The 576,716-nt window shown below is 38.3% G+C and overlaps 9 protein-coding genes and 2 long non-coding RNA genes across 24 annotated transcripts in view; 6 read left to right on the top strand and 5 right to left on the bottom strand.

Moving 5' to 3' along the window:
• PLD5 (phospholipase D family member 5) overlaps positions 1 to 42,353 on the top strand; it is a 211,355-nt gene extending 169,002 nt beyond the window's left edge. The window contains exons 6-10 of one of the 3 annotated variants that reach the window (XM_032466511.1): positions 14,692 to 14,889; positions 22,864 to 23,000; positions 30,236 to 30,404; positions 33,722 to 33,836; positions 41,232 to 42,353. In XM_032466511.1, coding sequence (XP_032322402.1) covers positions 14,692 to 14,889; positions 22,864 to 23,000; positions 30,236 to 30,404; positions 33,722 to 33,836; positions 41,232 to 41,488 — 876 coding nt within the window. In that variant the 3' untranslated portion in view covers positions 41,489 to 42,353. The remainder of the gene's footprint in view (positions 1 to 14,691; positions 14,890 to 22,863; positions 23,001 to 30,235; positions 30,405 to 33,721; positions 33,837 to 41,231) is intronic. The other 2 variants (XM_032466513.1, XM_032466512.1) reach the window with 2 other exon arrangements.
• LOC116659247 lies at positions 22,292 to 27,166 on the bottom strand. The gene is made up of 3 exons (XR_004314485.1): positions 27,004 to 27,166; positions 24,269 to 24,272; positions 22,292 to 22,302 (listed from the first exon to the last, which is right to left on the bottom strand). It is a non-coding gene; the product is annotated as an uncharacterized LOC116659247 (long non-coding RNA).
• A 33,721-nt stretch (positions 42,354 to 76,074) lies between the features above and the next one.
• Positions 76,075 to 77,880, bottom strand: BECN2 (beclin 2). The gene is made up of 2 exons (XM_006185567.3): positions 76,604 to 77,880; positions 76,075 to 76,363 (listed from the first exon to the last, which is right to left on the bottom strand). Exons 1-2 carry the CDS (start codon positions 77,878 to 77,880, stop codon positions 76,273 to 76,275), a joined length of 1,368 nt encoding a protein of 455 aa, XP_006185629.2. The 3' UTR covers positions 76,075 to 76,272.
• Positions 77,881 to 81,784: 3,904 nt separating this feature from the next.
• Positions 81,785 to 113,272, bottom strand: EXO1 (exonuclease 1). Of its 5 annotated transcripts, none has more exons than XM_032466506.1 (15): positions 113,138 to 113,272; positions 112,541 to 112,757; positions 111,191 to 111,364; positions 108,713 to 108,832; positions 107,624 to 107,747; positions 106,497 to 106,634; positions 105,296 to 105,508; positions 103,703 to 103,890; positions 102,911 to 103,007; positions 99,927 to 100,152; positions 96,529 to 96,769; positions 94,736 to 95,294; positions 91,992 to 92,093; positions 89,135 to 89,328; positions 81,785 to 86,225 (listed from the first exon to the last, which is right to left on the bottom strand). In XM_032466506.1, the coding sequence occupies exons 3-15, from the start codon at positions 111,349 to 111,351 to the stop codon at positions 86,084 to 86,086; spliced, it is 2,505 nt and encodes an 834-aa protein (XP_032322397.1). In that variant the 5' UTR covers positions 111,352 to 111,364; positions 112,541 to 112,757; positions 113,138 to 113,272; the 3' UTR covers positions 81,785 to 86,083. The 5 variants fall into 5 exon arrangements, with proteins under 5 accessions (XP_032322397.1, XP_032322398.1, XP_014415473.1 ...); XM_032466507.1 differs by having other exon boundaries at positions 96,529 to 96,766; XM_014559987.2 differs by lacking the exon at positions 113,138 to 113,272 and having other exon boundaries at positions 112,541 to 112,967.
• Positions 113,273 to 114,812: 1,540 nt separating this feature from the next.
• Positions 114,813 to 167,270, top strand: LOC116659246. The gene is made up of 3 exons (XR_004314484.1): positions 114,813 to 114,903; positions 116,921 to 117,049; positions 167,132 to 167,270. It is a non-coding gene; the product is annotated as an uncharacterized LOC116659246 (long non-coding RNA).
• WDR64 (WD repeat domain 64) lies at positions 114,833 to 175,178 on the bottom strand. The gene is made up of 28 exons (XM_032466505.1): positions 175,034 to 175,178; positions 172,430 to 172,560; positions 171,498 to 171,600; positions 168,883 to 168,986; positions 166,110 to 166,139; positions 164,705 to 164,815; positions 163,517 to 163,731; positions 158,580 to 158,714; positions 157,708 to 157,787; positions 155,805 to 155,944; positions 152,733 to 152,859; positions 149,880 to 150,028; positions 147,105 to 147,228; positions 143,489 to 143,664; positions 142,547 to 142,723; positions 139,442 to 139,572; positions 136,552 to 136,653; positions 135,549 to 135,618; positions 134,626 to 134,662; positions 133,924 to 134,063; positions 132,243 to 132,348; positions 129,876 to 129,934; positions 126,769 to 126,878; positions 123,260 to 123,448; positions 120,628 to 120,733; positions 117,249 to 117,329; positions 116,496 to 116,609; positions 114,833 to 115,172 (listed from the first exon to the last, which is right to left on the bottom strand). The coding sequence occupies exons 1-28, from the start codon at positions 175,176 to 175,178 to the stop codon at positions 115,089 to 115,091; spliced, it is 3,276 nt and encodes a 1,091-aa protein (XP_032322396.1). The 3' UTR covers positions 114,833 to 115,088.
• A 5,459-nt stretch (positions 175,179 to 180,637) lies between these two features.
• On the top strand, positions 180,638 to 189,483 carry CHML (CHM like Rab escort protein). Its single transcript, XM_032466510.1, is given in 3 exon segments — positions 180,638 to 181,102; positions 182,603 to 184,536; positions 184,538 to 189,483. Coding segments are annotated over 2 exon segments (1,953 nt in total). The 5' UTR covers positions 180,638 to 181,102; positions 182,603 to 182,940; the 3' UTR covers positions 184,895 to 189,483.
• A 10,260-nt stretch (positions 189,484 to 199,743) lies between these two features.
• OPN3 (opsin 3) lies at positions 199,744 to 211,530 on the top strand (the record flags this gene model as incomplete). The annotated part of the gene is given in 4 exon segments (XM_014559986.2): positions 199,744 to 199,975; positions 199,978 to 200,086; positions 208,517 to 208,769; positions 210,723 to 211,530. Coding segments are annotated over 4 exon segments (858 nt in total), but the record flags the coding sequence as incomplete, so codon positions are not given.
• Positions 211,531 to 212,168: 638 nt separating this feature from the next.
• KMO (kynurenine 3-monooxygenase) lies at positions 212,169 to 253,578 on the bottom strand. The gene is given in 16 exon segments (XM_006185552.3): positions 212,169 to 212,999; positions 213,002 to 213,139; positions 214,711 to 214,770; positions 214,861 to 214,962; positions 216,157 to 216,239; positions 218,271 to 218,328; positions 219,218 to 219,365; positions 220,918 to 221,039; positions 221,924 to 221,995; positions 224,914 to 225,079; positions 226,332 to 226,419; positions 230,144 to 230,192; positions 237,743 to 237,832; positions 239,033 to 239,130; positions 239,413 to 239,482; positions 253,422 to 253,578. Coding segments are annotated over 16 exon segments (1,482 nt in total). The 5' UTR covers positions 253,497 to 253,578; the 3' UTR covers positions 212,169 to 212,936.
• Positions 253,579 to 257,792: 4,214 nt separating this feature from the next.
• On the top strand, positions 257,793 to 282,336 carry FH (fumarate hydratase). The gene is made up of 10 exons (XM_006185551.3): positions 257,793 to 257,960; positions 265,271 to 265,405; positions 269,540 to 269,650; positions 271,398 to 271,574; positions 272,595 to 272,777; positions 275,027 to 275,192; positions 276,308 to 276,511; positions 277,086 to 277,213; positions 279,296 to 279,449; positions 281,967 to 282,336. Exons 1-10 carry the CDS (start codon positions 257,829 to 257,831, stop codon positions 282,107 to 282,109), a joined length of 1,533 nt encoding a protein of 510 aa, XP_006185613.1. The 5' UTR covers positions 257,793 to 257,828; the 3' UTR covers positions 282,110 to 282,336.
• Positions 282,337 to 333,392: 51,056 nt separating this feature from the next.
• Positions 333,393 to 576,500, top strand: RGS7 (regulator of G protein signaling 7). 8 transcript variants are annotated; one of them, XM_032466498.1, is made up of 19 exons: positions 333,393 to 333,634; positions 334,640 to 334,763; positions 426,408 to 426,497; positions 451,799 to 451,895; positions 504,578 to 504,628; positions 510,790 to 510,896; positions 514,485 to 514,536; positions 531,881 to 531,945; positions 532,804 to 532,880; positions 532,987 to 533,068; positions 541,868 to 541,942; positions 549,224 to 549,322; positions 550,503 to 550,564; positions 551,551 to 551,661; positions 552,907 to 553,032; positions 557,581 to 557,767; positions 560,578 to 560,667; positions 562,893 to 562,973; positions 575,795 to 576,492. In XM_032466498.1, the coding sequence occupies exons 2-18, from the start codon at positions 334,686 to 334,688 to the stop codon at positions 562,965 to 562,967; spliced, it is 1,524 nt and encodes a 507-aa protein (XP_032322389.1). In that variant the 5' UTR covers positions 333,393 to 333,634; positions 334,640 to 334,685; the 3' UTR covers positions 562,968 to 562,973; positions 575,795 to 576,492. The 8 variants fall into 8 exon arrangements, with proteins under 8 accessions (XP_032322389.1, XP_032322391.1, XP_032322390.1 ...); XM_032466500.1 differs by lacking the exon at positions 426,408 to 426,497 and adding an exon at positions 361,551 to 361,601 and having other exon boundaries at positions 333,394 to 333,634; XM_032466503.1 differs by lacking the exons at positions 333,393 to 333,634; positions 426,408 to 426,497 and adding exons at positions 361,551 to 361,601; positions 463,440 to 463,521 and having other exon boundaries at positions 334,746 to 334,763.
• Positions 576,501 to 576,716: the final 216 nt, after the last annotated feature.

Raw genomic sequence — 576,716 nt, 5'->3', positions numbered from 1 at the left:
CTAATTAGAGAGTTAAGAGACCCTTAAGGGGATTATGAGAATGATTCTCTGACAAATAAACAGTTTCTCTTCTATAATATCTCTACGCCCCAGGTAAGACTTGTGAAACTGTCTTCTAATTGTTCTTGTCTCATCTGAAAATAAAATAAGAACCTTGTTTGTGGCCATCTAGAAAATAGCTTCAGTTATTTTTTGCCCTCCTTCCCTCAACTCAAAATGAGGAAAAGAACAGGCAGTATTTTCAGTTCGTTTTATTAATCTTCCTCATCATAGTTCTCCTCAATAATACATGCATCTCATTATTCAGTTTAAAAAGTTTACAGTCTGATACGTTGCTGATTCCTCTTACCCAGCGTCTTTCTCCCTTACTCTCTAGTTCCTTGTTTTTCAGAGGTGCACAGCTGGCGGTGGGTTTCCATTTCATTTGGCAAATGAAGCATCACTTGTTATGGCAGCAGTGTGGGGCTGGGCTGCTTGGATTATACGAGGCTGGTTAGGCTGCAGCCTCATTCATTTCAGGAGCACGCTGTGACCAGTGCGTGTGTCCCCGGATGGATGCCACATGACATAAACATGGGCAGCCAGCTGTCTCAGTGAGTTCCATTGCCCAAGTCTTCAGTCACTGTTTCACACGCTGTGGTCAGCCAAGCTGCTTTTGCTTAAGAAGCCTGATTCAAGTTAGAGAAGAAAAGTGGGAATGAGGAGAGGGAGCCTTTGTGCTTGGTGGAGGACTTCTTGTGATCCACCCCAGGGTCTGACCTGGGATCACATCTTCTGATTGCCTTTCATCTCCAGAATCCATTTCTCCCATCCCCTGTGAAAATCAGCATGTGCTCCGATGCTTCCTGCCCTTCTGCCCACTGCCCCACTCTGTTCTGACACTCTTGCTTTTTCCTGACAGTGCAGTGGTATTTGAGTCTCAGCAGTGGAGAATGGAGTTTCCAACTCCAAGTTTTTCAATGTTTTGAATCATAACTTCTCAATCAGAAGACAGCTTGGCACTGTGGTTCCCAAACTGTGCCCTGAGTGAGGCAGCCTGGAACACTGCTGCAAATGTATGGAGTTGATGCATGATGGTTTAAATTTTTGAGGGAAACACAGCAAACTCTGTTGATGTGCTCACTGCAGAAGTTACTGTCCTGAAAGAGTTCATAATTTAAAATTCTTTGTGAAACTTGGTTTTTGGTGACTGCTGCAATGGAAAGCAAGAATTGAGCAAAAGTATTTGTGGAGCAGGAAATAAGGCAGCGTCCAGTCTGATCCTAAGTTTTGAGAAGTTGTGCCAAACAGGTGCACATACTCCATTAATAAGTAATTGTTGTTATTTGGGAATGAAAAAAAATGTGTACAGTGTTTTCAAAGGCTACTAAGTTGTCAGGACATAGAGAAAAATGAAGTCATTTGGACCTAACTACTTAATAAATCAAACTCAGGTTTGGACTAGGGGTCTGTGCAACAATTATTGAGACACTAAGGGTGCTGTGATCTGAGAAAGTTTGGGAACCTCTGCCTTAGCGTTCAACTAGTCCAACTAGTCTAGATACCTATTTAGTGACACTAAAAATGATGTTTGAATAAATAATTTAAACCATAGTAAAGCAAAACATATTATAGTTTATAACCAACTGCCCTCACTGGGGGAAATGACAAATTATGCTAAAAAGTGAATAGTTGAGTTAAGGATGGAGTTAATGAGCATTATATTAATATTCAATTTTCCTTTTGCTATTTTTCTTATCCAGTTTAAAGTAAAATAAAGTACTACCTCCACTACCCCTTCCATTTAGATGGCACTGTGGCGGGTTTCTATTAGCACTTAATTTTACTTAAGAATTTTGTTGGGGGACAGATCATCACAGAGTGAAGTGACATGATATGAAGGGGTATGAGGAAAGATAAGAACAAACCCTGGAGATGATGATATGGATGTAAATGTGTGGATATGGCAAACGTGGCATCTTAAAAGAAAGTCAGGAATTTTACAAAAACACTTAAAACTTATACCCATTTGGAGAATTCCCTTAGGGAACCTTTGTAAGCTTCTCTGGAGTCCCAGCTCCCAGTGTCAAAAGCACAACTTGCTGAGTTTAACCTGCATGCCAAAGCAGCTGTACATTACATGCCACTGGTACAGAATTCATTAATTCCCAAAACTAGAGGGCTTCCTAACCTAAGGTGAACAGTTGGGTAGGAGAAAAGACAGACCATCTACCAGCTCAAGAAGAGCATCTTACATATAAAAGTTGATCCTGTGTTTATCTTTATTTAATATCAAAGGGAAAGGAATGGAAACTCACTATATGCATGTGTGTGTGTGTGTGTGTGTGTGTGTGTGTGTGTGTGTGTATCATTAAATCCTCACATCAATCCTTGAAGGTAGAAATTATCATCATGACTTTACCACTGAGTAGAGATTAAAGAATTTACCCTAAAGGACAGATGTTAGGCAAGACCAATTTAGAAATCCACTTTTTCAATACTGACCAAAATCATCTTCAACAAATACTTTTGAGCCTTGTGCTTAGGGAAGCAATTATACATAAGTTGGAAAAGGAGACTGGATAGACTATGGAAGGCCTGGAATGCTAAAGTTAATAGTTTGAAGTTTATTTGTAAGCAGCAGTAAGTCAAGACAGTTCAGATGTTTCTTCACTGGAGAATGGATAAACAATTTGTGGTACATCCCACATAATGAAATACTCAGTGATAAAAAGAAACAAAGTACCCTTCTACACAGCAACATGAATGAATCTCAAATGCATTTTTCTATGTGAAAGAAGCCAGGTTCAAGGGCTACATACTGTATGATTTAATTTGTATGACATTCTTACAAAGCAAAATTCTAGGGACAAAAAAAAAAGATCAGTGGTTGCCCAAGACTTGGGGCTTAAAGAGGGGGTGACTACAAAGAGGCAGGGGGAACTTTTGTGGGTGATGACACTGTTCTACATACTGATCATGCTTACAGACTGTATATCAAAATGCTACGAGCTGTATGCTGAAAAGGATGGATTTTACTCTAGGTAAACTGTACATAAATAAAAAATGGAAAATGATTTTTAAAACCAATGGCTTGATAATGATATTGGCTTCAAAAACTATCAGTAAACTAAACATGAATCATATCAGCTATTTAGTAATGCAGTACTGTCTAGGAGTTCTGGATAACCTAGCACAGGATTTTAGAAAAGGCTTCACATGGTCTGTGATTCCTATCAAGAAACAAAGCCAGTAATGGGATAAAACATGGCTGATTTCCAGCATTCTGTTCTGCATGTGCGTTTGCTAAGGCTGAGTCACCCCAGTGAAGACTGATGAGCTGCTCATATTAATTATGCTTTCTGTTTCTTAAACATACCTTTTGCTGTCATTTTAACATAGGAGCCTTAATTTAATGTGCATGTAGGATCACTATTTTTCTATGTCAACAAAGACAACTACCGAAAAAAATAATATCTGAAGTGCTCCTCTTAATGTTTATAAAATTGTTGCATTCAGAAAAAAATTTTAAAGTGCATGTTGTAAAAAAGAAATCTGAAATTATCTGAGGAGAAACTGAAGGCATCTCTCCTATAAAAATCAAAGTAGAATTTTTTTAAATAAATGGAGACCTGTGATTCATTCACTTATTATCATACTGTCTGTATCTGCATTATATAAATATAATGTATTTTTAATGCAGTACATAAATATAATGCATTTTATATAGTACATAAATATAATATATTTGATACATTATATATAATGTATTTTGATGCATTAGAGAAATATAATGTATTCTGATACAAATATATAAATATAACTTATCAAAAATCTAAATATAATATATAAAATACAAATGTATAAATATAATGTATCAAAAATAGAAAAATTACTCTGCCATTTCATTTATATGTTCGGGCAGATATTAGTCATATTACCTTTTTATTCACTTCAACTCTAATTAACCAATAAAAAGGTCATTTGTAATCAAAAAGTGAAATCAACTGAACTGTTAAAGACTGAGTGAATAGAAGTGTTTAATGGCAGGAAGAAAAGAAACTGGACTGTAGGGGGAGAGATACAGTGCACAGACGAGAAGCTGTCTCTTTACTCACTCGGCCTCCCTTCCAGGCTCCCTGCTCACTCCTGGCCTTCGTAAGTGGCACTGGGAATGCTGGCGGGCCCAGGCATGGCTGAGGAATTCACCAGAGACAATCCGCTTCCTATCCACTTCCTGCTCAAGGCTCTCTCTCCTTCTCAGCTTCCTTTAAGGAGAGCCTCTCTCAGGGTGGTGGGGGGCATAGCTCAGTAGTAGAGCACATGCTCAGCATGCATGAAGTCCTGGGTTCAATCCCCAGTACCCCCATTAAAAACTAAATAAATAAACAAACCTCATCACCCCCCCCAAATAGATAAATAAAAATAAATTATACCAAAAAAAAAAAAAAAAAAAGAAGACGAGCCTTTCAGAAATACAGAGACCCAGAAAACCCTCCTAAGCACACTTAAGATAATTGGCGAAGGTCTGACGGGAGAGACGTCCTGCTTGCCAACACCAGCATCAACAGAAGGGGCTCTTCAGTTTCTCATCTTATGAACCTCTTTGCTGTATGGACGACGTTGCTACCTTCCTTCTTCAAATCCCCCTCAGTTCCTTAATTTTTCAAAAATTTTTCTTATCTTCTATAACGCTGAACTCTTTTAGTTCATCTCCTACCATTTTATTGGTCCTTCTTTGTCTCCTTTTGTGAGTTCTTCTTAAATACTGGGTTCTTCCCTCAGCGGTGTTCCCTGTGATTTTATTCATTCATTCATTCATTCATTCAAGAAGTATTTATTGAATGCCCATTATGTACTAGGCACTGGAAATACAGCAGTCAACATTGGCCTTAATAAGAGACAGTATAAAAGACAAATACACTGATATTAGAACCATTCTGAATAGCACACCCATTCTTCCTGCAGTCACCACCCACTCTTGTAGTGGCAGCCATCGTTTCTGTGATGATGGTTCTCACATACTCTATCACCAGCGTGGACTCAGAGTTACCAACCCACTGGACCACTACACAGAGCATAGTGGCTTAGAGTGCAGATCGTGGAGCTGCTCTGACTATGCTCAGATTCTAATTCTTCTCCTCACTAAGTATTTGGCCTTAACTGCTCTGTGCCTCCATTCTCCTGTGTGTTAAAGGGGGATGACGGTAACGCTCACCTGACTTGGTTGTTCTGAAGACTAAGGGAGTTAGTAGATATAAAAACTATAAAGTAGTGAGAATTCAATAAATGTAAATTATTTTCACTATAATTATTATTATCAGCAATTGAATGTCACAAATGAACTTCAGACTCACAGGGTCTGCCGTCAGATTTGCTCTGTCCATTGTTCAGACCAGTCACCTACTTTAGAAACCCTGGAGTCAGCTCTGTCTCTTTCTGTCCCCCATCCCCACACATTCAATCATTTCCCAGGTCCTGCCACAATTACCTCCTATTTCTTTGGCTCGGGACTTCGTCACATCTCCCTGGACCTGCTTCCTCTTTCCTTCTCCCTAACTCAGCATCAGAGGAATTGGGTAATGTCTCTTCACTTCATTAACATCCCGAATACTGGTGGCCAGGCTGGTGTTTTGATTTGGCCAGCGCTATTAAAAAATAAATTTTACTCTGAATGTCATCATGAGGGGCATACACTCCCTAGGTTCAGCCTCAACCTCCTCTATTCATTATGGTTTTACATGACTTTACATCACCTGTTTGTTCTGGTGCCCAAGGCAGTTGAGTTTCTGGCCTCTAACACGAAGGGCTGTGGACCCATTCCTTAACATACGAGCCTTTCAGATCCGGACCCTCCCACCCGCCAGACCTTCCCCTCCCACCATGCATGCTCTCACTGCTTATGCTCCTGACCCTCCTCCCTTCCCCGCCTTTGTTCATGCCCTCGTCTCTGCTGGGCTGGTCCTCCCAACTCTGCTTGTTGACACTGTAGAATTTCAAGATCCTTCAAGATCTTTTTCAAATTTCTCCACCCGCATGAGGCCATTCTGCACCCACCTAATTCGGCAGCCATCGACCACTCATGCGATTAGCAATTTTACTCACAGAGTATTTGGCAAAGACCTATGGACAGTGGTGGCCCAGATCCGAGGAGAACCATCTCCCTTTAGCATCCTGAGAGGCTTCTAGAGCGACATGAACAGGGAGGAGATGAGAACCAGTGGGGCTGGGAGTAGAGTTGTAACATTTCGTTTTCTTTTCTTTTTTTTTTTTTTTTGGAATACTGTTGATTGATTGATTGATTGATTGTGGAGGGGAGGAGGAATTAGGTCTATTTATTTATTTACTTTTAGAGGAGGAACCGGGGATTGAACCCAGGACCTCATGCATGCTAAGCATGCACTCTAACACTTGAGTTCTACCCTCCCCCCAACATTTCATTTTAAAAGCCGGGTGGCTCCAGCCCCGGGTGACTCCACAGCTGTGCTGTCTATAAAGGGTCCCAGTGCTGCTTGTGATGGCATCACTGAGGAGACAGCATCTCCAGAGCGCATGCTCAGAGATGCCAAGGAATGACTCAGGAAGAAGGGAACAGACAGAGGGCAAAACATTTCTCTACAACAAGAGGGGATCCTTGTTTTCTGGAAAATTTTCAGAGCTTTTCTGTACCTCAAGGTCACTCTCAAAGCAAACTGGAAACTAAAATAGTTTTTCAAACAATACAATTCAGCCCACTAATTTCCATCCACCTGCCTCTTCTTCCCACGATGGGGATAGCTGGGCTGCAAAAAAAAAAGAGTAGCATGAGATTTCTACATTTGGTGGGTTTTTTTTACAAAAGATTTTCTCTCCCTCTCCAGTTTCCCTAAGGATTTCATCTCTGCATGAGTAAGAAGAAGGCAAATGGGTGAGATTCACATTGCTGTTAATATACTCATACATCCACGGGGCCAGGTGTTTACTGTACAAACCTGAAAGGCAGGTGTACCTCAGGTCTGGCCCCAGCATTTTGTCAAAAGAGAATAGACTGTTGGAGGGTTTGAAAGGGGATGAAACGCAATGAACGGAAAATGGCAGGGTCTCTGCTTCCTCGCTGCTCATTAGGTTGAGACAACAGAAAACAGCAATGGTAGGAGGAGCTGCGGTGGCATTTTGGAATCATGTTCAACCCTTATAAAGAAGCAGAATAAAATTGAAGTAGTCCCAAAAAATAACTGAAGTGTATTTCCAATTTGTTTCATCCCATTCCACTCTCAGCTCCATTCTCTTCAGATTCCTCCCGCTAGTGATGGAATTGTTAAGTATCTTGTTTGTGATGGTGGTTCCATAGGTGTGTACATCTATCAAAATTCATCAAATTGTACACCTGAAATATGTGTAGTTTACTGTACAGAAATTATACCACAATAAGGTTGTTTTAAAAAAATTTTAATATTCATAAACAAAACAAAACAAAACCAACATTCTCTGGTCACTGTAGTTAAGACTTTATCTATTGATTTCCCTTTGAAGATAAAGCCAAGAAATTGATGTATGAATTCCTTACAGCCAAAAGTCAAAGATGCCAAATGAATAGTGGTTCTTTAGAAAGTTTTCAGACCCTTATAAAAGATGAAGCACTGATGGAAAGGAGAGGGAGGAAGGGAAAAAGCAACACCCCTTCCTTCATCCTACTGTCAACTGAAAAAAAATGCACAACCTAAAAGTTGAAAATTATGTTTTATTCAGCAGACATGCTAAGCCCAAGAGACAGGCTCTCAGATCGCTCTGAGACTGTTCTGAAGAAGTAAGGGAGGAGCCAGCATTTATAAGAGTTTTGCAGAAACAAACCAGGTAGTTGAACATCAAAAGTTTTCTGCTAATTAAAGAAAAAAACAAATATCTCAAGTTAATGAATTTAGCACTTTTCTATGTATGGGAAGATGAAAGAATCTGAAATCATTTCTTTGATATGCATCTTAACTATCCAGAGCCAGTATCCTATTTTTCTCCATCCTGAATCCCCTTGGGGTGCACAGTCGGGGCGACTGTAGACAAGAAATTGATGTTTGAATTCCTTACGGCCAAAAGTCAAAGATGCCAAATGAATAGTGGTACTTTGGCAAGTAACATCCTTTGTTTACTGATGTGGCAGGTCACATTCTCCATCCACACTATGAAGGAACCCTGTGAAGTACCTGCACAGTGTTACTGGGCAAAGGAGCCAGGGCTGAAATCACAGGGCATTATTCTATGATCTTGCAAGTCACTTCCCCCTGGGGGACCTCAGTTCCCTTAATTTTGAAATAAGGTTGAACTAGCTGTTCTTTAAGGTTCTTACATTCTTTTCTCGTCACCTTGTCGTGTTCCCTCTGGCAAGCATTTTTATTCCCACTTGGTAACGGAGAAAATAAGACATCGGGAAGTTAAGTGGTATAACCACCCACCCACCGTGAAGTGTAAGGGGCCAGAGAGCACGTTTCTGAGCAGGGGACTGTCTTTGAGCTGCTGGGATTCAGTTCTTTATTTTTCATCGCTAAGAACAAAAATTTCACCTTGAGGGCAGAACAAAATGGAATTAGAGCTCCTAATAATTAAATTCCCTGCAGTAACTCTGAATATAAATCAGCAGCTAGCTGGATGCATAAGAGTTGCTCACAGTTGCAGGTTCTTTTGTCTTTGTCAAGAAAATTAAAGAAATACTAGTTCATATTTCTATAAAATCATGAGAACAACAAACCAGACATCCATAAAGGATAGATTAAGCTGTGGTTAGGCTGAGTGGTCTTAATTATTCTGAAATATTACAGCAAAGAATGATGCTAATTCTGCTGACAAGAGCATCCATCAGGCACCTGCTTTGGCTTCTGTGTCACCAATAAAACCCACTAAACCAAGCCTGTCTGCCTCTATGTGGCCTCTCATGGCCTGAGTGGAAAGGGTTTCTTTTTTTTTGCCCTCACTGCATTGCCTTTCATAACTGCCTTCCACTAATTTTCAGAACTGCATTGCCATTTGTAACTGCCTTCCACTAATTTTCAGAAAATAAAGAAAAATGTTTTTCTGGTATAATACCATTTCCCCTAATTCTTATTTTGCTGTGAAATGAGACTACTCATGGAAAGAGAAACTCCAGGGCACAAAAAAAGAGTGCACACACAGAAACAGTAAGATTTAACCCTCACCCAAGGAAATTCTGGTTGCCCTGTGTAAGGAATTCTTCCTTGAAAATGAAATATTAAACTAATCATTGAGTTTCCCTGCTCACAAGCTGTGTGTTTGGACAAGTCCCTTAATCTCTCCATGCCTCAGTTTCCTTACCTGTGCAATGGGTTGCTGTGAGGTTTTAATGAATGCAGACTTGTAACAGCATTTAGAACAGTGCTGGTGCACAGTGAGCATGCTAATAAACTAGCACCACTTCGGTTTTTATTTCTCCCTAAGCAGTAAGTTAGAGCATCTAATGGATTGTTTCAAACCCAAACATTTAAGAAAAAAAAAATTTTTTTTTCCAAACTCACAAACGAAAAAGAATTAGAACCGGTGGGGAAAAAAAAACAGTAAATGAGGAACTGTAGAGCCAAAGTTTGTGTTGCTTACATTGTTAAAATACAAATAAAATCTACTCTCTGGATCCTAAAAAAAAGAGAAGAAAAAGAAAGAAAGAAGCACCTCAGTACGGCTCCTAATGCAAAAGACATCACAGAACCGTTGATGTAACTCAAGCTGTAAATAAAATCATTACCTGTAGGACAGCTTCCGGGCGGGGTACCCAGTGGAGGGAGTACCTCTCTTAGCTCATGGGTTGATCACTGACACAATGCCCACTTTGTGGAAAGGAGAGTCTCCCCCTAAGACTAATTATCTTCTAAAGACTCATTAGCTGATAAATCTCCGGATTTTTCAAGACGATTTTATTCAGACGTTTGGACCACTGCATCGGTCGTCAGCTGTGTGCTTGAACCGAACAGTCAGGGCAGCCCATCGCAGTGCCTCAGCTGGTCAGTCAAGCAGTCAGTCGATCAATTTAGCTTTTGGTTCCTTTGATAATCTAGACATAAAAGCTCTTCAGAGGCCCAGTCTTTATTCCCCTCATTGCCAGTATTTTAAGGTGTGTTCATAAACCTACCCTGAATTTTTGCTCCAATTGAAAAATTTGCCAAACAAAAGCCAGTTTCTTTTTGTCCATCTTCAGTTGATACCAGCTTAAACCAAATATGTATATTTAGAAATGGGTTGAGTCATTCTAAGATGGAGAGGAAGGTACAGAGAGGAAGTAAAATTCTCTTTACATCTCTAAAAGGCAAAGCTTGGCTTCTTCCATTGCCTTCAGAGTCTAAAGCTATAATGCAGTCACGGCAGAATAACGTCAGAGATTGTAGACAAAAGTACACAAAAAGCAGCTTACACAACAGAGGGAAAGGGACACTAAATCTTTGTTTAGAATAGAAACTTTGGAAATATTAGTCTCTGGAGAAAATCTAGGCAGGGCGCACAGAGAGACAGTGACCGCTTGCATGGCAATGATGATAAATGGTACATGAGGGCAGCCCCGGGGATGATAAATGCTGAGAATTTCATAAATAGGCTTCCCCTCTGTCTCATTATACCCAAAGGGACAAACATCATTAATAATTATGCTGCCATTAAATACATTTCTATCATATTGCTTCCAGTTCTTCCATTAGCTTTTAAAGAATGGGTTCCTCAGATTTCCAGATTTAAATGTGCAATGGTACACATTCCAACACGAGGTGCATAACAGATACAGAGACCAGAAGACAGAGCAACACTGAAAATGTTTCAGGAGCACCACTTGCTTTAGGTTTTAATGGTCAGAGCCTCCTCTCAAAATGCAGCCTTTCTTTATGCCCTTACTTAGAGCCATTTGCGCCTTCATTTGTTCATTTCCCCCCCCAAATTCTTCCTCTTTTTCTGCCTGGGCCACTTCCTGTTTCAGCCGAAACCGTGTTGACTAGCTAGTCCTCCCTGTGCAGTGCGACTTAGGGTGGAGGACCAGCAGCCAGCACACACGGAGTGCCGGGCACTGCGCGCGCTGCACTGACTTGTCTGTGCTCACGGCCCTGTGACGTGCCCGTTCTGGGGAGAAGGAGGCTGTTGCCCTCTGACCAAAATCCAGCCTGCACGCTGGAGATGAGTTGCTTGTTACAAGGAGGAAAAGTGACAATGTGGCAACCCGCAGGATGTAAGGAAGCCGGTTTAGGAAGGACTTACTATGGGGTTTTGGCTTGTGCAAGGTGATGTGGGGAAGGGATAAGGAGGCAGGGCTTTGCTCAGGATTGGATGCTGTTGGGAGTAAGGCAGCTTTATGATTCAGTGTTTTAACAAATCTTATCTGTATGGGGGCGGGGGGATGAAGCCAGGCTGAAGATGTGATAGATAAAGAAGCAGCCGTCACCCATATTAGCCAGAGTGGGGGCTCTTTGGTCCTTTCTGTGGCTTGGACAGTGCTCCTGTTTTGTCTGTGTTCGCACACAGTTACAGACAGGTCTTGTTTTCATCTCCATTTCTCCCTGGAGAGTCAACAGAGTGGCCTCATCTGATGCTAGTGTTCTGTGAAAGCGTTTTTGACAGGAGATCCTGGGATGCAGCTTGAGTGCCAGGTCAGTTCCTAGAAATATCAAGGCCAAGCTGACGGTCCCATGTCTCAACTACTTTTCTCTTCATCTTGGCGGCTTTAAGAAGTTGAAGAGCCAGTCCAAAGTCATACAGCTCTTGAGTTGAACAGCCATAATATTAATACAACTCGATTTTAGTCCCTAAGCCCAAATCCTTAACAATGATTTGCTCTCATTTGATGTTTATGAAACATCTGTTTTAACCTTCCTGGATTTCCCAGGGGTATCCAACCAAGCTACAGATGAAAACTGCGAAGAGGTGGAGTGCCTCGCCCTCGGTGGAGTTAGTCTGTCTTCAGGGCCTGTTCTAGGAGAGGACTCGCTGTGTTCTGTTCAGTCACATGGCGAGGCCCTTCCCTCTCTCTCTCCCTTGTTCCTCCGCAGGGAAAAGCTCTAAGAGCTGCTACCTGACACCCTTCTAGACGTCACATTTCACAAGGGCGCTTAACCAGATTCCTCATGTCATGCCATGTTGCAGAGTGGTTGCTCTCTTTGTAGGTGGCAAGGCTGGAAGACCCCTGTTGACTTTATGAGCTCAGCCCCCTGCTTGTTCAGAAAAAGAGACAAGGACTGAAATTGGGTGACTCGCCCAAGGCCCTATAATCTGGTTGGTGGAACAGCTTAGACTTCAGTCCACATCTTTGGCCTCAGGTCATTTTTGTGTGTCTGTTTTTTTTCCTGATGATGGCCCCAGGCCAGGCCAGCCCTCTGGATGTCCCCTAACCTTGCCTGTGTCTGGCAAACAAGGAAACATGTCAGAGAGGGGCAGCTGCTTACTTATGGGGGAACCTGAGTCTCAGCTCTGCTGTCCCCACCCCCACCACCAGACTAAAAATCTACTTATAAAGTGAAACAGGTACAAAAGTTGAGAACCCTGAGATGATAAAGGCTTCCTTGGAGAATAGAATGAGGCAGCACTGATTTAATCTGGGGAAAGGCCCAGAAGTGTGACAGTCAGATGCAGAGCCTAATGCTCCTGCCATCCTGTCAGCAGAGACTTCGCGAACAGCAAGCTGGACCCTGCACCAATCTGGAATGAGATCAGCAATCATTAGCAGTTACACTAGACAGTTAGGGGAAATCCCTGAGATTTGAAAACACATAGGAATGTGTGGGCCTCTCCCCTTGCCAGGGGTCCAAATGCCCCTCCCCCAGCTCCCTCATCCTGTCTCCACACCCAGGCAGAGGGACCTTTCCAGTCCACAGCCTGTCCATGCCCCACTGCATCATTACCTGCCTCCCCAGGACCTTCAGCGCAAATGTCAAGCTGCCTATCCCAGCACAAAGGCCCTTGGGAATCTGGCATACCTATCCCACCAGTTTTACTCTCTGCCATCAGACAAGAATGTTTACACGCTCACACACACATACACATTCTCCCCATCTTCCTCAACTTCAGCCATGCAGCTCTGATTCTATCCCACCAGACTCAGCACCTTTGTATACACCTGACACACCCTCCCCACTGTAGCTCTTCCCACTTTCTTAACCTCTAATTGCCCATGGTTTCTGTGTCCATTCAAGTCTCGGAATCTAAGAGCAGTCCTTGTACAGCTGCACAGTAACGTATGTACAAGGATGGTCGTTGCTTTATATTTTGTATCAGAGAAAAAATAGGGACAAGTCCATCAGCAGGTTAAATAACTTGTGTCCATCTATTCTGTGCCCCTATGGAGCTGGAAAAATGATGCCAGGCGGGTATAGATGACTATGGGAAGATCTCCATGGAGTGCTGTACTGGGGAGTCCTAATAGGCAAAGAGATACGGGTCCCTACACAGGGGGTGACCTCTCCTGTAATCCTGAGTAGAGTCTTGAGTAGGGGGCTGGAGGAAGGGAAGGGAAGGGAACTTAATATCAAGGTGTCTCTGCCAGATTCCTCCCTTGGTGTTCAGATCATGAGGCATGTATATTCATGCTGTTCTTTTAAGACCAAAATTTCACTTTTTCACTTTAATTGACTAAATTAGAAATCTGTAATTTTTTACAAAGTGACACTGGACTTGAAGCCAGTATTGCTATGTTCCTGGGTGTATTTGATCAAGGGTCAGAAAACCTTCATTCAAATTCTTAATCTACCCCGGACTAAATCTCTCACTTGAGAAAATATATGTTAACTTACCTGTGTAAGACTTACTTTCTTCATCAGTGCATCAAAGGAGGTAGACAAAATCATCTCTACAATTTGTTACAAGATTCTTTTCTTTTCTTTTCTTTTCTTTTTTTTGAAGTATAGTCAGTTACAATGGGTCAATTTCTGGTGTACAAAGAGAAAGAAAAATACCACATGATATCACTCATACGTGGAATCTTAAAAAAAAAAAAAGAAGGAAAAGAGGACACTAGTGAACTCATCTACGAAACAGAAACAGACTCAGAGACAAAGCAAGATTCCTTTGGTCTCTTTCTTTTGAGGCTTGTGCAATGTTAATAAGAATAAAAATTGCTAACATATTTTTAGTGGCTACCATGTGATAGGTACTATTGTAAGCCCGTAAAATGTATTAACCATGTCATGTATCATAGCAACTGCATGAAATAAATACTATTGTCTCCTTTTCATGGAAGAGGAAAATGATGCCTCTTGGGAAAATCTTGCCCCAAATCACACACCTAGAAAGTCGTAAAGCTGAAACCTAATTCCAGTTGTAAAGCTGGAACCTAATTCCGACTCCAGAATCCATGGTCTAAACCATTCTGTTATACTGCAGCTAAAAGTCAATCTTTATATTGCTTCATGATTTAAGGATTCATACCCAAAAATGGAATGTTAAAGGAAAGAATCTGAAAAGCTGGTATTAAAAGTGTAGGTGAGTATGGACAAATTATAAGAGCTCAAATGCAAAACTCAAGCAAAAGTTCTGCTTAAATATTTAAGCATTTTAATAACACATCATTTCTGTATACCATAATGTGACTGTATCTACGTACTTAGAGATATAAACATACAGAGACACATACATATATATAGCTGTTATCGTGTAACAACTACAAGAAAAAAAGTCACTGCTACTATGTTCTTGCACTTTTTTTCCCTCGGAGAATAACACTATCATATGTACATGGCATTGATGCTTTCAATTTTAATTTCACAGATGAAAGAACTTGGTGTCATCTTCTACAACTGCAGCTGCCTGGTCCTAGATTTGCAAAGGATATTTGCTTTATATAGTTCATTAAAATTCAAGAGCAGAGTCCCGCAGACCTGGTCCAAGAGGCTCTATGGGGTCTATGACAATGAAAAGAAATTGCAGCTTCAATTGAACGAAACCAAATCTCAAGCATTTGTGTCGGTGAGTTTTGCTCTCTTTCTCCTCCTCTTCCTTCCCCTCCTCCCTCCTTCCTCCAGAGTCCCTTTATTCAGTGGAAATGTTCGAGGGCGATCCTGTGCTGGGCAAAAATGAACCTGACAGATCGGCTGTGACACATCCCTTGAAGAGTTAAAGCAGAGCCACTCTTCCACTCAGTCATGTGCTGTCCCTGCTGGTACTAACAACACCTGTTAGTAATCAGTCCTAGTTTCGGGTACTTTGCGTTATCTGATTTGAGCCGCACAGTCACCCCTTAAGGCAGACTCAGGATGATGACTGTGTCACAAGTGAAGATACTGAAGTTCATCTGCTAGCAGAAAGAGCAAAGACCATCAGAGAGCAGGTGCCAGGAGGGACACCAGCACCGGGTCTTCTGATACCAGATCCTGTTTTTGATGCTGTTCGTCGGTGATTTTCAGATTGACTTTAGGAATAGAACCCTTTGATGAAACAAATCTGAGGGAACCCCTGTGCGTAAAATAGACCGAAGCAGAGCTGTTGTAGTTGGTTGGGGCTGGACAGCAAGAGGCCCATTCAGGAGGGTGGGGCACAGCATCCAGGCCTCGACTGCCCTGAAAATCACCACCTCGCACCCGCCCACCCCACTGCCCACACACCACAGCCATCCCCACGGTGTTGCTGAGAGTGGGCAGTGTAAACATCTGGGCCTGCACCCCTGGTCCTCAGACTTTACTTACGAACCCAATGGGGAACCTGTTTAAAACGCAAACTTAACAGTCCCCCCAACCCTCACCAGGATCTGATCCACAGGACCTGGGTGAGACCTTAGAATTTTGATTTGGATCAGGCTTCTGAGTTGGTCCTGATGCTCTGAGAAACTTCTCTAAACTCTACTCCCAAGTTAATACGGCAGCTTCCTCACTGTTGAGCCATGTGCTTCTACGCTGACAACTTATGTCACAGAAGAACTTTTCATAGGAGGGTGAATAGGAGTCTTTTTGCCTATTAAAATGAAAGCACATTCTGAAAATTTAGAACTGTGGCTGTAGAGAGGAAACTGAAGTTATTTGTCTTAAATCCATATAAATATGAATAACATAAAATAGACTACAAAAGATTTTCATCAAGTAGAACTAAAGAAAACTTTTTTTGGTATGTGTGGAGGTCAGTAATGCAGCAGCATATTGTATAGGGCATTTTACTAACAAAATTATTTCATGTAGTCAATTTTATTTTCTCTCAAGACAACCCTATAAGATAACAAAGCCAGATATTATTCTTAATTTGCAGATGAGTTGCAATAGGAAATTTGCCAAGGAACCCTTAATCCAGATGGCAACAAGGGACATTCACTCAACCAGGTCCAGTAGGACAGATGGAAGCAGCAAGAAATAGATGAATTATGAGACAGTTTCAGTAATGGTTGCTTTTGGAATTTATGGTCTGAATCTTAGAGATGAGTGAATGTGGTCGTTGCATAAATTTAAATTCTGATCCTTAAAAAAGTAGGGGGTTCCTCATTTGTTGATCCCAAATTTAACAGAGAGGGCTCAGGCCTTTAATAAAGTCTGTGAAAATGCAAGGCCCTTCTTGTATTCTAGGGCAGATTTACAAATTGCTTTTTATTAAATGGTCTGCCACAAAATAAGTTGAGTTGTTTTTTTTTTTAACAGTCCTTCAGGTATAGTCATTGAAACCATGCAGTGCCTTTATTTTTTATTTTCATTTATTATTTTAAATTATTATTTTCCATTTCCTCTTAATGGCCTTTGAATTTTTTAAATTTCAGTTCAACTTTTGAATTTCAGTTCAAGAGGTATTAATTGAACACTATTTTTACAGGGGTATAAAATCTTACATGTATAAAATAAAGTCAGAAAACCGCACCTGCTAGAAATGGTGTCGTTTGCTCAGAGCCCTTTGATCCCACCTCTGTTACAGCACTTATCACATTTTTGTAACTCTTTGTTTATTGATTATCTCTCCCACTACTTTATAACGCTCTGAAGGTCATGTGCTGTACTCTCTTCAGCACTGGTATTCCCAGCACCTCCCTCAGGGCTCCACAGAGCAGTAACAAATGTTGGGTTGGTTCTATTAGTGTAATACCAATAAAAAGTTCCAGGATACATACAGTTTTCTGAGCATATGTGCTAAACAAATGCCAAGAAAATTTTATTTAAATTCAAAATATTTGTTGTAAAATGTCTTAAATAGTATATTATATTTTTATAAGCTGACAGTCCCAAGACTAAATTAACACAAAAGAATATACTTGAAGACCTTAAGAATTATCATTCCCAAAATTAGATTTTAGGTGATTAATAACTTAGCATGTTTAAATAGAAATTTTAAGTTATGATATAGATGTGGGTTTTTTCTCATTTTCTCATGGGACACAAAGAGGCAGTTGGGTTTAACCATGCGATCTTTAGTAACTCAGGGCCAGATCATTTCACTTTTCTTACATTCCCCATTGAAATCAGAAGACAGAACAGTGGGCTGAGTTTTTGTCCTTTCTTGTAGAGTTCTTTTTAGAGCTGTTGAGATCATGCATTTGATTTCCAAGATAAAAACTGGTTAGTTAAAGATCTGCTTTTATTGATCTGGGTGCTAGACGGGTATCATTTCTTATTTATTATTTAGCTCATTCACCCATCAGTCATGTAAACTGAGATTTGTTTAGTGAGTGAGGGTCGACATTGAATAGGACTTCGGGCTGCTCTGGAAAATATAATTATATTTCTCTTTAGAATCTCTGCTTATATTTTAATTGCATTTTAATAGCTTTATTGAAATATAACTTACTACCATGAAATTCATCTTTTTAAAGCATACAATTCAGTGGGTTTTAGTATAGTCACAGAATTTTACAATCATCTCCACCTTCTAATTCCAGAATATTTTTATCACCACTAAGGAAAAAGCTATACCCATTAGTAGTCACTCTCCATTTTCCTCTTCCCTCAGTACTCATTTACTTTCTGTCTCAAAGGATTTGCCTTTTTCTAGACGCTTCATATAAATGCAGTAATACGATATGCAGTTTTTCGTAACAGACTTTTTTCACTTAGTATATTGTTTTCAAAGTGCATGAATCAGTACTTTCTCCTTTTTATGGCCAAATAATATTCTGTTGTGTGGGTATATCGTATTTTGTTTATCCATCCATCAGTTGGTGGACATTTGGGTATTTTTAGCATTTGGCTACTGTGAATAGTGCTATGAACCTTCAGGTACAAATTTTTTATTTGAATACCTGTTTTCGGTTCTTTTGGGTTTATATTTAGGAATGGAACTGCTCGGTACTGTGGTAACTCTGTGTTAAACATTTTGAGACAGTGACAAACTTTTCCAAATTGGCTGCACCACTTTTACAATTCCATCAGCAATAAATGAGGGTTTCAGTTTCTCTATGTCTTTGTCAATACTTGTAATTTTCTGTTTTATTTTAGCCCTCCTAGTGGGTGTAAAATGCATCTTGTGGTTTTGATTTGTATACTTTAATGACTTATTGGCCATTCATTTATCTTTTCAGAGAATTATCCATCAAATCCTTTGCCTATTTTTCAAATAGATTACTTGGTTTTTTTGTTATTGAGTTGTAAGAGTCCTTTATACATTCCAGAGAATGTATGTGATTTGCAAATATTTTCTCCCATTCTGTGGGTTGTCTTTTTATGTTTAACTACATTTTAGTGTATATATTCTAGGGATGGAGAATAGACTATTTTAAAAGCTAGGAAACTGAAATACATCAAAACCCTGCTAAAGCAAGTATTTAATGAATATGCAAACAAAAGTGCATGCACATATAAGGCATTTCTTTTCCTTGTTGATGCTTTGTTTGTGGTAAGAGTGAGTGACTTAAAAAGCCACAGCAGGGCAGGTCTGCAGAGCTGCCAGCAGAGCGGGCTTTCCTCCTGGGGCCTTTCTTGGATGTAAAAGGGCTGTGACTTTGTGTTGGGGTTGCGGGTGGTGTGGAAATTGTTAATTTTGTATAAAGCAACTCAATAAATTGTTTCAAGGTTTCCAAAAAAAAGATGTAAGATATAAGAAACATAGGTTACAGAGGTGCCTCAAGAGCATTTAATTGGTAAAAGATCATCGCCGAGCTGAAACAAAGAAAAGGGTCTGTATTTTCCCTCTCCTTGTGTTTTGCTGTGGAATAAAGAAGTACATGATGCAAGGATCAGAAAATTAATTCAGGAATGGTAAGAAGGAAACTTAACAGCCTTCTCTCTAAGTAAACAATGGGAACCAGTTAACTTCCTCTGTCAGAGCAGTAGATCATTCTTCACGTTGCTGTTTTTTCATTTATACCTTGAGCAAACATTCTAAAGCCAACAGTATATCCAGACACTGTTGTCAAATGTAGAGGACTCTAGATGCACAGTCAAGTACTGCCATGACCCCAGGGGCAGAGGTACTAATACAAATAGTCATGCATTTCCTTAATAAACGCTTGAAGCACCTGCCGTACTGTAGGCACTGGGTTAGGCAGTGGGAACACAGGAAACAAAAAGGCAAGGGCAAATAAAAGGTCTATTCACATGTGGATGGAAATACCCAGAATGAAGCAACTCCAGCTAGGAGTGGAGGTTGGGGGTCACACAAGCCTCCAACACTCATTGATTGAAGAAGCATTTTCCCTTTCATTCCACAGATATTTATAGAGTATATAATATGTGCTCAGCATGGCATGGGACAAAGTGCAGGAGACATAGAGCCAAGCAGCTCACAAGCTGGTGGAGAATCACACAGACAGATGAATGCGGCGCGATGTAGCATGTCCTGGAATGGAGCTCCAACAAAGCAGGAAACTTGTTTTCATCACTGATACATGCCAGGTGCCCAGACTAGAGCCGGGTGCATGGCAGATACTCAGTAATATTTGCTGAATGAACGAAAGTAAGCACAGAGGAGAGGCAGACCCAGCCAGGAGGAAGCCATTCTCTTATTTAAGCCTCAAAGCAAACCAGCGTGAAAGGCTTGTCACTGTTCTTACCGCACTGGAAGTGGAGGCTCAGGAAGTGTAAGAGACATGCCCAGCATGCCACAGGTTTTAAATGCTGGAACTGGGCACATCACCATCATATAAATTCTGTTATCAACGAAGATACAGTGTCCAAACTAATATCAGCAAATGTAATGAGACCAGCAACTCTGTGTCTAAACGTGTTCCTCCCTGAAACCAAAATCCAGTTTTTGGAATATGTAGGGAAGGTGAGGAAGTTCCTAACCAAAACAAAAACATAGGCATTTGGACACATTTCAGTGTTAGCCTAGGCACCTGTGTAGAACTAAGACCCTCAGCTTCTCCATGTTAAACTTAAACAATGTTTAAAGCAGACCCCATAGGCTAAAGGAATTAATTAACTTGAATATTTAATTTATTAATGGAGATAAAAAAATGAGGAAAACACAGCCCCTAAAATCAAGCTAGTAAGAGTCTAGGCAAGGAGATGAGGCAAGCGCAAGTAATTAAAAGCGTGAATATGCTAAATAACGTAACAAACAAATCATATAATGGGAGGACAGAAAAAGAAGAAATAGCCTCTAGGTGATGATATAAATTGGGAGTTCGAGATTTGCAAGTATTAACTACTATATATAAAATAGATAAAAAAACAAATTTCTTCTGCATAGCACAGGGAACTATATTCAATATCTTGTAGTAACCTATAATGAAAGAGAATATGAAAAAGAATATATGTGTGTATATGCATGACTGAAACATGCTGTACACCAGAAATCGACACATTGTAACTGACTATACTTAAGTTAAAAAAAAAAGAGTTTCATGGAGGAGATAGTATATGAGCTAGAACTTGGAGAATGGGTGCCACTCTGACAGGCAAAGACAGGAAACACATCAGCCAGAGGGGCCGGCAGGAGCAAATACTCAGGGCCAGACAAGATGAGAGCATGGCCTTGGGCTGGCGATTATTTCAGTTTGGGGTATAGAAGGCATGGTAACCAGAGAGGCAGAGAAGTGCGAGGCCAGGGTCTCAGAGGCTATGGATGCATCCCTCCTAGTGAGATCAGACTGGATTCCAATGTGAAAGAAAAGGTGGGCTGGTCTAACTCGTAAATCTAAGTTCATAAGTGTCTGTTTGCTGATTCCCTGCTCGTGTTTTTTTTTTTGTTTTGTTTTGTTTTTTTTTTTTTGCTAGCCAGCTGGATTTTCAGAGACACATATCTGGCCTTGAAATGTTGGTTTGCTGCCTCCCTGCCTCTACTTTTGTGATAATGATGCTGCTAAAGCTGTTCCATGCCTGTTGGCTGAATACCCCAAGCTTGTAATTAACTGTATAAAACCTCATGCACATGTCTTGGAGGTGCTCAGAGCTTCGGAGCAGAAGCCCCTCTGAGCCCACCAGCGTAATAAATCTGAGTACTCCACCCCTCTGAGTGGTGCTTGTTTCTTGGCTGGCCTGTAGTTTCCGTAACACCAAGAAACCAGGAGTCCTGAGAGTGACACACATTTGTTTGCTTTTTAAGCATCATGGAGACAAGGAAATGAGTTCAGAAGATGTGTAAAGTCCCCAGCAAACAGCACCAGTGCCTAAATGAGGGAAACCACAATCCGGAGTAAGGGGGAGGCTTGCTCTCATGAGAGACACTGCAGAAGCACAAGCCATCTATCCTGGTGACAGATGCAGTGTCTGCATGTGTGTGTGCGCTGGGGAAAGGGCGTAGGACTGCGTTGGGTTTTGTTTTTTAATTTTTTTCCTTTATTTTTTGTTGTTCTATTTGGGACTTTTTTGATGGGATTTCTTTCTCTTTTTTTTGCATTAGTTTTTTTTTTTTTAAGACTTGGAAGCTCATCCTCATTCCATAAGAGGATAATTTAAATAATTTAAATCCAAAACTTACTCTGAAACTCACCAGCCAAGATGACTTTCTGAGCAGGGGTGCCCGGTGGGCATTACCCTTCAACACGCTCCTTTCTCAGCCCCATGCTCAGCTGGGCATCCAATCCAACAGCTTCGCCTTCTCTCTCTCTAAACTGGGATAGGGATTCCTGCCAACTCTGGGTGGGGAGTCATTCCCAAACATTTGTGATGGACCCTGACCACCTTACTGGTGGAACATTTGGTGAAGGACCCAGTACTGTCAATTCCAGGCAGTTCCAGAAACCATTGATTTGACCTTAGGTACTAAGCACCATTGTTTGTATTCCTTCACTTATTGTATTGCTTGTCAGAGTGATACAGGAATTACAGAAACACTATTTTCAGTCCCCTCCAGTGGCAAAACAATGAGAAAACCAAAGTACATCTTTCCTTTTCTATAGCAACTTTATCTAAAAACATCATACTTCTATGAGATGGAAACCACTTTGAGCAGCACAAGAAAAATGCCTCGAGTATAATTTGCCTCTTTTTTCCATTGTGCTTCAGTCTTGCAGAATATCCTTTCTTCCCATCTCTCCTTACCCACTTGGCATCTTAATAAGCTACTTGGTTTTTCCTCTAGAATTACTGCTGACCCTTTCTCAACAATCAACACTCCTCTTCCTCACTCAATGAAGATTTGAAAACAAAAACAAAAAGACTTTCAGAACATGTGTTTTGAACATTTTTATGCCCACATTACCTTTCAAGTAAAATGTACTTCTAGAGCATATGGTAATGTCTGAGAAAGTCAGTTATGTATGACAGGGATGTACGCCTGAGTCAGATAAGTTTAGAGCTGGACTGATCCTGCAAAAATCAAAGGTGTGTGTATTGAAAACAAGAATTCCCTCCCAAAACGGATTTAAAGGACAAATTTGAGACCCATCCCACGACACCATGATTTTGACATGCGTCAGCTTTGATAGGACTGAAAATGTATTTGATCTCATAAAGAACTGGGAAGTAGGTTAGCAAAAAACTGGTTTAAAAGCCAAGATTCATTTTTTTTTAATTAAAAAATATCAACAACAAAGAGAACTCCCCAGATGACAAAAATTAATACTCTAAAAGTTTGGTTTTTGTGTCTTCACAGAATTCTCCCAAACTCTTTTGCCCTAAAAACAGAAGCTTTGACATAGATGCCATCTACAGCGTAATAGATGACGCGAAGCAGTACGTGTACATCGCAGTCACAGACTACCTGCCTATCTCCAGCACAAGCACCAAAAGGTCAGTGAGTGCGTAATTCCAACTTAGAACCTGGTCTCCAGGGCCAGGCACTAACCTGGGGACCACCGGAGAAACCAGCCTGGGCGCTGCGATGCTCTCGGGTCACACTGGGTTGCACACCATTCAGATCTGCTCGGTGCCATTTGCAACTCACCCATGATGCATCTCCTGCCTTGGCCCATTTTAAGGATTCAGGATCTCATCCTATAGAACTACCTCGGTAGTTTACATTATAGGCATGAGAGCAACTTTAGAATGAAGATCGGGTTGTTTCAACTTCAAAATTATTTGAAAAATCAAAAATAATTTGAGAAGAACTATTTTTTTAAAATGATCAGTTGAGCTGTACCTGAAGGACATACTGAAACCGAGTAGGTCTGGCAAGATTTTCCTGAAAGGAGGCATCACTTTGTTGTGTGCACGTCAGTCTTCATTGAATGCTAAATTTTCATAATACCTTTTCAATTTAAAGGGGAAGGAAACTTAAAATATGTATGTTCTCAGACAGTCCACCCATCTGTAAGAGGATGAGAGTTTTTTCAATATTCATCATTGTTTAAGTGTGGCAATACTTGGAATAAACTTAGGAGCAGAATGTATGCCCCTAAGTCATTGCATGCATAAATGTATGGCTAGGCCCCAAATATTTCCCACTTTTGCTTTCTTGCTGGGAATATGGAGATTTGGGTGCTTGTAAATGTTTTGAATAATCCATTTAATTCAGAAAAAGTTTTCACAGTGCACATTTCTGGGAGTACAACCTGAGACCTTTTTAATTTGGAAAAAAATTACAATTTCAAAATAACCACTTATTGAGGTTAAATAATTTGATGAGCTCTATATTGCTTGAATATTTTTCATATTGCCAACCTCACGTATGCATAACATGCAACTTCTTTATGCAAATGACCATAGGATTGCAAAAGGTGTGATTCATCCAGAAAGTGATTACTCCTAATGATGGTCGAAAAGCATTTTAAGCTCCAAGATGCACATTATTAAAACACTTACTTCACAATATTGTGCACCCTTTGAACATTCATGGATTTTTTTCCTACATACTTCCACATTTTTTCAACCTATCCTTTTTGTGTTTTTCCCATTTATTGTTTATTTGATTTTAGATTTCACTTTAGACTTCAGCTTCACTTTGGAAAGAATTTGAAACATAACAGATAGGTTTTGCCTGATTTTCCTATTATTCAGAAGGAAAATAAGGTCAAGTTTATGGACTTATTAGGACGGGATGATGATTTCATAGGATTGACAAAACTTTCATCCCATAAAATCCCTTCAAACAAACAAAAATAAGATCCTTCATAGCCAAGGGGGAAGGAATCAGTATGGAGACTCTAAAATATCTTGGAAATACAAAAATTAGAGAAAACTAAAAGAACTAGAAACCCACCTGGAATTTTGCATGTTGATTACTAAAATACCGTTAAGCTATTCGAAGAGCAGTTCTTTTATTTTACTTATGGTGTTCTAAACCTGTTGATGTCTTTAGCATTTTAAATGAAAAGTCATCAGAGACATAAGTAGTTTAAATATCAAGGTTATAATTAAATTCTTCTCAATCATATGAATAAAAAATTTTTTTAAGTGGTTACTTATTTTTTTATATCTTAGAGAAATTTTTCAGGCATGTGTTCAACTTGAATAAACAAGTAGATATTTTTAAATATCAGTGTGTTAATGTCCTACAAACTTAAGTGTTAGTCTACACACTGAACATCAAATGAAAGAGAAAAAATTCACATGCTGTCAAATTAGAAATGGTTGATGTTGGAAGGTGGAGATATTGAATATATCCTCCAAACTGGGAAGGAACTTTGCCACCAAAAAACAAAGCACTTATGAAATTTATTGTGGGTCAGTTACATACAGGTGGGATCAGGCAATGATGATCCAGAGTCATTTGCACCTGCACTTCATGCTGCCTAAAGGGGTACAGGAGGGTTTACAGGGGCCAAAGCTAAAAATAGAAACTGACTACTAGGGAAGAAGCATGTCTACACTGATTGGAACCAGAGGTTATTCCTCCCCCAAGGAGTCCCATGACCATTAAACATCTGCATCAGCAGAAGTCATTCTTCCACTTTTCCCATCAGATGAAGGCAAAGGTAAAAGTTAAACATGTTCCAAATGAAGGAACAAGATTAAACACCAGAGGAAAAACTAAGTGAAGTGGAGATAGTCAATCTACCCAAGAAAGAGTTCAAGGTAATGATCACAAAGATGATCAAAGAACTCAAGAGAAGAATGAATAAAAAAAGTGAGAAGTTAGAAATTTTTAACAAAGAGTTAGAAAATGTAAAGAACAACCAAACAGAGATGAATACAATAACCAAAATGAAAAATACACCAGAAGGAATCAATAGTAGACTAAATGATACAAAGGAATGGATCAGGCAGCTGACAGAGTAGTGAAAATCATGGACTCTAAACAGAAAAACAAAAAAGAAAAGAAATGAGGATCTCTAGGACAATATCAAGACTACTAACATTCGTATTATAAGCATCCCAGAAAGAGAAGAGAGAGAGAAAGGGGCAGAGAACACATCTGAAGACATAATAGCTGAAAACTTCCCTAACTTGGGAAAGGAAACAGACATCCAAGTCTAGGAATTACAGAGAATCCCACACAGGATCAACTCAAAGAGGACCACACCAGACACACTGTAATTAAATGGCAAAAATTAAAGATAAGAGAGAATATTAAATTCAGCAAGGGAAAAGCATCACATTACCTACAAAGGAACTCCCAAAAGGCTAACAGCTGCCTTTTCAGCAAAAACTCTGCATGTCAGGAAGGAGTGATACGATATAAAATAATGAAAGGGAAAAACCTGGCAAAGCTCTCATTCAGATTTGATGGAGAGATCAAAAGTTTTACAGACAAGCAAAAGCTAAAAGAGCAGCAGCTTTACAAAAAAAAATGTTAAAGAGACTTCTCTAAGAGAAAAAGAAAGGGCCACAATGAGAAACATGAAAATTATTATATTTGTAAATGACATGTCCTACCAGTCATATCCAAAATATATAAACAATTCATACAACTCAGCATCAAAAAATCCTGATTAAAAAATGGGCAGAAGATCTGAATAGACAGTTTTCCAATGAAGACGTACAGATGGCCAATAGGCCATGAAAAGATGCTAAACGTCACAAATTATCAGAGAAATGCAAATCAAAACCACAATGAGATATCATTTCACATCTGTCAGAATGGCTGTCATCAAAAAGACCACAAATAATAAATGTTGGTGAGGATGTGGGGAAAAGGGAACCCTTATACACTGTTGGTGGGAGTGTAAATTGGTGCAGCCACTGTGGAAAACAGGATGGAGTTTCCTCAAAAAGCTAGAAATAGAGCTACCATATGATCCAGCAATTCCACTACTAGACATATCTCTGAAGAAAATGAAAACATTAATTCAAAAAGATACATGCATTTCGATATTCAGAGCAGCACTATTTACAATAGCCAAGATGTGGAGGCAACCTAAGTGTCCATCAACAGATGACTGGATAAAGAAGATGTGGTATATAAATATACAATGGAACAGTACCTAGCCATAAAAGTGCATGGAATTTTGCCATTTGCAACAACACGGGTGGACCTAGAGGGTATTATGCTTAGTAAAATACATCAGACAAAGGAAACCAAATACTGTATGGTACCACTTATGTGTGGAATAGAAAAAAATAAAGCAAATGAGTGACTATAACAAAACAGAAACAGACTCCTAGATACAAAGAACAAACTAGTGGTTACCAGAAAGGAGTGGGAATAGAGGAGGGGCAAGATAGGGATAGGGAATGAAGAGGTGTAAACTACTGTGTATAAAATAAGCTATGAGGGTGTATTGCATGCCATATGGAGCATCTTATAGTAAGTATTAAGGGGGGTATAATCTATAAAAATATTAAATCACTATGTTGAACACCTGAAACTAATATTCTAAATCAGTTCATACAACTCAACATCAAAAAAAAAAACCCTCCATAAAAAAAGAAAAGAAAACACATGTCAAATATGTGGGATGCAATATACATGTAGGATGCAATTCTGAGAGGAAAGTCTATGCCCGATATAATATATATACTAGAAATTAGGAAGATCTCAAATAAACATCATAACTTTACACCTTAAGGAACTAGAAAAAGAGGAACAATTTAAGCCCAAAGTTATCAGAAAGAAAGAAATGATAAAGATCAGAACAGAAATGAAATAGAGACCAGAAAAATAATAGAAAAGATCAATGTAACTAAGAGCTGGTTGTTCAAAAAGATTAAAAAAAAAACTGATAGTCTTTAGCTAAACTAAGAAAACTTTTAGGTACACTAGGGGAAAAAAAAAGAGAAGACTCAAATAAAATTTGAAATGAAAGATGAGATATTACAACTGAAATTACAAAAATACATAGAATCATAAGAGGCTACTGTGAACAATTATGTGCCAATGAATCACATAACCCAGAAGAAATGGATATGGTTCTAGAAACACACAACCTACCAACTTCAAATCAGGAAGAAATAGAAAATCTGAACAGACCAATATCAAAGATAGAGATAGAATCAGTAATCAAAATATCCCAGCACAGAAAACTCCAGAGCCAGACAGCTTCACTGGAGAATTCTTTTAAACATCTTAAAAAAGAATTAACACCAATTCTCTCCAAACTCTTCCAAAATATTCAAGAAGAGAGAACACTTTCAAACTCATTCTATAAGGCCAGCATTACTTTGATGCCAAAACCAGATGATACCACAAAAAAGAAAAGTATAGATTATTATCCCCAATGAATGTAAGTGCAAAAATGTTTGAGTAAATATTAGCAAGCCAAATTCAAGAACACATTAAAAGGATTTATTCCTGGGGTTCAAGGATGGTTCAATAAACACAAATCAATAAATGTAATACATATCAATAAAATGAAAGATAAAAATCACGTGACCATCTCAATAAATGCAGAAAAGGCATTTGACAAGATACAACATACTTTCATGATAAAAACTCTTAGACTGGATATAGAAGGAACATATCTCAACAAAATAAAGGTCATATGCAAAAAACCCAAAGCTAACATTATACTCAATGGAGAGAAATTGAAAGTGTTTCCTCTGTGATCAGGACAAGGCAATGATGCCTTCTCTCATCACTTCTATTCATTGGAGTCCTAGAAGTCCTAGCTAGAGCAACTAGGCAAGACAAAGAAATAAAAAGCATCCAAATCAGAAAGGAAGAATTAAAATTGCCGTTATTTGCTGATAATATAATCTTAAATAGAGAAAATCCCAAAGACTCAGTCAAAAAATGTTTGAATTAATATTTTCACTAAAATGTCAGAATACTAAATTAACATACAGAAATCAAGTGCATTTCTTTACACTAATGATGAAGCATCTTAAAAACAAATAAAGAAATCCATTGCAGTCACAATGGCATCAAAACAACAAGCTACCTTAGGGATAAATTTAATCAAATAAGTGAAAAATCTGTACAATGAAAACTACAAAACTTTGCTGAAAGATATCGAAGAAGACACAAAAAGACATCCACATTCATAGATTGGAAGAATTAATATTGTTAAAATTGCCAAACTACCCAAAGCGATCTATAGATTTAACTCAATCCCCATCAAAATAGCAACGGCATTCCTCACTGAAACAGAAGAAATAATCCTAACATTTGTGTGGAACCATAAAAGACCCTGAACATCCAAAGCAATCCTAAGAGAAAAGAACAAAGCTGTAGGTATCACACTCCCAGATTTCAAACTATACCACAAAGCTATAGTAATAAAAACACAAAAAGAGCACTGGCACAAAAATAGACACATCAACCAATGGAACAGAATAGAGAGCCCAGAATTAAATCCCAGCATATACAGCCAACTAATATTCAGGAACCAAGAACACCCAATGGAGAAAGGAGAATGTCTTCAACAAATAGTGCTGGGAAAACTGGAGAAACACATGTCAAACAATGAAATTGGACTCTGTCTCGTATCACCCACAAAGACTTAAACATAAGACCTGATACCGTAAAACTCCTAGAAGAAAACACAGGGAAGGAGCTCATTGATAATGGTCTTGGCAATAATTTGGGGGTATGATGTACAAATAGTGAAAGGAAAAAAATTAACAAATAGGACTACATCAAACTCAAAAGCTTCTCCACGACAAAAAAAAAAAAAAAAATTAACAAAATGCAAAGAATGGGAGAAAAAATTTTAAACCATATATCAGATAAGGGATTTCATATCCAAAGTATATAAAGAACTCAATCAACTCAACAACAGTAACAAAACAAAACAAAAAACAATTTGACTTATTTTAGTGGGCAAAAAAAAAAAAAAGGAACTAAATAGACATTTCTGCAAAGAGGACATCAAAGTGGCCAAGAGATACATGAAAAGATGCTCATCATCACTAAGCATCAGGGAAATGCAAATCAAAACCACAATGAAATACCACTTACCACTGTTAGAATAGCTGTCATCAAAGGACGAGAGATAACAGATACTGGCAAGGATTTGGTGGAAATGGAACCTTTATACACTGTTGGTGGGAACCTAAATTGGTCCAACCACAATGGAAAACAATATGGAGGTTCCTCAACAAAATTAAAAATACATCTACCATGTGATCCAGCAATTCCACTTCCGGGAATTCCACCCAAAGGAAATGAAAACATGATTTCAACGAGATATATACACTCCCACGTTTATCACAGCATTATTCACAGTAGCCAAGGTATGCAACTAAGAGTGTGGGAAAGCTTGGATAACCAGAGCAGAATCTCATTTGGGGTTGGAGGGACCCTTGCCAAAAGAGAGGTTTGAGAAGCATTTGGGGAGTGAGGGGTCCAAGGATCCAAACTAGAATTCTGTTGGAAAGTTGATTCTTCCTGCACAGATGAACTGAAGCCCAGGTAGAGTTGGAAGTGTGGTGAGGGTGGGCATGTGGTGGCAGTCAGTCTGTCCACAGAGCCTGAGGCCCTGGTGGTGGGAGACCTCATTTTAGGCAGGGAGTCCCACTAAAGCATCATTTCTCAATGTCCTAACCCAGAAGGCTGGCAGTTTTTCAACGTGTCCTACAAGGTTATTTACATTACAGAATAAAGCATTGGTCAAGTTAACATCAGTGTGCTCCGTAATCTAGTAAATTTCTTTCCCCAAACTAACTTATTTTCTTTCTTTTTCTCTATATGGATATCATTTCTACAGGACTTACTGGCCAGACTTGGATGGGAAAATAAGAGAAGCACTAGTGTTGAGAAGTGTTAAAGTCCGACTCCTTATAAGCTTCTGGAAGGAAACGGACCCCCTCACTTTTAACTTTATTTCATCTCTGAAAGCTATTTGCACTGAAATAGCCAACTGCAGTTTGAAAGTTGTAAGTATTCTGTTAAGTTATTGAATTAAAGGTTTATTTCCTTCACACGTCTGTGAAAGCTGTAAGCACACACACGTGAACTTCCGATCAGAACCCGGGCAACAATCGTTGATAGTGAAAAATACCACAAAAGGTAGATTAAGTAATTTTTCAAAACAATCCTAGGCAAAGAAACAGGAGACTAGAGCCCAGATTTCCTGGTGCCCTCCCCCAGCCTAGCGCCCTTTACACACACTTTCAGTTGCATCCTCTCCATTTTGTTTAACTGCCTCCCTCACTTACTATTCTTATTTGCAAAACTGTGGCCAATGGAGCATTGGAACACGCACCAGCACAGACTCCCCGAGACCTCAGGTCCCCTCAGCCTGGGTTCCTGCACTTGCTCCAGGTCCCTTGGGCCACATGCTAATCCATCTCTGCGTACTTTGAGGGAGGCAGGATTGGGAATTTGTGCAACTCTAAATGTGCCAACTCTCCAGCTTGTCTTTGACTCTCCTCTGGTCCTTACGGGTAATGCTCTCTTCCTCCCCTCAGGGCCCTTGTACATGCTGTTCCTTCTCCTACACACTCTTCGTTTCCAAACCTTACCTGACTACTGCCCACTCATCCTTTAGATCTCAGCCTTTCCCAACCTATTCTGCAGTCACTCAGCAAAGGTGCACTTAGACCCTACTCTGCTCTGTGCCAGGCCCTCTTCCCGGGGATGGAGCTGTGGTCCACAAAGCATTCAGGGACCCAGGAAGACACGGACTCCATTGTCAACTTTGACACATGGTTTCTAAGATTGCCTCGAGCCTCAGTACCCCAAGGCCAATCAGAAGAAGAAAGAGATGGGAGGCCTGCACAGGAGGCATTTCTGAGTTAGGTCTAGAGGTGGTCAGTGTCCCGTTAGCCTTCATTTTCTTGAGGGCAGCCCCTTCATGCTCAGCAAGGCCCAAGATGCCAAAGCATCAAAATGCAGAGAGTAGAAAGACGTAACTAATGCGAGCAGAGGCAGAGAGGAGAGGGCCTGGCACCTATGGCACACGATGCACTTGCCCCAATCTCCTCTCTCAACTTCCCCTCAGAGCGACTCAGCGGTCCCCACCCACCCACTGTTTCCTGACCCCACAAAGCACCTGCCACTATTAAGGCACTGTCAGTTGAAATCTCTGTTGTGAACTATTAAGAGATTCTCATTTAAGACTTACAAGAAATTACAAGGGAAGTAGGATTGAATCCATCATTTTAACCTTTATGGTATTTACTCAGTTTCATCTTTTCAGACACGCATGGTCACATTCTTTGAATAAACCAAACCTTAATAGTTCACTGTTGAACATTTAATAAAGCAGAGATCTTCACGTAAGCCAGACCACGTATTTTTAAGCATCAAGATAAGCCTAGGTGAGAAGAAAGTTTTTGTCCCTATATCTAGACCACAAATGAGTGAGGAGCTTTTCCAAGAAGAGTCGGAGTTGGAATCTTGCATACAGCATGTATTCAGGAGCCCGGGAACACTGAAAAAGCGGATGGCCTGGTAATCTCTGTCCTTAGAAGAGTGGGTGCCCTCAGCCCTGGCTTTGTGTGTTTGTGTCCATGAGAAAGCTCATGGAAAGAGATTGCAACTCACAAAGTTGTCCTAGTTAACTGAGCTTTTAAAAATAAATTAAGATGTCACTTTTGAGATAAATGGCTTTGCTCTCACCTCCGGCACGTTAGGTATGTACTCGTATGTCAGTGAACACAGTGTCATTTCTGCCATCATCTTAGTCTCCCTGATAAAGCTGTTTTCCCTCTTTTGGGTCATCTTCGACTTTCTGGAACAAATGGGTTCTCAGAAAAGCCTCAAGCTGTGATGCCAGCCCTGACTTAAATTAGGATGTATAATTTATTCTTTTTCAAATTTGTCTTGATTCTACAATAATATCTTCCTCAAAAGGAAATAGCCAAGTGTGTGGACAGGTGTTGTGACAGAATGTCCAAGCGAGATGACTGCTGGCTGTTATCTGGACTCACGTGACCTCACAAGTATTACAGCTGTGACTTAACAGCATTTATAGGTTATTAAGTCCATTTAAATAGTCCACAAGGGCTCTCCGTGAACCCATCAAACTGACACAGATTTTGCAGAAGACAGACACTGAGGAAATCAGGTGACCCAAGCTGCATTGCCTATAATCACGGTGATATGGCCCTGGGAGAACATTCCTCTGGGATGTGCAGCAGATGGTTCTTAGGTAGTAAATTTGTCCTGTGCACCACTGATCTCAAGAGTTCTACAAAAAGAAAAAAAAATCATAATAGAATTTTCAGGACTGCAAGGGACCCTAGTGATCACCTAGTTTATCACCCCTTTCTCAGCCTGGGGGAAAGGGGAAAGCCAAGTCTCATTATTTCCCCAAACCAAATTTGAACACGTACAGTCTGAAAACTTATAAATGACATCTCCATTTCTGGGTAGCATCCCGTTTTTCTCTCTGCCCCTTCTCTCCTTCAAACACACGATTCTACAACTGAAAGACATTCTGGAAAGACTCCATGCCATTTTGAAAATGTTCAACGTTTTCCGACGTAGAGGAAACTTGAGGTCCTCACCTTTGAGGGTGTCTTCCTCTGAGCTCAGTCATGGTTTGAGCTTCATCAGAGTCCTTGCCAGTTTCAGCAGGTTCCTGAGGCACAACCTGACGTCACCCGCCCCTCTTAGCTCCCCGTCCCAGGTCTGAGGTGAACTGAAATGTTGCTTTTTTGGATCACATTAAGTTGAAATTCAGGATTCATAGTTCGAAGTTGTGATTTTTTTTTTTTTTTGAGTTGCTTGTTAAAAGAGCTTGAGACCTAGGTGTTTAGATGGAAAGTATTTGTTCTTTTGGCAAAATCTTTGTTTGACCTTTGCAAATCCCCAATTAATTCAGCTACTCATTGACCTGGCCCTGCTGCTTCTAAAACATATGCAACGTGTGAGAATCAGCTCATGGCATTCTTGACAGAAAGCACCCTGAGGCAGACTTCAGATGCCAGCGCACCCTGATGAATAAGACAATGAGAATTAAACAACTTCTGGCCCTCCCCCTGTTGAAAGAATGAATTTTGTGTTCATTTTATAGCTTAAAAGCATTAATTATGGATCTAGTTGAGCATGCTGATTTTCTCTCTTGTCACCTGTATAGCTTTGAGAACAAAAATAGCTTCATGGACTTGAAGTAACAAGATTGTGGTTGTAATAACTCAGTATGAGGTCTGTTGTGGGTATTTGGATAAGAAACCCTTTTATGCTTGAACAAAACCAAAAATGTTCTCTGTTCACCTGCTTCACTGATGTATTTATTGCCCTACAGAAATTTTTTGATCTGGAAAGAGAGAATGCCTGCGTTACAAAAGAACATAAGAATCACACCTTCCCTAAGTTAAACCGCAACAAGTACATGGTGACGGATGGCGCAGCTTATATTGGTAGGTGTCAGGACTGAGGCTCCTTGGGGGATCATGCAGGCTGGTGGTGACCCCACTGTACTCTTCTGTACCCCATGGTAAGGAAGCCCCTGCTGGTGAGGGGTGGGCCTGGGAGGTCAGGAGACAGGAGGGTGAGGGCAAAGATCTCTTCAACCCAACATCTTCTCTGTGGCTTGGTTCATATGCCGGGAGACCACGTGAGATGTCTTTCCATAAATGCTTTGCAGAAATTCCATGGTCCATTTGCCTCATTTGAAAGTGAGGAGGTAGATGGCGCATCAAAGGCCGCTCCTGGCACTGGAATGAATCCAGTGCTACTTCCTACCCACAGTACCACAGCCAGCCTGTCTTGAGTAATGGGGAAGCAGACGTCGTTGAAATTTGATGCCAAAAAAAAAAAAAAAAGAAGAAAAAGAAATTTGATGCCAAAACGAACACTGCCCAGGCAAGAATCCTACCTCTGCCATTTTAAAAATATCTAACTTTGGACAATTTACTTAAGCTTCCTAAACCTCAGTTTTCTCATCTGTAAAATGGGGCTAATAATAGTTTCTACTTCATAGAGTGAAGTTTAAATGGGTCAATAGGTACAAAGCACTTTGCACAATTAAAGCCCCTGACACAGAGATGATACCTGAGTCATGTTAGCTATTATTACTAAGGTAATAAAGCTCCAGATACAGAAATAGTATGTATTGGTAGAGTTTTTCTAATAGATCAACTCTATTCTACTTTCCCATAGCGTGCATGAGCCTAGGGTAACCCCTTTACTGGTATCATCACAGATAGAGTGGAAATTAGTATCTATAAAATGAAGGTGCCTAAATCCCAAAACAGCAGAATGGTTATTACACTGTGCAAGGGAAGTAGCAGCCTCAGAGCAGAAAAGAAAAATGTGAATGGAATGAAGGAATATGGAATATGTATTATTTTTTCCAAATTCAGTGAAGGGGTAAAAAATAAGACATAACATGAGTTAAACAGACAGATGTAAGGGGGAAGATTTTAGAGCTAGGTCTCGAATCCAGGGCATCCAGACCCCTCACCCCACTGCAGCCCTTCAGAAGACACTGCCATTGGCCACTGCAGAGTAACTACCTCCTGGCTCAGTGTGGAGAAGTTCTGTCTTTTCCCATTTTGAATAGTTGTGTGTCTTATTATCAGAACCAGGTATTGAAAAAATTTTTAAATGTATATCATCCCAGTTGTTCTAGAAGATGAGATGATTATTTTATTCACGTTGTCCCTCTCAGTGACCCAAGATGTGATCATTTAGATTTTCTCATGTTTGTCACTGCATGGAGAGCAGAATGAAATGAGCTTCTTTAAAGCAAGTGACAAAAGCAAACTCAAATTGGCTGAGGCAAAAATGGGAACTTTTGGCTCAATATTAGGAAATAGAGGAATGGACTAAGTTTGGGGGACAGTGAAATGTAGGCACTCAAATCTGAATATTTTACCCACCGAGTTTACTTAAAGGAAATTGTGGCATGTGCCTATATCCAAATGTTCTTTATAATGAATTAAGTAAGTGTACTGGAGTCAGACACACCTCTATTTGATTTCAAGCACTGACACTTACAAACTGGGGGATGGCAGAAAGTCACATAGTCTCTCTCTGAGCCTCTGCAGAGCCTCTGTTTCCTTATCTGTAAAATGGAGATAATAGCGCCCACTCTTTGGTGGTGGTATGAGGATTAAATGAGATAATATATGAAAAACTCCCAACACTGTCTCTGATCTGTCTACCAGATTTTTTTTTTTTTAGTAAATATTGATTCCTGGCTCTCTCCCTTCTTCTTTCCTTGTAATGCATTTTTAGAATAGACTATTTTAAAAACAGTTTTAGGTTCATAGTGAAATTGTGCAGAAGACACAGAGATTTCCTATATACCCCCTGTCCCCACATGTGCACAGCCTCCCCCACTACCAACTTCCCCCACCAGAGTGGTAACATTTGTCACAATTGATGAACCTACATTGACACATCATTATCACCCAATGTCCGTAGCTTCCGTTAGGCTTCACTCTTCATGTTGTACATTCTGTGGATTTGGACAAATGTATAATGACATGTATCTGCCATTGTAGTGTCATATAGAGTAGTTTCACTGTGTTAAAAATCCTCTGTGCTCCACATATTCTTCCCTCCCCCACCCCCGGCAACCACTGATTTTGTTTTTTATTACTATCTCCATAGTGTTGTGTTTTTCAAAACATATAGTTGGAATCATATAGTGTGTAGCCTATTATGATTGGCTTCTTTTACTTAGTAATAAGCATTTAATGTTCTTCCATGTCTTTTCATGGCTTGATAGCCCATTCCTTTTTAGTGCTGAATAATATTCCATTATCTGAATGTACTGTAGTTTTTTTTTATCCTTTCACCTATTGAAGGGCCTCTTGGTTGCTCCAAGTTTTGGCAATTATGAATAAAGCTGCTGTAAACATCCATGTGCATATCTTTGTGTAGACATGAGTTTCGACTCCTCTAGATAAATACCACGGAACATGATTACTGAGTCATATGATAAGAGTATATTTAGTTTTGTGAGAGACTGCCAACCTCTCTTCCAAAGTGGCCATACCACTTTGCATTCCCACCAGCAATGAATGAGCGTTCCTGCTGCTCCACATCCTCCCCAGCATTTGGTGCTGTCAGTGACCTGGATTCGGCCATTCTAATAGCTGTGTGTGACACACGTGTCTTGTTGTTCTAGTTTTCAATTCCCTTTGACATACGATGTGGGGCATCTTCTCATGTGCTTATTTGCCGTCTGTATATCTTCTTTGGTGAGGTGTCTATTAAGGTCTTTTGGCCCACTTTTTAATCAGATTTTTTATTTTCTTATTGCTCAGTTTTAAGAGTTCTTTGTGTGTTGGGGATAACAGTCTTTCATCAGATTATGTCTTTTGCAAATATTTTCTCCCAGCCTGTGGCTTATCTTTTCATTCTCTGTCAGTGTCCTTCACAGAGTAGAAATTTTTAATTTTAATTAAGTCCAGGTTATCGATTATTTCTTTCATGGATCATGCCTTTGGTGTTGTGTCTAAAAAGTGATCACCAAAAACCAACTTCATCTAGGTTTTCCCCCTTGTTATCTTCTAGGAGTTTTGTAGTTGTGCATTTTACATTTAAGTCTGTGATCCATTATGAGTTACTTTTTGTGAAGTGTGTAAGTTCTGTGTCTAGATTCTTTTCTTTTTGGTGGTGGTGGGGGCAGGGTCGGGTGGTATGTGGATGTCCAGTTCTCCCAGTATCATTTATTGAAAAGACTGTCTTTGCTCTATTGTATTGCCTTTGCTCTTTTGCCAAGATCAGTTGACTGTATTTATGTGGGTCTATTTCTGAGTTCCCTATTATAATGCATTTTTAAATGAGTTCATTTTACACACAGCATTTTTGCAAAACATTAGTTCCCTAGAGTGAAAACATAGTTCTAGTATAAACATATTTAAAGAGCATGAAGAGGGAAAATTCACTGATAATTTAAATAATTATCAGCGTGTCCTGGAAATCTCATAAGAGTCACTCAGACACTTGCCAAGAATGCTGAATTAAGAAAAATCTACACTAGTTGCATGGAATCGCAGTTCCCTTAAATGTTCACAAGACTTACCGAAGAATCCCCAGACAGTATCAACTCTCTGATTTTTAATTCTCCAGAGTATATTTGAGTCAAGCTTGACAAAGTTGTCTGAAAGGTGGTTTGGTTATTTATATATTATATACCCAATGAGTTCACCTGCACCCTCGCAAGTTGTTCCTGAGGGCAGCACTACGGCTCTCCTGGTATCTGGGGCTAAATGTGTGTTCTAGAAGCTGAAATGGCAGTCTCCAGAAGAGCTGTATAAAACTGCAATTCAACTGAAAAATTACTGAAGCATATATATGATTTTGAAGTTGAGCCCAGCCATCAGGAAGTGGAGGGTAGAAAAACATAATCGCACTGGTGTTAGGAATGCCCTGTAGTCCTGGGAGAGCCACCTAGGGCTATGATTTCTGAGAACAAACTAATTAAAACTTTTGAGAATCAGTCAAGTTTCAGGATCTAGGCTCCATCCATTGTATTGAAGGAAAAAGCTGAATTTCACAGAATGAAACTTCAAAATCTTGTCGCTTCTCTCCCCTCATCCTTCCCCCTCTCCATGCTGCCCCCAAAGCATACTTATGCATGTTTCCTTCAGAGAGTGAGGTCTGCACGTGAATGGAGCAGAGATCTCAGTGTGACCTGATGCTCCCGCCCTGGAGGCTCGTGAAGTCTCGGGTGAAGGGTGCAGTTAGTTCAAAGCAAGTGCACCTTTAGGATCAGAAGTGACTTGAAACCCAAGTTAGGTGTGGGCTGCAGAGTCAGACCTCGCTATGAGCCTCCTCTGGAATTTTTTCACTTCCACCTTGGACAAATCACGTAACTTTTCCATGCTGTAATTTCCTCATCAGTACAGTGAAGTTAATATTGTCACCTCATAGGACTGCAGTGAATATTGAATGAGATAACGTAATGAGAGAATGAATTACTGCCCTTGACTGAATGTGTGGCGCTTAGTCATAGATGAAATTTTAGTGTCTTATCAAGAAGTCCTTGAAAAACTTGCAGGAACACAGGAGTCTTTGGTTAATGGAATGAAGAGAAGGTGCCGTCTCACCAGCGGGCTCCAGGGTAACTCTCAACCTGCAGGGGCTACTAATGCCCAGTTTTGAGGTTCAAGCTTGTGTTCACCTGGCACTGGGCATTTGCACAAAGACACAGCCTCTGAGCATGGCCACATGTCTGAGAGCACACGGTCAGGAACACGGCAACAGCAAGAGGTCTCTGTGCGGAGACTCTGACCCCGTATTATAAACCATTTGGCAAGCACTTCACTAATTTCTAGCAATAAAATTCAACCAAAGTTATGTCTATCATGAAGCCGTTGACAGTGTCATTGTAGTGTTTGTGTGGGATGGGGTGGGACGGGGGAGAAATATAAAGAGAAAGAGAGAGGAGTTCTTTCTCTATGCTGATGATATTTGATTTAGGGACCTGGTATTAGGCCCTGAGAAAGAAACTTAAGGAGTAAAATGAGGAACAAGGGAACCACCTTCCGGTATTCCAGCGGGTGTCATATGGAAAAGGGAGTTGATAATGTGTAGGGGCTCCAGAGAGCAAAGGAGGGACCAAAGGATGAGAGCTTTAAAGGAACAGATATTGGCTCTCTCTACATATGTCCTTGTACCAGCAGCTTCTCCCACAGATAGCTGCCTGGCCATGGGTCAAGGATGCCCACAGACCACGGTTCCAGCATCCTTCAGCAAATATTCCTGCAGGATGCCTGAGGAGCCACAGCAGGAATGGGAAGTCAAGCTCTACGCTTACAAGCCTTGAGTTCCCTTTACCAGCTCTGAACCAAAGAGGATGGTGGTAATTTATAAAATAATTTGGTCAGTCTTGACATGGCTCAGTTTTTATTAGTGAGAATCATGCTTTGTTCACGGTATTGAAGATAATGCATGGAGTCTGGCAGACCTGGGTCGACCATTGATCAACTGTGTGAAGTTGGGCAAATTTATTCACTTCTTTGAGCCTCACAGTCTTTGTCTGTGAAGTGGGCATAAATCCTACCATGTACATGAGATAATGCATACAAGTAGAAAGCACAGTGTGCTTTGTTCATGGTAGGCACTGGACTAAATGATAGCTCCTCTCTGCTCTAAGTCCTGGATGCCCCGGCCTCATCCCTAACTCTTCCTCTTCATGCTCTGAGATCCTAATCATACCTTTTGTCCACAAATATGTTGTCTTCCCTGTGGAATGAATTTCCTAATTGATAAGCTTCTGAGCCTTTCTCATTAGTCAACAAAGTGCTTTCTTCCCGGTGCATCTAGCCAGAGTTGGTAATTCCCAGGGGCAGGGTATAGCTCAGTGGTAGAGTTCTGGCTTAGCATGCATGACGTCCTAGGTTCAATCCCCAGTACCTCCATTAGAAAAATAAAGTTAAAAGAAAAAAAACCTCATTTCTCCTGCCCTCATGACAGAGTATACCTACATCTCCTGTCCTATCTCATATGCCTTGTGTTACACTTACTGTGTCTTTCTCCTGGACTCCAGGAAGGCGGGGACTGTCATTTTCAGTTTTATATCATGACCTTAATATTGTACCTGGTAGATATTAGACACTCAATAAATATGTGTAAATGAAGGACTAAGAAAAGCAAAGAAAATAAATGATGCTGTACCCTCCTGAGAGCTCCTTTGCTGTCCTGCTGGAATCGTCTCCCCACTGGATACCAAAGGCAAAAGGTTCACGTGGGGGTTTGGGGAAGTCCACCCCCTTTTATCTGTTCCCACTTTGAAGACGGCCTACAGGTGCGTTGCATAGACACGACTAACCCCTTCTGGGGCAGATCCCAGCCTCACTACCTACCTATTATGGCTGAGTTTTGTTCCTCCTGCCTCAAGTTCATATGTTGAAGTCTTACTTTAATTTGGAGGCAGGGTCTTTACAGAGGTAATCGAGTTAAGGCGAGGTCGTTAGGGTGGGCTCTCATCCAGTTTGACTGGAGTCCTTATGAAAAGGGGAAATTTGGACACAGAGATGTGCGTAGAGGGGAGATGACAGATGTGAAGAGACACAGGGAGGAGACGGTTATCCACAAGCCAAGGGGAGAGACCTGGAGCAGATCCCACTCTCCAGCCCTCAGAAGAAATCAACCTGCCAACATCGTGATCTTAGACCTTCAGCCGCCAGAACTGTGAGACAGTCAATTTCTGTTGATTGTGCGGTGTTCTTTGTCCTGGCAGCCCTAGCCAGCTAACACACCGCCTAACACCAGCCGTCACCCCACGGAGCCTGCTGTCACAGGCTGGGCTGAGGAGCCTGGTCCTGGGGCTGGGAAGTGATTTACAGCCCAAGCAAGCAGTGTTTTGTGTATTGAGTTAGAAATTGGTTCTCTTTCTCTGGTTCAGCGTTTTCTTTAATGCGAAAGCTCCTGAGCATTATAATTAGAATCCCTCATCTGTACATATGGATTTGATGTTGTCTCTTTGAGAAGCTAGTCATTGTTCACAGGATTTTTAAGTGTGTTCCTATGTATTTTAAATGTTGCTGTATTTAGTTCGCCTTGTGAATGTCAATAAGAAATAACATTTACCAAAAAGAACATCGGAGTCCCTGTTTGGAGTTTCAAGTTGAGCAAAGCTGAAGAAAATGCCAAAATAATATGCAAATATTAATATGCCATATGTAAGCCTTCTTGGAATTCTTTTTTTCAAATGAGCTGTCAACACAATTCAGTCTCCCTGTCACTATTCCCCAGTATTTTTTTTTAATAGAATCTGCTCTATATTTCATTAAATGGAGAATATTCCCCAGTGGGTCTTAACTGTTTACCATCATTGCCTTTGTCTTTTGCAGGAAACTTTGACTGGGTAGGGAATGATTTTACGCAGAATGCCGGCACGGGCCTTGTTATCAACCAAGCAGACGTGAGGAACAGCACAAGCATCATTAAGCAACTGAAGGACGTGTTTGAGAGGGACTGGTACTCCCCCTACGCCAGAACCTTGCAGCCCACCAAGCAGCCAAACTGCTCAAGCCTCTTCAAGCTCAGACCCCCCTCAAACAAAACTGCCACCTACAATGCAAGTGGGAAAGACCCCTCGCATGTATAGCCCGAACGAACAAACTGACAGGACACCCTGTATTTCCCATTTATATAAAAAGGACTTGAGGAGAGAAAAACAATTTAATATGTCTTTTTTAGGGAAAAAGCACACATAAAAAATATTCTCTGAACGACCTGTACTAATCCAATATCTTAGCGGTGTGTACATGAAATTTAAGACTTTTGTATTTGTTACTTCTGACAGAGAATGTCATTTGGGCTTGGAAGTTAGTTTTTACGTTTGCATACAAATTTTAAGACTTTGATGCCTCTTCCTTTCTAGTTTTAGAACTTTTTTCTGCTGACCCTCCTGGTCAGTTCTTAGGAAGCTTAGCATGAGGTAAGTTCTTTAACACCATTCTGAGAACTGGAGACTCAGAGACGAGAAGTGAGGGTTTTGCCCTGGAGAAGCGACTGATCAAACCAAGTACTGGTCCTTGGAAACCGTTTCCAAGACCTACCCAGGCATGTAAGCACGAACAGCTGACATCTCTTGTCCGTCTTCAACACACCTGAAAAATAATCTTTTCGTCCCCTTGTGCATTTCTTTTGAATACCATAACTTTTATTTTCTATCATTTTCTCTTCTCACAAAAATATTATGTAGCTTCCCTATATTCACCTAAACATTAGTTCCAAGTATGATTATATGCTTTGAATTTGTATGAATGGCTCAGAATGGATGCAAAATGTAAAAAGCAGTCTTTAACTTTCACCCCTCAACTGCATTTTTCCCTACCAAATTGATATTTTAAAACCATAGCCAGCAATATGTATCCTTTCTCTCAAGCTCAGAAAAATTATGTAGCCACCTGCTAATACCCAGCAAGCTGTGAAGTCTGCATTTATGAGAATAAAGTAGTTTTTCACATTTTTGTTTAGCTTATGGTGTTTATAAGTGGATTTTACTTTCTTTAGAATCCTTATGCTATTAAGAGTATGCCAGCAAACGTTTATAGAGCTATTTAATATACCTTCTGCTATTTAATATACCAAATGCTTTTCAGAGAAATGCAATTTAAATACTGTGCTTAACATATTTTACTAAGAAACCAAAATATTGGATTATTGTTCTATGATGTCCTTGTGTGTTGTTGTTTTGTATCTATATAACGTATAACCCTATATTAATGGAGACTACGCTCAAGAGAGGCATGGCCTCTTCAGAGCCCAGAGCAGGTGCCCTTCAGGACGCCTAGTCTTAGTGGTGCTCCTGTCTCTCTCGCTGGCCTGGAACAGAGTCCTGCACTTCTTGGCCTCGGGTTTCTGTTGGTAATGTACGGGACATTAATAATCCTACCTCGCAAAGGTGTTGTCATGGTAGGAAATATTTATAACTTGTTTTGAAATCAAAAGGAACTATATAAATGCTAAGCATTACGATGTATAATCTTTTTCTCAAAATTGTTTTTATGGTATCCTGCTGTCATCAATGCCTAGGTTCTCCCAGAGAACCCATGAGGGAAAACAAACCCACAGCTTTCGGTTGCAAATGTCAGTGAACACGGCGACACAGAAGCCCTGCTGGAGATCTGGATTGTCAGCATGTTGATGGAACACTTTGTTGGGTCACTGTGGCGTCAGTAACGGCCACACAAAACTAGACCTCGTGCTTGGGATTCTTCCTTAGGACTGGCATATGCATGTGTTTTTAGAGCAAGAAAAAGCAATCTCTTTTTTTTTTTTTTTTTAATTTCTAGAGACTCGATTTCTACTATGCCAGAGAGAGTGATGGAGGAACCCACAAATCTTGTCCAGTGGGTTCACTTGGTGTAGACTGGCTATTGGTGGTCTTGCGATCACATAACTTCCTTTCTTGTTATTTCCAAGTATTGCTTTACCAGTATTTACTAACCAGGTAGTGCAAATGACTGGAAGGAAGCTGGCTTTTTAAGAGTACCATGTTTTTATGAACACCTGGGGGATTCTTCATGAAATTCTGCATCAGTAATGGCCAGCCCATAAGAGTCTAAATATTTACCCTATGTTCAATCCTTGTTTGAGTAGGGGGTTATCCTGTCAGTCATCTCAATAAAGGAAAGGTAGTTTGGGTGATGATTAAAAAGAGAAAGCCAAAGAAAGTAAGCAAAGGGTAGGCATGGCGACAGACAACCACTACTCACTTCACTTATAGGCAAGGAAAAGGAATCTGGGCTGAATTTGATAAAGGGAGGAGTGCTGATTGCTTCCTTGTTCATTCTCAAGTTGTCTCCTGGAGTATTTGTCACAGCCATGGGACAGGTGCAGTCTTGGTATAATGGGGCCCCTTCACAGTTGCTATCGTTTGCATACAACAGAAGAGAATTTCATCCTTTACAAAATGACCATGATCACCATTTCCCTCTGAGCTCCATCAAAAAGGTAGCTCCAAGAACTGTGTCCCGGGATTTTCTGCCATGCACCACCGGCAGCAGAGCCCTACCTGGCCTGGCAGGCCACCTCCTCAGGGTGGTCCAGGCAGCAGCAGCCAGGCCACTGACTCCGGGAGGCAAAGCTGGCCTTCAGCGGCAGCCAGGGAAACAGCCCTTGTGCAGAGTGTCGTAAATGGGTTCATGTCCCCTGAGAGAAAACTGAATTCTGCATAACTTTTATTTGAATGCCTAGAGGTAGTCTCCCTCTCTCTGAGACTTTGTGTATGTGCTAAACAGACCACCAACTTCCATTTTCCCCCACCAACAAGCAACCCAGGAATTATTTCCCAAGAGGAAAAGAAGGCAAAACAGAAACACTTTAATTCTAGATTTAAGCTATGTGATGGATGTCCATGCCAGAAATTATTAGAAAGAGGGTGACTACTAATCTCTATTTCTTTCTGCATAAACATTCCAGGAATCACTTCCCAAGGGGGGGTAGAAGAAAAGGAAACACAATTTGAGACTATATTTTAGGTTTCTATGCTGCTAGCATTAACCTAGTGCCTTATTGATTCTCAAGCATTGATTTTAAACAGTGATTCACTGAGAACACTTCCACTTCCTGTGGATCCAGTAGGCCTTCGGATGGACCTTCCTGTTGGAACCTTGCGTATGAGTGTCCATAGGTTTATGCAGCCTGCTCTCCTCCCAAACCACACAACTTTGATCACCCCGCAAATCAAATCACTGGCACACACTGTCAAATCACAACACTGCTGGCCTCCACTGCACTGCCACTGGCCACTAGTATATCCGATAATTGAACCACACAGCTTATCAAACCACCGGAGAGGAAGTGGAACATTCTGGGTTCTAGCCATGCTCTGTAAACGCCGCACCGAGAGTACCTGAAAATGACAGCCGCGAGGCACGCTGCACGTGTCCCCACTCTCTCTACAGGACTTTGTAAAGGGAGCTTCACCGCCTTCCAAAGTCTGCTGGGACATAGAATAAATCTAAAGTCTTAAAAACGTCAAAGCAGACTCAGTAAAAAAAAATTTTTTTAAACCGAAGGGGCTGTGAGAAAGCTTTGCCTCTGCGTAGCTCTGGGCACGGCCTTTCCCATTTGGGCTGTTTGTGCTGCTGTTTGTCTCAGTTCTGATTCGGTTCTTGGTGAGATGGGTGTGACCACATTTTTGTTTGGTCTTACCCCTTGAAAAACTGTTTTTTTACTGCAGTTACTGGTTGTTAAAAAGTGCCTCACTGAACCCGGGACTGAAAGCAGCTCACTTCTTGCCGGCCGATGGCTATTCTCAAGTGACGGGGATTCATTTTGAGTTTTGTTTGTTTTTAGAAATTTTTATTGAGCTAAATTCCAGGTGGAAAAAATTAAAAGACTATAAGATTTCCTTGATAAGATCAGACCCAGAGTCATCTGTCTCAGGAATTCTATCCCAGAATCTGCCTTTTTTTTTCTTCCATATGTATTGCCACTTGGAGTGAGTTTCTCTGTCCAAAATTCATTCCATTATTTTTAACATTTAAGAGATGTAAAAAGCTGCTTCACTCGCAATAGAACGGTTATCTTCTGTCATGAAAGATACTTTGCTATTGGTTATCAGCCCCTTATAAACAGTCCCCAATATTATGGATGAATGTTTGATTCTTTGGCCTTCTGTGCTTGTTTTCAATGAACTGGTGTACTTTATTATAAGCCTTTTGAAGGAGAAGTTATTATCATGTCCATTTAGCCTAAGATACATTGGATAAATTAATTCACATTCAGCATTTTTCCGTTCACTGTGATTTAGCATCTTGTTGCTTTACATATCAGTAACCAAATGTTTATTATTTTTACCTTATTAATTTAAATTGGTAGAGTCTTTGTAATAGCCCTGAACTCAACCCCAGTTCATAGCCTACCTTTCCCATTTGAGAGAATTCCCATCGTTGACTGAATTGTAAGGATATTGCCTTTTATGGTGACTAGATAGGTCTGCTTCAGAAGTTTCCTGAGATTGTAAAAACCAAAATTTCTTATTTTTGACCCATTAGCAGTCTTGTACTCACAGAGTTCCAAAAAAGATCACCGATCACTTACGCTTCTTTTGGCAATTTGATGAAAAGAAATGTGAGATTTAGTAGGCTGTTAATGCATTTTTCTTTTGTCATGTTCAACTACTAAACTTCTAATTCTGTTACAAAAAGCATCTTGAACTTCTAGTGTTTCTTTATATAAATATGATAAAGCTGTGCCTGGACATGTCTATATTATTAGCTTTCAGATCCCTAAATAAATTGGTGTTATAAAGGGCTGAATTTGAGGACATCATTAAGATTCTCAAACTTTTCACATAACCAAATGCTCAATTTTTTCAGAAGTAAATATTATATGGCCTTTTCATTCTGTGAGATAAGGCATTTCTTTTCCTCCTCAGCTTAATCTCAGCAACAAACGGTCTCTCATCAATACCCAAGCTGCACTTTATGTCCTGAATGATGGAAATGCAGCTGGCCCAGCAGCCACAGTCCCACTATTTTGTATGTTCACCTGAGGAAGCATCCTTTTAACAGTATTCCTGCTTTTTTTTTTTTTTAAGAGTTTGTTTCCAATAGGCACTGGTTTTGAATAAATAAATGATCCCTTTTTTTTAGTAAAGAAAACATTGTTGTGACCAGGCTCTACACTCTGGTCTAGGGACAGGAAAGGCCTCTGTGGATGGAGTTCAGCAGCCAACACCCTCTGTCCTCTCTAGGCTTAAATCCGTAATCAGATACACCTGGTGTCTGCTCAACAAACCCACGTTGAATCTCAGGTTTACAGGAGACCTTGAAAGCCATCCAGCCCAACTCCTCCACATGCAACAATTCCCTTCCCATTTGGCCACTCAGAGGTTGAGCGCCTACTCAAGACAAACACATTTGGAGTGCTTAGCATGGCACCTTTCACTAGACCCACACAGAACCCAACTGTTAATTCGCCAAAGTAATTTGGATTTGAGGCAAAGTCTTATCTCTGAAAGAGTGTGTATGGAATGTGCATAAGACAGGTACCCTTTCTATAAAGAGAAGAAATATGAAGAGTCATACTTCTCTTAAAGCTGTCATTCGAGAGTTTAGCAAAGGCTTAATAAAGCCAACTTTCAGAATCTGCAATAGCCAATAATAATTTGACTTTATCAACAGTTTCTGAAATCCTACAATTTCATGGGTTTTCTTTTTTTCAACTGGGCTAACAGTCCAATGAGAAATAATCTTGTACCAGACGCCAGTTAAATCATGGTAAAGATGAAGAATATTTATGATTTATTTCTATTTCATATGAGAGAAAACTTAAGTAAGGGGAAGTCTTCCTTGTGTAAAATGGATCTGGCTCTCAAACCCTCTCCTTTTAGCCTTAGACATGTTGAAATGTTCTTTTTTTTAAATTTTTTATTGATTTATAATCATTTTACAATGTTGTGTCAAATTCCAGTGTAGAGCACAATTTTTCAGTTATACATGAACAGATATATATTCATTGTCACATTGTTTTCTCTGTAAGCTACCATAAGATCTTGTATATATATCCCTGTGTTATACAGTAGAATCTTGTTTATCTGTTCTACAATTTTGAACTCCCAGTCTATCTCTTCCCACTCCCCGCCCCCTTGGCAACCACAAGTTTGTGAGTCTATTTCTGTTTTGTATTTATGCTTTGTTTTCTTTCTTTTTTTCTTCTTTTTTAGATTCCACATATAAGCGATCTCATATTGTATTTTTCTTTCTCTTTCTGGCTTACTTCACTTAGAATGACATTCTCCAAGAGCATCCATGTTGCTGCAAATGGCATTATGTTGTCGGTTTTTATGGCTGAATAGTATTCCATTGTATAAATATACCACATGTTCTTTATCCAGTCATCTGTTGATGTACATTTAGGCTGTTTCCATGTCTTGGCTATTGTAAATAATGCTGCTGTGAACATTGGGGTGCAGGTGTCATCCTGAAGTAGGGTTCCTTCTGGATATATGCCCAGGAGTGGGATTCCTGGGTCATATGGTAAGTCTACTCCTAATCTTTTGAGGAATCTCCATACTGTTTTCCACAGTGGCTGCATTCCCTTATGGACTCTACTGTCTTCTATGTGTGGAAAGTTCTGAGGAATGACTGAGAAATTATGAGCAACTCATAAGATAATAACACAGACAAATCTGGTTTCTGCTTTAGAATGTCTCCACGTAGGTATAACACAGATCACGAGAATATGACCTCAACTTCCAGGATTAAAAATATTGAAATTATATGTGACTTTCCAATATAAATGGGGGAAGAATTTCTTTAAAGACAACTCAGAAAATATGATCCAACCACATTCCTGTGGTTCAGAGCTTAACCTACAGTTTCACTTACTTTTACATAAAAGTGGAGATTATCTGCTTCTTTAGAAGGTGCATGTTATGGTGCATGTTATGCAAGGCAACATTCTCTCTCCCAAAAAAATGTGTAATTGGAAACAAAAGGTTTTTTTGTCCCAAACAGGACGGTTGTATGTTATATTCATATTTCATAGGCGGAGCTGTAGTTTTCCTGGAGTACTGGAGAGAGCACACGCATTGCTCCCTGCATTTTTCTGTCATGAGAACGTTCCATCTAATTATATTAAGGTACATTCTTGACTCATAGAAGCTCATTTACAGGCCAGGGGGTGACTGAGGATGGTACCCACCCAACCAACCAGAGCCCTCCTTTAGGGACCTTGAATATCAGATACAGAAAGTGAATGAGTAGCAGCAAAAGCAGCCAAAATAGACATGAGTTGTCTCTACATCAGAGAAGAGCTGTCACCCTTACTAGTAATGGCAGCTATTTCTGCAGTTACGACAGCTAGGATTCTTGTTGATTCACCATTTCTGCCCTTAGGTTACTGACGTAATGATTGACTTCTGAACAATGAGGCTGGACTTGATAGTTACTGGGTTGCCTTCTTCCTTACTTTCTTTTGTATCGACACAAATAAACTCGTATTAATTGAGATACCCTGTCTGTTCTTTGCACTCCAGGGGGGCCGACACGCTCATTAATGTTCGAGTCACCCTCATTTCTAAATAAATGAGGAGGTAAGAGAAGCCCTGTAGTCCACCCTGTTTTGATTAGATGTAGACGCACCTTGGAAGTCTTCACGGTAAATCACCTGGACCCACTCTATACCCACTAAATATCACATCAATTGTAACCAAATATCCTACACCCATAAATAAGAAACATTGAGAATGGAAATGAAAAACCCACTTAGCAGGTAACTGCTCGATAGGCACAGAGATTGTCAGAGCTGGAAGATCAATTAGAACTTACTAAGCCCAAAGCCATCATTTTTTCATACGAGAATATACACCAAGTTAAGGAGAGGCAGATGTGTTACAAATTTAGAAATTGTCTTTATATGTATATTCTGATGACTTAATAAATGCAAAAGTTGCTAATAATATGCTGAATATTTAAGGCAAGTGGGTAGTTTACAGGAATTTGTAGAAGATGGAACTGAAGCTACTCCTAAGAGGTGTGATGGAGGAAGATGGGACTTTAAGATGCCATTGTGGGGACGGGAAGAGGTGGGATAAGGTCACGGCACATTTGACTTGGCGTCTTTCCCCACTGGATTGGGGTAGGGGTTAGTCATACCAGAAGAAGGTCTGTGTTTCATGTGCTCTGTTTCACGTGTACCCACTATGGGCACTCCCTCAAAAGGGAAAAGAATGCCATAAAAACGACCACTTAATTTACGGGTTGAAAACAACATTTCTTTTTTTTTGAAGTTTGTCACTTAGCCAACAGTTTGTAGTTGTTTATAGAAAAAGGACGTATAAGATAGATCATTTAAGTCTAAGGTCCGCTGACAGTCAAGTCTTACCAAATTGTCACTATGTTCATGTAATCAGGGCCTAATTCTGTTGTGCCACAGTGTGATGCTCAGCTGCGTATGTCGGTTTGGCTAGTCAGCATCCCCAGCTACTCAATAAAACATTAACCTAGGAGTTGTTTGAAGGTATTTTGTGGAGGTGATTAAAATATGTCATGATTTTTCTTTAAGTAAGGAAAACTATTGTAGATAATTTGTGTGGGCTTCATTCATTCAGTGGACATCCTCAAGAGCAGAACTGAAGCTTTCCTGAAGGGGAAGAAATTTCACCTGTGATCTGTAGCATCCACTGTTGCCCGAGTTACAGTCTGCCCTTCCTGCCCCATGGATTTCAGACTTGCTTAACCAACCACCACGTGTCTGTGTGTGTGTATGTCTATCCTACTTGTTCTTTCTCTATGCTAGAACCCTGACTGAGTAACACAGTAATAAGCAATCACAGAATCTTAGTGACTTAAAACCTCAGTTTATTTTTTGCTCACACGACATAATCACTGTGGGTCAGCAGGGGTACTCTGCTCATTGTAGCCACTCAGGGACCCAGGTTCACAGAACAGGTATTGCTGGTCATGATGCCAGAAAGAAAAGAGATCACTGGATAGTCTTACAGCTGCAAGCAATTCAACTCTGTGGCCAGGCAGTGACACAAGCCCCTTCTGCCCACAGTACAGAGGCCAAAACTAGTCGCGTGACCTCACCCAGCCTAATACTTAGAGATTCCATTCTACCAGCATTTCTGGAATATTGGAGAATCTAAAATATTCAGTCAATATTATCGATGACTAACATAGTTAATTAGGAAAATACAAATTTATCAATGAGCTTCTGATTTAGATCAAGGACAAATTCATGAGGATACACAGTAAGGAGTGTTTAACAATGATAAAAGAATGTAGGAATTCTAGGATCGGAATGACTCTCTGAGGAAGAAGGATAAATGGAACCAAAACAGGATACCCTAAACTTTGGTGTCAATAACCAGAAAAAAAAAAAAAAAAAAAAGTCCACATTCTTATAGTTTACCCAGAGATGTCAACCAGCTGACTTAATGCTTAGGCAAGGGCCAGAATATTCATGGGTCTAAGGGGTTCAAATAGCCTTTTAAAAATGTGGTCCTGGGGTCTAGATAGTTCTTTCAGTGAACGTCATTGCCTGTCAACATGTAAAATAACAGGCACATAAGAGCATAACGGAAGAGAAGAGTGTCCTCAACCAAGCTTTGTGAGTGTATCCGAAGTCTCCCAATAAGAGGAACCTCAGTTTACCCTTGAGTTTCCTGAATTCATCTCTTGATGTGTGTGTGTGTGGTATTCCCCTCGACTGTACGGGTTTACTGCTCTCTAACCCTTTTCTCATTTTCTTCCTGAAATAAAGCCATTTATGTTTTAAATAAGTGTTTCCCTCCTCTTTAAACAGATAATGTATTTCTCTTCTATATATTATCAATTTCTCTTAAAAATATATTCCAAGAAGCAAAGGACCTTTTAGCAGAATGTCATGTATTCTCTACAAAACTTATAGTTCACTCTCATTCATTTTGGGTTTTTTAAAATTTATTTTTTATTATTTTTAAGGGGGAAGGTAATTAGGTTTATTCATTTCTTTTTTAATGGAGGTGATTGAACCCAGGACCTCGTGCATGCTAAGCACGCACTCCACCACTGAGCTATACCCTCCCCAGCCCCATTTTGGTTTTAAGAGATAAAATATTACAAACGTATGGTGCTTTATGTATAAAATAACACGTAGGGGAGAACAACTCAATGTGACATTCGTTGAGCACTGATACTTAGCAATACTGGAGTTGGCGATGTGGAACAGGCAACAGTGAGTGTCCCTGTCCTCAAGTGAGCTTATAATCTACTAGGGAAAGCAGACCCAAATAATTTTTTAACATTTGCCTGCCACAGTACCCTGACAAATCTCATCAGCGGAAGTGTACTTAAAACAACCCCATCCCTATAAATCTTTCTCCAGGATAAAGTGAGACAGTGTGTCTAAGCAAGAAAAGAGAGACAAAGGGGCACAGAACAGGCCAGACAAATAGAAAGCAACAGTAAAATGGTAGATTTGACCAAAATTATCCATAATTATTTTTTATAACAGAAGAAATACCTACCCCATTTTAAAGATAAAATTTGTCTGACTGGATTAAAATAAAACCCAAACTCTATGCAGCTGTAAGAATATTTGCCTTAAATATAAGGACATAGAGAAGTTGAAAATTAAGAGCTGGAAAAATAATGTACATGCAAATGCTATGTTAATTCAAATAAAGAGACATTAAATGTTATTAAAGATAAAGAATGGCGTTTCAGAGTTCTGAGAAGTTACATTTACAGGAAAGACACAAAAGCTCTAATCTTAGTGTCCCTACAGCACAGCCTCACAATACATGAAGCAAAAATTGACAGAAATAAAAGGAGAACTAGACAAACCCACAATCACTGAGGGATATTTTAAAATATCTGTTAGTCATTGATAGAACTAGACAAAATATCAGTAATGATGTGGAAGATTTGGTCAAGATTTGGAAGATTAACAGAACTGGTCTAATGATATATATTACACGTGGCACCCAGTAACTGGAGAACACACGTTCTTTTTTTCTTTCCCTTGGGATGAGGTAATTAGCTTTATTTATTTTAATTATTTTTTGAATGGAGGTACTGGGGATTGAACCCAGGACCTTGTACATGCTAAGCATATGCTTTACCACTTGAGCTATACTGTCCCTTCCACACACATTCTTCTTCTTATTATTATTATTGAAATGTCGTTGATGTGCAATATTATGTCAGTTCAGATGTACTATATAGCAATTTAACATTTTCATACCCTGTGAACTGATCACCATAAGTCAAGTATGAATGACACCTATCCCCACCGCTACCATAACAACTTTAAAACAAAAGCCCCAAATCTATAAGACGCTGGTTAGAAAGAAAGAGGTACCCACTCTGCTCTTGTAGCTTTTTGCTTGTTACTCTCCATCATCAGTAATCCAAACTATTATTAGCTATTCTGCTGGAGGGGTTTTTATCTCCACTGCTCAATGGTGTATAACGGTTGTTTACTTATAACAGGGAAGACAAACGAAGGAAGGACAACTGGTTGTCAGACATGACAAATTCCTACAAGAAATGCCTTTTCCTGGCCATCACCTTGGGCTCTGCTACAAAACACATGTGTAGAAAAAGGAGCATCAAGAGGAGGGGCTTCAAGATGGTGGAAGAGAAGGACACGGAGCTCACCCTCTCCCACAAATGCATCAAAAATACATCTGCATGTGGAACAGCTCCCAAGAACACTTACTGAACTACAGCAGAAAATCTCATGTAAGTGGATCTACAGGAAACATCACCACATAACCTGGTAGGAGAAAAAAAAAATTGGGACGGGCCCTGCATCCCGGGGAGGGACCTGCATCCCGGAGGGAGTGGTGGAAAAGGAAAAGTAACTCTACCTCGGGAAGCAACTTCTCCACTGGGGAGAACAGCCAGGACCGAAGAGGAACTTCAGAGGCTTGGAAGAGAGCAAGCAGCCGCTTTACAGCAGAAAGAACAGAGAGGAACCAGCACAGAGGGTCTGTGGGGTCCCCAGCCCGGACGTGAGCCCGCTGGTTTGCGCAGGACTGGATGCCAAAGCTAGGACTTTGTAGAGGTCAGACCCGAGGAGAAGGCTATACAAGACTGGCTCTGTGGAGACAGCCTGATGGGGCTGGAGCATAGTACCGGCTAAGGTTAGGAGTGTGCCCAAAGGGGCGCAGTCGGCCATAGGAGGCTCCACTGTTGGCGCACATGAAGGGAGGGAGAGGCCCCTGCCATAGCAGCTTCTTTCTCAGCCACCCAGTAGGGCATGGCCCTGCCAGAAAAGCTCCATTGTTAACCACTCTCTTCAAAGGAGGGGGACCCCACCATAGTAGTCTCCTTCATGACTTGCCCTGGAAGGGTGCAATCACTGGTGGGTTGTCCCCAAGCAGAGGCAGGGCTGAAATCTGAGCCCATTCCCAGAGGCTGAGCGACTTCTGAAGCAGGGGTTGAAGTGTGGGTGATGCCCCAGGTGGTTTTGGTGCATTTGTGCCCCCTCCTTTATGGGCTTGACCCCCGGAGGAAGTTCAGACGGAGGGCTGGTACACAGCTGGGGCAGGGCCAGCGTTAACAGTGGGCATACACACATGGAGGCAGGGCTGGGGTGAGGGCTGACCCTGTAGCTCATGGCAGAACCAGGTTCCTGACTACTCATGACTCCACTGGGTTCTGGTTCCAGACTCCAGTGGACCCGCCTTGGTGACTTTGTGACCACAGCAGCTGGAGGACGGCACGTCAGGCTGCCTCTATTCCCACGGCTGAGGCAGAGTCAAGGGCAGTGCCAACAACAGTATACTTTATGAGCCCCCACAAGGGTGACAGGCGACACCACAGAAGGTACTTCCCATTGGACATCTCCTGTGGAGGAATATTCAGTGGCTCCTCTCACTGTGGAAGTGCTCCAGTCCTGCCCACCTCACACAGCAGCTTCGAAGCAGATCCAGGCACTTCTACTCCAACAGCCAGGGAGCAGACCTGCCCCCCCGGCAAGGCTGTAACAACCACAGAGCAAAGAGGAGGTCCCACTCAACATCCAGTGTCGGCTCTGGACACCACAACACCAATCACCCTCCCCATCAGGGGGATAACAGCCAGCACACATGGAGGGAAGATGTGGCAGCCATCTGTACTAAAAACGGCCCTTGCACCCAAAAGACTAGATGCACGCAGGCTATGCAGGGATGCTCCCACACAAAAACACGGCTTTAAGACCACAGTAGATAATTTCCTCCCAAATACATAGAGTTAGAGAAATATAAATAAAAGGAAGAAGCAGAGGAACCACTCCCAACTAAAAGAACCAAAGAAATCCCCCAAAAGAACAATGAAATAGACCGTTACAGTCTACCAGAACTTGAGTTCAAAAAGGAGATGATAAAAGTACTGAAAGAATTAAGAGAGGCTATTGACTAGAAATGCTGTCACAGAAATCTTGGTATATATGTAAAGGTATGTATTGTTATTAGCATTATCCCTATTCCTACAGTTTTATAGATTCAGACCAGGGATCTCAGAGAGATTAATTAAGAAGAAGAATAGGGGTACTTTTTATATCACCATTTGCTCTTGAGTGATTAGTACGCAAAAATATTCATTTGTGAATCAACCAAAGAATAATCTTATAATTCCTCTACAAAAGAATCCATGATATGAAGTGTAAGAATAGTTGGTACCCTCTGTTAAGCACGTGTCCCTGCCAGACACTGCACATGCATTATTGCTAATCATTACCTGCAAAGCAGGCACTATTATCCCTACTTTAGAGATAAAGAAAGTAAGATACTGAGCAGTTCAACACTGTGTCATGGTTACAATTTTCTTTCTATTTTTTCAGTTGAGGTATAACTGAGATATAACATGGTTACAATTTTCAATGCTGGATTCAAATCCAGCTTTAATTTCCAAATCCATGTTTTGTCCCCTATGACACAGCTTCTCACCGTGAATCCTCTCAGTACTAGGAGAGTCTAGCGTCACAGGAGGAGATGTCTGTCCCAATGCTGTCACGTTTCCATCCAGAGACAATTCTATTTCCACCTTCCATTGTATGAGGTTTCATCCTTTTAACAGAACTGTCTTCAGATCTTTTTTTTCCTTGTCAAGTCACAAACAAGTCACAAAGCTGGTATCAAAATCATTTCTTTCCAAACCACAAAACAGGTTGCTAAAGTGAAATTCAAACTGAGTCTTGAGGTTACATTACATTGATTTCTTTTCTCCTAATAATCATCCATCACACCTCCTCACTGAACTCTTGGCTGCATCCATATTCATTACGTTATTCAGAGAAAAAAATGTTAGAGAAGAAACAATTAATGATGTCTTGCTTGATTACTAACAAAGATGAATGAACTGAAAAGGCCAATACATTAGAGCTGGCAGAAAAATGTTTAAATGCGCTTGGCTCCTATTCTAGAATTCTCTGCTCTGTGGATGGCAAATGATGCTACAGGATCTGTGTGGTGTATCCTGAGAGTGAGTCAACAAAGGAAACCTTTAGACACATAGATCAATGGAACAGGATAGAAAGCCCAGATACAAGCCCATGTACTTATGGTCAATTAATCTACAACAAAGGAGGCAAGAATATACAATGGAGAAAAGACAGTCTCTTCAATAGGTGGTGCTGGGAGAACTGGACAGCTACATGTAAAAGAATGAAATTAAAACAATCTCTCATACCGTATACAAAAATAAACTCAAAATGGATTAAAGACCTAAACATAAGCCCGGAATACTCTAAAACCCCTAGAGGAAAACATAGGCAGAACATTCTTCGGTGTAAATTGCAGCAATATTTTTTTCAATCCATATCCTAGAGTAACGGAAATAAAAGCAAAAATAAGCAAATGGGACCTAATTAAACTTAAAAGCTTTTATACAGTAAAGGAAACCAAAACAAAACGAAAACACAACCTATGGAGTGGAAGAAAATATGAGACCAACAAAGGATTAATTTCCAAAATATACAAACAGCTCATACAGCTTAATATAAACAAACAAACAATCCAATCAAAAAGCAGTCAGAAGACCTAAATAAGCATTTCTCCAAAGAAGACATACAAATGGCCAATAGGCACATGAAAATATCACTATTAGAGAAATGCAAATCAAAACTATAATGAAGTATCACCTCATACCAGTAGGAATGACCATCATTAAAAAGTCAAAAAATAATAAATGCTGGAGAGGGTGTGAAGAAAAAGGACCCCTCCTACACTGGTGGTGGGAATGTAAATTGGTGCAGCCACGATGGAGAACAGTATGGAGGTTTTTTAAAAAATGAAAAATAGAATTAGCATATGATCCAGCCATCCCACTTTTGGGCATATATCCAGATAAAATTATAACTTGGAAAGTTACATGCACCCCAATGTTCCTAGCAGCACTATTTATAATAGCCAAGGCATGGAAACAACCTAAATGTCCATCAACATATAAATGGATAAAGAAGAGGTGATATGTATATATACAATGGAATATTAATCAGCCACAAGAAAGAATGAAATAATGCCATTTGCATGCAACATGGGTGGACCTGGAGATTATAATATTAAGTGAAGTAAGTCAGATAAAGACAAATGTCATATGATATCACTTACATGTGGAATCTAAAAAAATGACACAAATGGGAGCTTATTTACAAAACAGAAATAGACTCACAGACATAGAAAACAAACTTACGGTTACCAGAGGGGGAAGAGGTGGAGGGAGGGATAAATTGGGAGTCTATGATTAACATATACACAATATTATATATAAAACAGATAAACAACATTGCATAGGGAACTATATTCAATATCTTGTAATAGCCTGTAATGGAAAAGAACCTGAAAAAGAATATATATATATATATGTATATATATCATTGAGCCATTTTGCTGTACACTGAAAACTAACACAACATTGTAAATAAACTGTACAACAATAAAAAAATTTTTTTTTAAAACCTAAAAAAAAAAAGAACCCCTGTACCTGGTGAAATACAGATTTCAAATTTTTGCCATGTATTGCTCAACGCTGTCCTTAAAAATCCATTATTTAGAAAATGGGAACTGAGGTAAAGACCCTCCTACCTCGTCTCCTCCCCACCTCATTATTAGCCTTCAAAAACTTAAAGCAGAAAGCTGCAAGATTCATGAAATTTTGGTAAACTTTAGGTAGAAATCTAGAAAACCCATGTCAAACCAAACAACTCATGAAGTCAAGTATTACTCAACTGAAGGTAGGAAGCCAGGCATCACACTGTGGTCATAAAGGGAAGGAATCCATTAAGACATCAAAATTAAGCATCAGTATTGAAAAAGACTGTAACTGTGAAACGGAAACACTGAAATCAAACAGGCATCGTGTTACAGTGGAAAGAGGAGGGGGCATGGAGCTCAAGATTCTCCTTGGAAGCGGGCCTTGAACTTGCTCCTTTATCAGCTGGGCATAGGTGGGCCAAGTCAATTCTTTATGAGCCCTAGTTACTTTACTTGTGGAGAGGTTATTAATAACACCTGCATTGCCTTGGCATCGACTTATTGTGAAAATGAAATAATCCATTTGAAAACCCTACACGCGTATAATAACACTTCATCATCAAACAGAAAGAAGGCAGTTGCTTTCACACGGAGCCCAGGAGGGGAAAACAGTCGAACTCTTCATACAGGTGGTAGGTGTGATTTGCACTTCTGACCATGCCCTTCGGGTGGACGTGAGCAGAGAATACACTGAGTCAGCTGGGGAAGGTGTTGTCTTTTCTGAATTATGCATCCAAAATAAAGTCACATTACATGAGCAGAGTTCTATTAGCAATAGAATTTCTCTTAGGGAGGGAACTATTTTTGTTTAGGAAAATGCCTTCACACGCAGCCTGGAGGTAAAAGGTGTGAAGCTCTGATGAGATGCATCACGAGGGGTCAAGGCCACCAAAGGGAGTGAAGCACACTGGGTGTGAGCGAGAGTTTGTGAGAGAAAAGGAGCTCTGAGTAGACAGGAGGGCTAAACTGTGCATAAATTGGCACGGTTCATCATTTCAGAAATGACAGAATGATTTTTGAAGAGAAATAGTTAACATTGGATTTTCAATTGTTTATGTTGCTGGGATATAGAAATCTCTCTGCTGCCTCGTTTTCAGTAAATCATCTACTCTCATAAATAAATGTGCTGAGACAATCTAATCCAGTAAAAGCAGAAGCCCAGGGCCAGAATGGGCAGGAGAACACAGCCCCTGGGAGTTCCAGGCACCTTGGAGCGCACCAGGCAGGCAGAACCAGCTGGGCGAGGTAAAGTGACCCAGCGGATCCCCGAGTTACTGTGTCCTCTTCTCTCCAGCTGCTCTCTTGAGAAGACTTTAAAATGTTCTGAACAAAATCAAAGAAACATTATTTAAACCAGAAAAAAAGTGAACACGATACAAATCCAAAGGTGCAAAGTAGCTATGGAAGGACTTGCGACATTGGGTTAGGAGCAGCCCTGCGTCTTCAGGACCCCGCTGTTCACCACAGGTGTATCCCAGTGCCCGACTCTGTCTTCTCTCCATTTATCGCTCTAACATTTCTCTTCTCTCCACAGCCAAATTCCTAACTCCTCACCTTCCATGGGCTTCGCAACCCACTGGCACGTGGCTTTCCAATCCTACTCACTCCACTGACATGGCTGGCACCAATTTCATCAAACATCTCCCCTTTTAAGACTGTATCTTACTTAAATTCTTGATGGCGTTTGACAAAATCCACCAGTCTTTCTCATTTGAAATACTCTCTTCTCAGGGAGGGTATAGCTCAAGTGGTGGAGGGTAAGCTTAGCCTGCGTGAGATCCTGGGCAATTGAATTTATAAACCGCTTTGGGTGGTATGGACATTTTAACAATATTAGTTTTCTAGTTTGTGAAAAAGAAATCATTTTCATTTATCTATGTCTTCTTTAATTTTTTTAATCAATGTTTTAAAATGTTCAGTGTACAAGTGTATGTCATGTAAAGTATACAAGATGAATGGGTAAAGAAAATGTGGTACATATAAATACAATAAAATATTATTCAAATATTTCTCATTCAAAAAAGAAGGAAACCCTGCCATATGAGACAACATGGAAAAACCTGGAGGACATTAGGCTACATGAAATACGCCGACACAGAAAGACGAATATTGCATATTACTTAGACTGTAGGATGTTAAAAAGTTGAACTTGTGAAAGCTGACAGTAAAATGCTGGTTGCCGGGGGCTAGTAGGTAGGAGAAATGGGGAGATTTTTGGTCAAAGGGTACGTTTTGTTATGCAGGATGAATAAGTTGTAGAGATGATGGTAACTATAGTTAATAGACCATATTGCATGCTTCAAAGTGGACATTTGCTCTTCAGTGCTCCCACCACACACCCAAAAATGTAATTATATGAGGTTATGGACATGATCCTAGCTCGACTGTGGTAGTCATTTCCCAATGTGAGCATATATCCAAACACTGTCTTGTATGCCTTAAATGCATACTGTTGTTATTTGTCAATGATCCCTCAATAAAACTGGGGGGAAATGCTAATCCTGGTGACATCTGACTATTAGTTTTAGGGTTATATCTAATGTTTGATATTAAATATCTATTGCTCCAGTAAAGAAAAAAGTCAGAGAAGTTACTTTTAAGTCTTTGCTACATGAAATGAGAGAGTTATTTAACATCCATCTAGTGATACGTGAAATCAGTGTACTCTTCTCACCCGAAGTAATCAGTAGCATCCTGCAACTCCTCCAACCATACAATGAAGAGCTGATGAAACATTGGTGAGTACCTTGCCTTTCACAGCAAAAGGATGAACTGCGTGGGCTTTGATCTGTTAGCTCACAGTCGAAATTGTGGTACTACCTGGGGAAAGCTGGCCCAAGAGAAAGGATCTGTGCAGAGACCCTGGGCCAAAGGCCACCTCAGTAGTCGCCCTGCTTAGCTCCCACAATGGAAGAGGGATTTCTTTAGCCTAAAGGAAAGTCACAGCGTGCATTTCCTATTAATGGGCTCTGAAAGCCTGGGCTCTGCTTAGGCCACTGAAGGGATCTGTAATACTAACCTTAGGAAATGGACACTGTCAGAACAGCTTCAGCTCCCTATTAACTGAGAGTGTGTGGGTGTTCTGGGGCGGGCTGGTGACTCACACTTATCTAAAGGCAGCAAACACCTCACTGAGGGTGCTCTGTGACATGCCAATTCATTTCTCTGGGACCCAGAGCCCTGTGCTCAGAGCTGGTCTTAAATTCCTCCTCATTTTCACCCTTAACTCTTCAGTGCCTCGATGCTTTCATTATTTTGGAGACGTCTTTAATGCAATCAACACTTTAAGAGCCTATTGACATGTTAACACTCTAGAGCCTGAGAATAAAAAGATGAGTGACAGATTGCCCAGGGGAAGGACATTACGTTTATTGACATACGCCAATGTTTGTTATGTGCCTGGAACGCTGTTACGCCATTTACATATTAATAGCTCATTTGGTCCTCATTACAATACTATCCTGAGTTCTTTTCCCCACATAATGGATGATAAAAGGAAATCTCACAAAGATCAAGTTACACAGATAAGAATGAGGAGCCAGTGTTCCCAGCCAGGCCTGTCTGACTTCAATGTGTGACACTGCAGAAGAGAGGGACTAACCGACTAACATGCCAGCGAACTGGGAAAGCAAGGTTCTTAAGAACTTATAGGGATTTCTAGAAGTTCACTCAACTTAGAAATGAGGACAGGGGGAATCAAAGGGAATAAAGTGAATTTATTTATTTTTAGAAACTGCTGTCAACCACCATGTAGCCCCCACTGTCCAACCCTGTATTTGGCATTTATTTGAGCAGAGTGCTAGAAGATGGAGAAACTACGGTGATCAAAAATGGAATCTGTAGCTAATTTGATATATAATATATAATTATTAATTAGATATATACTAGCTAATTATATATTATATAATTATATAGATATATAATAGTTATATATAGATACATATTCTATATATCTAGGTATATCTAGATATACAGAATATATAGAATGTATCTAATTAACTGTAACAATTGGTGGAAGAGATTGAAACTGCGTGTTTAACTTAGGTGGCTAAGGCAGGCAGAATAACAGTCCCCAAAGACATTCACATCTCGATCTCCTAAATCTGTGACTATGTTATGCTACGTGGCAAGGGGGGATTCAAGATTTAGAAAGAATTACGGATACTAATCAGCGGACTTTAAATTAAGGAGACGACCCTGAATTATCTGGGTGGGCCCAAAGTCATCACAAGGGCCTTAAATGGGGAAGGGTCAGGAGAGTCAGGGAAGGAAACAGGATCACAGAAACAGGGAGCCTTTAGAAGCCAGAAAAGTTAAGAAAACAGATTCTCTCCTTGAGCCTCCAAAAGGAATGCAGCCCAGCTGACACCCTGACGTTAGCCCCCTGAGACTCACTGTGGACTTCTGACCTCTAGAGCTGTAAGGGAATAAATGTGTGTTGTTTTAGGCCATTGATTTGTGGCCATTTGGCGTCATTTGTTGCACCAGGAATAGGGAACTAACACAGTGGGAAGTCATGAATATCTTCCATCAGGTGTTGGCTCTTGAACTGAGATCTGAAGAAACTTAGACACTACAGGGATAGACGGGTAAAGAGGGGAGTCCAGACAGGCCTGGAAGATGAAGTTAGAGTGGAGAGAGGAGGCGTGGTGTCAGATGAGGTGGATGAGCTCAGCGGCTGTCCAAACAGGCAGGACCAGGTAGGCAGCTTGCAGCATATTGATCCTTCTGTAAGAAACAGGAACACACTGAAGGGCGTAAGCCTGGAGGATGGCATCATCAGAATTTTGCTTAATAAAATGTTGTCCTCAGACTGTCCTCCTACCCCACTCCACCTACTTTATTGCACACAGTACTCAGAAGTGCAAACTAATATTAACCAGATACAATAAAAAAAAGTCAAAAAGCCTGGGAAGATGTTACATGATAAATTTCATAGTCAATTACAAATTATTTTTGCATTACCCCCAGACATGTTCTCCTCTCCACGTAAGTGAGTAATTAAAAAATAACACTAACATCAAGAAAAGTCTGGCCAATGCTTTGTTTTAAATGGTTGAGATTAGAGACTACAGTAACATAAGATTTGCTTCCATACTACGGTCAAATTTGAAATTTCCTACTAACCATTAAATGCAGTGGGACATCTAGTGGCCAAAGTTACCGATTTTTTTTTCTTCCTTGGCTTGATTTAAACACACTAGTGATCAAATGTACACTGAAACCAACAAACACTGAGTAACTACTGCGCTGTGAAATGCAAAACTAAGGACCAAAGGGAGGGTTCAGAGATGAAAATGTGCTGTCTCTGCTCTCCTTGGAGCTTGCAGACTCAAAAATGTGGGGGACAGACAAGTATTTAGAGATTCTAATACTGGATCGCTCGAGCTGGAAGTATCCCACCTTTAAGCAGGGGTTTGGCAACCAGGTAGAAATGAGCAAGGCCTGGGCTGGAAACATAGATTTGGGATCCACCAGTGAACAGGTGATTGTTGAGACTGGAGTGTGAGCCATGAACAGAAATACTTAGCACTGCAACTGGTACAGAGCAGTAGCTCAATTAATATTTACTTCTATTAAAGCGCATTCAGTGAAAAATGCCAAAGCCTGTGATAGTGAGAGGAGGACCCGGGAGAGTCCCAGCTACTAACTGAATGGACATTTCTGGGTTTGATACAATTATAAAGTGTTAAATCACAGATGCTAGCAAATACATATTTTATTATGGCTGAAATGTAAGTTTTTGGTGTTTCTAACGTGGCTGTAAATTTGGTGCCTTTGAGGAAATTGCTCATCTTCTGTGAGATGCTTGTTCAATTGTCAAAAATAATTAAAAGACACCTCACAGACATTCTGAACAGATCAACTGAGCAAATGTATGCAAAAGGGATTTTTAACCCATAAAGTATCACATTCATGTAGAGCACCTGTATTACGTGAGCAGCCAGGAGGCAAACTGTACAAAGGAAATACTTAAACACCTAAAATCATAACCCTAGTCCTTAAAGCTGCCAGGAAGTCATCTAGACCAATTTACCAAAAAATGTCTTTGATATTTTTCACTTTGGCTACAGGAATTGATAGGTATTTCTTCCTGAATTTGTATTACATTTTGTAAGTCCACTACTTCAGATTTTCAGGGATTTTTTTCAGTTTGTCATGTTTCTCAATTCTTTATGTTAATTTCTTTTTTTTTTAACAGTTTCAAACCTGCACATCTTTATTTTTTTCTGTTCTTTTTCTTTTTTTTTTATTGAAGTACAATCAGTTTACAATGTTGTGTCAATTTCTGGTGTATAGTATAAGGTTTCAGTCATACACATACATACATATATTCATTTTCATGTTCTTTTCCATTATTGGTTACTACAGGATATTGAATATAGTCCCTGAGTTATACAGAAGAAACTTGTTCTTTATCTATATTAGTTATAGATTTGCAGTAGTTAGTATCTGCAGATCTAGAACTTCCAGTTCATCCCTTCCAACCCTGTTTCCCCCCTGGTAAACATAAGTTTGTTTTCTATGTCTGTGAGTCTGTTTCTACTTTGCAAATAAGTTCATTTATGTCTTTTGTTTTATCTGTAGATTTCACATATGAGTGATATACGGTATTTTTCTTTCCCTTTCTGGCTTACATCTTTTAGAATGACGATCTCCAAGTCCATCCATGTTGCTGTAAATGGCATGATTTTATTCTTTTTTTATGGCTGAGTGATATTCTATTGTATAAATATACACTTCTTTATCTGGTCCTCTGTCAACGGACATTATGGTTACTTCCGTGTCTTGGTTATTGTAAATAGTGCTGCTATGAACATTGGGGTACATATGTCTTTTCGAATTAGAGTTCCCTCTGGATATATGCCTAGGAGTGGGATTCTCTGATCATTATGGTAAGTCTATTTTTAGTCTTTTGAGAAATCTCCATACTGTTTTCAATAATGGCGGCACCAAACTACATTCCCACCAACAGTACAGGAGAATTTCCTTTTCTCCACACCCTCTCCAGCATTTATTGTTTGTGGATTTTTAAACGATAGCCATTCTGACTGGTGTGAGGTGAGACCTTATTGTAGTTTTGATTTGCATTTCTCTGATAATTAGTGATATTAAGCGTTTTTCATGTGCCTATTGACCGTTTGTATGTCTTCTTTGGAAAATTGCCTGTTTAGGTTTTCTGCCCATTTTTGCATGGGGTTGTTTGGTTTTTTGTTATTAAGCTGTATGAGCTATTTGTATATTCTGGAAATTAAGCCTTTGTCATTATCATTTGCAAAAATTTTCTCCCATTCAGTAGGTTGTCTTTTTGTTTTGTTTATGGTTTCCTTTGCTGTGCAAAAGCTTGTAAGTTTAACTAGGTCCCATCTGTTTCATTTTGCTTTTATTTCTATTGCCTGGGTAGACTGCCCTGGGAGAACATTGTTAAGGTTTATGTCAGAAAATTCTTTGCCTATTTTTTTTTTTTAGAAAGTTTATACGTGTCTTATCTTATGTTTAAGTCTTTCAGCCATTTTGAGTTTCTTTTTGTATGTAGTGTGAGGGAGTGTTCTAACTTTATTGATTTCTTTGTTGATGTGGTATATGTATCACGTTGATTGATTTGTGCATGTTGAATAATTCCTGTGTCTCTGGGATGAATCTAACGATCATAGTATATGACCTTGTTTATATATTGTTGGACTCTATTTGCTAATATTTTGTTGAGGATTTTCACATCTATATTCATCAACAATATTGGCCTATAATTTTCTTTTTTGGTGGTGTCTTTGGCTTTGGTATCAGGATGATGTTGGCTTCATAGAATGAGTTTGGGAGTATTCCCTCTTCTTCAATCTTTTGGAAGAGTTTGAGAAGGCTCAGTATGAGTTATTATTGTGTGTGGTAGAATTCCCCAATGAAGCCATCTGGTCCTGGACTTTTGTTTGCAGGGAGGTTTTTTACTGCTGATTCTATTTCATTTCTATTGGTCCATCTGTTCAACTGATCTACTTCTTGATTCAGTTTTGGTGACTGTATGTCTCTAGAAATTTGTCCATTTCTTCTAGGTTGTCCAATTTGTTTCCATATAGTGGGTCATATTATTCTCTTATGATTTTTTTTTTTTTTTTTTGTATTTCTGTGGTGTTGGTTGTAATTTCTCCATTTTCATTTCTTATTTTGTTTGTTGTGTCCTCTCGCTTTTCTTCTTGGTGAGCCTGGCCAAAGGTTTGTCAATTTTGTGTACTCTTAAAAAACCAGCTCTTGGTTTGATTGATTTTTTCTTAATCTCTATTTTATTTATTTCCTCCCTAATCTTTATTATTTCTTTCCTTCTGCTGACTTTAGGTTTTGTTTGTTTTTCTTTTTCTAATCCTTTTAGGTGGTAGGTTAGGTTGTTTATTTGAGATTGTTCTTGTTTTTGAGGAAGGCATGTATCGCTATGAACGTCCCTCTTAGGACTGCTTTTGCTGCATCCCATAGATTTTGTGTGGTTGTGTTTTCCAAATAATTCTTGTTTGTGGGGGTTGCCATGCACATTTTAGGATATTTAGCAGCATCCCTGGCCTCTGCCCACTAGACGCCAGTGGCATTGCTCCCCACCCCAGATAGCGATACCAAAAATGTCTCCAGACATTACCAAATGTCCCCTGGGGGGCTGGAAACCATTGGCATAGAACATACCCTAGACATAGTGTGGTCTGTATACCAGCAGCCTCACCTGGGAGTTTCTTTAAAATGCAGACTCCCAGGTCCCTCCCCAGAACTGCTGAATCAGATCTGCAATTTATCAAGATCCACCAGGTGATTCACGAGCACAGCAGAGTTTGAGAAGCATTGGTCTAGACATTTTGGGTGGTAACACCACTGCATTTTCCTCCCACTCCCTGGTAAAGCACAGCAACTGTTCTTCATCTGTGTCCACTTTGTTTCAGCTTTTTAAGTACATACTTTGGCCCAGTACTGTTTTAAGAGACAGTGTGGGTTTTGTCCAGGTTTTTGTCATCAGACAGACCTGAGTCCAAAAGAAGGATCTTCCCCTGTGGCTGGGGACTATTAAATTTCCATGCCAGTGTCCTTATCTGAAAAATCTCTGGTTTGTGCTTCAAAACATGAAGACTTTCTGAGCAGGTTATCATCAAAAGATCAGTAGACTTTTTCAAAAATTTCAAATCACTTGTATGGTTTCTCACAGGTGATGAAATCACAAAGGCAGCAAGTTTCTAACTAACAGGGCTATACCTGGAATTGCTTCCTTCATCCTGTGGACCCCAGCTAGTTCAGTACCCTAATGGTCTCCATTGACACTGACGTCAGAGCTGACAAATACCACCAGGTGGCACCAACACCACTGTGTTAGATTGAGATGTGGCCACAAAGTTTGTTTCCAATAACTTAAATCCCCTGAAGTTTAAAGTAGGTGTATCTGAAAGTTCTGAAAAGTCTAGCTCTAGCTAAAGGGGAGCTCAGATAGAAATGTTGAGGGGAGAGTAGACAGAATAGCAAATGCATCTCCTTGAATGCTGACCAGTCCACAGAAAAGAACTACAGAGACCCTGAAAGCAGCAGAACATCAGAAAGGAAAGCACAGTGCCCCCAACTCCTCGTGCGCTGCCATGGCAACCACAGCCATCATAAAGATACAAGTGGCCCTGGTGATTCTGGGAGCAGAGTCAGGGAGTGAGGACCACAAACCACCATGTGGCAAAGGAAGTCAGAAGAGGGGGAAAAGCAGAGATTTCTAGTAGCAGAAATAAAACAATCCCAGATGTTGATGTTATTTTTACCATTATATGATGCCTTCTACAAAAAGATAAGCATTGTGTGAGTATTATTCATCCCCAAGCACCTAGCTCAGAAAGCTCACCCAGCACCATGCCTTTCTCAAACTAAGCTGGGGTGTTAGAATGGCTTTTCAGGGACCAAAATTAGATTAACACTTGATCAACAGTGTAGACTTCTGGGTCAACCAGAAACAGGAATGTGAGTGGGAGTGGGGGTCAGTGGGCAAGAATCTCTCTTGAACTGATTCAGCTTCCATGATACCTTGGAAGAAAGGGGTGGTCTAAATTGGGGGACTAAAGATTTTCGGTCACTGAAAATGACCAGCCCCAATCATAAAACAAAATGGACAGTATCTATCATGGTTCCTTCTGAGGGTCATTAACAAGTGAAATAAGGAATAAATAAACCATTATTAAGACAATGAACATACTCTCAACTTCTTTTCTTTTAGTTTTTTCAAAGTTTCTTTTTCATTTGGAGATATCGGGAGGTTGCTGAAATACAAAAATCTAAGTGCAGGCAGGGGAAAACAATGAAGACATCATAACAAACCAGAACTTTGGTGTTCAAAGTGCTTTCAGACAAATGACTAACAGATATTTAAGTCACGAAAATCAGATCAAATATAAAAGGCAAAAGTAATGAATAACTACACATTTTGGGTGATTGTATGTAGACTCAGATTTTTCCAAGAAAGTTCTGAAGCCCTCTCAGAAAAGGTGATTTTCTGGTTGAAACCTGAAGAAATTAACCAGGTGAGTATGGGGTGGGTAAGTGTGTTGCTCAGCACATGGGAGGGTGCGTGTGGGTGGGGGTGGAAAAGAGAGCAAAACTGCCCCTCCCTTTAGTCTTCAGAATTAATTACGTTAGTATTGGGTTTCAGGAAAACTCCAGAATTTGGAAACTCCAAATTCCTTCTAAGCCAAGTTTTAGACTGTGGTACTTTTTTGCTCGATTATGACGAAATTTTCTGAGTTTACCCTGAGACAAAGGCCTTTTAGTTACTTTATTCTCCTTTGGAAGAGGGAGGGGAAGGGATGAAAGTACCCTCTGGATATTTGCCGTTAGCTGCAGAGTCATTTAGACTGTGGGAAATAGAGAGTTGTCTGTTTCCGACTGCAGTGCTCAAGGGCCCTTTGAATCCTGATTCAAGGATGACCTATCATTCCTTCAGTGGTTTTGAAGTTAAAATCTATGGCTTTACCCTCAACCTCAGGAAAACTGCAGCTTCCCCGAAATCAGTTGTGGGCATTTCTTAATCTGGATGCCCCCTGCCATTCGGCTGAGTCACTGAGATCCCTGTACCAGCCCAAACTTCAGGGCCACAGAGCCCAGCTGGCCAGAGCTGGGACACTCCGCAGCCCCCAGCAGTGATGAAACTTTGAGTGGGTCACTTTGAATTGGAACAGGATCCTGTGGGGCTCTCCCTGGTGCAAATACTTTCTGGGTCCTTGTTTGTAGGAGATAATAGGCTTCATTCAGCCTCCTTGACCTTCCCTGAGTTCCAAAGGGCAGATTCAAACAGTTGCAAATCAGGGAAGGGAGGGGATGCAGAAACAAGGGAGGAACAGTCAAGAAACAATAGTGCAGCGATTAAAGCAGGGTCCTGATTCCTCCTCAAGGGATATACATAACAATATCTCTGAGCTCTTCTGCAGGGACTAAGGCCCCCACCCAGGTGGAGGATGGTGACTTCAGGCTGAGCACAAGATTCCTGGAACACGGCCCTCTGACTTCACCACCAACCAATCAGAAGAAAGTCACACACCTGCAGCCCTCACCCCAAATTTTACCTATAAAACTTCTCCCTGGAAACCATCAGAGTTTGGGGTTTTTGAGTATGAGCCACCCTGTCCTCCATGCTTGGCCCTGCAATAAACCTTTTTCTGCTCCAAATTCATCATTTCAGTTCGGCCTAACTGTGCGACAGGCACACGAACTCTTGTTTGGTAAAAATTTATTTCAACTGAAGGAACTAAATGATCTAAAATATAATTTGGGGGTGTTCCCCGTGTATCAGGACCATTTTAAATATTTTTTGTCACGGTGCCAAGAAGCCATAATGACTGCAAATAAAGCTGTTTAATGTTGGGCCCACTGACGTCCTTCAGTGTCTCATGACCCCCATTCCGGGCTCTTATCTCTCAACAGATAAAGTACATTCTTTACTGGGTGTATTTCCTCTAAGAAACCAATAGCTCCAGGTAATGCCTAATCTCACAATAACCCAGGTTGGCCTGTTTCAACCCACCTTATCAGAGTCATAAACCCCACCGCCCTTCAGGAACACTGAACTTCTTACCTCACCTACAACCAATCAGACTTGTGCACAAGCCAATCAGGCACTTTGTGACTCGATCTTATAAAAGACCCCAACAACCGACCCTCGAGGCTCACACGAGGAACCTTTTGTATGTGTGGCTCACTGTTGTCTATGGCAACACACCCCTAATAAACTCTATTTTCATTCTTTGTCTTTGGTAAATTCTTTTGCCACCCCCAACAGAGGGCCTATTATAAGTTATACTTGGATTTTCAACTGTGCAGAGGGTTGGCACCCCTACCCACCACGTTATTCATCTAATGGAAGAGAAGGGTTATTTTAGTCAAGACTGTTTATGCAAATGCCCCTCTCCATCTCTGGTGATCAGACTTGCTCTCCTGTTCCTGGGACAGGGTCAGAAGGGCACCTTCACAAAGGGAAACGTGCGCCCTGCTTTTAGGCGGATGAGGGAGGACAGAGAGCTCTTCTTGCATCTGTTGATTCTCAGTTGCCTTCAACTCAAAATCATCCTTATACCAATTCTCCTTAAGACATGTTTTCAGGTGGCATATCCTGATCCCTTCGATCTCATCACCATCACTGGTGTGGGAGCCAGTCAGCTGGGATGTGAATAGTGTTTTCCCTGCTTGTTCTGGGACTTTGGTAAAGTTATTTAAAATTCTCCAAGCCTCAGAACCCTCATCTGTAAAAATGGAAATACAAATAGCACCTACTTCATAGACTTAATGAAAATATAATGAGTTACTGTGTGTAAGGAGCTTAAAATAATGCCTGAGGACGATTTAGCACTAAGTAAGCCTAAATGGCAATCACCAGGCAGCTGGCCTGCGGAGCGTCAGTGAGTAACAGCTTCCCTTGGCTGTTATAAATGCAGGCTACCTTTATTTTCTGTTAGCTGTTAAAAACTCCTAGGAGTGTGGCAGTGAGACGCAGTGGGAAAAACTTCAAATGTTGACAGTAGCTCGAGAATCTGTAGAAGGTGTGCGTCCCATCCGGTCCCTCCTCAGGCTGGCATCCTTCATGCTTCCTGCTGCTCTGACGTTCAAACTCAAGCCCATGACTTTGGCTACAAGGTCCGGAGTGGCCTGGGAAGGGTAGCAGCGTATGTTACCTTAAAATATGCTACTTTGCCATATTGACTCTTTTGCGCTGGAGGCACCTGAAAAACAGCAGGTGCAGGGAGAAGCTTTCTCTCAACTCCCCTTACCTGTCTGAAGACATATCCTCCAAAAGGAGCTGAATCATCATAAATCTCCTCCCTGGGAGTTTCATCAGCAAAAGGGGAGGATGGACTTATCACAGGAGAGGAGACAGAAGTCATTGTCACACCCAGACAAACTCTGCCACAAACCGTCCTACCTCCCATCTATACTTCCAAGGGACCAGTCCCCTTTCTAAAATTCGTTTACTCCTCCTAAGAGGCCTACCTCCCCCACCCTTTCCCAATTAAGATGACATTTAATCCTGAATTCTAAGCCACCTCTTTGAGTTATTCATTTTTGCTGGGTATCTCGCATGTATACATGTTAATAATGTTTTTCTGTTGTTAATCTGTCTTTATTACAGACATCTCAGCTAAGAACTCAGAAAAGTAGAGGGAAATTCATCTTTCCTCCCTCTTCTTGGCTCATTACACATTCTCTTCTCTTCTTTTTCCCTGCCCTAGACTCTGAACACTCTGAGCCCCTCTTCCACAGTCCTTGTCACCATTGCAGGCCAGTTCTCTTTTGTGAATTGTTTCATTTCTGTTGCCTCCACAGACTATAAATTCAATGACTGTGTGTGCTGGAAATTCATCAACTCTGAATACCCAGCATCTGGCACAGCTCTTAGCATTCTAGAATCACTCAAAAAGTATGTGTGGAATGAATGAAAGAATATTAGTGACCGAGGAAGTTATCGGAGAACATTCATTCCCATGATGCAGGACTAGTTGGAGCTGCTTCGTCAGCACCTTGATGAGAAGGCATTGGCAAACTACACATAGTAACAGTTGCTACCATTCACTGAAGGCCCATTCACTCAACTGATCCAGCACCTGCTGTGGGCAAAGCCCCGGACTTGGCAGTGGGTCACAGCAATGAACACGACAGCCCGGAAGCCCTGCCCTCGGAAAGCACCAGCACAGCTGCTCTATTATTTTGTTGTAAGGAGAATTTAGGGGTTCAAATGAGTTTGCAATATTTAGTACCATGGTCAATGGCTATGGAATGTTTTGTTCCTTTTTCTCCTAATCACGAGTCACTGAGCTGACGATATTGCCCAGGAAGTGGGTGACCACACCCTTAGCGTGGTGCTTGAGGAATGAATTGAGAGCAAAGTGTGTTTTAACAATCTGTGATGAAAGCATGTAAAAGTGAAATCTGCTTCTTCCCTTTTCCCTCTCTTATGGCCAACAGCTGTGACCAATTTTATTTTTGTTACCAGGATTACTGTACATTTGCCTTTGCCTGGTTTCCATGTCTGAAGCCCTCAGTGACTGATGGGGAGTAGAAGGGCACTGGACAGGTGCAAGAAGTCCGGAAGTTTATCATGGAACAAGGTTCCGGGGATCACAGAGAAAGGACTACATTGAGATTCAAGATCAGAAGGAAGAATCTGAGGTAATCCCACTCCCAGGCATATGTCCAGGGTAAAATATAATTTGAAAAGACACATGTACCCCCCCCCTTGGTTTACAGTCGCCTTCTCCACCCCAATTCCCCTCACCACCAGGTTCACATGCTCTCCCCAATTCCTCCTCCAAGTTGCCTGAACTACTTCTTGCCAACAACCTGCACCTCTGTTATAAATGATCCACATTCACATCTCCTCCCTCCTTCTCACTAGCCTCCCAAAGCTGTGTTTCCTCCTGTTCTGAACAGTCCTCTCCATTTCCTTCCTGATTAGACTTATATCTCCCCTCACATGGTCAGTTTATGTAAGCCCTCACCCCACCCTCATGCACACACTTTATTTTTAATCTTTCTCTGCTACATTCTTCCTCTTAATACTGTAAAAATTCTCAGATCTGTCCCAGTTTTAAAGTCCTCTGCTTTATTGGTATTTCTCCCCCATGATCAAAGCTCTCGAAAGAATTGCCCACGTTCACTATCTCTACTTCCCTTTTACTCTTCTATCTACTGCCGGTTGGATCTCACCATCAGCGCTCTGCAAGTTCTCTTATCAAAAGCAACAAAAATCAGGGGGAGGGTGTAGCTCAGAGTTTGAGCACGTGCTTAGCATGCACAAGGTCCTGGGTTCAATCCCCAGCACTTCCATTAAGAAATAAATAAATAAACCTATTACCCCTCCCTAATTTTTTTTTAATTAAAAAAAAAAGCAACAAAAATCTACTTTTCTTTACTCTTTTCTTGACTTTCTGGAAACTTTTTCTTTCTTGCTTGTCTATTGACCTAGTTTTCTGTCACCTGTGATTTCCTCCACAAGTGTTTCTAGGGCTGATGTTTTTGAGGACATCCCACCTGCGGAGATGCTGCCTGAATAAGTGGTCAGTCCTCAACAGTCTACACTGCTTCTGCTGTCACCCTTCTAAAATGCAAGTCTGTGACTTCTGGTGGTTGGTCTACTGTGGCCAAGGGGTGTGTGTGTGTGGGGGGGGGGCAATGGTTTCAAGGCTCTGCACCGACTAGAAATCCAAACTCCTTGGCGTGTTATTGATGACCCTCCAAGACAGTGCTCTTTCCTCCGTCTCCATCTTTTCTGTGTCAGTAGCAATACTCCCAGTGAAGCACACAGTGAGTCGCAGCCCTGCTGAGCTCCTGGCTGTTTGCCTGTCCATGCTTTTTTCTTTTTGTTCCAGATGCTCCCTCTGTTAAAAGGACTGTGATTTAGGAAGTTGTTCCTAACAGGACCTGACAGTGTTCATTTCCTGTATGCTCCTAGGTGATGCTGGTGCAGCTTGTTCCAGATCTTACTTCTCGTAGCCTAGAACCTCTTTTTTCTAAAAGTAATTTATCTAAGTCAGTCACAGAAGGTCAAGTACTGCATGGTTCCACTCATATAAGAAATCTAGAAGAGTCAAACGCACAGAAGCAGAGTAGAATGGTGGTTGCCAAGGGCCAAGGGAATTGGGAAATAGAGAGTTGCTATTCAGTGGGTATAGTTTCAACTGTGCAGGGTGATTAAGTTCTAGAGATCCACAGCACAACACTGTGCTTATACAACACTGTCCTGTACACTTAAAATTCAAGGAGGTTGGATCTCATGTTAACTGTTCTTAACACAAAATAAATGAATGCAGCAGCCCTATATTCAATAGCCAAGCCATGGAAATGACTTAAATGGCCATCAACAGATGACTGGATAAAGAAGCTGTGGTATATTTACACAACTGAATACTACTCAGCCATAAAAAAGAATAAAATAATGCCATTTGCAGCAGCATGGATGGACCTGAGAGCGTCAGTCTAAGTGAAGTAAACCAGAAAGAGAAAGAAAAATACCATATATCACTCATATGTGGAATCTAAGAAAAGAAAAAAGAAGACACTAATGAACTTACCTACAAAACAGAAACAGACCCACAGACACAGTAAACAATCTTATGGTTACTGGGGGGAAAGGAGGTGGGAAGGGGTAAACTGGGAGTTTGAGATTTGCAAATATTAACTACTATATATAGAAATAGATAAAAAACAAATTTCATCTGTATAGCATGGGAAACTATACTGAACATCTTGCAGGAACCCTTAATGACAAAGAATATGAAATTGAATATACGTATGACTGAAACATTATGCTGTACACCAGAAATGCTGACACACTGTCACAGACTATACTTCAATAATTTAAAAAAAAAAAAAAAGAATGAATGAATAAATAAATAAATAAACTGATTTACCTTTTATTTCTGGTGCCTAAAATCTCTTGGCCTAGTAGTTTCTGCCACTCAAATGACTTCAATGGAAAATATGTGCCTATGTGAGAAATTTGGGGATGGGAAGTAGGGGATGGAGATAGATAGCCACAAAGTGAAACAGGATAATGTAGCAGCAGGTTGACTTGACGTCTATTCGCATCTCTTACTTTCTTTTATTATAGGACAGATACAAGTATGCCAGAGAATATTTATAAACCACAAAGAAAAAAACAGCATTTCCCATAATCTCACTACTCAGTATAATTCCATGATTTATTCATTCAGCTATTCACAGAGCATCTAGCCTGCAGCAGGCATTGTGCAGGCTGTCAGAGACATAGCTACAAACATGACTGACACAGTCCGTGACTGGATGGAGTCTACCCTCTAGAGCAGGGGTCAGAAAACTGTGGCCCACATGCCAAATGCAGCTCGCTGCCTGTTCTGATGAACGTAGTTTCACTAGAACATAGCTATGCCCATTCATTTACATCTTTTCTGTGGCCGGTTTTATGCTATAACAGCACAATCAAATAGTTGCCTCAATTTAGTAGTTCCAACAGAGACCACATGGACCCCAAATCCTAAACTATTCACCATTTGGCCTGTTGCAGGGGAAGTTTGCAAACTCCTGTTCTAAATGTGATTGAGAACACAATTTTCCACGCAAAAGGCTTTTTGTTAGGTTATCCTTAGGAATTTAACAATTTGAACTATTTAAAAATTCTTTTTCTAATTGTTGTTTGTGTATAGAAATACATGTGATTTTTGTAATTGACTTTGTAGTCAGTAAATTTTTTAATTCACATAAAAATTCTAATCATTTATGTGATGATTATTGAGATATCACTATACAGTATGTCATACACAAATAATATATTAATTTTTTCCCTTCTAATCTTTATACCTTTCATTTCTAATCTATTGCACTAGCTAGAATCCCCAACACATGTTAAATGAAATACTGGAAACCAGTATCTTGCATCTTTCCTCATCTCAAGTGGAAAGCTTTATTTTTTTAAATAAATAATTTTCATGGAATTACCTTCATATATTCAAGGTATATATATTCTTGGAGTTATTTTTTCTCTAAATACTTTTAAATATTTAGTTTTTGTTGCATTTTATAACTTAATCTTTTTACTTAACATATAATAAGCATTTAAAAATATTATGTAATTATTCTTCTGTAACGTCTTAATACCTACATGATATTCCACCATATGCTTAGAACTTAATTCATTTAATCAATCTCCTAGGATTTTTCTATTATTTCTCAGTCTGAGAAACTAATTACCGTTCTGTTCCCATTTTCCACAATGACTTCTGCTTACAGATGTACGTATGAGAGGCTGTTCTAGGCATACCTGGACTATTTCCGCTAACTTCTCAGGAAGTTTGTAGTTTAGTTAGAAGACACACAGGGGAGAGCGTGGGCAAAGGGCTGAGGGAGGCTGGACTTGGCATGTTTGGGAACAGAAAGGAGCTGGGATAAATGATGAGATGAGCCCCGAAAGGCAGGCAGGACCGATCACCCGGGCTGAAAGCCATGGTAAGAATTTGGGATTTTATTTCGAGAGCAATGGAGAAGCAGGTAAATGACATATAATTCTTAGTTTTAAGAAGCCCTCTGGCTGACTTTTACAATCATCAGCTCTCTGTAAGGGTTCACCTTGTGACCCCTACCTGACCATTAGAATAATCAGCAGAAATGTTACCAGTCCTCTCAACCACCACGCCTCATCTCCAGGTTAGTGTCAAAACATAACGGCGCAGCCCAATGACACACTTCTCACTTTAAATCATTGTACAAAGTGTAGAAATTTACTGACAATTTTTCTGGGATGAAGAGGAGGGGTTTACACTATACATCACAGCAAAGACTGAAAAATCTTTTAGTATTCACCTCCTGACTCCAAAGTCCCACTACGAACAATGGCCCAAGTACTTTTCTCATAAAAAAATGAAGACTTCCACCTCTCTCCTTTCCACCCTCTTCCTCTCACCCCACCCTCAGTTCTCTCCATATTCTTTATCTCTTTTTAATGGCGGAATCATCTTGTCATCTTGTGGTTTCATCTTTGTCATTCTTGATTTGTTTTGTCTAGGAAGAAGGGGAGAGAGAGGACAAGGATGTGCTGGGGAAGATAGCAATGACTTCTGGTTTGCCCTGGACAATAATTCATCTTAAATTAGTGCCTGTGTGGCCATTCACTTTTTAAAAGTATAAACATGTTGTATTCTTCAGTTTTAAAATTTATCTGATAACACTGTCACAAATAAAAATACTTTAAAACAAAAAAACTCTCCCTCTGAGGAAAAAAAAAGTTATTTTGCACGATACCTTAAGGAGACCCAAGTGAGACAGTGCTTAAAATTTATAAGCATGAGCTTGAGGGCTCTTGTCCACTCCTCCTCTGTGTTCAAGTGGGTTCTGATGGAATAGAACCCATCACTGTCTCCAGGATCTTCCATCAGGCCTTTCTCCACATGAATCTTGTAGGGCAAACAGAGACCCGACTCAGCTTTCTCAGCTGCTTCCTGGAACTGCTGCAAGCAGTCCAGCAAAGCCATCATCGCCTGGTCATATTTGTTATGCAAGAAAACACTCTGCTTCCCATTAGAGAACAAGGGCAGCTCAGTGTGGTCATCTGTTAAAGACTTCAGATAGGAATGGTCTCCGCAGGGGACAGGTTGATACCTCTGAAACTCCAGTCCGATTGTATTGGACAGAGCAAGGAGCAGCAAGGCTGCCTGTCCCCAGGCGGCATTAATCTCATCCCAGCACGTGGGGAAGGTGGGGAGGCAGCCCAGTCTGAAGTTATTGATGATGCCTACGGGGCCATCATGGCAGATCTCAAACGTGGCATGGAAGACGCTGGTTTTCTCCAGCTGGTCCTGCTGGATCTGGGCGTACCACAGGCGCTTCTCCACGCTGCTCAGCTCATCATGTAGTTCTAGTTGTTGCCATTTCAATTTACTGTAGTCCTTTTGGTGCTGCTTTTCCTGCTGGTCCAGCATCTCTGTCTCTGCCTGGGCTGCCTCGAGGTCTGCTGCTGCCCTTTCTCGTTTCTGCTCCACACCCTCCAGCTCCCGGACTAGCCTCGCTTCCTCCAGCTCCAGGTCCTTCAGCTTCTCCTGCAGCATCTCCCTGTCGTCCTCATTTATCCACTCCCTGGTCTCCAAACAGCGTTTGTAGTTCTGAATCTCAGATTCTGTGATGGTGAGTTGAGTGTCCATTTGCTCTAAAAGATTGTCAGTACAGTCCACACACAGAGGGTGGTTCACGTCAGTTTCCCCAGAGAGGATGTCAGAAATGTCGCCGATGGCCTTCTGGATGTTATTGAGGGTTCTCAGGGAGCCGAGATTCCCAAGAAGGGTGAAATTGTTGAACTGGTCCCAGGACATCCCACCACTAGGGAGAATCCTGCTAGAGGCACCATCCTGTAGATTTTCAAAATCTGCCTCCTCCGTGAAGGGAGGGCCTCCCTCCTGGGCTTCTCCTGGCTCCCCCTCAGCTGAGACGAGTGTCGAGTCTGCAGGTTCTCGGGAGGTCTCCGTGGACCAGCTCAGTTTCAGGGGCTGGCTGCAGCGCTGGCAGATGAAGCGGAGGGCGGACATGGTGGAGGACTTGACTCTCCCCTTGACACTAAGTTTCCTCTGGCTCCCCAGTGAATTAACCATATATATATATTTTCAACTCCTTTTAGGGGAGAGATTCTTTTAAATGCTTATCTCATCTTGTCACTCTCCGACTTAAAACCTTGCAATGGTCCCCTCCTTAAATTCCTTTAGACTTCCCATACCTCCTTACAGACAAGTGATTCTTTCCAAAAGTAGAAGCTTTCTTATTCCTCCTTTAACATTTCAAGGTGTATCTTACAAGTAATCTTTCTAAAACTAAAATCTGATCATGGGCACGTTCCTCCTTAAAATGTTTAATGTCCTTATCTTACCTCAAGATAAATTCTAATCATCTTAATTGGACACCAAAGCCATCTTTCCACCTTTTTCTCTCCCATTTCCTGCATAATAACTGAATTTCAGTTCTTCCAGCATTTCTTATTGTTCCCTCTGACTGTCTTCCTTCCTCTCTTTACCTGGATAACTTCTAAGCCATCCTTTAGGGTTAGATGTCATGTCCTCCAGGAAGCCTTCCCTGACTACCAAATTCGGGCTTTCTGTTCTGATGACACACTTCACATTCTTTAGCATAATGTAATGGGCATATGTGGAAAAGATATTGTTTAATTAACAAATCACACCAAATAAAGTAGCTTCGAAGTATGGATTTTGCCATCAGCTCAGCCAGAAAGTAAATATTTACATAACTGAAAAGAGCAAACTAACAAAAAACTTTACAAATATGTTGACTTTCCCCAGTCAACCACTGAGGGAAGCACAGTTTACAGAAGTACTTGCTCTAAGATAAAACCTTTGTGAGCTTCTAACCTGTGGTTACTGACCTGATGGGGCAGAGCATTATGTAAATGCACACAGAGGGGCCCAACCCTAACGGGAGAGCACAGAAGGCGCGGGAAGCCTTAGGGTCTGTCTCTCCCAGCGTCCAGCAGGAAGCAGCATGCCAGCCACACCCAGCACCCTGGCAGGGGAGGCTCAGGGCTGGAGGAGGCAGGAAGCCTTCCCACAGACTCAGCGAAGCGTGGCCCAGGACTTTACAAGTTTAAGCACATCAGGCAGTTATGCCACTCTGGACTTCATGCTGAGGGACCTTGCAAGGAGACACACTTCCCACTGGCTACCTTTTGCTGCAGTTTTCTAAGCCTGCTTAATCTGTGTCACCATCATGGTCGGATTGGTCATTTGCACCTGTTAAGCTATCACTTAGCCTTTCACGCAAGCTCTCACCAGTATCCTATATGAACCTCAGAATTCCTGGGAGGTGAGAAGATCAGAAGTGCATTAAGGCCAAGAGAGGTTAAACAACGAGTCAAGAGTCCGTCTGGCCCTCAGGACCTCGTGCGTGCTAAGCCCACGCTCTACCACTGAGCTATACCCTCCCCTCTTCATATCCCATTAATACCACCAGACATGTGTGTATTTAACTTTTGTTGTGTACATGACATATAAATGGTTCTGGCTTATTCTCATCAGACATTTCCTTCCCACTGTAGAAGATACAGAGGTAACCAAGACAGAACCTTCCCTCACTGGGTGGCCACCTTTGAGCATTCCTTTCTTGCCTCTGTTCTGCATTGATTGGGCCATTTGCTGCTTAGGTCCAATCTCACCGAAGACAAAAATATACCTGTGAAACGCCATACCAGGAATGGCATCCCAGAATGATTGACATCATGGAACAGAGTAAACCTAAATGCTTCCAGGAAAGGCTGTCAAGTGTTGCTCCCTCTTCTAGCTCCCTTTCTGTGAATGGACTTTACATATTTTTATGGCTAGTAAAATTACTAAAACATTCCTACTTTGATTTAATAAACTAGCTTTGAAATCTTAATTACTGTTAAGAGAGTTTCTTCACTTTTCCCCCAAATTCAGTAAATGTTTAATGCAACATTGTTTGAATGCTGGAAACATCATCTAAATGTCATTAATAAATAAGTAAATTATGACATGCATTTTATGGAGTTAAAAAGGGTCATTAAAGGTAAATTAATCTATATATATTAACAGGAGAAGATGTTCAAATCCTATGTGGGGAGAGAGGGAGGTAATTAGGATTATTTATGTATTTTTAGAGGAGGTACTGGGGATTGAACCCAGGCCCTTGTGCATGTTAAGCATGCACTCTACCACTTGAGCTGTACCTCCAACCCTTCAAATCCTATGTGGATTTTTTTAAGAATCAGTTTCAGAAATCACGTTTTAAAGAAGTCACACAAAACAAAACTTCATAAAGAAATAAAATACCCAACAACCTGACAATAGGGAAGATTAGGATTGGGGTATGAATCAAGAAACTAGAAGTTGATCTGTAATGTTGGGATTTTTCCAAGTATGAATATATTTGTGCCCTGCTTGTATAGTTAAGAGAAATAAAAGTAAAATATTGTATAAGAGGGTGGGTTTTTAAATAGACTTAAAGGCTCTTTCGACATTAAGCAATGTGGAGGAGCTGCCCTCTTGTGGAGCTTTTGGAATCATTTTTAAAAGGTTACTCATAAATGAATTTGCTGTTTGGTTCACAGAATGTTGGAGTTATAATTTCTGAATTAGAGGTCAACCCCTTGTGTTTGTCCTGTGAGAAAAAAGAAGATGACAAAGGTTCGGTGGTTTACCCAAGGTCACTTAAGAGTTTGAAGCAGGTCAGAATTATAAATGAAGTCTTCTGATTCCTATCTGGAATTCAATTCTTCTGCCTCCCTTAAACCATGAGTCAGTCAACAAGTGTCAAACACTGAAATGTGTCTGGGAAGACTTCAGGTGCTGTATAATATACAGTGCCTGGTAGCCAGACATTATTTACCAAGAATGTGGAACACTGACCATATTGCCAGGAACTTGCTGGGAGTTGAGAAACAAAAGGGGATAATGCTTTTATTGTGTAGTGGATTGTAAAGTCGAATATAATTGACATTAACCCCAGGTTGCATCTAGTCATTAAACAAGCAACAAGAATTAAGCAACAACAGCCTACTTCTGGAGAGGGGCAAGGGCTTGGAGATGGAACTCTTCTGAGTCACGAGAGCGTCAGGAAGGTTAAAAACTGAGGATAGAACAGGAACACTGGAAAACAGACAGAACTAAAAATGCTGGCACCACACTAGAGGAATTTGAAGTCACTGGGGTACTTGTCATAGCAATAACAAACCCCAACCAGTTAAACTCCTGACTAGATCTTACCAATGTCCACTTCCAGGCTTATCATTTACTTCAGTCACTACTGTTGTATATCAATGTACGGCAGTTAAATGAATAAAAAATATGAGACATGCACACAGAGAACAAGGAAAAAGAAAACACTGTCAAGACACAAGATGCAGAACCAGATTCAGAGATAACCCAGACATTGGAAATACAAGAAAAGGTATTTAAAATAAGTATGGTTAATATACCTTGTGTAAAATGTGGATAATATGTGCATGAGCAGATCTGGGAATGTCAGTGGAGAGATAGAAACAGTAAAATAGAAATGCTAGAAATAAAAACACAAAACACAGCGACAGAGATGAAGAGTGAAGGAAAGAATTAGTTAAGCAGAAAATAGGTTCACAGAAATTAACCAAACTGAAAAAGAAAAACAGTAGAAAGTAAACATAGTAGCACTAACGGCTGAGGGACAACTTTGAGCAGTCCAGCATACTTGCAATTGGAATCCCCAAAGAAGAGAGAATGGAGCTTCACAGGAAAACGGGGGTGGGGATCATACAGCTCAGCTTATTTCCACTTTATTCCTTCTTTTCAGCAACATTGTACCTCATTTTCCCCTCAGCTATGCTTCCTGTCTTTCAAGATCGCAGGCTGCCTGGAGCCAACTGTCCAGGGAGTTAACCTTGGGAAATGAAGTTAGTTGATTTTGTGCATGAGGGACAGAATATGTGACATCTAATTGCTGCAGTTTCTTTATTCTAAGGTACACATTTCAACATTTTTGAGAATAGTGTGTACCTTGATAGAGTGTCAATATAATGGATTTTTTTCTTTCAGTGGTACATAAAAGGATGATGCATCTTACAACCAATTACATCTTCAATTTGATGAAATACTAGTACTACTATTAAAATTATTGTAAAACAGAAAATATGGAACACCACATAACTAAATGGCTTAATAAATTATAAGGCCAACATCTTAATTTATGATATGGACAGCTTAATAAGTTATATTATTATAAGACAAACCTACTATAAGACACTGTCATAAAATATCCTACCTAGTGAACAAAACTTTGCCAGTCATTCCCAGAATCCCTTCCATATGCTTTGTCCTAATATCAATGTCCAACCACCCCCTGAAACCCTGCTCCATAGCCACCACCCTGAATTTTATAGTTACAGCTTCCTTGTATTTCTCTGTTCTTTAATCACCAGAGTATGCATCCCTAAATAATCTAGTTTAGTTCTGTGCTTTTTTTTAAAAACATGGAATTTTCCCCTCCATCCTTTTCCTTGCAATTTATCTGTTGAAAATCCCAGGGTGTTTAACCTGTAGTTCCTTGCAGTCTGGATTTTGCTAACTGCACACTCATGCTCTAGTTCCACAAGTTCCTCTGTCCTCTGTATTTCCTGCAATTCGGTAGCTGGATCCAGAAGAGTGGTTGGACTCATCTCCTATTCTTTGGCAAGACTACAGAGGATGTCCAGTTTTTCCATTAAGAGGCATAAAATGTCTGATTATGTTAATAGTAGCTGATGCGCAAAGCCTAAATCCATTAATCCATTAGGTTAAAATGGCGATATTATCTCTTTTTCATTATTAGAACACTAAAAGGAGACTTGCCATCTTCTGTTTGGTTAACCAGTTGTATAGTACAGAGGAAAATGCCTGATTTTTCTCCTGTATTTCCCCATATTTAACATAACGAATTGATACTCTGTTATCCTCTGAAGGTGACTAATTTTTTAAAATGTTTATGATGGGTTCCAATAAATGGTAATTCTTATCTTTTCAAGATCAAATTTTTCCCCATGTTTAGACGGTGGGAACCTTTTCAGCTGTCTCCTGTCATTCTGAAATTACCTAGTAGTAATAGCCTGTTTTAACAAGATACCCCAGGCTTGCCTTTTATACTTTCTTTCAAGCAGCTCTGATTTCTTTCAGTGAAAAATGGCATTTTGACTACAAGCTGGGATGACTACAATAGGGATGCTCATTGGTACTGGATTGGTTAAGTTTTTCTTGGTCTCTTCAGTGTGTGTGTGTGTGAAATATATACATGTCAAGTATGTGGATATATAGTATGTGTGTATATACATTCATCAGTTTCTATCAGTACTCCCAATTCAAGTTCACAACTACACTTTTTTTTTTTTAAGTAATTTGTTTTGTATTTTATCTTCATCTCCTTTTTCTGACATTAAGAATCTTGAGGCATGTGGGGGTGGGAAGAATTCTGGTTTTCAAGATAATTGGGGCTGAATTAAAATAACCTATAAATATTCATTTATTCTGTCCCACAGTATGTACACAAAAGTCCTAAAAACAGTATCAGACTAATGGCAGTTTAACCAACGGTTTTGGGTATGGTCTCTCCCCTTCAGTTGTACTACCTGTCATATGGACGTACAGCCATTGCATATCATACGCTCCCTTTTAGCTCTCACTTTTAATTGGACAAGTCACTATGTTTGATGGTCATCATCAATCTTCCTGGTGCTGTTTCTCTAGTTATTTTGGTTATTTTCTGATTCCTGAGGAAGAAATATTTCCTGAATTCTTATTCAGTAGGTAAGTTCGTGCTCTCTGTACTTGAAAGTCAACTTTGTTGAATATAAAATCCTTTGCTTACATTTTCCCATGAGTATCTTAAAAATGTGACTCCATTTTCTTCAGGCATAAAGAATACTTGCGGAAAAGTCTGATGACCACCTTTTTTTTCTTACATGTTACTTGCTGTTCTTGCTTACCCAAAAGAATTTCTCCTTTCATCGCTTATATCTTGGTGTTGGCTGTTTTAGATCAATAACCTCTTATGTATAAGAGTGCATTTAAAAAACATTGTCTCAAAATCTTTTCAAGTTATTTTCTGAAATTATAGGTTCCCCCTGCTTTGGAGATTCCTATTATTTGTATATTGGACCTTCTGCCCCATCCTCAATATTTGTCACTTCCTAATCTTTTAGTCTTTTTTCCCATTTTGTTTTGATTTTTACCTATTTAAGACATTATCTATCTGTATGTTTATTCACTTGTGTTTCTTATAGTTTAGCCTTAAAATCTGAAATGTTGATTTCTAATGCTTTCCTGAGTTTACTTTTTTCTGAGTTTTTCCAGTTCTCAATTTCCTTCATATCCTGTACCATTTTCTTAATAACTTTAAGCACATTTTAAAATAGACTGGTTTTGATCTGCTCTGTGGGCCTTTCTGGTAGATTTTCATTATTTGAAAAGATGTTATTCTACTCTTGATTCCTTTTAAAATTAATTTTTAAAGAGATTGATCTAAAAACTTTTCTGTGGTCAAGTAAAATTTTCTTAAACTTTGAGAAGGAAGCATGGTTCACAGGAACTTCAGAAACCTCAGTTATTTGTTTGTTTATTTTCAGTGTTCAAAAACAGTATTCTTCTGAGATTTCTTGGTCAACTAGTTTTCCCTCCACTTGTATGTAATCTTATCTTCCTCTGTGTCTATTGTCTCTCTACTGCTCAGTTTTGGTTTTACTCCCAGCACTTTCTCTTCTGTGGGGAACCCTGTCCCCTCTGCAAATCATTTCAAAAGTGCACATGGACTACATTGCTTCAGTCCTTCAAACATTACTGTAGACCTCTTGCACTCACTTACCATGGAATGCTCAAAGCCTCTCCCAGTTTCAAATGCTGTTTGTAACTTGGCTTGCTGTGTGTTTCAACAGTTATTCTATATAAGCTCTGTTCTCAGGTGCATTAGATGCCCTATTGTCACCCTCTGCTTCTCTCAAACAGATGGCAGTATCACCTTGTAGTCTTGTGGCTTTTGGTAGCTTGTCTTCATCCACATATATTTTGGGATTTAAGATAAAATGTCATCTCAATTTGTTGAAATGCTGTTCATTAGTATTTTGATTTTGCCATCCAGTGTTGGGAGTTTGGAGATTAAAAACCTATGGCACTGTTGTCATCTTCCCATACTCAATTTGTTCTACGACAGAAAACATTCACAGAAAATTCAAATTTTCTTTTATCCTTTGGATTTGGTCTTTTCCAGGCTTTTTAAAAAATAAATTTGTCTCCTTTTTAAATTTTTATACTGCTGTTTCTTGCAATGTTATGTTTTTTGTTCCACCCTGACAGCTTTATCCAAGAGTCCTCTACTGAGTCTCAATGAAAAATGAAAATATCCTGGGTCCCTTTCCTTTATCCACTATATCTTGGATAGTTTTATAATTCCTCTATTTCCTGTCAGATCATCACTTACTTCACTTCTTTCCTTCAGATCTTCACTTGCACAGCTGGTTCTTTTTCCAAGAAGCTGTCTGTTTCTTTGCAGAGTATGTACACATCACAGACCCTGCAGCTTTAGTGTCTTATATCACACCCAGGACACTAGTTTTGAATACATGTTAAGGAATTTTTAGCCCACACTTCAAAAAGGCATTTAGAAAAACAGGCTATTTTGAGGTTTAAGAATATTAATAAGAAGTCGTTTTCACATGACGCTGAAAGCAATTTTCCTTTACTGTCAATCTGTAACCCAACCAAACTCTTCAGGGAAAACAGAACACTGTCTCACTTACACAATGATCTTTATCCCTTCCGACTACCACTCCAATCCCAGCAACTATATTTCCAATTCAACCATAAAAGATAGGAAAGACAGGTGGAAAAAATTAAAGCTTTGAGAAATTCAGTAATTTCCTCTAGGATAAAATGATTACAGAATTGTGGTTTTTCATTTACCATCCTTGTACTTGACGACATTACAGAAATCTTTAGAGTAGATTTTTATAAGTTCCAAGGGACTCACCTAACTAACAGTAAAATTTCCAAAAACTACCAAAACAAAAATTATTTATCTAGTTAGCTTCTTTCAAAAAATATAAAAAGCTGCTGAACAAAAACAGTTACATAGTTAATAAACAAAATGTACCCTATTTTAAAAATGGCATAGCTCTAAGAGCAAATCTTTCAGACTGATAATTGCCTCATCCCAAATAGGATTTCCAATTGATAGAGATTCTCTTGCAGGCGACAGCCTCCCAGCTGCCTGTGTTTATGGAAATATTGCTCTCTGAACACGCAGACATTCGGAATTGTTAAATATATCGTCTTCTGCTTCTGGAGTTAGTTGGATGTTATCTTTTACTGGAGACAGGGGATCTGGCTTCTTACAAGAAGGAAGCTTTTCAGAATCTCTGCAAAATATAATATAATAAAATGAATTTGGTGTTTTTAGGGTAGCAATTATTAGAGAATAACCTACCTGGACAAAATAGAGGTATATGAAGAGGAGATGATTCTTTACTTTATAATTTGTCTCAATTCATTACATGACACATTCAGGTTCTCCCCTGAGTATGTCCAATAAAATGTGAGTTTTGCTTCTTAGTACACATTCCTGCTTTCTTTCTTTCTTTTTTTGGGGGCAGGGGAAGTAATTAGGTTTATTTATTTAATTTTTGCCTTTTAATGGAGGTACTGGGGATTGAACCCAGGACCTTGTGCATGCTAAGTATGTGCTCTATCCTTAAGCTACACCCTCTCCTATTCCTGCTTTCTAAATCACCTTTCAAAGTAGGTGCTAAACCACGACTAAATATATACTAGCTAAGGCAGAATGATCAGTTCTTTTTTGATTAGCGCCCTTCTCCAGTCTGGCTGAGAACCAGCATGAATGAAGCATGAACAATCTTTGTTTTATCTATCTTTTACTCCTCTCCCTTCGCCGAGATTTTGGGAGCTCTGTATCTATAAAAATTAATCCTCTTATGAAGACAACAAAAGTGATTCTATCTCCTGTCAACAAAAATTCAATATGAGTAAGTCTTACTTTCCTACAAGGCATTTAGAAAATACTGTTAATTTCCCTCTAGCAGCAGTTTTCAAAGTATGACCCACAGACCCCTAAAAATTCCCAAGACCTTTTCCAGGGGTTTTGTAAGAATGAAACTATTTTCATAATAATATTTAGACTTTATCTGCCTTCCTTGCTGTGCTAACATCTGTCCTGATAAGCCAAAAGCAGAACTGAGTAAAGCTGCTGGCAACTTAGCATGAATCCAGACAGTGGCACCAAACTGTACAAGAAATACTAATAGTACTAAAAAAAAAAAAGTGAGTCTCACCTAGGAACACTTTTTGATGAAGTAGTAAAAATTATAAATTTTTTTAATTCTCAACCCCCTGAATATTCTGTGACAAAATGGGAAACACAGAAGGCACTTTTGTTGCACAGAGAAGTATGATGGTTATCTCAAGTAAAAGCATGTGTGACACTATGGTTATTCAAATTTAGGTATTTGGCACAGGGCTTCTCTAAAATGAACAAAGAGAGACTATTACTTCAAAGACAAAAAACCTAACAGTATTCGTTGCCAATGACAAAATTCAAACTTTCAAGTGAAAATTAGAATTTTGGAAAACCTGTATCTGCCACTTAATAGTTTCTCAGTACTTAAAGACTTTGCTGATAAGATTGTGATTTTTTTCTTTTTGGAGAGGGTGGTGGGTATAGCTTAGTGGTAGATGCACATGCTTAGCTTGCACAACGGTCCTGGGTTCAATTTCCAGTGACTCCAATTACAAAAAAAAGATTGTGATTTTTTTTTAATATTGTATAATGAAATGTGTCAACCATTAGAAGATAAGCACAACTCAATAAACCCACATTTTCCAAATGATCAACGCCAATGTTATAAAATCACACGTGAGTAGAAGATGCACAAAGTGCAATGTGGACCAATAGACTATGATGCTACAGAGCACAGAGAGTCAACTGACAGGGCTTCATATTCTACATTACAACTACCTTTGAGAAACTACTTCTTGAATTCTGGTGTAATATAAAAGAAGAATTACAATTAAATAAAAATCCTATTAAAATATACTTTTTCCAAATACAACTTTGTGTGGGGCCAGATTTTCTTCATAAAATTCAACCAAAGCAACGTATCATAACAGAAGCAGACGCAAACACAGAAGCAGATATAAGAATCCAGCTTAATTCTGTTAAACCAGACAGTAAAGATTTGCAAAAATATAAAAGTGTCCTCACTTTTTTTTTGTTTTGAAAAACAACTACTTCTTTTGTGAAAATATACTATCGGTTTAAGATGTAATGAGCGTATTGTTATTTAAATATTTTTAAAATGTCCACTTTACTTTCTAAGATGGTTAAATGTTGACAGATATAACCCACGTAAACCAAAGTACTTTTGGGATCTCAATAATTTTTAGGACTATAAAGGGTTCCTAAAGGCAAAAAGTTCGAGAACTGCTGCTGTATCATTTAATCCTAGAGTTTACACAATATGAAGTAAAAAATAATTGTCCAGCACTTATTCCAAAGTGTTTCCACTCATACTATCTCATCTGATCGTGATAATATTTCTGTTAGGTGAGATTTAAACCCTATCATTCCACGTAATGCCCTTCCCTCCATTCATTTCTCTTTGCTTTTATTCTTAGCACATTTGCTCTAATAAGGACAAGAAAATGAATTAATTATAAATTGATGCTACTCTGTGGCTGATGTTGTAGTCCAACAGAAGTACTGTGGTTCAAAAAATGTAGACAGAGGGTCAATTCTTTTAAAACAGTGTTCGCTACATACATTAGAAATCTGGCAAATTGATCACATAAACTCAATCATTCTCCCCATGTTAGATGTGATAATTTAGGGAAACAAATTGCTCTAAATCCAGAAGTACCACAAAGCATTATCTTCTTACGTCCTACATCTAAAACAACTTTTAGAAGGAAAGAAAATTGAGACACTTAAGACCTGGAAAAGTAATCTGCTTAACAACAGAGAGACCCCCCCCCCATCAAAGGCAGATTGAGAACTGAGGTTTTTCATTTTGCCATCTTTTCACTAAAAGAAGGCATAGACATTGAAGCTAAATATTCTTACAAAGAGTCAGTTAAAGGGACTAGAGGAAAATAATTCTTTTAGGGTAAGATTGTGATTTTTGGGGGTGGGAGGGTGGGTAGAGCAATAAAGAAATTAATTCATATGAAAACAGAAACAGCTGGGAGAGAGAAGTTGAAATTACAGAAGAAAATCATTTATCCTATTTTAGAGTAAGTTAACAAGGCAACTCACTTTTTAAATACAAAATTTTTCCAGAGTTCATTGATTTTTATCTGCAATCCTGGCTTGTTCTCGGCATTATAATGATTCCTCTTATGGATGCTTGTTGGCTTCCTGCTCAGCCCACTGACTCTGGCAGGTACTGAGGATTTGATCTTGGTTGTAGAAAGGTTGTCCACAGAACTAGATTTATACAGCCCAGGAACCTGAAAGTTAAATGTCTGTTTTAATACTATTCTGTTAAAGCAACTACCTGTATTTAATTTCAAACTATTCTTCATACACCTGCAACAACAACAACAAAATAACCCATAAGCAATATGCAAAAATGTGCTTACAAATGTCTACTACAAAAATTATCATATAAAAGTACGATACAAAAATATATCATAAAAAAAAACAGGTTAATACACGTACCTGGCACTAAATTCAAGAGTTATAAAATAGACAGAAAAGTAAGTCTCCTGTACTCCCTCACTGCCTTTAGGCAATCACTATTACTAGTTTCCTGTGCATCCACTGAATTCATTTACAAACACACACACACACACACACTAGACAACAAGGAGCATATTACACACTGTTGTGTACTTTGCTTTTCTTGCTTACTATATCTTGATTCTTCTTAACAATGTATCTTGGAGAGTTTTCCATTTCATGCGTGGAATTGAATTTTGTTTTGAATAAGTTGCCTCTTTTTTCCATTGTATAAATGTGCCGTAATTTACTTAAATGGATCTCTACTGACATTTAAGTTGAATCCATTGATTTTTACACTGTGGGACATATGGAGCCATTAAAGTTTTGTTGCTGTTTTTTTAGGGTGGTAAGAGTGCGGTAATATAAAACAGGGCTTTAAAATTGATGAATCTAGTAGAGGATGTATAAGAATGGAAAGGTTCACACGTGAAAGATGAAATCTTGAATTAGGATGTTGGTGATGGGAAAACGGGAAAGTATGAAATAAGACAGAGAAAGAAACAAGATTTAGATAGATGGAGATGTTTGGTTGTTTTTCTTTAATCCCTGCAGAAGAAGGATCAAGCTGGCGGTTATAAAGAAAGAGGTCAACCCTAAGATTTTGAAATTAAATTTTGAAATTAAATAACTTTCTGTAGCTGATAAAAAATGTTCTGAGAAGTACTGGTTAGAGGTAAAAAAGATGAGTTTGATTTTAGATACTGAAGGTGGATATTGGGGAGGAAGAAGGAAGGTTCATCTGGGGAGTTGTCACCAAAACAGAAGTGACAGTTAAAACTCTGACAATGCATATCTCTAACACAAAGAATAATAATAAAAACATAGTTTAATGTCCAGACGTAACTCCTTTTGAGAAAGTACTTTTTACATCTCTAGTCCTACCCATGATTGCACATAATTTTGGCATCCTTTTAGACTTTATACCATGATTATACAAATATACACAGATGTGTGAGTAATTTCAAGTATTTAAGCAAACAAAAACACCACGCTACAATATTGTTTAATAGCATGGCTTCCCTTTTCATTCAGAAATATGAACATCTTTCCAAGACAGATGTCCTGAAACAGGCTGTCTCACTCAAAGATTTTTAAAACAATCTTATATTCACATTTTTTACATTTATATCTTGAATAGCTTTCAGGTTTATATTTATATAGTATGAGACGGGAACCTTCTTTCAAATAGCCAGACCACTTATTAAAATTTTTTTTAAACTTTCTATGCATTAAAAAATTAACATAAGAAAATAATATCTGTTAACTATATAAATACAGTTCACAGGTATAAATAGAAGAAAAATAACATATGTTCATTATAGAAAAACATGAGAAACAAACAAAAAAAATTCACCTATATTTCCACCAGCAAAGAAGTAAAACCAACAGCGTATTCAATGTATTTCACTCCCTTATTCTTAGATATTTAGAACTTTTTCCAATTCTTTACTACTGTAACCAATGCAGAACTAAGTGCTCTCGTGTTTAAACTCTCAGTTTCTCCTTAGCCTCAAGTTCTAGAATGAATCTATTGGGTTAAATTATTTGAACTCTTTCAAATTGCTTTCCAGGAGTGGCAGAGCAATTCTTAGTCTCCTAAATATGTGATTTTTCATCTCACAATACTCTCATAAGTAAATTAAAAACTTTTATGGAAAAATGAGAGATAAAAATTATATTTTATTACTTTAATTTACATTATTTGATTACTAATAAGGCTGAATGTGCTTTTATATGTTAATCATTCACTTGTACTTTTTCTTTTATGATCTCTGTTCATGTCCCTTGCCCATTGTTACATTAACAATTAGTATTTTGATACTGATGGGCAAGAACACTTAATATATAAAACATACTTTAAGTTAATGAGCTTTCACTATGCAGTCACACAAATCTTTATATATTTTGATAAAGAAAAAAACCTGGCTTATCAGGAACCCAGTTTCTAGAAGGCCTTTTTGCAGTATATATCAAAGCTTTACATCATCATAGATGCTGTGGGACCAGTAATACCATTCCACAGAATTCATCCTTGTAAAATAATCAAGAATGTGTACTCAAATATTTACCCACAAGATCTTGGTTGCAGTACAGTTTGCTACAGCAAAAAGTTCTAGGGTAAAGGACAAACATAAGAGGATTAACTAAACCCATACAAGGGCATATTTTAGTCATTATAAACAAGGTTATACTGCGAGAGAAAAACAGCAGGTTTCACAACTTAAACACCTACAAATTAAGCACAAACATGGTCTTAGAAGGTTTGAAGGCAGACTGCTTTTGTGTAATTAAGAATACAGGCATTTTGATATTTAATTTTGCTTATATTTCTTATCTCCTGGTATGTATCGCTTCTGAAATTTAAAAATAATTTAAATAAGTGTTTTACCTTGTTCCTTAGAGGCGTGTCTTTTTTCGAAAAATGAAATAAGTGTAGCTTGGATTTCTGATTACCTTGATTATCAAGTGATTTAAGATTGCAATCAGATTCCTAGATCCCACAAATCAAAAAATAAAGTAAAATTAGATTTTTACTATGGAATTTTTATGACAATTAACCAATATTCAACAAAACATAAAACAAGTCAGTTGAGAAAATCAGTGTAAATAAAATGTACTTTCTCAGAAGAAAAAAATATAAAAAGCTTGGAATAGAATAAAAGAAAATTAATGTGGAAAGAGTGATGTTTGTGAGTTTCACTAAAGAAATATAGTAAGATCTTTCAGCTGGAGAAGTAAACTGTACAAAATATAAATTAAAAAGCTGTAAGTGGGGTCTCCAGAACTAGAGGAGGTGCACAGCTCTTCCTAAAATTGAAGGTGTTTATGCTTGAGATGAATTGAATTCTATCTAGGCAAGAGATGTGCTTATGTGTACAAAGCAAAGAAGAACATTGTAACTCCTGGTGGCAAACCCAACAAAACCAGAGTAATCTGGGGAAAAGTAACTTGTGCTCATGGAAACAATGGCATGGTTCGTGCCAAATTCTGAAGCAACCATCCTGCTAAAGTCACTGGATACAGAATTTGTGCGATGCTGTACCCCCTCAAGGATTTAAACTTGTTGGAAAGTAGATAACTAAAAGTGTGGATTTATTCTCTTTTTCAAAAATAAAGTCTCCCCCTGTAATATCATTTGCAAGCTTGGCTAATAATTTTCATAAATTACTAGCCACAAAAACTTGAACCAGTGTAGCTCCACAGCTCTTTTAATTGTGTGACGTGTTCAACATTAAAGAGAAAAAAGGCATCTACTTTCAAGAAGTAGAGCAGTACTGTATGAAAGGCACAATTACCTTTAGCAGAGACTTTTGAGACCTATCTTCTGTACCCAAATCCCCTCATATAAAACTTTTCTATAGACAGAATAATCTTGATTCCCACAAAAGTCAAATAAAAAAGGACAATAAATGGAAATTCTGAAAGGTCTACATTTCAGCATTTCCAAGAGGGTTGGTTTTTAAAAAATATTATCTTGGGGTTCCACGTGGTACTATTTACTTAAAAAACAATCCAAAAGTAAAAAATACTCCATTAATTTGGATTGTAATTTATAGAAACTCTAAAGTTCCTTGCTCATAGCTAGCAGTAGTGGTGACTCTGGGCTATATCATTTCTTAAAATGAAGATCAAGAGTAAGATCCTAAGGTTAATTCACCTCAAATAGGGTTAACGTACTTAATACATATAGAACACATGATTGTTGCTTTTCACAGTGAACCAGTAAACATCTCCAGTGCTTTTTCTTCAGAACCATATGGTAAAAACTGATATTCAAAATGAAGCCCCAATACATTTTCTTCAGAATCATGCAGTAAAGGCTAATATTGTGGCTTTCTAAAATATTTTCTGAATCAAAGAAGGATTATATAGTTTTTATATTACCCATTAGTGTCTCAATTGTTTGAGAACAGATAACGATGTTTTTATGAAAGATGTTCAAGAAATAGCAGCTGTGGTGGTACCCAGATGGTGCCAAGTGAAAACCCAGCTAAGAGATGGAAAAGGAAAAAAATGGAGGCTCATATTAAAAGAAGCAGTCTTCTAGACCAGTATGAATGAACTGAAGGCAAAGTGGGTGAATGGGAAAAGAAAAGCAAAAGCCTCAAGGGTTCGGTTTGGCATACTCTTACTCAAAAAACACCACGAGATGGATTTTGGATTTGAATATATTAATTGATTTCAGCTTTCACCAAATGAAAACAATTTGTTTCCACATTTTACCTAGGCTTTTTCCCTTCAATTTGAGTCCAATACAACTCAAGTTTCCTTTAGGAATTTGAATAAAATATTTTGCTTTTGATAAATACAACCTATACTGATTTATTAGACAGTGCTCAATATTCAGGATTATAAGACCTCAAAATTCTGTCAAATAATCCCAAGGCTTTAACTGTTCTTACAACTTGGTAACTGTAATTGTAAATATAAAATGAAGTATGTTAAATTGGTAAAACTCAGATTTAAAGAATGCTATTATGCAATCATGTCATTTTAAAATATGATTATCACTGGGTCTTTATGAGCAGTACTTATTTGTGGTTTTGATTTTATTTAAGTAAGAATAAAGATATTTTATAAATAAGAAAAATGAGTAGGATGCTTTTATTAATTTAAACAGAATAACATAAAATCACTTGTATTACTATTTTGCTTTGTCATAAAGGGGCATTTCAACAAAAATAAAAAGCGTAAATAAATATATATTTCCAAAGTACTAAAACTTAAGATGAAAACTATCACATTAATAGGGCCATTTCATCAAAAGGTTTTAAATGTTATCTGAATTCAAGAGTATATTAAGGATTTTGATATTAAATTATAATAATTTTTCACGAAGCTTATTGTTCTGCTTAGGTCTTAAGTGTTCCACAACTTGAGACAGCTCTCAATGGAATACATAGTGATTCAAGAAATATAGTTAGATTACACGTACAAGAGTCTAAAATAGGAAAGACATAGAAAAGCCCTTCAGATGAATAAAATGTGAACTTTCTACTCAGTAAGACCTAGAATAAAAATTAAAACAACCAATTATTTCCATAATGCAGGCAAAATTTCCTGTTACCTGAGAAACACCATGTGTTCTCTTATATATGAATTTGAAAACAAAGGCTTCATAATGTGACTTACCTCTGAATCTGAATCCTTACTGGAAGGCTGAGAAAGTTTAGTTGCACTTAAATTGTGTGGCGATAATTCCATGCTTTCCTGAGACTGAGAAGACCAGCCCACTTCATGTAAGGGGTAAGATTCATCACCGGACTCATCACTCTTCAGCTGAGACACATCACACCAGTCGTTACGCTCAGGCAGAGAGGCGGGAGAATCGCTCTTTCTACGGAACTGCTGCAGTGCTGTGCTTGGAGAGGGGCTTGGTGTTCTTGAAAAATCTCTAAGACTTCCAGACCAACTAAAACAACTTCTCAGTGTCCCAAGAGTGGGTGGTGAGATGGTCCTTGTGAATCTGCTGGTTTTCAAAGACTGAGAGTCTGCGGCAATCACGGTCACATCATCTGCAGTCTGCTCACTTGAATTATGTGCTACACTGGTGTCAGCCAACACCGTGCCATCTACACAGTCTGACTCATTTCCATTGGTCTCTTTATCTGCGACAGCGGTTTCATCCAGAGGCTGGCTGCTTGCTTTCTTTGACACACAGTCAGTAGAATCCAGAGAATTGCAAAAAAACCTAGCAGAAAAAACAATGGAAGTAATGCAGAAGATTTTTGGAGTTTTCTCACAAAGAAATTAACTTGCCCAAGTCAAACAACTCATTGAGTAAATAGGACAGGATTCAAGTCCAGGCAGCCTAACCCCAGGGTCCCAGTTCCTAATCCCTAAGCCATACTGACTCCTCAAGTTCTCACCTTCACTCGCAGGGATGATGGAAACAGCCTAACCAATCTTTCTGCTCCACGTTGGCCCGCTACACTCCATTCTTCACAGTGTGTTCAGAGTGGTCTATCTGAACTAGGAATCAAATCATACCCCTCCCTGGATTAAAGCCTTCTAAATGTTTCCCATCACCTTAAAGGCTCAGAGATCCTTCAGTTGGCTTACAAGCCTTTCATGAACTGGCCTGCTTGCTTCTGCTCCCTCATCATCTTCATTTCTGCTCCCTTTTCATCCTTTCCCCAATTTACATTGTGGCAGAAGTAATAATGGCAGTGGTCTACAGCAAACAGTCACCCCACGCTCCATGCTGTTGCTCAGCTCTGTGCCTCTGTCCAAGCTGTGTGAGTCTCCTGGGAAAGCACCTGGCTCCACGCTTCGTCTGCTTCGCTCACTCATCATTTACACCTTAGGTAACGGCATCTAATACTCATCCCTTACCCCTCGTCCTTTCCAGCCACTGTCTCAGCATTAGATGCCCTCAGAACACCTCAGGCATGGTTTGTCATTGTACTTACACTACCCTACACGGAAAGATTTTGTCATGACCTAGTTTTCCAACTAGGAAAAACTACATGTTTCTCAAGAACAAAAATTGCCTCTCATTTTTGTATGAGAGCACCTAGTATCGTATAAAATTGTCAATTTATATGAGAAATCAATAGCCATCTGTATTTAAATATATTTCTAACTATCCTTTGCAAAATTATATTTAGCTTTAAAAAAACCCGAAAGAAATAGGCACAAAGAAGGGGGGACCCCCCCCCCAAAAACAGCAGAGTTTTTCTAATGCAAAATGTAATAAGGTCTACAATTCTTATTTTGGTTCTGTATGGAGAGATTACAAAAGTAACAGAAGTTCAGGGAAACAGCAGAACTAAGGCACTACATGATTTGAAAAAACTGTATTTGGATTAAGCCAGGTCCTACACCTATCCCATTAGATTCAGTGTTATTCAAGACAATTAAAATGAATGTCAACAGAGTATATGATACAATAGACAAACTATATTCCATAGGTATAACTATACCTGCTTCTGGTCCCTGGAACCATGACAGCACCACTTTCTTCATTTTTTCTCTTTAAAAATGTTGCGAATTTGTTTCTTGTTGTAGGTGGTGTACTTAAGCTTTTTTTATTAGTAGTTCCGTTTACCAGGTCAGGCATAAACAAGTCGGAAGAGTTCAATGACTTACTAACTTCACAACTATTTTTCTTGGTCTTCTTTGAAGTAGAATATTGACCCAAGAGGTCATCTTCTGACAGCTCTTCTAAATAAAAACAAAATTATCTGTAAATCTTTATTTCACATGCAGAGATTTGGTCTTAATTCCACAGTCCTTGCCCTATTGTCTAAAGATGAAGTCTTAATTTTTTTTTAATTATGCATCAGAAAAGGAAATAAAATGACTCTAAAAAAATTTCCTTTGCTGTGTTTTATAATTTCAAAAATTAGCTATGATTTAATGTCAATTATTTGTATGATTTTATGTGAAATTACCCAAACCAAAACTTCAGGATATAATCAATTCTGTAAGACTCTATACTCATATACTAAGGACCTAATTTTGAAAGTAAAAAAAAAAATCTAAGGCAATTTACATGTAAATGTATGATTTAACTTAATGTTTGATTTTTTTTAAATGTTTCCATAAAACCAGGAGCTATTTATATACACCATCCATGTGTTATGGTTTTTAAAGTGTCATGTAGTCAAAAGTAATTTGTGCTTTAGTTTTGATCCTCATTACATAGCTAAGGGGCTCTCAGAAGACTGCCATGTGACAAATGTATTCTATGGTGTTAGAATACCTCATAAGGCTAAATAAATGTAAAGTGTTAAAGCTGAAATAGACAAAGACATAGAGATAGCACTAAGGTGCTTTGAATTAGTCCACCTAATCCTCAGAGTGAACAGCTTCCACTCACATGAGTAAATGCTCATGATTCTAAGAAGTTGGTAAAAGGGCTGGGGCATGCCAAAACACTAGAGTCAAGGTGATAACTCAAATTAAAAAATGCATAGATTAAAAAAAAACCCAAAACCTATAGATTGGTAAACTTGGCAAAACCGAAATCAGTGTATTATGCAGAGAATTGTGAGCTCTTATAGAAGAGGAAAAAAAAAATATTGTAGGCTCTCCAGCAAGGCTTAAAGAAGAAGCCACACCACACTAATCTCATTTTCTTTTTATGATAAGTTTGTCAGTCTAGCTCCTTGGAGAAGTTCATAGACTTAGTATATCCTGAATTGAGCTAGACACTGCTCACAGTGCCTCTCATTATTCTAGTGGACAATGTAGAGCAAAATTTATTGTGTATTAGTTATGGGAATTTGCAGCAAGCTGAATAGCCCTGAAAGATAATTGGTGACTAATGGTATGAAAGGAGGTCTGTCTCTGGTATGGAGCCCTAGATTTCCATACTTGCTCTGATTCAGTTCAACATGACACAAGCAAACAAATTTTAACCAAAAATTTAAGACACCCTTGAGCCATACTTCTCAAATTTTCAGGTGACCTAATACTCATATATTAGAAGACAATACAAAGATTCAAAAAAAGGAAAAAAAATTAACAGGCAGCACAATGGATTATAATGAATTAAGATTACCTCAATAAAGATAATTTAACCCACATTTAAGTTTACAAATAAAACGGTACCTGGCTTAACAGCAAATGGTGGCTTTCGATTATAAATGCAGAAAATGCCAGCAAAATGACAAGAATACTAATAAAAGCTAATACTATCTTTGTTTGCAATAGTAAAAGCAGTTTCTGGATGAAGGACTGAAGTAGTGCCACAGTTCTAAATATTTACCGTGCTCTATGGTAAGCAGACCACATCTCAACAACCACTCACTGTAACAGATACAAATTATTAAAAAATTATATTGTATCCAAAGCATAACCTGGATAGATAAGAAACTTTTAGCTTGCAAAAGAAATTTAGGAGGGTGACAATGGCTGCCTTTAAATATATGAAGAGCTATCACATTAAAGAGGGAAAAAAATTCACTGGTTTTTGTTTTGTTTTTGCATTTGTGTGTGTGCCCAGAGACAAAATCCATTGATAAATGGTAGTTATAACAGAGAAGATTTAATCTGATACAGGTAATTTCCTGATGAGCTCTCTACCTAAAATGAATCATCTTGATGGCAGCAGAAGGAAAGGAAGGAACTATTAAGTTCAGTGTACTTGCTATGCATCAGGGCTTTTATATATCACGTATACAACAATTTGGAAACAGGCAATATTGTTCCCCTTTCAGAAGAGGAAACAAAGGTTCAGAGATATTATCATGAAAAAGATTTAGGTTCATAAGGAATCAGGACATTTGGCTAAATTTAAGTATAATCCATACTTAAATTCAAAACATAAAAGCATGAACTAAAAGTCTCCATGGGCTTTGTTTTGCTTTTGTTGTCAGACGTTCATTCATTCATGTAATGTCTGAGGGAAAGAAAGAGAGAAGGAATGGATTACAATTACTCTTTCTACTTCTAAATATGTCTACAGTGGAAAATAAAACCTTTTTCCCAATACCTAGCATTCCATTCTCGGCACTTCTGTTCAATATTGTACCAAAGACTTTATTTGTAAGTGATCTGATTATCTACATAGAGAATCTTAGAGAGTCTACAAAAAGATACTAGAACTAATATGTGAATTTAGTAAGGTTACCAAACATAAGATTAATATACAAAAACCAAGTGTATTTCTATATACTAGCAATGAACCAGAAATTAAAATTAAAAATACCATTTACAACAGTATCAAAAATCTGAAATATAGGTATAAATTTAACAGATGTACAAGATCTGTACACTGAAAACTACAAAGCATTGAAGATTTAAATGAATCAGAAAACTCGATCTTGTTGTCAATTCTCCCCAAACTGACCTACAGATTCAACTAAATACCAATCAAAATCTCAGCAGAATTTGTTTTTTAAAGAAACTGACAAGTTGATTCTAAGATTTGTATGGAAATGTGAAGAACACAGAATAGCCAAACAGCTCTTCAAAAGAACAAGCTTAGGGACTTATATTACTTGATTTTAAGATCTACTATAAAGCTACAGTAATTAAGACAGTGTGCCTGGCTCAAAGATAGGAAAAGAGACCACTGGTATAGAATAACCCAATCTAGAAACAGAAATGCAGGAAGGCAATTCAATGGAAAAAGGATAATCTATTTAACAAATGGTGCTAGAACAACTGGATTACCATATACCAAAAAGTGAACCTTGATCCTTACCTCACACCATATAAAAAAAAATTCAAAATGGATCAAAGTCCTGACTGTAAGAACTAAAAGTATAAAACTCCTAAAAGAAAACAGGAAAAAAATCTTAGTGATCTCGGATTTAACAAAGACTTCTTAAACAAGACTTCTTGTTTTGTTTCACAAAAACAAAATACATACCACTTCTTGGTCTTTTCACAATGGGTGACTTCCTCAGAAGATTTAACCCTTTAGTACTAATCACTTGTTCAATGCCTACAGTACTTGGATTTTCTTTCAGTCTTGTAGCATCTGCAACAATATCCAGCTCAAGTCTAGGGCAATAATTCCTGTGCCAAATGCTATTAATATTAGATGACTTTTGACATGCTTTGTCATTCCAACTACGACTTCTTGATTGGGCAGGCTAAAACAGTAAAAGGAAAACGGTTACTTGAAGAAGAAAATTAGTTAAATTATTTCCCTCTGTATCAACATAAATTATAAGTTAATAATTAAATTACCCCTTTGAACAGCTTTTGATGAAACATCTGTCCTCTAATAACATTTTCCACTTTGCTGGTCCTATACTTTTCCATTAAATGTGTTTTATATTCCTAGATCTATTTCTCTCTTAATGAGGGTCAAGCAACTTGTTAGCTCATTTCTAAGAGATAAAAAAAGAATCTTCCTAAGATGAGCAGTGCAAGAAATGAAACAGCACTTGAAGAAACATGATCAGAAAAAAACTACTTTTAAAATTTGAGTATTAGTTCAATATACAATAGTAATTACTTTAATAATCATCTTGCAACAAGCCTCTAATTAATAACTAACATACTCTTTACAAAGGACTTGAAAATTAAAACTATAAAGTTATGTATTTAATCAACTATCCCATCTCTAGAACTTGGATGACTTTAAACTAAAACAATCTAATTTACAAAACAATAGTTTCTATAATATGGACAATACTGAGAAACAGAAAGCTACTCTGGTCTACGCTGAGTCTTATACAAAATTTTCTCTGAGAAAACTCATTGACAATAAGGATTGGTAAATAATCATTTTTAATGCTAATACAAGTTATTCACAATTAATAACTAAATACATTTTAGATGACAATGATCTGCTAAAAGGATGTCAATGATATTCAAATAGAGCAGAAGAGGCAAAGGGTACAAAATATTAAAAAATTAACAACAGTACAAAAAATGCTGGTACTTAGGGTGTGAATTGTACCTGACAAAAATCCCACCTGAACTTGGAATCTAATCTTAAACAAAGGATTAAAAATAAAATTAAATAAGTAATATAATAAATAAGTAACAAGAAAGGTAACTTAGAATAATTGAGAGAATAGGCATAATAAAAACAGTTTAAGCAGTATAGCTCACGGCATTAGATCTCATTGATGGTTTTATAAAAAGAGAGAGAGATAGAGAGAGAGAAATAGGCAATTAGAAAACCTGACTGGGAAGAATAAATTTTTGAGAAATAAAAAGGATTAGTTTGATGTACAATCAGTGGTTCCAAGGGAAATTTCTCTATGAAAAAAAAGATCTGATAAGGATTTGGGATTATGAAGGATGGCTGTCTTAGTGAGTCATAACATTCCCATTCATATTTGAACATATTCAATTCAGCCAATTATTTCTCAGTTTCTGTGACAGGAAAAATGAGAATCATTCCTGATGAAATTGTAATATCAGTAATTCAAATGTATAAAGAAGATAGCAGAATAAAGTCTTTTCAGTCCTCTTCTTATACAAACTTCTACCTATAAGGTAAATAAGTCACAGAGATATAATACACAGCACAGGGAATACAGTCATCCCTTGGTGGCTGTGGGGGATTGGTTCCAGGACCCACTTTGGTACTAAAATCCACGGATGCTCAAGTCTCTTATATACAATGGAGCAGTATGGTCAGCCCACCATATCCATGGGTTCTGCATCCAAGGATTCAATTGAATTGGGTCTGCAGTTGGTCTCATCTGCAGATGCCCATGGAAATGAAGGGCTGACTACATAGTCAATCATACTGTAATAACTCTGTATGGTGACAGATGGTAACTAGAATGATTGTGATAAGTTCTTAATGTATATAAATAATTTCTTAATGTATATAAGTATAATGTATATAAATAAAAAAATTCACTATGTCATACACCTGAAACTAATATGTCAATAGTAATTCAATAAGGAAAAAAAAAGTCACCCCCAAAGCAATAAGAACAAGAAACAAACACAAACTCCACCTGCAGTAAAATTAGGAGATATATGTAACTTCCAAACCATAGTGAAGATAAGAGTATAGATAGAAGAGCTTAAAGAACTTAGCCCAAGGGGGAGGGGCAAGACAGGGGGAGGGGATTAACAGGTGTAAAATAAAGAAGGTGGAAGGATATATTGTACAGCACAGGGAATATAGCCAATATTTTATAATAACTATAAAGTATTATAACCTTTTCAAATTGTGAATCATGAAACCTCATGTACACTTGAAACTTACATTATATAAATCAACTATACTGCAATAAAAAAATAAAAATAAAGAATTTAGCCCAAGAGAGATCAAACTCAAGTGTCTACAGAAAAGAACATCAGTGAGAAAAGCCAACTCCATGTACAGAAACCCAGAGAACAACTCAGGAATTTAAGGCACCAGGTACCATGGTGGCCACATGTAGGAAGAGAGCTGAAAAAAATGATTATTTGGCCCCTGGGTCCTCATCTTCAACCTGACCATACAGTCAATTCGCACCCATCTGCCTTCAGAGCAATTGGACCTTTGAAACCCAAAACAGTAATATTCAAACCAAAGGCACTTTAGAAGGTGGGAAGATTCATTTGTCTAAAGACAGAGATCAAATGAAAGGCTAAGTAGGCTGAATGAGGTGAAATGAGAAAAAAGACATCAAACATTTGGTATGCTCAAATGAAAGTCTAAAAGTTTGATAATATATTATGTGATAACTTTTTAATTTAAGGAAATTAACCAACATACCTATGTTCTAAGAGATATATTTCCTCTAGTATCAAGTTGTTTTCAGTCTACACTTCACAGTGCCTGGATATAGAAATGCTTAAAAGATGTTTACTAAATGAAGATTTGCCTTTAGTCATACTTCCTGAGACATAACTAAAATGTGCTCTTTGAGAAGAAAGTCTTTAAAATATTACCATGGCAGTGTCTGGATTGAAGTCATCAATCTGTTCAAAAGTATTTATATCTTTATTTCCAAGTGCTATTTGAAGAGCTGTAGAATCATCAACATACCTAGGTTGGTAGGATTAAGGAAAATGCTTTTATTAATAATCAAACAATACTGTATTAAGATGGAAAAGTGTCTTCTATTGTCACAGAAAATCTTCAGGTTTATGATTTCAATGGACAGTACTTACTTTCTACATTCAGCTTTACCAAAACCACAGGCAGAGTTTATTAGTCTCTATTTGTCACAGCAGGAGTTGGTTATTTTCTGAAGCAAAGCCCCAAGTCATCACTTACTCCCTGTCAAGGGCAATAAAGAAGAAAGTCCTAGCCAATACCTAAGTGACTCACAGCTCTGCATCACCCTGAATGCATGTGGCCAGTAGCTGTGGGAAGGGCATCCTCAACTGGGATACTCATATACCCAGAATGTTCTTCCTAATTAATTGAGCTTACTTGCTGTGAGAGGGTCTCTTAAGTACCACCTTTGGAGTATGTACCTTAAGTGACTGACTGTATATGTTTCTGCCAAGTCAGTCTAAGTAATTAGCAAGTTATAATGGATGAGCCTCAGGTTTATAAGCAAAAGTTGTTCTAAATTTTCACTATCATGGTAATTAATTTAAAAAAATAAAGATTTAACTATAAAAAAACAAAGCAAAAAAAAAGTACAAGCTTTTTACTGAATGTCTCACTAAAAATATCACCACAAACATATGCAAGAAGTGCAAAGTTCTACAATTCTTGTTCAGAAAGGATACTGCCCAGCATAGCTCAGTGTTTCAGGGTCAATGTCATCTTCATAGGCATTCAAAGGAATAAGTTTCCTTTTGATGGGATCAAAAACTAGCTGATAGAGGAAGGTATTGTTGGCTCGAATAAACCCTTTGATGTAATCTTCTGGTACTGTTATATTCATCTTGAGATAATGTCCAATTTTCTTGATAACCTAATAATAGATGCAAAAATACTTACTAGTTATCTGCAAACAAAGAACAGGGAACACATTATCCCCAAGATCCATCAGCTTACATTAGAGAAGGATGAGGGATAAAAAAAAAATCAATTGCTTTTATCTACATTAAAAACCTCTACCAGTAAACACAATCATGTCATGACGTAAAATTCTAAGTCTCTATAACAGTGTTTTCTTTGTTTTTTCCTATCATTAATTCAAAGAACGAAAAATTCAGTTACACATCAAATTTATATTCCTAAGTATAACTTTAAGATACATTCTTCACCCTCAAAATCCCTTTCATCCAGAAAGCAAAAAACAAACAACAGACAAAATCTGAGGATTAAAAAAAAAAAATTCTTAGATCATATTTTAAAAATGGAGTCAACATTCTAACTCCTGTTATGGTCATGGATGATTAAAGCTTGAAAGGGTTTTGAAACTTTTATATTAAACTCAGAGATGAAGAAGTGAAGACCCAGAGGACCAGAGTGATCCTAGAGTCACAGGCTAGTCAGTGCATGCTGCTCTCTTCCCAGATCTGCCACCATCTCCCAACCCTGAGATCAGACCATCCTTAGCCCTGAGGACTCACACTTTGCACTCTTAGAAACAGAAAATGAAAATTCTGCTCTGCAAACTCTATGGGCTTAAGAGAACTACTCAAGGCAAGTGGGAGTGGGAATAAGCTTCTTTAACGAGTGCTTAATTTCTTAAATTATAGACCAATGACGTATGGTGTCTCAGTTTTCTAGAAAATTCACGACACGTGATACTGCATCGGATTCTATGAGGAAGTAGAATTAGGAATCCAGCTTTATTGAGCCATGTTAAAGAGATTTACATAAATGTGTAATTCCTCTCATAATCCTCATGTTTTAGACGATGATTATTTTCATATAAATATATTTATTTTAAAACGTAATGAATTTATTATTATTGAGTGAACTAACAAATATTTAAATTTTTTTGTTTCAATTTCTGACTTAGTAAATATTAATAGCTATAACCCATATAAACAAAAATTATTGCCACAAAGAGCTTTTAAGAGTCTAAAGGGATCCTGAGACCAAAAAGTTTGAGAACCACTAGAGTAATAAGACAGAAATCAAAAGACTGCATTTTAACATTAATTCTCCCCTAGGACATTTTATCCTTAAATCTCTTTATAGCTGTCTTTATTTTTAAAAATTACTAGTTTTTTGGTCAACTGCTGAAAACATGGTTCATCAGTTGCCAAAAGCAAAGTTCTAGTGACTTAGTAGTTTTCTCCTTTCAATGACACAATGTTGGCTGTGGATATAACAGAATATTTAAGATCCATATTCTGAGCGGTTCATCTATTATTTAAGAACTGCTTCAGAACTTAACGTGACCCTTGGTAAATCACTCTTACCTTCACAATATCTGGATTGTTGGCTAGTCTTAGTACTTTGCAGGCCTTGGCTAAGCCAATCCCACGCAGGGATGAGAGATAGTCACAGCCTGAAAGAATGCACATATAACGGAATTTCTCTTCTGTGAACACATCCCCAAGCTGTTTGCACATTCCTAGCCGAGACTGATCAATTTCTAGTCCATTTCCAAACTGGTCCATTTTTAAAATCACCTTCAAAGGGAAGGGAAATTGTTAACACCTGTATAAGCCATTTTAATTTTTCATTACCAAATCCACTGCAGTACTTCTAAGAAATCTTTCTTGTTCTTCATCGTAACCAAGAGATAGGGAGTCCAATTAATTACCGTCAATTCTGCAGGTAAGTTAAACTGAAGCACAGGCTATGGCTAGACAAGATCACACATCATAATTCAACTGCCCTGACTCTGGTATAAAGAAGGCCCTTTCTGCTCCTCTTTACTTCCTATTTCTATTACAGGGTTGATCATGTCAAATAGCAATTCCTATTTAAATAACAAAAAGCATTTTCTCCTTACCTTCTGCTTTACATATTAAAGTAACCCTTTTTCTTATTCTTAAAGTAATTCATGTCTATTGCAGAAAATTTGGAAAACACAGAAATTCAGGAAGAAGAAAACAGAAGTTGCCCCAGATCTCTTATCTATCACTGTTACCCAGCATTGATCTTTTCACAGATCCTTCTAGTCATCTACAAATATATAGATAATACAAATAACATAGATAGTAACAGAAATGAGATCACTCTATAGTTCTGTGTCTTAACATATCATAATAAAATTCTCCATTAAACAGGTTTATACATAATTCTAAATTACTGCAGAGCCTCTCACTAGTAGATACGTTAGCTTATTTACACGACCTAATTGAAAAATATAAAGCATGTAAGTGATCATTATTAAAAAATAAGACTACATTCCACTAAAGAATTTGGAGAAAACAAGACAACCCTCTCACTTTAAGGGCTTAATCTGAAAAATCATCCAGATTACACAAATGTCGAGCAGCAAAACCTTCTTTTCATTTTAAATAAAATAATTGTTAACACTGTAAGTAGATATTAGTTGCAGGTATTAAATAAGATAAAATATGTATTTTTGGAGAGGAAAATTTTAGCTCCTTGATTTACACTATTTCCAACCACATAGAAAAACAGTATGGAGTAGTTGTAGTTAGGTACCTTTTTACAGCCAAAAGCGAGGAGATCGGAGTCCTCTGTAATTATAGCTTGTACAATCCCGGCCTTGTTGAGATAGGCCAACTGCGCATCTGCTTCGTATGGGGCCACGAGGCAATCTACTCCCTGAGACCGAGCAGCCTGTGAGGAAGGGTCACGACCAATCTCAAGAACAGCACGTGGAAGGCACTGAAAGACTTCCTGTTTCAAACCCATCTTACCCAGCCTCAACATGTACAGGCTAATATTATTTTTGGAAATCATTTCCTTTAAAGTAAGTTTTTCTGTTTTTAGTCCTAGCATATATTGAACTAATTATACAGCCACTAAGAAATCTTTTTTAAAAGTCAATTTATACATTAGGAAAAAAGAACTATTGCTGTACATTCAGGGGGGCAGGGAGGGGGGAGAAAAAAAAACAAGCTGTAATGCTTAATTATTTCAAATTATAGACAGCTACCATCTTAAGAATGGTTATGCTCCCAAAAGAACATAAGACATGTGTTTCCCCAGGTTCTCTTGTCACAGAACAAAAGTCTACAGGACACTGTACTGATGACACAACAGAATCTAATCACCATTCTTCCCATTTGTTTACCAAGCAGTTTGAACAGAGACCCCAAAAGGGGGAAGTGTGGGCTGTGACTGTGGGAGTGTTGACCCTAAGATTTACGGTGATGAGGGAAGAAGCTTCTAAGCAGAAGCAGATCAAACAGACTAGAAATCTGCAGAGCTTCTGAACTGGCCAGAATAATTGAATAGATCCCTGACAGTCATTCAAGGGTGAAGGTTACAGTAAGTGTTGAAGACTATGAGCATGGGGTAGGATTGAACCTCCAAGAATTTAGCCCTTCTGTCTCTACGGAGCACTTTCATCTATGCAAGTGACTCATCTAAAAAGCGAGAGCTCATTCCTTAGGATTTCTCCCTTGGAAATGGCTGGATTCCTCTCTCCTACCTACAAACCCTGCTCCCTTCTTCCTCTGACACCCAGCTTTCCTGAAGGTCTGGCCTACAATAATTATCCTCCCTTCATGTCCTCTCTTGCCCATTAACAAACAGCTGGCTTGTAATTGGCTTAAATGAACCCAACCATTTGTTACTTTGGCTTTATTTCTTATTTAGCTCACTTTAATTACGTTGTGGGCCATAGCATGTGTGATATTGATAGAACGGCTGAAACACTCTCTGGCTTCTGAGACCTTCCCCTCACGAAGAAGCTGCTTTCCCTTAAGAAGATTGGCTTGTCTTCTTCTGCAAGAGAGAAAAAAAAAAGGTGAGAGGCGAACTCAAGAAACTACAATAAAACTATAATTCAAGAAATTTTCCTAGAATAAAAAAATGTTTGACTCATTTGAAAGTGTACACCGGGTTCTTAAGAATATTAACCCAGATCTTTTGGGTTTCTAGATGCAAAGAACAAGGATTTATAGTGCCCATACACACAAGCTTATCATCAGACTTTTCTAGAGTAATGCTTTATGTCAAAAGAAGTCAAACAAGGTCGGAGCTATATATTAGCAATTAATGATCAGTGTAAAGAGAATCAAACTCTCCATTTAAAAGATTTTTTAAAAAGACAAAGGTTGACAGAATGGATAAAAAAAAATTACAGTGATGTGTTCTTCACAAGAAACAAGCCTAAAAACAATGACATAGTAAAACTAAAAGTAAACAGAAAAAGGCATTAGGAACATACAAAAGAAAGTTGTTATGTGTATACTAACATCAGACAGAATAGACTCCAGAACAAAAAAGCATAGAGACTATAAGAGTCACTACATATTGTTTCAATTTGCTACAAAAATATAATAAATTTTAAATATGAAGGCAACCAATAAAATGGCTTCAAATAAACAAAGCAAAAAATGGACAGAACTATAAGGTAACTGAAAATCCACCATCACAGTGAAATTTTAACATTTCCTCAGTAATTGATGGATTAAGTAGACACACATAAAAAACAAAACAAAACCCCCCACAAAAGAAGCCACTTTGAACACTACAATAATAAGCTTGATTTAATGGATAGACATAAAACCTTCCACTCAATAACTGAAGAACACACATTCTTTTCCAGCACACATGAAACATTTAAGTAAATCTGTTCGTGAACTAAACTATGAAACAAGCCTCCACAAAGTAAGATAAAAAGAAATTGGTATCATACAGACCACAATGTCAGAACTTAAAATAGTTAAGTTAGAGAATCTACTTACTCTCTTCTAGACTTCTCCACTTCCTTTTTAGAAGGTAAAGTACATCCATCAAAAACCAGGACAGGCTTGATCCCATGAGACAGCAACATATTTACAAATTTCATACAAAATCCTACATACCTATGAAATTGAAGAAAAAACATTTACATACTTTGCATCTTATAAGGTAATACTTTTGCTCTTTTTAAAACCAGATGAGATAGATTATGAAGAGAGGCTTTTATTTCTTAAGCAAATGTTTTCATAGGAAATATAAGCTCTAATTTAGACTTGGGTTCAAATCTTGCCTTGGATCCTACTGGGTTATGTAATATTTGCCTTCCTCATGAGCAGATTAAAAGACTCCGACAGTCCTGACACTGTGTGATTCCAAATCTAGCCTTTTTCCCTCATTTTTTTTTTTTGATTTAAAAAATTTCAAGTCTACTGAAAAGCTGAAAGAATAGTACAATAAATACCTGATTTTTCCAACACCATTATTATACCCAAGAAATTTAACAGCAATAAAATACTGTTTAATATACAGTCTATATGAAAATTTGCCCAATTGTCCTAGTATTGTTATAACTAGTGGTGACCTGCTAAATAAATAACCAGTTCTGGGGGAAGAAGTGCCTGATTTGTAGCGCTTGTAAATTTCCCTGACACGCATATTCAACGGTGGTGGATAAACTACCAATGTGGGCTCACTAAATGCTAAATTGGGAGGAGATGGGTATAGCAAGTTCATATGAGTTGACTCCGGCACAGCACTGCTATAGTTTTTACCTCCAGTCCAGGATGCAAACAAGAATCATGTATTACATTTAGGTTTTTACTTCTGGCAAGACAATTGGTGTATTTTAACTCAAAAATATGAATAGAAAGATGTAATCTTGAAAGATAATCTTTTAAATCATCATCATATTCATTTTAATGGAAGACTCACTACATTGTCCTTTTTTTAAAATTGTAAACCAGTGACAATGGACCTGCATTGGTCTATAGCACAAGGACTGGTAACTAGTGATTAAGTATCAAGTAAAAATAGGAGAAAGCAAATGTAAAATTATAATGGATTTTAAAGGAAATTTACTTTTTTTTTTATTAACTAGACAGAATACAAACGTCAGATATCTGGTTCCTTCATTTTATATATTTCAGACATCTTTCTAGGTACATATAGAGCTACCTCATTCTTTATTATGATCATAAAGGTTTACCATAGGCTTATCCAAACTTTCTGGTTTTTTTCTTGTTAGTATCCCCACCCAAAACGAACCATTAAAGGAAAATAAACTATCAAATGTGACTTATTAGTTACAGTAGGAAAAAGATATTAAAATACTCAATACTTTGTTGAAAGTCCTGAAACTTTTTAGTTCAGTAAACATTTACTGAGCACCTACTATGTGGAAGGCCCTGTGGAATTCATCTGACAATATGGATATTCCTTGTACTTTGGACAACTCTTCTAATTAGTCAAAAATCTCAGAATCCTTAAGAATTACAAAAAAACTAGAGACAAAGTTCTCTCCCCCAGTGAAGAAAATTTAAAGAACATGGAAGGTAGCAATGAGAAAATCGTAGTCTTCAACTATAATTGCAACTGTTCAAATTTATTGGTGGAAAAGAAATCACTTTCAAAAAATGGTTGCAACAGTTGGAGTGGCAGAAGCACCCAGACTCCTTCACATCCCAGACAAACTGTGACAGGTCACTTTGGGTCAAATTAACTTGACAGGCCCAAAAGCCCAAAAACATATATTCACCTTTCAATAATGAATTCTCTGCTTCTTTCCACCCCCAACTCACTACCCCATCTCTTTCTGGAAACAAAAAAAGATTATTATTATTGTCCATTGTGCTTAAGTAAATCATGTTAAGATCTATAAGCCTTCCCTCTAGGAGGTAAATTATACAGTGTGAAAAAGAAGATACATAATAGTGCCCAAATCCTTGTGGAAAATCTCTGTCTAAAAACTATGCTGACTTGTTTTTCTAGTGTCTCTATTTAAAAAACAAAGAGGACATCAATCCTGCCCCAAATAAGGTCACGAGTTATGACTGGATGTCAGCTTGGCCACCATTTTTGGCCCCGAGTGAAGTAAAAGGGAGTCAGAACACCTTGTCCCTGAGAAGCAACTGCCTTGTTTTGCTAACAGGGTTTAGCAGTATGTTGTCTGTACCCAAGAAAGTGAGAGTCTAAAGTCACCATGGATTTTTCAGAATATTGTTAAAAAGTTTATCTTAGATAAAGAATAAAGAAGACAGCCTTTGGTCTTTGTCCACTGGTGTCCTAATACTCTGGCTTATTAGAAAGAATGAAAACTAGCGTATATCATAGAAGGAAATATTCCCTGATGTGGCAATATTCTAAAGCACATGCTCTCACTCCTTGATAAATCTGACACGAAGGAAAATGATCCTCTTCTGAAAAAAGAGCATTACAAGTCTCGTTCCTAATTGGCAAAGAATTAATGTAAGGTCCAAACTTACTTATCGGTAGGTTCACCTTTGGCTAGTTTTTCAGCACAAGCAACAGCACCTTTGTGAAGCCAGCAATATGTATCCACCGCTACTACCTGTCCCTTATACTTCCTCACGTGGATAGGTTCAGAAGCTTCTTTGATAAATTGCAGTAATCCTTGGATCCCCATAGTGCCAAGTTAACTATATGATATGAAAAAAGAAATGGAAAACAGCAATGGTTAAAGCAAAATATATTTACCCAAAAGTTTTGGAAAAATACAGAAAAAGAGCTCAAAAACTAACATAGCACCTATTATTGTTTAGACATTTGAGAGTCACTACTCTTTAATATTTTAACTGGGGTCCTCTCTGTCAAACAATTTCTATTGTCTAGAATACTTACCATAATAACATACTATCCCTATTTGATAGTTCCTTTATGTATTCTTTCTAAAGTGCTTTCCCTCTTGGAATCATAATGTATGCTCCAAGCCCTGGAAACAGTATGAAGCAGACAGAAAATACTAAAAAAAAAAGTATGAGCCTGTCTTCTCTCCAAAAAGGCATTGTTAAAATTGTGCATCCTGTGATATCACATTGCCTCTACAAAGGCTTTGTAAGAAACAACATGCAAAACACTTGGTAGAACATTTCAACTGAAAAATAAAATAAGCAAACAGTATTATAGAACTAGAGGTATACTTTTTTAGGACTGAAATTTACTACCATCAGAATGCTTTATTTCAAGAACTGAACATTCTGTTAACAGGCAATGGTGGTGCCCAGGGGCAAGTCCATCAGACTGAAAGCTACCCACAAATAATGTGAAACTGCCCGCCGTGCAGATACAGTTTCAAGATAAATGCTTAGCTTTTCCATCCAGGTTGCAGCCCCCAAGCCCTTTCTATACAGAAACCTGAAGCTGCCACAGTCCTTTTTCAAGTAACTACTGTCCCTCTCACCCAACTGCCCATGATAAAAAGTAAAAGCAGTAGACACTGAGCATTGCTTAGCATTTCAAAACATAAATCTCTCCCAACAGACATTAAATTAGGGAGGATAGGAAGAAAGTACAGGATCAGAAGTCAGACTTAACCCTGTTGATACTGTAGGAAAGCTCTGATACTCTAGTCCAGCAGTTCTCAAATTTCAGTTCGTTGCAGATTCTCAACTCCTCCACTCCTCCTGACTATGATTCACTACTTGTGGCATGAGGCGGGAATTCTGAATTTTAAACACGTTAGGTAATTTGGGTGCACGTAGTCCTCAAGCCACAGTTTGGGAAAAACAATTACTCTCCTACCTCTCAGATATTCCTAAAAAGAGTTTTCTTTCATTCCAAGGGAAACTGTCAGAGTATAATTTTGTGAAACTTACATATTTCTTCTAAGTTAGGTAAATAATCACGAATAAATGTTTCCTCTTCAGCACGATGAGAATGATGGGGGCCACAGGCACAAAGCATCCTCAGGAGACCTCCCGCGGCACCAGGTAGTAAATGACAGCACAATGTCACCGTTCCATCTGATCTCACAGGGCCTGGCAGAGCGCCCACAGGACTGTTCCAGGAGACACGTTCCTTTCGCCTGCACAACTTTAAGAAAACCATGTGCTTGTCAACATTTGGAAGCCGGGAGGTTGCATGTAAAACCGGCCTGCTCGTTTCCGCAGGAAAACGAGAGGTCCCTCCCTCGGTCCCCCAAATCACTTCCCCGGCCTATACACTCCAGCACCCCAATCTCCGCTCAGGGGTGCCCAGCCTGCCGCCCCCAGGGCCGCTGCAGGGTCCGGCACCAAGTCAGATATTCCCCTTCTGCCAGGAAGACCCGGATCCCGAAAGCAGGGACTGGGACCAGCGCGGACACGCTGCGGGCCTGCACTGCCCGCTCCACCCGCTAGCCGGGAAGGGCCCTCCACCTGCCCGAGGAAGGCCGGGTGGGGACCCAGAAGCCCGTCCCCGCGGCCCCCACTTACATGAGCCAGAGCACGCGAGGCCGCGGCGCAGAACTTGAGGAGCCGGGGCGCAGCGCAGCACAGATGGCCGGAGCTTTCAATTTGCGCGGGATGGCCCACGGCCCCGCCCAGAGGAAGTGACGTCAGCGCCCCTCCACGGCGCCGGCACCACCTCCCCGTACATGGTCTCCCACTTCCGGCCAGAGCCCAGTTCTCGCCTCCCGGCTTCCCGCCGGCGCCAGCGCGGGCGCCGCCGCAGCCGTCCCCTTGGATCTCCGGGCGACCTTCCAGAGAGCTGAGTGGAGCTGGCTCTGCGGGCCCATGGCGCGTGGCGCCCGGGAAGCGCGTCGAGCTCCTCCCCAAACTGCTGGGAGTCGTGGAGCTCTCCCGACTGCGGCCTCGGATCCCGGCGCAGAAGCTCAGAGAGCGCCGTCGCGTGTTTGTGTTGAGGTCTCTAAACCGAAAAGGGGTCCTGGCTGGAAATCACCCCTAGTCCTTGTGCTGCTAATCTCGGCTCTTCACAGGCAGCTACACATGGGCTCCAGGCACACAGAAGGTGCAGCTTGAGGTATATGCTCCTTGGACCCTTCCCCTTTGGGAAGGGGAGGGAGTGCCTGCTAAGTAATTGAACTGGTAAGAGACAGTCTTTCCTTGACCAGGCCGGCCAGGGTCCTCTGCCCTCTTCTCAACTAGGTCTCAGACGTTGGCTTATAAAGACTTAAACAAACAGCAACATGGTTTTTAACATCAAGTCTTCATCCGTAGGGTGACCCCAGCCCCACTTAAGTGCCTGCCTGAGAAAACTCAAGGCTGCCAAAAGAATTCAGCATTTGTTCCAGCCACCACCTGAAGATAGGATCTCTTCCCCCAGCGTCTCTAGGAGGGGAGGTGCCTGACTTCCACAGCTTCTGGTTAGCAGTCCCAAGTGAGTCTCCAACTCTCCCTTCCCGATTTTTAAAAAATGTTCACTCCCTGGCTGCTGAGCTGTCACTCACGCACAGCCCCATTCCCTCTTTAAACTGCCCAGTCACTTCTGTACAAATTCAGGGTGAGTTCATTTCATGCTGGGTGCTTTTCCCTATTGCAATATATTATTGATTAAAATCTGTCCTGACCACTTTACATAGTGTCCAGCTTTGTTTACCTTTGGCATAAACCTGGGGAAACTTTATAAACAAACAGCCATGGAAAGTGGCCTATGGTGCACAGACTTTAAAGACATTTTTGACTTTGGTGGCCACTTGGGGCGAAGCTTCCGGTCCTCATGATACTCTAGACCTGGTTGTTGTCTTCTTAGGAATATTGTTAAAATTAAAAAAATGGGAAGAACCTAACTTAGGTCAGACAGGGAGGGGTATTTAGAAATAAACATAAAAAGAAATGTGTGAATAAACTTCATATGAATAAAAAATTTAGTTTCCCAAAGTTACTGGGATTTTCTTCCATGTGACATTTCCCTAAATGAAAAAGACAGAGAGCTAGAGGCTTGATGGGCACATTTTTCTTTTTAATAATTCTCTTTGTAGTCCCCAAAGCATGACACATAATTAATTTGCCTCTTATTGCTTACCTTCTAATAATAATTCTGGTTATGAATTAGGGTTAACAATGGTGTGAAGTGGAAACCTAGTCATTGATTAGATATACTTATGCTATTGATTTTCTTTGTTTCTTAATGTGTCATTTTCCTGACAGTAAACAAGAAGTATCACCTATTCAGTAAGTGGATTTCTGTTTATGAAATAAGTTGGCCAATGGGCTGCTTGCTGCTTGCTTCATACTCAGAGGTGAGGCCACCTGAGCTCCCTGAGTAATCTTCTCCATCAGTAGGATGGCTTGAGGATACAGATATGGGTGACAGTGTCTGATGGACCCTTCACTTTCACCCTGAGATAAAGACTAGACTATCAGTCAGACCTTGCCATTTGATGTACAGCTCAGGCCAAAACAGCCACTTCTGATTTTTCTCTCTTCATTTGGGGATGCTTGGGAAGAAAGAAGAAGTCAGATTTATTTGTGGGACCAAATTTCTTTTCAGACTTTTCTTCCATTGTGTCTGTGAAATAAAGGACTTGTCAGTAACTGTCATCTATGACAGTTTTCTAGAGTCAAATTGTACCACTAATTTTTAGAGATCTTAATCCTTCTAGAAAGAAAGTATAATTTACTTAACTATTCTTTGTGCCTCCGGGGTAAAAATGTGTTTAAAAAACAAAACAAAACAAAACAACCAGGAGGCAGGGCTCCAGAAAGGCATAGTGGAACAAGGTAAACTTCAGAACTACTTAACTGGGCAGCAGGATTCACTGCCCAATCTGTAAAGTTTGGTTAAAAACAGGAAACAAAGGAGCTTGCTAGGTTGTGTTTCATCCATTACTTAAGACAATTAAAATAACTCTTATTTTTATAAAAAACTCTACTGTTGCCAGAAATTCTTGCTCAAATAATTGGTAGATTGATGATTAACAGGAATCATTCATATTCTCATTAAGTGCACAAGATAACAAAATTATGTGAAGTTTTCTATATTAAATAAAACAGCTTTTTGTTGTAGTTGTATTTGTTATCTGTTGTTCGATTAAGCACAAACAATAACTATCTCCTTTCTGTGTTTATTGACTACATGCGTGGAGGCTTATAAAAATTACCATATATTAGATTTTCCTCTTAATGTTTGATGTATTTTAATGACTAGATAAATGGCCGCAGGTTAAGTTAGGCTCATATAAACTTCCTAGAACTAGTAAAAGAGTAATAGGATTTGAGTTTTTTAGGCTGTTTGGTTTAATAGAATGAGCATGAAATTTGGAGTCAGAAGTTGACCTCAGATTGTCAGTTAATTCTTATGTGATCTTTGTTAAGTCACTAAACCTCCCTTTTGGCTCCACTTTTTTTCCAGTTCTATGATGGGTATAACATTTTCTTTGTGATTGTGAAAATCAAGAGGATCATTTATAAAAACACCATGTAAACTGTAAAGTTTTATTTGTTAGTTATTCCTGTTAATATATGGGAAACATTCTCTTTGACTTGGCTGGTGAGCCAGAAACTTACTGATGTCTTGTTTCCATCCTGCAGTACAATAGGATTAGGAAGAAACAGTGACTATACAATCCCCAGATGTGTCATGTCATACTGCCTGGATTTTAAGCTTAGTAAACCTAAGTCTTAAATTAGCTGTAGGAAGGTTTTATTTGTTCAGATCAGAGGTCCTGTTTGATTTTTCTCTCTATCCAAGAAATTCATGATTTCCACCTCCCTGAGCTAAAATCCTGGAGTATTTCTAAACAGAGTATGGTTTGAGATAATTTTAGGTCCAGAAATAAGTAACAATTGAAACAGAAATGGGATACGAATGGAATTCTAAGTACAAACTTACTTTTTCATGTTGAACATGACGCCCCTTCTTCTTTCCTGAAATGCCATCTGTAGACTCCATTTGTGCTTCTGAACCAATTAGTGGAAGCAGTCTTAGACTAGGGGGGCTTGGTATCTAGAAGCCATATATAAAGTTAGTAAGACATATTTAAAGCGATAATTTCTGTGAATTCAGGGGTGGGGGATAGGGAGTGATAAGGTCCAACTGCTTTCAAAAATACCCACTTTGCCAGTAGCCCACTATTAATTCTGAGGCTGTACCTTTAGTCCTGTCTGTAGTTTAAGTGTTTGATACCTGTAATCAGTATCAACATGTTCTTGGGAAAGGGAAATAACATGTTAAGAAACTATATGTTAAGATTAAGTTGTAATATTTGGTTTTTGGTTTATTATCCTTGGTTAATAATTAATTCTTTAATTTAACAGGTTTTCTGAATTGGAGACTTGAAGGATGAGTAGGGATTTGGAGGGAAACAAGAGGTGGATGAGTTACAGGCAGAGGGGAAGTCCAGGCAAAGTCCCCGAAAAGGGAAGAACAGTGATGCTTAAGGAATGGTAAGTAAGTTAGCTTAGCTGGAATATGGGGAACATGGGAGAATGTGGTGGAAATTGAGGTTATACATGTTTGTGGAAGCATCACTCTGCTTGGTTATGCAGTTTTCCGCAACCTTGCTCGGTAGCCCAGGTTCAGGAGTGAGATGTCAGGTTCCCTATTGTTCTGTAACAAATCTAGTCCTGAATACCTCCAACTCACCCTGTATATAGGCAGAGAACCAAAAACAATCCCCGCCTTTCTGTTTTCAGTCTTGAAACCTTCTAAAGCATGTCTTCGAATCTGCAAAACAGAGAAGTGACTGTTAAAATGGAAAGGGCACATTACATCAGTGGCAAAATTCTTGGGTTCAAATTCTGACTCTGTCACTTATTAGCTGCATGACCTTAAGCAAGTTCTTTCCCTGTTGACTGGTTATGAGGATCAAATGAAGTAATGTATATAGTAAGGAGCTATTCAAATGTAAGATTTGGTGATATTGTATTATTACTGAAAACAATGTCAAAAAGAGTTTAACAGAAAAGAAGTGAATAGATAAATATTACACAATTGAGAATGAAAAGGAATGGGCAAAACAAGATTGCTGTTAGAAATCAGATTCCAAAATGTATTTTAATTCAACTTGAGCATTAAATCTTTGTCGTTTTACCAACCAACTGAGAAGATATAAATGTGTTAAGAAGAGGGTAAGCCTTATAGTATTGGGGGCTTTCAGTTGTTTCAAAAGCTTTAAAACCTTTCTAAAGATTTCCCCAAATTTATTTCATGTTTCAGATTACTTTAAAAGTTATTCCTTATTTTCAAGTTGGAAGATAATATTAAAAGTGAATCCAATCTTTATTTTCAAGTTGTGCTGTTCAACAAAACTGAGCATTGTTATGTTCTCTGCATCTTTGTCCATAATGAGCTTATGATTTACTGGTGGGGTGAGAAGTAAGAGTAAGTATACCCAATGGAATACTACTCAACCATAAAAAAGAATAAAATAATGCTATTTGCAGCAACATGGATGGATCTGGAGATCGTCATTCTAAGTGAAGTAAGCCAGAAAGAAAAAGAAAAATTACATATGATACCACTCATATGTGGAATCTAAAAAAAAAAAAAAAAAAAGGAAAAAGAAGACACTAACGTACTAATGAACTTATCTACAAAACAGAAACAGACATAGTAAACAAACTTATGGTTACCAGGGGGAAGAGGGTGAGAAGGGATAAATTGGAAATTTAAGATTTGCAAATATTAACTATTATATATAAAATAGATAAAAACCAAATTGCTTCTGTATAGCACAAGGAACTATATTCAAAATATTGTAGTAACCTATAATGAAAAAGAATATGAAAAAAATATATATATATTTCAGTCATGTATGACTGAAACATTATGCTGTACACCAGAAATGGACACATTATAACTGACTATACTTCAATTAAAATAAAATTTAAAAGTAAGTATATCAATAATTCTAATACAGTGTAGAACATGGTAAGTGAACATGTTATGAGACACAAAGCAGGGAGAGACTGGGCTCTTCTCGTAAAGTAGAATGAACATTTATTGAGTATCTAGTATCTATGATGTACATTTTCTGATTTTAATCTTCATAACAGCTCTTTGAGGGATTTGCAGATGAGGAAAGAGATAAAATAACTTACATGAGATTAAACCTAAGTCTGTCACATTCCACAGCCAGTCCCTTTCCTGCCTGTCACCCTGTCCTCTGGGAGAAGCTGTCTGAGTTCCATTTGGACAGAAGGGTAGCGTTTATGAAAATTGATTCATTTGGAAAGTGTTACATATTTATTAAATATGAAGTTGATACCGTGCAAGAATAATGGCACTCTGAGCACAGCTGTGTTTTACAACTTGGAGCAATATCCTCAGCTTAGAGGTTTTCAGCGTGGTGTTAACAGGCTTCCGTCCTTTTCGTCTGCCCTCAAACATAATGACGATCCAAGTGTTGTGCTTTTAATTCTCTTGCTTTATAGTTTTACCTTATATGGTTTTTGCCAAAAGAATATTTTATTTCGTTTTGCCTCTTCTCTATTTTTATCTAAATGAAACTGCTATGTATATATCCTTATGCAAAACTTTCCTCACTCAATAGTATGTTTCAAACCTTTGTGTAGGTGAGTGTTATTCAAATTCATTTATTTTTACTGCTCCATAGTATTCCAAGTTGTAATTACATCATTGTTTATTTACTAATTACACTGTTGATGAGCATTTAGGCTGCTTTCAGGTTTTTGCTATTACCAACAGTCCTGCTCTGAGCTTTCTTGTTCCTGCCTCCTAAACACAGACTCAAGCATTTCCCCAGGGTATGTCCTTAGTAGAGTAGGCCTGTTTTCAGCTTTACTAGATAACGTCTGTCATATTATTTCCCAGAGTGATTCTAGCAGTTTACACTACTTCTACCAGCAGATGAGTGTTCTGATTGTTACAAATGCACACCCATGACATGGTCAGACTTTATGATATTTGCCAGTCTGGCGGGTGTAAAATGGTATCTTACATTATTGACATGGATTTCCATGATTGCTAATGAGGTTGAGCATCTTTTCATGTGTTTATTGGTAATTTTTTTTTCTTTTGCGAACTATCTATTCAAGTATTTGACCATTTTTAAAATTGGACTGTCTTTTCTTCTTGATTTTTCTTATTGTGGATACTAATAGTTTGTCAGTTACAAAGAAGGATGGACTTTGATAGAGAGAGATCATGGTTGTGGTAAGGGGAGCCCAGGTGGACTGTAGGGGCAGAAGACTGAGAGTAATGCTCAGGAAAACAACGATTAGTCTGATTTGTAGAGGGTCGGGCAACTGTAGGTTAGTAATGAGGGATAAGTTTTAATGGGAGGTAAGTTTGGTTTGGTTTGCAGAAAATCCTGAGGAAATCCATTTTAATTCATTTATGCCAGACCTTAGCCTAAAGACTCATGCTGTGTCCATTTTTAAAAAGTGTTAGGAATAGAAATAAACAGCAGTATACATTTCTCTCCTATTTCTGCACTGAAGAGAAGTGTGTCTGTCTGGGATGGGCAGAATAATGGCAACCAAGGATGTTCACACCTTCTTCCTCCCACCCCCAATTTGTGAATATATTGCTTCACTTGGCAAAAGGGACTTTGCAGATGTGATTAAGGTTAGGAACCTTGAGACGGATTATCTAAGTGGGCCCAATCTAATGACAGGAATCCTTAAAAGCAGAGAACCTTTCCCACTGGTCAGAGAGACGAGACCACGGAAGAATGGGCAGAGAGGTGCAACATTTCTAGCTTCGAAGATGAAGGAGGGGGGCCACAAACTAAGGAGTCTGAGATTCTCCCCTAGCGCCTCTGGAAATGAACACAGCTCTGGCAGCACCAGTGAGACCCAGGTCGGACTTCTGACCATCAGAACCGTGAAATAAGTGATTTGTACTGCTTAAGCAACCGGGTTTGCTGCGATTTGTGACAGCAGCAGTAGAAAGCTAATACATTGGACATATCTAAATTCAAAACCAAAAGTGAAAAACCAAAGCAAAGTATTTTTTGTTTTGTTTTGTCTTGTCTTTCTTTTTTGGTTTTTAAACCTACCTTGGGAGTAGAAAGACACTTGAAATACTTAAAATCATGTTCCACTTCAAAGGCCTTAGGAGGTGTACGTTTGAAAAGCAAAGACATTGAGCTCATTTTTTTCCATCTGCATATAAAGATACACAAAAAATGGTCAAGCGCATACCACAACTTTTATTTTCTGCCTACTCAACAAGTATCCATTTCATCCTTCTTTGTCTGGACTCCCACTTTCTCTGGCTCCCACGGCACCTGTCCTAATGATGCAACCTTTGTGCTTAACTCTTATGCCTCATGGCTTCCCAGATTTCCCTCCAGAGATTTCTGCTAAACCTGAACATTCCATGTAGTTAAATTCATTAATAGCCATTGGAAAAAATCTGTATAGTAAGGATGAGGAAACCTCTGGTACAAAACCAATGTTTGATTTTTTTGTGACTCAGGGCGGCTCTATTATAGTTAAAACCTACTTACGCATATATTTGAGAAGTCATAACTAAATATTAAAAGCATTTTTAAAGGTACTAAATAGTATGTCCTAGGATGGAATTCTTCTACAGAAAAAGGCCCAATATGCTACAGACAAGACATAATTATTTACTTATAATGTGGACACGTATCCTACTTTAAGCTATCCCAAGTACATCATAGTGTCTCATACTTCTGTATCTATCATTTACATCGGTTACCTCTGCTTGTAATGTTCTCCATTAGTCATTCTTTATTTGTTCCACAATATCTTTTGAGTGCCTACTGTGTGCTAAGCGCTGAGATAAGAACTAGGTATATAAAGATGGATAAAACATTGTACTAGCCCTTAAGGAACTCAGAGGATAGTGAAGCAGATGCATACTAATTTAATTAGAATATGGTGTTTTAAGTACTAAGATATATGGATGTTCAGGGTGCAGCAATTACCCAAAGGGATTGATTAACTTTGCTTGGTGAACCTTACCATAGCCTGATGAATCTTAGCTCTACCACACCGCCTCTTACATTTCAGCTGGACTTCTTCCACAGAGCTCCTTACTGCCCAGCCAAGGCAAGCCTTGAGCCCTTCAGTGGGGTTTTGGCAATCACCTGAGACCCTTGTTAATTGTTCTTAAACTGTTTCTGTTTTGACCCAAATTCTGTATGGCTTATGACTCTTTGCTTCAATTTCTATTTACAGCCATTCTACACTTTTGGACTAGAAGATGGCATTGGGTCTCCCCAGCTTTGACCCACTTAGGATTTCTCTAAAAGACTTGATCTTAGACAGTCCTCTCTGATCCTTCCTGTTTCGGACTCATCTGGTCTGCTGAATATTACCAGTCTAAGCAGTCTGGTCCCCCAAGGGCTAGACATCTAGACATCTACCACCTAGGGCTGAGCTTTGCTAATGTTGAGAGCTCAGATGAGCACTGATCTCTTCCATTATAACAAAGATTCAGACGGGACTGAGCTTAGCAAAAGCATAAAACAACTTTTCACCAATATTTTTTTCTCTACTAGGGGACTGGCTTCCTTCCTCTGAGCCTTGAAGCAAGCTCAAGTCTCTCTCCAAAACAAGCAAACTCATGAAACAAGCTCTTCTTCAACCTTAGAGCTATTTGACTTCCTTACAAAGTAATCTATACTGTCATCACCACGCATCTCCTGTTTATTTCTCAGCCACGACAATGTGATTTTTACCTATCAGTCTTTGAAATTTCACTCTCTAGAATCATTAGTGACCTTTCAGCTGATGGACATACCAAATCCAGTGTTTACTTTTCTGTTGTCCTGTGTGATTTCACTGCCATGTTCTACAAACATGTCCTCTTTACCACTTTTCTTAGACTCTCTCCTCCTTTGATTTCCATCATAGCACTTGTTTATGACTTTCCTTTCAACATCTTGGCTGTTTCTTCTTAATATTTTTTCACTGGTTTCTCTTCCTTAGCCTGCTCTTTACAGGCTATTTCTTGATTTCTTCCTTCATTTTCTGTTTTTTTTTTTCACTCTATACACAGGACCTACATGACTCATCCACATTGAAAATACTAGTATGCTGATAACATCTTTATCTATAGTTATGACCTCTTTTGGGAGCTCCAGACAGGTCTATCTCATGCTGATTCAAGATCTCTCATTGGAAGTCCCACCAGCATCTCAGACTTAAACCTGTCCAGAACCAAACTCACTGTCTTTTTCTCCAGGCCTGGTCTTCCCCTTATGTAGTCTGCCAGAGTGATTTTTATAAAGTATAAAATCCTTTTGCTGGCCCATGAAAGTCTTAATTGCATTTTGGCCCCTATAGGCTTTTCTTGCTTTATCTCCTACCATATCCTCCCTATTTGCTCCCTGGACTTCAAGCCTTGAAAGACTATACCATAGTATATATTTTTTTTTTAGTGCCTTTTCTTAGGCAATTACCTCTTTGATCTTTGAGTAAATCTTATTTTCCCCGCTGTGATTATTTTAAGAACTGATGTTCCTAGAGGTATTATTATACCAAATTGTAGCTTTTGTTTGCTTATTTCTCCCTTCCTCTGAATTTCAAAATTACCGAAAAGTTCTGGGCTTTTCACCTTTGAATTCTCCATGTCCAGCAGAGAGTCACAGTATCATATAGTTTAATTTCGTCTGCTCATCTGAAAACAAACAAACAAACAAAACCGAATGCTCTTACCTTTCCTGGTCAAATACCAGAGGATATTCATATTTTTGCTTCTTTTCTGTGAACTTACTTTCTTCTTTTATTTCTATGGGATATTCATTAACATCACAAGGCAAAATAAAATCACTTGTCTGTGATATTTCAAAGACTCTTCGCTGTCCAAAATATCCACAGTAATGACCACTGAGGGCATGCCAGAGCCTGAGGAAAGGCAAAGGGAGGGAAGAGAAAGTAACTAGAATTCAGTGGAAGTTATTGTGTTCATTAGATCATTTATATAGACTTTCACTGACCCATCAAGGAGTTTTAAACTTGAGTCCACGACTTCCTATTAAATATATGGAGCTAATCATAGCACAAACATTTTTATAAGTTAGAATTCTAATCTATAATAATTTTGGGGAATGTCAGTTTAAATCTGTACAGGGATAACTGTTTATTAAACCCAGAAAACAAGGAGCAGATTTTTCCCAAAATAACATCACTCATTGAAGCTGAGCAGAACTCATGCTGACTTAGTTGAATTAGGCCGTATCTCATCTCAGTTGTCTACTTTCTGTATCGGCATCAGTAGAACTTATGAGAGGAGATAGCTACTAATGGTTTTACTGTTATCAAAATCATCTCAACCTCCATGCACAATTCCCACTATTGTGGAAACAACATTCTGTTTTTCACAACTGAGTTCTGCAGTAAGATGGCAAATGAAGTGGCTCTTATCCGTATGCATCACTTCTCTATCAATTCACTCCAAGAGGACCTTCTAAATAGCCCACATGCTTAAGGGTCATATGGAATGTCATATAGAGTGTGTGCTCTATGTCTTATGGAAATAAGACACAAAGGAAATAATGTTTGGCAGATCTCCCATTTATGTCCTAATCTCAAAGTAGCAAATGATGGAAACAATCATCATGTTCCTGCCTCAATGACCCAGGAGGAGGATAATCTAAATGAACTAAAAATAGATTCCACAAAGTCCAGGTGGTATCCCAGATCAAAGCGGTAGGCACTGAGGAGCAGGAAGGACGGAGGTGTCCAGTCAGGAATCTTCACACCTGACAGTGTCCTGAGTGTGTAACATGAGCATCTTACATTCCTTACATATTTTAATTCCTAACACTGTGTAGATGTTTTCATGGCCTTCCCGGAGCCTTGGCCAAAGTGAAGTGGACCAGACCTTTCAACACAGAAGTTCGAGGGGTGAGGGACTAACTTCAGGACAACTCTGAATTCATTCTACTGGAGGCAAGGACTGAAGTAGCTCTTCGTTCTCTTGTTTTCTGGTGTTTCCTGCTCCCTGTGGAACTTTCCCAAATGACTGATCCTATTTCTCAGCCTGATTTTCTGGGCCTCAGATATGGATCCTTAGCCCCTTCTATCCTCTGTCCCAGAGCTAAGTCTTTATTATGCTTTTTCCTACTATGAAATCAATCTTTTTGACAAGCAAGATTGTTAAAATTGCTTCTTTCTTTAGAAACTGGCAGCTAGTATTAGCAGAAGGACCTTGTTATGAAGACGACTGGACTCTGACAAAGCTATTAATAGAGCTAGGTCTTTTGAACTGAGTATTTAGGGAGATCCTTCACTGAAAGGAATTGTAAAAGTAATTTATCCATGCCACGGGTGACTGAGCAGGAAATGCTCATAACAACAGAGGTGTGCACACATGTAACATGTGGGGAGTGTGTGTGTATGTGTGTGCATTACAGTGCCCGGTTAACAACTCTGATGACAGGTAGCTGAAAATAAGCTGGAGCAGAGACCCCAGGGACAGAGTTGCGGAAAACATCTATAATAATGAAGTGTCATTATCTTATTTTTTCCTATGAATAAAACACATTCAGCTCTATCAGAGGAAGCAGCTGTTTGCCCTCAAATAGGAGCTTACCCGAAAGATTCACCTGAAACTCAACATTTCTAAAAATTCTTCATCTTCCCACATATTTCTAAATGTTTCCTTTTTTCAGTGCTTCCTCCCTCAGTGCATGGCATCAATGTTCACCCAGTTTTATATGCCGGGAGTCACTCTTGACACCTGTCTCTTACCTTCTCTTTCAGTTAACATTCACATCTTCTGGAGTTTGCCTTCTAAATAGTTCTCCAATCCAAGATACTTATTTCCAGCACTGTTGCCTCTCCCCTAGTCCACGTCACTCCACAGACATCTCACTGGTCTCTTTGCCCTGACTTTTGCTGCTCCAAAATCCATTCCCCACACATTATTTTTTTAAATGTAAATCAAATTATATCAGTCGCCCACTTGAAATCCTTTGGTGGCTGTTTATTTCAAGGTGAAGATCCAAGCCCTTAATGATGTCTGTTAGATGCTACATGGGCTTGTCCCTGCCTAATTCACCAGCCTCAGGCTCGTTCAGCTAGCTAGGGTCTTTTGGATTTCAGTCCAGGGCCTTTCGTGCAACATAAAATATTTCTTCCTTTTCATCTTCATTATGCTTAAACTCTAAAACACTTTGAAACCTCTCTGTCTTTCTTGATCTTAACTAATTTTATTACCCATAAAAGTATAATTCATTATCATGATTTTCAGACATTTAATATATAGCAATTTGTCTCAAGAAATGTCATGACATTTCCTTTCTCTCTTTCTTGCTCTCTCTGTATATGGATGTGTTTTTAGCAGTTTGTGTATGTACACTTAGCATTACTAGGCAATTAAAAGCAAGTTGGCTTTGTACAGCATGGCCACTATAGTTATTAGTAGTAAGATAGTAGATCTTAAAAGTACTCATCACAAGAAAAAAAATGTTTGTAACTGTGTATGGTGACAAACATTAACTAGACTTATTGTGGTGATCATTTCACAATATATGCAAATATTGAATCATTATGTTGTACACCTGAAACTAACATATTACATGTAAATTATACCTCAGTTAAAAAAAAAAAATAGCTGATCCTGAAGGGAGGCTCTCTAAAGAATATAACTATGCCTCAGTCCTAGTAAATCATCTAACTGGCACAGCCCTAGTGAATCACCTCCGGTCACTCCAGTCACAGCGCTGTGCTCACCCCTCTGAAGCAGGCCAAGCAGCCAAGGAAGAAGAGAACCATAAAGACAGGGAGGCTTTGTAGCATCAGTCACATTGTCATTGAAACAATTAGCTCACCTTCACTTTTCTCAGTGTTCTTTTCTAGGGCTTTTTAATGACTTCTGATCCTGTCTATCCTGTGGTCTTTCCGGAGCCTGAGTCTGTCTCTCTGAGCTACTCATATTGCTTAATATTGTGAAATAGTCTACAAAAACACTTATATTGGAAGTATTTATTATATCTTTTAATATGGATGAGCATGGCATCTCATTTCCTTGGGTATGGAAAAAAATTACAAATCAGTGCCCACCATCTCAAAGCCCTTTTGTGCCACCTTCTATTTGTTTGTTATTTCTTTCTTTTAATCAGCTAATCAAGTTGCACTTATGGTGTATACGTAAACCTTAGCTTAACATCCTTTTACCTCTCACACTCAAAACCCTGAATTCACAAGATGAAGGTCCATACCTTACTGAGCCATCGATGGAGGCCGTAAGCACCACTTGTTTATCTTCTACATAGATTATTTGAATAGTTTCTAAAGAATGAGCACGCCAGGCAAGCAGCTGTTTGAATTTCTAGATAACAAAGAGAAAGCATATCCCTTGTAATAAGTATGTACTGATCCAAATTCAGTCTTAAGCAAAACCATTAAATCACTAAGCTTATGAGTGAATGGTGGGGACATCTGCTCAAGACAGTGAAGTCCCACCCTGATGATCTCTTCTCTTGCTTGTTGAGGTACCCAAATTCCGTTTGTTGATGTTTGGTTAATCTGTACGTCTCCCTGGGACAGGAAGTATCTCACATCTTTAGCAATTTATCATTTAATTGAGGCATAGCGATCCATTTAGCTGAGGATTAGGAGATGACCAGATGAAGGAAAAGCCTTAGGAGAAGGGTTGTGAGGGTACTGAAAGATATAATCAGGAGCAGGAGAAAGCAGAGTAGAAAGGAGACCAAAGGGGTGATTGGCAAAAAGACTTGTCCTATTTCCAAATTTTATCCCGATTCCTTTTTTTTTTTTTTTTCTGGTGGTGGTGGTGAGGTATATATGATCACTATAATCCACAAGGAATTAACCAAAGGAATGGACACAGCTCATTCTCTCTCAAAAACGTCTTGAGGCTTGATTGGTACCTTCCTTCAGAAAGTGACTTATCCTCCAGTACAGAGCCCTTAAATGGGTTTCAGAAGAAATTTCTAAACTGTGTGAACTAGAGTTGTCAACCGAGGAGCTTGCTCTATTAGCAGTATCCCCTTGGAATGTGTCCCCCTCTGTCACCGATGCACCCAGAGTAGGACCTTACTTCTTCCTGGTCATCTACTAGGGAGCTAGAATTCTGGCAGCTTAGAGTTCTGTGAGGCTCATGTCCCTTTAGCCTTTCACATAGGTTAGGCACAGTTTCTTGACCTTCTGATTCAATCCCCTGTTCCTAGAGAGCAAAGGTAAACTCTTCTGTATTCTCCTTTTTACTGTCTCAGAGCTGTTCAGGAACATTTGGTCATCCAAAGGTTTTTTTTTTTCTCTGCCTTGGGATTAGATTCTCTAAGGCAAGTATTTCTCTAATACAGACCGTATCTATAATAAGAAATACATTTTACTTCATGACCCAGTGACCACATACAACTCCAGCTCATTCATCTGAAACAAGCTGCAATGTCCTTCACAAAGGGTACTTAGCCGCATTGTGTACAATGCACACTGATACTGTGTGTTCTATTCTATTGCATTTCAGTCCACTCCATTCTCTTCTATTTTCGTAAAAATACTGCTTGCCACTTATTAAATTGATTTGACGACCCCCTAGTGGATTACAACCTGTAATTATAAAGACACTGATCTAAGACTTTTCTTTTCTGTAAGCTTGTATATATAATCATGTATTATTTCTTTTTCTGTGGACAGATTTTGGCTACCCTATCTCTTAGAATATCTGCATTCCATACAGCATCTTTTAAGCAGTACAGCTGCAAGAGAACCAGATGTAATCTCTGATTTATAGACGGACATATTAAGTTTTCACTATAGTTGTAATCTGTGACTGAATCTGGCTTAATGCATGGTATATGTTAGTCTGTGTAATAATGAGGTATCTTACAAGCAGATTCTGTGTTATATTTATAAATAGGCAGCCAGGTACAAATTAGAAAATCACATTGTCCAAATAAAGAAAAGGTTGAAATGAGGCTGAATAGGGAAGAATTTAAATAAGTCATTAAAATAGATTCTCTTCTTTTAGATTGGTGAAGATGCTTTCCAATCAACCCCGCAATTATTCTAATTCAATATTATTACACAACTTTGTTTTAAAGATTCTATCTGAATTTTGAAAGATCTTGATTGCCATCTTGTAGAAGGCCCATTTACAAAAATGTAGGCTTTGAATCATATTTTTACCTGCTAAAACTAATAACAGAATATTGATAATCGTTGTGAGTAGGAGAAAACAATTAGAAACCCTTCTCCTCTCACGTGGTTCCAGCATATGATTGTTTTTGTTCACTCACAGCATGCCTTGATTGTAGGCCATTTCTAGTTGTTGATAAATGAACCATGCTTTCTAAGTTGAAACTTACTTTTTTCCATTTGCCAGCAGTATGTGTTATACATGTAAAGAGCACTGGATTAGAGGACGAGAACCCTGGTTCTGGTCCTGATGTCATCAGTAACTATTATGTGATCCCAAGCAAGCCACTCCCTGATTTCACCTCTGCAAACTGAAGGCAGTCATACTAAATCTAAATATCTGAACTTTATAAAAACTATAATGGGTTCTTGGATGCAAAAAGAAAACTCTATAGATCCAATGAAACAATGTTTGAAGTAATAACCATTGTAAAACTCTGTAAGGCGTCTACCTAATCTATGTACCTGTATGTTAATACCTATAACTAAAAATAAAACATTACTATTCAAGCTATTATTCAGCTTTTGGATTTGAAGTATTAACTTAAAGGGAAATAAGGCTGTGATAATTAGTGCTTCCTTGCTTACTCTTTAATTAGTGTTGAGTTTTTGTAATACACGTAGACGTTTGTATATCCACATACACACAAGAAGTGCATATTTAAATGGTTACCAAATAAGGATGGTGACATTTACATTGCATTAACACTAAAAGTAAAATAACATATGTTTAACTGCAAGGAGGATTAGACTACAGGGGAGGAAAAGTTTCTTGAGAAGAATAATGGCAGGACACTAGGTTGAACTTTCAGGAAAGGTAATGGAACCTTATTCTATTAAGTGGTATAAGACACAGAAAATGACTGTGGAGGACTGGATGGTGTATGAATTCTTTTAAGCTGTGTGTTTCTACATAGATTCTAACAAGTAAGTCAAAATATGAAGTAGACGCAGAGTGACCAGTGGCTGGCTTACTCACTCATCCCCTCTTTTCTCCAGGAGACCATTGTGATTTGTCATATAGGTTAAGTTTCAATAGTATTAAATATGATTTGAGAGTAGGCAGTCTTGTCCTGTATTTCTGACTTTTGTGGTATCTAGCACAAAGAAATGCTCCATAAATAATGTGTTGGTTCATTAATTAAGCTAAAACTACAGTTCTTACCTTTTCATCATGAGGGGGATCCAGGAAGGAACTAATGCTGCAAAGGATAACATGCCCTTCTGTATAAAATTTAAACATTGAAATCTTTCATTAGATATTTTGCTGTCTAAGTAAATACTACCCAGACTGCCAAACTGTTTTGCTTCAGGCATTTACAATGGTAAATAAAACAGAATCTGAGAAACCATGTGTTTTGTTAGAAAAGACTTACCACATAGAGGGTAAAGTTAGTGCAAAAATATACAAGCTACTTTTAAAAAGAAGAAAAAATTTGCCTGATCTTAGATTTCTCTATTCTGCTGTAACCAGAAACAATATTGGTGAAACTATGGAGACTGACAGATAAATAAAAATAAGAATTCAAGAATAAGAGTATCAGAGTACAAAAGGGCTGGTGGTGAGTAATAAGGCAGATAAAATAAAGGTAACGATTGATTGATTGATTGATTGATTGAAGTATAGTTCATTTAAAATGTTGTGATAGTTTCTGGTGTACAGCAAAGTGTTTCCGTTTTATATATATATGTTATATTTTATATATATATATATATATTCTGTTTTCAGATTTTTTCCATTATAATTTATTACAAGATATTGAACATAGTTGCCTGTGCTGTACAATAGGACCTTGTTTATCTATTTTTTTTTTACTTTTTTTTTATTGAGTTGTAGTCATTTTACAATGTTATGTCGATCTCCAGTGTAGAGCACAAGTTTTCAGTTATACATGAACATACATATATTCATTGTCGCATTCTTTTTTTGCTGTCAGCTTCCACAAGATCTTGTATATATTTCCCTGTGTTATGCAGTATAATCTTGTTTATCTATTCTACATATGCCTGTCAGTATCTACAAATATAGTAGTTTGTGTCTGCTAATCCCAAACTCCTGATTTATCCCTCCTTCCCCCTTTGCCCCTTTGGTAACTAAGTTTGTTTTCTATGTCTGTGAGTTTGTTTCTGTTTTGTAAATAAGTTTATTTAAATAAAGATAACTTTAAAAATCTGTTATAAATCTACTGGTAATACTGAATACAAACATAGACAATTATTTTCTATAATCTCCAGAAGACTCAATTTTTGATACAAAATAGTTTGTTGTGACTTTTGTAAAATAACTTTTGAAATGAAAAAAAAAATTCTTAAAGAGGAGGTATAAAATTTAGATATAAATGTAATAGCAGTACCTGTAATCTCAAGATTACATTACTAAACGATAAGTGAAGGGGTGGTTTCGGAAAAAAGAGAAAGGTAGTAGGCTAAGCTTTCTGTTTAACTGGAAGGATGAGGTTTCAGCCTAATTTCTAATAAACTGGTTAACTACTTTTTGAAAAACTTAAAGGTAAACACTAGTAAAATTAAAAACTGTGTTTACATATGCATGTGCATTTACACATATACATAATCTTTCAAAGTACTGGGGAGAAGAAAAGGAAATTTAGGCTTAATTCAAAAGACAGAAGAAAGGAAATAGAAAGGAATATTAAAAAAAGAATTATGTCACATGAAAGAATTAAGACCAACTGTATGGGGGACGGGGGGTGGGAAGGGACAGACTGGGATTTCAAAATGTAGAATAGATAAACAAGATTGTACTGCGTAGCACAGGGAAATATACACAGGATCTTGTGGTGGCTCATAGCGAAAGAGAATGTGACAATGAATGTATGTATGTATATTCATGTATAACTGAAAAATTGTGCTCTATACTGGAATTTGACACAATATTGTAAAATGACTATAACTCAATAAAAAATGTTAAACTTAAAAAAAAAAGTTAAAGCTCTAATCTGTTTTTAGAAACAATGATCAGTACATACATGTAAACTAAAAAAATATGCAGTATACTGTATATATGTATTTATATATAATATAATGTGTATGTGCAGTCAAATTGTAATAATTCTACCTAATAAAACTGAAAAAAAAGAGATTGCAGGAGAGAATAAAACAGTACCATCTTTCAAAAAAAAAAAACCAATAAATACAAGTTCCCTATTGAGAAAAAATAATCTCTTTCTTCTCTAATTCATGCCACTACTCCCTTTAATAATGAAGATTAATTCAACATAACCCTTTTAAGATAAAAGTGAAAACTTTACATTCTTCCCAATATGTGAGGTAAGGGGTGGGTAGTCCTATACTCAAATTAAAGATGGCAGAAGTAGAATGTCTTACTCTAAATAAAGAGCTAGGAATGAAAGAGGTTCTCCTGATGTTCATTCATTTTTCTATTTGGGAGTTTGCACATCCCTCTTAGTCTTCCTTTTGTCTCAATAAATGTTACGTATTTTCCTATATTCATTTTTATATCATGTAGGTTACTAAGATACCTGTGGCCAACGACATAAGAGTAATGACTTACCCACATTGCCAGTCAGTAGTATTCTGGCGCATGAATCAGTATACAGCGATGTCAGAGAAACAGCAGCGTGTTTTGTGAAAGGTAGAAAATCTTTCAGTAGTCTTCCCTGTATAAAGTATAATAAATTCTATATTAAATATTTAATTGGAGTTGAGTTTCTCTGTAAATAATTTATCTAAAGAATTATGTCTATTACTTGAAACATGATTCTCTTCTTTGTAGTAAAAATGATTTGAAACTGTCTATAGGGACTTATTTCCTTGAAATTAAATATTCATAAAGGTGGAGACAACTATTGATTATAAGCATCTGGAGTCTGATGATGGCAGATCACCTCTATACCTGGGGGTTGTTTTCTGTCATTCCCATGACTCTTTTCATGCAGTTCCTCAGGTCCCTTTTCCAGTGACATATTCTCCTTTTAAATATTCTTTTCAGGTCTAAGTGTACCTCACTTACTTTGAGCAAGAATATTGTGTTTGCCTTTTCAGAAATACCTATTTTTGAATATTGGTGCAAGATAAGACAAAGCAAGAGAGTCAAATTTGGCAGATTGTTTTTCAGTGTTTAGTGTAAGTCAGCACTGGGAAGGGTTTTCATATTCATTGCTCCACTTGGAGAATAAACATCCAAGCTTGGGAAGAAGGAATTTGAACCTGCTGCTTGTTTCCTGAGATTTAGTCGGATATAATCTTTTCTTTTCCTATTGTTCTCACACTTTTATCTATCAGGAAAAAAAGACACTGCTCCAGTATCAGGACCACTTCAGGGAAAATTATTATTACAATATTTTGTAGTATTTTCAAACCAAGAGTTTCTTACTCATAAGCAAGGATCAACTGATAACCTTAGAGGTTTTATCCAGCAGACAGCTATGCTGTTCTGTGTTGTTGGATCTCACTATCTGTATACAAAACTCGCTGTTTTCTGGATTTCCCTCTAGGAAGGAGCCTTACAAGTGGTACCACTCTACCTTCCCTCTCTAAGAATTTCACGGTCATCATCATCATCAGTCTACTCAAGATCCCTCCTTCTGTCATTTCTGTCTTCCCAGTTCAAACCCTGTCCCATTTTCCTCCCCAAATCATCTAAAATCTTTCAGTAAATGAAAGTTATTTTTTCAACTTGAAGTAAAATGTGTAAGGACACTCAGCACAATGTAATAACGTCTTCCAATAGTTTGTGGTACTTTTTTTTTTTTTAATGGAGGGACTGGGGATTGAACCCAGGACCTCATGCATGCTAAGCACACATGCTGTACCACTGAGCTATACCCACCCGCGCTGTCTTCCAATAGTTTGGATAACTAAAAATTTATATATAGTTAACATTTCAATATTCATATATTCTTCCACTATAATACATCATTAATATTATCTAATATTTAAACATCCAATGAAATATATAGTGGCATGATTCATAGCCCAATGTAAAGAAAAATTTGAAATACATTGGTTGACGTAGCCATTTTGATGATTTGATCTTTTGATTACAAAACTGACCTATTACAATTTTGAGTAGTATTTTCACAGAACAGGCTTCAAAACCAGAAATTTGTCTTGACAGTTGAACAATACTAGAATCAGATGCTATATGGAACCTTAGAAGGATAAGATTTATTCAATAGTCCTTTTTATCTTTCCCATTCTTTGCTATTACAGGTAAATAACAGGCCTATCACCTCCATAGTCCACAGGCGGAGGTGTCCGTCTTCATGTGCAGTGACAAGGATAGGTGGCTGAGTGTCTGTTAAATTGGTGCCTCCAAGATGTTTTTTATCCACTGGCTGTTGCTGTCCTCCCATGACATCTGTTTGCACACCTATTGGAAAATTAATGTTACCATTGTTTGTAGTACTTGAAATTTCAAATTTTATAGAATGTAAAAGTGGAGGCAGATAGGAAAACAGGGGGGAAAAACACATTCTTTTCCCTAGATTTTTTTTTAATGCCAGAAAACTTCAATCAGGGCAGAGAACAAAAAACCATTAACAAATGGATCCCATATCACTGGAAGAAATAGAAGAGCTTATTTTGGGTTCCATTGCTAAAGCCACTATACCGTGAGTAACAGCTAAACCTAGATAAACACCCAGTGTAAGTCTTACACGTTACAAAATGGCTTATGAATCTAGTATAAGTTTTAGGGAAACGGGCTAGAGACTAAGAAGCTAAGTAGTATTTTGGATTTTTAAAATCTAGAGTTAGTAGTTAAAAAGGCATCATCATAATGGAAATTCTACTTCTTAGACTACTGAATCCTACGGCACCTCCACATTTAGTCACAAAAAGGATACATGCTAATTACAGGTATTCGATCACCTAAACTCCCTATTGCAAATAAATTATGTTATTATAAGGAAGAGAGGAGATTTCATACTGACCTTTAACCTCATTGTCATGTATGCTCTGTTTGCTTCCCTGAATTAGGGGAGAAAAAGAGAAAGTATTTGTATGACATTGTAAGGAAATGAGATATAAATGAGTAGATTTTTTTTCAGATAGCTAAATTTACATTTCTAATTATATTAGTTTTAAATTTATTTTTAATTAATTCTTTGAAAAATGCATTGCAAAGATTTTTATGTTCATAAATAGATATCTGTAACACAGCACTTGCCGAGTGTAGCGTAGTAACGAGAGTAATTAAATGCCTGGTGCATATTGTGTTCTTGGTGCATGTTGTCTCTGATTCCATTGACAACAATGCCAGTTAGGCTTTATTAGCCCCTTTTTACTGATGAAGAAACAGAAACTTAGAGAGTAAGTGGTATCTCTAAAGCTAGTCAGATAATAAATGAGTGTTTGGATTCAAGTACAAGCCTGTCCAACACTTACATTCTTACAAGTTTATTCTTTCCACCATGCTAGTGCTTTCAAAATAATTTTTGTAGTGAAAACTTTCCTTCAAACAAAATCCTAACTAGAAACGAAATGTGTAAAAATATATGAAATTAGAACTGAGAACACAGTTTGAAAACCACTGCATTACATTATGTGTTGTAATTACGTGCTGTCTCTTCCCTCTGTGTAATGTGTGTAATACTTTTTAAGCAAAGATATAGTCTAAAATGACTATTTTGAACGTAAAAGTAGCATGTGTAATTGATTTTATTTATGATTATTTTCAGATATGAAAACCTTGAAAATTGGAAAAAAGGATGAAAACAGTTTAGACATTGCTTTTTAGTGGAAACAAAAAAGTGTTTGCATATATACAAGGGAGGGGCTCAATTGCAACAAATCACTATTTTTGGACCAACATTGGGTATGACAGGAAGACATATTCTCCCTATTTCTTGCTTACCTTGCTACTCTGTGGACCTTTGCTAGAATCACATTGGGATGAAGAACATATGGAATCCTGACTTGATCTCCTACAAGGCAAGGGGGGGAAGCGCAAGGAGGAAAAGTTGAGATATTTTGTCATACTCAGAGGGTGCGCTCCTCTTTTCAGTTTCAGTTGATTACTTCTTTCATCATCTGTGGATACTGTGGGTACTGTCTGAGTGTGGGAAACAAAAATCTGCCCTGTCCCACCGTTAAGGCTAGATTTAGTCCCAGAGGCTCTGATACTGAAATGGTGGAGAGCAGGGTGGCAATGGGGGCCCTGGAAAACCTGGTAACTTCTGTTCTGCAGTTTCCATTTCTGCTGGAATGGGCTGAAAACTGACTTAGGATTCTGGCGCAGATATATACAGAACATTCGTAGAATAAGAACACATTTTCGTCAAGGAGAAGGAGTGGTATTATATTCTGGATGATGATATGCTAGTACAGAAACTGATGTCTCCCCAGAGATGTGTTTACCATTGCCTATTGCCTGAAAATCAGAGCTCTCCAGCAAATGTAAATAGGAAAAATACCTTTTCTTAAAAATTAAAAAAAAAAAATCTCCTGCTCTCTCAGAAATGGATGAAGATTGCTCAGTTACAGTAGACATCATATGAAACCCGCTGTCATAGAGTCTTTCATATTTGCCCTATAAACCTTTTTTTCTGTTTTGTATCAGTGCTCAGAGTGTGGTCTGCAAGTGTGGTCAAGTGAGCATTTTCCATCTCTGACACTGTTGTAAAGGGAGCTGTGGGGCTGATATGGTAAGGGGCATTAGATCCCCAAACAGCAAATTGATCGCCCTGGGGACTATCCACCTACAAAAACAGTAACAGGGAAGAGAGCTAAAGCCAAGTAGTCAGCCCACCTATATCTCCCCTCTATTGTACCTTCCTAAATGCTGAGATGAGGACCCTTTTTATATCATCTACATAAATCCCAGGCATTATTTCTTGATCCGTTAAGTACTGAGTTACCTTGCACATTCAGGTTTACGAAAGAGGAACAGTATGTCATTAATTCTAAAGCGTTTAGGATCCAAGTCACGGTCCACAGTGAAGCAATCTTCAGGTCTGTACCTGGAAATAAGCATACATTTACGTGATAAAAATGTACAAATGCGGTGACTTACATTACTTATATCATATTGTGTATCTCATGCAGAGCCAATCAACTCCTGAAATGTTGATGGTTATTGTTAAATATGGAGAGAAAATCCAGAGGTATAGCATTTGAACATAATTTTCCTTAACAAGGCTCTATATAACGACATGATCTTTAGTGTTTAGAAGTCTTTTAACTTAGTAAGTTGGTCTAGTTTTCCAACCTGTAGTTCAGAGAGTGAGCTTATATGACTGCCTGGAAGTTTCATACAGTTTAAAGAATGGAATTCCACTTTTTAAATAAGTGGGGTGACAAATTTGAATAAAATACAGTTACTGCCCTCAAGCAGCTTATTTTTAAGTGGAAAAGAAAAGCAAGTAATTCAGTGATTACACTATTCTTGCTGTTCAAGTCTCCCATTGACCCAGATTCCCAAGAACCATACATCTTCCTAGGCAGTTTCCTGGAAGCAGAGTGATGGTCCCTCACCACCTGCCCTGGCACTTCATGGCTGGCTTTAAAAGCCACACTTGACATTCCTTACAGCCAATAGACCTTGTAGCTTTTTTTTTTTTTCCTTTAGTGGAAATTGCCTCTGCTAATTTGGATGATGAGTGATGAAGAATCTCCTGGGGAGTGAACCAAGCTCAGAAGCTGTGAGCTTGAGTTTGTGTTGAACTCAAATTTTTTACATACTTCTGCTCTGCAGGTGAACTGAATGGTGAAGTGCTTATTCATTAGCATCAACAGTTTCCAGTTCATGCCCCCAAAAAGCATGGGGCTTTGAACTAAAAGAGAAGAAAAAGAAGGGCTATTTCTCCGAACTGGTGAAGGGAACTTAGATAAAGTTTGAGGTAGAGGAAGAAATGGCCTCCACCATGAATATGGAAACCATCTTCAGCTTTAGAGCCAGACCTAAATTACCTTAGACAGTTTTGTGTTAAATTATATGTTTTGAAAAAATGCTCCAGTGATTCTAAATCAATTGTTTTTATAGAATCATCTTTTTATGGGAAGAGGACACTGTGTATGACCCATTATAATCAGTTATTTTTCTTCAGTTGGGTGTTGGGTTTGCGTGCATCCCTTGGCAAAATGCCTAGCACTTCCACAAGAAGTATCTCCACCTTTGAATTGGGAATAGTCTCAGGAGAGCTGCCCACCCCCCTCCTTTTAAGCTGTGACATTAGGACTATGATCTTTGCCTTTTTAGTCTATCTGCTTTCCCTAAGTAGTGAGTCATACACAAGCTGACACTTAACAGTGTGAGAATTGAATTAATAAGAAGGTGCACTCTTGAGGAGTGTTGGAAATGTTAGCTATCCTGACTGTGGTGGTGGTTTCATAGGTGTATACATCTATCAAAATTCATCAAATTGTACATCTGAAATATGTGTGGTTTACTGTACAGGAATTATACCACAATAACAGTGTTAATTTTTTTTAAATAAGAAGGTGCAGAATTGTGCAATGTATATTGATTTAGGAATAAAATGACAAGTATACAGTCTGTGAGAAAAGCCTAAAGGCAGGGGTTGAAGAGAAGGAGCAAGGATGACAAGAATTCTAGGGACAGGGCCCAGGAGAACCTGGTTGAGGTACAGAGCAGGGGTCTGCAAAAACAGCTACTTCAACTAAAGGTTCAAAGGAAAATACACCCAGAGTCCCCAAAAGGGAGAAATATTTCCTCCTAAAATGTGGTGAAAAGCAAAGACTCAGATATAGACTGGAAAGGGGCATGGAGTCCAGGTAGACCAGTAGAGTGTAAGAGACTTGTAGACAAGCAAAGATTTCTTTTGCATTTTCTTTTTTCTCCCCCTTGTCGTCTCTGACTCTCTTCTCTCCTCTTTCCTTCCCCCAGATGCTTAGATAGTCTTGAGTTTATTTTTAATTCATCATTGAGGTTCTTGGCCATCTTGTACCTCAGAGTACAGTTTTACAAACTCCTTTGACATAGGGTGTTCACACAAGGCCCTTGGTTAGAGCCCGATTATACAACTGGGGAAAGATTATTTATGATCTATCCATAGCAAATCATACAATGTTGCATTATTTCCTTTATAACCAATAGTAAGTACATTTAGAAATGGATTGCAGGGGGAGGGTAAAGTTTGTGGAACAGAGAAAATCTCACTGGTTGAGATGCAGAACTGTATATGTCATGCCCTTGTTGGTACTGGCCTGTAGTAAATTGGATGTGTTGGGGTGGTGAATGAGAAGGATAACTCATCTAGAATGTGTCTCACCATTTGACTTTAGTGACTGACTAGATAGAGGTTTCACTGGGAATACAGAAAGAGGTGTTTGTTGCGGGGTGGGGGTAGGTTGGGAAGAAGTTTTGAGCATGTGGGACTTTAAGGGTCTTGTTGGTAATCCAGATGGTAATTGCTAGCAGGATATGTGTGTTTGAAGATCTGAGGAAATTATTGTTTTAAGTTATTATATACTTTAAGTATTTGTTAAGGTTATGAATTTGGACAAGATCACACATGGAAAGCACATAGTAGAGTGAGAAGAGTAAAGGTAAAAGCACTTGGGAATGCAAGCCTCTAAGGTTCACTTTATTCATATCATTCTGGGATTTAGACACTTAGAACATAGTCTCCTCATGAACATAACCTCCAGGAAAAGCCTCCCTTGACAGAGTTATCACTTTTATTTATTGCTTTTTATTTTTTTAATTATTGAATGTTACTCTGGCTCTTCTGCAGTGCAACTTTTTAAGGAAACGATTATATTATTTAAGGAAATGATGCAACTCACACTTCTTTGACAGTAGATGTTACAAAATTCCATAAGATGATCACTCCATTTAAAGTTCCAGCAGCTATCATGTTATATCCTTCTACTTGTAATAAATCAATGCAGTTCACTTCTGTACTGATGGCAGGATTCTGAAGAAGGAAGGAAACAGACTCATGACCATCATGAATACAGTACAAATACACACAGGACAAATACAATGTGCATAGTTTGTTATTCTGTCACTAACTTAAAATGTCATATATATGTAGATAGATAGATAGATAGATAGATAGATAGATAGATAGATAGATAGATTTAAAATCCTAGAGCATGAAATTTAGTAAAACCTATTTTTTCTTTTTGGCATAAAGTATTTAATTTGTAGAATTTATTAAAACAACAAAAATATACCTCTCCTCTACTCTCTTCTTCCTTCAGCCTTGACCTATTCTTCCTTAATCTACCAACTATTAGATTACCTTCCCAGCTTTCTCGAACTTCTTGAAAGAATATTTCTTCTAACTTCTTGAAAGAATATTCTATATTAGCTGTTTTAACATACTTACCTTCCTTTCACCCATCGTCTGGCTTCTGCACCATGCCACTCTATGAAAGTATTTTTCTCAATATCACTAAGGACTTTCTATTGCCAGTGCTGTTTGATATATTTCAATTTTCTTGCCTCAAGTACTTTTTGGTAACTACTATGTTAGGTTCTTAGAATAGAAATATTCTATGTTAGGTTCTTGGAATAGTCAAATAGAATATCTGTGACTTGGAGAAACTTATAACACAATTCAGGCAAAGTGTTGATTAATGTACAGCTTTAAAGTGCTATATCAAAGGCATAAGCAAGACTTAGAAACATCTAAATAAGGTTAGAGGTCTGTTATTCTTGTCACTCTCAGTTGCTCTCTTTCCCCTGAAGCTCCTTGCTCTCTTGAGATGCTCGGCACTGGGCTTTCCTGGTTTTGCTTGTGTCTATACGATCCTTCCTTTTCTGTTTTCTCCTTGGTACTCTCTTACTCTACCAACCTTTTAAATGTTTATATCCTTAGGATTTACCTCCAGCCCATTTGCTTTTTCTTTTTTCTAACTCTCTCTGGGCAATCTCGTCCTCTTATGTTTCAGTAATCATCCCAATGTTAAGAACCTAATAGCCTAGTTCAGTCCCCTCCCACAAATTTCAGGCTTATATATATTAGAAATTTTATAAGTATCTCAAAGTTATGTCTAACCCATCACCTTCTTTAAGCATTTTCCTTCACTCTATTCTATATCTCATTGGGTAGCACTGCTTCCCAAAATTAAATTTTAAAAAAGCAGTGAATTAAAAAAATGAAATAAACTTTGCTGTTTAAGAATTGGTGGCACAAGGAATTATTTCAAGTAATTTTAAAGTATGATAATTTGACTGCACATTCCAGAGCTATATACTCTAAAGACAGAAAGTACAAAGAAAACAAGATCTTGAATAGTTTCAGCTATCACATTGCTAGTTATTTTATTTTTTCTGACTCTGTAGTCTAAATTCTATAATATAATGTATCATAATACAATATAATATGACATAAAACCCTATGTATTATATAGGATATATAGGTCATAGGATAAAGTAAATAAGTAATTATGTTGATGTCATTAGAAACAAAAATTTTCTGTGAGAGAGAAAGATATCATTTGAGATAAAATCAGTAAAGGCATGTTATTTTAAATATGAATGGGAATATCAATACAAACTGAGGATGTATTTTCTCTTAAATTTTTTTCCTAGCTCCATCCATTGAAAAGTTCTAAAAACAAGGCAATAAAAACTAGTGGCAATAGACATCTCTAAAATTCAGTTTGTAGTTTCTTAATACTGTTTTAATTTTATAATTAAATGAAGTTAATTGCACTAAAAGGAACTAGGATTTCTTGGGGAAATGGTGGATTCTAGATCTGGAGCAAGAAATGTACAAGATAAGCCTGGAAAATGATCATACTTGGAAGCTATCTGGAACTACTAGAGTCATGTCAGAAGAACTCAGGAGCCTGAAAAGTGTCCAACTAGCTTGAGATGGGACAATTTGAGAATTTATCAATAATAATGGCAAATGCAATAGAATGAAACACATAAGGAAAATTTAAATTTGTGATTTGATAATGATACTAAACAAACAAACAAAAAATCCACTAACCACTTTTGGAGGATGCAAGGGAACCTATTTCTTATTTTGAAAACTAATAAATATAAGGAAAGAGTTAATCAGTCACTTTGATTTCCTATCTGAACTGTACCTCAGTGCAACCAAATAGCTGATAACAGTTTTTCTTTAAAGACACATTCCAGCTAATAAATGAATCCAAACGGTAGAATGGGAACTCAGTGAAAGAATAGACCTAGATACTGATCATCAACTGCTGCTGACATCCAAAAAAAGAGAACTAGTCATTATGTAAATTTTGATGGAAGTACACGGCACTATAGTGACCTCCATGTCCTATAGTCTTATTTTTTTCAGTCAAAGCTTCATGCACCTGATATAACTACCAGATTAAAGGAAGTAAAGAAGTTAAATGCACCCTGAAGGTGCAATCAGAAAATGAGAAACTACAGTACCAGTATCTTCAAGAAATAAATTGCAAGGGAAAAAAACAAGAGAGAAATGGAAAGATAATCATAGATTAAAAGAGATTGAAGAGATGTATCAACTAGGGGTAACAAATTGCTTGACTGGATTCTGGTTGAAATAAACTGAAAATAAATGTATGAGAAAATCTGGACAATTTGAAGAGTGTGAGATGATTATATTAAGGACTTCTTGTAAATTATATTTTAGAAAAGATTTGAGAAAGTAATAGCACATTTTTATTTTTTGAGTCATTATCATTTAGAGATCCACACTGAAATATTTAGGGATGAAGTGACACAGTGTCTGGGATTCGCTTCAAAATAATTGAGCCATTGACAGTGGTTGTGGGAAGTAGTAGGAATAATGAGAAATAAATTTGGCCATGCATAGAGCATTTTTGAAGCTGGGTGATAGTACATAGAAGTTCATTGTATTGTTTTTTCTACTTTTGTATATGTTTATTATTTTCCATAATAAAAAGGAAAAAAATTCAGGAAATAAAACTTACATTAGCATGTTGAGAAAAGTTTTTCTCAATTATCAACTCCACATCTGGGATGGGAATAACCATGCTCCTATTTTTATTGGATGTCCTCAGATGCACAATACGGTTCCCGTTTTGCAGGACATGCACAACGTCAGGCAGCTCCCATATCACTGCCAGGTAAATATCGTCTTCCTTACCCTTGAATAGAAGTCCAGTGAGTACATGAAAAATTCAATTAATTATTTTATTTTGAGCTATTTTAAAGATATAGAGAAAAATAGAACATACAGTGACATACCCACCATTCAGCTTTATCAACTCTTAAGCCCCGTCTATCCCCTTCCAATATAATTCCTCTTTCTTTTTCACTCTTTCGAGGTAACTAGACACCTAAATATGGTTTCAGTCATGAAGAAGGCATTAGCATTCTTGGGTGGTAATAGACTCACAGGAAAAATAAATTAGTCTACCTCAATCATCCCAAAACAGCCCTGAGCATATTGCATTGTTAATCTTAAAGTAAACAAAGCAATTTTGGTGACAAACTGTAAAAGTGACTTGAGCATCCCAGAATGCATTATGAGTTATTAAGCTTCAGAGAGGAACCCTTTCCCAGAGTCTGCTGGGAAGCAACTCTGCCAGTGAATTATCTCCAAATGTGGATATAAACCATGTCAGAGGTGGCAGCTGTATGTGAATTTAATCTTTTTGATACCACTTCCACAGATCCCGACTAATCCCTTCAGCAAATAAAGGCTGGATGGGCAGGATGCTATGGTTGAGCAGCTATTCCGTTTTGCTCTTTGCTTGGACCTGGGCAAGGTTAATTAGGAGCAATCTAGGAAGGCTGATGGGGAAATACTATACTCAGTTTGCTGGCAAGAGAGAAGTTAAATGGGGGTTATCCAATGACTTGGTATTCCCAAGAAGAGCAAACAGAGCACATAAAAATGGATTGCAAACCTGGATCATTTTGATCTTCCCGCTGCGCTCCAAAGAGAGGAGCAAGTACTGGTGTTTTTCCTGAGCTTTCAGGAAAATCAGGCGTTGCAACCAGTGCTCCTCCTCCTTCCAGTCTTTCCTTTCTGGCAACACTTTCTTCTCTTGCCCACTGCCAAAATCCCAGATTTTAACTGTTCCTGAGCACACAGAGAAAAGACTCTTTATAGAGTTTATAGAAATTTATAGAAAGCCTGGCTTTTATCTCAGGAAAAAAACCCTGATCTAATTGAGAGCTTTCTGCAACAATTTATCCTGTTTGTTTCCTACTGAGACTGACATGTGAGTCTCTCTAGCCTTGCTGTGTACAAAATGTATTTCTTTATGCCTTCATTTGTCACAGGCTGATGGAAAATAATCAGGACCATGCATTTTCTTGAAAATTGTGACAGTTTTTTATGAAAATCTCAGACTCTCCTATCTAAGCTTTCTCTCTTAAGCGGATCCTTTCTGTCTTTATTCTCCCAATACTTTCCAGTTTGATAAGATACTCTCCAATGTCTGTCTGTCTGCCTACCTATCTATCTATCTATCTATCTATCTACCTATCTATCTAAATCATGCCACAATTATTACTAATAGTAAAATATCGTTCCAATGGTGTCATTTCCTAAGGTGCTAACATGTTTCAGAAGTAGCTTTTACTGCGTAACAAAAGGTTTAAAGTAATTCCAGTAGGTAGGAAACAATCAAGTTTTGAGTTGTTTTGTTGGTTCCATAAGAAAAATGCAAAAAGGGTGTCAAGTGTTCTTACATTTAAAATCATACTTTTTAAAAAATTTAAGTATAGTCAGTTACAATGTGTCAATTGCTAGTGTACAGCATAATGTCCTGGTCACACATATACATACACATATTGTTTCATATTCTTTTTCATTAAAGGTTATTACAAGATATTGAATATAGTACTCTGTGTTATACAGAAGAATTTTGTGTTTTTTAACCTATTTTTATATATACTTAATATTTGCAATTCTCAAACTCCCAGATTTATCCTTTCCCACCCACTTTCCCCTCTGGTAACCATAAGATTGTTTACTATGTCTGCGAGTCTGTTTTTGTTTTGTAGGTAAGTTCATTAGTGTCTTCTTTTTTCTTTTTTTACATTCCACATATGAGTGATATTATATGGTATTTTTCTTTCTCTTTCTGGCTTACTTCACTTACGGCAATCTCCAGGTCCATCCATGTTGCTGCAAATGACATTATTTTATTCTTTTTTATGGCTGAGTAGTATTCCATTGTATAAATATACCACATCTTCTATATCTGGTCATCTGTCAATGGACATTTAGCTTGCTCCCATGTCTTGGCTATTGTAAATAGTGCTGCTGTGAACACTGGGGTGCATGTATCTTTCCAAACTTGAGTTTCCTCCAGATATATGACCAGGAGTGGGATTGCTGGACCATAGGGTAAGTCTATTTTTAGTTTTTTGTGGAATCTCCACAATGTTTTCCATAATGGCAGCACCAATCATAACAAAGTTTCTTTATAGTTAACTTTGTTCATTTAGGAGATCCTGATGCATGGGCCAGGTGGGATGATAGTGTACATGCTGAATGCCTATTTCTAAGTCATTACTCAATGTAGAGAATTATCTTCCAACATGGGTTCTTATAGTGACCCAGGTTTAGAAACTGGTGGTCTGCTTCTCACAGCACTTTTCCTCCCCTCCCTTATCCCTAACCCCTCCCCCTCCCCCTGCTGCTTGTCTTCCAGCTGTAATCCTGCTGGACATCCAGGGTGTTTTCCTTCCCTTATGCCAGGTTCCCTCCATCAGCAGTTCTCACAACCCCATCATTTGCTTGTTTTTTCACTAACAACATCTTTAAACATTAATTTCTTCCTATACACCTAGCACGGTGGTAGGAGCAGGGGATGAAAAGTGAGCAGGCATAGTTCCTGCCCTCGAGGACTTTATGGTCTTTTAGGAAGTCATAAAAACAAAGGAAGTGGTCCTGCTCTCACTCTTTCCCAGGTAGGTGGACCACAGGCTCATGGCTCAGATTTCCTGCTACCTTAGGACTTTGGCAGTAAGATTTAGTGGGGTAGAGAGCAGGGCGGGTACCGCTCAGTTCTTCCCAGGCAGTGGGTTGGTGAGAATGGGAGAGTGCTGCTGGCTTGTGGCTAGGGCTTCTCTGGGAGTCAGAGAATCCTACTTTTCAGGGTGTCCTAGACCCAGAGTCTTTGTCAATTAACATATGTACCTCTGAGGAAGACAAAACGGTCAACATTTGAAAGAATTCTAGACTCTAGACCTAACAGTGAAATATGACTTGCTTGTATGAAAAATAACACTATCTCAGTCATCTATATGAGTTTCTTCTTTCTTTTTTCAGTCTTATAGTCTGTTATTTTAGGTACCTCTTGTGTCTTTAACTTTTCATTAGCTTTTTGCAATGAATCTTTCTTTCTTTCTTTTTTAATCTAACAAAAACATGGAACATCCTTATGTAGAAAATTGCAAAATGTATAGTAAGGTATTACAATAGAACTAAATACAGAAACATAATACTTTCGTGAACAGGAACATTCAAAAATGTAAAAATTTCAAGTTTCTTCAGAATAATCCACAGATCTAATACAATTCCAATCAACATTCCAGCATGGTTATGGTGGACAATGGTTACCTGCATTGGTCAGAGCTCCTAACTTTCATATGTATGCAAGATATGCCTATAGAGCAGTAGGACTGCTTAAGAATTGTTCCAGATGAAGAGCAGTTGCATTTACTCACACCCCATCGATTCAGCATTCATGATTTTATTTCATGTGTATTGTTATCTGCTCACACTTAAACTCAGACTTTCACATCAGAATACTCATTCAATCCATCAATTGGTTTACAAGCAAGTATTAATTTAGGAAATATATCCCTACAGTAAATATATTCCAGTAGCTATGTAGATGGTCATCTTGTCTAGATAAAGCAGTTCTTTCAGGGGAATTCAGAATAAGGCAGGTGAAAGGAGAGGCAGGTTGTAGCTCTCTGGTTCCAGCAGGTTCTATGCAGTGCCTCACAGCATGAGGGGCAGCAAATGACACAGGACAACTGGAGCATGACATCCTCTCAAGTGTGACATGACACATGCCCTTAAGGAGCTGGATGAATAAACCAGTCCAGTATAGACTTCTAGATGTGATATAGCAAAGTTGGAAGGATATTTTGTCTGGTCCCGTATTGTCAGTAAAAATATTACCAGCAAGCGCTAAACTGAATTTCTGTCTCTTCGCTGATGGTATCCAAAAGTAGAAGGACAGAATGAGTCAGTGCAACACAGGTAAGTCCCAGTCAAGATGGACTGAGATGGTACATGTGAAAGGCTTTGCAGACTGAAAAGCAACTAGATAAGTGTAACGAAAGGTATTGGTTATTTTGAACATCGGTATCAAGGCCTTAACGCCTGTTAGAGAAGAGCCCAGCACTGTTCAGGCAGGCACAGCACTCTCCCTGGCATGCTTACAGATTCCAGCCTGATTCACACTTGCCCTCCAACCCAAACAAGTGAGATGAGATCCTAGAACAAATTCTCAGGACACTAAAGTAGAGAGGCCATGTTCTGGATATTAGTCTGACCATTATATGCTCCTGTGGCAAAAAGAAATCCACTTTCATCGACAGCGGCAGAAGTCAGTTCAACATTGAAGCCATGCGGGTCTGAAATCTGATATATTTGGAGGCCAGTCTCGAGTTCCCATACCTACAGGAAAGAACAAAACAATCAAATGATCCAGAAGCCCTTCGATTTGCATCAATTTTACAGTACTCAAAATAGCCTCAAAATTGGTGCAATGCACATCTAACACCTTTCCCAACATTCTGCCATGAAGGTTGGCTTGATCAAAGAAAGGGCTAAAAGATGCAGTACTGTCTAATAGGCTGGAGGGTGTCTGTAACGTATGTAGGTGGGCTGAGACAAGCAGTGACTATTCCAGGCAGCCCCTGGCTGCCGAGGAAGTAGTCAGTTGCTACTGTCAGCATGAAGCTTAGCAGCAAGATAGAAATGTACCAGTTAAAAGTTCAGCAGAGAAAGAAATCAAACTGAATTTATTCTCTGTTGACATTCATCCAAATGAGCTAGGGACCACAGGACAAAATCTGGGTTAACAGCAGGAAATCTGAGAAAACCCTGAGGAAAGAGCTCACTGACTTTTCCAATGAGTGTTCTGATTAGGGACAAGGGCTCAGCTCTTAAGAGAGAGAAAAAGGAAGGGAGGGTGTGGGAGGCCGAGACTTCAGAGTAGGCTCTCTGTGTAATTAGGCTGGGTGCAATCAGAAAGTCTGAAAGCATGTTAAGTCTCATCATTGTCTCTTTCAAAACGGAGTAGAAGTTTTAGAGCCGCAGTCTTTTGGTCTGAATCTTTCCCTCTTTACGGATCTGCGAACATCGAGTGTATATTGGAATGCCAGCAAGTTAAGAAAACTGAACTGGCAACGCAGAGTGATTGCACTCACGGTGTCTGGAGACAAGGGCAGCATAAACCAAGGGCCGGAGGTGGGGAGGTGCACTGTTTCTCCAAAGAACTGAAAGTCAGTTGTTGCAGCTGGAGGGAAAGAGGGAGAGTGAGAGAAGATGTAGCTGATGTAGTAAATAGTCTGAAGGCCAGGTAACAAAGGGCCACTGACTCAGCAGTGGCAGAGCCAGGATCTGAGTGAAGTCCGTCTGGCCCTAAAGCCCGTGTTCTTAACCACCGTGTGCCCCTGATAGAGACGAGGTCCTGCAGGGAGAAAGGAATGAGGGCCACTGCACGAAGGGGTCTCAGAGGCTACCTGTTCCCTGGCCCAAAGTATGATGCTTCTCCAACAAATCTGGTATGAAAACTCACTTAGTTGTCTCCCCTTCCCCTTCTCTTGCAGGAAAGACAGCTTTCCGCTTAAGAGGTCAGGATTTTATGAAAACAGACAGGTTTTTGTTTCTGTTTCCCTCTACTTACTCTGTAGACATTATCAGAAATAAGTGACACCTAAATGAACTTGGGAGATTTTGGCCTAAGAAAATCTCCACCAGACGAGCACAGAAGGTCAAAGATCGAGAGGAGATTTGAAGGCTTCCCCAGGGAGTGTTTTCCACTGCTCCGTATGTCTCCTTCTGGAGAGCATGCATGAAATAAAAGGATAAACACTTCAAGCAAATACCTCCAGCCATCACTGCTAGATGACTTCAGTGATCGTAATTACAGGTCTGGTTACAATGGTCAAGTACCCTGGCCTCTAGGGAACACAGTAATGACAGGGCCAGAGGACTACAGAGGAAAGGATGTGGGTATTCACCACAGAGAAGCCTGGGTTCATATCCCAGCCATGATGCTCACTAGTTATATGCACTGGAGCATGGAACTTTGTATCTGTCCACAGAGAACTAGCTTGAGGATTAAACAAGATCATGAATTTAAGGTACTTGGCACATATCCTGTGCTTACAGGGGTTATAGTAAATGTCTGTGCATTTCTTTCCCTTCCTTCTTAACGTTCTCTCTTTCCCATAGCTCAGTTTAAACATTTTACGTATATATATATATATATATATATTTATATGTATACATACACACACACATATACACTAGTTTTTTCTCCTTTATGTATTCCTTTAAAATTCCTACTTTCACAGGAAGAACTAGCTTTATTTTTTCAATTGAGCATGTAGCTTAAAAGCAAGCAGTCTGAGCTGGCTTAAAATGCATATTTTTCACATGTTCATGAAAGCTAAAAATAGCTCTGATGTAGCTCTGATCATATGTGCTGTGGGGTTCCAGGACAAGTAAGAGGCCTCACAGAGAGCCAGAGGGGCTCCAGTCACAGGATGTCTGCCTGCCCCCAAATCACTCATGCTGTGAAGACATAGACCAGAAAACACAGACAACATTCCTTTCCTAAGACATACCTCCCTTAGCTGAGATAATGATCGTCTATACAATACCTGGACGCCAGACCATCAGAACTGGTCACAGCCCCGACCAGAGTCATGTAGCCCTACCCTCTCAAGACCCCCTCCCTTCCCTACTATCTCAACATTGACCAATCAGAGACTTGTACACGAGCTGACCACTGCACCTTGTGACCCCTCGGTGCCTGACATAACCCTCCCTAATAAAAGACCTCAGCAACCGGCCCTCGGGACACACACAGGCACCTCTCGTCTGTGTGGTCCGCTGTTGTCTGTGACAGCATCCCTAATAAACTCCTTCTCTATTTTCACCCTTTGCCTTTGGTAAATTCTTTTACCGCCCATGCACCGGCCGGCCGGACCCCATGACATGTGCCACTGCCTTTATTTAATCACTCAAAAACTCACCTATAAGAAGAGAAAATTCTGCTTTCTCTTTTTCTTCCTGAAGAGTCAATAGGTACCCACCTTAATTATGGATTCAGAGCAGATAGTAAGTACTTGGTGAAAATATCTGTTGTAAAGCATGACATTGATTTCCCATTCATGAGTGTGAGGAACCTGTTTTGTATCTTGTATCATCCTAGTTAAAGGATACATGTCCATAACACTAGATCCTGGAACAGAAAGAAGAATCTCTCAGACATCCTCGATATTAGGAGATCTGAATCACAAAGGATTTTATTCAACCAGTTGTGTTTGGAAACAGTTGGTCAGTGAGATTATTAGTATCAGTGGGATTATTAGTGCCTAGGAAATCTAATGAGGTGAAAACATATTGATTTAATCAAAAAGCATTTTTGACAAATGAAACAAATATGATTTGGCCAGAGAAAAGTATTCATTTTGGGCTTCATTAATTTTCAAGTGTAGGACATTTGGACTTCCTTGATATCTTTTCAGTGGCCCCTATTTTCCTGTTTTTTTTTATGGTTTACTTTTTTCCTTCTTTACAGTGTCTACCGCATGCCTCTTCATCTAGTGTAGAATAATAATGGTAATGGTCAGCTTTCTGCTGAAGGAAAGCTTCCGTTTAGTGATTGAGATATATTGTTGGAAAGCTCTGTCAACCAGTGAATGATAAAGCACTTTGTAAACATGGTTTTATCAAATGTAATGAACAAAAAGATTTGCAAGCCAGTGCTTGCAACATCAATGTTAAGTAAGCGTGATTCCTAAATCATTCATGGTGAATTAGCTGGGGAGCAGGTATTCCCTACTTGCATTTTTAAAGGGGTGTTTGGTTTGGTTGTACAGTAATCTTATAAACTTCAAGTATGATTTAACTCTCAAAAGCAACTATGTATTCTAGTGTAATGTCTAGAACTATAAGTAAGAACCTCAAATCTTTCCGCAGTTCAAACAAAAGTGAAACTTCTTCCCTAATTTATTGATGTGGATATTAAGCTACCAAAGGCTGACCCTTTGTATTGGTTTCCTCAGGTCCCTCCAAAGAGATCTCAATTGTAGCGAAAGTTTCAGTGAAAGTTACTAAACTCTTAACTAAAGTGTTTGAATTTTAAGGTAAATTCTATTCATATGTAAAGAACAGAGGTGGCCCTTCTGGAAATATTTCTCAATTCAAATACCTCAGGATGGAGGTGGTGACCAGGAAATCAAGTAACACTTTGAGCTTCTTTGTAGGTCCTTTAACATTGTGCTGATTGTGACTGACTTTATCCAGACTGACACCAAAGCGGGATATACTTATGAACAGCTGGCAATCCTCTGCATGTCTGGCTAGTTGCCCTACTACTACGGAAGCACTGCAGTACAGAGAAGTAGGACGGATTCAGGGCTCAGAAGCTTTGGGACTGAATCCCAGCTCTATGTTTTAACCCAATGTCCTACTAGTCAGCTGAACTACTTAATAGTCAGTTTTGTCCTTTATAAAATAGGATAAAGAATAATGCCTACTTCAGGTGGTAGTTGTGCAGATCAAATGAAATAAAATCCATAAAAGCACTTCGTGAAAGAACTAGTCAAATGGTAGTTGTCTGAATAGAGTAGCGACGGCAACGGTGGTGACAGTAACGATGGCACATCCTACAATGTGGTGTTGCTGTCATTTAGAAGATGACAATGGCTGCTTCATTTGAAAGCACAAATTAAAATCTGAGAGCTAAGCTTCATGCAATTCTGGTGTCACGTTGATGGTTGCAGTCAGTGTATGCAATTTTAGTGATGACTCAGCAAGACACAGAATTGTATATTTCTGTAAGTAGAGTACCATCAGAATTACATAAAATTGGGAAGAAATTTTGATTTTATGGTTTTTTTGTGGGTTTTGTTTTTGTTTACGGTCTTGATGCTTGAGTTTTTAGCTACCCTGATGATAAATGATGTGGAAATGCTGAGCCCAGCAATCAAACATGCAAGTTGGGGCACTGAGAGAAAATTCACTTGTAGTCATTATTATGTTATTTTTGGAGGAGGTAGTGTAGAGGAGGGGAGCTTACAACTAGAATTAAGTTCTGTTTTACAAGATGGAAAATTATCTATCAAGCATCAAGTGCTTCTAATCCGGAAAAAAACCCAAATGTTAAAAATGGTTATATGCTACACCAACAGAGGTAGCACCAACCACTTCTCTGCCCTAATTAACCCCACAGGAATTCAGAGCAGGTAGGTGGTCAGCGGGAAAATGCTTAGTAAATGCCTTCTGGGTTGTTGTTCCAGAAGGAAGAAGTACTATTAATACCATTCATTTCTTCTAAAGCTCCTTCTAAGGGTTCAACCAGATGCCGAGCAAGGTCTTTGGTCTCTTTAGTAAACACATGTTCCTAAGAGGCAGCAGGAGAAGGGGGCAACAAATTGTTGGCATCAGTATGAGGGGAGGTCTGTCATTCAGGGCTCTATCCTCTCTCTGCACTGTTCTTTGTCTAGAACAAAAGGCAGGTGGGAGGGTCAGCACCCTCCTCACTGAGTAACTGTCTCTGAACCAGAGTGCATGGGGCCACATTGCGTCTCTCAAGAAAAGGGGCACTGACGCCTCACGCTGGTGCAGCCGCTCCAAGACGGGTCCTACTGCTGCCCCCGACAGTCACCGTAGAAGTGGATTTGCCTAAATGTGGCAGCCATTTACATCCCACTTCTCTGCTTAACCCCGCCACCCTGAATCCTAGGTTCAAGACCTCATCCACCAAGCCATAAAAAAACAGGAAGGGACAGAATTGAATTCAGTTGTCTACTGTGAGAAATCACGGTTTATAAATTCCCTGTCTGGTTTTGTTTTTCTTATAGTCAGCGATCAAGTGCTAATTTAAAAAAGGTTAAAAATCAAGCTCTGAGGTTTGTTTGCCATTAACTGGGTGCACTTACCTGTAATAAGCATGCCGTGATTGGCATCAAATACCATAGAGTAAATCTGCATGTCTCCGGGTCCTCCCTGGCTGTCATGGAAGACTTGTAATAGTGAAAGAGTCTGTATATCCCACACCCTGAAAACCTGGAGGAATAAAGATCATGGGTCACCGCTTTTCCACTTTACTTTCCCTACTCAAAGCTATTTAAGTGAAGCATTTTCAGAATCTGAAATATGCTCTTAAAAACTTGCAGCAAAGTATGATTTATATGATGAGAGAAATAGTAGAGAAAATATAAAAATAGAAAGCAAAAAGAAATAGCAAGGCTTCAAAGCAAAGTGTATGAACTCTATAGATCCAAATAAGAGAGGCATACAGAGCAATGAGTGGGCTCCACCCAGAGCCTGGGCACTGGAACAGACAGTGGCAGCAGGAGAACAGCTCCTGCAGGGCAGACAGGACCAAAAGCACACTCACTGCTCCATGGCAGAGCCCAAGCAGGGACTGAGAAGCAGTAGGTTGTGCTCTGTTTTCATCTGGAGGCACAGTTTACAGAAAGCTGTAGGATCAGTGAAAGGGGAGGACACTGCCTTTTGACCAGGAACTAAACCAAGGCAACCTCTGGCTCAGGGTCTAGGCTTATTTGTAGACTGGGGCCCAGGGGCCATGTGGAGGATGGATGGTTAAAGATGTGCAGGAGTGAGCATGCAGACCACACACATGCACAAACGCGCACGCACACACGCGGAGATACAAGCCCCTAAATGTTAAAAAGAAACTATAATGTTAAGAAAAACTTAGGAAATGTTAGCTATCTTGATTGTGGTGGTGATTTCATTGATGTATACATCTATCAAAATCCACCAAATTGAACATCTGAATTATGTGTGGTTTACTAAACAAGAATCATAGAATAATAAAGGTGTTAAGGCAAATAAAAATTTAAAGGAGGGTACCTTTATGAACTTAAGAGTTGAAAAGGATTTCTTAGCACAAAAAGCATGAGCCATAACAAGCTGATAAATTTAACTAAATAAAAATTAAAAACCTCTGTTCAATCAAAGCGATAGTCACAAATTCACAAAGGATAGAAACAACTCAAATCCTCAGTGGCCAAGCTGAATAAGCACATAACGTATATGCAACAGAATACCATGCAGCAGTTAAAATAATAAACTAGAGTTATATGTAAGAACATAGAGAAATCTCAAAATACTGAGGGGAGAAAAAGGAAATCTCAGTAATATTCATTCACTATATTCATAGAGAACATTGAAACATGCAAAAATTTGAAAATGGATAAAAAGGACACTATGAACTCATCTGCAAAACAGAAACAGTCTTGCACACATAGTAAACAATCTTATGGTTACTGAGAAAAGCGGGGGGGAAGGGATAAATTTGGGAGTTTGAGATTTACAAATGTTAGCCACTATATATAAAAATAGATTTTTTAAAAGTTCCAGCTGTATAGCACAGGGAACTATGTTTAATATCTTTAATAACCTGTAATGAAAAGAATATGAAAATGAATATATGTATGTACATGCATGACTGGGACATTATGCTGTACACCAGAAATTGACATATTGTAACTGATGGTACTTCAGTTTAAAAAAAAAGAAACATGCAAAAATAAAACTATATACCATTTAGGGCCACTTACATATGTACTAATGGTATGAAAACATGGTACTTGTTCAAAATTTAATACAAACTCATCAAAGATTCATCTCCTCTGGACAACTTCCATTGGTCACCCATTCAACCTAGGTGTTCTTCCTCTGATGCCCATAGTACTTGCCTGTCTTAATGGCAACTAGCAATTATATGATGACTAATTCAGTGGCCTTTTCTACGAAACTGTAACTTGCTTGAGTGAATAACCATGTCTTATTTGATTCTGTTTCTCCAGTGTCTTATGTATTCTCTTCAGTTTGGTTGGTTAGTTGGTTTTTGGTCTGTTTGCTTGCGTATTCCCTGTCTTGGTCCAATAGGAATTTAGAGTGGTGCAGCACTGCATAAACACTCAGTACTTCTTAAAAAATTGAATGGATAATTAATAAAGGGAATAGCTTCAGAAAACATAATTCATTTACTTTATTCTTGGGTGGTCACAATACATTAGTTACTTTGGAGGTAAAAGGAGTAGTGCTATTCACTTGGCTGCACTGATTCCAGTCCTTTTCTCCCTCATCCCCCAGGGGCTGGCAGGGTTCCTGTCGTTGTATTAGTACTTCAAAGCTCTGGAGAAGAAAAGTGGAGCCAGGTCAGCCCTAAAGGGGTTTAGGAAGAGCAGAACATTTCAGAAAGAGACCAAGGTGATGTAGAGAGAACACCCGAGAGGACAAGTAGCTTCCACTAAGGAAGACTTGGAGGGGCAGAACTGGATATTTATTAACCATCAATTAAATATTACATATAGGCATATAAAACTGAAATTACAAAAAAAAAATTCACCTTCTAGTAGCAGTTAAGAATAAAGATGATATTTTTAACAAATTGGGAACGCAGGAGTTAGGTAGAAGGATTTTTTTTAGGTATTTTTATTTTTTATTGAAATATAGTTGATTTACAGCTCAGATTTCAGCCACCTTAATGAATTTCTCTGCTCTAAAAATTGTAAGCTGATTTTATTAAATTTTTCCAGTAATCACATTATTTGCAAATATAATAATGCAGTCACCTCATTTCTAATATTCATGAATCATTTTTCCTTGTTTTATTACATTGGTTAGAACATTTAAAATACAGTATAGTAAGAGCAATGATAACAGAAATCCCTATTTTTTGTCTTTAATGATGACAGGAGGGCCAGCTTGTGTTTTTCTATTGAGGATAATGGCTCTCTTCCCAATGCTGTATTTTTCACTCATTACTTTTACTCTTGTCTTTAAACATGTTCTTTCTCATGCTGAGATCAATAGAAACAGAACAGTGAGATCATTGCCCTTTCCACATTGACAATATTTTTCTCAGTGACTATCAGCTATTTCAGTCAAAAATTGTATGTATTCTAGATTTTCCAATAGTTGACTTTAAGGGAAGGAATTGCTCTTTTTCATTTTTGTTGTTCTCTTTTTGTTACCTTTGCGGAAGAAAGGCTGATTACATGTTGGTCCTTCTCATTTGTTACGATGTCGGTGATGCTGAACGTGTGCCCCACAAGTTTCCCCACTGGCTTGGTGCTGATGCTGGGATGCCACAGCCGGAGCACTTTATCGTCTCCTGAAAGAAGGATGTAGGAGACTACTTACATTCTCAGGGATACAGGTGGTCAAAGTTTAGAGAGTCTCTCTCACCCTTAATCATATCCTTATCTTCCTTCTAGTATCAAATCACAGCCTGTTTCTTCCAGGATGCCATCCCCGATGGACTGGCTACGAGTCTAGCCTTGTTTTGGATCTGCATCTTCTTGTCAAGGCTGTTTTGTAATAGTTGTATTTGCACACTTAAATGTGAATTTCATAAATATTTTATGAGTCTTTTTCTTGACTTAACACTTCCCTACTCATTCAGGCATTAATGTATTATTTATACTTCATTTACTTCCCAGATACTGAAGGCAGCTGTTCCTTTGTTTTCACATTCTTAAATTATGCAAACATTGTAAGAATAAAGGGAATCAAAGGAAGTGGAAAGTTGCACATAATTTTTACCATTATAACAAATCAACTCTTTTCATTTTTCCTTCTTTCCTTCTAGCACATACCCATGAGCACACAAAATTTCTGTGGAGTTACTATCATGGCATAGATACTATTTTCTTAATTGTTACAATCATATGGGTACATAGTAAAGGATTTAAACAATATGGAAGGATATATTTACTGTAAAAATGTATTCTTTTCCCCTATAAAATTCTAGTTCCACTCCCTATAGATTGTCACTGTTAGCTTATTTTTCTCTCTTACAGACTCTATTTTCAGAGTTGAGAATTAACATTTTTCCATTTATATTTAAACACTTGGAAATATTTTCAGGAAATGCTTTTTTCCAACAAAGAAAGAATCACTATCACTAATTTTTATCTTTGATACACATGTAAAAATATATTATAAATGTTGCCCAAATACAAAGATCACTGTTCTAAAACGTACTTTTATCAAGAAATTACAGTGTGCTATGTTGAATGTACAGAGAGTCTAGGGAATGTAGTCTAGGTGTATATCAAGTAAGAGATAATATAGGTTTGGTTGCTTTGCTGTATACCTCAAATTAACATTGTAAGTCGATTGCATTTCAATTAAAAATAAGATTTAAAAAAAGAGATAATATAGGTTGGTGAACAGCTGGCAGTTTTATGATAAAATTGGATGTATATATAAACATATATGAAAATAAACTTTTTATTAAATTTTAATTTTTAATATCAGAATTATAATAAATCATGGGTAAAAGATATAGTCAAACAATTCACAGGAGATACAATTAGCTTACATAGGAGAAAATGCTCCACAGCATTGGCTATCATATAAATTAAATTAAAACAGTGTCATTTTATACTTATTGAAACTGGTTATCAGTTATATGATTCAAACTGAATAATTCCAATAATGCAGCAGCTTGCTTGCATTTGCTTTTCACTGGCTGTGGCCAAGAAGTATCACATTTCTCAGGTATGTTCAGAACCCTAAGCCACAGGCCCACAAATCATCCTAGATAATGTTGGCCAGGATCCCTGCTGAAATAGGCATTATCACTCCTGGAGGATGAGACCGGGCTGTCCCCAGAAGAAAATCTATGACTTGTATTTTACATGAAGGAGGATTGAATAGACAACTTCCACCTGAGAAGTGTCCAGGTCTCTTAAGCTAAAAACTGTGTCTGGTGTGCATTGTGAAGGAAAAATTTATACAAATTTTTAAATTCTCTAAAAGGTTTATCCAGCAGTAAAATGCTATAACTGTATGAAAATTCTTTAACTGTGTTAATTAGGGACAGCACTGTTTGCAAAGTAGAAAATCTCTGTATAACATGAACTGTCTTACCTCCAGTGACAATCACATTCGCTTTTACACAGTAACAAAAAGCGTTTGCTCCTCTTGGCATGGAAAACTCTCTGACAGGCCTGGGAAACACAAATTAGAAGTAAAGCTTGTGTGTTTTTCTTTATAAAGCTAATTCCAACTTATAGATAGATTATATTCAAGAGGCTTATTTCTAAGTTGTTACACATCCATTTATCCACAGAAAATATTATAAGTAAAATGGTTAAATTCTCCCTGACCCACAGAATCTACTTACTCTATAACATGATATTAAGACAGCATTTGCATTGTTTTTGTTTAAAGAGAAATCCAGTCCTCAACCCTGCAGTTGAGAAAAACTAAAATACAACAGCTGTTTTATAGTTACTATACATTAGTAAACTCTTAGTATATATCAATGTAACTATTAAATATTTAACTAGATAGAAAATAAGATTACATACTATTTAAACTCAGCTGTCTATAAGCCTCTTTGTGTATTTATTATACATGGAACATAATGGTTTTGTGTTACAAATACTCACAAGGCTACTGGCTAGTCAATTAACCTGTAAGAATGATTTTTCATGTATAAAGTTTTACGGAAGAACTATATTTGGAATATGCAAGTACACCTATATTGATTTACTTTAATAGATCACAGCAACACACAACAAATGACAGAAATTGCTGCTAGCAGGACACATCATGTTCAGATTTGTGTTACTTCAGCTGCCTCCTGAAAATCTAATTAATCTCGTCGAACAAATGGGATACTTAACACCTGATATTTCTAAAAACCAGTTTCAAAGCTCCAAGGCTGCCATGGGTTTATCAACTGGAAAATACCTGAAAGTCATAGAATGTTTATATATATAAACTATTGTACTTACAAATTATCCTCAAGTCTCTTCAAGGATTCCAAAACTAGTGAATGAGTACTGTCTAAGGAGCAGGATCCAAAGCAATTTAGGGCTGGAATATATCTAACTTTCATAACCCAGTCATTATGTAGCTTCCTTTTAACGCTGGGAATTCAAAGGAAGAAAGAGAGCTTATATTAGACTCACAAACACATCATGTTGAGTTTCTATTTGGTATTTCATTTTCCCTTTAACCAAATCACAACTCTGAGCTATGGTAAAGCTGTCCTATGCATTATACCACTTTCAACTGTTTAACTGTAAGTTCATCATCCAGCATAGTTTAAATGAAAGAAGTAAAAGTTTATCATCAGATTTTGAGCTACAGAATCAGAATTAAAGGAAGAATCTAGAAGAATCCCAGTCCAATATTGACACTATCATCCTTACCCTACTGAAAAAGTTCTGATCATCCAAATGGAGGATTGTGTTTTGTTATTTTTTATTTTATATGAGTCAATTCATTTTCATATTTCCCATGAATAGTCAAAACTGAAGAACTAAGAAGTTTGTAATCCCGGATCACCAGTGAAGCTGAGGCTAGGACAGCCATCATATTCTTTGTCAAAGGCTTGCTCATCAGTACACAGCACACTTGAGGGAGAGGCTTAGCATCAGAGTCCAAAACTTCTGCCATAAAATTCTTCTTGTCTTAACCTGGAAGAAGCCATCTTCATGGTATTTTATTTACTCATATTTTACAGTATATTTGTTTCCTTATTCACAAGTATTTATTGAGCACCCATCATATCCCAGGTACCAGGGGCATAAAGTTGATTAAGGTAAAATTCTTATCCTCAAGTTCCTTAGAGTGTAGTTGGGAAATAGACATATTCGTAACTCAAGGCAGGAAAGTTTGACAATACTGGATTAAACAGAGTGGGGAGAGAGATTTATTTTTCCATGCCAGATTGTGTTCAATTTTAGCTCTGGATACTGGCAACTTCTTTCTTTAATTTCCACAATGTTTTGCACACCAGTGCTTGCCACCTACATCACCCCCACCCCTATGCAGTCAGTGAATGAATGATGTAGATATCAACTGCAGGAAAACTTTGATGGCTCCAGAATTTAATTACCCCTTTAGCCTTAATACTTTTCATGCTGTTGGGTCTGAGGACCGCTTGGTGTAAGAAAATGCCTCAACACTCAGCCTATACATACACTTCAGTCTCGAATTTAAGTCATGTACATAATGATCAGCTGCATGATTAAATCGTCTACAAAAGAACCAATGTGAATTAGCATTCATTTAACTGTACTCAGCTTCCTCAAATTCCTCAGATCCCTAATCTCATTTCTAACATTTCTGTCTAATGGAAATAGAGATGGAACACAGGCCGTGGAATTTTCTGACAGGTGACACATATCTCAGTAAAGAGAAGATTCATGTCTCAGCATCTATTCTAAGAGCCTACCATAATTGGAATAAAGTTCTTGACAGTAGGTAGAGCAGCACATCACATATTGGGGAGGTCCTCCACCAGAGTCTAGAACTTTGGTGTAACTAAGGAATACTGCTTATATACGAATGATAGACAGTGGAGCCAGATACTTTAATTATTGTCATTCTTAGGGTTCCAGCAATGGGCTAGTCGTACTTCAGATATAATGTCGTAGCAACAGATATAATGAGCTTTTAACTACATATTTTAACTCTGGTATAAAATATTTGTTATATTAGTAACAAAGTATAATCGTGTGTTATTTAAAGTTTTTTTCTTATTCTAAAAGGAAAATTTTGTACAAAATTTAGAAAGTAAAAAAACATAAAGAAGAAAATAAAAATCACCACTCTGAAGTTCAAAGAGAATCATTGTTAACATTTTGGAAACTTTATATTCTATTTATTTGTTTGTTTGTTTGTTTATTTATTTATAATTTATAGCTCTTTTAAAAATATATTTGTCATCTTTTTTTTTTTGGTGGGGGTAGGTAATTAGGTTTACTTATTTATTTTTAGAGGAAGTACTAGGGATTGAACCTAGGACCTTGTGTATGCTAAGCACGCACTCTACTGCTTGAGCTATACCCTGCATCCTAGTATTTTTCTAAGAAGAACTACAAAGACACACACACACACACACACATACAGACATCTATGTATTTTTTAAATAAAAATGGATACAAATACACATAGAAAAATAAAAATATTTTTACTTAATATTATATAATGAACATTTTCCATATTATTAAATGTTTTTCAAAACAGTTTAATGGAGGTGTGTGGCATTCTGTAATATGGTTATACTATGTTTTGTTTTATTAAATGCCCTTGATATCTTAAATATTTTTAGGATTCTGACAAAAATATATTTTACATATAAATATATTACATATGTATGACATATTTATAAAATATGTAAATATATTTATAGAATTTACATTACACATTTACATAATATCTGTATTATTTAAATGATTACTTATTTAAATTAATCATTCTCTTGTCGGCCACACTGGTAATCATATTTTTAAATACACAGGGATCACTCGTCTCAATGTATAAATGTTTATAATGTTTATAAATTAAGGCACTTGATGCAGTTGCCTAAACTGTTTTCCAGAAAGGGATTCAACTCACACTTTCGCCACCAGCAGTATGTGAGAATGCCTATCTCACAGTGTTATACCCATTTTTAACCTTTTCTAATTTTATAGGTGAGAATTGTATCTGATTTTACATTGTATTTCTTTGATTAATAAAGATGTTATATTTAGTACAAAATTTGTTTTTCTGCTAATAAAAATAATATGTCTTACTCTAAAAAACTTCAAAAACACTACAATTATAATGCAGGCAATCGAAATCACCGATAATCACCCATCAGTTGGAGGTAACTGTTGTTAGCATTTTTTAAAACATTTTTTTATTGAGTTATAGTCATTTGACAATGTTGTGTCAAATTCCAGTGTAGAGCACAATTTTTCAGTTATACATGAACATATATATATTCATTGTCACATTTTTTTTTTTGCTGTGAGCTACCACAAGATCTTATATATATTTCCCTGCTATACAGTATAATCTTGTTTATCTATTCTACATTTTGAAATCCCAGTCTGTCCCTTCCCACCCCCCTACCCCCTGGCAACCACAAGTTTGTATTCTATGTCTATGAGTCTGTTTCTGTTTTTTATTTATGTTTTGGTTTTTTTTTTTTTTTTTAGATTCCACATATGAGCAATCTCATATGGTATTTTTCTTTCTCTTTCTGGCTTACTTCACTTAGAATGACATTCTCCAGGAACATCCATGTTGCTGCAAATGGCATTATGTTGTCGGTTATTATGGCTGAATAGTATTTCACTGTATAACTATACCACATCTTCTTTATCCAGTCATCTGTTGATGGACATTTAAGCTATTTCCATGTCTTGACTATTGTAAATAGTGCTGCTATGAACATTGGGGTGCAGGTGTCATCCTGAAGTAGATTTCCTTCTGGATATATGCCCAGGAGCGGGATTCCTGGGTCATATGGTAAGTCTATTCCTAGTCTTTTGAGGAATCTCCATACTGTTTTCCACAGTGGCTGCACCAAACCACATTCCCACCAGCAGTGTAGGAGGGTTCCCTTTTCTCCACAGCCTCTCCAGCATTTGTCGTTTGTGGACTTTTGAATGATGGCCGTTCTGACTGGTGTGAGGTGATACCTCATTGTAGTTTTGATTTGCATTTCTCTGATAATTAGTGACATTGAGCATTTTTTTCATGTGCCTATTGATCATTTGTATTTCTTCCTTGGAGAATTGTTTGTTTAGGTCTTTTGCCCATTTTTGGATTGGATTGAGCTGCTTATATATTCTGGATATCAAGCCTTTGTTGGTTTCATTTGCAAAAATTTTCTCCCATTCTGTAGGTTGTCGTTTTGTATTACATATGGTTTCCTTTGCTGTGCAGAAGCTTGTAAGTTTCATTAGGTCCCATTTGTTTATTCTTGCTTTTATTTCTATTGCTTGGGTACACTGCCCTAGGAGAGCATTTTTGAGATGTATGTCAGATAATGTTTTGCCTATATTTTCTTCTAGGAGGTTTATTGTATCTTGTCTTATGTTTAAGTCTTTGATCCACTTTGAGTTTATTTTTGTGTATGATGTAAGGGAGTGTTCTAGCTTCATTGATTTACATGCTGCTGTCCAGTTTTACCAACACCATTTGCTGAAGAGACTGTCTTTATTCCATTGTATGTTCTTGCCTCCTTTGTCGAAGATTAGTTGACCAAAAGTTTGTGGGTTCATTTCTGGGCTCTCTATTCTGTCCCATTGGTCCATATGTCTGTTTTTGTACTGTTGTTAGCATTTTTGCCTGATGATCATTTTGAAATGTTTATTGACTATTTGTACTGTGTGTTCATGTGTGTGAACTATCTGTTCATGGCCTTTGCCAATTTTTATCTTGAGGAATTATTGTTTTTTAATTGAATTCTAACACTTATTAAAGAATATTAACCCACTGTCTGTCATATTTGTAATAAATATTTATTCCAGTTTGTCATTTACTTTTAAAATGTTATCATTTGATGTTTGGGTATAGTCAGATCTATCAACCTTTTTCTCTGAATTCTATATCCATTGTTTTCATGTTTAAAATCTTCCATATTTAAGTACTAGTAAACAGTCATATGTATCTTTTACATTTTTTCATGATTTAATTTTTCATTGAACTCTTTAATTCATTCAAGTACCTATAGATTTTAATAGCCTTTAAAATAGGAATTTCAGTTGCTAATTTCAATTGTCTGTCTTTCCTATTATATTGGAAGTTCTTTGAGATAAGAAACATTTCTTTTTCAGCTTTGTATTTAAAATCTCTACCATGGGGTCTGGCACATTATTTTCACTACATAAATACTTGAACAATGTCTATATTAAAAACAGTTGGACTATCCATGTAACACTCTTACCTTTTAAAGTTCTTTGCATCTAAGACCTGACTTTGTAATTTTTTTTTGTATTTTGCCTGTTTTAGTCCAAAGTCATTGCTATTTACTGTGAATTTGTTCACAAAACCACCATCATCCCCCAAGAGGATGTCATCTCGGCAGAGCTGGCCAGGCAGAGACACTACACACACACAGAGGAGGCAATGGTCCATAGGTTTTATGACAAAATAGTTTTCCTGGAAACAGAAAGCTCCCTTTAATAAGTTGTGAAACCGTAAGCCTTAATTAATAACTTATTAACCATAAGCTTCTACAAGATATCAAATATAATTTCCTGTGCTATACAGTATAAACCTGTTTATCTATTTTATATATACCAGTCAGTATCTGCAAATCTCGAACTCCCAATTTATCCCTTCCCACTCCCTTCCCCCCTGGTAACCGTAAGTTTGTTTTCTATGTCTATGAGTCCGTTTCTGTTTTGCAAATAAGTTCCTTTTTTTCCTTTTTAGATTCCACATATGAGTAATATCATGTGGTATTTTTCTTTCTCCTATAGCTTACTTCACTTAGAATAACATTCTCCAGGTCCATCCATTCAGTAAATATTGTAAATCGGTTAAGTAGTAACATCTCAGCTACTGAAGGGATTAACATTAACATCTGCTCCATTGGATTTTTTTTTTTTTTTGCCAGAATTAGGCATTTGATTTTAGTAATTTTCTTACCAAATGAAGCTGGACTGGAGAGAAAGAATTGGATAACGTGAGCATAATCAAAAAGCTAATACTTGGATTCAGAGAAAGGTATAAAAGAAGAAAGGAACTAATCATTCTCTCTCTCAAAAACAAAACAGGGGAGGGTGTAGCTCAGCAGTAGAGTGCATGCCTAGTATGCACAAGGTCCTGGGTTCAATCCCCAGTACCTCCATTAAAATAAATAAACTTATTTACCGCCCCCCAACAAAATTAAAGAATAAATGAAAAATAAATAAAAATTTAAAAACCGAAACAAACATACACTAAATGGAAAGAACATTCCTTTTTAATTAGACTCACAGAATATTAATGCTGGACTTGATAATTTTAGTTAAACACCCCCATTTTATATATGAGGAAACTGATATTCAATAGAGAAAGTGGGTTGCTCATAAACTACCAGTATGAAAAAGACAATCCAGTTTCTCTGATTATTTCTCTTGGCACATGCCTGGCTGCTTCCTTGAGCTTTATAATCCCAGACGACAATGGTCCTTTCGGTAGTAGCAACAATTCGTTTCAGCTGAGAGAGGTAATCACATCCTGTGATCCAGGAGGTATCCTGATAGACAAACACAGAATTAGAATGCTTTGTTTTGGGATATATAGTGTTTTGTCCTGTCACAGAATGATGGTTACTAAATAGTAGATTAGTTACATTAAAAGCCCCATTTCCCCCTTATTTGCAGAGGAGCCTCACAAAGTCTCTTCTTTGATGTCTTGAGTAGAGGCTCTCATCTTTTTCCCTTTCACTCTCACCATGAGTTTCTCAGCACCATCAGCTGGAGAATGAATGACACAGCCAGAGCCTGGAGCAGTTCCCTGGAAGTGCACAGCCACTGGCCGAGCAGTCATCTTTGTGCACTGTTCATTCAGGTGAGAACACTTCTTCACAGGAACTCAGGGAGACTAGATTTAGGCACTGATTAAGCAAGTTCTCTGGCCCTGTCCTTATGCTTAGACTTTTTAGCTGGAAAAGACCTTCGTGAACATCTGATCAGTGATCAAGTTGAGGGCAATGAGTCTCCCTTGTGTCTTCCTACAGTCACCAGGTTGGCGGGGCTAGATCCGTCATGTCACTGACAATACACTGCTGAACGAGAACAATGGCTCCCGCCTGTGAGTGCCTCCTGTGCCAGAAACTGTAGCATGTGTTTCAGGCATGCCCGTGAGTCTTCTGTAAAATCGGTTAGGAATTCTGACAAGTTTTTGTTTGTTTGTTTTTCAGTTTAAGAAAAAGAGGCTCAGAGACTCCTCTGCCAGGTGCCTGGCACCCTCCTTTGAAGTTCAGTGCAGTTCAGTGCATGCAAACAGGGTAAAAGTCAATCATTCCCATCTCTCATAAAGCCACAGTGGGATTCTGAGAGTAAGTCACCATAGCTTTACATCTGCCACAAGATTACTGTTCCAATTAACAATATGGATTAAATAAATTACAAAATTGCACTCTAGTTTTTTATGCTGTTTTCAAGTTTAAAATAAAATGTTTTCAAATAATTTCCATTGGTTATTGCCTTGTTCTCACAACATGGGTTTTGTCTATTTTTTATATTCCTCAACAGTGAGTGCTTAGAAAAACAGGTGAGGCTTTTAAATGGAAACTTCCAAGGAGTAATCAGTTTCCAAGAAATTCTCTGCAATCATATCAACTCAAAAAGCAAGAGCTGGGTCCTCTTTGCTGTTGCTCAAGGTTTAGTTTGGAGCCTAGTCAATAAAGATAAAACGTAACCTATGAAAACATCTTTTTCTCAGGGCCTATTCAGGCTCTTCATTGATTGAGATCTTGATTAGTTATGGAGGAACCATCATCATAGCCCTCAGTTTAACTTAATTAGGAATTTTTAAAAGGTACTTACTGTAATTTTGGTGCTGGTCTGAACTTTCATCTATAAAAAAAGGGAGAGACTAATGAATGCTAGTTGGCACTACAGTTTAGAATGAAAATATTGGCTCTAAGGCAACACAGTATCTCCTTGGTTTAATCTCGTTAGTCATTTCTACCTTCTGTGAGTCTCCCCTGAAAGCTCTAGCTCTGTGGAATAATGCACTGTTCGTTTTGGGCAAGTTTATGCTTCTGTGGCTTGTCTTTAAGCCTGGTCATTGTGCTCTTAGTCTTAAAACTTTACTAGGAACAAAAACTTTTTGTTCCTTCTATTTGCAAACTGCCTCACATTCTTTAGCTATTCAGAGCAACATTTGATAACAAAATCTGGAGATGCAAAATAATACTAACGGCAACAGCAAGAATGCTAAATAGGTCAATACGAAGATAGATTGATATAGAAAAAAAGCATTGCATTTGAAAGTTATCTGTCAAGTTACTGAGATTTAAGAACATTCTATCCGGTGGGCTTCCTCTTTTACTCAGTAAGTATCTACTGAATGGATACCGTACCCTCAGTACTATGCTCATTGAGGATCATAGGTTTATCCAAGCAGAGCTAGTATGTACACGAGCAGCTTTTTAATACCTTTAAGGCATGTTAATTGCTCCTAAGGTAAAGGTAAGTGTCCAAAGTATATTAATGACCTGGTTAATTTTGCATGCTCAAATGGTCTTGGGGAAAGTCTAGAAAATGATTGCCAAGAAGGACAGATCATGTGAAAAGGAAAAAAATAAATCCAGGAGATCACTAAAAGCGTCAATTGTGGTCATTGTAGACTGTCTTTCATCTGAAGAGTTCAAAAATGCTTTTCCAACCAGGAACTTTTTTCTAGATGGGAAAAATAAAGCGCTTCAAGAAATTCCTCCTCTATTTCTCTATCTCCCTCTTTAATGGAAGTCACTTCAAGTTTAAAGTTCTCTTATCCACTCTAAAAGTGTTGTAATCCTTAGAGATATTTTCTGAATTTTTAAAATCTAGCCCTTTTTTTGCAGGATATTTACAGTGTACATTACCAAGCCCTCCAGAGAGCACCCTGAAAATTTTTCAATGTATTTGTTCTACTTCAGATCAAGCCAAAACTGTGAGTATAAGATATTTTGCATTATTAATGGCTATCTTTTAATAAATCATTCCTGTGATCCTCCTTACCAAATTACTTTTCTCATAGAATGTACTATCTTATTTTTAAGGCATGCAGCATTCAAAATACTATTCATTCCTGGTGTACTAAATCTTAAAGTAATTTTTTTAGCAATCTTTTCTCTCCAATTGTATTATCTTTTAAGAAACAGATGTGAGCATCTGCATGTTTGTGAGTATACATGTGTGTACCCATACATGTGTGTGCCTATACATGTGTGTGCCTACACATGTGTACCTTTACATGTGTGAGTGAATGTGTGTGTGATACATCCCTGGATCTGTGATAATGCCATCCCACTTATTTCACATAATCCTGAACTATTTCATTCTAAAGATCATTGTTCCTTCTCACTGTTTTTCTTTAGCTACCACATTAGTTCTATTTTTGAGGAAATAGAGGTTAAAAAATGAGAAGGGAAATAATGCACCAAGAAAAAGAGCTTGAGGAAGGTTTTCATACTTAGATGAGGCAAATCCATTTTTATTTTCACAGTATTTGTTCATAACTGTAGTCACACCACCAGTTACTAAATGCTTACGATGATGTTGAGTGCTTTATATTTATTAACTCATGTAAACAGCGCAACTACCTAGGGAGGGATGTTCTCTGATCTGGATGAGGAGGAACTGGGCACCAGAGATAAAAAAAATAACAGGCACAGCTGGGCAGGAAAGCTAGTCTGCACACCTACACTCTGAACCTCCTGCTGCGCCTCTGGGTGCAGGCCAGCCTCTCCTCTAACTGAATCTGGCCGCCTATGATGTAAATCACTGAAAGGCTGAAAATTATTGTTGAAATTTTAATCATTGGTTATCATTTTAAGTATATCTTATGTGTATAAAGCTTGCCTCTACTTGGAAATAAATGAGTAACTCGAACTCTTTTTTGATACTGATCACCAAGCGTTTATTTTCATGGTGAAACACGATGTAGACTATATCATCATACATGCCATTAAAATCTCTCATAGTTTGAAAATAAGTCCAAAACATAAATTTAGAAAGAAATGACATTAATAATAGCAACGCCTGAAAGTGTTTCCACCACATTCATCATCTTGTCTGACCTTCACTGTAATCCTCTGAGGGAGAGGGGACTGATCCTATTGTCCTCATTTTATAGATGTGAAAAAAAAGACATGAAAAGATCTAAGTTGGCTCATCGAGTTCCCTACTTAACATCTAGCTAGTAAAATAGAGGGGCTAGAATTTGAGCCTTCTTTTTTTTAACTTCAAGTACAAGGTTCTTGTTAGGACCTTTCATTGTTTTGTGGGATTATGACAAAAATTACTTGACTGGTGAGTTTTTATAGTTTTATCTGAGAAATTACCAAGGATCCTCTTTTAACGGTGCTGATGCCACATGGTTCAATATGGCATCCCGAGGAGCAATGCCACATGCAATTACCAAAAATCTCGAAAATTGCTCTGGGGTTCAGCAAGCTCCTCATTTTAGGAATACTTGGTTTTGTTTTTTTGGAATAAATCAGAAATATGACTATAGTTTCAGCTGCATCTGATATAGAGGCATAATGTATAAACAAAACAGAAGAGAGAAAGGGATGAAGAAAAGAGGACGGAATCCAAGCTTTCAAATTACCTGGCCATTAAAGATTGTTATCAGTCCTTTCTGAGAAGCTGTAATTAGTAAATCCAGCTGAGGAACCTTGACAATGCCCTTGATCACATCTCGTCTTCTGCTGCCTGTCAATGGCACAACACTCACTTTCAGTCCCAGCGGCAAAGATCCTGAAAGTCACTTGTTAGTTTTGTTTAAAAAGAAAAGAAAAAGAAAACAAACAACTTTTTTTTTGTTAGAAAGGCTCTAGTTACTTAAAAAGTAAACTAAAATAAAACCATAAAAATGAGCAACTTTGCTTTTTAATTATCCTTAGAGAAACTAATCTGACCTGACAGTGCTTTCCAACTAGATGTGATACATGAATCCCCAGAGGAAAGCGAGATGCATACCCCAGCCTCCACCCCCATGTGCATATTTCACAGAATGAGTTTTCCAAACGTCTTTTAGAATCACTTCTATTTTAAGATCTTTGCATCTCAGGAATTCTTTCTTTGAACTGTCATTATGATTTATGTAGAATAAAAACCTAATACTCTCTTGGGCTTTCTAGTACAAAAGAATGAAACTACCTTAATACTATTATTAAGGTTTTTTTTTTTAACTTCATGCATTTTGAAAAAAATACTTTTTTTTTTTTGCCTGTGTACTGAATAATAAAGCCACACATATTGGGCCTCTTCCCAGGGGGGGTTAACTCGAGTTTTTACGATTGTAAACTCTTAGAGAGGAAAAGCAAGCAATCAAATCTCATACTCCAATATTATCACCCTTATCCATATGCATTCTCAACTGAGGAAGTATTGCCCCCCAGGGGGTGCAGATTGGTTCTTGGTGGGGCGTGTGAATGAGTCTTACTCTCTTTGTGTCCAAAGCTCAGATATACCTACAGTACATAGATACACAGTATGTCAGAGGCAATTAAATGTCTAGGGGAGGAGGATAAGGAGGTTGGGAATGCATTTGGGATGAAAGGAGCCAGAAATTAGAAAAAAAGGTTCAAAAGACTCCTTGGGGATGGTCAATAATGAAAAAAAGGCTGAGAATACCATCCTATTTGAAGCCACTATCATTCTCACTGCTTTCAATCCTTCCCCTCTAAAGACCGTATTCATCGTAGAAGCCAGAATAAACATGTGAAGTGCAACCCATGTCCTGCCTCTCTGCTATCTGGACCCCTCCCATAGCTTTCTATCCCACTCAGAAGTCTTTGGAGTGGCCACAAGGCCCTAGACATCTGTCCCCGTGCCACTGTTGCCTCTCCCACCTCATCTGCTACTACTCTGCCCCCAGCCCACGGCACTCCCACTTGAAGTGTGTGGTTTGGTCTCATAGCTCCTCCAGGTCTTGCCCCAGCACCCTATTTAAAACCCCAACACCATGTTCCCATCTCCAAAACAACTCCCCATACCCCTGCTTTGTTTTTCTCCACAACCTGCTTCCTTTCTTATTTTTTTTATCACATTTAAGACCATCTGACATATTATATAATTTACTTCTTTGATTTTCTTTTATTGTCTGTCTCTCCCCATTAGAATGTAGATTCCAGGAGGTCAGGGATTTTTAGATTGTTCACTGCTGTGTCTCTGGCACTTAGAGGGTGACCTGGCCCACACAGTAGACCTTAACAAATATTCACCAAGTGAATAAATGAGCTACAGAACCCAACTGCCATCTAGAAATTTGCTTTCAAAGTTCTAACTTAGGATGCTGGCAGCATGTCTCCTTTGTTCACTGGCCACTCCTCGCTCAGAGATGATGTTTGCCGGGGGAGCGGGAAGAGCTCCCTTGCTCCCTTGCATCAACTATCTTTGATGATAGTTAGGGTGGCCAGAGGTTAGGCCCTGGTGAGGCCTGTGGCTGGGCTCAGGAAGACTCAAAGACAAGGGTCAGCTTCATTCAGAAGGGACTGAATTAGGTTTGGGGGCTTATTTCAGAAATACCAGCTTTGACCTAAACTATTCATTTCACTTCAGAATTTGAGATGAAATGTTGGAGGACAGTGGCAGATTCCAGGGTTTGCCTTTCCTCATCCTGGACTTCTCCCTTTCTGGAGGGAAGAAAGGAAAGAAAACCTAAAGTGCCAAGAGGAGAGAGGGAAGTGAGTTCCTGGAGCTCAGGCTCAAATTTTAAAACAAATGTGTATGTAAAGTGATGGCTTCTTAAGCTAATACTCCTCTGTGATGGACCCAAATTCACAGTTTTAGAGGTGTAGGGTTAAACCTCCATAAGATAATCAAGGGTGAGAGTGTGGGAAATAATTCTAATTTATGCAAACTTGAAAATTTAATTTTAAGAATTTGTTTAAAAAATGTATTTGGTACCGGAGTATGCATTATTGAGGTAACACTGTAGAGAGCTTTAATTTTAGATCTGAACCCCTTCAGGAAAATGTGAATTTTTCCTCTTACATTCCCTACTTAGTGTCCTTCAGAGCAATGATAATATTTCAAACTCGACTGCAAGTTTCTTTCAATACTGCATTTGAAACTGTCACTTCTCTCTCTTTGGTTATAAAGTATTGATCAAGTACATAAGACCAAAAATGGTTCTATGGAAATGTTATAGTCCCAGTATTTATTTTTGAGAAAATATTAAAACCCACATTAATTCATTTGGGAAATTTAAAGTATCACCTGAAATTACAACTCGCTGTTTTCTAGAAACAAGGAAAACCAGATTTTCTTCATCCATTTGGGAAGTAAGAGAATCTTTCTCAGAGGCGAAGTATCCAAAGATCTGAAATCCCAAACAACACGTGTAAACATGCACCGTATCTCAGAAATGGCTGTGAAGTAAGAGATTTAATGTTGGTTGAATTTGACATCTTAATTTGGATTAACGGTCAACACCTTGCTTTATAAATATCAGAAGGCAGTTTAATATATTCAACATTCCATATGCTGATGGTGCATGATTTTTGAGCAGTCATTGATTTTTCTTTCCGATGGTTAAACCAATGTACCAGGCTGGCGTCCTTGCTCAGACTGATGGAGTTCAATTCAGAACTGGCACTTGTTTGGAAATCAAATCAGCCTTCTTCAGACTGAGAACCCTAACACTGAGTTTGGCCTCTCTCTCTCAAATAATTACTCCTACCCATTTCCCATAAATCTTCCTGGGCAAAATTTTTCATTCCTCTGCGGGAGAATTTTTGAATTTAAATTTTTCTGTTTTACTGTTCCAAATCCTACCCTCCAAGTATGGCATGAAAGTAAATTACTAGGAAAGACTATCCTGAAGAAGAAAAGGGCTTTTTATTTGTGAATCAACTGTCAAATTATTGATTCTAAGGAATCTGAAAAATAAGACAGCGGTCTTTCAGTTGTCTTATGAAAACAGAGAAGTAAAACTCTTATAAATTAACAACACACAGTATTTCCCATAAACTCAAGACTAGCTGGTGCTTATTAGTGACTAAGCAGAATGAGCTTCTTTCTGAGGGTTGGCATTTAAATGTGCCACGCGCACACTGTGGGTCTAACCCCTGGGGGAGTAACACTTTATTTATTTTGAACAAAGAAAAGTAATACCTGGATTTTATAATATAAACATGAAAAATGAGTACCTCACACCAGTCTATAGATGCTTCAGGGTTGTTGCAGAGTTTCCTGTAAAAGCATTTCACATCTTGATTTTTCACTTCTGGACCGAAGAGTTCCTGTACTGCTGCATAAAACTTGTCATAATCAGTTGCATCTGCAATCAAACAAAGCACAGGAACACTGTCAAAACATTCCAAGGACTATGTTGCATTTTTCAGCTGCTTTTTTCTATTTGCTAATCCATTTTATCATTTCAACCTATAAAAACCAGATTCTTCTAAATTTTAAAGATCTTTTCATTCATTGGGAATGTTACTGGGCTCTTGGCTAAAATATTACTTAGTCAGAAGAAAGTATTTTACTTTGGTGTTTAGTATCTCTTCCATAGCTTTTGTTTTAATTATTTCAAGAGTTATTCAGGAACACAAAGATAAGAAAGTGAATTACTTCTTTCCTATCGGGAAAACATTTTGCTAATCAGAAGTGTTTGCCAGAGTTAGTCTTGAGTGGAAGAGAGAAGTGACCAAAGAACAGTTCTTGACTGATTCTTTGACACCGTAAACACACTCGCACAAACCACGTCATGGATTGAATACTGATTTTGACAAATTTCGTGATTCGCTGGGGTCTAGCTATTGAGCCTAAAGACAAGAAAGAGTTAGACACAGAAATACATTGAGCATCTGTTATGTGTCAGAACTGAGCTAGACAGTGGATTTAGAATGGAAAACTAGGTAGACAAGACTCTTTGGGTAGTTTATATTCCAGTGGGAGAAAGAAAATCAAAAAGTGAAAAAACAAAATATCTACAGATTGTGACAGGCAAGACTAATTACTAGAGATGGGCATTAGATTAGTGGTTATCTGTATAAAAGGGCATGAGAGAACATTCTGGAATGTTAGAAATGTTCTCTGTCTTGATCTTGTTTGGGAATTACAGGTATGTTTACATGCGTCCAAATTTATCGAGTTACATGCTTAGGATTAGTGCACTTTTTGTGCTTTATTGTATGTAGGTCTTACTTCAGTAACAATATGAAAATCATTAAGTTTGGAGTGAGAGCTGTGATAAAATTATCTAGTGGTGGTGGTTCGGGGTGGACCTGAGGGAAGCCCTCTCTAAGGATGAGTTAAAAAAATAAAGCTGAGGGAAAAAAAATAAGCAAAAAGGAGTCAGTCATATGCACAGCTAGACATTTAGGCAGAGGCTAGTGAACACAAGGACACTGAGCTGGGCAAAAGCTTGTCATATTTGGGAAGGTCTGTGAAATGGAATATGATGAGTACCTTGAGGTGAGATCAGAGGTGAAGGAGGACTGAGCTAGAGTTAGAAGTAAAGTGATCGCTCCGGAGGGGAGGAGGACGGAAGGAAGGACAGGTGATGATTCTGGTAATTTGGAAGTGGAGGAAAGGGAGTTTGAGAGAATTCTTGTCTTTTGACCTTGTTTTCACGTAGGATGTTGGAAGCTTGGCTGGAGGAAGTGAGATCCTACAGGGGATTTAGAAAAAGTGGCAAGGATTTGGAAAATCAGTTACACAGAGAGGTAGAACAAACTGGACTAGGGAAAAATGAAAGCTTATTGAGTAGTTTAGAAAGTCTAGCCAAGTTCTCAATCAGGTAAACATATATATACACACACACACATATATCTTAAAATGTATGAGTCAGCTCTAACACTTAGAGTAATTCAGTAACTTAGGAAGATGATTTATCTGTACCTCTCATTTTTTAACAAATAAAATGGGGATAATAGCAATAATAGTAATGTTTGTCTATTAGAATTGTTATGAAAATTAAATATATTTATTAAAGTGATTAGTAAATTCTTAACTGCTATTCAGATAACACTGGTTTGGGTTTGAACACCCAAAGTCAACATTTTCACTTATTTATGACTACACAGCCTCGCATATTAAGGGGCTGGCCATGCTGTCCCTTTAGCAGTTTTGTGGGTCCTGCTACTTTCCTTGCAAAAGCTGTATATGTCCTGTTAGTCTTTTACTCAGCTGTTAAGCCTTCCTCTTCACTACTGTCCTCAGTGCTCTGAAGCCCCTCACTGCACCGCTCCCCTTCACCCCTGACCACGGTGCTGTGCTTTCAAGTCTGTGTTGGCATCTGCTGCTAACAGTCCTGGCAGACCACTGTTCACCGCCTTCCCCTTACCTTGGCATGCTGGAAATTATTCTAGCCTAGAGGCATGGGGAGAGGCTCAGACAGTGAATCATGGTGAGGTAGGAGCCTTTCTTCTGCTTATGAAAGTCTTGAAGATCTTGTGATACCCTTAAGGAAAGAGATGGCAGGGGCTCACATGGATTGTTATTCGTCACTACACACTACTGAGAGGCCTGGGGTAACCGGAGAGCCATCAAATGGTAGATCCCACGGAAGAACCCCTAGATGTCATTTAATCCAACCCCTCAATTTTACATTAGAGACAACTAACATTGAGAGAAATGAAAAGAGCTCCCCCAAGTCTACTTAGCCAGTCAGGGACAGTCAGAACGAGGACTCAGGCCACTCAGTCAGTATCTTTGCTATTAGCTATGTTGCTTCTCTGATTGCTTAAAACTATTCCCAGTTCTAATCAACAGACCCAGCAGGACTGCCCTGTGAGCTACGATCTTACCTTCTTTTTGGATAAACAAGCCGGCTCTTTCATCTCTTTTCTGGGCAGCCACACGTTCAACCAATTTTTCAAACCCTTTCAAGGCTGTCCTGAAATTGCTAGTCTGAACCTCAAGGTTGGAACGCTTTTCTTCCCCGATATCCATAGGGACATAGGGAATCTTTTATTTCCGTCCAGAAATAGCAGTGCAAATTTGCTAACTTGGAAAACCTTCCAATGTCACAATGCCTCCCTGCTGCCTCAGTTTTTTGTCTGAGGTCTCATTCCTTTGATATTAAAATCCCATCCTGTGGGTAGGAGTAAGAGTTGCTACCTCTGGGATGTTAGCAGGGAGAAATACTGACTTAGGCAAACATTTCAGTAAAAATCCTGACCTCAGAATGTTGCCATGGTGCTTCTGTGGTCCTCATTGCATCATAATATCTAACATTCTCCTTCCTTCACAAGGAGATTGAGATTTCTTTCCCCGCAGATTGTGAGTGTGAGTGTGTGTGTGTACACTGCCTGAGAAGGAAGAAAAATGGGTAAAGACCAAGTAAGAAAGCTGGGCATTACTTTCTCCCCCCTATATCTCCTTTCACCTCAGACCCTTTACCTTCCTCAAGATGCCATGGGGAGTAAAATTCACATTAATTCTTGCAGCTCTACTGGATGTGGAAGCATGAACTTCTAAAGATGAAACTGTCTTTCAGCATCTGCCCTTTCTATCATACACGTCTGTCTCTTGAGTCACAGTGCCACAGTCAGAACCAATGCCACATGTATCAGGACATAGCTGTCATACTGCTATTTCCCATTGTCATTATTTTGAGAATTCTCTTATCTTTTCTCTTGTATCTTTCTCTTCTGTGGTTTATTGCCAACATTTAGGTGGCTCACATCCAGAAACTGTAAGTGGAAGATAAATTTTGATACCTTGAGTATCTGAAAATATTCTTAATCTTCTCTCACATTTAATTGACATTTGGTTAAATACTGAATTCTAGGCTGGAAATTGCTTTATTTCAGTATTTTGAAGATATTATTCCATTGTCTTCTTGCTTTTAGTGTTGCTATTAGAATAAAGTCTATTTTGAGCAGATTTTGTTGCTGATTATAAACTATTCTGATCTCTGATTCTTTGTACATAACTTATTTTATTCCTGCCACACCCCACACCCCCTGTCTCAGGAAGCCTATAAATGCTCTCTTTGTTCCCAGTGTACCAAAATTTCACTGTAATGGATGTGGAATAGATAGATAGATAGATAGATAGATAGATAGATAGATAGATAGATAGATAGATAGAGATATGATATAGATATACATTAATCATAACTTCACTAATCAGATCCTTCAAGAAATTGAATGTTTATTTTTCCCTAACTCCTTGGTCACCCAAAGCAAGATAATAAGCAAGATTCCATTTTTAAACAAATATATGTATTTTAGGGGAGGAGAATGTGGACAGGTACATAATTTTCATCAAACTGATTCCTACATCTCACACATCTGAGGAGCTCTATGCACAAAGAGAATCGACATTCAGAACTTGAAGGCATGCCAGACTCCTTAAAAAAAAAAAATCCAGTTACATTCACTAACTTCTGTTTCCTAAGATAGGAAATGGTTCAGATATGCTTGGCCAGATTTTCTGCAAGGGCTCTTCTGAGTCTCACTAGGGCCCAAGCTTAGAGAAGCCAGTGACGAATATGTTCCAGCCCTTGGAAGGAGGTTACTTGATTGAGTAAGGGTCGGAGTTTCCTCTCAGCGGACGTGCACCACGCAGAAGGCTAAGGGTTATCAGTGATTCTGAGCAAGAATGGCAGATAAAGCCTGCCCCCATTCACACTCTCATACTTTGTAAAAGATTTTTTTGGAATATAGGGATTGTGATGATTTAATGTTCCAGTGTAGAAGGATATTAAAATGGACTTCTTTCTGTCTTGGCAGAAGCTCCACAATACAAATGGCTTGAATAATTCCCCCATTCTAAAAAAAATGCATATAGCTCATTTAGGGGGATGTGGGGAGGCACTGGGAAACCAGTTCTGCATGCATTAGTCCGTTCTCACCTTCAGAATACTTAAGAGAAGGCGAATTTATTAGGAGATTGAGGAGACCCTTAATGAGCACTTCTCTAGAAAAAATTTTCAGAGTAGTCAAGGGACCATGACTTTTCTCCACTTCTTTCTACCCAATGGGCACTGAAGGGGAAAGACTGAGGCTGGCCAGTTCTCCAACAGCAGGCCACATCCAGAACTCAGTGGGACAAGAATGCAAACATATTTTCAGAGGGCCGATGCAAAACTAAGCAGAGGAGCCAAGCTGGGTCATTTTGGGAGGGACCATATTGGCCAAGACTGTCTTCCAGGGTCCGAGAGGAAGACCCAAAGAGCCAGCTGACAGAGGCATTGCCCCTGTTAAGGGAGTTTTGGGATAAATATCTGCAGTGATCTCAGGCCCTCTAGAGAACCCACGAATCACTGTAGAAGAGGACACAGGATTGAAAAATCTGTGGTTTTGATTTGCATTTCCCTAATGACTAAAGATCTGGAGCAGCTTTTCAAGCGCTTACTAGCCATTTGTATGTGTATCTTTGTGGAAATGTCTATTCAAGTCTTTTGACCATTTTTGAATTGGGGTGTTTGGTTTTTTGGTGTTGCAGTGTATGAGTTTATGGATTTTAATTACTTATCAGATATACTATTTCCAAATATTTTCTGCAATTTTATATATTGTCTTTTTACTCTGATAGTGTACAAAAGTTTTTCATTTTGATGAACAAAAGTTTTTCACTTTGATAAAGTACAGTTCATTTTTTCCTTCTGCTGCCTATGCCTTTGGTGTCACATACAAGAAATCGTTGCTGAATCTAATGTCACAAAGATGTGTTATTTCTTCTAAGAGTTCTATAGCTGTAGTGTTTAAGTTTAGCTCTTTGATCCTTTTTGAGTTAATTTTTGTATATGGTGTAAGGTAAGGTTCTAACTTCATCCTTGCATGTAGATATCCAGTTTTCTGAGCATCACTTATTGAAATGGCCTTTCTCCACTGGGTAGTCTTGGCATCCTTGTTAAAAATTAACTCTCTATTCTATTACTTTGGTCTATATGACTGTCCTTATGCCAATACTGCACTTGCTTTTAAGTTGTATTTTTGGCATTCTCCTATTGTTAGAGCAGGCAGATAGCTAGATACGAGCAGAGAAAGGGGAACACAGACCAAATGGCAGGAATTGGGCAGATAGGAGGGGCACAAGCCAAATGCAGGAAAACATACATCATGTAAGGACCAGGGGTCCCTGGGAAGAGAAAGAAAAGTGGGAACCTTTGGGCTGATAAAGGATCACACATTTTGGGGTGATGAATGGCCTGGAGATGAACAAAGAAAGGTGAGAAAAGGCAGGAATTTCCAGTGTCTGAATGCTACCTTTTGCTCATTATGCCCTGATTTCAATAAAATTAGCCTTGCCAGTCAGAAGTACCCATCATGCACCGATGCCATGACACTTCTGAACCAGACTAAATAAGGACAAAAATCCCTCCTCCCTTTGGGAAGGTGGAGTTGGGATGATAATCAAGGAATACAACCCCAAACCCTTCCCTCCCCAATGAATATTCCGCCCACTCATTTTTACACCCTATGTAACTAACTTGCTGAAGAAACACAGGGCAGCTGCTCACCTGAGCCTGTCCACTCTCCCCTTGAGAGTGTACTATCCATCCTTTAATAAATCCTCATTTTACTTTTTTTAACCTCTACATCTTGTCTCTGAATTCTTTCTGGGATGGGACAAGAACCTGGAACACCGGTTGCATCCACTGGCAACACTATGATTATATAATTCTGAAAATGGATAGCAACATATATCATTATTGACAAAATAAATATTATCTGTAGTATCATCGCCTGTTTCTGTCAAGCATAATAAATAATTTTAACGTTCATACTATTATAAAAATAAATCTATCAAAATTCTTAAACATTTTCCCAAAGTCTCTTATTCTTTTTTTTTCCTTCACCGCTTTATTCCTCTTGCTTAGGCTTCGCCTGGGACTTTACTCTGATAGAGTAAAAGCCAAAGTCCATTTACTAAAGTAACCAAAGCCCTGCATGATCTGGCCAGTCACTACTCACCACCTCTTTGCCCTCATTTCTTCTCATTCCGCTCCAGCCACATTGGTTTCTTTGTTTCTCCCTCAATATGCCAAGCACAGTCCCACCCCATTACATGTACCCTATGCCTGTGGTGCTCAGTAAGGCTATCTGTAACCGCCGTCTACAACGTAACCTCTCCCTTCTTTCCAAACACCCTTTCTCTGCTTTATTTTTCCTTATGGCATATTTCGCAACACCATATATGTACTTATTTGATTATTCTTCCAACACCACCAGAATGTAAGCTTTATGAGGGCAGGGAGTCAGCACCAATAAATGAATGAAATGTTTTAGGAAAAATTATGAGTCCTTCCTTCCTTCCTTCAACTAATATTTATTGAGACCTTACTGTAGACTAAGCGCTATGTTGTTAACACAGTGGACATTAAACATACAGAACTTGTTAAATGGCTACATACATCTAGAATACAAAAGTAAATGAGTTTGTTTTTTTTTTAAAGAAGTGGGTGGGTTAGTCTCATCAGTGACAAATCCAGACTGGAAGCCTTAATGACAAATCAAGATTTTTAAGGCAGAGCACACTGTCCCTTAGCTATTGCTCAATGCACCATGATGGAAAGCAACCCCACCCAATGATTAGATTTTACCTCCAAGGAACTTGGAATGGGGGTTCCCTGAGGCTAGTCATTCTTTATGGGTCTTTTAGAGGTGGAGAGGCACATACCCTCATAAAGGGCAGTTCCTTTGCTCTTGCACAGACACTCTGCTGGCCAGCAGTGCCCAGGACAGCCTGCAGGTCTGGCTCCAGACTGCATCCCTCTTGGGGCTTTTTGGGGCCTGTGCAGATGCAACAGTACAGCCCTGCAGAGACTGATCAGTTCACGGACCTGTGCTTGACTTGGCTGCTATTTTCACTGGGTAAAGGGCCAGAGGAAATGTGCTGCTCCGAGTATAGCATCCACCTCTCTGCACCTGCTAGATGTGGGCTGGAGCTTGAGGGCGCAGCCTGGGTCTCTCCGCAGTGAGGGCCTCAGTGACAGGGTGTATCGCCTGCTACTGCAGGATGGACAGGAAGGCCCATATGGGCAGGGTGTGGCCAGGGCTTGCATTAAGTGTGCGACACCGGCTGGCACCGGGTCATAACAGTTTCCTGAGGAAGGCAAAGCCAAGGGCGGGGGCCCCTCGTGTAACCCCCTACATGAGCACGTGGTGGGCCAGGCGCCCATAATGTTCCTGAATGAGTGAGTGAGTGGTCAACGCCCAGCAGCCTTCCTGCTGGGTGAGGGGGGCTCCTCAGTGATGAGCCACTGCAGATGATCTGCCTGCGGGGTCTCACCGTCTACAAGGGTGGGATCAGGTCATGAAGGGGTGCGAGGCACCGAACCTGCCTAGCGGGGAAGCTGCTACGACAAGAAGGGGCGGGGTTAGGAGGCACGTCGGGGAGGGCGGGACTACGAGCTGCGTTTGGGCGGGGCTGCAGTGACGGGAAGGGGCGGGGTTAGGAGGCACGCCGGGGGCGGGGCGGGGCGGGGTCCGAGCGGCGTCTTGCGACCTGCGCCGTGGCCAAAGGGGCCGACGGGTACCTCAGAGCGCCCGGCGCCCCACCCCGGCCAAGAGCGCGGGCGCCAGGCAGGCACAATGGGAGGCGTGGCGGCGCGGAGGGCGCCGAGTGGCCGAGGCCTGGGCAGCCGAACCTCCCTTCGCCTGTCAGCCAGAGCGCCTACGAGCGCCTAGCCCTGCTGCTGGGCTCCGTGGGGCTTCCAGCGGGCCGGCAGCAACCTGCCGGTGCTCACCTGCCTCAAGTTCCCGCGGCTCCGCAGCCCCGCCCGCCTCCGGTGCTCAAGTCCGCCTGGGCCGCCTGCTGCCGTCTGTCCTCAGGGCCGCGCTGGCTTTCGCGTCCCGCCTGAGGGGCGGCGGGTTGGGGCGCCATGGACTACGCGTGGGACAGCTTCAGCAACAGCCTGTCCGGTGAGTGGCCCGGGGACACCTCCCGCCATTGCGGCCTCCTGCACGGGCCCCGCCCCCGTCCCCTCCCCCTCCTGCGCTCCGAGCTCGCGGCGGTGCTCTCCTGACCTCATCTCCCCCCACCTCTGTTCCTCTTTCACCGGCTCCCCCGCCCCCGACTTGTCTTCCTCCACCTTGACCTCACTTCCTCCCCGTGACCTCACCCCCATCCCACCTCCTCCCCCACCTCTCCTCCTCCTAAGCACGCTGATGTCCTTCCTTTCCTGTGCTCACCAGGCCCCACGCCCACCCGAACCCCAGCCTGCCTGCAGTCCCAGCTGCCCTGTAACCCTCTTGTAAGTGAGCCGCTGTCCAGCTCATCTCACTTCTCTGCTTTCATCTCCTAATTTAATTCAACAGAGACAATTTTACACTTCGAGGAAAGAAATGAGAGGCCGTAGGGTCAGGAAATCCAAGAAAAAAAAAGTGATTATTTTGTGAAAGTTGGAGACAGTGATGAGGTCTAACTCATATATTACTTTCCTAAAATGAGAGGAACCTAACATAGTGGCAGGTGTAAACTTTTTTTTTTAACTTGCCCATTAGCTGTTGTAAACCTTTGACTGCTTCCTAGGAAGTGAGATAGTTTTATTCAGGTCCTCAGAATGCAAACTGGCATGTGTTCTATGAGCTATTTTTACTATATTTTCCTCCTTATAGGTTCCAGCTCACCAAAAATCTAAGGTGAAATTGCAGATGGCTCAGAGAATCCCAACTCAAATGAACAAATAACTAGCAGTGCAGCCAGTTGATTTCATTAAAGTAGAATTTCATTGTTAATTGAAATTTTCTTTCAACAATACTCTTAATTTAAGTCTCACTGAGACTTGACAGTTTGAAGGATGAGCCACCCCTCGTGTCATTGAAGATGTGATTTTATAAGCTTAAGAAAGAAAAAAAAATTTTTTTTGTTGGTGAGCTCCAGGAATTTCATTTGTACAAAGATCTGAAATAGAAATGTATATTTTTCAGGTCTTAAATTTCCTTTAAAAAAATCCTGAAATCTATTGATAATTTATTACTGCTTTTATCTTGGCAAATTTAGGGGAACAAAAATCTTTGTAGCATTATCAAAAGTATTTTCTTAAGAACTTTCCATGTGGTGACAAACCCAAATGTTATATTTGTTACGATTCTTACAATTTAAGCTCACAGCTGTGTATCATTTATTCACATACTTAAAAGCAAAAATTATAAAATTGTATTACATTAATTCTTTATTTGTGTGGGATTTTATGTCTATTTTTTATTGTTGAATTGCTTGATTTGAGGGAGTCTATATCTTTTGTTCATTTTCAGAAAATTAGAAAACATGTGAGAATTCATTTAATAACTTGCTTTAGTAGAGGCTCTGTCCTCATAACAAGTCGGGCTCCATTGAATTATAATTGCTGTTGCATGAAATTACTTTTCTCTTAATATTGTTTACAATTATATTCTTTCTTGACTTTTTTTCTTTCACAGGAGAGTTCCAGTCCAAAATGCATATGTGATACATTTTGACATTCACTGCTAAGATGAAATGCAGAAATGAATACCACACACTCATTTTAGTATTCTGAGGTATGATTAGATGTACTTTATCATGTTTTTATGCTGCTGACCTATAAGGGGGAAAAAAACGATAATAGGGTAACAGTTAAGTAACACCTAGGACCCGCAGCCTCAGTACTTCTGGAGTGACCTGAAACATCACAAGGAGGGTTTTATTACAGCATATTCACACCTCATGTGAGCCCTCAGCCTGGGCTCATACACATTTCCTTCATCAGAAGTTGTAACCAGGCACTCTACCTCCCAAGATGGCCAACAGTCTCCCAACAGAGTTTGATGTGGTTGTAATAGGGACAGGTTTGCCCGAATCCATCCTTGCAGCTGCATGTTCCAGAAGTGGTCAGAGGGTTCTGCATCTTGACTCAAGAAGTTACTATGGAGGAAACTGGGCTAGTTTCAGCTTTTCAGGATTGCTCTCCTGGTTGAAGGAGTATCAGCAGAACAGTGACATTGGGGAAGAAGGTAGTACCGCATGGCAAGACCTGATCTATGAAACAGAAGAAGCCATCACTCTTTGCAGGAAGGATGAAACCATTCAACACACAGAAGTTTTCTGTTATGCCAGTCAAGATGTGAATGATAACATTGAAGAGACTGATGTTCTGCAGAAAAGTCCTTCCTGGGTCGCATCTAGTACCCTCATTAAACCTCTGGATTCTGCGTGCTTATCTGAAGAAACACATCCGTTATATGTGAGTAGCTATGAAATGTCTGCCAAAGACACTACAAAAAACAATGGAGAAGTAACTGATGCAGCAGAAACCCTGGTGAAAGAATATTGTAGATATAAAACTTATAAACACACAGTTTCAGATGGAGCTAAAGACGAAACCAAACCTATCTTGGAAGACAACAGTGATCCACCAAAGAGAAATAGGATTACTTACTCTCAAATAGTTAAAGAAGGCAGGAAGTTTAATATTGATTTGGTGTCAAAGCTGCTTTATTCTCAAGGATTGCTAATTGATCTTTTAATCAAATCAAATGTTAGTCGTTATGCAGAATTTAAAAATGTCACTAGGATTCTTGCATTTCGAGAAGGAAAAGTAGAACAGGTGCCTTGTTCCAGAGCAGATATCTTTAATAGCAAAGATCTCACGATGGTTGAAAAGAGGATGCTAATGAAATTTCTTACATTTTGTTTAGACTATGAACAACATCCTGATGAATACCAAGCTTTTGTGCAGTCCTCATTTTCAGAGTACTTAAAAACCAAAAAATTAACCCCCAACCTCCAGCATTTTGTACTACACTCAATTGCAATGATGTCGGATTCACCTTGCACTACAATAGATGGCCTTAAAGCAACAAAGAACTTTCTTCAGTGTCTTGGACGGTTTGGCAACACTCCCTTTTTACTTCCCTTGTATGGCCAAGGCGAAATTCCCCAGTGTTTCTGCAGAATGTGTGCAGTCTTTGGTGGAATCTATTGTCTTCGCCATAAAGTACAATGCCTTGTAGTTGACAAAGAATCTGGAAGATGTAAAGCAATTATAGATCACTTTGGTCGAAGAATAAGTGCTAAATATTTCATTGTGGAGGATAGTTACCTTTCTGAGGAAACATGCTTAAATGTGCAGTACAAGCAGATCTCCAGGGCAGTGCTCATTACGGACCAGTCTGTACTAAAGGCAGAGTCAGATCAGCAGATTTCCGTTTTGATAGTGCCTCCAGTGGAACCAGGAGCATGTGCTGTTCGCATCACTGAATTGTGTTCTTCAACCATGACATGCATGAAAGACACCTATCTGGTACATCTGACCTGTTCATCTTCTAAAACAGCAAGAGAAGACTTAGAATCAGTGGTGAAGAAATTATTTACCCCATATGCTGAAACAGAGATAAGACAAGGAAGAACTTAAAAAGCCAAGACTCTTGTGGGCTCTTTATTTTAATATGAGAGATTCCTCAGGAGTCAGCAGAAGCTCATATAATGGCTTGCCTTCCAATGTTTATGTCTGCACTGGGCCTGACTGTGGACTAGGAAGTGAGCATGCAGTCAAGCAAGCTGAAACACTATTCCGGGAGATCTTTCCAAGTGAGGAATTCTGCCCACCACCTCCAAATCCAGAAGACATTTTCTTTGATGGTGATGACAAGCAGCCAGAGCCTTCTGGAACCAGTAACATAGTAATGGCCAAACTAGAATCCTCTGAGGGAAGCAAAAACCTAGAAAGCCCAGGAAAGCACCTTCAAAATTAGAAAAAAAGCAAACTGGAAGTGCTATTTTGGACCTTCATCCTGGCATCAGAATATTCTTATTTAAAGGACAATTTCCTATATGAGTGATTATATAGTGAATGCTATGCAGATGTTGTCTATAATTCTTCTTGAGACATTGTCATTGGATGTCTTTGTAAACCTGTCAATAACCGATTTATTGGTTATTGGACTACTTTCTGTTTCAGAATGGGGTCCATGACCCAGAAGCTTAAACAGGACTAGCTTTATTTTAGCACTGGATGTGTATGTGAGGATTCCATAATAGCAGTGGTGCGTAAAGGAAGGTCATATTGTATCTGCTACTGATCTTCAGATTTTATTATTGTCTACAGAACAATAATATCTAAGGAATATTTTAACTATTTTTGCAGCTTATTACAGTTGCTACCACCTCTGAATAGTGAAACACACACACACAGTGGAAGTCTTATGTGGGTCTTTTGTTTATAATATAAACATATAAACATAGTTGCAATAGCAACTAATGCAAGTGCCACTATGATAAAATACTTTTGTCTGTAATTGTTGAAAGAATGGTTTTGCATGATCCTTTATTTGTGAAGGTGATGTTTACAGTACATCCTACAGCTTAATTCTCCTACTTGACCCTTGTAACCAGTGAGACAGTGACGCCACCGTAGTCTTCTACATTGCAAAAAGAGTCAGAGAGTTCAGTTAGTAATTGAAGAGCTCATTCTTGGGAGATTTGGTCCAAAAAAAATCTAGGGGAAAAGATTAGTTCTATTTTAATATTTCAGAAAATTTCTGCAGAGCACTGCTCTGGCACCTAAAAGAAAATAATTTCTAAGTAACTGAGGCTAAAAGAAAAAATAAATTGCTCCAGGAAAATATATTTTAGAATGCCTGTTCTGAAATTCTGAAGGAGAAACTGAGTGAAGCATTTTTAACTTGGGATTTCAGATGGTTTTTAATAGCCACTTGTAAATAGATTTCCCAAGGTTTCTTGATGAAAGTGAAGTACTGTTTGGCTCCACCACTTGAATTAGCAGCACTAACTACAGTTGACAGTAGTGAATCAAAGGAGGATTTACCATGTCCCTCTGCTTGTGTCCCACCCCACAAATAATGAGGTAACCACCTTCATAATCAACTCCTACCGCTTAGTGTTATCTGGAGGATAGAAACTTTTTTTTTTCTTTCCCAAGAACCATCAGAAGTCATGAAAGCTGGTTGTACTCCAGGGGTGTAAGCTTGTGGAGCTGTCGGAGGTAAACTTCCCTCCCTTCCAGTCCCTGTTCCCATTCCTCAGACAGAGAATTATAATCCCATAGGAAGTGAGCCCTTTAATTACAGTTTTTGTCCTGAACAAAGCATTTACAATGTGCTAGGCACTTACTGTGCTCTCTCATTACAGTTTCTCAGCAACTCTGTCAGGCAGATATTATTGAATACATTTTCAAAGAGGAAATAAAGACTTAATAATTTGCTCTGAGCCTGGCTTGTTGAAGAGCCAACACTGGAATCTAGGCTTTCATGATTTCAAAATCTTTCCACTAACCTTAACTATTAGAAGAGTGTAGGTACTGTAGGAGAACGAAAAGATGCTCATGAAAACCAGTCTAGCATTGCTAGTGAAGCAGAGTAGACAGACGTCTCAACTTACTGAGTCAGAGAAATATGAAAATAAAGGTTAATTGAAAGTAAGTATAATTTAGCACTGTGGAGCTCATTAAAGCAGAATTTGTCTAAGTTTTAACAAAGTAATGCTTTTTAATGTATCTTTTGATTTGAACATTGTGTTGTAAAAAAGTAACATGTTACTAGACCAAAGTATGCTCTATGAATAGTCTCTTGTTGCTCCTCTATGTGTGAAAAAAATGAAACAAGAAAGATTTAAGTAACTTTCAGCTTACTGGAAATAGAGAAGCCATGAGTTGGTATTAATATATATATATGTCTTTTGAATATAGCAAAGTGGTATTATTGGGTGGATTCTAAGGTATAAACCTATCAAAACAACTGAAAAGTCTGAAATAGACCTAAAAATTAGTTACTAAAATGAAAATTCAAGATGATATATAAAATGGAGGTGAAGGTAATGCAGACCTATTGAAAAAAACTTCAATTTCAACATCATGAATATTTTTATTCAGAAGAATTTGAGAAAAAAGACATTGAGAAGTTGCAAAAGATGGTAGAGCCAAAGATAATGAAAACAGGAAAAATGTTAAGACTAGATTAAAATAAGTGTTTTTTAAAAAGTAACAATATGAATATATTACATTCCTACTTGAATGTGAATAAGTTGGAAATTTAAAAAAATATAACCAATAAAAAGCATTTTAAAAATTAGGGGATATTATAACCTAGTATAATTTTCTGATAAGTTGAAGTTTTACCCTAATAGGCTTACTGGTGAACTTTTTCAAATATTCAAAGGATAAATAATATCTATGTATCAGAAAGATGATATGCCAATATTTGCATTTTGAGGCAAATTTGGCCTCAATACTAGAAGTCAAAATATTTTGAAAAGGGTCTCATTCTGAACAGATGCAAAATGCAAAATACTAGCAAATACTATACAACATGAAAATTTTCTATGACCCAGGGTTATAAGGTTGGTGTTCAATAGCATAATCATCAAATCTATATCAACAGAACAAAATAGTAAATAATCCAAAGTATTAACTACAGATAACTTTAAAAATATTAGTAAAATTTATCATTTATTTAATTATCTCTGGTAATGATTTTGTTGGTTTCTCATTGTGATAAGTAATACTTAAAATGAAGAACTAACATCATTCCTACTAGGAAAACATAGGAAACATTTCTCAAGCAGAAATTAAATAATCTTGGCACTGTTTTTATTTATATATGGTCAAAAAACCTTGTCATTGTAATAAAACCTTAGTAAGCATTCATAAATGAGAAAGATAAGAGAAAGCACAAATATTTTCTATTAACATGGTTTTTTAACTAGTGAAACCTATAGGATAAGTGTACTGACAATAAAAGACTGATCCAGGAAGTTTTAAAGATTAATTTTAAAAATTAATCTTATTTCTAGATTCCAACAGTGATGAACTACAGTTTAAAATGTTTGTGTATTAATACATGCAAGTACTTAAAGTTACACAACTATATTGGGATAAATTAAGAAAGATGCTTATATAGAAGTGAGTTGAAGGAACCATATCCTAGTATAGTGGAAAACAAGTAAATAGGGACTCTGAAAACCAAAGTTATAGTCCTCACTTTGCTGTTTACCAGTTGTGTAATCTTGGGAAAATCATACCTGGCTTCCATTTCACCATATGTAAAACAGAAATACTGCTTCGCAGAATTATTGTGGGGATTAAATCAATGTAAATGAAATTGTGTCCAAAGGACTGATGTTAGTATGTAGATTTACCACATTTCCACTTACCATTAAACTGGACGTTTTATATAATTTGACAGAATTGTGATAAGTTAATTAGGAAAATAAACAAAGATATGTCTTTTTAACTTAGGAGAAAAAGGGGGAAGTACATCTTTCTAAATACACTATGGTATTGAGTAGAAAGTTTAAGACTAATAACCCAGTTGGAAAGAAATATATAGTAACTACTGGAGGAAAGATTAGCTGGACATCAGTGTTAAAAAAGAGATTAGATCCACTTCACATATGATAACAGTTAGTTCCAGATGAACTAAAATGTTAAGTATAAAGGTAAAAATAAAGACTGCAATTCTCATCCCAGTAATTGTGCAAAAGAAACTTTATGACAATGAAAATTATGGACAAGGTAGATGAGATGAACTAAGCAAAAGGAAAAATGTATACTAGATGGGAAGAAGACAAAAGAAGAGATGGGATAAAAGCTACTTGCTTTACACAGGGATAAAGGACTCTTATTTTTTAAAAGGTAGATGCAAATCCATAAATCTTTGTGTGCTTAACTAGGCAAATTTGATTCAAGTTCAAAGGAGAAGATGCAAATAAGTCAATTCTTAGAATGGTATTCAGATTTCCTAATATTAAAAATGCAAACTAAAGCAATTTTGACCTAGTTCATGCAATTAGATCAACAAAAAATTTTAAAATTGCATGTATCCTAATACTAGTAGCATTATTTTTTTTTAAAGAGCTGTTTAGAAGAATATAATAAGAGCTCTTTAATCAATTTGTCTTTTGATAGATTTAACTCACTCTGAATAGCATATGTCCAGGAAAATATTTTAAAAGAAGAAAAAAGTTATTTGTATAAAGATGTTTCTGGAGATTCCATTTGGGTTAAGAAAAAAAAAAAAGCCCAGTAATTGGGAACTGGATAAGTAAATTTTCATGTATTGCTATCGCTCTCATAGACTGTTACGTAGGCATTAAATAATATTGATATTTGTAAACACTTTATGGAAAAATGTTTAAATGAGACTCAAAAACGTTAGAACATAAATTATTGTATTTACTGATTGTATTTGTGTAAAAATTTAGGTCTACATTGGAAAGAATCAGAAGAAAATACTGTAATTGGAGTTTAACATTAAGAGGTTCTTTTCTATACAATATTGATATGTGCAATGAAAAATAAAGGATTAATTGGTATAATGGTTTACTATTTGTTGAAATTTGATTTCTTAGAAACTTCTAAAATTCTTTAAATTAGAAAAATTTATATATATGTATACGTATATATATTAGTATATTTTAACGTTAGTGTCAGAGATAATCTCCAAAAACAGAATGTTTTCCATCTCTTGCTGGGAAGGAATTCTTCGTCAAAATGGATTTTGTACCTTTTCTCAGTTGCCCAGCAGTAAAAAATAAGATATACTGTGACTACACACACACACACACACACACACACACGCACGCGCACACACACACACATATGTATATGTATATACACATGTATAAATGTATACATGTATAAGTAAATATGTATAAATTATATATAAATAAATATACGTATTTTAATGGAAAGCACAGCACCAGAGGTGGAAATAATAGAAATGATATTAATGCATCCAGGACATTATCATGAAGACATAATTACTAATTAAAGTATGTCCCCAGATCGAAGAATATAATTACTTTGGGAGTGTTGGAGGCTAGGGAAATGAAGGTTGGATTTGGATTGGTAGAGGTGGCCAAGCCTGGGGAGTGCTTTCAGGGAGATTGATGCTAAGGACAAATCTCAGGGTACTGAGGATGCTGGCAGACCTCTTCTTGTCAGTATGAGAGATCCAAATCAAGATGATGTAATACGACAAACATCAGTGGAATATCAGCTGTGGGTTATGAGTTTACATTATTCTAGGGATTAGAAATAGAAATATAAGCCAGGTCCTTTGTACCTGAGAACCAGTCTGTTAAAGGACATACATTTTATTTTATCTTAATGAGAATTTAAGATGTTTTCTGTCCATCATACTCCCCATTATAGCCACCTCCTCCCCCTGAAAAGAAAAGAAAAACAAAAGAAATCTGATTTGTGATGCATAGAATTCCTTTAAAGAGGTGACAAGACCTTTTATTACACAGTCTGGAACAAGTAGCTTAATACAAGTTAAAAGGTTGATCAGTTTATATTTTCTGAAATCTATTTCAGCTAACATTCTGTTAATCAAGAAGTCTTAAATTAATCAGAAGCTTTCTGTCTTGCCTTCACTGATGAGTGAAGAGAAGGTACAAGAGATTGGGTCCCCAAAACCCCAGGCACTGAGAGCTCAGGGAGTAGGAAGTATAAAGAAATGTAAGAGAAGCAGATCATAAAGTTTCAAAAGGGAAAAATTCTGGTTAGCACTAGTTTTACCTACATTTGTTTCAGCAGGACAAATGGAAGTCATGCTTTTATTGCATTGAGGTAGTTGTTTCCTCTCTGAAGATTTTTAAATTTTTATTTCGGTATTTTCACTCTTTCAAGAGGTGTTATTTCCAGTATAGTTTTTACCCTTTTAACCAATAACCAAATGTATCCATAGTTCAGCAGCAGGGGACATACCTCCAGCTTTATGTAAGGCATGAACAAAGAAGCTGAGTGATTCAACTGAAAGAATTTGACTCTAACGTGAACATTATGACAGCGGTTCTGCTACGGCATTTGTAGGAGTACTGCTTTTTCTCCTGACAACTACACTTTTTATATGAACCTCAGGCACTAAGGTAAGAAAGGGCAGGTATTTATATCCATTTTACAGAGAAGACTCGGAGGAATTAAATGACTTGCCTGGACTCTTTCCTAGTAAGTATTCAGATCCATTAATTAGAATTGAAATGTAACTTCTGCTTTGCCTTCATCTCAAGCAGGTTATTTATTGCATGCAAGAGTGCATAGCACATAAATCACTATTTTAAAAGTGGTGGCCTCTACAATTTTAGAGTACATTTATTTTTCAACAAGTAAACGATCATCCTATAAATTACAATTTGTGTAATTAAAGGGAGCTGACCTGGACTGGAAGAGAGGGAGTTGATTATTTAAGCTTACACCTGAAATCAAAGCAAACCATTTCTTCTGGTTTTTATGTCAAGAGCTTCATTTCTATAATAAAGTATTTTTATTAATTTCTGTTGATGTCCCTTAATGTTGACATTTGCTTGTTGCTAAATATATATTTAACCCTTAATACACTCTGTGAACAACTTGAATGAAGGGATACACATCATCAGAAGAAAAGGAATGACTTTGGATTCAGAGGTGCAGGGTTGGCAAAGATAAAGACCTGTTTGTAGTTCAGTCAGAAAGACATCTTCAGGTATTTTGTAGTTTTAAATAAATAGGAATCCTAGGGGATATCAGTGCAGTGGGGTTTATGCCAATTATTTTTGTTATAGGTCATATAATTAAAGCCCTTGAATATCCCATTTATATTTGAGACTTTTATTTGATCCTTTATTTATTTATCCCTTATATTTAAAAATAAGAACGGAAATATTGCGAATCAGTATGGAGATGTATTAATTTTACATCATTATGTTAATTTTATTATATGTGTTAAGTTTAATTCATAGTTAAAGTTTTTGTACCAATTTCAGTATTTTTACTGCACATTATAAAGAAATTTGGGGAGCTGACTGCTGAGGAAGAGCAGGGAATCTTTTTTTTAAGGCAATTAGTATGATTGTTAAGTTCTTAAAATTATTTAAGTGAAGTTTTAAAGAGATAAGAGCTATATGTCCTGTTCCTTTAACAATTCTATTTTATGACATTATTTGTAATGCCTTCTGTTGTTGAAACACAAATACCAACCAGGTGTTTATCAAAAGGAGAAGGCAAAAAACGAGAATAGTTTGTCGTGAGATTGTAATCTCCTTTAAAACAGTCTATGTGTGTTGTACCTGTGTATTGCCTACAGTGTCTTGCATTTCACAGGCATTCAAAACAGATTTGCTAAAAACTAAGACCAACGAGCAGCTTCCAGCACCTCTTTTCTTCCCTCTAGGTTCCAGCTAAGGAACAGAGTACCACTGGGAACATTCTCTTGGACAACGTATCAAAACTGTGTTCCTGGGTCTTTGTATTATTAGTGCAGATGATTAGTTTTAGGATAAGCCTATGTGAGTTAATGAAACTACTTAAAAGTAGGGAACATTTAAATAATCTATGGAATGTTTCATCTAATACTTTTACTGATTTTCTCCCATCAAGACAGTGGTTCTCAAACCAGGGTGATTTTGCTCTTCAGGGGACATTTGACAACATCTGGAGACATTTTTGTTGTCAAAACTGAGAAGGGGGTGATATTGGCATCTAGTAGGTAGAGGGCAGGAGTTCTGGTAAACATCCTTTGAGGCACAAGACAGCTTCTCCACAGGAGTTATCCAGCTCAAAATGTCCGTAGTGCCAACTTGGAGAAAGTGCACTAGAGTAAAAGTCCAGAGTCTAGGCCGTTGAAGCTATTCAGTGTGGACATCTAGTGGCCAAAGGAGGAAATAACTTGGTTCTCAAACAATTGTACATATAAATAGAATCAGATTTAAGCTCCAGAGTTCTTCCCACTCCTGTGCCTTCTGCTAACTTTCTACCACCTAACACAGTTTTGATCCCAGATACTCAAATATTCAATAATAATAATAATAATATACCATATATACTGCCATTTTAGTAACTACATTTATATTCTCATTATTGTGCGCGCACACACACACACACACACACACCATGAGACAGCACTTTGGTACAATTATTCCTATTCTACTGGTGAGCAAATTGAGATTCAAAGAGTCATAGTAATTTTCCCAGAGTCATAGTAATTATGTATAGAAACTGGAATTGAATCCAGGACTTTGGCCTCAAAAACCTTCCTCTATCATAGAATTTATAGTATTGTTTCATAATTGTTTATTTCTCTATTTATAATGCATCTTTGTTTTTCTGTTGCCTAGCACGGTGCCTGACATATTGTGTGTGCATGTTTGTTGATAAATGTTGTAAGTAATGCATAATCTTCAAGCTGTATCACAAAGAACTTTACTGGACTCAAACTGATGCACAGAGTCAACATTTGAACACCACTTTTTCACGTCCATGTTTTTCTAGACACTGTATCTTTGGCTTTGAAATATCTTCACCTTTGTCAACTTGATAAATCCCTCTCACTCATCAATTCAATTTTTTTTTCTTAAAATCTTCCCCAGTATTACCCTAGGCAGAGATAAATACTTTGTTTATTGCATTCTCGAGCTCCCTAGACAGAGCTCTGTTTCAGCACTTACCACATTCCTGTAATTATTTGCTTACACGTCTGTCTTCTTCTCCAGACTATGAATGAGATCTTTGTCATAATTGCAGGCAGAGGGAACAGCAAACTCAAAGCAGCCACTTTTTACCGTGGCTGGTAGTTTGAGGCATGGTGTATATCCTAATATAAGCAATGTGGCAAGATTAAGCAATCTTGATAATATGCCAATGAGATTAGATTTTATAGACTGTTGTCTTCAAATTGGAATACACATACCACTAGGGGAATATAAGCTCTTTCTAATGGCTGTGCATGTGACCCTTACAAGATCAAGAAGGAATGTTATCTTTTAAGGAGTTGTCTTGTTGATGCTAGGAGAATGGTGCTTTTTTGAGCTGAGCAGGTATTCCTCCTGATGAGGGAGTTTTGGTCAATGCATAAAGCAGCACACAGAGCACAGTGTGGGAAGAGGAGATCAAAGGGCAGAGAAGAATTTTTTTATGTTTAAAGTTTTCTTGTCTTGCCATAAAATATGAATTTTATTTCATAATTACCTTCTTTTTTAATTCTTATTTTTTATTGTAGTGTAGTCAGTTTACAATGTTAGTTTCATGTGTACAGCAAAGTGATTCAGTTATATATATACATACATATATATTTTTTAGATTCTTTTCCATTAGAGCCCATTGTAAGAAATTGAATATGGTTCCCTGTGCTATATAGTAGGTCCTTGTTGTTTATCTATTTTATATATAGCAGTGTGTATCTATTAATCTCTAACTCCTAATCCACACCCCTCCCCCCACTCCTTGCCCCCTGGTAACCACAGTTTGTTCTCTATGTCTATATATATTTAGATTTCACATATAAGCAACATCATATGATATTTGTCTTTCTCTGTCTCACTTATTCACTTAATATGATAATCTCTAGGTCCATTCATGTTCCTGCAAATGACATTTTATTCTTTTTTATGGCTGAGTAATGTTCCATTGTATTACATATATACCACATCTTCTTTATCCAGTTATCTACCCATGGACATTTAGGTTATTTCCCTGTCTTGGCTATTGTGAATAGTGCTGCTGTGACAAGTGCATGTGTCTTTTTGAAATACAGTTTTTCTCCAGATATATGCCCAGGAGTGGGCTTGCTGGATGGTATGGTAACTATTTTTAGTTTTTTAAGGAACCTTCATACTGTTTTTCATAGTGGCTGCACCAGCTCATATTCCTACCAAGTTTCCTTTTTCTCCACACCCTTTCCAGAATTTATCATTTGCAACCCTTTTAATGATTGCCATTCTGACTGGTGTGAGGTGATACCTCATTGTAGTTTTGATTTGAATTTCTCTAATAATTAATAACGTTGAGCATCTTTTCATGTGCCTGATGGCCATGTGGATGTCTTCTTTGAAGAAACATCTATTTAGGTCTTTTGCCCATTTTTTAATTGAAGTGCTTGTTTTTTGTTTGTTTTTTGATATTAAACTGTATGAGCTGTTTGTATATTTTGGAAATTAGTCCCTTGTCAGATGCATCATTGGCAAATATTTTCTCCCATTCTGTAGATTATCTTTTCATTTTGTTTATGGTATCCTTAGATGTGCAAAAGCTTTTAAGTATAACTAAGTCCCATTTGTTTATTTTTGCTTTTAATTCCAGTATAGGAGTATAAAAAATATTGCTGCAATTTATGTCAGAGTGTCCTGCCTATGTTTTCCTATAGGGGTTTTATAGTATCTGGTCTTACATTTAGGTCTTTAATCCATTTTGAGTTTATTTTTGTATATGGTGTTAGAGACTGTTCTAATTTTATTCTTTTACATGTAGCTGTCCAGTTTCCCCAGCACCATTTATTGAAGAGACTGTCTTTTCTGCATTGTATATTCTTGTCTCTGTTGTCAGATTAATTGACCATTAGTGTGTGGATTTATTTCTGGACTTTCTATCCTGTTCCATTGATCTATGTATCTGGTTTTGTGCCAGTACCACTCTGCTTTGATTACTGTAGCTTTGTAGTTAGTCTGAAGCCAGAGAGTATGATTCCTCCAGCTTTGTTGTTCTTTCTCAAGATAGTTTTGGCTATATGGGGTCTTTTGTGTTTCCATACAAATTTTAACATTTTTTGTTTCAGCTCTGTGAAAAATGTCATTGGTAATTTGATATAGATTGCACTGAATCTGTATATTGCTTTGGGTAGTAACAATTTTAACAAAATTGATTCTTCAAATTCAAGAACACAGTATATCTTTCCATCTATTTGTGTCATCTTCAGTTTCTTTCATCAGTGTCTTATAGTTTTCAGAGTATAGGTCTTTTGCCTCCTTAGGTAGGTTTATTCCTAGGTATCAAATTTGATGCAGTGGGAAATGGGAGTTTTTCCTTAATTTTTTTCTGATATTTTGTCATTCATGTATAGAAATGCAACTGATTTCTGTATGTTAATTTTGTATCCTCCAACTTTGCTGAATTCACTGATGAGCTCTAGTAGTTTTCTGGTAGCTGGTACAGTCTTTGGGATTTTCTGTTTATAGTATTGTGTCATCTGCAAATGGTGACAGTTTTACTTCTTTTTTTCCAATTTGGATTCCTTTTATTTCTTTTTCTCATCTGATTTTTTTGACTAAGACTTCCAAGATTATATTAAATAAAAGTGGCAAGAGTGGGCATCTTTGTCTTGTTCCTGATCTTAGAGGAAATGCTTTCAGCTTTTCACCATTGAGTGTGATGTTAGATGTCAGTTTGTCATATATGACCTTTATAATATTGAGGTATGTTCCCTCTATGCCCACTCTCTGGAGAGTTTTTAGCATAAATGGATGTGAAATTTTATCAAAAGCTTTTTCTGCATCTATTGAGATGACCATATGGTTTTTATTCTTCAGTGTACTAATGTGGTGTATCACACTGATTGATTTGCAGATATTGAAAAATCCTTGCATGTCTGGGATGAGTCCCACTTGATTATGGTGTATGATCTTTTAAATACATTGTTGGAGTTGATTTGCTACTATTTTGTTGAGGATTTTTGCATCTATATTCATAAATGATATTGGACTTTAATTTTATTTAATTGTGATATCTTTTTATGGTTTTGGTATCAGGGTGATGGTGGCCTCATAGAATGAGTTCAGAAGTGTTCTTTCCTCTGCAAGTTTTTGGGATAGTTTCAGAAGGATAGATGTTAACTCTTCTCTAAATGTTTGGTAGAATTCACCTGTGAAGCCATCAGGTCTTGGACTTTTGTTTGTTGGGAGTTCTTAAATTACTGATTCAATTTCAATGCTGGTAATTTGTCTATTTGTATTTTCTATTTCTCCCTGGTTCAGTCTTAGAAGATTGTACCTTTATAAGAAATTATCCATTTCTTCTAGGTTGTCTTTTTTTGTTGGCATGCAGTTGCTCATATTAGCCTCTTATGAACCCTTGTATTTCTGTGTTGTCAGCTTAACTTCTTTTTTTTTTTAACATTTTTTATTGATTTATAATCATTTTACAGTGTTGTGTCAAATTCCAGTGTTCAGCACAATTTTTCAGTTATTCATGGACATATACACACTCATTGTCACATTTTTTTCTCTGTGAGTTATCATAACATTTTGTGTATATTTCCCTGTGCTATACAGTGTAATCTATTCTACAATTTTGAAATCCCAGTCTATCCCTTCCCACCCTCTACCTTATTCTTAACTTCTTTTTCATTTCTGATTTTATTAATTGGGGCCCTCACCCCTTTTTTCTTGATGAATCTGCCTAAAGGTTTATCAATTTTAGTTATCTTTTCAAAGAACCACCTCTTAGTTTCATTGATCTTTCTTATTTTTTTTAATTCTCTATTTCGTTTATTTCTGCTCTAATCTTTATGATTTCTTTCCTTCTACTAACTTTAGGCTATGTTTGTTCTTTCTCTAATTGCCTTAGGTGTAAGGTTAGATTGTTTATTTAAGATCTTTCTTGTTTCCTGAGGTAAGCTTGAATTGCCATAAACTTCCTTCTTGAAACTGCTTTTGCCATGTCCCAGAGGTTCTGGATTGTCATGTTTTTGTTTTCATTTGTCTCTAATCATTTTTTGATTTCCTTTTAAATTTCTTCAGTGTTTCATTGGTTGTTTAGTAGCATATTGTTTAGCCTCCATATGTTTGTGGTTTTTGAAGTTTTTTTCCTGTAGTTGATTTCTAATCTCGTAGCATTGTGATCAAAAAGATGCTTGATATGATTTCAGTTTTATTCAATTTACCAAGGCTTGCTTTGTGGGCCAGCATGTGATCTATCCTGAAGAATGTTCCATGTGCACTTGAGAAGTATGTGTATTATGCTGCTTTCAGATGGAATGCTCTATAAATATTATGTCAATCTGGTCTAATGTGTCATTTAAGTCTTCTACTACCTTATTGATTTTCTGTCTGGATGATCTGTCCATAGATGTCAGAGAGGTGTTGAGGTTCTTCACTATTATTGTGTTACTATGAATTTCTCTTTTTGTCTGTTAATAGTTTGCCTTGTATATTGAGGTTTCCTATCTTGGGTGCATATATACTCATAATTGTGATATCTTCTTGAATTGATCCTTTGCTCATTATGTAGTATCCTTCTTTGTCTCTTGTACCCATCTTTATTTTAAAATCTACTTTGTATGATATAAGTATTGCTACTCCAGCTTTCTTTTGGTTTCCACTTGCATGGAATAGCTTTTTCCATCCCCTCACTTTCAGCCTGTATGTCTCTAGCACTTAAATGGGTCTCTTGTAGACAGCATATACATGTCTTGATTTTGTATCCATTCAGCCAGTCTATGTCTTTTGGTTAGAGCATTTAATCCATTTACATTTACATCAGTTGCTGATCTCTTAATTTCAGATGCATTTTACATATCCTCATTGGTGCTCTCCTCCCGTCACAATTACTGGTTTTGATGTCATATTTTACATCTAATTGTTTTTTCTATCTTTAACTACTTACTGTGGATACAGATGATTTTACTACTTTTGTCTTTTAACTTCCCTATTAGTTTGTGTGTGGATGATTTCCTACCTTTACTGTATATTTGCCTTTCGTGATGAGTGTTCCCATTTTGTAATTTTCTTGTTTCTAGTTGTGGCCTTATCTTTTCTACCTGGAGAATTTCCTTTAGCATATGTTGTAAAGCTGGTTTGGTGGTGCTGAATTCTTTTAGCTTTTGTTTATCTGTGAAGCTTTTGATTTCTCCATCAAATCTGAATGAGAGCCTTGTTAGGTAAAGTATTCTTGGTTGTGGGTTTTTCCCTTTCATCACTTAAATATATCATGCCACTCTATTCTGGTCTGCAGAGTTTCTGTTGAAAAATCAGCCGATAACCTTATGGAAGTTTCCTTGTATGTTGTTGTTGCTTTTCTCTTGCTGCTTTTAATATTTTCTTCTTATCTTTAATTTTTTTCAGTTTGATTTCAATGTGCCTCGGCTTGTTCCTCTTTGGGTTAATCCTGTATGGGACTCTCTGTGCTTCCTGGACTTGGGTAACTATTTCCTTTTCCAGGTTAGGGAAGTTTTCAGCTATTACCTCTTCACATATTTTCTCAGACATTTTCTCTCTCTCGTCTCCTTCTGGGACCCCTATAATGCAAATATCAGTGCACTTGCTGTTGTCCAGGGGTTTCTTGAACAATCCTCATTTCTTTTCATTCTTTTTTCTCTTTTCTGTTCTTTCTACTACTCTATCTTCAAGCCCACTGATCCACTCTATTGCTTCATTTAGCCTATTCTTGGTTCCTTCTAGTATATTATTTACCGTCACTTTGGTCAGTTTGGGTCACTTGTGGAACCCTTTTTGACTTTATTTCCATAGCTGAGTCAGATACAGCTGAGAAAGGTCAAAACCAAGAGAGACATTTGTTTTAGTGACTCTTGCTGCATCACTCCAGAGTTTCTCTTTGGCAGAAAATTTAACACAGTAACTGCACCAATGGGCCAGGGCTGACTTTAGAGCTTTTATTTATTTATTGACCTGCTATAATTCACATGCCATTTTCCAGTCCACATTTTCTTTTATGAGTAAATATGTCTCCAGTGGAATTTCCTGGGGACTGTCAGGCATTATTCCTTCTAGATATTTTGGCTTTTAAAGTATTCTGTTCATTCCAGATACTCTGTAAGTTATTGCCAGTGGAGAATGTATCACTTCTGTTCTGTCTGCCCCTTCCCGCCCTGTGCCATGATATGCTATCCCACTTTCTCTTCTTGCAGGGATTGTCTCCATTATCAGCCTAACTGTGCTGGCCTATGAATGTTATATTCATGTGGTTCATGCCAGAATGATCACTTTTTTCTGGACCTGGAGGGCCGTTACCTACATCTGGCTGTACACACTGGTGTGGTCAGGAGTGCCTCTCATGGGCTGAAACAGGTACATCCTGTTTCATGGACTAGGATGTGCTGTAGACTGGAAATCCAAGATGCCAATGACTTCTGCTTTGTGCTTTTCTTATTTCTTGGCTCCCTGGTGGTGCCTGTGGGTGTCATTGCTCATTGCTATGGCCATATTCTGTATTCCATTGAGTTGAAGTGAAGGGTGAGTTGAAGACTATGAATGCTCCTGCCCCAAACCATGCAGGGTAGAAAAGTTCATGTGGAAGAGAGTCATACTCTTTCCTACAGCTGGCACAGTTCTCAGGGACTTCCCACTTGATAAAAGTTTGCACTATAAGTCACTTTCTGAGAAGATCATTGAGGAGTAACATTTACTCTTTATATATCACTCTCTAAACCACAAGAAGGAAGGAAAGGGGTTCTGGACAGACAAAAATAGACAATAACCAAAAAAAAAAAAAAACCTACATTCTCCAGCATTCTTAGAATTTAAGAACTCTAGTAAAGGGAATTCCACACTTCCCATAATTTTATTCATCCAAAGTTCACATAAACCCACTAGAGAGTGGTACAGACATTTTCTCTGGAAATCACTTTTGAGTCATAAATGACAAGAGCTGACCACAGCAGGTTTGCTTTTAGGTGCTAGCAAGAAAGACATCTGGAGTTACAGACTGTGGGGCATACTCCACATCCCAATCTCTTAACTTCAACCATGTACATTTTCCTTACTCATTCACTACTTCTTCCTACTCTGTTCTCTTCTCATCAAAATTCTCCAGTCTCTTATGTTGAGATATGTTCCCTCTATACCCACTTTGGCGAGAGTTTTTATCATAAATGGGTGTTGAATTTTATCAAATGCTTTTTCTGCATTGATTGAGATGATCATGTGGTTTTTGTCCTTTCTCTTGTTGATGTGATGTATTACATTGATTGATTTGCATATGTTGAACCAGCCTTGTGTCCCTGGGATGAATCCCACTTGGTCATGATGTATAATCTTTTTTATGTGTTGTTGGATTCTATTTGCTAAAATTTTGGTGAGGATTTTGTTGTCTATGTTCATCAGTGATATTGGCCTATAATTCTCTTTTTTTGTAGTGTCTTTACCTGGTTTTGGTATCAGGGTGATGGTGGCTTCATAGAATGAGTTTGGGAGTATTCCCTCCTTTTCAATCGTCTGGAAGAGTTTGAGAAGGACTGGTATGAGTTCTTTGTATGTTTGGTAGAATTCCCCGGTGAAGCCGTCCGGTCCTCGGACTTTTATTTGTAGGGAGGTTTTTAATTGCTATTTCTATTTCCTTTCTAGTGATCGGATTGTTCAAGTGTTCAGTTTCTTCTTGATTCAGTTTTGGTGGACAGTATGTTTCCAGAAACTTGTCCATCTCCTCTAGGTTATCCAGTTTGGTTCCATATAGTTTTTCATAAAAAACTATATTCTCGAATGATAGTCTATTTCTATTTTGTTTGTTGTAATTTCTCCATTTTCCTTTCTTATTTTGCTAATTTGTGCTCTCTCTTTTTTCTTCTTTGTGAGTTTGGCCAGAGGTTTGTCAATTTTATTTACTTTTTCAAGAAACCAGCTTTTGGTTTGGTTGATTTTTTCTATGGTCTTGTTAATCTCTATTGTATTTAATTCCTCTCTGATCTTTATTATTTCCTTCCTTCTGCTGCTTTTTGGGGCTTTTTGTTCTTCTTTTTCTAATTCATTCATGTGGTGGGTTAACTTGTTTATTTGAGATTGTTCTTCTTTTTTGAGGAAGGCCTGTATCACTATAAACTTCCCTCTTAGCACTGCCTTTGCTGTGTCCCATAGGTTTTGAGTGGTTGTACTTTCATTATCATTTGTCTCAAGGTATTTTTTAATCTCAGCTTTGATTTCCTCATTGATCCTTTGTTTTTTCAATAACATATTGTTTAATCTCCATACTTTCCTTTTTTTCTCCTTTGTTTCTCTGTTGTTGATTTCCAGTTTCATGGCATTGTGGTCAGTAAAGATGCTTGAGATAATTTCTATCTTCTTAAAATTGTTGAGGTTTCTTTTGTGCCCAAGTACATGATCGATCCTGGAAAATGTTCCATGTGCACTTGAAAAGAATGTATATCCTATTTTTTGGGGGTGTAATGCTCTGAAAATATCCACCAAATCTAGTTTTTCTATTGTAGTATTTAATTTCTCTGTTGCCTTGTTTATTTTCTGTCTGGAAGATCTGTCTAGTGATGTTAATGCAGTGTTAAAATCTCCAACTATGATTGTATTCCCATCAATATCCCCCTTTATCTCTGTTAGTAATTCTTGTATGTACTTAGGTGCTCCTATATTGGGTGCATATATATTAACGAGTGTAATATCCTCATCTTGTATCACTCCTTTAATTATTATAAAATGTCCTTCTTTATCTTTCTTTATATCCTTTGTTTTAAAGTCTATGTTGTCTGAAATCAGTACTGCAACACCTGCTTTTTTGGCTTTTCCATTGGCATGGAATATCCTTTTCCATCCTTTCACTCTCAATCTATATGTGTCCTTCTCCCTAAAGTGGGTCTCTTGTATGCAGCATATTGAAGGTTCTTGCTTTATTATCCAGTCTGCCCCTCTATGTCTTTTGACTGGAGCATTTAGTCCATTAACATTTACAGTAATTAATGATAGATGTGTGTTTATTGCCATTTTGAACTTATCTTTGAAGTTGAATTGGTATATCCTCTTTGTTCCTTTCTTCTTCCTTTTGTGGTTTGGTAATTTTCCTTTGTATTATCATGGATTTTATTTAATTTTTGTGACTCCCTTGTAAATTTTTGGCTTGTGGTTACCCTTTTTTGTAAATCTATTAACCCATTACTATAACTGTTTTTATTAAACTGATAGTAACATGATCTCAAACCCATCCTACTGTTAAAAAAATTTTAAAAAGAAAGAAAAAAATATTCTATATTTCCCTGTCTCCCTCTCCCACTCTCAGTGATTTGTATGTCTTCTTTTATAATTTCGTGTTTATTTGTAATTCATGAGTTATCACCTTTCCAGTTGTGTGTTTCTCATTTCTGTAGCATCCTGCTGCTTTTCTATTTAGAATAGCCCTTTCAATATTTCTTTTAGCGTGGGTTTAGTGTTGCTAAACTCCTGCAGCTTTTTTTTTTGTCTGTGAAACTCTTTATTTCTCCTTCTATCCTAAAGGATAGCCTTGCTGGATAAAGTATCCTAGGCTGCATCTTTTTTTCATTCAGGGCTTTGAATATATCTTGCCACTCCCTTCTGTCCTGTAGTGTTTGTGTAGAGAAATCAGCTGAGAGCCTTATGGGGGTTCCCTTGTAACTTACTCTTTGCTTTTCTCTTGCTGCCTTTAGAATCATTTCTTTATCCATGACTCTGGCCATCTTGATTATGATATGTCTTGGTGTGGGTCTATTTGGGTTCTTCCTGTTTGGGACCCTCTGAGCTTCCTGTACTTGGATATCTGATTCCTTCTTTAAGTTTGGGAGGTTTTCAGTCATGATTTCTTCAAAAACCTTTTCAATCCCCTTTGATCTTTCTTCCCCTTCTGGGACCCCTATTATGCGAAGATTGGGACGCTTTATATTATCCCATAGGTCCCTTATGCTATTTTCATTATTTTTTATTTGCTTATCTTGTAGTTCTTCTGAATGGGTGCTTTCTATTGCCCTGTCTTCTAGATCACTAATTCGTTCCTCTGCATTATCTAGTCGGCTTTGCACAGCTATTAGATCATTCCTTATCTCTGTCAATGAGTTTACCCATTCTATATGACAAACCTACAGCCAGCATAGTACTCAATGGTGAAAAACTCAAAAGCTTCCCACTAAAATCTGGGACAAGACAAGGATGCCCACTATCACTACTCCTATTCAACATAGTCCTGGAAGTCCTAGCCACAGCAGTCAGGCAAGAGAAAGAAATAAAAGGGATCCAAATTGGAAAAGAAGAGGTAAAAGTGTCATTATATGCTGATGACATGTTACTATATATAGAAAACCCTAAAAGGTCCACACAAAAGCTACTAGAGCTGATTGAAGAATTCAGCAAGGTAGCAGGTTACAAAATTAACGTTCAAAAATCAGTTGCGTTTCTTTACACTAACGATAAATCAACAGAAGAAGAAAGTAAAGAAACAATCCCCTTTAAAATAGCACCCAGAGTAATAAAATATCTGGGAATAAATCTAACCAAGGAGGTGAAAGAATTATACACAGAAAACTATAAACCATTGATGAAGGAAATTAAAGAAGACTTTAAAAAATGGAAAGATATTCCATGCTCTTGGATTAGAAGAATCAATATTGTTAAAATGGTCACACTACCCAAGGCAATCTACAGATTTAATGCAATCCCTATCCAATTACCCAGCACATATTTCACAGAACTAGAACAAATCATAATAAAATTTATATGGAACCATCAAAGACCTAGAATTGCCAAAACATTACTAAAGAGAAAGAAAGAGGCTGGAGGAATAACCCTCCCAGACTTTAGACAATACTATAGAGCCACAGTCATCAAGACAGCATGGTATTGGTACCAAAACAGACATATAGACCAATGGAACAGAACAAAGAGCCCAGAAATGAACCCACAAACTTTTGGTCAACTCATCTTCGACAAAGGAGGCAAGAATATACAATGGAATAAAGATAGTCTCTTCAGCAAATGGTGTTGGGAAAACTGGACAGCAGCATGTAAAACAATGAAGCTAGAACACTCCCTTACACCATATACAAAAATCAACTCAAAATGGATCAAAGACTTAAACATAAGACAAGATACAATAAACCTCCTAGAGGAAAACATAGGCAAAACGTTATCTGACATACATTTCAAAAATTTTCTCCTAGAAGAAATAAAAGCAAGAATAAACAAATGGGACCTAATGAAACTTACAAGCTTCTGCACAGCAAAGGAAACCAGAAGTAAAACAAGAAGAAAACCTACGGAATGGGAGAAAATTTTTGCAAGTGAAACCGACAAAGGCTTGATCTCCAGAATATATAAGCAGCTCATACGACTCAATAAGAAAAAAATAAACAACCCAATCCAAAAATGGGCAGAAGACCTAAACAAGCAATTCTCCAAGGAAGACATACAAATGATCAAAAAGCACATGAAAAAGTGCTCAATATCACTAATTATCAGAGAAATGCAAATCAAAACTACAATGAGGTATCACCTCACACCAGTCAGAATGGCTGTCATTCAAAAATCCACAAATGACAAATGCTGGAGAGGCTGTGGAGAAAGGGGAACCCTCCTACACTGCTGGTGGGAATGCAGTTTGGTGCAGCCACTATGGAAAACAGTGTGGAGATTCCTCAAAAGACTAGGAATAGACTTACCATATGACCCAGGAATCCCACTCCTGGGCTTGTATCCAGAAGGAAATCTACTTCAGGATGACACCTGCACCCCAATGTTCATAGCAGCACTATTCACAATAGCTAAAACATGGAAACAGCCTAAATGTCCATCAACAGGTGACTGGATAAAGAAGTGGTATATTTATACAATGGAATACTACTCAGCCATAAAAACTGACAACATAATGCCATTTGCAGCAACATGGATGCTCCTGGAGAATGTCATTCTAAGTGAAGTAAGCCAGAAAGAGAAAGAAAAATACCATATGAGATCGCTCATATGTGGAATCTAAAAAACAAAAACAAAAACAAACAAACAAAAACAAAGTGTAAATACAGGACAGAAATAGACTCACAGACAGAGAATACAGACTTGTGGTTACCAGGGGGGTGGAGGGTGGGAAGGGAAAGACTGGGATTTCAAAATTGTAGAATAGATAAACAAGATTACACTGTATAGCACAGGGAAATATACACAAAATGTTATGATAACTCACAGAGAAAAAAATGTGACAATGAGTGTGTATATGTCCATGAACGACTGAAAAATTGTGCTGAACACTGGAATTTGACACAACATTGTAAAATGATTATAAATCAATAAAAAATGTTAAAAAAAATTCTCCAGTCTATTGCTCACTCTGCCAAACCCCTCTAGCTTTCATCCCGTTTAAATCACTTAGCCACATGCATCATTTTAAATCATGACCTATTACTCTCAACTTTCCTGTTCCCACTTTCTTCATATACATCTATTTTGAAAAAAACAAGCAAACAAATCCCTGGTTCAATCCAACTATTTGTTTTCTCCATGCCTGTAATCAAACTACAGAAAGGGGCTGGAGAAAAACCACACTGGATTCCCACTGTCCACACTCAGCGGTGAGATGTCCTCTCAGCAGTGTCTAGCAGTGCTTGGATCCCTAGATTGCTCGCTCTCACTATGCATTTGCTATTACAGATCCTCAGTCCTCATCATCATCTCTTGCCCTCCTATTCCTCCTCATTCTTATCAAACAATCAAGCCTCTTATTTATTATGCAAGACAAGGCAACTATCAAATTTCTCAACTCCCTGCCTCCCTTTATACAAACCTCTATGTTCACACTCGTTCTTAGACCCCTCTTTTCAGTTGCAAGGTAATGAGAGAGGTCTCTCAAGACCAAGCTGATCCTAGATTCCTGTTTTCTTCCCCACCCCATTCTCTGCCTCAGGGACCTCCCTCAAGTAATAATTTTCTCTTTCACATATATCTTCAATCTCTCCCTCACTACTGGCTCTTTACCTTTAGCATATAACCATGTTAGCTTAATTCAAAAGCAGAATATACTCTCAACTCTCAGTAGTTATCTCTTTAATTACCTAACATTTATTCCTCAACCCATTGCAAATTGGTGATTCCTTCTTCTACCACACTCTCACAGAAGCAGCCCTCATTGAGGTCACTAATGATGTCCCAAATGTTAGAGTCAATGAACACATTCTATTTCTTTTTTTTTTTTTCCCTGGCATCTGTAGCATTGAGACTTCTGACATTGTTGGCAGCTTCCATTTAATTGTAATTTTTCTGCTCCCAAATTTTCTAGGACCTCATTCTCTTCTATCTTTGTTGCTGACTCTCTGGCCCCATCTTCTAAAGTCTCCTTCAAGGGCTTCTTTTCCTTGGGCCTCCCCAGCACTATGCTCAGCTCTCGTCTCATACTACACAATAGACATGGATGATCTCAGTTAACTCTAATAAGTTAATCATTTTAATCTCCTTTAATCTTTACTCTTAGAGAAGGTAATTGACTTGCTCAACATCACACAAGGAGCAAAAGTGGCGAATCTAGGATATGAACCCAGATCCTCTAATTCCAAACCTAGAGCTCTTACTAGGACTCCATAACCTTCTTAAAAACTCTAAGGAAAAACTCCCATCCCCTCAAAAACGCTGATCTGAAAATAGATTGATATTCTATCGCATTAAATAAAATCGCTTCTTTTAAAATATAATGGCACACATAGATAATAATAGTACCAGGAATTTAACAGTCACTACCACACATTTCCTCTACTCTTAAAGAAAAAAAAAATCAGCCATTTTACTTGTTCACATTTTCTTCCATTCCTTGTCAATATGAATACAGAATTCTAAATAAATAATCTCAAAAATATCAGTAATTTAGATATATCAATTTAAATATATTTTAAAATAGTATAAGCACATGTTTTAACAGGTTTTCTTTGGAAAATTTTTTCTTAACCTTTATGATATTGCTAGAAATAAAAGAAGCACTTAAAGTTTGTTGAAATGCAATAAATTTCCCAGTTTAAAGTTACACACTAAGTACTAGTGGTATGCCAGTGATTTTATATCAATATATAAAGCATTTGTATGTTTGTAGCAAAATTAGCTTCTTAGTACATCAGAAACAACCATTTTATTTAAGAAAATACTTTTGATATACAGGAATATTCTCCCCTTCATCTTAATAACACATTTATAATAATAATAGGAGGAACTTCTAAAGAACTTTTTATCTGAGAAACTCAAAGAACTTTCAGCCTATAGGCCATTATTCATAAATATCTTTAATGGGGACAAACTAGGCATAGACATGCTGATTTTAGAGAAATGGGGTTACTTGGGTTTTACCAAGCATTCTCCTCTATAGCTGAGCCCCTGATGAAACCAGCCACGAACAAATTCCTCATCAAACTGCACTTTATAGTCATTCGCTCTAAAGTGGAAGCCACAGTAGTCGCCATTAAGAATTTATTTGGGAATTATGTTTTCATCAAGACCAGCTGTAGGCTTTACCATGTAAAACTCCTGGCATCACATGTTTGCTGCCTGGTTTGAGAATCTGAGGATTTTGCTATGGATAAAAGATTCCAGGATCATGGAGAAATTATTTCCAATTTATCATGACTCTTTCAGGATGTCCTTTAGCAACTTGAAGATCTAGATAAAATAACTCATTTTATTCTTCTTTAGGACAAATTAGAAAACATTAAAAACCATTGAAGGATCTAAGAGACTATGTAGTTCAATGTAATATGTTAAGATGAGGGGACTGAGGCCCAGAGAGGTTAAGGGCTGGGCCCAGCTGCAGGTCCTGGATCAGATGTCAGCCTCCCAAGGTGCTATTCATTTCTCTTTCTGTTAGGGTAGGGCCAAGAATGGTTCTGAATATCTATTATGAAAACAATGAACAAAAATGATTTTTACATTTTCAACCCTTTCTTTTCCTTTTCCTTTCTGTGGCTTCGTGGCATTGAAGATCTTCAGACAATAAAAGTGATAAGGATTTTAAGATATGAAAATAAACTGGCCAGAATGTGCTTTTGTATGACATTCACCTTTATGATCCTTTGGATGCCTTATGTTGTGATTTGTTTCTTGATGTTTAGTGATTGTGGACACTTGGTCACTCTAACAGTATCTATTGTTTCATAACTCTTCACTAACTCCAGCACTGTGTATGATGCAGCTTTTTATATCTTCATGATCAGAAAGGTAAGCTTTGTACTTAACCAATCATTTTCACCATGTGGGTGGGGTTGTTGGAAAATACAATACTTTTACAGACTTTATTCAGAGCAGTTTTGATGATAAAAACCTAAATCAAGCATTTTACAGGAAAGTAAAGGGTTCAGGAAGAAACGTGGATGTTTCCAGATAAAACAATAAAAATCCTAAGACCTGCCAATGGAGGTCACAGTTGTTAGGTAAAATTCCATGAAAATCAACATTTTATTCATCAGAAAATATTTTATGTCTAGTAATAATAACAACTACAATCAAAGTTAATTTATTTAAAAGTCTTACTGCACTATGCAGATTACATCCATTATCTTTAATAAACTTCATAAAATAGGCACTAATATTATTCCTTATTTTATTTATGGATTATGAGAGGTTCAGAGAAGTTAAAGCACTTGTTTGGTCTGGGACACGTTGATGCCTGGATTTGAACCTGGTTTGCTTGAATCCCAAAGGCCTACGCTCGTAACTTCTCATCACTTGGGGTTATAGGTACCATTAGCAATTCGTTGGGTTATTATTCACATACCACAGCCAATGTGCAGCTAAAGCCAATTTGCCTCAAGAAACTTCCTCTCTGTCTGTGAGAAGCCTATTAATCTATTTTTGTAGTGAAAAAGTTTCAGCTTTGTGGTCGTCAGTCATGGCATGAGTGCGATGGATCTGATACGATTGACATGAAGCTGAGCCTCTAAGTTAAAAGAATTTAAAAGTTATGAGTCATGGTTAATTACAATATTGAAATTTCAAAGTAACAGGTCATATTACTAACAGGCAAAATAACTACTCTGACTTCAAATGCTCAAGAGCTTGAAAGAGGAGGGCATTTTTATATTAACCTGAGAATGTTCAGTGCTAAACCGCCCTCTTTGTTTTTATGCCTTTCATTTCCCTTGAATATTGCTGCCTTATCCTCTCCATAAGCTTACTTTCATTGATAAGTTTCAATATCCTTTCAGCTGATGGTCTTTCTTTCCCTTTCATGTTGCCTTCCATTTGTCTATTTCCTTGAACCCAGAGATTTTTAATTTGGAATCCTTAGAATCTGAGAATTACTTGAGTTGGCCTCAGGAGAATCATTGGAGCCACTGAAATTGTTCATTAAACTTTTTGAGAATATGCATATGAATCTTTCTAGTGAGCCTCAACGGGCTAATAAGTACATTTAATGTTCAAAATCCCTTAAAGAAACATATCTAGCTGCTCTCATGGAAGGTTCATGCAACTTGAATCTAGATGTTATAAAGTATTGAAACAGACCTACGTGATAAAGTTAGTAAGAATTATAATAAATAAAAGACATAAAAGTCCAGGCTTAATTAGGTTGATCTGAACAGTACCACCTAACCCCCCAAACAGCTAGCAAATAAAAAACAACAATCCTAATTAATCCAAATCCAGATTAAGGGCCAAACTTTTACATTTTTTTTTTCCATTTAATTTTTGCTTAGTTTCTTGGTAGTCACATGAACCACATGGAACCGGGAAAAGGCCAATGAATTTCAGAATAACTTCTGGGGTTTCCAGAGGAACTAGAACTGCCACACCCCTGCACTGGGGCTTTTCCTAGCACCTGATCACTCAGAAACCTGCTCACCGTCATAACCCGTACAGATCAGACTCCCAGCCCCATTCCCCCACATACTTCTTCCTCTCCTACTGGCCTTTATAGACATCTGTTTCACCTCCACCACTGTTCAGACATGGTGAGTAATTAACAAACAAAGTCACAATCTATGCAGGCTGCACCAACCTGGTGTGTTTTTTCACACTCTTCATGGTTGGATAGTGTTCTGATCTTGATGGCCTGTGACTAGTTTGTGGCCATCTGTCCTCCCTGCACTACATGGTCAATCTGAACCCCCAGCTCTGTGGACCACTGCCAAACTTTTACTTAATATTCAGCTTTATTTTCTTCCTGCCCAGTTTCAAAGGGCCCTTTTGCATCTCCTATGTTTCCGACTGCTCAGATGCCAGCAACCTGCTAAAGACCTACCAGCAGTTGAGAGTTAAATGCAGATTAGACCCATTGAGATGTCACAGAAAGTCAGGGACAGACCAAAGGAAAAAGTGATTTTTAACTCTTCTCCCATCATTTTTATTATCACTCATGATGGATCACTATCAGTCGATGACAAAGACAGAACCAGTGGGTCAAAGGTTGATGTAATCCAAATTCGCCCTTTATAGGAATGTAAGATAGGGCTTTAAATCAAGATATCACTTTTAGACTACCATTATAAGATTGTTTTGGAATCCACATTCTATGTAATATTAACAGAAGTTTTGTGGTCCAGTAGAAAATCTGAATTGCTCTTAAGTTTTCTTGCCTCTGGGAGGAACTGAGCAGGACAAATTCTTTACTTCAATGGGTGCTTCATATAATGAAAAATCTTTTATGGCCCAAGGTGGGCATCAGGTACCATCAACTTCTAACATGCTGAAAATTTTCACTTCAAATAAATATTTTTAAATGATTGTATTTCCAAGGCAAATAGCACATACTTCTCAAAACTTATTTAGCTGTTAAAATAACTTTGTCTCATACACGTGTGAAATAGCTAGAATATCTTGAATTTTCTGTAGCGTTGGGTCCTATTCAGTATCATGACAAATGTTTGATCAATAAAATTTATCAAAGACAATTCTGGGATGAAAAAGAAAATCAACTTTTTAACTTTATGGGAAACAAAAGACTATTGCTCTATGAGTAATATGATTTTTTAAAAAGGAGTTTCAGACTAATATGCTACTGAGAAAGCTCTAGAATATACTATTAAACAGCAACACAGAAAAGAAAATAGAATGATTAATTTCAAGGTGATCAAGGTTTACAGGTCATCACTCATTAGCAGCAGAGATACATGGTGAAGCTGGTGTTGATGGCGATAGGCGTCCCCATCTATTTCATTTCAAACATGAACGTGGTAGGATTAGCCTCTCCTCCTAGTAATTTCCTACAATTTTGCCAAGACTTATGGATTTGGAAAAGGAGTTCCAACAAAAACTGAACAAACTTACATTTGAAGGAGGATGAAAGTAAGTGTAGACTGTACTCACAAAATGTGCTATTTAATCTTGATTGCTCTTCAGTCAATCCCCTAGATAAATAATGGTCAGTGTTAGTAAGGAGGCCATTTTCCTATGAGTCATTATTTAGACTGAACGTGGATTATTAGGACCCAAGAATTTCCTTGACAAGATAGGAAAGACATAGCGAGTCACTATCTTATTGCCTAATTTTTATTTCTTAGATGATTATTCTACTAGTGTTGCATCTTCATAATTAGTCACGTTTGAAAGATTTCTAAATGATCCAGTTGGCTTATTGAAGAAGGAAGAAACAAACAAACAAAAAAGTTTTCACTAAACGAACTTTTAAAAATCAAGTTTATTGCTAGTTTTTCCACAGCATTGTAGTTCGAGAATGTTAGTAAATTGTTTCTGAATAGAATAAAATACGGCTTTATATTGCTATGAAAACTATCTCCCTTTGTTTCCTTTCCACTCTCTTGTGTATATAGATACTTAATTTATAAACAAAACTCTTCTATCCTTCACTTAGTATGGCTATTAAACATTTGAAGAAAATCTTCAGAAGGTAATACTTTCATCTAAAAACTGGGAAATAAAATTGATTCATTTTGAACTCTCTAGAAAGCCCCTCAATTCCTTGTTTACACTTCCAGTTTTAGCAAGCAGGCCTGAGACTTGTGCTTAGGTGGTTCCATCCAGGTGATGAAAAGTGTAGTTAACATCTTAGGCAAATTGTGACTTTTAGTCCTGGGCATTAAGTCAGTCCTATTAGGGCTTTAAAGAAAAGTGTGATCAGTGTCTTCCTTGAGGCCTCTATGGCCTTACTTTTTAAGAAGTGAAAGAGATCTTAGTCATTGCACTTTTATATTTAGAATGATCTGACTTAAGCCTAGTGCTATGGGGAAGCTGCGTTTTGCAACTTAAAGTGGTGGGGGTTTTTTTTCTCAATAATTTCAGTGAACACATAGAAAAATTATACATTGAATTTAAGTATAAGTTGATAAATACCTTCCATTAGTGAATTAAATAAAATGATGGAAACATGATTTTGATCCTGTTTTGATTACAGAGAATTCAAGTATTTGCTACTGCAGCATCTTTATATCACTTGCTAATAACATTAGTAATTTGTTCTAGTGACCCCAGGGAATTTGCAGGGAGACACGTCCTGTACTCTGGAAATAAGTGACCCAGTTCCATGGTCTTCTCAAGTATTCCAGGGACCTTGGTGACATGGAGCGCCTAAGTAGGTAGGTGCCACTGATGGCTATCAGCATTCCAAAGAAAAAGAGTCCTTTGTTTATCATCTGTAAAAAGAGCAAGAACTCTCATTTTATTTGTGCAGAGATTAAAATCTTAAAAAGAGACTTCATTCTTAAACAACATTGTATACAATTTCCTCTTTGTTCTTTAACCTGAAACAGTGATTTAATTGCATGACCACCAGGTGAAGCCCTGCAATGACTGGTAAGGTCAAGAATTTGGAGCTTCCTGCCTCCCTCTCTTCCTCCTCTCTCTCTGTCCCTGGAAACACCTGAATCCATGAGTTCTGGATAAAGAATTCTTAGCATTCAGCCTTTGTCCAGACATTAAAAAAAAATCCCACAGTTGAAAAAAAAAAAAAAAAAAAAGAACTGTGAACTATGTCTTCAAAGAGAACTGTGCCAAAGCCACAAATGATTCAGTCACTGCTCAGACCCTGCACAAAGTGTCCCTGAAGAACAGTGATGGGCCCAGTGGCCTCTGTGACTCGGAAGGTGCACATTCAAAGACTCAAACTTGCACCTTCACCACCTACAGCCTATGAACGCCATGAGCTGAGGCTCCGTCTAGTCTGGGCTGGGTGCTCTCCCCTTCTATCCTGGCCTCTCACTGCACTCACTGTCCTGCCTCTTGCTGTCTATTTCCCGTTTCCCCTTTGGACTTAAAGCTTCTCTAGGGCAGGGACCCTATTTTATTATTTCTGTATTAATAAATCTTGATTCATCCCAATATATTCTCTACACAGCAAAGTAATCTTTCTAAAATCCACACCTGAGACTATGAGCCTCCTCTGTCTCCCTATTTCCCCTCAAAATAATATTCAAGATGTTTCAAGTCCTGCTTACCATTCCAGCTCTATCTCTAGCCATTCTTACACATACGTGCTTCTTCCAGCTCGCTGACATACTTGCTACTCACATCCTGAATGTGTGAGCGGTTTCTGTAACCTCCACCCGCCGGGGCCATGCCCGTTCTCCTCCTCCTCCGGGGCAGTGCCTCTCCACTGCAGGGGTCTGTTTCTCCCACTAGTCTCTGAGCCACGCAAAGGGTAGGGGCTGCTTCTCGTTCATCACCGTTCCCAGCTCAGTGTCTACGTACTGAATAGAACTGTTTATTTAATAAATGAAATTGTAAAATTTCCACAGTGGAAGATCAGGAATCTGAATCTCCATTTCATGACATCTCTGAGTCAACTGCAAAATTAATGCGCTAGATAGCATTACACTGGAATTAGATTGTTTTATAAGTGATCCACTTTTTATCCAGTTTTATAAATTAAACCCATAAGAGTATTGCATGAAGCAAAAGTCAATTGCTAAATAAAAGTAAACGGTCACGTTGATAAAATAAACTAGAAAGTTTAGAAATATTAGCACCAATTTATCTTTTTTTAAATTTCTTCCCGTCAAGAAGTTCTCTCTCTCTCTCTCTTTGCCTCGTTTTTGTAATTTTGTTCATTAGGCTTCTGCTACCTGTATACCCAGGACAGTTTTTATTTGGAAGGCAAGCATTTGGTGTCTGTCACATCATTTTTGTATTTGCCTGAGGTAAATAGAACCATAACACTGTAAACGTCAACACATCAGATTTTTTAAAAAGTGTAATCTGTTCCAACCTTTTTTTGCCAATGCCAACGCAGCATTGCCTCGTGGTACCTTATTCTGGAAAAGGTGACCTGTAAGGAAGTTTAAAAAATACTCTTGTGTGTTCTTTAATGGCTAAAAATAAGATTAAAGTGAGGAAAAGTCTTAAATCCAGCCCTTACCATGGTATAGAGAGGGATAAAGGTAGATGGAATAATGGCATGAAGAAATCTCTCTATGTTCTTTTGGAAGATGAACCACCTTGAGTTGACGTGTGCTCGCATCTGCAATAATGTGAGAGTCTTAAAGAGAGCCTTGAACAAAGTACCTTTAATTGTTTATAACAACTTACTGTCACTCTTCATCCCCATTCACCACAAAGCCAGACTAGAGTAGTCAAATAAACTCCTATTTCATAATAGTCACTTTCAATCCTCTTCAGTCAGTGTCAAAAGACAATAACTTGGAAAGGTAGAGCAATTATACAAAACCTGTTAGAGAACAATATTTTGCTCAGGGGTCAATATGGGAATGCTTTTTCAGCAAGGGTTTGTCCAAATCTGTAAGTAGTCTGTAAGCCCAAAGGTTTGACAAATACCTGTTTCCTGGTCAGTTTGGAATATTGTTTATGGCAAGAAGAGATCTGTTTAAAGCTATGCCTCTCTTAACCTATTTCATATTCAGGATAAATATTATGTTCTAGTTGTTTTTAAAGACAAGGCAAGATACATCAATGGGACTCTCAGTATCTTATAGAGCTTCCTTCACCACAAATGAAACAATTCTGCTCAAGCTGAAGTCTACTTTATTTCTTTCTATCTTCTGGAGAGATGGAAAACAGTTACAGTCTTTTTTCAAAATCTATCTTGTCATTTTTTCATTTGATTATTTTAAAAAAATCTATAACCATAACCATTTACTGTGAGCTTTTCACATGACTGGCTCAAAATGGAATTGTCTTTTTCTTCTGAGTATTAATCACTGACCATGAATTTCTTTGTTATTACATATTTCTTTCAGTGCAAAAATTCCCAAAGGATATTCAATGCTACTTTAAGCTTCCCGCTTATAATGTTAAGAGCGGAAAGGTCATTTAATGTTTCTTAAATTTTCCAAATATGTTAACTAATATCAAAATTATATTTTCGTTAAAATAGCATATTACTAACTCTTCTAAATGTCTAAGATTTTGCACCTGTGACCTAGCAGAGATTGAAAACAGACATTTCATCAATTTCATTACCTCCTAAATGTCCCTAATGGAGATGATGTGTGTGGGTCATTGTCACTGTCTTCATAGTTACAGTTCAACTGTGTGTAAGGAATGCTCTGTGTATGTGCATCTGTGTATGTGTTTTCTTTTGGTCCTATTTTTATTCAGCATGCATGAGATGGAGTAGAATAAAGAAAAATTGAAGAATGTTTATTAGAATATCAGTACATGAGCTCATTGAATAGACCCAAACCTTATCACTTACCTCTATGTAATTGTACATGGATAGGTCTGAAATCGCATGGTCATCTGGAATTCTAAATCTTGAGAATTCAGGAAGACACATACCTAGAAACCAAATTAAATAATACATCTTTCCAAAACAGTCAGTAAAAAATGTGCTAGACTCTACACAATTCAAATTAAATGGTATGGTCTCTACTTTTAAATGTTCTCCCTAAACTTTTAAAACTATGGGCAACAAGGCTATGAATACTGAGCAATAACAAGTAGGTGTTTCCCACTGTGATTAAATAAAACTTATTATAAAGTTAGTATAATATGTACTAGATTAGAAAATCATTATTATTTATTTCACAAATGGAAAGCAGTTCATATAAGTGACTGCAAATGACCCCAAATCCTCAGAATTTGCTACTCTTTTTTTGTTCTCCCTTGCCACCCAATGCACATTTGTTTCATTTGTACCTAAGACACCTTATTAGCTTAAACTTTGGCTTCCCTGTTACTCTGTTGTCTCCCAGAGGCAGGCCCTGTATTTTGTTCATGTTTGAAAACTTAACCTGGTATATGGTAAGTAATAAATATTTGATAAATTAATGACTAACTAATATAACTTTCACAGGGCCAAACAACTCTAGTTTTTTGGGAAGCCATTCCTAAAATCAGAGAATGTGGGTGCAAGTCCCAGCTTCACCACTTCCTAGCTACACGACTTTGGACAAGTTACTTAACCATCTCTAAGAAATTTCCTCAGTTGTAAAACAGGGACAAGAATGGTACCAGTGCTGACAGTATGTTCTGTTCCATGAGCTCTCCGTCTACCTCCATCACTGTCATCACATGCAAACCAATCACACGAGGGCTAAGGAGGGAGGAAACAAAATGCCTCTGGATCCCCAGCACCTGAATGAGAAATTTACCCTGGAACCTATAATCTCTTCAGATTCAGACACCACTCTGTTCACTGACTCCCTATAACACCATAAGAAAACATTTACTGTGAACTTTCTTTGATGCAGGCTTTTCCCCCAAACTTTTGTTTCTTGGGATATAGTTTATGTACAATACTATATGAGTTACAGGTGTACAACATAGTGATTCACAATTATTAAAGCCTATACTCCATTTATAGTTATTATAAGATATTGGCTATATTCCCTGTGTTGTACAATATAGCCTTGTAGCTTATTTACTTTATATATAACGGTTTGTGCCCCTTAATAGCCTACCCCTAGCTTGCTCCTCCCCACATCCGTCTCCCCACTGGTAACCACTAGTTAGTTTTCTGTATCTGTGAGTGAGGCTTTTTTAAAAAAGAAAGCTTTACACAAATCATTTGATTTAATTTTCACAACTCTCTGAGGTTGGTATTATCCCTCTTTTATTGATGGGGGAAAAATTGAGCCTTTTAAAAGATAAAGTGACTTGTTCAAGGTCACAGGGCTAGTAAGTTGGCAAGTCAGGACTGGAATCTGGGTATAGACTCAGAGCTGGTGCTCCAAGTCTACCCCTTACCTGAAACAGGTTTAAATTCAGAAGTGACCTTTGAGAACACGTGATGCTGAGAAGCAGTAAAAGTTATCCAGTTCTCAGGCTATTGTTTGCAATTTCTTTTACAGTTGAAAATTATGTACATTTAAGTTACTTTCAGAATTATACATAAATTTTAAAACTTCAGTACTTGTAAAATGAATATATTTATGGAATCAAATTTAATCAAAAGGCAAATGGAAGTACCAGATGCAACCTTTGATAAGGCAAAAAGAAAGAAAATGCTGGAACTTCTAAAAATTTTTCTGAGGGCACGCTGTACAGGATGCAGGCAGAGCTGTTACCTAGGTTGAGAGGGAACGAAAGGAGTATATCTCTGCCAAACTTTAGTAATCGGAACTTTCATCTTTGTATAGATTGCTGCACAGACCTTCATGCACAAAACTTAGAAGAAACGATGCTATCCTCTCCAGGTGCTCCTTGTGTGATATGGGAAACAACAGTGGCATAGATGTTAATGGAAAAATTTATAACCCTGAACAGGAAATAAGCATCACTTATTGGTTTGTATTGATCCAGGATCAGAAATAGGTGCACAATTAATCAGCAGGGCTAGTCCATGTCCAATCGAGAAATTTTACTTACTAAGGTCATTATTGAATTTATCCATTAATTCATCAAACACCAAGCAGTCTTCAAAGCCCTAAAACAAGAAAAATGGGAAAAAAATAAACTGGGAATAATAAAAGCTTCTTAGGAACTTTCATCGGTGAATATAATTCACAGGATGTTTACCCTCAGTCAACACAGGAGAGCTGAATAGTCATATTTGGCATTGAATTCTGATTATAAAAGACCATTGATTGCATGTTTGATGGTTTTGTCTTTGCTCAATTGTTTCCTATATATGTAATTTAGAATTTAATGAAAATTTTAAATTACTTGTCATTTCGACAATTCTATTGCTTCTTCAAGAAGCAAAAATAATTATATTGTTCTACTATGAACATTAGAATAATATTTAGACTATTTAGGGCTTTAAGATTCACATTTAGAGCAATTTAATGACAGGATAGAACTTTCATATTAATTTACTTCCTATAAGCCAAGGTTAAAGCAAATTTCCAATATCAAGAAATCTGCAAAATTAGTAAAGTACAACATCTAGTCTGTTTCTTCCTTTTATTTAACTCTATCCTTTGGAATAAAAAAGTGGAGGAAATAAAAGAATAATTTGGGATATTTTTCTTATTGGAGACTAAAATTATAATCTCTAGAAAAAATTACATTAAAAATTAAGTCTCAAATTGCTGATAACAAGTTTCTAAATTTCAAGTTATCAATACATTTTCTAACTGAACAAAAATTATTTTGTGCTTTATGCTCTTTTTATACATTAAATTGATCAAGTAATCCAAGAATTGACTGTAGTTAGTGATCGATGTAGTTCAACAGCTGGTATGGTTGTTGAATTAATTGTTTTCTCAGAGATTACGTGGGGATAGTTTTATTAGACACGTTTTTTATTTAAGATTTTTTTCGGTTGAGACTGACCCAGAAAAATTTCAGGAACTTACAGAGGAAGAACTTACCGCATTCATTCCTTGCCCATAAAAGGGCACTATGGCGTGAGCTGCATCTCCCATCAACACGCAGTGTGATTTAAAGTGAAAAGAGGAACACTTGACGGTTATCATGGGCTGGGCGGGCAGCAGAAAGAAATCTTGTGCCAGGGCTTGTCTTCAGAGGAACAATAATCAAAATGTTAAAGTGTTAAGTTAGGTATTAAATCTTGCATAACTCTTTCTGATACACTGACTTTGTTACCGTAATATTTCATTGAGAACTACACAGGAATGCCAGGAAGGAAACAGGAGAGGGAGAACCGAGGTTTCTTCTAGTCTCAAAATTCCATTGTTCTAACCACCTTCTTGATTTGCAACAGTATTAATCACATCCCCAAAGATCAAGTTTGGCTGAATTTGAGTAACTTGAAATACGTCTGTGATACATGTCATGAAAATTTCATTATCAAGCACTTGGATCACACAATTGTCAACTACGTAGGTATGGTGTAGGTTTCCTTGGAAAAAATCAAGATGATGTCGTACATTTGATTAATGTGCAACAAACCAAAATTAAATTAATGTGAATCTATATGCATTCGGAAATGGACAATTGTAATCAAGCTCGTGTTTGTCAAGCATCTACAGAGGTTCCGTGGAAGCTATAGGTAGAGAAGTAGTACATACACTAGAGGATCTTAAATCCAGTCAGTGAGGCAGGAAATAGCCACAGAACAAGTTCTGAAAGTACCTAAGGGCTAAATTTTGGTGTCCAGAGATTTCGCTTCAAAGTCAGAGAAGGGGAAACCAAGACAGACAACTGAATTGTTCTGCAGGAAAGGATGAGAACTGACACTTCTAAAAACATCTGCTATGGTCTGGCAGTGGGCCAACCCTTTTAAATACTTAGCTCACTTAATTTTCAAAACCGCTCCTAAGGTGGGTATCCTGATGTCCATTTTAACGCTGAGAAAATCTGAGACTCAAGGAAGTCAGGGACAGAAGCAGTACTAAAATCTTGCTCTTTCTGTAGCACTGTACTGCCTCCACGAAGACATCGCTGGAGGTAGAAAGTGAGCGGCGTTCCAGGAGGGAGGGACAGTGGGAGAGAGGCACTGAGTGAGACCAAATGATAAGGCCCTCGTGGAGGTGATGTGGACATGGGTCAGAGGAGCTGAGACTCATAAGCCCAACAGCTAATACAATTAGCTGTCAATCTGGGGTAACTTTATGTGCTCCTGTGCTGTATAATTCATAGGTATGATCTCCTTTATCCTCACAATAATCCTTGGGGCAGGGACTTATTATTATTGCCGTTTTACTGTGAGGGGCCCAAGACAGGAAAGCTTACATAGCTAGCAAGTCATGAACCTGAGTCTTGGTGTTGCCAGCTATATCCGCCGTGACACAGATTTGTGTCCCCACCAGCGGAAGGCAGCACAGCCTTCCCTGAGGGCCTGAGTGCCAGCACCAGGTACATAAAAGGCCCAGGGACACTTGTGACTTTTCTTTCTCAGGGGAACTGTCCTGGCCTGGGGCTTTCCAGAATTTCTGCTCCCAGCACAAGATCCTCTTGGACTTTTTCTGTAACCTAGGCTTCCTGTCCAGGTCACTGCACGATGGGTCATGTTTAACAAAAACTGAAATAGGTGCATTAACCTTTATTTGAATTTTGAATAACTCACACCAATGGGGCAAAAGGCACAACTGCACATCTTGGAACTTACTTTCCAATTAGAGGGATAGAATCCGGAAAGTACTTCTGGAAGAAATCCAGCACATCACTACTAGTTAGCAGTTTTTCAAACTCTTCAAAGGGCATGAACAAAGTACACGTGAAAGATTTGTTCTGTGAGAAGAGAAGAGAAGGAACAGTGTGAGAGAGACGAGGGGTCCAGGCAATGCCGGCACTAAGGCAGACCCTGGGAGAAATGTCCAAGCAGACAGGAAAGGTCCCCTCGCTTTCTCCCCTCACTCCCAAGGAAAAGTTCTGCCAACCAGGGTGCTCCCCAGCTTCCTGGTTATTGGGAGAATTCCTGTACTGTAAATTACAGAAATTTTCACCAAATAAACATTACACTCCTTAGATTATTAATAGGTTGGTTGGATTTGATTTCTCCTCTTTCCCCTCCCTTTATTGTTCCTTTTAAGACATTAAGACATCAAAGCATTGGACCCTAGGACTGTTAACAAGAGAAAGAAAAAAAAAAAAGAGAGAGTAAAAGAACAACCAGAGAAATATAAATAGTCAATCTGTCTATATTATAAATAATATAAATATAATAACTATATATGCATATATATTATATATTTTAATAGAAAAAAAATCTCTAGGGTCTAATGGAAGAACAGAAATGCTCTTTCTTGATAATGTATATTCCAGTGTCCTACAGACCTTAAAGGATGAAAATACTTCCCAATATATAACCTAAGTCTCTCTGGCTTAATCTGGGGGCCATTTCTTCCTGCACTGTCTTGAGGGAGGTGACAGGTACCACCACACATAAACCCCCATTTGTCATTCATATCTGTTAAACCTCCTTTCCAAAGTAAATAATTGGAATTCCTTCAGGTTTTTCCTCAGCAATTCCACAGTTTCAAAGGTATCATCACCGAAGAGACTAAACAATGAAAAAGTTGATTAGGTAGACGCATACTGAGTACAAAAGTAAGTAACAAAAAACATTAATTATATACACAAAATGTCAGTTGATAAAAAAACTTTATACCTACCATGTTAGGAAGTGCAATCATCATAAAGGTATCTCTAGGCCAGATATGCAGATAATTAGGTTCCATGGCAAACTGCAGGAAAAAAAGCATATGTAATTAGTGTATTAATGCAGCATATCTGTAAGACTGACTCTGTTTATGTTATACTTGTTTCCACAGTAATTTAAATCAGTACCATATGCATGGTGATATGCACATCCATTGCTACATAGAGCAGAAGGTGTCTTAGAAGAGACTGTGTTCGGTCTTTATAAACTCAACCTTGGGCGAGTTTTTGATGCCACGGATAATTCAAGCTTTGAGAACATGCTGTAAGATGCTCTTTCTCTCTCTCCTGTCTTTATTTCTATGGACACACACACATACACATATGCACAAATATGTATATAAATATACATACATATTTAAATATACACACATAAACTATGTATGTGTGGATGTGTGTCATATATATGTAAATTTTTTACACTTTACTTTTTACTTTATTTGGGTACTTATTTGTATGAACGGAAAGATCCTAAGTTTAAATTTCATGAGCAAAACAAAATCTTACAAACAAGCCTCTTATCACTTGTTTACTGCAACATAAATAGTAGAGAGAAATGTGTTCTCTTTAGTGACCCCACTACAAGGCAGTAGTATCCTGAGTAGGTATTAATTGCTTAGAAACATGAATTAACCCAAACATCCCAGTTAACCCAAACCATCCAGGTTCCCAGGGGTATTACATACATAAGACTATGCAATCAATTTCCCAACTATTTCAAATTCGTGTTACTTTTTACAAATGTTTAGAGTTCACGTACCACGTATATGTCTTACAGATTAAAAAGACAACAGAAAGCACAGAATAGTCTCCTAGCTAGCATTTTCACACTTTGTTATGGTTATTTGTGTCTTACGAGAAGAAACCGTTTCTTCCCGGCTTTTTTGTCCCCAGAGCCCCAAAGAAAGCCCAGTACACAAGGAAATGAATAAGGGCATAACTCTTTGAGCCCAAAGATCTCACAAAGCAGTTGACTAGGCAAGATACAAGAAAAGCCAAATAACTTCTTTTGAAACAACAACTCAAGTGGTAGAGAGACAAAAAGATTGGCTGCCAAAGTAGAAGCTGGGCAGGTAAGACATTTGTGGGGCTGGAGTGGTTAAAGTAAGGGATTCGTAGATTAGAGGGGACGTGAAGGCCAGTGGCTTCCAGGCAGGGGTAAACTCGCTGAGCAGAGGGGAGGAGGCACAAAGGAGCACCCTGCCTCAGCGGGTAAAAAGGAGACCAGCCTGGATGAAGTGAATGTCCTTGCCTTTCCCTCTTGCTATCTTTTGACCACTGTTACAATCTTTTAGAACTCCAAAAGATAAGAAAGCGAAGAAATGACAGCTGAAACCAATCTATCATTTGCAGCAACAGTAAAGGTTGAACCTGCTGATTAAAAATAGTCTGCAAGATAATATATACCTCCTGTCCTCACCATTGGCATGGACAATGGTCTGTCCATTGTTTTGAAATAGCAAATATGAGACCAAGAACACTTTGATATTCATATATATTTCATGACCCTGGAAAACAACTCTTTAAATTTTCAGCTTCTTTAATAATAGTCATTCTCTCAATATATACCCTCGTGCAACAGCAGTCCCAAGGTCAGGCTCGTCATAATCCCCATGGATCTTACTACAAGTCCCTCCAAACTGTAAGTCTCAGCAAAGACAATTTGCTTGCTGTGCAAAAGCAGCTTTAAGATGAGGCTCCCACATAATTCCCCAAAGCACGCCCCTCATACTGTCACTCACCCCACCTCTCACCTCTACTCCAGCTGTCAGAGATGGAGTCAAAGTGTCTGTTACGTTAAAAAAGAAAGAAAAAGAGAGAGAGAAAGGGAGGAAGGAGAGAAGGAAGAAAGGAGTCAGAGAGGAAGAGGGAAGAAAGAAAGGGAGAGAAAGTTTCACAGAATTGTTTTGGGGCCATGTCAAAATATTCCCATATCTGAGTCACACTGTGATGTCAAAACAGCATTTCTTAAGAGAATGGAGACTTTCAATAAACCACTAATCATTCCTATTAAATAGGAACACCTAGGAAATAAATGGCTGTCTTAAATCCACTTTAGGAGGCATGAGGCCACTCAAGTCTGGGACAGTTTTTCAACAGAATCCTGTTACCCTATAATCCAGAACGATCAGATCCTGGGCCATGAGACTGTGACACACTTGAAAACCATAAAATATCATTGAAGAATTAGTAAATACATTTTTGACCAGGAGGAAGAAAGATAATGAAGTGTTAAAATATGGATTTGACCGGCTGATAGGATACCACTATCCCAAAGTGACTAGCTATTTTATAGACGTCTGTATTTCAAACAGGATAGATTAAATTGGGATCTCTAAAAATGGATGTTTTATATGCAAAGCAAATATTTAACTAATGCTCTTTAATTTTTATTACTTTCAAGCCAAGATCCTTATTGCTTCTGTTGGCATTTTAAATTTCCTTGACAAGTTACCACATTTATTTGTGTATGACAATACACCATGTACATACTGCATATTTGTCTCAGGCCACATAGGGTTTATGCACATGCAAAGCAAATCTCTGCAACAACTTGCTGTTCACTTTATTTAAGAACTATTTTTATTTAATCATGAGTCTAGTAACTCCGGATTGTCAGTATACATAGTTGATTCCCAACCCATTTTTTTTCTCTCTCAAGAGATAATATCAAAATGATACTATTGTGTGAGACCAGTCCCTCGTGTGTTTCCAACAGGGTAGTTGTAATTCCTCTCCTTTCTTCCCTGTTCAAGAAAGCCAATCAAAAGGGAAGGGAGTCAGAGTGATATTATTAAAGGGACACTTGTACACTCAACTTATTATTAACCATAAAGCACTTGTGGCAGACCCTAAAGCCGATCAGGACATGCTGCTGAGAACAGCTGCACTAGGACGTGCCCTACACTAATGCGGTGGGCGAGGGCCGGGGGAAAGGACATACATCGCCATACTTGGGTGGAATAGTCAGCTCCATGTACCCATGAGGAATGTACTGCTGGCTGTAATCAAAGCGGGGTTTCTTCATGAGGTGAGTTCTGACAGTTGAATAGGCTCCATCACATCCTACAATGAGGTCACAGGTGACATCTTTGGGAACTTTGTCAGATCTGAAAAATAAAATAAACCATCCAAAAAAAAAAAAAGTCTAGTGGTGAAAATGATGAGGTACCTCTACTTGGGCAGAAGTAGAAGGCCATGGAAGCATGACTAAGAGTTGAGTTCCCTGCATGAAGAACCTTGAAGAGAAGAACAAGTGTTTCAAACAGAGGGAAAGTATGAACATTGGCAAGGATGTGACCAGGGTCTTCTAGGAACATCATATTTTCCTTAAACAGAGGGGATCAGTAGATGAGCTTAAGAAAAGAATACAACTGGAGAGGAAGGAGAAGAGCATTTTGAATGTTAAGACAAAAGGTTTCAATACATTATTCTGGCAAAGGGGAGAAAACAATTTTTTTCCACTGGGGTGATGATGTATGAAGAGTGGTGATTTAAGACAACGTACTTGGCAGTGAACACCCTGCAGTGGAGGCAGAATGCAGAAGGGACAGGAAATGAGGACCAGGTACTGTAGTAGCCTACAGATGTAGGGATGACAGCTCATGGACCATGGTGCCCAGGAGGAAGGCAGACATAGGCTCTGAGGTGAACAGGAAGCATGAAAGATTGGGGAGTGCTGACAGGTCTAATGGGAGAAAATAGGGGAAAGGGTACATCAAGAAGGATTTTAATTATTGGAGTAATGGTACTAGGGAAGTCAGGAGTGGGACATGCTTGGAGATCAAGGTTTTAAAAGTGTTTGTGATTTGCTGCAAGAAGTACTTATGAAGGTGTCTAATGGGAAATTAATATTGATTAGGATTGAAATAAGGATTGAGAATGAAGACGCAGGCCTGGCCTGGAGAGGTTAATCACAGAAATGTGAATTTACAAGTGGTTGTTGAACGAACTGTGAATCCATGGCATATCCCAAGAGTGGGACATGGGGCTTGGAACTTTAGAGGAAATGGAGTTGGCCAAGGGGAGGCAGACAAATAATATTCAGAAAAAGGAGAAAAGAAGCAGGGCAGAGGAGGGTCATCTTTTTCAAGAGAGTAGAGTGAAGCAGAGTGTGGCTGCCAGTGTGAAATACTGCAGGAAGGTGAGTGAGCAGGAACCTCAGGAAGAATCCCTGGGGTTAGTGCTCAGAAGGCATCTAAGTCCTATTTCAATAGAAAATTACTTGATTCTAGAAAGTATTTGAATTTTCCTGTTAGTACTTATGTAACTCTTTCAAAAGAGCCAAAGAACAAAGTTTACAGGTACAATTCTGCACTCCAACCCTTCACCCCTGAAGTCAAAAGGCTGACTGCTCATTACCCAAGCACTGTGATCATTCCTTCCTCAGGAATGCATTTCAACAGCCTGTGGCCAAAGTACACCTTTGCATTGGGGTATTTCTCAACAGCTGAGGAAACAAAGAAAACAAACAGACATGAAATTCCAATTCTTATTTCACTTAATCAAACAGAAATAGCAATCATTTTCTGAGAACAGAAATACTCTTAGTGATGTAAAAATAAATTAGTTAAAATGTAATTTGACAACTGTTTGGCAAATGTTCCAGGATAGTAAAAGAGATGAATAAAAACCAACTATCCTCATCTCAAAAAAAAAAAAAAAAATCTAACTAATTCTATTTTGCAAATTCTTGTAAGACTGTAATTGTTGGCATCCTGGGAAAGAAGCAGTCATCACATATTTTAAAAGTTGCCCCCAATTTAAGGCTTAATTTACGATTGAAAATATTCAGTCAAACTTCTTTTTTCATACTATTTCTGAATGTGTATCTCTTTTTAGCAAGTCCTCTAGACTTCTGTTTCAATTTGTCATAAATACAGATTATTTATACTAATTCTTTTTGTAATCAAACACTGGAACAGTTAGGGCAAAAAAATGAGTAATAAGATTTGAAACTTCTCAAATAATAGAATAAAATTATTTTAGTGCATTTTTTTTTGCCTGCTAATAATCTGTAGTGAATTTCATTTTTTGAATTATTATGTTCTTATCACAGTAGTAAGATATGACTTTTGTTCCATTAATTCTTGTGAACAAGAGCTCTGTAATTAGGGGCTAGTTATGTTCTAAAAGCTACAAATCATAATGCAGGTGTTAGAGCTGGAATAAACCTCAGAGACGATTTGTTTCAAAACTCTTCATCTTATAAATGGAGTAACCAAGATCCTGGAGAGAAAGGTAAGATGCCTGGGACCACACAAAGGGAAAAATTTAGGAAAACTAAGCCGGAGGTCTGACTTCCAATTCAACATTCCTCTCTGTACTTATCTCTCCTTTTTATCGTGGGTTTGTCTTTTTTTCTTCTGCTTTGCTTGAGTTTGACTTGTGGTTTGAAGACTTTAAGATTCTTGGACATGGGATTGGAAGCTTTAGAATATTGAAATCTGAGAGACCCGAAGCCAAAGACTCATCTATGTTTAAGAAATCTTTTGGCAAATAACTTTGGAGAAATTATAGAGTTTACCCGAACAATTAAGGGTGTCTTTTACAAACACAAAATGGGTTTGTGGAATTGACTTCTTTTGTAATTTAATTTAATTTAATTTAATTTAATTTAATTTAATTTAATTAATTTAAATTTTAAATTAATTGTATAATAATACAGCTCAAGAGTTTTCCATGGAGAACTACTCCCTAAAATAACTGATCTGTGGTCAAAGCCATTAGAGAAACGCTCACACTCTGACTTGCCTGGCTGTGTGTCCTGGTCCTCAACCACATGTGACTTTTGAGCACTTGAAATGTGGCTGGTCTGAATTGAGATGTGATGCACCCCACTGGGTTTCGACAACTTCTTATCCAAAAAAAGAATAAAATGTCTCATGAGTATACTTCTTACATTGACTACACATTGAAAATGATAATATTTTGGCTATATTAGGGTAAATATACTCTTAACATTAATTTCACCTATTTCTCTTTAGGTTTTCTACTGTGGTTAATATAAAATTTTAAGTTATACATGTGACTGGCATCTGAGGTCACATCTTGGACAGCATTGCTCTAGAAAATCCACACTGCAGGCTAGTGGAATAAAGGCCCTGAGAAGTATTGTAAGAAAAGACTTTTAAAACAAATTTGATGCAGAGTTTATCAGACTTACTTCCCACATAACCTTTTTCTGTTTGTTTTGCTTAACAATTATTAACATTCCACAGACTAGTGAACCATGAGACAACCCCACGTGAAAAGCTGATGCCGGTAAATGATTTAGTACAGTCCTTTTAAAGGGGAGGCTGTTCTGTCAGAAGGAAGAGGCAATTATCTGTGTAATGGGTGGCTCACAAGTTTGATGCCATTAAAGGAAAAGAAGCTGTGTAAAAGAACTTTATATGCCCAACAAAGCTTAGAGATCCAGAGATTCAGCATTCATTTGATTAACATATTTCTGTCATTTATGAAATCGCATGCTGTGCGGTGCATTCCCAATGAAAAACAGGGGGCGTCCGAGACTGGATCTCGCCCGTGTCCTAGCTCCTTATTATCAGTAGGTGTTTCACAGGTAACACTGGAGGCAGTGGCTATAACAGGTAAAAGCATGGACTTCGAAATAAACAGACTCAAGTTCAAATCCAGATTCTACTACTTATTAACAGTAGAATACCACTAATTCTACCACTTACTAACATCAGTATGCTGCTATGTCATTCACTGTGGAGCTCTCTAAGCTTCCTTTACCATCCATAAAGTTGAGGTGAAAATAATTCCCACCCGACAGAGCTGTTTAGAGGGTTATACAAATCAACGCATATGAAGCACTTAACATAGTGTCTGGTGCATCGATGAATGTTACTATTTTTATCTTAAGTTCAGAGGATGCGCTTAAGAAATTGTCTTAGGTCGACTATGCAACTTTCTAAAAAAGCTGTTTTGTAGTTTCTTAAGCTCAACACAAATATACCGAGAAACCTAGGTCACCCCCACCTAGCTACTCATCCAAAAGTCAGTCTTACAAATACAAGTAAAGAAGTGGAATTAAGAGTACTAAGCCTTATTTCTTAAGTACTTGGTGAATTAACTAGAGTGAACTTCCCTATCACTCCTCCTCCCAATTCAATTCAATTCAGTTCAATTCAACAGACACTGCAAACACTTTCTGGGTAGGGGACTGAGGGCAAACACAGATATACCACTGGAACTTCTGCTCTCCAAAAATCAGAGGCTGCTAGACTGTATTAAGAGGGATTAATTGATTTAAAAGATAATAGAAATACTAGTGGCATGCTTTGCATGGGATAAATCTGTTTAGTACAAATGCTGAAGAAGAGAAAAAAAACTATGACCAAGGACTACATAGGATGTGATTGGATTGATTATCCAAGCTACAAATTTAATTTGCAATCCAGAAGCTTTTCAATTAATGGGCAGGTCTTTTTAGTTACACACATAAGAGTCTTCAGGGTTATATTTTACATCTTCCTCTTTCTCAACCTTCGATACCCTGCATCTATTTTGTCGCCTAAAAATATCTTGAATATACACCTCCCCCTACAAACCACTTTGCTACAGACTTAGTCCAGGGCCTTGTTTTTGCACAAAGGGATTATCATAATACTCTAAAAACTGCAGCCCTCTATCAGCCTTTACACTATTGCTTTCATCTTTCTGAAATGCACATCTAACTGTGTCACTTTGCAAATTACTGTATCTGTATATCTGTTGTTCCACTGGACCATGAGTTCTTCATCAGAGAGTGAGCACTCATTCAATCTAGTGCATAGGAGACAACAGGAATTCAATACACACTGAACAAATGCTTTTTATTTAAGTTTTTTTTTTCTTTGCAAGGTGGAGGAGGTAGTTAGGTTTATAAATTTATTTTTAATGGCAGTATTGGGGATTGAACCCAGGACTCATGCAGCTAGGCATGTGCTGTACCACTGAGCTATATACCCTCCGCTTGATTTTTATTTAGATCATTGATAAGATGAAAAAGAGACAGTAGATGATGTATCACCACTACTTTTAAAGAAAGACTTTGCCTTGTACATAGTCTTGTTTTAGTAACCCATAAAGAGTGATAGTAAAGAAATTTCAGTATATCATGTGACAAGTTTAGTCTCGTGTGCTTAACTGAAAATGACAACTGGTGAATAAAACATTAGACTTACCAGTCAGTAGATCCTTGTTTAGATTTTCTCTGCTTATGGAAAGAATATACTGCAAGAAAAATATAGTAGATACTGTTCGTTTCTGGAGGGTGAACAAATGTACTTCTATGTTATTCACTCAGCAATAGGAAATTTTATTATTTAGCAGAAGGTTGAAAGCTTAGTTTTATAACCATTTAGATAAGTAACTTTTTTTCTGTAAACACTTTAATCAAATACATGTAATACAATATTCAAGTTTAAACTTAGGCTTTTTCACACATGTAAATGAAGTTAGAACACTCCCTCACACCATACACAAAATTATACTCAAAATGGCTTAAAGACTTAAAATATAAGACAAGACACTATAAACCCCCTAGAAGAAAACATAGGCAAAAATAAATCTGACATAAATCTTAGCAAAGTTCTCCTAGGGCAGTCTACCCAGGCAATAGAAATAAAAGCAAAAATAAACAAATGGGACCTAATTAAACTTGTAAGATTTTTCACAGCAAAACAAACCATAAGCAAAACAAAAAGACGACCTACAGAATGGGAGAAAATATTTATAAATAATGCAACTGACAAGGGCTTAATTTCCAGAATATACAAACAGCTCATACAACTTAATAACAAAAAGCAGACAATCTAATCCAAAAATGGGTAGAAGACTTAAGCAATTCTCCAATGAAGTCATACAGATGGTTAATAGGCACATGAAAAAATGCTCAATATTGCTAATTATCAGAGAAATGCAAATCAAAACTACAATAAGATATCACCTCACACCAGTCAGAATGGCTAATCTTTAAAAATCCACAAACAATAAATGCTGGAGAGGGTGTGGAGAAAAGGGACCCCTCTTACGCTGTTGGTGGGAATGCAGTTTGGTGTAGCCACTATGGAAAACAGTATGGAGATTCCTTAAAAAACTGAAAATAGATTTACCATATGTCCAGCAATACCACTCCTGGGCATGTATCTGGAGAAAACTATTTTGAAAGGATACATGCACCCCAATTTTCATAGCAGCCCTATCTACATTAGCCAGAACATGGAAACAACCTAAATGTCCATCGACAGATGACTGGATAGAGAAGACGTGGTATATATACAATGGAATATTACTCGGCTGTAAAAAGAATATAATAATGCCATTTGCAGCAACATGGATGGACCTAGAGATCATCATTCTAAGTGAAGTCGGACAGAAGGAGAAAGAAAAATACCATATGATATTACTTATATGTGTAATCTAAAAAAAAAAAAGATGCAAATGAACTTATTTACAAGAAAGAAACAGACTCACAGACATAGAAAACGAATTTATGTTTACCAGGGGGGAAAGGGAGTGGAAAGGAATAAATTGGAAGATTGAGATTTGCAGATGCTGACTACTATACATAAAAGACATAAACAATACGTTCATAGCACAGGGAACTATGTTCAATGTTTTATAGTAACTTATAATGAAAATGAAAAGAATATGAAAAGGAATATACATATGTATATGTGTGACTGAAGCATTATGCTGTATATCAGAAATTTACACAATATTGTAAACTGATTATACTTCAACTAAAAAATAAATAACTCTGAAATTTTTTAAAAAATTAAATTAAGCTTAGGTTTTTTCAAAGTTTGACACTATAAAACCCAAACTTCTTTCTGATAGCAAAAATATTATTTTCACTAAGATAGTTTTGTTTTAACAATAAAACATAAATCTCATTATGTTCATTTTAGGTCTCCAAATCGAGTTGTTTAAAAACTTCAGAAATGACACATCACTAGAATAAATGTACTATTTCCCAAAGAAACTACTTGGAGAGGCTTCATTCAATGTGAAAGGCTGTGTGTGTGTGTGTGTGTGTGTGTGTGTGTGTGTGTGTGTGTGATGGGGCAAGGATTGGCAAGAGTAGGATGGACCCTGGCTGGGACATGTGTTGGTTGTTTCTGACTTCATAGGGCTGACTGTTCCATGGGGCACAGTCAGAATGATGCATAGGGCCCAGGATGCTTTTAGGGGTTCATGAAAATGTTTTAATCTTAGTTTATTTTAAAATCAGAAGAAAAAATAAATATGAATATATATAGGAATGAATCCAGTCTGGATTATATTAACCTTTCTATCAATGCACTCATATAATCTAATTCTTAATTTTTATTGTCTTATAGAGAAAGTGTCCTACAAAGGCCGAAGGGCCTACCTAGGGCCCATGAAATTCATAATGCAGCTTTGCAATTCAGGGCAAGTCTACTGCTTTAAAATTTTAAAGCATACAGTTTTCCAAATTATGGGACATTACATTTAACACAAATATGCTAACATTCATCTTCACCTCATTCAATACAGACATTAAAATTAACATCTAACTCTATGCCTGGTGTAAAAATAACTTGGTCATGCTACACAGGCAATGACTGAGGAAGAGCTTCCTGTGTCTTTATTAAAAACTAAAATTAACAGGGACCTTTTAATTCTCTGCCTTGTGGTTCTCCTTTCCAGTCTCCTGTGCCATTAATCATTGCATTTCAATAGAAACCACACTTCTTATTCAAATTATGAAGCCTTTACATGGGGAAAATATTCTTTCCCTATTAGTTATCAGTCTTGGTTGAGATAATCTGGGAACTGATCACCTGGGAACCAACCAACCAACACTGGTCCTGCAGGAAGACCAGGGAGAGTCCCCGTCTAACTCCCCACCCCCACCCCCACCCCGTCTCTGGGCAGTATTGTAACTATAACCAAAAGTTTGAGTCACTCACATCAAACTCACTTCTCCAATACATATTCTAAAAGGCTTATCTTACAAAGAGTAAGTAAGAATAAGAACAAGTCAAGAGCTATAAAATGGCCCTTGAAACAAACAAACAAAAAACACTAAGAAAAAACCCAAAGGAAGTGGCATAATCTCCTCTGGAGGTTTGTTGGAGAACAGTGCAGTGCTGACTTGTTCAAATGTGCCCGAAAATACAATGTTTACATTCTAGGTCCTGAAAGCCTCCAAATGAGACTGTTTTCTAGTAAGGGGGTGCCATTTCTACATTTTGGGTCTAGGAGGTTAGGAATAAGAATTGAGGAACTCTGACCTGCTCTGTATATTACAGAATATTTTGGTATTTGGCAATCTGGGAGGGAAATGGGCGAAACCAGCAAGTCAGTCACCACAAGGGAGAAAGGGCAGAGAAAACAATGCTGGAGGACGGAGGCTCAGAGAAGGGGGTACAGAAAGGGTTTCAGAGGTCACATTGTACACAGTAGGGATTTATAAATTGTTTGTTGTGCCCTGCACAATGTGGGCCTTCCATGACCCCCAGGTCTCCAGCATATTCATGTGTACTTTGAGTGTGTGTGTGTGTGTGTGTGTGTGTGTGTGTGTGTGTGTGTGTGTGTAAATTAGTGAAAAGGGTGAGTTTCTCGTGTGGACCACATGCTACATAGCCAATCCTAGAGGAGGAGTGGGCTTGACCAAGAGGCAACAGAGGCCAGTACAAGGTAGGCTCCCTGAGGATTTGAAGAAACCCTGGGGTCATACGGATGGCTTTGCTTCGCCACAGGCTGTGGAATTGGCCAATTCAAAGCAATTTTATATAGTTCTTACAAGACAAAGAGGCCCCCGTGTTCAACTCCAATATAAAAATAGTGATAGTAAGAGGGGTGGCTGTAAATTTAGCATTACTCGATTCTTAAAGATTAAAACATGGCAGGATTCATGGGGAAGGGTAGTTCCTCCTTCTGTAGTGAAGGTTCCAAAATGAGGACTCCCACCAACTCCTTCACCTTCTTGGGGAATCACTGGTGATGGAACTGCGTCTCTCTCTCTGTCTCTCTCTCTCTGTGTCTCTCTGTCTCTGTGTCTCTCTGTCTCTCTCTCTCTCTCTCATTCTCTCACCATGAGAGTAAGGAAGTTAATTTTAGCCTCGGGTCCAAGTCACTCTTCTCATCTAGATTTCCTGTTAATTTAAACCACATCTTACGCTTTGGTCTATTCACACTTTAGTGGTTCAACCTCTGGGGATGGGATGGGTGTGTTGCGTTGCGTTTCCTCAGCTCAATGCATGTTAATCCAAGAGAAAGGCGGGCTGACTGTTATGAGTCCCTCTCGTTTTGGCGAAAAGAAATAGTGTAAACTAAGCAGTATCGCCCACACTCCTGTGACTGTGAGGGGCGCCTCCACCGTGCTCGCTGGCCACTGTCTGCAGGGAAACCTGCCTTGCTTCTCCCTTGATGTGGTCCTCACATAATCATGCAGCCTGTTTCTTCATCTGTAAAGCAAGGTGGTCGGAGTCAGCACATCTAAATTGGCCGATCGCCGTAAGATTCCATTATTCGAAAGCACATTTGCAAGTTTTCTCATCCAGTGCACCCTTGGCACTTAAACATTTACATTTTTTTAAAAAATTTGGTCTCACCCAACTTCCCTCTACAGGAGGACTGTCGTTTGATTGGGACAATGTGATTTTGCTACCAGTTTAAGATTTAAACAAAATGTCTGTTTCAAGTCTCACTTTCTCTTCTCTGAAAACAAAAGGTTTCCTCCTTTTCTGAATCATACAGCTCAGTGCTCCTGCCATCACTCAGTTGAGTTCTTTTCTCAATGAACTTGATTACTGTCTGTCCTCCCCAGGCGGCAGGCTCCTCTCCTGTCCCTCAGCAACTAGCACGGGGCATGGTGCACAGGAGGACGATCACTGTTTACAGAAAGCATACATTTAGTTGGTGTCGCTATTTGATTTCCATGTGTAAATCTTCCTTGCCTGTTAAGAAGAGGTGATCTTTCCTATAGCACCAAGCTTTATTTGGGGCCAATTAAACAGGACATATTAATTATCTGAAGATGTTTATCTGACAATAGATAATCAGTGGGACTTTCCCTTCCTTCCCCTGAGAGGATCATGTATTAAGGCTCTGTCCCTAGGTTTTCACCTTACTGAAATAAGCAGGTTATTATTTCTAAGAAGTCACTAAATGGAAAAATTTAATCCTTCCCCACCACTGCTCCTTTCCTCACTCAGTTGTTGGAATGTTTTACTTTTCAGCCACTTTTGACACACACACACAATAACAAATTTACCATCTTAACCATTAAAATACACAGTTTGGCAGCATTAAGTACACGCACGTTTTTGTGCTACGATCAGCACCATCCACCACAGGACACTTCATCTTAGAAAACTGAAACTCCATCCCCATTAAATAATAGCTCCCCATTCCCCTTCTCCAGGCCCTGGCACCCACCATTCTACTTTCTGTTTCTATGAATTTAACTCTTCTAGATACCTCCTATATGTGGAATTATACAGTACGTGTAATTTTGTGACTGGTTTATTTAACTTATAAAGTCTTCAAGGTTTATCCATGTTGCAGCATGTGTCAGAAGTTCCTTCTTTTTAAAGGCTGAATAGTATTCCATTTTATGCTGTATAGAAAACCTACACTTCTCCTGTGTGTCTCTCTTTTACTCTCATACTATTACCACACTCACAACACTTCGGACACCAGATATGGAGGAGTTTTCCTCAAACCACGTAATTCTCTGCAGCACCAGCTGGATGTCCTATAATTGAACTCTGTTCTGACACTACCGGCTTGGAGATGGCAACAGATTCCACAGCTTAGGATCTCAGCCCCACAAGACTGTCCCCTCCCTTTAGATGCTGATTGCAAATGCAGTTCATTACCTGTGCTTCTGACTAATCCGCTGTAAAGCAGAAGTTCCCAGGATCACCTCTTCAGGCTCAATCAATTTGCTAGAGTGGCTCACAGAACTCAGGAAAACAGTTTACTTATGTTTGCCAGTTTATTATAAAAGAATATGATAAAGGATACAGGTGAACATCCAGATGGAAGAGATGCATAGGATAAGGTATATATTTGCCATCTCTAGGTGTGCCATTTTCCCAGTAACGCCATGTGTTCACAAACCTGGAAGCTCTCTGGACCCATACTTTTGGGATTTTTTATGGAGGCTTTATCACATAGTCATGATGGATAATTATCTCCATTTCCAGCCCCTCTCCCCTCGCTGGAGAACGTGGGATGAGTCTGAAAGTTCCAAGCTTCTAATCATGGTTTGGTCTTTCTGGTGACCAGAGTTACCTCATTAGAGCAAAAGACACTTCTATCACCCAGCAAATTGCAAGGGATTTAGGAACAGAGTCAAAGACCAACTATTCGAACAAAAGATGCTCCTAGTATTCTTATCACTTAGGGGAGTACAAGGGTTTTAGGAGGCCTTTGTCAGGAACCAGGGCAGAGACCGATACCTTCTATTATCTCACCTGTGTTTATACCACATTTTGTTTATTTATCCATCCAGTGATGAACATTTCGGTTGCTTTCACCTTTTAACTATCAGGAATAGTGCTGTTACGAGCATGGATGTTCAAATAGCTCTTCCAGACCCTGCTTTCAGTTCTTTTGGATCTATACCCAGCGGTGGAATTCTGGATCATTCGGTAGGTCTATTTTTAATTTTTTTGAGGAACCATCACACTGTTTTCCATGGTGGCTGCACCAATTTAAATTCCCACCAACAGTGTACAAGGTTCTTACTTCTCCACGTCCTCACCAACACTTACTTTCTCTTTCTGTTTTTGTTTTCTGATAGTAGCTATCCTATTGGGTGTGAGGTACTTCAGCTTCTTAAATCCTCACACAATCCACAAAGACCTTATTCCCATGAGCGTATGTACTTTATTTCTGGCTACCCAAAGTGTGGTCCACGGACCAGCAGCATGGACACCACGTAGGTCTATTTGGATTGCAGAAACTCAGCTTCTGCCCCAGCCCTACAGAATCAGACTCTGCATTTTAACAAGATCCCAGGTTGAATCTGAGAACTGCTAGTCTACCTGCAGTTGGAGCTCTGCAGAGGGTCAGAGACTCCAAAGAATATGAACCTCACTTGGGTTCTGCAAAATGAGGCATTGCTGAATAAAGCAAGTTGGGTTTCTTCTGTGGTTGACAGATGTCTAGTACATTCATTCTCTCTCAAAGAAACAAACCTAGAAAGTGTAATCAGATAAAAGTACATACTTTGCCCAACTCTATACGTTACTATTTAAGAGACAAGAAGAAAAACACAAAGCAGGATAATGGATATTCTTTCATAAACTCTGTATCATCATCTGGCTTCTGCTGTTTTAGAAATTACACAACACTGAAGCATTTCTGGTTCATTCTATAAGTTCTATTATAATAAATTTGGGGCCAGAGAGTCAGGAAAAGGCAACAGCACCATAAGACATAAGTTTACATAGAGTTGTTCTTGCATAGTATGCTTAACAATAAATACATGGTAATCTCTGCCTAATTGAAAGGAGATGGGAGGGAAAGGGCATCCCAGGCCAGTACGAGCAAAGCATAGAGGCAAAAAACCAGCTTAATAGTGATAACAATAATATCTATTATTGAACATTTATGAGGAACTTGGCCCTTTCTAAGCACCTCCTATGAATTAACTAGCACATGTTCTTGAATTCCAGAAGGCAAGTGATGCCAAAGATAAGGCTAGAGAAGAAAGAAGGGCCAACAAGCAAGTAGCAAGCTTCCAACATTAGACTCAGCTATTACCACTTTACAAAAAAAGCCCCTCCAGGTAAACCTACCTGGGACTTTGTCCCATAGGGAATTGCAGACTTTTTTCCTGAAAGAGAGTGAATCATTCTTGCTCTCATGGGGACACCTTGGGATACAATCTGAAATAAAACCAGAAATAATGATTTCATTTCCACAACATGGTGTCATGCAAATAAGACAGAGATTGATTTTAAAATGTGATTTTTCAAATATTGTCCAAATATCAAAACATAATGGAGCCATGGGAGTGCAGTATGGTGGAAACTTAATGAAAACCATTTTCCTGAAAATTTTAGTTTTTAGGTTTTTTTTTTTTTAAACTTTTAGATTTGGGAATTGACTTAAAGTTTATATGGTCTAAATCAAATATTACAATTGAGGAAAATGGTTCATTGTCAGAGAGATAAGTGATTTTTCTCATGACCTCAAAAGAAAGTAATGCAAGAGGGATTCCTGAAACCCAGCACAGAGTGTTTTCCTACACATGCCTCAGAAGACTGTGGAGATGCAAACTGAACTTGTATTGACTTACACTATCATTTCAAAAACACATTGTCAGCAAAAGCACTATCAAGAAAAATACAGTATTTCTGTTCACATTTCTAAGATACATGAACGTGAGATGTTTGGCCACACTGAATCCGTATAAGGAAAACCCACAACAGGCCCACAGTCTTTACCCAATCACTTAGGGCCCATTGGTTTCAGAATTCAGAGGTTTTCAAATTTTAGGTAGGTAATGTAGTGCGTATGTGGATATTATATAACACACAGGACACCACCACATAATCAAACACAATATTTCTTTAGAAAAACATATTCAAGCTAAATGAGATTTTTTTTAAAGGCCATAAAAAGCCTCACATCAGGTCAAGTTTGCTGCTGAATGGGTGGTGAAAAGCTTTCTAGTCCCAGAGTTTTTGGAGTACAGAATTGTGGATAAGAGATAATGGACCCAAGTAGTCAAACGGGGAGTTGCCTGCCTCCTCCGGTCCCGGAGGCCATCCCTGATCACACTGCAGCAGGCAGGGATTCCCTGTCTGGTTGAGAGCCCAGTGCCAGACGTGATGGCCAAGTTCCTACCTGGTACAGTATCCACCTGCCCCACATTATGCTCCGGTCCTCCCTCCAGGTGCCTCAAGTGTGAAATGTTCCCCCTGTTGTGAATTTTAGAAGCTTGAAAACCTTTGTAAAATGAGTTCTCATGCAGAGGGTTTTGGCATTAAGTGGTGCTTTGAACCAAGATGAAATCAAGACCATGCAATTGTTGAAAAACAGCAGGTGCTATCTTCTTTAAGGAATATGCATTAACAAGGTACCTGATCTTCCAGGCCAATGGCTTTCAGAGCCTGTCGTCCTCTATGAGAAAGGGCCAAATTAATGCTTCTTCCACGTGCAAATTTAGCCACCCGGAGATCTAAGACATTGGAAGTAGACGCCATGTTACACACACCTGCTTACAGCCTAGGACAGGATGAGCACCTGAACATCTGGTGCCATCAGGACCACATTAAAAGAGCTTGTTTACTCTTTTAAAGAAAACACTAATAGTAATAAATTTGCATTATGTTAAATTTCGATAGTTGAGGTTATTAATGAAATCTAACAGTTCATCTTAATTTTTTTTTCTTTTTAAAATCTAAAGAGGAAGAAGTCACAGAATCAGAACCACACCTCACATTGTTTAGTATTGTCTTACCTTCCCTAGCTTCGTATACATTAACTTGGAAATTCCTCTTGGCAAGGAAGCATGCATTTAACGATCCAACCTAGGAATCAAAGCAAGTTTTTCCATATTTTAATCTGATTCCACAAATAGAGGGGATTTTTGCTGGCTAAATGCAACCTCATGTGTGGCCATACTATTACTAGCCTCACTCATCACATTGATCTATTCAATCACTGCTGGAAAATACCATTTGCAAAAATAATAGGATTAACTCAAGATTTAAAACGTATACTTTTCAAGGATGTTTTATTTTTTGAACTTTTTTTAATGATGAGATATACCTTTCATACAGAAAGATCATAAAACATGTGTACAGATTATAGAATAACTAGAGCAAACACTCACATAGCCACACTGATGAAAAAGTACAACATTGCTGATCTCCATACTCCCCTAGCCTCCTTCCCAGTTGCAATCCCCAAACTTTCGCCTAGAAGTTCTGACTTTTGTGATAACCTATCCTTGCTTCTTTATAGTTTTCCCACTTAGGTATATACATCCTGAGGCAGTTTAATTTTGCCAGCTTTTGAATCACATAATTAGCATCACACTTGTGTATTTTTTGCATCTGCTTCTTTAACTCAATAATAATGCTGATGAGATCTCTCCATGTGATTGCATGTAAACCCCATGTCATCCATTTTTCATTTCCATATGATTCTTCATAATATGAAATCTCACAGACTATTTAACCATCTTCCTGTTGAAGGACACTTGAGTTATTTCTGGCCTGAGAATATTAGTTTTTCCAGTTTTATTGAGATATAAGTGATGTATAAATTATATAAATTTAAAGTATACAACATAATGGTTTGATATATGCTGTACGTTGTGAAATGATGGCCTGGGAAAATTTAAAATGTTGCAAAGAACATTCTTGTACATGTACCCTGGTACACATATGCATGATTTCTTCTCAGATTCTATGCACAGAAGTGGAATGCTTGATCAAAAGTTTATATATCTTCACCTTTATTATGCCAAATTGTGTCAAAGTTTTGTACGAACATGTTTTCCCACTGGCAGCTTCTGAGGGTTCATCTTGGCCAGCACTTGGTGTTCTCAAACTTTTAAACAAAGTGATAGGTGGGAATGTGGTTTTAATTTGCCAAAATAAATAGATACTGCTAAAGAGACTGAACAGCTTTTCATATACTGATAGGCTATTTGGATCTCCTCTGTTGTAGAGTGTCTGTTTAAGTTTCTTGCCCATTTTCTGTTGGACTGTCTGCCTTTATTTTTCTATTTGAGTTATTTGAGTTATTCAGAGAGCTGAATACAGAGTGCCTCATTTTTAAATGTTGCAAATATCTTCTTCCATTCTGATTTGCTTTTTAAAAAATTCTATAGTATCTTTAATGACAAGAATCTCTTTGTTTTAATGTAGTTGCACTGATCAATCTTTTACATTATTGTTAATGCATTTGGTATCCTGCTTAAGAAATCTCTCCCAACTTTGAGATTATGAAGAATTTTTTGTTTATTGTCTTCTCACAGCTTTATAGTGTTTCCCTCCTATATGTTTATACGAGTTGCAGTGATTTGTTTACTGCCTCACCACTAGCAACTTAAATTTGGTAACACAGTCTACAATGATCGCAGTCAATTTTTCAGCAGCACGCAGCACTGTTAACTTTTCTTCTTGGAACGTTAACCTTCCTGTCTGTTTGCTTTCTCATACCTCTCTGGCCATTTCCTCTTTCTCTCTTTCACCCTTGCAAAGAAAACAATCAAATGTTGGAGTTTCTCAAACCTCCTTCCTGGTCCATCTCTCACATCCATGGTGATGTGAAAATTTACGTCTCCCACTCAGATCTCCTTTCAAGCTCATGCACATAGATGTTGAATCAATGTGGCTTTTTAAATGTCTCAAAGCACCTCAGAATCAACAGAGACAAACTGAAACTTGTGATCCTTGCCCCACATTGTGTCAGTTTTCTCCACATATTCCCTATGCCAATGAATAACATCCCATCTACCCAGTTGCTCAAGCTAGAAATCTCAGAATCGTTCTCGGCAACCCTCTCTCCCTCATTCTCCACAACCAATCCATTCCAAGTTCTACCAACTCTACCGTGTAATGTTTTTCCATCTATCCATCTCTTTCCATTTTCACCATTCTGCTTTATCACAAGCATCATGCTTGACTAATGTAAGCTTCCTGTCTGTTCTACTAGCATTCATCTGACTTCTTGACCATCTGTTCTCCACAAGCAGCCATTTGTTGTAATAGTGCAATAGGTCATTTGAACTAAGTCTTCTGCTAAGAGAAAAAGGAAGCCCAGAGAGGAGAACTTGGCATCAGTTGATTGTAGGGGAGGCTGAGAATCTCAGCAGGATTTTTGATAGACTCATGAAGCTAAAAGGACAAAATTTGGAGTTTAGGACACACACTCCAAACCCCTGCTCAGGAGGGTTTAATAAATGCCCAGGCTTTGAGTTAGGACCCTAAACAGGTATATCTTAGAAGTAGAATAAACTGGAAATAAACCAGTGATCAAAGGGACCAAAGCAGCCTTAGGAATCATCTCTGGCCCTGATTGAATTATGTTCATCTGGGATTGCTGGCAACCACAGACACTTAACAGAAGCAAACATAAGCCTCTCAGAGAAAAAATGACTCCTTGTAGACCTCAGATTTTCTCCATAATGTTTTTAAATTATGGAGATCACATCACTGTTCCACTCCAGCCTTGCTAGCCTACTTTCAGCTCCTGCACTCACCAGGTTCGCCCTCACAAGAGGATTTCCGTGGCTAACAGTCTTCTCTTTCCTCTTTTTCTAGCCCACTTATCCTCAGGTCTCCACTCAGCTTTACTTCCTCAAGGAAGCCTGCCTCGGCCCATCTAACTACCTCAAACCCCCTCTTAGGATGTCTCACAGCGCTACAAACTTCTCCTTTGAGAAGCGTTAAGGGTTGAATTGCGGTCACCCAAATTCATATGCAGAAGTCCTAACCCCAGTGCCTCAGAGTGTGACCTTATTTGGAGACAGGGTCTTTACAGAAGTAATTAAGTTAAAATGAGGTCATTAGAGTGCCTCCAAGCCCAATATGATAGGAGTCCTTATAGAAAGGGGAATTTGGACACTGAAACACTCACACAGGGAAGATGATGTAAAGGGACACAGGGAAAGGACGTCCATCTACAAGCCAAGGAGGGAGACCTGGAGCAGTGCTTTCCCTCACAGCACTCAGAAGGAGACAACCCTGTTGTCACCTTGGTTTTAGACTTATAGCCTCCAGGACTGTGAAATAATTAATAGCTGTTTTTTAAACCACTTGTTTTTGGTACTCTGTTGCCCTAAAAATCTAATACAAAGAGCTCATCACAAAGGAAAGTCCACATTCTTAGGGTGCTTCTGTAATCAATATCTGTTCTGCCCCACTAAGCTGCAAACTGTTTTTGCTCACCATGTTATCCTTGGCCAAAACCATTGCAACATAATACGTACCTGATCGATATTTGTTGAATGTATACATGAATGGTAGAGATTACATTTTAAAATAAAATTTGTAACCAAACCAAGCCAAATTTTATTGAGCATGTTACATATAACTTAATCTACTAAACGTTAGGGGCCTAAAGATTATTAAGCTAAGTGCTCAGGCCTAGGAACACCTAACTGTTAAAAAGAGATAAACATATAAACCAATCAATGCTTAGTAAATTTTATATAAAAGTTTTGCAGATTTCTCACATTATTTGAATTTTGATTTTGATCAGTTAAATTTTTAAATAAATTTAATCATAAAACATTTACACATACTTTAAAAAAAATTATATGTTTTAGTCATTAGAATTTTATTCAATTTACCCAATGTTTTGAGTGCATATAAACTAGAGACCTTTCCTTGCAAAATAATCTAGGTCCAAAGGCGGAAATCAATGTTAAAAAAAAAAAAAAAAGACTAAATGAAATCTTACATAAGACACGCAAGAGATTAATTTTGCCTTGAGTGATGTACCAGACTGTATTTTCCAAAGGCGGCCATAATAAAATCTCTTCTGCCATGTGACCTCAATACTTCTCCATCAAGAAATGGAATTTATTTCTTGAATCCAGGTGGGCCTGTGATAGTCTTGACCAATAAAATGCAGCAGAAGTGACACTTGAGCCATTTGTCAGGCACAGTCCTTTGCTGGCCTGGAAACTTTTGCATCCTGCCTTTTGGAAGCCAGTGATCATGTAAGAAGAGTAACTATCTGGAGGCTGACATGTGTGAGAAACCCAAGCCATGTGGACAAGCCACAGGCAGTTGCTCAAGAGCCTCAGCTGAACTGTTTCACTCATTAATAGCCAACGCCAACCACCAGCCACGGGAGTGCGTGATCTTGCACATCCAGCTTAGTCAAGCCTTCAGATGACTGCACCCCTAGGCACATGACAGAACACCCACAGAACTGTGAGGCATAGTAATAGATTTTTGTTTTAAGCCACAAAGTTTTGGCGTAGTTTATTACATAGCAATAGATGACCAGAACAAAGGGACTGGTAAAAACTTCCTGGAGATCATTTTTGAGTTGAGCTTTGAAGAATGAGACTATTTTGACACATATGTAAAGAAGGAACAAACTGATAAAGAGTATGAATCTTTGGAAATTCAAAAACAACTTTCAAGAGGCACAGAAAAAATGATTATGTGGAAAATATTTATTGATTTCTAACTCTTACAAGATCTCTTTCTAGGCATTTAAAGTGATCCAAACATAATACATAATGGCTGCCCTGAGGGGATTCATGGTCTTGTCTGGGCCTTCATTTTTCCAAATACTATTCATGTATTTATTTAACATCTATTTATTAATTTTTTTCTCTGTGCCAGCTCTGTGCTAGGTGCTACACAACAGAGTTCAAGATACACCTGGGCCGCTCAAGGGCATTATAGTTAATTATAACAAAGGGTAATAAATAGTATGGTGGGGAAAGTGCAGCTATGAGAGTAGAGAAAAGGCCCTTAACCCAAATAGAGGGTTATAGAGTGAGGTAGGGAATGACTTCTCAGGAGAAGTGAAATCTAAGTGGAGACCGAAAGAATGAGTGGGAGTCAGCCAAGTAAGGGTGACTGAATCAGGAGGCAGAGACGTCTAAGTAGAAGAAACACATGATAAAGGTTAAAAACAACCACTAAAAAGAAGCAGAAATCTGATTAAAGAAACAATAATAATAATGTACAGACACGTGAAGTAGCTGTTATGTACCATTCACTCATTGCTCTATTTAATCTCCTCTGATGTGGAAGAAGGTAGATACTTTATTATCTTGTTTTACAGGTATGGAAACTGAGGCACAGAGAAGTTAAGTGGCTCACCTAAGGTAACACAGCTAGTGAGTGCTGCAGTTGGTGTCAAGATTCAGATGGATCCAATCTGGGTCCAGAACATGGGCTGCTTAATAAAGTAGAAGTGTGGGTGAATAGCACATGGTTGAAGATTGAGACCATGATTAAGAGTAGCACCAAGATGTGAGGTTTTGTTATATGCTTTTCTCTTGTAGCATTAACAGCCTGGATTCTATGCAGAGGAAGAAAACCACTGGAATTAAGCAGGGTGGGATTCAGCCACATGGATGAAACAGAAAGCAATGAGTTGAAGTATTAGTTGGATTGATGGACAGTTAACAGCTGAGCTGGATGGGATGGAAGGAAGACAGAGAGGGCTGATGAACGGGGAATGTAGGAGGTCCCTGTGAAGAACAGACGTAGCAGAAGCAACTGAATGGGAGCGCTAGGAAGCTAGGAGGTGCTGCATCAGGGAGTCCTAGGTCTGACACTGTTATCCTAGATGGGGCAGTTCTGTGGAATGATCAGGTGCAGGTCCAGGATGTGGTCATGGGACTTGGAGGCTGAAGTATAGCAGAGGTGGAAGGGATTGAGAGCAGAATTCAAGGAACTGAAGGGCTAGGGAATTGGATGGGTCAACAAAAACTTTTGATAGTCACTCAAGGTGATGTTAGGCTGGAGTATAGAAAAAAGATTATGTGTAAGTACTGAAGTCTTCAATATTGGGAGGAAGTGACCTAGAGGTGGGTTGATGACAATAGTGAGGAGGACAGAGGTGGTATAAGGAGATAAGTTAAGTCTCAAAGGGTTAACATGTAAAAATGGAAACTTACAGGGCTGAAAGTTGCAGTGCAGAATAAGTGCTACCATGGCAACCACCAATCTTCAGATACTTGAGCCATAGGAGAAGGCTGCAAGGCAGCTGCTGTCCTCAGGTTTAAGCTAAGGCCAGGAGTCTGGGGGGAGATGCAATAAATAAAGCGAAAACACTGACATTTAGCACACCAAAACATAGATCCAGAGGGCTCTGTGGAAGAGGTTGGAATGGAAGTTAGCAAAGAGAAGTTCAGCTGGGAGAGAGGAATCACAGAGCTGGCCGAGGGGACACCTGGGAGGGGATGCTTAACTAGAGGAGCTCTGAGCTGTGAGGCTGATGGGTCCTCAGCAGCCCCTGGTGGATGTGGGGGGTAAGGAGAGAGGGCCTTGCACCCGGGCGGTGTTTAGGGGACCTGTGAGTACAGGTGTGCAGGCACAGGAGGACCTGAGTCCTCTTCTACTATTCACTCCACACGAGTTTTGCTTCCTTTGCTCCAAGGCATCTTAGCATCTAAGCACTTGGATATTCCTTTTCTTAATAATCTGATGGTTTAGGGCTTGTGTCTCCTTTTGTCATGGATACTGCAGTCACCTAACTTTTTTCATATTATTCAATCTCTGCAGACTGTAGTGGTTAGTTTAAAAATGTAGTCAGCCCTCATTTAAACCATTAAGTGTGTGGAAGGTTTTAATTTTGCAAAGCAATTCACATATTTAATATCCTGAAAGGCCAACCAAGAAATCCTAAATCACAGATATATGTATATGCATAATTTTTAGAAGTATATATATTATTTGTGTGTATATATGATAAACATATATCATATATACATAGAACTTTCACATACATTTATAAAAGCAAAGGAATGGTAAACACAAGATTCAGGGCAATGTCATGGATTGGGGAGAAGCACAGAGGTTGTTATAAGTCACTGCAATGTATCAATTCCCAGTTGAGTGATGAGTTCAAAAGTACTGCTGCTTCTTATTATTAATAAATATACATATGGATAAACAAAAATGTCTTCTCCAAGACCAGTGGTAATAGGGAGTCCTGAAACAAAGATTATGGTCATTCCAATTCTGTGTACCCAAGGTTTGAATAAAACTAAAAGAAAAAAACTTTGGTAGGTATTATATAAATTTAGCTGAAGGATCAGTAACATCAGTACTTTTCAGACTCGCTCTAAATTTATTTCCCCTTCTCACTTTCTGTAAAACATGCTTAATCAGGAATAACTGTCAGTGCTTTCTTTAGCTGTTGCACAGGCAAAAAGGCTAGCAAGACAATAAAGATAAAAATGGAAAGGAAAATGAGTGTACATCATTCTGAGCCCACCACAAATCCTCTGTTAAGGCACAGCTGGTTCCTGTGCATCGATGGGGAAGGAGGGTGGTGAGAGGAGAGAAGAAACTGGACAGGGTTAAACTCCCGGGAGCAAGCAGTGGTTTTCCTGACAGTTCTTATAGTTAAGCCTGGACAGAACTAAAACAGTTCTATTAAGGACATGGACAATGATGAAAAATCTCTGTATCTGTTCTGAAGCACCCAAAGTCCACAATAGCAAACTGTTTTGATCATAAAATAATATGTAAGTTAAATGTTTTATTAACGACTTACCTAGCCTGTCTATGGTTAAGCAGCGCTCTGAGGAGTTTCCTTGGTTACATAATTGTGGATTTACCCAATTTATTGTTCTTCCGTCTCTCCACCTCTTTTCTTATTTCCTTCTTTAAATGTCATGTGCTTTGGCCCCGCCCTGGCCTACTACACTGATGCCTAACTTACCAGTTTAAAGGATAATTTGAAATTGTTTTTTAAAAAATGTTGAGCTGTGCTTCTCAGGCATTCAGCAGGTGTGATTTTATGTAATAGGATTCACTAAGTTTCTGCTGATTCCCACATGATCTCTCCATCAATGATCATTCAAGTGTCCAATGATCATGAGAAAACTGTACTTTTTAATTTATAAGTGCTAACCTTAACAGGAAGAGGCATCATGATTATAAAAATGTCATATATTTTCTGCCTTTTTATTGTAATGCACTTGAAATTAATCTGATAATGTAATGTTAAACATGTGTCAACTATTTTTGGCTTAATGAAGCACATAAAACTCTCCCTAAGAAACACAGAGTTTGTTTCTGAGTCTGTCACCAAATAGACGTTTAAAAAGCCAGTTAATACCTCCTACTCATGGATCTGTAGCTTGGTCTCTGAAGAATTTAATCTTTGAACATAGCAATGTAATGAGAGGAACTGGATGGTTAACTGCACTTACTCTGAAATAAGCAAATGAAAATCTCTTCATACTTTGTCACTGTTACATATGCCAGGATTGCATCTCTTATGCCAAATGTTGTTTTACTATTTAAACCTTACTCTGAACTCTCTGACTTGTACCATCTGAGTATGGGCTCTAAGGCCAAGCAATGGTCTTGACTGTCCCTCTTTTCATGATAAGATGAATGCCCCAAACACTTCCAAGTGGGGGCTCTGAGGAAAGCTTGTGCATGAATTTTTCTCTAGCCTAGATCCTTCCCCAGAATGCCATCTCTGACTACTGAACCTCTCTTCCTGAGAGTCTTAAGAGAATCTTCATCTCAACATACCTTGAACTTATTCCCATCCCTCAATCTTCAAATCTTCTCCTCCTCCTGTATTCCTTCTGTTAGTGAATGGTAACCTGCCCACTACCTCACCCAACCAGGACGCCTCGGAGAATATTCACAGCTCCTCTCCACCAACCGATACACATTTAATTAGGCAACAAGTCCTACTGATTGCTCCTTTTGAATCTCTCTCGAAATAGATCTCAAGCCCATGGATGATGCCTTTTCTGTACTAAAATCCTTTATTGCCTCCTCAGAAGTCTCTAGGAAAAAGTTCCAAATTATCAACATGACATAAAAGATTCTTATATGTGACCCACGCCTCTCTCTCCAGCTCCTTTTTGGCTATTCCCACGGACTATCTGCAAGAAGTATATTCAGGTTGCTGTATATTTCCTGAATCTGCCATGCACTTTTATAATTAAGTGCCTTTGAATCTAACGTTCCCTTTGTGTGGACTATTTTTTCCTGCTTTAGCCTTCATTTAAGACCCATGTCCTCAGTGTAATTTCTCTTAGTATCTCTCCTCCTCCATGAGGCTTGTCTTTTTGTCTTTAATTCCATGGACGTACATAGGTATATATGTATTTTAACATCTCTCACAATTAACTGAATGATTGATTTACATTTCTGTCTGATTTTCCCACCAGGCTGAGAGTGCCCAGAAAATGATGTGTGTATGGCTTGTACTTTATCAATCTTGCTATTTCTGGTACAGACCTGACACTTTGTAAAAACTCAACAGTTTTTAATAAAAAATTAGAAAATGCAGATAAACATAAAGAAAAACATAATCTCCCACAATCTTACTACCAGGGGGAACCAGTGTTAGCATTTTCTATGTATATAAAAACACATATTTATTTTAAAAATGGTAGCAGGTGTGTATTTTATTTTATAATTTCCTTTAAAATGAATAGTATACTATGAATATATGTCAGAGTCATAAAATATTTTAGATCAAAATACTTAACAATTTCATTACATTTCATTACGTGCAATGCTCTTATATTTGTATATTTGACTTATTTTAATTTTTAGGATTATAAACAATTGCATGGTGCCCACGCAATGCTTTTGATACAATCACAGTAATGAAATGGTCCATCAAAGCACAGGTCTTCATGACAGGGACCAAACCCCCAAAACTTCTGAGAGCCACACCTTCTTTCTGTCTTCCCCATTGGTTCCTGGGCCTTAGAACCGGGGAGGAACGGAGTAAAGATAACAGAGTAATGATAAAGGACGTAGAAGAGAGTCTGAAATGAGCTGGGGAGAGGATTTTGATTACCTAGAACATTGGAGGAGTTTTCTGTATCGTCTTTGGTTTTGTTTTTGGAATAGCTGAGACGTACATGAAAGAGATGGAGAGTGAGTGAGATTTTTAGAAGGCTCTGTTACAGGTTTTGAATATACTTCAGATTTGGTGTTTTTGAGAGACCCCATTAAAGATTCTAATGCTTTCAATTTCCCTCAGGCTGAAGGATAATCGTTCCTCTAAATGCAGTGCCTTTCTGAGGCTGACTTCAAGATAGAGAGCTATTGCTGCTTTTTGCAGTTCTCCCATATTTTTAAGACTATCAGCATACATTTTTTTCAAATTGTCTTCTGGAAAAAAGGACCAATTTAGATTACCATCAACAATGGAGGAGTGCTCCCCCAGTGTTCACAGCAGCACTATATACAACAGCCAAGATGTGGAAACAACCTAAATGCCCATCAACAGATGACTGGATAGAGAAGCTGTGTTATGTTTATACAATGGAATACTACTCAGCCATAAAAAGAAGAAAATAATGCCATTTGTAGCAACATAGATGGACCTGGAAATTGTCATTCTAAGTGAAGTAAGCCAGAAAGAGAAAGAAAAAATACCATATGATATCACTTATATGTGGAATCTAAAAAAAAAGGAAAAAAGGACAAACTTATTTACAAAACAGAAAGACTCACAGACATAGAAAACAAACCTATGACATTGTAAAATTATTATAAATCAATAAAAAATGTTAAAAAAAAAAGAAAACAAACCTATGGTTACTGGGGGGAGGGGGTGGGAAGGGATAAATTAGGAGTTCGATATTTGCAGATACTAACTAATATATAAAAAATAGATAAACAACAAGTTTATACTGTATAGCACAGGAAAGTATATTCAATACCTTATAGTAACTTAATGGTGAAAGAGAATATGAAAACAAATATATGTATGTTCCTAAGTGACTGAAGCATTGTGCTGTATACCAGAAACTGACACAACACTGTAAAGTGACTATACTTCAATAAAAATATATATATAAAACAGTGCAGGAGTGCTCTTTTCTATTTGAGTGGACAGACAGATGAATGGGTGGATGGATAGATGTGTATGCACAGACGGACAGGGTACTTTGGAATCAATGAAAAGGAAAGAAAAACACGTTCTTGGCAGGAAGTTAACAAAACTTTGAGCTGTCTAAAGTCATTGGTTCCCTTCCAGATACTGCTCATCAGGCAGCAAAATAGGTAAACTCTGAGCTATGAATTCTCTTCTTATGTTGGTGAGAACAGGATTTATGAGGCACCTTAGAAGTCCATCAGGGTAGCAGAAAAAAATCTCAAAATGCTAGGCCTGTTAGAGAAATATAGGCACATGAGTGAGATGGCTGAAAGAAAACTTGTTTGGTGAGAGGAAATGGAGCACAAGCAAAACTACAAAAGAGACTGAGAAAAATTAATAGAGTGAGATGAAAACTTGTTCCCCAGCCATTGAGCAGATTCAGGATGACATCCGTAGCCACAAAGAAATCTACTCCACTTCTGTTTGTAAAAGGTGCTAGATATCGGGGCAGTAATAAAGTTTTTTCATATATAGGCTTAATGCTCGGGGAGTAGAAAGCAAAAATGGAGTGAATAGAGTTTTGTTTACTTTAATATTAATAAAATAATAATAATAAAGGTAATTAAGTGATTACATGTTTCGTCTCCTCAATATTTGCATAAAATAAAAAGTTTACACTTGAACAGAATTATTTTCTTTCCAATCTTCTTCCTTGTGTATTTTTTTTTCACCTTTCCCATTCTCTTCCTCCCCGTGGACTGACCCTAGTCCCTTACTCTGTCTAATCCCGTAAAGGCTCTCCCTGGGCCCCAGGGGGAGAAACTGCAACAGAGCGGAGAACCTTTAATGAGAAGTCTAAAGAATACAGTGAACTTATTTTTTTTCTGTGATGCCTTCCCTTCAAGACCCTAGATCTCTGGCTCTTTCAGTCTCTGCAGCCACAACAGCACCCTTCTCCAGTCTCATTCTTCCTGCCTTTCTGTCTGCTCCAAAAATGTGGCCAGCTCATTATTACTTCAGGGTCCCTCTTCTCAGGGGCAGTTGTCTCTTCGCCCAAACTGTTCTTTCTGTACCTTCACGTGGCTGCTTCCTGCTCATTACTCAGGTCTGTGGTTACAGATCTCCTCTCGGAAAGGCTATCCCTGACCGCATTCCAAAGGGACACCTGCTGGGACACTCTACAGCACTAGGGCTTGTCTTTCATAGGGCTTAGGTCTCACCGACTAACTTATTATTACTTTTCTTTCCCATGGTCTTTCTCCTCGCTGAATGCCCACGATCATATCCTCAGTACCTAAAACAATGTTGGCACATAGCAGGCACTCAATAATATTTTGTCCAATACATGAATTCTCATTTTATGCAAAATTTTGATTGGAAACAATTGGACTGAAGCCTGGTATGGAGAAATGACAACATATGTCACATGCATTGGCCAACATGGCACATGGTATCATCCCTTAGCATCTTGAAATTTAGAACCAGAAGTGTTAGAACTGTCATCATACTTTGGGGAAAACACAAGAAGGAAGGCAAAACAAAAGTCAGAATTAGCACAAACTATGTAACTCTATGTGTGGTATTAAAAAAAAAGTCATCTATACACAGCCTAGAACAGTGTCTGGTGCATATTAGGCCCTCGATACATTTTTGTTGAGTAAACGAATGAATGAATACCTATGAACTAAAAGCCTGCAAATGATTAGACCAAAGGCAAAAACGAAATGATTAAACTTTAACTAATGGGGATATGTTGACTTCAAAATAGGAGTTCTGCAGGAGAGACAAAAATACAGTTTAGTTGAGGCAGCCTCACATTAAGCAGAACTAACTTTTGTATAATAGCAGTGGAAGCAGAGGAGAGACCCCCCTCCTCTATCTTGTTAGATGTGGAGCCACCTCAGCCTGTTCATTTCACCTGCTCAAGGACAGGGGAACACCTCACTCACCACCTTAAGCCCAGCTTCCACCAGACCAGCCATGTAAGGTGACTAAACAGGTATTCCTCCCAATTACTCAAATAACCAGCGAACACCCAACATGGTTAATTTCATGTTTCTTGACAAAAGGAACCATTTATTCTTGTTAGACAGTATAAACTTGAGTTATTAACCAAAGCAGGGCAATTTTTTTTTTATTGAAATGACTGTTTACACGAATATCTGTTTTTAAAACAGCCAGTTTGGTGATTAATCAAATTCAATTTGCTTTATTGTCTATTTTAAAAAAATGTTATACCAAAAAAAAAAAAAAAGGTGTGGGGGGGAAACAGACACCTCTGTATTTAATGGAAATAAAATAGCTTTTCGAGCAAATAGCAAAATAAACTAATACTACATTTTTAAAAGGTGTATTTAAATGTCAGAAAAGTTTCAAAAGAAAATTAACAATACTTACAACCGATGAATAATAATAAAGATAAGTGAAATACGTGAGGGAGATTATGAGGAGGTACAAACTTCCCTAACAAAATAAATGAGGCACGGGATAAAATGTACAGCATGGGGAATTTAGTCAACAATAATGTGATATCTTTGGTGACGAAGGTGGTCAAAAGGCTCAAACTTCTAGTTATAAATAAGCACTAGGGGTGTAATATACAACATGATTAATATAATCAGCACCGCTATATGTTACATATGAAAGTTGTTAAGAGAGTAAATCCTAAGAGTTCTCAATACAAGAAAAAAGTTTTTTTAAAATTTTGTATCTATATGAGATGAGGACATTCACTAAACTTCCACTGTGGTAATCATCTCATAATGTATGTTAAGTCAAACCATTATGTTGTATGCTTTAAACTTATACATTTTGTATGTCAATTCTCAATAAAACTGGTAGAAAAAAAATAAAAGCAGTTAATCTCAGAGAAACAAACAAACAAAATAAGAGTAATGATAGTTAATATAATACCACTAACAGGAATAATAAATACAAACAGATTCTTACCAAGCCACCACCAATGACAGCTACATTTTTCCTTTGAATGTCAGACGAATCCATCACTTCTGAAGTGTTTTTCATTAATTGTTTCAGCTCTTGTCACGGAGAAAACTGTCTCCCACACACTGATTTCCCCAGTCTTTATTCTGCCCAAAGCACTGCATGTGCGCAGTGTTTGAGCAGGGCTAATTTCCTTGAACTTACAAGATAGCATTTAACCCATTATTAGCCCAAGGACAATCAGTTCAGCTCTAGGAAAAAAGGGAATTCACTGCAATTACCAAATTTTGAAAAATCCAGCCAAGTGAAGACACTCACTATCTTACGTGTAAGACAGAATTTTTAAAGTACAGGTTTAAGGTTTTTCTTCTTCCTTTTCTATACCATGTATTCTTACTTTCATTTTCATCCATAACTAACTATGAATGAAACTTTGCTCATCTGATGTCCCAGAACATCTAACACTTCTCTTAGAGCACAAGACGGCGTGGTTTCATAATTGATCTATGGAGACCGGTCAGGAATTTCACCTAAATGGTCCTCGTGCATTGCCTTTAACTAACTCAACCAGGGGAAAAAAATGTTTTCATAGTCTTAATGTTCTCCTGAGCAAGGTTTTCAATTGTATAGATAACAATACTTCCTTTTTTTAATTTTTTGCATCAAACTTCTTTGTCTTCTTTCACCCCATTTTAAACGTATATTTTTTATTTTTGAGCATATTTGTGAATTGAGGGTTTTTTAACAATGGAATATAATGTGTAAAACAAAGTAAGAACATAAATGAAAATGCTTCTTCACTTCCTAGTGAGAGTGGCAAGAATTCAGAACAGTATTTCCCTGATAAACAACTGGAATTAAATGTCATTCAATAGTGACCCCTTGTGGGTAAACATGGTTAGAGTTGCTAGAAAACTTTTTTGTAGTTAGGAAGATCTATTTGTTTGTTTGTTTGTTTGTTTGTTTGTTTGTTTGTTTGTTTAAAATAGGTAATACATTCACATGATATGAAATTCAAAAGGAACAAAAGGGCATACAGTGAATAGTCATTTTTCTTCTAACCCTGCCCCTTGGCCACCTCGTTCTTCTGCCCAAAGTTTTCTTCTACAAGCACCTCTCTCTTTCTTTCTCTGTCTCTTCTTCTTCCTCTCTCCTTCCTTCCTTCCCCTCTTCCTTTCCATAAACAGTAGCCAATTTTACACACTTTTCCACATTCAACATAAGCTCAAGAATTCTTTAATGACAGTATACAGAAAACTGTCTTTTTTTGTGGACTGTAACACAAAAAAACTGAAGTATGTCAAACACAAGTGTAGAGTACAATAACTTATTGTAAAGCAAGAACCCATGTATTCATCACTCAGGCTCAGAAAAAGAACACTGCCAGAACCCCAGAAGTCTACACGTGTCCCTCACTACACACCACCACCTAATAAATTAATTCACACTGGGTTTTTTTTTCTTGGCAACTTGCTTCTTTTTCTCAATATTACACTTCTTAATTAAGATCCATCTGTGGTACTGCATGGAGTTTTAGTTCATTTGTTTTCATTTATCCATCCTACTACTGATGGACGTTTGGGTGTTTCCAATTTTTAAACATCTACATGTGAAATAATTTTCACGAATACCTACTGAAATAGGTAGGAAATCACATACAATCAAAACTGCAAGAAAGCTTATCACATAACCAGGTTTTTGAGCATTAGCTGTTTGTATTCCTTGCTTGGCATCTGCAATAAATGCTGCACTTACCCTCACCACAACCGAGTGTCAGTGGACTAGCTTTACTGTACACAGGCAAATGGACCCAAGCTCGGTTCAGTGACAGATTTAGTTATGTGAGTCCATCTGGGCCAGATATCCAAGATGGCTCAGTCAAATGACTGAGAATTGATGCTGGGTGTCAGCTGGGAGTTCAGCTACAGCTGTTGACTGTGGCCCCTCCGGCATAAATGTCTCAGGGCAGTCAAACTTTTCACACGGTGGCTGGCTTACCACAGAGCAAACATCTCCAGAGGATCACGAGGAAGGAGCATAGCCTTTTCTGATCTACCTTCAGTAGTCGCTTTTCTCACATCCTATTGGTTATCAGGGAGTCATAAGTCCAGCCTAAATTTAAGGAGAAGATACTATTTAAACTCACCTGTGACAAAGTCACACTGCAGACAAGCAGATGGGATGGGAGATACTGTCGTGACTCTCTTCGGAAAATACATTTTCCACACTCATTTATTCATTTTTTAGAAATTATTTTTAATCACTCTGCAGTGCCAGGCTCTATTTCCTGAAAAATATTAATAATGATGCAGAAAATGAATCTCACACCATGCCCGCAACATAGTAAAGATTGTGGGCTAATAGGATGCATTTGGGCATCAATTTTTCTCTTCTATGAATAGGAATAATCATAGGACCTACCTCATAGGGTTGTTTTGACTGTTAAAAGAATAAATACACATAAAGTGCTTAGAAAATTTTCTGGATCATAACATGTATCAATAGGTGACTGTTAAAAGGGATTAAAATAGTCCATTTATAAAAAGTCTATCAGATAACATTTTAAGTTAAATTGTATGGTAGAAACAGAAGATTAAACTCAAAATAAAAATGAAACAGAATTATATAAAATAAAATGAGAAACACATCAGGCAAATAGTAACCAATATACAACTGGCATAGAAATCAATATTTAAGAGAGTTTAAAATAACAAGTAACAGAAATAAAGTGATATTACTCAGTGAAGAGAGCCAACCTATGAAGAAATCATTGGAGCACTGTGTGTAATAGCAAAAAGTACCCTTCATTAAGAAACTGTATAAATAAAATGTTTTATATTCATTCAATGAAATACTGTTAAGTTAAAAAGATTATTAAGAAAATGTGATTAAGAAAATGTGCTAAATTCATGTGATGGAATACTACAAATTAAAAAAAGCATGACTAGATGTTAAAAACGGAATTCAGTTTAAAACAGTAAAACTTTAAGGTAAAATTTTAAAACCATTGTTTGCATAGCAATACTCAAACCAAAAAATTCACTGGTGAATATTATATTAAAAAATGATAGTATCTGGGAATATGGGGAAGAAAATGTCACTTCATTATTAGTAATTTGTTATTTCTTTTATTTTAAAAGGGTATGAAGCAAATACATCAAAATGTTAGTTAGCATTTTCTAGAAAATGATAGTAATTGTTAGTAAATGCTTGTTTCTCTAGTTTTCTGTCAAACCATTGACAACACTAACAATATTATCTTCACACTAAACTTTAGTGTGTTGCCTTTTGACTTATGTTGTTTGTCTTTTGAAGGTGGAATGCATAAACATATGGGATGGATGGTTCATTGTTTTCTAAAACTGTTGCATTATATAAAGAAATCTTGGTTTATTTGACGGGGGAGATACTAAAATATAAAGAGGTGGGGGGGTTCTGGAATGTTCTAATCCAACTATTATGCTCTCATTTAAATTTTCAAATTTTAAATATATGAGTCAAATTCATAAGCCACAAAATAACATAAAATGTGTTACCTACAGGTTTGACAGAGACTAACTCTAATGAGCTTGGCTTTGCAGGTCCTGGACTTTTGACTTCTGGATATCATCCAGTGGGTTTCTCTCTTGATTAACTGTCATCTGGTTCCAAGCAATTCAAAGAAGAGAGAAGGAAAGATAAAATTGTGGTTTCGGTTTGATTTTATATCCGTTCCTGCTTTTCTGTTATCATCTATTAAAACAATATGACTTTAGTTTTAAAATATATGTTATCAATGCAAAAAAGGCTTGGAAAACCTAAATGCAAAAGAAAAATTCCGAAATCACCTGTAACTATGGATATCTTCTGCACTATATTTAAAAAGAGTTCTTAAAGTACCTATTAAGAGAAAGGAAACTTCACAGTCCTCAAAATGACGTTAAAATAACTGAATAATTATCAGTGTTTTTTTTTAAATGGATATTTATGATTTCATTCTCTATGCTTTGTTTTCCAAAGTTTCTATACTCTGGAAGGGATGAAAAAAGAGCCAATAGAAAGAACATGTAATGAGTGAGTACATGATAGATAAATGAATAAATAAAGTCTCTCTAGTCTACAGGCCACCATCTAAATAGTAACGTACTCATCAGCGAATACCTAGCTCTCCGTTAGCTACGGTAACACTGATTGAGGGGCCCCACGAACCCTCTGCCCCATCATTCCCGTCCCACCAATTTCCCAGGAATCCCAGGGCTCCACGCTGAGGAAGTTAAGCCCGCCCCTCAACGCTTCACTGGCCATTGGCTAATGGTCCTGCTGCATCAGCCCATTCTGAGGCTGTTGATTGGATTTGAGTGAGGCCTATGGGCGGGACAGCCAGAGCGGAGGCGTGGCCAGAGAGCCCGGAAGTTCTACCCGGACCTCGGAGCCATGGACCGCGCGCTCCGACTCTTCGCGCGTTCGCGTTTTCTCTCGCGGGTTCCAGCCGCCGCCCCCGGCCCTGGCCCGGGTCCCCGTGGTGCGGCTGTCCTCCCGCTCTGGACTTCGAACGCTGCTCGAATGGTGAGCTCGTGCCGCTCGACCGCCCTGGCCGCGCCGCGGTGACCTTCAGGCCTCCCGCCTGCCGGCCCTGGCGTCCTGGGTACTGGGCTGCGTGTGCGAACTGCGCTGTGCGGCCGGGGCGCCTCCTCCGCCCGGCGGGAGCTCAGGCAGGCGGCAGCTCTGGGCGAGAGTCCTGCCGGGCCTGCCGGGTCCCTCCCCGGACGCTCCGCGGCGGCCGGCTCCAGCTGCGCTCGCTGCTGTGCCCCTGCCCGAGGCGGCTGCCCCCGGGACGGTGCTGGGGTGGACGGTGTGAGGAGCGGACAGCGCCACGATGGGACAGTGTCCATAGGGGGCCGCTCCGCCTCTGCTGCTGGGGGGCTGAGCTGGCTGCTGGGTCACCGTGGTGCGAGGAACTGCGCTTAGGACTCCAGGCGGAGTTGAAGGTTCTTGTGAACCTAAGGGAGTTTGCTTTTTATGAATTTGGCTATTCAGTTGCTTAAGCTGGTTTTCTCCACTCAACTTTTGTAAAACCCTGAAATGTGAAACATGGGCAGAGTGTCCTGAAGTCCGTTGCAGGAAATTGCGTGGGACCTAGCTACAGCTGCAGCCGCGCTGTTTATTCTGTAAGATTTCAAAGGAACTTAAAGGTCCAGTATCAGGTTTTGACACCCTGACTTACCTGAGCCCTTTTGCTCTTTAGAGTGTCACTGTCCGTAATTTGGACTTGAACAAGCATTGAATACATATGCTCACCTGTGTATTATCAGGAAAAGTTTGGGAAATAAATGCTAGTTTAGGAAGACTTATAATAATTCACTGTTCACTGTGCTGTGTAACTTGAGCTTTCATTAAAAGAGATGTGACTTCAGACCCTACTCTGCTGCTCAGAGTTGGGATTTGGGGCAGACTGTACTTGTCCTCAGTGCCTACAGGTAAAATGAAAATAATTACAGATATTCAGTAAGATTGCCCCTGTAAAAATACTTTTGACTGAGTCTGGGATGTGATGAGTGCTTATTAAATGATTGCTTCCATCTAAGGTATTTCAGAGGCCCAAGACATTTCTGGACTATATAAACTTAAAGGTAATTTGATGACATCACTGTACCTGAAACTACGAAATCAGGGGTGCTTTGTATTTCTGCAACTCCCTGCTCTAATTATTTTAGTGCATTTTAGGACCTTTAATAATTTATTTATTTTTCACTTATTTAGTGTTTCGTAGAAGGGAAGAGGAAACTGGAGAACTGAATCTCTCCTGTAAATGTCAAAAAATAGCCCTGTCTTGCTTTTAGTTTGTGGGGTTAGCTAACGTCAGATGAGGATAGATTTTTTTCGTTATTCTAAATACATCTTTTGCCTTCTCATCTTAGCTCCAGTATCTCTGAGTTGATTTTATTGAAAGTTTTTCTTGTTACTAGTTTTAAGAAATTCACATAACCGTAAATGTCCTGTTGCCTTTTATTTAAAAGAACACATAAACGTTCATCCAATAGGAAGATTACATTTACTGAATGCCCGCTGTATATTGAACGCTGTGAATAGAACAGTCACGGTGGGTGCAGAGTTTAGAGGCTACTGGGGGATATTAAATAAACCAAGCAATTAAATAAGCAGAGTAGTCATGCACAGCTGATTACAATGTGATACTGAAGGGAGGAAGTACAGTGAGAGTGAGAATATATAATGGAGCCCAGCTATGATACCACCTTGGCAGCATGGAGGATAAGGAAGCCCTATATTTTTAAAAATTATTTTTCTTAATTTCCTTTATTATCTTCAGGATGGCCATAAAGTCTGGAAACATAGATAATATCTTAGTCTATATTGCAATACAATATCAATAAGCCATTTATTACATATTTGTCAATATTTCAAGACTTGGTGGTCGCCCCACATTTTAAGACCAGAAAGACTTTTTCTAGGAAGAAACTGAAAACCCAAACACAATGAAGTCAAATTTTGGGTATTTATCTCGTAAGAGAGTCTTTTTGCCTGAGAAATGATAATGGATTTTCTTGAACACAGAAATATTCTTTAAACCACATTAGACTGAGAATCTGAAAGGCATTTTACATTTTCTTTAGGGGGTACCATGATCTGGTTAAGGGCACCTTACACGTACCTGGGAACATCTTACAGGCCTGAGGCCTGTGTTTTTTGCCTGGCCTTTCTGGTTTAGACTGGCTTGCAAATTTTGAGACACCTCATCATTTCCTGAGGTTCCTGGGGTTAGTGGCTGGTGATAGTTCTTGGTATTTCTAGAGCCAAGTAACAATCATATGGCAATGAACACTGGACACTTTATTCATTCATGCTTCTCCGGGAAGGGAAGTGATTGTAAATGAACATGCATCTTCCAGGACATTGGAAAATTGGATTTTTGTGCCTGCCCCAGGCCTAGCTGGTTACATTCTTTCAAGAGTTTAATTTTTAAACTTTTCCCAGAAATTCTGCTCTCTAAATTATTGGATATGAAAGGTGGACTTCAAGTGGACTCATTAGTGGGTGGAGAAATCAATGCAGTGGGCAGTTAACCAGCATTGGTCTTTTGACAGAACAGAGTAGCATAGAGTAGAAAATATGAGGACAGGACGTAAAATCGTGTCTCAGAATTTTTGTTTTAGGCTTGTGTGAGTATACACGTGTGTTTATGCACAGTGTAAAGGCTTTTCTTTCTGTAGGTACTTGTAAAGAACGTTTGACGAGATTGTGGTCACTGGTCCTCTGCCTGCGTGTCTGTGCTTGTCTGACAGACACCAGCCCTGCGTAGGCATTGCCTCCTCCAGCAGGTTTTCTCTGAGTCCTGGGGCCTTGCAGCATGCTTTACAGCATTGCTTCTGTTTCTTTTCTACAGACTTCTGTGCGACCTATGTATGTCCTGGGTTAAATAAAGGGAGAACTTTCTGGCTTTTTGGAATAGTTTGTTATTAGCTAGCGAAGCTACTACACTGTTGTTACAAATCTGGGGTGTTTATTTTTATCACTATAAGGGCAGGAAGTATATTTTTTGAAGTATTTATTGAGATTATGATTTCAGCCACCACTGACATCTGCATTTTTTTAATGGTCAATGTCAAGATCCTAGAATTTGATTGTGGCTGTTGTTTCTTGAATTGGAATTTAAATTTTTCTGAAGTTTAAACTGAAGAACATAGTTAAAACTTATTCATTTAGATCTTTCCAGATAACTTTGCAGAGTTTTATCAAAACAACCTGTTATGTAGGTGACAGAGTTACTTCTATTTTATGGTGAGAATATAATAATTTTGAACACAAAAAGTGGTGATATAAATTTAAGAAATTGAACCTGATTGCACAAATGACTGATTGAAACCAGTCTCCTTTCTTTGGAGCAAGCATTTATTTGCTGTCTTATAACAAGGTGATGGAGAGGAACAACCTAGCTCATGTGCCCATCTGTTGTCATTGATAATGGTATTGCACCAATGTATTTTAACATACAAGGATATTTTCTTGCTATTCAAAACAAAGATCATTATGCAAAGTATTTTTATTCGTGCATTTGAGATATAAAACCCCAGCTGCAAGTTGGTGTGCAGTGGTGTCAGTGTAACCACACTCTGGGGAAAAACTAGCTCCACATCTTCAGATTCTTTTATTCTTTTATTCAGGGTAGCAATTGTTGTGGACCAATCTGGAGTTACTCCCTCTGTTTTTTGGTTTATGGAAGTGATAAAAAAGTTAATCCAAATGGCTTTTAGAATCCGACAGTCCTGAATTTGAGTATTTCCACCTTGCTGCTGTTGGGGTATCTACTGAGATTATTTAATCTCTCCTAACCTCAGTGTCTCCTTCTTTAAGATGGGAGTAATAATAGTAAAATCTCCAAGGGCGATTGTGAAATTCAAATAAGGTGATACCTAAAAAGTGCTTGCTATCTGGCACAGTAAATGATTATTTTTATTGGCTTCTCCTTATTTGCTTAGGCCAGTCCTCTGCAGACTTATTTCTTACATTTTCATTGAAATATAATTGACATACAGAGGTTATAAGTACAGCATAATGATTTGACTTACATACATCATGAAAAGATTGACACAATAAGTTTAGTGAACATCCATGTTATATAGACTCAGAACTAAAGAAATAGAAAAAAATTTTTCCTGTGATGAATACTCATAGGATTTACTCTCTTAACTTTCATATGTAACATATAGCGGTGTTAATTATATTTATCATGTTGTACATTACATCCCTGGTACTTACTTATCTTGTAGCTGGGATTTTTGTATTTTGTACTTTTTGACTGTCTTCATCCAATTCCCCTTACCCTTAGCTTTCCACTCCGGTAACCACAAATCTGATCTCTTTTTCTATCAGTTTGTTTGTTTTTGACTACAACACTTTGACTACAACAATAACTACAACACTATGTTAGTTCTTGTTAAACAACATAGTGATTTTTTAAAAGTTATTCATTTTATTGAAGTATAGTTGATGTACAATATTATGTAAATTATAAGTGTACAATATAGTAGTTCACCATTTTAATACTCCATTTATAGTTATTATAAAATATTGACCATATTCCCTATATTTTAAAATATATCCTTGTAGCTTATTTTATACATAATAGTTTGTACCTCTTAATCCCCTACCCCTATCTTGCTTCTCCCACCATGCCTCTCCACTAGCTCTCTGTATCTAATTCTCTGTATCTGTGAGTTTGCTTTTTTATTGTTACATTCATTCATTTGTTGTATTTTTTAGATTCTATTTATAAGTGATATCATGCAGTATTTGTCTCTGTCTGACTCATTTCACTTAGTATTAATACCCTCCAAGTCCATCCATGTTGTTGCAAATGGCAAAATTTTATTCTTTTCCTTGTGACTGAATAGTAGTATTTCGTTTTATGTATATATGTACCACATCTTTATTCATTCATCTGTTGATGGACACTTAGGTTGCTTCCATATCTTGGCAATTGTAAATAATGCTGTTATGAACATTGAGGTGCATGTATCTTTTTGAATTAGTACTTTTGCTTTTTTTTCAGATATATACCCAGAAGTAAAATTGCTCGGTCATATGGTAGTTCTATTTTTAGATTTTTAAGACACCTACGTATTGTTTTCCGTAGTGGCTGCTTTAATTTACATTCCCACCAGCCGTGCACAAGGGTTCCCTTTTCTCCACATCCCTGTTGTGTTCTTTTTCATGATAGCCATTCTCACAGGTATGAGGTGATACCTCACTGTGGCCTTGATTTCCATATCCCTGTTGATTAGTGATGTTGAGCATCTTCATGTGCCTGTTGGCCATCTGGATGTCTTTGGAAAAATGTCTGTTCAGGTCTTCTGCCCATTTTTTAATGGGGATACAACATAGTGATTTGATATTTTTATACATTATAAAATGATAACCATAAGTCTAGTTACCATCTGTCACTATAAAAAGCTACTATAATGTTATTGACTGTATTCCCTATGCTGTACGTTACATCCCCATGACTGACTTATTTTAAAACTGAGAGTTTGTGCCTCTTAATGTGTCTCACCTATTTCATCCTCCTGTGTCTCTTCCTTTTGCGACCACTTGTTTGTTCTCTTTATCTATGAGTCTGTTTCTGTTTTATTTTATGTGTTTGTTTTGTTTTTTAGATTCCACATATATGTGAAATCAGATGGTGTTTGTCTTCCTGTCTGACTTATTTCACTTAGCATAATATTTTCTAGGTCCATTCATGTTGTTACAAATGGCAAGATTTCATTCTTTTTATAGCTATAGTTGAGTAATAGTCCATATGAGATTTTACGTGCACTCTTCAAGAGTGGAGTTTCTATTTCTCACAGCCCTCTGGCCAAAGGTAGGTCACACTGGCCTTCAAAGCCAAAATTTCTAGGGGCTCTTTTTCCCAGAAGGACCCCTGGGCTAGGAAACCTGACGTGGGGCTTGGCCCTCTTGCTACTTGGAGAGAACCTCTGCAATTGTAATTATCCTCTAGTTTGTGGGTCGCCCACCTCTGGTTTAGGTCTTGATTTTATCGTGTCTCCACTCCTCCTACCCATTTGCCATGGTTCCTTTATGTCTATAATTGTGGAAGATCTTCTCTGCTAATCTTCCGGCCTTACTCATCAGTAGTTGCTCTGTAACTTGGACATCTTGACCACTCCCCTCCTCTGGAGGACTTTTAGGCATAAAAAAAAATATACCTCGTAGATTATACTCCTATATTTCTAACTACGTACAGTATATTTTTCTTTGCATGCAATCTAAAAGGATTTATAACATATAAAGGGTTTTGTAAATCTTTCTAGTCCCAGGGGACAACTACAGAATTAAATTTTTCCTTTTCAGAGGACTGTTTCCTAAAATAAAATACTTGGCTAGGTATTTTTAAATCTTTTGAATCATCTGACCATGTTTATTTTATAATTAATGCAAGATGAACACTAATTAAACTTCTGAGTATCTGAAACCTGCTTAATATAAAGTATCATATATAAATTCCAAATGTCTTATTGTTTTCTTAATTAGTATAAATTGTACTTGGCAGAATCCTAGGTTCTCCATGAAAGGGATTTTGGGTCATGGGTTCTTGTCCTGGAGAGTGGATTGGCTTCAGGCTATAAACTCCCTAAAATCTTACATAAGATCATTTATGAATTTATGGTCATTTTTCTAGAGAGAGGATCCATAGCTTTACTCATATTCTCCACAGGTTCCATCACCTTGAAAAGATTAAGAACTGGCTAGCCCAGTCCCCTTGTCTGTACATTTACTGTAATTTATAGATGAGAATAGCTGGCTTGTTGACAGTGACACAGCTGCCAAGTGATGGGCTGTCTCACTGCAAAGCCTGGACCGTTTGTATTGCTCTAAGCTTGCTCTAAGCTCTCTCTCATGCACAATATTTGTAGACCACAGTTGAGCTTTCTTTAAATATATAATAGTTACAAATTTTAAAGTATCATTCTTGGGTCACTTTCCAAAGTTCCCAATAAAACAGACATTAACCTAAGTACATTGAAGTGGTCAGAGCTTGACCAATAATAGGCATACTCCTAAATTAGAAAAGATTATTATTTTTACTTCAAAAGCTTTCTTTGTATTTATCATGTGCATAGTATATAAACTCTATAATGTATCTTTAAGATCTATATTAATAAACTTGTGTGGCAAAAATTTCTCAAGAAGAAAGCTGGAGGTGGGGGAGTAGAATGAAAATCAGAATGAAGTTTTTTGTCTTTTGGGTGCTTACTGAGGTTTATTTTCCCTTACGTGATGTTTCCCTTGTATGACGCTACTTCTCTTGATACTTGGTTTCTTTTCAAGGTTTAACAGTGTCTTGTCTTTATCTTTAGGCAAGCCAAAATTCTTTTCGGATAGAATATGATACCTTTGGTGAGCTCAAGGTCCCAAATGATAAGTATTACGGTGCCCAGACTGTGAGATCTACAATGAACTTTAAGATTGGAGGTGTGACAGAACGCATGCCAGTAAGTGGCTTTTGTGGAAATGTTGGCTTATTTTGAATGGGTCATTTTACCTTAAAAATTAGTATTTTGCAGAGTTAAATTGTAAAGTTATTAGAGAGCTGGCTTTGTGAATAATATGTTTCTTATTAAAAGGTCTGAGAACTTTCTGAAGTTTGTATGCTATTACTTTGAGCTGTGATTTTGAATATTTTGGATTTTTATTTGATAGAACTAAGTGATTTATCTTTCACTCTTGCTTGGATTTTTCATATTTTTATTAGAATTTTGCAGTTTGTGAACATTTTTAATTTTGATAAAATTTTTGTTTTTACTGATTTTTAAAACTTATTTACAAGAAAAAGATTTTTCTTTAATATTATACTTTCTATTGTTTTGGCTTCAGTTTCTAGAAAAGTAAATACAAATTCATAAAAATACTGTTTGTCATGATGTCTGGCATATAATAGGTAATGTATAAGTATTCGTTGACTGCCACGTGAATAATTTAGTGATCAGAAAACATTCTACCATATTCCGTTAAATCTAAGATGGCCTCAGTCAGAACTGACATGTACTACTAAGGAAGAAAAAGACTGTCAGTTGAAGTCGTGGCATGTCATTGACTGTAAGATGCATCCTGATTTCAGAGATGTTAAACTGTGAAAAGAACTGATGAAATATATTATAGAACCTACTGGAGCCCAGTTGGAGTATGAAAAATAGTCAGTGCAGGAATGCAGGATAGGCAGGTAAGCCTGGAAGTAACCAGGCTTCATCTGGTGAGATACTGTTTAACACTTATCTTCTAAATATACTTTTATCTTATAATAATTTTAACTTTCATAAATTAGCTCATTCCTAAGGCTTCAAGACTGAAACTTGACAGATTCATACAATTTTACAAGAGGCAACAGAATCTTCTTAGAAGAATATCTCTGTTACGGCCACCCGTAGCCAGTTTAATGGTGAGGTAAACAGGATCAGACTACATGGTTGAGTGACAGAGGGCAGCAGCTGATCTTTAAATATTCTCATGTAGTTCAGCTCCTGAGATGAGAGAGATCAGTCTTAACCAGTATTGATTGGAATAAGCATGGCTCGTGTTTTGATTTTCCTTCTTCAACTAGCAAGGTGTGTGGTTCCAGGGGTGTGTGATTGCTGCTGCTGGGCAGTTGTTTGGATCTGGACAGGTGTCTGTGAAAGATGGATACATGCATTGTCAGTTTTTTCACATTTGGCTTCATCTGGATTAATTTCCTGAACTATATTAAATATAAAGCAGACTCTATGTGCCTTGAACTAAGTAGTATGATTAAACCCAACCCTTTGTACCTGAGGTCCATAGACAAACAAAACCAAAAACGATCATGAACTGCTAACGTGAGTAAATGAAGAGTAATGAGACCCTTCTTTTGTCTCATGATACATTTACCATTGTGTTCAGTGAAATGCTGTGCTGTGACCCTTTTTCATTTTTATGAGCCCACAAACACTGTGGGCTCAGTCACTTGATTCCAGGAGCCAGAGTTGGTTCGCATTAGTTTATGACTTTGGCTGGCAGTGGGTTAGGGTTAGGGTTAGACTACAGTGTTCCTGTAGAAATATAAATTCTCATTTGTTTTCATGTGTAAAGTTTTAAAGTTTATAATGCCATGTGCCATTTTTCTCCATTTCGTTTGGGTAAAACATAATGTTTTAATTTTAATTTCTTAAAATTCAGAATAAAAATGTTCTGTTTTTATTTCCTTTCCTGTTTGCCCCTCAGTTTATCCTCTGTGTGGCCCAGGTTCAGTGTGTCTTACTTCTTACTTTTTGTTTTCCACTTTTATTTCCCTCTGAAGACTAGAGCTTCTTTTTTATTAATTTACCACCCTCTTCCTTACCCTTCCTTTCTTCCTTCTCTTTTTTCCATTCAGATATGGTATGCTATCTAAACCACAGTCTGTATTATTAATTTTGACAAGGACACATAATTTTACTTCTTATGGAAAACCAGGTATCACTTCATTGAAACCTCATCAAAATTACTCAGTTGATCCTTTTAAATTTGGTGAGGTACTTCGGTGTAGAATGTCGAAAAATTTGCAGACTAAAAGGGTTTGACATACGGTTTTATGAATATATATATGTCAGAAGGTATCATCTTTAGGTCTATAGAACTCTGGGTTTAAAAAAAAATTATTCCGAGAGGAGTGTCCAGGCTTTACTGACTAACTAAAATATGCTTTTTGGCTTTGGGATGAAATGATACCCAATCAGTAACTATTTCATACTAATTAGCAGTTAAATATATAATCCCATTATATTATTTATTTATTCAATTATTTATTTAATTGAGCTATAATTTATGTATAACATATAGTTTCAGGTGTACAACATAATGATTCAGTATTTGTGTACATCACCGCAATTAATCTAGTCAACATCCATCACCATATGTAGTTACAAAAAAAATTTTGTGTGTGATGAGGTCTTAAAATCTCTCCACAAGTTTCAAATATGCAATACAGTATTATTAACAGTAGTTACTATGCTGTACTGTAAGTCACCCCCGTGACTTACTTATTTTATAACTGGAAGTTTGTACCTATTAACCTCTTCGTTACATTTCATCCACCTGCTACCCCTGACAACCACCAGTTTGTATCTGTAAGCTTGGTTTTCTGTTTGTTTGTTTTGTTTCTTAAATTCCACATAAAATTGAGATCATGTGGTATCTGTGTTACTCTGTCTGACTTATTTCATTAAGCATAATGCCCTCAAGATCCATCCACGTTGTAAATGGCAAGATTTCATTCTTTTTAATGGCCAAATAATATTCCATTGTATGTTTACCACATCTTTATCAATTCATTCATTGATGGCCACAGGTTATTTAAATAATGCTGCTGTGAACATGGAGATGCATGTGTCTTTTTGAATTAGTGTTTTTATTTTCAGGTAAATACCCAGTAGTGGATTGCTGGATCAGACAGTACACCTATTTTCAATTTTTTGAGGAACCTCCATAATGTATTTCATAGTGGCTGCACCAGTTTACATTCCTCTCAACAGTGCACGAGGTTTCCCTTTTCTTCACATCCTCGCAAACTCTTGTTATATGTTATCTTTTTGATAAAAGCCATTCTAACAGATGTGAGGTGATATCTCATTGTGGTTTTAATTTGCATTTTTCTGATGATTTCATGTGTCTATAGGCCATTTGTATATCTTCTTTGGAAAAATATCTATTCACATCCTCTGCCCATTTTTTAATCACTTTTTTTTCCTATTGATTAGTACGAGTTCTTTATATATTTTGGATTTTAACCCCTTATCTGATATATGGTTTGCAAGTATTTTTTTTCCATTCAATCGGTTTCATTTTTCATTTTTTTTGATGGTTTCCTTTGCTGTGAAGAAGCTTTTTAGTTTAAGGTAGTCCCATTTGCTTAGTTTTGCTTTTGCTGCTTTTTCTTTTGGATCTATCCAGAAAATCCTTGTCAAAACTGATGTCAAGGAGCTTACCACCAATAAACATAGTATTATGGTTTCAGGTCTTATGTTCAAGTCTTTAATCCATTTTGAGTTCATTTTTTGTGTATGGTATAAGATAGTGTTCAGTTTCATTCTTGTGCATGTGACTATCCAGTTTTCCCAGCACCATTTTGCTACCTCTATTTTATTTGCTATTTTTACTTTTTTAAAGAGAAGGAAAAATTATAATGTAGCATGGGATCCAATAAGAGAAAATAATGAAGTAGGCTGGTGAAATGATTATCATTAATTTTTAAATATATGAAATAAAAACATGTTATAATGTCATATTAAAAATAGGGTGAATGATATATTGTGTATGTGTGAGTATGTGTATATAAGTGCGTGGGGCATACACACATATCTATGAAAAATCAATGTACTTGCTTTTGTTTGGTTCTCTGAACAAGTAGATAAATGATGATTCTTGGCTTTTATATGCTTATCTTCATCTAGTATACCTTATATCTTTTATATACCTATCTTTAATGTTCCTCTACATTCTAAGCATTTTAGGGTCGTAGTGTTACTTAAGTTATTGTTTTACATGCAGTCTTTGCACCTGCATAAAGTAGTAATCTTAAACTTTCGTGCTTAACTGAAATTGCAAATTTGAGATATTTTTCTGATTAATTTTAGATCCCAGTTATTAAAGCTTTTGGCATCTTGAAGCGAGCAGCTGCTGAAGTAAACCAGGATTATGGTCTTGATCCAAAGATTGCTAATGCAATAATGAAGGCAGCAGATGAGGTAAGAGGTGATAAATATGTTTACTTAATGGCATCAGACCCGTATTATCCCCTGGATGATGGCAAGCTCTGGCAGGAGGAAAGGGGCACTGTGAATCCCTGAGTTAATGAATTTCAGGGTAGGGTGGCAGCATTATTGTTTGGTAAGGTTATTAATATGGTGCTTAAAATACTATATTGTGGCAAATTTGCTGGATGACCTTTTATTTTCAATTCTCTTTGCTTATAATTTATATAGTTTAAGAAAACTTTTTGACGAGATACCCTTTAAACTTATGTATTTGATTTATTTTATGTATAAATGATTCCTTTTAAAGCTAATTGGTTATTTGATAATATGTATGGAGAATATAATTTCACTATTCCACTAATAACATAATTGCTTAAGGAAGCAGACAGAGATAACAGTTTTAAAGCTCAGTATATAATGTTCTTTGCAGTACTGTTTGTTTGTTTATTTTTTAGATTTCTACCTTCAGCTTCTTTTTTTTTTAATGGAGGTACTGGGGTTCAAACCCAGGACCTTGTGCATGCTAAGCACATGCTCTGCTGCTGAGCTATACCCATCCCCCACCTTTGTTTGTTTGTTTGTTTGTTTTTTAATGGAGATACTGGGGATGGAACCCAGGACCTCATGCATGCTAAGCATGAGTTCTGTAACTGAGCTACCCCCCCCACTCCTACTATTTATAATAATAATAAATTAGACTGTGTAAATTACATTGTGAAGCCATAGTAGTTTAGTTTTTTAAAGAATGTCATAGAACAAAGCCTACCATGGAAGAAGTGGGGAGAAAAGATCGCAAAATGAATGTACTTTATGATCCTAGTTTTGTTTAGAAAAAATGAACATAAAATGTGTTTTTCTATATCTACACGTATACTCCCATCACTTGAAGTAGAGACTAGGAGGAGACGCCAAAATGCTGATTCTCTTTATTTGTGAGGGTGGAACTGTGGTGACTGTTATGCTTTTCTCAGTTCTCAGAATTCTTTACACTGATCACCTATTTATTTTTATACAAAAAAGTTTTACTTTGAAGTGAACCGTGTCTAAGGTAATTGATTTCTAAAGTGCCTATTGATTTTTTTTAAGCTAAAATCATTCCTAAAGATGAAGTTAAGCACCCACTCTCTTAGAAAGCTTACAATTCAAAAACTAATAAATTAACTAAAAGTACAAAAATATGACAAAAATAGGAACAAATCTAGATGATGTTTATATCTATGCTAGGAGGGTGCTACTCATCAGACATCTGTGGCGTGCAGTAGCTGTTAGTGAAGTCACACTGTTAAGTCACTCATTCGTTATCATGCTGACTCTGGCAGTAACATCTGTTGGATATTCCTGCCAAGTACCAACAGTAAATTTATCTAGAGGCTTAACAAGTTTACCAGCCTTAACAGGTGGCCCTATCTGGATATTTCTAGAGGAGGCAGATGGAGAAATAGAAGAAAGATCACTTTGATTCAGTTTCATTTGCAATCAGTGAAATTGTTATACGTCACAACAGATAATCTTTCGCCTTTTAAAGTAGCAGTGGTTAGAAAAAGTGATGCTGCAGAAGCTTCAGTTTGCTGGACAACCACGAACTATATGGTACCATCAATAGCATACGAACAAAGTGAATGTCTTTAAGATATTATAAATGAGGCCAGCTTAATTGTATTTGATTAAAAGTGGTAGTTAAATGAATACTGAATATTTCTTATTTTTTTAATTTATTTTTTAACATTTTTTTCTGCAGGTAGCTGAAGGTAAATTAAACGATCATTTTCCTCTTGTGGTGTGGCAGACTGGATCAGGAACCCAGACAAATATGAATGTAAACGAAGTCATTAGCAACAGGGCGATTGAAATGCTAGGAGGTGAACTTGGCAGCAAGAAACCTGTGCATCCCAACGATCATGTTAATAAAAGCCAGGTCAGTATACGAACTCTTCTTTTCTTTGTTATAAATTGAGATTTTCCTTGTGAATAGGCATTAACTTTTGACACAGTGTTCATTCTGCTTATGTTCTGTAATGGAAAGGACTTCTTATATATTCTTATTTTTCCTAGGAATCTTGGGTATGTGTCTTAAAATTCATAAAAATTACTTTTAGGGGGAAAAATCACTTTTAGGACACCTGAATTTAGTATATATGTATATCTTTATTGCTTGCTTTATATTTTATAAACTCTGTTTTGAAATTAAAATTATTTATAAGAATTACAAAGATATTTCAAAGAGTTCCTGTAGACCCCGTCACCCAACTTCCCTTAATATTGAATATTTTACATATCCCTGTACACTTATCCCGCTAAGAGATTAGCATTGTTACAATACTCTTAACTAAACAGGCTTTGCTAGGATTTCCCTGGCTCTCTATCGATGTTCGTTTTCTCTTCCAGGATCCAGTCCATGTTCCACATTGTATTTAGTCATCATATCCCCTTAGGATCCTTTAATCTGTGAGAGTTTGTCTTTCGTCTTCCTCACTTTTGAAAGCAGTGGTCGAGTATTTTGTAGAATGGAATGAATGAATGAATGAAACCTCAGTATGAGTTTGTCTGCTATTTTCTCATGATTAGACTGAGACCGTGGATTTTGGAGAAGACTAAGTTAACTCAATGTTTTGTTACTGCTGGTCTTACATGCATCTGCTAGCTGTACTTCTCTATGTCTTGCTGTCATTTATTAGTAAGCAGATATGATGATAATATATAATAAACATTCATTATAGGTGGTGTATGTAATACCAACCTAAACACCTCCCACAAAGGAAATCAGGTTGCGTCGTATTTGATCCTATGTCACTTGCCATACGTAAATGGCATTGAGTACAAAATATACCGAGTTTTGAGTAGTCATTTAGTGAGATTTTTAAATTGAGACATTCAAGTTTGTTTTTTGTTGCCTCTGATTTAATATTTTACATTTCTTTTGAAAATTTTTCAACAGAGCTCCAATGATACTTTTCCCACAGCAATGCACATTGCTGCTGCCATAGAAGTTCATGAAGTACTGCTGCCAGGATTGCAGAAGCTACGTGATGCTCTCGATGCAAAATCCAAAGAGTTTGCCCAGATCATCAAAATTGGGCGTACTCATACACAGGACGCTGTTCCACTTACTCTTGGGCAGGTAGAGGAGTGTGATTACTTTTGGTTCAATTGTGGGCTTCATACAAATGGCCAAAATAGAGATTACCCTCTAAACCACATTGGTTTAAGAAACCAGATTTATAACAATTCAGTTCAGTGGCAGAGATGGTTCTGCATTAATCAGTCCATAGTTTTCTTGGCATCCACTTAGGAGAAGAGCAGAGCATCCTGGCTATGAGCCAGACTTCACGTCAGTCTGCTTGAGTTCAAGTCTTAGCTTTGCTATGTGCAAGCTATTGGACCTTAGGAAAATTATTGAGCCTTTACGTGTGTCAGTTTTCTGAGCGCTAAAATGAGAAAAATATTATCTCTTTCCTAGTATAGTTACGAGGTTCAAATAAGCTGATTCATGGAGAATGCTTAGAACCATTCCTGATGCATTATAAGCACATATTGGTGTTAGCCATCATCATCATCTTCCTCAGTATCATTATCATTTCTTCCTTTTCTCTCTTACTCTAAATTAGTAGGTTCTTTAAAAATTGATTTTAAAATGATTAAATGGGGCATACTTTACTCTTTAAAATTGTTTTGGCCACATACTCTCTTCTCCAAAATACCAGTATTTTGGAGTTTCTTGATTGTATTTTTACGTTTCTTTATTATATTTTTATGTTTCTTTATTGATACCTTAAAGACTGTAATAGTATACATTGCAAAGGAAATGTAAGGAAATACAGGGAACAGTTTTGTCTCAGTAAGCTTACTCCAGTTTGGGAAGTAAGACACACACAAGTTCTATATCAATAGATGGTTATATATGCCAAGTATCAAATGATGGTTATTAAATAATAGTTCTGTAGAAATTCAGGTGAGGGTGAGAGTTTGACTGCTGCTTACTTGGAAAGATTTCATTTGAAGTTCAGATAAGAGCAAACATTGAAAAAAGCTTGATCACTTAGCTTAACTTTGTCACGAAAGGGGTGAGGAAAACTAGAAATGATTAATTGACATACAGATGATATGACCAAATTGAGCTCATTAAATTAAGTTGCTTCTTAAGACTGCCTTATTTCTCTTTGTATCATTGGCTCTTAATAACATGCATAATTTCTAAGGAGATACAGTATATGTTTTTGAAACTTTTAAGTATCCCTTTGTTTTCTAACATTTTTCTTTTTTGTGTGTGTCTCACATGTTGGAAAAACCATTGTGTGCTCAGGTCCGTTTGGGCCATGACTCAGCCTCCCATGTAAAATCATCACCCTGAATATTATGACGGAAAGTCACATTTTTCTGTTTGACTTTACCTTATCAGAAGCATGTATACTTGGTTTTATTGGAATTGTGTTTTGAGTTTTTTGACTGCAATTTTTTTCCCCAATAAAAAAATATATTTCTTAAGTAAATCCAGCTGTTATGTACATAAGTGACATCAGATCAGATGGATCAGGTCTACCTGAAAGAAGCTGTATCTTCTAAAATGTTTTCTTTAGCGCAGTATGAAATCCTAGTACTAATCAAAAGTATTCAAGGTTTTTCTGTGTTTTTAGGCAGGAAAAAAGATAGATTTCTTATAATCATATATCCTGGCTTGCTCAGTTGAGTTCCAGTTTGTGCCTTCTGTCCCTGCATAGTTCTTAATAGGGCCCCTGCTGTGTTCTCAACATGATAAATTCTGTGGTTACTTAGAATGTTATACTTTGGGAACCAGTGTGGCATTAATAGCGGAATTAGAATGCATCTTGAAGCTATAGTCTGTCTTTATCCTGTTACCTTCTTATGCTGTTCAGTGAGTCACTTAGCTTCTTGAGTCCCTATAAAACATCCTCGAATTCCCTGTCAAGTGTTTTAACTGAAATTGTATGGAGGATATTTCTATGTTTGGTTTTTTTCTTGAGGGGATTCAGGTTTTGTCTTTCTCAAAGTGATTTGAGGTACACCAAAAAATAAATTATTTGCAAATAAACCAATAATTTAGGACAGTTGTTCTTTTTTTTTTTTTTTAAGTTTATTTCCTATGTTGTTTTTCTTTGCTTTCTATTAGAAGACTAGTTATCACCAGGCCACATGTTATCATCAGTGACATTATCTACCTGATAGGTTTATAAATCCTCTTTCTCCCCTATTCTTTGCTTGTCGTATGAATTAAAATAGCATAAATACCACTTGGTAGCTTATTTTGTACTTGAGACGGGTTTCTTAAAAACTTCTGTTTAATGCAGTTAGAGTAACTCATAAGCCATTAGGAAATTACATATTCTCACTTTAATTTTTTTCTCTTTTCAGGAATTTAGTGGTTATGTTCAGCAAGTGAAATATGCAATAACAAGAATAAAAGCTGCCATGCCAAGAATCTACGAGCTCGCAGCTGGGGGCACTGCTGTCGGTACGGGTTTAAATACGAGAATTGGCTTTGCGGAAAAGGTTGCTGCCAAAGTGTCTGCACTCACAGGTAAGTGATAATACGATTTATTACTCATTTCCATTATACTAGTCTGTATTTTTACCAGGTGTTTCTGCTTTGAATCTTAGAAATTTAAAGTTAGAAATAATATTTTCCCATTGAACATGTATGTGCTTTATGTCTGTTTCAGAAGTTATAGTGTTAATCCTCTTGCTTTTTAAAAGTTTTCCATCCGTGAGTTCACACAGCATGTAATTAAAATCTGTTGGTGTTAACTTTGTTTACTATCAGGTAGTATGCAGTTATTTTCTCTTTAAAGATGTTTTGAATACTCATTTTCAAAGCAGGGAAAATCAACTAATGGTTGAGAAATTCATTTGAGTGATAAATATGTTGGTGATTGACAGGCTTAATTCTTTTTTTTCTGTGGCATGCTGTGGAGTTTTTTTGAATTAATGACTTTTTTGAATTTTCTTTTCTTTAGTGGAATACTATGCTCAGTAATGAGAATTGTCATTAGAGCTGTCATCTCCAGAAAACTCTTACTAAGATACAGATGTTGCCGGGGGTTAGGGTTGAGATAATTATACAGTGCTCATTCTTACTTACTAGAGATTTGTTTTTTAATCAGATTTTAATTGAGAGAAATTGTATTATAGGGTTTAGAATGTGTAGATCTTTAAAAATTTGAACATGGGAGAGATTGAGAATGTCTAACTCTTTTGGGTCCCCTAATCTCTCAGGATCCTGTGGGCCCGGGCCAGAGGAGGGAACAGAATGCCTAAAATGGGGGAGGGAGGTTACAAAGAAGGGGGTGTGGAATAAAGCAGAGTGAATTTTACCTATTTTTCATCTTTACTCAAGTGTAGTCAGACATCATACACATGTGTTTCCTGTAGGATAGTGTTTTTTTCTTTCAATATATTTATTGTACTTGTTTTTTTATCCTTTCAGTGTGCTGATATCATCAGTTTCTTTCTGCTTCTTAGAGACTTTTTGAATAATGTAGACGAAGCTTGAGTCTTAAGCATTTTTTTCTGAAGTAAAAATTGTATTTTGTTCTGTTTTTGCTTTTCATGTATTGGCACTTTCTGTTTAACTTGCTGATATTAGAAAAATGTTTAATTTTACCTGTTAACTCATACAGGTTACTTTTTCTTCAGGCTTGCCTTTTGTCACAGCTCCAAATAAATTTGAAGCTCTGGCTGCTCATGATGCTTTGGTTGAGCTCAGTGGAGCCATGAACACTACTGCCTGTAGTCTGATGAAGATCGCAAATGACATTCGTTTTCTGGGTTCTGGTCCTCGCTCAGGTCTGGGAGAACTGATTTTGCCTGAAAATGAACCAGGAAGCAGTATCATGCCAGGTAATTATATAGCTGGTAAATGTTAGAGCTGGAACTTGACTAGAACCCAGGCATTCTCATCTACAAAGCGGGTCTACTTTTGTTTAACATGATCCCCAAGTGGATGGGGACATGTATGGCGTATGTGTTTCAGAATGTCTTTGTGGGCCGCCTTCAATCAGGGCTCCTAGGAACATCACCCAACAATATAGGAGAAAAGAGTTTTAGTTAGCAGCATATATTTTGATTCCCACATTAGAAAATGTTTGATAGTTCTTTCTCATGATCCAAAGCCTTTCTCATGATCCAAAGCCCATAGAGTTCTAGAGCACACTGTTAAAGTGATCAGCATGGGTTGCATAAAAATGAATTATACGAAATGCATCTTAAATTTTTCATTTTGGGTTTTGGCTCGTTAGGTAAGGTTGGCCCCACAGATATGGTTGGGTCCTTGCTTTATTATATGTCTTACTTTTTTTAATGAAGTTATATTTCCTTCTTTTCTGGATTATTTGACATAAAACCTAATCTTAACTCATACTTCAAGCCACAGTTGTGTTTGATGTGGTATCTTTCCTTGGCGGTTTTCTTGAAGGCAAGGTGAACCCCACCCAGTGTGAAGCAATGACCATGGTTGCAGCCCAAGTCATGGGGAATCACGTCGCTGTTACTGTTGGAGGCAGCAATGGACATTTTGAGTTGAATGTTTTCAAGCCAATGATGGTAAGCTTTAAATTTGACTTTTAATGTCTTTAACTGAAGGTTAGTGGTCTTGGTTTTTGTCTTTCATAAAGCTTTCTTAAAGTTCATGAGGTACTTGAATGATAAAGGTAGCAGTTGGAAATCAAGCATACATTAATGTTAGAGGATTAATCCTGAATATTTAGATAGGTGACTTTTAGCTTAAGTAATTTGATGGTTTGCTTTTTTTAATGGAAAGAAAAATTCCAGAAGTGGGATATAGGTTTCTCCCTTGTCCCTTGCCACTGGGGATGCCAGTAGCTAGAAATATGTTCCAGTCTACTCTGTTTAAAAAAAAAAAAAGAGGAAGGAAACCCTCCCTCCAGCCTGTCTCCTTCTTATGCTGTTGCTTTCTTCTTCTCTCTGAATTCAACCCTTTTAAAGGAAGACCCATTCTCACTTTTATTTACACTACAGTCTGCCTTCCATCCCTGCACTTGTATATGAATTGTTCTCATAGCACTTGTGACCTCTTGAGTCCAGTAGACATGCCATGGCTAACATCTGACCTTGACTCTTCCCCTCCTGAAACACTCTTTGTCATTGGTTTCTTCAGCACGCTCTCTGCTTCTCTCCCCTCCCCGCCCCCCAAGGCTTTCTTCCATTGGTTTTATCTCTTCCATATACCTTGAAAACATTGTGTCTGCTAAATCTGTTCTTTTTCCTTCATCTTTATGAAGATGGAACAAGATGGCATCATCATTCATCCAGTTTCCCCAACTTCAGATAAGGGAGCTGTTATCATTTAGAGTCCTTTACTTGTGTAAGGTATTGTATCTAAATATATATTAGAGGCTTATTTCCAGTGTGTATCTGGTGTACAGTCTGATTTCAATTTGATAAGAACATGAATGACAAATATTAAATACATTCATTCAGTGTATTCATCAAATATTGATTATTAGTTTGTAACAGGCACTGTACTGGTTGCTAGTGATAGAACAATGAAGAAGACAGATTTTTTTTGCGTCTATGGAATGTACATTCTAGTGTAAAATAGAAAAATAGGGCCAAAGTACGTCTCAGACCAATAAGCTTTTGCTTTCAGGTCAGATTCCAAACAGTTAACACCAACTGCCTGGCAAAAACAGTGCAAAACAATAAATGTCTTGCTAATTTTTTCTTTAAAAACAAAAGCCTGTTTTGTTTTTAGTAGAAAATAAGTCAAGATAATCAACATTTGCCATGTAATAAAATCATTGGTATCGAGTTAAACCTTGACGTTCTTTTCCTTCTCCTTGAGTCCATTGTTGGTTTTCAGACCCTGGGGTTTCAGACCAGAGGGATTAGGATGTAGATACGTGTCTTACTATCTATTGGGAATATTACTAAAAAGAACAAAAAAAAGCTAAAACAGACTTTATACTGTTTTAAAATACTGTGTGAAAGGTTATTTTCAAGTGACCGTGGAATATTTGTTTTGTTAAGCATAATAAACATACTGATCATTAAGAACTAGGAAGCCCTGGGTGGAGGCTATAGCTCAAGTGGTAGAGCACATGCCTAGCATGCACAAGGTCCTGGGTTCAATCCCCAGTACCTCCTCTAGGAAGAAAGAAATAAACCTAATTACCTCCCACCTCAAAACAAAACAAAACAAAACAAAAAAACAAACAAGAACTAGGAAGCCCTGACTTCACTGATTGCCTCCAACATATGCTGAACTTTCTGACGTCTGCATCTTTGTTTCTCTTCCTGCTGCACGGAAGATTCTCTTTCCATCTGTCTATTGAAGTCCTCTCCATCAAACAGAGCTCTATCGATTCCTACAACTGAAATTTGTTTCTCTTTCTCTATGCTCTCTAACATTTCATACCTGTGTTTTGTAACACCATAGACTGTCTTTGTTTTAGTTATTTGTATTTATACCTTTTTACCTCTTCTAGACTTATGTGCCCTGAAATGTTTATAATTCCTTTCATATTTGTTTTCTTGAGTATGATGCTTTACAAGTTGTAGGAGTGCTATATGTTAATTGAATTGTATATTCATTTGTGAACCAGCAAATAGTATGTTATTGGACAAAGAAAAAAGGTAGGCTTAATAAGTCTCGTTCTTTCTTAGATTAAAAATGTGTTACACTCGGCCAGGCTGCTGGGGGATGCGTCAGTTTCCTTCACAGAAAACTGCGTGGTGGGAATCCAGGCCAACACAGAAAGGATCGACAAGCTAATGAATGAGTCTCTAATGTTGGTGACAGCTCTTAATCCTCATATAGGTATGCGTTTAAGGATTAGTAGTGCCATTTTGAATACAAAGTTAAAAAGCTGAAAAATTTTAAGAGACTTCTGGATCAGTGTTGGTGAACAGCAAATTCCTTTTGGACAATCTCTTAAAACATTTGAAATTGTGTTGAAAGACACTATATATTTTTTTAACCTTTATGGTGTCATAGTTCTTTCAAAAACTTGATTAATTATGCTTCATTTTATTTGAAATGTGGTAAGTTCAGAAGTAGAACTTCAAACTTATTTTAATCTTGATGGAATTCAGATACTGCAGGACACTTGGGAAAGGTCCTCTCAGTTCATAATGTCACTAGGTGACACTGGCTGATTAACAACAGTGATTTAATTCATTTTTCTACCTTCTCTAGATGCTGTACTATACTTTGTTGTTTTATTCAACTCAGAAATGTATTAAATTAAAAGAAAAAGGGTTATGTATGCATTGCTTATAGGGAAAGGGGGGAAATGCAAATATTTTGTCTAAAATTATGGCTTTTGTATTGCAAGCCTTTTCCAGAATTATAAATATCTCATTATGTAGCTTCAAACATGTTGACTTGGATTGTAGACTGACTAAGACCATAGTGATCCCCATTAAATACACTCTTGACTCATGGGTTTTGAGGCATTCATTGCATTATGTGATGATGTGTTAAAAGCCTTTTCCCACCTTCTCCTTACTTCTGAGCTGAGATTATTAACATATTCTTTGATTTTCTATTTTAGAGCAAGTTATGATGTAGTCATTTGGCATGATATGATTACTGTTACGAAACAGTCTTACTTCTGTAATCCTGAACTGTCGAGGCTGATTTTATATTCTTGGCTTTATGTTAAGTTATAATTTCAGTCTTTTAAAGTTAGAGCTCATTTGACTGCTTCAGGTAGCTCTGAGCCCAATATGTTATCTCTTCTTTGATGTACTGTTGAGATTGGCAATGATATTTGGATTCTTTTGAAATTATTGTCCATCAGCATTCAACCAGAGAGACACAGGGGAACCCAAAGGCTCATGTGAGAAATGTTTCATCACATTTATACTTCAGAATTTATTACCAAAACATGTAAATTAGAGATACTCCTACAGCTGAGTGATTGGTATGTCTTTCTTAGGGTCAATTTAGTGTGAGGTAAAGCCATACAGGATAATTGGGCAAAGCACACCTTACCAGTGACAGAGCATGAACCTTACAACTCCACATCAAGGGTTCTTTTTGTGCTTCTTATGTAACAAGCTGGTTGGTAATCATGTTTTGTGGGACTTGTAGAAGAGGACCAAAAGGATTAGCATAATACTTAGATTTTAATGTCATTATTAACATGAAAGTACAGAATATCTAATATTGACCCCAAAGGTTTAACATGAGAATTCTTCCAAAGTTAGTCTGATCAGTAAATGCCCTTTTCAGCATGTTTAGCATTCACAAATTCAGTTAAGTATAAAATTTACTATGCCCATGGTAAGTTTTATAGGTGGTTAATAATTGCATACTACATGTAAGATCTTGTAGGTGGTTGATAATTGCACACAACATGTAACATTTTGCTCGGTTGATGATCATATTGCCTCAGCAGGCTTCTTCTCTTTGGTCATAGTCCTCTGACCTTGGATTTTGGGGTTTTTTTATTAATTTTTTTCCTCCTTCATTGGTTTCATTTTTATTTTTTCTCTGCTTTCTGGCTTTTGTCTTTGTCTTTTTTTGTTTAATTGCATTCAGTTGAAATAACTTGCAGAATTGTCCTGCCCCATCTTTATTAATTTCAAAAGCAGTTAACCTTGAAGTAAACAGTTGATCTCTCGCACAAGTACATATTTATGCTAAAACTTCCCAACCTGTACCCTTGTAATGTCTGGAAAGAGGCCAGTGTCTGGAGTGCTGAATAGAGAGCTGTTGGGAGCAGCTCGGAAGGCACATCTCTCCTCAGAGCCCTGCCTGCTCTTCCCTCCTTGTGCATGGACTCCCAGGAGAGGAGACGACTGTCCTGTCTTGTCCCTCTCAGAGCCTTCCACCACAGTTCCTGGTCAGGCAGTGCCGTATGTTCTGTAGTGCTGCCGCGTGCAGCTTGTTAATGCTTTGTTAGAAAGATCATTGCTTCTGGTTAAACATGCTGTTGAAACAACACATTTATCCTACTCAGATGTATGTTTTTCTGTCTTGATATATGTGTATATGTATATATACACACACATATATGTATGGAGATGTATTTATGTATATATTCTCCCCCTTCCATGAAAATAATTTGAGTCATTGGGCAATTTTAATTTAGGAACAAATCTTGCAGAAAGTGAGGTGTGTTTAAGTCTGTATTAGTTAAGAAAAGTAAAACTTATGTTCTGTATAAGAAACGACAACCATCAAGATAATCACTGTTAAATATTTTTAAGATTAAAAACTGTTTACTTCAGAGACCAGTAGCATCAATATCAAGTAAATAATAATGATTCCCTTTTGCTTTAGAAAACCACTGCTAACTGTTACCTCCCCTTTTAATTTTTCCTTCAGGGTATGACAAAGCAGCCAAGATTGCTAAGACCGCACACAAAAATGGATCAACCTTAAAGGCAACTGCCATTGAACTTGGCTATCTCACAGCAGAGCAATTTGATGAGTGGGTAAAACCTAAGGACATGTTGGGTCCAAAGTGATTGAAATAAATTTATAATAAACAGGATTATGGAGTATAAAATAAAGTGAAACAGACTCCTTACATTTCTTAAACAAAAATGGATAAATGTGAAGAAAGCTGCTGTGGAACTTGAGCATCTCTAGCAGGGCAGTTTGGTCAGTGTGTAAAACCCCAGGACCTGCTAGGTCCAGAGTGAATTTAAAAAGTGTAAAATAAAATAATTAAATTGTATAAAATCAAAAGAAAGACAGACTGATTGTTCTTTCATCATTAATTGACTTGTATTATAGCTGATTCTGTGATTTATGTGTATGGGTGTTTATTATTTCAGGTGTTTTATAAAAAAGCTTTAGAGCTTTAATTTTTTTTGGTTGGTGGTATTTTTAAAGAATTCTCCTGTGATGAAGTAGTTCTTGTTAGTTCATTCTAAAGTCATGTCTTCAGACATCTTTTATTTTCCCGTGATTTGGGAGTATAAGCTGACCAAGCATTTGCCCTTCTAAGTGGGCATGTGTGTGCACACGCATGCATGTGCGTATTTGGAAATAGGGTAGATTAACAAAATTAAGACACATATACCCTATGTGCTAATTACACAGACACACATACCTCCTGATCTTATTTGAATTTTCATAGGCTGGAAAGACCGAGTCGAGAATTATAGGACATGGATTAGAAAGGACAAGGGGAGCAAGCACGAAGCTTGGAAAGAAAGGGAGGGTATCATGAAGGTAAGTCTTATCTCTCGTCTCTCCACCAGCGCCAGGAGTTTTCAGCAGGAATTCATTTGAAACAACTTCAGGAAGTTTTGAAGTAGCAGATCTAGGGAGATCCAGGTTAGGTTGATTTAAACTCGAAACTTAAGGCTTTATTTAAAATAGAGCCAACCTCAATTATATAGGGAATTGGGACAATTTGGTTTGCTCTGCCCCTTCCCACATGTATAATAAATAACAGGATTATGAAGAGGGTGATTCCCACTAGCTAAAGTATCTCTTCTGTAATTAGTGCTCTATCAAGTATGTTTAAAAAAAAAACAGGTTCTTTCCCCTGATACTTATTCTTAGGAAAATTAGGCTCATTAACACCAACTCCCCTGTGGTATTTAGAAGGTAGCATATATAGCATTTAAAAGCATAATTAAAAGTTCTAATATAATGTTATATGTCAATTGTATCTCAATTTTAAAAAGTTGTAGAAACACTGTGATGAAAAATGAAATTATATTCTTACAACTAATCTCTTAAGCCTGAGTGGATATTCTTTCTTTTTTCTTTTTTCTTTTTAACTGTAAAAGAGATTTCAAATCTTTTAGTGGAACTGCAGAGCCCAGAGGATCTACTTTTAGCCCATGCAGTATTGTTTTTGGTGGTGTTTTTCACATGGTGATGATGGGATGCTCATGCAGTTAGCTTTCCTGTAACCTATTTTGTTTAAAAAATATTTTTATTGGAAAAAATCAGACAACAAAATCAGCTAGAGGAGCGGTACCTCGAACTCAGCAACCAAACTGGCAGCTTCTGTAGTTTTGATACTGAGTGATGTTGAATGTTTTGCCTTAGCAGGCGTCCTCAATCTAAACAGGCTGTCGTTTGAGGGCTCAACTAGAGACATAACCAATTATGTAATAAAGATAACAGCAGATCAAGTTCCTAGCCTCAAACAGTCTTTGCACAGCTGTCTACTATATCCTGGCATATTATGAGCCGTCACTGAATCCTTTGGGCTGACAGTCCTCTTTGTGTGACGTTAGTGAAATCAAGCACTATGCTTTATGATGAAATCCTAAGTAAGGGTTTTAGAATTCTCGGGGTGGGTGGGGGGGGTTGTACTGAAAATCAACTTCAGTGTTTGTACCCTGGGGACAGTTTTGTCTGACAACGGACATTTGGCAATGTCCAAAGACATGATACAGGTAAAAGAGGAAAGAGAATTAAGATCTTTTAAAAAATGATGAAATTCTACAAAAGCTATGATCTCTTCAGGAAGGGCAACATGAGGATGATAGGTATCCCAGAAGGAGGAGAGAGGGAGAATGGACCAGAGAAAGTATTTAGAAAAACGATAGTTGAGAACTTGCCAAACCTGAGGAAGGTATTGGATATACAAGTCCATGAATCTAAGGGAACACCTAAGTTACCTTAACACAAAAAGAAGTTTTTCAAGATACATTATGTTTTGAACTCTTAAGAAATTTGTTTTATAAGTTGTTATGTTTCCCTATCCTAACTTAGTAACAAAGGGTTTACTCATAATACTGTAGAAGTTTAGTTTAAAGTAATGGTCTTGACTGTGTACTGAATTTAGAAGTTGAAAATAATAGTATCTGTTTTATTCTTAAGGCAAACTGACATATTGTGCAATAAATCATCTTTTTAAAAAAAGACACATTATGTTTAAACTGCCCAAAATTAGTGGCAAAGAAAGAATTTTAAAGGCAGCCAGGGAAAAAAGAATTATAACCTACAAAGGAATCTCTTGATAACTACAAAACATGAATCTAGAGCAGAGACACAAACCATTAAAAAAAAGGAAACAAAAAAAATATAGAAAAACACCAAACCAAAATGGCAAATGGAAACACAAGGAAAAAGAAATAAAGGAGATATAGAGCAACCAGAAAACAGAAGAAAAAATGGCATTACCAAGTCTTCATCTATCAATAATTACCCTAAATGTAAATGAATTGAATTCACCAGTCAAAAGGCACAAAGTGGCTGGGTGGATTAAAAACCAAGACCCAACTATATGCCACCTTCAGGACACTCAGCTCTAAAGACATAGGGTCAAAGTGAAGAAATGGAATATACTCCAAGCAAATGATAGCCAAAAGAAAGTGGGTGTAAATAGACCTCAAGCCAAAAAAGGTAAGCAAGAGACATTATAATGATAAAGGGGTAATTCATCAAGAAGACATAACAGTGATTGATGTATATGCACCAATATATGAGCACTAAAATATATTAAGCAATTAACAGGCCTAAAGGGAGAAATGAGCAGCAACACAATAATAGTAGGGAACTTTAACAACCCACTTACGTCTGTGGACAAATCATCCAAATAGAAAGTCAACAAGGAAACAGCAGCCTTAAGTGAAACATTAGACCAGATGGACTTAATAGATTTGTATAGAACATTCCATCCACATGCAGCAGAATACACATTTTTCTCAAGCACACATAGAATAGTTTTCAAGGATAGATCATACATTAGACATAAAATAAGTTTCAGTAAGTTTAAAATGATTGAAATCATATCAAGCATCATTTCTGAACACAATGATAGGAAACTAGAAATCAACCACAAGAAAAAAGCTGGAAAAATCAGAAATACGTGGAGACTAAACAACATGCTGCTGAACAACTGTTGGATCTATGAAGAAATCAAAGGAGAAATAAAAAAATACTTAGAGACAAATGAAAATAAAAATACAATATAACAAAATGTATAGGATGTAGCCAAAACAGTACAAAGAAAGTTTATAGCACTACAGGCCTACCTCAAGAAATAAAGAGACTGAAAAGAAGAGGAAATAAAACCCAAAGTCAGTAGAATGAAATAAATTTTAAAAGAAAATTTAAATAGAGACTAAAAAGAAAATAGAAAAAAGTCAATAATACTAAGAGCTGGTTCTTTGAAGAGATAAACAAAACTGACCAATATTTAGCTAGGCTCACTAAGAAAAAAAAGGAAGCTCAGATAAAGTCAGAAATGAAAGAGGAGAAATTACAACAGACACCACATAAATACACACGATTATAAGAGAATACTATGAACAGCTATATATGCAAACAAATTGAAGATGTGGATAAATTTTTAGAATTATACAATCTTCCAAGACTGAATCATGAAGAAATAGAAAATCAGAATAGACTGATTATTACTAAGGAGATTGAAACTATAATCAAAAAGCTCCCCACAAAAAGAGTCCAGGACCAGATGGCTTCATAGGTGAACTCTGTCAAACATTCAAAGAAGATTTAATGCTCATTCTTCTCAATCTCTTCCAAAAATTTGAAGAGCAGTGAACACTTCCTAACTCATTGTATAAGGCCAATATTACCCTAATGCCAAAACCAGAAAAGACACCACAAAAAAGAAAATTATGGGCCAATATTTCTAATGAACATAGATACAGAAATTCTCAACAAGGTATTAGCAAACTGAATACAATACATAAAACAGACCATACACCATTGTCAAGTAGGATTTATTCCAGGAATGCAAAAATGATTTAACATCTGCAAATCAATCAATGTTATATACCACATTAACAAGATTAAGGATAAAAATCTTAAAATCACATCAAAAGATGCCCCAAAAAAGCACTTCAAAAGATTCAATCCCATTTGTGATAAAAACTCAATAAAATGTTTATAGAGGGAACATACATGAACGTAATAAAGGTCGTTTATGACAAATCCACAGCTAATACCATACTCAGTAGTGAAAAACTGAAAGCTGTTCCTCTGAGATCAAGAGTAAGACAAGGATGCCCACTCTCACCACCTTTAATTCAACATAGTATTGTAAGTCCGAGCCAGAACAAATGGGCAAGTAAAAGAAAGAAAATGCATCCAAATTTGGAAAGGAAGAACTAAAACTGAATAATATGATTTTATATGTAGAAAACCCTGAAGATGCCACTAAAAACTCTTAGAAATAATAAATGAATACAGTTGTTTCAGGGTACAAACTTAACACACAAAAACCTATTGCATTTCTATGTGCTAACAGTAAGCTAGCAGAAAATTAAGAAAACAATCCCATTTATAAGTGCAACAAAAAAAATAGATTACCTAGAAATAAATGTACAGGAGGTAGGGAAAGACCTATACACTGAAAAGTGTAAGGTACTGTTAAAAGAATTGAAGAAGACACAAATTAATGGAAAGATACCCATGCTCATGGATTGTAAGAATTAACATTTTTTTTAAATGTCCATATTACCTAAAGCAATCTACAGATTCAATGAAATCCCTATGAAAGGGAAAAAAAATGAAATGCTAACAGTGCTGAGAGCTGCCTGCCATTAGTGACCTGAGCTGCGTTTCAGAGTTCCTGCTTTACTCAGCCATTTCTTGGCATAGACCAGAGTCCTCAGATCACTTTTTTTCTTTTTTCTATCTTTCTCACCCATAATCTCAACTACAGTTGCCTTTGAAAAGTACTCATCTGTTTCTCAAATGTAGTTCCTACAGAAAAAAAAAGTTTTTAGACCCTGAATACTATTGTGTGTCTCAGCCACGAAAAAGAACATTTATGGAGAGTAACTGGGCAAATTGAGGGTACAAATCCCAGAACATACAATGTATTTTGACAAGAAAAATTGGTTGGCAAATGTTAAGGTTTTGGTGAATAATCATGATTTTTTAAGTAATTGTAATTTGTTCTGTACTTTGTCCACAGTTGTTTTGATTTGTGACTTTTATCAGTGTATCGAGTTGTTTTGTTGTCCTTATTTTTAGGAAGAGATTCACAGCATTGAAATATTTCAAATGCCAGTGATGTTAGATTTCTTGAATATTTTCCTTTTCCAGTGCCTGATGAATCATTGGACTATCATTCTGTCCCAAGAACATTATGGTGACATCAGTCTTAGTCACAAATTCATTATTGTAGGGGGTGGGGGGCCGGGTAGCAGGATAGGGGAAGAAACCTACACAATGAGTAAAACCTGTTATAATTTTAAAGTTGGAATTATGACCCACATTTTAAAAGCAAGTTTATTTTAAAGTAGATTTCCAAGCCTACAGTTGCTCAGCTGCCCTATTATCATGCTGTGTCCAGCTCTGTGAAGTCTTGAGTTTCAGGGATATGCAGTTTAGATGCTCTAGTTTGTAATTCAGTTTTCTTTTCACCAGCATGACGAATGAGGTTTGGGCAGATTACCCTATAAAAAGACTAAGTGTAGTAATTGAATGTAAGCCCTGATATGCTCTGTTATACCCCCTAAGCCATAAAGCTGGAACATATCTACAGGTTATCTGCTTCAGTTCCTTTTTAAATATGAAACTCATAGTAACAAGGCTCTGATAGACTTTCATACAGAGGAGATGAACACCAGTGTTGGTTGATTATCAAAGCACTGCATACTGTTGAAAAATCTAAATAGCAGAGCTGTTTTCAAACATGATAAATAGACCAAATAATTCTGTAAGAATTAAAGCAGACAGCTTTCCAGCTTCAGGATTTGGATGCAGCTGCCTCTGAAAAGTGGAACTACAACTGAGGTTTCTTGAGACTGGAATCATTGGCGGGCTGTGGATTTTTGTTCCCAGCCCATGGTATACTATTTGATTTTTTGAAACTGTGTGTTTATATTACTTTGAGAAAAATTTAAATGAATGAGCAGTAAAAAAAAAAAAATAATTAAAAAAATAAAACAGACAGCTTTCCCAGTTATGTTATAACATTAAAAGATAGCACAATATTGAGACTTTGGGGGTTTTTGCGAAAATGAATTACAAGTGGAACACCAAGTAGCACTGCCTTTCTTTTTCACTGCGCGTCAGAGCTGGGGGCTCCAGGGGGTGATGGTAGCCGAGGAGGATGGCCTGAGTGTTAAGTGCTGTAACTTGTCTCCTCTTCACAAAAACGAATTCAAACTCAAAGAAACTGGCATGGAATATCTATGCCATTTAACATTTTCCAACAGTAAGTGTTTAACATTTACTACCCCTTTGGCTTGATCGGGCCTAAGGCTTAGAAGATAAATGAGGCCGTCTTAACCTAAAAGAGGATTGCTCATGCCCCCGTGGCAGACAGTGGTGGGAGAGCCTCTCCAGCAAATAGCTTGGCGCACACGTGGGCGGGGGGAGCAGGTGAGGAAATTGTCGTAACCTGAGGGCCCGGGCCTGCCGTCATTTCTTTGAATTTGACTTTAAAACCTGATTAGTGAATTCTCATGTGAGCTATAGGCTTTGGGTGATAATTTTGTGTCAAGTTCAATTCAGCAGTTAGAAGAGATGTACCAATCTGGCAAGGAATGTTGATATGCACGTGTGGGGAAAAGGGCATATGGGGGATCTCGGTACCTTCCTCTCAGTTTTGCTGCGAACCTAAAACTACTTCTAAAACAAATAGAGTTTATTTTTTAAAAAGAAGATTAAGTAGTAAAATACCGATGGTAATTTCTGTTCTTTTTCTACCCCCTCCATATACCTTACTCACTTTTAAGTAATTAAAAATTACTATCTCAGACATCATTGCTAATGTATACATATACTGAATACGTAATATTTTGATTCATGAATATTTGAAGTGGCCTAATAAATAAATCATATGCCTTTAGTTTTATTTTATAACCAAGAAATACATGTAAAACTAAACCTCACCTCATCGTTGACGGCCGTCTTCATCTATAGGTGTGACGGTGAGAGGGAGAAGGTGTATGTACCTTATGACTTCAGTTTTCTCCATTAAATGGAAGGTCCACCCTCCCAACCTCATATCTACAGACTGGTTAGGTCAGATGTCTAGGGAAGTATTACCTTGAGCTTTGAAATAGTTTTATTTTGGGTATTATTTTGTTGCAACATTTTAAACTCAAGCAGATTAAGAAGTATGATCTCTGTTCTTCAGAAATTGATTTTGTTAAGTTTTTCTGTTTCATCACAACTAACACTTTAAATTACCAAAGAGCTTTAAGAACAAAGTAAGTTCTCATAGAAGCTCTATAAAAAATACTTAGTCCTATTGTGTATAAGTTGCATACAAAGAGATTGAAAAAGACCCCCAAACACAAGATATCTAGAAAGAACCAGCCATTTGATCCAGTGAAACAGCTAGTTCTGGCAATTAGAACTAATATTTAATTGTTTCTCAAGAAATTGGACAACCCTGAGGGTTATCTTGGCCTTTTGTAGATACAGTGATGATACATACGATGAGATTTTTCTACCTTACCTGCTTCTCTGCATGTATGTACTTCTCTAAGTTCTTTCCTTTCTTGTGTTTTAATTGATTGTTTAATGAGCGAGTATTATTTTACTTGGTTCTGACTATAAGTTAATAGTCAATCTTTCGTTATTAATCAAAGTTAATTTGAGGAAGGAGGAAAATTATTTATCTGACTTTAGTGACAACATTATAAGAAGTTTTTTGGTGCTTAAAAAAATCTTATCAAAACCAATATATTTTAACAGTGGACAGAAGCAAAATTTATTATCTTAGAGGTTACTTTTATTTTTATTGCTAATGGAAATTTCTGTGATGAAAATTATTTATGCTTTGTAACTTGTTCATTATTTAAATCATTTTATGTGTGAATTACTTAAAATGTTTTATTGTGAAAAATTAGAAAAGTAAAATATACAAAGAATTCTTAAAATTTAACAATAAACAAACAACCCAGTTAAAAAATGGGCAAAGGATCTGAACAGACACCTTAACTAAGAGGATATACAAATGGGAAGCAAGGGTATGAAAAGATGCTCATCATTAGGGAATTACAATTACGACAATGAGGTACCATTACCACCTATAGAAACAGTGAAAATCCAAAACACACCACCAAATGCTGGTGACGATGTGGAACAACAGGAACTCATTCATTGCTGGTGGGAATGCAAACTGGTACAGTCACCTTGGAAGGCAATTTCTTACGAAGATGAATACACACCATTAAACCAGCAATTGCCCTCTTTGATATTTATACAAATGAGTTGAAAACTTATGTCCACACAAAAACATGCACATCTTTACTCATCGTTTCCAAAAATTAGAAACAATCAAATGTCTCTCAGTAGGTGGATGGACAAATAAACCCTGATACACCTGTACAGTGGAATACTATTCAGTGATTTAAAAAAATAAAAGAAATGGACTATCCAGCCATGAAGAAAGACACTAGTGAAAGGTGCTAAATGAAGGTGAAAGAAGCCAGTCCAAAAGGCTACATACCATATGAATCCAACTATACGACATTCTGGAAAAGATAAAACTATGGCGACAGTAAAAATCAGTGTTCACCAGAGGTTTAGTGGGGAGGGATTAGCATGTGGAACATGAGCATTTTTAGGGCAGTGGAATCATTCTGTATGATACTGTAACGGTGCATACTTGACACTGCATTTCTCAAAACATGCAAAATTACACAACACAACTAATGAACCCTAATGCCAAATATGGACTTCAGTTAGTAATAATGTATCCTTGATTCATCAGTGGTAACAAATGTGCTACCCTAATGCACAATGTTATTAGTTAGGGGAGAAGTGGGTATATGGGAACTCTGTACTTTCTGCTCGATTAGTTAAAAGTATGCAAAAGTATACAGATGATAAATGGATTTTCACAAAGCAAATACTACAGATCACCAACTATAGAATAAGTTTACTATAGAAGACTTGCTGTAGAATAAGCAACTAACTAAAGTAGTCAAAGCTATTGAGTGGGGCACTATGCTTGGTTTTCGCCAGAGAAGTGAGAATAGAATATCCTACCTAGATGAGCTTACAATTTGGGGGGAACATCAGGGAAGTAAATTACCTTTACTTTAACAATTCTAAGTGCTTTGAAAATATTTTAGAAATGCATCTCTAAAATTGGATGCATCTTACAGTCAATGGCATTTTCTAATTAGTAACTCTTCTCTTTCTTAGTGACACATAAAATTTATGAGATCTTGGAATTCAGTAAAATATGGTAGCTGCTCCTTCGTAGTCTCTTAGAAGAAGACTTTCTCTCTAAACTTAAAAAGAGCTATTCAAAGATCTAGGCGACCAGGTTCTGGTGTTGGCGCCGTCATAATTCTGTGTTGACCTTGGCCATGTCCATTAATTTTTCTGATCTCTGGTTTCATCATCCATAAAATGGTAGAAGTTAAAACATCCTTAAAGTTCCTATTAGCTCAACATTTGAATCTAGGCCACTTGGTAGAACAGGGCAGAAAAAGTGCCAGGGTAATACGAATGAAATTGAATTGTTCTCTCCCTGTGAAGCACCTGGGTTATTTCCAAATAGAAAATGCAGCTTGGGAATAGTTGTGAGCAAGAAATATTCTAGCCGAACTTAGTGAGGAAATAGCAGCAAGAATCACAGGACTCGGGGCATGCAGTCACACATTTTATATATTTGGCACCACCTTGGGCTTTCATATGAATAAAAAATGAAGAAGTTTTTAGTTTTTGAAAATAAAGTGTTTCGGATTTGATTTGCCTCCAAATTATACTTAGAAGTAAGGGGAAATTAGCTAAATCTCCAAGACACCCTCCAACTCTCCATCTGCCCGCTCACCCCCGTGTGTTCCCAACATCCCTCTGCATTCCTACCCCACCACCAGTGCCACTGAGTATTGTTCCCATGGCCCCTTCTCCAGGCATGTCCCAAGGCTCTGGCTTCTGTATACAAGTCTATACTCTGCAAACTACCTTCGCCTCCTAAAGCTGCTCTAGACTGTGGACTTCATCCTTCCAACCACTCCCCAGCAAATCTGTGAACAGTGCTCCAAATGTCTTAGCTAATACCAACAGCCAGAGAGCCTCCTTTAGGGCTGATTATGAAATTGTGGATTTTATGTTTCTCAGAGTTGTGACTGGTGAGCAAGTTAGCAAAACCAGAAAGGAGGCCGATCTTTGCTACTTGCTTGTAGGAGCAGGGGGTAAATTACACGATTATATTGTGTGTTAATGATAATCATGGGTTTTATTATGGTAATGAACAATTGTTCTTTCAGACGAACACTACAAGGGCTTTAGTCTAGCCTTTAGTCTTGCTTAAATCTGTTAATTAAATGGCCAGAGGTTTCTATGTAAACCAACCACTTCACTCACCGCTGAAACCCGACAGCTGTCTGCGTGACACAGAACTGCTGATCACTTCCTCGAGAATCTGTCTTCTGACAGTTCTGGTCAGAAAGGAAGATGAGTAATGTAATGAATAGGCATCGGAAGGGAAAATTTAGGGCCATTTAAATTAAATCTTTTCTGTTTTGCTGAATTGCCCACACATAGTGTAATAGAAAAATTAATGCAAGACTTTAAATACTGGAGACATTTTGAAAGACTATTACTGTTTGCTTTTTAATCAGAACTTGAGAATAGATATACAGATTTGTCTTCTTCTTCAGCTTATTGGCACTTCTTAATTTTATACATCTCATGCTTATTGGTGTCCTGGGTTTTGGAGGAGAACAGATACTGGGGAAAGCCATTATTTCTCTTTTCATATCTCCCACCCTCCCTTCCCAGTTTAATCTTTAAAAAAATGATCACTCACTCCCTAATTTTTCTTCTTTCTTCTTCATCACCTAGTCTATATCAATAATTACTTCCTAGATTTGGATAATTGTAGAGATTGTGATATTTGTGAGTTCACAACCATCAAAACTGATCTGATAACAGCATTCAATAAATAATCTGAATACCAGCTGGTAAGCTGGCTACCAGAACTATTTCCCAGAATTTTCCTAGCGTGCTTGCTGCTGAGTAAAATGCAACGAAATTGCTTTTGAGCAAGATGGTGGCATGAAGAAAAGGCATTTTTATTCCTGCTCGCACATTCCTATTTAAATGAACAGGAAAATATACAAATATATTTTTAAATCGCTGAAAACTAGACTCGGGTGTCACCCATACACCAGAGGAAGCGAACATGAGACCCTAGAAGGGTTCCTCTGGCCAGCTGTGAAGTTCAAGAGCAGAGGCAAAAATAGGCCCTGGAGCTGGAACTGCCTCTTGCTTTGTCCCACCAGTAGGATTTGTATTCCACTAGCAAACTCAGAGGTCCCTGTGTTCATTCCATTCTTGTTTCAGTCTAGAGAGGGGAGAACTAGCGTCCGCTGAAGTCCACTCCCTGTCCTGGTGAGACTGTGAGGAGAGAGGGGCAGGGACTTCTCTCTAGTGAACTGGCAGTATTGGTGGCATCGATGAATAGTCATTAAGTGAAAATCTATGATTTCTGTTCCCTCTCTGTGCCCCAGACTTGTAGATATCATGACAAGGGTTTGTAACTGTAAACTTTTCTTTAAACTGTGGGCTGAGATCGAAACTAATCATCTTGCTCAACTTCACCGTAAGATAAGTAAACTGAAATAGTGTAGGATCTATGAAAATATACTGCAATTTGCATAAAATGGGTCGCTCAAAAATAATTACATCCAGTGCCTTCTTCTGAAATGGATTTTCTGCCTGAGAAGGAAATTCTAACTTGTAACAAAATCGTGAGTCCACTGTGTGTGTGTATATATATATGATTTTATAATGAGTATTAGTGAAATGAAGACAAATTTAGGACAAAAAAGATTACATGAAAAAGATGAGAAACATACAAACTGAAAACCAAAAGATGGTTAGGAGAGGACACAGGAAAAGGAAAAGTTACTCATTAATAGTTATAAATATTAAAGGGGCACAGAGAAATCAAGCTACTCTTGGACCTCCTGATGTGAGAATTAGAAACAACTGCAGAACACTTGAGGGGAAGGTAGTTTTCCAAACACAAACCGTATAGCAGGATAGGAAAAAGCAAGAAGAGAATGGATATCTTAAAAAAGAAAAAAAAAGAAATCACAAAGTATATTTGACATAAGCTAAACATGTCAATATGCTTGACAATGTAAATGGATTAAAAACTCCCTCATTAAAGTGAAAAACTTTCAGACTGGCTTAAAACAAGAACAAAACAGCCCCCAAGGCCCAGAACATTTCACTGGGACACAGAGTAGGCCACCCCAAAATGGGCCTCCATGGCATATTAATTATTTTGAATTAAAGTTACTTAAGAAATGGCCAACACCAGGGGGACACTCTGGCCCTCCTTTCTGTCTCCTTGAAAGCAGGAGATAAATCTCCCACGCGACAGGTGTGCTCCCTGCATCTGGAGTTAGAAGGATAGGAAATCCAGGCTGAGAAGCCTACATGAACAAAGCGTGTTACTTCTTTAATTTATTACCCCAAGTGCAAACTGTTTAGACTCCACCAATTGAGCACCCCAAACCTAAGTTTCTTTGTTCTGTCAATTCTTCACAAATCTGTTGTTTCTTTGTCTAAATAGTCTAAAAGCTGTCTGTTTTGGCCACTTCTTTGTTCCCATTTCAATGGGACCTCCAGGCACATGAATTAAAACTTCTTTCTTTCTCTCTGTCCTGTGCACTTTCATTATTAGTGTAGCCACAAGAACTCAAGAAGGGTAGAGACGGAAATGTTCCCCTCCCCAACAACATTATTTATGAGGAAGGTACCTAAGGTAAGAAGAATGAACTGTTACAAATAAAGAAGTGCAAAGATTTTTTAGTTAAAGACAACATACAGGAGAGCAAGGGCATTAATATTAATAAGCATGTGCTCCATTCATTATATTCCTGTTCATTCATTTTCCCTCTTACGTACCTTGTGTGTGTCAGACAAGCAATTTACTAGGCACTGGGGATATGAATGAGTAAAACAGACAAAGTTCACACCTTAATTGAGCTTGCTTTGTAGCAGGGGACAAGCTAAACAAATAATTACATAATATAAAGTCAAAGAATGATAAATACCACACAGGAAACTAAAGCAAGGCAAAAGGAAACAGTAAGGCAGCATTTCAGAAGGAAGGCTTCTCCGAGGAAGTGACGTTTGTCCCAGGACCTGAATGAAATGAAGAGCCAGGTAGTTACTTGGGGATGCTTCGGTGGTCTGCAACAGCTTGGTCCATGGCATGTTTGTTTCCAGTTGACAGTAAGAGAAGGAGAATGCTCCAGAAGGTAAACCAAGCACATCGTGAAACACTGTTCAGTCTAGCTAACAGTTTTCTTTTTTATTGCAAGGCATTCTTGATGAAGGAAGCCATGTGCCAGTTTGCACTCTGGCTTGTTATGTCTTTTTTTTTTTTTTTTATCTTATTACACGTTGAGTAACCCTGGTGGACAGAAGGAGCAAAGGACAAAGGCCTGCAGTGAAAACACAGCACATTAGGCAAAGTAGACAGAATGAGCAGACACGGCTAGATAAGTATATTTTGCTTAAATACACTAAATAATTATTTGACTTAAATGATTGTCTTAATTATTTATAATTAATAAATATAAATAATATTAATAAAAATTAATAATATTTCTTTCATATATATCAACATCCAAGATCTGCTAAGATCTCTCTCCTGAACCCACGACTTGGATCAATATATATAATTTTTAGTTGGAACTCTCCACTTTATGTGTAGTAAGCATTAAAACATAATGTGCTCCAAAACATAGCAAAGTCCCAATTCTGGTCCCTTAGGTCCTGCCTTCCCGAACCATAACCATCACCACCTTGGTTCAATCTACCATCTTCTAATGCAGGTGCTGTTGCAATGGATTCCAAGATTCTCTCTATGCCTCTATTATTGCCTTCTCCCCAGACTATTGTCCACTTAGAATCCAGAGTAGTTCTTTTAAAGCGTCAGTAAATAATCTTGGTAGCTTTTTTCATCCTTTCTCTTAGGTCTATTTGTATCTGTGAAATTGTTATCTGACTACCATAGATACAATTTCAACTCATCCCCAAACCAGGACATCCTTTCTCACTTACTTTGGTTTGTTTATGTCTAAAACATTTTATATCATTTGATGTTTGTTTTTGCTTATCTGTCTCTCAACCACTCCCCCAGTAGCTTTAGGCCACGAGAGGACTTTGTTGTCTTTATTTTGTCTGTAGCACCAAGAACGAGCTCAATCTACATAGATACAGATACATACATATTTATTTCCTAGAAGGAAAAACACATTTAGAAGAAAAGACTAGGGGCAGAATCAAAAGCATAGCTTTCCCTCTCATATAAAAACCAGATCTAGACTTAGGTCAGAAAAAGCTATTCATAAGGATCCTTGTGTCAAGGACAGAGAGACAATTGCAGTGGAGTTGGGGGACTATGACCATGGTGAGAGGGTGTCTCCTGCGATGGGGAGAATGCATAACGTTTACAAGTGTCTCAGAGGGCAGGCAGGAAAGTTATTTTCTTTTCTAGGGAGGAGTCATGAAGTCTAGAGAGAACTGGGTGTGCAGGAGTGGGATGAGCAGGTGGTGTGAACAGACAGTTCGAACAGGAAAGAGCCTTTCAGGGGTGGATGCTTAAGCTTACTTAAGCTACGGGCGAACCGAGGTTCAGCTGTGAGGAAGGGAGAGAAGCCTGAAAAATTTTAAAGGAGTTAAGTTAGTGGGCAATTTTCCAGTTTGGTCAGTGGGGACCAACGGTTCAGCTAATCATTTACGAGACAGAGAAGGGGAACACGGAGGGCCTCGGTCTGCCTTGTCATGGGTACGCAAGGAGCCAACAGGGACATGCGCTATCACATGGGACAGGGGGCTGTCTGCAGCCAGCCATCTCCCAGAACACAAAAGTTGGAGGAGCCCTTGCCCGACACTGTTTTCCAGGAGCACTGGTCTCAGGTAAAGTTCCACGTCGTTAACCTGTAGGAGTTCGGTCCCAGTGAGGCTGTGCACTAACCTCATGCCTGGAGAATGGCAGCTGTGGTGCCATCAATCAGCCAGCAGCTCTTTCCACCACAGTGGGGTGCAGGAAGCACTTAGAGATGCGGTTCCTCAGCATCCCACCCTTCACTGTCCCCATTAAGTCCCTGTGGGTCTCCATCCGCCATTCAGCTCACAGACTCTTGAATCTCACTTTGCCACCTTTCCTCTGGGTTGTCCAAAGAGAGCAAAAGGTGATTCAATGGGGGAAGTCAGAATATATATCTGGTTCTGTTCATTGCTCTACCAACCAATGTGATATATTATTATTGGAGCTAAAACAGCAGTGATTTCAGTTATAAATCATTTACTATCCCCAAAGAAAGCTGGGATTCACTTGTTCAGGCTTTCTTCCTTTTAAATAGCTTGCTCAGGAAGGCGGCTCTGTTTCCTAAACCTAGTTTGGCACTGATTCCCAGGATTCTGTAGCTCTTATTAAATACATAAATCTTGTGTTTTCTAAAGCACTGCTTTATATGAACAAAGCACCTCAAGTTCTTACCCAGATTTTTAAAGGATAAGAACTTTGGGGAATGCTGGGGCCATATTGGTCTTAAATAGAAAATGCAAACACTTGAAAGATGAAGTAGCAGAGAGGCCACACCCAGTCACCCAGGTAATGTCCATATTCTCTGTTTATAGAGAAGAAATCTCAGGGTACCAGTCCTATGAGCAACTTCTCCCCGGCCTCCCTATTATAGCTCCAAGATGAGGACAAGTCAGATGTCCCATAAAAGGATTAAACTGAAATAGTCTTCTCATACTCTGGCACTTGAGAAGAACTATGTTTCTCAACAAGCAGTAAAAAATAGGACTTTACACTTGCCTGGAATTCATACTTTAAAAGTGCTTTTAAATATACCATGTCATTAAATTTCACAACAATTTGGCAAGAAAGAAATGATCGTCTCCACGTTGCCGATGAGTAACACGAGCTATTATCTATTTCACACTTATTTCTTGCCAGCTCCATGCTAAGCACTCATTTAATCCTCACAACAGTCTTCTGACGTGCATGCTATTATTACCCTGGTAACACACAGATTGAAAATTAGGCTCAGAGACATTAGGGAAATTGCCTAGGGTCAGGCAGCTAGTAAGTGGCAGCGTGGAGATTTGAGCTCCCTTTTTGAAGCTCATGTTTTTCTGACTCCTAGTGCCCTGAACCAGTGGGCTTCATGCTACTTTGGCCACATAATTTTTGAATTATCTATGTGCTACTGGACTACAATGTGCATTAAAAACACACACAAAAGAAGTGTAGAAAGAGACTATGATAAAAATACATCCAAATAGAAGTTCTGATGGTTTCTCCTCACACCCTAATAGAATACCTGTGCTCTTCAAGAACTTAACCTTGATTAGTCCACTCTCCTGGCTCATTACCCTGTACGGACAGTGCGGAGGCGGTAATAAGGCCCACCATGTCTTGGTAAGTTGCCTGTCACACAATCAGTAAAAGATTTATTGGAGTCTCTCAGCTTCTAATTCCACGTCCTTCCCCAACCATCCCACTGCCTCTTGGTCTGCCTCTGACCACAGTATTCTGTGCCCTGTGCTCAGCTGGATGCCTGCAGTCCCCATCCCCCATCCCCTCCTCCCCCACCCGCACCCCACACACAAGACCTACCCACTCAGATCCTTCTCAGACTCTGTGATGAGTGACAGGCATTTGTACCCTAACTGTTGCAGTTGCTTGAGTGAACCAGGCTCAAGTCCACTTTAAGCCCAGTTTCTCTTGACAGAGAGCAACTTCTGTTTCACTGGATAATTGCTAACCTCTCCCCACTGCTTGATGCTGGGGAAGGCTGCCCGTTTAGCATGGTTCAACATAAGTTTGTTTTTGGCGTGAGGGAGAGTTTGTATTTGACTGATTGTACTCTTATTTGGGAGCTGAGCATGCCCCAATTTAGTATTCATCACTTTACTTGAGTGCTTTTTGCTAACTTCCAATGATTCTGTGAGTTCATTTTAATGTGAACAATACATACTGGTTTTTTTTCATAGCAGCACTATTTACAATAGTCAAGACAACCCAAATGTTCATCAACAGAAGATTGGATAAAGAGGATGTGGTGTTTGTATATACAATGGAGAGCTACTTATAACTTGCCTCTCAGTGCCCTTCCACCCTGGTTTCCTCATGTCCATCCTCTGCTGGGTCACATTTCCTTCCAAGCAGGCTTCTTGGGCACAGCTTCCAAAGATAATCAGTGCCCTTATTTCTGGAGGAGACACTAATTTGAAAAGATACATGCAGCCCAATGTTCATAGCAGCACTTTTCACAATAGCCAAGACTTGGAAACAATAAATGTCCATCAACAGATGACTGGATGAAGAGGATGTAGTATATATAGTACATATATAGCATATATACATATATATATATGTATATATATATATAATGGAATACTATTCAGCCATTAAAAAGCAATGAAATAATGCCATTTGCAGCAACATGGATGGAGCTGGAGATCATCATTCTAAGTGAAATAAGCCAGAAAGAGAAAGAAAAATTTCATATGATATTGCTTATATGTGGAACCTAAAAAAAAGGGACACAGATGAACTGCTTATTTTTATAATGTAGATGATTGATTTCTTGAATATGTGTAAGCACATTTGACTGTCCTTTATGATTGGATTGCTGCATTCTGTTGATTCTTACTTTGTGGTTCGCTTTATTCCTTTGATAACTATGTAAGTTTAAAAAGCGAAAGCTCTAAACTGTTCTTAGAAACAATGAACAGTATATACATATAAATTTTAAAATTATGTGCAGTATATTGTGTTTATGTATTTACATGCAATATATTGTATAGGTGCAGTCAAATTGTACCAGTTTTACCTAATGTAACTGAAAAATTATTTTTAAAACTTCTTTGTAAGCAGTAATACACTGTATAAAGTCATTAAATGTAGATGGCTTCCATAATCTATGTTTTAATAAAGCTAATAGACCTGTGGGGAAAAAAATACACACTGTTGCTTTGGCTATTTGCACACTGAAAATAATGTAACTGTGTTCAACTTTGCAAATGTCCCCAGCATGCAGGAAGGACATGTTTTGTTGGAGCCCTCAGGGCCAGGTGGCCGGAGTGGATCAACCCCTGAATGGGGCTTGAGATGGAGTGGGAAGCCTGGGGTCATTTTTTCCCCAGAGGGGGCACAAGCCTGAACGAAGCAGTGTCTCATCAACAAGTGTCCTCAGCAAGAGTCTCCAGGGACCACTGCGGGAGTGTGAATTCTGAAGGTCAGGACTCTGGAAGCCCCCAATGGGAGCAATTGCTTTATCAAGATTCTCATTCCAAGGACTCCAAGCCTTTACCTCTGAGAGTCATTAAAAACTTCCCAGCTCTAGCTATTTCTTTTGAAGTCCACTCTCCCCAAATCATAGTAAAAGGCAGATAATAACAGACATAAAATCATCACTTTAAACTTTGTGTTTGCTTCAAAGTCTAGTTTTATCGTGGACAAGGATGTTGGTACCACTGCAGATCATTTGATTTGATTTGGTTTCACTTACCCAACAGACCTGTCTTCAGTTCCTGCCTGCAGGCCAAGCAAGTTGCTGTGTGCCGGAGGGTGAAACAGTGAGCAGACGAGGCCCCTGACCTTCAGGAGCTGGCGGCCAGGGGAAGGAGAGGAGGCAGCAGCGAGCTGCACTGCGTCGCGCCTGTGTTCCAGGGGTGGTTCCGTGACGACTATGTGACAGTTCATGCCAAGCACTGCATTTGTTTCATTTCCCTTATGTCACCCATTTCTGTGATACTGAGACTTCATGTGGGCTACACACCTCATGCTAGGATAAAAATAGATTCCTGTGGATGCTCTGAGATAAGACTGGGCTCTCTGGGTAACCGGAGGAGCACCTTCTCCACTTGGCAGTGTTGTCCTCCTGCAGGGCTTCAGGACTGCGTCACGGAAAGAGGTGTCGGGGGCTCTCCAGCAACGGGCCCCTTACTCCGCCCACAGCAACAATGACTGGGTCGCTCACGTGGCTTCACGCCCTTGCTGAGGGGAGCTAGAGAGGAGACCCTAGAGAGCTGGCCCATCTCTGTGGCCCAGAGAAGGAATTTGAATATTGATTCCTTTAGAGCATCCAACTCCGTCACCCAGACTGTGTGTTCTTTCTCACCTCTTGGAAAATGCTGTTTGCCATGTTTTAGCTCATCCTGTGGGCCACACCAGAGTGACAATAAAATGTATGTGATCCCCCTACCCATCCATCTAAACTATACCCAGTCCCTGTGCTTTATTTCTCCTCCAGCTGTGCCCCTGGTGTATGATATTTCTATACGCTTCTGTGCTTGTGGTCTGCCTCTCCAGCTGGACTGTGACTGCGTGGACAGAGTGCCCTGTCCTGGCTCATCCACTGTTGTGCCCTCAGCTCACAGAGCCCTTCCTGGCCCATTAACTGTTGGTGGGTTGAATGAATAAGCAAAAGAATGAACAAGCAGGTGTATATCTTGCTCTGTAAATATCTTACACCGAGGCTAATTCTATTAGATTCTTATCGAAGAAGAACTGTGATATTTAAGGAAACCAAAGATGGCCTTTCTCCAACCAGAGCGCCTGTATTTGTGATCCTCCATTCACGTGAGGACATTTAGTTGCACGTCCACAAAGCCATGTGGCCCCTTTGCTAGAGCTGTCTGAGTGACTCTGAACTCAGAGAATGACCTTCACACGTCTCAGATGTCAAGGCTTCCCAAGGGGAGTGAGTTGTATCCATGTGATGAGATATTCCACACACTGGAGCCCCAGGTTTCCCTGCTAGCCCCTCAGGAAACAGTCTTTCCATCCTGTTTCAAGCACATATTTTTCATCCAAGAAACAGAGACTCCCTCAAGCTATTTCAGGTAATGACACGTGTATGGAGGAGTGTGGTGGTGGTTGTAATAGCATGTATTTATATAGGGGAAGGCAGGGAAATGTGGACAGCCAGGCCTTAGGAAAACAGTGGTTCCAGACGGAAGGCAACTGCAACAGCAAAACGTGGTAGGTTCACCCAGGTAGTCTAGCCACACGCCATACTCAGTTTCTCTCTTATTTCTACGAACTCTCAATTATAGATAGCCGTATAAAGCTGACTATTGAGACAGGTGTCTCCCGTATACCTCATGGCATCTGCTTGCTCCTTGCTTCTATTTCCACATCACTTCAGCTCACACAGGTCCATGATGACCTCCAAACCCCAGCCCACCTCAGGCTCTCTCTGCGTCAGGATCTTTGTAAGGACACACACAAATCAGAAGGTTTAATTCTTCCTGTTGAAAATATAGAAAGAGATTTCCCTTCCCTCTTTTTCCTTTGAGAATTTACTGTACAAACTTATTGTAAATACTTTTGCTTCTCTGAAATGTATACAAATCTTTTTGAAGGCTAGATAGATCTTGCATCAGCTTTATGATCAGGACTGTTTTTCGCAAAGACCTGGGGACCATCTCTTTGGACCACAAACATCAGAGGAGCTTGTGACCCTGCCTTCTAGTTTCTGTGGCTTAACCACAGAAACTTGACCTCAGGGGGTTTCTTGCTCCAAGATGTAAAACCACCTCCTGGAATAAAGATATGAGAAGCTTGTGTTCCTTTGGATAAAGCCAGTGGGCTGACACACAGGGTTGCCCCAACTACCAAGTTAAGATGAGTCACAGCTGACAAATAGCGTTGTTGGGTTCTCATACTGAGGACCAGTGATTTTTTAAAAATTGAAGAATAGTTGATTTATAATGTATAGTTGAAGTATAATGATTTATAATGTTCATTTCTGGTGTACAGCATAGTGATTCAGTCATATTTTTTCATACTCTTTTACATTATAGGTTATTACAAGGTATTGAATCTAGTTCCCTTCGCTAAACTGTAAGACCTTGTTGTTTACCTATTTTATACATAGTAGTTTGTTTCTTCTAATACCAAGCTCCAAATTTATCCTTCGCTCACCCTTTCCCCTCTGGTAACCATAGGCAGGGCTGCTCATTGCAATGTGTATCGTTCATAACAGTATAAGTAAAACCGGATGAATCTGTGGATCCTATTTGCCACCCTTACAATGTTGGCCTCCATGACTTATGTAGAGTTTCACATTTGCAAGAAATTTTCAAGCAATTGTTATTTCCATGTTTCAGTGTAGAACAGCATTTCCCAGTTTTCAGAGTAGAGGATACACCTCTGAACTTTCAAATAAATCCTTCCAGTCATCTGTCATCTGAAAAATCTCCTCAGGCATAATATATATTTTATATTTAATACAGATGTTTATTATGCAACTTTATGTGTCAGTCTTTGCCCTGGGATCTGGAGAGGCAGGAAAGAGTAACACATAATCCATTCTCTCAAAGAAGCTCAAATTTCAGTGCAGGCAAAAAATACACACATAATTACAAACCAATATAGTAATTGAAATACAGGAGTGCTAAACGGAGCACTTCAGTGAGACAAGGACTGGAGAGGTGGAGAGGTCAGGATGGACTTCTTGAAGGAGGTGATATCTAAGCTCAGTCTCAGAGGAGTCCACCTGGCTGGGATGGGGGGCAGGTAGGTACATTATTAGTTAAGGGGATAGTAGCTGCTGTAATGAACAACCCCCAATTTCTGTTACCTAATGCAATAAACATTTGTTTCCTATTCATGTTATGGTCCAATGCAGGTGTTCCTGTTAGTGGTGGGAGTAGGGGCAGGTGAGGCTCAGTCCCTGAAGTCAGTCAGGGATCAAAGTTGACAGAAGATCTAACATTTTCAACACACAACCTCTGGTGTCTCCTTGACATCCAGAAGGGAGAAAAGACGGGGTGGAGGAGGCACATCTGCATCTTATCCACTTGAAAACACTTCACTTCTATAGATACTGCATTGGACTGTGCGTGGGCCAGTCACATGGCCCAGCCACGAGGACCAGGACTTTGTTTTGCTAACTGCTATGTTTCCTACACTGGAAGCAGTCCCTAACACATAGTAACAACAAGTACTTGTTGGATTTTTAATGATTGAATGAACCTTTCTACCATTAGCATAGTGTCCAGCACACAGTGCCGTTTGATGTATATTTGTAGAAATAAAATGCAGCTTCCCACCCTCCTCTTTCCCTACATTAAACGTGGTCAAAATGTAGTGAAAAACCTAAGGCATCAGAATATATGGACTTCTTGGTAATGAACCTGAGAGCTGTGGCAGGCTGGGAAAATTCTAGGAACTATTTGTTTGCTGGGCATCAAAGAGGAGCCCTATTTCTCATTGATTTCAGCTTGGAGGAGGTCCCGGGGATTGAACCCGGGACCTCTTGCCTGCCGAGCATGTGCTCCACCACTTGAGCTGTGCCCTTCCCCAACCCTATTTCTCAATTCGACTCTATTCACTGGAGAGTCTTTTCCTCCTGCCCTCCCTCCCTCCGTCCCTTTCTTCCAATTCCACAGGCATGAGCATATTCCGCAGTGCTGCTGCCCCACATGTTTGGGGGAACACAGAGATTCATCAGGCACGCTTTTGCTCTGCCAAAGAAGTCCAGACACATCACCAAAAACAAGAATACGAGGAAAACAGTGACAAGCACCACGTGAGAGCCATTAGATAGAACCACCCCCTTGCCTGTTCTCCGAGGCTGCGGGGGGCTGGTTCTAGGACACCTCCCATCATCTATATGGTTCTAGGGCATTAGCTCTGCCTTTTCCCTACCTGGAGTCTCTGGTACACCTAATGTTCAGACGCCTTCTCCCACATCCTAGTTCTCGTGAGAGGAAAGTGACAGAAAAGATGACTGGGTAAAAGCCCTCTACTGTCAAAGCCACAATTTTCTTTCTTTCTTTCTTTTTGTTTTTTTATTGAGGTATAGTCAGCTACAATGTGTCAATTTCTCATATTCTTCATGTTAAACACCTGATGCCTCCCAAGAGAACTTTCTTGTTTCTACATATGTGCCCGAAAGTGATCCTTCCCATGAAGCATCTCCTTGTTGTCAGGCCCAAGAATTAGAATTACACGTATCAGCGGGACAGTTTTCACCCTCTTTAAGAAGTGAATTAATTGTAACGTATATAAATAGCTATTCCCACAGATGCAGCTGAGTCTGGAGGACACTCTAACCAGCAGGAGTTAGTGATATTTTTATGCAATCAGGAGGATTAAACAAGCACTGCTCCCCAGCGAGACATTCATCAGCCAGGATATCAAGTCAAGCTCCAGGTTCTCAACAATCTTATACTAAATGGATCATGAGTTCCCTCAGCAGCTTGAGCAATATGCTGGATTTGTCGCCCTAGGGATTCACCCTCTGTTACAAATGTTACAGGGCCCACTGATGACTCCCAAGGGCAGCAGGGATAATGTCAAGTTAATGTCATTAGAGGAAGAATCAAAAGATTCTTACCACATTTCTTTTTCATGAAGGCAATTTCAGTAATGAAGCGATAAGGACGTAAAACATTGTGTCTCGCTGGGATATCAGCTGAATGGTTGTCTGTGTTTTTAATTTCAGAGGAAGTCAAGAATATGAAACAGTCTCAGTTCTGGTCATATCACTAAGATTACACTGTGTGCATTTTAACAGAGATTTTCTGTTTTCCGGCTGATGACGTCACTGACTCTAGCCCCCTTTTACTCTTCCAAGTAGTTGTTTGACTTCTATTTTTATGATCTTTTTGTTTTAGTAGCTACATGAGCCAAATTATTGACGTCAATCACAAAAAGTCGTCTAAATGGAATTTATCTTCTTTGATGTCTACAAGGAAGGAGAGCAATATCCTGAGCAGAAAGAAATATATTTAGTTCCCTGAAAACTGATAATAACCTAAAATGGTCAGTTTGGAGATCATGGCCAAACTGCAGTCACTGTCAAGAAAGCCAGCCTGCCTTTTGCAGACCTATTAGGCAAAAGCAGTCAGAGCTGTTCATTTCTTGAAGCTTTGGCTCTCAGTTACTCTTGGACCATCCTTCCTAGAACTCGTTTTTAGGTCATAACCAAATCCAGGATTCTGTTGAGATAGTCCTGAAAGTTCCTTAATGAATAGTCTGTAAAGTATATATTTCATTAGGATTAGGAAGTAAAGCTGTATTTTAGGACCCATATGAATAATGGCAAATATCCAGAGTCATATTGCTCATTTATTAGAATAACACTTCATCTCAGAGTTGTGTGATCATTCAGAGGCCTGAATCTGAATTTCCATTCTGCCGCTCAGCAGCTGTCTGACCTTGGGCATCTCGCTTAACCATTCTGAGTTTCATTCAGTGGTTGATCTTTAAAGTGAAGATAGTGTTTTCTCTTCTGACTTCAAAAGTTTTTTTTTTTTAACAAGAAATTAAAGATGGTGAAAAAGCCATTTGAACTATGAAAGTTACAAACTATTAATTAAAATAATCCAACAAATGAGCCTCACGTACTTTTGCCTACACGTGTATCTGTGGGTAAGTCCTTTCTGCTTTACATTTTAAAAATACCTCAGACCAGATAAAATGAACTGAAAGACCTTTTTGTTCCTATTATTTTTAGCTCTGGAGGGGTGTTGAGATGGAGGAAAACAGCTTTAAAGCTGATTAAAGGGGCTTGGACTAAAACAGACTTAACACTCACTAGTAGACATTGGGATTTTAGATTCCACATGTGTTTGTCTTTTTTTATCTGGCTTATCTCACTTAGCATAATGCTCTCTGGCTTTATCCGTGTTGTTGTAGATGGCAGAATTTCCTTCTATTTTTTTATGACTGAATAATATTCCTTAGTATATACACATCACAGGTTTTAATCTATTCACCCATGGAAGGACATTTAGGGTATTTCCATGTCTTGGCTATTGTGAATAATGCTGCAGTGAACATGGGTCTGCAGGTATCCCTTCTAGATACTGATGACAATTTCTTCAGATATATACCCAGAAGCTGGATTGCTAGATCATATGGTAGTTCAATCTTTAATTTTTTAAGGGACCCCTATACAGTTTTCCATAATGTTGATGTAGATCAAAGGCACAAATTTTCACTTATAAGAAGAACACGTACTAAGGCTCTAATGTACAGCATGGTGACTATAGCTAATAACATGGTGTTGTAGACTTGAAAGCTAAACATTCTTAGCACAAGAAGAAAAAGAATGAGCTATGTGAGGTGATGGATGTGTTAATTATTGCAATCTTGGTAAATATTCTGCAGTATATATGTATATCAAACCATCAAGTTGTGCACTTTAAATATATGCAGTTATATTTGTCAATCATTCCTCAATAAAGTTATCTTGAAAATACTGCTAGATAGAACAGTGATAATCCTCAGAGACTAGAGATTTGGAGAAAATATCCTGCCTCTTCATTAGAAGCTTGGACAAAATTTTCATAAACTCATAGTGTCAGGGAATACAGATCCTTGGCTCTAACTGTCTTTAAAGTTATGAGGGCAAATGACTGTCTTTCACTAAATTGTTGCAGTATCTTAAAGTTAATTTCTAGATCCCTACATAAGACCAACGCAACTGACTTTCTGAAAAATAAGAAGAGTAGACTTGGATATATAAACAATGAATGTCACCAACTCTTAGTCACTGAGGTGACCAGTTTTGGGGTATCAGAACATGAATTTGGTTCATCAAAGATCAGGCTCTTGATAAGACAGAATAAACAGAAGATAAAAGCCTTTTAAAAGAAAATGTTTAATCCCAAAGTAATTCTACAACTGCACATTTCCCCTGCTATAAAAGTGAGAGGTGAGAGGTTAGAGACTGTAGAAACAAATGCTAAGGTGGGAAAAATCTTTGGTGTATTTTAAGTTCGGGTTTGTGCTGAGTCATATTTTGACACCTTGGGGAGAATGTGATCGTGAACACCTCCAGTGGCTTCTCTCGTTTTGGACCCAAACCCTTTATCAGTAATTGCTGATGTGTAAATGACAGCTGATGAGAGCAGGCATGTCTTGATTGATCCTGGAAGAAAATATTCTCTAAACATTTTGGGAATTAGTTGATGCATTGTATTTGGTTTTAACCCATGTTGAGTCATCAGTAAGCAACAAGGCAATGTCATAAAACAAATACTTGCCTGGCAGTTTCTTTCTTATAAATGCAACAAAAACTGTTATTAGAATGTTGAAAAGATTTCACTTAATCCTTGCAAAAACTCTATGAGGTTGATACTTTCATTAGCTCTCAGCTTTCATTGAAAGATGTGAAAATTGAGGCACAGAAATGACAAGAAAACAGTCAAAGCATTTATTGTTATAGTTGTGAGACGAAGTTGTTAACAAGTACCCAAGTACATACAAATACTGAGCTGGCCCTGTCTGGATGCATGTGAAAGTATAAGCTTCAAAAATATATATGCAACTAATAACAGAATTCAAAAATCCATGAAGCAAAAACTTAAATGGTTTAAAGGAGAAGTAGACAATTTAATGATAATAGTTGGAGACTTGAATAACCCACTCTTAATAATTGATTGAATACAGAAAAACAGAAAGGGTTTATAAGACTTGAACAAAAGTGTCAACCAACCTGTACGAATCAGTATTTATAGAATGATTCAGCCAATGACAGCAGAATACACAATCTTTTCAGAAGCACATGGAACATTATTCAGAATAGATTATATGCCAAGTCATAAAACAAACTTCAATAGGTTTCAAAGGATTGGAATCATATAAAGTATGTAAATTAGAAATTTACATTAGAATGAAATTTGGGAAATCCTCAAATATTTGGGGATTAAAAAAACACACTTTTTAGTAACCCACTGGTCGAAGAAAAATTCTCAAGGGTAATTATGAAATATTTAAGCTGAATGTAAAGAAAAACACTGCTTATGAAATTTTATGAGTGGCCATAAAATGGTACGGCTAGTTTGCAAAACGGTTTGGTCATTTCTTAAAAAGTTAAATGTAACAAAGACCAGGTATCTTACCATATGACCAAATAATCCACTTCTAGGTGTTTAGAAGAGAAATAAAAGCATATGCCCACAAAAAATGTTGCACTTGAATTCTTGTAGCAGCCACTATTCATAGTAGCCCCAAACTGGAAACAGACCAAATGTACATTAACGGGTGAATGGGTGAAAAAAGGCAGTATATCCCTGCAATAGAAGATTACGTGGCAATGAAAAGAATGAACTACTGACACATGTTATAAAATAGATGAACCCCCAAAACACTATGCTAAGTGAGAAAAGCCAGATGTAAAATACTACATATTATATGATTCCATTTATGTCAAATGTCTAGAAAAGGCAGATCGGACAGAAAGCAGATCAGTGGTTGCCTGGGTCTGGGGTTGGAAGGAAGACTGACTCGAAATGAAAACAGGGGAACTTTGGGGAGGTCATAGAAATGTTCTCAAACTGGATTCATGTGATGGTGCACAGCTTTATAGGTTTACTAAAAATCATTGTGGTGTGCAGTATGATGGGTGAATTTTATGTTATGTAAATTATACCTCCGTAAAGCTGTGAAAAATCATAAGCAGCAAGGAGCAGTGGTTGGGGAAGGAGAGATGAAACAAGACTGACAATGTATTTATGACTGATAAACATAGATGGCTCAGAATGGGGGCTCATTTTACTATTTCTTTTACTTTTATATATGTTTGAATATTTTTATAATAAAAAAGTATTTTGAAAGTTAATATTAAAACAAAATGAATAAAACGTAAACTTGCTTTTCCATTTTTCTGGTGTCTAAAGTATATATCTACCTCTTGAAAACAAAGTATCAATCCTCAAGGGTCTCATTAGATAATTAAACCATGAATTAAGTCAATTCAATTTAACAAAATTTGACTGTACATCAGTTATATGAAGGATTTCATCCTGATGCTTACTGCATTATTTTCTTCTCCCCTCCAGTTTCTGACTGATTGAAGCAGTCATGTCATTGTTTTTAAATGTGGTGTTTTTTGTTCCTTTTCCCTGAATTTTTATTATTGTCAATGCTGTACACTTAGAAACATTCTGTTCTGTATCTCTCTCTAGATCATCTTCCTTTCCCACATTTTTGTCTATAGATAATAGAGGTTTCTTGCAGATGATGGCATTTTTACCCCCTACAATTCAAAACTCCTAATTGATGAAGTAAAATACTTGACAATGTGGTAGGATAATTAGATTTTGGAAAAAGTCATTAGCCCCCTCAGTTGATGTCCAGCAGAGACAGTAATTCAATGCCATGCTCTGAGTGGCAGCAAGGTCTCACTTTGTAAAACTGACTTACTTTATGTAGAGATGAATTCCTCCCATCAAAGGGTAATGCACTCAGTTGAAGCAGCCAGTCATAATTCTAGCTTCACCTGTTTGAAAACCTCAGAAGGAATAGAGAGAATGAGGAATAGTTTTGGAATGTTTTGCATTCCCTGCTTCCCATGAAAATAGAATCACCTATAGTGGGACATTTGAGATACTGCACACACAAACCTTAGTAAGATATGTATTTGGAGGCAATGGTTGGAACCAAAGGAAGACTGATGTCCCTAGGTATCATCAGGCCATGAACTGTCTTAACTTCTAGAATTTGGGTACAATGTCAGGAAAATCAACACAAATTAAACAGGTTAACTCTCCAGAGTGGTAACTTTAGGTAGCAAACATAAGAGAGAAGATTATGGAAGGCTTCAAAAGCTCATCAAAGACATGGGAGAATCTCTGAAACATTTATAAAAAAAAACCTCAGGTCTTCTGAAATCCCCACCTTTCTTCCTAGGGATAGAAAAGAAGCAGTAAGCACAAGAATAAATAAGTAAATTGTATAATATATTCAAAAGCGTCAATAAACTGCAGAAAAGAAATAGAGCAGGATAAAGGGGATCACATCCCTTGTACGTGGATTGGAAGGTGGTTTACATTTTGAAATGGAGTAATGATTGAGAAGATGGCATTTGGGCTAAGACTGGAAGGAGTCAAGAGAGCCGCTGGGTGGGAGAAGACTTCCCAAGGGCTCTGATGTGACTGGAGCAGAATGAGCAGTACTGGCAGGGGTAGGGGGTGGCTTGCGGAGGGAAGAAGAGGAATACAGAGACATTGGCATACAAAGGGCTTTCCTTTTACCTTCTCTGAAACAGGGACCCATCGAGGGTGTCTGAGTAAAAGGATGATTGATTTAAGTTTGAAAGGAGTGCTATGTTGAAAGTAGACTGAGCTAGCGTAAATGTATAATTCAATTGTGCATTCACCATAGCTCATGTAGGTTAAGACTGGATCATACTTAACACGGTCAGAATCGTGGCAAATGTTCATTTTGTTAGACCAAGAGGAGCCATGGAGAAGAGCGGGCTGTAAGTCAAGCCTAGAATGTCAGTGGTAATGGAATGTAGGAGATGAGGGGCAGAGTAATAGTCAGAAGGGAAGTGTAGTCTCTGATTTAAGAATCTCACTTTATAACCTCAGCTCTGTTTCCAAGTTGGATTTCTTTGATGTGCATCTTTCTTTTCTCCATTTTGTGAAAAGATTTTAGTTTCAGAAATTGAATTTCCCCTAAAAGATCTTATTTTCAGTTACACATAAGACATAATTCAGATTTTTTTGTATTTTTTGAGCATATGCCAGTAATTACTTTCAATACCTGTTGACGGATTCTTTTCTATTCCCTGTCTTTCTTCCTTTTTGATACCTAGTTTCCCTGAAAGAATCCAAGACAAGATGAATGGAAGAGCTTTCCAAATAAATGTGAGAATCTTGTCTCTTGTCCTCTTTTGTTTGGACGAGTTCTCTCTCCCCCAACTTAGAATGTGAATGTGAAACAGGAGATGTTCCTCCTCTCAAGTAGCCATTTGTATTGCTTTGATACTCCTTTCCCTCTCATCTGAAACATGAATCATATTTATATGTATTAGATAGATGTTAAAAATGCATTTATCAAGCACCATTTTAATTCAAAGCACCAGGCTGGAAATTGAAATATGAACACAGGCTTGCAAATCCTCTGAGCTCCAGGAGCTCAGAAGCTAAATGCTTTCACTCCAGTGGGAACTTTGTTTGGGAACCATTGTTAAAAGCATCTTCTAATATTTCAACTCTGCATGGCCATGCAGAATTAACTGATTGTGATGACTCCGGTCGTGGGCAACTCTCCTGCCTGCACTAGTGGAAAGGAATGGGTCAGACGAGATGTTACAAACCTTCGCTACCCACACTATAGCCCAGGGTCACCTTACACTCTTGGTGACTTTCTGGGCTCATTCTGGTCTTGTAAAATCACTATTGGGATTCAGACTTGCAAGAGTACCTTATATATTGGAAAGAGTTAAAAATAAATCCAGTACATACAGATATAGATTTAAACAGTAAGTCAATTACAGATTATTCTTTTTACCAAAAGGTTCATAACTGATTCCTTTAAGAGTCAAGCTCCTCTTACACATTTAAAACTATGATCCAATCCATTATCCACAGCTGACCTACTACTCCTTAGGGATACAAGTATGTAGAGAAGTGTAGCTGTGCCTTGACTGTAGGAATAACTCCTATTAATTCTGTGAAGTGAAAATATAACAGTATTGGAACTGAGGATTCCATGAAGATAAAAGCCTGTATCACAGAAACTGAAGACAGTTAATTACAGCAAAGGGAGGGAAGGAAGGAGGGAGGAATTCATCTGTCGTTCTCTCAAGGACACACCAAGGAGAAGAAAAAGGAACTGTATTTTCTGTTTCCCTACTACCACAGGGAAAGCTTTTAGATGATACTGTATTTTTAAAATGCCTGTTATGTCTTCATGTTTGTGCTCATGTTTGTATATATTAATATATATATTAAAAACCATACTTTAGGTAATTATCACTAACACGTATAATACTATATCCTATCTCTCTACCATGTTTACCAGCTCTATCGATCATCTATGTGTCTGTTTATCTATCTTCTATCCATATAGCCATTTATCCTTCCATTCATCCAGCATAAAATCTCTGCTCAAGATAACTACCTTTTCCAAGAAAATCTCTCCATTTCTAATTCTAGCCCACGCTGGGATCTAGAGTCATTCGAGTCTCTTTGAAAGTGAAAGATTATCGTGAGTCTGTTCCTCTCTTCAGGATATCCCACTTCAGGGAACTTCAGCAAATCAAACGGCAAAGCTACTTCAGAGACTGCGGGGAATAACCACACACGCGCACAACCACAGCACACGCCCCTGGACTCTTAGAGTTAATCACCTGCTGAAGGGACAGAAGCCCAGCATGGGATCCAACTGCTCATTGGGGCTAGATTCAGGAAAACCAGCTTCTGCCACAGGCAACGGAGGACCAGGGTGGGCAGGTGAGCTTGTGCCTAAAAGACACTGCGTCTTTTACATGCGAGGTGAGCAGCTCGCCAAGCTCATTTGATCAGTAGTGTCCAGATGTGAGCATTCTTCCCTCTTTTTCATGTTTTCACTTCATTTTGAGGAAAACAATCCTGCCTAGCTCTCTTCTGAAAGACTGTGGGCAGGCCCAGTCTTCTGGGAGTCTTCTGGGAGCCGGGCCCAGCTCTTCAGCACACTTGGCTCCAGGCCATGGGTGACCAGTATGGCTCACGGCCACATGTCCTTCCCATGGACCACTAACCCCACTGCCAGGATGCCTGGGTTGCTGGAGGCCGTGAAGTGCCCACAGGGTGTCAATGGAATGTATCCAGTGCGTGCCATACACTCCCTTTTGATCAAAGGGAGCTGCAGGACAGAAGCAGTGACAACAGTTGAAACCAAGACAGCATGTCCCATTTCCCAAGGGAGCGGGAGTCAGTTTGAGAAGGACTCTGTCTTTCAGGTCCCCACAGAAGGCATTGCTGGATGGCTCCCAAGGGAGGTGGGGAGAGTGAGAAACCACACAGGGCCCACTCCCAGCAACTGCTCCTGGCAGGCTTCTGGCTCAGGTGTCTGCGTACTGTGCCCTGACACTGGGGTCTTCTTTTGGCGATTTGGTGGCCTGAAGGAGGTTTTGGCGGCGATTACACACGCTTGGCTCAGGAATGAAGCATATGCTCGGCAGAGCCTGACTCATTATTTTCTGATAATGTTTACATCCTGAGCAGTGTCCTCAGAACAAAAATATCGGGCGTCGTGGGGTAGTGTCTGTGTGTGACTGCGGCTCAGCGCAGGAGCGCAGGCTCTGTTCTGGGCTCTCCGCAAATCGCCTGCTGGGCTGCAGCCTCGTGTGGCCACAGCACACTGACTCGCACCGTAGTCCTCCTCTCCCTCCTCCGTGATGCACTTTCACCCGAAACACAGATTCAACGATTAAAATGATTAAATGATAAAAAGCACCAGCTTTTGCATCACTGGAATCTGGATTCAAATCCCAGCTCCACTAGTTAGCAAATGAGTGAAACTGAGCAAGTCATCTAGGCTTTGAGCCTCAATTTACTCAGCAGTGAAATGGGAATAATAACATACCACTCATTGCCTTATTTTGAGGAGTAAATTAGATCACACATTCAAGCTGCTCTCCAAGGAAATTGGCATAAATAGAGTAAGTAATACTAGTTATTGCTATTGGCAAATCTGTCTCCAAAGCTTTCTGTGAGCTGGATGGTAGGCGACTGCGCTTCTGCTGATTTATGCCATAGCTGCAGCTGAATTCATTCCACCTGAAATAGAATTTTCTACCTGGAAAGGGATGCTGCAAGTAAGATTCTAAAATGAGGAACTGGCTGAGTGAAGGAGGTGGGGCTTTGGACAGTGAGGACTCAGATATTTCAGGCTACAAATCTGGTGACCCTTATTGTGCGGTGGAAAAACGCTTGATCAGATTGCCACCTGCTGTTCTCTGGAATATAGACCATGTGTCACAGCAGCTTTGCTATTAGCATAAGTAGTAGGAAAATTCAGAACCCTGGCATGTGGTTAAAGATTTTTTTTTCCCCCAAGGGGAGGTCTGTACTCAGACTAGAGTTAGCAAATCTATAAGCAGAGATGGGAGAGGCATTCTTTACCTGTGGCCTGCATTTTAAATTCACTGAGAGTCCTGTATTTTGTATATATGTAGAATTTAAAAAATAAATGTATTCTTACCAAGCTGAGACATGCAAAGAGAGTGGCAGTTTTCCTTGGTAAAGGAAAGGAATCTTCAGGCTAAATATCACGCTTGGAGGAAATATTTGTTTGTGGTTAATCATACGTGCAATTAACTGACCAACAGCAAATAGATTAGAAGTCTGAATTTTTGATGGAACTGTATTGCCAAAAGCCCATAATTGTTAAACCTCTAAGTCCATTCCTATATCCCAAATTCCAACCAATAGAAGGGGATCAAAATTTCTGTGGCCCCCCAAGGGAAGTTACCCCTCCAACCTCCGTGCCTGCTTCATATGTAAATAAAGAACAATGGTCAAGAGATGGTCTCCCAGGGAGCAGAATGTGAGGATGCTGAACTGGATAAACCGAGGAAAGGATTTAAATGATGGAGCACGGAAATTCTGAGCTTTCCTGCCTGGAAATGCTTGGTATTTACTCTGGTGCCATCTCTGCTGTGTGCTTTCCATAGTTCTCTTCTCCAAATAGGAGTACCATTGAGGAGGCAGAAGAATGTGACTGTGCCGGGGACCAAAAGGTGAGGCCAAGGAGAGGGCAATAGTTCTCTCTTAGGTAAAAGGCCCTTGGGGCAGATAAGCGCCTGTGTCAAGCAGGCTTACTCTGCCTGGGCCCAGGTACACGGCAGCAAGCTTCACTGGTTTGTGTTGGAGCCTGGAGGCTGAAGAATCAGCAGGATGCTCTCCCCGCCTTCCTGACATTCTGCAAAGAGGCGTGTTTGGGTTAGGGTGCAGCTTGCTCTATCATGGGTCTTCTGCCCTTCTGTCTTTTAATAGAATAGACATGAGGACAGTCATTCGGGGGGATAAACAGTCTGGGTTTAGGTTCTGTGCTGGCTGTTCAGGGGAGTGGTCGGAGTACGCAGCTTTCTAGCATCTGGTAAGCCTGAGGCAAGGTGGAGCTGGGGAGGCAAGGAGAGCCATCATTCAGACCTCCAAATAAACCTCAGTTAGTCCTGTTTGACTCTCGTAGCCAGGGAAGACATTTATTTGCATTTAATATATATTTTTTTTACCCACTAATTGCACGAGATGTGATACTGGGTGTAGAATCTCCCTGTCTAGTGAATATATAACTGAAATCTAGTCCAAAAAAGCGATCACATCTCAGTTATCAGTATAATACACATCTGAATCATTTCACTGGTCTCTCTGAATTTTTCCTGATTTCTATTCTTGCATTTTAAGAAATTACAAAGGAAAAAGTCCTCTAAAATATGGCAGTCTTCCAAGCTCCAAGCAGACCTCAAGTTGGAAGGCCTGAAATTGAAAGCACTGGTAATGGATCTGCGCAAATCAAACAGGATAAAGTCCTCCCTCTTGGCAAGAATAAAAACAGCCACAATCTTCAAGTAGCATGTAGTCGATGTTATGATTATGCATCTCCTTTTAATCTACTTATAAAGAATACAAGAAATGGCATAAAACGATGGGAAATCTGCCCATCCCTTTTTGCTTCTAATCTTAGTTTTCATAGAGAATATAAGGTCATAGTGGTTGGCTCATAGGCCTGCTGCATTAGGCCCAGTGTTTTAAAAGATTTCCTAAGTACTTGTTAAGCCAATGGATTAGAGACTACTAGGACACATGTGTAGTTAACGATATTAGGTTTCTTTACATTGTTGCAACGAGAGTGATCTCGCTCTGTGGACGCCTTAGGAATGTCTGGGTGAGGAGTTGCTGAAAGGGTCTTCTTTTAGAGGTTGGGCTTGTGTTAGATTTTGAGAAGGAATTGGGAAGCAGAGACTAGTTCTGGATTTCAGAATGCCAAGAAGCTAGGGCAGTTTAGACGTTGGGCATCTTAGTAAGTTTTACCTAGGAGATGGGAGCATTAAATGGGTCTAGAGGTATGTTTGTTAAAGAAGCAGAATCCATGCAGAAATAGGTGATGCTAGCCAGAAGAGCAGGGTGGTGAGCCACTTTTGTGTCATGGGGTGGCCTTCTGTACGTCTTGTTCTGAACATGGTCGTGGAGGACCTTATTTATGTCTTGCTTTGAGTGTTACAATTTTGGGGAAATGTTGTGGTCTGGTTGTCAACAGGAACTTTTTTTTTTATTTACTTTCTCATCATCAAAATTTAAAAATCAAGAGATTTTCACCTAATCTGAATTTGTCTTCTTTTGGGAAAAAAAAATGGAAATATTGCACAATGCTGGCCTTTTATTCCCAGTCAGTCTCCACCCATTTCTTATTATTTGATAACAGAGATACTTTGCTATTTTACATTATATTCCTGACCTTTGTAGACATATGCATTTTAAACCTGTAGTCTAGATAATTAGCTAACCGTTGTTTTGCAGTGGCTTGGGTCTTTTCAATTACTGAAAATGTTTAATTCCCCAAATTTCTTCATAGTTATTAAAATGAAAGTATTTACCATCACTTAACTAAATCACTATGCATTAAATTTTGGTCCATATTATTTTCAAGAAAATAAAAGGAAAACCTCAAGGCATCATATATCATGTTTTAACTGATTGATCAGTCTCTGAATGGCTCAAATGATTTATGTTGAATTGTATAGGGAGTAAGCAAGAATACACCTTTCTAGCTAAATTCCGTAGGATGCCTATAACTTGTCTATCAGTAGCATTCTTGAGTACAAGTGACAGAAAAATCTTACTCAAATCGGGTGAGGAATATTTCCAAAGCTAGAACTTTGTGAAGTTTGAGATGATCCTCCCTCAATTCTAGGCACTAATCAGGACTTTATTTTCATATTTTTTTCTGGTATCTGACAAATTACAGAAATAAAATATGGAGGCCATGAAAGGGGTCCAGAGAAGCATAAAAGGATAACAAAGTTGGAGTATTGGTCCTCCAGAGCCCCGGGGTGTCTAGGACTTGGATTAATTTTTCCAGAAGAGGAGGCTGAAGAGGTGGTCAGTTACAGTCGTTGAAGAGTGATCAGACGTTGTTCAAGGCAGGTGGAAGAGCTGTTCTTCTTCTTCACCGAGGCCAAGACCAAGGGGAAATGACTTCTACTTCAGCCAGATGCCAGTTTAAGACTAAGAAAAACCCTCTGGTCACATGAATAGGGTTTGAGATGATGAAAAACATGTTTGAAGAGGATATTTTCTTTAGAAAATGTAGACAAAATAGACATTCAACAGGAGTAAATGAATTCTAGGGATAGTTTTGATCCTTGGAAAACTTTTACATTGAAGAAGTCTCATAATGTTCCTATCATTTCTGTGAGGAAACAGTAAGACAGAGCTGTAAGTCAGTAACATTCCCCCAACACACACACACACACACACACACACACACACACACACACACACACACACACACATGGAGAAAGGAAGCTAAACCTGAAACCAAAAGACCAATAGGAATTTTTTATGTAATAAGACCATCAAAGTAGCTATTAGTGTGGTTCAATGACTTGATAATCAGAAAGCTCATGATTTTTCTTTTGTTTTTTCATCCCATGCTCAATACCTTAAGTTGCAAGACAGGCACGCCTCTTCTTGGCACCAACACACATTGAAGGCTAGGAGAGGCGGGAAGGGCAAGAAGTTAAGTAGGCTGTGACTTTCCTATTTTTCAGGAAAGCAAAAAGAAGCTCTCCTGAAATCTCCTGCAGGGATTTCTGCTCCCTGGCAGAGATTACTAGCTGTTTCTCCAGAATTTATTCTCCCAGAGTTCCCAATAACAGAAGCCAATTTTATGTGGGGTGTCACTGTACCCAGCTAAAAGACCACCTCTCCCAGCTTTCCTTGCTGCTAGGGGTTGTCAATGAGACAACAGGGAAGTCGTGAGGTTTTAGAAAATTCCCTCAGGAGCTGGCCAGCTCATGCCTTTCATGTCCTGGCTTTTTCCCCCTCTCCAGCCCCACGGTCCTGCCTGTACTGTGGTGTCATGGCTGAAGCCCCAGCAGACGTCCCCATTTAATCATGGGCAGTGGTGAACTGCCAGAGAGGTCCCTTCACTTTCTTCAGGACACAGAGAAGAAGGAATAGTTCTTGCTGGTGGCCTCATCTCAAGTTGTTTGAAAGTTCACTATTCTGCCTCACACTTACCAAATTTGGAAACAAACTAATTTCCACCTTTGAGAATAGTTAATCCAGGTAGGTATTTGCTGAGGACTCCATTCTCAATTTTGCCAAAGACCAGAGGGAAAAACTCAGTGGTTTTAAGGGAAGGAATGTATATGGAAGAAACAGTTTTGGATTTAGTCTTATCGACTGAAAAAAAAAAAATACCACAATTTGAGAGTTGTGAGTTAAGTTTTCTCTGGGGCCTAGTGAGGACTGTAGCCCAGGAGACGACCTCTCAGAGAGCTCTGAGGAACTTCTCTGAAGAGGTGTGGGAAGAAGTCTGTATGTATGTGACTTTGGTGAAGGCAGTCACGTGCAATCAAGCACAGATCTTGGTGGAAGGTTGCTGCAAGTCATAAGAAGGTTGCTGCCAGTCATGGGGGCCAGATGTCTCTGTTAATGATTTTAGAGCTTTTCTAGATATGAGAAGATGCAAGAAACTGGGCTCATAAAAATCTTCTTCTGAAAATATCTAACTAAATGAAGGCCTGTTCCCCAGTTTTCCCAGAGCACAGAGTGCCTCACTCCTAATCTCCGCCCTGAACTCCCTTCAGGGAGCATTGAAGGTCATTGACTAGTGACTACTTTCTTTCCTAACTTTGGCAAGTGACAGTTTTTAGTTGGTAGCCTTTTTTATGCATATCAGTTTATTAGAGACATTACCTACCAAGTGGTTAATTTTGGCACAATACGTATACTCTGACTGGGGTTGGGGCAAGAAGCCCCTCATCGAGGCATCGCTACATTTATGCTAACTTGAGCAATTTGTCAGGGTGACGCCAAGTGAAAGATCTTATCTGAGGCTTTTTTTGTTTTGTTTTTTTTTTAAACTATTCAGCATACTCCATATGTTTTCGTTTTCATTTTATTTTGGAAGCCCCTGGTTCTGGACAGGGTGCTAACCTGGGAGTGGGCTCTGCCCAGTGGCCTCCATTGTCTCTTTGGAAAGTTTAGGGCCATTTAAATTAAATCTTTCAGACCCCAAGCGCCGTTCCTTCTGCTCCACCTTTTCTGCAGATGTGGGATACTGCTCTGCTGTTGGCACTTTTCTTTTTAGAACTTCTCTTTAGAACTTCTTTAGATGTGTTTAATTTGCTGGTTTTATTCATCCCTTTCTTTCTCTAAAACTTGCAGGCCCTTCTTAGCACAGGCAACACCCAAGTGACACTGAGATGCCTACAGCTTCTGGAAGATTACTCAGCTACTTTTGAAGTGTTTAAAAGCGTTCAGCCTCTGGATAAGGCTATCCATTCACAGTCTGCCCCTTTACCCTGAGAACAGAATGGAATTTGGGCAGCTACTCGAACACTTTCCACCAAGGCTTGGCATTCATTATTTAAAGGTAAACTCTCCTTTACCATACCTGGAATGTAGTTCCCTTGAAATTTAAAAGCAACCATTATTTTCTTCTGCCCAGCAATTCCTACAGTGCCTGTATATGGAGACATTCGCTTTGTCTTTAAGTTGAATCTTTATCTCAGCTACAACTGCTTAGACAAATTATGCCCTCTAGTTCAAGGTCAGGCTGTGGAGACCAGCACCCCACTACACACTGACACTTCGCACTGTTTTCCAGAGCGCTGATGCCTGCAGCTTTGTCTCCATAGAAACAGCAGTTCGATGTGGCAATGTTGCCATACGCTCCTGTGAACCATTAAGGTGAAAAATCCCACATGGCTGGGCCTCAGGCCCAAAGTCGTATGCTTTGGTGAGGACAGCTAAAAACTAAATAAATGCACAATTGTTTAAGACACAGCCGCATGGCCCAGAATGGCCTCTCTAGGTTGTCAGGGTCCAAGCTGTGTGCTTACCGAAGCCCACACCTAAATTCCCGTGCCCTGGCTCAGCTAAAGACTTACCACACATTATTTTGGTCTGGTCCTCAGATTTCTGGCCCAACCCAATAAATGTTGTACATAGTGGTTTTTACCCGCCGTCCAAATATTGAATCACTTGAAAAAAAAAAGATATGCTATACACAGGATGTCTGTGTTGCCCCAAAATGCACATGTTGAAACCTAATGCTGATGTGATGGTGTGAGCATGTGGGGCCTTTGGGAGGTGACTAGGTCATAGAGCGCAGCCCTCATGAGTGGGATTAGCCTTCATGAAAGAGACCCCAGAGGGCTGTGGGATTATCACAGTAGCGCAGCAATGAACTCTATTGTGTGGGTCTTTGGGTGAATTTGCATTCTATTTCTCTTGGGTAAACACTTAGAGATGAAAGGGCATTTGGGATTAAGAGATACACACCACTATATATAAAATAAACAAAAAGGACCTATTGTATACCGCAGGGAGCAATATTCAGTATCTCGTAACAACCTATAATAGAAAAGAATCTGAAAAAGAATATATGTTATATAACTGGTGCGCAGTCTGCTGTGTACCTGAGACACTGTAGATCAACTATACTTCGATATAAAAAAGTCAATAGCAAAAAAAATTGGAAAACGTTCCTTCCCTTTCTAACCTCTGAAAGAGTTTGTGTGATATTGGTATTTTTTCCTCTTTTAACATTTGGAACAATTCACTAATGAGACTACCTAGATCTGGATATTTCTTCATAACAAAAACTTAAATAATACGCTCAATTTTGATAATTATTTTATAACTCTGGTGAAGTTGTTTTTCCAATGGCTGTTTCCAATTCACTGTCAAATGTATTAACATTAAGTTGTTAATGATATATTACTGATTATTTTTGTCTATGAGGACTTTAGTGATGTCTCCTTTTTTGTTCCTAATATTGGTAACTTATGCGCTCTCTTATTTTCTTCCTGACTTTTTTTTTTTTTTAATTTTGTGGGGGGAGGCAATTCAGTTTATTTGCTTATTTATTTATTTTAATGGAGGTACTGGGGATTGAACCCAGGACCTCGCACATGCTCAGCACGTGCTCTACCACTGAGCTATACCTTCCCCCCACCACGCACTCTCTTTATTTTCTTGATCAGTCTTGCTAGAGGCTCTTCAGTTGCATTATTCATTTTGTAGACACTGATTTAGATTTTTAATTTTTTATTGTGCATTTTATTTCATTTAACTGATTTTGGCTCATATTTCTTGTTTTTTATTTAATGTTATTTTCCATTTATTGTGATGAAATCTCCTATTAGTTTTTGCTTTTTTCTTTACTGATATATAATTTAAATCTATAAATTCTTTTCCAAACACTGTTTCTGCTTTATGCCATATTTTGACATGATAGATTTTCATTGAAATTAAACTCAAAATGCTTTCGAATATTTATTTTAGTTTCTCTTTTGAATTATTTGTTATTTAAAAGCTTACTGATTGATATTCCTAACATTTGGAAATTTTCTGATTGGATTTTTGTTGATGACTTTTAGCTTAATTGCGCTACAATTGAAGAATGCAGTCTCAGTTATTTCAATACTTTGAAATGTATTGAGGCTTTCTTTCAATGCAGCATATGAAATATGAAGTTTTGTTAAATGCTCATGAGCATTCCATAATTTTTGCCACACTGTTATCTTTATGTGACGTATATCATATTTACATTTTCTGTATGTTTACTATGATTTTGTCTCTTGGTTCTAGCACCTATTGTGAGAGGTGTGAAAAAAGTTCTCCAACTTGATTAAGATTTATATATTATTTTATTCTTCCTTTTTGTAAAGTCTGTGCAGTTTCGGTATTAGGATAATTCTGGTCTCATAGAATAAATTAGGAAGTGTTCCCTCTATTTTTAGTTTTTATTTTTGGAAGAGATTGTAGAAAATTGGTATAATTTCTTCCTTAAATGTTTGGTAGAATTCACCAGTGAAACCATCTGTGCCTCTTACTTTCTATTTTGGAAGGTTATTAATCATAGATTCAGTTCTGTTAATACACGTCAGCCTATTCAGATTATCTGTTTCTTCTGTAAGAATTGGTAGATTATATCTTTCAAGGAATTGGTCCCTTACTTTGTGGTTATCAACTTTGTGGATATAGAATTGTTCATATTTGTTTATTATTCTTGTCCTTCGTATTGTCCATGGCATCAGTAGCGATGGCCAGTCTTCCATTTTGAATATTAGTAATGTCAACTTTAAAATAAAACAGCCAGTTATCTCACCAGCAAAAAGAGTTTATTTGGGAATAGCCAGAGAATTGCCATTCATGAAATGCTGGCTAAGGTGAGCCACAGGCAAATCCAAAGAACAAAGGAGAGAAGTTTGCTTATATACAGAAAAGAAGGACTGAGATTTAGAAGGACCAACAGCAATACTTTTGATCAAGACATTTGGAGGGCCTCTACAAATTTTGCCAGTTGAGTGTTAATAATGCCATTCATGCTTTAGAGGACTGAGAGTGGTGAGCACAGTGAAGGTGTAAAACCAGCCAAACAGCAGAGACTTGTTGAAGCACTTGGCCAGCAAAACAGGATTCCTGGTCACTATGAAGTTTAAATAATCTTTTCCAAAATGACTTTAGCCACAAAAAGAGCAGTAGTCTGTCTGAAAGGGAGAGCATCAGTCTAGTCTGGAAACATACAGATCATGACTAAGCGTATTTGTATTCATTGGACAAAGGAAGTTGTATGAAATCCATTTGCCAGACCTTGAATGGTCCATTAGGCGGTTGAAAATGTCTCTTAGCAGTACGAACAGTCTTCCCTGGGCTGTACTTTGAGCAAGCGACAAGTAGGCATTTTTTGGTGGCTTGGTTAATGGTTACCTGCCAATATTGATTCATGAAGGCTGTAATTTTGTCAGCAGACCAATAGTTTACTGCATGTGCAATGGTGAGAAGTGGGAATTTTAGAGCCTCCAGTAGGACGAGGCTGTTATTTGATCCAAACCAGAGCTTTCTTTTTTTTAATCAAACCAACAGTTGTTGAACTTTCAATCTTGTTTCTCCTTTTCTGAGGCCAACTTTTGGTGCTCTCTGACCAGTTTTTTAAAAATTACATTTGGGAAAATATCCCTCATTTGAATCATGGCAAAAGTTTGGTTGCTGTTATTTCCTGTAAGGAAAACATTCTTTGCAAAATCATCAGTAAGGTGATTAACTTCCAGAGAGTCACGTTTGGAAGGCCCTGGAATCTTAATAATAGCTAAAGTGGCAGGTAAAAGTGTTGCATCAAATCATTCTTAAATATAGCTGCTGTTTAAAATTTTGTTTCCACTGGAAGTAAGGAAACCAACATTGCTTCCACAACATTCCAAGATCATGAGCTACCAAAAGCATTTCTACTATCATTAGAAATATTGGCAGTTGTTGTCCTTGGCTAAAGTTCAAGCCTGTGGGAGAACATATAACTCAGCCTGTTGGGCCAAGGTAGCCACAGGTAAAAATGCTGCCTCGACACCAAAAGGCATTGTAACAGCATACTCAGCACAATATTTGCCATTTTCACTTTTTGAATAAGGACCCTCAGTGAACTGTGAGAAGTCAATGTTACCAAATGGAATTTCCAGTAGATCATCGTAAGGAGTCAGGAGCTGGTCCATCAGTGTTATGCAGTCATGAGGGACTTTGTCAGTGATTGAGGGAAGAAGAGTAGCTGGGTTAAGTTTATTAGAACATGAAAGTTCTATGCAGGCCAGTTAACAAAAGGATTTCATAGGAGGGGAGGCAGCTGGCTGAGAAACACTGTGATGGGAATTCAGGAGAGCTTCTACTGCATGAGGTACAAAAATGGTTAATGGGGCCCCATTAGCCATTTTTTTCTCCTTGGCCTTAAGCAAAATGGCAGTGGGCATGATGGCTCTAAGACAAGAGGCGTATCTCCATGTCACAGGGTCCTGTTGCTGGTTATACTACCCCGTGGATCAATGGCAATCCCTGTGTTTTGGGGTGAGTACCCCAAGGGCATTCCCTTTCTTTTCATATATAAATAAGGGAGGGGGATCAGATAATTAGGGAGCCCAAGGGCAGGTGGGTTCATCAAGTTCTCCTTTGTGTTGCCTCATAAAACTGGGCTGGAGTTGTTAATGTTGAGCACAACATATAATGGTTTGGCCATAAGAGAGAAATTTGGAATCCAGCATCAGCAATAACCAATTGGCCCAAGAAAATCTCACACTTGGTGTTTAGTTTTGGCTTTTGAGAAACATGGACACCATGAAATCTATCTGGATCTAGGGGTTCAAATCACTTTCTCCTATGCCGTGTCTTTCAGAGTTAGACAATGTGGATTAGAAGTAAGCATAGTGGTCACCTAGCTCAGCATTGTCAACGTAACAATAATCCCTAATGATCACTCAGCGTGTCCTCGGACACCTCCAGGGACGTGCGGCTCACCTCCTCAGTAAGGCCACTCTGAATAGCCCTGTTTTCTATTATTAGAAATCACTGTGCTGGATCTAAGTGAAATCCATCTGCCTGAAACTTCTACCTTTTAAATTTAAATTTGTCTTCTGGGGCTTGAAAGATTATAGTTTGATTCTTTTTCCACAAGAGAGTCCTTTAATGTTTTAAGATAATTATCACAACTCACCAAAGCCCTTTCCTTTACTGACAAAGTATCTCAATTTCTTTCCATTGTCAGAGTGGCTTTGAGCACCTCCCCTATCCTTATTGCTTTCCTCCAGGTTCACTCATCACCCCTCCAACCTGTTCCACTCTGCTCTGTGTCTGGCACTGTTCTAGGCACTGCGTGTACGACAGGTGGAATAAGTAGTGAAAACAGAACAAAATCTCTGTGCTCGTGGACCTTAAATCGCAAAGGTGGAGGCAGAATTTTAACAAAGGGTTGAGTGTGGAGGTCTATGTCCTTGGTATGTGGAATCGAGAACATTCTAGATGTGGCACACAGAGTGACTCTAGTCCTGTGCCAGGCACAGTTTCTAATAACTCCATTCATTTGGTCTATACGTCTCCATCACTATATTTCTAGCAACGCAGTTTGAGATTACATTATTTGGGGGGGAGGCAGGTGGGTGCTCTTTTGAACAATACTGAGTTTGTTTTTAACTACAAACAAAACAAACAAAACCCAAGTATCTTTTTCATTTATACTGATGTTCAGTCCACTTTATCCACCTTGTACTTAGTGTCAATTTACCGCTCTCCCATCAGGTATAAGGGTTAATATTAATCCTTCCTAAATTTTATCTTATTTGGTTAACGTTCATCTTTTCAGCCTGCCTTGGGTTTCACTGCCATTATTTAGTGCATTAGCTATTCTTCACAGCCTTGTGCCATTTAAAAATCTGATAAATGGGCTACTTACATCCTTACTCGAGTCACTGCACAAGCCCAGTTAGAACAGGGAAATTCTAAGGTCAGAACTCTGAATCTTCCCCGTGAAGTCCTCCTTTCTGGTGTGTCCTGGCCACCTAATCAGCTCTTTCTGCTGACTTTGTTCAGTCCCTTATGAATCCAATGAACTGTTATTCAAGCACTCATTTTACCTTCATGTTTACAAAGGTCTCACAAAAGAAACTGTCAAACGCCTTGTTGAATACATATTCCTATTGCCTTCATATAGTCCTCATCTGCCGGTCTGGAGACCATAATCACAGAGGAAATGAGGGTAGCCTGCATGATGTTGTGGTGGGGGGACCCTCACCAGCTCTTTGTGACCCCCCCCCCACCACTCTTCACTGTAGGATTTCACAACTCGTCTGTTTTCTAATTGCTTTAATCCCAAACTCCCCAGCATGGGCTTTAGGTTCTTTGCATTCTGGCCGCAATTTATATACCATCTTCATCTCCATTAAAGCCATTCCTTCTGTTTGACACCATCCATCTAAAACTTCTTGCCACTCATCAAACATTCATCTTTTATTCGTGTTTCTGTAACTCAGCACATGTTATTCGACCCACCTGCGATGCTGCTGGGCTGTTTCTCCCCTTTGTCCATCTGGAAGATTCCTATCCCTTTTAGAGACTCCGATAAAGTGCTGTTGACTCTCATTTCTGCACTTTCCTAACACTTTGTGTGTACATGCACTGAACACATCCCACTGTAGTGATTTACCCATCTCTCTTCTACTGGACTCTGTCTTGAGCAAGGTCTGTTCATCATCAGAGACTAGCATCATGCCTGGTATGTTGTAAGGGACTTGACAGACATGTGTTGAATTCTATTAAAGAAACTTCCTTCTGGACGGGTTCTAGGTACCAATCCAGTTTGTGCATCTTCTCCCTTATTTCAGGCAAATTGGCTCTATTTTGCTGTCATCTTTTCTCTACCATGCTTTAAAAGTTCCTGAGAATTTTATTTCCAAATTCTCTCAGTGCCAATGAGTGGAACCTCACTGATTCTTGAGATAAAAAATTTTAAAACAATTGAGTGCCCTTTTCTTCCCTTATCTTGAGTCTTAGTTGCCTCTTAGATGCAATGTAAGAAGCATTAGATTTGGAATTTTCAGACTGGGGTTTAAGTCCTGGTTCTAACTCTGCTGAGCTGTGTGACCTTGAGAAGGTAAGTTACCTTCACTGAAGCCCAGTTTCTCCATTTGTTATTTGAGAGTTATCCCTCTCATTTTTATTATTTTAATATTCTAATTATGTCTGCTATCATTTCTAATTTGAAGATTGTTCTTGGCTAAGAATTTGGAACCTAAGTAGATGAATTGCTCTGTGTTTTTCCACCTTCTGGGGTCATGACCCCACTTACCCCCATCCAGCTATTGGACTTTGCACCCAACACCAGCCCTGCTCAAAGCTCCAGATGAGGTCTGTTCTTGCCATGTGTAGCCCTCCTGCAGGGGCTCCACCTTCTACCTCTCATTCTGCCATTCTGATGCCTGTCACTACATTCTAGGCACCATACACTGCCTGTTGGATAGACTGTTTTCAATTACTGTAGCTACAGCTGCCTCTGGTGTCTGACCAACAGAAATGATGGTCTATTTCTAGGCCACTGCTTCGGATATGATCAATATGACTGCTATCAGACTGTCTTTCCAAACACTTTATTTGCCTTGCAATGAAGGATTTTCACAGTAGAACAAAGCAGATAATACGAGTTTTGTTTTATAGTTAAGGGCACTGAGGCTTGGAATAGCCACGTCACTTGCCCAGTGTGACCTAGATTTCAAGCAGTGGAGTCAGCTAAAACTCAGATGTTCTGATGCCTTCTCCAGTCCTGCTCCAACATGCCAAAAGGGCAGGAACAAAGTCTCAACACTTTCTGTATTCCTCCCCAAACATTACAGAGCATTCTCACTCATAATGTGTTCTCAAGTAATTTGCCAGTTAATTGAAAAGTGTATATAACATTTAAAAATTATGTGGTTTTGGAAGTAATCTCTATCAGCATTTAAACATTTCAACAGGAAGGAGTGTTATAGTGTGATTTCTCTTGTGTTTTGATTTCTACCCTCTTGTGTGAAATTTATCAGATTTACGCTACGTTAAGCTAAGTAGTTCAAAATGGAGTCACAGTGGCCCACGTGAACCTCTGTATTTGTTGTTTTGAAACGTCTGCTGTAGGACTGCAAGTGTCTTTGAGTGATACGCAAACTGAGAGTGCTATACCTTCGGGATTTATTAGGCAAAGTAGGATTTATGTCACTGGAACTGAAGGAGCAACTGATGGAAACAAGATCCTCGGGGGTGTAACCATTACTCCTACTGACAGACAGACTTCTTAAAAGGAGACCACTGAGTTGAGCGACTGGAAGGCTCTTTGCTGGAGGACCTGACTCTGCACTGCTGGGGTGGAGGGGGGGCTCCCTCAGAGCACCTCGGAGCACAAGGTGACTTCCCAGTCTCGCTTGTCGCTTGTCCTGAGCCCTGCTGCTGGACCTGGGACGCTTCCTTCCCAGTCTTCTCCTTGGAGTGGTTTGTTACCCCGTTTCCATTTCCCCACTTGGACTAACTTGTGTTCTCTGCTAATTGTGTGCTAGAAACCCAGCGATTCATGAATTGAATTGGCTACATTTCATTGTCTCCAGTCTGGTGATTCTTACCCGGCCTCACTGCTGGGCCCTGACAAACAAGGAGAGAGGAATAAATTCCTGATAAGGACAAATTTTAGGTTTTACTTTTTTTCCCCTCTTTTCTAGCTCTCGGACATTGGTATGAGAGTTCTAATTAGCAAGAAAATGGCCATAAAATAGACAAAAGGATGGTAAAAGTGGAGGATAATTCATTAATGAGAGTATTGTGCCATAAATAATTGAGGGCTGACTACAAAGAAGGAGGCATTTCTTAAAAATCTGTCATTTGGAATATGATTTCTTAAATCACTTTGCTTTTTTCACCCTGCCTATATCAATCTCAAATCAATTATCCCATAAAATGCCAATGTAATATTGTGAACAGTACAATCCTTTTAACATGTCCTCATCTTTGTACTTGCCCACGTGTCACTTACAATTCTTTCACACAATAAAAGCCTCCAATTAATAAAGTACTTTCTTCTAGAAATTCAAAATGCTTTCTCCATGTCACCGTTTAATTAATTCTTAAAGCCTTTCTCTGTGGAGTGGGTGTGGAGTGGGAAAAGGAATTATTCTTTCCCTTTATGACACACAGGAAACAGGTTCAAAGAGTGGATCATTTCCATCTACTGTGGAAACTTGGTGCTAATTCAGTTCCGTTCAGTCACATAGACCACGTTCTTCTAGTGCACCCAGTCTTTCAAACACAGTCACATTCATGGATTTATTCACTCAATAAATCAGCAAATAATTACTGGTTGCCAGCTTTACATCTGATCCTGTTCTAGACCCTGGGGATACAGTAGTGAACAGGAGAGGAAAAATCCCTGACCTCCTAGAACTTAAATTCTTTCAGGGGAAGACAGACAACAAAAATAGTCAGTAAGTAAATTGATCAGGATGTCTAACGGTGACAGATGCTCTGAAAAGCAAATAAATCAGTGTGAAAAAGAAGGGGAGGGCAGGGAGGCTGCATAATTTTAAATAAGTTATATGGAGTAGGCTTCACCGAGAGGGTGCCCTCAGCGAGGTCTGAAGGAGGAACATTCACAGCAGGGGTATCAGCTTGTACAAACATCCTGTGGTGGCAGCTCGCTGGGAATGGGTCAGTGTGGCTGGAACAGGTGAGTACGGGGAGCAGTAAAAATTGAGGCCAGAAGAGGTAACAAGGTGTCAGATTGAATGGTGTCAGAATGAGATCACTAGGGGTGGGCCCAAATCCAACATGACTGGTGTCCTATACCAAGGGGGAAGTTTGGACACAGAGAGAAACAGAGTATGATGTGAAGAGACACAGGAAGAAGCCAATGAGAGAGGCCTGGGATGGAGCTTTGGTTCCTTCAGAGTCCCTCAGAAGAAACCAACCCTGGCTGACGCCTTAATTTTGGACTTCTACCCTCCAGGGCTGTGAAAGAATATGTTTCTGTTGTTTAAGCCACTCAGTTTGTGATGCTTTGTTACAGCGGTTAGCAAACAAATGCAACTGTTTCCAATATTTCAACAATATTAATCAAATTCTATTTTTTCCAAGATATGAGTGAAGCTGAAGACAAAAACAACAACAACAAAAACCTTAAACTGTCATTGCTTGGGGTGGAATTATATTCATTGGGTGAAGTAACAGGGCTTTTACCTGCCAGGAGTTCTAGCTGGCATGGAAAACGTGTACATGATTACATTTTATAATTTAATTTGTTTGACAAGAATATTTCACAATATAAGGTCCATGAGGAAAATGAGAAGTGATTTTGAGTGATGATAGCTGAAGATCACATGTTTATATGCTTTGGGAAAGAAAGAAACAGAAAGACATCCCAGAATATCCATGCTGTTTTGCTGTTTGCAACATAAAAGGCCATAATCTAGGAGGAAAGTACAAAAAGGAACATATTAAAACTTCACATTCTAAGATCCAGACGGGCTTTGAGAGATGATCTAATCTAATTCCCTCAGTTTACATATGAAAAAGGTGAGTACTAGAAATGTTAAGGGGATGGACATAATTTTGTTTCCAATACACTGTAACAAAAATTATGAGTTGTCTTATGAGGCTTGATAATAACAATGGGAGAAATCGTGAGATGTGCTATGACTTGAATCTTCCTCCTTGATGTTTGCCTTGAAACAGTAAGTAGTGAGAAGCACCCCTGAGTCATCAATGCACAGAGAGAAAGGTGTGAGTTACGTAGCAGAGGGATGACAAGTGGAATGAACGACATCTTGGTAGGAAACCCCTGGGTTGTTTTTTTTTTTAACTCATACCATGGCTAGAGGCATTTTTGCACAGTTTTCATAGGGCTTTGGAGATTCACAGAGGCATGTTTGAACCCAAGCTCTGATAGAAGGTATATGACCACAGTCAAGTTTCCTGATTCAAACCTCAGTTTCTTTACCTAGTTTGTATGGTAAATTTTGTTAGAAATTGTGAGAATAAAAAAATAGGCATGGGAGGAATATAGATATAAATTATGTCTAGCTATATAAATATAGTAGGAATCCAATAAATCATAGTCTTTTTATACTAATTTTCCTAATGGGTTTCAGAATTCTAGCCTTCGTGTCTTATTAGAAATCCTTTCCTTCATCATCTCTACATGCAGACATCCTACGAGTTCTTGAAGAGCCCGGTTTGAATGTTGTCAGCCCCTTTCCTTCAGTCCATTCACATACTTTCTATCGTTCAGTCTTGCACTTTCATGAAGTCGTTGGTTTCAGGGTTTTATCTCCCTAACTTGGATTTCTTGTGGAATGGTGAAAAGCACCAGGAAGACTTGGATTTGAACTCTGCCCCAGCCACTTAGTCAGGGAAGCAGAACCACTAGGAGTAGACTGGAATAAGGGGGGAATTATAGGAACAAGAGTTACACAATTGTGAGGGAAGCTGGGGAAGTTACTTTTCAGAGGGAGGAATTGAAAGTCTGAGGAAAGTCACTACCAGAGCCTCTGAGACCCTTGTGTGCATGGGCGAGTTGAAGCTTATGGGGGAATCTGGGAAGCCAGGCATGGCCAGGTGCTGGAGGGGACCACGACAGGGAGCTGGTAGGAAGTCAATGGAAAGCTGTGGTTTTTGCATGGCTACTGCTTCTTTAGGTCCACATTCAGGCTCTTGGGATGTGTGTAGGGCTACTGTTGCTCAGAAGGGCTGGGAATTAGGAATACCTGGATGTGAAGTAAGGGAGAGCAAGGACATGCTAGAACCTTCTAGGACTCTGTGTATGTCACCATGTCAAACTACGGAGTGCTTCAGAGAGGAATAGGTACTGTCTCACTCTGTTTTCCCAATTTTGCACAAATTCCTCCTTTGGGACAAAAGTGGTTTCTTCTTAAGGTGGTTCTCATCCTTATAGAAGAATTAGTGACAGCAATCTGTAGAATAATTCTGGCGGATCAGCACCTCACTCCGTCCTTGAAAATGCCAGGGGGTGAGAGCAGTTGGGTGAAAGTTCCCTGAGCATCTTCTGTCAAAGCGAGAAACCAGATATTGGGGATGTGCCTTCATATTAACAGGTGGCAAGATTTTCCTCTCGAGTTGGCAGCCTCCAAATCTTTCCCCATTCCTCTAACTTAGGAGGAAGCTGTGAAACTCGCAGGCAAATGGGCTGAATGACTCATTTGCTCCTCTCCATTTCCTTCACTCCTAGGATGTCTCGGTATCTCTCTACTCTCGTTATTTAAGCATAACGATCATCAGTTATCTGCTTCCCTCTCACTGTCAGTGGAGTCATCAGGCACGTGATGAAACTGCCTGCCGCGAGGGGCTCCATCCATTCCTGCATCCACCCAGCCACCCACCCAGCCACCCGTCGCCCTCCCTGCTTCTACTGCTCACACTCCCGTCTCCAGGCCTCCAGCGGCGCGCACACCGGCGGGCGGGGTGTGCCGGGGCGCGGGCTGCTCTCGCTGGGGCAGGGCGGCCGCCTTCCCCGGCCGAGACCGTGGGGCGGCCGGACAGGCGGGGCGGCGAGACCGCGCTCGGCCGAGCTCCCTCCGCCCCGCCCCCTAGCCCGCACCTTGGGACGCCGGGCCCCACGTGACAGTCCCCGCCTCCGTCCCCAGTCGCGCGCACGGGCCGGGCGTCTCGGTCCCGCGCGCTCTCGTGGTCCCAGAGCCCGGGCGCGAAGCGGAGGAGGGAGCGCGGGCCGCCAGAGCCCTGTGCCCGCGCCGAGGTGATGAAGCTGGCCTCGCGCTGACACCGCCGCACCCAGCCGCCGGGAAGCGGGCGCCGCGGGCCGCGACCTTGGGGAGAAGGTACGGCGCGGGGCGGCTGCGCGGCCTGGGGGGAGGGAGGCGGCGCCCCGGGGCCCCGCACGCGCCCCCGCCCCGGAGCCCCGCGCCCTGCTCGGCCGGGCTGACAGCGCCGCCGGCCAGGCGCCCGCGCGCGGCGGGGGCTCGCCTGCCATTTGTGGCCGCCGTGGAGCCAAGCAGGCGAGCCGGGCTTGCTCGTTTTCCCCTCCGCCTGGTCGCTCCGCGGTTTCCGAGGCTTCCGCAGTTAGGTGCTGCCCACGGTGACCCGGGTGACTGCCTGAAGGGCCGCCCTCCCAGCTAGTCTTGTTGCCGGGACACCTTCCGATGCCTCCTTGCAGAGGTTGGGCAGGGTCACACTGTGACTGCCGAAGCCGAGTGGGCCGCCAGGACAGCGGCCAGTGGCCGGCAGTGCCGGCAGGTGTAAGTGGGAGCCGCTGCCCCGGCTCTGGGCAGGAGCCCCGGGGCATGGAGGGGAGGCGCGTGACGGGAGGACGGCTGGGGCGGTGGGCCTCTCTGGTGCTCCTGCGCGCCGGGAAGCTAGACAGACACCTGGGAGAAAGTGTGCCGCCACAGGGCGCTGCCTTTCCGCCCTTTCGGGGGAAACCCCGTCAAGTGGAGCTGCAAGTACTGGGAGACAGGAGAACTATGTGGGATGAAAATGGTCACCTGGGTACCCCAGCCTCTCCCTCCAACACTTTCGTGAGCCCCGCACCCTTTAAAAAATGAGTATTCAGAAAATCAAGTCAACTGAAACCATAGCCAATGACTATTTTAACTGAAAGATTGTCATTTCTTACGATTCCTTGGGAGCACTGTAGGTGTAAATTAAGGTGGTGGTGGTGGTTTTAAAATCTATTCCTGTGCTACTTCCAGCAGTCAACCTCAGTGTGTAAGCAGCTCCGTGCAGGGTGGGTGCTGTGGGTGCTGTGGGTGCGGGAGATGAATCAAGGGAGACAGCCTCCTTAAGCACTGCCGTTAGGATCTCACTGAAGTCTCTAACTCTTGCAGAGTGACGGATAATTTCTGTATCTGAGGGTGGACCACGTGTGGTGACATGGCCCAGGGGAATAATTATGGGCAGACCAGCAATGGGGTGGCAGATGAATCACCCAACATGCTGGTGTACAGAAAGGTAAGATCTTCTTCACTTTCTTGGTAACAGGGAAACTTCTGGCTTCCTTGAATTTTTTTTTTTTTTTTTTTTTTTGCTCTTAATCAGAGTATATATCAATTCTGTGGCCTTGTGGATTCTCCAAATCCCCAGTGATTGCACACTCCCCTTGAGGGTGATCTGACGTTCTCAGGTGATGCATGTGTGTAGAGGCTCACTCAGGAAAGTAAATGAGGCGACTCCTACTCTGTCCTCACATGTCCCCAGCTGATCTTACATAGATTAATCTGCAGTCAGCAATAATAGCAAGTTTGGACAGCCCACATATTTTGTTTCTTACATACAGTTTTATAGCACCCATAATAATTTTTAGAAGATTTTTGATATACCCCCCTAAACATTTAGGTTATAATGATTATATAAATGTGTACTATTTTAGAAATGAAAATACACTACTTTGCAGTTCTGGGACAAGAGTGAATGTGGCTGTGAATATATGAGTGATTTAATGATTTTCCTCCTAACTAAACAATTCTTTAAACTAAACTAAACAATTTTTAAAAATCCTAGCCTAAGTTATTTTTCATTTTGTGTTATTTTTATGATTTTGCTATGGGTATTTATGTTCTAGTACCATATGCCCATTAAATAAATCTTTATATTTCAGAGAGTTATTTTCCCTTCAAACCAACACGATAGTTTTTGCATTTTATAGCAATGCTATCAGCACCAAACTTGTAGACACTAAGCTTCCATAATAAAGGTGTATTTTGAATATTGTGTGTGCTTCACAATGGCTGCTTTGGTAAGTTCATTCTGATTACAATCAACAATGTTGCTAAAGTTAAGAAGCAGTCTTAACTTCTGTACCAGTTATTTGTATTGTATTTTATGCAAGGATTATTTTTCTTTAGTGTATTATCTGCAGCTTTTGTTGGCAAGATTTCTTTAGTTAACACTAGCAATGGGAAAAAGGAAAGCAGACCTCGAAACCAAGAAAATTGTCAAAGGTTTTGATTAGTGTGAGCCCACTGAAGAGTCCAGGATGTGTTTGCTAGAGAATCAGACCTGGTTATAAGTAAAGATTAGAAGTTGTCCACCTTGACCTGTGCTAAATCAAAACTTCCCTTCTGTGTGACCCAGGATCATTAAGAGGTAGTGATGTTATGTGTTTGAAGAAATCTGGGAATTGCTTTGATGTGAAGATGCCCGGGCATCCTGGCAGTGCTCCCCTGTGGACAGCAGTTTGTTGTGTACCTGTGAATGCAGTTCTTTGTGACTGCGACAGCACAGTAGGACAGGGGAAAAATTGAAACTTACTTGCCTGTTTTGGTCTTAAAGCATCCCAACTGGATAAGTCGAGAAAACCTAAATTATTACTAAAATTGAAATCCCTGGATATTTGCCCATTCTATAGAGATTTGGTTCTGAGAAGAACTATTTTGGGGGCAGTTATGCTATTTTTAAAAAAGTTATCATTTTTTTCTTATTGTTCTGTGTGACTCTGAACACTGTAAGGTGCAAGATGAGAGAATTGTAAATTCTGTCTTAGAAGTTGTGCCTTGTGGAGAGTTGGACTTTGGGAGGTAAGATTACAGTAGTTAGTCATTTTTGTTAGGTCAAACACTGTATTCTCTGTTTCCCCATAAAAGATCAAGGGCTGAATTGATTGGACACCTAATGGTGAATATTGATTAAGTTTATACTTAATATGACATCAGTCCCTGTGTTTCATTTGGTCAGTTATCATGAGAAAAAGTGACAAATGAGACTAGGAGTGTTAGAAATAGTTATTGGATTATTTAGTGTACCTATTGCTAATTTTGAAACACTCTATAAATTATTGTATGACATCAAAGTGCTAAATTAACAGGCCTTGATGACTGCAGGGGGAGAGTCTCTTGTCTCACTCCTTCAAGCACTGTTATTTTGGCTGGTAAGCTCGGAACTGCTTGGGCTACTTTGCCCTGTTTTTACTAGCTCTTTGTTTAGGATAATGATACATATAATTTATTTCTAGAAAAAGAGTCTCCTGATTAAATCATTGCTGGAAAAAAAAATAACTCCATTCAGTAAATCTTACTCATAATGCTTAATTATGGATTGCCTGTCTATTCTTTTATTCTCCGAGCATATAATTTGTTATGGTTTGTAATATAAATAAAAATCTATCAAAAATACCATATGATTTATATGAGGAAACTCAGTGTTCTTGGTTATCATTTGCTACTTACCAAGTCAAATGGCCCGGGTCTGCAGGCAGGTATATAGCATGATGTCATGATGTCATGTGACCACTTTACCTCTTTTTCCTGTCTTATGTGGGCTTTGACATTTAGTATCTTCTTAATAGAAGCCAAATTTTAATGTGAAGAACAGCAGAAGAGTTGGAGAGGGGTGTAGGTTGAATCCATGTATTAGGCTGTTTCCGCTGCTCGACCTGCATAAAAGAATAAGCACTATGTTCCAAGTGCCTGATCATAGTCAGTCAAAGGTTAGGAAAGAAGCTCAGTCCCACAGCGCATTGCTTAGTAGGAGTGGAGAGAACGGGTACAGAAAATGCTGTTTCATCAACTCAGTGCTGATTTTCCACTTGTAGTTCACTGTCAAAACGCAGTTCTCAAAGTGGGTTCTGAACTAGAAATGTTCGTGTTGTTCTCACCACTTCCCCTCCCGGCAAGCCACCTCTTGTTTATTGCCCAGGATTCGGATGGTTTATACCTGACTAAAGATGGGCATGTGCTGTTTCCATGTTCTCTTGGCAGGTTGTGGATGATATTTAGGGAGCTTCCCATGAGAGGCGGGAAACAGTGAGTGGTTGCCAAAGCGGAGTACACAGAAAAGAGCTGGGATTTGTGACCTTCTTGTGTTCATCTGATGTCTTTCCATTACGATTATCGTCATATGGATTATAGGAATTCCTCCAAATAATGGGAATATTTCAGAGATCTTTTTTCCATGGAGAGTTCCTTAGTAATGTTATGGGAAAAATAGACAATGGGTAGAACTGAAATCCTCCAGGCAGAGTGGGTGTCGCCATAGTGAAGGCTGCAGGCGGTGGAAACACTGCTTCACAATCAGGGTTGGTACCTGGACGTCAGTCTCAGATGTTTGCCAGGAGCTCCTTGGCTTAATATGAGGACTCTCTGTAGGCTTCATTTGATGTCAGAGGTACAGTAAAAAAAAAATCCATATGGACAAAAGATTTTTCTTACCAATTTTTCATTTTATAATGCGACTTTTTCCTAAGCAAGTGATTAAGTTAGAGTGGTTATGCCATTTTATGTATTTGAAACCATCTTATTTAAAAACTTATAAAATACGAGGCTTTACCACTTTTATTTATGGGGCTTTCTAGGCTGCCTTCAGACAGGCCTTAACTGGAATGGAATAGAAAGTAACCAGCTTCCTTAAGAAGAGACTCACTTAGCTCCAACTCACCTTGGATGCAGGCTAGCATCTTGAAATGTATGTAGAGGTGACAACTCAGAACTCAAACACTGCTCTCATTCTTGGTCTGCTTTGGGGAAAACTCTCCTTCCTGGGGCAGTACTGGCTGTAAAGGACGGCTGAGCTAGACCCAGGGTGATAGGGAAACGTATTCCAAATTTGGTGTCTGGCCAGCGTGCTGCCCACTAGACAGTATACATCACTTTTTGTCCAGAAGCTGACATTCCCGCATTTGAAAAACAAAATATCTAGGTCACCTTGAGGCCAGTATTTCAAATTGGCTGGAATGCTGGCTCTTTACTAGTAAGAATGATCAAAATGACCAATAATTTCTGATATTATTGCAACAACCCTTTATGCTACAGCTGTCAGAAAAGAAAATGAGAATGTTTTCCTCATTAACCATCTTAGTAGAATAAACACATATTTTGGATCTAGCAAACCTGTGAAGTTCACTATGCCTCTCCCCTCCCCAGCCCCCACCCCTTTTCCCTCACCCGTTCTCCCCTCTGTTCTACCTCCCTTCTCTCTTCATTTTCCATCTCATCACTCTCTTTCCATTTGTTTCTTCCTTTTTATTTTTCTTTTTGAAATAGACCTAAGGGTGAAAATATGATTTTCCCTAAGATGCTGCTCATTGTAGTTGTGAAAGAGAAAATGATGTCTTTTGGAGATGAGAGCAGGTACCAGCCTTGGTTGAGTACCTGTCATGCACAGACACTTGGACAGGTGTGTCTAAACTTGGTATCAGATTGCAGTAGTGGCAAAAGGTTAGTCTGTAAGGATTAAGACTATTCTGTTCTTGACAAGTGAGATGGGACCACTAGCTTTTCTTATATAAAAAGCATAATGAGAGCTATCAGCCCAGGGGGAAGATCACCTCTGCTGATTGGCTTGACCTAGACATTGCCTTTGGAAGCTATTTCTGAAGTCTGTTCTGTGAAAACAGATTTATCTGCAGGATAGAGGAGTGACTTGTTTCTTCTTTGGAAAAGATGGAGCCACAGACATCACTAGGTTCTTAGTGGTGAGTTAGCTGACATTTTCGACATTAACTCAGTGCATTTGTCTCTTCCAGATTGTCCAACCTGGTCAGCCTTGAAGGTGTCATATTCCTCCCTCCTCGAAGTCCACTATAAGAAATAGCCTTTGGCATTTTTGAACCTTAGTTATCTTGATCTGTCTGGGTATAGGGTGCTGCTACAGACTAGTAAAGAATATCTGTAAGTATAACAAGAGAGAGGAATGTTAGAAAAGGAAGGAACGTTTGCTAATGCATAACCACAAAGGCATTTAAGCCCTCAGACTTCTAAATTAGGGGCTCAGATGGGAGGCAGGCATCAGGAGAAATTCCATTTCCCCAAAATTCCAGAACGGAGTATCTTCTATATAGATTATTTGAAAGCATCTTTCAGGACTAAGGTATGTTGTCTACTTAAATATGAATTTAATCTGTTTGAATCAAATGCAGACCTGTTTTTCCCTCAGTAATACAAATGTGCTCTGAGATAGGGTGGAACCATCATCTATGATACTTCTGAAAAACAGAGACATTTTATGAGTAATAATTTAATGATGAATTTTTGATAATAATTAACTTGAATTTGCAGCAAGCAAGCCTTCCATGGTTGAGCTTTTCCCTTACCAGTTGTTGCTTGTCAGTGCCATTTGTGGGATTAAGACAAGGATTTGTGGTCTGAGTTTTAGTTCCTTCATTTCTCACCTCCAGCCTCCCCAAATCTGAAGTGTGGATGTAGTAAAGAGAAGCCATGGAGGGATTTTATTGCCTTCTAATAGCCTTCGTGGTTCTATCAAGTGATGGAAAACAAGAGTATTTTTAGGTAGTGTGGGTGATGGAATGTGATCACTGCAGAGAATATGAAAATATTTTGGATTTGGACAGTTTAGTGACTTAATAAATGTCAAGTCTCCCTGAAAATGGTATTGTGGAAAATAAGGAACACGAATAGTTGGCTCTGGCTCCCCCCTTCATAGCTGTGAAAAGGAGGCATTTGGAGGTCAGAGTTACAGAGACTTCTATCTTACAAAATATCAATCTAATTATAAAATAATTGTAAATGATAAAGTGGATACACAGTTCCTTAGGGATAAAAAAGACCCACTTCTCTGCCGTTTGCCCAAGGCAATGTGAAAATTTAACTTACCCTCCTTTTAATTCCTTTTGTCTTGTGTCTAACTCAATTAACGAAGGTCTCAGGACAATGGAACTCTAATAGACAATCATGAGCTTGACTCCAGTTCCATTAAAACTGCTGCCTGGCCTAGGTTAGAAGAAACTGTGGCTGAGGGGCCTGTCCAGGGAGATGAGTTATTGTTCTGTCTTCCAGGAAAATATATAGGAAAATGGCAGCTTTGTAACTAACGTTAGCTGGGTTCTTAAGACTAGTCTAGGAGCCTTCTTATTTTAGGTCCTTTCTGGAGAGTAGCAAGTTGAAGTTTTCGGAGGGAGTCAGTGCACTGAAGCAGAAGCATGTGCGTTGCAATTGGGTGGTCTTGGTTTTAGATCATGGCTCTGCCACTGTTCAGCTGTGCGGTTGTGGGTTAGCAGCCTAACTCCTTTCATTTCAGTCTCCTTATCTATAAAATGATAAAAAAAAATTCCTTCATAGAGCCTTTTGATGGTAAAATGAGATAGCCTACGTTAAACCCTCAGTAAATGCCTCAACAAATGCTATTTAATTGTAAATATAATGATTATGTTATAATGTAACATAAATGTAATGTGTAATATATGTTACATTGTATCTTATAATTATAATAATTATTTTTTTCCTATTACTATTTACTTAATAAAGCACTGTATATGTGCCATGGGGTCCAGTATGTTGCTGTATTTTTTTATAAAGGAAAAAAGCTGAGCGTTTTCACCACATCTAGTCATGTCTTTCTGATAGTTAAAGAGGCAGACTCTGTAGGATGCTTTGGGAATATCATTTTTATGACGCAGTGTCCTGCCGTGTATTATTAGTCCTATATAGCCAGCTTCTATTTTTTAATAAGTTCTTTGAGTTATTATCTAATATATCTTTGAAGTCTGCACAGTTCCTTAGATATTATGTAAACTAAATCAAGCCCTTGCATTCTGGAACCTCAGAGGTAAAAGGGAACTAAGAATTTATCTACTTTTTTATTTTGCAGATTATGAAGTTTAAGATCAGAGAAGTAACCTGATTTGTCTCAGGTCACACAGGTTGAATTCAGGTCTTTATTTGTCTTTCTGTGATGTGTGTGTGTGTCTCTCTCTGTTTCTCTTTCTCTCTTAAAATAAATGCAGTAAGTCTTGTGTTTGCAGTTAACTAGCGTCCTGCTCACCCTGTGGCATCCTTAATCACCCACTGTGACTAGATGACTAGATCCCCTTCTCCTTTGAACTGTAGGTTAGCTCTTGGAGCCTCGGGAATGCTAAGATTAGGAACCGAGTCTGACCGACTCTGGAAATAGTTCTGTTCCTGATTGGATCCTGACTGGAAGTCCTAGGCTGGGGAAAACCCAGCATGTGATGCTCTGAGGCGACACTGTCCAATAGAGCTCTGTATCATGGTGGAAATAGTCTACATGGATACTGTCCAGTGTAGCAGCCACTAGCCCCAGGGAGCAATGGAACACCTGAAATGTGGCTAATGTGACCAAGGCCCTGAATTTTAAGTTATATTTAATTTTAATCAATTATAATTTAAATTTAAATAGTCCCCTGTGGCTAGTGGCTATTATATTCATTATCACAGTGATTATGGAATAAAGACCTTTGGAAAGACAGCATCAAACCCAAGAGACAAGATAAAAGAAAGTGCTGTAGTTGGCTTGACACTTGGCACAGGGTATTTGCAACACAGTGGGGCTCAACAAACAATTTTTTAAAATAATAAAGCCGATGTAAGGTTTTAAAGGAGGACCATGTCCTGCTAAGGTGATAGTATGAGACATGGTGATAAATGACATCAAGGGTTTATGTTTTGATTTTTTCCATCCTATGGAAACTTTCAATGGTCTGCAGAGGGTGGCCCTCCAAAGGTCAGATGACAGGTTTTCAGTAAATCTAAAGCCTGCGTATACCATGGATATACCAGGATGATTTGATGCTGTTGAAAGTATTCCAATTAATCTCTGTCTTATGGTATCTCAGAGATGCATCATAGCCATTCCAGTTCCTAACAAGACTGAGAGAAAACCAGAAGCTCTGGGTAAAAGGGATTTAAAGTGGTTGGAATCCTTGTTGAGAATTTAAAATTGGGATATAAAGGAATCTTTTTTTTTTTTTTTTAAAGCTCACTTGTCTTTCATTTGTCTCAGAACATTGAAAGGAAGGTGGTAGTTTATGGGAAGTAGTAATTAATGACCGAGTGACAATCTCCAAGTCAGAAGGGCTGAATGTGAATTCCTGCTCTGCGCTGACTGGCTATGAGAGCTTGGGCAAGTTTGTTAACTTCTAGAGATGACTTTACAGACTCATTGAGAAGATGAAGTATAAGTGAAAATGTATGACTGAGAGTGATTGACAAGTAATACTACAGACTCTTTTTGGGAACTGTGGACGTTACTGAGGTTCCTGATAAGAGTAAACTTTGCAAAACTCTCCCTGACAAGTCTTGTCTGCTTGCTGAGTGTCCTCACGGCTGTAGGTCATTTAGAAGCCCAAATGATGTGATTTTCCCCATTTGGTCTTTGCTAGACGATGTCAAGAACAATATAAATCTTTATGACCTTCTTTGGCCACACAAAATCTTTTGAATGTCAGGCAAACTGGTTCGGTAGAAACTTTTTCTCTAGTACAGAAATCTAGGGAAATATTTCACCTTTAATATTTAAGATGATATATACCAAAACATCTTGAAGAAAATTAAGTACCACATAGAGAAAACATATTACTAATATTTCTCTTGCTCAACTTTTTTAGGTGCATTTCCTCTGGAAATTAATGCCATTTGTCCCTTCCTTTAAGTTTTGTATTTTGGATTTTGACTTTTGGTTTATTGTTAATAAGAATAGTTGTCATTTATTGAGTGACTGAATGCTTACCATGTGTCAGCGCCTTTATGTTTATTACCCAGCTTCTTTAAAATAATGTTGCACGTTTGTTATTAGTGTCCTGTTTTTCTGATAAGAAAGCTGAAACCGACTCTTGCAGACTGAACGAATGCCCAAGATCACTCAGGGATTAGTGGCAGATCTGGTGAGCTCCTTGAGGGTGGAGACTCCTGTGTTTCACTGCTGTGTTCCCAGCACCTAGAAAAATGGCACTAGTCGGTATTTTGGAATACTGAGTACTAAACACATGAATTGATGAATGAACAAATGAATGAATGCTTGATCCAAAGGCCCCACTCTTGCCTCTTCACCATGTTGCTTCCATTTAAATTAGCAAATGGACAGCACACTCAGAATTCGGTTCTGCCCACCACACATGCACTGAGCCTCAGCTATATGGTGGAGCCTTGTGGTGGGCGTTGGGGATAGAGTTGTGGACAAGAAAGACAGGGTCTGAGGCCTCACTGAGCTTGTTTTACAGTGGTGAGGACAGATGCCAGACAACTTATCATAGAGTGATTATTGCCATGAGAAGGGAAGAACTGGGTGGTGGGAAACTTTGTTTATGTGGGGTCATCTGATTTCTAAAATAAATATTTTGCTGATCTGTACCTTCTATTTGCAGTTCTGAGTGCCTGCCTAGCACAGTGCCCAAAGTGCCCAGCCTCTGACACTTTGTAAGTGCTCAATAGATGAATTAAATTGAGCTAAGCTAATATTGAAAGTCTTCAGAGCTTTACTTACGGAGACAGGTGAGGCAAAAGTGTTGATCATATTCCTCAGAAAATCAAAATCTCCTTCCATAGGCTTTCAGTCAGGCATCCTCAATACTGGTAACTCAGGACTGGTGAAGCCATCCTTAGCTAGCAAGAAAGAGTCAAGGGATACTCTCGTCATTAGAGAAATGTATTTGTTAAGCTTAAGTAACACTGCCTGTGTTAAAATCTGAGTACCACTTGTGAACTTGACATTCCCTTTCCTCTTCTTCTGTGGTGACAGCACCCTGCATTTTCATCTAGGCACCTGGCCACTAGAATAAAGATTGCATTTCCCGGGCTCCCAGGAGTGAGGCGTGGCCATGTGGTATATTTTGGCTAATGAGATGTAAACAAGAGAGGTGTGCATAGTATCTGGGAAGTGCTCTGAAAGAAAGGGGATACACCTTTCTTTTTTCCTTTTCTTCCTCTTGCTGGCTGGAATGCAGTCACCTTGGCCAGGGAGTGGAAGCTGAGAGTTGTGGATGACAGAACACAAAAGGGAGTGAACCTGGGTCCCTAATGATCATAGAGTCAATGTATCAACCTGACCTGCCTAGATAATTGTACGTTAGAGAAAAATTAACTTATGTCTTTTTCGATTTTTTTATGATTTGATGTTTTAGAGTAGTTTTAGGTTTACAACACAGTTGGGAGGAGGGTACAGAGATTTCCCATATACTCACTACCCTACTTAACCTCCCCTGTTATCAGCACTACTCACCAGACTGGTACATTTTTACCAAGGATAAACCTACACTGACATCCCATAATCACCCAGAGTTCATAGTTTAAACCAAGTTCTACCCAACTCAATAACTGTATCCGAAACCTTTTATTTTTAATCTATAAAGTAGTTATAGGGGTCAAGTTTTGCTTGAAACATGCGTTTCTTGTTTTACTTTTAAAATAATCTATTTGCTTTTTAGGAATAAATCTAGTTTCTTTTAAACAATGTAATTGAGAAATTCTGACATGTCAATTATGTATATGGTTCAATTTAACTTAGTAAATATTTATTGAACAATTGTTTTATTCAGGGTAATTTGCTGGAAGTGTCAGGGGTAACGAATCAGCGATGACAATAATACATTCTTTATCAGCACTTTACAATCCCAAGATTGAAGGATCAACAGATATACAAGTAATTTCATGTATGTGTATGTATAAAACCTCATAAAATTGATGATGCAGTTATTCAATTTTTAAAAAATTCCCATTTTCCTGTAAGGAAACCAAGGCCTGGAGAGGTGGTTAGCCCATGTCAAAAAATAAATGCACATAAAAACCATATGTTTCATTTTGCTGTCAATTAAATATGCTAGATATGAGGAAAGCTTTTGAAAGTATTTGAATTTATTTCTTTACCGTAGAAATTAGTTACTCATATAACAGATTTTGTAGCTGAAGATGCTCTTCTTGCAGTCTTTGCTTGCTTGTAAGTTTAGCTATTTGAAAATGAATCATTTTACATAATAAAACACACGCTACTTGAAGTTGTAGAGGTAAGCCGGTACTGCCTAAATTTATTTGAACCTTATTTTATGTCTAGAAACATTTTGTTGAGCATATTTATGAAAAGTAGTATGAGTGACCCTCCTTGGTAGCGTCTTTGTTGGAAAAAAATCTTAACACCTTTATTGTGGTATGATTCCCGTACAGTAAACTACACATATTTCAAATGTACAATCTGATGAATTTTGATAGATGTATCCACCAGTGAAACCGCTGCCACAGTCGAGATAGCTAACAGGAAATTGTACATTCTTCACCATGCAGATGAGGTGCTGAATTGAATTTTAATAAAGAGAGTCAAATAAGTGCAGTGAAAACAATTTATTTACATCATTTATTCCATCAATCTGTGGTGCCCGAGTATGTCAGAAATATCCACACAACAAAGCAAAATATAGACATTTCTGCTGTAGCATAATACATTCCTTTAGAAAAGCCCTCTGCAAAATCACACGCTAAAAATAACTGGCATTTTGAAGGAAATAGAGTTGGAATAGATCAGTCAAAATGTTTTAATCTCCCCAAACATTTAATGTTATAATTAAGCAATAAATGAAACAATCTTATTAAAAGTTCTAGCACAGCTTTAAAAACATGCTCCTTTCCCTATAACTAAAGAAATAACACAGTAACACAAGATTACTTTTTGAAAGTTAAGGAGAAGGTTGCTTGATGGAAAAGTATATGTGGAAGGATTGAGTCTGTTGAATTATGGAAACAAGGACAGAGGGCCAGTAGCTCCAGAATTTTCAGGTGGAGGGAGAGTGGCAGGCTTACCATAAAATGGCTCTGTATCTAGGGTTTGCATGTTTGTTTTACACAAATATCGGAGAGAAATGTGCAACAAACTCCTTTGAAAGCTAGCATTTAGCCAGATTGCGCCAAGAGGAAGAATGGGTCATGTGGGGCAATACGTTCCTCCATGGCTTGCTGCACCCACTTGTGTGTGTACTTTGTGTGTGGCTGCTGTGTTGTGGTGGCACAAGATATAATGTGCTAAGAAATACCGTGTATGAACCCATGGGGCTTCCATGTTGGTCTGACATAATTCTCTGATTTACCAACGGGCTAATTCTTGCTGTGGAAATACACTCTGTGTGAAACACACTACATCTGATGGTCATTAAACTCCTCACTGTTGGGCTAGGGAGGCCTGCCCAGTCAAGGTGAGAAAAAATGGCAAGTGTCTTTAAACTAACGGTGGTGCAGGGAAAGGAGGCAGAGGAAATGAACAATGGAGTAGAGAAAGGTAGACTAGGGGATGTGAACGTTTTGAGAACCCACCATATGCCAAGTGTGATTTTGTTTGATTTTTATAACAGTCCTGTGAGGTGGGTACTGAGGCCCAGAGAAGGTGAAGGCTTTGCCCAAGATCACACAGATAGAAAGTGGCGATGTCTGGAGTTGAAATCAAGTCTGCATAACCCCAGATCCTGTGTTTTGCAGACTATACCAGGCGACCTCTCTGCTGGGTTGGAATATGGGCTCTGTAGTCCATGTGTTGAAGGCTGTGGGCTACCCTTCTGTGACTTTGTAAATTTAGGGAATCTTTTAAGCTCCCGGAGCCTCTTTTTCCTCACATATAGGGATGCTAGGAATAGCCACTTCAGGAGATTATTGTGACATTTATACATAACACACATAGGAGTGCTTTGCAAGTGCTTAAACATTATGCAAGCAATAAAGCATCTTATTTTCCCTCCAGAAAAAATTCCAGCTCTTTACATTAAAAATAATTATAAATATAAATGATTTAAGATTTTAGGCTTAGTAGTTTATACAGCCACAAGTTAAAAAAAAGAGAAAGAAGAAGATCTCTGGGATGTTTGGTTCTAAGCAAAATGCATCTGTATGTTAAGAAAACTGAAGGAAGAACCATTGATTCCAGCTGCAGACACTGTTGAAAATAAGTATCAAAACCAGACAAGTGGTGCATCATTGAAGCCTGTCTGGAGGGTTGGCAGAAGCAATGACGTTCTTGTCGGTATTCCTGTGCTTTAGAGATCACCTCTTGCCTTGTCCCCACTTCCCTCCCCCTTTTCCTGTACAGACATTGTATGATTAAATATTTGAAATGATTAAGAATGTGTGCTGGCAAAAATAGACATACAGATCAATGGAACAGAATAGAGAGTCTAGAAATAAACCCGCACACTTACGGTCAATTCATCTTGGACAAAGGAGGCAAGGATATACAATGGAGAAAAGTGAGTGGTGTTGGGAAAGTTGGACAGCTGCAGGAAAATCAGTAAAGTTAGAACACTCCTTCCCACCATACACAAAAATAAACTCAAAATGGCTAAAAACTTAAATATGAGGTATGACACCCTAAATCTTCTAAAAGAGAACATAGGCAAGACGTTCTTTGATATAAATTGTAGCAGTGTTCCAGGGCAGCCGACCAAGGCCATAGAAATAAAAGCAAAAATAAACAAATGGGACCTAATTAAACATATAAGCTTTTGCACAGCAAAGAAGACTATAAACAGAATGAAAAGACAACCTATGGACTGGGAGAAAATATTTGCAAACAGTGTGACTGACAAGGGCTTTATTTCTAGAATATACAAACAGCTCATACAACTCAGTAACAAGAAAAACCAAACAAACAGCCCAATCCAAAAATGGGCAGAAGACCTAAACAAATGTTTCTCTAGTGAAGACATACAAATGGCCAACAGGCACATGAAAAAACACTTAATATCGCTAACTATTAGAGAAATGCACATCAAAACTACAGTGAAGTATCTCCTCACACCAGTCAGAATGGCCATCACTAAAAGTCCATGAACAATTAATGCTGGAGAGGCTGTGGAGAAAAGGGAACCCTCCTACACCATTTGTAGGAATGTAGTTTGTTGTAGCCATTATGGAAAACAGTATGTAGATTCCTTAAAAAAAAAAATCTGAAAATAGACTTATCATCCGATCCAGCAATCCCAGTCCTGGGCATATATCCAGAGGGAACTCTAATTTGAACAGATACATGCACCCCAGTCTTCATAGCAGCACTATATACAATAGCCAAGACATGGAAACAACCTAAATGTCCATTGACAGATGACTGGATAAAGAAGCTGTGGTATATTTATACAATGGAATAAACTCAGCTATAAAAAAGAATGAAATAATGCCAGTTGCAGCAACATGGATGGACCTGGAGATTGTCATACTAAGTGAAGTAAGCCAGAAAGAGAAAGAAAAATACTATATGATATCACTTATATGTGGACCTTAAAAAAATGAGACAAATGAGCTTATTTACAAAACAGAAACAGACTCAAAGACATAGAAAACAAAATTTGTGTTATGAGGTGGGAAACGGGGAGGTGAAGGGATAAATTGGGAGTTTAGGATTTGCAGATACTAACAACTAGATATAACATAGATAAACAATAAAGTCCTACAGTATAGTGCAGGGAACTATATTCAGTTCCTTGTAATAGCCTATAATGAAAAAGAATATGAAAAGGAATATATATAAAATATATATATATAACTGAATCACTATGTCATACACCAGAAGTTAACACAACATTGTAAACCAACTATACTTAATTAAAAAATTTAAAAAAGAATGTGTTGTGGGAGCATGCTGTATAAATATATTTTATAGGCTATAGAAAGTCACGTGGTCATGAAGGTGGCACTCAGGAAAGCTTAGTGCTAAATGAAGTCTTGTGACGCCTCCAGGTTGAATGCTGTAGGGCATCTCCTTTTTCACTTCTAGCAGCAGTAGTGGCTCTGAAGCTAATCTGATGTGTCTTCCAAATATTTTGGTCTCTCCACTCCTTAGATAATTCTGGCAGTGCCTAGAAAAATTGGTCTGGGATAAGGATCTTGCTGCTAGTGCTGATCTAAAAAACTCTCTTTATAAAAAAGGTTGGATACTAACAAAAAAGCATAAAATTCAACATAATTCCATTGCTCTAAGATAACAGCTGTAAAATATTTGGTTAGTTCTTTTATACATCTGTGTGTGTGTACATTTATATGAATATAAACATAAATATAGCAGTGGTGCCTCAAGCCAGCTTAGACAGTGCACATCGCTCCCCAGCCCCATGTTCAGGGAGGGCATGTGGGCAGACTGAACTCAGCCGTGGTGGAAATTGGCCAGTGAGTGCTATAAATCAGGGCTTTTTCACCCCCTCCCCACTTCTTACATGTTAAACATTTACCAGCACATCACTGTGCGTGTGCGTGTGCATGTGCATGTGCACTTTTTTTTTTTAATCTTTGGAGTTTCCTTAAGAAGATCTGGTTTTAGTTTCCCTTTGTATCCCTAGAGAAACTAACATATCATCTGGCAGATTTAGTGGATATTTAATAACTGTCTGACAGATTTAGGTCTCTGTGAAGGAAGAAAGAGAATTGTGGTTAAAATTTTTACAACAGATTCAGTATATTTGTTTCTAACATTTTATTAAAAAGTAGCTCCGCAAACTATGACAAAAATGGCAGTTTTGCAGTTTGCTGTGTAAGTTGTTGAATTAATAGCAGTGGCATTTTCTCCAATCCCAGGAGTGTGTAAACAGCCATTGAAGCCCACACAGAGTAGAAAGTACATTGGACTAATCTGAAGTCCCTGCCCAACTTTGCTCGTCATTACTAGCTCGTTGGTTTGGACAAACTGGGTCTTAATTCCTCAGTTTGTGAAATGTGCACGTGTTTGTGCGTGTGGGAGGAGTATAGCTGATGGAAAGATGCTTTCCAAGCAGTGTGAAGGTTTCAAGATATGATTCAAGGTGCCTGAGTAACTTCCCATGCTCACCCAGCAGCCTGAGAGATGTAATTCATCTCCCAGGGTTACAGAACACCCCCTTACGGTGGGCTCTGTCTTTAGTTTCTTGCTGTGCTGTTTAATTTTATTTGGTTAGCCCTACTTTTGAGTGTCGAGATTGAAATAATCAATGTGCAGGAAATTAATTGTCTCATGGATATTATTTTTGATTGTTTGGAACATTAGACTGGCAAAACCCAGTGCCCTGCTGCTGACTGTTAATGACTCCTAATATGTCATAATTTAATAATGCTTGTGGAAATAAATGTTTGCTTTCTTTTGTATGTGCGTATATTAGAGTCTTTGCATAAATCAACTGATGATTCTTGAAGTGATTTTATAGCTAGAACTACTGATAGGGTTTTTGCCAAGACATGGCCTTTTTATTGCAATTTCTTCTTTTTATAAAAATACAGAATGTCATAATATTCAAAGGAAACTAAAAAATTCGTGGACTTTCTTATGCTACTTTTAAAAAACTACAGTAGGGAAAGAGAATTTTGTCAGTTGAGTGGGTACTGCCGTTTGGGGGCACTGCTCAGGCTGCCCCTCCTCTCTGCATTGCTTTGCAATATACAAAAGAACTTAACCATTCAGTGTAGAATGAGTCCCTCCAGGAGATGAAGTTTCTTTCTCTAAGAAGTGCATCGGTTCAGAGAGACTGACCATTTGGGTGGATGGGAGTGGCACTGAGATTATCAAAGCATTCCATGCTCTAGAATGATCTTAATGACCTTTATGACCCAGCCAACCTCTGACTGAGGATGAATCCTGCTGTTTCAACCTCTGCCCGTGTGCTTAGTGGAGATCTTAATTACTCTTTAAACGGAAGAGGATTTTAAACTCCTCCATTAGCCACCAGCTTCATAATGTCAGTCGAGAAGCTGAGAATTCTGAAAAGCTTTTACTTTTCTCATCCATCATCTGCTTATTCTAGATGATTTTAATTCTGGCTTACCTTTTTTTTCTTCTTTTTTTTTAATTTGGAAGGGAATTAAACACTTTTGATGTGTATTACACTGACTTATTCCACTAGTAGACTTCTGATCAAGTTCCTTTGTGGTTATGGCTTTTGTTTTGCATAAACGTAGAACCAAACAATGCTCATGAAACCATAATGTTATAATTATTTATGTAGAACTTTCACAGAAACTTGTTAAAATAAAGAAATACCAAGGACTATTTTTTCTACTAAAAAGGTGAGGAAACTAAGATACAAAATAAACAGAACCCTTTTGTACTACTAAATCTAAAACTCAAAATGGCTTTTTGATCTTGCTAATAGATCATAATACCTATGCAAATAATTTTGATATTCTTACAGAAAATAGTGTATTTCTTTAAATTATTTTTTAATTATTGAGATTGAAGGAGTCAAACCATGACGTAAGTTAGACTCAGTAAAAGATTGCCATAGCCTAACTTTTTTATTTTTATTTTTTTATTGAAGTATAGTTAATTTACAATGTTGTGTTAGTTTCTGGTGTACAGCACAGTGATTCAGCCATACATATAGGCATACATATTCTTTTTCATTATAGGTTATTACAAGGCATTGGACATAGATAGTTCCCTGTGCTATAGAGTAGGACCTTGTTTATCTATTTTATATATAGTAGCTTTATCTGCTGATCCCAAACTCATAATACCCTTTCCCCTTTGGTTACCATAAGTTTGTTTTCTATGTCTATGAGTCTGTTTCTGTTTTATAAATAAGTTCATTTTTATCATTTTTTTAGATTCCAAAATAAGTGATACCATATGATATTTGTTTTTCTCGGTCTGACTCACTTCACTTAGTATGAATATCTCTAGGCCCATCCATGTTGCTGCACATGGCATTATTTCATTCCTTTTTATGGCTAAGTACTGTTCCATAGTATATATATACCACAATTTCTTTATCCAGTCATCTATTTAGGTTGCTTTCATGTCTTGGCTATTGTACATAGTGCTGCTATGAACATTGGGGTGCATGTGTCTTTTTGAATTGGGGTTCCCTCTGGATATATGCCCAGGAGTCTGATTGCTGGATCATAAGATAAGTCTATTTTTAGTCTCTTTTTAGGAATCTCCATTCTGTTTTCCATAACGGCTGCACCATACTACATTCCCACCAACTAGTAGGAAGTAGGAAGGTTCCCTTTTCTCCACCCCCTCTCCAGCATTTATCCTTTGTGGGCTTTTGAATCATGGCCATTCTGACTAGTGTGAGGTGATACCGCATCGTGGTTTTGATTTCCATTTCTCTAAAAGTTAGTAATATTAAGCATTTTTTCACGTGCCTGTTGACCATCTGTGTGTCTTCGCTGGAGAAGTGTTTGTTTAGGTCTTCTGCCCATTTTTGGATTGGGTTTTGTTGCTGTTGTTATTGAGTTGTATGTGCTCTTTGTATATTCTGGAAATTAAGCCCATGTTATAGCCTAAATTTAAGCAATATTTTGAACTTTACAGAGTGCTTTTAGAGATAATACTTCTTTTTAGTCCTCACAGTTATCCTGTGGGAGTTATTGTCCTTATGGAATATGGCAGATTAGAAACTTCAGTCTTAGGACACTTAGCCAAGATTATAGATATGAGGACATGAACCCAGGTTTTCTTTTCTTTTTCCCCCTTTTTTGGGGGAGGGGAAGTAATTAGTTTTGTTTATTTATTTTGAACAGAGGTACTGGGTGTTGAACCCAGGACCTAGTACGTGTTAAGCACGTACTTTACCACTGAGCTATATCCTCCTCTGAACCCAGGTTTTCTTACTCACAAAGTAGTTCTCTTTCTTCCAACCTAAGTCTTTCCTTAGCCACCTAGATGCTATTTTGAATAGATCTGTTATCATGGCCTCAGAATAAAGACTAGAGTGATCCGGTTGAGGTACATCAGTCACCACTAGATTACTCATGGCAGGTTTTCACATGTGAAGAAACAGACTTGCTGAAGTTGTCGTCACATCAACTGTGGTGGCATCTCACCAACTGAGTGTTTTTCTGTCAAAACCAGTAGTCTAGCAGGCCTTGTGGAGCATGTTGTAGAGAAGGCTAGGGGAGGCAAATGACAAGATTGCAGTGGTTGATGCCTTTAAGGAGTGCCTGGGTCTGCTTCCCTGCTGAGGTGGTTTGGAGATTCTTTCTAAACGATAACTACTGAATTTCCTCTCTGTGAGAGACTCTTCAAAACAAAATAAAACCCTATATTTGTTTGCCTTTTCCCCTCAGGTGAGAGTGAATTGAGACAGACTGGAGGGTGCAGCCTCGGTCGTGACTATGCCCCATTTTGGAATAAAACTCTGCATCCTTTGCAGGAGGTAGTGAAAACAAAGGCTGGTGGGGAAATAGCGCTGCCTGCTGCATTCTTATAATGTCAGAATCCGTACTATATGGTTCAGAAGTTCACATTTTAATTTTTTTTTCTTGCTCCTGTTCATGTCTACTTGTGGGGAGCGTTCAGAGGCCTTGTATTATTGGCATTCCAGCTAAACTCTCCAAGGATGGTCAAGCCGTCCTTCCGTTCCTGCTTCTCATTTGCTTACAGGTGTGCAACTAGGAGATAACACCACAATCAAGTTTCGAAACAGTCTGCACAATTAATTAGGTTTTTCTCTAAAAGAGAGGTGTTTCATTGTTTTTGATATTTCATTGGCAGAGTATGAAGTAAAAAGTTACTTTTAAAATTGAATGATACTCTTTGGAATAAATGTTTACATGAAGGGACTGGAATGGAGGCCGAGGGCACAGCGGCTGAGAGGGAGATTCAGTGTTAAAATTCTCCAAGAACAATTTTAGAAACTAGACTCTCAGTCTATTGCAGTTTTAACCTTCCTGGACCAACAAAATTCCTCCTCCATCTGCTGAACTCTCCCAACCTTTGATGGATGCTTCTCTTCTGATATGAATCACTTTTTGTCTCTGCATTACCATATATCTTTGCATTGTGTGTGAATGAATGCCCCCTGACTTGAGATATCGAATATAAACCATATTTCTCATTTTATGTCTCTGTACAGCATTACTGGTATAACTTCTAGCTGGCTAATAAAACTGCCCAGAGCTCTACTCATGAACAGTTGTTTGTTTAAATCTCTACTGTGAGAGAGTATATGGATTGGGTGAAAACGAGTAAGTAAATGCAGAAATAAAATGGCGAAAATGATCAGTTGATCCTGGGTCTAAAACTTAGTCTCACAGCACGTAAAAGTGAATAAATAATAGTAATAATAATGACTGTAATAAGAATATCAAAAACAACAGTATAATAGTTAAAATATATGATTTCTTTACCATATGTGAGGCATTGCACCTCGCATATGCTATATAACTTAATCCTTAAACTAGTTACAGATTTGGAGAATTTAAGGAACGTGCCAAGGCTAAGCTGCATTTGGCAGAACCAAGATTCAAACCCAGATGTTTTCTTAAAGCTTGTTCTCTCAGTCGTTTTATTATAATGCAATAAATTCAATAGATTCTCAATCAGATTTCATTAACATTCTTTTGCCCTCAAAGTGAAGCCACGAGGTTTTGCAATCTTAGTGATGACGTCCAGATCAATAAGTAAAAGCAGAGTGGGTGAGGGAGTGTTTGGCCCAGGATGATACCCTCTTTCTAAAATTAGACTTTTTCTTTCATTTTTGATAGAGAGGATCTGAAGTTGGCAACAAAATAGTATATATATTTTAAAGTCCTCATTGTTTTTTTTTTTTTCTGACGTCTGCTGGAGCAAACAATTTTTAAAAAAACAGAAGGAAAAGTCCACTAAAGAGGAATACATTTAAAATAGGAATTTTAAAAAAGCCATGCTAAATACTCAGAGATGAAGTGATGGACTGATGAAGCCATTGGTTGCACCTAAATAGAAGCAGGGTTTTATTTTGCTTGGTAGCGTAGAAACATATTCCTTTAGATTCTAGGGTGTACAAACCGTTTCCATAAGAAAATTCAGCCAGAGTGACTTGATTAGGAGAGAGTATAATGGAACATCTACACCCTATTTTCTGGACATTATAATTCTGGTTTTGCATGAGTGTTTTCGATAGAGTTTTGTCCTATCAACTCCCTTATACTTCAGATCATATTGAACTTGCAGTCAAAGGAAAACTCCAGGTATTTCTCAGGGAAGCTACTGTAGAGCAGGGCCCTCTTCAAGTTCTACTTTGGTGATTGATTATTTAAGCCCAAACACTGGCTTTATATTTAAATCTGTCTAATTACACTTTATTAAAATAAATTCAGGTTTTTATCATGTTGAGTTTTTTGATCTGACAGATTATGTTCCATTCCCTTTCACTCTCAGATGTGTGACATGGGCCTTAAAGCTGATCATGTAAGACAGAGCCCTGTGGCCTCCCTTTAGTTAGAAACTTGCCACCAAATTTTCATTGACTTATTTACCAGTATTGTCTATAAAATCTAATTTGAAAGCATCATGTGTCCTTTAAACCTACATATTATCCAACAGAAGCACACAGGACACTTTGTCAAATATCTTCGAAGTTTTCACTTAGGTTCCTATAGTTAAAGAACATCCTCTTTTTATCTAGTACTAAAGACAGCTCCACATTATCCAGCAAGTAAGGACCCATGGGAACCTTTAAGGACCCTTAAGTGGTTGCTGATGACTTTTTGGCTGCCTTATGGAACAACAGTAGAGGGGACGTAATGGTAAGCTGACATCACCAAGCCCTGCGTGCAAGGTTCGCTCTTCACTGCATTATCACAGCCATTAAGCCTCTTGTGAACTATCTTGTACAGGACGGTACAGGAAGGAGACGGGGCTTTCACTATTAGTGATGGACATCCCATCTGTGAAGATGTCCAAGCAGCTGTAACTGGGTTCCCAAGCATTTGGACGTTTAAATTCCCTTATGCAACTGAGTGGTATGCAAGTGCATACCATGTAGCTAAGAATACTTTAAAATACTGTCGCATATAAGAACCAAGTTTTAAGAGTGGAGAGCCCTTTGAGACCATCCACTTGCTATATTCCAGCCAAGCCTTATTTTATACTTAATGTGAAATACTGTAGATACATATCACTTTATTGTTATTTTATTATTAATACTGAGATACTTCCATTAGTGTCTGATGTCTGGATTCCAGTGTTGACTTAATAACTCTAACTCTAACTTATTGTCCGTATATATGTCTTTATTTGCTCTTTTCCATCAGCATGTTTTACTCTTTGGTTATAAATTCCTAGGTGGTAGGGGATGTTGTCTGTGATACATAGACAAATGTATTAAACAGAGAATAAATGTTATGCTCAGACTCTCCATTGAGAAGGTGAAGTGGGTCAAGAGCGTCAAGATGGCAGGAGGTGGCTCTCATGTGGAATACACAAGTAAGGATTTAGTTTATGTAAGGAAGCCAAGGCCTTGAAAGGGAATCTCAGAATAACTGGATGGCATATGAATCCGTGTTTACTGCCCAGTGTTACCTTCTGCTTTCACAAAGGAGATGATAATACTGTTATCCTTATAATATATGTTTAGAACCTAAAAATATATCCAGCAAAAGCAACTGAGGCGTGGCTGAGACACAGACGTCTGAAATCTTGATAGTCCAAAGGGATACATCTATAGTATCAACAGTGGAGATGTGTATTCCATGATGTTTTATTAAAGGTGCATACTTTGGTATGCGGGAACCACATTGGTCTCTCCTCTCCAAACCTGTCTTCAGAATCCTGGGTGGCTGGGCATTTGGTCCTTAGTGTAGTCGGTTCCTGGGTGAGGTCTTAAGAAGCCTGGCTTGAGGTTCAGGGTTTCATTCAGCTGAAGGGTTGACAGCAGCTTCCATCAGGCACATTGAGAGACCCAAGAACACATAAATGCAGAAAGCAAGCAAGAGGCAGGTCTCTTCCCCATATTTGGCTCCAGGTCATCCTAACAACTTGCTTACTGGAGGCCCAGCTGCCGTTCTAGAGCTGACTTGTGTTGTTTTATAAAAGTCAGCTGTTAAATTCTCAGGAGGTCTCTGTGTTGGTTTAAACACAGCCATTATTAAGCATTAAATCATATCAACTTACAATTCAATAAGTTATATTAAAAGGAGATAATAAATACTCAAAACTCATCACTTCTTAATTGTTTTTTTCCCAAATATTATTATTTTCTCTGCTTTTAAGATTATTACATCTTGTAAATAAGCTGCCTATCTCTTCCCAACTCTGAGTTTCGCATCATGCATTGGAATCTTGAAATCAGCCACATTGGGATATTAGTACCATGGAAATCAGTACAGGACAAGTGAATATTTACTTGATTGGTTTTTTTTTGACTTCCAGACCTCAGAAAGTCATGGAGAAGACAGTAATAATGCAGATATAAAGGCATAAACCTAAAATACGTCATGTTTATAGCTGTTACATTTGTGATCAGCAAAAAAAAAGGAAATATTCCCCTGATATTTGAAAACTGTTATCTGAATCAACAAAAGACAGTTGCTTACATCATTGATAAACAAGTAAAGTTTTGACATTCATCTTTATGGTTTACTTGTTAAAGTAAACACAGGTATCAACCAGCATTCATGCCACTTATTAAATTATAACAATAACTTTATTTTGAAAGGAGTTTTGAATTGGGATGCAGCTCCCTTTGTCAAATCATAGCTGAATTGCAGCCATCATTGGCTGTGGGCACAAAAGTTGGGCAGAAAGCAATGAAAGCATCCTGTGAGAATCAGTTGACTGTACAGAATTTACAGTAAGAAGTATGTCTACTTTATTCTTGGTAAATTGTGTGGAACTCATTCTGTTGGTAAAATTTATAATAAATTTACGTGTATACTCACAGACGTTTTGGAGGGCCAGCTGCTGTCATTCATTAGCATGGTGCTGCCAAACTTGGAGCTGACAGTGTACCACCTACCCCTGCACCTTAAAAGTTTGGGGCTGTTTCTGGGGCTGTGATTATGAGGCTGTGGAAGAGCTCTTTCTCCTCCTTCCTCTTGATGATTAGACATTTATTTCGTAGACTCAAGGCTTCCTGTCTGTTTAAGAAGTTAACATTCCCAAGAGGAGTGGCCCATTATTCTTTTTTAGACCTTTGCATTCTATCATACTTGAATTTGTTACATTACTCCATCGATTAGAGAGCCGGGGGGCAATGTGGAAGTGAAAAAGCTCAGAATGGAGAGTCAGAAATCAAAGATGAATTTTATCCACTTCATTATTTTGTTCAAGGGCAGCAAGGAATTTAGAATTAGAGTTATTTACAAGTATTGGTCACTGGAGAGTTCCACGTCCCTTCTGAGACAGTGGTCTTAAATCATTTGTTTGCTTCTTTTATCAGGGTCTTTTCTGGTCAGCTCGCTCCGTGTGACAGTCCACAGCTCAGGGGCAGGAAGGTTAACAAGGTAGGAATTGTTGGTATAGGTCAAAACATAATTCAGCTGAAATTATCAAAAAGAAATCATATTGGAGAACACATTTAAATCTTTGGTACAACAAGAAAGTGACTATTGTTGGTTATTGATATATTTTTAAGCCATTAAGTTCCCGAAATTTATTTTCTCTTAATCTGAAATTTTTAGGCAATAAGGCATAGCTATTTTCATACATCAGACAGTTAACAGGATAACTATACTGGAGGAAATACAGGACTCGAGAGGAACACTCTGAGTTAATTATTTTAAAAAAAATATGAAGTCAAACATTAGAATTCCCCTGGTAAATGAAATGAAGTGGTTGATTGTGAGACTGATCACCATTCAATTTAAAATAATTCTATGTGAGACTTCTCTTTTTAGTCTTAGGTTGAACTCTGGCTACTATTAAGTAGATCTTGATTTCTGGCACTCCTCCACTCCCCAGCCCCAAACTTGTTTCTGCCATCATCTGTATCTCAGAAAATGGTACTATCATTCATTCCATTGCTTAGATTGAAAGTCTAGAAGCCATTCTTAATTCTATCCATCAACAAGTTCCCTTGGTGCTACCTTTAAATACATCATGACTTCATCCACATTAAATCATTTCCATAGTTACCACTATCATCTCTTACATAGACTATTGCTATTTATTCTCTGCAGTACAGCCAAAATGATCTATTAAACATTTCAGTTAGCTTTTGCCACAGCGTATTCAAATCCCTCAGTGCACTGCAGGGCCTCGCCTTGGCCGGCAAAGCCCGAGGGGGCCTGCGCCTGGCCATTGGTGTGACCTCTCCTCCCACCAAATCTCCTGCAAGGGTCTCTGTCTGGCCCTTTGCTGCAACTGCACTGATCTCTGGATGGGTTTCAGATGTGCCAAGCTCATACTGCCTCAAGCAGCTGGCACCTGCTGTTCTTCTGTCTGAAATTCTGAACATATACGTTATGTTATAGCAGCTCTAGCTGTGTTTTCAGAAGGGACCAGCAAAATGTCTAGTAATAATGATACTTTATAATTGTGTTATGCCTTGCCGTCTGTGGTTCCCATTTTTGTTAACCAGTTTTTAATTTTCTTAATGATTCTTTGAGGAATGTATTTTATAAGTGAAGGATCAAAACACAAGAGACGGTGAGAACCTTGTCGAGCATCAAAAATCATCAAGGTCAGAACTAGAGTCAAACCCAAGCCTCTGACTCCAAGTGCATTTCTCTGCCTCGGAAAGTACAGGGACCAAGATGAGTGGCTGCTGGCTCATTGCTTTGATCACCATTTCGTGAATATTCATTCCATATCCCTCTGAGGGAAAAGGGTTTCTGATAGTCAAATGAACACCTTTGGTTGAGCTGTGAATTCTAAAAAGCAGAACAAGAATATTAAATTAATGATTTCAAATTTCAGGTAATAGCAGATTGAATAGGAAAGAGAGCAACTCAGAATTAGGAAGGGAAGCATTTAAAGGCTAAGGGGGATGGTTAGCTCACTCATCAGTCGCTCCTGTGAGCGCCTTTTCATGGATGGTCATCGGCTCCCTGGGGATTTTATGACGCTGCGATACTGTTCTGGAGTTTGGTAACCTTCTTGACTTCTTGTCTCTAGTGGATGGTGAAAAGAACATATTCCTGTCTTCCTGTGTTGAGTGTCTTTTTCTTTCGTCTCTCTCTCTCTCACATACACACATACATCACTTCTTCATCCAGGTCTTAACTTACAGTTTCCTAAGGTAAATATACTTAGCGGAAAATGGTTGACTTGACTAAATGAGAAAGTGGGTTTGCTTCAGGAGTCAATTTCTCAAGTTCTTGACTTTTTTCATAAAGAGAAGAATGACCACAAAAATTGGTTACTTGTTCTCCTTAAAATGAAACTTAGTCCTTTGAAAAAAATCTACCTTTCAGACACCAGGAAAAAGCAAACATACTGGATGCCTTGGAAATACGCCTTTATTAGCTTGTAATGGAATTGCTCACAAGACAGCATTAAATGGCATGTTTGGGCTGATGCATCTCTGATCTTGCTCTGGAATGCCAGCATGTTTTTGTGAGTAGCAGAGACTACGACATTGAAACCCCACTCACTGCTGTTCTTAGGACACGTATGCCAGTGTGGCAAATGGATTATTTTAAATTAGTAAGAATCTGAGTACTGGAAGGTGAGCTGTTAACCAGTCATGGAGACCCATGACTCTGTGCTATTTCAGTCGTCACATTAAACACAATGTTGTAATTTGTGATTAATTCTAACATTTGCATTTTGCCTTGCCTCCTATGCCAGAGAATCAAATGTCACAATCTGTATTCTTTTCCGAAGTTTTCAGTGAATCAGGAATCTTTTTATAGGAAAAGACACTGTAAAGGAGAACGTTGGAACACAGTGTTCCTCAGATCTTTAGTGTTATCCTCACTTCTGCATTCTAGCAATGCTTCAGAGTATGAGTTTATTGTCAGAATCTCTTGTTTCAAGTGGCAAATGTCAGCTGTGTACAATTTTAATGCCAGATTCCATGGCTTTTGCATAACTTCTTTTGATAATGAAGAACTTTCTTTAGAGCAGCCTGTAATATCACCAGGGTGATTGGATGATTCTGTTCCTTCTGTCCTCGTCATTTTCTGTTTGAGTGCTTGCATGTCTTGGATGTTACAGGAGAGATCATTGAGAGATAAGCAGGTGAGATAAAACGAACAGTTTCTGAGCTCCTCATTTGTCTACATCCTCACTCATTAATGCCAGTCTGGCTTAAGTGATGGCTCGTCCGTAATGTAGAGAGTGAAAGGACAAAGGAGACTTGATGTTATAGGAACCAGTCCATGCAGCTGAAGTCCTTCCAGACATTTTTAGTTTACAATTTGCATGAGCTTGCTTTCCCCTAATAAATCCTCCTTTCTTTCTTTTGCTCAGTATTTTCCCGTGTGCATTAAGCTCGGAGGACCCCCATGTGGTGGGCTCACTGTAAGTATCTGTGGTGTGAACCAACGTGCAGGTCTGGGGAGCATGCTGCAAAAGCAGCCCAGAGTCACGGTCAGATCTACTTGATTATGGATCCTTATCCAGGCCGTGACAGACACTTTACAACTGTCTTGCCCAAGCCCTCAGAAGTACTGACACAGCTGAGCACAGTCCTCTCTGGGTCTCTCAGGAAATAGACCAACTGATAAAAAACAGTTAGCTCTGTCCTCGTGTCGGGCTTGTTGCTGTCCTCTTGCAGGGCAGATGTCTAAAGTGTTGATTCCTTATCCAGGTACTTGATCCACATCAGTGTAAAAATATAAAGTTGATTTGTTTTGGTTAAACAGAGCTGGAATATTAGACTGTAGCTGAGTTTTAAGCTGACATTTGGATGGTCCTATTTTAAATACCAAAATGGAATCACAGCTCCTTCTATCCTCAGTGGACTGTAAGGGATTTGACTGGGAGGCCGGGCTGGTGTTTCTCCATTCTGGTCACTGTGCCCTGGGCTGCAAGCTAAAGAAAGCATCATTGCCTCCCCACCTCATTGTCCTCATCTCCCTGGCAACTGCGGTGGCACTGTTTCTAGTGGCATTAATGCCTGAAACAGCTCTTGAAAAAGAATAAAGATCATGTGTCCAAAGTTACTCCTGTTTTCCTGGCGATAAGGATGTGTGCATCCATCTGCACATTTTCAGCGTAAAATCATAAGAGTGAAATCAGTTATCAGAATGAGGTGAAAAGTTGAATATCAACACACAGCTGAAATTCTCATTGGACAATTTTTTTTATTGCCATCTGTATCTGTACACTGAGGTCAAGGGAAGATGTGACTTTCACCCACTGAATGCTAGGGAGCTTTGGGTCAGCCACCTTCTCTGATAAGACATCCCATTCATTCAATCACGCTTTCAAGAATGCTAACTGAGCATCTCTGTGTATCAGACATTGCAGATGCTGGGAGACGCAACAGAAGCACAAAACAATTAAGGCTCCTGCTTTTATGGAATTTCTCTTCCAGTGTACATTCATTCATGTCTTGATATGACTTATGAATGGGGCCTAGCAAAAGGCCTGCCATGTGATAAGTGATCAATGGCTAGCATCCTCTAATTGTCTTCTCCTTGCCTGAATTTTAATTTCCCAAAGGACATCTATGTCTTTGTTGGCTTGAATGAATAACTAAATTTATTTTAGCAATTTGTTGAGATCTATTGGTGAGTTAATAGAAATATATTTGAAAGGCCTGTTCACTGCCTTTGCTCAGTGGGAAGTACCAAGATAACTGATGCACTCAAAACAGTCTGCTGTTTACTTTTATGTAACATGCATTTGTTATTTGTCAGTGCGTTTAGTAAGTTTTCCTTTAACCACTTGTACGTTCATTAGGATGGAGTAGAGAGTGTGCACTTTCAGGGCCACTCACAGTGGTTTGGATGTTCTCGAAATGTGCCTATAAATGACTCATGCAGTAGATTGTACACAGAGATGGGGCAAGAACAAGAGCATTTTTCTATGGTCACATTTATAACAAAGCTGAAAAAATAATCCCTAAACCACAAGAGACACAGTAGAATCTTTCAATAAAAATCTGTTTGAACAAAATACACTTAACAGGGGAACGAGTACCAATTTGCCTAGCAAGGGCTTTGATTTTCATTTTTATAGCCTTTCTCCCTTACAAACCACATCATTACCTTGTTACCTTATTGTTAATGTGCTCTGAAAGGAAACAGTGGATAACCAGTCATGTGACACTGTTTTGCCAGTTGACCTCTTCTGTTCCAAAGTACGTTTCGAGGTGTGTGTGTATATATGTGTGTATGTGTGTGTGTATGGGTGTGTGTGTGTGTGTGTGTGTGCGTGTATGAGAGAGATAATGAACATGATGTCTTCTTGTAGTTATTTAGAAGATACATTAATCTATCTTTTCTTTATTCTGATCTGAATTCCATGCTCTAAGACCCATAAATCATGTCCAGCCTCATTTCTACTGGTTAGTCACAGTGACCTGGGAGGAAGTCACTTCACCTCTTTACATGTTTTTCTTTCTATGAAAAAGAAAGTGAGGCACATGAAGTTTACCAGAAGACCTTTTCGTCCATCCAGTTATAAGATTATCTTACTCTTTTTATAAACGTCTCTGGGGGAAACTGTCCACCCCAGGTTCTTTGCATACATCCTCCAACATCCTGACACAGTCATTAGTGAGGATGGCTGTGTCTGAACCCGTGAGAGCATGACCATCATTGGGACTGCACTTGAGCTAGCAAACAGATTGAAAACGATGTGGGGTTGAGCATCAGTTTCATATTAATGCCTGTTTCTCCAGTTATGGGTTTTTTTAAATTAATAAAACTAGTCAGTGGAGTTAGAAATACTGGGAAAATATATAATTTGTAAATTACTTCATTAAAACTTAGAAAAGGAAATTAGCCAGTGAAAATAGTTTAAAATTCCCTGAAGAATCTACCAGAGAAAACACGAAATACCTTTAGAGAAATTAGGCAATTGTACCACTCATAAACAGAAGATCTGAAAAATTAAAACCTTTAAATAATATACTAGATTAGGTTTATTGTAATAATGGGCCTTTTTTTTTTTTTGGACAGATCAAGAGGATTATAACAGATTATAATTACTCCCATTAGTCATTGTGTTTTAGTTCATGACATAGCTAAAAATAAGTAATGATAAAGGATGCTGATAACAGTGTGCAGTTAAATAAATCTTTGACACTGTGTTCCCAGGACCTTCTCAAACCTCACACGTTGACAAATACATGATTTTCTTACTTTATTTTCAAGCCAGCTCTGTAACTATCTTTGATGTCCTCCACTGTCTTTCAAAAACAAGTAACTGTATTTTTATTTTTTTATATTTATTTTATTTTATTTTATTTTTTTAAGTAACTATTTTTAAACTAACTCCATATTTAGTAGTTTGTGTGCAACCCCGAGCCTTGTTAATTTAGGAAACTTGGATGGTCAGTCCTTCTGTCAACACACACCTCTCCCAGCACATCTCACTCGGTCCCTTCTCAACCCCTTGCTGAGTGATTTGCTTCTCTATCCAGCTTGTAGCACCTGGAACTCAAATTCCTGCCTCAGCCATGTTACAAAGTTTTGACCATTGGACACCTCCTGGACCACTTGCAAATAGCAAAAACAACAACTCCAGTCCATTGAGAACTTTTGATGGACAGAGCTAGGACCTGATGCTTCTCACCACTTCCAGGATCCCAGCCTGGCCTTAACCATGGCTGTGGCTCTCCTGGGTGGGTGAAACACCTCACTCGTATCTTTGCTTCCACACTTACCTCTATGGTCTTTTCTCTGCATAGCAATCAGAGTGATCTCGTTAAAATGTAAATTCACCAAATGAAAATTTCTCTTACAGAGGTATTCAACTAATAAATGGAGGCTAAGTGACAGAATGCAAAATGTTATCATTTTGAAATGATCGTCAGTAAGCTGCTACCAGCAGAAAATAAGACTTAACCTGCATTACTGTTCCTCCTGATAGAAGTATTCTTCTTCCACCTGTGAAGGCGTTTTGTCCAAAAAAATGGAGCCTAAATCTGAACAAGCCACTTGATCTTACTGCCAGTTTATAAGAGACAAAGGAACATGTTAAGTGAAACCATAGGCTTGCAATCAGCAAAATCCAGACTGTGGCAAACTGTGCAGAACGGACAACCCAGATTCTTCAATAACAGCAAAAACAGATGCAAGGGGAAAAAAAGAGAGAAATGTTGGAGACCCTAAACATTAAAAGAGACTTAAGCGATATCAACAAGTACAAAGTGTAGATCTTATTTTGATCCTTATTGAAGGTCAGTATAAGCTTGTTTCTACACCAAAAATGCAGAGGTAGAAACCTTTTAAGAGACTGTAAGAAGTATCTTAAAAATAAAATCAGCAAGCTTTAGGAGAAAAAGAGAATGAAAGTTTGATTAGTTTACTTCCAAAATGTCTTGGCCATTATTTTAGAGAGTTAACGATTTTTAGTTAGAAGCTGGTTCTTTTGGATTCTAGCATATTTGCTTAAATCAGAATTTCCCCATCCCCTCTATGGAACACCCCCCCCCCCCATTATCCTAAAGCGTATGTTTAGATAACATGCTTTTTCCAGTCCTTGTTCCTTTAGTTAACCTTTGCACTCCCTACCCATCATCCCCAAGTGTTCAGGGAACATCTTGTAAAAACTTCAAGGAAGAACAAATCTCTTCCCTTTTTGGACTTTCAAGAAAACACTGATAATTCTAAATGAACTTCCTAATCCCATGGCCAAGCAAAGAGCTCAAAAACTTGATTGATGTCTTATTCATACATGTAGTTAGATGTCTTATTCATACATGCTGTAATGAATTGTGCAGCCCTTTTATTACCCTTTGTTTCTCCACAGCTTTCTTTGCTCTAGCAAACAAAATTAACTATTTCAGGAGCACTCCAGTGTAGAATGTGAGAACCGTGGTTGGTTTTTTGCTTAAATCACAGCCAACTTAGGACCGAAGGACTCATTTTCATTCTGTTGCACAGCATTCAGTGGGACACTCAGGTCTTACAGATGAAATGAGTAAAAGGAAAGGCTTAGAAAATAAGCATATGAAAAGCTCTCTACCTTAGGGAAATGCAAATTAAAACAACAGTGAGATGGTACTTACACGCCTGTTAGAATGACCAAAATCCAAAATGCTGACAACACCAAGTGGTGGTGAGGATGTGGAACAACAGGGACTCTCATTCATTGCTGGTAGGAGTGGAAAATGGTTTATTCACTTTAGCAGTCAGTTTGTCAGTTTCTTAAAAAATTAAACACACAGTTACCATACAATCCAGCAATCACTTTCTTTGTGTTTTATCCAAATGAATTGGAAACTGTGTCCACACAAAGACTTGTGCATGGGTACGAGCAGCTTTATTCATAATTGCCAAAAGTCCTTAAAGTAGAAAAATAAACTGGCATAACCATACAATGCAGTATTATTCAGCAATAGAAAGAAATGAGCTGTCAAGTTATGAAAAGGCATGGAAGAACCTTAAATGCATCTTACTAAGTGAAGGAAGCCAATCTGTAAAGGCTACATACTGTGTGATTCCAACTGGATGACATTCTGGGAACAGCATAACTATGGAAACAGTAAAAAGACAAGTGGTTGTCAGGGATTAGCAAGGAGGAAGGGATAAACAGGAGGAGCGCAGTGGATTCTTGGGGCAGTGAAATTACTCTATATGACCCTGCAGTGGTATATACATGTCACTATACATTTGTCAGGACTCACAGAATGTACAATACCAAAAGTGTTCCCCTAATGTAGACTCTGGGCTTTGGGTGATTGTGATGTGTCAGTGTGGGTTATTGGATTGTAACAAATGTACCACTCTGGTGGGGGATTTATAATGGGGGAGGCTCTGAGCTATAAGGGAACTGTATTTTCAGCTCAACTTTGCTGTGAACCTAAAACTGTTGTAAAAAATAAAGATCTATTTTTTAAAAAAAGAAAGGCTTAATAAAACTGGGAGGAGAGTACCTAAGTGATGCCTTAATGGGACTAAGTTAAGAAATAAAGTGAAAGGCTGCTCCTTCATGCTTATATGTCACTGTGCTAGGTTGTTATCTATTGATTTGCAAATATGAGCATAAATAGATTTCAGGAATGAAAATCATAGCTGTGTTTTGAAATTAGAGTGGGTTAGATATCATAGTCTTTTCTGTTTCCTGCAAAAGACTCTGGATGTATAGTAATACTGGCTTCAAATCATTTCCGAAATATTCCAGTTGCCATAGCAGCCAAAGCTGATGATGGAATTTATATACACAGCTCTCAGAAAAGAGATTTTCTGAAAAGGTCTGTGGAGTTGCTCAAGATGGTTGGCTTTTTCATAGATCGTCTTCTGCATTTTCTGCATTTATTCTAGTAACTAGGGTAGTAGGGTTGTGTATGTGTGTGTGTGAGAGAGAGAGAGAGAGAGGGAGAGAGAGAGAGAGAGAGAGAGAGAGAGAGAGAGAAATACGTACCTATTACCTAAGTGACATAACATGAAATGGTCAGTGTGGTAACTGGACAGAATAATTGAAATACTGACTTTCTTGGAAGATATGGAGACTGTTAACAAACCTAGGAGTGTCAGAGGTTAGAAGGGGAAGATCGAGAGTCTTTTGAACTGTATTAGCTCAGATTAGTTAGCCCTTCTTTCTCTTTAAACATATTATCATTTCTTGGGGACTGATTCTATATTTAAAATTGTACACATTGGGATTAAAATTAAAGTGCGGCGAGAAGTGCCCTCCGTGTCTGCAGAGATCACTGAACCAGCTCTAGACTCCCCTGAAGATGCAATTTTTTTTCTTTATCTGCTCTTGTTCTTTATCTGCTTATTTATGTGGTGGCAAACATGCCTCAGACTTGGGCATAGCTCAGTTGACCTTATTACATTTGTTTTTGTATTTCTCTTCTAGAAGGCTTTCCTAAGGTCACCAAAATATTATGAAAGGAATCAAAACAATGGACACTGAATTCTTTCTCCATGGCTATGCAATGTCCTTGGAAGATTAGATGATGCGAGTCTTGGAGACTCTGAGAGAACTGATCTTTATCGGTATTGCTATGCCAGATAACATGGTTTCCCTGTTGACTGGTGCTAACAGGTGTTTGCCTGATGTTTAACATGCATGGAAAAGAACAAGCCTTACTTGGGAAAATTGTTTGTGAGATGCTTCTTCTAGTCTGTCTTCTGTAGGCTCCAGAGTTTTCTCTAAAGTTGGTCCTTGGTTTCCACTTAGGCTAAGCACCTCTTTAATAATACACAAGAGTGCAGAGGACTGTGCTGAGTGCTATGAAGAAACGGTGAGATGTGCTATCAGGGACTATATGGAAAAACCTGATTAGTTGGAGGGGTGAGAGAAGAGAAGATGTCTTTGAAGCGGTGATGTTTAAGCTGAGACCAAAAGAGTAAGTAGGTGTCAGACAAACTGTACTTGGATTAACTGACCTCATTTCAACTTTTCAAACGTAATGCAAGCTCCCTGATCAAGGTCTTCACACAGGCTACCTAATCTTGGCTTGAGATGCTGGTCCTCTCCTGGTTTGTGGTTATTTTTGTGATTATCCATTTAATCTCACTCTTTTCTGATTGTCTGCAATCAGGAGGTTAGATTTTTTTTTTTCTTATCATTTGGTTTTGAGTAATACTGAATTATTTTGTGATTCCTCTTCCTTTTATAGACCTCACAGCAGCTCAAGCTTTACCAGGTAGTTCTTCCTACTGCTGGCCAATTATACTGTTGAATTTTCACCTGGTGGTGATGCCCCTGGTGACAGGGTCACTCTTATTTGCAGATGGATTCCTAAATTTCTGAAATGAGTTTTTTAGGATCACAGAGTTTGTTATTAATTTTTTTCTCCTGGGAGAGCTGAATAATCAAAGCCACATTCAAGATATGAAGAAAGCTGGTTGATTATCTATTTCTGCACCTCATTATAACAATTCACGTCTTCTCCCTACATTGATAGGGCATTTGTGTTGTATCCTCTCTGAATTTAATCCACTCGTCTTAGCCTGGTTCTAAAATGGTGATGCTATCCTTCTGTGGAATCATTCTCATAATTTATCTATCCTCTCCATCCCTCCTTCTACAAATTAATTCCATAAGCATTCATTGGGCGCACTCTGTGGGCCAGACACTTATCTAGATTCTGGGGATACGACAGTCAATTAAAGATACAAAAATCACTTTCTTGATGGAGTTGACATTCTAAAGATGTGAGACACTGAATAAAGGAAATCAGTAAAATACAGCATTTTAGTTGGTGATACGTGCCACAGAAGAGAAAAATGGGAGGAAGGAATGTTGGTGGGCGAATTGAAATTTTAAATCAGGAGAAAACCTAGCTGAGAAGCTAACCTTTGAGTAAAGATGTAAAGGAAATGAGATGGCACTATCAGGGAGAGAATGTCCAAGCAGAAGAGCAACAAGAGGGAAAATCCTAGAGGAGAAAGGATGCTCAGCCTGGTCAGGGGACAGTGAATAGACCAGAGGGGTCAGAGTGGAAGGACCAACAGAGAGAGGAAAAGAGGATAAGTGCGAATATGTAACAGGGTCAAGCCGTGTAGTGCTGTGTGGGCTCCCTCAAGACATTCTGGCTTTTACTGTGAGGGAGATGGGAAGCCCCTAGAGTTCTGAAGAGAGAAATGACATGATCTGATTTACACACAAGCAGATTTACTCAGGCTGTTGTGTATTAGGCTGAAAGGAATATGGTTGGAAGCAGAGAGACTGTTGCAATAATCCACGCCGGAGGTGAAGCTGGTGTGGATCACAGTGACGGCCATGGAAGTGGAGGCGAGGAGAAGGACCCTGAGTATATTTGCAAGGTAGATCTAAGAGAGTTTGTTGATATATTGGGAGGTAAAATAAAACAAGTCAAGGATGACTCAAGGTTTTTTGGCCCAAGCAACTGGAAGTTTTGTAAAGCTGCTGTTGAGAGGTAGGAAAGACTGGAGGAGTGCAGGTTTGGTAGTAGATTGGAAGTTTGAGACAAGGTCTTCTTGCTTCTCCCTTTCTCAGTAGCCATGGCTTCTCTCAGGCCTTCCTCAGTCCTGACACACACACACTCCCTCATTCCCCACTGAGGATGGCTGGTGGGTTCCCAGGAGCTAGAGTCCCATTCAGTACTGAACAAAGGGGCTGGGGGAGGGGAGAGACAGAGTTGTCTTCTTAACATTTAATTTTTGGATGGAGTCCTAGAGGGCCAGGGACTTGAAGAAAAGTGCAAATTGTACAATCCTTGTTTCATTTTAAAATAGCATAATCTCCCAAGGAATGATATTAAGAACTTGGTTGTAGCTGTTCTGATAGGCTAGAATATATTTTCTTCTTTAATGCAGAATTGAGACCTCAAGCCATTCTTCTGGGACTCACATTTTTTAATTCCCTCATGCGTCATGCCATCCCTCTCCTCCGAGGCCCCTCCTGCCTGGTTTTAGGTCTTGCTCGCTCCTCGTCTCTTGGGTAGAGTCCATATTTGCTTGTTCATGGCTGAATTTGTTGAATGAATGGATGTTGAATGAATGGAGCTCAGATCTATGATATTACTTGTAATGTCATTCTATCATTTTTTTTTTTAGTAAATTACTTTTTATTTGTTTTTTGGGGGGAGGTAATTAAGTCTTATATATTTAATTCTTTTTTTAATGGAGGTACTGGGGATTGAACCCAGGACCTCCTGCTTGCTAAGCATGCACTCTACCACTTGAGCTATAGTCTCCCCCCACCCCATGCTATCATTGTAATTGGGTTTCCTTTACATAAGAGTTTTTCACATTGAGATTGGGCTTCATTGGGAAGGGTTCATTGAGATATGGGTACTTAAGCTGTTTGAATGATAACAAAGAGTGTTCTGCAAACGTCTCAAGGTGAAGATGGAATAAATCTTTGAGATTCAGAATGCTCAGAGAGATTAGCATGTCAGTTATTTGGTAAACTCTGTTTTATCTGTTAATTCTTACTTGTTTATACTATAAGGTCAGTTGTGTTATTACCTTAAAGGAGACTCAGCTAAAATAATGTTGATTTCAGGACAAGTTAAGTAAATAACAGTACAGGAGGGTCACAGTTATAACAAAAATCTTGAAGGTTGGGTTGTAAATGTAAGTTTGGGAAACACAGTTCTAGTCTAAACAACCAGTTGATATTTGGAAGTGTTCTTCCACGTCTCTGCTCAGTGGTCATTCAGACTGTCATTGTGTATGGTGAGGACTGGGGATTTTGCATGCTACAAGGTCATTTCAGACAACTGGGATTCATGACAGTTTCCCACTGCCTTCGTGGTGCATTTCTACTGAATCTGTCTAATAATTGTAATGAATTCATGAATCTCCAACTCTCAGTTACCCTGGACTGCTTCTCAAGCAGGCATTGTTTGTTGTTTTAGTACTTACTATCAATCATTAGGTAGGTAGCATAGATTTAAATAATTATAAATATTACCTACTTTGGTTCACAGAAATGAATAGAAGAAGAATCAATTTAGATGAATAGAGAATAGACTGAACAGCTGATTCTTGTCATATATCCCAAGCTGGTCCTCGGGGGCAAGGAGAGACAGAGGCAAGACTCAGCTGGTTTGCTTTTGCAGGGATATTTTAGGTGTAAAAATTTCCCTCCTTAATATTATGGAAAAGTGTCAGTTTGATGAGGGAATTGCAAAAACTCTGTCTTAAGAAAACTAATTAAAACAAATCCAATTTGAATTGTATATATATATATATATGTTTTTTTATTCTACGAATCTAGGGATTAATTTGTCTCTCCTGACTGTTACCAAACTGCATGGCAGATTTTATCGTTTCAGTTATTAAAGAAAATATTCTAAACCAGGGGGTGTTCACAGGCACCTGCAGCCAGGCTGAGTCCCACACAGCAGTGTCTGAAAGAACAACTTCATTTCCATGCATTCCACAGGCAGGGATATAGTCTGTGATGGGCAGAGTTAAAAAAACAACAGTTGTTCTGCCGGTTGCTGTGGTGATGGCCGCAAGCTGGTAGGACTCCAGAGATGAACGTCTCCCGGCTCATTTGGATGAGGCAGAGACGAAGCGATGCTTAGGGTGTGGGATTCCAGCTGTGTTTTTAACAGGACAGTTCCTGCAGAGGAATGTCTTTTCTGAGACAAGACTGATTTTATTTTTTGTTTTTCACTTGGAAACACATTTTTATGTCACTTGACCTTCTAATCACCATTTCCAGCAGCCACTTCTCAGCGCTCAGCCTCTGAACTTAGTACAGCGTTTATCATTGAGGGTGACTCACACTCTCGGCTTCTTTTCCGTGGTGCTGAAATAAACACTCACCTTTCTGTTTGTTTTCCCGGGTTCTGTCAGTGCGGACTTCCCTTCTTCTTTTCCAGAGTGTGATCCTTCAGTGTCGCTGCCTGTCTCCTCTGTCCGACTCCTCTGGGTCCTTTCTCCCCCCTCTCCTCCTGCTCTTCATCACCCTGTCTCCTCCTCTGTTATCTGACCACCTCTCATGTCCATGCTGATGATTCCCAAATCCTTATTACTAGCCCAGGATTCTCTGTCAAGTTGCAAATTCATGTTTCTAATTGCCAGTGAGAATCTTTTCAAGATACTCTGTGGACACTTTAAACTCAATGTTCAAAATAAACTCATACTCCAACCTCAGTTTTTGTGACTAAGATGGATCTCGTAACTAGCCACCCAGGACTGAGTCTTTGAGGCTGTTCAAACCTCGCCCATCCCAGGCCGTTTGTATCCAACCACTGGTGGAGTCTTATAATCTGGCACTCAGATCTCCCGTGTCCTCGCCGTCAGCACTGGGGTCCCTTGGACGAGCCGTTATTGCCTGACGCTTGGGCTCTTAGAATGATCTCTCAGCTCTGATTGGCTCAGGACGCTACTTGCTGGAGCTGTCTCCAAAACACAGCCTCAACACAGCCTTTCCCAATATTCAAAATGTGCTCTGTGGGCAGAAGGAAGTCTGTATCCCTAAGAGCGGTGTTCACGGCCCTCCATGGTCTGACCCCAGGCCCTGCTTTCTGCCACAGTGTGGCCGTTTGCGCTCACGCGCCCAGTGCCCTGGCCGCTCTCAGGAAATGCGTTTTGTTTTCTTCCAGCTTGTCCCTGCTGACATTTCCCCTTTGCTTGATGAGTCTTTCCCTCAACCTCTGTTATCTTTACATTTATAAACATAACTATGTTTCTTATTATAAAACAAATTTTAAATCATGAAGGTAACCTCACAGAAACTTTCAAAGACAATAGAAAAATATTAGGAAGGAACTAAATGTCTTGCATAATGACATCACTCAGATGTAAGGACTATTATTACATCGTTTAACTTTATTTTCATTGATATGTATGTACCACACATACAAAGTTTTGTATGTACAGGTTTTACATTAGTTCTTTTTGCTTCAGATTACATTGTATGCATTTACTGGTGCTTAAAATGTTATTTGAGAATATTTATCTAATGTCTGTAAAATATTGTATCATATGGATATACTGTAACTTATTCAAGATCTACCAGTTTGTGTAGTAAATAATTTTACAGAGGTAGTTTTCCATTGAATTTTTAGAATGATTATCCCTATACTGTTTTTCGGGACACATGGTTTATTTCCTTCCTCCCTCCCTCCCTCCTCTCTGTGGCCCCTTTATTTCCCTTGAGGTGGGGAGCGTTCAGTGTAGAGTAGGCATTTGGCTGCAGCAGGGGTGATGGCTTGTACAGGGATCCGCCCACTCTTGGCTCGAGTGCAGATCGTGTCTTCTCAGACCTGCAGCCTGGGCTGGTGGTGCTAGCACCAGCTTCTGAGTTCTGCACTGTTCTGTTGGATTAATGGGATCCTCTTGTGTTCCCACTATGTGTCTCTCTGGTGGACTAAGTGGACAAAGTACATGAAAACCCACGGCCCCGATGTCCCCTTGCTAACAGGTCTCTTCACTCCTCACTACACAAGCCACTTTATGCCATTTTGCTTTTGGGATCATATCCCTTTCCAGGGAGTGGCTTATTTCTTAAATGATCCCTTTTGCTTTAAGGAGTTAGTTTCTAAAGAAAACTATAGAAAAAATAGCGTGGATTGAAGGAGAGGCTTAGCCACGATTCCTCTCACTGATCGCACCGCAGGATGAGAGCTCCTCATGCTCTGCTTGGGACACTGAGAGTTCTCTAGGCTGGAATTAGAAGAATGAGGATGTCTGGCCTTTCCTTAGGCCAGGTGCACTGTCCCACTTTAGGCAGTAAACCCTGTTCTGGCCAGTGGCAATCTTCAGCTCTACAAGTTGATGACCAGTGGAACTTTTCAGGATTCTTTATCAGAGGACTGTCTGCCTTAGCTTCTATCTTCCTGTGTTAGCCTGTTACTTCAGTTGGGGGGCTGCTCACGAACTAGAAGCCACACATGAAGAAGCTACCCACAGTTCTGTGAGGCTCATCTGAAACGGCTTCTTCATGAACTGGTCCTGACGTCCGAGAGAATGTGGCACACTGTCTTCCTCCCTTGTGTTCTCGTAACACGTGGATTATTCTGCTCTCAAAGTGTGTGTCTCGTTTGGGATAATCTGTGTACATTTTATCCCCTTGACCAGTCTGAATTTGTTAAGGACAGAGAAATGCCTTGTTTACCTTGCCATTTTCTCAGTAGAAATCTGGGAGGGAGGTGGAGTGAGTGGAAACAAAACGTCAGTGCTCATGGCGCGCGAGGTCAGGCACGTGATAACTTTACTTGCGCCATTTTATACTGACATTATATTCTGATTAATTGCATACATGCATGCAGATCTCCTTCTAAGTGCCAATGCTATGTTAAAAAGTAGTGTTTACATATATACGTGTTTATAATTCATCTAGCCAATCCATAAAATGTTTACTGTCATCCCCATTGATGGTTGAGAAAACCAATCTTTGGAAAGTTTGTATAATTTATCCAGACTTACACAACGATAAAATGATAAAACTGGTATCCAAATCCAGATCAAATCAATTGGAAAGCCTCTATGTCACCCTTCCGCATCCCCTACTTTTTATAAATGCTGAGGTGTTCAGTTAATGTGCAATTGAGTACAGAGTTCATTCTCTTTTCTAATCAATGAAGCAACCTAACGTGGAATGAGAACAGGTAAAATTTACTTTCTAATTTGTGTAAGTGAAAAAGGAAACAAATGATTTTTATTTTGCGCCCTGAGATAGTGGATGATGAGAGATATTTGGATTTCGTGTAACCATGTTCATTTTCCGAGTCAATACTTTTTTTTTTGTTAGAGAAGTTGTTCATATATCTTAAAATTTTGATCTGTTGGCTAGTGGACTGTGGGGGGAATCTGCACACATTTGTTCTGTGTAATGCTGCTTAATTTCGAAATCATCTGAACTGCACATTTGGCATCAGCTGCTGCTGTTTTCCTCTTGATCATCTTGCCTGTAGCAGTAACATGTGCACTCCCTAAAATGCATACTTCTCATTTACAAACACCTGTACATGTGAACCCTAGTTTCTAATCTGGCATTTGATGTAAAAGGGAAATTTTCACATGTGTGTGCACCTAACTAGAACATAAAACCACTGAGATGGGAAATGCAGGGCTCCTTTGGCCTTTGCACATATTTTTAACGATATCTCCCCTGGTGAGATAAGAAATTCCTCAACAAAGGATTTCCTCTGAGCTAGAATAAGTGATGGCACCCCCCTCTCAAGGTGAGTACACTGGGCAGTGCTGTGGAGAGCAGCCTCCTGTGCCCCTCCTTCCACTTAGGTAGCAGCAGGCAGAGCCATGCCCCTGCTCTGTCCTCCTCCCTGCCTCTCTGTCCACCTCCCCCCAAGCAGGTTGCCTGAGAGCCTGTTTGATCTTTGATGCACTTGAGAAAGTGAGATGTGATGAAGGCTTTCTTAACTTAGAATCAGGAACCCAGGCGCTTTCCAAATATTCTTTGTAGTGACTCCATAAATATTTGTTCAGTCAATGAGTGAGATAAGTGAACCCCTTTATGAAGCACTTATTTAACCACTGCTGTGTCATAGAATCTGGAGCTGTAAAATTGAATGAGAAAGATTAAGTGAGTTGCATAGAATCTAACTGTTGAGGAGGGTTGGTAAATTTAGTAGATGTTGCTATACAACATGGTGAGTAGTACGGCAGAAGCATGGACAGACTGTTAATTAAGGGAATGTAGAGAGAGGACAAATGAATCAAGCTTGTGATTCAGGGAGTATTTCCTGGTAACAGGTGTACTAAATTTTGAAGTATGAGTGGGCACATACTAGTTGGAGAAGGTCCACAGGGCAGAAAGAGGACACATTTTATGCTAAGAAAAGTACAGAGTTAAGGAAAGATGTCGGTTTGAATTGACTGGAGAAGGGAGAGTTAGGTGCTAAAGCTTGATAGAGAGGCAGGAGCCAGACCATGAAGGGCTTGTGTGCCGAGCATCTCGTGGAAAGGCTGACTTGCACTGTCCTAGGTGTAGGGGTTGCTCTGAGACCAGCATCCCTTACTGAGGGAAGAATTAGTGACATGCCCCACCTTGCATATTAAGCCTTATATAACAACAACAACAAAAAATGGTATGGGCATTTGCAGAAGCTGAATGGATTTATACAATCACTAAGCAGGCAGGTTGCTTTGCTTTTGGCTGGCGTCCAGTGTCAGAACAATGCAGTCACTGGGAGGCATCCCATGGTAGTGGTAATTATGCTCTAGAAAGGCTTATTTTCTGGGGAGTAGCTGGAGGCTAAGATGAAGAGGCTTCAGGGGCCAGAACCACTCATCAGATGTTGCACCTGAGTTCTAGAGGTTGGGGAGGAATCCCATCCCCCAAGTCCTCAATTTCTGGACCAGAGGATTTGGGACAGGGCACCATGAAGAAAATTTTCAGGACTTCACAGAAAAGGATTTATTCCTTTATGGGATTTTGCAATAGTTAGGATCTCTCAGTTTGAAAATAGAGGTATTCCTTTTGACTTACCTTACTTCTCTTGGTGGTGGATAACCTTGAGATCTGCAGCAATGCAGTTTCCCACTGGAGGTGTCCAGAGATCAGAGAGAATGTTCCCTTCCTTTACAGCACTGCCCCACAGGCACGTCAGCACATTCATAACAGATTCAGATGGAGTTGGAAGGAGGATCCCCTGTGTGCTTTATAATACTCATGTCCTCCAGAACATCTTCTCAGGGGAAAAATTACAGGCATGCCGGTCTCCTTACCTATTCAGGGGTGAAGGAGCCTCAACTAGATACATGAGGAAGAACAAGAACTTTGGAGCAGAACAAACCTGGAGTCAAATCCTGAATCTTCTCATCCTGAGCCATGTGATCGCAGGCATCTTGCTTTACCTCTCTTAGCCCAGTTTTCACGTGTAAACGTGTGTGAAGACTTCACAGGTGATGAAATATCAAGTGCTTGGTCGTGTAAAATATACGATCTGTTGATGTTCCTTTTTTGTCATTGCCAAAACTTGACAATTTCTGTGCTGTGGAAATTTTCATTATTTCTCATCAGTTCTTATATCAAGTAAAATATTAACTGATCTGCAATGATGGTGCCCCCAATTTTCTAGAGGACTTCCACTTTCAGATGACTTGTCCTATGTCATGTATCTTGATTATTCTTTTTTCAGTCAGAAAATATGGCCACCACAGATGTCCAAGCCTGACAGTTACTTCCTTTAGAACAGGGCAGGAACCTAATTCCTGGCAATGCATATTTATATGGAAGTCCATCTGTCATATGTATCGTAGGTATTTATAGGTATCTGTAGACATCAGGATAACCAGAAGGACCATCCTTTGCCTAAGATCATTATATGAGGTAGAACACTTCTTGAATTACATAAAAATAGAACTGGAAAAACTAGAATCAGGGACTTACAGGTCTTACACTGTACTGGTGACCTCATTGCCAAGTGTCCTTTATGCCCTGGGAGAAAGAGTTCTGTCTTCACTGTGATCCTTTATGTTAATGGGCAGAGACAACTCCTTTGGTGCCAAGACCCCTGGACACATCACGGCATCTCTCTGCATTGATCAGTTTAGTAAAATTTTGTTATGTTTACATGTGTCACTGTCTAGTGGCTTTGAAAAAATACCCTAGTCAGCTGTACGCTGGGCTTTAAGGTCAGGTAATTTTACGATGACATGCAGGAATCTATATTGTGAAGGCTCTCGAGTGGTTGGAGTCTTTGCAGGAATTATGCACCGAAATCTAGACGCTCTTGCTGCTTGTGGTGGGCGGTGTGTTAGGTCACCCAACAGAGAAGAGGGCTGCGGGTTGCATGTCCAGGGGACACTGCTTCTCCTTGAACAGTGCGGCATAACTGAGGACTCCTGGAAAGTTACAATAGTCAGGTTGGCAGCAGCAAGCCACAGGGAGCTGGCCGTTATCCAGGGTGCTGAAAAGACGTGATGGAAAGATCTCTGTTTGGGCTGGACGGACAGAAGGAAGAAAAGCCCAGAGGTTGAATCAGACTGATTGCTGATGAGGTGGGTTAGACATAATCTGCATGGGATGGAACTAGCAGATGGTCTGTGTATTCAGGCTTGCTGATGGGATTATACCGTCATATACTCATCTCCCCTGCCTTTTAAAATCACAGAAATGAGAATGCTTCCTGGTGGTGTTTCTGAACTAGGTTTGGGTGGAAGAAAAGGAAGCGACTCATATATGAAATAATAGGAAGCAATTTCATCCTCCTTTTTTAGAGTTGACGAAGGGGGTCAGTGTGGTACAAAGTGAACTGAAAGGGGAACCTGTGTTCTGATCTTAGTTTAACCATTAAGAAGCAGTATAACATTGTCTGACAGAATACCTACCGAATTCTGACGGAAGATCTTGTACGAGCTGAGCTACAAGGAAAATCCTCATGAAACTGCATAGGAGAAAAAGAAAAGAAAAAGGAAATTGGGATGGGACCTGCCCCCCAGGGAGGGAGCAGCAGAAGAGGGGAAGCCCCCTCTCCAGGAGGGAGGTCAGCTGGGACAGAAGGGGCGCTTTGGAGGCTCAGAGGAGAGCACAGGAGCCACTTTGTGGCAGACAGAATGGAGAGAAACCAGCACAGAGGTTTCATGTGGTCGCTAGCCTGAGATGCCAGTGGGCTGGTGCTTGCCAGGTACTGGATGCCGGCGCTTGGCTTCAGAGGACTGACCTGGGGAGAGGACTGGGGTTGACAGCCCCTTAGGGGGCTGCAGTGTGGTATGGGCTGAGGCTGGGAGTGTGTGCAAAGGAGCCTAGGTCTGCCACAGAAAGCTCCATGGTTGGCAAGTGAGAGGGGAGGGGCGGAGCACCATAAAGAAGGGATGTTGCTTGGCTGTAAAGGCAACACTGTTAACACACTCTCATGACGGGAGGAGTATGATGCCACCATGGCAACCGCCTTTTCCATGAGCCCACAGGCTGTGACCTGAACATAAAAACTCCATTGTTAATGAGCCCGCATAAGGCGGGGACAGATGACACCGCAGAGGGGACTTCCAGGTGGACATCTCCTGTGGAGGAATACCCAGAGGCTCCTCTCCCAGGGGAAGCACCCCAGCCCCACCTACCACTCAGAGCAGCTCGGAAATGGATTTGGGGAGTTCTGTTCTAACAACCAAGAGCAGACCTGGCCCTCCCAAAGGGCTGTGATAACCACAGAGCAAAGAGGAGGCCCCACCCAACACTGAGTGCAGGCTCTGGTGTCAATGCTGACCATACCCATCAATCAGGGGATAGCAGCCAGCCCACACACAGGAAGCATGTGGCAGCCACACACACGAAAAACGGCCCTCAAAACCAAAGTATTAGCCACCCATAGTCTACACAGGGACTCCCCCTTATAAAATCAGCCCCTTAAGATCATAGTAGATAACCATTACCCCTAAATTCATAGTGTTAGAGAAATACAGGTAGAGTGAGAAAGCTGAGGAAACTTCCCAATTAAAAGATCTAGAGAATTCCCCTGAAAAAACAATGAAATAGACCTTTACAGTCTGCCCAATCTTGAGCTCAGAAAGAAAATGATAAAAACACTGAAGCAATTAAGAGAGGCTATTGATAGAAATGTTGTCTATAAGGAACTGACTTCAATCATAATAATAAGCAGATAGAAAGTGAAGGCTAGAAAAAGAAATGTATACAAACATTAGTTAAAAGAAACAATGAGTGGCTGTATTAATGTCACATAAATTATGCTTCAAGGTTAAAAAATACTAGAAACACAGGAGGACATTATATAATAATGAATGAATATGTCCATTCTGGAAAAAGTCATAGCAGTCTGAAATGTGTATGCATCAAGAAATAGTTGAAAATATTTGAAGCACAACTCATTGAATCGAATGGAGACATAGACAAATCCACAGTTCAGCTGTAGACTTTAAGACTCCTCTCTCTAAAATGGATTTGAGCAACTTGACAGAAAAACAGCAAGGGTATAGAAGAACTCAACAACACCTTCAGCCAGCAGGATCTAATCAATATTTAAAGAACACTCTAGAAATAAGACATATACACATATTTTTTAGATTTTATATATATATGTGTGTATATATCTATTATTTTCCCCAAGTGCTATGGAATACATACCAAGATAGACCATGTCCTAGGACATGAAACTGACCTCAGTAAACTTAAAAAAATCGAACTCATACATAATGTATTTTCTAACCACAGTGGAAACAAATTAGAAATTAATAACAGAGTGATAGCAGGAACATCTTCAAATACTTGGCCATTAACAACACAGTTTCCAAATAAATTATGAGTCAAAGAGGAAGACAAACAGGAAGCATTTCACCAATAATGAGCTGAATGAAAATGAAAATACAATTGCTGTGTATAGTTAAGTGGAGCTGAGAGAAATTTATAGCATCGAATGCATGTACTACAATAGAAGAGAAGTATCAAATCAATAAGGACAACATAATTTCAAAGCAGGCAAAAGGAAGGGAATAATAAAGATAATAACATACATAAATGAAATTGAAAATAAAAAAGTAGCGAGATCCTTGTAGTAATGGACAGGTCTTTTCTTTGAGTGTATCCTGGTGGTGAAATTGTACTATGCTGTTGCAAGACGTTACCATTGGCAGAGATTGACTTAAAGGACTTAACGACCTACAACTGCATGTCAGCCTACAGTTATCTTAAAATAAAACTCTAATACTGAAGATACCTAAGACCTAAGTCCATGCTACTAGCTAAGTGTTTAGAAAATGAGTATTGACTCAGTAAATGCATAAATACATCAATTAGCACTAAATGCTAAGTTAGTTATTATCTTTGATAAAATACCTTTTTTTTGGGTACATCTGTAGCACTGAGTGTGTCTACACATAATACATTTAGCTTTTACCTTCCCTCAAAGAACAAATACAGAACTAGTAAGAAAAGCAGCAGAAACCAACACCCATTTTTCACAGTAACTGGACTGTGCCTCTCCTCTTGAGTCCTAAATGGAGCTCTCTGAGCTTCCTTGGATACTGAAGGAAGTAACATCTTTGTCCGAATTCTCTTTCCTGTGCTCCAGTGTATTTCTTTGCTCGGCTACATTATAGAGATGTTCTGAGATCTCGCTTCATCCCGTGTGGCCCATGATTTCCCCTGGTCTTCACTGAGGAAGGAACCAACTAGAGTGGGCGCTGACTGTGTCCTACTATGGAGAAGATATGTATGTTGATGGAGGACGACCCCAGGTGAATAACGGGTATATGTCCCTTTTACGGTGCAGTTGAGATAGTGCTGCTCCCATTTTCTCTCAGAAGATGAGGAGAATGGAAATAGGAAACAAACAGTCCATTTTCAGTGGATCTAGAAGGCACCTGCCACCCTAAACCACAATGTATGAGGAAGGGTGGACAAGTACACTACAGGTCAAGGAGAAGTGTGCAGAGACATTGAGTCAGGATGCTCAAAATGACAGTTTATAGACAAAGCCAACAGAGCACAGATCGTAGTTAGGGAAGAGGCTGGGCTGACGCTTTTCCTCAGTTTGGCTATCTCAATAGAATTAGTTGGGATAAAAGTGAAATTTTATCCCTGACAAATTCAGCTTTAAAATGGGAAATACGAGTCTTTCAAACAGAGAAATGAGGGGCATCATGAAACCAGCCTCCACCTGACACTCCAGCCAGATTCATGTACAGAGCTCATACTTGCAAGTACCTACTTAATTGGGGAAATTATACCAAAGGAGATACCAATCTAAAATGGCCAAATTGGGGTTCTTTTGATATTTCAAAATTGGTATTTTTGCGTGCACAGTTGAAAAAAAAAAGGCCAGATGTTAGATCAAGCTTCAAAATAGGTGGAACAACCTGAGGGGCAAAACAAACATTCACTGTTGGGAACAGTGATAACGAGGTTCACAGGCTGGTAGGGGAAGGGTGAGTGGTGGGTGTGGGTGAGTAGCAAGGTGTGAGCTGGGAGCGGTGAGGGAGGGTCTGCACTGCGCAGCCTAGAGCTGCTGGAAGAACCCTCCCCTGCCTTGTGTCACAGAGAACCTCTCCAACGCCCTGTAAATAAATACCTGCTCCAGGAAGAACTCACACTGATCAAAAACAAGTGACAAATAGTAAGGGGTAGAGGTAAGGAGAAGAGCCAAGAACAGGTTTTGTACAAAAGCAACGTAGAAAAGCTTAGAAAACACAAATACAAAAGGCAGCTGGAGAATGTGCACCTAAAAAGTATTCCCTGAACAGAATGATATTTATATTTAAAAAAAGTTAAAGAAAACCATAACTTCCCTAAAATGAAAAATTTAAACCACGCACATAAAGTCATGGAAGACGTGACGTGGTGAGGCAGTAAAATGTGAACCGTGAGCTGGCTGAGTTCAGGAAATAAGTGAAAGGAAAATAAAACCATCAAATATGAAGCCCTGCTTGGAAGCAGGACTAAGGAAATTTAGAGATGATTGAAAATGTGGCAGGAGGAATGGGGAGATATTCCTCAAAGGATGCAAATTTTCATTATACAAGATGAGTAAGTCCTGGAGACCCACTGGACAGCCTAGTGTGTATAGCTAACAATACTGTATTATGTACTTCCAATTTTATTAAGAGGGTAGATCTTAAGTGTTTTTTTTATCATAGAAAATAATAAATAGGGCAGTAAGAAACCTTTGGACATGATGAATGTTTATGGCATAGATTGGTGGTGATGGTTTGATGGTTTCATGAACACAAACTTATCTCCAGATTCACATGTTTTTACACATTAAATGTGTGCCAGTTTTGTATGTCAGTCATACCTCAGTAATGTCATTTAAAAATATGGTTGAAAATATAAGTGTGACAGCATATAGCAAAGCAAGCAAGATGAAGACCAAATGAGCAAAGGGTAAAATGATTTTTAAAAATGGAGTAAATAGGGAAGAGAAAGTGAATCAACATACACATACTTACTATTCCTGAAGAAAACAGTCAAGTAATGAAATGCAAAGAAAATCTAAAGATGGGATTTAAGAAAAATTCTCATAACCAAAGGAAGCCTTGAATCCAGCATTCAAGTGCCAAGAAATTTTGACACATAGTAATCAAAATCTAAAATGGCCACGTTGAGTTTCTTTTGATATTTCTGAATTGATAGGGTTGCAGTTTTCCATCGTCAGTCATGAGACTGGGAGGAGTACTGAGTGTAATCACAGGGCATTTCCATGGGCAGTAATGAGGTTTTACTAGTAATACAATTTTATTCATTTTAAACCTGGAAAAGTCATGAGTTCAAACCATCCATTAAAAAAAAATTCTAACTTAATTTCTATATTTTCCACTTAAATACATTAGAGTTTACTTTCCCCTTCTCAGTTAATGTCATAAACATATCTGCATAGATTACATTGATATTTCTTCGTCTGCAAAATTTCTGCAGATATCCATGCTACAAAATCATAAGTAAGACTAGTTTCAAGTACAGAGTTGCCTTAGAATGACAGCATTACTAAAAATTATTTAAATAGTTCTGTTGTTTGTGTAGTCTTTTCCTCTTCAAACAAATCCAGTCCAGATGCTGAAAATACTAAGATGAGGGAGACGTGACGGGTGCTTCCACCTCCGGATGGATGTAGGAAGTCACAGGAGACCATCGGTCCCAGTGGCTTCAATTGGGATACTTACGATGCATTTGGATAGAGGAAATGTATTTATGGTTCAGAGAACAGCACATCTTCTTGTCATCAGAATCACTTTTCTTTCTTTTTCAATTTCTTTCCCTTTAATTTTTCTCTTCCCTTTTCAATTTCTCTGACTATCTTTTCCCTTTTCCTTGTTTTCTAAATCTGACCAGAGCCATATGAACAGACAAGCTGAATGCATATTTCTGGCAATTATTCTTGGGAAAAAGCTTTGGAAAATTATGTGACTATGGTATTACCATTACCTCCTGGTAGAATCTATCAAGATAAAAGCTTGGCTTTAAATATGAATGACAGGAAATAATCTTAGAACTATTTCAGACTCAGACATTTTAGAGTAACCTCTGGGAAAAAAAAAAGCACACACTCAAACTAAAATTAAAATGGTAAAAGTCTAAACAGAGGAAAATTTTAAAACTGTAGAAAAAGGAACATTTCAGAAAATCTCATAATACCCTCAGAGAGATAATAGAAGATTCAATGCACTCTATCCTAAAAAGAGAAATCAGAAAACAGGAAAGAGCTTTTTGAAATAAAAAACACATGGTGCTAAAAAAAAAAATAGAAGACTTCAATGAAACTTGAACTTTGCTTGGAACTAAAATAAGAGGCAAAGAAATTGACAATTGAGAGAAAAAAGATGAAACCTGAGGGCTCCGATGCATGTCTCCTGGAAGCTCTGTAGAGAGAGAATAGAAATAATAAGAGCAAAGAAATGAGTGAAAACAGTAATGTGAGAATAATTCCCCACAGCAAGGAGTATGAGGCTTCAGAGGACACGCATTGCCAAGCAGCCAGCACCAAAAATTGAAAGAGAAAAATTAAGGCAAATCATTGTGGATTTTTAGAACACCACAGAGAAAAATTAGGTACAAACAAAGGGCTGGGAATAGGAGTTGGATCGGACTTCTTAGCAGCAACCTGATCCACTAGAAGTTAGAGGTCTGAAGAACAGTGGTGTGACCTGGTCACCGTCATCTGACTAGAATTCTAGACTCACTCTGACCCTCCATGGAAGGTGAGGAAAGAATAAAGACATTTTCAGACAGGCGAGGCCCCCCAAATCTACCTTCTGTGCATCCTATTTTGAGGAGGATACTGGAAAACGGGAGAAGCTGAGATGAATCTGGGATCCTGGAAGCAAGGCCCCAACCTCAGAAAGTGGGGGGTGCAGGTGGCCTGGGGAGCACCCAGTGCAGCCTGGAGACAAAGGCAGAAGCTCTGGGGCAGAGGTCTCCAGATAAAGAAAAATGAAACAGAATGATTTCTTATATGTTGAATTAGTGGAGCACAGACTTGACTTATTTAATCACGGCACAGACAGAGAGCAAAGGTCTGAATTATAGGGCTCCTCTCATAGAATACGATGCCAGATCCAAAATCTGAGGTGGTTTCAGGGAAGGGAAGAAAGAGGATTTGTCTTGGTTTTGTTGTCACATTTTATATCCAAAAGGTTTGCTGATGCTACTTAAAATAAAACTCCATCCTCCACTGTGTCCCTGAAGTTTCTACCCAATGCTTAAAAAATATATTAGTTGAATAAGTGAATGAATGTTTCGTATGTGGACCTGGGTCACACAAAGTGTTGAAGAAAACAGAAGACTGCACAGAATTCTTTATTCTGTACTGAGAGAAGACGATGTGCAGGGGACATAGGCCTGTGTCCAAATGAGAAGGCTCAAGAAATAAGGTGTTCAGCAGTGACTAAGACCCGGAGAGAGCTTTTAAAATAAAGGAAAAGGAATGGAGCCGAGATAATCCTGATAAAAACCACCTTCAAAAATTAGATAATGGAGCCGGTATGTGATCTTGACATCGAATTCCCCAGTCCTGGGGGTTTAGTTAACAGATTTAGTTAGGCACTTCCAATTATTCTGAAATCCTGGAGACCTGGCATGAAACCTGAGTGATGCGTAGAAGCTGCGTGATAGTTTTCAAAATAGGTGAATAACAGTCTTGAACATTCGATGTTAATCCTCAGAGCAACAGTGATTTCAGTGAGATAAGGCAGAAGAACGGCAAATGGCTCTGGACCCCTGGAATCCTGGGTAGAGGATTCTGAATTTAGTCGTGGCTCACAAAACCTTGACTTCTCCACAGCACCCCCTACAGGGCACCTCTAGTCCAGCCCCTGGAAACCAGGCTGTCTTGTACAGAGAAAGGCAGGGAGGAGAAAGAGGGAGGTGAACTTAAATCATTCTTGTCTAGTACTCAGATGTGTTGGGTTCCAGGTGACCTGGATGCTAATATTTTACCTCACAATTCAATCTGAGTAATCAAAGCTGGTTTTTTTTTCCCCTGAGACTCAATGTCTACCCCATGTGTATTGCTGACTCATTTCTATTTATTACCCTATGCTTCAGTCCTTGTAACTGGACCAAGTCCTGTCTTTCTTTTGCTTGTCCAACCCATACAAACCCGTCTTGGAGCCCTGTCCCCAGCCCCACCCTCTTGCCTTGACCCTGCATCCTGAGGACAGATGTTGGTCTCATGGGACTGCCCCTGGGAACACTTCCCGTGGCTGCTCACCACTTGGCAGTGGGACATTTCTCTGCATCTTCTTGGCCTCTGCTGCCTTCCTGGGTGCCCTGTACCAACCGCCTTCTGGGTACTCGGAATCACCAGTGAGCTTTACCTTTGCCCATGAGCGGGTCTGTTTTGATTGCCTTCTCTTCACCTTATGGGTGAGGGAGGGATTACCATCCTAAGATTATGGGAGGGCTGAACACCTGGCACCTGACACTGGCCAGGTGAGGTAAAGAGCAGTTTATTGAGCTTATACACTCACAGCCTGGGGGAGAACAGAGCGCCACACAGAGCACAGGAAGGCTGCACTCCGGAGCAGAGTGAACAAGCAGGCAGGACGGGTGGCAGCCTTTGTAGTAATGAGGTTGGGTGACCCCTGGTTCCTGTGGGAGGATGTGATTGGCTTGTTTGGATAATTCCATGGGCTGGCAGGGAACTGAAGCACACTCTTCAGGGATAAACAGGTACTGTGTCTGCGTCCCTTGATAAGGAAGGCTGTTCGGCTAGGGGACCTGACCTGCGGGAGCACAGTGCAGAGGGGAATGTGCAGTTGAGCCATTCCTGGCCCCTCCTGGTTTTCCTTAGATTGTCAAGACGCATAGAATATCGGGCTTTAATACCTCATTTATGCCTTTTCCTTTATCTCCTACCCTATTTGTGTGTTTATGTCTACTTAATCCTTTCCTGCCCCAAATACTGCATTTACCTTTTCATCTCTTGTGACATCGTGAAAGTCACTCCACACTCACCGCGTTGATCTCCTTAGTATGACGAGGTAAAGTAGCTTGATGGAAACCTCAAGACTGAGGATAACTTCATCTCACAGCTAAGAGAACTGAGGCTACAGTATGCCTTGATCATAGTCACACCGTTAGTTATGACCAGAAGGAGTGGCCTTGAAAGATGACTGGCAAAGTTTTAAAGTTTTTTCCATCAACAAACAGAATTAATGTCCTATTTTTTTTTAAAAAAAGATGCTTTCAAAGAATTATTTTTCTATAGCTTATGGAAATTCAATACTTAAATACAAGTTAAAATATTATTAGCTAAATAAATGATGCTGTATATTGGATACACTCTGAAGATTTCTACAAGTTCCTGGTGGTACGTGATGGCCATAACAAGCAATATGGAAAACTTTAGGATTATTATTTCTTATAATTTGGAAAGAATGGTCATTTCCCTACTGTCTGTTTAAAACCACAGATGCAGCATTTGTTTGAATCCCTGACATGAAATCCTGTGACTTCTGACTTGTTCCTGCAGCATTTTCCGTGGATATTAGACCATCCAGGCTCAGTCCCTCTTTGTGGCCCCCAGTGTTGGGATCTGCAACAATTTGGGATACGTCAGCCCTGTGGGGCAGGCGTTTTGGACTCTTTTATTCTCTGCTGCATCCTTAGTACCTTGACACATACCAGGAAGCCTGTAAATGCCTGCTCAGTGAAGATTGAATACATGATTGGTTTCCACACAGGTCTGCCTGCTTCCAGAAGCTACCTCCAGGAAGGGAGAGGTCACCTGGTTCAGAGCTGTCCAGCCTGTTCTGTCTGTTGGGTACCTGAAGGGCATCGACAGTTGGACGTGATGCTCTACTTTGTGCTTTTACAAAGTAAGACAGAGAAGTGCAGGGACCAGCCCTGTTGGTCTTACCCACTCTGCTATACCTGTATTCTCTGGAGCCATTCCAGTGGAAATTAGAAACTTCTGTTTGGTTACTGCCTGCAGGGCTGTTGACTAGAAGCAGGCTGAAGGAGTAGCTGGGAGTATTCCCATTATAATGTTGATATTTTAAATAAGATAAATATTGTGATATATTGGGGTTTTCCCCCCATGAAATATAAATGGAAACACCAAAAGCAAAAAAAGAAAGAGAGAGAAAGACCAGAAGACCAGAAGCAGAGGCTGCCTGTAGTCATGGCTATCTTGAAGAAATGCAGTATTAGAAATTCAGTTTAGAAACTGAGAAATTTAGTTTAGAAATTGAGAAATGACTTAAGGAGTTATCATTTAGGAATAACTGATCCGCAGATTCTAAACCCGAGGCTTTTGTAATTATTTTGTTACTAATAATAGTAGCAATATAAAATATGGCTACAATTAATGAACTTTTGATTCAGAGGTTAAGCTCATTTTCTGTTGTTTTTAGTGCTGTTTTATTTCAAAGCTCACAAAAAACTCTATTCCCACAGGGCTGTGCATTAAGGCTAGGTAAATCAACCTCTCTCATGGGGCTTATTGAAATTATTGATAGCACCCGTGAACTTCTGACAGCCTTTTGTTGAGAGGCATTGCTGCCGGAGTATGATGTTATTAAGATGAAATATTCATTTGTTTGACTGACAGTGAGATACTTTGCAGTTTCCATCAAAGAGCCATTAAATGCCTGGGTCCCCACCAGCTGAAAAATGACCTTAAATATTTTAAGAATTATAGCAATGGGTCATTAACCATAGACACACATATCTCTCCTGTGTCCTCTACAGTACTCGGGACCCATCCAGAGGGTCCTCCTTCCTTTTTTTTTTTTCCCCGTAGCACGCTGTGAACTACCAAGGCATTGCAAGGAGGAATGAAGAACAGAGTGGGGCCGTGGGCTTTAACCCTGTACATGAAGGGCTGACATTCAGACTTTGAGGATATATAAAATGTGCCGTGATGTTGGTAAATAACTTTAATTCACTTGAAAATTTCTTTTTTCCACCCGTCCTTTGAAAATGACTGTTATTTTCATTGGCCCATCCATGTAGAACATATGCAATACATATTTTCATTTCAATCAGAAAATTACCCTCATTTTTTAACCTGCAAACACTATAAAGAATTAGGGAAAATGGCATTTTTGAGTTCTTGCTTTCTTAATCGTCATAATTTTCTATAGGTCTAGTATCACTAGATGGTCATCTTTCTCTCCTTGGTTATGATGAACATCATTGAGGCTGCTGGTCCTTATTTAGCGGCTATCTTCCAGGTATAAAGGATAGAATAGAATTCTAGAGCTGGGAAGGATTTTTGTGATTATCTCAGTTGTTGCCCTCATTTTTGAGAGAAGTAACTTGAAACCCAGGCAGAGCTGAAAGTGGAAGACAGAGCACGAGAAACCCAACAGTTTGAGACTGCTGCTTGTGTGGTGTGGCTTGAGGGGGCCAGCAGGGCTCCCTTCCTGAACGCCTGCTCCGCTGACTGCATCATTCACCAAGACGTAAAGCCTTTGAGGCTTGAAGAAGTTTTACATTAGATGTTTTCTTTTGAAATACATACGTCTTAGTGAGGAGTCCCATCTTAAGCCTGTTTTAGCCAATTCTTTGGACATTTGCTGAAACTGTACATAGTATTAGTGGAATGAGACACAGGATTGATCTGGGTTTAGGGGACAGGGAAGAGTGGGATGGAGGAAAAGGGTATTCGAATGCTTTGTTATTGACTTTCACAATAGTATTGTCTACAGATAAGGCAGATAATTATCATCCCCACTACTAGAGATGAGGAAACCAAGATTCAGAGAGGTTGAATGTTTTATCGAAGGTCAACCTATGGAGCAAAAACAAATCCCCCCAAAATAAACTATAATACTTTATTCTTTGCTATGTCTAAGCCCAAGTTGAATGTCTTGATTTTAAATGAATGCTTGGGTTGGTTACCCTGTGATAAAGCAGGTGCCATTTCGAGGGCAGGTCTGGCTTTTTCAGGCAATATAGGTAACTGATACACCTAACGGGGTGGACAGAAACAGCTGAGTTACGTTAAATGATTCAACCATTGAACAAATATTTAGAGCCACCTTGTCTGTGCCCAGTAGAAACCAGGAACAGGAGAGTAATACCAAGTGATCAGTCCATACCCTCCAGTCACTGATAGTATGCTGTGAGAGTTTCCTGCAAGAAACAGTAGAACATTTCTTGTGTGTGGCTTAGCCTGCAATTAGTGTAGAAGCTCAAAAAAGACTGAGGCTGGGAGAGCCATGATGGTTAGAAGAGCTCCACGGTGAACTTGGGACTTTCAGTGGACAGGCCAGGAGAACTTGGGTGGGTACAGGACAGATCTCATATGAATAGGAGACAGTATGTTGAACGAACATAGGGTGTCAGATGACTTGCATTCATTCTGGTCTTCATTCTGTTCAACAAATTGATTATGGAATTATGAACCAATATTTTAATCCCTAGATTAAGTTTTTTTTTTAATTGAAGTGTAGTCAGTTACAGTGTGTCCATTTTGGTGTACAGTACAATGTCCCAGTCATGCATATACACACATATATTTGTTTTCATATTCTTTTTCATTAAAGGTTATTGCAAGATATGGAATATGTTCCCTGTGCTATACAGAAGGAATTTTTTTTATCTATTTTTATATATAGTGGCTAACATTTGCAAATCTCAAACTCTCAGATTTATCCCTTCCCACTCCCTTTCCCCCAGTAACCATAAGATTGTTTACTATGTCTGCAAGTCTGTTTCTGTTTTGTAGATGAGTTCATTAGTGCCCTCTTTTTCTTTTTTAAGATTCCGCATATAAGTGATATCATATGGTATTTTTTTTCTCTTTCTGGCTTACTTCACTTAGAATGATGATCTCTAGATCTATCCATGTCGCTGCAAATGGCATTATTTTATTCTTTTTTATGACTGAGCAGTATTCCATTGTATAAATATACCACGACTTCTTTATCCAATCCTTTGTCGATGGGCACTTAGCTTGCTTCCATGTCTTGCCTATTGTATATAGTGCTGCTGTGAACATTGGAGTGCATGTATCTTTTCAAATTAGAGTTCCCTCTGGATATATGCCTAGGAGTGGGATTGCTAGATCATATGGTAAACCTATCTTCAGTTTAAGGAATCTCCATACTGTTTTCCATAATGGCTGCACTAAAATACATTCCCACCAGCAGTGTAGGAGGGTTCCCTTTTCTCTATCACCCTCTCCAGCATTTATCACTTGTTGACTTTTGAATGATGGCCATTTTGACTGTTGTGAAGTGATGCCTCATTGTAGTTTTGAATTGCATTTCTCTGATAATTAGTGGTATTGAACATTTTGTGTGTGTGTGTGCCGGTTGGCCATTTGCATGTCTTCATTGAAGAACTGCTTGTTAAGGTCTTCTGTCCATTTTTGGATTGAGTTGAGTTTTTTGCTGTTGTTAAGTTGGGATACAGAAAACTTGATCAGCACCATCTGTCAACTTGACCATATTGACAGTTATACAATTACAATCCAATTAATGTAGGATACACATTCATTTCAAGTGTAGATGTAATATTTATCAAGAAATTATATTTTTGGGTCAGAAAACAAATGTATTGATACAAGACACTAATTCTGTTTTTATTTCATCCCAAAGACAAAGATGTTTAAATTATTTTATTAGTCTAACATCACTATCCCTATTTTTTTTTCAGTTGTGTAAAGGAGCCTCAGTTAGTCCCAGCTTACTCTAGTTAAACATGGTTTGATTCTTGCTTTTAATGGCCACACACACCACTTACAGGCTTGCATTATATTAAAGAAAGCTATTGCAAAGCTTTACCCTCTGGGCCTCCTAGGCCTGCCATCCCTAGCACTATTGGTAAAGAACATATAGCATGTGGCTATTTCTCTCATATAAGTGATTTATGCACATAGATTCTCTTTCTTCCTATTATTACAACTTAAGACTCATACAGAAGTAGTTACCGCATCATATTAATAACAGTCGAACTCAAGATATACACATTCAGGAAGTATGACTTGGTAGTGCTCTAAAATAAACTGAGCTATTTGAATGAAAAGATTTCATTCAAGGGTATCTTTATCCTTTCATTCAGAAATAATTGTTGAATCTGTCTTACAGGATGGATCGTTGCTTTGAGGGAGCTTACAACCTAGAGAAGGACACAGTGAAATATTCCAAGTGTGTCTCCTCTTGTAGACAAAATGAAGATCTGTTCTCTTTTAAAGACCAGATGCATGATTGCTTCAGCCTCCCTCCTGCTCGAGTGCAATAATTCTAGTCTTTTGCCACGTCTCTTCCCGTGTATTTCTGGGAGTTCCAAGGGGATGGTTACTATTAAGTGAGTTTCTTCCAGTTGCCACTGTGCTCCTCAGCCAGCCAGCCAGCAATCTCAGGTCTAGGACTGCTGCTGGCTTCCTTCTGTGCGCCCGCCTCCTAGAAGTGGCTCCCTTTGGGCAGATGCTACTGTCCCCTGTGTTGCTTCATCCAAGCGTGGGCGCTTATGTTTATAAGATTTACAGTGTGTTTAGGAATAGCAGAAGAAAACAACAACAAAGAGAACAATTTATAATGGCTACTAGAAGGGCCATTTTAAAGCCGACATGCCCAGATCCCTCAGATTCTAGCCTCTTACCATGTTGCAAAAGCCAGTTTACCTACCCTTAAAGGACTGATCGAAACCCAGAGCCATGCATCCTCCAAGTCTCTGAGCAAGAGGGAGATTAGTTCTTCTCATCTCCATTCTTTTCAGTTTAAGATATGCCTTCCTAAATCTTGTAGTGGTACTGGAATGAATCTCTTTATGGGGACACTGACAGAGGAAATACCTGCTTACTCCAAAAGAAATTTCACATTCTGCTTCTACAGGGATGTGGTCTAGTCCTAGAGTTTAAATCAGACAGTCATGCTAGACCACCACAGAAGATGCATCAGTATATTTCTCTAAGTTTGAGTTATTGTCTAGAAATACACAAGTGGAAAAATATAGGTAAATGTAAGTGAGTCAGATTCCGTTTCTTTTTATAGTTGCATCTCACTTTCAAGCAGACCCTACATATTCTTCTTGCTAATTTTGGGAGTATCAATTTCTGATCTCCTCTGATAGTTGGCCCAGTCTTCGTATATACTCCATCACCAAAGACACTCATACATTTTTTAAAGAAAGTAATAGTGTACAATTGTATAGGTCCATCTAAATCCACACTTGGGAAAGGAATTTTGCTCTAAAGGAAACAATCTGGAGACATTCAACTATGCCTCCCACGAAGGAGCTCTTTTATTTTTGGCTTCTAACACTCTGCATCCAGAAAAATCTCTATCCGTTTGCATATCTCATGGTTCTTCTGAAAAAAAAAGTTCTCTGAGTGATGAGATGGCTGCCTCTAAGGCAGAATCAAGTGTTGAACTGTTGTAATAGGAAATATCTTTACTGGCTGCTCCAATTTCATGGTGTTCTCAGGTTCTTGCCTTCCCAAAAAAAACAGGTACTTTTCTTCATTTCTATTTGCATGTTAATAGGCATGTGAATGTAGCCAAAACAGAGCTCTTGATTTCCTTCTCTACCCCCAAATTTCTCCTGCCCCTCTGTACCCTATCTCAAAAGGGCCGACCAACCCCAGTAATTTGGTTGTTCAAGTAGAAACCTAGGTATCTCCCTTAATTCATCCCCTTTCCTCATCGCCCCTCATTCTCTCTTCCAAGCCATTAAGTATAGTCTTGTTGGCACTACATAAATTATATCCCAGATCCATCCATTTCTCTCCCCTCTGGTCAAGTGACCCTGTGATTATTGTAGTAATCCTCTAACTGGCCTCTCTGCTTCCATTGTATATCCTAGGAGCCAGCAACCTTGTAAAAGTGAAAACCAAGTGGGAGAGAAAATATTTGCAAATGATATAACTGATAATGGGTTAATATCCAAGATATATAAACAGCTCATAAAGCTGAATATCAAAAAAATCAAACAACCCTATCAAAAACTGGGCAGAAGACCCAAATAGACATTTTTTTTTTTCCCAAAAAGACATACAGATAGCTAACAGGCACATGAAAAGATGCTCAACATAGCTAATTATTAGAGAAATGCAAATCAAAATCACACTGAAGTATCACCTCACACCTATCAGAATGGCTGTCATCTAAAAGAAAATAAATAGCAAATACTGGCAAGGATGCGGAGAAAAGGAAACCCTCATACATTATTGGTGGGAAAGTAAATTGGTGTAGCTACTATGGGAAACTGTATGGAGGTTCCTCCAAAAAGTAAAAATAGAACTACCATATGATCCAGCAATTCTACTCCTGGATATATATCTGAAAAAAAAAAAAAAGATAACACTTATTTGAAAAGATATAAGCACTCCCATGTTCATAGCAGCATTAGTTACAATAGCCAAGACATGGAAGCAACCTAAGTGTCTATCAAAAGATGAATGGATAAGGGAACATGTGATATAGATGAATGGATAGATAGACAGACAGACAGACAGATATGAAGAGGAAAGTGGGGAGGGGCAAGATGGGGTAGGGGATTAAGACATACAAACTACTATTTATAAAATAAGCAAGAAACAAGGATATTTTGTATAACATAGGTAATATAGCCATTCTTTTGTAATAACTTTAAATGGAGTATAATCTGTAAAAATACTGAATCACTATGCTGGAGACCTGAAACTAATATAATACTGTAAATCAACTATACTTCAATTAAAAAATAAAGAATATAATTTTGCAACCTAAAAAATAAGGTGAAAACCAAATATGCCACTTACCTGCTAAAAACCTCACTTTCCTGCTAAAAACCTCAGTTCCCTACTGCACTTGGAATAATATTCAGACTTCTTTCCATGGCCTATGAAATCCTATGTGATGAATTAAGAATCCTTGATTCTTGGTGGCTTATTGGCTATTAAGGGAGAGGAAGTGTCAAGATGGAGCTCTATTTAATGAAATACCCAACATAATTCAGGTGACACTTATCAACTCTGCTTCTTCAGTTCAAATGCATGGTATAAGTTTCATATATATATATATATATGTATAGTCAGTTTACAATGTGTCAATTTCTGGTGTACAGCACAATGCTTCAGTCATATAGGAACATACATATATTCATTTTCATATTTGTAAGTTTCTGATTAAGTCACCTTCTCTGGGATAAAGAGAGAAAACAAGGTTGGTTTGGAGAATAGGAATGGGAGAGGGGAACAAACAAAAGACACAAAAGAGTGAAAGAGTAGCAAAAGGTATTACAAATGTTTAAAGACGAGATTTCAAAAAGTAAACATATTGTTTGTTACCTGTAGAAAAAATAATTAGATTCACTCTAGGTTGTGCTTCTCGGGTGATAACCATGTGCAAGAGCAGGCTTCCTAGAAACACGGACAGTAGGGGCCTGTTCGTGTGCACAGACATGTGTATGCATCTGCGCTGGTGTCTTGTCTTGTTTGTTCGTTTGTTTAATGAGGGGGAGGTAGTTAGGCTTATTCACTGATTTCTGATTGGAGGAGGTACTGGGGATTGAACCCAGGACCTCTTGCGTGCTGGACATGCACTCTGCCACTTGAGCTATAACCTTCCCCCTTCCCTGGTATCTGAGTCACTCTTAGTAGAGTTGGGGGTGTAGGGATCTTATATGGCTCATACTCCCTGAAAGGTGAAGAGGGTTCCTGAAGCTCATCAAACTCTCAAAGGCATTTTTCTAAGTGTGGCATCACTGGCTGCTGTCTGTTCCACGAGGTTGCTGAGTGCTTCCACAAGGCAGAGGGCTGAAAGTCAAAGTAGCCCCCTTTAAAAGCAGCCGGTTCCACAGGCATGTGCTGCCTCTTCTCTGTGGCCTTGAAGCCTATAGGATGGAGGTTGAGATGAAAACAGAAACCATCTCTGGACAATTTATGCCTCAAGAAATACTAAGCCAAATTCATTTGCTAGGGCATTACTAATAGTGTTTATACAAAAGTAAAATGACTCTTAGAGTCAAATGTGGGGCAAGGTGTCCGAGGACTCTTTCCATTACTTGAATTGTCAAGTGGAAGGTACTTCCTTTGGTAGGCAAGTAAGGCTGTCCTGAGGCCCCAGGTCTTCTGATTTCTCCCTCACTGGAGAGAGGCAGAGGGCTCCTGGAGAGGACCTGGGGAGAAGCAAACAGCTGAGTAAGGAGTGCGGGGAGGTCCACCAAGACTGTCCTCTTCATGAGCACCGACCTTCTGAGGAGGGCGGATGGGCTGCCTGTGATGAAGATGAAGAAGTGATGGAAGCAACTTAAAGGCCTTTTGATACCAGGTTTTCTTGATGCCCAGAAGACCAGCACGAGTTGTCAGGAGAGTGCTTAATATGAACGGAAATGGCTCAGGGAGCAGGGCAGTGATTTGTTTACCTTAATATTGGTCCCCCAATCATAGTATTTCTATTTTTCATGTTAAAATCTAAAATTACAGTGTTATTAAAGCCTTATCATTTAACATTTTAATGTTATAATTAATATATTATTATAATTTTACTATATTTTCAAGGTTATATTTCTAATTTTATATATATATAATTCCTAGGCGTTAATATATAAAATTTCTAACTCTATATAGTGGGAATGTAATGTATAATATACATAAAGATAAATAACTATACATATAACTTAACTGTATACAAAATATATAGTTATATATTTATGTTTTTTTATATATTTATATTCCTATTATTTTTATGTACTTATATATATATAAATATACATTTAGCAGACCCGTGTTTCAATGAGATCTACTCTTTCACATGGTTACTACCTTAAAACTGGCAACCCAGTTTGAATTGAATAGGTTTTGATTTCACACAAGCAATATTTACACACACAGACACACACACACTTATGTTAATAATATTTGTGACCGTGTTTAAAGAACAAACTCTCTACCTCCATCAAACTTATCTATTACTTGAGCCTGATATTACTAGTCAGAATCATTACACCTAGTGGGGCATCCCTTCTGTGGTGGCAGGTGTCTAAACTGCAGGATCAGTGCACTGAATTATTAATAGCAGCACATGTCACTCTCCACTCTGCCCAGGTGTCCGCCCAGGCACTTGCCTGTGTCACTGGCCGTTAGATGACTCCACTGTTTCGCCATGCAGCCTTCTCCCCCTGCAGCGCTCTTGTCTTGATTTTCCTCTGTCTGTCTCACCCTGGGTAAGCCATTTCACCTTTCTGGGCTCGTGCTTATTCTCTGAAATAATGAGACTGGACAATCTGACCTTCTAGGACTCTTGAGAGATGCTGACAGTCTCTGTTTCTATAATGTTTATCTGACTCAAGCCGTGGGGCCCTGCTCATCATCCATTTACTCTGTTCAAGCCACTTCTGTTTTAGCATCACTAAGTGGCCTTCGCGGCATCACTAAGTGGCCTTCGCGGGCTTCACTCCTGCCACAGGCATGCTGGATTGCAGACAGTGTAGTAATTGATGGCGTGCTAGTTGCTTTGCACTTTCTATCTCCTCTGATAGAAGCGCAGCAGATGCAGGTGTAATTTAACGGTACTGATTTACGGATTTCTGGCCTCACTCCCAGACTCAGAAGGTCTCTGTGAAGCCTCATATTTTGCATTTCTTACAAATTCCCCTTGTTAATACTGCTGATAACCCTTGAGAATCAATGATCTAGACTAGGAACAGGGACAGTTCATCCCTGGCAAGAGGAGTAATAAAAGGGGACTGAGAGAGACAACATCACAGCACGTTTGGAGTATTGCAGATGGTTCATTTGTCTGGCTCATAAGTCATAGGTAAGCAAGTAACAAAGAGTCAGATGATGGGGGGGGGTGCTTAAACAAGAGATTGATTAGTTTGGCCTTTATCTGGGAAGGCCATTGGGAGAGGATATGGAAGAGTTTCAGATGGAGGAACACAGTCAGATTTGTAATTTATGCGGATCATTCTGCCTGCTGAATGGAGAACACCCTGAATGGGGTCCACCCTGAATGCCTCCAGAGGCAGAGGCCAAACAGCAGAGGCTGCCATCCGGGTTAGAACAAGTGAGGTTACCGGCATGAAAGCAATGTAGCGGCAGTAAAGATTAAGAGTGAGAGGTCCACGAGCTATGTGGAGATACAGTGGCCAGTGAGATCTGGAAAGCAGGTTAAAAAAATGTTTCATGAAAATCTCAAGAACTCATCAGACTCTATTTTTTTTTGAGAATTTAAAAAAATTATTTATTTATTATTTGGTTTGTTTTGTTTGAGGGGGAGGTATTTAGGTTTATTTATTTACTTATTTATTTTAATGGAGGTACTGGGGATAGAACCCAGGACCTCATGCATGCTAAGCACACACTCTAGCACTGCGCTACACCCTCCCCTCCTCATCATGCTCTGTAATGCCTCATTATCTACTTATCTCTCCACCTTTAATATTTCTAGACATTATACATATATTCACTGCATAAAAATTGTAATTTTCTTTCTCTTATTGTTCCTCCCTGGAACATTCAATAGATTTAGTGGAATGGGGAAAAGAGAGGGTTAGTAAAGTTCCATAAGGGAAAATAGTATTCATTGAAGTTCTTGGGGCAGCTGTATGTGTAATAAAGCTGTTGAGATCTGTTTTGATGGTACAAAATTGCTGACCCCAAAGTAACTGATCCCAAATGGTGTGTTGCAAGCAAAGTGATATTCACAAAACCTGTGTATCATGGTAGTATCTTCAGGCAGAAGTTGTAGCTGTGGTTGCTTCCTTTTCTTCCTCCTTTTCCTCTCCAGACGTCTAAATGCACACACACACAAACACACACAAACACAGTGTTAAGAACTGTACAGGTTGGCCATCTCCAAGTTGCTCCCTCTCCTGGCTCCCTTGGCACCCTACACCACATTTCTGTCCCAGCACTTTCTACAGAGCACTTTTGTTTTCTGCATGTGCATATGAGGCCCTTGAGGGAAGAAGTTGTTATGAGAGAGAAACAGTGGGAGTGATCTATCCCTTGGCTGACCAGGCTCAGTCCCAGGGACTATCTTGGTGGATGGAAGTTTAGGCTCACTTAGGGAGACTAATTTAGGGTATCTGCAAAGCCCTTGTTCCATCTGGTCTTGTCCAAGCTGGTCAGAATTCTCAGGGGAGCCCCCAAAACCTTTCTTTCCCAGGGGATTCTAGAATAGAGTAAAAAGCTACACTGCCATCTTTTCTGGCCTAGATTATACTTGAACACCGATGTTTGGGTGCTTTGTCCTATACTATCCTTTCCTCAGAGAAAACACTTAGAAACAATATGTAAACCAGACACAGTAGGTCTCCTCTGATTTAACTGGTCATGCCCACCTTGCCTTCATGGTGGAGCCTCCATCCAACGTGGAAGAGAGCACCTCTTTTTTTTTTTTTTTTTTTTTGTCTTGCCAGTTCTGTATTTAACATCTGCTCAGAGCACAATGTGTGCCTGTTTTATTTTATTTTATTTATTTATTTTTTTTTTACTGACGTATAGTCAGTTACAGTGTGTCAATTTCTGGTGTACAGCGTAATGTCCCAGTCCTGCATATATATATATTCATTTTTATATTCTTTTTCATTAATGGATATTGCAAGATATTGAATATAGGTCCCTGTGCTATACAGAAGAAATTTGTTTTTTTATCTATTTTTATATATAGTGGTTAAGAGAGCATTTCTTAGCATTAAAAAATGTGTTGTCTCTCAATAAAGCTTTCTTAATTTATCTTCTATATATTCACTCCTGCAAAGAAGGCTTGCTGTAATCTCATTCTGTGGTCTGTAAGTATATAAAATGTGCTTCTGAAAATAGAGATTTTGATGGGGCCTCCTAAGGAAACACTATTCCTGTGGGTGGAGTTTGAGATGTACTGATACACGGGCATGCACACAAGGCCCTCAGGCAGGCAAAGCTGGGTACCATTTGTCTGCTTAGTGTCATTTTCATTGTCATCTGGGCAAGGGTGGATGTGAGCTGAGACCCTACGTTTAATTTTTTTTTCTAAATTATAGTTTCTGAATATAAATTTGTTTTAATGCTAATTCTTTGTTTTGTTCATTGTTGAATGTTTTAACGTGGCAAAAATCTCTATGTTTCAGTTTTTTTGTACTTATAGTTTGATTATTGCTTAACTTTTTTCTTTTCTTTTTTTTTTTCTTTTTTGCTTTCCTTTCTGGTTTACACAATCACCTTTGACCCAGCACTTGTCTGTGTACTTAAATCACTTTCTCAAAAGACCATTAACAAGTGCTTGATATGCATTTTCCTTGGCTTGCTCTCCATGGGAAAGGCTGCATAATGAACAGAAATGGGCAAAGCAGAACTTTTGAGAAGGCAGAAAAGAGTTTTTCTTTGTAGCATTAATAGGGCATCAGTTTTGCCCCTGGAATTTATATACATTGAAGATAAGATGGATTTTTTTTAATATCCTGGAATTATGATGAGCCCTTGATCAATGGAAGATTTTCTTCCTGTAGGTTTTTTGCTCAGACCTATGTTCAAGTTTTAACCTGTGTCAGCTTCAAATTCAGAGAAAAGTCATGTTGCTTTTTAAAAATTTTTTTAATTTAATTTAATTATTTTGGTTTGTTTGTTTGTTTATTTATTTATTTATTTATTCTAAATCTAGTTTATTTTTCACCATGTCATGTTGCTAGCTCAACATCTTCATGAATCCTTACACCAGGCGACGTATTAAAAACTTTTCAAATCTTCAACTGTCATGTCATTTTCTTTCTTTTCTTTTTTAACCTTTTTTTTTTATTGAGTTATAGACATTTTACAACGTTGTGTCAAATTCCGGTGTAGAGCACAATTTCTCAGTTATACATGAACATATATATATATTCATTGTCACATTTTTTTCACTGTGAGCTACCATAAGATCTTGTATATATTTCCCTGTGCTATACAGTATAATCTTGTTTATCTATTCAAAATTTTGAAATCCTAGTCTGGTCTGCAGCCATACCATCCTGAACACGCCTGGTCTCGTCTGAAATCCCAGTCTGTCCCTTCCAACCCCCTGCCCCCTTGGCAACCACAAGTTTGTATTCTATGTCTATGAGTCTGTTTCTGTTTTGTTTTCTTTTAGATTCCATATATGAGCGATCTCATATGGTATTTTTCTTTCTCTTTCTGGCTTACTTCACTTAGAATGACATTCTCCAGTAACATCCATGTTGCTGCAAATTGCGTTATGTTGTCAGTTTTTATGGCTGAATAGTATTCCATTGTATAAATATTCCACACCTTCTTTATCCAGTCATCTGTTGATGGCCATTTAGTCTGTTTCCATGTCTTGGCTATTGTAAATAGTGCTGCTATGAACATTGGGGTGCAGGTGTCTTTTTGAAGTAGGGTTCCTTCTGGATATATGCCCAGGAGTGGGATTCCTGGGTCAAATGGTAAGTCTGTTTCTAGTCTTTTGAGGAATCTCCATACTTTTGAGGAATCTGCATACAGTGGCTGCACCAAACCACATTCCCACCAGCAGTGTAGGAGGGTTCCCTTTTCTCCACAGCCTCTCCAGCATTTGTCATTTTTGTGGACTTTTGAATGATGGCCATTCTGACTGGTGTGAGGTGATACCTCATTGTATATTGCTTTTTTAATGAATGTAATTTGGACATGATAATAATGCTGGGAACTTCCAGTTGCATTTACTTAGTTCTGTCTTGTACATGTTCTCTCCAATTTAAACAAGCTCAGTGCAGTTCTGACCTAGGTTGTGGCCTAGTGACAGTTCATGTGCACAGTTTAATAAGACAGGTCTTCCTTGTCTGTAACCAGTGTGTTTATAAACTAGAAATATAAAATCAAAAAATTAACACCATCCTCTGTATGTGATGGAAATGCAGAAGTCCTTATTTCAGGGTCAAATGACAGAGTGTTAACAAGAGAAATTAGCATCTGTGGGAGGTTTAACTGGGCCATTTGGTATCTGTAAATTTGCTTCATGACTAACTCTACACACTGAGGAGAAATAAAAACCTTGAGCTGCGAAATTGCATGTTACATAATATAATATCCTGGATACATTTCACTTTTTATTAGTTTCCATATGAAAAACAAAAACAGGTGACTGGTTCCTTTCTAAGCGTTTAAATATGTGCTTTGTGCTAGTCATACATTCAGCTATGTTTCTAAAGTGTCAGCAATATACAATATATATATGTGGGTGTGTATATGTGTGTGTGTGTGTGTGTGTGTGTATATATATATATGGTACCTTTGTCATTTTGGGGTGTTCTGCCTTCTCTTCTTTTCCACAGCATCTCAGTGGGAAGGCAAACCAAGGTGCTTGTACTGAGAAAGCTGGAGGGTCCCAGAGGCTCCTCCCACTGGATTGTTCCCTCTCATTACCCCATTTTCCACACAGAGGAAGACACAAAGTCCAAAGTTGACTAGTCAGACCCTTCGTCCATGGACTTAAAATCCTGAGTGACGTGTCAGCTGGAACACTTTGTGGCTGAAAACATGAGATAAGCCAGCTCGTAGCGGCTTGAACAATGCATACATGATCTGACCTAAGAGAGCTGGAGACGAGCGTTTGGTAGCCCAGCACCATCGCAGAAGGCTCAGGCACTTAGCGCTTCCCTTCAGCTGTCCTCTGAGGGCTGGCTTTTCATTCTCATGTTTGTCATCTCATGGTCCCAAACTGCGGATGTGATATATTCACACGGGCACCCAGAAGCATATAAAAACAGAATACGAGGGGGAGTCAGGAATTCTCTGAAAATCTCTCTGTTCTCTCAGAAAACAAACCTTCCCAGAGCACCTTCAGGAGATTTGCTCTCATGTTTCATTTCCTACACCTAGTTAAGGGAAACGGGGAAAACGGATACCTGCCATTCGCAGCTGCTATCCTGGGAAGCAGGTTTTAGTCAGCAAGAAAGAAAGGAAGGAAGGAATGGGCACAAGAACAAAACAAATCTCCCACCATCAGAACGAAAAATCAAACACTAAGTATTGCTGGAGATTTTCCATTCATTCCATTGGCCACATCAGTGTGAGCCATGTAACTAGTATTGCCAAGGAAACCTTATAGAGGTGCCTGATTTTTGTCTGTTGCAAGTTTTTGATCTTATACATTCCCACGTTTTAAAAATATTTTCCTTTTTGCTTAAGTTGGCCAGTTTGCTCTTTACCAAAGTTAACCCTAACTGATTCAGAGAACACTGAGTTGGAAGTTAGATTATCTGGGTTCTGACATCAGCTCTGTCATTCAGTGTTGTATGACCTGGAATTAGTCATTCTACCTCTGTGAACTGTGGCTTTTCATCTGTGGAATCAAATTGTTTAATGGCTTTGCATGCTGTTATCACTAACAGCTATGATTTTGTAAAGTCTATTAATACGTGCAATTACAGGCCTTCTGTCTCTTGAATATCCTTGGAATGATCAAATAAATTTGCTTTTCTTCTGTTACATCAAAAAACAAAGAGCGTATTAGTATCATGATAAATAAATTAGAATAGAAATTAGATTTAAAAACCGGAGAGGCTTCTGAAGGCCAAATTGTGTGCCTAAAATATTAGAAATTTAGTACCCTGGAAATAAATTTGTTGATTATATAGTCCAGAGTGGAATTAAAAGTTCCTACCCCATGAACTTTTTTCCCCCTATTTTGCTACTTTGCTATAGTAAATCAGCAAATAACAACTAGGCACCTACAATGTGTTGACACTACTCCAGTTACTGAGGATGCAGCAAAGTGTGGTGCGTACATTTGGCTTAAGTTTGGCAATGGTAGCAGAAACTCAGAGACACACCGCTTAAATCAGGGAGCATTGTATGTCTTTCTCATGGAAAGCCCAGAACTAGGTGATCCAGAGTGTTAGATGGAGACAGAGGCTCTTGTCATGTTGTTGCTTTGCTCTGTGTGGTCCTCCTTTCCCAAGGTCACCTTGTGGTCAGGACGGCTGCTCAGCTGTCCGGGCTGATTCTAGCTCACAAGGAGGAGAAAGAGAGAAAGAAGGGAGAGAGCAAAGAAGTACAGTTTCTTAGGAAAGATTTCTGGAAGCTGCCCTATGAACTCTGGCTCACTGGCCACAACGTACTCAGTCTGCTGCCTCTAACTGCTGGCCGGCTGGGAAAGACAGTCTTTAGATTTTTTTGCCCTATACTTGCTGAAAACTTAGGGATTCTGTTACTTTGGAAGGGAAGATGAGTATTGATGAACAACTAGCAGACTTTCCTATACATGGTGATTCAGATTCTCGAGATTTATGTGTAAGTACATAATTAAAGTGCAATATCCAAAAAACAATAGTAAACATCCAATTTTAGAGTTTTGGGAGCAATAAGAGGAGCTGCGTGTGTGTGTGTGTGTGTGTGTGTGTGTGGTACATGAGCACGTGCACTGTGTACCTGCATAACTGCATTTCACAGTGGAAGGGCAGGTGGAGAGAAATCAAGAAAGGTTTCAAGGATAAGGTAACGTATAAACTAGATTTGAAATGTAAATTATAATATAGGCAAGAAACATCATAGGGTGGCAGGGTACAACCAAAAGTTCAATGCTAAGGAGACCAACGCTGAGTTATGGATGATGGAAAATGATATTAAAGTAGCAGGCTGAGATTGTGTCATGGGAATCTTTTCATAGCATCATATGAATTCTGTAGAAAGATTGTAAGATTCTGTTTGGTAAAAACCAAAGGCTTGCAGAACTAATAGCATTTCTGTATACTAGCAATGAGCAATTTAACAATGAAAATAAGAGTACAATTTCATTCATGACAGTATCAAAAATCCCAAAACAGTTAGGAATACACGTGACAAAAGAAGTGCAAGATATGTGCACTGAAAAGAAGTTAAAGAAGATCTAAGTAAATGGAGAGAAATTACGTGTTCATGGATTGGAAGACAATACAGTCAAGATGATAATTCTCCAATCAATCCACAGGTTCAACACAATCTCTAAGTCCTCACAGGCTTTCTTTTTTCTCCTTCTAGAAACTGACAAGCTAGTTCTAAAATTTATATGGAAATGTGAAAGACCCAGAATATCCAAAGCAATTTTGAAAGAAGAAATTAGATCACTAATTAGACCATTCAAATCAAAACTTAGGAGCTTACGTTAGACATTGTGATACTGACTTAAGAGTACACATATAGATCAATTGTACAGAATTATGAGGTCCAAAATAAATCCTATATTTATAGCCAACTAATTTTTCAACAGAGGTGTCAGGATGATTAAGAGGACAGTTTTGTGTAATACTGGGAGAATTAGATATCCACAAGTAATTGGTGAATCTAGATCCTTACCTTGTATCACACACAAAACCAACACAAAATGGATCATAGACCTAAATATAAGAACTAAAATTGTAAAACTTCTAAAAGAAAACATAGTAGGAAATCTTCATGATCATGGCTTAGGCAAGTTCTTAGATGCGATACCAGGAACACAATCAGGAAAGAAAAATTAGTAAATTGAATTTTGTCAAATTAAAAACTTTTGTTCTTCAAAAGACACCATTAAGAAACTGAAAAGACAAGCTGCAGCCTGAGAGAGAATATTTGAAAATCATTTATTTGATACAAATATGTGTTCTAGAATATATATAGAAATTTTGCAACTCAATAATAGAATTCATTTAAAAATAGGAACATAACTAAATAGATATTTCATCAAAGAAGGTATATCATATTAATAGCCATTAAGCACATGAAAGGATGCTTAACATCTTTTGTCATGAGGGAATTACAAATTAAAACCGCAGTGGAATACCACTTCTCACCCACTAGAAAATGGCTATTATCAAAAATACAATTACCAGGGTTGGTGAGGATGTGGAGAAAATGAAACCCTCATGTATTACTTGCGGGAAGGTCAAATAATTCAACCACTTTGAAAGACAGTGTGGCATTCTCTTAAAAAGTTAAATATGAACTACAGTGCAACTGAACAATTTTATACTTAGCTAGTTTGCCCAGGGGAATTGAAAATAAGTCCACACAATAATATGTGCCAGCAGCCAGAGATGCACGCGATCCAAATATCCATCAAATGGTGAATGACTGAAAAAAGGGGTATATACATGCAGTAGAATATTTATAACACTTAAAAGGAACGAACTACTAATACACGTTGTAACGTGTAGGAACCTCAGGAACATTATACTAAGTGGAAGAAGCTGGATTTAACGGATTGCGTTCATGTGAAATGGCCAATACAGGCAAATCTATAGAGACAGAAACCGGGCAGTGTTTCTTGGGTTTGGGAGTTAGAAACAGGCTTCACTGAACATGGGCAACACAGAGTCTTTTAAGGGGTTATGGAAATGTTCTCAAACTGAATTGTGGTTAGGGTTGCCCAACTTTGTAAATTTGCTAAAAATCATTGAATTATACACTTAGAAAGAGTGAATTTTATGTTATAAATCTTGGTAGCACTCTCAAAACAAAACACGATGATCTGATTTAGAGTGGTCTATGTCCTGAACTGGAGATGTAAGTCAGAAATCCTGGGAAGACTTCTGAATACATACATGTTCAGATTCCCTCCCTCCTCTGCCCGCTGCCCCAGGGCTGTTCTGATTCTTTAGGTTTGGAGTTGCCTTAGGCATTTTTTTTTTAAATGAAAATGCTCCCAGGCGATATTGATGGTGTTATAGGAGGAAGACACTGAAGACTTGTAATCCTGAGAGGGCCAGGGTTACATTTATCTTTGAGACGCAGAACAATGACAGTTTAGTAGAGGGTGAGTTTGAAGGTAATTTGACTGCAAGGAGCTTACTGCACTTACTCAGGGAAAAGTTGTAAGGACCTCAAGAACCTGTTTCCTTATCTAGAAAATGGGGAGAATAGACTCGTTTTATTAGACCTTAGCTTCATGGAGCTGTTGTGAGGATCAAATGAGTTTATTTGTGTAATGTTATTAAAACAACTCCTGGTACAGAATATTGTATGAGTATTTGTAGTTGCTATTGTGATTATTACTATTAGCAGCAGCTTGGGACACGTCTAAGGATCAGAAGTGGAGATTTGGATGATCAGGTGAACACGGTAATATTGACTCAGTAAAAGACAAGGGATCAAGATGACACAGGAGAGGAGTGGGGAGGCAGGGGGCTGGGGCGGGGCACCCTGTCCCTCTGTGCCAGGAGGAACACAGGTATGGATGTGGTTGTAGGTGTGCTCGCAGGTGGCGGGGAGGTGGGGATCTGAGCTTGGAAACAGGCACTTTAGTTGTCCCTACACTGCGCCTGGCACCTCACTGTGCTCTAGGGAGGGGAAAGCACGTTTTCTGCCGAGAGGGGCGTGGTTGTGGACGTGGAGAACCAACTTAGCCCAATACATTCTTGTTTCCTCATCTCAAACTTGACCTTAGTACTTTTACTAGTTCTTAGTACCCCCTCTTATTTCCCTCAGCGACCAGTCTGTGAGTCACTACTCCCTGAATTCTCTACATGTTTCTCTTTATCTTTATTTTAGGTCAAAACTTTCTCAAGTTGGCTTTGATGAAACTAGATCTGAAATGGCTTCTAGTTTATTACTTTGTTCATAAAATAAATGTATGACTAGGCAGAGGGATGACATAAATGCCCCTGGAGGCCAGACAGGGAAGACTCTGCCAGTATTTTCGCATTTTACAAAGCAAAAGAGCATCTATTTATCCCTTTTGAGGACGTAAAACATAACAGACTATTTGATGAAAATTAATAGTACTCTCTTTAGTTCTAATAAAAAATTCATTTATTGCCATAATATCTTTATAGATATGAAGTGTCTTCCTCTTAGTGATTTCCTAGAACTCCAGTGGTAGAGTCACATTTTGCTTCATACTAACTCTGGGAGAGAGCTGGGGATGAGAACAGAGAAGCCGGATAAGGTGGCTGTGTGTAGTACAGACCACAAGAACGGTGGCTCCTGGGAGTTATTTGATATCTTACCGAGGTAATAAGGTGTGGTCCAATTTCATAAATAGTGGAGCGATTGAAGAAAGAAGAGAGAGAAATACTTTCTCCCTGAATATAAAGAAGTGAAAATGAGGAGGAATTGATAATGTTTGTGTAATGAGCTATGTTACTTGACCTCCTCTGATTGGAGAACAGTGCATTCTAGTTTTCTGTGATTCTGATGGAGAGATTTCTGTACAAACCCAAGGACAATTAATTTTTAAGGAATCATAATAAAACAAGCCCTCTTTGACCTATGGCTTGATTAAACGTACTTTAACTTTACTTAGTGATTCAGAAAGTACCCTCAGGCATTGTACAGGCTTTGAGGTAAGTCTCATTGCTCCCCCAGAGTATGCCGTAGTTTATGCCACATTTCTAGAAAATGAGGCTGTGTGCCTCCAAGTTAGATATGTTTTCTCACTACATGGACACACAGCAAGTAGGAATTTCCAAGAATGATAGGGCAAGGACTTCCGGTAGAAAGTCAGCCTGATATTAGAGAGATGGTGTAGTGTAGTGAGAAGAACCTTGACTGTGGATGGTGGAGGTTATTGGTTTTGTGAACTGATGAAGCCTGATCTTGCAGCCAAAATTCTGAATGTTGAGTAGCAGCTCTTCATGCTGCACTGCAGAGGTTATCTGTTTTCTGTTATAGATCCACAGTAATATGTTTTAAGTCAATTACTCCCTTTGGTTTCAAGATAGGAGGCTAAGCCCATTGCTAGTCTATTTGTTTGATATCTTTATGTTTATAGAGGAGTTTTATCAGTGGTCCCAGGATTTGAAGATCTGCATTAGCAAAATTATTTTAAAGTGATTCTAATAATTTCCCAGAAATTTCTCCTTCTCTCTCCCTTTAATGATGTGGCAATGTTCCCAGACCAATCAGGTTCAATTCTGATGATAAACTGATAAGATGCATGCATCCCTGAGGAGGAGGAAGGAAGGAAGTGGGCTACCACACCATTTGTAAAAAGCTCTTTAAATATTTCAGTCAACCATCTTTGGTGCAACCCCATTTCTGTCTCTTCAAATATTTAGAGCAGCTCAATTAGCTTTGGAAGGCGATTTCAGAGAGCTTTCAGTTAGCTCATGGCCACAGACAGATGGCATCCGATGACTAGTGTGGAGGCTGTCTAACCTCTAAATGAGGGCAAGTTGAAGTGGAAGCTGCAGGCATGAGGACTCTTGGCTAGAACAAGAGCTTGGGGCTGCCAAGAATTCAGAGACCAGAGAAGAGGTTTAGAGATTTCACTACTGTGGGAGGTTTCCCATCATCTACTTCCTAAGTTAATTTTCTTAAAAATGTTCTGGATCCATGTGCTTGACTAAAGCTACAGTAGCTACAGTGTATGAAGATACTGCCTCGGAAAGCAAGGCCTGAACTACGAATCAGTGGACCGTCTGTTCTGGCTTTATCAGCAAATCATGATGGTGGTAGGAAAGGGAAATTGAATGCTTTCTAATTACCAAGTATGGCATTTTCCAAACATTGTCTTTAAAAAAAATCTTACTAAGTAGATATTGGTTTTCCTTTTTAAATTTTTTTTAAAGTTAGAGCTAATTTTATTTAGATTTTAGACTTACTTAAATTTATTTCAAAAATAATGCAGAAGGTTCCCATTTGCCCCTCACACAGCTTCTCTGGATATCAGCACATTATACAGTCATAGTGGAATGCTCAAAACTAGGAAATTAACATTAGTACAATACTGTTAAACGACAGATCTAGTGGTTTTCCCGTTACTGTCCTTTCTCTGTATTCTTCCTATTTTAAATATAAGGACACTGAACCACAGGTAAACCTTTCTAAGGATATAATCAGCTCAGGTCTGGTTCTAACACATGTGGTCTTTTTATTGTATCATGCTCGGTCTAATATTTTGGAAAGAGCTGTAGCAGAGATCTGAATTCTTTTTCTGTATCTGCCTCTAACTGTGTATCTTGATCCGAGTCGTTTTTCTCTGGGTCTCAGTGTCCTCAGATGAACTTCGGATGATCATATGATTCCTATGATTATATAATTCTGTTTATTATTTTGTGATCTAATTGGTTTAATTTTTTTACACCTTAGGTTTCTCATCTGTTCAATGGGCTCAATGCCCATAAATAACCCTTATGGAAAAAAAAAAAAAAGAAAAGCAAAACTTTTGTTTCAGTAACTTATTTTTGTGTAGCAAATTCTGCTGAGCCTGATGGCTTTTATTTATATGCACACTATTTTAAATTCTTTCTTTTTTTTTTTTTTTTTTTTTTTTTGGTGAGGGGAAGATCATTGGGTCTATTTATTTATTTATTATTAGGTTTTTCTTTTTTCTTTTTTTTAATGGAGGTCTTGGGGATTGAACCCAGGACCTCATGCAGGCTAAGCATGCGCTCTACCACTTGAGCTCTGACCCCCAACCCCCACACACTATTTTTTTTATGCTCATGGTTTCTGAGAGTCAGGAATTTAGACAGGGCACAGTGGGGTGTTTTTTCCTGCTCCTTCATATCTGGGGACTGAGGTGGAAAGACTCAAATGTCTGGAAGGATCACTTCTGAAAGAGTTCCTTTATTCTCATTCTTTGGCATCTTGGCAGGGACAGATGGAAGGCTGGGCTCTCCTGGGACTCCTGTCTGGAACATCAGCGTGCAGCCTTTCTAGTGTGGCAGCCAGTCTCAGGGCGGTCAGACCTCTTCCACGGTTATGGCTTCTCCAGATCAAGAGTCCCAAGAGAACCAGGCAGAAGCTCCATGGCCTTCCTGAAACAGCCTGAAAAGTCATTCAGGGTCGCTTCTACCATGTTCTGTTGGCTACTAGCAAGTCATAAGGCAGCCCAGATTCAAGGGGAGGCAAATGAGACTTCACATCTTGATGGAGAAATGACAAGGTCACCTTGTAGAAGAACGTGTGGGCTGGGAGATATTGTGGGGAGTGTCTTTGGAAAACACATTAATAAAGTAATAATAAGGCATTCCAAGCTCAGCAGAAGATTCCCTCCAGGTACCTGGTTAATCAAATCACTATTGCTTATTAAAGCTCTGAGTTGCTGGTACCTTTAATTTGACTACATCTTTTCTTGACCCTGAAATCTGGCCTTTTGCATAATGAAGCCAAATCGACCTCTGTCCTGAGCTATCAGGCTCCATGCCAATTACCCGCTACCTGACAGACCTCACCTTCTCCCTCTGCCAACAAGTTTTGCTGCAGAATTTACTTTAGCCTCAGGTGGATTTCATCACATTCCAGTGCATCCTCGGCCACTGTCACTTGCTGGCTGGGCAGTATGAGCAGTTTCTTTCATCTCCGTGAGACCCTCATCTGAGATGTGAGGAACTCAGGGTCCATGGTTCCTGGGGTCCCCTACAGCTCTCATATTCTCTCATTGCATGTGTGCACATGGATATATTCCTATACATGGGTCTTATTTTGCTGTAGTAGAACCCACCTTAGAAAACTCTTCCCCAGCTGACATAAGTGAATTTTAAAAACCTTGGAATTCTTCATTAGAGCTGACCTTTGTATGGCCAGGCCAGAGTCATTGCTGCATCACATCCCAGCTTTCCTTCTGAATGCAAAAGCCACACGTGTTCTTGTACATTTGAAGGTCCGCATAAGTAACCTAAACAGATCATGACAATTTTTGATGAGGTCATCTGGGCAAATAAAACCTATCATCTATTACAAGGTGGTTTTTAAAACTTTTGAAACTTCACAATTTAAAAAAGCAAAAATATAAAACAAAAACTACATGCAGAGTAAATTGTTAACATAAAGAGTTTTGGAAAATAATTATTTGCTGTTCTACTCAAGGGTAATAATGGCTTTCTCTGATCAATTCCTGCTTACCCTTTGGTGTTCAGCTCAAATGTCACCTGCTCATGAAAGTAATAGATCAAGTTTCCCTATTATATAAATTCCTAGTATCTTATTTATCTCCTTCATATAACACTTGCTGAAGAGTTACAAAATTGAATAATTACTATGTAGTTGAATAATACATTGTTGATTATTTTTTGCCTCCAGTTTTGTATAAGCTCCATGGTGGTCTAACTCATTCTAACCCCCGCTGCCTGGTCATTAATAGGTGTTCGGCACAGCTTCACTGTATACATCAATGAAGAAGGGGACGCACTCTCAATCCTGTGTACTGAGATAGCTCATCTAATCATCTTAACCACCAGACTGTGAGACTTGGCTTCTCCTGAGCATGACTGGAGCAAGTGCTCACAGAAAAGGATGCTAGCCTTTCTCCAGCCCCCTCTAGGGGGTACTTGCATACTGTGATGGTAGCAGGCTTATTGTTTCATACATTTTGGTGGAGCACTGAATAGTCCTGCAAAACATATTATTTGTGCTCCTCACCTAGAGGATAAAATAGATTTCCTTGCTCTCGCTTCCTCTCACTGAGGGAGCATCTTTATTTGGCGAGTGCCATTCTCTGCTTTTACAGATGAGTGTGCTAGGGAACTTTAGGGGACTTGGGGCGCTGTCACTTCCAGCACTCTCGGTTTGAGATCTAGCCGCTACCCTGCCCTTGTGAATGACACCGTACCCTCTTGATCACATGCATTGCTCCTGGCTCCCAGACCCAGTTTTGAGTGGTGTTGCAGATATCAGCACCCTTGAAGAGGTTTCAAACGTTCAGTCTGACAGATCGATTTTCCCTTACTCTCACCACCACTAAATGGCACTCTTTTCTCAGTGGCAGCAAAACAAAGGCGACTTAGCATGGAAACTGTGACTGGGGAGTTGGCATACAGCTCCTGTTTGTGTCTAGTACAGGCTGGACTGTTATCACTGCTGATTTCTGTACCTAACAAGTCAGAAATAACTGAGCTCAAGACAGTCTTCATACTTTCACCCTCACTGTCAACATGAACTTTAAGATGCTAAGTAAGTCATATGCTCGAAGAGAAGCTTGGTGGAAATATCACTCAAAGGCTGGTAGTATCTCTCTAAAGGGCACATTAAACATTTCACATCCAAAGCCTGCTCATTCACTCCTTCAGCCAGTACTTGTGGAGAAGATGCTATGTGCCAGGTGCTGGGGATACAACAGTGAACATGAAAAGAACCCTCCCTGCCTTCACGTGTCCTGCCCCATTTTAAGAGAGACGAAACTGAGCACAGAATTTGAAGATTTACTTAAGTTCTTATGGTATCAGCAATCTTCAGGTATACTGCACAACGCCTTGAATTTTCTTACATTGATATGTTACCAGAATAGTGTCTACCGTTTATTCCTTTTAGAATCACAGGGTAAGGATCCCTGGCGATCATTTGGTCCTGTGTCGTCCCGTGTCCACTGCTCGTTCATCCTCCACAAGGCGTGATTCCCATCTTACAAAGCGGTCCCACTGGAAAGCCTTTTCCTGAGCCTCTGCTTATCCTCCTTCACATCTAATCCTCGTTCCTTGTAATTTGGGAAACTTAAAGAGTAAACACTCTGTGGAATGTGCCTGCTGTGATTTCCATGACCGCCTGTGCAGCCGTGCAGAGCAGGGGGACAGCCCAAGGCTGGAGGACCCCTGCCAGCTGTCCTGTTCTCCTCTTTCTGTGATTTGGGTATAAATCCATCAATCTTTTCCATTATTTTAAAGTGCTCATATTCCTTATAGAGTCTCTCTTCAAGGCTCCATTTTCCTGGAACAGAAATACAATAATTTCAGTGTAGTCTGAATGTGGATAAACTAGAGAATCATTATTAATTCTCTCGTTCTGGGCACTATTCTTTAACAACACCTAAGGTCACCTTAATATTTTTGGCAATCGTATTACATTACTGATTCATTTTAAGTTACTTTATATCCTTTGTGCCTTGGTTTCTTCACCTGTAGAATGGAGATGCCAATAATTGACTTCAAGGATTTTGTACGGAGTGAATGAGTTAATGATTTGAAATGATTAGACACGTTAAGTGATTAGAGCAGTGCCCAGAAAATGGGAAACTCTTGATATGTGTTTAGCTGCTATTACTGTTACAATTTATTAATGGTCGGTTAACATTCCTGTCTTAATTGTATCGATGTTCAGTCACATTCTCCCCATCCATTCTAATGAGGTTTTTGTTTTCATCTTTAAGAGTAAGTTTCAGGTTTACCGAGTATAATCATGTTAAAATTCCATTATGCCACGTTATTTGGATCACGATACTCTTACCTAATTCATGCTTTGTTCTTCTAGGCTTTGCATTATGTCACATGTGATGACTGTGTCATCAGTGGGCCCCAGACTGTCAAGTCACTGTTAAAAGTGTCAGATTGGCTGGTGCCCGGCAGGGGGCCACTAGAGACATTGTTCCAGGCTGACCCTGATTTAATAATTAGTTTTCTTTGGAGATAGATGCTCAACCAGTAAGAAGCTGACCAGAGTTTATTACTATTCAGCCTTTATTCCTTGAGCAACAGATCCTTCCTTTTGGGACATAGTGTCGATGAAGGCAGAGCCCCTGCCTTCAAAGGAGCTCCTCTTCTGCCTGAGTGCTCACAGATTGTGACTGTGGCTCTGAGATCCCTTCGACAAGGACTTTCAGTACCTGATAATGTAGTTAAAACAACCAAGACCCTCTTACCTCACCTGAATATCTCTCTGAATTGTGGTTTTAAATCTCTCTAGATTTCCCCCCCTTGTCTGCCAGACCACATAGGTAGATTGGAAAGATCAAGAGTGTTGTTTGAATACACAGCTTCTGCGGTGTTGTGAGCGTGTTTGGGATCTTGTTTCTGATTCTGGCATGGGGCTGGAGTGGGAAAGATGAGTGGAATAGGAAAACCATAGTCTACTTTTCACCTGTTCCTCTTTGTCACGACAGAGGAAATTGCATAGGGCAGGGCCAGGTAGGGAGGGCGAAGGATTGAAATTAGGCCAGTTCATTGAGGTGCTTATTATCACTGGCCTTCCTTCATCTTCCAAAAGCAGAATCCTGGTGTGGTCCTGGTCCATGGACATCACTGAGCCTGTCACAGTAGCCTCATTCCTGTGATCACTGATTGGCTCAAACGTGAGCATGAGAGCTATAGTGTGTGGCAAAGGCCAAATGAGAAGTACTATGTCCTAAACAAATGTAAGGGTTACTACTATTTTTATTTAGAGGAAAAAAAAAAAACAAACAAAACAGAAGGCAAAGTTATCAGGGTTTCTGCTCAAAACTCCACAACAAATAGAGCAGAAAGGATCCATGTACTCTTAACTGAGCCATTATTTTTTTTCCAGAGACGGCAATTCAGTGAACCTTCCATTTGAGTGTAGTTTATGGACAATTAACTGCTTCTGTTTGTGTTGAAGATCTGGGAGAATGAGATCTAAAAATTAGCAAAACAGTTTTCCTTGAACGTTTCACTTGAGTTTTTTTGGTGGATTTGGTTAATGAACCCTTTTGAACGTGTCCATTGTAACTCTCTTTGCTATTACTTTTTATTTCATTCCAGCAGTTATTACAGCCTGAAATTTCTTTGCTTGTTCATTTGCTTGTTTGTTCTCTGTCTCCTCCCGCTAAATGTGGCTGCGTGAAGACAGCGGAACTGTCTGTCTCATATTCCAATGCCCGGAACATATAGCTGATTAGTAAATATTCATTGAATGAACACTCAGACTTTGTAGGCATCTCTACTACCTTAACGTGTAAACTGTACATACATATTTTTAAGCACAAGTTCTATTCCTGACATAGTGGTAAACAAAAAAAAACTCACATGTGATTCTTAATCTTTAAAGGGGAAAAACCAGAAGAGGAAGAAAGGAGAAGGAAGGAAGGGAGGAAGTTAGTTTTGGAGGGTAAGATTAGACATGGGGGCTTAAATGCAAAAAAGGAACACTACTGTTTAGATTTCTGGCTTGAGCAATGAGCTTCAAAGGTGTGAGAAAAGTCAAGTGTCTTGATAATTTCCTCCACAGTTTTATTCATCCAGGCTGTGAATTATCAAGACCCTTTACCTCTTGTTATCAACACTATACCTTATATTGCTTTTTTTAGGAGTTCCTTCAAAGTTAGGGTCAGGAAGATATTCAAGATCGGAGATTCTATACATACTAATTGATTTTTCTCCATTAGCTAATTAGTTTGTGCATGAGTAAAAAAGTTAAAAATAATGATTAAAATTAATTTAGGGGCCCATCTATGGATTCTGTTATTGATTCTTGAATTTCATGACAATTGATAAAAAGAGGTAAATCTATTGATAAATAATTTACTTTTGTGTACTTAAATGTATATATAATATATGCATATATGTGTTTATTATTTTAAACTGAACAGTTCTGATAAGAAGATGTTCAAATATGAATTTTAGAATAAGGGATCGTAAAGCCCTCAAACGGAGTATTTCATTATTGATGCTATTTAATTATATCATGTATTTTATAGCTCATGTAATTGTTGCTCTATGAAAAGTCAATTTAAGTCATTAATGAAAACTCCAGAGTTTTCCACCATTAACATTTGTTTTAATATACTTTTTTTTTTTTTTTTGGTGGGGGATAGGAAGAAGAAAAAACAAAACAAAAAGGCAATTGAGACAATAGTCTCTTCTGTTGTTGATAAATCTAGCTGACCTTTAAAGAGAGCTCTCTAAATTGGATTCTTTCATTTTCAAATATTTCTATTCTAAATTGGCAGACACCACAATTGTTAGCTTTTTAGAGAGAAAGAAAAAGGGTGCTATTGTTACCTTAATTTTATTTTTTGGCCAAAATTTATTCACTGAACAATACCCACCACCTGACATTTATGATACGTGTTTTAAGGCCTTGCACATCACGTCTCACCTGGGCCCACTGCTCCCCGTGGCCTGTAGAATGAAGAACGCTCTGGAGCTTGACAGGCAGTCAGCTTTTGTTCTGCAACTTTCTCTTCCTCTGGGATCCTTTTCATTTCAACCAGTTACCCTCTTCATTGTATGTGGACTCTGATTCTTGAGCTCCCTTCTTTATGTTGTTTCTAAGAGTATTTTGCCGTGTATGGTTCTGTCCCTCCCTCTCCATGCATATCTAAGTTCTTCCCATCATTTCAGGCTTACTTTTTTCTAAAGTTTTTCTTGAACTTTGGTCAACTGAACTTACCCCTTAAAACTGCTGTAGTATTTAATTTTGGTAAATTTATACCCCCTTCACCCATTCCTCCCACCCCTCATTTATTAAAAATAAATTATAACAACCATCAGTAAGTAAAAAATAGTAGCTTAATGGGACTACAAGAAAGAGCCTCCCCCCCCCCCCAGAAATACTTTTGGTAATATTTGACATTTAGTCTATGTATCTAGATTGTTGGCCATTTTAAAGGGCAGTAGAGTTCCTTTTAGGGTTGAACCTCAGGTTATGGCTTTAGGAACAGAACTTCTGTTTTCAAATAACATCATCATCTGGACTGCATGTGTTCTATCTTTTGGTCTCAATAAAAATATCAAAGGAATTGTCAATTTCATGAGGGTTAGGACTGTTTTTGTCCTGCCACTACTGTATCTTAATTATTTATAAATGTGTCTGCTGTGCATGAATGAATAAGTAAAAACAGAAGGAATCTATTATGTTTTAACAGAAAAAATAGAGTTGCAGGGGTTTGTGTGCTTGTTTGGTGATTGCCCTCTGTGTGTCTATCAAGAGATTGGGGTAATGTCCAGGAGCATTCTTGATTCCAAGTTATAGAATCTTCCTTTGGTTGGTTTAAGAAGAAAGAAATTTGTTGACAAGCTGTTGTTTGGGGTGCTCACAGAGTCAATGAGAAACTGGAGGATCCAGCTTGAAAAGGGGCAGGAGCCAAGGCACCTCTAGATGGCCATGAAAGCCAGAAATGCAGGCGCCTTCTAAAGAGGAGAAAGTAGAGCAAAACAGAAACATGGCCTGAGTTTGAATAAGAAAAATCACAGGTGAAAGGTACAGAATCTGCCCAGGATCTGCCAGACAGCAAGGTTACATGCTGAGTGTTCAGAACAAAGCATTTCGGGATGGATCCTGCTCTTTGCTAGATTGATTCCCTCCAGTTTTGATGCTGTGGCTCAAATTAGGTGCCCTAATTATCCTTATGGAGAAGCCTATTTTCTTACTAGAGGAAAGGGAAGATGTATTAAAAGTATGTTTGCCTCATACGTGAGCTACTTTTAGACTAATAAACTATGCCAACTCGTGTTATCTTGTTGCTGTTTTCTGTTTGTGAGTTTCATAGGCATGGGGACATGTGCCATGAGTCTGTCATAAGAACTGAGTGTATATTTATGAATGAACCTGGATAATGTGTCCATTCATCAACTCAACATTTACTGAATTAAATTGTTATGGAAACAGCCCAACTATGGAGTGTGTGCCTGTGTATGTGTGTTTGCACAGTTGAAGTAGTTCGACTAAAATAACTCACATTCTCAGCTCTCTAAGAGCCTGTCGTTTTCTCAAGTAGCCGTGTATAAACAACCAATTGTAGAGATTATTCTGCAAAGTATAAAGAAAATTGTTTGGAGTCACAAAGTCCTGAATTCTGGTTCTGGCTCCCCCCTATGTTCTGTCTGCTGCAGTAAGATATGCGGTGAATCATTCAATCCTCATAAGCCCAAGCTTCTCACCTCTAAAATACAGGGTTGCTGTGAAGATTAAATGAATTATAGTGTGCAGAGTGCCTAGGAGAATGCCTGGCACAATGTAGACGCAGAGTAGTTTTACTTTTTATGTTCTAATTTATGCATTTTTTTTTTTTAGGCTGTGAGTTCTGAAATTAAGGAGTAATTTATTCTGACTGTCAGGATGAGGAAAGGGATTTCAGCTTGCCTTGAAGGATACATCGTGTTTTAGTGAGTAGAGAAGAGGCAGAAAGTTAGAAAGCATGGCATTACTAAAGTGCAGGAACAGAGAATCCTCTAGTGAGGCTTGAATGCAATTTGTGTGAAGCTATTTCATGGTGGGCAGTTCTGGAAAGGAATCAGGTTGCCAGGCTAAAGAGTGTGGCCTTTATTCCACGCATCCCCCCCCTTTTTTTTTTGGATGTCATATGTAAGTTTTAATAGTGTTTTGACTAGAACATGAAAGGGACATTTTGAAAAACATTTTTTAGATGTTTATGTTTTGGTGTTCTAATCCTTTTCAGCTTCTAAAACAAATCAATTACTTAATATAGAACATAATGAGAGAAATCAATCTATTCTGCCTCTTATGTAAAATGACTAAAGCAAGGGACTGTCATGATCTGACATATAGTCAGGGAATGGACTTAGGAAAATAAGGCCATTAGAGAATGGGAGATGGACTGCAAAAATGAGATTGATGACTTACAGACCAGTCAGGAAACTCTTGGGATAGTGCAGGCCAGACATGAAGACCTGACTTAGAGAATAGTGGAGGCGTGCAGAGAAAGGGATATTTCAGGGGACATTATGTTGGTAGGATGAACAAGTCCCTGCTAAGTAAGCCGGGGAAAATTGATCATTCCAAGGTTTCTTACTTGTGTCACGAGTGGTAATCAACATAAAGAATATGAAAAAGGGAGAAGGTTTTGGGAAGAAAGATGACAATCTCCAGGTTCATCCATTCTGCTGCAAATGGCATGATTTTATTCTTTGTGCCTGAGTGGTATTCCATTGTATAAATATACCACAGCTTCTTTATCCAGTCATCTGTCAGTCCTGGAGAAGAAGAATGAAACCGGAGGAATAACCCTCCCAGACTTCAGGCACCACAAAGCTAGAGTAGTCAAAACAGCGTGGTATTGGCACAAAAACAGTCACACAAATCAAGCTAAAAGACTTGCCTAAAGCTCACACAAAGTGAGTGGCAGATGTGTCTGACTGTAGAGCTGGAGAGAGCTCAAGAATCCCTGCCTCCTGCTGACCTTTTAAAATGAGGACTGTGGAAAAGACACACATCAAGTTGGTAACAGAGTCAGGAACCTCCAAGCCCCTTGACTTCTGATCTATTGCTCTTTCTGCAATGCCATTTTGCTTCTCAAATGAGGTGCTACTATAATAGGAGGGTAATTATAGGGATGGAGACCTTGTTCTCTGCTTAGAAACGCTGTCCCACATGCAAGCTGTTCCCTGGAGATCTGTTTCTCAACATTATACTTCCTTGTGGCTGCCATGCAACAAGAAATGTGTGTCAAGGTGTGTTTCGTATATACGGCGCTCTGGGACTGATCATTTTTATTTTAAGGGAGATCAACACACAAACACACATACACTTTATGTTACTGTGTTTACCAAAAATGTCACGAAAGATTTTTATCCTCCTTGTATCTGATTGGATGACTGTTAATTATATAGGACCTCAAAACATTTTATTATTTTCCTATTATTGCAGTATTAGATTTCTATTTAACATTTCGTAAGATGAAAGGCTTCTACCCAACCAGATTCTAGGACCCCCGAAGGGTCCTAGAATTCCTTCGTATCCCTTATAGTGCCAGTCAGAGTGCCTCATGTAAGTCTGATTTGGTATAAATTTGCCAGTTAACCTGTCACTAAAACCTATCTGTGCTAATCACACACAGTATTAGCAGACACTCTTGGCGAATTACTTCTTGGGCGTCCAAAGCTGTGATGTTATATTTTTCTGGAATTTGACAGAGAATTGTCCTAACAAATTCTTTAGATCAACTGTAAATCATTGGACTTTCTATAATTGTTGTGTTGAGGGAAACTGTGCTGGGACACTTGTTGTCCGTCTGAATCTGTGTGGCAACGAATCTTATGCTTGTGGAGATTTCATATGCATTCGTGTTATGGATAATGAAAAGCCTTTGTAGCTACATTGAGACATACCTGCCCGTAGGACTTTGCTTAGTTGTGGCTGCCTTGTTCCAGTATGTCAGTGGGAGTGCTAACCGCCTTTTACTTGCTCTAATTTGGTGCTGCAAGGACTCAGATCATTAACTGATTGATGATTAAATTTCACCATCAAGCAAAGTTTTTGAGAATCTATAAAACATTAGACATTTGTTGAATTCTAGGACTTAATCTGTGAACATATTGGGCGTGCCCCCACCCCCACTGAGCTTAAAGTTCAGCAGAAATGTAGCCAGTGATGCACCATGATGGAAAACAGTTAGCACATCTTTGGGCTGAGCTACAATGTAGTAGGCATCTTTAGAATTCTATGCGGTGAGCACTAAAGATTTATAGCACAGTTTGGCTGCATATCTATCTTACAGTAGGATCTAAAACTGATGCACAAGACATAAATGGAAGTGTAACGAATAACAAGTGTATTTCTTTATTCCAAACATCTGGTGTGAATAAATGGATTAAATTTTGGCTGGATTCTGGGATTATATCAGTAAAATTTAGGATATCGTCTTTAGAAACTATATCCACAAGGAATATGATCTATTTGGAGGGCTTTGAAATTGCCTTATCTTATGCAGCATATGGTCCTGTCTTGGGTGCTCTTCATTTCTCTGTGCTTAGCCCCTCCCTAAATGATCACAGCTAGTCCTATGGCTTTAAAATCCATCCAAATGCTGATGATTCCCAAATTTATATCTCTAACTCTCAGCAGTCTCCTGGACTCTTCACTTACGTATCCAACTACGTTGTTTACACCTCCATCTTATTGCCAGTAGGCATCTCAAGTGTAATGCAGCTAAACTGAACTTCTGGATTTCCCCCTCCCCTTCCCTTTCTCGCTAGTTTTCCCAGTCTCAGTAAGTGACACATCCATCCACCAGTCAGCTGCTTAGGCTCTTAAGATAAAGACCTAGGAACTGGCTTTCATTACCCTCTTTTTCTCTCCATTCCCACCTCATTCCCATCAGGAAGCCCTATTGGCTCTGTCTCCACAATATGCCTTGACTCTGTCCGCCTCCCTCTGGAGAGGACCCCTTCCACAAGCATGTCATCCGGGGGGTTATTCCTGAAGCAATGAGTGAGGAAGTGACATTCAGAGAGCTGGATGAATCCCCGCCAAACTGGTGATGACCGAAGTGACTCTGCTGTGATGGCTGACCAGTCTTCTTCCACTCCTTGCTCCTCTCTCCTGCTTGTAGTGATGGTATAAAAGAATCTTCCATGCTGCTGACGTGTAACAGGAGACAAGGATGCCTTCTTTTTCTCATGTATCTTTCTTCTGATATTTTCTGGGAATTCGAGTCTAGAAACACATGAGGAATAATTTCTCTTTCAGATACACTAAGAAAGAGCTCCATTCGTTGCTTTTCAGTGTCCAGAGAACCATCCTTGATAGGAGTGCTCTTCCTACTGACCACAAAGCTGTGGAGTAGTTGCCCCTGCGTAACTACTTTCTTGCTTACTTTTTGAAAAGAGCCCAAGATTGTGATGTGTTCTACTTTGGGTCCACCACTAACTAGCTGTTTCCTGATGTGTAAGATGGGAATTAGTAATAGCCTCACCTAAAAGAGTTTTAAGAATTAATTAAAATACTTCATGTAAAGCTCTCAGCCCAGTGCCTGGGGGAGAGGATGATTGAAATCTTGAAAATAAAACTTTCCCTTGAGTGTGCCATGCAATACTCTGAGTTTTCGTGTGTATTAATGGCTCATTCTAATTCCGTGGATCTGAAACAAATCCATTTCTTATCTGCTATTGGGAACAGAAGAATCAACCTCTTCCTAACTTACATTTTGGGCCAAGTACAGATTTAGACTTCTCAAGTTGCCTCTTGATTTCTGACTCTGGTTTTATAACACATAGAAACTACTTTTGTGGAGTATAATTAAAGTGGTGTAATGCTTCCATGTCAGATTTTCAATTTTCTCAGTATGGTACTTCAAGCAATGCCCCAAGGTTAACCATTTTATTTAAAAGTTGGATCTTGTCTTATTTATTTCATAGGATCACTAAAATTGTTGAGAAATTCCTTTATGGATTCAGGAAAAAAGGGCTGTGAGCTCCTATTTTGCTTTGCCGTCCCTTCAAGGTGGGTAACAAGTGAACATATGAAGTCAGTGCACTTGGAAGTAATTTGTGTCCTTGAACAGTCTCGATAGACTGTGGGTGCTGGGTTAAACTGATTCAGAAACATGAACAGTGTTTGCTCACTCATCCTTCCTCCAAGGTACATGTGAGTAAGTGTGTTCCGAGTGTGTTCTGGACGGATGAGAATGTGGACCCCTGTTTCTCAGTACCGTCTCAAGTTGCACGTCTTACTGTAAAGCTACGGTATCATCTGGCTTGACTGGCGGAAGAGCCATGTTGGTGGTTGGGAGGCAAAAATTGATAATCATCAGATTACCACTAAAGCAGGTAGCCTAAAGCCAGACAACCACTTTTATCTCAGACTACTCAACCATACTTTCTAGATGCTTTGAAATAAAAACTTCTGGTTATTAAAGTCCTAAAATATGTTTATATGTGTTGTAATATTTGATTTACAGCAATCCTGTGACCTAGATGAAGCAGGCATTTTTATTTATTTATACAGACAAGGAAAGGGAGAGTCAGACAATCACAAAGTATCAGAATTCACTGGAAGAAGTGAGCTAGAACAGAGGCCCAAGTGTGGAGTCCAGAGGCTGTGGTTCAAATGCTAGACCTGCCTTATATAAATGGTGACTTTGCCAAGAGATATAAAACCTCTGAGCCTCAGCTTATAAATCTGAGAAGTGAAGATTAGAATAGTCATCATACAAGGAACATAATTTGGAAGCTGTATTTAAGATACGAAGATGGTCCAATAATCTCTAAAGAAAAAATTCGCAATGGCCTATTTATTTCTCTTTCTAGGACCAAAAACGTTATGCCAAGCAAATTCCTTGGCTCCCTTGTATTGCAAAAATTTGACAGAAGGAAGGCCTGGTTGCCATGTATCCTTAAAGTTGTTTGCCTTTTTACTCTTTAAAGGAATATTGTGAATTCTTGAAAAAAAATAGTGCAGTTACTGGGAAAGAATCTCCACTTTTCATTGCATTCTTTCTGAACTTTGAAAATAAAATTTCCTTTCCTGCTGATTTTGTCCTTTTCCACTTGACAGAAACAAATAACTCATTTCTCAAGGTCTGAAGATGGCAACGATGTAAGGTTTCCAAAGTCACCAGCGAAATTAACTGACATCTAAATCAAGGTTAAGTTTAGACACAAAACCAGATTGACTTTGTCCTTGGATTGTCAGCTCAAAATCTGGAGAATTCTGTCCCATGTGAGTCCAACTTGCTGTCCACAGAGCATTACAATATGGATAGTCCCTTAATTTTATTTAGTGAGTTAAAAAAAAAAAAGTACAAATCCCAGCAAGCATATCCTATTCTTTGCCCTCTTCTTTTTGTTAAGTATTGGATTTTAAGACACTTTTTTTTCCCGTGAGTGAATGTAATTATTTCAAATTCTGAAGGTAATATCTCTTTTTATGTGTATCATTTCATCTTTATATTTTGCAATTTCCTTATTAAAGTCAGTGTGTTCACTCACCCAAAAGCATAATCAGTGATGCCAGGAAAGACTTTGGTATCTAGATTGTCACATAAGCTGTGCTTTTGTCTTTTAATAACTTGGCAGAATCAGAAAACAGAAGACAAAAACAACAAGTATCTTGGCAGCATGAAAGTGGTTGTATAAACAAAAGGATCCAAGGGAAAGCAGCTTGTAGAACACACTGAGTCCTGGTAGAGAAATTCTAGTTTGCTAAGGGTTCATCTGTGCATAATCAGTTCAGTTAACCTTTCTACCCCATAATTTCCCACTTGTCAAATTGTGAAGATAATGCACTTTTTCCTGGGTGGTTAAGTGGGGTATTTCAAGAGTAGCACAAACGCTAGATCTACAGAATATCAAAATAAATCCATTAAAAAAAGGAAACATCTAGTCAGTCCATTTGCTACAGGTGCATTCACTTTGATTTTTCTTTTAATTGAAATACCGTCAGTTACCATGGGTCAATTTCTGGTGTACAGCACAATGTCCCAGTCATGCATATACATAGATATATTCGTTTTCATATTCCTTGTTGTTGAAGGTTATTATATAACTTTGATTTTTTTTTCACCTACTGAACTGAGTGATCAGGAAAATATTACAAAGTTGTTTAACTAATTGTCTGATGAACACAGAGAGAAGGCTGGAATCCTTTCCATTTAATGTACCCATGTCACTCATGGATTAGGTGCAGAAATAATCTGTTTCTCAAAATACCCAGGGTATTCCCACGTGTCAGTCAATGATAGGTTTATAAAGTGATTTAAAAACTTCTAGAACTCATTATTATAAAACTGAACTTCAGAGGATTTTGGAATCATGCTGTACTATGATTACAGATTTACATTTATATTTAAACTTTTTGACATTTTATTTCACAGGATTGTGGTCATATTAATGCTCAGTAAATACGTATTGAATGAGTGAATGAATGGATAAATGAAAGAACATTTATAAGAGTTAAAAGAACTGAGTCATTGGCTAAGATTAAGTGGCTATGTCTCAGTTGAGTCATTGGCACAATGGGACTGATGTCTGATTTATGGGATTTGGGTGAGAAATGAAAAAAAAAAAACCTTCGGAAACCACTAATAACTTCAGATATAATGTGATGCTTTATTTAGTATGGCAGCATTTGATTTTTCCAACATTATGAGAAAATGACATGTTTGATGAATGAAATTTCTAGGCATTCACCAATTCAGGTAGTATTAAAAATAACTAATTTGACAGAAAAGTTTCTAAAATATGGTACATGTTTCTTTCCTTTATTAAATAGAACATAATGAACATAATTTAACCTTGCTCTAATGACTCATAGTCACTGTTACAAAGTGGGCTGCAAAGTAATCAGTTTTTCTTGATGATTGAAGTCTGTAGGACTGATGGCTCCTACACCAGACGGCCCCTGACTGCTTTCTTGTCTAATTAGGTTATTCTTGTCACCCGTCACTTCTCACTATACTAAGATGACTTTATTGCTTCCAGTCTTTAGTTCTCTGTAGGCCCGGATGAGGAAGGATTTACATGAGAAAACAGGGATCTAAACTTGTTTAGGAGCACAGGTTTACCTAAAATGCACAACAGGTAACTTTCATCCCTGGAGCTGGAGTGACTCTCTTTCCACGCTATTGCGGCAGAGTGAACCCTTCCCTGTCGCACAGGCAAAGTCACTTTCTGCTCTCTGCTCTGATCTCAGTCTGCCCTCTGCACATTGACCCATATTTGCAATTGCAGATTTCTCTGTCGGCCTGCCTCTTCCTTGACAGCATGGTAAACCTGGGCAGAAATCATCAACTTTATTCCTCCCATCATGGTGCCTGCGTAGTAAGTTTATTATAAATATTTGTAGAAAAAATGCGTAAAAGATTTACCAGCTCTTTTTGTTTCTGTCTCCCCAAATAGCACTGTTGTGTATCTTTTCAGGCTGCTTGCAAAGTTGTCTAGAGTCAAAACATATTAAAGGGTAATTATTTCTGATTATAATATTCAGGGATAATTTATTCAGGTTTCACTTCTAAAATGACATTTTTAAAAGATTTATGCACCTTATAAGTAAAAGGAAGGGAGGTGAGAGGGAAAGAATATAAATGAAAATTAAGTTGATTCATTATTTCAAATCTTTGGAGATTAATTGAAAGCAAAACCTGCGTGGTTACTGGAATGCCTTTTGCAGAAAATCTGAATGGTGCCCGACACACTCTGTGATGAAGAATTGGCATGTCAAAGAAATTCTTGTATTCTTGTGAAAACCGGTATACAAGATAATATTGCTACTGTGTGCGTGACTCAGCTGCCACAGTGGTTCCCCCCATGCTGACGAGCCTTTCTGAAAGGAGAACCACGTGGTAACTGTCCAGCAGAGTCATTGTGGGGTTTCATTGGGAATGCCACTAAGAGACCAGTTGAGATTTGGGTATATTCCTTATTGCTGCAACTACCTGTCCTCAGTTGAGGTGATGTGGGAAATAGGCTGGTTGAGAACCAACCTAACCATTGAGGGTATCAGTTATAAACACAGTCACACACACACAGAGGAATATATATAAGGAGAAACCAAACCAATTTCTGTCAAAGAAACTGCATATAAGAATCACAGTCAAATTTGCTTCTGTTTCATAGGTAAATTTCTCACTTACTAACTAAAAAGTGATCAAGTCATCTTGTATTAGCCATCAGTAAAGTGTATATACTGGACTCAGTATAATATAAAGAAGCACACATACATACATGCATACATACAATGTCACATTCACATACACATTAGGATGAAAAAGACTCTTGATTTTCTTAACGACCATAAACTTAAGGAATATTTGGATGTATATACAAATATGTAGTTTTCTATATCTATTTATATATAAACATATAACCTATCTATGTGTGTGTATATATGTATAGTTTCTTACAGCAGCAGAAAAAACTACCACACCCTTCTAGTGACTTAAAACAACACCTGTTTATGAACATGGAGTGTCTGTGGGTCAAAGGTCAGGAGTCTGGAAATACTCTAACTGGATCTTCTGTTCAGGGGCTGACAAGACTGAAATCAAGATGTCAAGCAAGCTCAATTAAGGAGGGATCCACTTCTGAGCTTCCTCAGCTTACTTGCACAGTTCATTTCCTTTTGGCTGTAGAATTCATTCTTCTTCCAAGTTAGCAATGAAGAGAGAGCATTTGCTGCTTCAAGTCAATAGAACATTTGAAGTAACCACGTAGTACCAGTAAAGTTGTCTTGTCACTGGACACATAGATGCACTTCCAGCCTGTGAGGCTTAACATGCCTCCTGGAAAATAGCAGTCATTCAGTGAACATGTGTTGAACAAGCGAATGAATGAGAATGTAAAGGAGTAAGAAAACAACATCTTTTTTGAGTCCCTATATGGTATTATGTCAGTTCTCTACATACGTAACAATCAAGATGGAATATTTAATCTGCCGAAAAAAGAAAAAACAAATCAGAATTTAATTCCTGCGTGGACTGATTCTCAAAATGCTTTAAAGGTGCGTTTTACTGGTACCCTGCTTAGAAACTATATATTGAAACTATGTGATTTACTGGTAGTTTTGGAACTGTTGTCTGAATCATTTATGCCTATCACTATTAAATCCTTTTTTTCTATTTTTCCTTAATCATAAAATATGGAGAAGGTGAAATCATTATATTTCATAGATAATGGAAGACCAAAACAGGTCATGTTGCTTACCCAAGGACACATAGCAAGAAAATTCATCCAAAACTGAGAAAATAATCTTCCTTCTAGGTTATGGCTCTAGCTTAAGGTTTGCAAACCACAGCAAGCAGTAATGGTGGTCTAACCGGACAACAGACTGAAATTAATTTAGATTATGCAATTTTGGTATATAGGGAGTGATCATATTGGATGCAAATGAGTCGGGGAAGAAAAGTATCCAGGGAATTGAATTTCTTTGCATTATTCAATGTGTCTCCCTATTTTTATAATAATCTCTGGGTCTTTCTCTGACTGGCCAGAGAGTAGTTTCTTTCTGGGGGCTACCCTTGCTGGAACATGGAATCTGGTGTGTATGTGTTATTAGTTCTCTGTGACAGGCTGGATGGAGGTGGTGATTGTCAACACCAGGGGTGCTTCAAGTATGAAATAGATGTGCAAGTGGAGTCACAAAACTTAGCTATGAATGAAGCAAAATTAAAAAAAAAAAAATCTTCTTGGGAAAGGCAATGAATGGCTCTGGGGAGAAAGAAGAGACTGTTTTATTCTCTTGTTTTGGCATATAATTTATATTGGGAATCTTGTCCTTAAATTATTTATGTTCAGAGCTAGCTATTGTGACAGGATCAGGTTTTCCAGATGTTTCTTCTGATGCTGACATTTTATTGAGTAAGGATAAGGGACCAATTGTATTTCTCCTACATCAGTGGCTTCTGGATGTGCTTCAGCCCAGAGCATACTTGCCTTCCCTTCCTCAACCTTCCTTTGCTGCCAACCTCAGCCCACACAGAGCAGAGCAGTGGTGGTTACCTGTTTGTCTTCAGCTAGCAGACAAAAACAACTTACTCTTTCCAAACTGTGACTTTTCCCCTTAAAGGAAAACCTAAGTAAGACCTTGTAACTTGTATCTTTCTCAAAACAAAGAGGAATATCAGGAAATTTGCAAGGTGAAAAAAAAAAAAAACACTCAAAGAAAAGGCAGATTTCACTCTAATTATCACCAGTAGAGCAGCTAATTAAACTGGGAATGAGACCATGGAGTCGTAGAATTCTAAAATAGCAGAGGACCTTGAGGGCTGTCTCATCCAACCTTGAACCCAAAGTGGGAATCTCTTGTCAGAAATCCTGCTTGAATACCTCCAGTAGTGATGGGGTGCTTCATCTCAGGTCAGCGTGCTCCCTTTTTATAGAGCTCTAATTGGTATGAGATTCTGCCCTCAAACTCTGCCTGAGGCAAGTAGACATATAAAACATTTTATAAATGACACCAAGTCCTGGGGTGGGAAGGAAGGAGCAGGAAGGAAGGAAGAGCCAACTCCTCCCGACTCACTATGCTGGCCCTTCTGAGCGAGTAAGATTTCAAGAAGAAAAAGAGGCAGGAGAGCTAGCAGAAGAGGAGAAGTGATAGTGCTCCTCACGGTTTTCAGCAAGATCGACTAGTTCAAGGGATCCCTGCCCCTCTGGCAGCTTTGGGATTAATTGGCTGGATGTCAGTCCCGTGCTGCAGACTTATTATTGCTCTTGTGGATGGGAGATGCAAAATACAAAGTCCAGCATCTCTCTGCTTCTGTCCCACAAATGCAGCCAGATACACGGTCCTTATCTTGGCAGGCCCAGGACAGTACAATGACAGATATGATTAGGTTTCTGCCGAGGAGTGCCAGCTCTTTGAAAGCAGGTGCCTGGCGGGTTAATACCCTGCCTCAGTGCCAATCAATGAAACATTATATTTATGGCTTCCCAAAGAAGGTGGGATATTTTGAAGGTTCACAAAGCTGCTTCTGTGATTAATGCTCTGTGCCTCAGTGAATGATAATAGTGTCTAGGAGTTCTTACTGACAAGGCCTTTTGCCAGACATCACTGTGAGACAGATAGAGGGTATTGGGCCATACCTACTGTCTGCATATCTGTGCATGCATGCACATACTGTGTGTGTGCGTGTGTGTTTGTGCGCTCATGTGCATGTACACATGTGCATGTGGTGGTTGCATTTGCAGGGCAGGGTTGGTATAAAGACCAGAGAAATAAATAGCATATGCAACAGCACATGAATATCAGTTTGAATGAGAATTTGAATCTTTTAACAGCAAGTCCTGTGGTCTGTCTTCCAGAAGCAGTTCATTTGAGAAGTGCTTTTATTTTTCTATACATTATCAGAACAAGCTTGGAAAGGCCATATGAGGGGAGCACTTTAGGGTGAGACACACCTTTACACTATGGGCGTCTCTACTCACCTCTACACTGCTAGGGCACATTTCACAAGGTACCACTAAGAGAAATCTCCATCACAGACACCTGTGGGGACAGTGAGACTTGTGTTTTAAAAGGAGGATTCCTGGACCCCCCCTCGGACTTACCGAATCATAGTCATAATACCCTCTATTGTTGTTGTCACAAAGGCAAGATTTCATTCTTTTTACGGCTGAGTATATTCCATTGTATGTATATACACTACATCTTCCTTATCCATTCATCTGTCAGTGGACACTTAGGTTGCCTCCATATTTTGACTATTATAAATAATGCTTCGTGAACGTAGGGGTGCATGTATCTTTTCAAATGAGTGTTTTTCTTTTCTTCCAAAAACACCTAGAAGTGGAATTACTGAACCATATTGTAGTTTTTAATTTTTTGAGGAAACTCCATACTGTTTTCTATAGTGACAGCTCCAATTTACAGTCCCACCAACAGCGCACAGCTGTTCCCTTTTCTCCACATCCTCACTGGCACTTTTTATTTGTTATCTTTTTGATAACAGTCATTCTGACAGATAAGAGGTGAAATCTCATTGTTTTGATTTGCATTTCCCTGATGATTAGTGATATTGAACATCTTTTCATATTCCTGTTGGCCATTTGTCTTCTTTGGGAAAATGTCTCTTCAGGTCCTCTGCCCATTTTTAAGTCAGATTAATTTTTGTTTTTAATTTTGAGTTGTAGGAGTTCTTGGCATATTTTAGATATTAAACCTTCTTTGAGTCTGTCATTTGCAAATATCTTCTCCCATTCAGTAGGCTGCCTTTTGTTTTGTTGACAGTTTCCTTTACTGTATGAAAGCTTTTTAGTTTATGTATAGAAACATATAGATTTCTGTATGTTAATTTTGTATCTTGTAACTTTACTGAATTCATTTATTGGTTCTAATAGTTTTTGTTTTGTTTTGTTTTTTGGTGGCTTGTTTAGGACTTTCTAAATATGATATCATGTCATCTGCAGACAGTGACAGTTTGAGTTGTTCCTTTCCCAGTTTGGCTTCCTTATATTATTTTTCTTATTTAATTGCTTTGTCTAGGACTTCTAGAACTATGTTGAATAAAAGTGTCAAGAATGGGCATCCTTTTCTTGTTCTTGATCTTGTAACAAGTGCTTTCGGATTTTCCCTGTTGAGTATGATGCTGGCTCTAAGTTTCTCATATATGGTCTTTATTATGTTGAGGTATGCTCCCTCTGTACTCTGTTGAGAGTTTTTACTATAAATGAATGTTGAATTTTGTCAAAAATTTTGTCTGCATCAACTGAGATGATCATATGAGTTTTATTCTTCAGTTTGCTAATGTGGGGTGTCATAGTGATTGATTTAAGGATATTGAACTATCCTTACATCCTCAGGATAAATCCAGTTATAAATAAGCTCACAGTAAATATAAATATATTTAAATATAAATATTAATATAAATATAATTAAAAAATATATATATATTCACAGTATTTCACTAAGTTTTTCAGAGTCTTTTTTTAATGAAAATCTGTTGTAAGTTGAGTTATTAACAAATTTTAACAATAAACCTGATTTTCAACTTTGAGATTATTTGTGTTCCGTAAAATTTTAGGCTAATGTACTCCTCTCAAGAAATGCAGGTTATCGCTTATGAATTTGTGCCAATGGATGTCATGGTGTCTTGCACTCATGATAGTTGTATTTAATTATTTAGTTGTTAGGTTATTTTTTCCCTTTGATTAAAAAAAACATTGCTTGAAATTTTGTTCTTTTCCAGGTGTTGTATTTTTATTGATAGCTGATAGGCTTTAAAATCCTTGAAGACAAGGATCTTTTTGCCTATATGGAGCACAGACCTGGCCTTGTGTAGATGTTCCATAAATGATTATTGAGCAGATACATAAATGAACATTTCTCTGAACCTCATTCTACGTGTGAAGATGGGGGAGCCATTTTACCAAGTCCTTGTGATACGGTAACCAAATTCCTGTGCATTTCTGCCTGAAAAAAATGTTAGTCCCTCCAGATTATCCTACTTTTTAATTATCTCCATGTATGGCTCATAAGAACAGTAGAGTATTTTCCATTGTCTTCAGGCTTTCAGAAAGGTTAAAATTGGATTCATGGGAGTTTCTTATTAATAAATAAGGGAGCAGAATCCCTGGCTTGTGAACAGTGACAGTCCTTTAAGGGGTCCATCACTAATAGACTGCCACTCCTTTCTTTCATTTTATTTAATCCAGGACATCACATTTTACAGATAGGATGTATGATGATGCCACATTTAGTTTTCTGTATTTTTAAAGTAGCATTTATTAACAGGATATGTACTGTGATTCAAACTGATGTAATGAGCCAGACCAGTAACAAAATGTCCTTCATTCTCTGCTTGGTTAATAAATATTTCTTCTGCATTTTGTTATGGGATAGCTAGCAAAGGAAGCCAAAATTTTTTGTTTCTTTAAAAGAAAAATATCAGTGAAGAAACATTGGATTTTGGGGTATAATCAGCAGCAGCTTGTTCATTAGTACTGCTTAGATTTGGAATCATAAAAAAGACATAGAAAAATGAGAGCTGTGATGTTATGAGAGAAAATTTCGGTAGATCCTTAACAGTTTAGGTGTCTTTTTAAAACAAATATTCTCCTATTCTGTGCCCAATTCCCACACATATATCTGAAGAAACAGTCTCTTCCTCACTCTCACCATCTTTCACCTCTCATCTAGAACAGTAATTCCCCCCTGTGTTCCCAGTACCATCAATGTCAGCCAGCTTATCCTGGAAAATTGTTAAAAATACAAATTTTCAAGCCCTACTTCAGATTTACCAACTTGGAAACTCTGGGGGTGGGACCCAGCAATCTCTGTTTTAATAAGCTTTCCAGTTGATTATGATACAGGCTCAAGTTTGAGAACCACTGTTCTAGAAAGAGAGAAATGGCATCCTTATTTTGGTGATTAAGTTCAAGTGAAGAAGCAGAGGTTCAAATTCCTTTACTTTTGCAAGGAAACCTTTGGCTTCTTTCCCTGTGTGATGTGTTTAGTTTAATTCGAGAAGGAGTATGACTCATGTGTGACTCTGGGAAGGTGATTTTATTCTTAAGGAACACAGACTAAAGTCCAAGAGAGGAAAACATATTTTGCCCATTTTTTTTTTAAAGTGAATGTCACCGGCATAACCACATCACTCTTCAAACTGGCATTAATTCAGTTACTGTTGCTTCCTGAATTGCCGCCATCACTGTCGTGTGGCAGCCAGCTCTCCCTTCAAAGCAGAATTATCCTGGCCTCTTGTTTCCCTGCACTTTGTAATTAAATCTTTCTTCCTATTATTTCACATTTAATTGCTGTTAACACCTTTCTTCAAAGATGGATGGGACAAAGTAAGGAGTTGTCACCTTTAGATTATATTTAAAAGGAATATTAAAAAGCAGAAACACTCAATCCAAACCCCTAATGGTTCAGGTAAGGGAACGGTGTTCAAGAAAGTTAAGTGTCTTGTAAATTTTGGATCTTTGGTGGTTTAGCAGAAAACGTTTACCACTGTTTGTTGTTAGCAATTCTTTTGCATAGTTAGGAAAAAGATTTTAGAGTTACTGACTAAGATATTTGTTGGTGTGAAGCCATACTGACCTCATCTTTGCCTTTTTCTTATTGTCTTCATTTTTATTAACAGACATGAACAATTGAAAGCTTCCTGCAGGATTTGTAGAGGTAATTACTTGCTCAAATGTTGCCAAGAAGAAAGAAGATTCATTCCAGGACTTTTTTCGTGTGTGTCAGAATGATTCTAGTTCTTAAAAATGGATATGAACAATGGTCCATAGTACAATTGAAAGCGTCAGTACAGAGCTTAGTTCTTTTTTTTTGTTTCCTCTGTTGTTAATCACTTAAAATGGGTAATTAACTCTCAAATTAATCCCTGAAAAATTAAAGGAACATCTGTCTGGTTAAGTGCATTATTTTGGATTTTCCATATAACAGAGGTTACCAAGTGGGTGCTTGCTGGGCTAGAAAAATTTGAACCTCCACCTCTGTTTTCCCTCCTTTTTAGTTGGACAAACAATGCTCATTCTGAATCGAATACCTCCATCTGTAGTAATGCTGGCAATCTGAAGGCTGCAGTTGCTGAACAGTGATAGCAACTTTCTGACTTACAATCTTGCTCTAAATTCAGAGAGATGGATCAGTAGATTATACAGTCAGAAGCTTGCGATTCTAAAGTACCCAGAAGAAATTCAGTTACAGCATTAATTTGATATAAAAATAATTAGTGAAAAGTGGTTTTAATAATCTAAGAGATCAAGGGTGAACTTTGGTTGATTATCTGAGAATCATTCCCCGCCCTTGGCATACTCCCAATATTATGTAGGCATTCATATTCCCACATGCTTCACAGCAGTGCAAGGCATGCTTAGAAGGACCAGCATCACCGGGGGGCTTGTTGGAAATGCAAACGCATGGGCCCTATCTTAACTGCTGAATTCTATATCCCAGAAATCTGTGTTTTAATAAGCTCTCCAAATAACCCGAGTGCACACCCAAGTTTGAGAACCACTGCTTTTGGGGGGGGGGGTTGATTGTATGTCTTCCATTCTCTTTGCCAGTGAATGACCTATCAAGTATGCATAACCAAATTCTGACTGATCTGACCTAAAGATATCTCTTCTATGAGGCTGCTGGGAATACTTTTTTGCTATTTGAAGGAAACAAAAGTTACACGATAGACTCATTTTTTGTCTTTGAACATTGGTCTAGGAAATGTGATACCTGGGACTCTTGCAGCCATCTTGTGACTGTGAGTGTCACAAAGATGCAACCAAGTCTAAAGTCACCCTACCTCAGGGACTCTCTTTTTGTGAGATTTTTAAAACAAACAAAAACCTATTACTGCTTAAAGCAGTAATTTTGATTTTTGATTTCAGTTTTTCATTTGTTTAGTTACTTGTTTGTTCACGGTGGCCAATAGCCAAGTGCACTTGAACACACAAGGTCATGTATAGCATTTTGTAAATAAATCTTATGGTTGATTTGGTGTTAAGACTGAGGGTGAAAAACTCACCTCTTTTTATATCACTTCTGTTTTGAAAACCCTTTTTCAAAATGGTTAGAAAAGTATAATTTTGAGAAATTTTTTAAAGTTATATTTACCCCTGCTTTATAGTGCTAATTGGCATATAAATAGAAGCTGTCCTTCTGTTAATATTTCTAGGTAGGAGCATCAGTATAATTATTTAGTTATTTAACTATTGTTTAGTTTACCTTGTTTCTGTCTTTGAAGCAGCATATAGCACCGGGGAGGAAATTGCAAACTGTATCCAAGGCTGAAAAATCTTGAGTTCCCACCGCATTCTATAAAATTCCCTACCTCCTCCTGATGAGCTGCTTTTTTTTTTCCTGCTTATTATTCTGCATGTTCAAATAACATTTAAGTAGTCAGTTTCTGAGCAATTGTTTTGCAAAAGAATTTTGAAATATTTCAGAGTTGTAAATCATTCGTATATACTTACATATATATGTATTCTATAGTTTAAACTTTTTCATATTGTGAAATCCTTTATGAACTTTTTTGTAACATACCCCTCTGTATTTCCCCTTTAAATCTATTTAGCTATACCTTTGAAAGCTCATTTTTGTTATTTTCAGTTGACATTTGTTTATCCTTATATATTTATGATATATGTTAAATTTTTTGCAAAGAACAATCTCAAAAACTATGTTTTTGCATCTAAATATATACACTTAGATACCTGTTAGGACTGTTTGTAGTCTATCCTGTTTAAATATTTACCTCTAGTTTTATTTTAATTATAAAATAACATGGAAATGTATTCTTTGTAAATGGCTGTCTAGTGTGGATAGTGAAATATTTTACTAATTTATTCCTAGCTTGATCGAATTGTGCTCTCTGATTTCAATTATTGAAGTATGTTGAGACATACTTTATGGTCTAGTGTATAGTCATTTTGTTTTTGTTTTTGTTTTTGAGGGGGAAGTAATTAGGCTTCTTTATGTATTTTTTAAATTAATTTTTCATTTTATTTTATTTTTTAGTGGAGGCACTGGGGGTTGAACCCAGGACCTTGTGCATGCTAAGCACGTACTCTACTGCTAAGCTATCCTCTCCCCCAAGTATATGGTCATTTTTTTTTATAATTGTTGCATATGAGTTAAAGAAATTTTATGTATTTTGGAAAAAAATTTCCCCAATATTGCAAATATACTTTGATAAATTGCTAATTATCCTTCAAGTTCTGCTATGATGTCACCTCCTCAGGGAAGTCTCTCCTGATAGTTTCAGGCAGATCCTTCATCTGGGTTCCCTCAATAATATTACTTTGACATGGAATTGAAATTTATACATTTATGTGAATATCCTCAGAGCATAAGATGCTAGGTCAAAATTAACTAATAATTGATCTTTACTATTGTACCTAATCTAATGTTGCACCATAGTACACATAGTAGGCACTCAGGAAAGATTTCTGGAAGGAAGGAAAGAAGAAAGGAAGGGAGAGAAGAAAGAAAGAAGGGAAGTGAACAACAGAATGGCGAAATTTCAAATTTAATCATATACTTAGGACTCTGCAAGGTTGGCTTCTATAGTTAGACAATGCTGTCACCAAGACAAAAAAAAAAATCATCTCAAGGTTGCTAAATAAAGAATGCACAATTTGAAAAGAAGAAATAATTATAGCCAGCACTGAGGTGGTGTTTTCTGTATCAGGCCCTTTGCTGAGCTCCGCGGTGGGTGTATGGGGGGCTGGGAGTGGGAGGGTGTGAACTCACTGGATCCTCACAATAGCTCTGTGAGGTGCATACTATTATTTATCATTTCTATTTTTCAGACGCTGAGACTGAGGCACAAAAATGTTGACTAACTGTTCCCCAGATCAGAAGCTAGAGAGGCGCAGTGCTGTGATTTTTATCTAAGCAGTCCTGTTCTAGAGCCAGTGGTTTGAACTCAATAAGTACAAAAAGGAAAAGCTCAAATTTTAGCAATTTTGAGAGAAGAAGGAGCAAAATTTGAAAACTCTTTGGGAGGCACCTTTGTCTTCTAACCCTCGAGTGGTGTTTCCAAAACTCCATGTCCCATCCGTGGTTCTGCCCTCTGCTCCCAGAGGCCCAGGGCCAGAGTCATTTAACCCACTGGAGAGAAGGGCGTTTTCCCTTTGTTAGAGGGAAGCTGGGAGATGATGTCTGAAGAGCAGGGAATAAGCCCTGTGTAGTCAAGGGGAGTTCACAGGTGCCTTGCTATCCCTTTGTAAATTAGGTGAGGGGTGTAAAACTCTCCATCAGCCCAGGCGGTGTCCATGCCAGGTCACAGGGAAGAGGACCCTACTCAGATCAATAAATATTTATGGACCTATTGTATTCTCAGCACCTGCTATGTCCCTAAATTACTTTAGTTTTGAAAAATAGGAGGATCACTTTATTCTTTGAACAGCTGGCATGAGAACTTTTCTTCAATAGAAGACTGACTTTGTTGGGAAAATTCCTTGCTGATACTTGGAACAGAAGCTGAAGGCTGAGTGTGGGGGAGGACGCTGAAGTGCAGCAGGGCAGAAAAGGAGCCCTTGGCTTCTCCACGGAGGAAGGGGAGGATGAGGTCTGTGTCTGTGTGTGCACGTCGGAAGTATCTGGATGAAGGTCAGAGACCTGGAGAAATCGGACCGTTGCAATAGGATGTAGCCCTCGTCCGATCCCCTCAAATCTCAAGTGAATTCTAGAAAAACTTGAATTGCAGTGAGTAGCGTTCTTGTGGAGAGCTGTGTCAGGGCTGATTTTGAGCTCACTCTGTGCAGGCGCGGAGTAATGACCATGTGTCTGGATAAAGCTGAGGGAAGGAATTAGGAGAAATCTCAAATGGCTTAAGTTTTCCTCAGGTTGTTCGTTGAAGGGTCAAAGCAATTCTCCATAAACTCTGGGGATGTGGAATCCCAGCTGACAGCTAAGTTGTGGTTCATGAAGCAAAAAGACAAGACCATGCCCCGAACATTTAAGGTCCCAAGAAGCATTTTCTGCCTAATGTCTTGGGAGAAGGAAAATGCTTTAGTCCCACATCTTTATATAAACGAGTTTCAGGCCTCACCGGTCTGATGGTACAGAGGGAATCAGTTGATCGGTAACAATCCAGCTTCCCTGGTCCTTGCCTGCATCTGCAGTTCCTTGCAGTTTCCTACCAGTTCTTCCCGAGCGACCCTGAGAGGGCCGGAAGTGTGTTCCATATGTCCAGATGAGCAGGTCAGCTCCCAGGGGCCATTCGTGGTTCAGCTGGGGATCAGATGGCTCTGCCCAGTCTACCGGGCATCTCCTGCCACAGTTCTTGGACACTTCACTGCACGAAGCTGAGATGTATTCCAAAACATTAGTCATGGTTCCCACCAAACGTTACTCTCTTAATGGAACTTTCTAATTACTATTATTATTACTACAGCTTTTTATTATTTTATTTTTCTTTGAGTGCTACTTCGAACCCCCTACCTCTGCCTTCTAGAGGAGTGAGACAAAGATCTAGAGGGAGAAGCAGCTGCCCTCGAAACCTCTCTCCTCATTCGCTGACTAACGCTTTTCTAAAGCTTGGTGTCTTGGAGAAAGATCTTTTCTCCACTTCTGGCTCTTGTACAGAGGCTTATTCCCTAAGCACACCCCTCACTTAGCCTCACCCCTGTGTTGACTCTTGGCCTGGGAAATTGATGTGATTATTTTCATCAGTAACTTTTGGAAGAATAACCAAGCATCCTAGGTCCAGCTCCACCTTTATTCTTTTTCTGGGGATCAGGCTCCTTCCCACAAGGTGGATGAGTCCCCCTCCTCCCCAGGGGCTCGCCTCTCTTAGGGTGAGGGGAGAGGGATTCCTGGGGCTTGCCCGGTCCGGTGCTGCCATGACCTGGGAGGATGAATCTGCATCAGTCTGAGGTGCGGTATTATCAAGCTTCTTTGGTATCAAACCTATAGCCACGTTCTCTTATCTGGCCCCTAAGTCTTTGGTTGATTGTTTTTAGGAAGAATGCACTTGCCAGACTATGAGAGATTATTAGAGTGGAGGGAAGGGGGCATTTCCTCTGCTTAGACCCCCATCACTCTCTGAACTAAGGCAGTTGTTTTATAGGCAGAACAGCCGATTTTGAAAGGCATTGATGAGGTAAAATCAAAGAGAATGTGGGAGCTGATTGGATAATGGAGAAATGGTATGAAGAGAGAGCCGTTTAGCCGGACTGGATGTAAGGTTCTGGAGCCAAGGGTGTTGCCGAGGTTAAGCAAGCCTCAAGGTCACGGCAGGACAGGCCACAGGGGTAAGTTGTCACAGAAGCTTGACTGAGGCCATCCTTTTTAAGTCCTGATGGGTTCATGCGTACTCCTGAGAGTAGCTCACACTGAGTTCCAGAGGCCTCTCTGGTTGCACAAAAACAAGACCTTGTCTTTCTTTATTCACTGATTTAAAACTCATTTAGTGAGCACTTAATGTATACTAGACAGGAGGCATTTGGATGGCTGAGAGTAGTAAGAGTGCTAAGGAGAAGGTTCAAGTCCTAACTCAAGATCAAATATTTATTCAGTTTTTATTCTTTATTTGTTCATCTTGCCAACAGGATGAATGAAGTGCCAAGTGGTTAAATTACGTTAGCGTGAACCCACTGAACAGCTTCACTGAACGTGACAACTGTATTTGCCTAACACAGAATTTGCCAAAGACGATGCTGTAAGTGTTTCTTAAAGAGTAGGGAGTAGTGGAACAGAACTTTATAATTACTCTTAGAAAAAGGATTAGCAGTTATAACACAGGGAAACCAGCATCTCGTCTTTCTTCTCTAAACCTCAAAGTTGCAAGTCGATCATGACTGGAAATTTAAGTCTTCAGGAAGCTTCCAAGCAACCTCTCCACCCTGATTTTTATCCTGGAATGTCAAGCCATAGCTGGTTACATTTTATGTATGGCTGCATCAGTTACAAGGTTTACTTCCAGACAGATTTTTTTTTCAAATGACAGTTTTATTGTTGCTGCTTCTTAGGGACTTGTTTTTCATTCCTCTTTCTGTTGTTTTTCTTTTATTTCCCTAACCTAGACCCATACATACCACAGGGACCCTCCAAGTATCTTTGCACTGAGCATTAGCCTTTGAAATTTCCCTACAAAATAAGGTCCTCCGGCTCCACTGTTTTGGAAGCCCCGCATACCACAATCCTGTCTTAGAAAACTTCAGTGTAATTGAAGAGTAAGATCACTGGGAGCCTTATATTGGAGACATCTGCTTAAAACTTTTCTTTTTCCATCAATATTTCATGATTTGGCCACTGAATCCCTTTTCCTGATATCATCTGTGAACTGTCCAAATTATGAACGTTCTGCTCTCCGAGTATCCTTCAGAGTCCCGAGAAACACACGGGGGCCTAGGCAAAGGTATTTAATGGACTAAGAAATAACGTCTACAGTGCAGTGATAATCCAGAGAGCAGTGTTCACGGGCACCCTTTTCCTGGGGTCAGAGCTTTCCACTGGGGCCTGAGTGTGTGTGTAAAATCCTTGCCTCTAGTCTTTCTCCAATATCCAGAATGTGATGTGAAGCCGGCCTCCTTAATCTATTTAAAAAGTGCTTAACTCATTTACCTTCACTCTAATCCTCTGTGCCCTATTTCCTGAACTCTGGACACCAAACATCAGAGCCTGCTGCTATGGTATCATGAATAGCCCCTTTCTTGCTGGATCCAGTGTTTGTTTCTTTGTTTGTTTTGTTTGTCTAGTGAGAGACCACTCATTAGAATGGAAGACACTCTTATCACCCAAGAAATTCCAAGGGACTTAAGAACTCTATGTCAGGAACCAGGGTCAAAAATAAGATATTAGAACACAAGATGGTCTTAGTGCTCTTATCACTTAGGAAATTAAAAGGGTTTTAGGAGTTCTGTCCCAGGAATCAGGGACAGACACCGATATATATGTTTTCTATTATTCTGTAATTATGCTTTACAAACATGCTGCACATGCCATTAGCTTTGCCCTCCCCCCCCCAAGAAAAAAAGATTCATACAAATTCCTGTATATATAAAATGTGGAGTAAGATTTTTTTCTCCTGTGTAACTGGTTCCTTTTTCATCCTGGCTACCTCTTTCTACCCTTAATAACTCTGCCACTATGCTTCCCTTCACCTGGATTCTGTTTTCCACTCAGACTACTGTGTGTCACTTAAGTTACAGTGTGTCATATTTTACCTTCCTTCTTTGCGATGCTAGGTAATTACCTGTGGCTAATCAATATATGTTCACTGCTTGGCTTGTATCTCTGTTGTTGCCTTGACAACATATGTATCATACAGCCTGTGATACCCTACTTTGTAGTGAGGAATGTTGGCCTACAGGACAAAAGTTCTGTGTCATGAAAGATGTATCCTGGCAAGGGTTTAAACATTCATAAAGGACCCTGAGATCTTTGGTGAGTGGATGCCTTTAGCATTTACGTCTGTTTCCTCAGTAGTTTGTATTTACGCTTGAGCACTTTCACTGGAAGAAATGGAATACTTTTAGGAACTGCATAAGTTAGTAGACATGAGTGGAGAAAAGGAATGATTTAATTACAGATTTTGTATGTACATTCAATAGTGTCTTCCTAGGGGTAAAACTTAGATATTTGCATCCATAGTGTTACACTATATATTTGCATAACATTCAAGGAAGCACTTTATAAATTATGGAAAATAAACAGTTTTGACTTTGAGACACTATTATAATGTGATTCCTTTTTGCACATAAGTGCATATATTGTAGGTCTAATTATACTCCTCATGTACCTTGTAGAACCGGGAGGGAAAATATAGTTGAGGAAAGGACTGTTCCTTCAAACCAGTATCAAAAAGTGATTACATCCTTAACTGTGTTAGACACACACACATAATACATGTAAGTAATATAATAATATATAGTTATAATATCACTATATTTGAACTATTTTTAAGGCAGTGCCCTGAGCTTTGGACAACAACAGAACAAAATTAGGGTACCAGGTTAGGATTTCTGGCCAAGGCAGTGGCTAGGGCAAGCCAAGCTAGATCATGGTGCTGAGTCTCCCATGACCTTCTGATGTCCACTTCCTCTGAGCTCCCTTCCAGGGGCACAGGTTCCAACCTGATCCCTTTTCTTCCCTTTCTATCCGATGAGGTGTGCATCTTTCTTACAGCCTTGGTTGTACTGGAGTACTTCTGCTAGTTTTCTGGTTAGTGAGACTTGTTCCACATGTGGGTGTATTTCTGATGTGTTCACAGGGGGAGGTGAGCTCCATGTCCTCCTATTCTGTCGTCTTGGTTGATCTACAGCATCCTTTTTTGACATACATACATCATGACATGATTATCCCAGTCAGTTTAGTAAACTTCTACCAGCCCATATAGATACAAAATGAAAGAAATAGAAAACATTTGTTCTTTATGATGAGAGTTCTTAGGATTTACTCTCTAACAACTTTCAAATATAATCATACGGCAGTTTTAATTATATTTATTTGTGTTGTATACCACATCTGTAGTTCTTATTTTTCTTGCAACTGGAAGTTTGTACCTTTTGATTGCTTTCATTCAATTCCCCCTCTCCCCTTATCCTCTGGTAACCACAAATCTGATCTCTTTTTCTATGAGTTTGTTTGCTTTTGAAATATGATTGCCCTATAACCCTATTAGTTCCTGCCACACAACATAGTGATTTGTTATTAGCATACATTTCAAAAAGATCACCATGATAAATCTAGTTACGATACGTCACTGTACAAAAATACTACATAGTTATTGACTATGTGCCCCACACTGCACATTTCATACTGTGACTCATGTATTTTGCAACTGGAAGTGTGTACCTCTTAATTCTCGCACATATTTTTTTCCCTCCCCCTGCCCTGGCATTCACCACTTGGCTCTCTGTATCTATAATTCTATTTCTGTTTTGTTCTATTTGTTTGTTTTGTTTTTTTAGATTCCACTTGTAAGTGAAATTATACCTGACATTCGTGTTTTAACTATAAAATAATAGACACAAGCTATCTGGCAATAAGTAAGTCAAACTTATTTTATTTTATTTTATTTTATTTCATGAAACTGTTGAGTATTGCTGTCAGGAAGAAGGCAGACAAGAGTCCTGGTTTCCTTCGCATGAGAATTTAGTTTTCATGGGGAACACAAAATTGTAGGGTACAGAAAAGAAACAGTTATTGGATGAGGAGTTACACATTTGCATGTCTAGGTTTGGACGTGTTCTGCTTAGGAATTTTTTATAAACTAAGTTATTATGTATCCTAATTTCTCTCTTAAGTGTAGAGTAGACTGAGTGAATAGTTGCACTAAACCCTGTGCAGAGAGCTTTCTTTCATAGATAGATCAGTAAGAAGGAGGCGATTTTTGACAAATCCTCATCTCCAGGTGAATCAGAAAAGTCACATTGAATTTTTCCTTATTTAGAGTTAACTATTCAGTGGGTTGGAAAGGTCAATATGGCTGTACAAATGCTTTTGAAAAATAAAATCAATTTTAGCTTTGTAGTGCCTTGAATTGGCAGCACTAGCAGAGGAAGAGTTAAGGGAGAGATTCTTTTTCCTTTTTCCTTCTACAATTTACTCATCAATCTCAAGATAATTCTAAGAAATTAAAATTTAAAAAATCAAGCCATGAAATAAGTAAACCAAGGAATGTCACACGGAGAAAAAGGTCAGTTTCAGCAGGAGCAAAAATCAGTTTAAAACTTTGAAAACCATGAAACATGAGGCAAATAGCCAAATCATCATGTCTTTATTTTTAGTGTGTGCATCTGAAGTAGATAAACCTCCATCATTGGCATGATTGTGCTTTTGTCTTTTTAAAGTGCTTTTGCCTTACCTTTAGGTTATAATCCTTTAAAAACTTTTTTTTTAATGGGAGTCACAGACAGGGTATTAATTCTTACTCTAAGCAGGCTGGATTAACCTAGGCTAAGCAGTAATCATATATATGGTGGTGGTGACTGCAGGTCGTTATTTTGATCATTCTTACTAAAACAACACTGAAATCGTTCCAAAGATATCTCTGAGCATCCATTTTACAACAGAAGTTATAATAAATTATTTAAGTACTATATACTGATATCACATCATTAAAAATAGATATTTTTAGCCCTTCTGCCCACACTTAATCCAAAACCCTCCTGTTTCCTCTCAGTGGAAGCAGAACACAGTTTTCTGCTCATGACTCCAAACATAGCACTCCACGCACTCACAGTTAGGTCCGTCGGGAACAGCGCTGGCAACCAGGATTTTCTGAGAATATATAGCCCTGACTGCCTAAGGGATCCATTTTATGTAATAAATTAACTCCTCTCCTGTGCCTTCAGAATGCCCCAAGTCCACTACCAAACTGGAGGGAATTAAGGCAATCACTAACATATTCTGAAAGGCTTTAATTCTCTTAAGAATCCCCATTGGGAAGGGAAGCTGGACTTCATTTGGCATTGTCCTCTGAGTTTTTATAAAAGAATAGTCCAGTCCAGGGAAACCTGTACATCAGTAAAACCACTGGACAAGCCTCTTTTTCTAGTCCCTTCCAAGGATTTCACACCTCCGTCTCTTCGGCCCTGGAAAGAATGTTCAGATTCTAGGTCTTCAAGAACACAGATGGGCAAAGAGCCACCTGGTGCTTCCAGGTTGGGAAACAGTACATCACGGATGCACACAGATGTCTTGTTTCCCTAACTCAGAAAGTTTGCCGTGTTTTTCTACCTTGATCAATGCCGCAGGGACATTTCTTTACATTTTTTATTTGATGCATCTTCCCTTCTGGTCTTGAATCTCTTGACTATTTTCTGTATCTGAAGCCCCACTGATAGTGATGGGACTCAGAGAATTAACCTGACACTTACAGCTCTAACCAGAGTAAGGGGACAGAAAGGACAAAAAAAGTTAGTATGACATTAATCCAAAGGATCAGCTCTTACTATCTTAACTTCTTGTTACTTTACTACACTGTAATGCTTAATCTTCTGAAATCAGGATTCAGCTCCACTTAAGAAGATCCCGGGACATATGCTCAGTGACTTAAGGGCAATATTCATAATGGTACCTGATAGTTTTTGAAACAGTTAATATATAATAATATTATTATTACATATATAATAATATATTATTATTGATATACACTATTTATATATTAATGTATAATGATATATATTATTTCTTCTTTGAACATGCGAGATCAGTAACATCTCCATTTAATGAATTAAGGTCACAAAGGCTTTAAAAAGGCAACTTCCTCAGGATTTTTTAAATAATATGCCACCTAGCTAAATAATTAAACTTAGCCTCCTTTTATTTCACACTTGGCCTGGACTTGACAGACTGCTTTACTGTCTCTAGACACACTGCTAACACTGGAACTTTGTATGTTCACATTTATTGTGATGGAATGGGCTGCCTTTTTGCCTCTTTTGTTCAATTGCACTGCTCCTTCATTGTTTTCACGTTATCCCAAGTGTCGTTACGAACACTTTGTGATGATAAGAGACCCCGTAAGGACTTTTAGAACATTCTTTAGGAATCTCTGTAGATTCTTGAAAATATCGATTAAGTCTAACTATTCTATTGTGTCATTTGGTATCTCCGTTGCCTTATTGATTTTCTGTCTGGAAGAGCTGTCCAGTGATGTTAGTGGAATGTTAAAATCTCCAACTATTATTGCATTTCCCCAGTTTTTCCCTGTATATCTGTTAGTGTTTGTTTTATATATTTAGGTGCTCCTATATTGGGTTGCATATATGTTAATGAGTGTAATATCCTCTTCTTGTATGTCTCCTTTTATCATTATATAGTGCCCTTTTTTATCTTTCTTGATGGACTTTGTTTTAAAGTCTATTTTGTCTGATGTGAGTATTGCTACCCCTGCTTTCTTGTCATTTCCATTTGCATGAAATACTTTTTCCATTCACTCACTCTCAATCTATGTGTATCCTTTCCCCTAATGTGGATCTCCTGAAGCAGAGTATTGTAGGCTCTTGTTTTTATTATCCAACTACCACTCTGTGTCTTTTGATTGGCATTTAGTATTTTGACATTTATGGTAATTATTGATAGATGTGTGTTTATTGCCATGTTTAAATCTTGTTTTCGGTTGACTTTCTATTTCTTTTTTGTTCCTTTCCTTCTCTTCTGGGTTTTGGTTTTTCCTTCTGTTGTTTGATAATTTTCTTTTGTATTAGCTTGATTTTTCTTTTTTGTTTTTGTGACTCTGTTGTGTGCTTTTTGTGTGTGGTCAGCCTGTTTTTCAAGCATGCTAATTCTTACTGTGTCTATTTGCTTTAGCCTGGTTATCATATAGACTCAAACACATCCTAGAAGGAATGAAAAAAATCTCCATTTTCTTGCTCTCCTTTCCAACATTTTATGATTTTGATGTCCTCTTTTACATCTTCATGATTATTCTTTTACTATTCATTATGGTTATTGCATTTCCAGCTGGAGTTTTCTCTTTTCTATAGCTTCCTGTTTCTTTTCTCTTTGTAGACCTTTCAGTATTTATTTTAGGACAGTTTTAGTATTGCTGTATTCTTCTAGTTTTTGCTCGTCTGAGAAATTCTCTCTCTCTCCTTCTATTCTAAAGGATGGTCTTGCTGGGTAGAGTAGCCTAGGATGCAGGTTTTTGTCTTTCAGCGCTTTGAAGATCTTGCCACTCCCTTCTGGCCAGCAACGTTTCTGTAGAGAAATTAACTGATAGCCTTATGGGGGTTCCTTTGTAACTAACTCTTTGTTTTTCTCTTGTGTCCTTTAGAATCTTCTCTTTAACTTTGGTCATTTTAATTATAATATGTCTTGGTGTAGGTCTGTTTGGGTTCATCTTGTTTGGGACAGAATGTGCTTCCTGTACTTAGCTGTCTGCTTCCATCTTTAGGTTTGGGATGCTTTCAGTCCTTTTTTCTCCAAATATATTTTCAATCCCCTTTTCTCTTTCTTCTCCTTCTGTGACCCTTATTATACGTAGATTGGCACACTGTATATTATTCTATGAGTCCCTTATATTGTTTTCATTTGTTTCTCTGTCTGCTGTTCTGATTGGGTGATTTTCATTATCCCATGTCTAAATCAACTATTTGTTTTTCTGCATTATTTAGTCTGCAGTTGACTGCAGCTTGACTTTTATCTCTGCAATTGAGTTTTCTGATTTTATTGGCTTCTCCTTATATTTTCTAATTCTTTTTTTTATAGTATTCCGCATGTCTGTTGATAACCTGTTTTATTTCTTTCAGTGCTTTTATCACCTCCTTTTTGAACTCAGGATCTGGTACACTGTCAAGGTCTATTTCATTGTTCATTTTTTTCAGGGGACTTCTCTTGTTCTTTTAACTGGGTGTCGTTCCTCAGCTTCTTCGTTTTACTTGTATTTCTCTGACTGTATTAATTTAGGAGTAACGGTTATCTACAGTTCCTGAAGGGCTGCTTTTTATTATTATTATGTGGGAGCCTCCCTGTGTAGATTGAGCCTGTCCTTAATTTTTGTTGGGAGGGCTGTTTTTACTACAGACGTTGTGATGACTTCTTCCTTTAGTGAGACTGTGTTAAAATGCATGCCAGGCAGAAAGCCCCTTGGCATTTCTTCTTGGTCCTTCCTTGTAAATCTCAGAGGATTAGTAAATCCAGGGCATGTTCTGCATTCCCTGCCCTCTTCTCTCACTCAAAATAATGACTATCTTTAGATATTTTGTTTTTTGGGTATTCACTGATGATTACTTTACTTTAAGAGAATGGCTTGTTTATCTTTGCTAAATGCTGGAGGTTGCTGAATTTGAAGTTAATTCCAGAAGCTAAAGTAAAAGGTGATCACATCTGAAATCACATACCTGCATCAGTGAGAAAGTTAGCAAAAAAGACTTTTCACTCATTAGGAATTCTGGTCTCTCCTGAGAGAGGGCTGGTGATGAAATTCCTGACTCTGTCTACCAGAGTTATAATGAAGTGTGACTAATTTTAAAAGAAGGTGAACAATTTAGTCCATTAGCACTGAATTTAAAAGACAAAAAAAAAAAAAAGGTCATTTTTAGGCAGACTAGTTTAATTGCTGATGACCACTGGCAATTTTGTAGAATGTTTACATACAGTATTTTATAACCCCCAAATGCGTAACAACAGATGTTTGAATAGAAGACCGTTTGTGAACAAAGTTGATGACCAGGATGGGAATGGGTTTGAGAATCACTGAAGAGGAGGCTTTCAGAGAGGTTAAAATTGGAACTGGGGGCAGAAGGAGAAGAAGGATTTCATACAGTTTATCATTCTAAGCTGGAGTCTTGCTCAGTCCCATCCACTGTTGTGTTATCCTATGCTCAGCGTCTCCTCACCTTCAGAAACAGGCTCGTGAGAAGGAAAACATATTCTGACCCTTTAGAACTCAATGTCATCCTTATGAAAGATAGATAGATAGATAGATAGATAGATAGATAGATAGATAGATACATACATACATACATACATACATACATACATACATACATACATGTCTTCTTTTGGAATGCTTGAGATATATGAGTCCTTGGCCTTAAATTAAATTGTCCCAAAGAGGTTTAGTATTTATTAGAGTTACTTTTTTAGTCTCTTGCTATCTAGTTTGCTCTTTAATTTGTCTGCTTTTAGCATTCTCCTCATAATTTTCTGTTGCTTATAGTGGGAAAGCAGATAATCACGCATGTCAACACCTGTTTATTATAAAAATAGACTCTGAGTCAATGCTTAAGGGAGTTTCAGTAAATAAGAATGATGTGTTTTTTATATGTGGACTTTGTGACTGATTTGAGCTTTTAGAAACTAGATTTTTTTTGGTCTGTCTTTATATTGTTTTGTTTGTTTGCTCATTCTATGTTATGATAAGGTTAATGTATAAATCATATCTGAACTAAGAGGAAAATGTGGAAATTATGGCTCAGGAAAATTGAAGATTTTAAAATACAACCACAGAGGTCACTTTCAATTTCCAGATTCCTAACCTTGCTCCTTTGGGATCCAACAAACTGAGAGGTGGACCTTAATTCAGCACCCAAGCAGAGGTGATGATTGCTACATCGCGGGGTGCTGAGGTGATTAAAGTGGGAATCAGAGAGGTTTCTGTGTTCATCTAAGCTGGCCTGATTCAAACCATTAAGCTGATAATACAAGGGTTTATGGGCTGATACTCGGCAAGGCAAAGCAGCTTACTCCTCATTTCTGGACAGTGTGTCAGGTGAATGAAGGACAAATAGCAACAAAACAAAAAGTCGTAAGAGCGTATCTATTTTTATGTTTCTGTACTTATTCCATGTAAAGATTTGAATATTGTTGGGGTCTTTTGGGGAGTCTGATTTATAAATAAAAAAAAAGATTTTCTTTTCTACCTGAATTCTGAACCAGTTGAAAATCACAGTTGAAGAGTAAAGCATCACAGTATCACTTTGGTTGCTGATAAAGCTATTGTATTAAAGAGCGTGTGAACATAGGAGACTTAATCCTGAAACCCAGTCCTTAACAGACTATGTACCCACTGGATGGTAGATTTGGATATGGGCTTCCCTACAGGGAAAGGATGAGCACTGCAGGCCAAGTTCTCATTCCCAACTCTTCTACCTACGAAGTCAGACAAGCTCCACAGAGTAGAGTGAGTTAGGGAACAGAGAGAGCCAGGAGAATTGGCTAATGGTGTTCCCTCCCCATGGAGAAGAAACACGAGGAGTGGAGAATGAGCACCCCTAGGTACCAGAGGTGTGTGTAGACATCTGAAGTCCAGTGTTTATTGTCTGTCTATGGATGGTACTTTATATATGCTGTGTCACTTAATTAAAACACTTTACCCCAGCCCAGCCCCAACCCAACCCTACAAACATTGTAGGAGAGTTATTATAAACATGATTATCACCATATCACCATGAGGAAATGAAGCCTTAGAGGAGTTACTTAGCTTGCTCAAGTAACATGAAAGATAATGAGAAGATCTGAGAGTCAGATGCAAACCTGTTTTACTCTGGAATCTATTATTCCCACATCCAAGTTTCTCATGTCAATAAATCTGAAAATACTTATCCAGGCACATAAGATTTCTTAACTGAAAATCGTTCTGAAGCTGTGTTGATAGGAATTTGATAATTCTTTGATACAACATTTAGACTAATTTAGACTAATTTTAAAGACTTTTTACTTAGAAATCATTTTAGATTTACAGAAAAGATGTGAAAATACTGCAGAGAATTCCCTCATGCCCTTTACTCAGCTTCCCCTAAGCAGCATCTTATATGATTATAGCATAATTTTAAAAAACGGGAAATCAACTATTAACTAAACTACAAACCTTATTCAAATTTCACCATTGTTTTCAATATTGACTGAATTTTTTGAGGGCAGTAACTGTGTTATATTCATTTTCAAATACATAGTGCCCACTATAAGTCTGGTCTAGAGTCAGTCATCAGTAACTCTTTGTGGGATGAGTAAATGAATGAACAGATTTTGAGCTTCATACTACACCTTGTATATGTGTGTATGTGCATGCCAAAAGTTTGGAAGCACACATTGAAGTCTGAAGTTACGATCTGAATGAATGTTATTCAGTGCTGCATTTCACATTAGACTTGGTAAAGCACAGCCCTCTGACACAGAAAAATTGTCAAAAGCCACAGAGAATGTACTGATTGGACTGAATTGGAAGATACTAAGTGGGCAGAAGGCTACAGTATGACATTCATTTTATTACTTGTGTGCAGGCATGTACATTTCACACCTCACTTCAGTAAATGTCTGGGCAAGAGGAGCAGCAGTTGCTGGCAATCAGCCTTGTATTTCTGGACAGGTTATGGAAAATCATAGAAACTCTCTTGTTTGAAGAGGAAATCCAAACCAGTGCTTTTAAGTCTTCTATTTTCTTTTGCGCTGAGTTCAGTAGAGATAGCATTAAAGAGGTATGAATCTTGCTATGACAATGGTTTCTGATCATGTATAATCAAAGAATGTGAAGCCAGGAAAGGAGCAATATTCCAAGCACTGAATTCTAAAGCTTAATGGACGCTAAAATAGCCACTCTTCTTTCTGTTTTTCCCATCATCTTTTAACCAAACTGAAAATATTAATGTGACAAAGTGCAAAAAGACAAGAATATGACATCATTCTTAGGCAAAACTAGTATACAAAATTATTGTGAGAACTGATTTTTTTCCCAAAAATTCAACTTTTAAAAAGTTTTAATTATTTTATTATTGTTATTTAGATGGAAGACGTCATAGCACGCATGCAAGATGAAAAAAATGGAATTCCTATTCGTACTGTCAAAAGCTTTCTTTCCAAGATACCTAGCGTCTTCTCTGGTAAGTTTGCGTTCAGTGTAACATTATTTTCTCCAGCATTTTTCACATAATTATTTAAAATTTATTCTAGCCATTTACTGTGGAAATTCTCCATAACTCATTATTCAGTAATTACTTACAAAAACTCATGTCATGTTCAACATCATGTTGGATACTTGAATTGATAGTAAAACAAAGTAAAACAGCAAAACAGATCATGACCCTATCCAAAGTTAGTTACAAAGGCAGAAGAGAAACCAAGAAAAATGGAGAGAGAGAGAAATGTGTTTTATTTATAAAGTAGACATTACAGAACTTTTCAAAACATTGAGTAAACTACAGCCATTAAAATTGATGTTTTAAACATAATTTTTAGGCCAAAATGCTGCTGTGTGATTCCACTTATATTAATTCAAAACAGGAATGAACACAGTTATAAAACTTATAAAATAAAATCTATGGGAAGGTTAACAGAAATTTCAGGATACAAATATATGTACATATATGCATGATTGGGACGTTGCGCTGTACACCAGAAACTGACACATTGTAACTGACAGTACTTCAGTTAAAAAAAATCCTCCCCCCACAAAAAACAAACAAACAAACAAAAAAACAAAGACAGATGAACAAATGTGAAATAACAGAACATGATATTAAAATAAAGGTGTATGAAACAATGTCATGTAGATTATACATAGAAATTAAGAGGGTGACAAAAATCAATGCTGGAGAGGGTGTAGAGAAAAGGGAACCCTCCTACCCTGCTGGTAGGAATGTAGTTTGGTGCAACCATTATGGAAAACAGTATGGAATATCCTTAAAAAAACTGAAAATAGACTTACCCTATGATCCAGCAATCCCACTCCTGGTAATCTATCTGGGAAAAACTCTTAATTTGATAAGATACATGCACTTCAAAGTTCATAGCAGCACTGTTTACAGTAGCCAAGACATGGAAACAACCTAAATGCCCATCAACAGATGACTGGATAAAGAAGATGTGATACACGCACACACACACACACAATCTTCAGCCATAAAAAATAACGCCATTTGCAGCAACATGGATGGACCTGGAGATTGTCATACTAAGTGAAGTAAGACAGAAAGAGAAAGAAAAATACCATATGATAGCACTTATATGTAGAATCTGAAAAATGACATAAATGAACTCATTTACAAAACAGAAACAGATTCACAGACATAGAAAACAAACTTATGGTTACCAGAGGGGGAAGGTGGGGGTGGAGGGATAAATTGGGAGTTTAGCATTTGCAGATACTACCTACTATACATAAAACAGGTAAACAACAAGGTTCTACTGTATAGCACAGGGAACTATATTCAATACCTTGTAATAACTTATAATGAAAAAGATATGAAGAGGAACATATATATGAAACACTATGCTGTACACCAGAAATTATACGACATTGTAAACTGACTATACTTCAATAAAAAGAAAATGAAAAAAAAAAGAAATATGGAAATCCCATAGACTTGATTGAAAGCGATTAGAGAAACCCTAGAGAAAACGGATAGTCACAAGTTAGAAGTCTGTGCTCTGGCTGCAGGAGACAGTGAATGGCCAAGCTCTGGGGACTTGGGTGTGCTGGGGCCATGGCTGGCAGGCTTAGAGAAGAGACAGATAGACCAGAGCCTTAGCAGTGGGTAAGGAGGCTGGTGCTGAGCATGTGGAGGGGACAGTGCTTGATGGGGTTCATGAACAAGAGTTGTGTGGTGCTTCCTTGTGAACAGGGATCAAAAGAAGATGAATGAGCAGGAGGACTTTGGCCTTGGTAAGATGGTAATAATTAGGACCAGAACACAGATAAGCAGGTCCAGATGTTGGTGTTTAATAGCTGCATTGCTCTCAGATGAGAGAGAGCAAGGGAGCAGATGAGAGCTGCAGCAGAATGACATTTTGCTCTAACAAAATGTGTTCTCTTTTTTCCTGTTACTGTCTTTCAAGTCCACTTTGTTCCAGTTTCTTGTTTTTCCTCGATGATGCCCTGCATTTTCCCACATCTGGGATTTTATCTTTTCCTTCCTCAGTATCCCTCTTCCAGACTTCCAGGTCATTCTGATTGTTAAATTCTGCCCATTCTTCAACAGAGAGCATTTTGAAGAAAACTGTCCTGAACTGTTTTTCCTCTGTGCTCTCAAAACACTTGTTGTTATTTGGCCTCTTTGATAGCAGTTATTATGCTCCGTCTTGTCTTGTAGCCAGTTGTGTATAAGTCCTATGTCCCTGAGTAAATATTGAGCTCCTTGCCATCAATAAATCAGAGAATTAACTTCACGTCTAAACACAAATCTGAGAACTACTCATACTTTGTTGACCAATGAAAAAGAGAACTTATCTCCTTAAAATACTTCAATACGGGTTTGTAACTGAAATGCATTTGGAATCCAAGCGAATAAATTTACTAAATTGCTCATCTGAACTGGGAACTGTGGTCAACTCAATAGTGCTTAGCCTATTCAAAGGCACTCCAATTCGGGGATTTTTATGACAACGTACATCAACAAAAATGGCTGAACATGAAAGATTTGTCCGTCACATTAAGCTGAGCTTTACGCTCGAGTTTCTGTTCTGATGGTAAATCTAGTTCTTCAAGTAACAGTTCCTCATGCACTTCCAGCACAGTTCCAATCTGCATCATATTGGAAGAATTCTTGATTGGCAGTGTTAAGATCTTCATTAAAAATAAGGTTGGACACACAGATTGAGATTGAGCCATGAAGTGCCTGATACTGTTTTAACATTTATTAACGTGAAACAGCGATGGTAGTTGTGAAATAAAAACAGTATCATTGGCATTTTTAATATTATTGTATTTAGTTTCTAATTATCATTCAGTGTTTCCTGGAAACTTTCAGGAGCTCTCTGCTTCACAGGTTCAGTTAGGTGCTCTGCTGTAGATTTAATTTGTGTGTCTGGCATTATGTCTAGTAGTTTCCCAATCTCTTTGTGTTAAGATCCCCAAATTATAATGATCTGGATCCCCATCTACTTTACTGTCAGTTTTTGGTCTTTTTTAGTAATTTTCCTTTCCTGATATTTCTTGTGGTGATTTGGGCTCAATTCCTGTGGTCTTTTGTGGAAGGACTTGCTACCCACTGCTTGCTCTCCTGCCTCTTTCTGCTTCTCCTTTCTCTCTCTCATGTTCTCCTGCAGAGCTGCTAATGAAACAAGAGATCTACTAGCTTTATTAATTTTACTAAAATCGGAATCCAATTGTGATGAGTGATGTCATGGGTGAGAGGAGGGTAGTGCGATTGTTGGGGAAAGGAGGCTGTTTTGTTGTATGTAGACCATCCTACAAGGGAAAAATCTTTAATCTCTAGATTTAAGAACGGTTAAGTTAGCGCTTTCAGGGTGCCCATGTATGCTCCCTAAAGCCGTGATGCACAGAGCGTGATCCATGAACTGATCCTATCAGCATCACCTGGAAATTTATTAGAAATGCAGTATCTGGGCCCACTTCAGACCTGCTAGTTCAGAACCTCACTTTTAACGCCAGAGTTTAAGAGGGCTGCCTTAAGCAGGGCAGCAGGGCTGGACTGGATTCCAGGCCAGCACTTGTGTTTTCCTGGGTGCCGCGGCCAACCTGCTTGCACAGAGCTTTCTATTCCCCTTCAAGGGCTCTGATTATTTTTTCTGCAGTCTGGCCTCAATCGAGCCCGCCCCAGTTTATCTGTTGTTTGTTTGTTTGGTTGGTTGGTTTGGTTTTGTTTGCTTGTGGTTGGGAGAAGGGATTAGAAAGAAGAATCTAGCTCCTTCTAGTTCCTTTACTCCAAGCCAAGAGCCTCCTCAACCCCTAAGATCGAGGGATGTTAACAGTTATGTGGAGGGATGGAAATTATCCAGCTCCACCAGGCTGCACCCTTGCATAATATGTATGTCGTGGTGGCCAAGTAATGCTCACATCGACCTCAGGTGGAAACAGCTGTATTGAGAAAGTGATGATGTAATTCCATCCTCTCTCAGCACCTGAGATCCAAGCCCAGAATCAGGTCAAAGAATCCTGTTACATAGATAATACAACTAATGGTAGTTTGGGATTTGGCAATTTTTTGTTTGTTTATTTCCCCCATCTTCTGATAAATAGCTTCTTCCAGCTAAACAACCAAGACTTCTCTAATTATTTTGATTTTGGAATTGTGCATTTCACCTCCTGTTTTTTATGGTCCAAACATCAGAGAAAAAAATCTTTGGATGAACACTCCATGCTGATTGTTGAACTGTGAAACAAGAGATGACCTTGGGTAGGACAGTGTCCAATCACAGCATTGCTTTTCCCCAGAATTGCCTTCTCAGCTTCTGAGGTAGCTTAGGAGGTTGCAATGGTGTTATATGACTGGACCCCCTCAGGTTCAAGGGATGAAATCAGTGGTGGGTATTTGAATGTTCTCATATTCTGGACATTCAATATTTCATTTATTCTAGATTGTGGTGAAATAAACCTTCACCTATTGGATGAGTTTACTTTCCTTCAACGGAATGACTGGGAAGTTACTGTATTTCCAGATTAGCCGCAGCAGGAAATAAACCAGAACGCTCTTCTCAGCTCATTGTAAATAGTGTAGGTTTTCATTAAACTTGAATTGTGCCATCCTTGTGAAGCAGCCCACTGAGATCAAATAAGTCTGCAAGACTGCCTCTTGGCAGCTAGCAAATAAAAGTGTCCCTATCAAATCAGATTATTAAATGGGTTTGAAAATTGAACTTACTAAACTAACTCTCAGGAGCCAAAAAGGCTGGTGCCTGTTCCAAATCAGAAATTAATTGGGGGTTCCTAGTCAGCCATTCCTGCATTTCATATATTTCTGTCTTTTGTCTTTTATTAGCTTTGGAAGGTTCCCCATCACAGCACATTGATACTTAAGGAGTTGCATCTTTTTGCTGCTCTTTTGCAACTTAATTCCATTCTTCATCAGAATTGGTCACTTTTAACATGCTCTCATCCAAATGGCTTGCTGCCAATTGGCAAGAGCAATATTTGTAGTTAGAAGAGTTACCTAATACTGCCTATTCTGTGTGGGTTTGGCTAACCTCATGTCTTTTTTTAAACTACTTTATTGAGAAATGACTAACATAAAAAGCTATACATGTTTAATACATTCAACTTGACGAGTTTGGAAGTATAAACAGGTTAAACCTTCACCAATATCTATGACATAAACATATCCATCATCTCCTAAAGTTTCCTCTCGCTCTCTTTATTTATTTACTTACTTACTTACTTACTTACTTACGGTAAGAACATTTAACGTTAAGAGCTTCCCTTCTAGCAAATTTTAAAGTATGCAATACAGTATTGTTAACTATAAGCACTGTGCTGTACAGATCTCTATAACTTACTCATTTTGTATAACTGAGAGTTTGTACCCTTTGACTAATATGTCCCACTTCACTATCACCCCAGCCCTTGGTAACCACTATTCTACTCTCTGATTTTATGAGTTTGACTAATTTTTAGATCCCTCGTATGCATGGTATCATACAATATTTGTCCTTCTGTGTCTGTCTTCTCTCACTTAGCATAGTGTCCTCCAGGCTCACCCATGTCACAAAAGGCAGGGTTTCCTGCTTTTTTAAAGCTAAATAGTATTCCATCAGCCTCAAATCATAGGCTCAGGAAAACATCTTTAAATCCATTCAGACCATTTTTTTCCTGTCTGTTCTTTTTTTTTTTTTTAACATTTTTATTGAGTTGTAATCATTTTACAATGTTGTGTCAAATTCCAGTGTAGAGCACAATTTTTCAGTTATACATGAACATATATATATTCATTGTCACATTCCCTCTGTTCTATCCTTACTCTTAGTAAGTTTGATAATAAAGGAGGCCCTAACCAGTGATGTGTTGAGTTACTCCACTTGCATAGAAATAGGAATTATTATATTTCATATTACTGGATGTGGGATCGTTACTCATACATTATTGTTGTTTTGGTCCTCTAATTGGGTACACAGTTCTCTTTGATGCCTTGTTGTTTTCAGGCATGTGTATGAAAACTGCACAGTATATATGAGCTTAAAATTTAAGTTGCCTTTAAATGAAATAATTTGAATATGTCCTGCCTCTTAGCTTTTATTCTTCTAAGGGTTGTGTGAATATTTGTTAGTGTCATGGAGAAATGATCTATGTAGACTTAAACTTATCTTGTGGGTAGCTGCACAGGTAAGAAGAAAAAGGAGAAAGCATGGTTATATGGACTGGCTCAATGCAAGTTTTAATAAGTACATATTTTGCATTGAAAAGTTTTTGAGAACAGTTTTCAAAGTGCCTTATGATTTAAACCTGTTACATCTGAAGTCAGCTTAAAGATAATAAGAGTAAGTAATGTGGAATATTTTTCTGGGGAGACTGTAAGACTATGTAGGTAATCCTAAGATGCTTCTGAGAGTCTAAGATGCTCTTTTCTGAAGCTGACATCTTGCTGTGAAATATTTTTCATCTACCATTGGAATGGCTCGCATGGATTCTTTAGAAATCCAGAGAGAAATAGATTACTTTTGAAAACAATTGTAATATTTTTTGGCAGGAATCATGCTTGTAATATTTTGCTTTCATAATATCCCATAGATAATTCAAGAATCCAAAGGGGAAATTTATGAGCAGTACATAAGGAAGAACAGAAAGTATCGGTAGTTCTTAAAGTTCAATTCTGAAAAAATAAATTCTTGGAGAAAACAAGAAATGTTGACTATATTTGCAAGCAACATGAACATTTGCAAAAAGCCAGTCCTTTTTTTGTCCTCTTCTTGACACAACTCTCCAACAAAGTGACAGAGCAACTGGCATCTAGTAACTACACAGTCAGCCACGCTGAGGAACAGGAAGGGAAACTCAGTTGTCACATAACCAAATATATATTTAAATTATCTTTGCTTTGCGTGATTCTTCACCGCATCTTGGTTGTCACTCTCATTGTAAAATAGCACCATGAAGTGATTAGAAATAGTAGAGAATTCTAATGTCAGCCAGTTGAACTCTCTGGCATATGTTCTAGATAATTATTTTTCTATAGATAAAGACTACTGGGGAAATGATAAGTTTAGCTATGTCTTGGACTCTCACCATATTTATAGACAAATGGCTTATTTTAAATTGTAGTTAAATCAATTTGATGTGACCAAGATGAAAAGCAAGCTCTTATTTTTACCGGAATGTTAAAAGAGACAATAACAATTGAGAATATTTGAATGCTTTGATTTCAGCTTTAGCTTTCGTTACAGTTCGTCACGCAAACTCAGCCCAGGAACTGTTTTCTCTTTCAGGGTAACTGTAAATGGTGGTGCCATTTCCCTGGAGTACTTTTTGGACATCTGAATTTGCTATTTTGTATTTTAAGTGAATATTATATTAAGTGATTTTGTCCTCCACTCCAAATAACGCCATTCTAGAGAGGGGAAATTCTGTCCACATCCATAAATAAGTCTATCAAAGTCTACAAATAGGAATCCTCTCTGACTACCAGATGTGTTGGTTTTCTGGAGTAGTTCGATTACCTTTCACTCAGAACATGGTGGCTTCTCCCTCTGATGTTCAGCTAGAGCCAAGACTCTTTCCAACACAACAGAATCACTTTATTGTTGTATGAACAACAGCTGTAAGTAAATCTCTGGAGATGAACTGTTCTGTGTAAGTTATGAACAGAACTCAAGAGCAAATCATTAACAATGGCCAAAACATAATTTGCTGGACAAAAATCATTATGCCTAAAAAAAACAGATTTCTGTTCTTAAGGAGCTTTCTGGAAAAGACTCTAAGAACCATGATGAATGTCTAGTTCTCTCATCCCTACCCAGGAATCTGACAGGATTCATGGTTAAACACAGGGTGAAGGCACAACCATATAGCCAAGATTCTGTGAAGAAATATTGAACCTCACTAGTATTGTAATTTATTTTTAGGGTTTTGGGGGGAAAGAACAATTGATGTATATATTATTTAATATTTCCAAAAACCACTCTTACATTTTTACAAAAAGGAACTGTGCATGGCAATGTTGGGACCATTTTGGCATGGTTAAGGAACAGTATAAAAGGCAGAAAACAGAGTGTGGCCATAAACAAACAACTGTCTGTAAGTCTGAGGAATCCCAGCTGGTGTTGAATTTTATCTTATTATCTTTAAGCATCTGGACTCTTCAGATTTAGAGATGATGCCAAATTGTTCCAAAATGTAAAAATCTAAGCCATGAAAGAAAGAAAAATCCTGGATGAGAAAAACCAGCACATGTGAAGAACTTTCTGGAAATTTATCAAGAGGGAGAAAATTTAGCCATGTAGAAAGTAATACATTTATAAAAAAATAATGCAAAGTCAAGTCTGGGGCAAGTTTAGCATTAATAGTTAAGACTCATGAAAGGAACCAGAGGGTCACCAATAATCTAGTTCCCAAAGTTGCTGCTTCATTGTGTTCTTTTTACCGACAAAACCTGATGAGGTTTTTGTTTGTTTGTTTTTTGTTGTTTTGGGGAGGGGTGTAACTAGGTTTGTTTATTTATTTATTTACTTATTTATTCATTCATTCTTAGAGGAGGTACTGGGGATTGAACCCAGGACCTCATGCATGCTAAGCACACACTCTACCACTTGAGCTATACCCTCCTCCAATGAGGTCTTGACTAAGGCGTTGAGTATAAGATGGGAAGAAATTAGGCAGAAGTAGAAAAGTGTCCTACCCATATTTAGAACCATAGAAATATGAGCTCCTCGGAATTAGAGCTATTTCTGCCATTTTTAAAAAATCTAACCTCAAGGCTGACTTAACAGAGTTAGAAAAAATTTGATGAAGGAGCATCCCTTGAAAAGGCAGCTCTAGGACATAAAAGAGATGTTAGAAATCTGTGTAGCTTAGATAATGAAAGGTAGAAATTGTTACTGGTCATGTGTTAAAAGTATAAATAGTTTTACAGGGTTGGGTAGCTGTAGATAATGTGTACCCAAGAGATGAACAAGAAAAAATGGGCTATTTGGGCTTTATCTTTAACTTTTGATGTTGGTGCTACTGGGAAATTCAGTATTTCTGTGTGTGGCACATAGAAAGTGAGCAATAAATGGGAAAATTATTATAGTTAATACCAATAATATTATGACTTTTATTATCACCTTCAGAGGTCCTAATTAGGGCCAGACTTAGACGTTCTCTTTCTTCCCAGATAGGTCATCTGTTGCAAGACTATGAGTAATTACATGTGTCCAAGGCTCTGTAGCACACGGCACAAGGATTTTTAGTAGGTCCCCAAAAGGTATTTGTTGAATTCCTGTTACTTTCGTTAATAGATAAGTCATTCCTCTCATTTTCAAGGTACCTTATAGGTTTTAATACTCTTTAATGTGTCCTTAGATTTTATTCCTCATAAGTAACTGAACATATGAAATTGAGATCTTCTAGGGAGATAAACGCATGTTAATTGCTCTTTTCATATGGTGTCATTTGAACTTGAGATCATTACACATTGATACTGATTTTTTTCCTTAAATAAATCACATTTTGACTTTCTTAACTAATTTCTTCATTATCATGTCAGTGCCCAATGGATTGTGCCATCTGGACTATTACTGAAAGAATAAAATGGTGAAAGTCAGAGGCAATCTTGCAAATTTGTTTTGGGAGACTTAGCTGATGCAGACATATTAAATTTTCATTTTGTAGGAGTTATCAACTCTGGAAGTCCTCACCAATGTTGACTTTTCTTTAAAGCAACAGGACCTGAAAACCTTAGTTGTGTTCATTGGTGAGTTATTTTCTAAAAATCGTAGAAATGATAGATTTCTAAAGAAAAACCTATCAAGTTGGAGCTTTACTTCTTTAATGCATTAGAACAGCTTTCTTTTGGAAGGAGAGCAGAATTGACTATGGAGATAGATACTTAGTTGGGGTGACACTAAAGCTTTAATTATCTCCAAGAATGAATAAATGTTAATGACTGCATTGCTGGTCTGGATTATTTTGTGAAATGATGAGTCAGTACACAGTGTTTGACTTAAATTATTTTGCTCTGCCTTTTTATCTTGATGGTACTACTTGGTTTTTCTTCATCTCTCTCTCTCTGTCTCTCTCTCTCTACATACTTGTGAGGCTCCCATTTTTCACCTCCTAGAAATTCTAGGATAAAGAACTATCCTGTCCTTACCCCCATCCTATCCTTTTCACATCCCCAAGCCAGCACATACTAATCATTCCTTTCTTTGGGTTTTTCTAGCACTATGTCCTTCTTCATGGAATTTATTTTCCCTGACATTTTGTCCTCAACGAGCATGTGCTATGATTCCTTCTAGGGGCTGTAAGCAAGAATAGTTTCTCATTTCAATTTGTATCCTCGGGATATTCAGTGTCTAATGTAATGACTTCTCTTAGGACAGCTGATGTCCCAGGCATTCTGGTACATCCACAGCAAATTTCACTTCTTGATTCGTTGGCCGTGGAAAGAGCACTCAGTGTAATTATTTGCTCTGTTGGCCTCCAGCACTGAGTGATGCTTTTATCTCAGTGGGGAGCACTAGAAAGATGGAAACTCTGCTTTGCTGTCTCTTACTGGATTTCAGGATGGAGACTCAGGATGGATTCCAGGGTCGAAAACACTCTCAATTTCAATTTTATTATTTGGTTTAAAGTGAATTTTTAGAACATGATACATTCCCATGTTCAGGTGTAAATATTCTTCAAAGCCTGTCTGGAATGGTGGAAAGAGTATATATATTCTGGTAGTAAAGAGACTTGGATTTTAGTCCTATTTCTCATATAACAAAGGAGAACGTTATGTGTTAAGTAACAGCTCAGCTCTGATGCATTTGAGAATATGAATGTTTTGGTCGTATCTGCTGCCATAGCAACTACCACCGTTTATTTAGAGCTTACAGTGTACTTGATATTCAGTAAATATTCACTTTTTAGGTGTCTTCTTTTATGTATAATCGTCCTTACAAAGATAAGTAAAGGAAAGTTCAGAGAAGTTAAATAACTTGCCCCAGGTGATAGTGTCAGTAACGTTCTAGGTATTTACACCATAAACACATTTCCTGCAAGTAATTTCACTACACAACTAACTGGCTGTACAGCCATTTTGCTTTAAAATTTAAAAATAACTGGTTGATTGACAGTTGTGGTCTTATTACCCTAGAAAATGATAGCATACCAGTCTTTGCAAATCCTTTGGTGAGCCAGTCCTCCCTCCTACCCGTCAGAATCAGATGTTTTCGAAGTTAAGCAAGTGTAAGAGACGAGTAGTAATTCCCAAGAGCCTTTGAGAACATTAATAATTGATTCTTTAGACAGTTTAGATACAACATCTTGTTCTCTCTTGCTGTCTTTCCCATATTTATCAAGTGTTAGAAGCTGGAGGCAAAAAAGAATCAAGTTCCTCCTATCCCCCGGCCCCTAAAGTGGTTACGTGATTCCTGATGAGTGTAAATTTCTTGAAAACGGTGAAAATTTTAACAGTATGTGGCTTACAGTAGCTCACCAAAGGATTTGCAAAAACTGATCTGTTATCATTTTCTAGTGTGATGTAACTGTCAATCATTTATTTTATCTTTTACAGCAAAATGGCCTCAGGCCAGTTAGTTGTACGGGAAACTGCTTGCAGGGAAGATGTTTACGGGAAAATAGCGGACACGTGTTAGGTAAGCTGTAGAGCTGACATTTGAATCTAGGTTAATCTAGTGTGTGTGTGTGTGTGTGTGTGTGTGTGTGTCTGTGTGTGTGTCTGTGTGTGTGTCTGTGTCTGTGTATATATACATATTAAGATAATAAATATCATTATATATAGTGTGATGTTACATTATATATATATATGTCTCATGATCTGATTCCACTAAATAATTTGAATTCTCCATCTTTCCTTTCTTCATTCTGCATTTAGTTTGAAAATGCCTCTTTTTATTTTACAAAGAAATCAGTCCAGTAAAAGACTTCTCAAGATAAGATGGGTAATAATCAAGGGATTTTTTTGGTGTTTGTTTTTTGGGGGTTTTCTTTTTTTTTTTTTTTTCTGAGACTTGATTAGTTTACAAGCATTATAGTTCACTCATCATAGTACCTGGGTGTGTTATTTAGGAGATAAGTACAGTCAGTGATGGAGGAGAAAACAGCATTCTGAGCTGTCCTGAAGAGAAGAGTGAGGTGGAAAGAAACAGAACAAAGCAGAGCACAAACAGGACAATGGCTGGAGGGCTAAACAGGGGACTAGGCTTATGTCAACTTCCCTGGGGACCCATCACTGCATTAGACACACTGGCCCACCTCGCATCCCTCCTTTCCACTGACTCTGAGCAGCGTCAGACCATGAGCAGGAACCAACCATGAACATTCCCAGAACTGTGGCACATCAGAATTCCACAGCAGTATGTCCATCACTTTACTCCACATACCACCAGGGTTATCACGTGACGTGATTTGCACATTTGTTCTTATAGATCACCACAGAACAGATTTGTATCCCAGTTAGCCACTTTGTCTCTTTCATTTATTCTTTGGGTCAGATGTCTACTAACTCATATCATTTGCATAACTTCTCAGATCTGTTTCCAGGGAAACAGTTGTGCTTTCTGTGCAAGTATAAGATTTTATGCTAACTCCCCTTTGTCACATTTTGTTACAAAGAGATATTTTGGGCCTTTCTTCCTCAGAGCAAATTTCATGTTAGGAGTCTTCCAGGTGCCATCTCTGGAAGGTACTGAGATTGTAAAGGACTGGATTGCCTGTGAAAGATCTGCTTTCTCTCTTTCTCTCCCTTAGCAAAGACTTGTTAATAAAAAGTTAATGAGTCCTCGGTATAAAAGCTTTGGTTTTTAAAGCTTTTTGCTGCCTGATATCTTTCTTAGACTAAGACTTAGAGAACCCAAAAAAGGAATTAAAAATAGGACTAACATTTTCTTTAAAAATTTAAGGATCTTCCTCTTTTGGATGAGAGGAAGGAGATTTCTTTAAATATTTGACTTTTCCCCCTTTCTGTTGTTGGCAGCCTTCAGATGTACACATCTCATTGAAGTCATTCCAGGCTGAAAGCCTTTATTATCAAATACCAGAAAGCTAAAAATAAGTATTCTACTCTTTCTCTAGAGGTTATTGAATGTTTCTCTTAACCTTTCTGGTCAGGTGGCCTTTTAGGAAGAGATAGATGTTAATGATTGCTGGGGGCAAATGTGGTGGAAGATCAGTAAATAATTCAAAAATAGCTGCACTCAAAACCACCCTTCAGTGCCAAGCAGTCTGGCTTGTTTCACAAGTTAAATAGTTTTGAAAAATGGTGTGCAGCCAAAAGCCCAAGGCCAGTGTTATGTTACACCAGTAGTAGCTATTGTATTTGATGGCTTCAAAGCCATCCTCCCTTTTCCTGGCACCATCTCCTTGGATTTCCTTTGGGTAACTATTTCACCCCACTCTCAGTCCAGGTGATTTGAGTGGGCCGAGTCAATCAGGATCAAGGGTGACAGGAGGTAATGTGACTCAGGCTTGGCAAATCAGAGACTCGTGGCCAGGAGTTTTGCTACAACCATTGGAGAAAGAGACCCTTTCTTTCGGCAGATTGTTAAGCTGGTAGGTGTAAACGTAAGGTGAAATTTGTCTGAAAGTGAAACCAGTATAGAGGAGAGCAGAGCCATAGAGCAGAGTGAAAATTGGTCTTGACAGCAACTTTTTGAGCACCTGGATCCAGCTGTACCTGAAGCTTTTCAGCTACTGAGTCAATAAATTCCCACTTTACTTAAATTAGTCTAAGCTAGGCTTCTGGTAATGAGTTCAGAATTATACATTCCTCTTAATTATCTTCAGTCCTCATCTTTTTCCAAGGGATTCTTTTGCAGCTGATGCCAAACTTAGTTATTTTCATTTTTTAGGGTGGGGAGAGGTTTCTTCTAAAGTTGCATGTTTTTATTTCTTTGGGTTGCTAAGCTAAAATAAATCATCATTCTTTCCCTCTTAAAATTAGAGCAAACGAAGACACAAAGACAGTCAATTTTTGTCTATTTTTGGCCTAGACTCGACTTGTCACAGTTGCAGAGATTTCAAAGAAAGAAGATGACATTTATAAAGAATGTTAAAGGGTAAATTAATTTCACAGGGTATTGCCCATTAACTTCTTAATTATGTGACTATAGTCAGGTTTCTGTGGCTTTTTCTTCCTCCTAGAAAGAAGCCTGGTAATACATACTCTTGATCCTACTGCAGTTTTTCAGATTCACCCCTTTCTGAGGGAGTTTCATTACAGTATGGACCACGGGAAGTAAAAGCTGTGTTTTATTTACTCTCATATCATGTGTCAGTGGTCCTGGTATGAAATTCATGGTCAGAAAATACTTGCTGAACCAAACTGCTTTATCTAACTTTGTCATCAACGTATATATTTATCCTACAGAGTCTCCTCTTTAGTGATGTTTTCTCATTGAGCACCTTCTACAGTCAGATTTTGTGAAAGACATTCATGATACAGAAATGAGGAGGCATATTCCACCCAAATGCACTGCTCATCAGCATGGAAGAATGACTAATAGAGTGTATCTCCTTTTCTTCCCCAAATACACAGACGTGACTGTTTGAAATGCATTAACCCGCAAGGACAAGGAGAACAGTCAGGAGAGAATGAAGCAATGGATCAAAGACGAAATTGTTTTTTGTTTTTTGGTTTTTTTGGAACAAGAAAAGTGATGGAGAAGTGAGTGTTCACATTTAGCAGAGCAGAGAGAACTATAACCCACCTTCCAACCCAGTGAGAAATAAGCCAGTTTGCCCACAGAACTCAGTACTGTGAAAAACTTAGATGAGCAACAAGGCTGAAAAGAGAGAGATTTATTGAAACAGTAGGTCTAGAACAGCTGGATCCCTAGGACGCTTCCCTGCTCCATTGCAACCTCCCAGCAAAGGTGGTGTTTTATGTTCTAGAAACACTGGGCAGCTCCTAAGTTGAGCATGCTAGGTGCAGTAGGAAGAGCTGGACTGGAAAAGGTAAACGCAAATTTACCATATTGCCAAATTACCAAATATTAATGACTTTGGTCCCTTTTCCCCAATCTGCCTCCAGGGTGCTGGCACCCTGCCTAGCTAGGGACTTGGGGGATTCCCCTCTGGAGAAAGACGCTGGCCCCCAGAGCCACGGCAAATGGCAAGGACTTTTAAAGTATAAAGGCATGAAATTATATAGGAAGACACGTGCACACATACACACACACCTGGAGAAAGGCATTGATTCAGCTTCAGTAATTCAGCAAATACTTCTTTAAGATGACAGACAGCCCAGGCCCTGTGGAATCCAGGGTATCTTTAGAGTTTCCAAGACTGGCTAGAGAGAGGAGTATGCTCTCTTTCTGAATTTAAAGAGTGAATGATGGAACTTAAAATCTGTTTACCTGTATATTCCTCATAATTTTAAACTTAGTTTTATTCTGGGCTTTTGATTGACAGATGCTAAAGTTTTCATTGGAAACAATGGTTCTGTATTTACATAATTCAAAAGTAACTTAAAATTTGTATACTTTGTCCTGTCTCTAAATATTTTCTATGCGTTACATTTTTCTTAATAGTTCTTGAAATCATGGTCAGCCTCTTACATTGATGATCATCTCTTCTAAGATTTTATTTTTTTGGTCTGATGCCTTAGGTCAGTTTCATTACGTTTGGTCTGCAAGTTCCTTGAGATCAGGACTCTGCCCCACTCACTTCTATATCCACACACACAGAGATGCTAAACACATGCTTGTTACCTTTTTTGCATGTCTATTGTTGAGTGGTCCTGCAGTCCTCAAGCACCAGCGCAGCGTCATGTGCTTTAGCAGTGTATCAGGCATCATTTTATTTTGTATATTTTCTGATGCTTTGACATCTTGGGGCCTTGCTAACCTGTGAGATGCTGCCACTTCCAGGGCTGACCAATCTGACTGGCTCACAAGTGCACCTTTCATAAAGAAACCAACAAACCCAAGGCCCACATCCCCACCACTTCCTCTTTCTGGCTGTCACAGAGCTCTGACACTTTTTAATTTTATTTAATTATAATTATCTTTAATCTCATGCATGTTCTGTGAGGCGCTGCTATGTCCTGAATTGTGCCCACCCTCCCCAAATTCATATACCGAAGCCCTACTCTCCGGTACTTCAGAACGTGATTGTTTTGGTGTATAGGGCCTTTAAAGCAGTGCTTAAGTTAAAATGAGGCCGTTAGGGTGGACCCTAGTCCAGTCTGACTGGTATCCTTATAAAAACAGGAGATGAAAACACACAGAGAGGTACCACAGATGGGTGCGTACAGGGAAAAGGCCACATGAGGTCACAGTGAGAAGGTGGCCGTCTGCAAACTAAAGACAGAGGCCACGGGAAAACCCACACCTGCTGCCACCTTGGTTTGGTCTTCCAGCCTCCAGAGGTGTGAGAATATAAGCTGCTGTTGTGTGGGCCATCCAGGCTGGAGTTTTATGTTGCGGCAGCCCTAGCAGGCTAGCATAGGCACAAAATAGAAACTGAGGAATTCATTAAAAATTAAACCATGTTCTTAGACCCAATCAGCCTTCTGTTCAGGACTAGTTCTTAGCAGAAACCACGGAATGTCTACTAAATTAATGTTCTGAAACGTGAATGGCTATCTTTTTATATTGGTGATGTTTAAAATACCTGGCAAGGCACACTGGCTCTGAGAAGTACCCTGTTATGTAGGATGTAATCAGTCCAGTCCAAAACCTCCTACCTAAGAAGTGAGTTAGAAAATTAAAACTGCAGAGTATGCTCGTCTGTGTATAAACTAAGGTGAATTCCCAACAGAGATAGGAAAAGAAAAAAAAAACAGTCGTGGCATACAAAGTTTTCATAGAAAATGCCATCCGCCACCAAGATAAGTAGAGAACACATGTTTAGTAAATATCAGGAAAAAGGAAGACAGTCCGCCTTTATTGATTTGGTTTTTACAAAATGTGCACATAATGGAACCCCAGCGTTCTTGTCAAGCTTTTTGAGAAGGAATGGACATTTTTTTTTAATCCCCATCATTCATCCCTCTGAGTTATGTGAATGTGATGAATTATGTTTCATTTTCTCTTCTAAAGAGGGGACTATCCCACATTGTACTCTGTAGCCAGTTACCCCAACATGGCCTCCTGTTGGGCTGTTCTTGCAATATTTTCATGTAGCGGCTTGCCAGATTCCATGCCGAATGTAAATATTGCCCATTCCAAGCGTGCTCTGCACATCCTCTGGGTTTGTTCTTGTGCCTGCTTCCCGGTGGGACAGTTCTGCCCACAGTGCAGTCATCCTCCTCTATAGGCTTATCTCAGCCCTAATTAAGCCCTGAAGAGGCATGTCCTGATGGCACTCATCTTGGACTCAGCCCATCAGTTCTACTCCTGTCCAGGTCATTTAGATGGGAGCAGTCACCTATGCATCTTAACTACTTGGTGAGAAACTAACAATAGAAAACATAGTTTTTTGTTCTGATTATATTGATCTCTGTAATTACTAATATATCTTGCCGATCTCGTACTTAGAAAAAGTTCTTATTTCTGAGTAGGTGTCTGGTTTTTCGTGATTGTTTACTCACTGAATGTGTAGTTATCCAAAGTCCTGGAAAATAGTTCTCAGTGGTCCTCACTCAGTCCCTGCTTACTCAACACACATTGGTAAGTGTCTGCTAAGTGTCTGCTAAGTGGCAAGCTAAGATCATGGAATAGAGTTAAATCAGGACAAAGCTTATACTTAAGGAGTTTCCAGTCTAGTGGGGGAGAAAGATAGATACACAATGATCTTCGTAACTCTGTGTCATAAATACTACAATAGAAATAGAAGGGAGAGCACCGTAAAGTCAAGCCACAACACATAACAGAGATCATTCCTTTAGCTTCATCTAACTACTGTGGCAGTAAGGCTTAACAATACTCAACCGGTAACTCCACACAGCTAATTAGCAGTTAAGCCCTTTGGGAAATCCAAACCTCCTGATGCTAAACTGTGCAAAGTAGGACACACTGTATTTCAGTCCAGAAAGAAAACATTTCTTTTCTTCTCTTTCCACCAAATCAACAAATTAGTTCATTATTTGTGCCACTGATCCCAGAAGCTCCTTAACAACCAAGTTTGGCTGAAGATTCTATCTTATTTCCTTCTACAGCAAGGTAAGGGGTAAGCAGTTCAGTTTTACCTTAGCCAGGGAGTTTTACAATAATGGTCCACAGAGTGCCTCTAATGGATTTCAGTTTTGGTGTTCTTGTTCCTAAGTCAATCAAGTACCTTAGTTTAAGTGCTTCAGTGACTGTCTCTGAGTCTTAGATGGGATATTAATTATTATTTGAGGAGCAAAAGATGAGAAGTAGGCAGTTGGGCTCATCTAAAGAGATAAGGGTTCTTAGGAAAAAAGAAAGAAGTCTGTACGAACTATGTGTTGCAGGCACAGTGTTGCCCATTGTAAATATTTAATTGAGATCTCATAGTTTTATTTTTAATAGTAATGAACTTGGTGTATGGGTAGAGAGAAGCAAACGGAAGTGAGCTGTTCAACTAACCATTCAACTACAGGATAGTCCTGCAGCGTAGTTCCTTCATTCGCAGTGTCTGTGTTGCGGAGACCAGAGCAAAGCAGAGCAGAAAGTGTATTTTTCCTCAGCATGATTGCTCTAGTGAACCATCTGAGAATGGACTAGATGCTTCAGAGTTCTATGGCTCTTTGTAACATGGATCAATGGGACATGAATCAATGCATGTACGTTTCTGATTGCTCAGCCATCACTCACATAGACAGTCTTGAGAGTAAACTGAAGAATGCCTTCATGGGTAATGGTTAGTTAGGAGTGATACCAAGATCAAAATTTCATAAAGGTAGTAGTTGAGTGTTCTTGCCTGAGATAAATAAGAATATCATTTACTACATGATTCATTTATAATATGTCCTTTATGTTGCACGCACTTCTGCATCTTGAGATAGTTTATATGCTGTTTTTTACCATGCATTGTAACTGCTCTCTGTGTGGTAAATAGTTCTGAATAGCATCATTAAAGTGCACACCAAATGCCACGTAGTGCTCTAAGTGCTATGTATGATTTATCTTATTTAATCCCCTGAACAATTCCATGAGAGAAGTATTAGCCTAGTTTAGTACTTGGGAAGTTTGAAGCTAAGAAATAGTTCATCCGACGTCATTCAGCTAATAAATAAATGAAGTTTATTTGCACATAGATAGGCAGATTCCAGCTCTTCCACTTGACAATATACACTCTTAATAAAGCTATTGGATGGCTAAAACAATATGATATTTAAAACATAGATATAAACAACATAGAGTAATAGATGCTTTCTGCTATTGAACATTAATTTTGTATCCAAATTTTCTGATAACTTGAACTAAAATATAGTAGTATGTATAATTCCCATTGATATTAAACACAAACATAGTGTTTTTAACCAAAAAACGATGAACTTGTTGCTGGTGCCACATTGTAAAGGGGATTTAACAGCTGACATGTTATACAACATAAAGGGTAATGTCTTCAAGAACAGCATTTCAGAAAAGAGTTTTTATGGCTCCTCTATAAAAGGCGGCAAAATGGGATGGGGGTTAAAACTCGGAGAGCACCCCTCTGAGTCAAGTCTTTTGCCAGGTATTTGTGTGTAAATTTTTCCATCTGAACAGCTACTTTGTCATTATTCCTTGCTATTGTTCCAGTTTTATAGATGAGAAAACCAAGACCTACAGAGATTAATTAGGTTGTCAAGCTTACACAGCTAATAAGTGGTGATGGTGTATCTTTCTCATTCCAAAATCTACGCTTTCTTCACTACCCCATGTTTAAAATACAAAGATGGGTCAAGCTAGAGTCTCATATATATGACTTTCTAGTGATGTTGCCCTTAAAAGAAGTGATTTTGAAAGAAGATCTATCACTGGGATCCAGTGTTTTCTGAATACATCATACAGGAACCCCAATAAATTAAAAACGTAAAGTTAAGATATTCCCATTAGAGGGAGTGTGTGCAGAGCTCCTGTCTCTTCCCTCTTCAGTAGGAATGCTAACGGCACTCCAGGGGTTCAAGGACTACTTGGAGCACTGGTTTAAAATGCAGATTCCTGGGCCCATGACCCCAGGTAATCTGATTTGAGGCTATGAAACTGTATTTTAAATAAGCTCTTTAAGTGATTCTGATACAGATGTCTTGGGAAAACACTGATTTGCACAATTCACAGCCTGCCCCTTATCTGATTTCCTTCGAGTATCAGTTACCTAGGTTTTTGGACAAGATCTCCAAGATTCTTCAATTTGGTAAGTTTTGCTTGGATTGCAAAAGCAAATGCTGATTTCATTGATTACAATAACACCATCATTTGAAAATGTAATGAAAAAAAAAAAAAACAGCAGTGCCTGGCACAAAATGGGCTGTCGATACTATTTGCCAAATGAATGAATGGATGAATGAATGAATAGTAAAATTGCAAGGATTGCTCCAAGTTGGTAAATAAGAAGAGACACAGTACACGGGCCCAGTGCAAAAAGATACTCAGTTGAGTTAGGTAAGATAATTGTTAAGAAAACTAAAGTGTGTCATGGATCAACATCTGAGTTTTTATATCTTTGATTTCTTCTTAGTGATTTTTTTCTACTTTTAATATTTGCAATAATTTACAATGAGATTAATTAATCAGCTTTACTGAAACTCAGTAAAGCACTAAATTGAAATCCTATTAATCCTCTAAACATCTGTTACTTCAAAGCATCTTCTGGAAATAGAGGATGTCACCTAGAAAAAGAAAGGCCAGTGAAACAAAGTTTTAAACGGCTGTCAAGTAAGTAAATCCCATACTTTTAAAGAGAAGCGGTCCTATGATTAAAATGGCTGTTTTGGGCCCTAAATTACTCGCTTTCTGAGATTCCCACGCTGAGAAGCTGTAATTCTGCTCTGAATCTCTGTGTGAGAGCCTGCAGTTATCCTGGCAATTTATCAGGCCCTGATCTGAGCCAGAAACAAAACTCTGACTGCCTTTTCCAGAGGAGAATATGGAGTGAGTGTGTGGTGTGGAACATCTACTTTGCATTCACCATAACCCCAGTCATGGAATGTCCGCTTAGATTGTAGCAGTATGATTCAATACTGATATTCTCATTCCTTAGAATTTCTGCTTTTCTTTTTGCTTCTTTTGCATCCCAGTTGTGACTGCTAAACTTGTAAAAGCTGAGATAAATCACACTATGTTTATACAAGTAAAGACTTCAAGTTATGCAACTGTCTGCCCTCTGCTTACTTACTGCAGCTAAAAACAACAAACATCAAAAAAATATTTGCTGCCTTCAATTCCTACATAAAGTCAAATTAAATGCCTCAGACTCTACAACATTCATCTATTAGTGTATGAATTCAGTGGAGGGATAACATAGCATTTCCCAATCCAGGGTTCCTTGCCGTGGTGTTGATAAGGATATTGTGAGGGATGAAAATCTGTTTGACACTCAAATACACTAGTGAAATGAAAGATTTAACAAAGTGAAACTAGGCCATTTACTGCGTTACTGTAGGCTTTAACATGCTGGTGTTCGCTGTGCATCACCAAAGTTGGTTCCAAAAGCAACCATTTCCTAGAACACCTCACAAGATCAGTGGTGTAAGGAATACACTTTATGCGCTATTGTCTTTGTATTCATAGGGGAGCAAAGAGCAATTGAGGAAAAAGTAAACTGCATTATTTTATTTTTCTTTTCAGAAAGAGCTGAAAAATATTAGCAGCCTCAGGAGACAACTTAGTAAGTGCAGATTCTGAGGAGAAAAGCTTTAGTTTTAGGTCATCTATTTTGATATTGCTCCCACATGAAATGCTCTAATTCTTCAAACTATTAACTTCCATCAAGAGTGGAAGTTAATAGTTTGAAGGCTTTTTTGTGGCTTTCCTACATCACTCATTCTGATTAAATTTTCACTAGTAAACTAATGTTGGTAAGGAATTGTGAGAGAATAAGGCTAAACAAGAACTAGGTGAGGATTCAATGAACCGTTGTGACTCTGTAGAGTGGGTGTTATTCTAGGCATTTGAAATGATGACAGGTCAATGTGAAGCAAGGAGAGATTGGGTACATTCAGCTGAAAGTTTACAGTCTTGGTTAAATGACATTAGTTATGATCAGCCATACAGATTTCTATATTCTTGGATATATATTTATGAATTCTAAACACAATTCTAAACAATGAGTCACTTTTCATTAGAAGGAAGCCCTTTCAATGCATACTTCTCAATTCATTGAGAAGGAATTCCTATAGAGGATAATTTCTAATAAGGTTTTGATAGATGATGATGCAAGCTGTCATCTGTTTAATGATTAAGAGAATTGTAGGTGATCACTGAGTGAAAAGTGAAAAGTAGAAACGTTGAGCCAACTAGCATTAGTGGGATGGGATGGAACAGATGACCTGTGATTCTTGGCTGTTGGCATACTGCCAATCCTGGGTCTTGGAGTGAGATATACCTTTTAGTGATAGATAATGAAGGTTCAGTGTGGAAGATTTAATAGATAACAGAGAGAAACAGATGAAGAGCTAGGCCACCAGGAAGTACTGGGAACGCTAACTCAGAGTGATGAAAAGATCTCACCAAAGGTTTCCCCTCACTTCCCAACCTTCTCCTGGTGAACTTGTCTCTCAATACCCTGTTCAAGTATCGCTTCTAAAATCCTGTCTCCTACCCTCCTATTCCTTAACTGATTGCATTGTCTTCTTGTATGCTCTGATAGCATCCTGTTTATGTCTCTATCTTAGCACTTATTAAAAATGGATTAAGACTTTTAGAAGCCCTTTGTGCTGGGAGGACAAAGCTATTATGTAACCCTACAATGTAATAAAAATGAAAATAATATTAAATAATAATATGAGGTTAATGAAGTCAACAAAGCTCTGAATTTGTCCATTGGTGCTCTTGTTCTGTCTCTTTATATCAACTATATCTAAATTTTCTAAATTTTCTTCTCAAAATTCTTCATGCTTCACTAATGCTAGTATCCAGATATGATTTTAGTCTTATGTTGGATGACTTTTTTTCACTTAAATTACTCATTTGTGCATTTATTTTCACCAATATACCATGAGCTCTTAAAGGGAAAGAAAATGTGATTCATTTATGATTATATTAGAGTTTGTCCACAAATATTTGTTGAAGTGGACTTAACTGAACCTTGATATACGATAGAGAATTTGGTTGCACTAAGTCCAGGATATCAATCGATAGGCATTAGTGAAACTTCTCAGTCTCTAGCTTTGGGGCATAGTCCAGAAGGAAGCAGGGGGTGGAGGGTAGTGTAGGGGGGAAAGAAAAGGAGCCACTCCCTTTCCTAAAGAGACAAGAGAATGAGGCAGTAAGATCTGAATGTGAGATCCAACATTAGAGCTAGAGAAGCCCAAGTGTTATTTAATTTAGTGAGCCTAAAGTCTTAGATCACTATTTTTTAAATCCACACCACTTCCCACCCCCAGTATAGGTTACGAACTTGTTCTAGAAACCATGATGGTTGATTGACTGATTGAAGTATCTCCTCATTCATATTTTTTCATTTGTTCAACAGTAGGCTACTATATGTCAAGGTAGGTGTTAAGGATACCAAGGTTAACATTAACATACCTCATCTAAAGCATAACAGAGTTTACAGACTAGTAGGAAATATATCATCACATGAATAACCTAGCTTGTCCAAAGTGGTGTTTACAACAGTCTCTCATTGTAGATGCACTGGTATTTTTCTCTGATAGGTTGGTGCATATGCTATTAACAATTGTTAGATATTTTGAATATCACCCTTATTTTACAGTGAGTAGCTATGATATAATTAGAATACAGATTTCCATTTTATAAGTTACTTTGTGTAGAGAATGAAGGAGAAGGGTCAAGACTAGGGACAGAAAAGTGAGTAAGAAGGTCATTGTAGGGACCCAGGAAAGGGAAGAGGGTGCTGGCAGCCTAGATTTTGAAAGTTCCAGTAGAGATGGAGAGAAACAGATGGATTTGAAAATTATTTAGGTGATAGAGTTAACAGAGCTTGGTAACTGATTGAATGTGGCAAAGGAGGAAATAGGAGAATTTTAAAATAATGTCCAGATTTCTGGCTTAGACCATTGAGTGAATATGGGTCTAGTCACTGAGTATATAAAAGAACCTTAAAAGGAGGAACAAGTTTGTACAGGGAAAATCTGTTCAGTTTGGGACATGTTGAAGTTAAGATACAAAGTTCAAGATGTATGAGACTTATCTTAAACTCCGTGTCCAGTAGGACCAGTCAGCTATACAGTCCAGTCAGGAGAAGATACACATCTATCAAGGCTGCACCTTGAGTGATGCTTCAGAGGGAGGGGCTGCTGGGCTTGCTGGATCTTGACATTGCCTTTGTATAGCCAGATACACAGTTTGTGCATCACTCAATTCAGAAACAAAAATTTATTTCTAACACTGTTACCTAATTAAGCCCTCTGGGAGACACGATGATAACATAATATGAAGTAGTTATGAAGCCACCTCTGGGATGTAGATCCCCGATCAGCTCCAAATGTTAGCTATCCATCCCTGGAGTATGGATTCCTTATTTGGATACTTCAAATGCTAACTAACCCACTCCACACTCCACAGATACATCACACTGTTCATAATGAAGTATTTTTAAAGTGAATTATTACTTTTGACCATTATTTCAAGTCTGAAGCTCATGAGAAAGATAGAGGTTAGAGGTATAGATTTAAAAATCACTAGCATGTAGGTGGTAGAGCAAAGCCAAGGGAGCAAATGCGACGTTCAGAGGATGGTGATTAGAAGGGTCTGGGACAGACTTGGGAGATACCAACATAGATATAGTATGGCGGGCAATTAGATCCTGAAATAAAGTTTGCACCTTGAGAGGTGGGAGAGAAGCCAGGATAATGCTGTGTCACTCAATTCAAAGGAGGTGAGGGAGTAGCACCAGTATCAGATGTTCTCAGGAGATGCAGTAAATTAGGGTGGGCAATGTCTTTTGAAGTTTTCGTTGACTTGGGCAAGAGCAGTTTCAGTGGCACAAATTGGGTGAAAACCAGACTGCAGTAGAGTGAGGAGTAAGTCAGATGTAAATTCATGCACACACAGCCGACTCCTTCAAGAAGAGCTTTTAGTCATAGACTAGTTAATCATAGACTCTAGAAAGGACCTTAGGTTTTATCTCATTTCTCTAAGAACTGTTACATGAGGCCATGGTGACTCCTGCCCATTTTTAAATCAAATATTGAACACCTACTACCTGCAAGACACTAAGCTGTCTTAGATTATGCCAAGATGGACATTGCCTCTACACTTACGTAGTTTACAATCTGCTGAAAGAATAAAATAAGTATACAGATAAACTAACACAAGATCCAAGGATTCAAAACTTGTAAGTTTAACTCTTAGAGCAGGACAAGAACATAGAACCTATAGTAAGATAGGTGGTAAGATTGTGAATTTTGGAGTTGGACTGCATAAATTCAGACCATCTCCACCATTTAACTCTCTCTTTTCTTGTCTCTACATCTTTCTCCTCATACGTAAAACAGAAGAAATATTACAACTACTTTATAAGATTTTCGTGAAGATTGACTGATGATTAATTTAAACTAAGGCTTTAAAGTAACATAACAAATCCCAATAAATAGTGGGGATTTTTACCTAAACTGGCTCTCTTATTGTACAACTGAGAATACTGAAGCTCAAGGAATTTAAATGACTTATCCAAGTATGTCAATTAATTAAGGTTAGAGCTGGAACCAGGACATCAAATAACTGACTTCTCATCCATTTTTCCATATTTTCGGTGAACCATGTTCCATCTACTTTCAGTGTAAATTCTGAGAAAACAGTACTTATCCAGTACATATTATACAAAATTATCAACTTGGATAAATCTCCACAATTAGTTAAAAAATTACTTAGTGTCCAAAGTAATGTTAGCTAAATCAGTCATGCCAGAGAAATTTCACTGTCTTGAAAGTAAGTGACTGTAAATAGATTAAAGAGTTACTTTGATCATAGCAATGGTGTGCATGTTGGCCTGGGCTAGGAAATCAGTGGGGTGGAAGAGAAAGAAAGGACTCTCCTTATTCTGAGAGGTCGTACACATGGTAGTGAATAGCAGATAAATGAATAAATGTTGTCTGTCTGTCCTAATTTTAAATAAATGGCTTTAAGTATGCATTTGTACAATTTTAATAATGATTGCCCTGAGAGAAATCTCAACCTATTAAATGACTATTTAATAATAACTATTTATCCTGTACACATAGAGAAAGGAGAAGTCAGACCCCATAATTAACAGTTTAATATGCTGAAATGAATATTAAATGGCTCTTGGACTCAATACAAAGATAGGGGAGGAGTTTTGAATATTAATCCACTGCCTCATCTTTTCTAAATGGAGCCCTGAGAAGCCCAGGAGAGACCACAGATCTCCCCACCTGCGCCTCCACAGACAGTTGTCTTCTAGTTCGTTTACTCATTCAGCAAGTATGTATTGAGCACCTATTGTATGATAAACAGTAGTTTCTGCACTGTTAAAGTGGTAAGTCAGACAGATATGATCCCTGAACTCAGGGAGGTTTACATTTTTAAAAAGAGATGCAGAAAATAAAGACACACAAATAAGTAAGTAAGTGAGAGGAGACGGCTGCATTGCTAAGAGGGAGGTTAAACGGGGTGATGGGACAACCACAGGCAGCAGCGTAGGAAGGAAGTTACCACTTTAGAGAGGATGCCTGTTAGGAGGTGACACTGAATTGAGATCAATAATAAGAAAGAATCAGCCACATAAAAATCTAAAGATAAATCATTCCAAACACCAATAATAGTATGTGCAAAGATCCTGAGGCAGGGATGAGCTTGCCTGATTGAATGCTGGAATGGTCAGTAAGGCTGCAGCCCAGTAAACAAGGTAGAGTGTGGTGTGAGAAAAGACTGGTGAGATGGGCATGAGCCCGGTCATGTAGGTCAGGGGATTGCAAATGTTTTTAATAATGTAACTCATATTAAGATAGTATGTTTTGCATTGCAAACAAATACACACACAACATATGTATATATAAAACTGAAAAACAAAATAAAACAAAACAAAACTTACCCCTACTACATATAATGCACCATGGTATTTTTTTATTCCACTCTATTTTTTTAAATGTAAGTCTTAATCTGCCAAACTGATATGATTAATGGTTCATGATTTACTAGTGTGGGGTCTTGTAGAGCACAGTAAGAAAGTTTGGATTTTATTTCACTTATAATTGAAAAACATTGGAGTGTTTTAAGTAGAATACTGATTTAAGATTTAAAAAGATATCTCTATTTGTTGGACCGTAGACATGCAAAAGTGGAGACCAGTTAAACAAAAGAGAATGATGGCTTGGACAAAGGTAGGGATGGTGAAGAGGGTGAGAGTGATTGGGTGAATTTGATATGGGTGCTAATGAGTCTGCTGATTATTAGAAATGGGCAATAAAGAATAGAAAGAATCAAGGATGATTCAGAGATTTTGGTCCAAGCAACTGGCTGGATGTTGGCATCCTTAATGAATCTGTGGGACGTTGGTGAAGTAGCAGGTCAGAGAGTGAAATTTAAAAGTTCTGTTTTAAACACATTATACATTTGGACTGCCTATTAGATGTGGAAGTGGAGCTGTCAAATAGATGGTTCAAGTCAGGTGTTCAAAGAGGAGGTTGGGGTTGGAGACGGTAATTGGGACTCAGTGGTATGTGCTTCATGGAATTGGATGTTTCATCTAAGGATGGAGGTGAGAAGATGGATGAAGACTGAATCCAGGGAAACCCCAGCATTTAAAGGAGGAAGCTGCCCAGGAGTTTGTCAGCTTCGTGCATTTCAGACAAAGTTATTCCTTAGTGTTGCTCTCACTGATTATTCTGTTGTGCACTGTTCTCGCTTTGCTGGACTACATCATCAAATCACAGTTTAGCACTTAGTTGCATTTGATATGGTTCTGGGACTACTTACTAATCTTCAGTTTTATATGTTTTCTTCCTAACTTTATTGTAAGTCTAGTAAGATCAAGGATTCTCTGCTACCTCTTTTATGTCTGTCAAATCCATTAATTCCATACATGTTAATTAAGCATGACAACCACAGGTCATAGAACATTTCTGAGCACAGAGGAGTAGACGCTTGTTGTATCAGAAAATTCATGATGACAGCAGTGAGCGTCGAGCACCTTATTGTTAGGTAGAATCCTCAAATGTAGAATTACTTAAATGCTCTCATGGTCAATCAAGAAATAATAGATGACCAAAGAGTACATTGTAATATAATTGGAATTTGCTGTGTTCTTTGTTGACAAATAGTGATGGAAATTTTGTTTTTAAATTCCCCGAATTGACTATGACGTTCTTACTCCCCAAGGGAAACCCTAGGAGAGGTCTCCAACTTTTCAGATCAGCGTGGACAATATTCACTAAAGCAAATCAAGCAGAGGTGTACAAGGTCACAGTGGAGTGTGTCCTGCAGGTCACTTAGCAGGGGTCTGTCTGTTCTACACTGTGTGCATAGTGTGGATTTTTTTTTTTGGTAGAACACTGATTTCTGAAAATAAGTAGAAAGCAGCTGTACAGCTGAGCTTAAACATAGCCTAATTATGTCATCAGACTACCAGAATGAGATAATTTTTTCACCCTAATTCTCACCATCTTCTGCTTGATTTGAAAGACACCTACATATGTTTGACTAAACTCCAGGTGTTTCCAAAACATATGCTGTTTCTCCCTAAAGGCATATTAATTGGGAAGAGAAATCCATTATCATCAAGCAATAACACTGAAAATACCTCTTGAAAAATACTTGTACTGTCAGGAATAAAATGAAGATTGGTGTCATACTGTAAGGCAGTTCACCTGAACTCAGTGAAAACTGGGGCTAAGCAGACTTTCCACCCAAAAAGAGTATCCTCTCCTTCTTGGTCTACACGTGGTAAATGCCTTTTTTTCTTCTCTCCCACTGAAGTGTAGCTGATTGGTCAGGTACCAGCCTTTTTAGCAGAGGTGCCCACATTCCCTAATGAATAATAGTAATTTTAAAATCCTGGTTTTTGAGGACTTGCAGCTTTCTTTGAACATGAATTAGCTAGATTAATTCCAAAATCTCTTCTGCAAAGAATTTCCAAATTTCTGGTAATAGACCATAAAAAGAGATTCAACATATGAATATAAGCATATTTCTTAGGTTTACGGTATTTTTCCCAGTGCTTCAAAGTCAAATGGTACTTCCCAGACTCTACATTAAAGATATCTTTTGAAATTTCTTTTTTTCCCCTATACTTTCCATTAATGTCAAATTTGTACAAATGTTAGTGAATGTTGGCTGGGGATATTTTTACTACCTCAACATGAAAAGGCGTCATTCTAGTCAAGATGAATTTGGATCTTGCTAATAACATTTAATCTTTCTATCCATTATCAAAACAAAAATCTAAATATATTATAGGAAGCATAAATACAGACATACCTAAAAACCCAAAAAGAATTGTCTGGGAAGATACTTTCACAAACTTTGATGGGGTTTTTTTTGTTCTGAATGGTGGACTTTAGGGGATTTTTGCTTCTTCATAATCCCTTTTTATATTACCTGAATTTTCTACAGCAAGTGTGAACTATCTTTGTTAAACAAACGAAATGCATAGATTTTAGTTAAAAGGTGACATACACTTAAAGGCCTCCCATACATATGACAGGATTCACTTGGAAGAAACTACAGCATCATTCTTTTCTTCCTGAGAGTTTTCTGTCTGAATCATGATGGAGATTCGTGTCTTTGTAGTTAACTTGAGACTAGCAGGTGTTCCACTGCAGCACCTCAGTTGCTATGGTTGATGGAAGATGTCTTGGCCTCTTTTGTGTTACTAAGTCATCCCACGGACATTTACAGACCGCCCACCACGCCCTGGTACTTGATAGGTTCTTGAGATACAACAAATAAAAGAGGCTTTCTTTTCAATCCTCAAGCAGTTTGAAATCTAGCAAGATGTTAGCGCCCAAATGACATCATCTCTCCTTCACCAAAGGTTGGTTAGTTCAGGGCCAGGGTCCTGAGCTTTGAGCCCTGAGTCTGAGTGCTCAGAGCCCCTGAATCCTAAGTGCAGTAAGTAACTTGAACCTCAAGTCCCTCCTTGCCCTGCCTGTGACAATTTGGAGTCTGATGCCTGGTGGCTTCATTTCTGCAGATGACATCTGAAGGATTGGGGAAAGTGGGAGTTTGGGGATCAAAGGAAGGGGGCACCTTTGCCACTAAACAAGGAGAAACTTGATTACAGAAGGTGTCAACACTTAGGGCCTTCATCTAAAGATAGGAGGCAGGGCTGCATTTCTTGGGTCACTCCTATGTTATATATTCACAGGACAGAGTGACTGCCTATCTGCCTGGGGACATAGAGTCAGATAGGCATTTTCTGGTATTTTTTTCAGTTCTCAGTATATCAAGTTAATAATGTAGAAAATGAAGTGATGAGAAACTAGAAAGTTATACCAAACTCTGCAATCTGAAATAATTCATATTAATTTGACTTTGGTGAAAGACCATTGTAGTAAAACTTAGTTTTTACTAGTGTTTTATAGATCAGAAGAATTCATAAAACCAAAATATTAAAATGATAACAGTAATAAGCCCCTTATAAATATTTCAAAATATCTGTATTTCCTAAGTATGTTTTTCTTCCAGTTCACTTTTGAAAGGTAATAATCAGAATAAAAGTTTGCCTTTAAAAATATGTTATATTTTTTAAGAGTCGCATGATTTAGAATTTGAATCCCTGAATCTTTGCAGAATCTTATGTCTTCTTTTACCTCTGACATGTATTTGAATTATGCACACACACACACACACACACACACACACACACACACACACACTCCTACTGGATAAATATGACTTTACTAAGAGAGAATTGCAGAGAATTGTTCCCATGGAGAAGTAATATTTTCTGTTGGTTATTTAGGACCAAGATTTATATCAGCTAGGGCAAGATTTCTGAGAATGAGAGAAACATTTTTTTGAAAGGAAAAATATGAGTTATCTCCACACGTAAAGCTGCTTGTAAGAGGAACCTTGGAGAAGAAGGACGTTCAGTAGAAAAAGCTGTTCTTTAAAGACCCTGTGCCTGTGCATGTCAAATATATTTAGAAGCACACTTGTCATATCAATAAAACTCTTTGGAAAGGACCTTAGTCTAGTGGTTTGAGATAAATGATTCCTCTTTATTTTTCTAATGGCTCCATCTCATCAGGATTTAGTTGGAGGTTTCCTAAAGCAAAGACTATAGCAAACACTGAAAGGCCAAGAGTGAACTAGGTAAGATATGGCCACCTTGGGTTAGTCTTTATAGTTTTCCTGCAGGTAAAAATGGACTTAAGGAGTCAGATGGCTAATTTCTGTCCTTCCTAATATATCAGCATAGTGAAATTTAGGGAAACAGATCAATAGAGTTTTTTTTTTAATCTCCTCTATCTGATCCCTGTGCTTGAGTGCTGAAGGTAAATATTCCGTGTGCATACCTGAAGAAATTCTGCATCCCTGTTTTTTTCTATATTTCAAAGAACTATCTGGCTTCGAAATTCTAGGAGTGAAGTTAGACACTTCCTTTACATCACCTCACTTGATTTCAGAGCAAGTCCTGAGCTGCACACTACCTGGTTCTTGTCTTCTGTGACCTAGCATTGATATTCTAGCTCCCTGCCACCAAACACTGTCCCCCGAAGAAATAGTTCCTCTTTTCCTTTTATCTTGCGATTTACAGCCCCTCAAGCACCCACGGTCCACCACACACCCCACAATTCCTCTTCAAAGAGGGTCCCTTCTACCCTGAGTATCTAGTAATATTAAGCACAAGAAGAGCTAGAGGGTTAGAAGGAAATGGGATATCCATCCCTAACCTCCTGCAAGAGTATTGCACCATGCTCTCTGAATAATTTTCTTTCAATAGTCTAGGTGTTTATTAACCGGTCTCTCATTGTGCTGGATTTTGTTCTTTGCCCCTTGTTCAATCCATTTAGCATTAGTTTATCTTCTCCCTCTCCATATAGCCTCAGTAAATTCTATCTGAATGAGTGAATCAGAACCCCATTTACCACCCCTTCCATGACACAGAGTAAGACATCTATAAACAAGTGTTTATTATAAAAACTACTTGCTTTCTGTTATGCAGCCAGCATAATTTTATAGCAAGAAGCATAATGTTACTTGATATTTTTTAGGTATTTATTGTTTCCTTTTGGAGAGGAGCTGTGTGACTTTATCATGACTCTTTGTCATCAGTTGGACCTTGTTAGCTTTAATTTACAGGTCCACGAGCGATAGCTTTGTAACATCCTGTTTCATTATGTTTTGAAGCCTCTTGCTTTATTCAATGCTTGATACCTGCAGAGAGATTTTGCTGTCATCCCGTGGCTTGTAATATTGGATCGTTATTCTGGCAATAGTAACACAACTTCATTAAAGGTTATATTTCAAATCATACAATGGCTTGACATTTCATTTGGGAAAGTCATTTGGGAAAATACAAGCATGTGAATGGGGGTTATTTTTCATACATATGCAGATCAAGCTAAGAGAATAATATTTTGAAAATAATGAGGTTGTAGTCAGAAGTGACATGACAGAATGTCTGAATTTACATCTTCATTTTATTTGTGTCCCATGGTTTCCTCTTTCTATGAAATGTGTATTGATGCATTTATTCTTACCAGCAGACATCAAATATATGCTAAAGTGTCTAGACTATCAGTTCCCAGGACAAGCCTCTCAAGATGACTCTTCATGAGAGAACCATGTGGTCAAATAATTGTGGGATATACTATATAGTATAAGTTCTTTTTGGAGCTTCACAATATGCACTAGCATTTTTAAGGTTCTGAAGAGTCCTGCAGTGAGGATACTTTTTAAAATGTTTCTTAACCCAGCACTTCTGAGCATATTTGATAATAAACTTCCTTCATTTTTTTTTTTTTTTTTTTTGGCCAGCAACTTCAATTTCAGTTTAGAATACACTTTGGAAATGTGTGCTGTAAATTAGACATTCCCAAAAGTTTGAGTATTGTGAACAAATAAAATTAAATAATATATTAGGGGACTGTCGTAGAATTACTAACCTCATTTTGCCAAGTAAAGACATAAAAAGAAAACTGTCATCTGTCATCTCTATAATTTACTAAAAGAAACAGCATTTTATCACCAACAGTTTTTAGAAAGGGCAGTTAAAAATAAGGCAGCTTGTAAACATTAAATATATTTGGCTTTATAAAAATTTCAAAATATTTTTATTTTTCTCATCTCATTTTAAAACCAGTGAGAATTTCATCATGAGTGTGTAATACATATCAATTGGTTTTGCCTGTGGAACATTCCTTCCTCTTTTTTTTGACATCAGAACCCCGCACTTTTCCATAAGAAGGACTGTTTTCAACGTGGTTTATTTGGGGGTGGTGTGAGGGGACTCACTGTGTTCCCTGGTCAAAGGTGTGGGTGTGACGTAGGCTTGCCCACTGAGCCCCCCTCCCCCGATCACAACCTTGGACTCTCAGCTTCCATCTTTGGTACTACGCGGAGAGGATTTTGCAAAGAGGAGAGTGTTTTAAATATCATTTTGGCTGTTATATGGAGAATGGCTTAGGGAAGAGAGGTGGAAACCAGGAAGCCCATTAAAAGCCCCATGGTATATAGTGCAGAGGAGACCTGATAGTGGCTTAGACTAGGGTAGTGACAGAGGACATGAGAGGGAGTCAAGTTTTGAAATCCTCTTGCTGACAGAGCCAATGGGACTTGTTGATGAAGAGGGTGAGTAAACGAAAGATCAAGGAGACTCTAGGTTTGGATTTGCACAACTAGATGGGAGCCGTGTACTGAGGGGTGTGTGTATGTGTGTGTGTGTGTGTGTGTGTGCATTTTAAAAAATTACGTAAGTTGCAGTGAAAACCAGACCGACTTAAATTTACTCCAGTGCTCTGGGGGAGAAAAGAAACCCACATCCATCAATCGGTATCGGGTGTACCTGTTATCTCAATGGACCATGGCTCATGTAGAAGAACAAGAAACCACCTTGAGACCGCCCAGTCAATCCAGTTTTGCCATTGCCTGAAGGGAGCAGGAGGTAAACTATACCTAGCTATTCCTTCAGATAAGTCTCCAAACATTACTGAGAAAGTGGCATCCTAAGAAGATCAACCTTAACGCTCGGCGTAATAGTTCAATCAAAGGCTCTTGGACAAGCATGGAAGCTGTACTGGTGGGATGTGCGTCACTGAAGAAAGCCTTCAGAAGAAAGCTGCAGAGTCATCGTCAGCGGAATGAGGGTGTCTGATATTTGTGCCTCTCCATTTCACATGTTGCCACAACCAACCATCTTCTAAAAAGTGAACACCCCCAAAGAGAAATGAGATAAGATGAGGCTAATGCAGTCTTTTTGGCAGTTTCTGTTTACAGCAGAACTGATGCACACAGGCACCTGTGTCTGTACCGTGCACTTGTGTACAGATGCTGTGGATCAGAGAGCTTCTAGACAAGCTGCCAGTGAGAGTGTGTTCTCCCCTCTAGGGGGAATTATTCAATTTAGCAGCAAATGGATCCGTATGCAAGGAAAACTGATGGCAAATGAGACCCTGGGATGCAAGGTAATTGAATATTCATGGTGTTTATTCTTGTTCAGATATTGTAACAGTCATCTTAAAGGCTTAAAATATTAAATTTCTTAATTTTCACATGTCACTGCACTTGGAATATTCTGCTCAAATGGCAACAACTGGCTTTATAGCAGATGGGTGGAAACTCATTTTCAAAATGTTTGACTCGCCACTGAAATCATCTTAAACCACAATCCCAAGCCCCATGGCAGCCTTTTTTTTTTAATTAAAAAGCTAAATTGGTGGGGGGGTGTTTAGAATGAATGAATATAATTACATGAATTTTTTTAAATTTCATAAGAAAGCACTGAAAATAAATATTGGTGTCTATACCTAAAGCTAGAAGAAATTGGATGTTGTCTTATTCTACTGGACTGTTACTCTTTTTTCCTTAGTAATTTTGTCAGTCAGAAAATCGTTGGATTTGTGCCACCTGGTACAATATCTTCCTCAAATTTCTGCATTTTTTTTAACTTCAAAAACCTCACCCTACAACCCTACTTAGCCATTTCCAGAAATCTTATCCCCTTGACTTCTGCATCGTCAGTCTTATCCTCCATTATCCAGAGGGAGAATCTATTGTTGCAGTTCCTCAGAGCACCTGATTTCTCCTACCTGCCAACATTGGTCAGACCCCGTACCTAGAAGGGCCTTTCTCCCTGTCTCGACGCATCTAATTCCTAGTTTCTTTATGATACAAATCAAGTCTTGTATCCTTCAAAGCTCCTTATGAAGAACATCGTTGTTGACTCCTTCATGTCTGTTTTGTGTCTCTTTACGCATCGTCTCCATTTTCATCTATCCAAAGTGTATACCCTCCACAGAGCTAATCATGCCTGCCTGCATTCTCACTGATCTCCCTCTTCTTTGCCTTCATCTTCCTAGACTCTTAAGCAGCATCTCTTGGCTGAAACACCTTCTTTGGTTGGCTTTTGTGGTGCCATGCTCTCTGGGCTCTCCTCCCTCTCAACCTCACTCTCCATTCCTGCCTCAGAATCTAATACTGAACTGAATCCGATGGCATAGGGCTGTGTACGAGGCCATCTTTTTCTATTTTCCAACTACATCAACTCTAGCTGTATAACACGTGTAACATTACAACGTTAAAGCTTTGGCTAGGCACACACTGTAATTGTATTTATTCCTACAAGCTGGATATGAGTTCCAAACTCTCTCCTAGCAGACAACTTAATGTAGACACTTGCAATTCAATAAGATGATTTCTTGGTCAAAGGGAAGATTGTAAACATATCCCTTCATCTAGTAGTGCTTCTCATTCACAGGATCCTTTTAGTTTTCTTCACAGTGCTTAGTATCTGAAATAATTTCATTGATGCATGATTATAATTGTCTGTCTCCTTCACTGCAGTGTAAATACACCTGGACCATGACCTTGCCTGGTTCACTATTAGGAATGTGGTCACTCCCCATCCAGAGCTTAGCATTCAAGTGCTAGAAGCAGATACTAACCAAATAATTGTGCATCTAATTATTTACAGATTTTTGTGTACTACAAAGAAGTTTTTAAAAGATATTAAAGAGAAAACTTGCCAATATCCATCCAGTGCTGCTGTATTTAGAATATATACCTACATCATCATACACTCTTCATACTACCTACTGAAAAAAGAGCATAAAGAATTTAGACTGTATTTTACCTGAGAAATTTGTCATCCCATTGTTTCAGCACCAGCATGCTCTCACCTCTAGAAAGTCAGTGTGCTATCAGCTACAGTATTGAGTTTGTTAATTATCTAGTAGGCATCAGGTGCTTGGGCTCTGTATTCCCTTCTAGTAGCGCCATCAGGTAACTCAATTCATTGGAAATGATCCCTGTGATAGTTCTATTCTTATTATGAACTGTAGTATCCTCCATTCAAAGGAAAGCTTTTTTTAATTTCCCATTTTTATACATGCTTCACCTCTGTGGTTCTCCAGGCACAGATAAAGGAAAAGGACAATCCTTCCTCCCAGAAATTTTGTTTTAGTGATTTTCAGCAATGCGGAATATGTAAAGCTCCCTGCCACAGCCCCAGGTGCCCTGGGCACTCCAGGTGGCTTAGAGCGTGCACCTGGCATTGGACTGAGAGTTTGAATCTCAGCTTACTAGCTGTGTGACTTCGGGAAAATGACTGAGCTTCTCTGTTTTACTTCTCTTAGCTGTGAACCTGGGTAATGATAGCGTATAAAGGATTGTTGTGAGGATTAAAACGCCTAACACACGTAAGGCCTTTGAATCAGATCACCTTCATAAGTGTTCAATAACTATCTCGTTACTACTACTGCCTATTAACTTTGGGCCTATCTTCTTCAACTCTTGTGTACTTTCACTTTACTTGAAAGCTCATATCCTCAACTCTTTTCGTGCATTTGAGAGTATATCACATGACTTAAAGTACTTTGCATTTTGTGAGTTGAAATATGTTTTCTCTGAAACCAAGTGATGGCATTCACTCTTCCTTAGAGCATTTTAGATTTTCTCATAATAGAACCTGAAGCCAATTGGCCCCTGAAGCTAATTCCTGAGGACTCAATAGAGTGAATAGCAGCCCTTGAGAATTTCCAAAATCAATAACTCTCAACAGGAACTTATCAAAAAGTAACATGGGTAGAAATGAGCATTTTATTTTGCAATTGCTTTTTTTTAATGTGGCACAGTAGAAAGCTGTACTAAATTGTCCCCAATTGAAATTAATACATAATCATTTCAAATCAATGAGCTGCAAGGTTTTGTTTTGTTTTGTTTTTTTTGGAGAATAAATACACATCCATCTCCACAATTTCTTTTTTGTTTTTTTCATTCTTTTTCTTATTGAGTTATAGTCAGTTTACAATGCTGTGTCAATTTCCAGTGTAGAGCACAATTTTTCAGTTATCTCCACGATTTCTTTTGCTCTGTGTGTACATGTGTTCATTTCTTGACTAAATCTGACCTTGCACTCCATAATTTAGTCTCCCAATGGCATCCTTAAACCTACCAAATAGCATTTAGATTAGATTAGGCTGTCTTTAAAACAGTCAATTCACGTTTCTTTCTTGAACATAGTGGTAATATAGTGAGATATCACTCAGAAATGTCGCAGAAACATTAGCCTGTCTTTCCTAAGTGGTGTTTGTGCTTCTCCCTGGATGGTGTGTGTGGCAGTAAAACCAGTCTAGACAATAAGAGCACTTGTATTCAGTCATAAGGAACCAGAATAAGCACAAACCTCAGAAACTATTACTGTGATCACTCAAGTCTGCAAGATTACGAACACGTACTGCCTGGATCCAAACCAGATTTGCTTGAGTGAGTCATATTTTCCTTCTTTCTCTCCATAAGCACAGCTTTCAGCTTTTGAGCATCTATTATGTAAACGGGCTGGGCTTCACAGACTTCCCCATAGTCCCGCAAATATTCTGTTTCCCTTTGGAGTATAATGATTTAGACATGACCTCTAAAGCTAGAAAGCCTAGGTGCTAGTCTTGTTTCCACCAGTTGTGTGACCTTGGGTCAGTCGCTTCATCTTTGCACGTCAATATTCTCGTCTTTAATAATAGTGATAGAAAGCATTGTCAAAGCAAAAATTGCACTGGACAAACTCAAACAGGCTAGGGGGACTTTGTTCAAGTCTATTGTAATAGGGGAGAGAAACCAGAAAGCAATCAGGACTCAACTCCAGTGAAACAAAGAGCAGGAGAGTTTTTGAGAGCTGGGTAAGGAGGATCATGGACCGTTTATCTGCATTTTCCAGTTGGCCTTAACCCAAAGAGAAAGCAATCTTTCCCGTACCTTTGTGGCAGGAGGGAGTTTTATGATTTGGAGCAAGGTGCCCACTGAGGTTAGGCTCCTATCCTCCCACAGAGACTAGGATTTAGGGGTGTTGTCCTTAATGATTTCATTTCAAGGGAATGGTTCCCAGGTCCTTGAGAAAGAGCCCTAGGTTACAAAACAGGCAAGAGGTATTTAAAACTATACCTCAAAGGAACAGAGAAAGAATTTCAGCTACAAGCTTTCTAAAGGAAATGCTTTAAGAAAAGGGAGGTCTGTGACCAAGAGTCAGGAGGAAGCCTGGCTGAAGAGACTGTTATGGCCATCTTGGCCGTCACCTACATCCTTGAAGGTTGTTATAATCATTAAATAAGTAAAACCAAATGAGTAAAATGTTAAGTGCTAAAAACAATGCCATAAATGCTCAAAAGAATATTAGTTGTTATTCACAATAGGTGGAACATCCACGGTTTAGAGAATAGGGTTTAGAGTCAAACAGATCTGCCCATAAATGTCTACTTTAATGAGGGTGTGGGGCAGGTTACTTCACCTTTTAGTCTCACTTTTGCCATGTATTGTGTAAGGTTGAAAACATCTATCTAATAGGGCTATGGTGAGGATTAATGAGGTCTTGAGTATTATAGGCCTTGCATGTAATCAGTTCTCAATAAATGATAGCTAATATTATTCTCTTGGGTCCCTGTTCTGTATCTAAAACTACTGCTTTAAACAGCTTTCCAAAACAGTGTTCAGAGAGAACCCAAGAGGCAACTGGCCACCTTTCCCATCACTGACTGTCACCCATCCCCACCTTAGGTATGACAAGTGCCCAGTTGCTTATCTTTTCCCACTGTTTTTCTCAGATTGAACAGAACACATGCTTGTGTATTGAAAAGTAAGTTAGCACTATGGAGGTGGGCCACCAAACAATTAATGATTATTTGATAATGGAAACTAATTAGATTCCTCTAGGACACAAAACTGGAATATTGCCATATCCATTAGGAATGTTTCCACATCGATTTTTAAGAATACAGAAAAAGACTTTTGATTCCAGTAAATGAATAGTCTACCTTCCATCTCCTTTCTCTCCGTATAAGTTTAAAAGTTAGACAATTAGAAAAAAATCTGAAACTCTCCACACGTCACTGGCTCTGCTAATACTTAGTTCTTATTTCAAAGTTGGGTAAATGTCTTGTGACGCCACCCTTCCAGTAAGCTGTTCAGTTTGGCACTGCTTTGCCCCAGTCCGAGGTGTGCATTGCTGTCCAAGTGCTGTGTGTATGCTCAGCGGCGGACTAAAGCATTATATCCAAGGGAATAAGCATTTTGAAAACAAATTACAGACCTTAGAAATGAAGATAAGTAAGCTGGATTTTGAAACCACCTTTTTTGTTAAGTTAGAAATGAAATGTTATTGTCTCCTTGCTCTCCTGTTTACTCGGCTCTGTACCTCACCCCTGGCATGTGCGCTGAACCAGTGAGAAATAAAACAGCAAACCTGCTTATCACAGTAGAATGAACACTTCCAGGCAGCTGCTGTAGTGTTGCAGAGGAGGATGGACAAGTGTAAATTGTTCATTGTTACTGATGCATGCAAAATAGAACTTCTTTGGTTCCGGAACCCAGATTGAAATTTGAGAAAGAAAATGAGATGAAGCACGCAGCTATGGTGACAGCACTAATAAGGAGGTTTACCGACACCGCAAGTCTTTCTGTCAGCATTTCTAATTAAACTGTAAACATTAACTGAATTACCCTTCTGTCTCCATTTCCCACTTACAGTATAAGAACCATATTATTTGCTTCCCGTCAATTCAAAGGAATGATACAGAATTGCTTCTGAAGATAAAATATTGTGATCCACTCTGGGAAAAACCAATAAGTTGATATGGTTGATCATGTTTCCTTGAGTATTTAGCCCTGATGATAGTAGCATAGACTTAATTATACTGGACAGGGAAATAAAAACATTTCACTCTGTTCTAGGGAAATTTACACAAAACTAGAACTTTACACAAAGATTTAAGATTAATCCGTTGACCAAACTGATGGTTATTTCAGTGCAACAGCCTAATTTAGCTAATGCATTTTAATGGACCCCTCAAAAACTACGTCCACACCCTAACTCCCAGAACCTGTGAACGTGAACTCATTTGGAAAACATAAAAAAGACCTTTGCAGATATAACAAAGTTAAGGATCTTGAGATGAGATCATCCTGGATTATCTGGGTGGGCCATAAATTAGATGGCAAGTGTCCATGTAAGAGACAAGGAAGAAGAAACAGAGGAGAAGACCAGGTGAAGATGGAGGCAGAGATTGGAGTGATGTTGCCACAAGGAAAACCTGGAGCCACCCGAAACGGGAGGGCGCAAAGAAGGACTTTCCCCAAGAACCTTCAGAGGTAGCATGGCCATGCCAACACCCTGATTTTGTACTTCTGGCCTCCAGAACTGTGGGAGTAAATTCCTGTTTACATAAGCCACCAAATTTGTGGTAATTTCTATGGCAGTTCTAGGAAAATACACATGTACATTTTATTGGCAAGAGAGACCACGTCGCTAGAATAAGCAATTCACTGGATTATATTCTTTTTTGTTTAGATACAGCTTATAAAACAACTACTGGCTACCCTATAATAAAACAAAATCCACTTAACTGTAAAACTATGCCATGTTTATGTAACCCTGGATCAAGTGGGCAAAGCAAGAATTCATCCTTTGAGTCAAACTGGTCACTTGACATTATTGATTCACTGTTTCTTGCCAGGCTTTGTGGTGGATATTCTTTAGAAGTTATTCCTTCACACAACTTCGTGAGTTAAGTCACTTTATACCCATTGTTTTTCAAATGAAAGAAATGCATAAAGATTTAGTCACTTGCTAAGATTCTCATAGATAAGAAATGCGACTTCTACTTTCGACTCTAATCTACAGAGTTTATGATTCATCAGTCCCAGCCTTAGAATAAGAAAAACCTGGACCAACTGAAAATCACTGACCTCTCTTAGACCCATCAGAGAAATGAGGTCATGGGCCGACCTGCCACCCCGAAACCTGTGGAGATGAGTTCATTCAGGGAAGTACCGTACCGCATGAGAGCAGGGCATGGGGTGGATTGCTTGTGGGGAACGGAAGTTGCTGGGTATTGTAGAGCAGTAGGAACATGTAAATAGTAACCCTGATGAATTGCTGGAGGCTGAGGAAAGAGCAGCGTGAGAGGGCAAGGCTCCTGGTCACCCTGGGGCCTCACACACTGTGGGCTTCCCCTTCAGAAAGCACACCAGGTTCTCAGGGCTGGCTTCTGAGAAGAATGCCCTCAGAGGTGTGGCAGGGGGAATGGAATGGTGACTGTCCCAGACTCTCTCCCTCAACTCTTTCCAAGGGGAGGAATTTTCCAGAGGGCAGTTCTGGAACTTTATCATAGCTGGGGTGAAGGGATTCTGCCCACCTCCAGCACTAGCTAACTAACCTGAGGAATAAAGAAAAACCACGGTCATAGGGGACAGCACTTCAAGGAAGTAGGAAAGGAGCAGGGACAGTGGGAAAAAAAACGAATCTGTGTCCTTTGAGGAGGGAGGGACAGAAACACACACGAAGGCCACAGCCTTACTAAATGACTGAGAAGTAATCAGAAAATTATAGAATGCCCCCGTTTGCTATACCCTCTACCACCACACCAGCAAGCCTCCAGCACAGTAACGCTGTGGTGCAGTTTGAAGACCAGTAAGGCACGAATCTTCTTGAATAGTACCGAGAGTGTCCCTCAAATCAAGAAAGAAGACAGAAACAAGCGAACAAATGGGCCCTGGAGGAATTTGAAGCCTCTGATCCTATAGCTTCAACTAACATTAAAACACAGCTGAACACCTCTCCATATTAATAGAAATTTTCACACTAGCGTCTTATTTACCTTGGTAAATCTTACTTTTAATGTTCAAAAAAGCTGAAAGGTTTTCAATTGAGATAATCATAGTTTTAATTTCCAAGAACAGTAATGGATCCTTTTTCACAGTCACCGAATTCTCTTCTGCCTATGTTTGGGCTTAAGTCTTACATTTAGGTCTTTAATCCATATTGAGCTTATTATTTGTATATAGTGTGAGAAAAATGTTCTAATTTCATTCGTTTACAAGTAGCTGTCTGGTTCTCTAGCACTGTTTATTGAAGAAACTGTCTTTTTCCCATTGTATATTCTTGCCTCCTTTGCTGAAGACTAATTGACCATAAGTACGTGGGTTTATTTCTGGGCTCTGTGTTCTGTTCCAGTGATCTGTGCCCCGTTTTATGCTAGTTTTGATTACTGTAGCTTTGTAGTTCTGGAGGCTGATATTTTCAGTTTTGTTCATTTTTCTCAAGATCACTTTGGCTATTCAGGGTCTTTTGTGGTTTCATATAAATTTTTGGATTATTTGTTCTAGTTCTGTGAAAAATCTCAGGAGTATTTTGCTTTGGGAGTATGGACATTTTAATAATATTAATTCACCCAACCCATAAACATGGAATATCCTTCCATTTCTTTGTGTCATCTTCAATTTCTTTCATGCATGTATTAATAGTTTTCAGAGTATTCCCCCTCATAAGTCAAGTTTATTCCTAGGTAATTAACTCTTTTTGATGTGATTTTCAGTGGGACTGTTTTTTTGCTTTCTTTTTCTGATAGTTCATTTTTAGTGTATAGAAAAGCAACAGATTTCCGTATATTAATTTTGTATCCTGCAACTTTACAGAATTCATTTATTTCTCACAGTCTTTTGGTGGAGACTTTAGGGTTTTCTATGTATAAAGTCATGCCATATGCAAATACTGACAGTTTTACTTCTTCCTTTCCAATTTGGATGCCTTTTTTTTCCTTTTCCTGTCTGATTGCTGTGACCAAGGCTTCCAACACTGTGTTAAATAGAAGTGGTAAGAGTGGACAGACTTGTCTTGTTTCTGATTTTAGAGGAGAAGCTTCCAGCTTTTCACCGTTGAGTATGATGTTACCTGTGAGTTTGTCATAAATGGCCTTTATTATGTTGAGATATGTTCCCTCTATACCAGTTTCGATGAGAGTTTTTATTATGAATGGATGTTGAATTTTGTCAAATGCTTTTTCTGTGTCTATTGAGATTATCATGTGATTTTTTTATCTTTCTGTTGTGAATGTGTTGTATCACATGGGTTGATTAGTGGATATTAGACCATACTTGCACCTTGGAATAAACTACTTGATCATGGTGTCTGATCCTTCTCATATATTGTTGAATTTGGTATGCTAATATTTAGTTGAGGCTTTTTTTGCATGTACATTCGTGAGATACGTTGCTCTGTAATTTTCCTTTTTGCATAATTTTCATCTGGTTTTGGTATCAGAGTAATGGATGGCTTTGTAGAATGAATTTGGGGGTGCTCCCTTCTCTTCAATTTTCTAGAACAGTTTGAGAAGGGTAGGTATTAGCTGTTCTTTATACATTTGGTAGAATTCCCCCTGAAGCTGTCCAGTCCTGGACTTCTGTTTGCTGGGATTTTTTTGATTACTGATTCAATTTGACTGCTAGTGATTAGTCAGTTCAGATTGTCTATTTCTTCCTCTTTCAGTCATGGAAGATTTTATGTTTCTAGAAAGTAAACCATGGCCACTTTGTTTTCATCTCCTCTCACTGTTAACTTCACTGACTGTTCTAACTGTACTTACCTCCTTGCTGCTTCTCTTATATGCCAGACAGGCTTCTACCTTTGTGGAGCCTTGTTATATAGCCTTGAAATTAGTTTCCTCTGCCTGGAATAATTCTCCCTGGATGTCTACATAGTGTATCCCATTATTTCCTTCAGATCGATGCTAAAACCTTACTTTCCAGAGATGTCTTCACTGATCACTCTGTGAAAACTAGTAACAAGCCACCCACCCCAACTCCAGGCTTCTTGCCTCGTTACTCTGCTAACGTTTTTCCCACTGCAGTTATCACCACCTGACATATTTACATGTCTATTTGCTTATTTTCTGTCTATCCTCATCAGAAACTAAGAGCCAGGAATGTTGTTCACCACTATTTTCCATGTTCCTAGAACAGAACCTGGCCCACTGTGAGCACTGCAGCCTTTCAGAAACTGCCATTTATGGAGTGGCCATGGCTGGACTGTACAAAATGCTTAAAATGTATTTTCTCTTTGCATCGTATTGAGACTTTGAGAAAGAGCTATTATCATTTTAACAGAGAAGTAAATGCAATAGGTTTTCCTTCTACTCTTCAGTTTTCTAAATTGTTTCATTGTTGGAGAAAAATATATGACAAAGTCGGATATGGTTCTAAATGTATGTAGAGTAGTTAAGAAATATTACACACTGGTGATTGAAGGAGCATGAAGGAATATAAGGTTTCTATCCTTTACTCAAACTGGTAAAATGGTAACAGTCATAGGTTGTGTTTTTATGTATATATAATGTAACTTTGTCATCAACTATGAAATGCTGTACAAAGTGATACTCTCAAAAACACTTAGGTAAGTGAAAATAAATTCTAAATAATGTTAATACAACTCATAGGATGGCAGAAAATAAATGGATACCAGAAAAACATGTTGGAAAAAAACAGAAAACAAAAAATAAAATGGCATACTTAAACTTAACATATTAATAATTACATTAAATATAAATTTTCTAACACACCGATTAAAAGACAAGGGTTGACACAGTAGACAAAAAACATGACCCAGCTACATACTCTCCACTAGGGACTAACTTTAAATATAACAATATAAGCAGGTTTATAGTAAAAGGGTGGAAAAAGTTATATCATATAAACGTTAATCAAAGAAAAGCTGGAGTAGCTATATTGAGTTTACACAAAGATGTTGGAAGTTGTAATAGGAGAACGGACATGGTGCTGTGAGATCCCAGGGAAGAACCTGTGTCTTTAATGGAGGAAGTTTTTCCAGCCAGAATACACAGTATTTGTAAAAGTTCAGAGTATGAAGCATCATGCTATGTATGGTTAAGGAACTTCAACTTGATGCTTTTGTTTTTAAGTTACAAAATCCAGACCAGAGAATGGTGGGACCTGACATTGAGAGGTAAAAAGTAAGTCAATCATAGAAGACCTTGCGGGCTGTGCAAGTTCATCAGACTATCCAGGTGCCAATGAGAAGGTCGTTGAAGACTTTTCATTAGATGACATGTATATGCAAATACACATTTTGGATGGTCCATTCTTACTTTGGTTCTGGTCACTTACAGCATTTCTGAGGGTTTAATATTAAAAGCCAAGGTAGAGATTTTAATGGAAACGTATGTGAAAAGCCTAGCACATCTTGAAGAAAAACTCCACAGATGTTGATTTACTCTTCCTTCCTATTGCATCTGCACTGAGGGGATTTTTTTAATTTATCAGTCAATCAGTATTTTCTTTATCTCATTCATCCCTCATAGAGACAATTAGACAGTTAGACATGGCCTATGTGTAGCTTTAAAAAGAAATATTGAGAACAGAATGCTCTACTAGTTTTTTCGTTATGACTAGCAGCTAGCATGTGGAATTGATTAATTTGATTAATCACTCAATCATTTACCATTGCAAAGTTCAAATATATTAACTAACTCCAAATACATAGTTATATTTGCATATCTTACATTTTTATTTATCACTTATTTCTTGTGAGTCCAAAGAACTTTAAAACTGGAAAAATAAATAAATGAAATAGTCCTTTACCGAGAACCTACGTCTCCATCCTGAGGAAACACTGCAAACTTATTCTTCTCTTAATTTTTTTTTTTACAGTGCTCTTTATCACAATAAAGGCTGCATCACAGAACCTTTTTCCCCTTCCTTCACCTCACTCCACAGCACTTCCCACAGTGACCCTCACCATCCTGAACAAGAGACACAAGTGTTGTTTTCTCAGAGGATGATTTGGAAGTAGCTGCCCTGGTTGGGTCAGTAATCATCTTGAGAGAGGATGAGAAACAACCCTTAGAGTCATCTCAGGTTCCTTTTACCTTCTCATTATAGTCATTTTTGCTGCCTTGTTTTTGCAGCCTGTCTTTAAAGCTTCTTAGGCTTTGAGGAGACACTAAATCCTTGCTTTAAGTCTGAAGAGATCCTTTTATGGTTTATGGAGCTTACAGAACAAAGTTTAAAAATCCTGATAAACTCCCATGGTCATGATTAAATACCTGCTCAGAAACCAAGGGAGCTCTGCCCCATAACTAACTTTTTTCACTGTGCTCTGCCAGAAGGTAGGGAAATGTATTTCTACTCTTTTCATCTTCAGAGTACACTAGTAGTAATTGCTATGAATATTTGGACTTTTGTCTCTTTAATTTGCAAATGTAGGTTATGTTTACAAAGGTCAGTCTTTTGTGTGATTCTGCTTTTGGGTCAAGGGCCATAGAACTATGGAGTAAGAACCCAGAAGGCAAATGTGATCAACCGCATCATTTGCTTTTGCCATCACACCTACAAATGCCTTTAAGTGTCCTCTTTTCTACATTTTTAAAGCATTATACACCAAGGCTTAAAATGTGTTTCAGATGTACCAAAAGGAGTGATCTCTGTTTTCATTATTACTCTCCCATTAGTCTCTGAATTTCAGGATGCTATTAGCTATGGAAGATTGGAAGATGGGCTTTTACATTATAACTTTATCCAGTTTCAAACTGTGACCAGAAGGTAATTCTAATTCTATGAAAACTGGATAATCTTTTGTAAATAAAGCTGGTATATAAAAATCCAGCCATAACAATACTCAATTGGATGTTATTCATTTTAGAAAATAAACTATTTGCTTAAAAAGATTTACACCTGTGTGAAAACACACAATTGCACACCCACCAGGAGGTTCTTTTGAATGGCTCTCTCAGTGCACATAAAATGTGGCTTTATTCACATACACACAAAAATGTGTTCACGCTCTGCCTTTCAGGAATATAATTATTTCATAGAACAAAACACATTTGTATTTATAACAAAGCAAAATAACATGCTCCTTTCATTAACAATTTGACGTACTTTTGAGTTCCATCTCCTTTCTTTTCTGCTTTTTTTTTTTTCTGATAGAAATACATAAGCTGAAGAACTGGAGGAAGCTGTAGTTTACACCTGTTGTTTTGTCTGCCAAGTACCCATTCTTGCTGGAAACTGTATCCATCTATGCATCCCCCAGCACAGCTATGTTTATGATCCCACCATTATAGGAATGAGGACCTTCCCGAAACTGAGACCTTCCATCGGAAATTAGGAATTGTGACTGCAAAATTTTAGCCTCCAACTACCTGCTGCCTTCAGTGAAGGAGATGTAAACCCAGGAACTGTGAGCCTTTATGACCCACTTTGTGAATCGGAAATGGCAAAGACTGGTTTTCACAGAGAAATAAGTCCAGAAAGGAACCAAGATAAGAGCAGGAGAGGAGATTCTGATGTTGTCAGAGTCCTGTTTCCATTTGTTTTTGATGCCCACATATATCCCTTCCCTTTGGTTCCAGGTACCTTTTAGTAAATTCCTTCATTTATTTGTTTATTTTTTTATGCTTCCCCCAAAGACTGTTCTTTGTAATCATAAGTGTCCTTATGATATAACTCAAATTTTATTGTTGCTATATTAATCTTAGATACTAGCAATTTCTTATTTGAAAATATCAGTGGAGATTCTTCAAAAAACCGAGAGTAGAACTACCATATGATTCAACAGTTCCACTTGTAGGTATTTATCTGAAGGAACAAAAAACACTGACTTGAAAAGATATCTGCTCCCTCAAGTTCACTGCAGCTTTACAATAGCCAATGTATGGAAACAGCCTAAATGTTCTTTGATGGATGAATGGAGAAGATATGGTTTCTGTACACAATAGAATATTATTCAGCCATAAAAAAGAAGGAATTTTTACTATTTGCAACACCACGGATGGACCTTGAGGGTATTCTGTTAAAGAAAATAAGTCAAACAGCAAAAGGCAAACACCATATAATCTCACTTATATGAGGAATCTAAAACAACAACAAAAACCCTACTCATAGATTCAGAGAACAGATAGGTGGTTGCTAGAGGCAGGGAGTGGGGGATAGATGGGAGAGTTGCTGTGAAGGGGGTCAAAAGGTACAGACTTACAGTTATAAAATAAGTAAGTCCTGGAGATATAATATGCAATGTATTGAATATAGGTAATAGTACTATATTGTATATTTGGAAGTTGCTAAGAGAGTAGGTGTTAAAAGTCCTTGCTGCAAGAAAAAAAACTTTGCTATTATTTCTGGTGGTGCTTGTTAACTGGACTTATTGTGGTGATGATTTCATGATATATACAAATATCAAATCATTATGTTTTACACCTGAAACTAATATAATGTTTTATGTCAATGATACTTCAATTGGAAAAAAAAAAAAAAAAGAAGTCAGTGCCTTCCAGCCAAAGACCACCAGGAACCCACCTATGATTGAACAAGTCAAGCATATTATTCTGCAGTGAGAGAGAACACATACCATGGGGAAGCCAAGGGATGTCTCAGTAGCAAAATGCTAGAAATAATCTATTAGTGGATTTAGACACTGGATGCCTTATTGGATCCTCAGACCTGTCAGTGATCGTGCAGTTGCATTTAAGATAGAGTTGCCTGCGTCAGCAAGTAGGAACACGAGTAATCATCAGAAACAAAATGTTTTTAGATATTAGCAATTACTTTTTTAAAGATTAAGGGAAGATGTAGTTCATTCTTTCAGCTTTACAAATGGGTAATATGTCAGCTTACAAAAAAAAAACTTTGTTTTTTAAATCTTAAAGAAATTATACAATTAAAAAAATTAAACTGAAAAACCTGTTTGCATGAAGAATTTTTTAAAAATTAATGACAATTAGAGATACACTGGGGTGTCATTAAATGCTGGATGGAAATCACTGTTAGAGCTAATTTTTCAGTGTTTTCGGTCCTTTGCACATAAAGTTCATGTCTATAAACATTGATCTATACCTTCAGTAAACGTTTAACGGTGGTCTGTGTTGTAGCACTTTGAAGAGAATGGGAGAAGTGTGATTAGTATTGTCTCTTCCCTCAAAGGGACTCTGCTTCACCCTACCGTCTTTCTTTTTTGTCCCTAAAACTGTAGGTCTACACCAGATTTTCATAAAAACTCAAGAAATGTTCTTTATATACTATTTAATGATGATGATGATGATAAACATGTAAATTCCTATTTCAAAGGACCGTGAATAATGTTGGGAAAGTATTTTCCAGATATATAGGTTGTCATATTTAGCAAGAGATCCTGAGAATAGTTATCTCATCAAAAACATGATTATTTATAGTATTTATTACATAAAATATATTTGATTGCCAGCACTGTGTCTGTGTGGCTCTGAGGGTTCAGCAGAGGTATTTAGACAGTTCTAAGAACCTACTTATTTTCCTGAAATAAAAATATTGTAAAGGTCAATGTCTTTACCTCAGGAATATTTAGACCCCTTCCATGGTGTTGAAGAGCTGAAGTTTTTCATTAATAGCTTTAACAGAAATTACAAAAAGAAAGGTTTTAATTGGAACATTTTGGTTGCTTACAGAGTCCTTATAGTACATGTTTGCAAAATTTCACAATAGTTTTTCTTTTGGAGAACCTCAGTTTCAGGTTCAGGGTGTGGACGGCTGTAGTTGTCACTCGTAGCTGAGGTGTGCTTAATCTGTGGCGGGGCCACGGCCTGCAGTGGAAGTAGAGTAGGCGCCAGACACAGCCTAGTCTGGGTCTCGGCGCTCCTCATCAGAGTAGACTTGAGGAAGCCCCTTCACTACTCAGGTCCATAGCATGGGTGAGGAAATAATATTGATGTCTACTATTTTGTTGTTTCTTTGCTTTAATGATGGATGGAGCGGTGAAGTGATCATCTTGGAAAGGGAAAATTATCATTGCAGAGGGTGATTACAGTAGCTGAAAATTACATACCAGTCAACCATTCTTTGTACATGGATGCCATCATTTTGTAAACTCTCTTAGAGTAGGATATGGCAGAGGGGGTGGATCTTACTGTTTGTTCATCTATGTTTTTAACATTACTGATCACCTTTTGTATGTCAGGCACTGGTCTGGGTGTTTGAGATCCAAAAATGAATAACATACACCCCTACTTCAAGGAACTCATGGCGCAAAGGGGAAGACAGACAGAAATTAACAGAGGATGATAAAACCGTTGACAGGTGCAATGAGTGATGAGCATATTAATAGGACTTAGAGGAGAAAGAATTTATGTGATAAGGTGATGTAGGGGGTGAGCAGAGTAGGCTTAATATATGAACTGAACTTTATGAAGTCAGTTGGGATTAACCGAAGGAAAGAGACAGAGACAGAGACAGAATAGTATGAACAAAGTCGTGGAAGTAAGAAACAATATGGCATGTGGAGAATTACGAGCAGTGTGTGACAACTTTTGCTTGTTTTTTTTTTGCTTGTTTTCATTTCAAAAATAGATCATGGAATTACACAATAATAAAACTTTCACTGCTTCTGCTAAGTAGAGAGAACACATAATTTTGTAACTCTAAAAGTGATATATGCCTCTAAGAATTCAAGACAGGAGTATGGGCATTGATCAGGGCTAAACTTTCCAGAGGCTGTAATTGAATTGACTTTTATTCTTAGGGTATTAGATACTGCCGCATCTCTTAGCTAGTTTCACATTGGAGCTAATCAATAGCTCTAATGCCAAAAAGATTTTTAAAGGAAAGAAGAAAGAAAAACCAAAAACCAAAACAAAACAAAACAAACTCCCAAATCCTGCATGTTACTCCAATGTCTTCAGAATAAACTCTAAAACGTTCTGGATATATACATTTGTACATGAAAATTTTAGCAGATCCACCCACATATTTATTAATGCTGAGAAATTAAAGCTGAGAAATTGCTAGAAAGGAGCCATTCCCTCTTACACCCCCGTTGGCCTGTGATACCATTGAATCAGTTCTCAACATGACTAGGATAGCACTCTTTCAATTTTGCTTCCATTAGATGCTGGAATGTTTTTCTCTTTCTCTGTCTCTACCTCGATCAACTTGGAGTTAAGGTCTATTCATCCACGATGCTCCTGGACTGGAAACTTTGAATCCACTTAATTCTCCCCCTGGCCAACCCCAGACCTAATTAGTTGCAGTGTCCTGAAACAAGTCTAATTTTGTCCTAATTTGTGCACTGAACTAGTTCAGGACCTTATACTTTCAATCCTGCATAACAACCAATAGAAATGTTGGCTGCCCTGCCTCTTTTTTTTTTTTTTTTTTTTTTTTTTTTTTGGATGGACCTAAGGCTCTAGACACACACTGCCAGTTACATTCCTTAAACTGGCTTTGAAAACATTACTCTTCTGCTCAAAAAAACATTGCATGTGTCTTTCTCTGCCTGACTTATAGAAAAAAACTCCAAATTCTTTAGCCTGGAATTCAAGACCTGCTAAATATACTGTGAACTCTGATTAGTTTCATGTTCCTATTATTCCCAGCACCTAGTATATAGAAAGTGAGCTGTAAGTGGTTTTTATGGACTGTTCTCTACTTTTTAACTTTGACACAAGTCTTTTCAGCAGCTAAATTTCCATCCTTCTTATACATTAAAATCGATCTCAAAATTACATTTTCTGCACACTCTCCCTCATTTCTCCTGTATGAAGTAAAAACATAGTCACTCATGTTTTTTATTCATCACACATTGTTAAGTTCTTGCTATGCTCCAGAGATACAAAGATGAGTATGATAACCCTGCTTCAAGATACGTAATCCTTCCAGTGAGATTCCGGGGAGAGTGCTGTAAACTCATTGGACAAAGGTGAAGGTTAAGGAACATCCTATTGTGTAAATGAATCTTGAGAGTCTTGAAAATAGTGGAAAGACCTTTCGGTCAAAGAGAATGGTACTAAAAAGACACGGGGGCTTGACACACACAGGAGTGCTCAAAAACTTGACAACACGTTTAGGCTGGCTTGAGGGTTGATACAGGGATGGAACAGGGACAACCAGAAATGAGACAGGGATCATCTTATAGAGTGTTGGTTACGCCATGCTAAGGATTGCGCTTGAAACATGTTAGGCACTCGATAAACATTCATTCAATGAACAACTCAATGAATCACTTTATCCACTCCTAGTATATTAAATCTTCATGCTTAAATATTTCATATTTAATAACTGACTAGTTTGCAGCTTGGCTCATTGAAGAACAATGTATTCAAAGTCTGTTTTCAATACTTCATATGTGGATGATCTTTCTATAACAATTAGACACATTTCTACTAATATGAGTGCCAAATGTTGAGTTCTTAAAGTTAACATTTATAAACAAATGTTCACATATATTTGTGTTCTCCTCTTTTTCTTTTTCCAGGGTCGGACATTGTTCAATGGTTAATAAAGAACTTAACCATAGAAGATCCAGGTAAATAAATCATTTTCCCATTGATAGAAGTACTTTCTTTGTGGTTTTAAGAAATGCATTTTCTCAGGGCTAATATGACAAGCAAGCAAACCTAAAAAATTATAATTATATTTAACTATGTTTTTCACATTTATATAGATCTTATGGTAGTAAACATACATTTAGCTAAATTTTATTTAGTTTACTTTTAAATTTTTTCAATATGTAATGTCCTGTTTTATAACATTTGATTCAGGTGATTGGTGACTTAGAATGATTGCACTGTATATATGCCCGTAAATAATTATACATATAATTTATAGCAAGTGATTATGAGATAATGAAATTTCTCTTCTGCAAACACATAGAACTAAATCTCATTAATTTATAATTTTGCCTTCAATCCATTTTTGCATAAGGTTGAAAACAATATTATTTGTAATCCCAATTTTTATTGGATTTTATGTTTTAATGCTCTTACTGAAGTCACGGACTCATTCATTGTGGGGGACATCATGTCTATTATGCAACACAAAACAAATGTCCAGAGTTTGGGAACAGTTTACCAGCCCACATTTTCATTGCCTTGGAATACATTCCTAATTGTGAGGAATTTCATGACTTAAAAAATATATCATGTAAGAGCCTTCGTGTGTGGCAAACAATTCACATCACTGAAATAAAAATAAGATGTGATTTGTTTAGAGAAGATGCAGAAAAAAAAACCATAAAAACTGGGATTACAGTGGCTGAGAATGGCATAGTAGAGAAAGATGGCGATACCCTGACTACACAACATACTACTCCTTTGATTAGGACGAAAAAAAAATACAGCATGGCTTTTGCTCCCTCCTCCTCTGGTGCCTCTGGTGATTACCGCATTAGAATGGTTTAGAAGTAATAGTATATGGATGCAGAGTTTTTATTTTTCCTCAGTTTGAGCTAACTTTATAAGATCATGCCATCAGAAAATATAGATCTAATTGTGTACGGAAATGTCTGTGTATCCCCTGCTCATTTGGTACATGATCTTTTTAAATCCTTATCCTATTAAACAGGACTAAAACGAGTAAGTAAAGGTGAAGCAGCTACTGCCAACATCAAATTATTACTAGGTGAAAAGAGGAGATGATTTTGGGGAAAGGAAGCAATGGTCTTGCCAAGTTTACCTTTCGGCCTCACCTCAGTAATATTCCTGACTTTATAAACTGTAGCACCAGACTTAAGATCTCAGTGCTAAAAAACAAACAGACAAACAAAAAAAAAAAACCACTCCGATAGTCATTGATAACCAAGGAACTACTGATTTGCAAAGAACGTCATTTCTCAAAAAGTGAAGTAGATTCAAAAGAGTATTTCTTTCATAGGTTAAGAGTGAAAGTGTAGTTTAGTAATAGTCTGAGAAGCAGAGAAAATATACATGTATAATAAGCTGGTAAGAAACATTCATTGTATATAATTTGCACATGAAGTATCATTTTAGCTAAAATGTGTATGAAAAACTGATTTTATTTGCTTACTCAACAGTTTAAGGAAGTTGTAAAACTTCATTAGAAGGTGTACATATAAGATAAAATCAATCATGTTCAGGAAAGAACATTCATGTTTTTTAACCATATTTATGACAGGCTGAAAAAATTACTTTTTAGTTGGATGGTTTGTTTTCTAGAATGAACTAGCTCACCATCCTTGGAGTGAATAATCGTGTGCTGTATTTTAAGAAGCATTGATGTAAGAAGCATTAATGATTGTTCTGAAAATAAAACAGGTTTTGCACACAAAAAATGACTCAATCTGGCAGCGTATTTCTAACTAAATATGGTCAAGAATGTAGCTGGCATCATGAAAGTTACTTTGATGGCTGCATGTGTAAAATTAATCTTACCATTTTAGAACTGCTCATGAAAAGAAACTAAGTAGTTATTATAAAGCTAGGTATAATTTTCACTTCATTAACTCTCTGAAGGTATTTAAAATTAAAAAAAGAAAGTCATGTCAGGCTTCTCTCTTTGTTTAGTTGGTGGTCAAGTGGTTGTCTGACGACTTCTAGGGATTATTTGAAGTTCTAAGTGTCAATAATTTATAGAAAGATAATTTTGTCACAAGTTGGAAGAAGAATCTACTGCCTCTGTATGGGTGCCTGTTCTGGTGATCTATTTGGAGATGGAGGGAGGTTTCCATGATTTTCAGGGACCTCTGAGGGAAGAGGGTTATATAATTTAACACTAATATATATTTATATATACATACCAAATTTTTTTATCCAATCATTCATGTTTGTGTCTTCAGTTTCTTTCATCATTGTCTTATAGTTTTCAGTGTACAGGGATTTCATCTCCTTGGTTAAATTTATTTCTAGATATTTTGATCTTTTTTGATACAGTTGTAAATCTTACTGTTTTCTTCATTTCTCTTTCTGATAGTTTGTTAGTAGTTTATAGAACACATGTTTCTGTATATTAATTTTATATCCTGCAACTTTACTGAATTCATTCATTAGTTCTAATAGGTTTTTGTGTGTGCTTGTGTAAACTGCAAACAGTGATAGTTTTACTTCTTCCTTTCCAATTTGGATGTCTTTATTTCTTTTTCTTCCCAAATTGATGTCACTAGGACTTCAATACTATGTTAAATAAAAGTTGTGAGAGTGGGCATCCTTGTCTTGTTCCTGATCTTAGAGGGAATGCTTTAAGCTTTTCACTTTTGAGTATGTTAGCTGTGGGTTTGTCATATATGACCTTTATTATTTTGAGATACATTTCCTCTGTACCCACTTACTTAAACATTTTTCACAAATGGATGTTGAATTTTGTCAAATATTTTTTCTGCAACTATCAAGATGTTCATATGATTTTTATCCTTCATTTGTTAATAAAATGTATCACATCAGTTGATTTGCAGATGTTGAACTATCCTTGCATTCCTGGAGTAAGTCCCATTTGATTCTGATATATGATTCTTTTAATATACTGATGGATTCAGTTTGCTGAATTTTGTTGAGAATTTTTGTTTCAATGTTCACCAAGGATTTTGTCTTGTAAATTTATTTTTTGTGATGGCCTTGTCTGATTTTGGTATCAGGGTAATGCTGGCTTCATAAAGTGTGTTTGGAAGGTTTCCCTCCACTTCAGTTTTTGGGAAGAAGTTGAGAAGGATAGGTATTAAATCTCCTTTGAGTGTTTTGTAGAATTCATCAGTAAAAATCGGCTGGTCCTGGGCTTTTGTTTGTTGGGAGATTTTTTTTTATTATGGGTTTATTTTTTATACTACTAATCAGCCTATTCAGATTTTCTATTTCTTGATTATTCAGTCTTAGAAGATTGTAGGTTTCTTGAAATTTATTCATTTTTTCTAGATTGTCCAATTTGTTGGCATATAATATTTTATAGTAGTCTCTTATGATTCTTTGTGTTTCTGTGGTATGAGTTGTAAATTCCCCTCTTTCCCCTCTGATTTATTTATTTGAGTCCCCTCTATTTTTCTTGGTTAGCCTAGCTACTTTGTTTATTTTGTTTATCTTTTCAAAAACACATCTCCTATTTTCATTGATATTTTGTACATTGTTTTTAGTCTCTTATTTATTTCCATTCTGATCTTTTTAATTTCATTTCTTTTACCAATGTTGGCTTTGTTTGTTCTTTTTATAGTTCCTTTAGGTATAAAGTTACATTGTTTTTTTTGAGGTTTTATTGTTTTGAGGATTGTTTTGCTATGAACTTCTCTCTTTGAGCTGCTTTTCAGCATCCTGTAGATTTTAGTATGTCATATTTGTTTTCATTTGTCTTCAGGTATTTTTTTTCTTTGATTTCTTCTATTATCCATTGATGATGGTTCAGTAACATTTTGTTTAATCTCCATGTCATCATGTTTTTCTCTTTTTTCCCATGTGATTGATTTCCAGTTTCATACTATTGTGGTCAGAGAATAACTCAGCTTGGTATAATTGATAATTCACAGCTTGATATAATTTCAATCTTCATGAATTCATTGACACCTGCTTTGCAACCTAATATGTGATCTATCCTGGATATTGTTCCATGTGCACTTGAGAAGAATATCTATTCTGCTTTAGGATGGAACATATATATCATAGGAATACATCTCCTGAGTCAATCTGATATAATGTGTCATTTATTTCTACTGTTTCCTTATTTTCTGTCTAGATGATCTATGCATTAATTTAAGTGGGGTGTTAAAGTCCCCTACTATTGTTATATTGCTTTCAGTTTCTCCCTTTAAGTCCATTAATATTTATTTCATATATTCTGGTGCTCCCCTGTTGGGTTCATATACATTTATAAATGTTATATATTTTTGTTGAATTGATCTCTTTATCATTATGTAATATTCTTATTTGTCTTTTATTACAGTTTTTGTTTTAAAGTCTATTTTGTCTGATATGAGTATAGCTACTCTCCATGTCTTTTATTCTTTTTTTCTTTTTTTCTTTCTTTTTTTATTGAATTATAGTCAGTTTACAATGTTATGTCAATTTCTGCACAATGTTATGTCAAGTTCAGCACAATTTTTCAGTCATACATGAATATACATATATTCATTTTCATATTCTTTTTTCACCATGAGCTACTACAAGATCTTGTATATATTTCCCTGTGCTATATAGTATAAACTTATTTATCTGTTCCAAATATACCTGTCAGTATCTACAGATCTCGAACTCCCAGTCTGTCCTTTCCCACCATCCTTCCCCCTTGCAACCACAAGTTTGTATTCTATGTCTGTGAGCCTGTTTCTGTTTCATATTTAAGTTCATTTGTCTTCTTTTTTTTTTATTTTTTAGATTCCACATATGAGTGATATCATATGGTATTTTTCTTTCTCTTTCTGGCTTACTTCACTTAGAATGACATTCTTCAGGGACATCCATGTTGCTGCAAATGGTACTCTCCATTTCTTTTTATTTCCATATGCATGAATTATCTTTTTCCATTTCTTCATTTTAAGTCTGTATGTGTCCTTTCTTCTGCAGTGAGTCTCTTATAGGCAGCATATAGATAGGCCTTGCATTTTAATCCATTCAGTCACTTTGTGATTATTGAATTTAGTCCATTTACCTTAAAGTAATTCTTGATAATCATGTACTTTTTGCCATTTTGTTAATTGTTTACTAGCTGTTTTTATAGTTCCTCTCTATTCCTTTCTTTTTCTCTTTTTCTCTTCTCTTGTGTTTTATTTTCTTCAGTATTATGTTTAGATTCTATTCTCATTTTCTTTTGTATATTTACTACAAATTTTTTTCTCGTGGTTATCATGAGATTCACATATGACATCCCGTTTAAGTAATAAGCTGTTATAAGTTGGTTGCAACTTAAGTTTGAACACATTCCAGAGCTTTATGTTTTTAACTGTTCCCCCATAAACTTTTTAACTCATAATGACACATTTTACATTTTTTATTTTATGCATCCCTTCCCTAATTATTATATTTTTAGTTATTTTTACCTATTTGTCTTTTAATCTTTATGCTTGCTTTATAAGTGATTGATCCACTACATTAATATATATTTATCTTTCCCAGTAAAATGTTTTACTTTTGTATGTTTTCTTACTATTAATTAGTGCAATTTCTTTTTAGCTTAAAGAAATCTCTAATATTTCTTGTAGGGCTGGTTTAGTGGTGATGAGCTCCTTTAGCTTTTGCCTATCTGGGAAAATCTTGATCTCTTCTTTCATTCTGAGTGATAATTCTTGGTTAGAAGGTTTTTTTCCCTTGAGCACTCTGAATATGTCATCCACTTCCTTTGGCCTGCTGAAAAATCTATGATAGCCTTATGTAGTTTCTTTTTGTATGTAACAAGTTATTATTCTTCTGCTGCTTGTAGGATATTCTCTTTATCCTTAACTTTTTAAATTTTTCATTATAATGTGTCTTGGTGTGTGTCTCTTTGAGTTCATCTTATTTGGAACTCTCTAGACTTCCTGGACCTGGATGTCTGTTTCTTTCCCCAGATTAGGGAAATTCTCATCTACTATTTCTTCAAATAATTTTTCTGGCTCTTAATCTCTCTCTTCTCCTTCTGGGATGGAAGGCTTTTCAGGATGCTGAGGATTCCAGTGCAAGAATGTGCTTAAAAAGAAAATAGATAAAATTCTATATGCCTATAAATCAACAATTTTAAGGGAGCTTTTATCTGTACTTTTTGTTTGTTTTCATGAAACAGTGGAGGCACTCCATTTGGGGACATTAATGGCTGCCCATGGCTACTTCTTTCCAATCTCGGATCATGTCCTCACACTCAAGGATGATGGCACCTTCTACCGGTTTCAAGTAAGTTTAATAAAAATATACTATACCATACCAGTAACATATAGTTCTGCATTTTGATTATTTTTTCAGAAATTTTGAAAATTATATTTTACTTTGACTTAAGCTAGTTAGAATCTAATTAATGAGCAATTTGTGAAAAGCTAAATTATGTGTTGATTAGAGTTATATTTTATATAAAAAGCTTGAGAAAAATTCAGAGTGATTTAATGGAATTAAATGGGAGGATTTCATCTTTCAGTTACATTTAGCTACTAGGAAAGAAGTTGAGGGACATAACTAAAGTTATTATACTCTGGACCCCACATAATCCAGAGCCACCTGCAGTCCAAGCAAACACTCATGTGAACACTTGAAGATCAATGGTAGAATTTAGCTAATAAATACAAATCCTCTACATGTCTGAGACCTTCTACAAGCCTGTGAAGACTGACATGCATGATGCTTTGCTTGCGTATGGACATCTGAGACAAGAGGACACCTTAGATAACTTATAAACTGACAAGAGTTCTTCTAGGTCATTTTCAAATGAGACAGATGCCTTTATTCTTTCAGGAAAGGACTGTGGACTCTCTTTGGTCATTGAGCCTAGAGTTGACACTTGAGATCACAGTGATTTACTGGAAGTGTATTCTACATTTCATTAGACATTATGGTTCATTAGTAACTGACTAGTGGATAATGGCATATAAAATTAAGGCACAGAGCAGCTTCAAAATGGCAGAATAGAAGGACATGGAGCTCACCCTCTCCCACAAATGCATTAAAAATACATCTACATTCTGGAGAAAAGGAGAGACTGGTTTTAAAGAGCTTTAGAACAAAGCAAGGGGGTGGGTGCAAATGTTAAATTAATTACATCACTACTAGATATAGGCAGAACATTATCAAGTTCAGTAGGCCTAAATCAATGATAGATGATGATCTTTTAAATTACATAAATTAATGTTAAATATTAAATGTTAAATATTTTAATGATACATCCACATTTGAAATAGGATCTATATATGACATAACTGTACATCTAATAACTATACAATCTTAAAACCAAGATTTAAAAAACAAACAAAAGAAATTCCAGAATACTCAAGGATAATTGAATTCCTGCTTCAATGTCTACCAGAGCATTAATCAGTCTATATTTGAAAAGCTCCAATAATAGAGAACTGCTTATTATTCAGGGTGTTCACATCCATATTTGCATTGGCTCCAAGCAGGATTAAATTCTTTATTACATTGAAGTGAAATTCAGCTCCTTGGAAGGATTTTTAAAATCATGAATTAAAATAGGAAACTTGCAATATTGTGTTTACAATTCCTCCAATGAGTGATTGAGAGTCTAATTATCATTTGAAATCTGAAGAAGCTTCGGGGCATGAGTTTGTCTCAAACAGAACTGACTGGCATGCTGCAGTATGTAAATTTGTCTCAATTTTTCAGTTGTGATTTTTGTACTTACTGTACGTTTACAATGGTGTAATTATCCCCTCTTAACTGAAATTGAAGTCTGACATGATTATCCAGGTTACTTTCATGACTTTCATCACATTAGTATATGTGCCAAAGATTACTTACTGATGGCTAGGTAGTTTGGGATCAGTTTCATAGCTAAAGAAGCCAACTCTGAAAGGCAGAAAAACTCATTCATTAAAATGTCCTAAAGTCTAGTTGAACTGTAAAAGTAAATTTTTAAATTCCAACAGACCATAAGGGTTTGTTATTCTTTAAATTATCTTTTACTATAAATCAAAATATTCTTCCTAGAAAAAAAACATTGCAATATTAGTGAAGAGCATTGATTTTATGCCATTTCCACATAGTTTCACAGGATAAAATAGCTTCATCCATCTACTTTTACAGTCAGGAAACTTTCACTAAAGCGAATGATAGGAAAATAAAGAAAAATTGTAAGAATGCAGCTGAAAACATTTCTGGTGGTTTTGAGGAAAAAAGTATGTGTCTGACCACTCTGACTAGAGTATATATTTTAAAATTAGACAAAAAGATATGCATGCATGTGCACACACAGAGAAACACACTCATCTCCTAAAATAAAGAAGCAACCCAAAGGGAATAACGCATTCTATGAGAAGTATCTCAGAAACCAGCATCCACATGAAATGATGATTTTAAGTACTTTGTTTCTCTGTGGTTTCTCTAGAGCAGTGACCCAATTTTACCCTCAAAGCTCCATCTCGCAAGGAGTTAAGTGGGATTCAGTTGCAAGGAGAGGGTGCTATTTAAAGCCTTGATATCCGCTTTTATCTAGTGTTTCAACTTTCTTACCCGCTAAATTTCTTCTGTCACTTTGTTCACATAGATACAAAACTAGTATAAGTAGCCTTCTTTATGACACTGGAGCAATTCCCAAGGAAGAGAAGAGGGTATATCAAATCCCCTGGGAGTCCTGAGTAGTCTTTCTCAAAGATTCAAATAGTTCTCCCCAGTTACCGTTACCCATTTCCTCTCCATGTGAACCCCTCCTCTAGAAGGTAGAATTATCAAACAGGTAATCAGAGATTACCCCACATATGCATGTTCTATGCAAATTGTTCATATAATTGACTAAGAAGTATAATTAAGCCCGCAAGGCTGATGTCTGCAGTCACTGGTCCATTGAATGCCAGAGTCATCATCATCCAAGGAAACAGTCTGAAAGAGTAGACAGGTAGTCATGGAGATTCCTCAGGGTCCAGAGCCAAGCGTGTCCAGCTAGCAGGGCTAGAAAAACCCCATTAGAAAATATGAAATGCTGATGATAGTAATTGGGTTTTCCCGATAAGACATTTTCTCTGTAGTGTCATCAGTCATTTTCAACAATTTCACCAAATTATATTTGTCTATTGTTAAGCAATCAACTAAGACACTATTAGCTATTTTTGTATTATATTTTAATTAACCTTTTTATTGAAGTATAGTTAATTTACAATATTGTGTTAGTTTTAGTAAAGGACATCATTAGTTTTTTTTAAAAATGATCTCTGACTTGTGAAATTTAAATATTTAGAGCAATAAGTGTCTCTATGAACAAATTTTTTTTAAGTGACAGGGAAAGGTTGTTTTAATCTAGTTAGATAATGTTGAGAGCTGCATTATATTATTAATAGAGCCAGGGAAATGATTTCCAGATCTTAAGGAAAGATTCTGACAGTTGAGCTTCTGGATCTACTGAGGGCAACGATGAAATACATGAATCATAAAAAATAATTTGCTGTGTTTAAATAAATTTCATCATGAGTTTTATTGAATATAATACTCTTCTTTCAGTCTTCATGAATTAACAGTTTTTGTTTGAATAATGCAATCAGTCATTCTACCTTTATGTCAGTTGATATAAAATTGTAGCAAATGTACACAGTTTTAAATATCTTCTGATTCTGCACATATTTGGAGGCTGAACAACTGCTTAGTAAAGTAAATGTGAAAAAAAAGCCTTATAGTGCCCCACTGGGTACTTTTTCTGGATTATATAACATACATTGTTAGCAAACTATTCTAGATAATTGATGAAGATAAACACAGCTCATAAACCAGGAACTCCACTAATTCTTTATGTGCCTAACCTAGGTTCCACTTTTTTTCATTCTGCAGACACCCTATTTTTGGCCATCAAATTGTTGGGAGCCGGAAAACACAGACTATGGTCAGTGCAATATCTCTTCATTTTATTATTAACACCCAGTATTTATGGATGAACACACATGCTTGCATTTTATTGTTTGTCACTGAGAAAAGAAAACCACAATTCTCAGTATGGGACTAATATTTCTAACATTGAATTTATGAATGGCCTTGTTTGGAAAGTCACCAAATCTGGTGGCAGCTTTTTCCATGTTATAGTGGCCCCTGCGACTATTTAAATTAAAAAAAGTTTAATTCTGAATAGATTAACAAGTTGTAAACAGGCTTGAAAGGGTTATTATTATTTTTCCATAGCACCTTGGTCTGCTAGAAAGAGCAGCAAAGGGGCTCAGAGAGCCCGAATTTTAGTTCACCTCTCCCTGTTAGCTGTGATTTGTGGTAAGTCCCTTGCCTTTCCAGATTCCATTTTTCCCACTATTATTTGAGGCATCCTGTGATTCTGTAAGCAGATGGTTGTGTTAAACATGGAAAGGCCAATTGCAAGCAAAATAAAAGATACAGCAGGAAATTTAATCATAGTGAATCAGGTTGAGTCAACTTAGACTGAACCTGATTCGGCAGACATGATTTTAGTTAAGCTCTTCCAGAAACTGGGCCCCTTATAAGTAGTCATCTTCTTACATCTTCCTGAAAGCTACAGTTTTCAAAGATAATATCACATGGTTTTCGAATGTCATTTCTACAAATATTTATTAAGGATTTGTTCCGTAGCCAAGTGCCGTCGTAGGTGCGGGGATGACAAGGAGACTGAGTTCATCTACACTGTTGGGTAATTCATAGACTAGATGAGAAGAGAGAATTATACAGAAGGAGTTGCTGTGAGGTGCTCAGTGAATACAGCAGTGATATGTGTAAAATATCTGGAAGCTTAAAGGAATGAGAGAGTGACTTCATTTTTCCAAAGTGATTTCACAAAAGAGCAGAGGGCATTTGAGTTGGATTTTAAAGAAGGAGGGGAGGTTTTGCAGGAAACAAGGCAGGGAAGGATTTGAAGCAGGGGGACAGCATATTCAAAGACAATGAGAAACTTCATGGAAATCTGACTTTCTTTGGCCTTGCTCCTGGAGAGACATTTTGTAAGAAAACCATAGGAAAGTCCTTAGAAAACCAATGGAGTTTTCCTTCATTTCTGTCATTTCAGAAACTTAATTTCAAGTTCATCCAGGGGTGACCAGGTGCCAATCAAAGATTCAAACTAACATAACTTACGGAAGACAATCCAAAGCCAGGATACTTATTGATGAATAGAGAGAATAGGTGATTCATTTCCAGGAGTGGGGATGTTGATATTTTCTTCATCCCAGGCACACATTCTTCAAAACTGAGGCACTTAGAGAAAGATGATAATTTAAAACAAAAACAAAAAACCTGCTGATTTGTGGATCTGAGTTGGAGAACTTTGCAGAGTATTTTGTCCAGCCTGGGATGTTACCTGGGCATTATTTCACCAAAGAGTATGAATGTCTAGTGGAGGAAACACTTGCACAGCTGGGAAGCAGCTCATGGAGAAAACCCAGGTGTTGGAGGCAGGCAGACCTAACCTCGGATACTGTCGCGATGGCGCACCAAATGTGTGACTTTGGTGCGAGCCATGTAACATATCTGAGCATCAGTCTGCTCTCTTTTCAGACAGAAATAATAATACTGACTTTCTAAAGTGGTTGAAATAGTCCAAATTAACAAGTATTGGTCCTCTCACACTTAATGAATCAAAATTGTTTTCACTCACCATCATTATTGCCTGACAGATACACTGCCTCTGTTCCTCGCAGAAAAGCAAATTCTTATCCTCAGTGTTTGCTCTATCTATCTTTTGTGTCCTTCATAAATATGTTAGTGTTCACAATTGCAGTTCATGTTTCATCACTGCACAGTAGATTAATGTTTCAGTGGTAAGCTTGTGGAAATGGCATGGCTTACATAGAAAACCATTTACAGAACATCCCTCAGAGTCCGCCATCTCAAAATTATTAATGTCATTCAGTTTCACATTAACTCTTAATTGGTGTCTCTTTCAGAGGGAATTATCTTCTAAACTTTCTCCCCAAACCTGGAGAGCTTGCAATTTTTAGCTAAAAATAGGCGTAGTCTTTATTATTATATTTGTTTTCCCCCTGAATAAACATAAATCTGTTCATGTCTCGGTTGCTTGTATCCTATACAAGTGAAGAATAAAACAATTATTCAATAAGAGGTTATGGGAAAAAAAGAAAAGAAGTGAAAAGATAATGATCTCAGACACTGTACCACTCCTGCAGGCAATGATGTCTTCTGTGGTTTTTCTTTTTAGGTGCAAATAAGTTATAGCAGCAATTCAAATTATCCAACTTTGAACTTTCCCACCGCCATTTGTTTAAAGAACATTTGTGAAGCATGGACGCCTGCTGATAAAAAGGGTGTTGATACTGTGATGTCGTGAGGTTGTGAGGCCCAAAGCACAGAGATTACTTATGATGTCTTTTCTGAGACAGCTTGGGGCAGACAGGAATGTATTGCTTCAAGCAGTTTTAAAAAATGGTTTATTTTATTCTATTAGCATCCAATGTCTGTTTCCATCATCCATTTCAACTTATTAGGTAGCTCCTGCAAAACATAAACCTCCATAGGTCAGTTTATATGGAGAAACACTTTCCCATGGTTTCCTTGGTTTTGTAGAAAAATAGAATATGTTGATCATGTTTAATGGTCTATCTGTGCCTTTATAGTTAAAGTGAGTTTCTTATAGACAGCACATTGTTAGACGTAGTTTGTTGTATATTCTGACAGTCTTTGTCTTTTAATTGTTACATGTAGATCATTCTGATTTAAATTATTAATATTGTTGGATTAATATATATCATATTGGTAGCTGTTTTCTACTCATTTCCCTTTTTCTTTGTCTCTATTTTTTATTTTTTTGCATCCACCCTTTTTCTGCCATCACTGATTTTAACAGAGCATTTTATATGATTCAGTTTTCTCCTCTAAGTGTATCAACTTATACTTCTTTATAAATTTTTAAGATTGCCCTAGAGTTTTAAATGAAAATTTGATGTCATTCTTATCCTTTGTCCTCTGCATGTAAAGTGTTCCATCCTATCCCTACCCCAGCCTCTTTCAAGGTTTTCCCTTTGTCTTTGATTTTCTGCATTTAGAATAAGATGTATCCAGGGTACAGAGTTTTGGGCATTCCTTCTGCGTGGTGTTGTGTGAGCGCCCTGGATCTGTGGTTTAATGTATGTGTTGGTTTGCTAGGTGACTTCAACAGGAGCAAGAACAAAATTTTTCTCCCAGTTGTGGGAGTTGGACACCCATGACTGCGGTGCTGGCAGGTCCGCTTTCTCCTAGGCCTCTCCCCTTGTCTCGCAGAGGCCGCCTTCTTGCTGTGCCCTCTCAGCGTTTTCTCCGTGCATGCAGATCCCTGGTGTCTTCTCTTCTTATAAAGACTCCCATCATATCGGATCAAGGCCTCACCCTTATGACCTCATTTAACTTTATCTCTTTAAAGGTCCTATCTCCAAATACAGTTTCATTCTGAAGTTACTAGATGTTAGGGCTTCAACAGACGCATTTGGCAGGGCCGCTATTTAACCCATAACAATGTTCATTATTAATTTGGCGGAAACTCTTTGTAAATATTGCCTCAAGGATTTCTGCTGCTCTTTTCTTTGTCCTCCTTCTGCCATTCCCATTGTGTGTGTGTGTTATATCTGTTGTGGCTGTTCCACAGCTCTTGGGTATTCTATTCTCTCCTTTTCATTCTTTCTTCTCTTTGTATGTCAGTTTTGAAAGTTTCTATTGATACGTCTTCAAGCTCGCTGATTCTTTCTTCAGCCGTGTCCAGTCTGTTGATGAGCCCATCAAAGGCATTCGTCATCTCTGTCACAGGGTTTTGATTTCTTGTGATTCTTTTTTGATTTTTTGTAAGTTCAGTCTCTTGGCTTACATTACTCATTTGTTCTTGCATATTATTTGCCTTTTCTGTCGAGCCTTTAGTATATTCATTGTAGTTGTGTTTAATTCCACATCTGATCATTCCCAAATGTCTTCAGTATCTCAAGTCAGCTTCTCATGCTTGCTCTGTCTTTTCAAACTGTGTTTTCTGCCTTTGAGCAGTGCCTTTTAGTTCTTGTTGAAAGCAGGAGATGACGTACCAAATGAAAGAAACTGAGGTCAGTGGGACTTATATGTGAAGCTTCATGTTTATCTTTGTTTACTCTTTTCTGTCACTGTATGTTTTAGAAGCTAAAATTTCCTCTGGTATCCTTCTTTTGTCTCCCCTATTGTCTCTGGTTTCCCTAGATACTTCTTCTGACATAAGTTCTGAGACATGCAGGTTTTTTTTTTTTTTCCTGCTACTTCTGTTACTATACAGAAGCCTTATTGATGTGGTGGTGAGTGTGTATGGGGAAGCATTGTAGAATCCCATGACTAGGTCTCAGGTTTTCAGTGAGCTTGTGCCCCTGAGCTATAACCTTCACAAGTGCCCCTTGGTTGTTTGAGAGTTTTTTCCCCTTTTAGGTGAGAAGGCACTTGAACTGATTATTTCTCTTCCCCTTGCTGGAAGACGGCACTGGACTGGGATCGATATTTCTCTTCTCCCAGGCAGTTTAGACTCTGGTATAATCCAGTTTATTAGGCTCCATTATTATAGTTTCCCCTAGGCCAACTTCATAAAAAGGAGCAAAATGTTCCAGCTATGTTTCAGAATGGTTACTCTTTCCCTCCTTTTGTGGAAGCACGAGGGAATTTTTCACAGATCCTCACTGTGAGAACCTTGCAGGGCTTCAGTAAAACTCACAAATATGTGGTAGCCCCCCCAAGATTCTCCCCATCCCCTTTTTAATGCTCTGACTTGTTCTCACTGCGCCTACAACAGTTAGTCAGTTACAGTTTAAATTTTCCTGGCCCCATACTGGTTCCTGTGGAAGTTTCTGCTGTTCGGCTTGTGCTCCAGTGAGCGATGATTCTCTGTATATGCTTGTCTGTCTCTTCAGTTGGGTGAGAGACAGTGATTTGCCCTTTGACCCCAATTCCTTGCTGATTCTAGGAAGAATTGTTGGTTTTTACTTTGTTTGGCTTTTTTTTCCAATTTTTTGAGGATAGATGGGAGTAATAATTTCCAAGCTAATAAGCTGCTGGACCAGAAACAGAAAGCAGATCATGACCAAGCTTGTTCTTTTTGTTTACTTTTTTTTTGGCTTTTCTTTCATTTTTTTGCTTCAGTGTTTCATCATGGGATAGTCTCTGAGCCAACATCTGAGAAGTGGGAAACATAGAGTTGCTTGTTTCCCCTCCATGTGTTCTCCCTTCCCACTAAGCTTTGGAGTGTGTCTGAAATGCAGTCATTAGTGTCTTTTGAGGTTGTTATTTTCCCCTTGATTTCTCTGTGGCTTTGGAGCTGCCCTAGAATGAGAGGGAGGGAAACCTGGCACACTCAATTAGAAAAACACAATATAAAGGCAGAGAGAAATGAAATAAAAGCATGTCTAAGCAGAATTCTATAAACCTCTCATGTTTTTAAATTTTATATGTGTTCTATCATAAACCTATAAAGAACATACTTTCCATGCTAATATTCCAACATTTTTTTCCCCAAAACTATCATGATCAGTGGTCATTTCTTAATTAATGTGCCCTGGAACAAAATCAGAGGTGGATCCAGAAAGAAAAATAAAAGGTTACATCTTACCAGAAATGTCTCATCATGATTCAAAATTACAGATGATCTGGAATAATTAAAAATTTAAACCACAAAGTGAACAAAATTAAAATCCTGAAGGGAATTCAGGATGGAAATACAGAATGAAGCATGCTGTGATTTGGACAGATAGGCCCCGAGATAGTTAAGATACAAATCCAAGGAAGAATTTCAATGACCCCAGATTCTTGCATCTTCCCATAATAGAAAAGCACTAAAATCATTAAGTTTGAGATATCTGTTCTTTGTGATTAGCAGTAATCCTTTTATGCTTGACTACATGCATTTCCCAGCCAAGAAATTCATATATATATTTGCTCCATCACTACCTCAGAGCAGTTCCTCAGAACTGAGAGTCTGTCTCCTGGACTTTAGTCCTCAGTAAGGTCTCTGGGTAAAACTGAAACTCACTGGTCTTACACTGTTCATTTTTTATTTCAGTCGACACACATAATGTATTTAAATGTATGTGCAATATTCATAAACATATGTAAAGGTATATAATATTTGGGCAAGAGAGTAAATAAGGTGTCTTAATCTTAGCATAAGTTGGGTAAAAACCAGATCATTTAATGGCTTACTCCTTTTATCAGTAAGTTTTGTGTCTTGAAATGACAAAAGCTTGGGACATTTTATGAAGGAGAATGATTTGTGCCAATATTTGTATTCTTAAGATGTCATAAATGCTTTAGCTCTAAAATTAAAAAGTGAATAGTCTCAGACAGTAAATCAGTTCTCACTGTTTACTGGGTACATGTGTTTTGTTTTTAAGACATAATTTGTTTTTTGCTAAAACTAATTCCTGGTGAATAGTTAATGTATGAAATGGATTATATTACCAATGCTATGCTTTATACCTATAGTAATAAAATAGTAGATATAGTTTTTCTTTTTTATTAAGATAGATGTATGGGAGTCCATCATTTCTGCAAATTAGGTTACTGCAGTTTGGCTGGATCACTGAGGATTCTAGAGATGAGAAAGAATCAGATAAGCAGTGCATCTGCTACAGGTGTTTTCCCAGGAGAGAGGAGGAAGGAGCAGAAGATTCCTAACTCAATTCAGAACCTAGCAGTTCTCTCTCTTTAATATGCTGATTCTTAACAGACAGTACTTTTTGGAATAATAAATTCCCATCCATCCATGCTGTAATTTAAAGCTGAATTTCAAACACACTGATGATGGCACTCTAAGTAGAGTAAAAGACACTATGGCTCCATTACCTTACCCTAAGTAAGTTTTAGGTAGAAAAAAATAACTCAATAACAATTAAGTGGCACTGTATAGGAGAAACTGTGGAATAGATATGTCTATTTCAGAAAAAAGGAGGGTGGATAACTCATATGTGAACTGTAATGTATCTCATATGTGCATGTTATTACGTAAAACTATTGGAAGCCTATTATCTACAAATGCCACTGATGAAAATATGCATCGTGACACACCATGGGATTAACTAAACAATTTATAACAATCTAAATTGGTGATGGCAACATAAACATTAACTTTCCATTTAAAGTCACTGAAAATCATGACCAACTCAGAACAACACTGAGGATGCTATAATAATATCCTCTTGAAAAATGACTGGAATCCCAATTACCTGTGGGTATGTGCATTCAAAACTTTGCAACATTGCCAAGTGTCATGTGAACAGTAAGACTTCCCAGGAAAATCTGAATCAGAGGCCTCCGTGAATTCTATTAACAGGTTCATCAGGTCGTTTCACAGTCCTTCAGGAAGAGCCCTGGAGCAGTGGACTGTAGACCTGACTTTGAGAATCATGGATTTAGGGGGTTGTTTGGCTTAACCAAGCTCTCCCAGTACCAATTCCTTAGATAAACCAAGTACGCCTTCTAGCTTTGTTGTGAATTAATTGAATCACATAATCAGGTGCCTCTCTTCAACTGACAACACAGAGAAAGTACTTAGAAAATTGCAATTGTAGTCATTCAATGGTTATTTGATCATTGTAATTGTAAAAGTACATCCCGTAATTGTGCAGTTACAATTACATGTATTGAAAATGGTAATTGTGGTTATTGTGGGAACTGGATCAGGATGGAAATATTTTGGCTTCATTGGAGCTTTTACCTGGTGAGGATAAAATAGAAGGGAGGTAAAGGGCTTTGACAGTGTCAGTGTACAAGCAAAACTCCCCATTATGTTTAGGCTTATAAACTACAGGGAGCACATTTATTTCATTTAAAGTTTTACTAAAGAAAAACAGCTCATCATGGTGGCCGTGAGAAAAGAAAAGCTGTTCTCACTCCTTACAGAGACTTTTTGAAGATCCAAGAATGGAAAGGAAATTTTAAAAATAAAAAAGGTCATTGGTGAGATTTTTTTATAATTTAAATAGGCTTGTATTTTACAAATTAGCCATGCTATTTCGTGAAGACCTGGTTTTCTCAAGCCTAGTAATTAAAGCTGAAAAAAAAGTTGAGGTGAATACACATATCAACGAGAGAGGCATTATTTTTTCAGTTTGAATATCGAGTGGCTGGGAGAGGCAACAGACTAGTGTTCACTCAGTTTTTGTTCTTTGAAATTTTTCTCAACCAGTGATGTTAGAGACAGAACCTTTACACCCTGGGTGGTGAATATTCTACATCCTGTGACTCTCTAATTGGGTAACAAGAGCATTTTGTGTCATCGAGCTGACATAGGACTACTTCCACGTCCAAGTGATTTGCCAACATTATTTTTTTCCCATAATAAAAACCTGCTTAAAGGGAAAGTTGCATATCTGATTTCACATTTTCCCTTGAGCAAGGATGGAATGGGGAGACTTTAACATTTTGTTTCTACATTCTTTTAACAGAGGGAGATTTAGATGGTCTTAAATCACACTAAACAAAGGCCCTCATGAGAACCCTGAGGAAAGTGAGGCAGGAGAGTACACTTAAACACCTGGCCAGGTTCTGAATTTTCTGTTGGCAAAGCAAATGCATGCGCTACGATTCTTTCTTGCCCCAGAATGCCAATGTCAGTGAGAAACCATGACATTCTCCAGTCATGGAATGCTAGAGCTGGAGGGAACCTGAGAGATCATTCAGTTCAGCCATCTCAGCTAAAGGTGAACTGAGCTCCAGAGGGTGACAGGGCTCACCAAGCCTGGTCACACTTTATGGGCCAAGTTTAGAGCACACTGAAAAGGTTAATAAATAGAAGACTGCCGAATTCCTACCTAGCTGAGCATCCAGTGAAGACTTGCAGTAACTTGTTGAATAGTTGCAGCTTTTCTCAGGCTATCAAGGACGTATATACCATGTGTGCTTTGCCATTGCATTTCTGTCATTGTCCTGGAACTGGCGAGATCAGCTTTCTGTGACTCACCTGGGCTGTGCTGTGCTAAGTTTCAGGCGTCAGGTTCTTGTTAAAGAAGGTTCTCTTCAAGCCTAGAAATATTCTTCTAAGGCTGTCCAGTCTCCTACCATTGCTTTCTGGTTTCTTTGTAAAGCTTTAGCGAGCTCCCAGCTGTCATGATAAAAGTAACAGTGATAACACACTTACTCCCAGATCACTGTGCTGTTTGTCAAGTTCCAGTACTCTTCCTCAGGCTGATTTCCTGGAGGGAGAGGGAGAGGGTGAGAATTGCAAAGCCTTCTTACACATATTTATGTTTTAGATATATTTTGCCAGCTGGGGAAGAACAAGTTCTCTTGTTAGTTTATAGGAAGGACCCAGAATTCCTCTGTCATTCAGTTCAAACCACCAGATGAAATGCCTTGGAGATAAAATGTGTCAAGAGTGACTTCAGGGAATTGAATTCACTAGGACATGACTTAGTTGCTAAGAGCTTTTTGGAGGTTGCTGAGTGCTCTTTGGAGGTTAAATCCTGTCCAAAGGCTGGTGCAGTGCCCTGAGAGGACATTTAACGATATACCTGGCAGCCTCTCCAGGGCACAGTTACACAAGGAGTTATCAAAGTGAATAGTCCTACAGCCTCTTTCCAAAGTGACTGGCACAGCCTTGGGTGAACTTTGTAGACATTTGCTTAGAGATCCTGGTCTCCATCTAGCATTTCTATGCCTCAGGCCACTAAGATGCAAAATCTTAGTCTGCAAAATCTTAATGAACATACACACAGAGGACTTCGCTACAGAAATCTGTGTCACAATACGGATTAGCCAGACTGTATGAGGTGTCAGGTGAACACTGGGAAATTAAAAGCTCAAGATTCAACGCCCCAAACTGACACTTCCACTGATTAATTTTATTTCATCCCTGACACAACCGATTCTGTCAATGCACTTCAACAAATACCAAGCATCTTTTATCTAGTGATGCGCAAGGCACTGAGCTCAGGTACTGGCAGGAACAAAAGTAAGGAGAGACGATCTTTAATCCACATCAGCTTATAGTCAAGGAGAGGGAACAGGCAGGATCCAAAGTAAACTTTATATTTCAACATACCTCCAGTATGACCTTTGTCTGACCTCCGGCTCTTTGTCTAGGACATACATCAGCTCAGGACTTGAACGCCACACCTCAGCACTTCCACTGAGTACCCTGAATACATTGCATTTTACTTGCCATTCTTTTTGTATGATACATTGGAAGCGTATACGTTTTGGAATCAAACTGCTTCATATCCTGACACAGCATTTAATAGCTGTGACCTTGTGTCAGTGACTTAAAGATTCAGTTTTCTCATTAGTAAAAAAAAAAAAAAAAAATCACAAAATCAAATCCCATTTTATACCCAACAGAGCATCAGTCATAAATGGTTACTCAAATCAATAGTTTCCTCCCTTCCTGTTTCTGCATATCACCACAGATTTCTTGGGAGGGGGGCGGGGTTAATGCTTTCGCTCTCTTTGTCTGGCTTTGCAAATCTCAGTCTGTCACAAAGGATTCTTTTACTTATTCTTCATTATATTTGACATGTATCATGTTAACAGAGCAAACAGAGAGGAAAATGAGGGTTACTGTCTTGGTCATTGCTGGGTTCATTAATGTAAGATTTTTCTTTCTGGCTTTCTAAAGAACACGGCAAGCACCAATTAACACACAATGCCGTGGCAACAGTCTCAAGTGGATTTTGATTTGCAAATCACATTATTCTTGTCTTGAAATATCTTCATTGGTTTCCTTGCATTATAAGCTGTACATTCTGAGCTTCAAGGTTCAGAACCACAGTGATACAGATAATCATAGCATCTCTTGGTTTTTCAATTCTTTTGCCCTCTTGTTACTGCGTCCAAGCTTGTAGTGCTCGCCACATGACAGGCCAGTAAACTGAGAGACAAGCTCTTGGGGTAAGGAATTGCGACTTTATGCAGAAAGCCAGCGGACCACGAAGATGGTGAACTAGTGTCTCAAAGAACCATCTTACCCAAGTTAGAATTCAGGCTTGTTTTCTACTAAAAGGAGAGGGAGTGTGGTTGGTTGCTGCATACTTGTTGGTGCGAGAATCCTTTGTTCTTGCAGCTGTCCACGTAGGTCCAGTCACAGTGCTTTTATAAACCTCTAAGGAGAAAAATGTTATTCTCTGTTCTGCAACTTTTTGTCTCTGTCTGAGTGGAAAAGTCATGTACCTTTAACGGTCAAGCCTGTATATTCAGGCTTTGGCAACATTCTTAACTTGTAGCGAAAGCAACAGAATAGAAAGGTTAAAGTAAAGGGAAAAGATCCAATGTGGAGTCAGAGTCGTTCTTCCCCATCACACTTGGTACCAGCAAGAGTATTAGCTGAGCGTAGTCCTTAAAAGTGGGAACGTGGCAGTGTTTCTCTATCATTTACGATGTTTATATACTTAGCAGTGTGTAAAACATTTTGAGTGGTATGCATTATGCCGCTGAAATTGGAAACGATCTGAATTGCATTTTATTCAGTGTTTTTAAAAGTATGTTTATATCCATCTGCCTGTATTATTTTTCTAGAGACTAAGGCTGATATTCCACATTGTCCAGCTTGGTTAACTGATGATTGATTGTCTGTGTTAGGCAATGCACAAAAACTTTCCCAAACCTTCTTTGCCCAAACCCCCAGGGAAAGAACAATTTTATTCACTCAACTAACTCATAACAGAGGGAAAGTATTCTCTTTTAAAGCAGACTTTATAAATTTTAGGTTTCTGTTGCTTGATTTCTTCAGGCAATTTGAGAATGATAGAGATTTAGAGACAGAGAAAGATAGAGAATAAATGTTATCCTTTTGTAAAACTGCAGGTGGCAAGCATATATTTCACTAAAAAATATTCAAGTTGTTACTGTAAATAATTAGACTTAGTCCAAAACTGCAGAAGCAAATGAGTTTATTTTATACTCACTCCTCATATATGGATGCATGACTGGGTCTTGAAGAGGAGCTGTTGCATGTGGACCAATCAAAAAATGCAACAAAGCGTGCTTTAAGGAAGGTCAAAACTTTGTACCATTAACAGACCTGGTCTTTTCTGGAAGAAGATTGTATATTTCATACTTTTAGTTTATATATTAATTATTTTGCTAACAAAAATTCAGTAGGTTCCATTCTCTTCTCCACTCCCACTCCCATATCCCCCCAAGAAGGATGACCTGTGTCTATATCTTAGATGTTAGACTAAGGAAGAATGAGATGCCAATACCACTGATAAGAAAATAAATTCATAAATGACAACATAAGCGCTGATCATTTTTGAAATAATTTATTTTAGAGTTTAAGTCAAAGTGAAAATAAAATAGCAGATAATAATAATTATCAGTTATGAGAAACTCATTTATCTACTATGTTTGATAACAAAAATCACACTTCAAAATGACGCTCTCAGGGAGGAAAATGACAATGGAACTTTCAAAATAGAAAGAGTCTACCTTTTCCTGTGGAAGTAATTTCAAAATATTCAGGGGAGCTGTAGAATTAAAGGACTGAATTTCCCTAATAGCTCTCTATCACAGCCTCATAATTAACCAAGTGGGTTCTTTTGTCTAATGCTTGACTTTGACTCTTGCCTCAACCAAGAATTGCTCATTTGCTCATTTGTATCCTACCTACAATGGCTCTTCTACAAACTGGGAACATTAACAGCACCTGCTTGTTCGTGTTACTATGGAGGGTAAGGAAGATGATGCACATGAGATGTTTGAATAGTTCCTGGCACACGGAAAGCGTTCAGTAAACATTGGTTGTTGTGATTACAGTATTCATAGCGCTGCTCATTGTCTGTCCCACTCTAGACCAGAACCGTGTAAGGTAAAGGCAGTGATGGTTCACTGTGTTTATCACTGTGTCCCCAGGGCTTAGAAGAACTTTTACAATGAGGGATTAAGGATTTTAAAACATAAATTATTTCCGCTTTGAGGTAAAACACTTTGTGCACATCATTTTGAATGGCAATATTTTATCTCACTGAGGAAATATGCATGATTTCTTTGCCTGTTCCCCACTGTGTTCCTGTATTCCACATCGTGGATGCTTAAGTCTCTGCCTTTTGTGTTATTTCCTTGGGTTATCATCTTAAAAGAGGAAGTATTGGAACAGTGGCCATGAGTGTTTTAAGGCTTTATTACTCATTGTCAAAACTTTCCAAGAAGCTATTCCCTGTTTACACGGCTCGCCAGCTGTGCTGTTTCGGTCTTCTGTTGCCAAGATAGCTTATTCTCGCTCTGTGATATCTCTGCTGTGTTGATGAGTAGAGTGATTTTTGTAACAGGATGTTGAAAGGGAAAGTCAGCTATAGTGTGAAGTGGATCGAGACCAGACATGAAAGTGTGGTGCTATTCACACACGCAGAGTATCAATCACAGTAGTTGCCGGCAACCCACACTGAGGTTATTTAAGGCTAAGACATTGGCTTAGGCTGATTTTGCGGCTGTGTGGATGTTGGGAGTCATTGCTCCCACCAGACCGAGTGGGAGGAGCAGGTGGGGAGTGCCTCCACCTCAGGCCCAGAGACAGAGATTTCCAGGGGCTCCTGAGAGTGCTTGACAAGAGTCACCTACCCCTGGGGACACACTGGACCGTGGACTTCCAGACTCAGAATTTCAGAGGGTAAGAGACAAACTGTCGAGCTACGGACTGGGCGTTGAAAGGGAGGCGGCTATATGGTAAAGCCTACTTTCAGGGTAAAGAGTACATGAATGTTTCTAAGCCATATGCGAGAGACAGTCCTGTCCTAGAAGGCAGCCTGAAGGGGCAAACAGCATTGCACAGAGAGGCTGGAGGTACAGTTCAAGGGCTGTGGCATTTGCCAACCCCAACACGGGCACGGCAGGTGAGAGCTCCCCACAGGACATCTCGCAGGGGAGGCAGACTTTCTCCACAGCGTCCACAAAAGTACCATGAGAAATACAATAAACCTTAAACCCCGGCTAAGTCCAGAGAATGGCAGCACTGGATCATCACAGTCGTATCAGTCAGGTAAGAATGTCAGAAGTCACCTTTCCTCTGTTTCTTTGCTCTACTCACCCCCAGAGGACTAGAAGCTGGTTAGCAATACTTGGCGGGGGGCACAGAAGAACAAGCTGGAGAAAGAAGCCACTCAGACTCCTTTCACCCACAGAAGCTGGGGGGAGGGGAGGACGTCACGACCTTAAACCAAGCTTGGAGTTTCAGCCACTACTGGACATTCTTATTAATAAGCTGGGACTCTTTGAATTTCCTGAGAGTGACAAACAGGACTGTGGAAGTTGCTGAGTTTTTGTCATCACCCCACAAATAGTCTTTAAAAGATAAAAACAAAGAGTTGCATTGTGACAGTAGAGGTTACATGTGGATTACTTTGGTTGTAAGGTGGATGTTTTCCAAATATTTATTTGGCAATTGTATGTCTAGTCTCTGTGAATTATGTTTGTGTCCTGTCCGTATTTGGTTATTAGGATCTCAGTGATTTGCTCACTGATCTCTGGGATACAGCTCTGTACACTTTTGCCATGAACATCAGCGTTTGCTGAACAAGCTACTTACGCTGCTTATAGAGTTTGTGAAATTAAATGGAAAAACTAATACCAGATTTCACTTTCTATTCAGTTAGATGTGTGATCCAGAAACTTTGACTTTTCCATCTAAATTCTAAGTTATATTTAGGCCGAGTTCTCTGCCTTTCCTACACTTTTCTTGTTTTAACCAGCGTAGCACTTCAGGGCCTCTCAAACTTTCTTCCATTTAGTGGCAGAGCTTCCTATTAAACTACTTGTTTGTTGACCCACTAAGTCCTCGAAATTGTCTCATTGTAGTCTCCCAGAAAACTGCTGCAGAGAGATAGATTTAAACTTGAAACTGAAGTTAAACCCTTGATAATGGAAAACATCTTAAGTAGAACCCCAGAAGTGGCTTTTTTTTTTCCATTGATTATTTTGAGTATTTTGGCACTGAGGAACAAATTCAAAGGTTATATTAAAAACTATTCATACTTTGTATTTGGGCCTAAGTTTGTACATAAGATCATACAGGGCACGTTTGGTGCCTGAATAATTAGGGGTAGGTACAAAAACACTTGGCCTGAGCCATAGTTTTGACTATGCCTAAATTCTCTCATTTTTTTTTCAATCTTTGATAAACTGGGAAATTTCCTAGAAACTCTTTTTCATCTACTTGATCTTCCTTCCTCATCCATATGCTGCCCAATGCTGATACTCCGTGCTGAGAAAGAATAAAACTACCATCTGTTCCTGTCAGCGTTCTGGACTGTGTCTAGACTAGATTGGCGAGACTGGTGCCATTCCAGCCATGACCATAGTTGCTGTACCTTCAACAATATTCGGAGTGTTCCTCACACTGCCAACCCAGCCTTCGCCTTTTCTCTCATTTCTCTTTTTGAAAGAGTCTAGTAGAAATTACTTGAATTGATTTGACTTCTCAATAGTTCCTTCTGAAAATATCCTGTTCATTAATTTACTTGTTCATTCACTCATTCAATAAAAACATATGAAACAGCTTACTCTGTCCCTGGCACTGCCTACCCATGCCTTCATTTTCTTTCCTAGACAATAAAAGCAAATTGCACTTACCTATAATAAAGAATGTGTAAATTCTTAGTGAACATTCATCTAAAAAAATTACCCTGCTCCTGCTTTATACGTTAGTTTACCTAATGAGGTTAGAAATATGATTTTGAAAAGAACAAAGATTAGATGACCACAATAAAGCAAGTAGAGACTGACACAGGAAGAGATATGAGATATGAAGGAGGGCTGACTGATGGAGCGCTTAGCTGCAGCTTGAAATTTGATTAAAGGAATTTCTATAAGAAAGCTGAAATTATTTAATCAGGTAATTAAAGAAAATTCAGTCTTTCTCTCATGAAGAGATACCCTCAGGAGTATTGCACATACACTACAATTTATTTCACCAACTGTTGAGAACATTTCAGATATATTATTAAAATCACAGTGGCCTCTACAGTAAGAGTTTCTTCCCCAACATAATTTCTACAGTAAATTGTGGCCAATTAGGAAATTAACACATCATGTCCTTTTTGTTTTTGAAGTTTGACTTTTACGAATTTTGAAAATTAATAATTTTAAAAATTAGTAACTTTGAAAATCTCTATTTGAAAATCATTTATATTAATAGAAAAATAAAATTACCATAGTCTAAAATCATATCCCAGGTTTTTAGTGTTTGTAATGTTAGCATCATTACATGGTTGTCTCTCTCCTTTGCCTTGACTTTCATACAGGAAATCTTAGAGGGCGGAAATTGAATAAATAGCATAAGTGTTTTCAGTGGCCTCAGATTTTTTCGTGTAATTTAGTTCCTCACTGATATCAGCTGGATTTCATTAGCAAAAACTGAGGGTGGTACAGCTTAGTGAAAAAGTGGTATTTAAAAAGCATCCCCCAGAGCTAGCCTTACGAAAAGTAATATTTGATAGTCTTTATCCAGTAGATTTATTCAGCATCTAGAATAGTTTATCTTGAATTTTATGAGACTCAAATGCCATATATTATAGGAAAATGACAAAAATATTCTGGAAATTTGGACTTTACCAGGAGGTTCTCGGTGTATTGTTATTACCACTAATATTCCTGAAATAACTGAAGAAATTTGGCTGCTTGATGGCAGTAGGGCTGTCAACGTTCTCTCTCCATCTGTCATTCATCCTGTAAATCTGCTGCCCAGATGGACTTGCCCTGGCAATGGAGGAGACTGAGTCCTCAAGGAAAATGGAGTTAAAAGGTAGCCGTATTACAGTTAGGGCAGACGTTACACTGTCCTCGCTCCTAGTGACAAAATGATTGACTGATGATTGGCCCTTGTGGAATGAAGCCAAGAAGATGCCAAGAAGCCTTCAGTGTGCATTTATAGATTCTTTCAGTTGACATTGCCAGGAGGATATGGAAATAATTGAATGTGCCAATTCTTTTTTTAAAAATGGTGCTATTTGTATATCGAGATTTGTAAGTTCATTTGATGTCTTATTTTTTTCTCCTCATATTTTGAGGAAGCTAACATTGTGACAGCCATTTAATAAAATAAGGGAAATCATTTCCAAGTTTCTAAACATGCCAGTTTTCTTATAACACATTTTAAATGTACTGCTATGTTTGAATTTCAGTAATGATGTTATGGATGATTTATTTTTGACCAAAAATAAATTAATAAAAAACAGAAAATTGCAACTTGGGGAAAAAGTGACAAAGACCAATATATCTTGATTTCTACTGCTCCATTTTATTTTTAGTGCCTCAGTGTAAATAAGCAGGAAAGGAATGATCGATTTTTTTTTCCTTTTCAGCGGTTTACCTCTGCAAAAGAACGATGCAGAACAAGGCAAGGCTGGAGCTAGCCGACTATGAAGCTGTAAGCACCAGGGGCTCCCTGACAAAGAAAGACGTAAAAGGAGCAGGAATAAGGCCTACGGTCATTTCTGGGCACTCTTAACTCTCTACACTCATGGATCTAGGGGTCAGATTTTTAGGGAAGGGAAGCATAATGATTTACTACATCCCTGCCTTGCTTGCTTCCCCTCATTATTCACACTGAGGATGGTGAAATTCTAAATGCACAAACTCAGAGGAGAAAGGGGAAGCCTATCTTATTTACTAAAATTGACTTAAATGTAGAAACTTTCTATATATACTGTGTATAGTGAAGGTATCCAAACTTAGAGAATTAAAGAGCATTTACACTGGGAAAATGAATTTTGCGAAACCTGTAGGTTGGTCACCATCCGCAGATTAAATTAATCACATGGAATGTGTTGAGATGGTTGCTATGTTCTGATATACCAAATTTGAAGCACTGTCTACAGATGGGTAGTAGCGGGCCAAGGGTTTACATTACCTTTGGGAACTGGATAGACTGACTAAATCAGCAGTAGAAATGTATTGCCTTCATGTTCCTTGGAAAAGTGAGCACAGAAAAATCCGGTGGATTAGTCTTGAGCACTTTTTTTCTGTGTATAGGTATTTGAGCATTTTGGATTTTATTTGTATTCTCTAATGTTAATACTTAAGATAGGTTTTCCTGTGTCCTGTATGACTATTAATATGAGGATTAGCTGCATTCAGTGAGCATGACTTATCATGCAGAGCACATTTACTCCTGTAGAAATTCTGGAATGTTTTTTTCTGGATAAGTACATATGGTTGATAACCTAGAAGGGAGAAGGAAAGATGAGCGCCAGACGAGACGTCTTCACCTTGGTGTGTTTTTCAGGAGAGTCTGGCCAGGCTGCAGAGGGCATTTGCCCGGAAGTGGGAGTTCATTTTCATGCAGGCAGAAGCACAAGCAAAGTGAGTCCTTGTGAGTCTCTTGGAAGATTTGTTCAAGTTGTGACCTTTTATCCAGAGAGGCACTACAATTAACACCACTTATTATTCATTGTTGTGATGTTGACAGAGTGGACAAGAAGAGAGATAAGATCGAAAGAAAGATCCTTGATAGTCAGGAGAGAGCGTTCTGGGATGTGCACAGACCCGTGGTAAGCACCAGCGCTATCTCGACTTCGTAATCTCAGCCTCTGGGAAGTGGAGGAAGGATGTGGTAACTCCATCGCTCTTCCCAAAGTCTTTTTGTGTAAGGGGTTTTGTGACTAGGGGTTAATAGTATAATATTTAACTTATACAACTGCATTTTTCTAACATGGCATCACTTGGTGACTCATTCTTGGCTTCTGGGGTGCTTGATGCTTTCATACACTTAAAGAAGACTGCAGCAAAGTGGTTTTGCATGGCTTACTATCTACGTTTTTTTCTGGATTTATAGTAAAAGTAAATAAAATGATCATGGAGGGAAAAAAGAATTCTAGTGGACTGGCCTTTCAAAATAGAAGAGTGTTGATGTTCCAGGTTCGGGCGTGATGAACAACCAGACTTGCCCCACACAGCCCCACAGGGAGCCAGCTTACATCCTTTGCACTGACTTTGTTTTTGCTTTGGTTGTTACATTTTTTCAGGTATTTTTGCCTGAAATTTACCTGAATTTTACTGAGGTATAACTGACAAACTAAACTGGAAGATACTTTAGTTGTACAGTGTGATGATTTTACGTATGTATGTGTTGTGAAAGGATGCCCACCAATGAGCTCATTAACACTGACTTTGAAAGTTGATCTAAACAACTTGCAGTGCAGGGAATCTAGGCCAGTTTAATTCTGGCCACATTCAGAGGTGTGCAAGGCGAGGTGGAGTGGGCCACAGAGAATGAATCACCTTTCCTCTCACCTTGAAAATTCAGTGACCTGATGGGCGCTCTAGGCTTATGCTTTGAGACAGTACTATGGGAGAACACTATTTATAGCACAAACTATAAAGCGCAAGACCACAATTATAAATATTCTTGCAGAAATACTATGACAGGTACCACCCTGGCATGTTTTGGAGGGACTGGGGGTGGGGAATATGCCTGGTATTAGTTCAAAGCATGGGTCTTTTTAAAAATCTTATTGAAGTATAGCATACAAACTAGAAATGCAAACCAAAAACCACGAGTTAGTACCTCACACTGTTTAGAATGGCTGTTCTACAAAGACAAGAAATAAGTGTTGGTGAAGATGTGGAGCAAAGGGAATTCTTGTGCACTGCTGGTGGGAATGCAAATGGGTGCAGCAAGTATGGAAATCAGTATGGTGGTTTCACAGAAAGTTAAAAAAGAGAACTGCTGTATGATTCAGCATTTCCACTTCTGGGTATTTTACCAAAGGAAATGAAAATGCTAACTTAAAAAGATATACGCACCCTTATGTTCAACACAGCATTATTTACAATAGCCAAGAAGACATGGATGCAATCTGTGTCCATTGATGGATAAGTGAATAAAGAATGTGAGATACAGGCATGCCTCAGGGATATTGTAGGTTCAGTCTGGTTCCAGGCCACTGCAATAAAGTGAGTTTCACAATACAAGTGAGTCATACAATTTTTTTTGCCTTACCAGTGTATATAAAAGTTGTTTTTACATGTTACTGTAGTCCATTAAGTGAGCAATAGTATTATTTCTATAAAACAATGTACATACCTTAATTTTAAAATACTTTTTGCTAAAAGATTCTAACCAGAATCTTTATTGCTAAAGATTCTTGCCTTCAGCAAGTCCTAGTAGTAACACCAATGATCACTGATCACAGATCACTGTAACATTATATAATAATAATGAGAAGTATGAAATATTGTGAGAATTACCAAAATATGACTCAGAGACACAAAGTGAACAAATGCTGCTGGAAAAACATGATGCTAATAGACTTGCTTGATGCAGGGTTGCCACAGACCCTTTCAGTTTGTTTTTTTTTTAATTAAAAAAAAGCAATATCTGCAAAGCACAATAAAGAGAAGTGCAATAAAATGAGGTATGCCTGCATGTATGTATGTAGGTAAGTGTGTGTATACATAATATAATGAAATATTATTCAGCCATAAAAAAGCATGAAATCTTGCCATTGTGACAACATGGATGGAACTTGAGGGCATTATGCTAAGTGAAATAAGTCAGAGAAAGACAAATACCATATGATGTCACTTATATGTATAATCTGAAGAACAAACTCAGATGCAGAATAGACTGGTGGTTACTAGAGGTAGGGGGTTCAGGGCAGGTAAAATGCACACTGTTGGTCAAAAGGTATAAACTTTCAGTTATAAAATAAATAAGTCCTGGGGATGAGATGTACAGCATGTTGACTATAGGTAATAGTACTGAAGTGTGTATTTGAAAGTTGCTGAGACAGTAGATCTAAAAAATATTCATCACAGGAAAAACATAACTGTGTGGTGATGAATGTTAATTAGACTTCATGTGGTGATCATTTTGCAGTATATACAAATATCGAATCATTATGTTGTACACTTGAAATGAATATAATGTAGTATGTCAATTATATTTCAATAAAAATAATTTTTAAGAAAGTATAACATACATACAGAAGATTACACAAAGCCTAAGTGTACAGTGAATTTTCACAAATTGAACACAGCCAAGTCACCAGGATCCCAGAGTCCTGCTAATAACCGTTCCAGTCACTGTTCCCTAGGTCAATGGTAACTTCTGATACCATAGATAAGTTTGCCTACTTTTAATCTTTGTATAAGTCTTTATCACTGACCTTTATCAATATCACTCTTTTTATATTTGACATCTTCTCTTGAGATTTTTCGTATTATTGCATATAGTCGTAGTTTGTTTATTCTCATTACTGTATCAGTATCTATTATATGAGAGTAGGGGATTTCGTTATATACTGATGTTAAATTATCTTCCACAGTGTTAATACTCCATTATTTTATCCATGATTTTGGTATTCAATTTATTATTTTCACTAACTTCTTGTATTCACGATTCAACTTAAGTTACTCCTGACTTTTTTTTTAATCGCACAAAACCATCAACTCAATCTCTTTAATGTTTAGTTTCAAAAGTGATGCAGACCTCAAAATACAGAAAAACAGATGAATGATACGGCATTATATATAGGAAAAGAGTAATCTTTTGTTATATATAGAACTTATGAATCAATGAGAAAATGACAAAGAAATGAAAATGTAATGGAAAACATTTGTATGTTTACCTATCACGTTTGCAAATAATTTTTAAAAGGTAATATCATGACCATATATTTACATACAGTCTTACCATCCGAGGTCCAAAGGGCCATTTTAATTCTTTGGTTGCTGGGAGAGGAGTAAGTAAATAGTTATCTACGAATGTCAAAATTCAATCTTCTTAAATTTATTGAGATTTGTTTTCTGTCCCAACACATGGTCTATCCTTGAGAATATTCCGTGTGCGTTTGAGAAGAACATGTATTCTGCTGCTTTCAGATGGAATGTTCTGTATAAATCTATAAAGCCCATCTGATCTAGTGTTTCATTTAAGGCCATTGTTTCTTTGTTGACTTTCCGTCTGGATGATCTACCCACTGGTGAAAGTAGGGTGTTAAAGTTCCCTAATATTATTGTGTTGCTGTCAGTTTCCCCCTTGAGGTCTGTTAATAACTGCTTTATATATTTTGGTGCTCCTTTGTTAAGTTCGTAAATATTAATAACCATTACATCTTCTTGATGAGTTGTCCCCTTTGTTATTATATACCATCCAGTTTTGTTTTCTGTCTGATGAGTATGGCCACACCTACTTTCTTTTGGCTGCCATTTGCTTGGCTTATCATCCGTCCTTCACTTTGAGCCTGTGTTTGTCTTTAGAACTGAGATGGAGCTCCTGGAGGCAGCATATGGTCGAGTCTTATTTTTTTAAGCCATTCAGCCACTCTGTTTTTTGATTGGTGAATTTATCCATTTACATTTTGGGTGACTGATGTAGGAGGACTCAGTACTGCCATTTTAGCTTTCGTTTTCTGGTTGTTCTGTTTCTGTTGTGTCTTTTTCCCTGTGTTGCATTTCGGTCTGCCATTTTGGGTTGGTAGTTTTCTGTGATTTTTTTTTCTCAGTTTTTTTTTTTAACGTATCATGTTTCTGCTCTAGATTTATGTTTTGTGGTTATCATGAGGTTTGTATAAAACATCTCATTAATAAAATTGTCCTTTTTCTTCTGATAGCATCTTCTCTTCATTTGCCTATATGGGTTCCATCCTCTTCATCATCCTCTTATGTTTTTATTGTCTCAAATTAGCCCTTTTTATTTTGTGAAATTGAAATAGCAATAGTTATTTTCACTACTTTTTTCCCTTTAACCTTTAATGCTCAATTAAGTGTTCAACAACCTATTCTGATATAGAATTACAATTTTCTGATTCTCTTTTTAACTTACACAATGTTTGTGAACTTTTACCTTTTGTTTTAAGTAGACTACATCTTTCAACATGTCTTATAAGCCAGGTCTAGTGGTAATTAACTCCTTCGGCTTTTGTTTGTCTGGGAAAGATTTTGTTTTACTTCATATCTGAAGGATAACTTTACTGGATTCTTGGCTGACAGCTTTTAATCTTTCAATATTCTGAGTATGTCATTCCACTCTCTCCTGACCTGTAGAGTTTCTGCTGAGAAATCTACTGATAGCCTAATGAGGGTTCCTTTGTAGGTCACCATCCTTTTTTCCTGGTTGCCCTTAAAATTCTTTTTCTTTGTCATTGACTTGATAATTTTGTGTTGGAGAAAGTCTTTTTCTGCTGAGATAGTTAGGTATTCTCTTAGCTTTATGGACTTGTATATCCAGTTTCTTTCCCACATTTGGGACGTTCTCAGCTATTATTTCTTTAAATAGACTCCCTGTTCCCTTCTCTTCCTCTTCTCCTTCTGGAATGCCCATTATTCTCATGTTGCTCTTCCTATTGGAGGCAGATAGCTCTCATAGAATATCTTCTTTTTTTTTTTTTTTTTTTTTTTTAGATCTTAGTTCTCTCTTTCACCTTCCTCATTTCTAGAGCTCACTAATTCTCTCTTCCATATGTTTTGTTCTGTTTCCAATAATCTTCATCTCATTTATTGAGTTCTTCAGCTACAGAATTTCTGTTTGGTTCTTTTTCAGTTTCAGTCTCTTTGGTAAAATATTGCTTCAGTTTATTAATTTTATTCCTGAGCACACTGAACTGCCTTTCTGAGTGTTCTTGTAACTCGTTGAGTTTCTTTACGACAGCTACTAGGATTCTCTGTCAGTTAGATCACAGTACTCTGACTTTAAGTTTGGTTTCTGGAGGATTGTCCTTTTCCTTTTATGATACTATGTTAACATAGTTTTTGATGGTGCTTGATGAGTTGGTCCTCTGTCAGCATATTTGAAGTAGTGAAACCTTTCTCCTTCAGGTAAAGCTCCTTTTTTTTTTTTAACTTGAATCTAACAAGTTAAGGGATCAGTAATTAGAGGCCTTTCTTTGGTTTTTCAGTAGGTGGCACTACAGCACAAGTTTTTAGTTTCTTTTGCCTGAATTGCCTCTGGTTATAGAGAGTAGGCACCTTCCACCCTCCACAGTCTCGCTCAGAGGTGCCCCCTGGTGGGCTTATTGTTGCTGCTACTTGTGCCCCCAGGGTCACTGGTGCCTGGCTGTGGCTGTTGTCACTGGCGTTGCTGCCTGGGGCTCTGGAATGGCAGGCACCTCCACCATGACCACCGTCACCTGGGTTGTAGGCTGCTGCCACAGGGAGGGGGGGATCGGAGTCCTGGGCACCTCCACAGCTGGAAAGATGGGGTCTCCAGCTCTCCTGCTGCTGCTGCTCGATCCCCTGTGGCCGCAGGTTCTGCTGTGGCCAGATGTGCGTGAAGTTGTGCACCGCCTCCCCTGCTACTGTTAGGTTCTCAGGGGTTGCCAGTCAGCCTTGGTGGTCGGGGGCTGGGATCAGCACTGCCTCTCCTCTTCCCCTTGTTCTGCCTCCTCTATGTGTCCCAGCTTTTCGATGTACAGATGTGTGGAACTCTCTGGTGTCCTGATGTGTTCAGCGGAGGAAGCTTTGCTGTGCTTGAATGTTTTACTGGTTCTAGGTTGAAGCAGAGGGTCAAAGGGAGCATTTCGTGCCACCAGTCACTCACTTCAGTTTGCTTTTGTTCCCACCTCTCAGAGCACAGAGTGAATTTCTACCTCCTGTTCTTTGTGTTATCCCCTGTCTTAGAACTCCAAGTAAACGATGTCACCTACTCTAATCCACTTAATTCGTGTGTACAGTATTTATGCCCTGAGTTTCCCTAAGACATCATGGGAACTTGTCGACATTTCATTTGTCACAGGTGTTATACTTACTGCCTCAAATATCCAAAAGTCGAACTCTATCAAAACACAGCCAAGAAATAAACTCTGAAAGTCTTAACTTTTTATAAGACTTGTTAAAACTCCTACACTTTAACTCACGTGCTTTGGCAGGTTAACGCCATCACCATCATCTCTTCCTAGATTATTGCAATAACCCTGAAACGGGCATCCTTGCTTCCACTTTTGACCTGACCCTATCCTGATAACCCATCCCCAAAGTACTCATGACTCCTGAGTGAGTTGATTTTTTAAACAGACTTTTTTTTTAACTTAAAAAAAAATTTTGAACCTTTTTTGGGAGGGAGTGGTAATTAGGTTTATTTGTTTATTTATATTTGGAGGAGATACTGGGGATTGAACCCAGGACCTTGTGCATGCTAAGCATGCACTCTACTGCTTGAACTATACCCTCCCCTCTATGAATAGAATTTATTTCTTAGAGCGGTTTTAGGTTCACAGCAAAATTGAACAGAAAGTACAGGTGGTTTTCATACCCCTCCCTACTCCCCTCCCCCTGCACACACAGCCTCCTCCACTATCAACATCAACAGAGTGGTACATTTGTTATATTTGGTGAACCTACACCGACACATCATTGTCACCCAGAATCCATAGTTTACATTAGGGCTCACTCTTTGGTGTTGCACTTCTATGGGTCTGAAATCACCTATGATAACATGCATCCACCATTATCATGCTATACGGAGTTTTTTCACAGCCTAAAAAAATCCTCTGTCCTCCACCTATTTTTCCCTCCCTCTCCCCAGCCCAGTGCAACCACTGATTGCTTTCCTGTCCCCATAGTTATGCCTTTTCCAGAATGTCATATAGCTGGAATCATACACTATGTAGCCTTTTCAGATTGGCTTCTGTCACTAAGTAATGTGTATTTCAGTTTTGTCCATGTCTTTTTGTATTTAATAGCTCATTTCTTTTTAGTGCTAAATAATATTTCATTGCGTATCTGTGCTACAGTTTATTTATCCATTCACCTAGTGAAGGACATCTTGATTACTTCCAGGTTTTGGTAACTATAAACAAAGCCTCTGTAAATATCCATGTGCAGGTGTTTGTGAGGATCTAACTTTGCAAACCTTTTGGATAAATACTAAGGAATATAATTGCTGGATCATATGATATGAGTATATTTAGCTTATAAGAAACCACCAAACTATCTTTCAAAGTGGCTGTACCATTTTACATTCCCACCAGCAATAAATGAGAGTTCCGGTTGCTCCACATTCTCTTCAGCATCTGGTATTGCCAGTGTTTTGGGTTTTGGTCTTTCTATTAGATGTGTAAGTGTGTTTCATTTTTGTTTTAATTTGGAATTTCCTAATGACACGTGATGTGAAGCATCTTTTTATATGCTTATTTGTCATCTGTATATCTTCATCAGTGAGATATCTGTTCAGATATTTTACCCATTTTTTAATCGAGTTGTTCATTTTCTTATCATGGAGTTTTAAGAGTTCTCTGTATATTTTAGATAACAATCCTTTATACAGAAGGTCTTTTGCAAATACTTTTTCCCAGTCTGTGACTTATATTCTAAATCTCTTGACAATGTCTTTCACAGAGCAGAAGTTTTTACTTTTAATGAAGTTCAACTTATCAATTTATTTCTTTCATGGATTATGCCTTTGCTGTTGTATCTAAAAAGTTATCACCAAACTCAGTGTCACCTAGATTTTCTCCTGTGTTATCTTCTAGGAGTTTTATAGCTTAGCCTTTTACATTTGGGTCCACTTTTGTGAAGGACAAAAAGCTTGAGTGAGTTTTTAAAAATCTAAAATCATACTAAGTCACTTTCCTGTTTAAAATCCTCCGATGACTTTCACTTATGTTTAGAATTGAACCAAAATTTTTACCATGGTCTATAATTTCCACGTAACCTGACAACTTTCCACGACTCCAGGCTGTTGTGGTACCTTTCCCCTCCTCTGTCACAGTAGCCTTCCTCTTGCCTTTTGAGGTGGGGAGTTCGTTCATGACATACAATGAGGTAGGATTACTTAATTAAGAATCTATAGCCAGCAAATAAGGTTGAGTAGGAAACAAATGAGTAAATATTATAGAAGAGAATGAATGGAAGGAATTCTAGGGTAATTGCCTCAAATGACTTCTTTTAGTTTGTGTGCAGCATTTAGTAAGTGGATGGGTGAGCAAGGCTGAAAGGAACAGAAGCTAAATCAATTGTTAACTGCCCTGGAACAGAAAGAAAAGCTTAAAAATAATATCCTGAGGTTGAACACTTTGAAATCTGTAATGACCTTGTATAAGGGTAAGGGATCGTTTTAATTGAGCTATAATACATTGCAAATTGCATTTTTTAGAACTTGTACCGTGTTACAGAAGGACAAATCGTTTTCAATAATGTACCCTACTGGTATCTGAAGGCTCTTGAACTTGAGGAGTGGAAGTGCGATGCGTTTTATCAGTGGCCGCTGCTGGGAGAAGCCGCGGGGCCGTCTGCAGAGGGCTGCCAGGGCTTGTGTCATCACAGCCCTTGCTCAGGTTCTGGAGCGTGAGTGCCCTGGTCAGAAACTTTACACCCAAAGATTCCTTTGTCTCCCTGTTTTCCATTTCTAGCCTGGATGTGTAAATACCACTGAAGTGGACATTAAGAAGTCATCCAGAATGAGAAATCCACACAAAACACGAAAGGTAAAATCAGTATTTGTTATGTTGATCTTGGTAATGAGCTGTACTGTTTAGAAGATGTCCCCTACCAAAAAAAAAATTTCTTTTCTTCTATTTCATGGAGTACCGTATAGTATCTTCCCTGCTCTTCCTTGTTCTTGGCTAGAAGAAAATCTGAAAGTTCAAGCCCTCGGCTTCTGTCAGTTCCTCTTTCCCTGGAAAACAGCCCCCATCCTGATTCTCAAGCATGCCAAGTTCCCAAGGTGTAGGGGTGGTTGTGACAGGAAAAAGATGCTGAGAGAAGAGCCATCAGCTGAAAAAGGCGTCTCTTTGAGAGCCCAGGAAATGAAGAAAAGTAGATGGAGATTATCTGAAAAAAAAAAAAAAGTTAACATGCATGAAAGAAGGGCATTGTTAGAGAAAAATCTAAAAAAAAAAAAAAGACATCATCGTGAAGATGTTTAATTACAGACATTGCATGAGGACCACATTTAACATCAGAATTTTGTGACACAACTCTGGGATAGTGGTTATAGGTCTGAGATCTCTTATGTGAGGAAGTATGTAACAAAAACAGTGCTATTCTGAATTCAGGGACATCAAATATAATCTTTTGAAAACATAGCAGGAATATCTATTGGTTTTTTTTAAAGTAACACATACATGTAGAAAGCATTTTTATTCATTCCATAAAAAGTGCTTGATGCACGTAAGAATGTCCAGCCTATAGCAGTCACTCTGAGGACACACACAGCCTAAGGTCAGTGCCACTGGATAAAAGCACCCCACAAGGTCGAGACTTCCATGGCGTTTTGCTCATGCACCATTTTCCAGGGTATGCGTCCCTGCAGTAGGACTTTTTATTTGTAGTCTTATTTCTTAATATCTTTTTCATCCATCTCTAGAAACATAAACATTACGTTCAAAGGCCCCAACATGGTCCAAGTATCTTTTCTTTTAAAAAAGTTTACCTTGATGTTAGAATAAAGAAGCCACAGGAAAAGTGCCACAAAACCCATTCAGATGAGGGGCTTTAAAGCTTTTGCCCCTAGGATATCTTGGAGAAAAAAGAGGCAAAGCCAGACCAAAGCAAGCCTGTTGGCCCCTCTCTCTCATGATCCACCCTCCTCACTCCTTTTCATCCTCTGCTCACAGCGTGGCCTGAGTGCACCAGGGACTAGTCTTTGTGGAACCAAATTCAGAAATGCAATCAGCTCTCCCAAAAGTGCATTAAGCCACTTCTCACTCCTTTCTGAATTCTGAAGAGTTCATATTGCCTCATTTTGTGTTACCACCAACTGAGATACGGTCTGATTCGGAAAAACAAAGTGTACGGATTAATGGGTAGAACTTAAATGTAACAAAACAATCATTTACGCTCTCTTTTTAGCCCTATACTCAGTGATGCTGTCTTACCAAACAGCATCGCTGATTTTGAAAACGTGGAAAGCATTCGTCTGCAGGATTCCTCTTCACGTACCATCAGCCCTCGTTTAATGGTAGAAAACCATGAGTCACGGCAAAGTGAAATGTTGTAAAGAGACGGAACCAGGGAGCTCAGCTCTGTTTGTCTAGGTTGCAGCCTAACTTCCTGTGACTCAGTAACAGTAGGATCGCAGAGCCTAACGGCAGAGCCATACAGCGCTAAAATTACTAGAGAAAGACAGATGTCCTGCAGAATGAAAACTGCATGCAGACCCTTGTTTTCAACAACTGGAGAAGAGTGATTTTTCTCACCTTCTGTTCAATGTAGATTCCCATAGTGAGAAGTGTTGAATTTGCTAGAATCTTCCCCAAGAATGTGACTTTACATAAAAGTTTATAGGACTCTAAACCACGTACTGGTTTGTCTTTTAGAATTATCTTTATTTATTACTATTACTTTAGCTCCTGTTTGGCTAGGAGCTGGAATGATCCATTCACTCAGCAGACTTAACAAGTCTGTACTTAAAGCCAGTTGTGTACCGGTCTGGAGGTACTCAATGATAAACAGACCAAGCCCTGCTCCCGTAACTCATGGTCTAATGAGAGTGCACATTTTGAGCCAGCAAACAAATGTGTGTTTGCATGTGTGTGTGTATATATATATTTACATAATTCTCTTAAGTGTTATATACTAGTCTACTCTGGCTACTGTAACAAAATACCGCAGCCTGGGGAGCTTAAACAATAGGAATTAATTTTCTTACGGTTCTGGAGGCTGGAAGTCCAAGATCAAGATGCTGGCAAATTTGGTTCCTGGTGAGAGCTCTCTTCCTGGCTTGCAGACAGCTGCCTTCTTGCTGTGTCCTCCCATGGCAGAGAGAGAGCTCTGGTGTTCCTTCCTTTTCTTATGAGGACACCAGCTCTCTAGGATTAGAATTCCACCCTATGACCTCAGTTAACTTTTATACCTCCTAATAGACCTCCCCATCTCCAAATACAGCCACAATGGGGGTTAGGGCTGCAGCATATGAAATTTGGAGGGACGCGTCTCAGTCCATAACATGTTATCAACGGAATTTAAATGGTTCATGATTCTGAATTGCCACGCCATTTTATTCATGAATAACTTGACAGCAGGCAGCAAGCTCTTCCACCAAACTCCAGAGATTTCACAGTTCTGTCCCTGTGGAGCAAGCAGTTCTGTGAGAGTCTAGACAGAAATGGCAGAGGCCAGCCTACCAACTCTGGAAACTGCCTTGCCTTCTGCTAACTGGGCTGTGTCCTTTACTCCTTCCCTTAGCTGTGTGATCACCCTCTGTCTTGTTCTGCTGCTAATAAGGAAGTGGAACCCCTGGACTGGACTTGACCTTTGAAAACAGATACTTCCCTTATTGAAGACAGCTACTGTTTCATTCTTTGGGATTCAGCTGTGCTAATATTTCTTGTGATTATATGTCATAGAATAAAGGACACCTATATGTCATATATAGGTCAAGAATAAAAGCCCAAGTGAGTGACTCCCTAAAGCAATGATTTAGCATAGGTACTTAAAGAATATCAGGGTTTGAGATGTTATATTTTATTGTTGAATTTCAAATATGTCTGTCAAATATGTGAAAGGCAAACTTAGATGTATATCTGACTTGAAATATTTAAAGTATATTTGGGATTAACCAATGTTTAAATCTTTCTTTTAATTTTAACATACTTTACCTAAAATAACATGAAATAGGTAATATGTATTTTCTCAAGTTTCTGTGAAGGAACGATAATGCCACGTAATCAGAAAGAAATCAGCCTGTTTGAGGCAAATTTTAAGGGGCTCTGTGTGCCTGAGTTTCTTCAGTCTGATTCTAAAATTTTAACTATAATAGGTCAGGCTGTATAATTATAATTAGCCAGGGTTCTCTGCAGAAACAGAACCAAAAGAACGGAGATCTGTAGATCTCTAGAGAGAGAGAGAGAGAGAGAGATTTATTTGAAGGAATCAGTTCACAGGATTGTAGAGTGGCAAGTCCAAAATCTGACAAGGCAGACCAGCCGGTTAGAGTACCAGGGAAGAACTGCCATCTGCTAGCAGAATTTCCTCTTGCTTGGAGGAGCTAAGTTTTTTTGTTCTATTCAGATCTTCGGCTGATTGGATGAGGCCCACCCACATTATGGAAGATAATCTACTCAGAGTCCACTGATTTAAGCTTTAACCTAATCCAAAAAGTATCGTCACAGAAGCAGCCAGAATAATGTCTGATCAAATATCTGAGCATCATGGTTCAGCCAGATTGACATATCAAATCATCATCACAGGATGGATCCTTCTGTGGGACAATAGCCAGGGGGGATCCTAGAAGGATATAAAACCTAAGGAAAGTGACAAAAGCACTTTGCACATGTGACTGCACCCACACTTTGGATTGCTTCCTGTAACTCTAGAACCCGTATTTCAAAACAACACTAAGTTGTTTAGTGTCTCATTATCATTCTTTCCTCTGTCACCTCCTTCTGGCACTTAAGAGTTTAGTTAATATTTTAGCGAATAATATGTTAGCTAAAGTGCACATCCTGAAAGAAGAATTGCCACATCCAGGATTAAATGTCTAGTTTCCCTGCTAAGAATGCAGTGGTTATGGCTGTCCGTACGTGAATAGGTTGGTATTTCCTCACTTCCATATGCAAAACGGGGACATTTAAATGTTAACGTGTTACATTACAGAATAAGCCACTCATGTCTTCAGGTAGCACAGAAGTTTGAGTAAGAAGTACAATAAATTTGCTAGTAAGTGAAACTTCTGCTCAAAATAGAAAAAAGAGGGAAATATTATAAAACCTTGGGAGCAGGCAGGGCAGAGTTTAGCCCTGGATGTTACTGGATGCAGTGGTAGACTTCTCTCTCATTCTTCTCAGCTCTCACTCTGCACTGGCTTCCTCCACAGGGCATCAGACTTGGACACAGTCCATTCTTCAGTTGAGCTGAGCATCCAAAGGAAAGAGAAATATTCCTTCCGCCCTTTAAAAAGTTAGAAAAATCCCAGCGATTGCCCTCCACATAGAAAGGCTCCCTGCCCCTCTTCTTGACAAAAAAAAAAAAAGTAGAGGAGAGAATTTTCTTTGATCTCTTCTGAAATGAAAAGGGATATCACAGTGAACATATTTATGTAGAAATCAAATCTGTTTCATTTAATGAATAACCTATTTGGTATTCATTTGGAGGGTACTACATACGAAAAGTGCTGATCCAGACACCCCGGGGAGTAAAAGGACATTAATCAAGTCAAAGCATCTTGATTTCATAATTATCTTCACTATTAAAACTCAAAATGGATCAAAATTAGTTACTTTGACTTTCCCCCACCTGCAAATATTAAGGCATTGAGACAATTTTATTTTTCTTTCTCTCTTGCCCTACCTCTATTCCACCCACCTTATGCCAAGATTTTACTATATTTCCTTTTTCTAAGAAATGCAAATCCTTTTACATTGCAAATGATCTTCATGACTTGTATGCCAAAATAGGATCGATTTTCTTGCCTCCTTTGTCCATTAACTAAACCCTGAACATAAAATTGCATTATTCATGGCTATTTCCACACTAGCCAAGAATCAAGGTTAAAAGCAAGCACTGGTCCCCAGAAAATGAATGGTCCCTTGAATGATGAGAGGACTCCTGATGTTTACTTGCATGTAGGACAAAAAAAGCAACTCATCTGTAACCTCAGAGCCAGTAGCCAGGCTGCTGGAAGACTGCTTGAAATGACACCTCCCACTGGTTTAAGTCTAATATGGAACTTCATGAAGATCATTTGAAATGCATGCATATTGAAATAATCATAGAAATGTAGAGACAGAAGGTAACTTGTGGACCATTTTACTTCTATGACAACATAAACTATGGTATTTTTCTAGAAATCTTTTTAATTATCTTTAATCTTAACCAAAAAACATACTATTAGAACTGCCAGCTGTCTTGTCCTAAAAGCATTTTTTACATGAACTATAGATTCTTACTAAAGAATTTTAAGTAAGTAAGCCAAGGTAAGCAAGAATGGAAAGTTCAAGCCTTACAAAGTCTTTTTATTTTCTTTACCAAAAGTTAAAGTGGTAAGAACTGAAAAAATAACAGACGTTGGAAAATACAATTATTGCATCCTTGGTGATCTTTCACTTGCCTAATTTTTTAATATCAATCTCAACTATTATGTCAGAGTTCAGAGGGTTGTGTTATTTTATCAACTTCAAATACAAGTAAAATACTCGTGGCTCATGCAGGGCTTTTCTGTTTCTTCAGTGGAAACTAAGTCTCCTTGAACTCCAGGCACTATGTTCTTATTACTCTTTTCTTTCCTGATACTTGTCACAGTTTTACTCACATGTTTATTTGGGGATTGTTTGTGTAACCATTAGGTTATGAGTTCCAATGAAGGAGGAAGCATACCTATCTTTGTCTGCTTCTCTCTCCCTAATGCTTAGCATTATATCCAGCAGATAGTACGTGTTCAGTAAATGCTGAGTGACTGAAGGAAGGAGAGAAAAAGAGAAAAATCCAGCCAGTCTGGTTCAGTCCTATTAATAATTCACAGAATATGTGCTACTCCTTGGGTTGAAATGGATACCCAGTAACAAGAATTGAATTCTAAGAGGTTGGGGCTATGGCAGAAGAGGGGAGATTGAAGGACCAACCAAAGGTAGTCTGAAAACCAAGTCAAGTTCTGTTAAATATGGGCTAAGAGCAAAATAATGGGGAGTCACAAGGAAAAAGGGCTCAGGAATAGAGCCAAGAGGTTAACATTGAGAAGAGGTAGAGTCCAAGTAAAAACAGGTCAATAAAAAAAAAAAAAAAAAACGCATTTGAATTTAGAGACATTGGTAAGGTTGGTGATGGGCCTGAAAACTGGCTCAGTTAAGCAACTACCTCTTCTGACTTCAATGATCTCTTTCCACTATTTGGTAACTAATTCTGCGGGGCTCTAGCAGTTTTATCATGTCTTCGTTCTTCATCCTCGGGTCCAAAGAGAAAGTGGTCAGTAGCTAACATTAAATTATTTATTTTAAAGTAATAATACTTTGATATTAAAGAAAAAGTAATTTGGCCTCTCCCTTGAGTTGACATGTGAGATGTCTCACCTTCAGTTGGGGATGAATGTTTGTCCCCAGATTCTTATTCATACTAAGCGATGGGTCTTTCTCAAAAATAGCATTCCTACATAGTAGATTTGACCTTTTGACAAAGTAGTAAAGGAGCCCTGGGACATTGAGAATCCCAGAATGTGTGAGACCTCTGGGGTCACAGGTATTTGCAAATGGCACCCAGTGGAATCAAAGGGCAAGACTAGTGTTATGAGGGAAGTAACGCGGTGTTGCGACGGGAAAGTAGGAGCATGATGGAGGGTCTTTGCTCATCATCAGAGGCCAGATCAGCAATGGAATTCTTAACCTAGTCTCTCTCCTTAGTACTCCAGTCCTTTCCTAGGTAAAGCTCAGAGTATTTTTTTCCTTTTTTGGTGTATTACATTTTTATTCTATACTATCTCCCCCTCTCTTTCACTCTGAAATCAGTACTTACTAGATATTATGTGGTGTTGTTATTCCCCAACTTATTACTTTCAGCTTAACCCCACTTTTTATCACACTTACCTAGTTCTTTCCATGTAATCAATTATCCTGTCAGTTACTAATCTAACCACATATTTTTTCCAAATCTCTGTGCTTCTGTTTATATGGCATTTATGATAGCAATGCCTTTTGAATTTTGATAAGAAGCTTAATCCAATATGCAGCAACGTTTTGAGTTACCTTAATGAATATATAACATTAAACTACTTTTAGAAACTCTGTGACTATAAATGGTATTTTGTCCTAATATATTTCTTTTTTATTTTAATACAGTCTGTCTATGGTTTACAAAATGATATTAGAAGTCACAGCCCTACCCACACACCCACACCGGAAACTAAACCTCCAACAGAAGATGAGTTACAACAGCAGGTGGGTCAGCCTTACAACTTACAGAGTAGCAAGTATGAAGACCAAATGGTGAATGTTAATAGCAGGTATTTTTTAAAGTGACTTGTATGATTGACTGTTTCCTATAGATTTGCAGTTAAAAGGTAATTTTTAAGATATGTAGTCACTTGAAAATGTATCAATATATGGAGGTAGTTTTCAAAACGTTTCACTCTTTAATTCCCCAAATCCTTTTTCCTCTAACCAGTTTTTAAAAGTCATACGCACTGATTCATAAGCGCCTCAATCATGAGGAATTTTGTACTCCAGAACTCTGTCTTAAAGAACGTGAAGACACGAGGTTGGTGACATTAGATAATGAGTCTTCCACCTCCAATCGTGTGACATGATATTCGCAAAAGAGTGCTTAATCTTGTTTCTGCAGTGCTGATCTCTATAAGCTTTTGAATTTTTCCCTTATTAGCACTGATGAGCTGTCATGGTATGTACTGCTTCTTGTTTCACCCACTGATCAATAGCTTTGGCCCCAAGTAATATTTCAAAGTAAACACCAAGTGTCTCTTATGTCAAATGATAGTTAAACCTCTTGGTTAGTTAAGTCATGGGACTTTTTCCCCTTTTGCATCTTTTCCCCTAATGTTTTAATGGACCATGGTTTGTTAGTTGTGGAATACATACTTCTTCTAGTGTATTTATAATCACCATGAAGGAAAAGTAGTGATTATGTCTGTATGAGAATTTGTCCAGAAATGTAGATGACACATATCGTTGATGCTTTGTTGGGTTAGTATTATGAAGTAGTTTGTTTTGCAGTTCTAGTAACAAATAACAAAAACATTTATTTTTTTAATTTAATGTTTGAGGGAGAAATGCAATTCTGATTTGATTACTCACCTTGAATAAATGCTTAAAATTTCTATATAACACTTTTTAAAAAAAGTTACATTTTGTTAAGCGGGCAGAGTGTTCAAATTCATTGCTGTTCTGAAGCAATATTGGTTATAAATTTTTTTGTTAACTCTTTGAAAGCCCTCATGTTTGCTTTTTGGACAGACTTTGAAATTGTACTGACTGAAAACATATTCTTGTTTAGAATTTCCCAGAGAATTTCCCATATTCTTGTTTAGAATTTAGAGTTGAAAATCGTGAGAATGTCACTACTTATGTAACTACTTCTTTAACCCTTTTTTTTTTTTTTCAGATAAAATATTGGCAAATACAGTTAGACAGACATCGGTTAAAAATGTCAAAAGTTGCTGATAGGTAAGTATTTCAAGATGCCCGTATAAATTTTAAAAATTTCAGATGACCATTAAATGTGTTCAAAAATGGTAAGAGAACTGGAGGCAGGAGAGTTGATAGAAATAATTGGAACCCTATAAGAAATATTTCTTTCTTTTTCCTTTTGAACATGGAATACTTTCAAAAAGCTCTTTTATTGTAATTTAAATAACAGAATGATCATTATCATTATCTTAAGTCCCTGGAGGTCCAATCTTCAGGCAACCAGAATCAAATACAGAAGATAATTCCAAGGAGTTGAATCTTTTCACTCCTGCTGAGAAAGGAAATTTTCGATTTGGCAACTTTGAAGCTCTCTGTAAATTCATCTTAACATTCGCATTGCTTGGTGATTTTATGACTTCGGCATTTGAATTAAAGTCGGATTTTATCTATTTTCCTTTTCTTCATTTAAATCTATTCTTCAGGCATTTATGTGCTTCACTTTGGGACGTTGCCAAATCCTACCTCTCCAGCTTTTTTTCTCTCCTCTCTCCCGTTTTTCTTTCATTAAATACAGATTTTTTTCAAAAATTTGTTGTCAGTCATTCCCCTTTTATCTAATTCCTGTAAATATTTTTGACAAAAATTTCATTTAAACCTCTTCTCCAAGTCTAACTAAAATCAGATCAACTGTGGGTGGGCTTGTTGACCAAGGATTGGAACTGGCCCTTAGCACGGCCTTCTACACACTGACCTCTTCCATTTTGTGTCATTTTAATGGAGGGATATTGACTCATATTGGGCATGGGGAGAGATGGATTCCTTAGCCACATTTGTCTGCCAAGAAGCACAAGAAGGTATTCATACATGAAAGTTACTGAAACGTGAAAACTGCCATTGGATTTCATTCTATAAGCAAGCAGGGACTCCTTGGCCAGACATTTTTATATTGTGTCCCTTACAAAGATCGGATATAACCTCAGCCAGAAAACTAAGGAAAATGACAATATTTTTTTTTCTCTCAGTCTGCTGAGTTACACGGAACAGTACGTAGAATATGACCCATTTCTTGTACCACCTGACCCTTCTAACCCATGGTTGTCTGATGATACTACCTTCTGGGAACTTGAAGCAAGGTAAGTGATGCTTTCTCTTCCTTCCAAATATTTCACTTATTTCAGGATTTGAGTAAAATAGGAAGAATCCTATAGCGGACTAATCGTAAAGATAATTTTGCCCTGTGTCTACATTACTCCATGATATAAAGTTCTTGTTCAGGGTTAAGTTTTTTGAACTTAGTTGTTTGCATTTATATTAAGATTTGCATTTCCAGAAAGACTGGCACAAAATTAGAGGTGCAAAGGGTTTTAGGATAGACTCTTCAGAGTTAGAATCTTTAGTTCTTAAAATTTAGTGCATTGTTTTTAGCTTCTTTGAAAACCCACATAGCCACAAATGTCCATCTGTTCAAGTAAAGTGAATGCTAGATTCATACTTTCTTAAGCCCAGTACAAGTATGCCTTTATAAATTCAGTTTTAAACAAAATGAGTCCACTGTAAACACTCTTAAGAGAAACTGACAAGAGACTGACTTCTTAAGAGAACCAAGCACAATTTAAGACTCCTTGGTTTTCTTTCATTGTCTATATATGGCAAGAATTATATTATGAGTCTTGACAGAGTCATAGAAAGGTCACTGCATACCCCTTTACAGAGTGAAGATTCAGTATTCTGTAGCACTTTTCTAGATTGCATTTATGGACCGTTTCTTTTTTATGTCCATCCAGTGGTTCTTAAATGCTTGACGAGCGCAGAACTCTTTACCCATAAGTTCCAGATTTTATAGATATGGAGTTTGGAACCCCAAAATGTTGTGACTCAGCCAGGACTAAGTCACACATTTAATCAACAACAGAGTCGTAAACCAGGATTTAAGCCTTTTGGTTCTCAATGCATTTTCTTCCCGTACAACCTGCCATGAGACTGCATTGTATACTAGTTAAGAAATTGAACTCTGGGGTCAGAATGTCTGGAATATTACCTGTTTGACATTGGCAAGTTGTAACCCCCTTTGCACCTCAATTTTTCCATCTATAAAATAAGAATTAAAATAGTACCTCTCTTATAAAGTTGCTGGAAAAAAATCTAAAAGAGAGAATCCATCTCTTGGCATCTAATGCTAAATAAACGTTAGACTTTATCATTAATGCCTAAGTTTCATCGCACCATAATTTCATGCAACGCCATCTGAGATTTTTTTCAGAAAAATATATTAAAGATGGGAACTTCAAAGCATATATGATTTTGCGGGGAAATATAATAGCAAAAGATAGAATTTGTAAGGAAAGGAGTATGTATGGCTTTGTTTATATCTTCTATAGCAAAGAACCAAGCCAGCAGAGAGTGAAACGATGGGGCTTTGGCATGGATGAAGCATTGAAAGACCCAGTTGGGAGAGAACAGTTCCTTAAATTTCTAGAGTCAGAATTCAGCTCAGAAAACTTAAGGTAAGTCATGTTGTTTGAATCTTATACTATAAGCAAGAAAGACCTACCCGTGATGAGTGGTTATTCTGCACTTAATAGACCAGTTACTATCCCACCGACATCGTGATGATGATTTGAACCCACTGAATTTCGGCCTCTTGATGGAGGAAGGAAAGATAACAAGGCAAAGCTCTTTGTCCAACATTATCACTTCCTCATCATGGTTTCTTTTACGCTGTCTCCTGATCTTTTAACTTTGTAAATCTGATGCATTGAAATGGACTCCTTAAAGAAGTGTAATACTTACTAGCGTTTGGCAAAGTGGAGAATGATTAATAATATTTATGCAGTTAAATTAAAATATCACTTATTTATCAATATTGGTCTTCTTTGTATATTGCATCTCAAGGAAGATGTAGAAAAAGAGATTGGGTGCCTGTATCAAATAACTGGAAACAAAACTACGGAGGCAGCTCGTTTACTTGGCACACTTAATATAGCCTCAGAGCAGCTGAGAGCGGCACCACCTTGAGCTGTTAGTGCGCGCGGGAGGGGCGCGCGTCCCACCATCTGTTGTAAACATCCTTCTTACGTAGTTTTGAAGTTTTTCTAACCTAAGAAGTCACCTGGAAATTGAATTTTTTACTATGAGACATTGGAATAGATTTTAATGGCTCTCAGATTCCTGAAGTGAGTGGTAACTTTCCACTACATAAAATGGTTTTTCCACAAGCTCTTTCCTTTATTATTCTCTTGAAACATAACACCCGAATTTACTTTCCCATGACTTACGCAGTTCTGTGAAATTCATTTACAGAAAGGTGTCAGCATTCATTTATTTTCACTGGAACTAAGCAGTGCCAGGCACTGTCACATTCTTCTTAGGGGATTTAGCAGATACCAATACCAAACCGTTCAGAAATATGTAGAATTCTGATGGATGTCCCAAGGATTAAGCAGTATAACCACAGACAGAATCTGAAGGAATTTAATTATATATGCATGCCTGTCGTGGATAGTTGGGGTGTAACTTCTATTCTCTTTCAAGTCTACGAGAGCCCTTGTTGACAGGGCTTTCGCAAGGTCTACAGTTGCTAAGGATTTTTATTGGACCTACTAAATAACATTTGCTATCCTGAGATCACATCCTTAATTACTGAGTACAAGAATGCATAAAAATAAAGCAGAGATAAAGTCTATTTTTAACCTTTTAGTGGATCTGGTTTCCTCTAATTCTAAGTGTTTTAAACAATGCTGGCATCACGAGTATCGTGATGAAGAAAGAAATAAGCAATGCCTCACCTGTATCACCCAACCGAACAGAAGTCTTTCCCGAGCTTATGAAAGGTACAGCCTAGTGGTGAATACAGGGAAGAAAACAGGTGATGACGCCGAATGATGGATGTTAGATCAGAGACATGCAGAAGGATGGCAAACCCAGCGGTGAAGATCAGCAAAGGCATCCTGAAGGAAATACCTTCTAAACTGAGACCTGGATGACAAGGAGGTTACCAGGCAAAAACAGAAGAGGGAAGAAGCTTTGAGGCCAAAGGAACAGCATGTGCAAACTCTGTTTCATAAATGAATTGAATCACTGCTGTTTCCCTAGTTCATATCGTAACCATTTCTTATCTCTGTGCCACACTGGATTCCCTGCTAAGTAATTACATATAAGACGTATTACATATTTCATCTCTAGCGACATATATATTTCTTGAGCATCTACCATAAGCTTATTAAATGTTTCCCTACCAAGGATAGATAGATATCAATACAATTCTTGAACACCTACTATATGCCTTAATATGCTTTATATCCACTACTTTTGTAAGGATGCCATGCTATATTTTGTATTCATTATTTCTTATTATCATTCATCTAATCATCACTTAAAACTGAAGTGTACATATTCTTGCCTCGTTTTACAGGTAAGCAAAATATGGCTGGAAGAGGTTAAGCATCTATTCCAAGCCAGATTACAAGTAACTGGCGTCTTAGGCTCTCTGTAAACCGATACTAAGCTACTGTCCGCTGCTCCCGCAGTCTGAACACCCTGCTTCTGCTTAGGTATCTGGTGTCACAAACAGAGGGAGACAGAACAGTCCGGCTAGCCAACAGGGCTGTTTGCACCTAAGTGAGTCTCAAGGTGTCTTATCTAAGCAGCAGCCGTCTAAGCACCTGCTGCTTATGGAAGTGTGGTGCTCGTATGAGCGTTGTCTTCAAGTACTGAGACAGAAAAAAAAAGTCAAGAAACGCTGCGGATCGAGAAGTGCTTACTCCTTAAACAGAGCTTCTGCTCTCCCTTGGTGTATTTTTGTTCATTCTTTTTTCAGGTAAAGCAGAATAAGAACTAAGTAAATGTAGGGAGATGAGTGTATGTAACATGATGGAGTGTCAGGCACCTCATAAGCGCCCTTTACATAATTTATCTCCTTGAATCTAATGGAAACCCCGTGAGACAGGCATTATCATTTCCATTTTACTGATGGAACAACCAAGGCTTAACGACATTAAGGCACCTCCTCATCTTCTAGCTACCATATAATAAGGGGAGAAGGGTTAGCCAGTGCCCGTTATGTTCTGCTAAGTTATTGCAATGATTACAACAATGCTGAGGATAAGAAAGGCCGTGATGCTTTGGGGGAGGCATTCAAGAGAGTGGTCTTGAGCGTGTCATCTGCTGCAGATCTAGGGCCAAGCTCTAGCTATGGCACTCCCAGTGGGCAACTTATGTAAGTGACTTATTCTTCATATCTTTAGTTTTCTCTTCTCTAAAGCGGAGGAAATAATAGTGCGTATCCTCAGAGTTGTAGGGGTTGCATGAATTAATACAGCTAAATCACTTAGAATAGTGCCTGCACTTACTGACCAGTGTAAGTGCTGTTGTTATTACTTCCTTAGCCCATTGGTATTTCATCCGTATTTTCAAGTCTATTTACGATGTCACTGCCGTCTGCACAACTTTCCTAGAACTTGCTTTTCCAGCCCAGTACTTGCCTCAGCAGAGGGCCTCCTTCCTGCTCTGCCTTCCCAGACTGTCTGGTTTGTGCTCTTCCTTGAGAATCTCATGTGCTTCCTTGTATCTGGCCATGTGAATGGTGTATCTTTGCTAGGTCCAGGACAGAGACATTTTTTTCATCAGGGTGTTCACAGCTTGCTGAAATGAACTTGAATGAGCATGCATTACAACACATCGGCTCCCTCGGATTGCACGTAGCCTCCCTGTTAGACTGCAGTGTCAAAAATCTGTATTTTAATAGGAAATGGCCTTGCTCTTTCCCTTCTGAAAGCAACAGTGATAGTTTCATGTTGAAAGCATTGTTCAAACTGTGGATTATCGACTGTTACATCTGTGTGTGTAGGAAAATGGTGTCTAGAAACTGGGAAATCACTAGATTGAGTAACATTTGACGGTTACTTATTTCTGAGCTTTCATTAGTCCCTAAGATAAAACCTAATAGTTACGAAGGTGCTGCTAACCCCTTCCTACCTCTCTCAAGACTCTTGTAGCCTGTAATGACCTTCATCTCTGTGGTCATCTTCTCCAGTTCATGATCACATCTACCATCAGAGCAACAACGACCCCCGCTGACGGTAACATAGCTCTAGTACTTCCTTTCTCAAGTACTTTTTTTTATTTACCACATTATTATGATATACATATTCATCTATTCAACACTGTTTCTAGGTCTAACCAGAAAGCTCTAACACAGAGCAAAAGGAAATTTAAAAAATGAAACCCATTCATAGAATGTGGCTTCTTATTAGACTTTGCTGTTTGCTCTTATCAACCAAAACATGTTCTGGTGTTCTTTTCTTTCAACAGTTACTCTATTTTCTACAGAAGTGTATAAAATATATTTTTGTATTTAGAAGTAAGTCAGTATATATTTATTTTCTCCAGAGCCCCTGAGTTGCTATAATGCCTCTGCAAATGTAAGCCTTTCAGACAGCTGTATGTAAAGGTTGCTGCTTCTGTCATTTCATAACTCTCTGAATTAAACAGCCTAAAATTAGTTACTTGCCCTCATTTCTCCAGCTAGGGCATTTTCTGGTCTTGTGTCCAGGCTGCTTTTAGTTCCAGCAAAGCTTCACTGTAATTCCCTTACCAGGTAAAGCAGAAAACCCTCTCCTTACCAACCCTCGTTGCTCAAATGGACAAAAGATCCAAAAAACAGAGTATGCTGTAATACTTTATCCCCCTAATCTGATGGTCCATGTCCCTCATCCTAATTCTTTTCAAACTTCTCTTCTTTTCTAATAAATGGTTCTTGAGCGGTGCTGCTTTGCTTCAGTAAAAATTAAGGTTGTATAGAATTAGTGCCCTGGCAAGATCTGCTTTTAACAGAGAAGACCCAAAAGAGATTGTTTCCAGTATTTCCTTTCCCAAAATGTTATATCTTTGAGTACAACTAATAAAAAAAAAAAGTAAAAGCCTGTTATTGGAAGCCCTCAGACAAAATGAGTTTATTATGATATCTCACTGTGAATTGTATGGTAGGTCGATATTTTAAGAATTTTCAGATTTTGAGGCATTAGAGTAAATGCTTGGTGTCACATTTTGCATAGATTCTGGCTAGCAGTGGAGGACCTGAAGAAAAGGCCTATTAGAGAAGTCCCCTCTCGAGTTCAGGAAATATGGCAAGAATTTCTAGCTCCAGGAGCCCCCAGTGCCATTAACTTGGATTCTAAGAGCTATGACAAAACCACACAGAATGTGAAGGAGCCCGGACGATACACATTCGAAGATGCTCAGGTTGGTACACGGATGAGCCTCACACTGTGGCACAGATGTGCTCCTGAGAAGTTGACAGTTGAGATACTTTTGTTTTATTTTCATTGTAATTGGCAGCTGTGCCTAATAATTTCCGTCTAGGAAGCTGTATGTAAAATAGCTAATTGATCTAGAAAAGAACTGGGATGCTTTAAAGCGAAGAGTTTTTAAAACCTGGGAATGTTTTGTAAATGTGAACGTTTTTATGTGACAATTTCTTGAAGGGAAATATTTGAAAACATTTACTTTGTTTTCTACTCTGTTTTTCACCTCAGTAACACATAGTTGAAATCTTAAAGTCATCTTCCAATATGGAGATTCTAAGACTCTGACATTTCTAACTAATTTATTATTATGACTATTCAGAACTACACTAAATTAGCTTAAAATTATGTAAAACTCATACCAGCTTTGTCTCTGATGATAAAATGACATAGTAAATTTAGGCATTTATTAATTTTTCCAAGTTAATTTTTTAGTCTACAAAAAAAAGGAAATTGGTATTAAGATATTAACTTCCTGAGACAAACTTTTAAGCTTTTTTTTTTTCCCTCAAACTGGATGTAATTGCCTCTTTAGAAACAATTTGAATTTCCACTTTCTCTAAAAACATACTATGCTCAAGAGGAAAAATAAACTTACAGTGAGAGGATAGTATTTCCTAATGAATGTGTTTAAATTGGCTTTTAAACCAGAACATGCATACTTCATAATTCCTTAAGCCTCTCTTAGAGAAGAATGCTAGCTCTGGAGAGTATCTTGTTTTGTAGATAACGTGCTGGCTAACATAAAACATAGAAGACGAAGAATAAGGTGCACAAATTTCCTTTCTCATTTTTGCTCTTGGTAGAAAACCCGTTTATCCTTGGCTTTGGTTTAAAAAAGAAGTGAGCCACTGTGCAGAAAACTAACACAAGTTGAAACGGCTGTCTGGGAAGCCAGCCGCCCTGGCTTTGCCATGGTCTTCTATGTAGAAATAATGACATTTTATAGAGACGCATGAGAGAGGGCAGGATGAAAATTCTGGCTCTGTTGCTTATTTCCTGGCTGATTTATCTTTCTTTCCGTTCAAGATAAAACTTGAAGTATTTTTCTAGAGCCAACCACATGTGAAATGTTTGGAATGACCTTCCTGAAATCTTAAAAAGAGCACATCTTTGTTATCTGTGTCATTGAAAAGCAGTCTTGCCTAAAAGTTCTTCATTAAAGGGAAAAGACGTAATTTTCTATAGAAAACGTTACCACTGGACCCTAGGCTTCTTTTTGCAATTAACTTCAGATATTTAACGCCAGGTTTTTTTGTGGGTTTCTTAACCCTATATTCAAAAATATAATAATAGAAGTTCCTGCCACTGTTTAAGAAGAGATGCAAAGTCATAAGAAAGCAGATTGTGGAGCCAGACTGCCTGGGTTCTAGTCTGAGCTCTGTGACCTGTTGCCAAGTACTTCACTTCCTTATGCTTCAGTTCTTCATATTTAAAATGGATATGAAGATGGTTACCAACCTTGTTGAGGCTTGGTGAGGATGAAATTAACTAATCGGCAGGCATTTAGAAGTGTACCTGGTATGTACTCAGGTGTAATCGAGCACTGACTATTCATACCCTCATGCTTTGCTAAACATTTGTCATTCTTCTAATCCTCACAATAACATGATTTTATGGATTAGAAAATTGAGGCTCAGAGAGATGAGTAAAGTGGTCAAAATGTACATGTTTGTAAATGGTAGATCTTGAGCAAGACAGGCGCTGAATCCCAAAATGCTTGACTCCAAAACAAGACATTGCTCCACTTTTCCAAAAAACAAATTCCAATAACAGTTCCAAATGCACCATACTTTTGGAGATGAACCTTAGGCCAAATATTGAGGCCGAACCCTGAATGTCTTTAAATTATTGCTGATGTGTTTAAGACCAGGGAAACGGAGTCATTTCTTTAAATATGTATTTTCTCCAAACAAGAAGGGACTGGGACATTCAGGATACTCTCAAAGAGTTCAAAACTCTACATCTAACAGACTAGAATGAACAAGGAGCATTTACGCTCCCTTAAGATGCAGTTGGCCAAAGCAGAATCTCCCTAGACTGGGCCACCACTGAATTGGATGAATATGTTTTTTCCTTTGACTTCTTTGTCTACCAATACTCATCCAAAACAGAACATTGCAGACTGATTAGGATTAAATTCTAAAATATTTACCTAATCTCTCTCTGAATAAGTAAAAAAAAAAAAAATGCACACAAATTGGGAGGCTTAGCAATTAATATCACAAAATTTATTTTTGGACTTGTGCTCTGACCTAAAGTGGATGTGGATGACAGTTTTCCCCAAAGTGATGATCTGAGAAGTCTGCCCCCTCCAAGTACATGTAGATGCCAAAGGTATCTGGGATGCTTACTGAATCTTGACTTCACATCATTCTCTTTTGGCCTGGAGTAATTTTAAGAGACTGCAGATTTATTTATATTCTCAAATGATTTATATAAATCAACAACTTGATTTGAAATGATTTCATGAGCATCTGCTAACTAAATTTCATGTTTTTAGAGGACTGCATGTGATTTACCTCCTCCATAGCTCCCAAACCAGTTTAAACAGTGATCCTTGAGTAAAATAATAAATTTTGAGGTCTAAGTGTTCTGTAAGCATATAAGGTATTCTCATCAGCATGATTATGATTATTTTTAGCTGCTTCCAGATTTATTTTTCAACCAGATGTTGTATTCTTATCACAGCATTTGACTTTTCCTGAGAAATAATAGAGAAGCACCTCAACCATTATTTCTTTTTAGGAGCACATTTACAAACTGATGAAAAGTGACTCATACCCACGTTTTATAAGATCCAGTGCCTATCAGGAGCTTCTACAAGCAAAGAAAAAGGTATTGGTTCTTTGTGAACTTTTTTGACCTAGTTCTCAGTTGTAATTATTTGGAATAGTTACCTCTGATGGGCCCACCATATTGGACAAATGGTAAGTGAATGTACTCCAAGACCACCCCCCAACCCTTTGCATCTTATAAGGGCTATTTAAGTTGTATGTGTTTCTGTTTGTTGATTGCTTATTTTCTTTTTTGTTGTTTGTTTCTGCAGATGTTCATGCTTTACAGCGTTTTTTAGAAGCTGTTTTTATGTTTCATGTTAGTCCTCCATATGCCTAGTTTAAGGAGATAAAAAAATGACAGTAAAGAAGGGGAAAGAACAATGTCATCAGATCAACAACTTAAAGAGAATTTTCTTTGCCCAGTAACCTAGCATGTATGTTTTGTGCCATATGCCCGTAACTAAAAATAGACTCATTTTTTTCTATGATAGTTGCCAAAATTCAGGAATGTTTGCTCCCAGATGTTGTCGTTTGGCATTCATCCTGAGTCAGCTAGTGCCCCTGCAATGAGGTTTCACACCTAAGATGGTAGCCAAGCACATTTTGGAAGAGCTGCAATAAACCACGTTGTTCATTTGATGTTTATAATCGAAGTCTCACTGTCAGTGACACCTTATATAATCAGTATTTCAGGGAATGGAAAATCTGGATGTGAACATCAACATCATTCATTACTTTTTAATGTCAAAATAGTCCATGGCTTCTTGAAATTCTGAGATGAAATTGTAATTTTGTGTAGTTTATGATCATCATTTAGGCTAATGGGATTTTTTTTAAGTCCGTTGACTTTGCAACTGGAAACGTACACTCTGTAGTTGGGCTGTCCAGTGCAGCAGCCACTAGCCACAGGGGGCTGTTTAAATGTAAATTTAAATTAATTAAGATTATAAGATCCTAACCAAATTTCAAGTACTCAATGGCTACAGCTAAAAGGCTTTTGAAACGTTAGACAGTATAGAATGAAACTTCCATGCTTTCAGAAAGTTTATTTCTGAAATAGAATTAATATTATCAACAGAAATCTAGTCCCAATAGAAAATTATGAGGAATTCTGAAGGTAAGCCACTAGATTTTCAAATATTTAGGTTTTGAAAAGGTCAGCATAAAACCTTAATATAGCTACTTCATTTTAGTGCAATTTGATTTTGCTTGAAATCACACCATTTTGTTCGCACAAGAAGAGTTTTGGTGTTAAAAGTAAAAGCGCTACTTTAAACAGAGTTCGTGTCTTGTGACGAGAGGCCTTGTGTGGCCTCTCTCCCGCCTTCCTGATCCCTGTGATTTAGAACATGATTTGGTATTGCATCATTTCATCATCCTGTCTTTTTCTGCTCTATTTTCTTTTCTTTTTCTTCCTTCTTTTCTTTCTTTCTTTCTTTTTTTAATGTTCCTTATTTCCCTTTGCCCCATCTGACCCCATACATGTAAGTCGGGATACTCAATGGATCACAGAACATCTTTTGAAAACTTTGCACAGAATGTGGTAAGTTTTAATTTTTGAGGAATCGTTAAGTCCAATTGAGAAACTTTCCCAGTTTAAAGCTCCATCTTCCACCTTGCATCCTTTGATGTAACAACGAAGGTATTGCCTTTATTCAAATTCAGAACTTCGTGCTTCCTACTTATCTTTCTGTCCCAACACTTTCTAGACTAGATAAAGATATCATACGTGAAGATCTTCATGTATCAAACTAATGTTTGGAAAGAAGTGTGTATTGTGATACATAAAATGAAGAAATAACTATTCTTTATATTTTAATTTTTATTCCAAATATCCTTTTATTTATTAAAGATAGTGCATGCATTTCTATACCCTTTCCCTTAGCTCTTACTAAGGCTTAAAAGATTAAGAACAATGAGGGTTCTGTGCTTTCTACTTCTGCAAGGAGAAAATGATTTATTGAGCAATTTAAAGCCAGACAGTATGAATGGGGTCAGTGACAATGTATACCCCACCAAAGTCCAATTAGCATGCCTTTCTTACCTTTATTTTTTCAGGATGATATTGAAAACTATTGCATAAATCATCTGGGAAACCAGTATTTTCCCTACCAGTGTTTTCTTAGTATCTTGCTGTGTGTTTAGTGATAATTATTTGTTTGTGGGGTTTTTTTCTTTTTTTTTTTTTTTTTCTTTTTTTTTTTTTTGGTGTGCCAGTGCCTCTGGTACTTTCTGACATTGTGTAAGCTCAAACTAAAGCCTTCAACACATTTATTTTTATAGGGCAGAAACATCCCTATTTTCCCATGCCATAAAAACTGTACACCAACACTGAGGGCCAGCACTAACCTGTTATGAAAAGAGGTAGAAAAATCTTGGTTTATACTCAAGTTTGTCTGCATTGTCTGTTGAGTTGTGTGGTTAACTCCATGCTGCTGCTGCTATGTGTGTGTGTTGTGGCTTTTGCTGTGATGGCCAGTTAAGTGGAGTTATGTGTGTTGAAATGTAAACAAATTGGATTTAAACAAAAATACGGTTTTTGTTTTTAGTTCCCTTCAGGGAATCCTTGCGGTGGGAAATGTTAATCAGTTCCTTTTATGAACTGCCAATTGTGGCTGTGCACAGAATATTTGAAAGCCTTTAAAAAGCAGTATATACTTTGAACGCTCAATGTGATTGCACAAATTAAAGGGCTGGAAAATGAGGGACTTTGGAAATTAATCACCCTATCAACTTCCCGAAATTTGGGCTGGCTCTTATGGAGTCTCTGACCTTTAATATAAAATTTGCTTAAGCTTGCCTCGTAAGTCACCATGGGATGATAAAGACAGTGCTAAAGAAATGCCTCGAGATTTTGCTGGAGAAAGTCACCATAGGATGTTGCACAGTACTCTGTCCATTGTTTGAGAATTGTTTCAAATTCATTCTTTTCTAACATAATTTGACAGAATATTGTTCTTGAGATTGGATTGGAAATGTCTGTGATACAATTAAAAACATACAATGCAACTTAAGGAGGAAGGAAAGGGGAAGCAAAATGGTTGTTTCCTCCAACACCATCCCCAGATCTGACCAACTTCCCCAGCCCTTAACAAGGCACCACACTGTCCCTCACTGCAACCTTTAAGAAAGGATCAATAGGAAATAAAGGGAAGAGAGAATTAATCATCTACACCTTCAATGAAAATTCGTACACCAAGTGCCAACTGTACTCCAGACACTGTGCCGTATCTTGAGAACATGTAAAAGGAATAGACCTAAATTGCTAAGGTACATAATGCTATAACCAAAACGTGGTGACATTTAGGAGAAAGATAAATTATTTCTACTTGGTGTTAGGGTGGCTAGGGAGGGCCCATGAGTAATGTGAGAATTCCAAGAAGAAATTACATTTAAATCGGTAAATAAAATTTCATTAAGCCAAGAAGGGCAACCATCCTTTTAAGGAGAAGCAGGAGAAAGGCTGGAATTACTGAAGAAAGAGAAGTTGAGTAACATTCATACCAGAACACATGTGTACACACAACATACTGATAAATTTCAGATAACCTTCAGACACAATTATTTAGGGCTAATCCTTTTCCATCCAGAAAAATAAAGAGTAATATTTTTCATTGATTACTTTATTTTGGTAGTACTCTAAATACATGGAGTAAGAAAATTAGAAAGGCTCTCTGATTTCAATAGATTACAAATGATTACATTTATTTAATTAATCATGAGAAATAAATTTCTATCCTGAAAATTATTTATAGGCACAAATTTAAAATACTACAATATGCATCATTAAATCTTAAAATGGTTAATGTCTATTTAAAGTCCCCTTTAAATTTGTGTTTTCATTTCTTTTTTATTTCCCCTTGGCTCAGTGTTCCTCCGTATTATAATTACTTTTAGGACCCGCAGTTGTGTTAGGCATCCCAAGTACTTACATAGTAAATTTTCTGGGACATCTTTATAGGATCAATAAAATGATTTTAACACAAGATAAAGAATCAGTGATTTTATTATAATCAGATGGACACAATGGAGAAAAGAGAGTTTAAATAAACGTTTTAAAGGAGACTTATGTGCAGGTTGCTCTGGTAAATACAGGGAGGCTACAAGATAAAGAGTCTCCAAGAAAAAAAAAAAAAGGAAATGGTGAAATACAGGTAAACTAGTATACAGACTATGAAAGGTGAAAGGAACTGGGAAAAGTGAGATAATGATGTCACATTTATTGAGCGCCTGCCATGTACCAGGCTTTGCACTAGACACTTTATATTATCTAATTTAACTTAATCTGAACCTGTAAGTTAGATAATATGGTAGTCATTATTTTACTCATTTCACAGGAGAGAAAAATAAAAGGTCAGAGGAGTTACTTAATTTTCCCACTTAGTTAAGGAGGTGGCACTGACCCCAAATTCATTTCGTTCCCTACTTCTTTCTCTTTCCACTTACCATCTTGCTCCCTGATATTCTTCCAACTGGTAGAAGATAAATAAATCCTGCCACTTAGGGATAACCTCCTCTTGGGTCTGAATCCATTGCCATTAATATTTATTTGTAGAAGTTTATTTACATTTTCAGCATAGTTATTTTTATAACCTGGTTTATAAAAATGGCATCAGTGTTTTGTTTCACAAGAGTCAAAAGCGTTTTGCTAGGCAACTCTTCCCGGTACCACTGGAAATTCCATCGGTTACTGGGGCTAATACACTTTTGCTGGCACTTCAGAGAATAATTATAGTAAACAGCTAACAGCTTGCATAACATTTTACAATGTTCCAAGGACACTCCCTGCTGTCTGTTTGTTTTTTGTTGTTGTTCATTACAAACAAACAATCTTGGGAAGTGGTCAGGCAAGTGTTAGCACCATTCCACAGATGAGCAAATTGAGGACTAGTGAAGTGAGGTCACTTCACCAATATTAATCAGTTGTTGAGTGTTAGAGCCAGGAGTGGAAGCAAAGTTTTCTGACTTTGAGTTCATTACTTTATAGATTACTCCTTTTCTTCCCATTATGCTCAACGCTGGAAGGATAAGAGTAACTCACATTTGTGTAATACCTTCACCTTGGCTTGTTGTCTCAAGAAATCTCATTTCTTCTGATTTACTTTTATATTACTTTATTTTCCTTGCCATCAGATAATTTTTTTAAGGTCTTTCAAGGGTTACTATGTCCTCTCATGCCTTTAAATGTTATTCTTAAGTTGACTTCATTGTCTTTTGACAAAGTTCATGTAGCAGTTGTTTTCTTCCTCCATTACCACTATTAAATACCATCTGACACTATTTCTCCAACCATTCAGTTATCATAGCATCTGTCTGCCTTACAAACCTTAAAGGGAGAACAGATAGGAAACACGGGGAGAAACAGGGTAGGGGGATTGGTCATCCAGACCTTCAACCAAAACTCATAAGTCAAGGGCCAACTATATTATTTATTACCTCTTCTCCTTAGTTTGGCTTTGGGTTACAAAAAGTAGAAATGAGGATTAGAGAATGTTAATGTTCAAATTCCAGGAACTCACCTAATCTGACTTCTTTTGGAGAAGAATTTTACCCTATCTCAATGAAGACAATTACTTGCAGAGCCTTAAAAGCATTGACAGACAAGATGTAATGATACCCTTGCTCCCCCATCCTCTCTCCTCTGGTATACTTATGCCAGTGCTTTGGGCTTGTAAGGTGTGCTCTCAAGACTGAGACAAATTACCTGGAGAAGATTTGGAAGCTCTATGAGAGAATTTTAACAAAAGGACTGAGTTGGCTCTGAAGTCACTTAATCTTTTGCAATCAAATCTGTATTTAACTCTATAAATCATTAGTATACATATTGATAAGAACAGATGTAAATATAAATCCTATAACTTGTTTGGAGTATTAAAAGTGAGAAAATGGTTATAGGCATATTCATATAGAAAACTATGTTAGAAAACTCCTAGAGTTCCCTAAGTAAATATAATTTATAAACTGGGCACTGGGTTTCCCTACCAAAAATATTACCAGCAAACACACAAAGTGAGTCTGGTAAGGAATGTACTGTTTTCTCCTCTTTCTTCCCTTATGGACCTGAAACTCATCTCACTTATCATTTTGTTGTTGGCATAGATGGCCTGTCCATCTTGTTTTATTGAAACTGCTTGGTGGTGATGACTTGCCTGAGAAACCAACTTTAGTTTCCCTGCAGCATGATGTAAATTGATTGGTGTCAAATATATCAAGCTATGTTAGCCTGTTTAGTTGGGACAATATATCTTTATTTTCCCCTAGTAGAATCAGTAGTTCTTATGTTGCCACTCAAGTTCTATAAGCTGTAAATTGTATAGCAGTTTTTGGTCAAAGAGCATCCAGGAGAACCCTGGAGATTCCTCATGAATATTTTGAGGCTGCTGAGTAGACAAGCCCCTAGTAGGAAGCTTCCCCCTTTGCTGCTACGTCTGCCAGAGTCAGAAGTTTCAGCAGGATTTCCCAAAACACTGTTCTGATGTACCCAAGGCCTTGGGTTGAAGCCAGCGGTCGTGAGGCCCCAGCTACCTGCATTGCTCCCTGTCTAAGAATACGTGGAGTGGGGAGGGTGTGGCTCAAGTGGTAGAGCACATGCTTAGCATGCACGAGGTCCTGGGTTCAATCCCCAGTACCTCCTCCAAATATAAATAAATAAACCCAATAACCTCCCCCTCATAAAAAAAAAAAAAGGAAAAAACATTTAGAAAAGAATATATAGATAATAAGAAATAATAGGATGATAATAGTTAACAATAATAAGTTAATAATAATAGCAATAATAAATATAAATAATAGTTAATATTAAGAAGAAATAATGTTACCACCAGGAGAGGAAAACGGCCTTGGTTCTTTGTCTTACCCAAGAAAAAGAACTTAAAAGGGAAACAAAGCATGCTATTAGCAGAAAGTGTTATTAGTAGAGCAAAAGTTAGTAAAGTAGAGTGCCCTTCCAAGAACTGAAGGCAGGCTAACCCAAGAGAGGAAAATGGTGTTGCTCTTTTGTTTCTCTTGGCTTATATCCTGGCTTAGGGGCGTTCTCATGATGGACAGCTCACATCCCTTGAGTGCTCAGGCATGCCAGTCTCCTTTGTGCATGCTCTTACCCTGATGCAGAAAAACCTACGGGAAGGAACACAAACTGCAATGCTAATTCCGTCATAATGAGCATTGGGTCATGTTAAGCTGAGTGCGTCTCTCTACTGCACAGCCGCAGCGTTCAATTCTAACCGGCTTCTTTGTTGGGCCTCATTTAGAGACGGACTTACCCTGAGCACAGGAGTACCGTTATCTTCTGAGTTTGCTCCCTCCCCATTCCTCTCCACTTGCCCAGTGCTCATTTCTATTTAACTGCCTAACAATAACCACTAACGCGTACACCTGAGTTGGTTCATTCTTCGCATTAAAGTTAACTCTTGAATGAACAGAACTAGTTTCCTAGCTTCCCACTAGCTCGCCTCACGTAAGTCGAGACAGTGTTCTATGAAGCCGCACAGAGGAGGCAGGGAGAAGAGTTAAGCCTGAGAAAGAGACCTGCCTATTAAGTGGACTGGGGTTAGCAGCCCTGAAGGAGAGAGAGAACAAAGAGAGAACCAGAAAGAGGGTCTGAGGACTTGACAGATTCATTTGTGTTCCAGACAAGGACTGCCATGGAGGTTTCCAGTTGGAGGAATGTAGTCCAGATTGGGCAAAATCGCATATCCTCTGCCTTCTGCATCACATTTTGATAGTTGTTTTTGTCACTGGTGTTTTTCAATGTCCAGGATCCAACAGTAATAAGAGCAAGCATTGGACAATTCTAGAAACAATAATTATATCTGTAATTTCAACCAGAAGGTACCATTATTAAAACAGGCTTGTGCTAGTTACTGGAAATTTAAAACACCATTTTTAAATTATACTGACTATCATATCTGGAGAATAGAAGTTCAGCCATCTTTTTTTTTTTGGTTCATCAAGTCATTCCAGATTACTTATTTTAGTGTTAAAGATCTTTTATCTTTTATCTGTTTCATCAGCAATAGGAAAATTACCCAGTAGACCTGGCAGAGTTATAAATGGGGAGAACAAGCACCCATTATCAGGACTGTTCACTTGAAATTTACATTTTAATATCTAGGAGGAACATCTTCCAATGCCAAAAAGAAAAGACGATTAGGAAGTCTTTATCTTTTCTAATTTTAAAAGGTAAGTCTTCCAAGCACTTGTGGGAGATATTGAGAATGATGAATTTTTTTGGAGACTCAGAATTGAAAAGGAATTTAGAGGCATCAGTTTCCCCAGGTCTAACCGTCAGCCCACTGCATGAATCCCCTCCTGTAGACTCAGTGACTAGTGGGCATCCAGGATTTGCTGGCTCGTAAGTGTCAGAGATGTGGTACCCTTAGAAGGTAAAGGTGGTCAATTCCATTTTTTAGAAATTTATTCCTTATTTCAGCATAATCTACACTTTCTGTAACTTCTGAGTATTGATCCTAGTTCTGTCTCTTGGAACTAGGCAGAATAATACAAGCATTCCTGTAGATCTAGGCAACTGTTAAAATTACTTGAAGATGTGATTGTATCAGCTCCTCTCAGGTTTTACTTTTATTTCCATTAGTTAAAATCTAGTTCACCGTTTCTCTGTATGGTTCAGCTACCCACATCCCATATCTCAAAATTACCAGGGGCTTGGAGCTTGGAAAATGCAGATTCCGTGATCTTATCCCAGATAAACTGAATTAGCATCATTATCTCTCATTCTCTCTCTCTCTCTCTCTCTCTCTCTCTCTCTGTCTCATTGGTTTACAAGCATCTCAGAATGAAGTTTAAGAACCATGATCGAGGTAGGAGCCTGATCAAAGATCAGTGGTTCTCCTTACCAAAAGATCAGTGGTTCTAATCTTAAAGTTTCCTCCCTTTAGCTGTAGCAGAATCATCTAAAGAACTTCTTATAACACAGATTGCTAGCCCCCACCTCTCAGAAAGTCCAATTAAGTAGTTTTCTGGTAAGACCCAAGAATTTTCATTTTTTTAATAATTCTCGAGTGATACTGATACTACTGTTTGGAGACACACTTAGAAAACCACTGCCCTAGCCTAACAGATTCTCTCCACTGATAAATGCCAAGGCGTAATGATAAATGCCCAATGTCACATCTGAGAGGCTGCTCTCCAGTTGTGCCCACACATGTTTGCAACCAGCATTTGAATTACGTGGATAAGAGTCACTTGTGTTTGTTCCCATAGCTGTTTATCATCATTGAAATGATAGTAATTACATAATTTATTTAAATATTATATAAGCCGCTGAAGTTTGAGTGCAAAAAGAAAAAATATTTCTATGAAAACTAAGCTGAACACTTAAGACAAAGATGCCTTAAAATTGCTATCAGATTAAATCTGAGTGAGACTTGCATTGGGAAAGCATTCTTGTAATGTTTTCTCGTTCAGTAATCTCACGTTCTTTCACTACCTTAGGTGCTCTTACATCCACCCTAGTTAATCAACAGTCCTCCAAAATGATAACTGAACACAATATTTGAGATGTGACCGAACCAGCATAAATTGGAAATATCTGCCCGATAGGAAAGAAAGAATATGTATAACTTTTACAAACCCATCTGAAAACTCCATCAGCTTCCTCACCCCAGCTCCCAGTCACAGCACCCATGTCAAATTGTAGGGTCATTTGGGGTGTAAAGTATTTTTTTAATCTAGAATTGTTCTTTCTTGTGAGCTCAGATTACATTTTCCCAGTCTTCTCTTCTGCTGCTAGATTTTTCTTTTATTGTTTGCTTATTCATTTTCATATAAGTTTGATTCTTTATTCTTCTTTCCATTAAATTTTATCGTGTGAGTTACAGCATTACATAATTTTTTGGAGTATCTCTTTGTTACCCAGCCTTTTAACCAGAATTAGCAAATTGGCATCATAAATGCTTTCATCAGAATTCCATCAGTTTAGTCATGCAAATTACTAATTAAAATGAGATAAAGAACAGAGAATAAGACAGAAATCGACTCCTCCAAAAATTAGCATACCTTGAAGACAGTTGTTTATTTAGTTATGAACCTCACCTTTTTCTGTCTCATCCATGGAGATACCATGAAAGACTGCTACATGCCTTACTTAGTCCTATTAGGTAGTTAGATAAGTATTTGGGGCAGTGGGCAGACAGGTGGTGGAGAGGGAGGATGGTCCAGAAGATGGCATTATGCCCACCTCTAGCATAGTGGGACTTTACTTCTAATGAGTGCCAGCAAGAAACCGGTTAGCACCTGACCGCTGCAACCGCACAGGAGCAGAAAGGTACCCAGACATGACCCAGTGCTCATCTTATTACAGTTAACATTGTGGTTTAGGCAGTCCCTTCATGGGTTTTTCTGTGTGCATCATGGGTAAGGACATTGACAAAGGGGACCAAACGTGACTAAGCACTCCAGGGACAAGAGCTGTCAATCAGTCAAAAGACCACCTCTAGGCGAGGGTATAAGAGAAAGGGGAGGCCAGAACTGTCACTTATCCTCCCTTGGATCAGCCCACCTCCCGTTCTTGGAGGTGTACTTTTCCTTTTTTTAAATAAATCTTTTAAAATCTTTCACTACACAACGCACCATCTCCCTACTGTAAACTTATCTTTCAGGTATGACAAGAACAGGGGTCTTTACCTTTTGGGGTAACAGTCCTGGAACCTTTGTTTAAAGCAACTTCCTGACCTCACCTCTGGTGGATGCTTTTTTTAAATGAGCACGTGCATGACAAAAATCTAATGTGGTTTATATGGGGAGTTCTTTGCAAAAAAAAAAAAAAATCAGAAGAGCAATACACCACTAGACAAATGAGCAAAGGACTTGAGCAGTTTTAACAGAGGAAATACAAATAGTCAATAAATATATGAGAAAAGAAAATGAAAGTCTGTATTAATAGCCTAGTATAATTCAAAAAGCAACAAAATAACTTTCCTCCAAACAAGTTAGTTTTAAAATGATAGTATCTAGTGTTAGAAAGGGGACAAGGAAATTGGTTTCATACACTATCAATAAGAATATTGATTGCTAATCACTTTTCTCAAATAGAGCTTTACAGAATGTGTCAAAACTTCAAAATCTTCTCTCACTTTCTAATAATTTAATTCTGAGAAAGCCCAGATGTTTACACAGCTACCAGACTATTCATTGCATCATGTACCTGCCCAAAAAAAGATGCAATCTGAATCTACAACAGTTGCGAATTTCTTAACTGCATCAAGGTATAGCAACGTGATGCAGCTATTAAAAATTAGATTTTAGAGCAGTGACCTTCATCTTTTTCTTTCATTGCCACCCACATTTGACATAGCAATACATATACGTTTGTGAGTGTGTGTGTATGTTTATGTGTGTAAGATTAAAATAACATTTCAGAAACAATACATTCCCTTATTATGTGCAGAGCACTCTGATATTTTTTATCTATTCTATAATGTTTAATTTTTTTCTTAATGTTGGTAGCATCTTTCTAAATTGATTTCCTTTCCCACTAATGTGATGAATTTGAACAGAATATTATTTTAGAAGAAACATATGTTACATGGCTAATTGATCAAAATATGATCATTTTAAGAAGCATGTTACTCATAATAAGCCATAATCCTATGCACAGTATAATTTCAGTTTTGTAAAAAAATAAAATAAAAAACATATTTTGCATAGAAAGTAGAAGGATACATTAGTATGAAAATAATTGTATTTTGGGTAATTTTTATTCCTCCTTTATATTTTCTCTATGTTTTCTTCATTTTCCCTAGTGGATATACACTATTTTTATTTTAGGAAAATATTTTAAACTAAGGAAATGAAAGTATTTGGCTTTCCTTGTTCTTCCTCAGACCACACAGGAAGCTAGCAATAAATGCTGAAATATAAACGTGTTCATTAACCATCCCTTTTTAATACATAATAACAGAATTTTTCCAGTGCTCAACATTAAATACGCCAGCCTCCAAGCCAGCGACAGAATCCCCTTCCTTCCTTCCTGTTTTCCTTCCTTCCTTCCTCCTTTTCTTCCTTTCTTTTTCTTTCTTTTTTCCTTTCTTTCTTAAATTTCAATAATTTGAGTTTATCTAGCTTTCTAGGAGCTCACACTCCTCACTTTTGCTAAAATTATATACTATGTTTTAATAAACTCACCTGCAAATTAACCTAGGAGAACTGGTTTCATTTAAAGCAGGGAAGATCTTTCCAAACACCTAGCCTAGTTCAGTTCTCTCTTTTTTTTAATTGAAATACAGTCAGTTTACGATTTGTGTCCATTTCTGGTATACAGCATAATAGTTCATTCATACATATACATACATATACTCATTTTTATATTCTTTTTCATTATAGGTTACTTCAGGATGTTGAATATAGTTCCCTGTGTTATACAGCAGAAACTTGTTTTTTATCTATTTTGTATATACTAGTTAGTGTCTGCAAATCTCGAACTCCCAATTTATCCCTTCACACGCCTTTTCCCCCTGGTAACCATGAGTTTGTTTTCTATGTCTATGAGTCTGTTTCTGTTTTGTAAATAAGTTCATTTGTCTTTTTTTTTTTTTTTTTAGATTCCAGATGTAAGTGATACGTTATTTTTCTTTCTCTTTCTAGCTTACTTCACTTAGAATGACAATCTCCAGGTCCATCAATTCCTTCTTAACATATTCCCAGTTAGTTTTCTTGACAGGAACAACCAGGGCAAAATAAGAGTTGAAAAGACCCAAATTCTGTCAGTTCATTAGTTAAAATTTAATATTTATTATATATTTGATGAGTCCATATCACACAAGTGTTTCATTGTGTGGCTATTTTAAGATGTACATCCGTATTCTTCCCTTTCTGTTCATTTGTGTTTCTATTACCACAAACCCCAGGTTTACTGGTTTACTGTAGGTCTGTATTTCTCCACTGACTTCCATGAGTGTGTGTTTTTCTCATTATCTCCTGAGACAACAGCTTATCAGGCTAAACTTGTACCTTACCTCATACCAGGCCAAATATTAATAGCTAGAAGGATATTTGAAAAGAAAAAAAGTAGACAGAGAAGCATGTTACTATTTATTCCATTTACAAAGATGACAGTAGTTTCCACCCATCCAAATGAAAAATGACTATGAGTTGCAAACAGGTTCCTACTTCAATAAAACTGTTTTGTTTATCCTCCCAGTAGTTTGAACCAAATTACAGTAATCTATAGTTTTAAAAGAAATAGTTTTATATTAGTACCTTTCCCCTCCTCCTCAACTATGTAAGATTCACTATTATGCTTCAACCAATACGTGGTTTTCTCCATCCCTTCAAGTGGCATTAGAAACAATAAACACTTTTTTAAAATACATTACTCAACCTCAGAACGAATATATATGCACACCTGTATCCATTTATGTTAGTAGCACAAGACAAAACAGTAGGAAATACAGAAAATAATACAGTCTTCAAGTCTAGAAAAGTCATTTTTTTTTTATTCCAGCATTATTTGATTAGTCTATTGCCCGGGTTTGAAGTGTAAAAGCAGTATAATTTCAGCTTTCAATTCATGAGAAATGTTCTGCTCTTCTCAGAGTCAGAATAGTGCCTTTGGGTGTCAGCGTCCTAATGAGAAAGCATGTAACAGTAATAAAAATAATGGTAATCATATAATAAGGTCATTCATTGCTAACATAAACTGAGGACACAGAATGTTCTAAGAATAGTTTTAAGTCACTCACTTGTATTATTCTTCACAAAAAGCTTTAAAAATAGGTACTACTACTATCCGCATTTTATGAATGAGGAAATAATCACAGAAGTGATGGCAAAAAGAAACAAAGCAAATTTTGTTTATAAGACCAGTGGAAAGTAGGGTGTCCTGTTAAAAATCTGCATTTTCTTTCATTATTTTTCTCTCCATAAAGTGATTAGAGCAGAACTAAGTGAGAAAGACCTTTGCTAAACTTTGGATCTTCTACTATCGGTTGCTGAAAGCTAAGTTTTGGACCCTTTTCCCCAATTAAAAGAGAATGGTACTTGGTTTTCATTATTGCTGTTAAAAGTGTACAAAAAGGCCCTTGTCAGTTACTGCACAGTATGTAAGGCAAGGCTGATTTTTAGATTATTAATCATTTCTTAAATATATTGTTCTTTTCCCAAAATATGGCCGTGAGTGATGATAGCGCTCCCAACGCCTCACCAGCCCTCAGTCAAACCCCGAGCCACATTAGGTAGTAAATCAAGACTGTTGCTGCGACTGATGTATTACTAAAATACTATGTTTCTCCAAAAAATCTTCTGATTTTCCCTTATTATTTTATCCTCTAAGAAGTACAAGTTCCACCCAATAAGTCAACCATCTATTTTTATACTAAAACATGGACAGTGAGGGATGAAACAGAAAAAAACCAATTGACAGCCTGCTATTCTGATCAGAAATTTTGAATTTCTTCCCTCTCTAGAGTACTTGCAATTTACAGTTTGGGCAATCAAGATTTCCAGAAAACGACTATGTATTCTAGATATTAATACAACATGTTGAATCAGAATATATGGGATTTGTCTGGGCTGGGGTTGGAGGAAATCAGGGGGGAAAGGAAGAAGCTGTCTACAGTTTGAAGTAGAGAGCAAATAGACTTTTGTCTTTAGATGTCTAATTGGCACCATGTTTTTGCCATTACTGTATAGGAGAGGGGACATACTTAATCTTGAGTTTCCAGCTATCTCACCCTCAAAAAATAATTTTATTTAATTAAATCATACCCTCTGCATATCTAGATATTTATAAATGCAATGCTAATTCCAGCAACTGAACAAGAATGCATTCACATTGCTATCTTTCAGAGCAGCTCCCTAAGGTTTGTTGTAACACGTCTATAACCAGTTGCAAACCTAGGTGTTGCATCATTGCTAAGCCTCAGTGGAACATTTTGGACATGTTTTCTGATTTGCTGATTTGTGCTGTGAACCATCAGTCTGTTTGCAGTGGGGAGGAAGTGGGTGGGAGGGGTGGGAGGATGGAGGGAGGGAGTATCATTTTGTTCAATGTGTGGGAGGAGGGACGGAGGGAACTTGGTCATGAAGCTTGAACTAAGATGTACCTAAAGGGTTTCATTTTGACCTTTGCACAAAATCAGCTGCAATAAGTAGATGTTACTCATAAGCAGGTTTTCAGTGACCATATTGTTTTCTTTTTTTTTTCCTTGTTTATATTTTTTTCTCAGGGGAAATCTCTCACGTCAAAGAGGTTAACAAGCCTCGTTCAATCTTATTAAAAGGATCGTCTTGTAGCATGAGAGCGAACTGGAGTCATTGCATATACTTTGTAGTTCTTTGTCGTTACCTGGAGCAGAGGACGTTAGACTAAGATCTTGCATGAGCAAAGGACTTGAATTGTTCTTTCTGTGTGTACATTACGGCATTGCCATCTCCAAGGGACTCTGCCATCTTGATGCCTCCATTTCAAAATGTCTGCTAACTTCCTCCTTGTACTGAGCTGGATCTGTGTCTTTTCCTTTTTAACAATTCAAGTGAAGTAAACCTTTCCCCCCCCCCCCTTTCTCTCCTTCCCTTAAAGCTTCTTCTAGACACACAGTTCACTAGAAATTCAGTCAGTCACAAACTGGAAGAATTGTAAAAGGAAAAAAAAAAACATATATCAATAAGTATACATATGGCTTCACATTTATTAAATAAGAAATTAGCACAGAAAGTTCATTTCACCAATATATCACAGTCAGAAACAAGCTCATGTCTTTGTTGCCTTTACATTCTCGGTTAATGTTCTTGCATTTATTTTTATACCATATTTAAATAAGAGACACCTTTTACTCCAAATGTATTAAAGTTGACCCCTTCTCTGTAAATTTGTGTATGTTTATATTGTTGTTTTATCTTTCATTAAAAGATGCATAATCTCGTTGTTTTTGTTAACTGTTGACTTCTGTGCTGAGAGTGAGAATGCTGAGCAGGCATCGGCAAATGTGGTCCCAAGGTAAGCGCTCCCCCTGGGAGTTTATTTCAGGGTTTCAAGACCAGCTTGGATGCTGCAGCAGCCAGCAGCAGACTGAAAGGGATTCATCCGGGAGCTCATCTGGCATCAGACAGATCCCTTTGCTCCCGTGAAAAACAACACAAATCGGCTTC

This window comes from Camelus ferus, chromosome 23, assembly GCF_009834535.1.
Source record: "Camelus ferus isolate YT-003-E chromosome 23, BCGSAC_Cfer_1.0, whole genome shotgun sequence".
In the NCBI taxonomy this organism is placed as follows: domain Eukaryota; kingdom Metazoa; phylum Chordata; class Mammalia; order Artiodactyla; family Camelidae; genus Camelus; species Camelus ferus.
Note: the sequence above shows the minus strand (reverse complement) of the source record. Positions and strands in the feature narration are given on the sequence as shown.

What these genes read in the sequence shown, in the direction of transcription:
- BECN2 (XM_006185567.3), bottom strand. Translation starts at nt 77,880, where the DNA reads ATGTCCGCCCTCCGCTTCATCTGCCAGCGCTGCAGCCAGCCCCTGAAA. An exon ending in CTCACTTGGGTCTCCTTAAG is followed by an intron (nt 76,364 to 76,603) that starts GTATCGTGCAAA and finishes CCTTCTTCCTAG; the next exon opens with ACAAAACAAATCAAGAATGA.
- EXO1 (XM_032466506.1), bottom strand. Translation starts at nt 111,351, where the DNA reads ATGGGGATCCAAGGATTACTGCAATTTATCAAAGAAGCTTCTGAACCT. An exon ending in ACACTGAGCTATGCTGGGCA is followed by an intron (nt 103,008 to 103,702) that starts GTATCCTTTCTG and finishes CTACCAACCTAG; the next exon opens with GTATGTTGATGATTCTACAG. An exon ending in TGTGAAAAGACCAAGAAGTG is followed by an intron (nt 96,770 to 99,926) that starts GTATGTATTTTG and finishes GTTTTTATTTAG; the next exon opens with AAGAGCTGTCAGAAGATGAC.
- WDR64 (XM_032466505.1), bottom strand. Translation starts at nt 175,178, where the DNA reads ATGGATATCGGGGAAGAAAAGCGTTCCAACCTTGAGGTTCAGACTAGC. An exon ending in TAACAATCTTTAATGGCCAG is followed by an intron (nt 166,140 to 168,882) that starts GTAATTTGAAAG and finishes CTTTTTTTATAG; the next exon opens with ATGAAAGTTCAGACCAGCAC. An exon ending in GAATGTGATTGTCACTGGAG is followed by an intron (nt 155,945 to 157,707) that starts GTAAGACAGTTC and finishes TCCTTCTTTCAG; the next exon opens with GAGACGATAAAGTGCTCCGG.
- FH (XM_006185551.3), top strand. Translation starts at nt 257,829, where the DNA reads ATGGACCGCGCGCTCCGACTCTTCGCGCGTTCGCGTTTTCTCTCGCGG. An exon ending in TAATGAAGGCAGCAGATGAG is followed by an intron (nt 269,651 to 271,397) that starts GTAAGAGGTGAT and finishes TTTTTTCTGCAG; the next exon opens with GTAGCTGAAGGTAAATTAAA. An exon ending in AGGAAGCAGTATCATGCCAG is followed by an intron (nt 276,512 to 277,085) that starts GTAATTATATAG and finishes GTTTTCTTGAAG; the next exon opens with GCAAGGTGAACCCCACCCAG.
- RGS7 (XM_032466498.1), top strand. Translation starts at nt 334,686, where the DNA reads ATGGCCCAGGGGAATAATTATGGGCAGACCAGCAATGGGGTGGCAGAT. An exon ending in CCCATCATGGTGCCTGCGTA is followed by an intron (nt 426,498 to 451,798) that starts GTAAGTTTATTA and finishes ATTGTTATTTAG; the next exon opens with ATGGAAGACGTCATAGCACG. An exon ending in CTTAACCATAGAAGATCCAG is followed by an intron (nt 504,629 to 510,789) that starts GTAAATAAATCA and finishes TTCATGAAACAG; the next exon opens with TGGAGGCACTCCATTTGGGG.